Raw genomic sequence first — 576,716 nt, 5'->3', positions numbered from 1 at the left:
TGGGGTAGTAGGTGCACAGAGCTGGTAAAAAGGATTTGGCAGGGCATCACAATGCACACTCCACTTTGTAAATTGTGTGGACCAAGTATAAGAAAAATAACAACAACATCCACTAACACTTTTTAATATTAGGTACCTCTCTCAGAGCATTTATGCTATGGACTGCCAGAAGAACAAACAAATCTGTCTTGGAAGAAGTACAGCCAGAATGCTCCTTAGAAGCGAGGATGGTGAGACTTCATCTCATGTACCTTGGACATACTATCGGGAGGGAACAGTCCTTGGAGAAGGACATCAAGCTTGGTAAAATAGAAAAAGGGTCAGCAAAAAAGAAGACCCTCAACGTGATTGACTGACACAGTGGCTGCAGCAATGGGCTCAGACATAGGTTGTGAGGATTGTGCAGGACCAGGCAATATTTCCTTCTGTTATACATAGGGTTGCTATGAGTCAGAACCAACTTGACGGATCTAACAACAGGCAATGACATATGAAGTGTGTTCAGTTATTACCGCCGTTTTGCAGTTCGGAAAATTGAGGCTAAGAAGGACAAGAAGTAGTAAAGCTGTTTCAGAACCCTCTTAGTCTAACTTCAGAGGCCAGAGCCCAAGTTACTAGTTACTATATTATTGTTTTCTCTGAAACTTCTAAGTGGAGAGGGAAAATGGCAAATGCCTTGAAGAGGTCCAAGCAGATAATGTGAATGAACAAAACTGGCAGGAATAAGACAATTGAATGAAACAAAACCTCAAACAAAATCCTTCTACAGGACTTATGTTGACTACAAGCAGACAGTTTGAGACTCCTGCATCGTCCCAAATTTGTCTTATTTTCCTCATTAATATCAGAACCTCCATAGAGAATCTGTCCAATGTCCACTTAGGTTAAACTTCTAAGTGTCTGGGACCTAAATTTCAATATTTAATTTATAGGGTGATAACTTGTAGGAAGAAGAAAATAATCTCCATGGTCATCACACATTAACTAGAAAGTGAAAGACGCCCCCTAGAGTTGTCCACCACATCTGCCCTACCTAGGTCTTAAAATCTCCGAGCAGCATGGGCCAGATTGCTGAGTTTGGTGGGGTTGTCTTCTCTTGATTTGACAGAGACTGTCATGAACCGAATTGTGTCCCCAAAAAATATTTGTCAACTTGGCTAGGTCATGATTTCCAGTATTATATGATTGTCTACCATTTTACCATCTCATGAGATTTCCCTATGTGTTGTAAAAGTTATCACTATGATGCAATAAGATAGATTATGGGCAGTTATATTGATGAGCTCTATAAAATTAGATAGTATCTTAAGCCAATCTCTTTTGAGATATAAAAGAGAGAAGCAAGCAGAGAGACATGGGGACCTCATACCACCAAGAAAGCAGTACTGGGAGCAGAGTATGTCCTTTGGACCTGAGGTTCCTGCACTGACATGCTCCCAAACCAAGGGAAGACTGATGACAACAGCCTTCCTCCAGAGCCAAAAAAGAGAGAAAGCCTTCCGCTGGAGCTGACACCCTGAATTCAGGCTTCTACCCTACTGGGCTGTGAGAGAATAAACTTTTCTTTGTTAAAGCCATCCACTTGTGGTATTTCTGTTATAGCAGCACTAGATGACATAGAGGTGTAATGACAAAGGTGCCTTTGGTCATTTCTGTATGTCACAGAATTGTTCTCAGACAAAAACCATCTTTTTAATACTGAATCTGCCATTTACGGGCTTCCATTTTCAGGGTTGTCCACATACCAGTGCAAAAGGTCTAAGTGTTAAGCCTTATGGTGAGGCACATGAAATTGCCATTTCTGTAGATATAAAACAGTTGAATATCAGCAAGTTCATATGGTTCAACATCATAGGTCACCGAGAGCAAAAGAAAAAGAAAGACCCCCCTTTAGATTTACTAGGGCACCCTTACGGTCCTCTCAAATCGCCGAAGAATGCACAACGCAAGTAAATAGCTACAGTTCTTTGTTAAAACCAACGTTGTCTTTCACCACAGCAGTGAATAAAATAGCCATGAATAACTGCAAATTAGAGGCAAACAGTCTAGATGTTTTGGACGAACCAAATATTTTAGCCAAAAAAGGCATAAAAGACATGGATTTGAGTTTCTTCCAATTGGACTTGTTGTTATTTGCCATCAAGTCAACTCCGGCTCATGGCAATCTAACAGGACAAAACATTGCCCGGTCCTATACCATCTTCATGATTCTCGGTATGTTTGATTCCATTGTGCTGCCTTGGTGTCAGTCAGTCTCATTAGGGTTTCCCTTGCCTTCACTGGCCCCTCACTTAACCAAACGTGATATCTTTCTCCAGTGATCAGTCCTGTCTGACAATGCATCCAAAGTAAGCGAGTCGATGTCTCAGAAACTATTCTGTTATCCATAGGATTTCTATCGGCTAATTTTGGAAGTAGATAACCAGACTTTTCTTCCTACTCTGTCTTAGTCTCCACCAAAACCTATCCACCATGGGTGACCCTGTGTGTATTTGAAACACACTTCTTGCAGATCTGGAGGGGCAGCACGTAAGTCCAGGAGCTTCGCTGATGATCACCGGCAGCTGCAGCGTGCCCAGGCAGTCCTGTAGCGTGCCTTGGAGAGCCTGCCCAGGAGCGGGTCCAACCAGTGCGGGAGCCGCCGCATGCGATCCACCAGTGCCAGACAGCAGATGGCCGGCAGGGAGGATGCGTAGCTGGTGAGGGCATGGTCCTCTAGACTCAGCTCCGCCACCCCCTGCCCCAGGGCTTGCACCTCAAGGGCTCCGGAGACCTCGGCCTGCCCAGCCTCCGCACATGCGTGAGTCCAGCTTCATGGCAACATCCAAGCCACCACAGTAAGACAAACTGAGAGACAGGTGGTGGCAACTGGCCTTATGGAGGTGGTTTTAATCGATGGGTAAATAACCCAAAGGCAAGAAGGAATAGAAACAAACCATAGGTGCCTGGGTAACTTTCAGAATGGATGACAAGCAATGAAGGTACACTCAGGCACCCTTCACGTCTGCTATTGCATCTTAGGTGTGATTACACATCCCATAAGGTAGCTATGTTTCTGCTAACACACATAACATATAACACTTGAAAAATCAGGTTTTAAAAGGTAAAATCAGGACTGTTCTACTCTTTCACTAACAAGAGTTATAATTATGAAACCTCAGTTCTTTCAGTGACAAAGGCTTCTAGTTCAGGATTGGCAAATAGGTTTCAATGTCTATGATGAGTTGAATCAATTGGTAGTGCCTGCCTGGAGCACTGAATGGAGAAATCTGAGGTCTTGTTTGAGCTAAGAGGGGGAAGTGCCATGATTAATTGGCTATGTCTATAACAGGATTCAGAAACCCTGGTGGCATAGTGGTTACAGACCTATGGCTGCCAACCAAAAGCTCCCCAGTTTGATTCCACCAGGCGCTCCTTGGAAACACTGTGGGGCAGCTCTACTCTGTGTTATAGGGTCACTTTATGAGTCAGAATCAACTCATTGGCAACAAGTTTGTTCTGTTTGGTTTTTATGACAGGAATTGAAGAGCTGGTGGTCATACATGGGCCACATATTTGTCATCCCAGACTTAGTCATGGAGCCCTCTGGGCCTCAGTTTGCTTACCTGTAGAAGAAGATATTTCAACTATGCTATATCTGACCCATGTCTAACATTTGTATTTTTTTTCTAATTAGCTATAAATGTGATTGCCCTTCTTGATATTCTTTTGCAGACACCTGGTTAGCCAAAACATTTATTTACAAGGACACAGCAGGAACAAACTAACACTAGCTGCCAATTCCTTATCTCTTCACACTTTCAGATACCATGGTTGCCCTCCTCATGCCTCAGTCAGGCTCACTGTATTAAGTTGTTTTAATAATGTGAAAACAGGTGCCCCATATCATGCTCTTAACCGTTGTTGTTGTTAAGTGCCATCCAGTCGGTTCCAACTCACATACCCCCCAGTGTATCACAGAACAAAACACTGCCCAGTCCTGTGGCATCCTCAGAGCCATTGTGTTTGAGACCATTGTTGCAGACACTGTGTTAATGGATGTTTTCAGCTTTTCTTCTCATTTTGAGTTGTAACACATCAGCAAATGAAGGTCTCAAAAGCTTTGCTCCATCCACATCATTAAGATCGACCCTACTTTGAGGAGACAGCTCTTCTCTGGTCATATCTTGAGTGCCTTCCAACCTGAGGGGCTCATCTTCTGGGACTATCTCAGGCAGTGTTCCACTGCTATTCATAAGGTTTTCACTGGCCAATTATTTTTAGAAGTAGATTGCCAGGTCCTTCTTCCTAGTCAAGGGGCCCTGGTGGTACAGTGGTTAAAGCACTCAGCTGCTAACAGAAAGGCCAGCTGTTCGAGCCCACCAGCAGCTCCACGGAAGAAAGATGGGGCAGTCCATAAAGGGTTACAGCTCTGGAAACCCTATGAGGAAGCTCTACTCTGTCCTGTAGGGTTGCTTGAGTAGAATCGACTTGACGGCAGTAGGTTTGGTATTTTTTTGTCTTTCTGCTGCTAACCAAAAGGTCAGCAGTTCGAATCCACCAGCCGCTCCTGGGAAACCCTGTATGGTCATTATGAGTCAGAATCAACTTGATGGCAATGGGTTTGGTTTTTGATTTTGGAGTCTATCTTAGCCTGGAAGCTCTACTGAAACCTGTTTGCCATGGGTGACTCTGCTGGCATTTGAAATACAGGTGGCGTAGCTTTCAGTATCTTAAATAATATCCCACAAAGCCTTGTCATGTTCCCATCTTTCTGAAATTGCTGCAGAAAACTCAGCATTGTTCCATTTAGGAATTGTGCCACTGGCAAGCCTACTAATGTCATTTCATTGTCTTTACTGAAGTAACTAGAAAGGACATGTGTGGTTACTTTCTGTGTCCTGACCACATAATAGCAATTAATTTCTTTTACACAAATATGATAAAGGTGATAACAATGGGAGCTTCCAGTTGTTGAGCCCCACAGTGTTCCAGGTCCTTCAAAACATAAACCCATTTTATTCTTGTAATTGTTCCTAGAGTTGAGTCTTTATCCTGCGTAGCATGTGATATGCTCAGAGCTGCCATTCCTGGGATCACTGTATCAATCAAGATTCCACCAGTAAGATGTGGTCCTCTCAAAGGGTTCATTAGTGAGAGTTGAATAAAGGGGCCATTTTAAAATCTGTGGTCAGAGTTAAGGAAACTGACTAGGGATGGTGAAGCACCCATGGTCCAGCAAAAGTGAGAGGTCATTACCACCTATAGGCCTGGAGAAGAGAGCTGTTACTAAAATGATAGAGAGTTGTAGCCATGGTAGAGGAGTTGCTGAACAGAGGCTGTGGCCACTGCCAAAACCAAGTGCAGGGAGGTAAGGAGAGGAGAAATAAATATTCCAACTTCTCTGTCCTTCATCCACTGCTCTCATTCCAATGCTTCCCAACGGCTAAGCCTACACAGGACATAAGAAAGCAATGGAGCATGGGCAATAAAGTTCATAGAAGTCCTCCCTCAGTGTACAGAGCAGGGCAGAGAAGAGTGGAGCATGGATCTGAAGTCACAAATGGAAATTGTCAAGCACAGTCCCCTACTGAGCAAAGTAGTAAGGTTTAGTAATCATGTGACCCTGCTAGCCTAACCACTGCAGATGGCTCCAGGAATTTGATCCGGAGCCAAAGGCCACCATCATTGGCTGAGCCAGCTGGGAGGAAGCCTAGCATGAGAACTCTGACCTACAGGGGGTTCCTATTTGGCGGTGGCTTCCTGACTCAGTGAGATCCTTTCTCACTGAGTTTTTAATTCAATACAAGGACAGGGAGAGAAGGTGGTAGAAAAGAGTGGAAGAGAATGAAAAACCATGGAGGCAGAGTGGAGACAAGTATACAGAGACAGGGAAAAACTCTGCCATGAATATAGCAAGTTCTCTTATGAAGGGGCTTCTGTATCCTGCCTGGTAACCGTTTGCCACATTTCCTTAAATGTCTGTGACCCTTGTAGTAATCCCTGATCTGCAGTGTAACCTGAGCCTACCTTTGATCCTTACAACCTGAAGGGCTTTAACCAGCAAAGTGCAATTACTTTGATTTTATAGTTGAGCTAATTGAGCAAGAAGAATTAAGAATATTTCCAAAATAACACAGAAAATAAGTGACTGCACAGGAATTCCAGACTGGTTCCACCTGTCACAAGACCGGGGGCTCTCCATCGAGCCATACTGCCAGTTATGACCCAAGAGAGGGCTGCCCCAATAACAGAATTCAAGGGCAATATTCTGATTTTCCCAATACCCCATTGATCATACAGTTTCCATTGCTTATAAGCTAAGTGTCAATACTGCTTCAGCTGGGGGGCTCACAGCCTGTTAAGAACCATTCACAATGGTCTGCATAACTAGGGACATTAAAAGTACCCTCTGAGAGATGGTGGTAGATGTTTCTGGGCAAAAGGGCTTTCTAGCATATAAGAGAAAAATATTTCACACCAGGTTCCATTTCCTTTCCTAGATCCCTTGGGACCTGAATGTGACAAAGACATGCTTAGAGCAGTGCATGTTACTTCTTTCACAACAAATAACACTCGAACTTAGGGAGGATGCAAACTATCTCCATTATACGCAGAATAAAAATTTTCACTTCCATTGTTTCACTTGGTGGAATAATGGGCATACTTACTGAAGTAAGTAACAGGATCAAAAGAGAGCAATCAGGAGACTCTGGTAGGCCACTGAGGACTGGGAAATGTGTTGTCAAGATTTGCAGAAGCACCCGTATTAAAATGGCAATGATTACAAAAAAAAAAAAAACTAAGTGTTGGCAAGGTTGTAGAGAAACCATAACCTTCATCCATTGCTGGTAGGAATGTAAAATGGTACAGCCTCTGTGGAAAACAGTCTGGCAGTTCCTCAAAAAGTTGGACATAGAACTACCATATGACCCAGGAATCCCAATATACTTAGAAGAAGTGAAGGCAGGAATGCAAACAGAAACCTGCGCGCGATGTTCATTGCAGCAATTTTCACAACAGCCAAAAGGTAGAAATGTTCATCCCAAGGTGACTGAATAAACAAAATGTGGTACATACACACAGAGGAATATTACTCAGCCATGAAGAGAAATGAGGTCCTGATGCATGGTACAACACGGATGAACCTTGCAAACATCATGCTGAGCAAAAGAAGTCAGTCGCAAAAGGACAAATACTGTATGGTCTCATTCATGTGAAATAAGTAAATACTGAATATAGAAAACAGATTATTAGTGCTGACCAGGGGTGGGAGAGAGGGCTAAAGAGGGGTTTTTCTTAGAAGGCACTGTGTTTATGTCACTGGTGGTGGAATGATTGGGTAAAGGATAGTGAGATTGCTTGTACAACCTGAAGAGTGCAATCAATGTCACTGAATTACTGAATTGTACATGTAGACATCATCAAGTTGGGGTATGTTGTTTTGTTATATATATATATATATATATATAAAACCCAGTGCCGTTGAGTTGATTCCGATATATATATATATATTCACCACAGTAAAAAAAAGAAAGATCGATCTGCAGAAGTCTTCCAAGATCCCTTGTTTCTCAGAGGCTTATATTCTAAAACAATATGAACGTGTGCTCTGTAATCTCCAAATGGTTCCCTTATGGTCTTGTCATTAACTCGAGGGCAAATTCATTTCCACAGGTCAAGCTTCGCAATGGATGTTGAGAACCCAGTCCTGCAGTGGAAAAAACTCTAGAATGTTTTTCCACATTCAAACCAGAGCTTCCTTATCAAGCTCATCAAAGCATTTTTTAAAAATATAAATCTCTTACCAATTTGCCCAGGAAGAGTAAATCTTCACAGCCACCTCAAAGGCTTGACAACTTTATTTTCATTGTGTGGAGCTGGGTGGGTCCTCCTGAACTGGGCTTCCTAAAGAGACCCAGCCCTTCTAGGCTGTCTCCAGGCCTGCCACTCCTGCCAGCCATGATCAAAGGAGGAGGAAAGCCGAGCTGCTGAAGCCTCGAGGAATAAAGCTAAAACAACAGATTTGTTTCTTGGCTTCTCTTTTAAATACGTTCGGAGTGTTTAAAGCCCTGTTAGGAAACGCTCTGGGGCCCTGGATGTGAGAAAGGCCTATCTAAACCCTTTCCCAAGAAAAAAAATCTCTCACCTCAGTAGGGTAAATTAGCTCATTAAGAGCAGCCAGAAGCAGGCAGGAAATCTGGGAAGTGGGAGCTTTAATTCAAAGCACAGAAAATTATAGATTTCTTTACACATTAAAAAAGCATTTACCTTGGCTAAAAATGAAATGATTTTTCAATGATCAACACATGGTTTAAATCTGCTTTGCTAATTTTCATCTATCCACCAGTCTGTCTGGTTGTTCAGCTACCAGGAAATTCAATTATATTCAATGCGTCTTTGTTGAATACCTACTATGTGCCTGTGGCAATTTATGAATTATGTAAACACAAACCAAAAGAAAAAAGGAAGGAAGGTGTTTACCCTCTTGTTCAGGAGGTCAGGCTCATACGTGTTAAAACCTGGAGATTATTTGCATTTCACTTTTTAACAAACATGTATACCCAGTGCCGTCGAGTTGTTATTTTTTTTGTTTGTGTGTTTGTTTTTAATGTATTAGGCATTGGGTTAAGACGAGAAGGACGGAAAGCAGAATTTTAAAAAGCACTACATTCTACAATGTGTATGATTCCAAATATATAGCATTCTGGAAAAGGTAAAACTATGTTGTTGTTGCTGTTGTTAGATGCCATGGAGTCTGTCCCAACTCATCAAGCATCCCAATGTGCAACAGAACAAAATACTTCCTGGTCCTGTATCATAATCACAATCGTTGCTATGTTTGAGCCCATTGTTGCAGCCACGGTGTCAATCCATCTCATCAAGGCTTCCTCTTCTTCACGGACCCTCTACTTTACCAGGCATGGTCTTCTTCTTCAGGGACTGGTCCCTCCTCATAACATGTCAAAAGTATATGAGATGAAGTCTTGCCATCCTCACTTCTAAGGAGTATTCTGGCTGTACTTCTTCCAAGACAGATTTGTTCATTCTTCTGGCAGGCCATAGTATATTCAGTATTCTTCGCCCACACCACAATTCAAAGGCATCAATTCTTCGGTCTTCCTTATTCATTGTCCAGCTTTCACATGCGTATGAGGCAATTGAAAATACCATGGCTTGGGTCAGGCCTACCTTAATCCTCAAAGTGACATCTTTGCTCTTCAACACTTTAAAGGGACTTTCTGCAGATTTGCCAGATGCAATATGTTGTTTGATTTCTTGACTGCTGCTTCCAGGCATTGACTGTGGATCCAAGAAAAATGAAACCCTTGACAACTCCGATCTTTTCTCTGTTTATCACCATGTTGCTTATTGGTCCAGTTGCAAGGATTTGTGTTTTCTTAATGTTGAGGTGCAATCCATACTGAAGGGTATAGCCTTTAACCGTCATCAATAAATGCCTCAAGTCCTCTTCATCTGCAGCAAGCAAGGTTGTGTCATCTGCATATCGCAGGTTGTTAATGAGTCTTCCACCAACCCATACTCCATGCTCTTCACATAGTCCAACTTCTTGCATTATTTACTCAGCATGCAAATTGAGTAAGTACGGTGAAAGGATACAACCCTGACACACACCTTTCCTGATTTTAAACCACACAGTATTGTTCTGTTCAAATGACTACCTCTTGGTCTCCGTACAGATTCCTCATGAGCACAATTAATTGTTCTGGAATTCCCATTCTTCGCAATGTTGTCCACAATTCATTATGATCCAAACAGTTGAATGGCTTTGCACAGCCAATAAAACAGAGGTAAACATCCTTCTGGTATTTTCTGCTTTCAGCCAAGATCCACCTGACATCAGCAATGGTATTCCTCATTCCAAGTCCTCTTCTGAGTCCACCTTGAATTTCTGGCAGTTCCCTCTTGATGAACTCTTACAACCACTTTTGAATGATCTTCAGCAAAATTCTACTTGCATGTTATATCAATGATATTGTTTGATAATTTCTGAATTCTGTTGGATCACCTTTCTTTGGGCTGGGCACAAATATGGATCTCTTCTAGTAGGTAGAACATGTAGCTGTGTTCCAAATTTCTTGAAACAGATGACTGAGCACCTCTAATGCTGCATCCATTTGTTGAAACATCTCAGGTGGTATTCCATCAATTCCTGGAGCCTTCTTTTTCACCATCCCCTTCAGTGTAGCTTGGACTTCTTCCTTCGGTATCATCAGTTCTTGATCATATGCTACCTCCTGAAATGGTTGCATGTTGACCAATTCTTTTTGGTACAGTGACTCTGTGTATTCATTCCATCTTTTGATGTTTCCTGCATCATTAAATATTTTCCCATAGAATCCTTCAATATTGCTAATCCAGGCTTGAATTTTTTCTTCAGTTCTTTTAGCTTAAGAAATGCTGAGCATGTTCTTCCCTTTTGGTTTTCTGACTTCAGGTCTATAATACTTTACTTTGTCTTCTTGAGCCACTCTTTGTAATCTTCTGTTCCATTCTATAGACAACACTATAAACCAAACCAAACCCACTAACTTCGAGTTGATTCAGACTAATAGCGACCCTATAGGACAAAGTAGAACTGCCCCATAGGGTTTCTAAGGAGTGGCTGGTGGATTCAAACTGTAGACCTTTTGGTTAGCAGCTGTAGCTCTTCACAACTATACCAACAGGCAACACAATAGAGACAGTAAGAAGTTTAGTGGTTGGCAAGGGTTTAGCAGGGGTGGAGAGGGATGAATGGGTAGAGCACAGGGCATTTTTAGGGTAGTGCAACTGTTCTATATATAATACTGTAATGTTGCACACATGGCATTATGCATTTATCAAAATCCAGAGTCGTGGTTCCATAGTAGAATGCTCGCCTTCCATGCTGGAGACCTGGGTTCATTTCCTGGCCAACGCAGCTCATGTGCAGCCATGCCCATATGTCAGTGGAAGTTTACATGTTACTATGATGCTGAACAGGTTTCAGTGGAGCTTCCAGTCTAAAATAGACTAGGAAGAAAGGCTTGGTGATCTAATGCCAAAAAATCAGCCAGTGGAAACCCTATGGATCACAATGGTCCAATCTGCAACCAATCATGAGCATGGCCCAGGACCAGGTCGCATTTCTTTTAGTTTGCCTGAGGTCGGTATGGATCAGAACGTGCCACAGCAGCATCTAATAACAACAACATAGGACTGTACAACACAAAGAGTGAGCCCCAATGTAAGCTTTGGACTTTAGTTAATAACAGTATAGCAATATTGGGTCATCAGTTATAACAAATGGACCACAGGAATGTAAGATGTTAATAACAGGAGAACTTGTGTGCAGGGGAAGAATAGCATATGGGAACTCTACTTTCTGCACAATTTATTCTCTAAACTGAAAACCAAGAAGTTTACTTTTTAGAAAAGTACTGCATTCAGTGGAATCACGTGCTAAGATGGACAGAGGGAGTGCTGGGTCAAGGGAACACGAGGGGCTGAAAGGTAGAGGGTGGAGTTCCCCTGGAAGTTTTCCTAGAGGAAACAGGACCTCAACTGACCCTGAAGGGGTTCAACATGTAGTAGTAGCAAAAGTGGCCTCTACTTTTGGCGTTAGCCTCAGCTCTGCTGCTGGGATCTCAGGCTTATTTCAGTTCTCTGGGCCTTATCTTTTCCCTTTAAAATAAGCAAGTTGGGCTAGAATTATTCATTCATCCATTCAATATTTATTCAGGATCAACTATTCATACCAGGAATTTTTGCCTTTTTGGTTCAGTAATAGACGTACACCCTTATTAACACTCTAGTAATTATACCTAATGGTAGGCCTAATAACCCCTGTGAATTTAAAGTAGCAATAAGCATCAACGATAGTTCAAGGTCTCTGCAACATCCGTCATATAATATAAATTCATGACTTCTCTTGGTGACAAAGCCACAGGTCCCACTAAAACCACTGTTTTTCTGCCCACATTCATACCTAAGGAATGCTAATTTTCAATTAGAGGTTAGTGAAAATAAAGATAGAAATTTTTCCCATCCATGTTCATGGACCCTGTATTAGATTCTGAGTCATAGCAAACCTATAGGACAGAGTAGAACTGCCCCACAGGGTTTCCAGGGAGCGCCTGCTGGATTCGAACTGCCTATCTTTTTTGGTTAGCCACTGAGCTCTTAACCACTATGCCAACAGGGCTCCTTCCTGTGGCTACCATAACAAATTACCACAAACTTGGTGGCCTAAAACAATGGAAATATATTATCTCACCGTTCTGGAAACCATAGTCCAAAATCAAGTTGTTGGCAGGGCTACAATCCCTCTAGACACTCTCAGGGAGAACTCATTCCTTGCCAGCTTCTGGTGGTGGCTGGCATTCCTTGGCTCATAGCCTTATCACTCCAATTTCTGACTCCATCTTCACATCACCTTCTCCTTTATGTGGTGTCTAATGCCTGGGTGGCACAAAAGATTAAGCACTCAACTACTAGCCAAAAGGTTGGTGGTTCTAATATACTCAGACGTGCCTTGGAAGACAGGCCTGGTGTTCTGTTTCAGAAAGGTCACAGCCTTGAAAACCCTATGGAGCAGACCTACTTTGCATATACACAGTCTCCATGAGTCAAAATCAACAACAACAACTCTCTTATAAAGACACTTGTGATGGCATTTAGAGCCCATCTGGATAATCCAGGATAAGCTCTTCCTCTCAAGATCCTTAGCCATATCTTTTGCCACATAAGGTAACATTCACTCTTTTGTTATATAAGGTAATATTCGTAGGTTCTAAGGATCAGAAATTCTACTCACAACCTTTTGGAAATATATCAATCCCATAAATATAAATGTACATACAGCCAGTAATAAGTGAGTGCTATACAGAAAAATAAAGCCAGGCAAGGGAATACAGAATAAGGAGATCATTACTGAACAGACTGGAGGAAGGAGGGGAATGAGCCATTCGAAGTCATTGCAAAAGAGTGTTGTAGACAGAAGAACAGCACCTTTGAAAAGGAGTTTAAGATCTTTATTTGCTTGTCTTTTCCTGCCTGGAAAGGCAAATCCTATAGCTGCTGCCTTGTTCCCTATCCCTTAAAAGTACTGGAATAAAGGGCAACCCTGCATATATTCAAAGAACTTACATGAGACAGATAAAGTCACACAATGGCCAAGTTGGGGCTTGGTCCCAGGGTTCCTGGTAAAGAGTCTCCTTTAGCTGCTTGTTTGCCATTTTGCAATTTACTGCCCTCACCAATGTTGTGAGAAGCACGAGGAACAGTACCCCTGCCCAAATGCAAGTTCTCCTCTGACAATAAAATGGCACCCCAAACTCCCACAATCACTACTTTGGCACAAGGCACGAAAGAAAGGACTCTACTTTCCAGGAAGGGCTCAGGTACATGTTATGCCATGACAATCCCTTGCCGATACTTCTTTTCCATTTCTCAAGCCTTTGAGTTAGGCTTTGGGAGAATAAGACAGAAGGTAATTAAACTTTGTTGAGTGTAGGCTCAGGAAAAGCGTAGAATAGGGGTAGTTGCAAGAGAAAGACCATGGTGGAAATCTCTTGGCATCTAAAATATTCATGTATGGAGGCAGAATGAGGTGGGGATAAATCTAACGGGGAGGTAAAGATAAACCAAGGGAGTGGAGGGGTACAAAAGAGAGTCACAGTTTTTTCCAGAAGCCACTTGAGGCTTGTGTAGTGCCCTGGACATTGTGGAGACTGACAAACAGAAATAAGAGTTGGGAAACTTGGAACAGTCCCAGGTGTGCTCCTAGGTGGCTTGATCAACATTGCTTGAGTCCACTGAACTTCACCTTCTACATTAGTAATTTTTCCCCTCACATCTCACAAGAATAATTTAGAGAAATTAATAATAATAATAACAGCAATAATATCCAATATGCACAGTGTTATGGATTGAATTGTGCCCTCCAAAAATATGTGTTAAAAACCCTGGTTGCACAGTGGTTAAAAATTCAGCCGTTAACCAAAAGGTCAGCAGTTCAAATCCACCAGCTTCTCCTTGGAAACCTTGTAGGGCAGTTCTACTCTTGCTATGAGTTGGAATTGACTCGACAGCAACAGGTTTGTTTTTTTTTTCATACCTGTGGATGTAATCCCATTTGGGAATAGGGTTTTCTTTGTTATGTTAATGAGCCCATAGCAGTGTAGGGTGTGTTTTAAACGTAATCACTTTTGAGATATAAAAAGAGCAGATTTCATCAGACATGGATTGGACTCGACAATGGGTTGGAGAGAGAGGCTGATGAGGAGTGAGCTACTTGTATCAGGTGGACACTTGAGACTATGTTGGCATCTCCTGTCTAGAGGGGAGATGGGAGGGTAGAGGGAGTTAGAAACTGGCAAAACGGTCATGAAAGGAGAGACTGGAAAGAGGGAGCAGGTTGACTTATCAGGGGGAGAGTAAGTGGGAATATGTAGTAAGGTGTATATAAGTTTATATGTGAGAGAGTGACTTGATTTGTAAACTTTCACTTAAAGCACAATAAAAATTATTAAAAAAAAAAAAAAAAGAGCAGATTAGGCACAGAGACAAGCAAGCATAAACTGGAGAAGATGGATGCCAAGTGAAGATGGCCAAGGAACCAAGGAACATAAACTGAAAGAGACAGTTATCTTCCTCCATAGTGGACAGAGAAAGAGCCTTCCCCTAGAGCCAATGCCCTAAATTCAGACTTCTAGCCTTTAGAACCATGAGAAAATAACATTTCTATTCTTTTAAAGCCAGACACTTGTGATATTTCTGTTACAGCAGCACTAGGAAACTAAGATACCAGTAGGCTAATATTTATATAACTTTTTGTTTATCAGCTCTAAGTGGAGAGTCTATGTGGATAATTATGTTTGAATATAATACTAGCCTCTTTGAAAATGGCACCATATGCTGTTATGAGCTCGAAATTACCTTCTTAGTTGAAATCTCTGTTTGAGAAAATAAAGCAGCACCCTTTGGGTGTAAGACCAGTGTGTCTAATGTTGTTTATGAAAATGCAATAGAACAGACACATTTGAACGCAACATGTTGCACTTGAGTGATTGAAACCACAATTAAACATCTCACATCTTCTGCCATGCTTTTGATTAAACAAAATAAGAAGTGTGAACATCTGATTAAGTTTAAGGCCCATGCTCTTCTATTTGACATTCCTATTCAGTCTGCTATTGCAATTCCTGGATATGAAATGAATTCTCATCAAAGGCATGCCTGTTCCAATGTGAGACAGAAACATCCTGGTGGTTTATAGAAAGCTTCCTTTTTGTGCTGACCTGCAACCTAAACAAAAGGCCAAAATCATTTAAGTTGCTTTAAAATGAACGGTGGTGATACAAGCCAGCAATGTGGTGTGGCGGGAAACACATGCAATCCCTTTGTAAGCAGCAGAGCCAAGTAAACACTGTGAAAGCCTGCTTTCGTTCACGCAGATAGAGCAGTCAACACTTTGGAATCATCAGTTGTGGGCCCTTGGGTAAAGCAGCTTTTTAAACTCGCTGCTTCACAGTCAAGGCCAACCTCTTCTATAGCCAGCAGGTCCATAATTCCAAAGGCCACGTCCTCCCCTCAGAGACACATGTTCAGCTCTCACAGGCTTCAAAAGGAGGGTCTCCAGAGACCCTGAGATGGAATGGAGGCTATTTCTCTCTCCCCTCTTTTACCTGAAGATTAAATACTAGGGAGTCAGAGTTTAGGTTCACCATATACAAAAGTCTCAAAGCAAGGAATAATACTTTTGGACTGGACGACAGATGGATCCCAAATTTGTTGACTACAGAAATGTTATTAATGTCAAATGGTATAACAAGTGTCAAACAGTATAATTAATTGCTAAGTTATTTCTCTCCAAGTTGTCCAACTGAAACACAGAACCCTCTGCTTCAAATGACAACCCACCACTCCTCTATATATTATCAGTTGTTGTCATTGCTATTGTTGTTAGCTGTGTTTGAATGAGTCCCCAACTCAGGGCAGCCCTGTACACAACAGAAAGAAATGCTACCTAGTCCTGTGCCATCTCCAGGATTAGTTGAGGAACTGACCATTGTGATACATACAGTTTTCACTGGCTGATTTTCAGAAGCTCTCCAGACCTTTCTTCCTAGTCTGCTTAGTCTGGAAGCTACACTGAAACTTGTTCAATATCATAGCCACACTCAAGCTCCCACTGACAGATGGGTGGTGGCTCCACGTGAGATCCATTGGCCAGAAATTGAACTGAGGTCTCCCACAGGAGGCAAGAATTCTGCCACTGAATCACCAATTCCTGAATATTACCAGTCACAATAATATATAGCCCTCCTGGCATCCATTTACACAAAAATTTCATATATGAAAATTAGTCTTGAAGACAGGAGACATCAGCCCCAGCCATCCAGCTAGTGACACTGACTGGTAAGGTGACATTCTATGAATCAATGAAGCTCTTTGGGCTTGAGTTTTCATTCCTTTATTAAAGAATTAAAGATTCATTTTACTTGGATCCACAATCAGCACCCATGGCAGCAGAAGTCGAGAAATCAAATGATGTATTGCAGTAGGCAAATCTGCTGCAAAACACCTCTTTAAAGCATTGAAAAGCAAAGATGTCACTTTGAGGACTAATGTGAGCCTGACCCAAGCCATGGTACTTTCAGTCTTCTCATATGCATGCAAAAGCTGGACAATGAATAAGGAAGACCAAAAAAGAATTGATGTCTTTGAATTATGGTGTTGGTAAAAAATATTGACTATACCATGGACTGCCAGAAGAAGGAACAAATCTGTCTTAGAAGAAGTACAGCCCGGGTGCTCCTTGGAAGCAAGGTTAGCGAGATTTCATCTCACTTTAGACATGTTATCAGGAGGGGCCAGTCCCTGGAGAAGGACATCATGCTTGATAAAGTAGAGGGTCAGCAAAGGAGAGGAAGACCCTCAATGAGATGGATTGACACAGTGCCTGCAACGATGGGCTTAAACAGCAAAGATTGTGAGGATGGCACAGGACCAGGCAGTGTTTCATTCTTTTGTAGATAGAATCACTGAGTCAGAACCAACTCAACAGCACCTAACAACAACAACAAATAAAGAATGACACAAAAAGGTACTCAAGACTCCAAAATTCTGTGACTTTCTAAGAATAAAGTAAGAGAATTTAACTGTTTCAGTCTATAAGCATTACTAAAAAAAAAAAAAAAATTACTAGAGGGAACTATAAAACGAAACATAAAAAATAATAATAATAAAACCCCTGGGACAGGACATTAACCATTAACAATGTACAACTGGCAAAGAGAGATAAATTAAGTAAGAACTCAGGTGACTGAGCTCAGCTGCCAACCAAAGGGTCAGCAATGCAAATCTACTAGCTGCTCCTTGGAAATCCTGTGGGGCAGTTCTACTCTGTCCTATAAGGTCACTATGAGGCCAAATCGACTCCATGGTAATGCATGTGGCTAAGGTGACTTTCTGAGCTGTCCCTAAGGTGCAGCCTCAAGGCAGCTGGGCTGGTATAACGTCCAGTCTAAGAATTAACTGGATGTGTGGCCAAAGGCACCAAAAAACCAAACTTGTTGCCATCCAGTGGGTTCCACTAATAGCCACCCTATGGTAGTCAAAATATCTGGGATTAGGGAGGGAGGAGGTACATAAGCACAGGGTGTCTAGAAATTTCACCAAGCCTAGGACTTGAATCCCAGGCGCTGCAATAGTACAAAGAGTACTGTGGTCAAGGCGCCCCTCCATTTTCAACAGACTGTGTTTACTGGCAAGTCACACAGGAGTCACATTCTCCACAAATGTTAGTTGTCCTGGGCAACCCACAGAGGTGTCCTTGGCACAGAAGACCCTCCCCAAAAACAGTAGATACAGTATTACTTCAGGGAGACCCAGATGCTATACGTAAAAATATTCCCAGTGAAAAGTACCTTCCAAGTCAACGGTGCTTTCTCCCCCCTCCCCTAACACTAGGTAGTTTCTGGAAGCCTCAGGTGCTCATTCAAAATGGTCACTAATAAATTGGATCCCCAGATAAAAGTAGCATTCCATGGAGACTTCAACTGATGGCAATGGCCCTTTCCATGGGAGAAAAAATTCTAAGGATTGGTCTCAGTCATCTCCCAAACCACAGAAGTCAGACTCATGCCATGGATCAGTCCCAAGCATATAAGTCACATCATGTGACTCACCTCCTTGAAAGACTATGGAGTAGGCTCTTTTGATTGTTGGTTGTTTTGTTGATTGGTTGCTTGGTTGTATTGTTGTCTGAGGTCTTCCCCACCCTTCACACCCGCCCCAGTTTGTTTTGAATGATTTTAATGAATGCTTATTGAGACTGGAATAAAACCAAAAAACCAAACCTGTTGCCTTTGAGTCAATTCTGACTCAAATAGACCAACTAAATTGTGATGCTTCTGGCAAAGAACCTAGGAGAATATCTTCCCAACCTTGCAGTAGGAAAAATCTTCTTAGAGAGAGCCCAGAAAGCACTTAATATAAAAAAAAAAAAAATTAAATGATATATTAGACTTCACCAAATTAAAACTTTCTGCTCATCAAAATACATGGTTAAGAAAACAAATACCTAAGTAACAGGCTGAGAGAAAAAATTCATCACATTCGACAAGGGACTTATAACCACAATATACAAAGATCTCATACAAGTCAATAATAAAAAAGACAAATAACTCAATTAAAAAATGGGCAAAAGAATTGGCAGACACTTTACCAAAAACATATAAATGGCCAGCAAGCACACAAATAAGTGTTCAAGGTCATTAGTCATCAAGAAAACACAAATTAAAACCACAGTGAGATACATAGTTAAGGGATGGCTAAAATGAAAAAGACTGACAACACCAAATATTTCCAAGGATGTGGCACAAACAGAACTCTCATACACCGCGATGGAAATGTGAAATGATACAACCACTTTGGAAAATTATTATTTAGCAGTTTCTTAAAAAGGTAAACATACATTTGCCCTATGACCCAGCAATTCCACTCCTACTTATTTACCCAAAGAGAAATGACCACATATATTCACCAAAAGAATTAAGTAAGATTGATCACAGCATCTTAATCCATAATAGCTAAACATTGGAAACGTTTAGGTATCCATCCATAGGAGAATGGACAAGCAAATTATGGCAAATCTACAGAATGCCATACTACTCAGCAATTAAAAGCAACAAGCTATCAATATGGTCAGCTACTTGGATGGCTCTCAAAAACATCATGCTATGGAAAGGAAGCCAAACATAAAATAATACATAGACTATGATGTCATTTTTATGAAGTTCTAAAACAGGCAATTGAAATCAAAACAGTTGCTTATGGCAAGGGGAAGGGGAACTGACTGATAAGTAGCCCAAGGGAACTTTCTGGGGTGATGGAAATGCTCTGTGGGTCACATGTGGCTATGCATTTTTCAAAAATGACTGAACTCATGCTTAAGAACTGTGTATTTCACTGTAAGTAATTTATACCTCAATGAACATTATATTTAAAAAAAGAATAGACCATCCTGGAGAGGGAGATGATGGCATAAAGATGAATATGTCAATACTCCAGTCCTCACAGACTTTCCGATCTTGAAGCAGACACAGTCTATCTAACATAGACAAAGGGTGTGGGGAAGGAAAGGATGTAGTCAATAAAAATAACATTCAAAAAACCAACCGAATGTTTAATCCTCATTCTAAATTAAGGATTGGGCCAGGAGAAACAGAGAGGCAAGTACAGCTGTCACTAGACAATAAGCGTCCAGATTACGAATTCGGACATCACTCTTCTGGTGTGGATCACTTTACAGATTATGTCCCAAGGGCTACAAGTTTTAGAATTACCTATTGCTCTAAGGTCAAGAAGCCCAGTTAATCTTCTGTGTCATACGCCAGCTGTACAGGGCAGGAAGACCATGAAAATATATACCCCACTGCCCTGCCCCAATACCCCAAAGGTCCATACTATAAATTTCTTTGGGTTAAAGCATGACAGGACACTTAAGGACTCAGTACTCCACTTCTTGTCCATGACCCCGCCTCTAATCCATGACATTTGAAAACTTGGTCTCCTCTTTGTAGAAATCCTTACTCAAGAGACCTACTTCCTATCACCCCACAGCTTTCCAGCTTTATTTCCTACATTCTCAAAGACACATCTCAAGCGATAGATAAGTTAAGTCTTCTACCCAGAGACTGAATCCAGTATATCACAGAGTCCAACCTTCTGCAGCTACCAAGGGAAGCCCGATGCCCTGTAACACCTGAGGAAACCGAAGGCTGACAAAGAGCGCTAAAGCACTCCAATTCCTAAGCTTTTAAATTACACTACAGGGTCCTTATGAGTCAGGATCAGCTTGATGGCAATGGGTTTGGTTTGTTTTTTTTATAGCAGCCACCATCCGTTGACCATTAAAACATCATGGTAGTGCCCTGTTTGAACTGTTCAGAGGCACTGAACACTCACTTAAGCCACCTCCTTCATCACTCCCCCAGGTCACCCTGTCTCCATTCACACATAGCAACAGGCCAGCCTGACCAACACATATCAACAAAAGCATGTCAGCCCAACAAAAGATCCAAAAACTTTTCAAAAATAAGAAATCACAGGCATCAAGAGGCAGTTGTGCGTTTACCCTTTTCACTAAGAAAGGAAGAGAGAGAGAGAAAGAAAGAAATCGAACCTGAGAATAAACCCACCTGTGAGTCCCTATCTCTACTGAGGTCATGAAAATTCCCTCCTCTTTGTTTGCCAACAGTTCAGAAGCTACTGAAGGAAGCCGGCCAATAAACATTTTTCAAACCAAGATTAATCACTGATTTGTCATCAGGGCAAAGAAAGGGGAGTTTGCACTCTGGGCCTGGAGGGAGCTGATCCAGGGAGGTGGGGCAGCTGATTTATGGGGTTGCAAAGAGGCTAATTAGAGCCTCATGGAGGGAGATAAGGGGACTGAAGGCATTTGGGAAAAGAGAAGTGAACGGTAGGAACTCAACAGAGAACATAGAGGGGAACAATGAGCTGGAGAAAAGGGGACTGCAGAAGTAAACTCCAAAAGCAAAGCAGAGGGACTATATGTGGATTTAAAGCAAATCAAATGTTTGCAAAGTTCCCAGAAGCCACTGTGAGAAGGCCCATGTCCTGGCACCTCAGTAAGGCGTGAAAACAAAGTCCTGAGGTTTCGTTGTGGACAGCGTCCCCCAGCCTCCCCTTTTAAGGAGGGAAAGCAGCCCTGTGACTGCCCACAACAAGTAGCCCATGCTCCCAGGTCACCAGACACCCTCCCACTTTCTTCCCATCGCAGCATCCCCCTGAATCAGCTTGTTCAGTGATCTAATAGAGTCCATTTGCTGAGCTGAAATTGTCATCCAGACATAGCCTTCACGCTGAAGGCCAGCCCTCAAACAGGCCAGGTTCACTCCCCTCAAACTTCATGATTGGAGGAAGGAGCCATCAGGAACGTGGTAGGGCTGAACCTCAGCCTGAAAGATCCACAGCATGGGAAAGGGAGAACCTTCAATCAGCATGCTCCTGTGGGAAGCTCAGGACAGGCAGTGCTGGGGTGGCTCCTTCATACAACAGCCACTGCGCCCAGAGTCCAGGGTAGAGTCTCAAGTGCTCATGGACAGCAAGAGTGTGTCGGGAGAGGAGAAGAGTGGTGAGTGGTGAGAGCAAGAGGAGAAACTGCTTTACCTTCCTGAGTAGAATGTCCTCTTTCCAGGATAGTTTCATGGCATTTGCAGTGTGTGTGTGCACACGCGTGCGTGCGTCCATGTGCACGTGTATGTGCCATGTAGTACCTCAAGAGCTCCATTTTCTTTCATATCCTAATGATAACCCTATTGTTATTAGTTGACATCAAGTTGGCTGCAACTCATGGTGATCCCATGTGCAACAGAATGAAATATTGCCCAGTCCTGCAGCATCTTCACAATGGTTGGTATGCTCAAGTTCACTGTTGCAGCCACTGTATATTTTGAGTGCCTTCCAACCTAGGGGGCTCATCTTCTAGCCCTCTATCAGACAATATTGTATTATAATCCAGAGTGTTTTCATTGGCTAATTTTCCGAATTAGATTGCCAGGTCTCTTCCATGTCTATCTTAGTCTGGAAGCTCTGCTAAAACCTGTCCACCGTTGGTGACCTTGCTGGTATTTGAAATACCAGTGGCATAGCTTGCAGCATCACAGCAACACGAAAGCCACCACAGTAGAACAAACTGACAGACAGGTTGTGGATGATAAATTAAACTTAGGGACCTGGCTATCTTCATTGGGGTGTGAAGTTTAGGTGTCAGAAACAGGCCCAACTTCAAGCACCTGAGTAAAACATAGCAGTCATGTTCCCTCTCTCATTTTAAAAATATTAACAAAGAAGAGGCAGAAAAAGAAAGACATAGAGAGCAGGACAGACAGGGAGAGAGGGAAAGAAGGAAAGAGGAAGGAAGGGAGGGAGGCAGGAAAAGAAAGAAGGAAGGAAGGAGAGAAGGAGATGGGGAGGGAGAGAGGGAAAGAGGAAAAAAAGAGAGACAGAAAGAAAGAGGACAGAGAAGAATGAGAGAAAGGTAGAATAAAAGAAATTGGGCAGGCAGCTGCTGCTAGAAGTAAGGGCCTTTTCTCCCATTTTCCTGTCTTTTAATAAATCACCGTAGTGCCTGTGACAGCTCCCTGTTATCCCTAAATGCTCGAGCAAACAGCTTTTCTTTGAGACTATTCAAGTGGCTTCCAGGGAGGCTGGAGTTGGGCAAGCAGTCCTGGACCTCAGACTGCCCCTCTGTAATTCAGTTAGAAAAGCAAGCATGAAGTCAATATTCATGGCTCTGGGTAAGAATTTCCCCCACACAATGAAATGGTAATGCACCACCTCACAAAGGAGACGACCAGATAATCAGTTTTTAAGGAGGTGCTGGGCCCACAAGTGATGTGAGCAGGCAGCCGGCCACAGGCATCTGGACGCCACCTCAGGGGTTTCTCCTCATCCCCACCATCTGCAGGCTTTGGCAGAAAGCTGACCAGGGCAACAAGGGAATCCACCAGGGCTCTTCCTCCGGCCACTCCTCTCCATTTTGCCAGTTTGGGGACTCAAGGAGCCTAAAATGGGAGAATGAAAAGCCAGTTCACAGCCGCAACTCATTCATGGGCTTTCAGATGAGTCAGAGCAAAGGCCAGCGGGTGGGAAAATGGAAGGCCTCGCATTGGTACCTGTAGAAATATTGAATGCCCTTGGGGCTCCTTACCTGACCAGATCAAGAAATCTTCACAGAAGTCTTCAAAAATCTCCAAAATTGGAGTGAAAACAATCGTTATCAGTCATTTCAAATATGCAAAGGAATTCATTTGTTTTTCAAGATTTCATTTATATGTCTTTATTAACAGTCGTGGCGGCAGAGTGGTTAACAGCTTTGGCGAGCACAGCTGCTGACCAAACGGTCAGCAGTTCGAATCCACCAGCTGCTCCTTGGAAACCCCATAGGGCAGGTCTACCCCGTCCTATAGAGTTGCTGTGAGTAGGAATCAACTCAACGGCAATGGGTATTTTTTGTTTTTTTATCAGCAGTCAGATTTTTTAATCTCAGTAAACCTAGAAGCAAAGAAGGGTCAAAGTAAGACAAACTCATCAGAAACACTCAAGCTGCATGGCTGTGAACCCAGAGCTTGTTCTGTGTTTGAAGATAATTGTTTATTCAAGACTTCCAATTTGACTTCATCTTCAGTGCTTTCTACCCACGGCTGTTTTGGAATCGGCCCAAAATTAGTCAGCTTCTTTTAGTTTCTAATTTTTCCAGAGTGAATCCACCATTTGTCATCATCATCATCATTTAGGTTTTTACCTCTGCTTGTTGCAAAATTAATTTGGGTGACCTACAAAAGTACATCCCAATAAGTAAGACATTGTGCAGTTTAAAATAAGCAGTGAAAGGAAAATGAGGATAAGGGGTGAGATGAAGCCCGAGGTCCTGAATCCTTGCCAGGGCTGGGCTGGGAGTTGGTTCTTGGCTTTCTTGTAATGGACTCAAAGAGGACATCTCAACCCAACCCCAGAGTTTCTCATGTATGTGACCATGGGAGAGGAGGTGGCAGGCATCTGTGTTTTTTTTAAGTTCCCAGGTAAGGCATAACTAGGCCTGAGGGCATCTGCTTTCAATGAGTCAGTGTCTGTGAGGTAAACACAGACCAGTCGCTCAGGAGATGAATAATCATTCTTGATGCTCATAGGAAGGACTTTGTGTTATGTGAGAAAAGAAACCCACTTGGCAATCCCCTTTCAGTTAGAGCAGTAAAGAGTGTTATTAAGGCGTGAATGAAGCGTATGGAAACACACAGGAAACAGAGAAGGAGGGAAGGGCACTTCAGGGAAAAAAAACAGCATGAGAAAATAAAAAGAAGCACGTGGGCAAGTCATGGAGTGCTCAGGCGTTGGCGGGAACACAGATACACGTGGTGGGAATCGAGCATGCTGATAAGGAGGGAGTTTTGAAGAGCTCTGAATGTCCTGCTCAAGGTATGTGCTTAACAGCACAAAAGGTCCAGCTGCCTGGGTTCAAATCCCAGTTCCACTACCGACCAGCATGTGGGAACTTGGACATATTACTTATCTTCTTTGGGCCTCATTTTCCTCACCAGTAAAATGAGGATAAAAACAGTACCTACCTTGTAGGAATAAATGGCATAATCTATGTAAAGTGTTGAACATGGCATCTGACGCATAATACCAAAAAACCAAACCCGTTGCTGTCAAGTCAATTCCGACACATAGCGACCCTATATGACAGAGTAGAACTGCAACATATGATTTCCAAGGAGTGCCAGGTGGATTTGAACTGCCAACATTTTGGTTAGCAGCACTTAACCACTATACCCCCAGGGTTTCCAGTTAGATAATAAGTGCTTATAAATATTAGCTAGTATAATTATTATCATTATTTTTTGCGGTTACTATTTTTAATGTGAGGGGAACAAGGGAGTAAAACTGTTTGCATGAATACCTTTTAGATATAGTGATCTTTTCATGTATCAGATTATTTAACTTTGTAACACTTCAGTTGAAGATAAACTAATTCAATCTCGGGACAGGTGAGCAGTACTGTACCCAAGGTCACGCAGCAAGAAAGTGGCCAAACTGAGATCCAATCCCAGAAACTGTAAAATATTCTAATGATAAACGAGGCCCTTGTACAGGGAAGTAAAGGAAACTTAAACTTCAGAGACACCCTAACTTGCTGAGGCACCTCCAAGGCTATAAATCTAATTTTGCAGTGACACATTTGTATTCTTTTTCTTAAAGATGATCCCCAAATCTGTATAAGGTTCAGGTTCCACAAAACCTACCTCAATGATGACTTATGAAATGATACGGTATGATCAGAACTATGTTCTGAAAAGTGGACAAGGGCGACCAAGGGTACAGTGGTAGGAGGAAAGCCAGGAGAAAATGTTTTATGGGTAAGCTAAAGAGTTAAACATTAGCCACATTGCATTCGAGGGGACAACAGAACAACTAGGTCAAGATGCCTCAGATATTTGTAAACAGGGGTCAGGAGAGCAGGTAGGGCAAGCGATATAGACCAGGAGAGACAGCGTAGATGATGACTGACACTGTGGAAGAAATAATTACCCATAAAGGCTATTCTAGAACTATGCTGTCCAGTGTGGTAGCCACAAGCCACATGTGGCCATTTAAATTAAAATCAAATTAAATGGAAAATTCAGTTCCTCAATCACACTAGCCACATGCCAAGCTTGTAGTTACAGCATTGGACAATGCAGATAGAGAGCATTTCCACCATTGCAGAAAGTTCTGTTGAACGGCAGTGATCCAGAGAGTCAGAAGATGGTTAGAGACAGATTCAGAGGGACAAATTGTGGAAGAGGACAAAGAATAAAGATTGGAGAAAGTTGGCAGTCAAAACAGGAAGAGAACTGGGAGACAGAGGGCCAAGCAAAGAGAATTTCCAGGGAAGAGTTTATTCACCAGCTCAGCAGTTAGCATAAGAAACAACACCCAACACCCAGAACAGAAGTAACACACACCCAAGCCAACTTCCACCAAACCCTCCGTTAGTGCTTCCACAAGACCTTGAAAAGGCACCATCCTCTTACAGCCACAAGCATGCCCTGAGCTTGGCCCTGCCCAGAAAGGAAACCTTGAGAAGGACAAACTACAGTTGTCTTTAGGGAAGCAGATGCCCAGAAGGCCTGCTTTTCTTCCCTTCCCTCAGCAGAAGCTTTTACAATGTACTCAAACAGAAAAGGCACACGCCTGCCCGTGCCAACAAGCACAGCTCCAGCAGGCAGCTGCCTGCGTACCTACGCAACTTCCTGTTTGCTCGTGCAATTACCTATGGTTCACACAAGAATGCATGTTCTGAGTGCAGCCTTTTCTGGCCCACACATGTATGTGCATATTTTGAAGGTGCAAATGAGCTGCTGAGCCTGGTTTGTAATGTAGCCCTAAGGGGTACATTATTCTGACCAGCACTAACATAGCCTTCCTATATTAAGGCACCAACTGGAGGCCCTACTAGAGGCAATAATGTTAAACAAGCAAACAAACACAGTTTCCTTGTGTGGCTCAAAGCTTTGCCTTTGCCCTTCACTCCTGCCTCCTCCTGTAAAAGTTTCACTGCCTTCAAAGCTCCCACTTCATTCTGAAAGTCTTTCCAAATCCTTCCCCACACTCCTGCCTCATATCCCAGGTATTCATATATGTATCCGTGTCTGTCTCCCCTACTTAACTGTGACCTTGTCTTTTTAAACCTTGTCTGCACCACAGAGTCAGGTATGGACATTTGAAATGAGTCCCAGTGCACCTTCTGGAATAAGTTCCTCCATCACAGTCAGGAACTGTAGAAGAGCCTAATTAGTTGTTCAAAAAACCATTCTCCCCTCCCCTCCTAACCAGCTAAACCACATTTCTCAGGCTCCCTTGCAGTTATATTCAGTCATGTGACCATATTCTGGCCACGATAAAGAGGGAAGAAGTGATATGTATTACATCTAAGAGTTGAGGCAATTGAGAAGAAATGTTCCTTCTATGTACTTCCTCTCTTTCTTCAAATATAGGCTGGAAACAGAGGACTCAATGGAAATCTTCATGGCATTGGATGACGATGGCACACAAACAGGTAGAAGGAGCCTAGGCCCCTGAATGACCGTGTGGAACAGAGCCCTTCCCCCACTGCCCTGCCCACCCTTATTGGACTGTGACAATATCAAGGAATAAACCTTTATTGTGTTAGCATCTTGATATGTGAGGTTTGGTTATTGCAACTATCAGTCTATCCTGATGTAGTTAGTTGTAAAATTGCCCAAAATTATCCGCCTTCCTATATGCATACCATAGCTGCTTCTATCAAATGCTGGAGTCTTTCCTATCCCTTGAACCCAGCATTGGCCATATGACTTCCTTTGGTAAGCAGAATGTAGCATGAGTGATATTGTGCCAGTTCCAAGAAAGGCCTTGAGAAGAGCACATACTTCCTCTCACTCTCTGGGAACTCTGTTGGCCATGAGAATGAGCCAGACCAGCCTGCTGGAGGTCGGAAGACCACATGAAGGAGAGTCAAAAACTGTTCCAGCTGACCAGAAACATAACTGCCTGCAAGACATAAGATAGGTAGCATCTTTCTTAGGTTCCCACATGGCACACTGGCCATCAATGGATACAGTTCATGAAGAAAGAGTCTTCCAAAGGAATAGTAGAGATCAAGTTCACCATAAAACTGCGCCAAAACCTAAGCTTATCCCATTGGTATAATTCTCCCTTTCTTTCTCAATGCCTCAGCCGCTTCATCCTTCACCTGCTATCAGCATGCCACTCTCCAGCCTTGTTCCTGTCAAGATCTCATTGTTATAAAGCGACTACTTGGAAAGTTTTTTTGTCCATAGTTTTACATTTTCAAGGTCAGTAGTCAAGACCTGCTAATGGTAAGATTTTAGATATTGTGAAAAATATCCCAAATACTCTTTATACCATACCTGGGATACAACACCTACAAACTCAGAGATCTGGCCCAATGATGAAGCCTGTGGCAGCCAGGAAACAGAAGCAATGATGGGACACAGTTCTCTACTGCCTGCGCACACCTCAATTGTTGTACCCTGAAAACCTATTTTTTTCTCCAGGCGGCAGCTAAGAGTACCTGAAAATGCCTTCTGAATTATCTTGACCTCAAAGGAACATAACCCACTGCCATCAAGTCGATTCTGACTCACAGCAACCCCATAGGGTTTCTGAGGCTATAAATCTCTACAGAAGCAGACTGCCACATCTTTTTCCTGCGGAGTCACTGGTGGTTTCCAACAGTCGACCTTTCAGTTAGCTGTCGATTGCTTTAACCACTGCACCACCAGGGCTGCTTACAGGAACACTGTTGTTTTTGTTAGGTGCCATCAAGTCAGCCTGACTCATAGCTACCCTAAGTATGATAAAATGAAACACTACCTGGTCCTGTGCCAGCCTCACAATCTTTGCTATGTTTGAGCCCATTATTGCAGCCACTGAGTCAATACATCTTGTCAAGGGTCTTCCTCTTTTTTGCTAAATTTTTTTTTTTTTCTACTTTACCAAGCATGATGCCCAAAATATGTAAGATGAAGTCACACTATCCTCACTTCCAAGGAGCACTCTGGCTATATTTCTTCCAAGACAGATTTGTTCATTCTTCTGGCAGCCCATGGTATATCCAAGGTTCTTCCCCGACACCATAACTCAAAGGCACCAATTCTTCTGTCAAAGTGACATCATTGCTTTTTAACACTTTAAAGAGGTCTTTTGCAGCATATTTGCCCAATGCAATATGTTGTTTGATTTCTTGACTGCTGTTTCCACGGGCACTGATTGTGGATCCAAGTAAAATGAAATCCTTGACAACTTCAATTTTTTCTCCATGTTTTATAATGTTGCTTATTGGCCCAGTTGTGAGGATTTTTGTTTTCTTCATGTTGAAGTGTAATCCATACTGAAGGCTTAGTCTTTGACTTTCATCAGTAAGTGCTTCAAGTCCTCTTTACTTTTAGCAAGCAAGGTTGTGTCATCTGCATATCGCAGGTCGTTAATGAGTCTTCTATCAATTCTGATGCTACATTTTTCTTATAGTCCAGCTTCTGGGATTATTTGCTCAGCATACAGATTGAATAAGTATGGTGAAAGAATGCAACCCTGACACACATCTCTTTTTACTTTAAACCACACAATATCCCCTTGTTCTGTTCAAACGACTGCCTCTCGTTTCCTCATGAGCACATTTAAGTGTTCTGGAATTCCCATTCTTTGCAATGTTATCCATAATTTGTTATAATCCACACAGTCGAAGGCCTTTGCATAGTCGATAAAACACAGGTAAACATCTTTCCAGTATTCTCTGCTTTCAGCCAAGATCCATCTGACATCAGCAATGATATCCCCTGTTCCACATCCTCTTCTGAATCCGGCTTGAATTTCTGGCAGTTTCCTGTTGATGTACTGCTATAAATACTTTTGAATGATCTTCAGCAAAATTTTACTTGGGCATGATATTAATGGTATTATTCAATAATATCTGCATTCTGTTGGATCACCTTTCTTTGGAATGGGCCCAAATATGAATCTCTTCCAGTTGGTTGGCCAGGTAGCTATTTTCCAAATTTCTTGGCATAGGTGAGTGAGTACTTCTAGCACTGCATCTGTTAGTTGAAACATCTAAGTGGGTATTCCATCAGTTCCTGAAGCCTCGTTTTTTTGCCAATGCTTTCAGCACAGCTTAGGCTTCTTCCTTCAATACCATAGGTTCTTGATCATATACTACCTCCTGAAATGGGTGAACACTGCCCACTTCTTTTTGGTACAGTGACTCTGTGTATTCCTCCCATCTTCTTTTGATGCTTTCTGTGGCATTCAATATTTTTTCCTCTAGAACCCTTCAATATTGCAACTTGAGGCCTGAATTTTTTCTTCACTTCTTTCAAGCTTGAGAAATGCAAGAATGTTCTACAGTTTGGGTTTTCTAAATCCAGGTCTTTGCACATTTTTTTTATAATACTTTACTTTGTCTTCTTGAACCACCCTTTGAAATCTCCTGTTCAGCTCTTTTACTTCTTCATTTTTTCCTTTCGTTTTAGCTGCCCTGTGTTCAAAAGCAAGTTTCAGAGTCTCTTCTGACATCCATTTTGGTCTTTTCTTTCTTTCCTGACTTTTTAATGACCTCTTGCTTTCTCATGTATGATGTCCTTGATGTCATTCCACAACTCATCTGGTCTTCTTTCATTAGCGTTCAATGAGTCAAATTTTTTCTTGAGATAATCTCTAAATTCATGTGGGATATACTCAAGGTCGTATTTTGGCTCTTGTTGACTTGTTTTAATTTTTTTCAGCTTCAACCTGAACTTGTATATGAGCAATTGATGGTCTGTTTTGCAGTAGACCCCTTCTATACTCTGACTACAGGAACATAAAAAACATAGTAGTGATTAATTAATTTACATGCAGGGAAGCTTAATGTCCCTGAAAAAAAAGTTTCAGGTCACTAGGAATGTTACCCAAAAATATGTTTTTATTGATTTGAATTTGTGCCACAAACTTGTTTTATTTCAACCAAAAAATTCAGTATTTTCTGTCATCATTACTAATTTCAATATTGTTGTTGTCAGTTTCCATTGAGTCAAACCCAACTCGTGGTAACCTCATGTATGCACAGTAGAATTGCCCCATAGGATTTTCAAGGCTGTAACCTTTCGAAGCAAATCATCAGGACTGTCTTCCAAGGTGCCTCTGGATGGGTTCAAATTGCCAACCGTTTGGCTAATAGACAAGTGCTTAGTCATTTGCACAGCTCAGGGACCCCGCTTATTTTAATAGGGCATGATTTTTTTTTCATTGTGCTTTAAGTGAAAGTTTACGAATCAAGTCAGTCTCTCATACAAAAACTTACATACACCTTGCTATGTACTCCTAGTTGCTCTCCCCCTAATGAGACAGCACACTCCTCCACTCCACCCTGTATTCTCCGTGTCCATTCAGCCAGCTTCTGTCTCCCTCTGCCTTCTCATCTCCCCTCCAGACAGGAGCTGCCCACATAGTCTAATGTGTCTACGTGAGCCAAGAAAAGCACTCCTCACCATTATCTTTTCTGTCTTAAAGCTCAGTCCAATCCCTGTCTGAATAGTTGGATTTGGGAATAGTTCCAGTCTTGGACTAACAGAAGGTCCAGGGACCACAACATCTGGGGTCCCTCTAGTCTCAGTGAGACTATTAAGTCTGGTCTTTTTACTAGAATTTGAGGTCTGCATCCCACTGTTCTCCTGATCCATCAGGGATTCCCTGTTCTGTTCCCTGTCATGGCAGTCGTTAGTTGTAGCAAGGCACCATTTAGTTCTTTTGGGCTCAGGCTGATGTAGTCTCTGGTTTACGTGGTCCTTTTGGACAGGATTATTTTTTATGCAATATTTTTAAAAATCAGCTCATTTTTGTTTTAAATGTATTTAAAGAGAAACTTTATAACACTACCCTAAAATGGAAAACCAGTGACTCTTACCTATTATGTTGTTGTTGCTGTGTGCCGTTGAGACGATTCTGACCCAAAGTGACCCTATGTGACAGAGTAGAACTGCCCCATAGGGCTTTCTAGGTGGTAATCTTTACAGAGGCAGATGGCCGGGTCTTCTCTCCCGTTGACCCACTAATGGATTCATACCGCTGACCTTACAGGTAACAGCCAAGCACTTAACCATTGTGCCACCAGGGCTCCTTCCCTACATGGAAAACCAGTGCCCCTTATCATAAATAGACATGAATATAAAAAATAAACTTGTACCTATTTAAATGAAACATATACATCCACATGCCACCAAAAATCTTGTCTACCTTCAGGGATACACACACTACTACCTGAAAACATTATCCTAAAAAAAAGAGAAATAGAGGTGTTTGTAGTTAGAACCACCTAGAATGGAAGAGGCATCTACCAAGACAAACCCAAGCCTTTTTTCATTGTAGTAATTTGGGCCAGTCCAGATTTCTCCCCCTTTGGTATCTCTTGGAGAAAGTGAAGTTTCATGGAGCCATCAATGTTTTTCACCCATATTCATAATGAGAAGTTCATAACAGTTGGGCAGGAGGTCTTGCAATGTCAGACAGAGCCCCAGCTTTGAGATTACAAGAGGTTCTTGAAGATGAGGTGAGAGGAGACTTCACTCATTCCAACCATGGGCATTCCATTGCCCATCCTTGCTTTGCATTCTCTAATAGAGCCAAGCTCCTGCCACACACACTCAGTCCCAGGGGAGGAAAAGCAGACGGTCTGAGTGGAAACCTGTTCCTGCTACTTTTAGCTAGGAGAAGCTCTATGTTCCAGTCATGTATCAGCAGCTCCCTAGTAAATGGGTCATCTCTGTATCTGTGAACTATCACCACCTAATAAGTACCAAGGATTTAATGAATATAAAAAGTGATTTTTAATTATTCTATAAAACCGTGTGAAAGAACGTTTCTAAAATCTTTAAAGTTGCTTTTAAAAGTTTGTTCTCTTTAAAATTTAACCACCTCTCCCCACAAAATTTATTAATAGGGATTTATTTTGTAAATGATTCTTTCAAAGGTCTTTTTAAAAAGAAAAAGCAAATGTAAGCCTTCATCCCTTAATAAATATTTGTGGTGCCTTCAGAACTAAGATTGGCAATAACCCATGCAGGCTCAAGGAAGAGGAAGGGACTTGATGGTTCTGAGAGCTTCTAGTCAATGTAGTTAGAAGACACTGAGTGGCAATCACACAGCCCTTAAATCGTGCCTGCTGTTTTCTCCACAATAATATCTGTTGTGCCTAATAACCTGTCTTAGTTCTTTGTGGAATGAAGTGAGGTATAAATATAAATAAATAACATCTCCCCATGCATTTTTACACCTAAAAAAAAAAAAACCCTGAAGTAGAGTTTTCTTAAAAACTACATGTGTTTGATTTAACACTGTTTCAATATTAGCTCACAATTATACTAAGCATTACACCATTGCATTATTTGAATTACATCCAGTTTTTCCACTTGCTTTCAAGATCTCCTTGAGCAGTCTATTTTTGTCTCAGAATTTGTTTCAGTGGTTTCACTCAAAGAAGTGTTTGGAGCAGCACTTCTTATCTACAACAGGGTTTCTCAAACTTTACTATGCATACAAATTGCCTGGCGATCTTGTTAAAAAGCAGATTCTGATGGAGCTGGCCTGGGGTAGGGTCTGAGATCCTCCATTGCTAACTTTCCCCCAAGTGCTGGTGATGCTGCTGGTCATTGAGCCACACAAGGCACGTACTCTGGACACAGATGTACTATGCTGGATTGCTCCAATGGAACACAATAGGCAGCGACTTCCATTAGCACTTATCATTTGTCCTCTGATCCCTTGCCTAAACTCATTTCTGTGTGCAGGCAAAGTTGCCACTACCTAGCTTGTCTTTTGCTAAATAAAATCAAGACACCCATATGTGTTAACATAAGCAGCAGTTCTAGAATACCTTCACATTCTAAATTCACATTTTACTTTCACTTTTGAAAGAGGTAGGATCCCCCACTTGTCTCCACAATTGTTTCCTTTCCTTGTCCAACTCTATTACCTATCCACCATCTTGAATATATACCAAACAAGCCTAAATAACACAGGTGGTATCTACTGATCCAAACATTCATGGTAAGGCATATACAGCTAGTTTTTGTTTGTTTGTTTGTTTTTCAGGTTGTCCTATACGGTCACTATGAGTCGGAGTTGACTCAACGGCACTGGGTTTGGTTTGTTTTTGTTTGGTCTGCCTTTTCCACTTTATAACCAGTTGCCATTGAGTTGATTAGGACTTATGGTGACCCCATGTGTATCAGAGTAGAACTGTGCTCCTTAGGGTTTTCAATTGCTGATTTTTCAGAAGTAGATCACCAGGCCTTTCTTCCAAGGTATCTCTGGGTGAAAAAAAATCAACCTTTCAGTTAGCAGTTGAGCACATCAGCCATTTGCACCATCCAAAAACTCCTTCCACTTTATAGCCAATCCCTATATTGTTCTTGTTGTGTGCTGCCAAGTAGATTCTGACTCACAGTGACCCCATGTGACAGAGTAGAACTGCCCCATAGGGTTTCCTAGGCTGTAATCTTTACAGGAGCACATAGCCAGCTATTTTCTCCTACAGAAAGGATAGTAGGCTCGAACTGCCAAACTTTCAGTCAGCAGCTGAAGGGTTAACCATTGAGCCATCAGGAATCCTTAATCCTTACATACACACCACACCTCTTGCCATCGGGTGGATTCCTACTTATAGCAGCCCTATAGAACAGAGTAGAGCTGCTCCATAGGGTTTCTAAGGAGTAGCTGGTGGATTTGCTCTGTCAACTTTTGATTAGCAGCTGAGCTCTTAACCACTCACCATCGGAGATCCAATTCCTGTAGTGCCTCTCCTGCCCCCACTAATCCATATATAGAATGCCTCATTCTGTTGTTCAGCACATGTAACCAAATCAGCAGAAGAGCATTTCTAGAGAGCTGTAGCCCCTAAGATTGGGTCTAAGTCCTTAAATGAGAATGTTCCTTCAATGCTATGATCATAGCATTTGAATCAAGTATATTGCTTTATCCATTAGTCTACCATCTCAGAAGACTTGCTCTTTATATACTTGCTGTAAAACTGTGGCCTGTGGATTAACAGAAAGGCCCATCAATCAAACAATAGGAAACTAGGCTCTTGTTCCAATTCTGGCCCCTCACTACCTGGTGAGCTGGCATAGGTCATGTTGTTTCCCTGAGCTTCACTGCTTTTAATTATAAAATCGCTTTCCTTCCAGTTCCACATTTCCTTCCAGCTCAGACATCCCTTGACCTGAAATGCTTCCAGACTAGAAGCTGCTCACAGCAAGTGATTCACGCAGAATAAACATCCCTAGGACCAGACCCACTTCAGCAGGTGGCTTCTAGTCCAAGATTTTCAGGGCAGTAAGGGTCCCTAGAGCATTTCATACCTGCTTGCCTGGTTAGCACCAAATGAAATGTGAGTCCTGGGAGGAGGAGGACTCCCTCCAGGTCACATGGCTGGTCAAGAGCAGAATAGGCACTAGAAGCAGGTCTCCTTAATTTCATACCAGTGCTCTGCATGACAGCCCACGAACTCGAGAAAGCTGTCTTGGAGAAGGCATGTCAGGATTAAAAGCTGCCCTTCATGTTGGTTCCATGGAGCTCCCTACTAGAGAAAAGTGCTCACGTACCAGCAAGGCCACAAAAATGAACATACACTCAATCTTCTACACATTTCTTTCCAGTACTGGCACAGAGTAGGAGCTTTACATATATTTGTGGGATGAGAGAATGAGTGGATCCTTTGCATTTCCTCTTATTTCAGAGACTTGTTCTTATGTTTTTGGAGTCTCTGGGTGTATAGCAAGGGCTTTGGTGCCCTGCTGAATCCTTTCAGCATTTATCTCTATACCCAAGGCTGCTTACTGAGATTCTTCTCCTGAGGACTTCTTTTCTGACCACAAGAACATGATCAGCCTGATTATGAGGTAAACTAGAAGTACGGGGAAGTTAGTGCCCTAGTAGCAGCCCTCAATCAATGATGGATGCAGAGTTAGCAGATAAATACTCCAGCTTTCTCGCTCTGTAGGTGAGATAACTCGCAGGCATGTTCTAAAATGTTCCACAGTTCCTCAGCAAGATTGGTTTCCAGGTGCCTACAGTGGTAACTGGCTTGATAACACACCCTTTTATTTCTTCCATCCTTCCCCATCTCACTTCCCCACTTCCCCACTCCCCTACCAGTGTTTCCTAGACTCAAATCCCAGAAAAATTCCTTGGACTAAATCCTCAACAAGCAAATGAATAAATAAACTGTGGAACATACGTACAATGGAATATTATTCAAGGATAAGAAGTGAGCAATCAAGCCACGAAAAAACATGCACTGGGGCAGGGATATTAAATGCATATTGCTAAGTGAAAAACTGGTTAAGTGCTTGGTTACTAGCCAAAAGATTGGTTGTTCAAACCTACCCAGAAGCAAGCACCTCAGAAGACAGGCCAACGATCTGCTCCTGAAGGGTCACAGCCTTGAAAACTCTATGGGGCAGTTCTGCTTGCACATGTGGGGTCGCCATGAGTCAGAACCCACTCGATGGCAACAAGCAACAAAAAGCAAAAGAAATCAGTCTGAAAAGGTTACATACTGTATGATGCCGAGTATAAGACATTCTGGAAAAGGCAAAATAGAGAGACAGAAAAAGATCACTGGTTGCCAGAAATCCAGTGGGGAGAGGAGAGGAGACAGAGAAGTGGAATGCAGTGGATTTTTAGGGTGGGGGAACTAGTCTGTATGGTATGATATCATAATGGATACAAGCCACTCTGCATTTGTCAAAACCAATAGAACTGTACAACACCAAGAGTGAACCCAATGCAAACTATTGACTTGAGTTAATAAGAAAGTATCAATATTTGCTCATCACTTCTAACAAATGAACAACCCAACGCAAGATGTTACTAATGGGTGGGGTACATGGTGTATACCTTCTGTGCAATTATTCTGTAAACCTAAGGCTTCTCTAAAAAATAAACTCTATTAATAATATATATATATATATATTTTTTTTTTTTTTAAGCTGGGTGATAAATGGAACCTGCGGAAGAAAAATGAGCCTGAAGCCTGCCCGCCCCAGTTACAAACAAGCCAAATTAAAACTGTTCTGTGGCCATGTCAGTCCCATTCCTGTCCTGTCTTCAACACCCTGCCCCAGCCGCCATGGCCTCACCCGGGAGGCTAGGCCGCTGCCGGGCTTGGAGGACCGCACAGGCCAGCTCTTTGAGGCCTCCCTGTTCAGTGTCACTGCGACCACCTGATCGGGGGCCTGAGGTCAAGACACTATCAGGAGTGAGGTTTCTTAAGTGCCATGTGTGAGACACCATCTGACACTGTTTATAGATGGATTTAGACCCTTATTGACCATGGGACAGAAGTTAAAAGCACTGCTTTCAGAATTCAAATGTGTTAACTTCCCAAGTGATGTTTGAATTAGGGTTAAGAAGGGCCCAAAGTTTTGATCTGCTGACTGGAGGGAAAAAAAAAAAAGAGAGAGAGAGAGAGAGCAAGGGGAAGGAGGGAGAAGAATAAACAATTGAAAAAAAAATTATTTTCAGAATGGGAATCAGATTATTTTCACTAAAACCAAGAGACTGGCTAGTAATTAATCTACTTTGGGCCTGACATGAGAGGGCTAAAGACGTGTCTGAATTCCGCAGCTGTCAAAATGTGGATGATCTATTAAAATGAACTGCGGGCTCCTGAAGTCTTCCACTGAAAAAAGTAACTTCTTCAACAGATCAAGGCCAGAAAGTGGGGCATCCATTGGATTCAGTCCCAAAATAATCACATTTCTGCCAAGCGTAAATCAAATAAGGCAATGTCCCAAGCCTAAAACATGCCTGTTAGTGATGGAACAGTCAGTCACACAGTAAAAGGACACAGACAAACAACCCCACAATTCATAGTGTTGGAATTAGGCACTTCATTCCCTGAAGTGTCTTTGGATTAATGACACAAAAGATCTGGTGGATAAATTCCCCGCACTTCAGTAAACTACATGATACCACGCCTGTGATCAGTGTGTTACCTGGGGAGCTGACAATTTTTAACTGATGGGTTTCTTATCTACTTATGAGGCATAGTAGGAAGCAGTGGCTATTAAGATAATTAGATGTGAATAGGAAACAGCTCTTCTGATTAGACCCAAAGAATGGAAGTGCTGGGATTCAACAAGAGGGGATTGGCTTATTTGGCAAGCTATGAGCTGGCACAGCCACACTTACATGATGCAATGATCATTACTGCCTTTGTGATAACCCTGAGTCATGACAAGGTGTTGGGCCTCCTTCATACCATTCTGGAAAGAGCAAATGATGTCAATAGGGCTTCAAAAGTTTAATAAACTCTATTACATTCTAAAGGAGCCTGGGTGGTACAGGTAGTTTACCATAGGCTGCTAACCTGAAGGGTGACGGTTCGAACCCACCCAGCAGTTCTACAGAAGAAAGCCCAGGTGAACTGCTTTTCCAACGATTACAGCCAAGAAAACCCTACTGAGAAGTTCTACTCTGTAACACATGGGGTCACCATGAGTCAGAATCAACTTGATGGCGACAGGTTTGGTTTGGTTTGGTTTTTTATTGCCTCCGAATTCTTTTTTACTATGTAAATTACCAGCCCAGTTATAAATAGGGCAGAATCCCAAGAAAATTAATGGAATTATATCTGTAAGTAAAATGTCTAAAAGGCAAAGGTACTGTGCTAACATAAACTACAGTATATTTATTGGAAACTCACAGGACATTTTAAAGCCGTTTTGGACCCTGTTCAGAATATTAAGAAGCAATAAATACCTAAATCTTTTAGTAGCCTCTGAGTTAACTATAATATGGGCATATATATTTCACAGGATCTTTGCTAAAGATGGAGCCCTGGTGATGCCGTGGTTAAGAGCTTGCCTGCTAACCAAAAGGTCGGCAGTTCAAATCCACCAGCCACTCCTTGGAAACCCTATGGGGCAGTTCTGCTCTGTCCTACAGGGTCACTGTGAGTCGGAATCAACTCGACAGCAATGGGTTTGGGTTGGTTTTTTGGTTGCTAAAGGTGGCTTTGTGCAGTCTTTGTGCCTCTTATAAATTTGTTTTAAGCTCTGGAAACTAAAATTGAAGCTTTCATCCTTCAGGTAATTGTTTGATAAATATTTGTTCTACATCAACATTGGTGTCCTACCCTTCTCTGTCTCACTTTCCCCACTCCCTGGCTGTGCTTTCTGAGGTTACCTTTCAAATAAACTGACTGCCTCAGGGAATCCAAACCAAGACAAAGGAGAACAATAGCTTAACAATAGTTATCCCTGGAAAGGTTTCCATTCATCTAACCCTAATGTCTCTGTCTTAGTCATCTAGTTCTGCTATCACAGAAATACCACAAGTGGATGGTTTTAACAAAGAGAAGTTTATTTTCTCCCAGTCCAGTAGGCTAGAAGTCTGAATTCAGGGTGTCAGCTCCAGGGGGATGTTTTCTTTCTCTGTTGGCTCTGGGGGAAGGTCCTTGTCCTCAATCTTCCCCTGGTTGAAGAGCTTCTCAGGTGCAGGGACCCCAGGTCGGAAGGATGCCCTCTGCTCTGGGTGCTGCATTCTTGGTGGTATGGGGTCCCCAACTCTTTGCTTGCTTCCCTTTCCTTTTATCTCTTGAGAGATAAAATGTGGTGCAGGCCACACCCTTTACCTTGGATCAGGGATGTGACCTGAGTATGGGTAGTGTTATAATCCCACCCTAATCCTCTCAACAGAAAATTACAATCAGAAAATGGAGGACAACCACACAATACTGGGAATCATGGCCTAACCAAGTTGATACACATATTTTAGGGGGGACATAATTCAATCCATGACAGTCTCCTTCTACAAAAGTCATTTTCTTCTCTAGTAAGCCCATGGTGATACACCCTTAGCCCAAAGCCAGCTTTCTCTACAGAGAAAAAGTCAGTGAAGGTTTGACTCTCCCCTAAAATTTCTTTAGCTTCCCTTACAGGCATTTTTTTCTGCCCTTTAGTCATCTCTTACTCTCCTCCTCCAGCTTCCTTCCTCCCAGTACATCTTGGGGACTTTAACGTAAAGCGAAGTCGTGATGGTTGTATAGAAAATGGGACTTCTTGGGATGGTTTATGCTGAAAAGTTTTTTCCCAAAATTGACGTATTTTGCAATGATTTCAAGTAGTAAAACCCACAGAAAGCAACATCATGGTTTCTTCTTATATTGGCCAGACAGCTTTCCTTCCCTAACACATCTCCACAAGGCTCCGTTTTCTTGTTTTGACATATGAGGTTGACATGAATGCCTTACTCAGATCCAGCTTCCCAGAACTACCAATAATAATAGCTAACATTTACTGAATGGTTATGAACGCTTTATGCCAATTAGCTCACTTAATGTTCACAACAGCCCCGTTGTCATCAACGCCATTTACTAGGTGATGAAACTGAGGCACAGTAGCTTGCCGAAGGATACCCATCTCTGAAGCGGCAGAATGGGATGTAAACTGAGGCAGTCCGGCTGAGAACTGATGCTTCATTCCCACGTGAAATGTCCCTCCATCAGGTACTGCTTATTGCTAAATGAATAGAAAACCCCAGTCCTTGACTTATGACTTTATCTCAGAAGGTAAGAGAAAGGGAAGACTGCATTGAAATAAAATAGCTCAAAACAGCATGGGGAGGAGAAAAGCTGGTTTGGATAGAGCTCTCTGCCTATAAAAACCAAACCAAATCAGCTGCCATCGAGTCGATTCCGACTCATAGCCACCCTATACGGCAGAATAGAACTGTCCCATAGGGTTTCCAAGGAGGACCAGGTGGATTCAAACTGCCAGCCTTTCGGTTAGCAGCCGTAGCACTTAACCACTACGCCACCAGGGTCTCCTCTTAGTTACCACAATTCTGAAAACTGCACAACTAGTTCTCTATTAGGTGCATTTAGGAAACCTGGTAAATGTCTGCCATGGTACCCTCACTTGGGTTATATTCGTCTCTTTAAACAATAAACAGCTGTCAGCAGGTTGATTCCAACTCATGGTGATCCCTTGTGCATCAGAGTAGAACCATGCTCCATAGGGTTTTCAATGACTGATCTTTTTTTTCAGAATTAGATCACCAGGCCTTTCTTCTGAGGTGCCTCTAGGTGGACTCAAACCTCCAACCTTTCAGTTAGCAACAGAGAGCATTAACCTTTTGTGCCACCCAGGGACTCCTCTGGTCTCTTCAAAAAACAAAAAACCCAGTGCCGTCGAGTCAATTACAACTCGATAGCAACCCTGTAAGACAGAGTAGAACTGCCCCATAGAGTTTCCAAGGAGTGCCTGGCAGATTTGAACTGCCGACCCTTTGGTTAGCAGCCATAGCACTTAACCACTACGCCACCAGGGTTTCCTGGTCTCTTATTAGTTAGATGTTATTAATGGTAGAAATAACAACTCCTAGCTCAGGTTCCTCTAATGACATCTGAAATAGTGATCACATAGTTATTTCAGCTATGGGGTGTTAGAGCTGTGCAAAGAGAGGGGTGGTTCCAGAGCAGAGTTCACCCAATCACAGCTCAGAATTCAGTGCCTGCGTATCTAACCAAGCCAAGATGCCAAATCACATTTTTACAACAAAACTACTTTGTGCCAAATCACCTCTACAGAAGCCATAATCTACTTAGACTCACACCAGAAAACTGGCATTTCTTAAATCAAAAAGGTAAGAAAAAATCCTTTAATTTCCATACGGCTGCCATCAAGTGATATCACTTTGGAATATTTTCAATCTTGACTTGCTTTGGGCTTAGCTGCTAAGGGTATTAATTCATTTTAGTTTGGTTGACTAATCAGTTCCAAATAAGCTAATATTAATCTTGATTCCCTGCCCTTGCCAGAAGAGATAAAAGAATATGACCAGGTCTAGATTACATTTGGTTAAGAGTTTTTGAAGATCTGCTTATGCTGTGTTTAACTACACAAACACCAAAACATAAAACTCAGTATATAAACACGCATTTACAGTAATGAACAGACAGGTAGAAGGAGATTGGGAAAAGACTAGTCCTCACTTAAAACATTTGTCTCATGAAGGAAGAACAAAGAAAGTCCACATGGTGACTCAACACTGTCCCCAGGAGTGGGGGTATCGATGGGATGGGAGGAAGGGATTCAAAGTACACATCAATACTCAGAGAAGGCTGCCGACCCTCTCATGCTGGGTGGCAAAAATTGACAAAGAACCTCCGTTATTGAATATTTTTGTTTGCTCCTTCTCTATGATTCTTCTTATGTGTGTCCTCCGCCTAGCTTGATATAAACAAAAACCTACAAGCCCTTTAACTTAACAAAAAAAATTACAAGCCCCCAAACTCCAGTTCTCTCATTCAAACATCACTTTCCGCATCTCTCTACAAACAGCTTCACATTAAGGAAAACGAGACTTCTCAAGTCACTATTCATGCATGACATCATACGCCTGTTATTATTCAACTCTCTATATACGAATAAGCCACAGAAGACTTTACAAGCTCACACCAAGCCATTTTGTCAACAGGAAAGTTGAAATTGCTGCTCCTTGTTTACTTCCAAGAATATGGTGTTTCCATAAACACAACTGGCTGGGAACACATGCAAATTTTAAATCAACACCCATCTTTGAAAATTCGTGGGGTCTTTTGTCAACAGTCCAACTTACAGGGGATAGAGTTCCCGTGTGCCTTTCTTAACATCTAGCAATTAGCCAAAAAGACAATCCATCAGGACCCTGACCACTGCGTCTTGAAGGAAGCAACAAGTGCAGATAGTTCTTAACCTTGCTTTCAAAGGCCATTGAGAGGACTCCTATTTCACCCTCCAAAGCATCTCTGGGGTGATGATGGTTCTACTGCAAAACAAAGGCCTTTTTTTCTCACCTTGCCTTTGAAGTATAACAGAAAATAGGTTTTTCTGATGGCATGGCTATTGCCAGAGAATAATGATAATCCATATTTAAAGCACTCATACCTTATATCTATAGAACACCTCTGCCTTCCAGAAACTCAAAGCACTTCCATGAAGCACTAGTTCCATTTATCATGTCCATTCTCAGAGAGCGAGGTGGGGGCAGATATATAATCCTCACATACAGGACAGGAAAATGCAAACACTGAGAGGTTACGTTGTACAATGCAGTTGATGATGAGGCCGGGATTTGCTGCATTCATTTACTAAGCTGCCTTCTCTTCTCCTGCAAAACTTTGAAAACATAAATAAATGAAACTGTCTGACACCTCTCTGAAATGGAGAATGATAATGGTTACTTAAGGCATTGGTAGCTCAATGCTATCATTCTCACCTTTCACGCAGGAGACCTGGTTCGATTCCTGGCCAATGCACCTCATACACAGCCACTACCCATTTGTCAGTAGAAGTTTGCACGTTGCTGAGGCTAAACACGTTTCAGCAGAGCTTCCAGACTAAGATGGGCTAGGAAGAAAGGCCTGGCCATCTACTTCCAAAAATCACCCAATGAAAACCCTATGGATCGCAATGGCTCGATTCGCAACTGATCACTGGATAGCCTTTCTTTCTATTGTGCATGAGGTCAACATGAGTCAATGTCCAATCTGACAGAAGTTAACAACAACAACAGGGTAGAAAAAATATTTCTCTCTCTTACCATCTAATAACAATGCATAGTACTTAAGGGCCTTTAAAAAAATGTCATTTCTAGATGAGTAACACTTAGAAGTTGGAATTTAAATCCCAAAAGATACGTAGGAGAAGGTTAAGAGATGGCAGAAGGAAAAAGCAGAGATATGAGTTTCAGGAGTGCACCTTCAGTGTAGTAAAGAAGGACACTGAGACCTGTAATATCAGCTAAAATTCAGGCACCATATCACTCTCTGTACAATTTCTCATTTGGTCCTACATCAATCTACAACAAAGGTAATATCATCCCCAATTTACAGACAAGGAAAGTGATGCTTGAGAGGTTAAGTTACTTGTACAAGGACTCGAGCAAGGAAGTGGCAAACCCTAGGTGGTCTCACAAAGGGGTTGATGTACTGTGCCTCCAATTCTGAGGAAGGCAGGACAACCGGTCCCAGATAAGCAAACTGGAATGCATATAGCAGGTTGAATCATAAGAAACTGCTGATATTCACATGGTTTGGGCCTACAAAAATGCATATTTCATGTGCTTCAAACTATGACTTTGGGATCCCTGAGGTGTACTTGGGAGGAAAAAGAAACAACTCAAAAGTATTACTGCTGAGAGTAAACTCAGATGCTGCCTTTGAAAGAGGGCCTTAGATGAAAGAAGCAGGCTAGTTGGAGAAATGTAATTTGAAAAATGTACCAGTTCATAATAAGCTTAGTGAGAAAAGGGTGTGTTCCCACCACTGGAGCAGAAACTTCCTTTCCCAAGCCCTTCTAGGATTTTGCCCTTCCCATTCATCCTTTCTGATCAAATTCATCCTTTAGGTAAACACAGAGGGGATTAGAGTCCTTTAATTGGTTTTGAGGAAGAAACAGTAATCTGAGAAGCTGGGGCAGGAATTATCTTGTGTCTTGTGGGAGAGGAGCAGGGAGAGAAAGAGGAAAGGAAATATCTGCAACTTGACAGGCTGTTCCCAGCAAAAAGGAGAGTGCTCAAGAACAGGAAAGATTGTTAAACCATTCACCCAAATTTGGCCATGAGCTCTAAGCATGCCATTTTGAATTTCAACTCTTCCCATGTGAAGTAGAGAAGTTCAATGGCATCACAACGTCTAGATTAGTAGTTTTTACACTACAACGTGCATCAGTAAAACCTGGGGACTGGGGAGGGGGAGTTGTTAAGACACAGGTTACTGGATTCTACCCTCAGAGATTTTGAATTAGCAGGTCTGGGGTGGGTCCTGAAAATTTGTTTTCTTAACAAGTTCCCAAATGATGCCGATGTGGCTGGTCCAAGGAACACACTTTAAAAACCACTGACCTAACTTCCAGCCTGCCATGCAACGCAATTAACTGGGTCGTGTCTGTACATCTGGAAGCCACACATGATCCAAGAAGGATGAAGCAAAGAGATGGTGCTTCCCAAGAGAACATGACAATCGGTGCTACAACTCTTACTTTGGTGCAAAACAAGTTGCATACAACTGGCTCTTTGGGATTAATGTTAATAACAGTAGCTAACAATTATTGACTAGTTAGTATGCGCCAGGCGTACACCAAATCTCTACCCATACCCTGAGATAAGGGTATTGTTATTATCCCTGTTGTATAGAAATAGACTCTGAGGCTCATTATATTAAATTCATAGTCACTTAACCAGAAAATGGAGGAGTTGAAACTAGAACCCATGAGTCTCTGATTCCCAAGTACTGTACACTAGATCCACCCTCAGTGTGGTTTGGTAAAGAAATAATATAGATGAGTGGGAAGCCATAGCTCTTTTTTTGATCTACCTGTTTTTTTTTTTGTTTATGTCTTCTCAGTTGAGCAGACATTCTCCTCCAGCTCCAATCCCTCCTCAACCTTACCTGCAAACACATGGGAAAATGCTTTATGTGTCAAAAAGCAGGAGGTTGGAAAAGAGGGTGCCTGCTACCAGAGATTGTGTCTTAAATTTGTGTATCTTCCCATGTTGAAAAAAACACCTAATTCCTTGTGGGAACATCACCTGGTGTTTGGGGACTCTGACACAGGAAATGTTATTACAGTTTGGGGCTCCAAAGAAGTTAATTGTAAGGGGTGGGACACCTTGAACAGAAAAGCTTCTCACTTTTATGACACCCAATTCTTGCATTGTCTATCTCATCTCTTTGATGTTGGGGGGCAGGAGGTGGGAGAATGGAGCTGCAGAGATACTGGGCTCTTATCTGAATGAAGGATTGCTTTCATTGTTACCGCTCTGGCTTTGATATGTTGCTTAACTAGTCTCATTTCTTGCTCCTTCACCCTGAAGTTCCTACTTTATAGCTTAATCCAGGATCTGGCTTCCAAGAGATCACTTGCCTAAGACTGAAAGCTTCTAGGGAGGGAACTGATATAGCCTTGCCTCTTGCTGGGAAGGTACAGAGCATTTCCAGGAGTTGGGCATCTGACATACAAAGTTCAGGTGCAGCCTCATGAACCATGCCATTAGCTCGTGATAGGCCTTCAGGAAGTCTTGCCACACAACAGGAGTCGCCTTGAGATCACCTTCAGAATAAAACCAAACCAAACGAATCCATTGCTGTAGGGTCAATGCCTACTCACAGCAACCCTTTAGGACAGAGTAGAACTGCCCCATAGAGTTTCCAAGGAGCACCTGGTGGATTCAAACTGCTGACCATTTGGTTAGCAGCTGTACATCATAACCACTGCGCTGCCAAGGCCTACTTCTTCTTGACTTATTCCTTTATTTTACTGGAATCGAGTACACAGATGCGCAGCCACAAATCTGCTTCAGTGACACACACGCTCCCACCCCTAGTTAGTTATCAGGTGATACTTTAGGCCCAAACCAATTTCCCTTCACTCTGAGCCTTTCAAACACATTCAAATATTTCCACATTAAAATGTCACATACCATTTGACCCAGCAGCAGCATTTCTAGATATTTATTCTACAGATAGACTTTCCCATGTGCAAAACAAGGTATTACAAAATTTCCTGTAATAGTAAAATATTGGAAACAATCTAATCCATCTAATCCATCAATAAGGAACTGGCTAAATAAATCACAGGTCATCCATGTAATAGAATAATGTGCAATCATTAAGAAAAATAGGGCAATCTACATGTACTCATACAGAATAAATTATCAACATGTATTGTTATAAGAAAAAGGGTAAAATATAGACTATCATGTATAACATGCCATCTTTTGGGTGTAAAAAAAAGAAAACTCTATATGTGTATGTATTTGTGTATGTCCATGTAGATGTATATGTTTGGAAATAGAATTTGCTTCCAGGATATCTCTGGGAAGAATCACAAGAAACAGCAACGTTGCTACTTGTTTTAAGACAGGCACTAGATGGCATGACCTAAGACATGTGGCTGGCACACACTTATCCTTCCTGAGAGGCTTGCAAACAGGTTATAAATACTATTCCACACATCCTGAAGAGAACTGGAAAAGGTATATCCAAAAAGGGACAGTACTGATATGGAACAAATCTCATGTTTATCTTTGCCTCCTCCTGGCCATAGATGAAACCCTCAACCCCGAGGGTTCATGCATGTCAGGGACGCTACTAACATGCAAGCCATCCATACCAGTTCCTATTGAGCACCCTACTCTAGATTCTACAATAGAATGGAAACTGCTGGCCTTTTTAAAAGGAAAAAAAAGAAGATGAAGACACGGCAAGGCAAAAATACAAAACCCAAGAGGACTTTGGGAGGTGGCCATGAAAGGATTCAGTACCCTCTCGTAAGTACAATTGGAATGGAATGAAGATTCTAGAACCACATTTCCTAAAACACAGAGTCCCTGGAGACCTTGAACTTCTGTGAACCAAATCTTCAGAAACAACCGAGTATATGATATTTTCTCTACAGGAAATATTGTCTCTCAAAATATGACTCTTAAATTGCAATACACACTCCACCCACTCTCTATATATATGTATTCACTTCCAACCCTGTTCTGGATTGAATTATGCCCCCCCAACATATGTGTTGTAAATCCTAACCTCTATGCCAGTGGTTATAATCCCATTTGGGAATGTGTTGTCTTTGTGATGTTAATGAGGCAGGATTAGTGTAGGGTGAGAAATAAAAGATACAAACAAACAAGCAGAAGAGAGATGAGGTAAAATAGACGCCAGGACACACTGAGATCTCCAAGGAACCAGGAAGCAGAAGCTGAAGAGTCAAGGACCTTCCTCCAGAGCCAACAGAGAGAGAAAGTCTCCCCTAGATATGATGCCCTGAAGTCAGACTTCTAGCTTCCTAAACTGTGAGAAAATAAATTTCTACTTGTTAAAGAACAGCACCAGGTGGCTACCACCAATTACTGCTCTGACAGGGAACACAACACAGAATCCCTGACGGAGCAGAAGAAAAGTAAGATGCAAATTCTAGTCAAAAGACCAGACTTAATGGCCTGATTGAGACTGGAGGGACCCCAGAGGACACGGCCACCAGACTGTCTGTTAGCCCAAAACTAAAACCACTCCCAAAGCCAACTCTTCAGACAGAGATTAGACTGGACTATAAGACATAAAATGATGCTGGTGAGGAGTGTGCTTCTTAGCTCAAATAAACACATGAGGCTATGTGGGCAGCTCCTGCCCAGAGGCAAGATGAGGAGGCAGAGGGGAACAGGAGATGGTTGAATGGACACAGGAAATACAGGGTGGAGAGGAGGAGTGTGCTTTCACATTGCAGGGAGAGCAATTAGGGTCACATAACAATGTGTGTGTAAGTTTTTGTATGAGAAACTGACTTGAAATGTAAACTTTCACTTAAAGCACAATTGAAAAACAAAAAAGACCAGACAGAGACTAGAGAAACCCCGAGAGCATGGCCTCCAGACACCCTTTCGGCTCAGTAATGAAGTCACTCCCAAGATTCACCCTTCAGCCAAAGATTAGACAGGTCCATAAAACAAAATGAAACTAAAGGAGCACAACAGCCCAGGCGCAAGTACTGGAAGGCAGGAGGGGACCGGAAAGCTGGTAATAAGGAACCCAAGGTCGAGAAGGGAAGAGTGTTGACCTGTCGTGGGATTGTTAACCAATGTTATAAAACAATATGTGTACTAAAGGGGCACACCAGCCCAGGGGCAAGGACTAGAAGGCGGGAGGGGATAGGAAAGCTGGTAATAGAGAACCCAAGGTCAAGAAGGGAGAGTGTTGACATGTTGTGGGGTCATTAACCAATGTCATAAAACAATATATGTACCGTTTAATGAGAAACTAGTTTGTTCTGTAAACTTTCATCTAAAAAGTACAATAAAAAAAAGAAAAGAACAGCAGTAGAGAACTAAGACAAGCCCCCATGTATGACCCTTCATTTCTCCACTGTCTGCCAAATGCATAGATGGAGTCCCATTTGCTGGTACACTCCTCTGATTGTTGGTGGGGGGTGGGGAGGAACTAAGATCACAACTTTTTCAGAACTAGAAGGGAAATTAGAGGCTGCTGCTCTCAGATAGGCAAAGTTATTTGCCCAGTGTCCTATGACAGCATTGGTAGATCTGGAATCTAAATCTTTCTCCCTTAAAACTTTTACTAGTTTCTCACTACTAACTCTTTTACTCAAACATATAAATAAACTCACATTACCCTCTAACTCTCCCACCTTTAGCCTATGGCCTTTTTTAAGTTACTGTCTTCTATGTCTTCTCCCCAGCTAGCTTCTTGCTTGTCCCATCTACGTTCACCATCTCCTCTTCCTCTCCTTAACCTTGTGATTAAACTTCTATGCTACCAACCTTCAGAAACCACATTCCCTAAGGGCACCTGAGATCCTATCCTTGACATATCTAATAAATACATTTTTATCCTTGTCAAAAGGGCCTCTCTGCACACATGACGTCCTTAACCATTAGCTCCTCCACCACTTTGTATGAGTTCCCTCTCTCCTGGTTTTTCTCCTACCTCCCTTACTGTTTCTTTTCAGTGTATCCTTGGCAGAATGAACTTCCTAACCCCAGCTTTTAAACACGTGTTCTCTGCCTTCTTCCACTTTACACATTTTCTGGTCAAGCCTATCTATTTCTGTACATTCTATTACCACCTGTGTACCTCCAACCTCTTATGGAATATCATCACTTGAACATTCTGCAGGTACCTTAAACTCCACACATGCTGAATGCATCACCTTCCCTCTCCCTGAAAGCTACTGGTAGGGTTCCCTGTTTTAATGAAGAGCAACATTACCTGCCTCAGCACCCAAGGCTGAAATCTTGGAGTCATTCTTAACTGATGCTTCTTCTTAAACCTCACACCCCATCATCACCAAGTCCTAAGACTTTTGTCTCTGAAACACTGTGGTAATCTATACCATTTTCTCTATTCCCAGGCCATTATTCTACTTTAGGCCATAGTTATTGCTCAATATTCTATAGCAACAATGCTCTAGCTACTTTGTCTTCCACCATTCTCTGCCTCTTCCAAACTCACATTTAATCCCTCTGCCCTTTTGTTCGAGTGCCTTGATGACTTTGAGTAACCTTGAGATGACTTACCAAGCTCCTTCCATGATCTACAAGGCTCTCCATTATTTTCCTAGTTCTTCTCTTCAGCATCATCTTCTGCTTCTCCTCTATGGCCACCCATATTGAATAACTTTCTCCAAATCTCCCGGCCCGCAGCCCGTCATTACGTGCCAAATATGCTATTGCTTCTGCTTATAACGTTCTCCCCTAACTTATTCACCTGTTTGGCTCCCATCCATTCTGCAAACACGACTCAGTTATAACTTCCTCTGAGAAGTCTTACTATAGTCTTCCTTATGCCAATTACAGCTGAATTAGCTGTTGTCCATCTCTACCTCCATAATTCTTTCTGCTTCCTTCTATTTTTAGTACTTCTCACTACATGAAAAATTAGGGAACTTTAACTTTTATTTTAAAGGACCCTCGGTGGCACAATGGTTAAGCACACAGCTACTCACGGAAAGATTGGCATTTCGGACATTGCAGGAGAAAAGACCTGGCAATCTGCTCCTGTAAAGATTTACAGCCTAGGAAACCTTATGGGGCAGATCTATTCTATAACATAGGGTCACTATGGGTCAGAATTGACTCGACAGCACACAACAACAACATCTCATTTTTAAACTCTCTTGTCTCAGTTATCTACTGCTGCTTTAACACAAATACCATGAGAAGATAGTTTAAAAAATGGAAATTTATTTTCTTGCAGTTCTAGAAGTTAAAAGTCTAAATCAGTGTCTTGGCCATGTTGATTCTTTCCTTGTCGGTAACTAGGTGTTCCTTTGTTCCTTGGTTTGCAGATCATCTTCACATGGCATTTGTCTTATCCTGTGTGTGTCTCTGTGACTATTTTGGTCTTTTTACAACTTAGAAGTGATAAACTTTATGAAACAACCTACACTGTCTGACCTCATTAACGTAACAGAGTAAAAACCCTATTTCCAAACAGGTACAAGGCCAGGAATTTAACACATATTTTAGGGGGACACAATTCAATCTATAACATATCATTTCTTCTCCTACAGTTGTATCTCCCTGAGCACTGAAACTATTTTTATTTCTATCTCTAGAGGCTATACAGTGTATAACACGCAGTAAGTACTCAGCTCCTAATAAATGATTAAGACTAGGATATCATTCTTCTCGTTTCTAGAACAACATTCTTTTCACTACACTTAAAATTGCTCACATATCCGTCAGTTTGTCGTACTGTGGAGGCTTACATGTTGCTGTGATGCTGGAAACTATGCCACCAATATTCGAATACCAGCAAGGTCACCCATGGTGGACAGGTTTCAGCTGAGCTTCCAGACTAAGACAGACTAGGAAGAAGGACCTGGTGGTCTACTATGAAAAAAAATTAGCCGGTGAGAACATTATGAAGAGCAACAGAACGTTGTCTGATATAGCGCCAGAAGATGAGCCCCTTCAGTTGGAAGGCACTCAAAACACAGCTAGGGAAGAGCTGCCTCCTCAAAGTGGAGTCGACCTTAATGATGTGGTTGGAGTCAAGCTTTTGGGACCTTCATTTGCTGATGTGGCATGACTCAAAATGAGAAGAAAGAGCTGCAAACATTCCTTAATAATCAGAACATAGAATGTACGAAGTATAAATCCAGGAAATTGAAAATCATCAAAAATGAAATGTAACACAAAAACATCAATATCCTAGGCATTAGTGAGCTGAAATGGACTGGTATTGGCCATTGTGAATCAATCATATGATCTACTATGCCTGGAATGACAAACCGAAGAGGAATGGCACTGCGTTCATTGTCAAAAAGAATATTTCAAGTTCTACTCTGAAATACAATGCTATCAGTGATAGAATAATATCCATACACCTATAAGGAAGACCAGTTAATACGACTATTATTCAAATTTACACACCAACCACTGAGGCCAAAGATGAAGAAATTGAAGATTCTTACCATCTTCTGCAATCTGAAATTGATCAAACATGCAGTCAGGATGCATTGATAATTTTTGGTGATTGGATGCAAAAGTTGGAAACAAAGAAGAATCAGTAGCTGGAAAATATGGCCTTGGTGATAGAAACGATGCCGGAGAATTCATGATACAATTTTGCAGGAACAACAGCTTCCTCATTGCAAATACCTTTTTTCAACAACATAAACAGCGACTATACACTTGGACCTCATCAGATGGACTACGTAGGAATCAAATCGACTACATCTGTGGAAAGAAACAATGGAAAAGCTCGCTATCAACTGTCAGAACAAGGCCACAGACCAACTGCGAAACAGACCATCAATTGCTCACATGCAAGTTCAAGTTGAAGCTGAAGAAAATTATAACAAGTCCACGAGTGCCAAAATATGACCTTGAGTATACCCCACCTGAATTTAGAGACCATCCCAAGAATAGATTTGAAGCATTGAACACTAATGATCTAAGACCAGATGAGTTGTGGAATGACTTCAAGGACATCATACACGAAGAAAGCAAGAGGTCATTAAAAAGACAGAAAACAAAGAAAAGACCAAAATGGATGTCAGAAGAGACTCTGAAACTTGCTCTTGAAAGTAAAACAGCTAAAGGGAATGGAAGAAATAATGAAGTAGAAGAGCTGAACAGAACATTTCAAAGGGCAGCTCAAGAAAACATAGTAAAAGTATTATAAGGACATGTGTAAAGACCTGTGCAGAGAATACCAGGAAGATGTTTACCTGTGTTTTACTGACTATGCAAAAGCATTTGACTGTGTGGATCATAACAAATTATGGAAAACATTGGGAAGAATAGAAATTCCAAAACACTTAATTGTGCTCATGAGGAACCTGTACATAGATCAAGAACAAGTCATTCAAACAGAACAAGGGGATACTGCACAGTTTAAATCCAGGAAAGGTGTGCATCAGGGTTGTATCCTTTCACCATACTTATTCAACCTGTATGTGGAGCAAATAATCCTAGAAGCTGGAGAATATGAAGAAGAACGGGGCATCAGGATTGGAGCAAGACTCATTAACAACCTGTGAAATGCAGATGGCACAGCCTTGCTTGCTGAAAGTGAAGAAGGCTTGAAGCACTTACTGATGAAGATCAAAGACTACAGCCTTTGGTATGGATTACACCTCAACATAAAGAAAAGAAAAATCCTCACAACTCCACCAATAAGCAACATCATGATAAATGGAGAAAAGATTCAAATTGTTGAGAGTTTCATTTTACTTATATGCATGATCAACACCCATGGAAGCAGCAGTCATGAAATCAAACGATGCATTGCAGTGGGAAAATATGCTGCAAAAGATCTCTGTTAAAAAACAAAGATGTCACTTTGAGGATTAAGGTGCGCCTGATCCAAACCATGGTGTTTTCAATTGCCTGATAAGCATGGGAAAGCTGGGTAATGAATAAGGAAGACTGATGAAGTATTGACGCCTTTGAGTTATGGTGTTGGCGAAGAATGTTGAATATACCATGGACTGCCAAAAGATGGAACAAATCTCTCTGAGAAGTACAATCAGAATGCTCTTTAGATGGATGGCGAGACTTTGTCTCACGTACTCTGGACATGTTATCAGGAGGGACCAGTGCCTGGAGAAGGATATCATGCTTGGTAAAGTAGAGGGTCAGCAAAAAGAGGAAGACTCTCAAGGAGATGGACTGACAGCGGCTGCATCAATGGGCTAAAGCATAACAATGACTGTGAGGATGGTGCAGGAAGGGGCAGTGTTTCATTCTGTTGTTCATGGGGTCGCTATGTGTTGGAACCACCTCGACAGCACCTAACAACAACAACATTCTTAAAATAATAATTGATTGATTAGAAAATGGGGTATATTAAAAATTAACAGTGATACGGTTCTTAACACTAAACAGATATAAAACCAAAAAATCAAACCTGTTTCTGTTGAGTCAATTCCAACTCATAGCGACCCTATAGGACATGGTAAAACTGCCCCATGGGGCTTCGAAGGGGCAGCTGGTGGATTCGAACCTCTGATCTTTTGTTTAGCAGCCGTCGCTCTTAACCACTGAGCCACCAGGGCTCCCTAAACAGCCATGTAACTGTACAAATCTCCCATGATTCCAACAACCCAATAACTGGGACTATGTTCCAAGAACTGATTTAACTCTTATTGAAATTCATCTTTAGAATTAAGTTATTGATGCAATTATTCATGTGTTGACTTCTTATTACTAAACAAAGCTGGATGTGTCCCTTTTTACCTAGATGAACTTGCCAAAGTTCATTTCAGGGATAACATCCTTAACAAGTTCATGAGTTCAGTGGCAATTTGTAACAATTGCTGCACTTCCAAGAGTCTGATCCTGTGGTTATCATCAGGCTGATTCCTCACCTGGCTAGAATGTTTGTCCGAAAGTGTCCCTGTCCTTGGGAACACCCTCAACTCTCTTTAAAGACTCATCTTCTTTGTTTTGATAATTCAACACATTACCACATCATGTACAGACTCACTGGAAACTTGAAACATTGCTATTTTCAGATTTGATGACATTGGTCCAACTAATCTGGGGGCTTAAATAATGAAGCCCATCCAAGTGGTGTTCAAGATGGAATGGTATTATAGCAAACTTAACTGTAAATCCAAAAGAAGCCACTTGCAACGTAAAAGCAAGCTGTGCTCCAGTAATCAATATGTATGTAGATTCACTTAGATCTCAAAGTATATTTTCCCAAAGAAGTTAATTTAGACATCAGGATTCTGTTCCCAGGCCTGCTTTTACTACATATATAATGCTTCAGCTATATAACTCTGATAGAATTGAAGAATACATCTGCCACACCCAGAACCATTTCTGTGGGCAATATCATGATAAGTCTAGAGTCCAAAAAGCAGTGTATCTGATTTCCCCATAATAACCCTTGTAGGAGAAAGGAACCACGTTGGAGGAAGAAGGGGAGAAAGGACAAAGAGGAGTTTGAGTGAGCTTTAAACTGCTGAACTAGAGAGGCTATTCCTCTGCAGCCAGTCACACCTCAGCTGGGCATTTGTACTTCAAGAGACAGTACAGAGATCCTAAAGGAAATTCCACAGCATCAGACAAACCCAAATTGAGGGACATTCCACAAAATTACTGGCCTGTGTTCAGCAAAAATATCAAGATCATGAAAGACAAAGACAGTCTGAGAAACTCTTTCAGATTAAAAAAGATTAAAGACATGATAACAGAAGTCCACATGTGATCCAGGATTTTCTTTTGCTGTAAAGGACTTTATTGGGACAATTGGGGAGATTTAAATGAGATCTATAAACTAGGTGATACTATGGTGCCAATGTTAATTTCCTGATTTTTATAACAGTACTCTGCTTATGTAAGAGCGTCCTTGTTTTTAGGGAATAGGCCCTGAAATATTTAGGAGTAAAGAGACATCGTGTCTGCCACTTACTCTCAAACAATTCTAGGGGAAATATATATTTTATACATATAAGTGTGTCTGTGTGTGTGTATATATATGTATGCATATACATACACACACATAAATATGTGTATGAACATAAGACAGAAAGGAGGAAGGAAGGAAGGGCGAATGTGGTGAAATGCTGAATATCAGTGTGAAGCGTATACAGGAATTCTTTCTGCAGTTCTTGCAACTTTTTTTGGAAATTATGTCAAAAGAGAAAGTTTTTTGTTTTTTAATTCCACCATGTTGTTATAACTCTCAGACATGTGGTTTTGGGAGCCTAACATGCTTTTTATTAATTTTTCAGTTGAGTAACAGCCAAGCCCTGATGTTACAAGTCCTCCAAGGTGTGAGGCCACAACTTTGAAAGAGTCTTTGCCTCTGGTTCTTCTTTTCTGAGATGGCTCCTAGGGGTAGGGTAGACCCAGTCTACCACCCTATAGCAACCTCCAGAGGACCCATTGTCATGAATAGTATTCTGAACAGACCTTCCCATCCTGAAAGTGTGAGCAACATTCGATGGTTTCACCCAAAACTTTGGTTGAAATTGTTTAACTTGGCTTTCCCTTAGTTCTATTCTGCTGTGTTTGGATAACTGAGAATCTATTTACAGCATTCCCTGTTGTCTGAGAATGTGGCTTTGAGATAGAGTCACAGGCCATTTCCAAAATGGATGTTAATGATTTCTTTGCAATACCTACATCCACTCCTGGACTTCTTTCTCCTCTTCTTCTGCAGGGCCATCTGTGCCAAGGAATCAGGCTGGTCGTCTTCATTCCAAATAGCTCGTCCAGACTGCCTTGCTTGGCCCTTCTAGCAGCTACCATGGTAAAATGCTGGACACGACCCTGCTCAGTCTTGTCTGGGTGCCAAAATCAACATGCAATACGTACTTCTGGGTTTTTGAGAGCTAACCCCAAAATATCCATTTACCCAGACATTGACATTCTCATGAGGACTGGGCAAAGCTCCAAGGATACGCTGTTGGTGGCAGAGCAGAATTCGGAACCCCACTCGGTATTTAAGAGTTGGACTGGGACTTGGACATTGTTGATTCCAACTACCTCATTTTCACACGAGGAAAATGGGGCTGTGAGGGGTGAATAACTTGTCCATCACTGCTTGGCACCCTTGTGGCAAAATTGGGATTAGAACCCAGGTACTCTGTCTCCCTGTGACTTGATCAAAGGAATGAACGTACTTGGGTGAAATAGACCCAGGAGCCTGAGTTATTAGGTGGGTAATGGCAAAGGCAGCCTCACAAATACATACTTTGGGATTAGAGACAACAAAATTTCCAAATCTTTCTTCAGAGTCCTACACTAAGAAACCTCAAACCCAGGATTCCAGCCAAAAACAATGATTGTCGAGTCCCTGTGAAATCCTGGATGGATGTTTAACTGGGCAATGCACTAGTTGACTCCCGTGGCAGATGCAAGCAGCAGCAGAGAGCCAGGCTGACACTTCAAAGGGAAAGGATGTACGTGTGAGTCTGAGTCCCACGCAGTAGGCCATTTGCTCTTATCAACAGGATGAGTGAGAGTAAGAGGATCTGAGCGGCGCTGCTCAAAAATAATGCAGATAGATACGTCTCCTATGAATCGGATTCACACCTTTCCCATAGCACTCAGAAAAACACACCGAGAAACTTCACAGAGAAACTTACAAGAAAAGTGTACCGGAAAAGGGATATTTCACCCTGTCGGAAGCACTGGTGACACAAAACCCATAACCAAACCAAACTCATTGCCATCAAGTCGATTTTGACTCATTGTGACCCTTTCAGACAGGGAAGAACTGCCCCATAGGGTTTCCAAGGAGCTTCTGGTGGATTCGAACTGCCGACCTATTGGTTAGCAACTGAGCTCTTAACCACGCCACCACCATGGCTCCCTGGTGACACAGGACAACCATACATCTGTGAACTCATTCATTTATTCCCTCATTTATGTGATAAGTAATTATTGTTTTCGGCTTCATGATAATTGCCATGCTTAAAAACAAAAAACTAAACCCGCTGCGGTTGAGTCAGTTTCAACTCATAGCAACCCTATAGGACAGAGTAGAACTGCCCCATAGGCCTTCCAAGGAGCGGCTGGTGGCTTCTAACTACGAACTGTTGGTTAGCAGCCAAGTTCCTAACCATACATTAAAGGTCCCCACCCTCAAGCAGTTCACAGTCCTAAACTCCTTAATATAAAAAGGAGCCCTGGTGGCGCCATGGTTAAATGCTCAGCTACTAACTGAATGGCCAGCGGTTTGAACCCATCAGCCGCTCCACAGGAGAAAGATGTGGCAGTCTGCTTCTATAAAGATTTACAGCCTTGGAGACCCTGTGGGGCAATTCTACTCTGTCCTATAGCTAGGAGTTAAAGAGTTGCTACAAACGGTAAGAAAAAGACAACCCAATTGAGTTATGATCAAAAGCTGTGAATAGGCAGTTCAAAAATAAAAGAAATGCAAATGTTGCCTAAGTATATGAAAGGATCCTTGACTACCCCAGGCATCAGGGAAATCAAATTAAAATAATGAGAAACAACTTTTAGCCATTAGATGAACTCAAATTAAAAATACTGACAATATCCAGTGGCTAAATTTTTTTTTTTTTAAAGGCTATGGGGAGACAGGCCCTTTTACACACTACTGGCACTGTGAATATAAACCAAAATAAATTTCAAGATAGCAATTTGACAGTAGCTAAGTCCCTCAGTGGCACAAACGATTAAGTGCTTGACAGCTAACTGAAAGGTTGGTAGTTCAAACTCACCCAGAGGCTCCTCGGAAGAAAGGCCTGGCAATCTGCTTGGGAAAGGTTACAACCGTGAAAGCCCTATGGAGTGCAGTTCTACTCTGAAACACATGGGGTCACCATGAGTAAGAATCAACACAATGGCAACTGGTTTGGTTTTTGATTTTATCAAAATTTTAAATGCATGTACACTTTAGCCCTGTCTTTCCATTTGAAAAACCCATTCCTGGTGGGTTTTTAAAAAATGTATATGCATACATTCATATATACATGCATATGTATATATGTGTGTGTGTGTGTGTGTGTGTGTGTGTGGTTACTCTTTAAAACATAAATGTGTGTATGTAAAGGAAAAGGTTGAAGTATGCATACCAAGCAGTTTTACCCCTTGGAAGGCTAGTAGACCAGGATAGAAGGTGGGGGGACTAGGTGATGAAGAAGACTTTAACATTTTATTCTTTATTTTTCTATATCATTTAAACTTTTATTTTATAAAAACAAGGGAAGGAGAATCTAGACCCAGATGATGGCAGTTTTTTTTTTTTTTTCTTTTCTTTTTTGAAAAAGCAATATTTAAAAGACAAGAGAATGCTGAAAGTGGTGCCTTAGGTTAAGAAAAAAAAAATCAAATCTGTTGCTGTCAAGTTGATTCCAACTCATAGCAACCTGACAGTACAGAGTAGAACTGCCCCATAGGGTTTCCAAGGAGTGGCTGGTGGATTCGAACTGCCAGCCTCTTGATTAGCCGCCAAGCTCTTAGGTTAAAAACCTAAAAGCCGATCCTGAGCTGAGGATCCCAGTGAAAGTATTTTCTCTGGGACATGATGCGAGGAAACACTTGTAGGGGAGTGGAGAAATGAGACAGGAATAGAAGTAGGTAAGTAAAAGATGCGTCAATCCCAAATTACTGAAGGCAACTGGAGCTTAACCCTGCTGGGGAACTCTGTGTAATCATGAAGAACACATATTTTAGAGTTATCCCACCAAGAGGTGAGGGTGCTAGGGTATGCACACACCAGTTCTTGAAAGTTATTGGTGAGGGATGATTCCAGGGGCCATTAACTCCCTGGCACTTCAAGCCTTCATCGCATATGGGCAGAGTAGATTCCATTGGCCAGAGAGGCTGGGCACAAGAGATCCCTGCTGCTTGCAGTTGGAATTTGGGCCAGCGTGCTTGAAAAATTTTATGTATTGAGGGAATGTGAGTAGACCACAGAGAGTATCTGCTTTGAGTGTGACTTCCAGGACTGGCAATGAAAAAAAAAAAAACTGAGTTCAGTGTAAATGAGGAATAAGTGGTGTTGGGGGAGGTGGGAGAAGAAGGCCGAAAAATCAGGAGAAGGCTGAGGATCTGGGACAATGAAGAGCTCTTTTCCATCATAATAAGAACTTCTTGGCAAGGAGGAGCCTGTCATACTAGAATATGCAAGTAGGAGAGTGATAGGATCAGATTCATATTTTAGAAATTCGTTTTAGAGCAGCAGGTGTAATTGTGGAGGTCTGGTTGTTTTCAGGAAACCCTGGTGGTGTAGTGGTTAAATGCTACAGCTGCTAACCAGAGGGTCGGCAGTTCAAATCCACCAGGTGTTCCTTGGGAACTCTATGGGTCCGTTCTACTCTGTCCCATAGGGTCCCTATGAGTCGGGATCAACTTGCCGGCAATGGGCTTTGGGTTTGTTTATTTTTTTCTTTTTTGGTTGTTTCAACACATTGATATGTAAAGGCCCACTCTGGTATACGTCAAAAGTAATACTCATGCATTCAACAAGTATCTATTGAGCATCCACTATGGGTATCTGAACTGTCCCATAGGGTTTCCAAGGAGTGGCTGCTGAATTCGAACTGCTGGCCTTTTGGTTAGCAGCCAAGCTGTGCCACCAGGGCTGCAAGGAATATGTTAATAATTTCCTGTAGAGTTGGAAAGTGATTTTTTATGAATGCAGATAATTCTGTAACTATGTGAGATCAGTTCTGCATTCAGTTCCATGTGCTTTCTTGAGTGGGAACACATCAGAAAGTAGCCACAGCCTAGCACACGGGGTGTTGTGCTGGCTGTGGCCCTAGAATGTATCTTACACGTGCGCATCATCTGTCTGTATTAAATTAAGAAACGCTAGTTCATAAAAGGAAACCCTGGTGGCATAGTGGTTAAAAGCTACGACTGTTAAGGTCAGACCAAAAGGTCAGCAGTTCAAATCCACCAGGCACTCTTTGGAAATCATATGGGGCAGCTCTACTTTGTCCTATAGGGTCTCTATGAGTCAGAATTGACTTGATGGCAATGAGTTTGGTTGGTTATTTTTATTTATTTATTTATTTTTTAAGCTCATAAAATGGAATCAGATCACAAAGTTGGGGCAGTTTGAATAATTGGGAATTTTTTTTTTAAGCCATCTAGGAAAGAGATAATGATCATAAATTCTTGAACTGAGGCTGAATTTTCAGGAACTGAAGGGAGGAGATGAATTTGGGCTGGTTATACTCAATTTAAGGAACCCCGGTGGCACACTGGTTAAGTGCTGGACTACTAACCAAAAGGTGGGTGGTTTGAACCCACCAGCCGCTCCACAGGAGAAAGATGTGGCAGTCTGCCTCCATAAAGATTTACAGCCTTGGGAATGCTATGGGCAATTCTACCCTGTCCTATAGGGTTGCTGTGAGTTGGAACTGACTCAACAGCAGTGGATTTGGGGTTTTTTTGGTTATATTCCATTTAGTGTTCCAGGGTGATGCCAATGGTTAACGCATTCAACTGCTAACTGAAATGTTGGAAGTTCGAGTCATGCAGAGGTACCTCAGAAAGAAGTCTTTGTTATCTAATTCCAAAAAATCAGCCATTGAAGACACTGTGGAGCACAGTGCTACTCTGACACACATGAGGTCACCTGAGTTGGAATCAACTTGACGGCAACTGGTAACTAGTAATATCCTCCATTTATTGCTTACCCCCGCCGGATCCATTTTGCTCCCATCTCTGCCCTTTCTGTATGCCAGGAGACTGACATCTATGGCCTATATCACTGAATTCCTTTGTCTTCTGATTTCTGGTTGGCCTTTGACAACGGAAAGCATTGGCAGGAGATCAGAGGATGGAAGGAGGCCCAGAGGTTGGGAGATTATTTGCCTTGCTCTTCCCTGCCTCACCATAGTTCTGGAAGTGGTTGCATTGTACTGTTTCAGCTCCCCTCATATGGTCCTTCTTACATATTTTCAAGCTTGCCTACAAGGTACTTTTTTGGGAATCCCCCTCCCTACTGTTGCCTCTTCTTTCCTAGGGGTGGTAGCAGCTTCCCACAGTTGTCCCTTGGTCTTCCACCATTCCTTCTTAGCCTCCTCATCCCTACGTTGTAAGTGGGACCTTCATTAAACCCTCTTCCATTAAGTCCTTTAAGCATCCAGTATTCTGCCAGAACCATAACTTCTACAAAAAATAAAGATTATTTCAGAAGTTGCTAGATAATCAATTGGAGCTGTGCCTGGGAGGTTGGGAAGAAGAAGAAATGAAGACTCCCAGGGCTTTGGCTAGAACAGTGCAGTAGATAGTTGGTGGTGTTGGTGATCAAGCTAGAGAGTCACATAGGAACCAGCTAGTTGGGATGTAGCACGAGTAAGGAGTGGGCTGGGGTAGTAACAGGTGAATTAACATTTTGGACATGTTGAGTTTGAAATGCCTGTGGGATGTCCAGGTGGAGATGCTTTCATCAGAGTAGAGGAGTTGGAGTTGGAGCTGAGAAATGCAACTGAGATTGGATGTCGATTTGGAAGAAATAAAAACCATTAAGAAAACTCAGGTAAAATGTGTCCTTTGCACGTCTTTTTTTTTTCCTCTCTCTCTCTTCCTGGTTCTGCTTCTCTCACAGCCCCACCCCACTCTAACCCCTTCAACCCAGATTCCCCACTTCTCCATCCAAGGCTGTCTTCCTAGGATAATATCCCATATTTTTGACCCTCCCTGCTTTCACCAAAGATAGCCTAGTTTCCAGTCCCTCAGAGGCCTGAATACTCTTTTCCAAAATGACAGTGATCTCCTCTGACAAACTAACTGTCCTAAAGTAAGAATGAATTCACATACGACTGTTCAGAGGGGAGGTTTGTACATTTTCAAAGGACAGTGCCAGGACTACCCATTGGACAATGGCTGAAGTCCTTGTATCTCAAAATAGGATCTTCTTCCTCCGGAGGAGACAAGACATAAATGAATAATTTCTTCAATAAGAATCAGCACAAAGCTGGTTCCTATGAGACAGAGGTTAAAGATATCCCATATGTTCAGCTTCTCCAAGCTGCTTTACCACTCCATCATCTCTAACATCAATGACTCCCCCCTCCCCCACCCCCAGCTCTCTTCATCCTATCTTTGGGTTTAGTAACTTGCTGCAACATCTTACAAAACTCACAAAATGTAGTTAAATAGCTTATTGGGAAAGTAACATTTTACAACTCAGGATCAGGATCAACTTGGAAGTAACAGGTTACAACTTGGAAGACAGGATCAGCTTCATCGATTAGTACAGCTTCTAACCAGGAGAGCTCTCAGCTCCTTCTCAGCCATGCTACCCTTCTCTCAGCCGTGCATGCAGACTGGCCCCACTTGGGCCTCTGCCATCAGGCCCCACCAGGGCCTGGCTTCTGCCCTGTGTAGGCAAGTATTATAAACTCTTTTGGCTCTACCAATAAGTGACTGGAAGCACCCCACTCTCAGCACGCCTCCTGCCTGAAGGAGCTCGCCCCTCTTTCTCTCACTCCATGGGCTGGCAAGCCCATCACAGCAGTCTGCAGGTCCTGTGGTTCTCACCGCTCATATTGCTTCTGCTGTTTCCCTGCTGCTGGGCTGTACTTTCTCTCAGCTGCTTCTTGCCGTCTCGGGCCTTCTCAAGCTGTCTTTTGCCGTCTTCAACGTTACCGCGCTTTACCTGTATTATAGCTCTTTAGAAGGTTCCTTTCTTCATGTCTCTCTGAAAACCTTTGTCAGGTAGACTGCTTAGATAAGCAAGTCACTCAATCTTATCGCATGGTTTTACACACCCTATTTACATAATAAACTGACCACTTCCTGTAAGGTGCGTGAAAAAGACCAATCATAGAGCAGGCTGTGGCCCAACCAATTATTTTTGGCAGAATTATAAACCCAAGGCCAGATATAAAGAGAAACCCATTGCACTGCAAGACAGTATTCCAGTACATTCTCAGAACTGCGGGTAAATGTGGTCCACGTTCCTGGAACATGAGTTTTACTCAGAGATTTGAGAATGGGTGAAGCTTTTATATCAAATAAAATAAAAGCATGTCATGCAAGGGATGCAAAATTCCCAACAATTTTTAAGATAGAATATAAGCCTGCGAAGCGTTCCCCAAAAGGTTCACATTTAATTTGACCTGCTTTTAGGGGTATTTAGTGGAAAAGCTGGATTAAGTCAATGCTTCTCTAAGGACGAGTCCAAAGGCGGGAATTTCTGGACATTGGAGGGCAAATGTCTTACAGCCAGCAAGTCTTATGATACTCCCATAGTTCACACTTCTTTGGCCCACCCAGGCACCATAGACCACAGGCCTTAAGTGACTGTTCCTTGTTTAGCTGCCTTTCCTAACATTGGATATTGGTATAAAAAAAAAAAAAAAAAATACCTTTCAGATGATGTAAACCCATCTACTACATGCCTTCTTTAGGCTTTTTTGTCCTGGACTGTTTTAAGTATATGACATTTGCCTTCTTTCTGCAGAGAACATATCCTGATTCCAGAAAAGTCTGCCAGTGGAGTAAAAAAAAATGCATAAACCAACTTCTTGAAACACTTGGCACCTGCCACAATCACCAATAAATTTCAACTGGACAGCTTGACATTTCCTCAAACAAGACCCCACCTCTCAGAGAACATTTGTCCTAACGTGAAAAACAATAAAAGCCCAGCTGATAGAATGTAAAACATTTTTCCCTTGTCTAAGTAGAGAAGCAAAAACAAAAAAATTGCTTGCTTAGGCAGCAATTTGAGCCATTCAATAGTCCATTAATGTTTAAATGTCACCAGTAATAATCTTCAAATTAGAAGAATTTATACACTGCTTCAGAACTCATTTTTTTGAAACCTACCAGTCAAAAAAAAACCCCACTCAGATTTTCTTAAGTATTGTACATGCCTGAATGAGGGCTGTGGAATTGGTTGCATCCTTTTCTACTTTGTAAAAACACAGTTGTCAGTTCCGGGTTTAGAAACAATTCAATTTATAAACAATTTAATGGAGGTTTCCTGTCTCCTCCTTTCCCCTTTAGCATTAAGCCTTCCTCCACTGCTTCCAAAGGAGATCTCAGCTTCCCCAACAAGCCCCCACTCCCACAGGCCCTCCTCCCTCTTCCACTCAAAGGCTGCCAAGTTCTCCCCAAAAGGAGCAAGACAAGATATAGCAGAGCTTCTACCAATTTCCCTATCCATCCAGCAGCCTCTTGAAGGGCTGGAAGCTTGGATCTCAGCAGCCTGGAAACATTGTCACCACAGTTCAGCCACTTGGGGGATCCAATAGGTCTTTGTGATGGCTTAGGAAGATAACCATCCACAGGAACGTTGTTCTATCCAGAGTTCCAAGGAACTTTTGGAACAGAACATTTTCACATGACAGGACTGCCGTGATCTACATAATGCCTTGGAGACGTACTCATGGTTTCCATGGGCACACAAGATTTTATGGGCATTGCCTAACAATGTCACCAAAAATTAATCTAGGGACCTTTGGGAAGTACTAAGCAAACCATTGACTTTCTTAAAGCACTAGCAAAGTAGGAGCAAAATGTAATTATCTGAAATAATTTTATATTTGTTTTTTTATAAAGCATTTTTTTTTTTTTTTTATCAAGAATAGTCATTTGGGGGAAAATTAGAACCATTTTGAACTCCCTTCAGTTAGTTTATGGCTTGATACTATTTCAAATTCTATATGGAAAAACCAAGCATAAGACCTTTTAACCATGTTAAACAGGCTTCAATACCAGGTAGAAGGAAAAAAAAATCAACATTTATACACATGCCAGTCTTGGCTTTGGCACTAATAACATCTGGGGGTCAATTCTAGATTTACTCAAGGATTCCTTCCAGTTTAACATTTCATGATTCCAATCATTTCTCTCCTGTCTTCACACATAGTTCTCTAACGGAAGCTTCCTCCCCTGGATGAGTCTGCACCAAGATATCTCCTGGTTTAGCTGTAAACACAGCTGTGCCTCCTGGATCCAGGCTTCAGCAACCATAGAACCTAACAAAGCAGCAGATAACATGGAGGACATCAGCAGATAATATCTATAAACCTCAGTAGATAACATCTACAAATTTCCCTGTGATCACTCAGGACTTGATGCTAACTAACATTCACAATATTTCAAATTAGACAGCCATCGCGCTCCCTCTACCAGATATCAAACAGTTGTCAAACTCTCCCAATTCATTACAATACAAAAAATCTTAATGTTGACATTATTTTAATTCCTTTCGCCTTTAGAAAGCAAGTAGCAAGACATCTTAGGTTTTGAAAATGGAAAGGCCAATATTACCAAACCCTGACAATTGGGATAAGAGAAAAGATTGACTTAATGCTTCTTGATGTCTGTTGATTGTACCTCTTCACCCATTCCCCCTTCCTCTCCCCCACCACACCCACACTATCCATCCCTCTACTGAGCCCCGAAGGTCTCCTGTCAATAGTCAAAACATATTGAGCATAAAGCCAAGTCTTGCTTGGAAAGGAGAAAATTTGACTCCAAGGAACTTTAGGTAAAGTAACCTGCTAAGTCAAAGGAGTCTGCTAATTAGCTTTGGAATCACATAGAACAGGGGTCACTTGACTGTGGCCCATCACCAAGAGCCTGCTAACCTGTGAGAGAGAACTATACTTTTATTCTCCCATTAAATATCTCTGTGGCATTAAGCAAATTTCTTAACCTCTGTGAGCCTCAATTTTCTCTCTCTAAATTGACAGTAATACCTAACTTGCAGGATAGATATCTAGAATGATGCCGGGCACCATACATACTGGTTCTTTTTGCCATGTCTCCTTCCTCATTCCTTTTTCTGTATTGTTGTCAGAGGCATAAAGCCAACAAATGTTGGTAAAGTTCTAATTTGCAAAGAGGGCATACCACATTAAATCTTGGTTGAAAGGACCAGAGTTGGGCTTCTGGACCTGTTTTAGTAGAAGTTATTTTTGGCCAGTACCTGGGCTTTTTATTATTTTCCTTTCAGCAGAGGTGAAAGTGAATATTAACAAATTTGCATCTACCATTTTTCTATTATACTCCTGGGAAACTCTTGATCAAGAGGGAAGTATGTTTGAGTTGTTAAATTGATAAACAATATAAAATAAGTCAATAAGTATTAAAAGTTGAAGAGTCCAGATGTCCTACTGCATGGAAATTAAAATTATTTATTCAATATGTAATTACTGCTAAGCATAATAACTCCCACAGTGAGAGCCCCAAATCATAAGGTCCTTTGAGACTTTCCTGCTGTTCTCCAGCTCTCTCTGCCCACTTCACTCAAAAATTATTTTACCACTAAGTCAACTCAACAAGGAAAATGGTACTCTGAAACCAGCTGAGCAGATGATTCCTACCTCAGAAGGAAACCACTATGTTTAGAGAAATTAAAATACAACTCGGGAGTTTTCTACCTAATTGCAAGGCAGTGTGCTATTGTGGAATGAACTTTGGAAGGAAGCAGGCCTGTGTTCAAGTATGAGTGTGTATCTTCTATGGTTCTGTGACCTTGCCCACCTGGCTGTCTATGACTCATCTTATCTGGGCAAAGGGGAAATAATTTTTAACCCACAGGGTTGACATGGGATTAAGTTAGATGACTTATATTGAGACTGACTCAATACCTGGCACATAGTAGTTGCTCAACAGTTGTTCATTCTTCCCTCCCTTGCCCTGACTCCAAGTTGGTTGCTGCCAGACTGAGCACCAACCAATGCCAGGAGCTGTGGCTATATATAAGATTTCAGTTATTATTTGCAACAGCCCTATGTGGTCAGTATTTTTAAGCTCAACTTTTGAAGTCAATGAAGATATTGACTATGCCATCCAAAAATAATGATGTGAAAGTGCTCTATCCTGTATGAATTGTTGCACAAATTTAAGTACCAAAGGAATTGTCTGTAGCTGGTTGGCTTAGCTGTGACTTTGTTACACCAAATTGGTAATGGTGTCTAGGGCTGTGAAGGTGGTGGAAATAATAATCTTGTCAACCTTTCTTAAACCTTTTTATTGAAATATAATACTCAAGAAAATGTTCTTATGTGTACAGCTCAATGAATTTTCACAAACTGAACACCCTTGTAACCAGTACCCAGACTAAGAAACAGAACGTGACTAACACTCCAAGTCCTCCTCTTCCAGCTTCTTTCTGGTCACTAATTCCTGAGGGGTAACCGCTATCCTGACTTTTAATCGCTATCCTGACTTCTAACAGCACAGATTAGGTACCTGTTTTTGTAGTTTATATCATCTACAAGCATACAGCGTGTGCTTTTTTGTGCCTGGCTTCTTTTGTTCAAAATTTATGTTTATAAGATTCATCCATATTGATGTATGAAATCAACACTATATTCAACACTATATAATGGCCCATTTTGTGAACATGCCACAAGTTACTTCTCCACTCTATTGGTGTTGGGCATTTGGGTAATTTCCAGTATTTGAGCATCCTCTTACATGTCTTTTGGTAACTATTTTATGCATTTCTTTTGAATATATACCTACAAGTAGACTTTCTGGACCTTAGAATAGCTTTAGTTGTTGTTATTGTTGTCAGGTGCTGTCTACTCAATTCTGACTCATAGTCATCCTATGTACAACAGAACTAAACACTACCCCGGTCCTGCTCCATCTTCACAATCGTTGTTATGCTTGAGCCCATTGTTCCAGCCACTGTGTCAGTCTGTCTCACTGAGGGTCTTCCTCTTTTTCACTGACCCTCTATTTTACCAAGAATGACGGGTCCCTCCTGACAACACGTCCAAAGTATGTGAAACAAAGTCTCACGATCCTTGCTTCTAATGAGCATTCTGGTTGTACTTCTTCCCAGACAAATTTGTTCCTTCTTCTGGTAGTACATGGTATATTCAGTATTCTTTGCCAACACCATAATTCAAAGGCATCAATTCTTCTTGTGTCTTCCTTATACATTGCCCAGCTTTCACATGTGTATGAGGAGGTTGAAAATACCATGGCTTGGGTCAGGCACACCTTAGTCCTTAAAGTGACATTTTTGCTTTTTAACACTTTAAAGAGATCTTTTGCAGCATATTTGCCCAATGCAATACGCCATTTGGTTTCTTGAGTACTGCTTCCATGGGTATTGATTGTGGATCAGAGTAAAATGAAATTCTTAACAACTTCAGTCTTTTCTCCATTTATTATGATGTTGTTTATTGCTCCAATTGTGAGGATTTTTGTTTTCTTTATGTTGAGGTACAATCTATACTGAAGGCTGTGGTCTTTGATTTTCATCAGCAAGTGCTTCAAGTCCTCTTCACTTCCAGCAAGCAAGGTTGTGTCATCTGCATAATGCAGGTTGTTAATGAGTCTTCCTCTGATCCTGATGCCTCATTCTTCTTCACGTAGTCTAGCTCCTTGGATTATTTGCTCAGCATACAGATTGAATAGATACAGTGAAAGGATAAAACCCTGACACACAACTTTCCTGACTTTAAGCCACACGGTATCCCCTTATTCTGTTCGAACAACCACCTCTTGGTCTATGTACAGGTTCCACATGAGCACAATTAAGTGTTCTGAAATTTCCGTTCTTCACAATGTTATCCATATTTTTTTATGATCCACACAGTAGAATCCCTTTGTATAGTCAATAAAACACAGATAAACTACTTTCTCGTACTCCCTGCTTTTAGCCAGGATGCTTCTGACAGCAATGATATCCCTTGTTCTATGCCCTCTTCTGATTCCGGCTTGAATTTCTGGAAGGTCTCTGTCAATATACTGCTACAACCACTTTTGAATGCTCTTCAGCAAAATTTTACTTGTGCGTGATATTAATGATATTGTTCAATAATTTCCACATTCTTTTGGATCTCCTTTCTTTGGAATGGGTACAAGTATGGTTCTCCTCCAGTCGGTTGGCCAGGTAGCTATCTTCCAAATTTCTTGGCATAGATGAGTGAGTGCTTCCAGACTGCATCCATTTATTGAAACATCTCAGCTGGTATTCTATCAATTCCTGGAGCCTTGTTTTTCACCAGTGGCTTCAGTGCAGGTTGGATTTTTACCGTCACTACCATCGGTTCTTGACCATATGCTACCTCTTAAAATTGATGAATGTTGAGCAATTCTCTTTGGTGTTCCTTCCGCCTTCTTTTGATGCTTCCTGCGTTCTTTAATATTTTCCCCATAGAATTCTTCAGTATTGTAACTCAAGTTCTAAATTTTTTCTTCAGTTCTTTCAGCTTGAGAAATGCTGTCAAGTGCTTTCACAGAGGTTATATCAATTTATATTTCTACCGTTAGTATATGTGAGTTCCAGTTGTCCCGTGTCCTTCCCAACAGTTGGTATGTTCCATCTTTTTCATATTTGCCATTCAAGTGGTTGCCTGAATACATTTTTACTTCTGTCTCATATACACAAAATATTCAACTACTAGAATGAAAGACAAGAAATGAGTGCAAGGAGAGTGAATTGAGAGAATGCCACAAAGACCCCATGAAGAACATGAGGACCACAGACATGTAATTAGCCTCTGGAAAGCAGCAACATTATCAAATACATGTGGAACTTACTTTAATGCTCCCTGACTCAGTCCACACAACCTCTCCCCCCCCCAAAAAATATGGTGCATTTAAATTAAATTTCTGTAATAAAAACCAAACCTGTTGCCAATGAGCCGATTCCAACCCATCATAGCGACTCTTTAGGAGAGAGGAGAACTGCCCCAAGGGATTTACAAGGAACAGCTGGTAGATTTGAACTACCGACTTTTCAGTTAGCAGCCTAGCTCTTAGCCACTGAGCCATCACTTTTCCATCATCCTACATTATGACTTTAGAATTGCTTTTTCTTCCCACAGCTACTTGGGTGTCCCAGGACAGCCTTAATGAAATTTGGGATATTGGCAAGGAACACATAGGAGAAATAGGAGAACACTGGGCTCAGGACCTTAAAACCTGGCACAGCCAGTAAGCATAAATGTGGGCTTCAAAATGGAAGGGACAGAGAGGGAGAAGCTTAAGGTGTGCCCAGTGCGTCTCATCTACAGGGGCCACATAGCCAGTTGGACAACATTTTTCAATTTATAAAATGTTCTGGAAATCCATGGATCACCTAGACAGAGCAAGTCCTGTGAAAGCAACATCCCGAAGGGTTGCTGCTTATCTGGGTTCACACCAGAACCTTTACTACTGTAGCCAAGTAGCAGCTGCCCTAAGTAAATGGGTGCCTATATCAATAACAGGAAGGGTCGGGTTATCTCTCCAGCTCTTTCTCTGGTGTGTGTCCTCCCACTCTCATTCTCACTCTCTTGCTCTCCTGGTCCCTGAGTTGCATCATAGCCATCTGGCCTTGGGTACGAGCTGAAAATGGACTTTCTTCTTACCCTCCATGACATTTCCCGTGTAACACATGTCCCCACCTCCCACAGCAACTCAAGGCAATTGCGGTTTTACAATGAATATCCTTTAGCACATGCCTGTACTCCATAGCAAATAATGACAGCCAATACTTATTAAGTGCCCACTGCATGCTGGGAAGTGTGCTAAATACATTACATGCATTATTTATTTTTATTTGACTTAATCACCATAAAACTCAGAGTCACATAGCCCATAATTAGAGAGGCCAGACTTTATTGCAGGTCTCCTGTCCCTAATATCCACGGTCCTTCCGTTTGGGCCATGTGATCTAAGGAGGACTTCTCTTCCCCCCTCTCCAAAACACATCCATCTCTCAGGCCTGCTGATGCTTGAAAATCCCAATTTTAACTTCCTTCCTGTGTCAAACAAAAGGGTTTGTGCTTGTTCGATGCATTAAAGTTCATTGGGCTCATTATCAAAGATTGATACTTTAAGGCAAATATGTTTAGAAGGAAAAAGGCCCTTTGTCACCTGGGGACTTGGGTTGGTGGGCCTTTAAGAGATTAAGGAACACTAACTGTTGGATAATTTTCCCTGTTCTTTAATATTTCTAAATCCACCGATATTTTTATAGATTTCCTTTGAGATGTCTCTCTCAGACTCTGAGGCAAAGGCTAACTGAGAAGGTAAGGATGAGGCAGACACCAAATTATGCCCCATTCTCAACATACTAAAACAAATAAGGCCCCTTTCTTTGTTTACTTGGAGCTAAGTTAGCTTTTTTTACTCAACAACGTATTAACCCCAAAATGGGTACAGCCTAAAGAAATAAAACAGACACTTGAAAAGGCCGAGATTATTCATGGCTGAAGGAAGCCTAATGGCTCCATGTGGCACAATGGAATGTCGTGGGGATACATGTTGGTGGTTGACATCAGGGAAGGAGAGGCACAGCCCCCACCACCACCTAGCCCTGATACCACTGTCACCTCTCACTTCTTCTCATCATCCAGTTGATCTACTCTGTGGTCTTAACCTGCCACCAATCCATTTTCCCCACTGTAGCCAGAGATCTTTCAAAATCTGGGTGTTTCATTCTCCTGCTTAAATCTATTCCTCGGCTATACCCTTGCTCTTGGGGTAAAATCCAAAACTCTTAGTAACAACTACAAAGACCTGAGAAGCCTGGCTTCCACCAACATCGTTTGACTCATCTCTCACCAGTCTGCTCACCAGTCATACTGACATTCTTTTAGTTTTTCCAATACATTAAACTCTCCTCCACATTCAGGCCTTCACACCTGCTGCTTCTCTGCCTGGAAGGCAATTTCCTCGCCACCTGATGAGCTTCCAGTCACACCCCGGGCTTCAGTTTAGATATTGATATTTGTAAGAAACAAGGCATTGATTGTTCAGTAGTCGAATTCTTGCCTTCCATGCAAGAGATCTAGGTTCAATTCCCAGCCAACACACCTCGTGTGCAGCCGCAACCCATCTGTCTGTGGAGGCTTGAGTGTTGTTACGATGCTGAACAGGTTTCAGCAAAGCTCCCAGACTAAGACAGACTAGGAAGAAAGGCCTGGTGATCTACTTTAAAAAAATCAGCCAATGAAAACCCGATGGATGACAATGGTTCAGATTGGGCAGCATTTTGCTTCATTGTAGGCAGGGTCGCCATGAGTCAGAGGCCAACTTGACAACAGCTAACAACAACAATCTGCAAGGAGCCTTCCTCAAGTCCCCAAATGTGATTAAGATCCAAGCCCTTCAAAAGCCCTCTCTTCATGTCCATTTTTCACACTTATCATAATTGCCTGTTCATGTCTCTATATCCCTGTGACCTAGCATGAAGCCAGGCCCACCGCGGGCACTAAAATATCTTTTCATTTTGAATTAATTAAATAGCTTGTTTATTAAAACTAAGATCATTTCTTCTAATCAAACAAGAGTAGATTCCCAAGCTGCCTTCAACCATCTCAGACAAGCTTCCCATTCTTTTGGGGTAGAAGGGAGTAGAGAAACTTAACTGAGAGAAGAAAGCTCACACTCCGTAAAACCAAGGGAATTAATTCCACTTAGCCAACAAGTAAATACAGGATTAGGAGTCAGAATGATACAAAACCCCCTTTCCTTGGCATGTGTTGAATGCATGAACAGCTCCAGTGTGTCTTCTAATTTCCCAGACTGCTTTTGTGACTTAATGGTTCAGCAAAAAAAAAAAAAACAAGAGGCAGTTCAGGCACTCCCAGGTCGTCTTCCAGCCGAAACCTGTTTTACTCTCTGTATTTTATATGGCTGCAGAAGGCCACAGAAGAACTTATGGAAAAGAATGGGGGCCAGCAGCCATGCTTCCTCACAGTATCCCAGAACACATCCAGGGGGTTTCCTTGTGTTCCTCTTAGAGCTGCTGTGTCGTTAATTGGACTTGTATTTTAGTACTTGACTAAACCGCTCCCTTTGTGGTTCACTCCCAGTCTTAAACCTCACATGTGACCACATGTAAATGTGTATTTTATGGTCCTCTAATCTCAGGACATTTAAATCTCTGTCACTTAAAGGCATATAGTGAGCTGAAACAGAAAGGCTCAGGAGTTTCTGATCGTTTAGAAGTAGTTTATGTGCTGGCTCTAAGCAGCTTCAGAGCTTCAGTTTTTGCAGGAATGGGGCAGAGCAGAGATAAGGGCTTGGTGCCTAGTTAACTCTTCAAGGCCTTTAAAACAAAAAATTGTTAGAAAAAAAGTACCTATTTCTATTTAAACATCTTATTTGCAGATATCTATTTTTTTTTTTTTTTTTTTTTCCTGCTTACATCCTAGAAGGCTTCCTTGTTGGATTGCTTCCCTACTGTCTCACATTAGATCTCCAGAATTTATTTCCTTTCTCAAACTTGCTTGAGTCTCCCTGGATGGCCTAAATGAAAGGTGGGATATCGACAAGGGAAAAATAGGAGACAATTGAGCTCAAGATCCAGGAAATGTGGCTCTCCTCATGTTCCATAGAAGTCTTTCTAATGTTCTCCCAGTTCAAACTCCTTTTACTCATTTCTTTTTTTTTTTTTAATTCTTTTTAATTTTTATTGTACTTTAAGGGAAAGTTTACAAAGCAAGTCAGACTCTCATACAAAAATTTATATGTCTTGCTATATACTCCTGGTGTTTTTTGGTGTTTTTATATACTCCTAGTTGCTCTCCCCCTAAGAAGACAGCACATTCCTCCCCTCCATGCTGTATTCCCCATGTCAATTCAGCCAGCTCCTGTCCCTCTCTGCCTTCTCGTCTCCCCTCCAGACAGGAGGAGCTGCCCACATAGTCTCATGCGTCTACTTAAGCCAAGAAGCTCTCTCCTCATAAGTATCATTTTCTATCGTATAGTTCAGTCCAACCCCTGTCTGAAGAGTTGGCTTTGGGAATGGTTCCAGTCTTGGGCTAACAGAAGGTCTGGGAACCAGGAGCTCCGGGGTCCTTCAAGTCTTAATCAGGCCATTAAGTCTGGTCTTTTTATGAGAATTTGAGGTTTGCATCCCACTACTCATCCTTTTACTCATTTCTTGTCCTTAATTCTTATATTGAATATTTCATGGATCTGGGGCAAAAGCAAAAAAGGTAGGCAAATTACAAAAAAGCCCAAATCTTCTAGTTTATATTTGGATTTTAGTTTTCTCCAAAATGGAACACTGTTATTTTGGCACTGATCACACTGGATTATGAATAAAAAGAATACTTGATCCATTAACAGATTGAGTGGATAAAAAAATGCGGCATATACACACAACGGAATATTATTCAGTCAAAAAGGGAAATGAAGTTCCATTGCATGCCATAATATAAATGAACCTTGAAAACATTATGATAAGGAGTCAGTCACAAAAGGATAAATAATGTATGATCTCACTTATGTGAAATAAGAAGTATGTAGAAACCAAAGATTATTAGTGGTTACCAGGGGTGGCAGTAAGGGAAGATGGGGAAGTTTGTCCTTAGGGTGCACTGAGTGTGTGTTAATGGTGTTGGAATGCTATGGAAAAAAATAGCGAGAATGGTTGTACAAGTTGATGAATGTAATCAATGCCACTGAATTGTACATGTAGAAATTGTTGAGATGGTGTTATTATGTATATTTTACTACAACAAAAAAGGAAAAAGAATATTGATTTATAATATTGAAATATTTTTCCATAATACAAGTTTAATTCCCATATGCTCAAACTATTTGTTCTTTAAGCCAAATGGATCAGTTACTTTTTTTGAAATCCTCTTTGAATTTTGTTCTCTGTTTCTTCTTTTTTTTTTCTTTCTACTCTTTGTTTGTTTCATATAAAGTTCCATTTACTTCTGCAAGATTGTCATATGGAAAAATAATAGGCAACGTGTCATGAAACTTAGCATAAGGGCATAACTTATACAAGGTTTAATATAGAGTCACACAAATTCACTGACCAAGAAAACATCTGCCCTGTGGGTTTACTCAACAATTAAGGGGCTTTTTAAAGCCTCCCCCAAGTGACAACTCTGTTATGGGCTCAAGCCTCTCTAATGTTTTAGTCAAAATCTTCACTTGCAAGCAATTAGCTTCTGCATTCAAGGGCTCCAAAGTGAAGCTGACAAATAGTTATATTTCTAGCCACCCTGCATTTCTAGAGTTTAATTGTGGTGAAAACTCTCAAGGTTTGGTTTGGTTTTTGTCCTTGTTTCCTCTCTGATTTGTAATGTGCAGTCAGGACATTTCTGACCCAAGCGAACATTTTTACATGTTGCGGTTGCTGTGCACCATCGAGTCAATTCCAACTCATGGTAACCCTATAAGTCAGAGTAGAACTGCCCCATAGGGCTTCCTAGGCTGTAATTTTTATGGAATCAGGTCACCATATCTTTTCTCTTGTGCAGCCGCTAGTGGGTTCAAGCCACCAATTTTTGGTTATCAGCCAAGCAATTAACCATTGTGCCACCAGGGTTACTTGGTCTTAAATGTAGCCCTGTCAAATCATAGCTTGTTAAGTTTCATCCAAATTTGACTACTATGACTGTCATGATCTCCTTGAATCTGAAGTTAATCATCTAGAAATTGTGCTCTCACTCAGCATTGTGTACTCAACACACTTGATAGCCATACTTTCAAATCTTCATCCAAAACTCTTATTACAGTGGTGGTGAAAACAACCAGAATGTCCCTTAGCAGCAAAGATGATGAGACTTCAACTTGCTTACTTTGGGCATGTCTTTAAGACAGACTAATCACAAGAAAAGAACACCATGTTTGGTAAAGTAGAAGGTCTCAAAAATAAGGAAACCCTCAATGATACAGACTATACAATAGCTGAGAGTTGATTCTGACTCATAATGATCCTGTGGGGTGGAGTGGAGCTGCCTCATACAGTTCCCAGGGCTATAAGTCTGCAGAGGTGGGCTGCTGCATCTTTCTCCTGTGGAGTCCCTGGTGGGTGTGGGCCCCAGCCTTTTGGTTGGAATCTGGACACATGGCCTCTGTGTCAGCAGGGTGCCCACTCAGAAAATTTTCCCACAAAAACCAGAATAGAAAATTTAAAGTAAAAAAAAAGATAACAAAATGGCCCAAATAAAACAAAAAAAAAAATAGTAAAACACACAAAATCACATAAACTCAATAATTAAATCCTGCAAACAATTTAACATCAAGTTTGTAAGCAATAAGCACAAAGTAAACATGTCAAATATAGATTGTATATTGATGTTAATGGAGACACACCAACAGAAATGGGGGAGGGAGGAGCATATCAAGAATAGATTTATTATGTTAAGGCTGTATGATAATTGTTGTTCATATGTTAAATGTTGCAATTGTAAGTTGTGAAATGCAGTAAATGTGTTAATGTCTAAGAACTCACCAAGAAAAAGCATTCAGAAGAAGGAAGATATCAGAGGCTTATCACCAGAAGCAGCCAAAAGCAAAGAAAAACAGAAGAATCAGAATAAAAAAACAAAGAAGATACAAAACATTCAAAAACAAATAGCAAAATGAGTGAGGTAGACAAGTCATTTTCAGTAATAACCTTAAATGTAAATGGTCTAAATGCCCTATGCAAAAGTCAGAAAGTGGTAGAATGGACAAAAAAGATATAACCTATCCTTTTGCTGTCTACAAGAAGCACACCTTAGACATAAGGACACAAACAGATTGGAAATAAAAGAATGTAGAAAAATATTCCATGCAACCAGTAAACAAAAAAGAGCAGCAGTGGCCATACCGATATCAGATAAAGCAGACTTTACATCAAAATCTACTACATGAGAAAGAAGTACATTAAATAATAATAAAAGTGTTAATACATCAAGAAGACTTAATAATTATAAATACATATGTACTTAACAGCAATGCGCCAAAATACATGAAAGAAATATTGACTAATATGAAAGGAGAAATAGACAACTCTAGAATATCTGTAGGGAATTTTAACACATTACTTTCAATTAAAGACAGAATATCTAAAAAGAAGATTACTAAGGACACTGAGAACTTAAATAAAACTATAACCCAGTTGGACTTAAAGGACGTATATAGAACACTCAGCATTAGAACAATACATGGATCTCCAGTGTACATGAATCATTTTCCAGAATAGACTATATGCCAGAACACAAAACAAGTCTCTGCAAAGCATCTTCTTGGACCATAATGATATGAAGCTAGAAATCAACAGGAAAAATAAGAAAAATAAATAAACACATGGAAACCAAATAATACTATGAAAAAACTATTGGGTCATAAAAGAAATTGAAAATGAAATTTAAAAATCCCTAGAATCAAATGAAAACACAACATATCAAAACCTTTGGGACACAGCAAAAGCAGTATTCAGAGGGAAATTCATAGCAATAAATGGCTACATTAAAAAAGAGGATCCAAAGTTATTAACTTAAACTGACAATTGAACAAAGAGAAAAGGAAAAGCAAAACAAGCCAATAGCTATCAGAAAAAAAAAAGGAAAAAATAAAGATCCATGCAGAAATTAGAACTAGAAAAACAATAGAAAGAATCAACAAAACCAGAAGTTGGTTCTTTGAAAGGATCAGTAAAATAGACAAACCCCTGGCTAGATTGACAAAAGAAAAACCAGAAGAGTTAAATAACCAAATTAAGAAATGAAATTGGTGACATTACAAACAATCCAACAGAGATAAAGAAGATCATAACTGATTACTATGAAAAACTGTACTTCAACAAATTTGAAAACCTAGATGAAATGGACAAATTCCTAGAAACACATTACCTACCCTAACTAACACAAACAGCAGTAGAAAATTTAAACAGACCCATTACAAAAGAAGAGGTTGGAGATGTCATCAAAAAACTACCAACAACAAGAAAAAAGCTCAGGACCAGATGACTGTACTGGAGAATTTTACAAAACACTCAGAAAAGAGTTGGCACTAGTCCTACTCAATCTCTTAAAAAACATACAAGAGGAAGGGACGCTACTGAACTCTTTCTATGAAGTCAGAATAACCCTAATACCTAAACCAGCAGAGACATCACAAACAAAGAAAATTACAGACCAATATCCCTATGAACATCAATGCAAAATTTTTCAACAAAATTCTAACCAACTGATTTCAGCAACACGTCAAAAAAATCATACACCATAATCAAGAGGGATTCATACCAGGATTGCAACGGTAGTTCAACATTAGAAAATTAATCAATGTAATTCACCACATAAATAAAACAAAGGAAAAGAACCAACCATGTCGGTTGATGCAAAAATTTCAATACCATTTCATGACAAAAATTCTCAGCAAAATAGAAATAGAAAGGAAATTTTTCAACATAATTAAGGGCATTAGGCAAACCAAGAGCCAACATTATAGTTAACAGAGAAAGGCTGAGAGCCTTCCCTTTGAGAACAGGAACAAGACAAGGATGCCCATTATCACCATTCTTATTCAATGTTGTACTGGAAGTCCTAGCCAGAGCAATAAGACAAGAAAGAGAAATAAAAGGTACCCAGATCAGATGGGAAGAAGTAAAACTATCTCTACTTGCAGATGACATGATCCTAAACATAGAAGACCCTGAAGATTCCACAAAAAAACTGTTGGAACTAATAAAAGAATTTAGCAATGTTTCAGGGTACAAGATGAATACACAACAATCAGTTGGGTTCCTCTACACTAACAAAGCCTACTCCAAAAAAGAAATCAAGAAAACAATACCATTTACCAAACATCAAAACCAAACTCACTGCTGTCAAGTCAATTCCAACTACAGTGACCCTATAGGACAGAGTAGAACTGCCCCATGGGGTTTCCAAGGAGCAGCTGGTGGGTTCAAATTGCTACATTTTGGTTAGCAGCTGAGTGCTTTAGCCACTGTGTTACCAGAGCTCCTGATACCATTTACAATAGCCCCCAGATTGATAAAATACCTAGGAATTAACCTAACCAGGGCCATAAAAGACTTATACAGTGAAAATTATAAAAAACCACTACAAGACACTAAAAGAAACCTACAAAAATGGAAAGACATCCCATGCTCATGGATTGGATGACTTATAGTGAAAATATCAATTCTACCTAAAGGAATTCTACAGATACAATGCCACTCCAAAACAAATCCCAACAATGTTCTTTACTGAAATGGAAAAACTAATGACCAACGTCAAATGGAAAGAAATCCCAAATAGCCAAAGCAATACTGAAGAAAACGAACAAAGTAGAAGGCCTCACACTACTGATATCAAAACATATTAAACAGCCACTGTAATCAAAACCCTGGTTGCGTAGTGGTTAAGCAGTATGGTCGCTAACCAAGAGGTCGGCAGTTCAAATCCACCAGGCATTCCATGGAAACCCTGTGGGGCAGTTCTACTCTGTCCTATAGGGTCGCTATGAGTCCGAATGGACTCGATGGCAATGGGTTGGGTACGGGTAATCAAAACAGCCTGATATTGGTGCAATGAGAGACACATAGATCAGTGGAATAAAACTGAGAACTCAGGATTAAACACAGCCATCTATGAACAACTGATTTTCAACAATGTGTCAAAGTCTATTCAGTGTGGCAGAAACAGTCTCTTTAATAAATGGTGCTGGCAAAACTGGATATCCACCTGCAGAAAAATGAAACAGGACCCATACCTCACACCAAACACAAAAACTATCTCAAAATGGATCAAAGACCTAAATGTTAAACCTAAAACCATAAAATTCCTGAAAAAAGGCATAGGGAGAAAACTATGGGACCTAATCTTTTGTAAAAATAGGGTAACAATCATAACAACAAATGCACGAATAGAAGAAGACAAAATACATAAATGGGACCTCATAAAAATTAAAAACTTATGCTCATAAAAAGACTTTGTTAAAATAGTAGACAACCTATGGACTGGGAAAAATCTTCAGAAATGATTTTTACAATAAGAGTCTAATCTCTAAAATCTATAGAAAACTTGCAACAACTCAACAACAAAAAGACAAACAACTCAAACACACAATGTGCAAGGGACATGAACAGAACCTTCACCAAAGAGGACATCCAAGCAGCCAACAAACATATGAAAAGAAGTTCACAATCATTAGTTATTAGAGAGATACAAATCAAAACTGCAATGAGATACCATCTTATCTTAACCAAAATGACACTAATTTAAAAAAAAAAAAAAAAGATAACAACAAATGTTGTGAGGATGTGGGGAGATTAGAACATTTATCCATTGCTGGCGGGACTGTAAAATGGTACAACCACTATGGGAAATGGTATGGCTGTTTCTCAAAAATAGAGCTACTCTATGATCCAGCAATCCCACTCCTAGGCATATACCTTACAGCCCTGAAAGTAAAGACACAAACAAACATATGCCCATTTATCATCATCACTGCATTATTCATAATAGCAAATAAATGGAAACAACCAAAGCGCCCATCAATGGGTGAACGGATAAGCGAATCGTGATGCATACATACAATGAAATACTATGTAACCATAAACTAATGAGTCTGCAAAACATAACAGGGATGGACCTGGAGGACATAATGCTAAGTGAAATAAGTCAAGCATATACGGACAAATGTTGTATAACCCCTCTTTTATAAGAACAGGAGAATAGACATATAGAGAGATTCCAGTGTTCACTGGTGGTTACCAGGGAGAGGAGGAGGAGAGGGGAAAGGATACTTTAAATCATAGAGACTTGTTATTTATTTATTTATTTATTTTGCTGATGGGAAAAGTAGCACCAAATGTGGATGTAGTGAGCACAGCACAACCAAAGTAAAAACAAGTCTTTGAGGACATGTGAGTGGATATAGACATATGGGTACACATGGGTGTGAACAGATAGAAATATCCATAGGTATGGGTAAATAGAAATATGTGGGCGCAGGCACATACATTCATTGAAAACACAAATATGGATACTCCTCAGACATAACCAAACATCTTCCAGGATTGGTTTTCTGGGTTTGAAGGCTTAGGACCATAGTCTCATGGGACAAATCAGTCAACTAGCTAGTTTAACATAGTTCACAAAAATCATAATTTACATCCTAGTGAAGTGAGTTGCATCTGGGGTCTTAAAAGCTTGCACGTGTCCATCTAAGACACAACTATAGGTCTCTACTCACCAGGAGCAAAAGAGTAAGAAGGTAACCAAAGCTCAGAGAAGAAACAAGCTACACAAGCCTTGACCTCATCTACACTGAGACCGGAAGAACTAGATGGTGTCTGACTACCGCCACTGACCATTCTGACAAGGGTCACAATAGAATGTCTCAGAAAGAATCAGAGATAAATATGGAGCAGAACTCAAATTCTTATTAGAAACAAAAAAAAAGCCAGACAAATTGGAACAGTAGAGAACAGAGGACTGTCTGAGACTATCACCCGGAAACACTGTTTAATCCAAGAATTGATCCCATCCCCTAAGATCACCTTTTAGTGAAATAGTAGAGTGGCACACAAAATAAAAGCTATTATTACCCACAAAATTTGTGCTTTACTTAAAAACCATCAGTATGAGAACAAAAGGTCAGTAATTACTCAAAAGTAAAGATGAGAAGATAAGGGGAAACTAGAGCACTGGAAATGGAACAAACAGAACGCAAAGAGAATGTTGACATATTGTGATAAATGTAACTAATGTCACTGAATGATTTGTGCAGAAATTGTCAAGTGGGAACCTAACTTGCTGTTTAAACTTTCACCAAAAACTCAGTAAAATATTACTTAAAAAAAAATACAAGCAAAAGGGAGCCCTGGTGGCACAGTGGTTAAGCACTCAGCTGCTAACCAAAAGGTTGGCAGTTTGAATCTACCAGCCATTCCTTGGAAACCCTATGAGGCAGCTCTACTCTGTCCTATAGGCTTGCTATGAGTTGGAATTGACTCCTTGGCAATGGGTTTGGATTTTTTTTTTTTCTAACTTGTGGGACGTGATCAAATAACTTCATGTACACAAGAATCCACGTTGCACCTTTATCTGTGTTTTTAAATACTTGAAGTCTAATAAGAACCTTTAGGAATTACCACACCTGTCTTTCAAGTACATTTACACTGTGTGCACATTTGTAACCGTCACATTCTCATGACATTTATAACTTTGGGTAAATATTGCAAGAGAGGAATTCAGCGAGGCAACAAGTGAGTAATTATGAAAACCAGTCTAAATCGCAAGAAAAGGAAATTGTGGATTTCATGTTAAACATTGAACAGTCTCTAGAATGGACTAGCTTCTTTCTGAAACAAACCTAATAGTTATTTCAGGCAAGAATTATCAATTAAAATTAGTGAGTCATAGTCCAAGGGACTAATGGACCACAACTATCACAGCTTCCACCAGACTAAGTCCAGTACAAGTAGATGGTGCCCGGCTACCATCACTGACTGCTCTGACAGGGATCACAATAGAGGGTCCTGGACAGAACTGGAGAAAAACATAAAACAAAATTCTAGCTCAAAAAAAAAAGAACAGACTTGCTGGCCTGACAAAGACTGGAGAAATCCTGAGAGTATGGCTTCCGCACACCCTTTCAGCTCAGTAATGAAGTTACTCCTGAGGTTCACTCCTCAGCCAAAGATTGGGCAGGCCCATAAAACAAAACGAGACTAAAGGGGCATACCAGCCCAGGGGCAAGGACTAGAAGGCAGGAGGGGACAGGAAAGCTGGTAAAAGGGGACCCAAGGTTGAGAAGGGAGAGTGTTGACATGTCATGGGGTTGTTAACCAATGTCGTAAAATTATATGTGTACTGTTTACTGAGAAAATACTTTGTTCTGTAAACCTTCACCTAAAGTACAATAAAAAAAAATTAGTGAGCCAAAGTACGATGAGAAACAGGTTGCTTACATAGTCACAAAGTTTTTCCCAATAGAATACTTACCAATTACGATAAAAATTTGTAACTTTATAGTGGTGAAACCTAGAGCACACCACCGTAACCAAGTGATCAAAGTTACCATCACCAATAATGAGATATCATGTGCCTCCTGATACGAAGCACAGAGAAGGACACAATACTACTTGTGTGGTATTCCCACCAATGATGCAGAACCTGAACATAATCATCAAGAAACATCAGGCAAACCAAATCAAGAGAGCTTTTTTCAAAATAACTGGGCCAGCACTCTTTAAGGTGCTAGGTCACAAAAGGCAGTGACTGAGGAAAGGTTTCAGATTAGAGAGGACTAACCCACCCCAACCCAGTGCCGTCGAGTCGATTCCGACTCACAGAGACCCTATAGGACAGAGTAGAACTGCCCCACAGAGTTTCCAAGGAGCGCCTGGCTGATTCGAACTGCTGACCCTTTGTTAGCAGATGTAGCACTTAACCACTAAGGGGGCACAATTAAATGCAGCATGTGATCCTAGATGGAATTGTGGACCAGAAAAAGGACATGAGTAGGATAATTGGTGAAATTAAAATATGGTCTATAGTTTAAATAATAAGATATAGTTTAAATAATATGATAGCATCAGTGTTAATGTCTCAATTTTGATAATTATACTATGGTTCTATGAAATATTAATATTTGAGGAGTCTAGGTGAAGTGGTATACTGAAATTATTTCTGCTATTTTTAGTACAATATTATTTATACTAATTTTATCAGTCTAAAATTATTTCAAAATGAAAAGTTAAAACATAAAAATGTAAAGCCAAAAAAGACAAAATGTATTTGTATCTATATCACACCTGATAAATTGCTGTAGAAGAAAAAAGAAAATGCCTGAGAAATCTAAAGATTTGAGAATTACTGAATTAGATGATATATAAAATCCTTTGCCATGCTAAGGTTTTACAATTCTATGAATTATGAAATTTAGGAAACCAGAATATGTCGGTCAATTATTTTTTAAAAATCCATTCCAGTTGAACCATCAAGAAAGAATGAGAATTTATCTGAATTTCCTGCATCTTTATTCCTACACCAGAGATATAGGATCAGCTAACACTTTCATGAAGGACACTGTGCCTCTTGTTTTTTTCCATTAGTGGGGACATGTACACATATGTGTATAATTAATACATCTAATTCTAGATAATACATGAAGTGGTTAATTCAAATGACCCACACAGTGTTCATTCCAATCTAAATTGGTCTGACACCTGACTTTCTATTGCTCACATTTGGAGTATACACAGATTAAAATTTTCATTTTATTTTATGTCAATTTCCTTTATCCAGGAGATAAACTTGCTGTGAAGGATGAAGAAAATAACATATACTGTATTCTGGGGCACTATTTAAGTGTTGTTGCTGTTAGGTGCTGTGAAGTTGGTTCTGACTCACAGCCACCCCGTGTACAACAGAACGAAACACTGCTTGGTCCTGCACCAACAATTGTTCTTATGCCTGAGCCCACTATTGCAGCCATTGTGTCAACTCATCTCACTGAGGGTCTTCCTCTTTTTCGCTGACCCTCTACTTTACCAAGCATAATGTCCTTCTCCATGGACTGGTCCCTCCTGATAACATGTCCAAAGTACATGAGATGAAGTCTCACTATCCTTGCTCCTAAGGAGCATTCTGGTTGTACTTCTTCCAAGACAGATTTAGTCATTCTTCTGGCAGTCGATGGTATGTTCGATATTCTTCACCAACATCATAATTCAAAGGCATCAACTCTTCTTCAGTCTTCCTTATTCATTGTTCAACTTTCACATGCATATGAAAAAACTGAGAATACTACGGCTTGGGTCAGGCGCACCTTAGTCCTCAAAGTGACATCTTTGCTTTTAACACTTTAAAGAGGTCTTTAGCTAAGATTAGCCTCTAGAATCGCTTATCATCCCTTATTCCCACACTTGAAAGCATTCTGTTTTAAGGAAGTGTTCCATGATTGTTTTTACAAGGGCACTTTCTTCTGCAGACTCTTTTAATGGTGGGAACAGGCTTGGAGACAGCACTATGGGGTTCTGGCTTTTTCTCTGTCACTCACCAGTACTGTCTCAATTTCCTCAGCTGTAAAAAGAGGAGATTGGACAAGTAAGGATTCTTAGTCCTTATAAAACGGACCTCTTTGGAGGTCTGATGAAGTCTATGAACACTTTCTCAAAATAATGATTTTTTTAACTGGAAAAAAATGAAACACATGTAACCACAACAAAAAAAATGAATTACATTAAAACGCAGTACTCAACTTTTTTTTTTAATTTGATAGAGTAGTGTATGTGTTTTCTCTTATGTTAAGTAAAATCTAGCACTGCGTCCAATAATGACCATAATTTCAAAGAAGTGATGAGCATAAAAATTATTCTGAAATATCTGCAACACCGTAATGCACTTGAAGACATCCTTGTTCTTACGTGTCAAAAATCAAGGATACTGCTGATACTACTGTGGTCTGTTGCCTACATTTGAAATGGAAAGAAATGGTAATATTCAACTAAAGGTTAGCGAAAACAAAAATGTGATTATTTTCCCAACCAAGTTCATAGGCCCCCTGGATTCTCTCCAAGGATCTCTTGGTTCACAACCTCTGGACCAGGTGACCTCTATGTTCTCTTCCAGCACCGTGAGTCTATCATTTCTATGATCTCTGTTAGCCACGTATCTTGAGGAGAACCTTAGTGGAACATGTATATGTGTGTGTTTCTCTCTAGGGACTCAATTTGAACGAGATATCAAAATATTTCATTTGCGAGTCTTGGCTGCTGTACAGCAGTTAGCAAAAGAGAGCCAATTTTCCTTCTTGAGATTGGTCAAATCCAGGTTCATTTGTCTAGCATTTCACAAAATATTTTCCCACATTTGTCCAACTGCAGTTTGAAGGCTGTAACCAACAATATAAATGTGCCCTAAGGTGGAAAGTCCGACCCCATTTCCCTGAGTGATCTCCAGGGTTGGCCATTACCATGCAGATGCCCAGAGTCAAGGGATCTCCACGGATCAGCTAATTATTCCCCAGACTTTTCCACCAGCAATAAAAATCCCATTTGTTGCAGCTTGTTTGCAGAACAGCCCCCATTTCCACAGTGGTGGCACTAATTAGCAAAAACCTGTGAAAATTACCAGAGTTTATAGGTTTTAGGGGGAAAGAAGAAAGGACCCCGAGCTGCTTCTAAATATTCCTATAAATGCTCCATAGCCACCAGGGGCTAAAAGCCCACTTGTCTTGGATGCTGTAATTTTCATGCTTCTAGCCCTAAGTGGGAATTAATCGAGGCCTCAAGTTCCCATCGTAGAAGTGATTTTGGAGAACCCAGAATGCAGAAAGATGGTGAATTTCTCAGATAATAAATCAACTCTTCCTGGTGGTCTAGTGGCACCTCACGCTGGGGCTTCAGAGATTCTGGATGCCCCATTCTTGGATGGGCAAGCCTTCCCCAGTGGGGCTCGTGGACCAACCATCCCTCCAGGCTTCCAAGAGGTTCCTCCATATTCCATCATGATGACATTGGGGTTGGGGATGCGAAAGCGATAAGAGGAGCCACTGCCCTCCAGCTGGGAAGGATACAGTCTTTAACTTTAGAAATATCTGATGCATTCACACAAGGGACAGAGCCTGATGGAGGAGAAAGAGTAAGCTGGAAGCTTTCTCATCCATGATCTTAATAAGTCTTTGTCTTGGAGCAGGTATTTTTTTTAATTGTGTTGAAAATACGTATACTGAAACGTTCACCTATTTGGCAATTTCTACACGTATAATTCAGTGACGTTGATTATGTTCTTCATATTGTGCAAACATTCTCACTACCCTTTGCCATATTATCCCACCACCATTAACAAGCACTCAATGCCCTCTCAGCAAAAACCCCCTTCCCCCCCCCTTCACCCCAGGTTAACCAGTAATAACCTTTGTTTTCTATATATTTGCTTATTTCATATAAGTGAGATCATGCAGTGTTTGCCCTTTTGTGACTGACTTATTTCCTTCAATATAATGTTTTCAAGATTCATCCATGTTGTGGGTGCATCTGGACTTCCTTTCTCTTTATGACTGAATAGTATTCCATTGTGTGTATAGACCACATTTTGTTTATCCATTCATCTGTTGATGGACTTTTAGGTTGTTTCCACCTTTTGGCTACTGTAAATAATGGTGCAATGAATGTTGGTAAAGTTTCTGTTTGCATTCCTGCTTTTACTTCTTTTAGATATATACCTAGGATTGGGATTGCTGGGTCATATAGTAGTTCTACGTTCAACTTTTTGAGGAATGGTCAAACTGTTTTCCACAGAGGTTGTACCATTACATTTCTACCAGCAATGGTTGGGGGTGGAGCAGGTATTTTTTAAGGTTAAGTGGTCCTATTTTCTAGCTGTGATAAAGCTTATCCTAAAAGAGAAAACAGCCTGTCCTACTCTAAAAAACCCAGGATTTCATCACTTTCTAAGCAAGTGTGACTTTAGTATTATTCCTGAAGGGTTAAACAAATGGATAAATGGGTAATAAATCTTCCCTCTTCACTTCCAATGAGTTTCAGAATGTTTTCCTCCCTAATTTCTACCCTGAGCCAACAATCACTGCTGACTTGAGCTAGGAATTTTATTTTTTAATTTTTTTATAGCTTCAATGTGAGTTTCCCATGCAGTTTTTATTAACTCTCTTTCATTGCACGGCCTTGCAAGCAAAAATGGCCCTCATTTTATTTGGAGAAATCTATTTCGGTGACAATCTAGCCTCAGGGTAGCTATATGTCAATCTCTTCACTTTTTTTCCTGTTGAAAAAAGCATGGGAAAGTTGCAAGACAAATGCCACACAGGGCAGGGCTGAAGGAAGCTGCATACCAACCTTCGTCTTTGGCCAGCTCAAGACCAAAAAGCAAAAGGAAAGAGAATGATGGGGAAGCCCAACTGTCTAAGGTGGAATAAAAATCCTGCACTTCTATCAGCTTTTATTCTCAACAGATGGAACGCCTTAAATTCTCACCACTTATCAACTTTTCCCTGAGATGACATTATTTGGGATTACCTTGGGAGGCTGGAGTACATTATTTACAATAAGAAGCCTGTCTTCTTAAAAAGGCGATAGGAGCTAGATGCTGGTGATTCTGAGCAGCAACCCCAGTAGTTCCTGAACTCTCTCTTCACTGTGACCCATCCTTAAAACCCGCTGAAACCAAACCCATTGCCCTCGAGTTGTTTACAACTCAGAGCAACCCTATAGGACAGAACAGAACTGCCCCATATGGTTTCCAAGGATCAACTGGTGGATTTGAACTGCTGACTTTTGGTTAACAACCGAGCTCTTAACCACTGCACCACCAGGGCTCTATTATTTTCTCCATTTTGCAGATGAGGAAACTTAGCTATAGCAATGTAAATTTACTTGCCCACAGTTAATTTTGTCAACCCAAACACCTAGTACAGTCTTGCACACAGAAGGGTGTTGGATAAATGAAAAAATTACTACTGCCTTTACACTTTTGTTACTTTCTTTCCCATTTATTATCTGAACTCTCTACATTCCATTTTCATCTGTCCTTCCCACATTAAAAAAAAAAAAATCAAGCCCATTGCCATCAAGTCAATTCCAACTCATAGTGACCCTATAGGACAGATAAGAACTGCCCCATAGGATTTCCAAGGAGGAACTAGTAGATTTGAACTGCTCACCTTTTGGTTAGCAGCCGAGCTCTTAACTACTGCACCACAAGTGACCCATCCTTAGATAAAGCCAAATCTTCAGGGGTAGGGATTATTGGAGATTAAAATCCCAGTCCTTCACATTACAAAATGGCAGCATGGCAGCTGAGCCACTCTGTTCGTAGGGACATCATGAGGCCAGGTTCCCTAGACACACACACAAGACACACACATCTGAAGCCTCAGCTGCTTGACTGGAAACAGCATTTAGAACTCCAACTTCTAAAGCCAATTTGTGATGAAGGGTGGGTAGAGATATCATTTAGTGAGCCAGGCATTGCTCCAGCTCCTTACATTATTTCACTTAATTCTTCCATTAACACTACCAAGGAGGCTTGATTTTCCTCGTTTTGTATAAGATGAGGTTGGCAAGAGAATTAGTTAGCAGATAAACAGTAATATAACGTATTACGTGCTCTCTTTATTCGGCACAATCTGAGAAAGGCAAAGCTACAAGGAACCCTAGAGACCATTTGGTTCTCTCTCCTTTAGCTGATGACTGATAGAAGAGGAACAAATCCAGGCCATTTGTTTTTGTAAAAAAAGTTTTATTGGAACATAGCCATGCCCATTCATTTACGTATTGTCTATACTTTTGCATTATAAAGACAAAGTTGAATAGTAGTGATTAAGATCACATGGCCCACAAAACCTAAAATATTTACTTATCTAGCCCTTTACAGGAAACCCTGGTGGCGTGGTGGTTAAGTGCTATGGCTGCTAACCAAAAGGTCAGCAGTTCAAGTCTACCAGGCACTAATTGGAAACTCTATGGGGCAGTTCTACTCTGCCCTATAGGGTCCCTATGAGTCGGAATCGACTCGACGGCAGTGGGTTTGGGTTTTGGGTAGCCCTTTACAATAAATATTTGCCAAACCTTGCTGGAGATCAATTTGAGAAGAACCAGCATCTTAATTTCCAACCCATGTTGCTGTTCTCCATTTATTTAGGTCTCTTCAATCTCTCCCTGTATTTACATATTTTTTTTTTATATTTTAGTGTATAAGTCTTATACATTTTGTTAGGAATAAATTTAACTATGTTATGGTTCTTTTCGATGTACCCATAAATGATTTTTTTAATTTCATTTTTCAACTACTTATTATTGGATATACAAACATAATTGATTTTTTTTTTTTAATATATTGGCCTTGAATACTGTAACTACATATTCACTCTGTAGATTTTCTGTAGATGCCTCAGGATTGCCTAAGGAGAAAAAAATGACATCTCTGAATTAATAATTGTATTTTTTCCTTTCCAATCTTCACGCTTGCTTTACTTTTTCTTGCCTTATTGCCCTGGTATGATCTCTCATACAATGTCAAAGAGAGGTGGTCAGATTGACATCCTTGACTTTTTCATGACCTTAAACATATTCAATAGTCACTTTAGCTGACTCTGACTATTGGCTATTTCATACTCAGGATTTAGTATGGCATTAGCTGTAGATTCCTCCCTGGATTTTAAAGTCCTTCAGCCTCTCATTTCTTGGTATCTTTCAACAGAGTGAAGAAAGAGTCTAAATAACCTGGTGTGGGAATATTTACTAACTGAGTCCTACCACATGCTCAGATTGTGTAGACTTGGCCTGATTAATGGAAAAAGGAAGAGATGGGGGCTCAGAGAGAAAACAGTACAAAGGAGTGGGTTTCTGGAGCATCCTGCCAGCCTAGCATAATGAATGAAGCACCAGCCTGTGAGTGAATTTGGGTCCATGCCTTGCTATGCCACACAGTTACTATATCATCTCTGAACAGTTAATTTACTTGCACCCCTGTGAAGGAAACATCCTTAGCCCAATTTCATAGACAGAAAAATTCAGTGCTCCTAACAGCCACATAGCCATATACAAAAGCATTCCAACATCAAGGGGACAAAAATTCTGTGCTTTTTTATATCACTACAAATGCTCCAGTGGTTTAGCAATCGGCTACTAACCAAAAGGTCAGCAGTTCAAACCCACTAGCCACTCCTTGGAAACCCTATGGGGCAGTTCTACTCTGTCCTATAGGGTTGCTATGAGTTGGAATTGATTTGACAGCAATGGGTTTGGTTTTTGTTTTTTATTCTCATCAAACTTATACTTAAGTTATTGGCATGAAGGTATCTGAAGGCAGCTTTTCTAAAAATGGGTGTCTATACTAATGAAAGGAAACCCTGGTGGCCTAATGGTTAAGTACTATGGCTGCTAACCAAGAGGTCGGCAGTTCAAATCCACCAGGTGCTCCTTGGAAAATCTATGGGGCAGTTCTACTGTGTCCTATAGGGTCGCTATGAGTCAGAATCGACTCAACGGTAGTGGGTTTGGTGTACTAATGAAGAGATCGATTTATTCACATGATAGTTTTTGAGTGTCCCAGCACCAAGGACACAAGAGTGAATATATTTTGGGGAATTTGTTTCCAAACCTGTTAAAGGAATTCCATGATTTCTCTTCAACAAAGTTAAGATTTCAGCTACTTGTGTTTACTAGACAACTGAAGAAGAATCCCAAAAATGATTGGTCAAACCATGTAATTGTTTGAGGCGATTCAAGCCACAAATCAGGAAAACAGGCAAGCAAATCTCTTTTAATCTCCTTCTCCTTACGGAAGTCCCCTTTGGGCCCCCATAGCTGGCATTTCCATCTCTGTTCACTTCTTAATATGGGCTTTCACATTCAGTTCAGGCCTCCACCGTCACCAGCCTGCCCATTCCCTAGCCCATCTGGCATGAGCAGTTCAGCTTTGCTCTAGCATTCTTCCTCCCCACTTCTCCTCTCAGCTGCCCTTGGTTGTCACACTGCAGGGGGCTTGTTCTGCACAGAAAAGCATTTGACAAATCGAGGCAGCAAACAAAGGCTTGAAGGGCATAAGGATCCCCCTTCTAGCATTGCTGGCCTTTTGAGGGAAAACCTTGAGTGAGAGTATAGAATGACCCAACTGCTTTGGAAAACTGCTTGGTGGTTTCCTGTGAAGTTAAACACATGCTTGCCCTCTGACCCAGCAATTCCACTCCATGAGAACTAACTGCATATGCCAACAAAAGACTTGTACATGAACTTTCATACCAGCTTTATTTATAACAGCTTAAATTTAGAAATAACCCAAATGGCCATCAACAAGAATGGATTTTTAAAGTTGTGGTATACTCACACAACGGAATACTACTCGGCAATACAAAGAAACAAACTCCTGCTACACAAAACAACATGGGTGGTTCTCAGGAACATTATACCAAGTGAAAGAAGCCAGACTCAATGTATTATTCCATTAATATGGAACATTTAGAATAGTCAAGTGTATACCCTATTTTTACTCAAATAACACATGCATTATACGTTTTTTTTTTTTTTTTTTTTTGCCTACTACACCCTCCCCTCACCCCCAGCTATTTTCCTAAGCTTGCTATCCGAATTTTCTTTACAGCAACATGTAAAAAAAGTAGCATAACATGCTTACAAAAATACCTCTAGGGGGAGGGAGCGGTTGGCAAAAAAACGTAGAACACCATATGCTACTTTCATAAAAATATGGTAGAGATCACAGTTTATTAGTGGTTACCCGGGGTGATTGGAGGGATGAAAAAAGGGAGACTCACTGCTTAGGGGACACCGAGCTTCTGTTAAGGGTGATGAGAAGAACTTTGGAAATGGATAATAATGATAGTTGAACAGTACGGTAAACATAATTAATGTCACTGAATTTTATGCATGAAGAATATTGAAATGGCTAACGTTATGCTATATAAATATTCACCACAATAAAAAAAAAAAAAAAAGAAAGAAGCCAGACTCAAAATAGTACATACCGTTTGATTCCATTTATACGAAGTTCTGGAAGAGGTAAAACTAATAAAACCCAAAAAACCAAACCCAGTGCCATCAAGTCGATTCCAACTCATAGCGACCCTATAGGACAGAGTAGAACTGCCCCATAGAGTTTCCAAGGAGCGCCTGGCAGATTTGAACTGCTGACCCTTTGGTTAGCAGCCGTAGCACTTAACCACTACACCACCAGGGTTTCCGGTAAAACTAATATGTAGTGATAAAAATCAGAACGGTGGTTAGCTGGGGTGAGCAGAGGGGCAGGAACTGACTAGAAAGGGGCAGAAAAGGACTTTCTAGGGAGTTAAAAATATCCTGTGTCTTGATTGTGGTGGTGGTTCCATGAGTATCTATTTGTCGAAATTCAAACTGTATACTTAAGATCTATGTATTTCACTGCATCTAAATTAACCCTCAAGAAAAAATAACTTCTGAGAAAGTAAACCTGTACAGGAATCACAAAGCACTAATAAAAGAGTCTTTCATGATGGAATATCAGATACTTTGACTCCTGATCCAGAGATGAGCTGCTAGAACAAGTGACAACATCAAGAAGCACCTTTGTCAGTGGGGCTGGGGCCCCCTAATCTGTCCAACAGACATCCCCCAGACAAGAAACATACAATCTAAGCAACACCAATGTGTGCACCAAACAAATGAAGCTTCAAGACAAGTTCCATAACACCCTCACTAGTTGAACTGCAGGCCCCTGAGCCCTCTGAATCAGAAATTTGGGGGCCACCACTGCAAACCTCAAATCAGTTAGGCAACCAGCCCTCCAGTCTTCAGTCCCTTTTCCCCATCCATTTGCAAGACTTTGTGCATCCTCTCAGGTCTCTGGATAGCACAAACAGTTTGTGCTCAGCTACTAAGCAAAAGGTTGGCAGTTCAAACCCACCCAGTGGGACCATAGAAAAAAGAACTGGTAATCTGCTTCCATAAAGATTACAGCCAAGAAAACTTTATGGAGCTCAGTTTTACTGTTACACATGGGGTCACCATGAATTGAAATGGACTCAGCAGCAATAGGTTTGGTTTGTTTTGGTCCATCTTCTCAGCTTCCTAGATTCACTCACATGCCCCATCCACTGCTCTGCATCATTGGACTAATGTACAAAGTGAGTAAATATAGTCCAAGTAACATAGTAATAACAATGCTGGAGATGTAGAAAATGCCTAGTGAATGGTAGATACTTTTATGTGCTTCTGTTGCACCCTTTGCCTTTAATGCTTCTACCCCCGTGCTTGGGAGAACTGGAGATAAGGATACGTTTTCTTGACTTTTCTAGAGTCTCTGAATGGGCTATGGGGTCCTCCCTGGGAGATAAGAAACCAGATAGCACAGTTTTCCTCTATGGAGCCTAAGTTCTTATCCAGGCTTGCAAACACCAGCATTTTATTTTTAAGCAAACCGAGATCCAAGCCAGGATAAAGAGTTTCACCAAGACCTCTAATCTGCTAGAACAAAGGCAACACTGATTCTCACGTCAGGGCTTTGAACCTCGCTGTCCAGATTTGTCCCCTAGGACTTCCATGCAGCCTTGCCTTCAGCAGGTGCTCAATAAATGCTTTCGGGAAATGTGCAACTGGGGTGAGGAGAAGGTGGTTCCTTTTCAGAGTAGGGAGAAGTCCAAAATGCACTATAACAAATTTGCATGTCTGTATGAATTAAAATTTGTTGAATCATGAGAATTTTCTTTCATTTTTTTTATCACTAGATTGTTTTTTCCATGTGAGGATAACCTTTGTTTTCCTGGGTTACACAGGGTATCTTGGACAACTGAATTGAAATATCTGCTATTATTTCTAGTCTGAGAAAGGCAGTGTAACATAGGAGAAACAGCAGATTTGAGGGGTTGACCTACCCTACCTTCTGACCTGGAACACGGTCCTTAAAACCACTTCATAATCTGAGGATAATAATTGCCTACATTGCAAGGTTATTACAAGAGCCTGAGGCTGTGCCTAGCTTAATGTTTGGCACATAGTAGAAGCACAATAAACAGATGTGTTTTTAGTAATCGTAGTGCTTCCCTTTTCTCTAAACACATGGGACAATTGGCCCTGAGCCCCAACACCCTCAGCCCATCACCCCCAGCCCCAGTGCCAATCTCTCCCAGGGTCAGAGGCTCATAAGCAAAGTAAAACATGAAGACTATCTCAAGCCAAAGTGATGAGATCATGTTCTGATCCCGCTGTAACTCAGGCCTTTGGGGACCTGGAGGAGAATAAAGCTTCAAGTATCAGGGGCAAGCAAACAAAAGAGGAAATATACAGCCCAAGCTCCAAAATTCAAACCTAGACCAAGCAACAATTCCAAAACCGCCTCAAACTGGGACACAACGAAACATTATGTAACCAGAAGGCTCCTTTATTTATTCCACTGGCAAACATTTCCTGCTTGGTTTTGTGTAAACACTGGTGCAGAATTTCATAGCAGTAGTATCTCCTGTGGGGCCAGCTATCATTACCCTGTTTGGTTCAGAAGATTGACCTCATTGTCTTAGCAGTTCACTTCTCCCACTTACACAGATACTTTCTTCGGTGCATTGGCTCCACTTTGGGCTGGGGGTTTGGGCTAAATGCTTCTGGGTTAACAATGCAACAAGGTTTGATTGTCGAAACTTTTATCAGCAACATGAAAAAAATGACTTCTTCCACAGAACTTAGAGCTCATGTGTAGTCGCTCAGCTTGTGTGAGAGGTAAAAAGAATACAAAGATATACAAGGACTTAATCCAGGTGAGGTTCCACCTTGGTAAGACCAATCGTGCATGAGAGAACTTCATGTATATCAGGAGCTATTTTACGAAGGTTTACAGCCTTGGAAACCCTAAGGGGCAGCTCTACTCTGTCCTGTAGGGTCACTATGAGCGATCAGCTCGACAGCAGTGGGTTTGATTTCTTGGTTTTGTATTCTAAGAACTTTGCAAATATTGACTCAGTCCATGGAACAACAACATGCATGCATGATCCTATAAGAGAAACACCATTTTATTCCCGTTTTACAGATGTGGAAACTGAGGCACAGGGAAACAAGTGAGGTGGTCAATAAGTGGCAGAGCCCATATTAAACCCAGGCAGGCAAGCCCTAGATCCTGTGACTGTATCACCATGTCATGTTCCCTAAATACAGTCCCTAGGAACCAACGAAGGGGTACAGGTTTGAACTGTATCGTACATACCAACCCAGCCACCTGCTTCTGCCTACCTGCTTCCTTCACAAGAAAAGAGACATTTATTGAGAACTTAGCATCCCCTGTGCTATGTCCTAGGGCGTCAGGGCTGAATAAAATGTTAAATCCTCTCTCTAGACTGCATTGCCCAATATGTTAACCACCAATCACATCTAATTAACTAAAACTACATAATATCTAAAATTTATTTTTTCAACCACACTAAGCACATTTCAAGTGCTGAGTAGCCACACGTGATTAAAAACCAAAAAAACCAAACCCAGTGCCGTTGAGTCGATTCTGACTCATAGCGGCCCTGTAGGACAGAGTAGAACTGCCCCGTAGAGTTTCCAAGGAGCGCCTGGCTGATTCAAACTGCCAACCTCTTGGTTAGCAGCCGTAGCACTTAACCGCTATGCCACCCGTGGTTAGTGGCTAGTGTACTGGCAGTGTAGTTATAGAAGAATATTTCCATCATTGCAGCAAATGCTATCAGATAGTGCTGCTCTTGATCCTTGCTACTCAGAGAGTGTTCCATGGAGCCACAGCTTCAACATCACTTGGGAGCTTATTAGAAATGCAAAGTCTCAGGCCCTATCCCATATCTACTAGATCAGAATCTTTATCAAGATTCCCAGGAGATTTATGCATAGGTTAACTTTTGAGAAGCAATAGTCTAGAAACTTTTTTCTTCCCATAATTTCTGTGTGATCAATAATCCCCCCTACACACACGCACACCCCTCTTTATTTCCATTCTCTCTCTAAAAATAGAAACTAAAGTATCCAATGACAATTAAGATGGTTACAATCAAATAGAATGACTCCTCTCTGGAGCATTTGCCTTACAATTAAAGTATATAATAAACTGTCCACATCAAAGAAGCAAAAGATAGAAAAGACCAAAGTAGGAAGACTCGCACTTCCTGATTTTAAAACACACTATCCAGCTACAGTAATCAAAACAGCCTGGTACTCGTATAACAATAGACACATAGAACAATGGAATAGAATTGAAAGTCTCTTCAATAAATGGTGCTGTGAAAATTGGATTTCCACATGCAGAAAAATGAAACAGGATCCATACCTCACACCATAAAACAAATTCAAAATGGATTAAGGACCTAAATGTGCAAACTAAAGCCATAAAATCCTTAGAATTAAAAGCAAGGGCAATGCTGTCAGGCCTAGCTTTTAACAACGTATTATCTAATACAGTAGCAAAAGACAAAATAAATAAATGGAACCTCATAAAAATTAAAAACTTTTGTTCATCAAGAGGCTTTAGCAAAAAAAGTGAAAAGTAAAACTACCAACTGTGAGAATATCTTCAGAAACCATGCTTCCAACAAGAATCTAATAACTAAATTATATATAAAACTTCAGCAAATTAACAACAAAAAGACAACCCAATCATAAAATGGGCAAAGCACTTGAATAGGCATTTCACCAAAAAGGGTATTCAAATGTCCACCAAACACATGAAAAGATGCTCAGCATCATTAGCCATCAGAGAGATGCAAATCAAAACCACGAGATACTATTTCACTCCCACTAGGATAAAAAAAAGATAGTTAAGATTAAAAAAAAAAGAGAATAACAAATGTTGGAGAGGATGTGGAGAAATCAGAACACTTATCCATTGCTGGTGGGAATGCAAAATGGTAGACCCATTGTGGAAAACAGTGTGGTAGTTCCTAAAAAAATAAAAATAGAAATTTTGGGTAAAAAAAAAAAAAGGTGGAATGTTATGTATTGAATTGTGTCCTCCCAAAATATGTGTTATAAATCCTAACCTCTACATCCATGGTTATAATCCCATGTGGGAATGAACTATGTTATGTTAATGAGACTGAACTGGTGTAGAAAAGAAAATTTTTTTATTTTAGTGTAGAGTATGTCTTAAATCAATCTTTTTTGAGATATAAAAAAGATTAAACAAGGAAGCTCAGAAGCAGAGATGGGGAAAGAGAGATGCTAAGCCTCATGAAGATTGTCCTGGAGCAGAAGCTCAGAAGAGACAAGGACCTTCCTCCAGAGCTGACAGAGGAAGCCTTTCCCTACAGCTGGCATCCTGAATTTGGACTTCCAGCCTCCTAAACTCTGAGAAAATGAATTTCTGTTTGTTAAAACCAAAAAATAAAATAAAAATCGAACTACCATATGACCCTGCAATTCCACTCCTAGGTATAGACCCAAAAGACTTGAAAGCAGAGACTCAAATAGACTTATGCACTAATGTTTATTGCAGCACAATTTGCAATAGCCAAAAGGTGGAAACGACCTAAATGCCCATCAATAGGTGAATTGATAAACAAAATGTGGTACAATATACAATGAAATACTACTCAGCCAGTAGGAGAAATAAAGTCTTTATACATGCTACAATATGGATGGAGTTTGAAGACATTATGCTGAGTGAAATAAGTCAATCACAAAAGGATATCGTATGGCCTCATTTATACAAAAAGATGAGAAAATGCAAATGTATAGAGACCAAAGTTTATTAGTGTTTACCAGGGGGAGGAAGGAGATGGAAAGGGGAGGGTTATTGCTTGTGATATACTGAATTTTGGTTTATGGTGATGGAAAAATCATATTGATTAAGGCTAGGGTTGCACAGCTGATTCTTATAATTGCTGTCAATAAGTTGCACACCTGTAAAAAGCTGAATTGGCGAATGTTGTGTGATAAATATATGTACAACAATAAAAAAAAAGTAGTTGCTGAGGCTGTTTATGTACAACCAAAAACCTCATGGGATTTGGTTTCTTGGTTTGGAGGTTTAAGGTCATGGTTTCATGGGACATCCCAGTTACATGGCCTAATAGTACGTTTAGTGCTTCTGTTCTACTCTCTAGTTCATTGTGTAGTGTCTGGGGTCTTAAATGCTTGCAAGCCGCCATCCAAAACACAACAATTGGTCTCTATTTACCTGCAGCAACAGAGGAATAAGGAATGTCAGTAATAGAAGGAAGATATGAAATGCGTGGCTAGTCACCTCCATGAACAACTGTCTCCTTTGCCATGAGACCAGAAGAACTAGATGGTGCCCGGTACAATTATAAATATTTTGATAAAAGATTCTATAAAAGAATCCTGATCAATGGCTCAGAAGTGTCACAGATTCTATTTTCAACTGGGAACCAGCGTGGATGAACTAACAAGGCGGAATAGAGAGGTAGAAACTGCTCCTCTCTGTTCCCATGTTGCTAACAGTCAGGTTCTACGAGGAGAGTGGAAGAAGTAGGGGAATAAAGGAAAGACTCAGGCAAGTTAGAACATAAATCTCACAAGGTCTGAGTGTGTTCCCAGAGGTTCCCTTAGCCATTGCTCCCTCTCAATTTATGGCACCATCCTCTTATCAGAAATATTAATAATAAGAAGAAGGAATGTTGATCTTTTACTATGTGGACAAGCAACTATGTTAGAGGTTTTATGTGCATTATATCACCTAGCGCCACAATAACCCTAGGATTGTTGTTGTTGTTGTTGTTCGTTGCTGTGGAGCCAGTTCTGACTTCTGGTGACTTCACATGTGCAGAGTAGAACTGCTCTATAGGATTTTTAAGGCTGTGAAGTAGATAGCCACCCCTGTCTTCAGAGACACCTCTGGGTGGCTTTGAACCACAAACCTTTGGGCTAGTAGTCAAGCGCTTAACCGTTTGCACCACCCAGGGGCTCCTAACCCTAGGACAGCAAGGTAGATAGTATTATTCAATACCTACTCACTCTCCCTTTCTCTTTCCATGTGAGAATTACCCACTTCCTCAATATTGAACTTGGCTGTGTGATTGTTTGACTAATGAAATGTAAATGTATGTTATGCAAGCAGAGGCTTTAAGTAGGATGATTAAATTGTTTGGCTTCTTCTCTTATGCTCCTCACTCCTACACTAGAGAACCACTGTTTTTTCAGTGCCTGTGGAGTAGATATAAATCCCACTGGCAGCGAGCTGCAGCGAGCCAGGGATGCTAACCAAAAGGTTGGCGGTTTGAATCCACCAGCCACTCCTTGGAAACCCATGGGGCAGTTCTAGTCTGTTCTATAGCATCACTACGAGTCAGACTCAACTCCACAGCAGCAGGTTTTGGTTGTTTTGTTTGTATCCACGATTTTAAAAATATTTTCCAATGAATGAACCTTGAAAACATTTTGCTGAGTGAAATAAGTTAGTCACAAAGAGACAAATGCTGCTAACCAAAAGATTGGTAGTTCAAATCTACCAGCTGCTCCTTGGAAACTCTATAGGGCAGTTCTACTCTGTCCTCTAGGGTCACTGTGAGTCGAAATCGACTCGAAGGCAATGGGTTTGGAGGCCTAAATCAGAGCTGCCACAGTTAACCTGCTGACCCTTGACAGGGAAAAAAAGAAGTTTGTAGTTGAAAGCCACTGAGAGTTTGAGGGGCTGTTTGTTACATAGCATTACTGCAGTACAAGCTGACTAATACAGTTATGGTCTATACTTACTCTCGTTCCACAGATGAGAATGTTCAGGTACAGATAGGTTGACTTAGTCAAAGTTACACACCTAAATTAGTGGAGAAGCTGTGATTTAAACCAGGCAATAATGCTCTAAAAATGGTCTCCTTAACCCAATAAGTTTAGATTGCTTATTCAATGGCTGGGATAAACCTTGTGATTTCATTCAATGTAAAACATTGAGAGGTGTTTGAATTCAGCTTCAAACCAAGATTCAGTTATTTCATTTCCTAGGTCTTTTCAAAGTTCCTAGATGGCAAGTCTATGAATAAGCCAACATTTAACATGTGATTGCTGCAAACACTGTAACCAAAGAAATGGCACTAAAATGTCCCATTATATCATTGGTTCAGGAAATACGCACATAGTTTCCATTTCTAAAAAATGGTGAGTTATCATGGAAATATACCTGATTTTCTTACCAATGGAAAACTCAAGACAACTCCAACTGCAATACAGGCGAGGACCACGTAAATACAGGCATCTTTCTAAGCCCCCATGCTTTAAGAAAAAGACACTTGAATTAGAAATTGTAACTTGCACCTAATTACACTTTTAAATTATATCACTAGTAACATACTTTCTTTTTAATTTTCAAAAGTAGAGCTCAAAAACCCTTCCCCAGTGTTATTTTATACTTCGAAGTAAACTTTTCCTACATGATATTGAAATGAACACAGTTAAGTCAAATTACTTGAGTGCCCCTTCCCACTTTTTCTTTTTTTTCATTTACTGAATTTAGACTGCCAGGGATTCTTGAGCCTTCCTGGGGAATTTCAAGACCCAAACAAAACTTCCATGCGCACCCTTCTTCTGAACTACTCCATCCATCACCCCCGACACTGTGGCTGCTTTCACAGCCCTTAGAGAAGATAAACTTGTGACCCAGGCTGGGAAGCAAGGACTTACTCATGCTGAGAAGCTGAGCTGTATAAAGGGCACAAAAAAAAAGGGGGGGGGCATACGGTACGTTAATTTATTCCTTCAGACTTCCCCATGCCCTGACCAGAAGCTTATTGCCACAGTCCTCCGGGCTCTTTTAGCTCAAGCCGTTTATACACCTCACTAAAGATGCATAACTATAAAAGTTCCAAACCATTAGTTTAGATTCTTTCCAGACCCCTTCAGAAGGTCTACCCTAAAGACAGTGACAGGCAGTAAATGACCTCAAAGGGAACATGCCACAAAATACTTACTGGAAAGATGGCCTAGGATGGAAGAGGCATAGCAAAGAAAGGCTTTTTCAGTTTCTGCCCCTTAACAGTTCCAAACACATTTTACTTCTTTTAGCCTATGGATAGCATGAACAAAACAATGATGCCAACATTGTTTCCTGTACCTCTATGGGGGATGGCTGAACCGTTCTCTTGGGATTTTCTGGAGAGTCTGCCATCAGTCACTTTCAAAAGGCAGACGAAAAGGTAAGAATACATCTACAAAAGTGAAATGAAACGCCACCAGTTTTATATCCTCTTTATGAGGTCAGCTGTAGCCTGACCCTGCCCTATGCATGACGGGAAATGCACAATAAGGATGAAGCCCTCATACATTCCTTCAAGATGCTCCCAGAGCATTTATTCATTCCGCAAACAACCGAGCAGCCAGCACTAGACATGTCCTAGTCCTTGGGAAAGAACACAAAAATCCAAGGGCAAACTTGTCATATCCTGACTTCAACGACTTGGCCATCTACAAGGGGAGAGAAAACTGATACTAAATAATCCTAACACAAAACAGAAAGTTCTAAGTGCCTAACAGAAACATAAACCGAAACCTAACCCATTGCCGTCGAGTGAATTCCAACTCATAGTGAACCTATAGGACAGGGTAGAACTGCGCCATAGGGTTTCCAAGGAGCAGGTGAATGATTCGAACTACCGGCCTTTTGGTTAGCAGCCAAGCTCTTAACCACTGCACCACCAGGGCTCCAACAGAGACCTGGATACTGCGAAATGAAGGACTGAGTTGAAAGAGAGGATATTTAAACTTAGAAGGGGAGGGAGCCATCACCCATCTGTCATTTTCTTGTTCTGTAGTGGTTTGCATGTTACTGTGGTGCTGGAAGCTATGTCGTCAGTATTTCAAATACCAGCAGGGACATCCATGGTGGACAAGTTTCAGTGGAGCATCCAGACTCAGACAGGCTAGGGAGAAAGGCCTGGTGATCTGCTTTAGAAAATTAGCCGATGAAAACTTTGTGAATCACAACAGAATATTGTCCAATATAGTGCTACGATCACGACAGTGGTGCAAAACCAGGCAATGCTTCGTTCTGTTGTTTATGGGGTCTCCGTTAGTCAGAGCCAACTCAAACGCAAGTAATAATAACAACAAACCTAGGAGGGAACTCTTGGCTGAGGAGGCTTTTGAATTGGGTCTTAAAGGAAAGATCTGAACATACGCAGATAGAGGGAGGGCAGTCTCAACAGAAAAGATTTAACCAAATGAGCAGAAGATAAAAAGCTGGGACTCAGATTTGTACATAAAAATAATTCTTTGGTTTGACTCAACTCTAGGGGTCATAGTTAGCAGTAATAAGAAATAAGATTGAGAAAATAAGTTGGGACCAAATTACAGAGGTCCGGGACTATGAGACTCAGAAAGCTGACATTTACTCAAAATCCATTCTGCTGAGCTCTGGGTGTTGTGAAAACAGAATGGGCAGTGATCCAGGATATTCTCCGCAAGTGACCAGAACAGCCTGGTTTTATAGAGTTGGCATACTAGAGTTTCTGAACAAGATTTCACTGGGGGGACCTAGTATAAAACTACTGCTATCAGCCAAGAGAATCTGTTCAAGGGTTTTGAGAGGACCAGTGAGTCAAAATATCAGATGCCAGAAAATGAATCTGGTAGTAGCAGTGTGTGAGATGGACTAGAGGGAGGAGGGTGTCAACTTGAGAAGATGAGTTAAGACTTTATTGCAACATCCCCAGGTAGAGCTACTGGGGGCCTGAACTCAAGTACAGCATTTGAGAGAAGAGTACGGGCAATCCAAAGAGGTCAACCGTCTGGACCCTGAAAGCAAAAAGAATACAGAGGGGAGTCAGCTGTTTTGAACCTGGGAGCCGGGTGCTGTCACTAAAAATAGAGGGCACAGAAGGCTGAACAAGTTTAGAAATTGAGAAGACAAGTTCAGTTTGGAAAAAATAAAGTTTGAGGTCCTGGCAAGACTTTCAGATGGCATATGTTGTTGTCAATTGCCATCAAGTCAGCTCCGACTCATAACAAATCCGTGTACAACAGAATAAAACGTTGCCTGGTTCTGCGCCATCTTCATGATCGTTTGTACACTCAAGTCCGCTGTTGCAGCCACTGTGTCTTGTGAGTGTCTTCCAACCTAGGGGGCTCATCTTCCAGCACTATACCAGACAATATTCTGTTCTGATACATAGGGTTTCCCCTGGCTAAGTAGATTGTTAGGCCTTTCTTCCCAGTCTGTCTTAGTCTGAAAGCTCCTCTGAATCCAGGGTGACCCTGTTAATATTTGAAATATATAGTGGCATAGCTTCCAGGTTCATAGCAACATGCCATCCACCATACCACCAACTGACAGATGGATGGTAGAGATGGCAAAGAGCTTCAGAAAAATATCTTACAGGCAGTTGGAAAAAATCGCATTGGATAAACACACACACAAGATGATCACATTAAACGATTAATCGTATACAGCAGGATATTTTTTAATAAAGCCAAAAAGCTCTGACTCCATTTAGCTATTTGCTTCCCTGGTTTATCTTCTTGACCTCCAAGTATGACAGCTGTATAAGACTTGGTCTTGGGCCCTCTGCCCTCCTTGCTCCTTGTTTTTCTACTCAGAGGCCTCATTTACCACCAACTTCAAAAGTCCTTATTCGATATCTTCACCTCTAGCCCCATTCCGTCACCCAGCCCACAACCCCATAGTGCTTACTGCCTGGTGGAAATGCTGCCTGAACCATGCATCCCAACCCAACCAATGCAAAGACAAACTCATCTTCCCCTGCTTCTTTAATAGCTGCTTCCTCCAAATGTCCTTATTTCTTTGAGAAGAAACTTTAAGCTGGGGAGTCTAAGACCTCTTCTTACTCATGGCACAGTCATCCTAAAACAGCCTTTTGCCTACATGTTGGCCCCCTACTCAAAAGTCCCTGGGGGCTCCACAATGTGGACAGAATAAAAACTGAGTTCTCAATCTAGGTGTCACGGCTATCCACGAGCCCACCCCAAATTACTTTTCCAGCCACAGTTCCCACTGTCTCCCCTGCATGACTCTACTCCAAGGAGACCTATCTACTTTCTGACCCTCAAGCAGCCCTCCTCGATCCCTTCTCATCTTCTCAAATGGACTAGCATTCCTTCCTTCTGTTCCTTCTGCCAGAGTAAATGGGTGCATTAACCATGAGTGGTACAAATAGTACACTCAGCTGCTAACCGAAAGGTTGGAGGCCTGGTCCACCCAGAGGCACCTCAGAAGAAAAACTTGGCAATGTTTCTTCTGAAAAATCAGACATTGAAAATGCTATGGAGCATAGCTCTTCTTTGACACACTTGGGGCCACCATGAGGCAGAACCAACTCAACGGCAACTCAACGGTTCCTTCTGTTGGGGGGTCACCCACCCCTCCCCCTTTCTTCTATCTGGCCCATACCAATTCTCCAAACCTTGTCCCATGTCCCACCATGTCCTAGTCCCCTTTCTGGTCATTCCTGGCTAGAGGTGGTGCTTCCTCTATGCTCACTAAGGAAATCATGCGCTGTTTGTACATTTATTCCCTAGTTTTATGTGGTATAGGAGCCCTGGTGGTGCATGGTTAAGGGCAACAGCTGCTTTGTGGGAGAAAGATGTGGCAGTCTGCTTCCGTATAGCTTATAGCCTTGGAAACTCTATGCCCAGTACTATGGTGCAGTTCTATTCTGTCTTATAGGGTCACTGTGAGTCAGAATCAACTCGATAGCAACAGGTTTACAGGTAGTGTATAAAACCCAAACCAAACCCCTTACCGTCAAGTCGATGCTGACTCATAGCGACCCTATTGGACAGAGTAGAACTGCCCCATAGGGTTTCCAAGGAGTACCTGGTGGATTCCAACTGCCGACCTTTTGGTTAGCAACTGTAGCTCTTGACCACTACACAACGAGGGTTTCCTGGTAGTGTGTGATATAGGGATTATAACAGTACCTATATCATACGTTTGTTTTGAAAATTAAATGAGAAGTGCCCAATTATTATCATTATTATTATATGTTAGGCACTGGGTTAGGCATTTAGGGACATAGGCAGGAGTAAGATACAGTCTCTGAGCTAAGAAGCTCAAAAGACAATCGGAAGAAAAGAGAAGTGAACAGACAGTTGCGATTCAGCAGGATAAGTGCTTCAAGCCTGCCAGCCTGGGGAAGAGAAATACAAGTGATAGGACAATTCTTCACCATTTTGTCTAGTTACTTCTTTCTAGGAGGTAAGGCATGGACCCTTCTACATGATTGTAAGCCTTAAACAAGGCAAGTACTCTGTAGTATCTTCTTGCGTAACTCTTTGAGAAGCTTATTTTATTTCTCTTTTTTTTTTGGACTTTGTATTTCTCCCAGGAGACTGTGTGCTAAATAATTAAATTTTCACCAGATAAGCCAAGATTTTTTACTCATCTGATTACACTTCAAAATAATATTATTAATAGACCAACATTTAACACCACCCACTGATAGGCCCTCATCCTTATGCGTGTGCACATCAAAGACACACACACACACTCTCTCTCTTCCTAACTGTCCACTCACATGTATCAGACACATGAAAAAAGCTGAACCTGGGGCCAATAACAGAAGCTGCAGTCTCAGCTCCACCTCTAGAGCGGGGATCCAGTCTGTTCATTATCCTCACCAAACCCCAGTCTACGCATCTGTGAAATGTGTATGCCAGATGGTGGTTTCCAGTCCTGGTTGATCAGAAGACTCCACTCAAGGGAAATTTTTAAAACCTCATATTCCTGGAGTCCAGGCTGGTACTAGTGGGTCAGAGCTTCTAGGGGAGGAGCCTAGAAATTGGTATTAAGCACCCCAGGTGACCCTGTTCATCAGTCAAGTTTGGTGATTTCCTTTCAGACGGCCTGGAGTCGGGACCTGAGGCAGAGAGCATTATGGATCTAGTAGGGTAACTATAATCTAACAGAGTTTCCCCATACCGGCTTTATGCTCAGAAACATGTTTTCTTTTCACTCCCCCAATGCAGTTTCTGATCAACATAAACATTTCAACCATTTATGATTCTTTCACAAAGACAGCTAAGAGCAAGGAAAAGAAAGCCAGCTTTAAAGATGTGACATAAAATCGCCCTCATTAGATAATATTGTTCCAGTTGCTGAATTTGGTTTGAATCAGATGAATATCTCCAATTGTTTCACTTACTCAGCTGTGTTATTTTTAAATCTTATTGGTTCCTCCCTGTTTACACAAAGATGCATTTAAGGAATTATACTCAGCTTTACTGGCTTTGATCGAGCCTCCTCTATAAAATGCCACTTTGCAGGGCTTTCACTCGCTGGCTTAAGAGGAAAGTTCTTCCCTCTCTCCCATAGAAGCTGCAGGGCTTTGCTTTGCAAATTCTAGGGTATGAGTTTCTCTGGAAGAGCAAAACCACCTACAAGAGCTTCAGAGGCAGAAAACCTTCCAGACTCTGAGCTAATTCCCAGGAAATGGTCATTAAATACGTCCATGCCCCCTCATAGCATTTGAATGGGTGCCTATATACAAACAAAAGGCACACAAATCCTCTAAGAAACTAACTCCTTAAAAAAGAGAGATGTTGTGTTTCTTTCCCACAGGTTTAAGCACAAGAAACCTGATCCAAAAAAAAAAAAAGCCAAACCCATTGCCATCAAGCCGATTTTGACTCAGAGTCCCTACAGGATGAGAGAACTGTCCCATACGGTTTCCAAGGAGTGCCTGGCGGGTTCAAGCTACCAACCTTTTGGTTAGCAGCTGTAGCTCTTAACCGCTAAGCCACCAGGGTTTCTTAGGGAGCCTGATTTTCCTGTTAAGGGCTCTCAGCCTATAGAACCTGACTGCTTGGTTGCATCTTTGGCTAGCTACATGAACTTGGCTTTTTGTATGTTTCCTCATCTGAAAAAGATGATAACAATAGACCTGCTTTAAGAGGTTGCTGTGATGTTTAATTTAGATATTACATATTATTGAAAGAACAGAAAGTAAATTCTGCCACATGGTATCCTATTTGTGCTAGCTATTATTTCGTCTTGTAGGGCTTTCTCATTTGAGGCAAAATAAGTAGAAAGAGTCCCTGTGCTCCATCTGGCCCATCGACTCAGCAGTGGAAAGCTTTCTTCTTGAACGGTTTTGCTCTGGCTGTACTAAGAAGTCTGTTCTACCAGGTGAACAGCTGCCTTGGTCACGGGATACCCTCCATTTTCTTCCTCAAAGAAAGACTTGAAAGAGTCCCCCATTCGTGGATTCAGCCTTTATTGCAGGCCACAACTTGGCTTGTCCACTTCCCTATCACTTAAGGGACACCACTAGCCAGGTAGCAGTCGCAAGTGCTCCGTATCAATTTGCCAATGTGAAGTTATCCCTAATAACTTTTGCATACCAACAAAGTCATTGCGCCATTTCTTCAGCTTGTCCCCATTCCCACCATTCTGTAGGTAAGGGATGCATGATTCAACTTGAGTTGTCCTCAGTGGCTGGCACTCTGTAGGCACCCAAAGGATACTTGTGCAATTAAAATCTGCCCTCCCATACCTCCCCGCTAAGGCATTCAGACTGTAGCAATGGTAGTCTGAAAAATTATCCATGATCTAAGATTGTCCTTCAAAAGAGGAAAGAAGATATGGTCAGAGTTGTGGATGTTTTGCCATGAGAAGCTGAGGATTGGTATAACCACTGCAAGAAAGAACATGGGTATGAAGTGGTGGGCACTTAAATAGAATTCCTTTCTTCTCTGCTCAGATTCAAGCCTCTGTGTAACGTAGATGGGACAGCACAGAGCTCTAAGCCATTGCTAGGGGAATGAGAAGTGCTAGCCAAGACTCTAGATGAGTTATTTGGCACAGGGAAATTTGATGAGTCAAGTGGTCAGGCAGTTTAAACAGACCAGGGCTTCCCTGCACCAGACAGGCTTGAACAACATCAGCACCTTGACTTAGGCCCTTGCAAGCTCATTTTCTACACTGAGTAAGGTGGCTCTGCAGTCCACAAGGCAAGGGAAAATCAAGTAATGCAGAAAGTCAAATCAACAGCAAAGCTTCCAGGAGGGAAAAGCTTATCACTAAGGTGACAAAGGAAACCCTGGTGGCATAGTGGTTAAGTGCTATGGCTGCTAACCAAAGGGTCGGCAGTTCAAATCCGCCAGGCGCTCCTTGGAAACTCTATGGGGCAGTTCTACTCTTTCCTATAGGGTTGTTATGAGTCGGAATCGACTCGACAGCACTGGGTGTTGGTAAGGTGACAAAACCCAAAACGTCATTGATTTAAAATTTGGGATTTAGAAATAGGACTTGAAAGGATGATATGGATTTACTTCAGAACCATGCATAATTAAACTAAGATTCTAAGTTATCTTACCTCAAGAGTTGAGAATATAGAGAACAACCATTAGTGAAACTTAATACTCAAAGTACTCGGCAAAGAGGTGGTTCTTTATGGAGTTTTGATTACATCCTGTTCATTGGAACGCTAAAAACTCAGCCTCTTCCCAGAACCTAATATCATGGTCAGAATTTTGACATTCAGAAGAGCTGTAATGAACCTTCAATATTGAGCTCATATCTGAGAGGGGGAAAATGAACAGTCCTACTCAGGAAATAGAAATTATTCAGGAAAAAATCCTCCCTAATAGTTTAATCTCCTCTGTTTCCACATATTTGTAACTGATATGGCTTCAGGAAGTAAATGAGTTACACCCTTTCTAGTTCCTAGCTGTAAAGACCCATGGCATTCTGGGAGTGGTCTCTTCTTATCAATGTGGCTTTGGGTAGCACAATAACTTAGGGGTAATATCAGTCACTGGGAGATCAACCAAGTCGCTAATTCCCTACCCCCAAAACTGTTTAATTTGTAGGCAATCTCTAGTATACCATAGTCCATTATTCTGAGGGTATAGAAAGGCATGGTTTTTAAATTTCAGAATATCCCAGTAAGGAAGGTTTTCTTATTATTATTACTAATAAAGTTGATAAAGGTAGCAAGAAAAATGACATATGAATGAAATCTTATTTATGTAGAATTAGTTTATTGAATACACACTTATTTTTTGTTGTTAGCTGCCATTAAGTCAGCCTTCAACTCATGGAGACCCCATCCAAGCACCATGGGATCGGACCATTGTGATCCATAGGGTTTTCGATTGATTGGTTTTTTTTCAAAAGTAGATTACCAGTCATTTCTTCCTAGTTCCTCTTAGTTTGGAAGCTCCAATAAAATCTATTCAGCATCATAGCAACACACAAGCGTCCACTGGCAGACAAATGGTGGCTGTGCTTGAAGTGCATTGGCCAGAAATTGAACACAGGTTTCCCACATGGAAGGCAAGAATTCTACCACTCAACCACCACGGCTCCCACTAACTTTCTGGTCTATTTTCTAGATAGTAACACAGTTTGATGTACCTGATCCTTTTTTCTATTCCCTTCATACATATTTTTTGTGGCCATTTCCGTTATCATGGCTGTTCCCACCACAGGAAAGCCCTACACGTCGTTGGCCTGGCTATTAGAAGTGCAGTTGGTATACGGGCAAAGAACAAAACAATGGAAATATGAGCAGAAGCAGCACACAATTTTGCACGTAAACAAAATGAGTTACAGAAACCCAACAAATATGTTACTTAAACCAAAAAAACCAAACCAGCTGACATTGAGTCAATTCCATCTTATAGGGAGACCCTATAGGACGGAGTAGAACTGCCCCATAGAGTTTCCAAGGAGCTCCTGGCAGATTCAAACTGCTGACCCTTTGCTTAGCAGCCGTAGCACTTAACCGCTACACCACCAGGGTTTCCAATTTGTTACTTAGGGAAGAGGAAAAACAAACTGGTTATAGATTTGGGAAGGCACAAGGAAGAGAAATGGTTAAGGAAGCTGAGTTTGCCCCTCAGGGTGGTTCAGTAATACATGGAACGTTACTAGATCAAAGTTCTTCATCTCCAAGGAGAAAACAAGCAAAAACTGGCTTTAAGTCAGTCCAGAAAGATGTCAGCTTAGCTTTTAGGATGAATTCTTGGTGTATAAGTTGATACGCATCATATTAGGTTACAAAGAGAAGCCTCGTAATCTCCCTCCCAAGAGATGTGTGAGACAGGAAAAGCCCAGTTATATGCATGATCATTTCAAGTTGCGGATTCACCCAGAGGTATAAGAACAGACTCGAAGGCTTCCTGGGGTCCTTAGAGGCTCACCACTCTCTGATAGTTCAACAACATGAGGCTATAGAATGGACTGTTCACCCTCGTGTTCAGCAATTTCCACAAATTCCAAACTTTTACCTCAGACAAACAGGGTTAACAGCAAGAACAGATTTTACAAGGATATTTTACAACCAATCAGCACTTGGAGGAATGAGATAAAGACCTGCTTTTTCCTTAATGTGGCAAATGGGTAGACATAGTTTAAAACAGAGCCAGGGTTTAGTGCAATGAAATAGTTAGGTGAAAAAAAAAAGAAAGTGTCATGTGCAGAGCAGCTATGGAAATAAATAGTCAGCATTTCAGGAAGAAAGTTAGTGGGCCTAGCTTTCCCAGCGAAGTTTCACTGGACTCTTTAACCAAAGTCAGTCGGCCACATTGGGGAAATGCAGGGTCAGCCTTAAGGCTTTTGGTTCCAAGGGAAAGTTGTCCAGCTGCCAGAACATGAAGGAGATAGAGAAAGAAAATTATCTCCTTTTCTGTTACTACTATGAACAATGACTGAAAAAAAAAAAATGGAGCCTATCCTGAGGCCTGCAAGAGAAAGCCCTTTGCTTGCCACTCGTTCCCTCTGTTGATACTCACTCCTGCCATAGTAGAGGGCTCACATGCGACTACAAACTCCTAAGAAAGACAGAAAGTTAGAAATGATCCAATCTGAGGGGAAAAAAATAAAATCCTACACCTCAAAACAACTCACCGGCTATGGAAAGCCAGTAGCCCAAGAAATCTTTTTCCTTCTCACACAAGAAAGTCAGTCCAGGCTAGAAAACCAGCTAAAGGGCAGCCCCATCTCAAGGGCTCAAGATTGTTACCCCACGTTACTCTGAGCTGAAATGAAACCTCCTGCTTCCTCCCTAAAAGGCTCTAGCAACTCTCTGTTCAGAAAGAGATCTCAGTAATCCAATGTAATTGCTGAGCTTCCAGTTTTTGACTCCACCGCAATTATGCCTTAAAAACCCTACACCTATGCTGTGTTCTAAGCTATGGAATTTTTTTAGGACAGTTAAATCAGAAACCTTGGGCCCATATTACCCTGCCAAATAAGTCATGTACATGGAAAACTAACTCTGCTAGAAAACCCCAACCTGTGTATAGGTGTGTCACTGCTATATTCTTTGTTTTTTTTTAAAAAAAAAAAACTTCCTCCTGTCCTTTTACTTACTTTCCCAGGTACCAGATGAAAAAGTATAAAGTTTTGTGATCCCCACTTGAAAGGATGACCTCCATAAAACAATTTATACCTGTTGCTGTTGAGTCAATTCTAACTCATAGCAACCCTATAGGACAGACTAGAACTGGCCCATAGGGTTACCAAGGCTGTAATCTTTACAGAAGCAGGTTGCCACATCTTTCTTCTGAGGAGTAGCCAGTGGGTTCGAAGCACTGACCTTCTGGTTAGCAGGCAAGGGTTTAACCGCTGCACACTAGTGCTCCTTAGAAAACAATTCATAGGATGTGAAAAAAAAAAATTCTACCTGTAGAAATAAAAATGGAAACTTTTTTTAACTGTTACTAAGCAAAGACAACAAAAGTGTCCCCTTACAGAGTTGATAAGAGATCATGAGGCTGAAACCCTGCACAGCACTTTGAAAACTAGAAGCCTTAGTGTTCAGGTCTCATTCTTCTTTTAAAGCAAAGTGGCTTTGAAAACTGGCTGGACCCAAAACTGGCTCCATTCTATGTTACGTTTTTGATCTGTGACACTCTGAAACAATTACTTTTGTAATCAAATACATGTTGATTAGTTACAGCCCTCTTACAGAAAAGGAGTTCTTAACTCATGTCAATATTAGAACAAAACAAAATGGCCTTGAAAATGAACCAAGCCTGCCCAAAAGTCATGGTTAAAAAACAAATAAAAAGAAGGAAGAAGTATTTTTGTTTGGGAGCTCAGAAAATTAGAAACAAGGCAAGTCAATAAAATTTCTTCCAAACCACCTTTCCCTACCCCTGGAAAGCATTTTATGAGGTAATGAAAACTGCTAACCTTGAGTGATGTGATTAAGTAATAAAGGGCTGAATTTTCCTTCCTATGTAACTCCATGGGGTGCTTCCTAGAGCGTTGCAAAGGTTGTATAAAGAGTAAAATGTGTGTTGGTGTAACACCAGGTTACAGGTGTTCATTAAAGGAGGGCCCACTGAGATTTTCCCTAGGCTGGCTAGACAACAGCTTCCTTCTCTCTCACTCTAATGGTCAGCTAGTGAGCCCTATCCTTCCTAGAAAGCTCTGTCCACAGAGCAAACGTGGGTGCATTGCATCAGCCTCCCAAGCTACAGGAGAAGCAAGCTCACACACTTGAAGTCTCCTGATTCACCAACGAATACCATCTGGGTGAGAGAGTCCGAGAGAAAGAAGAACCAACTTTTCCAGTGTGTGCTTCACAAAAGACCACAGGGCTCAGGGACTGCAGATACTGCAGCCGGAAGAGAAGAGGTATGGCCACTGCTGGGCCCGAGATTGTGACTCTAGAGGATGGTGAATGTACTCCTTCTGGGTCCCTCTGGAGGGACGGCACAGTGCACACAGCATCTACCCAGACTGCAGCTTCACAGGTTCCCGGGAACGAGCAGATTAATCCAGCCAATAAATCAGACCATCTAACCAGGTCTTCATCACCCTACACCCTGGTCTCTTGGAGTTTTGCAGCCATCTGATATTTCTATAAAGGGATTACCCTGACGGACACAGGATTTCTGGAGTCTGTCACTTTAAAAGGACTGCTTCCAACAACCTTGATTTATGAGACGGTGCTTTCATGGCTAATCCTCATATTTTTTTTTCCCACTGGTCAAACTTTTTGTATTCTCCTCCCTTACAACCACCCCACCAATAGATGCATGTGCGGGAGGGGCTCGTTTGCTTTATTTTTCAAAACTTTCTATTTTGAAATAATTTCAAATTTAGACAAAAGTTGCAAGAGGACTACAAAGCACTCCCAAATGCCCTTTACCCAGATCCACCAGTTTTTAATATTGTGTCACATTTGCTTAATTCTCTCTCATGCACACGCTCTCTCTCTCATAGACACGTATATAAACATATCCATACACACAGAGATAGATACAAACTGTCACCCAGTGGACTCAAACTCGTGGCAACCCCATGCATGCAGAGTAGAGCTCTGCCCCATAAGAGTTTTCAGTAGATGATTTTTCAGAAGTAAAAAACCAGGCCTTTCTTCTGAACTCAAACCTCCAACCTTTCACTTGGCTGCTGAGTGTTAACCATTTGCACCACGCATGTCATGGATTGAATTATGTCCCCCCAAAAATGTGTGTATTACTTGGTTAGGCCGTAATTCCCAGTATTCTGTGGTTGTCCTCCATTTTGTGATTGTAATTTTATGTTAAAGAGGATTCGGGTGGGATTGTAATACCCTTACCAGGTCACAACCCAGGTCCAATATAAAGGGGGTTTCCCTGAGGTGTGGCCTGCACCATCTTTTCTCTCTCAAGAGACAAAGGGAAAGGGAAGTAAGCAGAGAGTTGGGGACCACATACCACCAAGAAAGCAGCACCAGGAGCAGAGCGCGTCCTTTGGACCAGAGGTTCCTGCACTGAGATGCTCCCAGACCAAGGGAAGACTGGTGACAAGGACCTCCCTCCAGAGCCAACAGAGAGAGAAAGCTTCCCCTGGAGCTGATGTCCTGAATTTAGATTTGTAGCCTTCTAGACTGTGAGAGAGTAAACTTCCCTTCATTAAACCTATCCACTTGTGGTAGTTCTGTTATAGCAGCACTAGATGACAAAGACAACCCATAGGCACCACACAAATATAACGATCTAATTACTTCTGAACAATGTGACAATAGGTTGGGTGTGTCATGTCCTTTTACTCAGTAATACCTCAACGTGTATTTCCCAAGAACAAGGATACTCTTTTACATAATCACAGTACAGTTATCAAATTCAAGAAAGTTAACATAGATGTAATACTTTAATGTGCAGTCCATATACGAATTTCATCGTGTGTCCTCAGTAATGACCTTTATAACGTACATTTTCTGGTAAAGGATTTGGTCTGGGACAGCACATTGCATTCAGTTGCCATCTTTTGGTATTCTCCATTAATCTGGGAGCAATTCCTTAGTCTTTCAGTTATTTTATAGACTGTCTCTCTATTTGGGTTTCCGTATGATTAGATTGATGCATAACATTTTGGGGTGGAATCCTTCATAATGTGTTCTCAAAGTATCCCATCTTGGGATGCACAATGTCCGTTTGCGCCTCTTAGTGATGTTTATTTTTATCACTCAGTTAAGATGTTGTCCCATTCCTGCATGGCACCATTAACTGTTCCTCCATTTGTACTTCGTACTTTTAGATATTTTGAGATGGTGTAATTACTCTTTTCTTCTTTGAACCTTTACCTCTAAATATAGCTTCCACTGATGATTCTTGCCTGAATCAATTTTTACTCTGATGATTGTGTTTGTGTGTGTGTGTGTTTTGTTTTTGTTTTTTTAATGAAAGATGTATTGCAGAAATTTCATGCACTGAATACAACCAATAGGGGAAGAAGACACTTTAGATTGCATTAGCATATAATTTTCCAGCCTTGTCATTCACAGAGCCAGAGTACCATCAGAAAGAGGAAAGGGAAAAATACCTACACTACAAATGGTTCAAAGAGCCTTGATGGCCCAAGGGTTAAGAGCCCCACTGCTAACCAAGAAGTCATTAGTTTGAACCCACCAGTGGCTCCACAGGAGTAAACACCTGGGAACTTGCTTCTGTAAAGATTACAGCCTAGGAAACCCTATAGGGCAGTACTAATCTGTCCTACAGGGTCTCTATGAGTCAGAAACCACTCAATGGCACATAACAACAATAACAAATGGGCCAGGTTGTCTACAGCATGTTTCTCTTTTATCCTAGTTTCAACAAAAGAGTCCTGTCCCAGAGGTGAGAGTCCAAATCTGAAGTCATGACACCATCTTCCACTCCTTTGATTCAATATCAAGCATTTTTCATTATGATTACATGCAGTCACTAGGCCAGGGCATTTCCTCTCTTTTGTTTAAATTGCTTCTAGAATAAACATCTCAAAACATAGGATGGCAGCCAACGGAAGATCATCTCTCAGGGGACAACACTGGAATCCTCACAATTTCCATCAGTAAGAAGGAGAGGAAAATGACAAGTTGCCACTCTTTTCCACAGAAATTACTTCACAGTAAAGCTTCTCAGCTTTAATTCCACAAAATAAAAGTTACTATTTCAAAATATTAAGTTTTATCTAAGACAAGGATATATTATAGCATTTCCCATGGAAACAGAAACACGGATGCATATGATGTATACACAACTTACACACACATACAGTTGTCCTTGTGAGAAGAGCGAAGAGCCCAGGGATCTCAGAAACCCTGAGGAATGTTACTTATCAAGAGAATACCATACACGTCGCATAAAATTAAAGAAAGGGAAACCACTGCCTAGGAGGATCTGTCACTTACCCTTCTGGGATTGATTGTATTCACTAAAAAATAAGCATATTTCCTTGAGGACAGATGGAAAGTGTAAGGTGACAATTCATTCTCCAAGAAAGCGTGCTATTTCCTAAGAAGCGAATCCTCACTTCAAGGTGTTGGAATATCCATGTGCAAAAAGATCTTTCCAGTATTTGGCAAGAAAGCCTTCTGAAGTAAAGATTATTTTAATAAAACCAGAAATGGAGTTGAAATTAAAAAAAAAAATGAAGACAAAGCAATGAAGCCCAATGTATATAGATATTGATACGACCAGTCCTACTTCTCTTATTGCTAATTCGAATCTGGAGGCAGAAGTTTAGATCTTGCAATCTAATGAAGATTTGCTTCTCTTTATCACACTGACATGTAATATGTAGAGATACTGTATTAAAAGACCAGCAGTCCAGGCAAGTAAAAAACACTACTGATCTATACATAGAGTGAAAAAGTACTATGCCATATTGGGTCAGGTTGCATCATGTCCTGTATTTGCTAGAAGCAAATTACACACCATTTTACAGCCCATTCACTTGATAGGAGCCCTGGTGGCGCAGCAGTTACGAGTTCATCTGTTAATCCAAAGGTCGGCAGTTGGAATCCACCAGCCACTCCTTGGAAACCCTATGGGGCACTTCCACTCTGTCCTATAGGGTTGCTATGAGTCGGAATCGACTCCAACAACAGCAAGGGGGTTGGTTTTTTGGTTTCACTTGATGGTGTAAAAAAGACACAGTTTGAATGCATACTAATTAAATAATATTTAAATATTCATTCAAAGAATATTTATCAAGCCCCTACTTTGTGCCAGAAATTGGGCAAGGTGCTAGGCGTATAATGATGAATAACATAGATACAATCCTTACCCTTGGAAATATTGCAAGCTTATCATGAGATTTATAATAATAACATTATAGCTATATAAATTTATAATAATATAGTTTATTAAAGCTTTCGTAAGGATCAGCACTGTCTAGTAGAAATATAATGTGAGGCACATATGTAGTTTTCATATTTCTAACAGCCACATTTTTAAAAATGTAAAGAGGAATGGGTGAAATTAATTTAATAATATATTTAATTTAACCTAATCCGCCCAAAATATTACCATTCCACATGTAGTCAATATCAAACATTATTAAGGATATGTTTTACATTCTTTTTCCATTCTAAGTCTTCAACATCCAGTGTATGTTTTACATGTACAGACATCTCAATTCAGATGTTAAATTTGCATCAGAAAACTTGATTTGTATTTAGGGCTCAGGAAAATTTACAGTCAAAAAAGTAGACTTGCACATCCAAGCTGTTCCAAACATCCTTAAAAGTTTCCAATAATAGGATCAAGCAGGTTTATATTATTAAATACAACTAAAGAATTCAGTTCAATTGCACTAGCCCTAGGTCACGTGCCCAATAGCCCCCACGTGGCCGGGGCTTTGAATGGGTGGCGCAGCTCCGAATGATATATCGTGTTATTTTCCTAAGAAGTACATGAGCTAGGCAGGGCAGACTCTAAGACTTGCACTGTATGTATGAAAAACAAACATGGCTTAGAGATGTTAAATGACCCATCTGAGGCTGTAGAGCAACCACAGTGAGTGACAGAACCAGAATCCAACCCTAAGATTTTCAAAGCCTAATGATCTTTCCCCTATATCTTGCTGCTTTAAAAAATAAGTGTGGCACCCTGTCCTGTTCCCAGCGCTGTATTAGGTCATTAAAAAAAAAAATTGCCATCAAGTTGATTCCTACTCATGGTGACCCCATGTGTTATGAGTACAACTTGGCTGTAATCTTTATGAAAGCAGATTGCCAAGCCTTCCTTATGCAGCACCACTAGGTGGGTTCAACTTTTAGGTCAATAGTCGAGCACAAACCATTTGCATCACCCAAAAACAGACAAAAAAACCATTGCTGTCAAGTCGGTTCCGACTTATACTGACCCTATAAGACAAAGTAGAACTGCCCCATAGAGTTTCCAAAGAGCAGCTGATGGATTCTAACTGCTGACATTTTGGTTAGCAGCTGAGCCCTTAAAAATTGCACCACCAGGACTCAAATACCAGATTAATAAATTTGGACTTGAGCCAGCCCAGAGGTGACACACAGTTGGTCTAAAGACTGAGTTTAACCACAAACGTGTTCTGTTGGCCGGCTCCAACTTTTCTTTTAAAAATTTGAATTTGAGTACTTCTCAGTGGGATTTGCATTTTCGATTTTGCCGCAGACCCCACCACCCTTTATTACTCACACACATTCAGCCTCACTCACTGTTCCCTTCCTGAGCCCTGATGCATTTGACCTTGCAAACCTTGTGAGACAATTGGATGCCATTAAGGGTTTTCAAACAGAGGATGAGAGTGATCACAACACTGCTTTCAGAGAACTACTCTGGTTTCGATGTTCAGGCTCAATCAGTAGCAGTGAAGACTGTAACCAAGGTGACTAATATAACATGGATGGAACAAGTGCTATCTTCTTTTAAATTATCTTTACTCCTCCTTTCAGGTTTACCAAAAAAAACCCTGTTGCCGTCGAGTCAATTCTGACTCACAGTGACCCTATAGGACAGAGTAGAATTGCCCCATAGGGTTTCCAAGGAGCGCCTGCTGGATTTGAACTGCCAACATTTTGGTTAGCAGCCGTAGCTCTTAACCACTACGCTACCAAGGTGGTTTATTTCCTCCTAATTCTCATTAAAGTATCTTTTTGACCTCAAAAGAATATTCCAGAATATATAAAATTTTAGCCAATGGTTCAAAAGAATCTTCCAGTGAAACGATAGAACTACATATACACACAGAGTTTGTGACCACCTCAGAGGCATCTGGATGACCCCCATGGAAACCCTTTGAGTTGAAGAGAAGGATTTTAAAGAGTTAAGAACAACTTTTGTTCTTCCATGCTTGCCTGCTAGGAGACACTGGACAAAACCTATAACACCTCCATATATCTTTGTTCTTTTCCTGTCAAGTAAAAATGTATGAAATTTTCAGCTTCGCTACATCACAGGCTTCTGGAGAGGGTGCCATGGTGGTAGGTTTCTCATTCTTTCTATGAAAGAAACCATGCCAATGTTGAGTTTGGCATTTTTGGTGATAAGAGGAAATGGCCCAATTTTGAGATGAATCCATTTCTAGGAGCCCTGTATATGTTGAAAAGGAGCCTTGGTGCAGTGATGAAGCACTTAGCTGCTAACTGAAAGGTTAGTGGCTTGAATCCACCAGCTGCTCCACTGGAGAAAGATATGGCAGTCTGCTTCCATAAAGATTACAGCCTTGGAAAACCGATTAGGCAGTTTTACTCTGTCCTATAGGGTCTCTCTGAGTCCGAATCGACTCGATGGTAACGGATTAGTTGGTTTTGGGTATAGGTTCAAAGTCAAAAGAGTAAAGTAATCAATCTGATTCTACCAGTGTAAGAGTTTATCTGGTGTAGCTAAAATGGATTATATTTATCATAACTTGGGAGAAGGCAAGACTTTTTTAAGGCAATTACTGGAGTAGTCCAACTATATTTTTGTATTTCATTTCAGAGTCAGTTTTCCATATATGAAAAAAACAAAAATTCTCTGACTTGAGTCTACATGTTCCAATGAGCATGTTGAGTTGAATAATCTAACTCAGAGGTTCTCAAACCTGAGTGTAAGAGTCATGCAGGGGAGGCTTGTTTAACATGCAGATTTCTTGAAATTCAGCCCTAAAGATTCTACTTCCATAAGTCTGGGGCACCTCAGGTGCCACAGGTAAACCTGAGGCAGGAGATACCTGTCGATCACACTTTGAAAAATACAGCTCTAGTAATTGACGATAGGTCATGGACTTATCTGCCTGGGGCTGAGATCGTTAGTCTTTAATGAAGATTTCTTCCTAATCCAGATACCATTGGTAGATTTCATTGGTGGCTCCACGTAATGGCCTCCCTGCAACCACACCCTCTGTAAGAAGACCCTGCAGCAACTCCCATCAAGAGGCAGAGTCTCTTTTCCTACCTTTTGATTTGGGGCTGAACCTGTGACTTGCTTGTGACTGTGCAGTGGAAGTGACAGTGTACCAATTCCAATTGTACATGCTTCTCTTTCTCTTTCTTTCAGCTCCCTGTCACTATCATGTGAACAAGACTAGATAAGCCTGCTGGAGGAGAAGAGACTGCATGGAGGAGATCCCAGCTGTCCCATCCAAGGTGGTCCTGGACCAGCCTACCCTTAAACATGCAAGAGAACCCAGCCTAGAAAAGCAAAGCCCCCTACCTGGCCCACAACTAGCCGGAGACACATGGTGAGCCTGGCTGGCCAAGACCAAAAGAACCACCCAGCTGACCCAAGAACAATAATTCTTATTGTTTTAGGCCACAGAGTTGAAGTAGTGTGTTGTGCAACAATAGCTAGCTGATACGTAAGGCGAAGTCCTTACCATCTGTCCTCCATTCAGGAGAGTCTGTATAAGACGACAATTCCTACACAGGGAGAAAACATCTGTTATTCTGGCAGATAAGCTCACATCCAGACTTCTACCACTCGATCTCATTGGGTTTTGTCACAGCCTCACAGCTGTCACAACACCAGTGGACAAAGTGATGGCCCAAGGAGACGGTATAAGACAAGATGTGAAACTCCAGGCCACAGATGAGGCAATAGCTAACAACAAAAATAGAAAGTGACATTATTTAACAGCATTGCTCCAACCAAAGATCCAAGCCCAAACTTAAAGGATTCCCGTTCTTTATTCATTCAACACAAGAGACGAGTCTAAAAGTTGTAGAATTTGTTCTTTCAAGTGAAGAAAAAAGAGATGTATGCAATCGGGTATTTTTCATATTTCCCATAAAATCCCTCCAATCCGTGTGAATTCCTCAAAAGCATTCAAAATCAGATCTTTCAAAGTTTCCAAAATGCAAAATCAAAACGAAGACTTCCCTAACAACTCAAATACAGCTTCTGTGAATCTCACCACTGCTGCATTAGTACAAGCTGTCTCATGTATTTAGAATCGAAATGTTAGACAGACTAGTTCTCGTAAGATAAATACATCTTTTGGGCCCTAGAATATTCAGGGTTGGTACCAGTTGCATTGCCCCTCTGCTTGTAAAGTAATGGCCATGGTGTGGGAAATTCTCTGGAGCGGTGGGCCGCAGAACGGCACGCCATATGCTCAGCCATTCACGAGCACAATGGCCTCAAGTCAAGGGTGACGCTTTGATTAAGAATCCCTTTACAAACTCGGCTTTACATGAATGTAATGGGTACATTACATTCGAAGGCCAAAAGAGTTACTTCTTTTGTTTGACAGATAATTATTTCACCCATACAGAAGAGTGAACAAAGCCTGTCAAAATCATAGTTTCCTCACCACTGCCCATCTACAAACCCATGAAAATGGAGACAAGACTAAAAAAGTCAATTTCCCCGTTAGACAAAATATTGACCCCACTGGCCCTGTACAGTTTCCATAACTTTCTTCACAATTGACTCCTTATAATAAAATGACGAAAGAAGCCAGCAAAAAAGCCTCAAGCTAAGAAGTCACGTTGTAAGGTATTTCACAAAGTTACATATATTGGAAGTGAAAAGAGAGAGAGAAAGCCATAACACAGATTCCAAGACTATTTCCCACACCTTTAAATAAATTTCCTACCAGTCTAAGTCCCAAGTATTTATGATAATCCTAAAATAACAAAGCTCCTGTTTTGTTGTTATTTTGGTACCTACTTCATAGCGCTTTTACATAGAGGAAAGAGTCTCCAATTCAAAATATTCCTAGAGAGATATCTGCAGTTTTCCCCACCATTTTTAGTTAAATCTACAGTGGATAAAGGCAATGTGACATTTGGCTGCTTTAACAGAAGCTTGGTGGCTCCCAGTTCGAGTTGGCCAGCACTCTAAGACTGCCCTCTTACTGGGAGCGCTCAGAGATGATTAACTGAAAAATATTTCCAAGTTAAACATTGATTTGCCTCCGCCTCCATTTATCCCTATCTTATATGACCTTTCCAACTCTTTTTTTTTTTTTTTTTACAAAAGAAAGCAGGTACCAGTGGCTTTGTATTTCTCAGTAAAAAGCAGAATTCTGCATTGGTTAGTTCTTGCAGTTTTATCTTTTTTTATAAAGAAATGAGCAGGGTATTTGTGCAACCCAAGGGAGACTATTTGCTCTTCTTTGTATACACACACACACACACACACACACCCCCTGCTCGTGACTTGAATGAGATCTTTCCTGCTGTGTTTCATTTCGGTACCTATTTTATTTCAGTAGTCCTCACCAATTCAGCAGGAATGAAACTAGCTTAGATGATGGGTTAGCCTGCACCTTCTTCTCCTTGTGTTCTTCCTACCTTTTAGGAAGAAGGCTACGTCTCAATTCACTATTTCAATCCGTCACCAAATCCTATTGCATCTTCTTCCGAAATATCTTTTATCAAGCCTCCACATACCATGCCCTTAGCTCAGTCCCTATCACTTCCCAGCACTCTAAGTCTTCATTTCCTGGAAGAGCATAACAGCTTCCTAGTAGGTTCTTCCTCTTTACCCTCCTGCAAGATTTAGATTATTCATATGCAAACACTGCGATCATCATACCCTTTATCTGCTCAAGAACCTGTAATGACTCCCTATTGCCTAATATCAAGGTCAAAGTCCTCTTCGTAGCTCCAAAGGCCTCCCATGATCTTGTTCCATCTTACCTATCCAATCTAGTTTCTGATCACTCCTTGCTGCATAACCTTTATCCAATTAGGCGAGTTTCCTCCAGGCCAGCCCCTTCTCTAAAAGGCATTTCAACTGTTCCGCTAGTATCTATTGTGATATTAAATCTCTCCTTCTGGAAACTCGGGAAGTTAGGTATGGTCATGTGACTTCCTTTGAACGGTGAATTCTAAGCAGAAAGAAGCACATACCACCTCTGGGTGGAAGAATTTAAGAGCCAATGTATCATCTTCACCCCCTTCTCCCCTTGTCACAAATGCCTATAATCTTCCAAATGGCGGAGGATATCATTAGCCTGGATCCCTAAGTGAAGATGAGTTGCTGCAACAGAGGCCCCCTTCTGAGGTGTGATGAGCATGGAGCTCAAACAAAATATAGATCCTGTTGCTTTATGTCACTGAAACTTGGAGGCTGGTTGGTACCGTAACATAACCTAGCCTGCCCTAACTGGCTGCACCCACTAGCTATTTCCTCCCTAGAAGCCTTTTTCTCGTACCCAGGCCCTCTCTCCACTTCTTCCCACTCTTCCAAGTTCTGCTCAGACTTCTGACTCCAACACGAGTTTTCTCTTTCTCCAGGAAGCCTTCTCCATTCATCCCATGCCACAATGATCTCTCTCTATAAAGATACATCATACACGTTAACCCCTAATTTAACAATGACTAAATGTGTATTCAACTCCTTGTGTTGGAAACTGTTGGGATATGAAGACAGATGAGACGTGATTCCTATCATCAAGAAGACAAGGTATATCCACCAGAACACAGTTAGAAAACCGTATAGTAATAGAAGATAAGATAAATATTGTCTAAATGCAAAAATGATCCATTACTAAGCCAGTAGCATTAATTGTTAGTGCTAATAACTGATAAAGGGCATTTGGGCAGGCTTTGAGGAAGCCAAGGGATCCCTTGAGTAAGATGTATAGGAGGAAGGGCATTTTAGGTAGGGACTTAAAGGCAGAGCAAAAGCACAGAAAAGGAACAGCTTGAAGTTGGGTCTGTTCACGAAAAAGAGATTTATCAGAAAAATATTTGTGTTGGAAAGTACTGGAAGGAAATAACAGAAAAGTAGTTGAGGTCAGATTGTGCTGAGCTATAAACATAGGCTAAAGAGTTTGAGTTTTGTCCCTGAGAGGATGAAGAGCTAAGAAATTGTTCACAATGGAGAGTAACATGCAAGAAGCACTTTACTGGGGTGATAACTATGACATCTACAATGTTGATGGATTGAATGAGGGTAAAAGAATAGAAGCAATATCTAATATATCATTCGCCTTGAATTTTTTTTACTTCATCTCTCCATTGACTGTGTATCAGTCAGCTATTGCTGTGTAACAAATGACCCCAAGTCAGTGACTTGAAACAATATTACTGTTTATAAGTGTATGTGCCAGCTGGATTGTTCTTCTAGTCTTGACAGGACTCACTTATGCATTGCAGTCAGCTGCAGTTTGGGTAAGCAACGCTGCTGCTCTTGGCTAAGCTTTCTCACATATTTGGAAGGTGATGTCAGGCTGGTCTAGGACAGCCTCTATTGAGGCAACTGGGCTCTCTTCTAGGTGGTTTCTCACCCTCAGCAGGCCAGTCCAAGCTTGTCATATGGCGAGGGTAGGGATCCAAAAGAACAAGCTGAAGTACACAAGGCCTCATCAGGTCTCACCTAGGAAAGAGCACGTTACTTCTGTTGCACTGTATTTACCAAAGTGAGTCAAGGTAAATACAGATTCAAGGAGTGAGGAAGTAGGCTCCCCCTCTTGAAGGCAGAAACTACACATGGTTAGAGCCAGGACCTCAGAGAGACCATTAGAAGGGAAAGAAACATACAAGGAACAAGACCTCCTCCACCAGGCTCCGCAAATGCTCTCTTTGTTCTACCACAGCTTAGGAGGTGTATTGTTACACTCACCATTTTACAGATGAAAAAACCAGACATCCTAGTGGTTAATAACTTACCTAAGGCCATATGTCATCGTGCAGCATGGTCAATATTTGAATCCCACACTAATTCCAAAGCTCACGGAATTTTATTTTTTGATAGAAATGATTATATTAAGAGAGGGTGAGAACAAAGGGTAAAGGAGAAAGAACACTAGGCTGAGGTCAAAAGAACTAAGTTCAAGCACCAGTTATATCTGGTTCCTTATCTCCAACATATCCAGCCATTTCACCGAGGCTAACATAAAGACTGAAATGCCTACATACACACAACTGTGAAATTTCATAAAACATATCCTTACTATAATTTGTAATATCCTTTCAGCATCCGGAATAAGAAGGTGAGTGACAACAGGGGAAAAGACCACTTAATACTGAGAATATGCCATATCAAAGAATACACCCCAAAAAATAGGTCAAATATTTTTCTGTGTCTTGCTTACAGGAAATGTTATTAACTGAGTAGTGGTGGATGTTAAGAAATTATTGTTGAGATTTTTAAGGCCTGGTAATGCTACTGCAGTTTCTGTTATTCTCAAGAGCTCTTAGGTTTTTAGGGTGTAATAGCAATGGGTGAGATTAAGTGAAATCAGAGATTGGTCCAGGAAAGGCAAGGGGTAGAGGTGAAACAAGATTGACTATGAGTGGGTAGCTACTGAAGCTGAGTGATGGGTACTTTGTGTCTGTTTGGAAGTTTCCATGGGAAAAAAAAATGTTTTTCTATTTCCTTAAATTACTCTAGGTATGGGTATACTTGCTCCCTTTAAAATAAAACCTCTTTGCGTTTACTATTTCAGGAACACTTCCAGTGCAATAGACATGGCATTTGAATCTATGTATTGCGTTTTTGAATGTGAAAACCCACGCCATCTTTTCTTAATAGGATTAACTAATGTCTCCTAGGTTGTTTCTTGGACTCAACTCCAACTCTCATTTTAACTTCGTGTCTCAGCTTCTACACATTAACCACAGCAATCTCACCCCACCCCTGCTATCTTCTCTTAGTAATCGTCCATTCACCCTGGTCTGAGCCATTCTCCCACAATACGTTTTTCTGGGTAGCAGAATATGGAGCAAGGCTTGTGTTGATTTTGTGCAGTCCACATTCCTGAAATGTTAGTGCTAAGCACAGAATTTGACCTGTAACACAGTGAAGAGTTCAAATGGAAACTCCAAAGATATCCATCCCACAGAATAAATGCCAATAAGCAATTTCCTTTTCCCAGCCTACCAGAGATTTTCGTCAGATAGCCCATAACAGACAGAACCCATGCCAATATTTTATAACCCATAAAATTTCTTCAAGCAATTGTACAGGTTTCCAGGCATCCTTTGATCAGTCTTCGTAACAGTGACTCCAGCCCTTCGCCTAAAAATGGTTCTTAGTCTCAATATATGTATATGTGTATATCCAATGGAAAAGATCTGGCCTTCAGAAAGCCTCTCATTAAAGCACTCATCTGTTCCACCACATTTTTCCAAGACACGGCCGATCAGCATTCTAGCCAGCCTCCATGGCCAGCCCTAACAGGACTGATAGAAACAGCTTAAGTAATTGGCTTGCTATATGGGATTGAATGTCTGACAACAAAAGATAGCCATCTCTATTCGGCCACCAAATCTTTGTTCCAGCGATGAATTCATTTGGCAGTGCACTTAGAGGTTCCCTGGCTGGGGAGAAATGACAGACTGGGGACACAAAAAGCCGAGCCAGCTGATGAGCCCAGAGACAGAGGCTGTACAATTCCAAAAAGTTAATTACGGTGAACAAAGGCAGCAGACGATGACTTGTGGAGTCATTAACATAATCACATTACTGCACTGATCTCTGCTTCCCAGCCAAGGGCAGCGCTGGCTACTTCTCATTCTGACCTTGTACTCAGTACTCATTTGCCACCTGCAATCTACTGTATGTGGCTTCTCGGCCAATACGCTCTTAACAAGCCCAGCTTGTTTGTGTGTCCTAGACGTTGTTTAATTTTTTTTTTTTTTTTCTGGCAGAAGAGCCTGAGAGTAGAGATGTGTTCGAGTAGTCAGCATAAAAAAAAGACACTGGTGCTAAAATTATCTCACGTTTTGGTCTAAATCTCTGGCTTAGGAAAGCACAGTTGTCTGTTAAAACGTAATTGCACAAAAGAACAAATATTGTACGATCTCTCACTCACATGAAATAAGAAGAATAGGCAAATGTATAGAGACCAGAGTTTATTAGTGGTGACCAGGGGCAGAAGGGAGGAGGAAAGGGGAAGCCACTGTTGAGGAAGCAGTGAGTTTTTATCATGATGGGAAATTTGACAATGACTCTGGGTGATGATTGTACAACATGAATCGTGTAATCGATATCGCCAGGTCGTACACCTGAAAAATACGGAATCGACAAATGTTATATTGGGTATATTTTACAATGATAAAAAAATTGCAACGTCACAATCCTATTTATGTATAACTTCAAATGGGTATAAACTGGGTTAATATAAATCAGAGTATTGGTTTACAACTTCGGGTCGGTTTAAAGAGGGTTAATAGAAATCAGAATATTGACATCAAAAGCCCACCCAGAGTGAAAAGCGGTAAGAAACACTCACACTCACTGCCTCTGAATCAACATTCCCAGTTAACATTTTCCTAGAAGCTTTGACATAGTTGTTTCTTGACCACCAAGTATTTAGTTTCCTCAACAGTGTGACATAAATTATTTCCACTTTTAACTTCCTTGGGACGGTTTTGGTCGGTGTGGAAAGAACACCAGTCAGAATAGCGTCCCATTTTATAACAAACAGAGACTTGGGTATGATAATCATGGCCAAAAATGTAATAACACATAGCAATAATAATAGTAGAAGTAGCATTCTTAAACAGTAATTATGTTAAACATGCCAACTTCAAGAGAGGAGTCTAGATATTTCTAAGTTCTGGTTTACTCATACAATATCCCATAAAAGGGATTAGAAATCATTCACTCTACATTAAAACAGAAAAAAAAAATAGCCAAGTCAGGGTGTCTTTGCTTTGTCAGGCAGTAGCATCAAAAAAGCCCAAATACAAACGTCTTGGTGTCCAGTCCAACACTCCAGGTCCTTAAAGAGCATCTTCCAGGCAAGACTCCTCGCTCAACTCAGAACGATGTTAAAATCAGCTTTGCCATCCAAACTGTGACTTTGGATCCTAAAAGAATAGACACAATCAAATGTTGTCCAAAGTTGGCGCATTCTCCCCTTCTCGGTATATCATACTGCCAAATGGAGGACACAGTCTCAAGTGCTTGAAATTATAACCAGGACAAAGATTGAAATACTTCTACCTACCGGTAAAGGGCAAGTTTTTCGTTTTCATATAAATCGTGAGCAAAACCTTAGGTTTTTTACTCATACCTTCTAAGGAAGAGAAGGAAGCTTTACTGGGGCTTCTAGGGGCTTTGCTATCTCTTTGAGAAAAATTTTTCTGAGGAAAGGTTATTTCCCAATTTCCAATCCAGAGGTCGCTCCTCTGGTGGGGAGCAATGGTCCCTCACCAACACAGCCTAAGGATCACACCGTGCCTGTGACCATCACGTTTGGCAAAACTGAAGTCACCATGATTTAAAAAAAAAAAAGTTGCTTTTGAGTCGATTTCAACTCATGACAAACCCAAGTGTTACAGAGTAGAACTGCCCCATAGGGTTTTCTTGACTGTAACCCTATGGAAGAAGGTCACCAGGCCTCTTTCCTGCAGTGCTGCTGGGTGGGTTCAAACCACCAACCTTTGGTTAGTAGCTGAGAGCATACCGTTTGTACCACCTAGGGACCTCACTATGATAAAATAGGCCCCAAATTCAGTAAAAACATCACAAATACCTGCTTAAAAAGCTTTCTTTTTCTCTTTTTTTCCTTTAATTTTGTAAAGGGGACTGGAGATGCAATCTGTTTGTCAGACAATCAAGAGCAATAATATTTGTTGTATCTTTAAGCACAATCACTTCTCAGGGCAGGATGTGGATCCTTCATCCTACAGGAAGCCTGCTCACACCCACGTCAGTCTGGAGGGCTCTCTCTCCCCCGCCCCCTCTTTCCCGCTAGGCCTCAGGCTCCTTCCCTTCCCACCATGCCATTTGTTTCTCACTTATCACACCCTGCCTGTTTTGGACACTGTTTTGCTTCTTTCAGGACTACGTATCTCTTTCCTCCTTCTCTATATCATAAAGTCCTCAAGGGCAGGAATGGTGTGGTATATAACCTACCTATTCCTCACAGTGTCCAGCACGGAATGTTGGTAGTTGCCATCTAGCCAGCTCTGACTTATGGTGACCTTATGCACAGCAGAATGAAATGTTACCCAGTCCTGCACCATCTCCATTGGTATGTTTGAGTCCACTGTTGCATATCTTGAGTGCCTTCCAACCTAGGGGGCTCAGCTTCCACCACTATATCGGACAATACACCGTTGTGCTCCATAGGGTTTTCAATAGCTCATTTTCAGAAGTAGATCACCAGGCCTTTGTTGCTAGTGTGTTTTAGTCTGGAAGCTCCCCTGAAACCTGTCCACCATGGTACTTGAAATGCTGGTAGCACAGCTTCCAGCATCATAGCAACACATAAGCCACTTCAATACGAAAAACTGACAGATGGGTGGTGGTAGCAGAGAATGGCATTCCATAAATGTATCACTGACTGTTTCAGATGGAGGTTCAAACATTAGACGGGTAGAAATTGTTCTGCTTATATACCATGTAAACATACATCCATGGCTTACCTCTGAGATCATCACCAATTTACCAAGAAAATAACAGGCTTTTAGTTCCAGCGTTTCCAATCTTCCTAAATCACCTAAGGTGTGAGCTGCTTACCAGCCACAGCTTTGTAGAAACCCCAAACCTGGTAGTTAGTCGCAGGGTTACAGGAAAATGTGTGCTCGCACAGACAGTGCCTCTGTCTTGGTGTGGTAAATAGTCCCCACGTCTGTGACTAACAATGCAGTCATGAATTTCCTGAGGCTACACCCTGGCTCTTCACCCATCTGCCCCTGAGATGACACAGGGAGGCCCAACACGACTGAAGGCAGCTAGACCGATGTCACCTAACCCCACTCTGTCATTTCACATTTCACTCCTTCTTATCCATTGTTCTTAGCGGTGCCACCTGTCCCTGTGTGACAACGGAAAGCCGTTTTGTCTTTGAAAGAGCCCTGGAAATCTCTGATCAAATAGCCTTCCTCGTTTTCTTGGGGCTTCTCTATGGACTCAGGATGAAGGCCTAACAAGAGCCCAGGTTGACTTCTACCCTTTAGTCTTATGCCTAGAGCATTCCCAGGCGTGGTTTCACCTGCAGTAGGTCATCTCCCCCAGAGGCTGTTATCTGATTTTCTAGGCCTTTCCTGTTTAGCATGAGTCCAACATGAATACTGTAACTGGCAGCCTAAAGCAAGCAGGCCACATAGGACTTGCAAATGAATTTTATGCTCTTACACTGTTATTTTTTTTAATAAATTCATCGTCAACATTTTTAAATCAGGAAATTTTATATATAAATTCAAATGTCTACTTCTCTTTAGAAATTAGAAGATTTGGCCAGCCCTGGCCTGTATTTCTACCTGGTACCAACCAGCTAAAGCTGAGTAATGGCTGTCCTTTTAGACATGGCAGCAACACTCCACTTCTCCACCAAATGCATCACTGCCTACTGTCTCTCACATAGGCCACTGGGCACATTTATGTGCCTGTCCTGGGAGAAACTGGCTAGCAGTTCACAAAATATGTTTCTTCTTCATTCTGAATAACAATGAAATCCTACCTCCTAGCCTCCCTTGTAGTTAAGTGTGGTCATGTGACTAAAGTTTTAGCCAATGCAACGTGAGCAGAAGCGATGCGTGCCACTTGTGGTGCCATAAAAACCTCCCACATGTGATTCCCTATACTCTTTCTCCTCCACTACCTTTTTGTAATCAAACCCCATGTTGAAGATGGCAGAGCCACTAGATGGAAGAGTCCTAGGTTGGGAGATACACCTGCTAACTAGAAGCACCTTGCTTTTGACTTTAGGTGAGTGAGAAATGAAACATAGCCTGTTTAATACATTACGCATTTTGAGTTTGTTATAGCAGCTAACGTTACCTCAATATTCCTGCATTTGAGTTTTCGAGTCTATGACCTGCTCTAAGTCCTGTTGGCCCATAGCCCTCACCTTACATTCACTTAGATATGATTAATCCCTTTCAAAGCACCATTTCTTAGAGAAATCACTCCAGCATGGACTTCAAGAGATGTATTTCCTTCCTGGACCTCTCTAGTGATCAGCTTTGTCTAACAATATTAATTGTACAGCTGTGATTGTGTCTGAATCCATCTGGCCATTAACCTGAATCTTCATCTTATACCCTAGAAAGTTCAGGCTCTGGTCTTCATGAACTGCCCCTTGATAAACCAATGGACACTTACAGGCAACAGAATTAAAATAGATTTTAATTGGCCTCTTTCCATGTCAGATATTAAAATAGATAGACTTACAGTCTTTGGGAGTTGAAGAAACCCACTGACATAGGCAGGTCTGTTGGCAGAGGTCCCCCCACCCCCCAAGATAACACAGATCGAGTAAATGCTCATTTACTTACCTTGGCCTATTTCCATGAGATATTCGTTTGAACCTACAATATTAGCTGAGGAATAATGGGTGGGGTGGGTGGGGCCACCCATGATAAGGAACATAAAATCAAAGGGCATGAACTAAACAAAACAGATTCAGGAACATCCGTATGCAAACCAGCCTCCTTGGCATAAGGGGAATTCCTCTACTGGAGAGCCATGCCCCCTTGACCTACAACCTACCTAGACTCAGAACTTCACACAAGCTAGCTGAAGAGAAAGGGGAGTATTTTTATGATATAAGAATATCTCATATAGCTCAAGATTATAAAACGTAGTGAGGCATCGTGAGAATGGTGGAGAACCATCAGAAACAAATGCTTTCCCTCTTTCCTTCATTTTTTTTTTTCCTTTTTTAACATACTCTTGGATCTCTGCTTCTCTATCCACACAGAACAAAAGTGCCTGCCCCAGTTCCAGAAACCACAACTGCTCCAGCTCTAGGAACCACCACTGAATGTCCCAGTGGTCCCAGAACAGAATCTGATTGGTCCAGTTTCCATGTCAGATTTCTACTTCTGGTCCAATCATCAGAGACCAGAGATGACTCGGATTGCTTTATATAAAGATGGCAGCAAGGGCTTCAGCAGGGGTGCAGATTAACTTAACTAGCGTGGCAGATGGTATCTTCCAAAAATGGCCACAGCTATATTTCTGGTTCCTCATACTCTTTAGAATCTTGCCACTCCTCACTCTGAGAGCTGTAGTCTGTATTCCCTCTTCTTGAATCTGGGCCAGAGCTATTGACCACTCTAACTAACCAGTAGAATATGGTAGAAGTGATGTTACATGACTTCCAAGACAAGGTCATTAAAGAGATGTAGTTTGTGCCTGGTGTTCTCTCTCCCTCTCCCTACTCACCTCATGGGAACCCAGCCACCATGCTATGAGGAAACTCAGGCTACAGGGAAAGTTCATGTATGTGTGTTCCCTCAAATAGCCCCAACTAAGGTGTCAGCTAAGAGCCAGCATCAACCACCAGACATTTGTGCCAGCTTTTCGATGATTTCAGGCTAGCTTTCAAGTCACTCCAAACGGCCTTAAATAAAGCTGCGGTGAACTATCCCAACTGAGCTCTGTGCGAATTGCAGATACATGGGCAAAACATTGCCGCGTTGTAGGGTTTTGCCACTCAGTTGAAGGCAATTTGCTGCACAGCCACAGTAACTAGTTTCCTCAAGCTTTGCCAATCCCATCTTGTTGTTTCCCCATTGAATTTGTAGCCTCTTGATTCCTGGTGACCTGCTTGACTTCTGACCTGAATGTCCTGCTTTCCTTGTCTGGTCCTCACCTCACTGCTACCCAAGCCAAGCATAAACACTGCAGACATGCAGAAAAGCAGGCTCTCGTTTGTTAGTACGACAAAATATATAGGGGCAAATCTGAAGTCTCCCTAAAAACATCTCAATTGTAAAGGTTCTTTCAACTGCACTATTCTCTGGAATCTCTTAGTCACAGTAACTCTTTGAATCACTCTCTCTCTAAGACTTTTGGGGCCTGAAAATGCCGGGAGCACCTCTACCACACCATTTCTGAGTGAGCACTCGTGCTCCACCATATTCTGCAGGACATCTGGCAACACGCTTCCCTTCTTGAAGCATTGGCAGGTGGTAGCACGACTGCTCTCCCCCTCTGTATTTTTAAATTATCATTAATTCATTAGCCTATAGGATTTATTTGGGCTACTATTTCTGAGGAGTCTTTTGTGTCTCAGAACAAATGTCCCTTTGGGGGCAGGTTGCTTTGTCTACTGCAGCAGTTCTCCAGAGTGTGGCCCTGACTAGCAGCATCAGCGTCACCTGAGAACTCGAGAGAAATGCAAATTCTTGGGTCCCTCCAGACCTACTGAACCAGAAACTCTGGGGATGGGCCCAGCAGTCTGTGTTTTAACAAGCTTTCCAGGGGGTTCTGATGCCTGGCCGAGTTTGAGAACCACTGACTAAGTGTAGTAGTCAGATCTACTCAGAAGTCAAAAAATCATGCCAGTCACTTGAAAAGAGAGAATATGATATAAAGAATTGTTAACTAGGTATAAAGTTTTAACTCGGTAACTGAAAAAAGAACCCCAAGGTATCACCGAGATAACAAATGCTAGGCTGGGGAACCAAGGGAAGGGATCGGAATTATTAAAACTTAGAGAAGGCATCCTGGAGAGCTGAAAGGAACCACGGTGAAGGGTCCAGCTCAGCTGGTACTGTTCTCAGGACTGACAGGAGGGTTCCTGTGGGCTGGGCCCACACATTTGAGGAAAGGATATGGGTGGCTGGTCTGGTATCTCTGAGGTAGGTGTGATGAGGCTGGTTCTGTGCGTCTACAGCCCCAGTGCTGCTACTAGACACAACTGCAGCTGCCACAGAGAAGCAGCATTGCTCAGGTGACGCCATCAAAACAGAAAGCCCCTACTTCCTCCTCCAGCCTTGAGGTCTCAATCTAGCCTCTCCTATTGACAACAGATAGCAAAGTAAAAACAGGATTTGCAGGGTCCCAGCCCATGAGCATGACAAAGCAGAATATAGGAGGGAGGGTTTGGAGCCAACGGATAACAGCTTAATAGCTGGCAAGGTTATTTGGATCTATCATTTCCAAGAAATCTCATGTGGTCTCAGACCAGATATCTCTTCTGTGGCAGGCTGTCCTTTGCCTAGACACCTGATACCCATCGTACATTGAGTGGTTTGCAACATACTCACATGGAGGGAGGTCCTTCAGATAACAGAACACACTTACTGGCCTCTTCTCATGGTAAAATAGTGGGAGAGTTTTTCCCCCACAATAGAGGATAGAAGCTTAAAGAAGAAAGAATGGAATGGGACAGCTAAATGAGCAGGGGTTCAGGGTGAGGAGAGGAACTGAATGCTACTGGGGTCTCAGGGCCTTCAGTTGGTCCCAAGTATCTTTCTGGAACATTAACATTCCCAAGAAGTGATAGCTCCTTGGATTTTCATGAAGCTGGGATGGGTCTGGCAAGCGCTCCATGGTTATTTCAAAGAGCTGTCTCCTGAGCTATAAAAAGAGAAAATCACACATACTTTAGGCTTCCTTTGAAAGCCGGCAGCACACCTTCAGTTCATCTTGTTCATCCATGCTTTGGTCTCTGTCAGGTCACCCCATCGTTTTCAAGGCAGAACTGCCAACTGGGCTGATATACGTCTCTATCCCACTCTCTGGCTCCTTCAGGATATGTGGTGCTTAACGGAGAAAACAACAGGCAGGATTTCCAATGGAACTGAAAATAAATTTTGAGGGGGAAGAAAAGAAATCACATCTCTGGCAGTGAAGAATAATGACTTTTTCATGAAGGTCACAGATACCCAGACATACCTTCACATTCCCAGTCAGCTCTAACCCAACCCTCTACCGTGTCTCATGGAACCCCAGGAAGGATACATTGGAAAACCCAGGTCCTAAAATGCATTTTACAGATAGAAAACAAAGGTAAAAAGAGGGTACAGTGTGGGCTGGACCGTGGGCCCATCCTACCTTGGCAGTTCATAGAACTCCAGGTTTTCTTGGTGTTGAAGAGTGATGCCTTGTCTAAATCCTAAACCGAAAACGTGTCTTTAATGCGTTTGATTTCATGTTGAGCAGCTACTTTGTCACAGTTCATAGCCAGCTCTGAATCAAAACGAATTCCAAAGATTTATCACAAGGTAAGCCAATTTCTCCTGCCATACCTGTCTCCTTACAGAAATGGAATAATCAGAGTATTATGGTTCAGTATCATCAAATTTTAGAAGGCTTCCTACTGAATAGAAGATAAAGCCCAAATTCTTTATTCTGGCATTCAAAGCCATTCATGGACTGGCCAACATCTTCTCTTTCACTATCCCCAATCCTCTGCTACCTATGTGTGTACAAGTTTATGTTCATAGGCTTTCTTCCAACCTCTACCTGTCATCTCTTTATCAAAATGCTACTCAGCCTTCCAGCTCCACCACTTTTATGAAGTCTTCTCCACTTAATCCAAACCACCTATGGCCTCTCCCCTCTTCTGCACTGCTTGGTATCAGCTAACTCTGATGCTGATGGGTGCTTCATCACAGAATGCCCATGTATTTCCATTGCCTTTATCTGGCTTTGCTTCTCAGTGGAAATATACAAAAATTGTCTTTTAAACAGTCCCCTTAGCAATTAATACATTTTAAATTTGGAACATAAACCTGAATGTATATGTCAGAGTCCTTGATTGCAAATGATAGAAACTGACAGCAATAAAAAAAAAAAAAAACAATAATAATAAGGTACCTAGGAACTTAACAAAAGATATGCAATTATTCTACAGACAAATCCCTTACAGAAGGGCATTAATAAGTATCTTTAATGAACAGGAATTATACCATGTTCATGAATGGGCCAACTTAAAATAGTTAAAAATATCAATCTGCTAATGAAAGTATGATTTCGATGTAAATCCAATGAAAATGCCTTCACAGTTTTTCATGGGTCTTGACAATCAGGTTATAAAATTTATATGGAAGAACAAATGGCCAAGAATAGTCAAACCATTTTGAAAGAGAAGAGTGAGGGTGAATGAAGAAACTCATCCTACAAATATCAAGACTTTTTACGCAAAGCTATAGACCAGGGCTCCTTTTCTGTTTTGTTTTGTTTTTTTATGCAGTGTGATATTGGCAGGGGAATTAACATGTAGATCAATGGAACAGACTAGAGGTCCTTGAGATTGATCCTTTCATATATGAAAATGTGACAAGTGACAAAACAGACACTAAGAATTATTGAGGGAACAATGGGCTATGTAGAATGGCACTGGCGGGACAGTTAGTTACACATGAACTGAGATTCCTGCTTTGCACCATACACAAAAATCCATCCCAGGCGGTCTTAAGACCTAACAGTAAAATTATAGGAAAAACTGCTTAGGATTTGGAGGTAATGTTTTTTTTAACAACATACAAATAAACCACAAAAGTAGAAATCAATCCTACAAATCAATAAGAAAAAGACAAAAAAAAAAAAAAAAATTGGCAAAGGGCGTGATTCAACGAAGAGAAAACTCAAAAGTCCAGTAATTATCTGGAAAGGTAATCAAGTGCACAAGTAATCAGGGAAATGCAAATTAAGACAAAATACCATTAAAAATTGGTTAGAAATAGACTTTTTAAGTGTAAAAATAGCATTAAGGAAGAATATGAGACAATAGGATACAGAATTATTAGGATCACCGGTAGGGCTGGAAAACTGATGCCACCATTGGAGAGGCCAATTTGACAACAGTTACTAAATTTGAGGACAAATACATACCAACCAACCAGTTGCTGTCCAGCCAGTTACAACTCATGGTGACCCCACGAGTGTCAGAGTAGAACTGTACTCCATAAGGTTTTCAGCAACTAATTTTTCAAAAGTAGGTCTTCAGGCTTTTCTTCTGGGGCACCTCCGGGAGGACTCAAACCTCCAACCTTTGGGTTAGCAGCCAAGAACATAAACTACTTGCACCACCCAAAACTAAAAAAAAACCAAACCCGTTGCCATCGAGTCGATTCTGACTCATAGTGACCCTACAGGATGGAGTAGAGCTGCCCCCTTGGGTTTCCAAGGAGCTGCTGGTGGATTCAAACTACCGACATTTTGGTTAACAGCCAAGCTCTTAACCACTATGTCACCCTATAGGACAGAGTAAAATTGCCCCATGGGGTTTCCAAGGCTGCAATCTTTACAGAACAGACTACCACATCTTTCACCCAAGGGAGCAGCTAGTGGATTCGAACCACTAACCTTTCAGTTAGCAGCTGAGCACTTAACCACTGCTCCACCAGGGACTTCTAACTACCTGCAGTGACCCAAAATTCCACTCCTAGGAGTATATTCCAGGTAATTCTCCCAGTTGATGCCAACGCTGCTGGTCCATAGACCACACTTTGAAGGCCAAGTTACTAAAAATTACCTGAAAGTGACTTCAACACCGCTTTCTATACAGAGGTAATATATGAGCTGGAAGCTCAGCTAAATGTCCATCTAACACCTCAAGGTCTTTAAAGAGGACTCTGACACTACCAAGTATTCATTCCAATGGTTCTTATAAAGTATAAGACACTTAAAACTGACAGTAATCTTGATTTTTAAATAGAGAGTAATAGCATTGAATAGCGTTCCATGTCTTCAGTAGCCACTTAGCACCTCGCTATCAGAACACAGATATGATTTAAATAGGCTTATTTCCCACGAATAAGAATGTCATAAGAATAGTTTTGAACCTTGATAACTTTGATTCAATTGAGAGTTTACCCCAATTAAACTTTAGAACAAGGAAAAATTACATCCTCCGCATTAAAATATTCATGTCAGCAATTACAAATCTAAATCTCACCTGAGAAGACTTTTAAATAGGGCCAGGTTTTCAGGAAGAAAAACAGTTCAGCTTTTGACATGGAATGCCTGGAGACCACGATAATTCAAGGTTCAATTTTTTACACCCAAAATGGATCAATTATTCTGTCCATTCTATACCAAGAAAGAAAGAGGCAAAGGCAATTGCAAAAGGCAAGCTAGGCAAGATTTCCAACCAGGAGCCTGTCTTTTGTCCATTGCTTTTAGTGGCTTACAATCTGACCTATTAAAAGTATACCCTCGGCCCCCCAAAAGGGGAAAGAAACTATAGCTCTGTATTCCCAACTCATATATCTTCACTTGCAATCTTACATTCAATTCCAGTGTAATGTGAAGAGGCCTATTCTTTTACAAAAGTTCCCTCTTCCCACCAGGCTTGTTTGTTATTTTATGTTTCTGCATCATTTGTAGACTTTGCTTTGATCTGCATTCCTCCTGGATGTGGGGTTTCCTTTTCAGCTACCAAAAGGAAAGCTGGTTTGTTTGAAAATCTGTTTATTTGGATTTTTTGCTCGCCTAAAGTCCCTCTCTTTATCAGGATGCGTAGAGCCCTGTGTCGGCCCTTCTTGGACATCACCCGCTCTCCCTAAGAAAAAAGCAACTTGGAAATAAGACAACTTGCCCGTTTGTATGTAGCATATTCTGGGAAAGAGGTTTCTATTTAAAGCTCAAGAGAAGTGATTCTTTACCACACATATTTAATCAGCAGTGGATCTTTTATGGTCAGACTGAGAAAAAATTCTGTTTCCTCTCTCATTGTTTCTCAGTCAGGAATTTTCTTGTGTGTAGTCACAGGAATAACCAACTGCATCTATGTCGTTGCTGTTGTTAGGTGCCATCAAGTCAATCCCTTAGCAACCCTATATATAACAGGACAAAACACTGCCCAGTCCTGCACCATTCTCACACTCGTTGCTATGCTCGAGCCCGTTGTTGCAGCCACTGTGTTAGTCTATCTCATTGAAGGTCTTTCTATTTTTCGTTGACCCTCTATTTTACCAAGCATGATGTCCTTCTCCAGGGAATGGTCACTTCTGATGACATGTCTAAAGTATATGAGATGAAGTCTTGGCATCCTCACTTCCAAGGATCATTCTAGCTGTACTTCTTCTAAGGCAGATTTGTTCATTCTTCTGGAAGTCCATGGTATATTCAGCATTCTTCACCAACTTCATCTATGTTGACTTGTAAAAAGTGCATTCCCTATACAGTGAGAAAATCAAGAACAGTGTGGCATCACTCTGTCCGGGCCAGCACAGTCATGTGGACATACCTAGGGGAAAATAAAAGTCAAAATCACTAAGGTAACAAGGTCACTATGTCGCCATCTCCAGAATATTTTCCTTTTAAGAGGAAAGTCAATGTTTGACTCAGATGGCTACTAGATTACAACGAGCACCCCAGCTGTGGTGAATGGGCAATGGTTGCATGAAGAACATTGGGTACATCAGGGCTGCTTGAGCAAAAGGAGCCATGATCCTATGCTTAGCGGGTGTCTTCCATGAACGTGGAAGGACGGGGCACACAGAGCACATCATCAGCTAGAAGTGTGTAAAGGCGCATTACGAGTATCAGATAATTGTCTGATGTGTATGTCTCGTGTGTGGGAGGGGGGATTAGTTACTGGGTGCAGCATTGTGGGTTCCTCAAATCAACCACACAGTCTACTGTGTATTAGCTATAAGTGAGGTTGGCTTAAGACAAGCATTTCTTCTTAGGAAGACTAAAGCAGCCCATAGACAAAACATAAGGAGGAAATAAAGGCTGTCTGAATGGAGAAGACAGGAGACGTTCACCCACATCCTCCAAAAGCCTCCCTGACAGAGAAACAGGATGTGTTCCCCAAGGACCTTACATGACAGTCACCTCACAGAACAGTGGTAGCCTACCCTCTCTTTGCAGGGTTAGCCAGCAGGATTCAATCTGGGAATCTAAACAAACTTAAGAAAACAATAGGCAGGACCAGGAAAGAATGGGAATTATTTGTCTGTTTTTAATAGAATCCTGCCTTCAAATTGCAGCTTTGCTTTAGGAAAAAAAAAAAAGTCAGTTTTCTTTAAAGTTACACATGGACAGTTTCTGGTTTCAAAAGATAGAGATCAAAATAAACTCCAGCCACTGCCTAAGAGCCCTGTCTTTTGCATGGACACCAGGCCTCCCTCAGTTTCAGCTGCCTTGGGACAGGTGGTGAGGCCACAGAGGGAGGCTGGTTAGGTAAAACGGTTCCACACTGAGGTTTCTCAGCTATTCAAGCAATTTAAAAACTCCAGGAGTTGAGATGGACTTGTTTACACCAAACTCTGGGCTGTTCTGATTTCTCAGCATGGTGATGCCTAAGAACACCTCTGAGCCTCTGAGAACCGTCAGAACCTCACACACCCTTTGTTTACTAAACCCCGCAAAGTTCACATTTGAAGAAACCAAGACAGCTTATTGAACCAGAAGGGTTTGTTTTAGCAGAACACATGGATTAGACTTTGCTCCTAAAAAAAACATACCGCTATATACTTTTGAGAAACCCTGGTGGCCTGGTGGTTAAGAGCTTGGCTGCTAACCAAAAGGTCGGCTGTTTGACTCCACCAGCCGCTCCTTGGAAACCCTATGGGGCAGTTCTACTCTGTCCTATAGGGTCACTAAGAGTCGAATCGACTCGATGGCAATGGGTTTTATACACATTATAAGTGCTACTTATGAGATCCAGAAAGAGTGCAGAATTAAACCGAACTGAGGATTTCTTACCGGCAGATTCAAGAGAGACAAAACGATCCCTCGTGGAAAGTTTTGGTTTCAAGACTCGAACTACAAACACAGCTCAGCGGAGTGGACAAGATTGTCAAAAGATCATTAAGAGGAGATGTTTTCCTTTTCAGCAATCCTTCAGGTGCAAAATATCTGAGGGTTATTGGCATGCAATCAGACTCTAAATTTACAAATGTTATAACATATCTCAGCTTCATCTTATTCCTTCATCTCTCACATGCTTAGATGTGACACAGTTAGAAATGGTGGCTGTCCTTGGAAGAACTTTGATTTCACATTCTCTGCTTTCCACAAAATCTCACCCAAAAGGATCAGCATTTCATTCCTATTAATAAACTTCCACTAAGAAGCTGCATCTGAGGCCAGAATACCAACTAATCGCCCCTTAAGTTTACAAACGTTCAACATCTTTCCCTAGGAGATTTGCGAAGTGCATACACCCCTGAGTCCTGTGACTATTCCACACATGGACCACGACCAGCAGCATCAGCATCACCTGGGAGCTTGTTAAAGGGTTAATTCTTGGATCCCACCCCAGACTTGCTGGATCAGAATCTTGGGGAATGGAGGGGGCACAATTTGTTTAATAATTTCTCCAGGTGATTTTTATGTCTACTTAATTGTGAGCTGAACTAGGGTAAAGAGATCTTAGGGAACTATCTACCAGTTGTCTGAGGGGTCAGCCCTGAAGCACTTTATAAATGGAAGAGAGGGCATTGCAGGATGGTAGGCAAAAAAGTGAAAAGAAGGTATAATGAGATGGTAATTGTCACCCTGTGCCTTGGTCTGAGTCCATAAAAGGAACAGGGATACATTAATTTCACTCTTCAGTAGAATATTGGGCACTTCCTGGCACCATTATCCTTTTTCTGTGGCAATGCAATGGACGAGTAGGTTCAGGGACCAAAAACCCTAAACGAGGGCCCCAAATAAGGATGGGCTGTCCACTAGCCTCCTTAATGTGAGCCTAACTTGGCATTGGCCTCTAGGTGCTCATTCAACTCTACCGTTTCTGACGTTCCAACAATCCCTCAGATACACACACCAGTGCCCTCTTCCTCCTCACTTATCTCACGCCTCTCTCCCAGGTGCAGACACTCAAGCCCAGGCCTCTCTTGCTGTCATTGATAATGGCCTAGACCCCTACCCGCTCTGCTATTGTCTCCTGTGGAGTCAAGCTCCAGCCAAGAGTCTGTGCTGCTACTATCCTCACCACCTCAGTTTCACCTAAAATCAACCCAAAAGGTTTTTAATTGAATAACTATTATATAACCTAGCGTTCATTCCTTAGTTAAATTCTACCTCCCTTCCTCTGAAAGTGCCATACACACAGACTTCTTTGTAGATAAACGAAGCTTCTCAGAGCTCAAACACATCAAACGTATTTTTTTAAAAAGTGTCTTTTTAAAGAGCTTCTCTGGCTTTAGTATCTGGGGTGTTTTTATATTTCTTGGTTCCTGCTCTATTCATTCAGAGTAAGCTTCAATCCTCATCCTCCTAAATCCTTTGAGGTTGACCCTACGTCTCCACCCTATACCAACAGCAACAATAACAAAGGTGATGATGATGCTGGTAATGGCAGCCAACACACCTGGAGAGCTTACCATATGCCAGTCATTGAGCTACGCATTTCACATACATTATTTAATTTTCCCAACCACCCTATGAGGAAGGTGCTATTATTTCTATTTTACAGATGGGGAAACTTGCCCAAGATTACAGAACCAGTCAACAGCAGAGCTGCAGCTCTAACCCAAGTCTATCCAACGTTTATTCTTATATGCTGTAAGAGAAAATACCTGTACGAGTAGTTTTAACCTGTAAGGTATTATCTGCAAGAAACATTTTCCCATAAAGGCTCTTTTTGCTCCTTCTGATTCTTCCATTGTGCAATTCTGCTCTCTTTATAAGTGTCAATGTGGCATTTACTCAGTTTCTCTTTTATTAAAACTAGTTCTGCTATGTAACCAAAGGTTCACTTTCACCTAATTTTCCTGGCCCATTGCACTACGAGATACATCTGATAGGCCTCCTTGGTAGAAAGATGTGGCAATCTGCTTCTAGAAAGATTTACAGCCTTGGAAACCCTAAGGGGCAGCTCTACCCTGTCCTATAGTGTCACTATGAGTTGGAATTGGCTCAGTGGTAGTGGGTAGTGATGGCAATAATTCATTCACTGACTTAGTTCACAGTTTCTCCAGCCAGAGCGGTGGTTTTCAACTTTGGCTACACATTGGAAGATTTTAACAGTCTCAGGGCCCCGGTTGCAACCTAGACCAATTAAATCAGGATCCCTGGGGCTGGAGCCCAGGAATCAGCATTTTTTAAAGTTCCCCAGGTATTCCAATGTGTAGCTAAGCTTATTAACACTGCACTGGGACATTTCATATTCCTCCTACTGTTCTTATAATTTTCATGTAACCCAAGATTACAAACCCCTCCAGGATGGCCCTTACGTTTATGTTTCTCCTGTATGCCTCCTGGACCATTCTGCATTCAGCAGAAGCTTAGGAAGTATTGCCTGCCAGGGGGCAGAGATTTGCATGGGATTTTTATAACAATGTTTTCTCATAAGAAGCTACCCTGAATTAGCCACCCAAAACCAAACCAAACCCGTTGTCATCGAGTTGATTCTGACTCATAACGACCCTATAGGACAGAATAGAACTGCCCCGTAGGGTTTCCAAGGAGTGTATTTGAACTGCCGACATTTTGGTTAGCAGCCGAGCTCTTAGCTATTGTGCTACCAGGGCTCCAGATTAGCCACCAGGGATCATTTGTTCTCTAAGTCCTGTTTGAGTCCTGAAACTTTCCAGGAGTAATTTATTCTTTGAAGTATGGATAAGTACCCAGGTTGGTTTGCTTCCTGTGTAACTATGTAGGTTCCAAACTTTGGAACTTATTTTGGGGAGCCTTGTCCCAGCCTGGAAAGGCTTCAGAGGGCCTGGGAGCATGTTACCAGTGATGTGTATCAGTGAGTTCTGAAATGAAAGGATACTCTTCTCATCCTGGATACAGCGTCACGGTATTGTATGTCCAAGTTTCTTAAAATGAAAGAACTTGCCTATAAAATCTCACCTTTCTGGATGGCAGCAGGGAGACCTGTCATATATGGTCTTGAATGACAATAGGGTGAGATGGTCTTAGAGCTTTCCTTCACCATGTCTAGGATAAAGTGTAAAAAATTTGGTAGATCCTTAAATTGAATGACCTATACATAGGTAGAGGCTCTTCACAGCTCCCCCTCCACCTCCCAGCTTCTCTTTTGCTATCTTTTCTAAAGAGAACACACAGCGAAGAACAAAACACATGTTACTTTTCCCAGAAGACTGTATTTTAACTGTTCTCAAACAGAGGTTACAAGTGGAAGCTTCTAGATTAGGCTTCCCGGGTACGATGTCAAATCATAAGACACCTTTCATCTCCTTTCCAACACGTGAATTAAGCCCAGGTTTACCTCAACAGGCTGCACCTCAGTGAGAGAGAATGGAGAGGATTTTCAACTGGATTAAATGATAAGAATAGCTTTCAGGTTTCCACTGGGAGCAGAGCTGGGGGGGAGGGGAAGGGCGGCAGCAGCAGCTGCTCAGAGGAGAGAATAAAGGATTTGCTGGAGCTTTGTGACTCAGTATATCTGCGAAGGATTGATCTGAGAGCCTTAGCCTCTTCTTGGGGGGACAGGAGGGGCTTCTTTTCAAAGTCACATTATCTGGCAACAAAGCCTGACCCAGGAGCGTGGTGTTTTGGGGATTGCACACTTGCTGGGGAGAGAAGTGAGCTCAAAGCCTCCCTCAAGAAGGAGGCATGAGGGCCTCAACAGATGGGTCTAGAAGCCAGGAGGGGCTGTAGGGAGGGAACTCCAACCTCCCTGGCTTTCCCCAAACCTCTGACCTCAGCCTTCTCCAGGTGGCTGATGCTCAAAGGCAGCTACCTCACCGAGCTCCCTGAAGTGAAAGGTGTCTGTACCCATGTATGTTGGGGGCCTGGGAGGCGTGAAATTCTCATGCCGCTCAGAAAAATCACTCATACATGGGTTGAGGGCAGTGCAAAATGGTACAGCCACTTTGGAAAACAGTTTGGCAGTTTTTTAAAATAAAGTTAAATATACACTTATCACGTGATCCAGCAATCCTACTGCATGTCCACACAAAAATCTGTATACAAATGTTTATAGCAGCTCTATTACAACAAGAACTGAAATGACCCAAAGATTTCTCAGCTGGGGATGCGTAAACAAACAGTGGTATGTCCCTACAATGGGATACTACTCAGCAATAAAAAGGATCGGATTGTTGACACACAGGACATAGACGAATCGCAAATGCATTCATTATGTTAGGTGAAAGAAGTTAGATGCAAATGGTGGAATACCAGCTGGTTCCATTTATACAACGTTATAGAAAAGGCAAAGCTATAGGGGATGAGGGAGAGGTCGCAATCAAAGGGGCAGCAGGAGAGAATTTGTGGTGACGGGACAGTTCTGCATCTCAGTTGGGGTGGTGATTACGTGACTGTATGTATTTGTCAAAACCCACAGAACTGTACACAAAAAAGATTGAATTTTACTCTACGTAAATAAAGAAAAAGTAGTAACGATAGTAACACCATCAAAGGTGGAAAGAAGGGGCTTCTAAACTCCTACCCCTTCTAGTAGCTTTGACTATAACTCCACACTCCTTTTTGTGCTGTTGGTAACCAAGAGGCCAGAGCAGATTGATCTAGATTCCCACCATGTGCTCCTGCATGGTGGACAGGTGGTCATAACCCCTAGTTGCTTCTCCAAGGAGATTGTGGGAGAGTGCAAGTAGTGGGCTTTCTCACTCTGAGATCCCCAGTTCCTTCCCCTAAAATCTTGGTCGTTTCTCTCGAGAAGAGTGTATGGCCCTGGCATTCTTCCTTGAGCTCATTCTTTTAATACAGTTTCCCCTTTTGTTCCCTCTTCAAATTCTCCACTGGGAAAATGAAAGGCAAATTGTACTATGTGTATGACACGATTAAAGGGCCATTCAGGACTTCCACTTCCTGCCCAGGGACATCCAGGCTCTGCAATGATGCCAATGGGGCTGAGAGCCTCGCTCCTCCAAGAGTGATCATGGACCAGCAACACCAGCACCACCTGGAAACTGGTGAGAAATGCAGAATCTCAGGCCTGCCCCAGAACTATAGAATAAGGATCTGCATTTTAACAAGGTGCCCCGGGGATTCATACACACATTAAAATCTAAGAAGCCCTGCTTTAGATTCAAGCCTCCACTCTAATAACATGGTAACTTAGATGCCCACTAGCTGTTCTGGAAAGAACAAAGTCTTTGGTCTCAGTCAACCCTCTTAGCTCTGCAATTTACTAGCTATGTGCCCCTATCTGGATGAGTAGTTATAAAAGTATATAACTTTTCTGAACCTCAGTTTTCTCCTCTGTAAAATGGGGATCCTAACAGGTGGCGTAGTGGTTAAGTGCTGCAGCTGCTAACCAAAGGGTTGGCAGTTCAGATCCTCCAGGCGCTCCCTGGAAACCCTATGGGGCAGTTCTACTCTGTCTTATAGGGTCGCCATGAGTCGGAATCGACTCGAAGGCACTGGGTGGGTTGGGTAACATCAACTTTACAGCACTGCTGTGAGGGTTAATATAGGAGAGCAACACTACTGTGCCTGGCACCTAGCATAGGGTTATATTATCTCACAGTCACCTCATCCTCCTCCTCAGCCTACCCTACCAACTCAATTCTTGTTGCCAGAACACTGAAGTCAAATCCCAAATCAGATATTTGAAGGAATTAAATGGGCTGGGGTTGTACCAGCAGGGGAAGAGGAAGATGACTTAATTGCTTATTTTTAGGCTATACTAGGTCAGTGACTCTCAAAGTTTGGTTCCCTGGACTAGCATTATCCTGGAACTTGTTAGAAATGCGAATTCTAGAGTCTGACCCCCAGAGTCACTGAATTCAAAACTCCTGGGTGGAGCCTAACAGTCTGATTTAACAAGCCCATCAGGTGATTCTGATACATGCTATTAACACCAAAACACTGCAAGTTGGGCCTGTGTTAAAAGCCTGGTCTAAAGGAGTGATGTTTAGAGAGGTGTGTTGGAGAAGTTATTCCTTCAGCTTCTAGATTAGTGATTTTCAAACTCAGTATTAAGATATACTGATGTGTGAAGACATGTCTGGTATTGGTTATGATGTATAATTGCCAGTAATTCCCAACTAATTCATTCAACAAATTCATCATGACAAGAAATTGGTTGGTTAATCAAAAATGTAAGCTAAACTTGGGAATCATAAAAATATGGCACACCCAAATGCTTTAAGATAAAACATATACATGGATATTTGTCCACCTTTTGAAATAGGACTCTTATCTTTTCTTTGAGTCATGAGCTTTGCATTCTATTCTATGCATAACACATTTATACTTTTCAGTTTGGGTTTCTTTGAATTGGAATGATATCTAGAAGACACTCAGAAAGGAACCTGAAATGAAATCAGATTTTTTTTCCCATTCTCTTAAAGTTCTCTTGCTCACATTCATCCTACAAGGATTTGTTTTTAGCTCTTCACATTTACCTCGTGACATTATATTCAACTTAATTTCATGGAAGTAACATTTTTCTTTTAGCATTCATATTTCATCAGTTTAAGTAATATTGAATTCAATGATGCAATTACAATAATGACTGTCATATTTAGGTTTGGGAACCCATGCAACTGAATATTGAGAAGCATCACATATACAAACTCTTTGCAGCAGAATTACACAGGAATATGAGAAGAGACTATTAGCTGTCAGAGTTCTCCATGCTGTGGGTTACAGTCAGTATTTATTAAAGAAGGATGGAAATCATTAGTCAATACAGTGATTAGGTTAAGTAGAGGTTGGTTAAAAGCACTTCTATCATGATAGTTTTAGGAGAGTCAACAAATAACTCACCTTTTAAAGATAATTTGCAACAGACTTATTACTCCTATAATAATTCCAGAAACCCTGGTGGCATAGGGGTTAAGAGCTATAGCTGCTAACCAAAAGGTCGGCAGTTCTAAACCACCAGATGTTCCTTGGAAACCCTATGGGGGCAGTTCTACTCTGTCCTGTAGGGTCACTATGAGTCAGTATCAACTCAATGGTAACGGGTTTGGTTTTTGGTTTATAATAATGCCACTTTCACATTTCTGCTTGCTTTCTCATCAAGTGGAGGCTGTTAAGGCCAATCACCCCAGGCTGTGGTTAACTGAGAAGTTTACTAGTGGCAATTATCACTCATTGAATGTTTGTGAGCTGTCGTTTTGTAGTTTCGTATTTTTTAAAATTTCACTCATGGATGCTGTGTCCATTATCTATTGCCATGATAGTGCTGCATAGCAAACCAGACCCAAACTTACTGATTTAAGAGAACCAATCGTTGTCTTTCACAAGCCTGTGGCTAGACCAGGAACTCCTGCTGATCTGAGCCAGTTCTGTGAATATTAGCTGGGCTTGTTCACGTGTCTGACATCAGCTGGTAGGTCAGATGGAGGCTGGCTGGTCTAGCAGGATGTCAGCTGGGACTACTTAGTTCTCCTCCTGTCCTCCACATTATCTCCTCTTCTCCAGCATGTTAGTCCAGCTTGTCCCATGGCAATGGCAGAATCGTGAAGCAAGAGAGAGAACAGAAGTTCCTAACACCTCAGGAGGCTTACTGTTACTTCTGCTTCACTCTGTTGGCCAAAACAAGTCAAGAAGTCAGGCCAGATTCAGGGGGTGGGAAAACCAATCCTAACTCTTGAGGGGGAGGAGCTATAAAGTCACATTGCCAGAGGATGTGGGTATAGGGGTGAGAGGTAAAGAATTGGGGCCAGTTTTAGAATTAATCAGCCATAAATGCATTCTAATTAGGGAAACAGGAAAGGACAGATAAAGAAAGGTTGAAAAGTAAACTTAAACCCCCTAAACGTAAGCTCATAACCTTATTACTATTATCTGTGAAGACCTAGAAGAAATCAAGACACTTAAAAAAAAAGTCTAGTATGCTTTTGATATTAGAAAGCCACGTTAGCATTTCTTCTTGCAAAATTTACAATTATGAGACGTGGAACTGGATGATTTCACTACTTATGTGCTTGTAAAAGTCTTTTTATAAGTGCTCCACCCCACGAAAATAGGGGCTTATATCCCATTAATTTTACATTCCAGAAAAAGCTTACTGAGGTTCATCAGAATCTGCATTTATATGAGAGTAGTTCTCAATTGAAAAAAAACAAAATCCACTGTGCTACTGTCCTGGATGATCACAACCATGAGAACTGAGTTATAGCCACTTGATGAAAGAATGATGAAAGAGAGAAGCTCTGTTATTGAAGGCTAGATTAGGTTGCTCTTAGGGCAGGCAATTTGTGCGTGTGTTTTGTACAAGAACACCTTTTGTGCAAGCGGGAGTCATTTAGGAAGTAGTGAGTTTCTGTTTATGGTGATAGAAAATTTGGCAATGATTATTGGTGATAGTTGCAAACATGATTAATGTAATGTCACTAAACTGTACATGTAAAAAATGCTGAATTGGCAAACATTGTTGAGAATTTAACCTATGATCAGTGCCCGAGTCTCTGGGTGGTGCAAGTGGTTGGTTTAGCATCAACTCCTAGCTGAAAGGTTGGTGGTTCAGACCCACCCAGAGGCACCTTGGAAGAGAAAGCCTGGTGATCTGCTTCAGAAAAGTCACAGCCTTGAAAACCCTGTGGAGTAGTTCTACTCTGCACACATGGGGCTGCCATGAGTCTGAATCGGCTCCACGCCAACTAACAACTACAGCTACGAAGAAGCAAAAACCACCCCTGAAAGTATTGCCTTGAGATCATCTTTAAACCTTAAACCAAAAGTGTTCCCTGAAGACTTTTTAAAACCAAACACTATTTTAGCTTAACTAGTAAAAAATGAAATCCTGGTGGCACAGTGGTTAAGAGTTATGGCTGCTAACCGAAAGGTTGGCAGTTCAAATCCACCAGGCGCTGCTTTGAAACTCTATGGGGCAGTTCTACTCTGTCCTATAGAGTCGCTATGAGTCAGAGACGGCAATGGGTTTGTTTGTTTTTTTTTAAGTAAAAAAGGTCTGCCTTGAGCATTATGCTCTTTTAAGAACTATATGGATCAAATTGACAACAGCAACTCGAAAGATTAGATAGGAACCTTAGGGGGCAGAGAGTTTTTGTTAATGAGGGAGGGGAACAACTCAGAAAAGGAGGGCGAGAATGGTTGCACAACTCGAAGAATGTAATCAATGTCACTAAATTGTACATGTAGAAACTGTTGAATTGGTCTGTGTTTTCCTGTGTATATTTGTGATGACAACAAAATAAAATTTAGGAAAAAAACACTGCACTAGCTAGTTTAAGGATCATCTTTGGAATAAGTGGGACTACCAGAAAGATGTATACTTGGACCATATTATCTTTCCTCCCTGACCCCTGTGTCCCCAGAACTGCTTTCTCTAAATAGCGCTTTGGTGCCAAGCCCTCAATTTTCAGTATGTATCATTCTAAGAAGTAGTTGCATCTCCTGTGTGCCGGTAGTATTGTCAGCTGCCTTCAAGTCAGCCCCCAACTCATGGTAACCCTATGCACGAATGGGATCGGACCTTTGTGATCCGTAGGGTTTTCACTTGCTTATTTTTGTAATTACATCGCCAAGCCATTCTTCCTAGTCTGTCTTAGCCTGGAAGCTCTGCTGAAACCTGTCCAGCACCACAGTAACATACGAGCCTCCACTGACAGATGAGTGGTGAGAGCCTCCCACATGGAAGGCAAGAATTCTACCACTGAATCTCCATTGCCCTCATTCTACATATGTAAGGTCCCCCAAATATTTATATTCAGATACCCACACATATGTTGATATCCTTCATAACAAAATGCCAGGGGACACTTTGCTTCACCTGAGGGACTGGCTTGTTGACTCTGCACGGGCAATGCTAATCTTGTATCTGACCCGTGTCTCCTTGGTCATTTTGGCTGAAGGGAGCTCAGCATCCAATTCTCAACTTAAAGTAGTTATGTCCCTTTGCATTTTATTTGTATTCTCCTTGATCTTAATCTTTTATCTTCAGGTCTACGTTCTCTGGTTCTGATATTTATTGACTTACATTTTTCTATTGGCTTATGTTTTACCTAAAAGTTTTCTGAATTTTTTTTAGAATATGCTGATACACAAATAAATACTTGGAGAAATTTATGTTATGACACTGAGCTCATGATGAGACAATCAAAACATGAATTCGACTAACCAATACTTTTACCCAGTGATACATTCTGTGGTAAGACCATTTGATACTAATTTCTACCTAACACTAGACTCTTTCTGTATCTCATGTGAGTTAGGTCAGGGTTTCTCAAACATTAATGTTTATGCAAAGCACCTGGCAATCTGGTTAATTACAGATTCTGATTCAGACGGTCGGGGATGAGGTTTGAGCTTCTGCATTTCTATCTCAAGCTCCCGGCGATGCCAATGCTGCTGGTCCTTGAACTGCATGCAAAAGGCAAGGGTTAGAGTATCGTAATCAGAATAAGGCTTTGATGACCACCTCTGTGACTTTTAGGTTTGACGTATTTGCTGCAGCCATTTGGTAAGTATGTGAGGGATTGATTCTCAGCAAGTCAGTTCAGAAAGCCTGTGGGTTCTCACCCCACACACCAGGCTCTGCTGCTCCTCAGTCAGTGGCATTGGCATCACATTTGTCTAAAACCTGGCTCCTAGATTCTCTTTGTGGGTAAAGACATCGGTTCCCGTTCTATCCACTTATTTTGCCACGGCCTCGTAGAGATGGCGGTTCCTAGGAAGTCCCCTGGTTCAGCTTCCCACTCAGGGTGGGGACCCTTCCTCCAGTGCAGCTAACAAGTTACCCTACAGCAGCCTCTGGTTGATTACCTTCAATGGCTGTACCTCACTGTCTCCACAGGAGCCTGTTACATTAAGGAGCTGCTCTTATGAAAGCCAAGTTTGTCTTTCTGCTGAGTCAAAATCACCTTCCTTGTAACCCCCGCCCGCTGACCCTAGGTCTGCTACTTACAGTATTTCAAGTCACCTCCCCCTTAAGTCTGCCCTTCCAATATCTGCAGGCAGTTGCTATGTCTCCTTTCCCCTCTTCTCCACATCAGACACTCCCAAGTCCTCTGCCAATTGCTCTGCTTCAAGGTCAGCCTTTTTAGGCCTTTCACCACCCTCTCCACACTCTTCTGGGCATGTCCCAGTTGATCAATATCTCTCGTAAAAATGGTACCCACAGCCGCACAGAACCTTCCAGATGGGTAAAGACCATTGCAGAATATGTCAGGGCTATGATTTTTCCTTGCTCAATCCCCCACATTTCTAGTAATGCAGCCTCAGGCTGTGGGCTCTACCCTCCTTAATAGCTCACTGAACTATTAAACCCAAAAAAACCAAACCCATTGCCGTCGAGTCAATTCCAACTCATAGCAACCCTATAGGATAGAGTAGAACTGCAACATAGGGTTTCCAAGGAGCACCCGGTGGACTTGAACTGCCAACCTTTGGGTTAGCAGCCGTAGCACTTAACCACTACGCCATCAGGGTTTAGGGCACATTAAACCTGTAGTCTACTGATACATCAGCTTCTTTTCCACACACATTACTGACAAACTATCCTGAAATAGTGTAATTGGCTTCTCTGGTTTTTCTCTGCCTTTTAAAAAGTATCACTTCAATGGATGCAATAACCATCTTTTGGAAATTGAACTTTCTCCTTTTATTGGCCTTTGAATTTTTCTATGCCTTAGTTTTATTTCCAAAAGAAAACAAAGACTCTTTGGTATTGCTCTGAAATAATTTCTGGATGGCTCTTATGAAAATCTGCACAGCAGTAAACCTGTGTTATGACTAATAGCTAAGGATCTAAACCCACTGCCGCTGAGTCAATAGCGACCCCACAGCAACCCTATAGGACAGGGTAGAACTGCCCCATAGAGTTTCCAAGGAGCTCCTGGCAGATTCGAACTGCCGACCTCTTGGTTAGCAGCCATAGTACTTAATCATTACGCCACCAGGGTTTCCGCTAAGGATCTAGCAATTTATAAATAGTACTTGTGCCAATATTTCTGTGCTCAATCTGATGTTTTTTATTTAGTCATCTTGGAGCACCCTTGGCGTAACTGTGACAGTGATAATAAAAACGACAATTCACCTTCCGAAAGAAAAATTAAACAGCATTGTGAACAGCCACTTTTGATGTTCTTAATAGCTTCTAATTTAGAGAAGGTCATCAATAAAAGAAATCATTGGCTTGAGAACCAAAGTGTCAAACACAGACTCAGTCTTGTAATTTACTGAGGAATATTAACCCCAACACGAAATACTGTGATTCGGAGCCCTGTTGCTTTCGTCTGTTGGCAGGTGTAATCCCCTCTCCCATGTATATAAGTTTTGAAATTTTCTCAGATAACTGAATATATTTAGCTCTCCTTTTCTCAGGTTCCAACAATTACTTTGTTTTTTTTAAGATCTGGATGCAGATTTGGGTTTGCATTTGTTTGAAAAAGCCAATTGTAAGAGAGATGAAAAGGTACTCACCTAGTGAACTGTTCTGTGGTAATTGCCAAATGCTACCTGCTCCTAGAAGTGTAATTTCTAGGGCCTCTTAGGGGATGAAAAGGCTTGTAAGGGCTCAGTCACACTTTGCAATTAGAGAAAATAGCTCACTGCATTTAGATCAGTCAACTGTACAAATGGACCAATTTGGTTTAAGAAAAAAAAATGCTATCCCAGGATATCTCTGGGTCAAGTCATTCGGGTGCCATTCACAGAACAGACAACTCACTGCGTGAGCACCACACAAAAGACCGAGAGCGAATCATTTACAGTGGTTTTGAGAATGCCAATTCAACAGCAACTTACACCCAGGTGAGATTATGTTTCCCCCCACCCTGCACAAAATGGTTCTCACCTCTAAGAAAAGGGTACATTTTATAAGTGGGAATTTTTCCCCCAGCTCCAATAAAACAATAAAAAGTCATAAAGAATATTTGGGTTTAACCCTAGGAGTGAAATGAAGATTTTACTCCCATGATTCCTGGGTTTCACATTCTGGGTGTTTAGTGCCACTTTTCTGTGATTGGCTTGTCATACAGGATGTCCTAAGCATATTGGTCCTGAGAAGCTTCCAGTCAAGGACTGTGAAACAGGATTGGGACAGGACAGGCAAAATCAAAAATAACTCACCTCAAAGCAAAACCAAAGCAATGTTTAAAACGAGACTCATACAAAAATACTGTCAATAATTTAAGAAATCCATAGTTCTGGTTTCCAAAGAAAATTAATTCAGACCCCTTGTGCATGTAAAACGAAGCTTTGGGAAAAAAAATGGCTGGATTTACTAAATTTATGCTTGAATGTATACATTTGTGGCCTGGTTATGGTTGCTTTGGGAACTATAACCTTATCCTGATATTTTAATGTCTAATGTGTTGCCCAGAGTGGTTTCTTTTTTTCATGTAGAATTTCTTGTGACACAGAAGAATGAGAATAATCCGCAGGATAGCTGTATATTCAGATGCTTTTTTTTTTTTTTTTCCCTTGAGGAGGTGGCTGGGCAGAGCTTCCCCAGATGGGAGTAGGGGGCATAACCAAGTTTCTAAGAACTGTGATGAGGTGGGACAAGAGACAAGCTTTAGGGCACATAAGCATTCATTAGTTTCATTGAAAGGGACAGAAAGACGCCACATCTGCTTTTCTGTGGAGCGTCTAAAGCCAAGGGCTTGGGGACTTGTGCTAATGTCTCTGTAATGTTCATGGGGATGAAGAAGAGAAGGAAGCAGCAAAGGAGGAGAAGAAGGCGTTGAAGGCATTTTACATGTCCCTTCTCTATAATTTGTACCTTTCTTGCTTGCTTATTGGAATGAAGAAAGGAAATCAGGGAAAAAAGAAACGGGGGAAAGGAACTAACTTCCATTTGTTCACTACTGCAATCTTCTACAGTCAAAGCCCACTGCCGTTGAATCGATTCTGACTCATAGCAACCTTCCTTACAAAGGTGCCCTTCACGCTACAATGCTTAATTTCAATATTTTGACATTGTCCACCCTATTCTTGGCACTGTACACAATACCTGGCACATATAGGTCTTCAATAACTATTTTCCCCAACATTTTATAATAAAATTTTCCTAACATATAGAAATTTAAAGAATGTTAGTTAAAACCTGTGTACCCATCAGCTAGATTCTATCATTAATTCCTCACTTTTTGTTTTGGATTCTCTGGGTGGAGGAAATAGTCAAGCACTCTGCTTCTAACAGAAAAGTTGGAGGTTCAAGTCCACCCAGAGGCACCTTGGAAGGAAGCCCTGGTATCTCCTTCTATAAAATCAGCCGCTGAAAACTCCATGACACACAGTGCTGCTGTCACACACAAGGTTGCCACGAGTGGGAACCAACCGGATGGCAACGGGACGGGATTCCTGTTGTAGCGTGTATCTATCCATTTGGCTACCTTCTGTCCATCAACCAATTCCTCTTTTTATTCATTTCAAAGTAAGTTACACATATCATTTCACTTCCTTTTAAATGCTGCGGTAGTCATATAATTAGCTGGAGTTGAATATTTGTTTACATTTTTTTTTCCTTTTCTTTTGAACTTATAATGAAGTGCACGAGTCTTAAGAGTACTATTTAATGAATATTGGTAAATGTGCACACCCATGTAATCCAAACGCCTTTCAAGATATATAAGACATGACCCAACCTAGAAGAGGTCACAAGTCCCTTCCCAGTCAATCACCACCCCACCCCTCTCCAAGCAATCAGTCTTATATTTTTTTCACCATAGATTAGTTTTGCCTGTTCCAGAACTTCATACATGAATTCTTACAGAATGTATTCTTTTGTGTCTGGCTTCTTTCACTCAGCATGGTGTTTTTGAGATCATCCATACTGCTGTGTGTAACAGTATTAATAACTACTGACTCGGGAGGGAGTGATTTCTATCACAGTGTTAACTAGTGCTTTCCGTTAACTACTGTTGTTAGTTTACTGTGGAGTCAAGTTGGACTCATGGTAACCCATGTGTGCAGGGTAGAACAGCTTCATAGGGTTTTCAAGGCTGTGACGCTTCGGAAGCAGATCTCCAGGCCTGTCTTCCAAGGTACCTCTGGGTAGGTTTGAACCACCAAACTTTTGGCTAGTAGTTGAGTGCTTAAGCATTTGTACGACCCAGGGACTCCTGCCCTTAATGAAATGTATTTAAATACAGTTTAAGGCCACCTGAATGCCTCTTACTGAGTCTTTCTGGGGGTCAGGACTACTGTTTGTTGATGACCCAGCAAAGGTGAGGCAAGAAAAATGAGGCATTGTCTTTTTAAAATTAAAGGAAGGTATGATTTGAGAAATACAGGACTGTCTCAGACTACAAGTGTCTCCTCTCTCAGGTATAGTTGTGAAGGCTAAATGAGGCCTTTTTTCACACGAATGATGTTTTGGAATGTTCACATATACTTGGAGGCCAAGGGGGCATCTCTACGTTTGAGTTCTTTCAGCAGTAGTTCCCCCTCTTCCAGGGAAGAGGACTGAGAATCAGCTGTGAGGAAGCACAGGATAGAGCTTCCACTCTGAGTCTGTTGCAGGGAACAAGACTGGCTTTTTGGGGGAGTACCAAGTGCCCCAGCTGAAATTTTTCAAAAGAATCCCCTCTAGCCCACAACTATCTTCTGGAAGGGTGACTTCCCAAGCCGAGGAAGGTTGGGGGACACAGTGCTATTTGGCACGAGAATTTTAGTGATTTGACATCCCTGATAGCACTAAGCAGGTAGTTTCAACTCCTAGGAAATCCACATTGTTTCTTATTACCACTTAAAGGGGCTAAACATACTAATGGACTAGAACCAACTCTGGCTTCTATACAGCCCAGATTGCTACCTGGAGGCACCTGTAATCTCAGGTAGCTCTCCATGGTTAAACCAGGTGTCTGGATCTAAACTCTTCAGCTAATAGCCTGGCTCTATAACCTCCTTCCTAAGGAGGTTCTAAAGCACAGACTACAGGGAATAGAGAATTAACACAAGTTTAGATATGGGGAGCTCAGAGGAGTGTGTATTTTAAGACCACAACAGTGTTCATGAATTATGTTTTTTTTTAACTTTCACTTAGCACCCCAACTCAGGGAGACTAGGAGGGTGGAGATGGAGAGGAGGTGGAAAGGAGATGGGGAGATTGGCTTATATGGAAACAGGTGAGAAAAGTCTAGAAGGAATTATAGTTGACAACCAGATGCCTAGCAATTAGATTAATTAGGGGGGAGGGGTTGCTGGGGCACACTAAGAGAAAGGCTCAGCCTAAGGCAGTGTAATTTGTCAAGGATTTCATTTTACTTGGATCCACAATCAATGTCCATGGAAGCAGCTGTCAAGAAATCAAATGACATATTGCATTTGGCAAATTTGCTGCAAAAGACCTCTTTCAAGTGTTGAAAAGCAAAGATTCACTTTGAGGGCTAACATGCACCTGACCCAAGTATTTTCAATCACCTCATATGCATTCAAAAAGCTGGACAATGAATAAGACCTGAGAATTAACGCAAAAAAAAAAAAAAGATGCATTTGAATTACGGTGCCGGTGAAGAATACTGACTATGCCACGGACTACCAGAAGAATGAAAAAATCTGCTTGGAAGAAGTGCAGTCAGAATGCTCCTTAGAAGTTAGGATGGTACTCTGGACATATTATTAGGAAGGACCGGTACCTGGAGGAGGACACCAGGCTTGGCAGAGGGGCAGCAAAAAAGAGGAAGCCTCATGAGACGGAATGACACAGTGGCTGTAACGATGGGCTCAAGCATAGCAACAATTGTGAGGATGGCACAGGACTGGGCAGCGTTTCCTTCTGTTGTACATAGGGTCGCTATGACTCCGAATTGACTCCATGGCACCTAACAACTAGGCAGCCTATGCCAGCTGTCAAAATTACTGTAAATTAATTCTGCTCTTGGATGTTCCCCTTCCAAAGTAGAATTCTCTCATTGACGGCCATCAGGATGGCACAGATTACCATTGTTAAGAAGGCATCTTTCTTAGGAGTATTTCTTGGGATGTTAAAATACCAAGAGCTCTAAACCATCCTCGGTGGCTTTGAACTGACTTAAAGAGGTCAGTTAGTTGCCATACTTTATTCCTCAGCATGATGAGGTCCGGCACTAAAAACATTTTCTATATTAAGCCTTCCACCAAAGGCAGAAAGGAGGTAATAGCCACACTTTTATGCTCTCTTAACTCAGCATGTTGGGAACTACTTTTTTCACGGCCTATTGCAGCCCAGCATGGCCCCACAGCCGGGAGGGCTTGAACCCCTAAGAGTCATGATTTCTCGCAGGACATACCCAAAATAAGGGCCAAAACATTGTCCACTCTTAAATGGAGGCCTGTCTTTCCCTAAATTGGTCCCCTCAGACCCAGCAGCAAGCCCTCTGGGGGAAGGGCTGGGCGAAGCTTCCGCCAGGCCGCTGGCTTCCTTTGACCTTAGTTAAGACTGGGAGTGTCGCTGTTAATTGTGAGGCTCGCCCAAAGGTGGAAAATAGCATCGATATCCCTTGCCACCATAGAGAAGGCAAGTCCTACTGCTGGGCGAGGCGACGAGACGACCAGCGTCTAGCCACCCAGAGAGCTGCTCGGAGGCCGCCTACAGGTGCAGTCCCGGCACTGCGGCCCGGAGAGGGTCGGCCCCGGGCCGGCGCTGGGAGTGCGGGCAAGCCCCCCGACTCCCTGCCTGCTTCTCCCAAAGCCCCGGCAGGGCCCCGGCGGGCCGCCGCCCTCTCCGCCCGCTTTCCCCGCGCTCTGCCCCTGCGCGGTTTGGAAAGGAAGCCGGGAGCCCTCCGAGGCTTCGCAGACTCGGCTGGAGAGGGCGTGGGGTGGGGTGGGGCGGCCCGAGGCCTCCCCTCGAATCTGCGGGCGAGCCTGGCTCCGGGAAGGTTTTGCAAAGTTCCCAGCAGCGCCGGCCCAGGTCGCCTCCGCGAGGCGAGCAGACGGCGGCAAGCGGGCCAGCCTCGCCGCCGCCGCCGCCATCCCTGCCGCCAACAGACCGCGCCGGGCGGCTCGTTCGCTCGCGGGAAGCGGGCCGGGCTCCCGGCGGGCAGGCCATCCTCCTGGGGCAAAAGCCGCAGCTGACGCAGGCGGGTCGGAAGCGGCCCCGCTCCGACCGCTTCGGCAGCACTGCGGCGCCTACACCTGGGGCCCCGACGGGCGGGCGGCGGCGCCCGGCTCGGGGTGCCAGCGGGGTGGCCACCTGACCCCGTGCGGCCCGGGGCCACCAGCCCATTCCGAGGTTCTCTCCGTGCTCCCTCCCCGGCCGCACCTCCTCAGTCACGCCTGGCCCCCAACTCCAGAGCACGAGGGTCTGCGCGGGGACCCCCGACGTCTACACAGCCCCGCGCCTCCCTCAGCCATTTCCAAGTTCCTCCCCGCGCTCCCCCATCCCGGGCCCCTCCTCTCCATGACCAGGGGAGGGGAGGGGCGTTTCCTGAGTGGGCCCGCCCCCTTATGAATATTAATAAGCGCGCATGCGCCCTACCCGGCGCGCTGGGTAGAGGTGGCCAGCCCGGGTCGCGGCGCCCAGACGGGCTCTCCGGGTCCTTCTCTGAGAGCCGGGCGGGCGCGCGTCATTGTGTTACCTGCCGCCGGCCCGCGAGCTGGGCTGGGTTTTTTTTTTTTTTTTCTTCATTCCCTCCCCCCTTTCCAAGCAGCTAATCTGAAAGGGAATAAAAGGCTGCGCATAATCATAATAATAAAAGAAGGGGAACGCGAGAGAGGGAAAGAAAGCCGGGAGGTGGAAGAGGAGGGGGAGCGCCTCAAAGAAGCGATCAGAATAATAAAAGGAGGCCGGGCTCTTTGCCTTCTGGAACCCGCCGCTCTTGAAAGGGCTTTTGAAAAGTGGTGTTGTTTTCCAGTCGTGCATGCTCCAATCGGCGGAGTATATCAGAGCCGGAGCGCGGCGGCCGCAGGGGCAGCGGCGACGGCAGCACCGGCGGGAACACCAGCGCGAGCAGCGGCGGCGGCGTCCCGAGTGCCCGCGGCGCGCGGCGCAGCGATGCGGTCCCCACGGACGCGCGGCCGGCCTGGGCGCCCCCTGAGCCTCCTGCTCGCTCTGCTCTGTGCCCTGCGAGCCCAGGTAGGAGCCCGCCGGGCCTCCCTCTCCCTTTCCTCGCGGCACCCTGGACGCCCGCGGTGGAGCGGGGCGGCCGCCTCCCGGCCCTCGGGCGCCCGGCTCGCGGGCCCGACCCCTGTGCCCCAGCGGCCGCACCTGGGCTGGGTTGGGCGTGCCTGCTCCCGCTTCGGGCGCTCGGGGTCTCCTAAGCGTGGCCCCTCCAGGCCGGGCTAGGGACATGTCCGTCCTGCTCTGGCCCCGCGCACTTAGTCGTCGGATTTTTTCCGCACTCGTGCGTTTTATGCCCCGGAATCACGTTGAGCCCTTGAACTCCGTTTTGCAGAATTACTTTCACTTGGCGTCCAGGGCTCGTCGGGGCGGGCGGGGAGGGAGTCGCCAGCTCCACCCTGGAAGAAAACAACTTTTCCCCGCGCTGACCTCCCTCCCTCCCTCGCCGGCAGGTGTGCGGGGCCTCCGGCCAGTTCGAGTTGGAAATCCTGTCCATGCAGAACGTGAACGGGGAGCTGCAGAACGGGAACTGCTGCGGCGGCGCCCGAAGCCCGGGGGACCGCAAGTGCACCCGCGACGAATGTGACACGTACTTCAAAGTGTGCCTCAAGGAATACCAGTCCCGCGTCACTGCCGGGGGGCCCTGCAGCTTCGGGTCGGGATCCACGCCTGTCATCGGGGGCAACACCTTCAACCTAAAGGCCAGTCGCGGCAACGACCGCAATCGCATCGTGCTGCCTTTCAGTTTCGCCTGGCCGGTGAGTGACGGACGCAGGGAGGGAGGCCCGACCGAGCCCTGCTTTCTCCTGTGAGGAGCATTTAAAGGGCCTTGGTTGGAAACCCGGCGTTAACTGGGGAGGTCTATGGGGAGTGGAGAATTAGGGAGCCGAGGCTCTGTAGTTAGACCTCCGCAGGACCGGACCAGGCGGGCCCGTTCCCCGCAGCTCTTTGCTAAGCGCGCAAAAAGTGCAGACCTCAGACAGGGTTGCGCAGCAAAACGCCCCGTAAGACCGGCTTAAACTTGCAACTTGAAGGCCCCGGAGTAAACCGTGAGCTAGGAGGTCGTTATAGGTGGTCTCTTTGCTTAACCAATTAAAGCTGGTGCGCGGTGGAAGGAGACTGCGAGCAGCTCTGGCCTTCCAAAAAAAAAAAAAAAAAAACTGTCCAAATTGGCACCCTCTCCTTTTCCGTGAGCCGCCTGGAGGGCGGGTGTGTCCTTCCTGGAGGGTCTGGGGGGAGCCCGTTTCCCGCTTCTCCCCGGGAGTTTCTGGTGCGTGCAGGGGCGAGCTCCCGGGTCGGGCGGCTGCCGCAGGGGAGTCTCGGGGCCCTTGCGGGGGCTGTCGGTTCGGGAGCCCCCGCCCCCTGCCGGCCCCTTCCTGCCCGCGCGCGGTGCAGCCCTTTTGGCCTCACTTCCAGTGGTTCCTGGGCTCTGGAACAGCTGTGTTTGCAAACTTCCCCGGGAAGGGCGGGGTGCGCCCTTGTCGGGCGGGCGTACGCCCCCGCAGGCCTTCGGGGGCGTGCCAAGGGTTGGGAAGGGGTGGCTCACTGGAGGCACTGCTGACGGGCTCGAGTGCACAGACCCTCATCCCCCTCATCCCCCTCCTCCACCCCCAGAGCTGCTTGAGGCCTGGGCCCAGCTGGACTACCCCTCAACAAAGCCCTTGCAACATCCCGAAATGGGTGGAAGGAAGATGGGTGCGATTGCAGAAAGGGAGGAAAGGGAAATGTTGGGGGTGCCCTCTGCCCAGCTCCTGCTGTCCAGGAGGTGTGACTCATTGCCAGAACTGGGGCTCAGCCCAGCACGGCCTGGGGCGGGGGGAGGGGGCTCAGCCGTAGAGGAATGCTCTCGCCACGTGCTCTGATGGGGTGGGTGCCCTCTGCTGCCTCCTACCTGTGGGCTCAGGCTGTGATTCTCAGCTCCTGGAGGGAGAGGAAAGTGTCTGGCTAGGTCTGCCGAAACTTGGGGTGGTTCCAGAAGGCCCACATTTGTAGTTGTTGGCATTGTCATGTCCTCTGCTGTGTGTGAGATAAGACAGTAATCAAAAATAGTCCATTAAACGAGAAAGGGGCTTATAAAGGCCTGTGGTGTGTGGAGTTGTCTGAGATTGGGAGGGGGGGCTGCTTCAGTTGTGGGATTTAACTTTTACAAAGAGTGTTTATCTTGTTTGTTAATCCCCTATTAGGGAGAACTTTTAAGCTAAGGAGGTCGGCCAGTTTTAAATCTGTCTGGGCCCACGTGCAATGGGAATACTGACTGCCCTTGAATGTGTGTTTGGAGTTCAGGGCGAAGGGGCCCTGCAGGTGGTTCCACGAGCAAGAGGATCAGTCCAGAGCCCCTGGCTTTTCACAAGACCATAAAAGGAATCTTATTAATGATGTAGAAAAGCAGCAGGCCTGGCTGAGGTTCATTTCGGAGGGAAGGGTCAGAGGATGGCTTGCGTGAAAACAGGGAGCCTGGCTCCCTGGGCTGGCTCAGGCAAAGTGACCTAGAAGGTGTGTCTGTCCCCTTTTTGACACTTGGCAGAGAGGCTCCAAGGGGAAGGAATTGAAGCCGCGTGCAAGGGCAGGGGAAGCATTTGATTTGCTGGTGTTTCTCTGTGGTTTCAGGCCCCACGGGTCACCGACCATGAAATAGACTGTCGGCTTTTCTAGAATGGCAGACACTGGGAGTGTGGTTCTTTTTGAAGTCGAGCCAGATGTGTGTGTATCACTCATAAACAAGTCTTTACCCTGCCTCCCCAAAAAAGCCCTCCTTGAAACAGAAACCTCACTTCCCAAGAGAGAAAATTGGAAGTTTAGGTATACAGCATAGTTTTACTTTCCTGAGTGTGGTTGGGAAAACACCACAGTATGTAACTTTCAAGAATGATTCCAGGGTGAGTATAAACTTAAGTGAAAGCATCCAGGTAGCTGAACAAGGATTGCAGTAGATAGTGTAGCTTCATTCAGTTTGGCAATTAAATATTGATCAGTATGTCTTATAATAACTGATTTCCTTGAATAATAAGATCTAAACTTGGCACAGAATTCAAGAGGTAAAACGTATATATGGTTAAAAAAAATCTCCTAACCAAATTGGACTCCCAGGGACCTAAGGTCCCAACCCCAGGGCAGCCACCCTTACCAGTCTACATGGGTCCTCCCAGACTCCTGACGGTTGGAAGGGCTGTAGTACAGGGTAGGTCAGTTTAGAAGGTCATGTACTTCATGTCTTTGTTCAGAATTATGACCCCAGCCAAACGACTGTTCCATGTTCTGGAGAGGAAGAGGAGGAAACAATTCGGTCAGATATGAACTGCGATCCATATTGCAGTGTCAACGTTTGAAGCTCTGAAGAGGTGGGCCCTGGCCATTGTTTCTTATGATGCCAACTTGGTATCCACTGCCCCAGCCCTGATCTTGTGGTAGTTTTTATCCATTGCTTCTGCCCCTACCAGTGTTATTTGTTCTTGGGAGCTTAGCTTTGAAGCAACTGCCCTGATTTAAGGTGCTCAAATTGGGGGATCGAGTGATAAGAACATCACTGAGAGATAATTGGGCTCAATGGGAAATGATTTGGGAATAACCATTTATAAATCACTGAAATGGTTAAGTAGGCACCTCCCAAAATTAGAGCGAAGTCCCAGTGGTGCCCGCTTATTAAAAATGCATTAGCATAGTGACTACTGCCCAGCCCCAAAAGCTTTTAGGAACCCCAGAACTCTGGTTAGCTGTATTGACATTGCTGGCCCTGGAGTGAAAACAATTCCAAGAAACTTTGGGGGAAACAATTGTGAGGCCTGGTCTCTCAACCTCATATTTAAATACCATTGCCCTTGTGAAAAGGCTTGCTGAGATTAACTTAATTTTTTAGGGAAATCCAATGAAATGTGATTCTTGCATATACAAGAGGTGTGTCAGCCTTGACCCCCTTTGCACTTACTCCCCTGAATGACCCAACTGCCAGAGACTGGGGTAAATCTGTTTGTCACAGAAGGGCTAAGTAATTGACAAGCCCTTGCCTTGATGTCATTTGCTGTCTTTCTCAGTCTCTGAGCCCTCCTAGATGCAGTGTGGACACATGGAGCGTGGAGGGGAGGGTTCTTACATGAGCCAAGCTGGCCCTTTTCTGCCACAGGCGTTTGAGGCTCGCGTTGCCAGCATGTGTACAAACACATAGCACACGTGTGTGTACGTGCTCGGAGTGAGGGACTTTCTGTGGGTGGAGAAAACACCCTAACCCTAAGAAACCTACCTCACACTAAAGCAGTGGAATGACATGCCTGGATTGCAAAATGGGGCCTGGAGGAAAGTGAAGCCATGCTTGCTTTGCAGAATGGCTGCTCCCCAAATGGGATCCCTATTTAAGGTACTCGGCTTCTAATATTTTTTCTCTTGCAGGTGTAACCTTCTCTGTGTTTTCTTCCTCCTTGTTATCTTGTTCCTTAGCAACTTATTCAAACCTCTAGTACTTATGCAAGTTTGCAACCCACCAGCTCCACACCCATAATTCCACGAGGACTTAAAACATTTTTAGAAAACGGTGGAAGTTTTTGGTGGGGGAGGTTACTGGGGGAGTTAGATGGGTAAGGAAGAGAGACAGCAGCTATTAGGCATGGAACCTTCCAGAAAACTCACAACCTGAATGCTGCCTGAAAACTTTAAGCCAAATAGTAGTGCCTTAGGGACCTTTTGGACAGAAGACATATGGAAAACAGTGTGGAGAAAAAAATGATTCACAAAAATGGAGCCAAGGTGACAAGGAGCCTTCATTTCACGTTCCCGATCTGAAAACAGGAATGCACACGGGGGCTTGGCTGAATTCACAGGCAGCACAGGCCGTTGTAGAAATTGGTTCCATGTCAGGCTTTCAAGATTAGTTACAAGGTAAGAATGCAAAATCTTTGGATGTGCACACAATTAGTATGGTAATCCATAAAGGCAAATAATTGTGCAGGTTCCCCTGTGGTCAACTTCTAGAGGCATGTTTCCTCCCCACATCTAAGATTAGGTCTTGGGTTTGGAGCTGCTGAGAGAGGCGACGTTTGGTTTGCTTGGTTCCAGCCTTTAAAAATTAAACATTAGAACCAAACAAACTCTAACCATTTTCCCCAATTTTAGGAAGGTGTATTAGGATGCATAGAAAGCTATGATTCTTGCCTTTTCCAGAATGGTGATGGAGGGTGGGGATAGGGTTCTGGGTTCAGAAATGACCCACCTCTATCTTGGCACGTAGGACCAAGTGACTGTGTTCTCTGGCTCCCTTGCTGGTTTCTGGTCATTGTGTGGACAATAACAGCCCTTGTGGTCCTTGTGTTTATGGTATCGATGACATTCATCACTGGGCCAGTGTATATGGAGGGAAGAAATTCTGCACCATGGCTTCTAGTGGTTCAGAGTGGTACATAAATAGTCAAACACTCAGCGTCCTCTACCAGCTCAGCCCAGTTTTTGTGCACTTTTGGTAAATAAGTAGAAAGGCTTCTTGTTCAGGCTTGCTCTGTGTGAACCGGACCGTTGTGCTTGGCTGGCTTCTTGGTATTCTATCTATTAACCCTGCCACCCTTTTGTAACTGGTGCATTAAATTATCAGTGGGATGCTTTTCAAACAGGTAAGGATAATGATGGGAATGGGGTGGGGGCAGTTCATGGAGAGCCTCTACATCGCATTTGAGCTCTGGGGTCGCTGGTGAGTCTTTGAGGTGGGCTTTCATGAGAAAATCACCTTTTGTAACCAGATCGGACTCTATTGAAATGTCAAGCCCTGCAGACTGAATTGCTTTCTATGACTGAAGTTGCCTTAGCTTGGATGTTATAGGGCAGTTGTTCCCTTCTTCATACCTTACCTTACTATAGCCCTACGATACGTGAATTGTGTGTGTGTGAGTGTGCCCACACGTGAAATCTCTGAAGAATTTTCTGTTTAATAAGTTTTGTGGTTGGAATATGTAGTACTCTGACCACCCAGACACGAACAGGACAATAGTGTGGCCGAATTGACTGAAACGAGGATTACAGAGAATAATGAGGCCTCTCCAAAAATAATGCGAATATGGGGCAAGCAACAGGAAGCAGCAGTTGAGTCAGCAGAGTGCAGGCCCTAGACAAACCCGGGGGCCAACTGCCTTCACAATGGCCACGTTGGCACACCAGGCATTCCCAGGATGTGCGTTACACTGGCGGGCCTGTGCCGTCGCCGCGCGGCCTGGATTTTTGGACGCTGCACGCGTGCCGTTTGGATGGCGGTTTGTTTGTGTCTGTCAGCTTGGCAGGAGGGGAGGCAGCCGCTTCTCAGGGCTTGGTTTGGCTGCCACTGTTGCCAGGAAAAGGAAGCTCCCAGCTGCCAACACAATTACCTTTGTTTCTTACATCCCCCCTTCTTAATGTGGCAATTAAGTGCTTACCACTCTGCCTGGTGCCAAGGTAACCACTGTCAAGTGGAACGGGGCGCAGAACACAATCCTGGCACAGCTGAGTGCGGGAAGGGTGGAGGTGCTGCGGGGGGCCGGCCTTGGCTTTGATGCCAGGACACTCCTCTAGGCAAAATTCCATGGAAGTCCTCCCCAAAGGTAACTCTGAAGGAAGCTGACCGTTCCTCTTTCTTGCCACAGGAGAGTGGGAACCAGCCCTTGAGTTGACAGATGCCCTCGAGCCCGTAGCTGGAGCTGAGAAGGGACAGATATGATTCACTTTGCAAACCTGAACTGGAAATAATGTCAACTATCCATCCCTCCTAGAGTCCCTGGGTGGCGCAAACAGTTAAGTCTTGGGCTACTAACTCACAAGGTTGGTGGTTTGAACCCACCCAGAGGTACTTCAGGAGAAAAACTAAAAACCCGTTTCCTTCAAATTGATCTCGGCTCATAGTAACCCTGATAGAGGAGACTGCTCCCTAGGGCTTCCAGAGAGCGGCTGGTTCGTTAGAACTGTCAGTCTTTTGGGTTAGCAGCCAAATGCTTAACCACTGGACCACCACAGCTCCAAAAAACCAACCCATTGATTCCACCTCAGTTCGAACCCACCAGCTGCTCCTTGGAAAACCTACCGGGCAATTCTACTCTGTCCCATAGGGTCACTGTGAGTCAAAGAAAGGCCTGGTGAACTACTTCCGAAAAAAATTAGCCATTGAAAACCCTACAAAACACAGTTCTACTCTGACACATCACCGTGAGTTGTCATTGACTGGACAGGCCACGGTTATTTTTTATTGTTGTTTTTACGTATCCATCCTACTTTGTCACCAGGTTATTCTGAAAAATGTTAAGGAAAATGAATGCCATGTGACCTCATAGACTCTATATGGGTTTTCTTTTCATAGGTTGAAACTAAGAAAAAGTCAGGTATTTGTTGTTGTTGTTTTGTTTTTTTGGATGAGATTGCTAAGTTCAAATACCACCCCCACTCCACCCCACCCCACCCCTGCCCCCAGTCACCTTACCTGGCACCCCTTTCCAACCTCCCTCTGGGACTCAGCCTCTGCTGAGGGTCAGATTTTCGATGGCTAATTGGGTGTGACTTGATCATAGCGGATTACTGATTTGTGGCCTGGTACCCTGCTTTGATGGCATAAGGTGTGCGTGATCTGGGATTTCAGTGTCTGAATGTATATCCAGGGATGTACAAAGGTCAGGTGTGGGCCTGGGAAAAATTAGAGTTCCCTAGCAACTAAGAATCATTGCTGAATTATCTTGATTGTTGATCTGTAGTGTGGGGATGGAGTAGGAAGATAGGAGTCTCCTAATAGGAGCCTGGTAGGGAACCCTTTTCTCTGAAGACTCAGCAGGAGTAATCCTCCTACCCCAGGAGGCGTGTCCCAGACCCATAATTCATCCTCTGAAGCTCAGGGAGAGAGAAACCGAAAACCCAGTACCGTGGAGCTGATTCCAACTCCTATCAACCCTATAGGACAGAACAAAACTGCCCCATAGGGTTTCCAAGGCTGTAATCTTTACAGAAGCAGACTGCCACATCTTTCTTCTGTGGAGCAGCTCCTGGGTTTGAACCGCTGACCTTTTGGTTATCAGCCGAGCCCTTTAATGGGAGACAGAAGGTCCAGGCTTTTGTGGGGCTTTTTGCTGATGGTGCTCTCAACCTGCCTCCACCTCTGAGAGTCCAGGCATCTAGAACTGTGTGTGCCTGGCTGTTCTCCCTCAAGGTGGGGTGGTGGTGGTCAGCGCCTTCAAAGGTCTGCCCAGTTCCAGGGAGGATGAGCCTGGCAGACAACCTGGCTTTCCAGGTTCTTGTGCAAGACCTATGGATGTCTTCCTCCTTGAGTGTCAACCAGAGTTTCTGCTGCTACGCCAGCTCGGCCCTGCCTTCCTTTCAGGGGGTTTGTGGGGATTATGTGTTAGCGCTTGTGAGCGTCTGTCAAAACTCTTGGTATCGATGCATTTAATCAGAGGATTAATTACAACAATATTGTTGAAGTGCAGGACGTGGGTCTCCACGTTACCAGCAAATGAAGGGCTTAATTATCCCAAATCAGCCCCACATCTGGCCTCCTTTTGACTTGGCTCTTGTCACTAATCAGTCAAGAAATGTTATTTCTTGCTGCTCTTTGAGAAGAGTCCTGTAATTTGTAGGTAGTCCTAGGAAACATAAAGAGGCTGTAAATAAGGTGTAACTTGCCCTAATGAAATATTAACAAAGGCAACAAGGAACTTAGTCCGATGGCCACTACCAGGAGAGGGCTGGGTATGTGCCCCGGCTTGCCCGGTCGTGCTTGCTTTTTGGAGCATTTTCCCACAGTTATCAGTGAACGAAATGGAATCCTCGTCTGCTTTGAGTATGGAACATATTTCGGCTGAATTCCAAGGCACAGGCTATCTACAAGATATTTTTATATTCTAAGACAACCTGCTGTGTTGCAGTAAGGGCAGTGAACTTGCTTTGAGCTGTGAATGAAGTTCCTTTTTGTTTTTTTTGCCTTCACCTTTATAGGTACCTTCTCAGCAGCAGCATATTTCTGGCGACATGGTACTTATTTAATCAACAGACACTCCTCTTTCCCATGTATTGGTAGTTGACACTGGCAAAGCAAGGATGCATAAAAGGATTCCTGGTCTTTTTCTCCCCAGTGCCAAGACAGCAGAAGGTTTAGCCTTGGAAAACCCCAAGGGGGCAGTTCTACTCTGTACTGGGTAGGGTCCCAGTGAGTTGGAGTAGACTCGACTGGAGGACAGTGGGTTTGGTTTTTGTTGTTTGAGGTCTCACAGAACAGCATTTTAAATTACAAATGAAGATTTGAGTAAAAGTGGGAATTTGCTAATGGCTCGGATTTGGGGGAGAGGTAGAATTCTGCGATAAGGCTGGAAGATAAAAGAGGCCTTCAGTATAACAGCTGGCATCTTGCCAGTATCCAGGGACTTTGTTTAGTTAGTGGGCTCTGATTATTCCTGGAATGTTAGATCTTATGGACAGATAAGTTCATCAATAAATATAATCCTGGGGTGTGCTGTTATTTCTCCTTCTGTACTGTGCTTCCCCGGAGCCTACCCTTCGCTCCCCCTCTTGCCCACACAAGTTAGGTTGCCTTCTTTGTCCTACAGAGTCTCTTTGCACCTACCCCCCCCCCCCCCCCCCCCCCCGCTTCCTAGAGTTACCTGATACTTGTGGGAGCCCTGATGGTCTCACACAGACAGGGCTTTCAAAGGGGTTCTGAAAAGGAAAAGGGGGCCTCCCTGGGGACAGCCCCACTGAGGCCCAAAGTGTAATCTTAGTAATATTCAGTCCTTCTCACTGGATGCGGACACCCCCTTCCCCCACCTGGTACAAATACCTGGTCAGCTTAGAATAAATTCTTTGTGTTTTTCTCATATGCCAGGGTTGGGGTCTGGAAAGTTCTGGAACACTATATGCTAAGTGTCCACATAGAAGGAGGTGACATTTCCTGGTTAAGACTCTGAGCTGCCCTGATTGGTGACAGCAATGGGCTCCTGCCAGATGAAACCTTGGGTGGGGGGTGGTGCTTAAAAGGTGAGGGGAGTTCGTCTGGATTTAAACACCCAAGATCTCAACTCAATGGCAAATATAATTTTGGTTTTGATTCTATGCTTTTGTATGGCAGGGGGTGTATGGGGAGGCCAAGAAAGTGTGCCATTTGAGAGGCGATGCCTATCTTTGAGTGACCTAGCGGTTGTTTATCTGTTTTGCAGAGGTCCTACACTTTGCTTGTGGAGGCATGGGACTCCAGCAATGACACCGTCCGTAAGTATTACCTCAATGGGCTTTTCTCTGAATGTATGTGGAACCGCATGGCTTGGCTGACAGAACCTGTCAGAGCCCGAGCTGTCTCTTCGGTGCTTCTGGGAACCGTACCTTGCTGTTGGCCCTCTTCCGCCAAGTGGTCTCTGTTTCTTAACTTCCCTAGAACTTTAGCTTGGAAGATTAAGTGGCCAGCACAGACTCCCAGCTAACTTGGTCCGGAATATGGGAGGGAGATTATCTTTGGGATAGAGATCTTAATGGTTTTACAACGTTAAACCTTGTAGACTGCTAAAGGATCAAAGTGGTGACTTTTTAAAAGTCCATTTAAACTTTAAGTGAGCGTTTAATCTCTCATCAGAAAGATAAAGCCCTTCAAGGTTCTGCTGGGCTCTAAAGACCAACCTTGAATTTCACTTAGCGGGCAGGTGAGCTCCAACCTCACCAGGTTTCCCACACTGCACGACAAGCCTTCCATTGAAGCTGAATTCCAGAGCTTCACAGCCATTACCTGCCTTGTCCCTCCCTGAAAGATAGCTCTGTTTGCAGCCCAGGTTGCGTTTCAGAACTGCTGGGGGTGGCTTTGGCGGGCATGGGCAGGATGCGCATTGAAATGGCGCAGTCTGGCTCAGAAGGTAGCCTTGCTATCTATCTCGTCGGAACTTAAAAATGTTTTTTCTCTTTAGTCAAAACTGTGAGTTCCCTTTTTGCCGGCAGGGCCTGTGTGGCTGTCATTGGAAAATTTGACTCAAGCTGAGATGTCCCGGTCTGTGTATGGGGAAGGGTTGACCCAACCGTCTTTGCCTTCTGGTCTTCACTGCCTGTCTCGTTCTTCTCTCTTCTTCACCTTACTCGCCTCTCCTCTCTGTTTCCACCACTAACAACATCTTTTCCTATTCTTCTCATCTCATATTTTTTCCAACCAAATCTGAGAATGGTGAGTTCCCACGGTGGGCACAGTGATGGTGGTCTGATTTCAGGCTATTGCTGTTGTGGGACCACTCAATCATTGCTGAGCCCTGGTAGGCCAGAGTCTCCCAGGCCATCGGTCACTGCTTTTGCTTTGGCATCTCGAGTCCAGATCTGTGGCCAACATCCGTGCCTGGAGAGAGCTGTGACAGTCCAGGGTCTGAGTCTCCTTCCCTGAGGCATCCCTATCCCGTAGTGTGTGGAGGGGAGTGGCAGAGGGACCTGCCAGCCTTGGTTGCAACTGATGCCAGCCATGGTTTGCTCTCCCCTTCCCCTCTCTGCTTCTCAAACATTGGTCATGTGTGTCACTGTGACCTGGTACAGTGGTAACTGACCGTTAGGAAGATAGGGGTGGATGAGAGAAAAAGAGAGAAATGGACTCTTCACATCATTCTGGTGTAGGCGTGGTTTCTGGTTCCCTTCCCTTTTAGATGTTAAAACAGTCCATCTGTGGCCTCAATGCACTGGAGGTTGACCTGGCTGTGGTGGAGCCCTGGGGGGACACTTGTTGGGGAAGTTCTGGGGGCCCCTTGGCTCTGCACTGCCTCTCCAGGGGCTCCCGTAGCCCACAAATCAGGTAGCTATGCCCCTGGGAAGTTGAGACCACCTGGAAGGCAGGACTGGGAGCCTGGGGCCCATGCAGAGATGTCCATGAAACCAAAATCAAGCTCATCGCTGTTGATTCCAACTCATAGTGACCCTTAGGACAGAGCAAAACTGCCCCGTGGGATACGGAAGCGGACTGCTACATCCTTCTCCTGCAGAGCCACTGGTGGTTTCGAACCACCAACCTTTTGGTCAGCAGCTGAGTCTTTAACCACAGCTCCACCAGGGCTTCTGAGCTGCTCATGGTTGTCTACATTTTGGGACTCTGGAGCCCTGATGGCACAGCAGTTAGTTAAGCGCTTGGCTGCTAATTAAAAGGTCAGTGGTTCGAACCTACCAGCTGCTCTGCTGGAGAAAGATGTGACAGTGTGCTTCTGTAAAGATTACAGCCTTGCAAACCCTATGAGACAGTTCTACTCTGTAAGGAGCCCTGGTTGGCACGGTGGTTAAGTGCTCAGCTGCTAACCAACGAATTGGCAGTTCAAACCTGTCAGCCCCTCCGTGGGAGAAGGATGTGGCAGTCTGCTTCAGCAAAGATTTACAGTCTTGGAAACCCTATGGGGCAGTTCTTCTCTGTCCTGTAGGGTCACTATGAGTCAGAATTGACTTGAAAGCAGTGGGTTTGGTTTGTTTTTTGCGGAGTCATCTTACGTCTTGCTGGGGAGTAACCAAGTAACTGGAAAGGGGACAAAGAAGGCTGTGAGGGTAGAAATAAAGTGCTGCTTCTAGACCTCTTCTTAGGAAGGGAGAGGTTGATACAAAGTCCTGTAATGCCCGTTGTGGGTGATTACAGCTCATTTCTTGAACCTAGATGAAGAGGCATTGTGGATTTGCTAGGAGTGGTTTGTCCATTTGCCTGTTTCTCCTGAGGTACCTGAAATCTAGCATGTCCTAAAACTGAACTCGGGATCCCCGTTTCCTCTCCGAAAGCCCTCGCTTTCCAAGGGTTCTTTCTGGGTGGCCGGCCCCAACAGAACACCAGTGCTGTCAGTCAGAAATTTGGAAGGCATCTGCGTACCTCCCTCTCTGTCAACATTCATATCTAGTCCCTCTCCAAGTTCTGAAAATCTTTCCTCCAACTCACCACTCAAATCTGCTCCCTCTGACCATCTTCCCTGCCATCACCTAGTCCAAGTCACCATCCACTCATGCCTGGCCCCTTACAGTAGCCACCTAACTGGTCCACCATATCTACCCTGATCCACTTTCAGTGCTTTCTCCATTCTCTGCCACTGTGGTCTTTTCAATGCACACCATCTGATTGTCACCTTCCCTATGTAAAGCCGGCCACCTAGTGACTTCCTATTGCTCTTAGGACAGATTTTATGTGGCCAATAAGGCCCCACAGAGCCCCGCTCTGTCTCCCTGCCAGCTTCGTCTTACAGCTCATGCTGGTGTCCATGACATCTGTATCCCAGGCAAACCCTAGCAGCCACCTTTCAGTCCTCGTAGGCATTGTGTCCTCTCCTGCCCCAGGACCTTTGCACGTGCTGTTTGCTCTGCACGGGATGTTTTGCTTCTTACCCTCTTCACCCTCTGTCCATCCCGATGGACTTTTCTCTAAGAGGGCAGAAGCTGAGGATGTGTAGAAACCCAAATGGAGTCGCCTGCCCTGATGGGGACTAAAGGAAGCTGCAAGCATCCTGCTTTCGGGTGTAAATTAGAGGCAGACCCCTAAGTTTTATGAACTCTTGCGAGCAAAGCCTAGCCCAGATGAAGCCCAGGGGCTGTTCATAAATGAGAAAGTATTTTCTAAGTCTGGCCCTCCTGTTGTCAATCCTCCATAGTCATTTCTGTTGCATCTCAGGACCTCTGTATGTAAGGTTGAAATTTTTCTTTATCACCTAGAGCAGCAGGTTTGGCTTTACTGTGATGACTAATAAATGTGTAATCACAGGGATACTTAGGCCAGGTTTTCCTTATAGCTTTACCTTCTTGGCTAAGTCTTCTGTCTAAGTTCGTTGGCTATGGTGTGGTCTGGGGGTTGTGCTCAGGCTTGCCTCTCAATTACCTCCTCCTCGGGCTGCAAGGCTGTTCTGGGCCCTTGGTGATTGCTCTTTATGCAGTTGAAGATTGCAGGGAAGCAGGGTAAGACCCTTTTCCCATCACCTGACTGTACTACAAAGTGAACTACCCCAAATATATGTGTACATATCAAAACCAAACCAAATCCATTGCCACCGAGCCCACTCTGACTCATAGCGACCCTCCAGGATAGAGTAGAACTGCCCCATAGGGTTTCCAAGGCAGTAATAATCATTGTGGAAGCAGACTGCCACATTTTTCTTCTGCAGAGCAGCTGGTGGGTTTGAACTGCTGACCTTGTATGTGTGCGCGTGTATGTAAATATGTGTGTACATGTCCCAAGCTGATTTGTTGTGTGCCATTGAATCAATTCTGGCTTACAGTGACCCTATAGGACAGAGTGAAAAATGCCCCATAAGGTTTCCTAGGCTGTAATCTTCATGGGAGCAGACTGCCAGGTCTTTCTCCTGCAGAGCAGCTGGTAAGATTCTAAGCTTTTGGTTAGCGGCTGGACACTTAACCGTAATGCCACCAGACCTCCTTCCCAAGCTGATAGGAACCGTGATTTAGGCAGCTGCTAGAAGCGGGCAGCAAACTTGCTTTCTGTAACCCACGTACCTGAGAGCACATCACAGACACCAAGCTCCTTGCCTCAGTTAGGAAAAGTCTGTCATGCAGGTGTGAAGTTATTTATCCAGACCCGTTAGCCCCATTGAAGGAGTCCTGGTGGCACAGTGGTTAAAGGACTCGGCTGCTAACCAAAAGGTCGAGGATTCGAACCCGCTGGTCGCTCCACGGGAGAAAGATGTGGCAGTCTGCTTCTGTGAAGATTTACGGTCTTAGAAGCCCTATAGGGCCGTTTTGCCCTGTCCTCTGGGTCTCTATGAATTGGAAATGACTCAAGGGTAGTGGGCTTTTTTGGTTTTTGGTTAGCCCCATTGAGGATGCTGAGATGATCTTTTCACAGCATTTCCTGGAAATCCATGGAAAGTGTGCTGCGACTCCTGAAAATGCAGTGGCAGGCTTTGCCTTCGGAATTGTGCTGGGTTCTTTTCAGGATTGTTTGTTGTTGATACCTGCCTGAGGGCCTCTGGCAGCCCTTCAGCCTATGGCTGGTGTGTTTAAATAATTCCTTTATTAAGATCTCTAGAGGCATGGCGCCTTCCTCATAACCACGTGGAAATAGTGTGCTACACTTCTTAACTGAACCAGCAGAGCAAACACGTGCTTAATGGAGGGACATTTTTGTCATTCTTTGGCCTGTGTTTATTTGCAAAACCTAAGTTAGTAAAAGTGTTATCTGCAAGTGGTTCTGCGCTCACTGGTGTAAGGCCGCAGGTATGTGGGCTTGTTGAAGGCTTGTCTTGCCCACACGACAGTTAAAGAAGCCCAGAGGGAGAGCACTGGGCCACGGGGAAGCAGACGTGTGCGCGTGAAGCCATCCAGGAGTTCCCGCATGCCTGGTCACCTACAGGGCTCGCATAGCCATGTGAGTGAGCACAGGCCTGGGGCCTAGGAGAACGGGTGTGGGTGGGTAAGAATCACAAAGATGTTAAGAGTAGGGCCTAGTGCTCTCTCTCCAAGGTGGCCTTGATGGCCTTGATTTTGACAAGGCGGTGAAGGGTTGGTGCTGGCAGGTTTAAGAAAACAAACACAAAACCAGGCTGGGTGCTGACTTAGCGTGTTGCTGCCTTTCCGTGTCCCTCCTCTGAACTCCTGACACCTGGCAGTTGGAGCTATTTTTGTACCAGTCGCTTCTCTCAGGCTAGATTATGGGTGAGCTCAGGGCAGGGACCCCTTCTTAACTCCTCTCGAGTGCTGCATGAGCTCTAGGCATTTCTCTTCCTCACTGGGAACATAGCTTGGCTCAAAAATAACTCAGGTCTACCTGTCTCTAAACTGGGGTAAAGTCTTTTCCGATCTGCCTCGGGCCAAGGTGAAATGTTTCAAGTTCATGGTGCTGCAGAATGCTAGTTTAAAAGGTGGCAAAGTTTATGGATTACAAAAACAACAAAAAAATAAAAACAGGATTGCAGTAACTTAGTCTACTACTCTGTCTTCCATAGAAGAGAATAGCTTTGAAGCAGACAAAAGTTTTTCTAAGCAAAACTACAAAATTCTAAAACTCGAAAAGACTGTTATCTTTTACATGGAGTAATTTTCTTCACGACCAGCATTCCATAAAGGGAAACCTTCCATAATATGTAAAGAGCGTTTGCGGTATGAACAACAATTTAGAAAAGTTGGTGAAGGAGAGAAACGGGTTACGCTTCACATGAAAGTGTTGCTCAACATTGCTCAATTAAATGCTAATTAAAACAAGAGATACCTCTTTACCTATCAGGCAAAGATCAGAAAGTTTCATAAGGTGCAGTGTTTGGCACTGCTGTTGGGAAACGTAATTTCCGATGCAGGCAGGAGGACGGATGACAGGGCCCTGCACTGGTGGGTAGCTTGGGAATGTCTGCGCACAGAAGTGGACTGGTGTGCACGTACTCTGATTCAGTGCTTCCACTTCTAGGAAATTTTCTTACTGCTAGAACCACACCCATGGGCAAATATACTCAAGGATGTTCATTGTGACTTTGCCTAAGCAAAAGACCAAAAACCACCCAAATGCACGTGACTTCAGAAACTGGATAAATTGTTTAGTTGTCCTTTGAGACAACTACAGTGAAAGCCCGGAGAGCCGGAACCTGTGTAAGGTGGAAACCTGTCAGAGAAGGAAAATGCAAGCATTTTGCGATAGAAAAGTGTTAAGACTGTACCATCAAAGGCGGAAAATTTGACGAACCCGGAAAGACAAGGTAGTCCCGGCGAGTTCCGGCTCTCACAGGCTTCACTGTCCATGCATCCATTGAAAAGGGTAAATAAGTGGAATGGTGATTGCCTCTGGGGAGGGGGCTGAACATTTCGTTTTCTGCCCTTTCATTCTGTTTGAATTTTGTACCGTGTGCATATGTTTTATTTTAAAATAGCCAAGATTGTCAGGAGAGGAGGTGCCATTATGAATGCGATTAAGTTTTTTTTTTTTTTTTCCTCTAGAACCTGACAGCATTATTGAAAAGGCTTCCCACTCGGGCATGATCAACCCCAGCCGGCAGTGGCAGACGCTGAAGCAGAACACAGGGGTTGCCCACTTTGAGTATCAGATCCGAGTGACCTGCGATGACTACTACTATGGCTTTGGCTGTAATAAGTTCTGCCGACCAAGAGATGACTTCTTTGGACACTATGCCTGTGACCAGAACGGCAACAAAACTTGCATGGAAGGCTGGATGGGGCCCGAGTGTAACAGAGGTGGGTGTGTGTGGGTGTTGGTGTGGTTGTGCGCGTGGGTGTGTGCGCCGGTGGGTTAGCCAGCCCCAAGTGGCGTTGCTTTTGGTGCCAGAAATTCTCACTCCACCAGTGGTCATGACAGTGGCATTTTGGCTGTTGTCTAGGCCTGAAACGTGATGATGCTGAGGTGGAAGATGCCATTGGTGGCCCTTTCCAGGTCCCTTTCACCTGGCAGGTTCCCCCTCACCCAGCTGTTGTGAGGGCTGTCTGTGAACTGCTCACAGGTGCCCCTCCTGAAAATTGTCCTCCTGGCTAAATAGGAGCCACTTCCAGGCCCCATCTCTTCGGCTCAGAGTCAGCAAATGACTGGCATGGGGTACAAAGGTCAGCCTCCTTTCCCTTACTTGGTGGTCCATTCACACTCCAGAGCTCCTCTCTGGACCAGTCTGAAGAGGACTCCAGCTGAGCCCAGCTCCCTCCTCTGACCTGTGGGCTGCCTTTCTCCCCTTCCCCTGTACACAAGTTCCCTTCTCAGGCTCTGCTACTAAGGAACCTGACCTAAAACAGATGTCAGATGGGACAGGGTTAGCCTGTCAAAGTTCAAACAGACAGTCCTGTAGTAAATGACAGCTTTCTGAGCTTTGACATCTTTGGGGCCCTGGTGTTGAGGGAGGGGATACCTGATGAGCTTGCGCTGTCTTACTTCTGTCGAGTAGAAAGTAGATAAACTTTCAAAGGGGCTGTCTGCTCTCCAGCCCCACCTACTAGAATTGAGTGCTTCTCATTCATGGTGACTTGATGGGTCATTCTAGTTAGTCATGCAGTACCTTCTCATGAACGTTACTGTAACCCTGCTTATTTTGCATAATTAGGTAAATTCCTTCAAGATAAACTCAAAATAAGAAATGAATTTGTTTTGAAATGGGACTGAGGACAGGAAAAGGAGCAAGGGGTTTACAGCTCTCCTGGGCAATGCTGCTTTCTTAAATAACTGGAGACAAGCATTTAAAAGGGGTGACATTTCTGGAATGCCGATGGAAAGGAGGAATTGATAGGCTAAATGTATTTCAAGTAGTCTCCATAACAATTATTTAAACTAGCTGATGTTGAGCGTTTTTTTTAATGTCTCCCCAAATTTTTTAAATGAAAGAAGCAGCATTGTTTTGTGAGAACACTTTGTAAATGTACCACCAGGCCTGGCCACTCCATTAGCCCAGCAGATGAAGCCAGCCTGCTTGGCTCTGCTGGCCACATGGGCTTTTGAGACCATGTGGTAGGGGGTTATGGAGGCTGAATGTGCCCTGATTGGGACAGCACTGGGACAAGATTGTCTATACCTTTCTTTTCTCTTTTGGTGAGGGTGGTCATGGGCTGGGTGGGAAATGACAGGGCACGGCTAACGGAGCCAGGGGGTGGCTTTTGTGTGGAGAGGCTGGATGAAGTCCCTCCCTTCCCATCAACTTGCCTGCATTTTGTCCCCAAACGAGATCATGTTTTGAGGATCTGCTAACCGTGGCCTTGAAGTTTAAAGCTGAGTTTGTTATTTGGGCACCTCCTGTCTTCCTCTCCTTGCAATGGACTTGATATGAGATCTCTTAAAATCGTGGATTTTGTAGGCTTAAAGTACTAGGCCGTTCTCATGAAACAAGCAGCCTGCTGATGCATCCTTCTATTTTTTACAGCTATTTGCAGACAGGGCTGTAGTCCCAAGCACGGGTCCTGCAAACTCCCTGGCGACTGCAGGTAAACAACTACACACTGCTCGTTTTTTACAGAATGTGTTTTCCTTTCATGCAAGTCAGGGATGGACTTTTATTGTGACTATGCCTCTTTCTCTTTGGAGGACAAGAAAACTTAAAAAAATAAAAAATCAGATAGTCACATCCGAAGCTTATTCAATTATCCCAGCTGTCTGGTGGAATGCACATACTTCTCTCTTGGAGGAGGAAAAAAAAGTCTTAGGGGCATAGTCAGTGACTTCATGTATTAACTGTTCTGTAAATTGATAACACATTTTTATAATCTTCAGCTTAAAGTGCTAATGGACTAAGATGGAGGGTTGTGGGCATGCTTCCTCGTGTCTCTCCTCCCCCACCCTGGTGGTTTTCCCTCGGCCTGCCCTCCCCCTCTGTTCCCATCAATAGGCGAGAGTCTAGCATTCTTTAGAATGGGATTAGTACAATCTCCTGGCCCCTTTGCAGTCGGAAGCCCAGCCAGTGCTGAGAGGTTAATGGCTGCGTTGGAATCTTGTCAGTTGAGCCTGATGAATGTAGACGTTTGCTGCTGGCCTTTGAAGTCAGTTCTTTTATGGTCCAGGACAAGGCAAAAGCCAGACCTACCCCCCCACCTCCGCTTCATGATGACGGTTTGGGGGAACTTCTTGAAATGTGCGCTACCCGACTTTGGGAAAGGCTTGTTACAAGAAATATTGTTCGTGTCTGTGGCATTTTGACACGATCCCATACTTTTCCTCTCCCTCTTCCCAAATTTTTAAGGATTACCAGATGTAATATGACACTGAGTGGGTTCTTTGGGTCTGCCACTTTTGCCCCTAAAGCCACTCTGGTTTGAGCTAAGAGAGTTCTGTTTGTGAATTGAAACCAGTGTGGTTCAAACTGAGTTACCTGAGGCTCTTGTTAAAATGTCTGAGTTGGAACCAAGTCTCCTCATTTCTAACAAGCTCCCAGGTAATGCTGATGTTGCTTTGGGAAGCATTGCCCTGAAAGCGTCAGTCTTCAAAGCATAATTCCCAGAATTAACCTGGGATCGCTTAAAATGCAGGTTCCTGGGCTCCACTCCAAGCCTGCTGAACCCCAGTCCCTCAGTTTGATGGCCCAGGAATCTGCATTTTGACAAGCTCACCTCATGACTTTGCCAATCAGTAAATTTTGACTGCTGCTTTAGGGAGAATTGTCTGTGATCTTTAACCTTTTAAGATGTCACCACTCTCTCTGTTCACCTCCCCTGCAAGGGGAACACTGAACTCTGAGGCTTGCAGCTAAAATGGGATTCAGGGCACTTGGAAGTCAAAAGAAGGCTGTCCTGAAGTTGTCTTCTTCCACATCAGAAAGATAGTTTTTTTTTTTTTTCTGGAAGGCAGAGGGGAAGTAATCGCCCTGCTGGTTGGAATACTCACCCTATTGGAGGCAGCCAATTGTAACATTTAACAGCAGCACAGCTGTTTGGGGTTGAGCAGGAATCCACCTACATTAACTCTTCCTAATTAAGGGTTTCGTGGAGAGAGTCAGATCTGAGGTGCTGTTAGTGACTGTACCTGCTCCATGCTCAGATGAGTGTCAGCAGAGGCTGACCACGATTTGTGCTACCGTCATCAGAATACACACTCTGCCTCGCAGCGGGAGGACCCTCCCAGCTAGAACGACAGGCTTTGTTTCCAGAATTGAGCCCTTTCTCTTTCGAAGTCTCACCTCCCACTCCGTGCCCAGACACGCACTGGTGCCCTTATTTACTTAAGGTGCCGCTTTCCCACGCGTCATTTGCATAGTCTTCCAGCCCGTTTGGTTTGGTTCTTCCTACCTTGAAAGAAAATCAAAACAGAATCTTCTAGCTAAGGAAGTTCAGGGTACGTCCTCCTCCAGAAATAGTTGAATGGCAAGTTCCCTGTAAGTTGTCTTTTGGATTATGTATTACAGAATTTTTTTTTTTTTTAACCTGGAGAAATTTCACTGGTTTTGTTGTTCCCAGGCAGGCGCAGACTGCCTTTCCTGGGTGCACTTGATTGCGAGCCTGCCAATAATATCAAACTTAATTATGAATCATCCTATGAGGAAAGTCACTTCAGTTTCTCATGAGAACCTTAATCATATATTATTAAACAGGGATAACTTGGTGGATGCCTCTTTTAGGGTCAGTATTTTTATTTGTTTTCTTTTGAAGTCATCCAAGCCCTCTTGGGGTTCCATTTTTATGCTTGGGGATTGAACTCTCCATTAATTAAGAGGTGAGATTGGGTCCTCAAGCTGCAGCCTCTTGCCTTTATTAGGCAAATTGAAGAGGTGTAGGGATCCTTAATTTGGAAGGGAATAAGGCAAGACAGCAAGGAGATTGCTTTTTCCAAATGAGTTCCCTCTTACTATCTTTCAAGCTGCTGAGAATATGAATCTTTACAGAGTGGTTCTACCCACCTCCCACTAGCTTGGCTATCCTCTTTTATTTTTAAAATTTCTACCGGGTTTACTTTGCTCGTATGTTACTCCTTGAGTCACTTGCCATTTAGACTGACGTTAACATTTTACATAAACTAGAACACTGAATGTGATTAATCTTAAACCACATATTCTTGTGGGTTTTTTGTATCTGGGTGTGGATGGCTTGCTTTTAAAAGTTAGGAAGTGGTTAGTCAGTATTCTCAGGGGTTAAGCTGATTCTTGGCCCGGGGTGATTAGCTATTAGCTAGATCCTATAATTTTCCCATGACAAGGATTTGCTCGCCTGACTCCAGCTCTCTGGAAACTGAACGGCCTTCCTTCGGTGGGGGCTTGTTTGCCAGCGTTACAGCCAAGCAACTTAAGGGAGTGCTTGCTTCTGATTGTGGCTTTTTCCCAGGTCCTGTCCTGGAAGTACTCTGCTTGCCCTGTTCCTAGCTCACCCCAACCTGCATTCTTAGTAGTAGAGCCGGTAGCTCTCTGCTGTGGTCCCTATTCCCCTCACCCCCTTTGTTAAAACTTGCTTTTTAAGAAGGCCGTTAAAGTTTCAGAGGGCTTGAAACATGAGGGGAGAATGGTTTGAGACCCTGCCCTCTCTCCCACCCCAGGTGAAGGTTTATGTTTGTGTTTTTGTTTGGGGATCAAAGGCACCATTTGGCTCTGATAGAACCAAAACTCGACTCCCTTCCCCCGACACCAGATAAACTTAGGTGACCTTTTTTTTTTTTTTGCAAAGTGAGAAATAACTATAAAATAAATTAGCATAAACATCAGCGGTAATGGGTCATAAATTATCTGTTGAATTGGTTCCAAGGGCTGTTGCTTCCCTCCCCTTCCCTACAGAAATGGGTTTAGAGATTCCACCCTTGTCTTTGCACAAGGAGGGCGCCCCTTTCCCTGCTAGTTTGTTTGGTTTTATAGAGCTGCGGCATCAAGCCGACGCAGTTTCCTCCAGCACTTGGTGTCTTGTTGCATTTTTGTGTGCCGGGGTCACGACTTGCTGTTGAGACAAAGAGGCCAAGCCATGCTGCTGTATAAAAATGGCTGCAAATGCTGCCTCTGTGGAGACCTTCACGGGGCCATTGTCACTGGAGCGTCCCTTCCCTTTCCCTCTATAGTCTGCGGACAAAGTCCCGAGATTGATTGATTCCATACCCCCACCCCAGTCTCATTGGTGTGAGCCCCAGAAGAGAGTGGCTTTGTGACCAGGCAGGCAGTGCCACGCTGGCCTCTCCCCAAACAGCCCCCCCTTTGTCAGAGGCTGCTGGGAGAAGACCAATTGTTAAAATGTCTGTTTATAAGGAGCCCCAGACAAACCTTGACAATTTACCCTGCCGTCATCAAAAGCAAAACAAAACAGAAAGCTCTGGACAGCGCAGGCTTCTGCGGTCATAGAGCACGTCTCCTTGGTGCTCCAGAGGCTAAGTGGTGCTGTCTGTGTCCAGGTGCCAGTACGGCTGGCAGGGCCTATACTGCGACAAGTGCATCCCGCACCCTGGCTGTGTTCATGGCACCTGCGTTGAGCCCTGGCAGTGCCTCTGCGAGACCAACTGGGGCGGCCAGCTCTGTGACAAAGGTATGCCCATCAGGGATGGAGGCACGGGCTGAGGGGGACCCAGGCCTCAGAGAGGGGTACCGAGATCTTGAGGGGGGTGGGAATGGTGGTCGTTTGGTTCTTTTATTCTTTGCTGTAGTGACTCTTGGAAACCCTGGTGGCATAGTGGTTAAGTGCTACAGCTGCTAACCAAAGGGTTGGCAGTTCGGATCCACCAGGAGCTCCTTGGAAACTCTATGGGGCAGTTCTACTCTGTCCTGTAGGATCACTATGAATTGGAATCGACTTGATAGCACTGGGTTTGGTTTTTCTTGGTAGTGACTCTTTCCGAATCTATCTGAATGTGCCTTTAACACTATGGGGTTTTTTTTTTAATTTTATTTTAAAGAGGTGTGGGGCTTAGGAACGCCATGGGTTGGCAGTCTTAGAGTCTGCCCTTGACTTCGGGATCTTTCTGGCAGATCTTAATTACTGCGGGACTCATCAGCCGTGTCTCAACGGGGGAACTTGTAGCAACACGGGTCCTGACAAATATCAGTGTTCCTGCCCTGAGGGGTATTCAGGACCCAACTGTGAAATTGGTAAGTGATCTAGGCTCAATGGGATCCCTGTAACTTTTCTGTACACTCAACGGAAACAAGCAAAAACACTTAAGTATTTGTAAAAAGGTGAAAAGATCTTGCAGAGTTAAGACTAGCTGTTCCAGCAGCTTTAGGGGTCATTGAAACTTCTTTGTGAGGCCCTGAAGTTATCTGGGTGATGTTGCTTAGTGTAGGAGGCAGTGCGAGGTGCAGGTGACCCCAGCTTCGAGATGTCTTGGAATGTGGCTGGAGACAGCTGAGCAAGAAAGATGGCTTCCTTTCCTCCCTTGATGCTCACAGCGGGGCTGTATCACAAACTTGCTTTTATTTTTGAAACATACTTGAACTGGCCTCCAGGTGTGGGATTTGGGGAAGGGAGGTATGGGTAGCACCAAGAAGGCGTCTCTTGCTGACCAACATCCTGGTTTTGCAGCGGAGCACGCCTGCCTCTCTGATCCTTGCCACAATGGAGGAAGCTGCAAGGAGACCTCGCTGGGCTTTGAGTGTGGGTGTTCTCCTGGCTGGACTGGCCCCACGTGCTCCACGAGTAAGTCGAGTTTGTGGTCCACGTCCATTCCAAAGGATTGTTGTGCCAAGATGCAGGGCTGGAGAAAGAGATAGCTGGGCTCGCGGTCCCGTGTGAACGTCACAGTGATGCATCTTCTTGGCGGGAGCTGGGTGGAGAGTCTGGTGGCTTGAGCCTCAGCTTGTGCGTCTGGAAGTCTCCCATACAGTCGTCCCACCCTCGCTAAGCTAGCGTGTCATCGTAAGTTGTTGATTCTGACTCATGGTAGTCCCGTGTGTGTAGAGTAGAACTGCTCTAGAGGGTTATCAAGGCTTTTTGCAAGCAGGTCACTAGGCCTGCCTCCCAACGCGGCTCTGGGTGGGTTCAAACTGCCAAACTTTTAGCTGGCACTTGAGTGCTTAACTGTTTGTGCCGTTCTGGGAGACCTCACTAAGCTAGCATGTGTATCTGTTACTGGAAGAAAAGCTTTGAAGGGATAGCTCATTTCTTTGCATGTGCTTCTCAGAGCTCATCCAAATCACAGTTATTCTCCCTGCAGCAGGCAAAGGCCACCTGTCACCTGTGAGTCACCGCTGACTTTTGCCATGGAGACAGGTGACCCTGAAAGAAGAGCCTGCAAATGTGTACGCGGCTGTGCTGTTACCACTCTGTGAAACCTGTCTATACACCAGAGCCTCCTGAGGGGCTTTAATATGTAGACTCTGTGGCCCCACAGTCCCCACCCTGAATGGGAGTCCGTATTGTTTACTAAGCCCCTGAAATTGTGAGGTGCACCCAGGCCCGAGAACCACGGTTACACAGCACCCCAAGAGCAGCACACGGTGGGGTTAAGGACCTGGGTTCTGGTCCAGACTACCTGAGCTGGCACCGTAGCCCTGATGAGATGGGATCATGACAATTCCCCTCTTTTCTCATTGTCCTGGAGACTAAGTGGGCAAGTTCATGAACAGAGCCCAGCACATCCTAAGTGCTCGGTGAATGTAGGAGTACGAACAGTTAACACACTTGGCTGTTAGCTGAAAAAAGGTTAGAGGTTCGGGTCTACCGAGAGGAACCTCTGAAGAAAGGCCTGGCAATCTACTTGCCAAAAAAAAAAAATCCCTGAAAACCCTATGGAGCACAGTTCTGTCTTCGTACACATGAGGTTGCCATGAATCAGAATTAACTCAACTGTTTGTTTGTTTTTGTAAATAGTCTGGAAGTGGGGTAGGGTTTTCATGTGTAAAGAAGTGTTATTTTTCCTTACCTCTTCTTGGCTGCATCTGGGTCCTGATGAAGCTTTAAAAATAAAGACTAGGCAGATAGAGATGTCCTATGTTGCTAGGTAGTTGATGCTCAGTGTATCCAGCTGCCTCCCCCTCAACCCCCCACCCGCCTATGCACAGCCCACCCCGCTGCTTAGGTCAGGGATTAAATGAACTGGGGCAGTGGAGGATTTAAAGCTAAAAAAAAAAAAAAAAAGCTTCCGGCCTGCCTTCACACCGCCACCCCCCTCGTCCTTCTGTAGCTTTACTTATAGCAAGTACCTGGCTTATAAACGAGGTGGCCTCATGTGAGCGGTGGTATTAAATCTAATTGTCAAATGGATTGCAATTAAATGACCAGTGCCTTTGCCTTTCTGTTAAACAGACATTGATGACTGTTCTCCAAATAACTGTTCCCACGGGGGGACCTGCCAGGACTTGGTTAATGGATTTAAATGTGTGTGCCCTCCCCAGTGGACTGGCAAGACATGTCAGATAGGTAAGAAAATTCTGGCAACTGTAATTCCTGTACAAAGGGTGGCTTTGCTAACCAGAGCTGTCAGGAAGATGAGCGTGTGGCCAGCTGTGAGTGTGTACTCCATCATACTGAGCAGTCATTTATTATCGAGAGTCTAGCGGGCCTGGGAGAAAAACTTGAATGCAAATGGCCTTGCCCTTTTAGGCCCTGTGGGAAAGTCACAAGATTCCTTGAACCATGTCAATCGTCCTTCCGAGGAGTGTTCAGCTGGATTCCAAATCGCAGATGATCTCATGAGGAATGAGCTGTCTGCATTCTTTTTGCCACATTTAAATCCCAGCAACTAGGCTGCCTCTCACGGAGATGCCTGGTGGCTTTCAGCTCTTCTTTTGGGGACCTGTTGTGTTAACCAGCAGCCAGAGAGTTATCAATGAGTATCGTTTGTTGGGTAACAGCCAGGGAGACAGCTCCGATACTCAAAATAGAGTGAACCTTGTTCTCTTATTTCTTTGGCTTATTAAAATGTCTCATACTTCCAGACAGAAACTATGGGTGTGTGGGTTTGGAGGTGGGGGGTAGAACTCAGTTTCTCACTGCTCATTGCATGTTCTTTCAGATGCCAACGAATGCGAGGCCAAACCTTGTGTAAATGCTAAGTCCTGTAAGAATCTGATTGGGGGCTACTACTGTGATTGTCTTCCTGGCTGGATGGGCCAGAATTGTGACATCAGTGAGTGACTTTGTTTCTTTGGATTTTGCTTTTCACAAAAGCTGGGCTGGTGGCAGCCTGGGCCATAGCGAGTGCCAGCTCTGAGACTTGGTACTAGAAGGAAAGCTTCATAGCAGAATGTTTTTAGAGAGGGAGTGGTCAGCACAGAAATGAAAACAGGCTTTATCAGGCTCATTAGCTGGTAACGGCCATATTCTGATAAGATGGCTAAAACAATGCTGTGAAGTTTCACCGGGCTCAGTCTGGAAGAACTAGGGAGGGTTCCCACCCAGCGTAATAGCCTTATCTCAAGGGAAGCATGCAGGAAATCTGATTTCGAAGCTTTTATCTGTCCTGAGCGAAGGAGACTTTTTCAATTAAACCCAATTTCAATGTAAATGGCCTCCTTAATGGGATGCCTTGTTTGTTTTTTAGATATTAATGACTGCCGTGGCCAGTGTCAGAATGACGCCTCTTGTCGGGTAAGTAAACCTTCATCTCAATCAAGATTTTGGCAATTGAAGACAAATCTTAAGATAGATGTGGCTGTGGGAAAGGTTTGTCCCTGCAAGGTTTGAAAACGCAGGTGAAAATTGAGCCTATTGACGTTTAACCAGGGCTCATGTTAACCCAGCGTCATCTTGAAGGCGTGCTAATAGCCGGTCCGCTAACACATTTCAAGAGGTTTGGCATTCACAGTGAATCAGCTGAACTGCGACAGTTGCGCTATACCATTGGAGCCGTGTGTTTGTGGAGCACACAGGGAAAAAAGCATGTGTCTCTCCCCTCCTTCTCCTCCAGGATTTGGTTAATGGTTATCGCTGTATCTGTCCACCTGGCTATGCAGGCGATCACTGTGAGAGAGACATCGATGAATGCGCCAGCAACCCCTGTTTGAATGGGGGTCACTGTCAGAATGAAATCAACAGATTCCAGTGTCTGTGTCCCACTGGTTTCTCGGGAAACCTCTGTCAGGTGAGCGGTGGCGGACCCTCAAGTGGCCACATTTCTGCAGCGGAGCCAGCCCCTCCTCCCTGCCCCATGGCTGCCCTCCTTGACTCTGGTGTCTAGGGTTTGTGTGAAATCTGTTGACATCTCGTTGACTAGGGATCTCTGCTAGACACATGTGGGGGGAAAGATACTGATAAATGATTTTTTTTTTTTTTTTTTGGAGCCCTGGTGATGCAGTCGTTAAGAGCTCCGCTGCTAGCCAAAAGGTCAGCAGTTTGAATCCACCAGTTGCTCCTTGGAAACCCCATGGGGCAGTTCTATTCTGCCCTATAAATAGGGTCCCTATGAGTCAGCACTGACTCGATGGCAACAGGTTTGGTTTTAGTGTGTTTTTTTTTTGTTTTTGGTAGCTGTCTGGCTTTGTGTTCCCGTTTCGTCCCCCACCACCGAGCTCTCTGACTCTGCCTGTGTGTTTTAAATGCTTACCTGAACCCTGGCCATCCCTAGGCTGTCTGTATATTCTGCAGCAAGTTCTCCTAATAGAGACAGATGAAGGGGTCAGAGTCCCCTGTTGGCTGCCCCCGAGAAGTTACAATTACGCCTTTGTTTTACTTTGATTCCTCTTCCCCTTTGCTGATACTCGCAGTCAGACGTAGATTATTGTGAGCCCAATCCCTGCCAGAATGGTGCCCAGTGCTACAACCGTGCCAGCGACTATTTCTGCAAGTGTCCCGAGGACTACGAGGGCAAGAACTGCTCACACCTGAAAGACCATTGCCGCACAACCCCCTGTGAAGGTACTGCCTTCCCACCAGGGCCTGGCCGCCCTGAGTCTTGCCTGTCTTTTCCCCATTTGTTCCTGGCCCTGGGCACTCTCAGAAGCAGTACGGGTGAGGAGCACCTCTAGGTGGAAAGCCCTTACCTGACTGTGTAGAGAAGCTAGAACATGTGGAAACAACCTGTGTGAGTCCGCCTGTGGAAGAACTGTGTTTCCAAGTAGCCCAGGGGAGAGACTCTGAAGTCCATTTATGATTGCTATTCTGGGGTGGGCTGATTTGCAACCCCGAGACAAATTCCTTACAACAGCGCTGCCCAGTAGAACTTCCTGCGACAGTGTAAACATTTTATATCTGTGCTGTCCTCCGGTATGACAGCCACGAGCCACAGGTGGGTGTGAACATTTAGAATGTGACTGCTGCAGCTGACATTTCATTTCATTTAAATAGCCACATATGGCTTGGGGCCACTGTGTGGGGCAGCTTGTCCTTTATGTAGCCCTACTTAAGGAAGTAAGGAAACCCTGGTGGCATAATGGTTAAGAGCTATGGCTGCTAACCAAAGGGTCAGCAGTTCGAATCTACCAGGTGGTCCTTGGAAACCCTATGGGGCAGCCCTACTCTGTCCTATAGGGTCACTATGAGTCAGAATGGACTCGACTGTAATGGGTTTTTGTTTTTTTTTTCTTTAAGGAAGTAAAGCTGGTTGTTTTCCCTTAGCAAGCTTCAGCCAATTGGGTAGATGTCAAAGGTGGGATGAAAGATTGATCTGTTCTTGAAACTTGGCTACATTTGGAGAAAATACTCTTTAAAAAAAACTATTCCCTCTACCTGGAGCCTTATCTTTGCTTGTCACAGCGGGACATGGCAAGTTGCCAGAATCTCTGGACTTCTCACCATCATTAGCCAAAGGGTGCCCATCCCAGGAAAGCGGGCTTGGCTTGGGAACGCTGTGTGTTTTGGGTCCGTGACTGCGATCTAATCCCAAGTCTGTCTTCTAGTGATTGACAGCTGCACCGTGGCCATGGCCTCCAATGATACTCCCGAAGGGGTGCGGTACATTTCCTCGAACGTCTGTGGTCCCCATGGGAAGTGCAAGAGTCAGTCGGGAGGCAAGTTCACCTGTGACTGCAACAAAGGCTTCACTGGAACATACTGCCACGAAAGTAAGACCCCTCAGGTGCCCCCACCCTGCATTTCCCAGCTCTGTGGATCCTTGAGCTTTGTTTTAGGCAGTTAGAAACAGTAAGATAGGGAGAAATTAAAGGTTTATCATTACACCTGGGATTTAAGACAGATGGCGTGTCTGATTTGCCAGACCACTCTGAACCTTTAGGGATTATTTTAGAATGTTCTGGAATCTTAACTAGTTTGGGTGGTCCCTCTTTGTGTAGGTGTTTCTTCCTCACTCCCATCAAATGGCTTGGCGTGTGAGGGCATTAAATACAATGTACGAGGCACTCTGGAAGCCCCTGCCTGATAAGCCTGCCCAACTAATTCGAGAAACAGTCCTTTGAGAGTTTAGAATGTTGCGGTACCAGGGGTGTTTTCTAGGGAGGCAGCTGTGAAAGCCACAGTGCTTGCCAGTGCATTACTTGTCCTTCACTTCCGTCTCACTTTTTTTTCCCCCCCTTTCACAGATATTAATGACTGTGAGAGCAACCCCTGTAGAAATGGTGGCACATGCATTGATGGTGTCAACTCCTACAAGTGTATCTGTAGTGACGGCTGGGAGGGCGCCTATTGTGAAACCAGTGAGTCAGTGGTCTTCTGGGGACAGGTGGCTCTGGGGTGTGGGGGAGGGCTAGGGAGAAAGGGGCTAATTCCACTTCAGCTTGCAGGGGCCTCCCTCTTTTTAATGGAAACCCCTGGCAGTAAGACCCCACTGATTTCTGCCATGAGTAGCAGGGCCCATGTCCTGTTGACATCCGTTAGCGCTGACAACAGCTAGAGGGAGTGAGACTGTGTGATTAGCATAATAAATACCCCGCTTCCAAGGAAGTACCCATCTTTCTGTCAGTCTTGATTTTAATTTCGGTCAGACTTGATGATAATTTCTATGGGAGTTAAAGGGCCTGCCCCCATCTTGCCTAACTTGCAGCATTAAAAATAATCCAGTTGGAGGGTCCTTTACTGGAAAAGGGTCATCACGTTTAGGTCCTGGGACTGTTGATCCCATTCTTAGAACTCGAGGACGAAAAAGTGGGAGTTGAATGTGGCGGTAGAAAAGGCTTGGCTCCTCTGTGTTGAAAATAGTTCTAGAAACTTCTTCAGCTGAGTGTTCCATCTTTCCTTCTAGATATTAATGACTGCAGCCAGAACCCTTGCCACAATGGGGGCACATGCCGGGACCTGGTCAACGACTTTTACTGCGACTGTAAAAATGGGTGGAAAGGAAAGACATGCCACTCGCGTAAGTGGGGGCTTCCCTCGAATCCCATCTTTCAGGACCACTCCCTCCCTGTCTTCTGTGGGAGAAGGGCTGGCCAGGGGCTAACACTGAGACTGTCCTTCTCCAGGTGACAGCCAGTGTGATGAGGCTACCTGCAACAATGGCGGCACCTGCTATGACGAAGGGGATGCCTTTAAGTGCATGTGTCCCGGAGGCTGGGAAGGAACAACCTGTAACATAGGTAACTTTATGCACCACGTGGGATGTGCAGCTGGCTTGGCCACTAGCATGGGTACCCCCGACTCCCAGAGCTTATGATCCTTTCCCTGGGTCTGGTTCTCACCCCTCCAGACTGTCTGGATCCTCAGAGAAGGTGGTCTTTTCTGCTCTTGTCTTACAGCCCGAAACAGTAGCTGCCTGCCTAACCCCTGCCATAATGGGGGCACCTGTGTGGTCAACGGGGAGTCCTTCACATGTGTCTGCAAAGAAGGCTGGGAAGGGCCCATCTGCACTCAGAGTGAGTATCGTGCCCCTGGCTCTCCCAGGGCTGCTGAGCCTCTCCTGACCCGTCAGGGACTCTGAATTGAAACCAGAAGCCGAGCTGTCTAATGTCTGGCTCTGCCTCACCTGGGTCTGCTCTAATGACTTGATGGGCTGCAGCCCTGGTCTGGGCATGAGAAAGGCACACGGAGATAAGTGGAGACAGATGGAGCCTTGGTTCCCAGCGCTGGTTCGAACCAGCAGCCTGTCCCCTTCCATTCGCATACCCCCTCCTCGCCCCCTACCATGGCCTCTTCCTGTGTAAGTGTGTCCCATGGCCAGGGAAACAAAGCATGGGGCAAGCCTGGTTCCAATTTATTGGCATATTCTGTGGATTCCCTGGTGCTATCTGCGGCTTTATCATCTGAGTGTTATGGAAATAAGTGGTGTTTTTACTTAGGGCTAAGACCCTTTTCCCTGTTGAAGGCCCCACTAATAGGTGTTTGTTTTTTTTTTTTTTTTTGCAGACACCAATGACTGCAGTCCTCATCCCTGGTAAGCATGCCAACCTTTTAAACCAGCACTTGTCAGATGGATGTGTGCGTGAACCAGCAGGCATCTTGTATAAAATGCAGGTTCTGATTCAGCAGCTTTGGGTGGGGCTTCTTGAGACCCCGCATTTCTAACAAGCCCCCAGGTGATGCCGATACTGCTGGTTGGGACCATACTTCAGTTGGCTAGGTCATGTCTTTGTTTAGAGCAGGGACTTGCAACCTCGCTGCACATTCAAATCACCTGGAGGAGCTTTTGAAAGTCCCACTACCTGGGCTGCAACCCAGATTGATGAAATCAGCATCTCTTGGGTGGGCCCCAGGCATCAGTATTTTCAAAGCTCTCCCGGCAAAGGCAGGCGCGCAGCAAGAGTGAGGGCCACCACCAACCGTAAATGGCATTGCAGATACCTGTGAGATGATTGGCAGCTGGACTTGGGGTGTGGGAGGCTGGTAACGGACAGCATCTCTGCTTTCCTCTCAGTTACAACAGCGGGACCTGTGTGGACGGGGACAACTGGTACCGGTGTGAATGCGCCCCGGGCTTTGCTGGGCCCGACTGCAGAATAAGTAAGGAAGGGCCCGGCTGGGTTCCCTAGTGGCTCTATTTCCCCACCCTTCAGCCTGAGACTCTTCATCTTTAAAAGCAATTAAGGCCAAAGTTCCCTTTTAAGTATCACCGAGAGAGCAGCTAATCTCCTGCCTCCAGCTGGGATTAAGATGCCCCTTGCAGCCTCCTCCCAGGTACCTGCCCGTGGTTCCCTGGGTGGCGCAGCCCTCCTGGTTCCCGAGGGGAGAGTGCCAGCCCCAGAATTGATGAGTCATCCACACTGAGCCCTCGAGGGGAGTGCGTGCTTCCCCATGACTAACATGAAATCGTGGGCAAGTGAACGTTTGCCACAGGGACACACTGGTATGGAACATGGCAAGTGAACCTTTGCCATAGGGACACAGTAGTGTGGAAGATGGCAAGTGAACATTTGCCACAGGGACACTGGTGTAGAACATGGCAAACGAACCTTTGCCACAGGAATGCTGGTATAGAACATGGCAGGTGAACATTTGCCACAGGGACACACTGGTATGGAACATGGCGAGTGAACCTTTGCCACAGGGACACTGGTGTATGGAACATGGCAAATGAACATTTGCCATAGGGGCACTGGTATAGAACATGGGCAAGCAAACGTTTGCCACAGGGACACTGGTATGGAACAGAGCCAACTCACATGGAAGGGACCAGGCTGGAGTTTCCAAGGCTGAGCTGCGACAGGCTTTATCAGGTCCTGGAAAAATGATTAAAACAGAAAGGAGGTGGTGGGAGACAATATAGTTTTTCAAAGGTACATTTTTTCCTACTTTTCTACATGCTCTTCCCTTTAACAAAAAGTGGTAGTTGTATTATTGTTTTTTGTTCTTGTCCCCGGATTATTTGGACTTTGACTAGTGTCTGAGATCACTAAGTCTGTGATTTATTGGACTTCAGCAGTAGATGGGGGTGGGTTATATCTGATTCATGTTTCTGAATCAGACTGGCAAACTACAGCCTGGGGGCCAAATCCAGCATGCCATCTGTTTTTGTAAATAAAGTTTTATTGGCACACTTGTTTGTTCATGTACTGTCTATGGCTGCTTTCACCATGCGATGACAAATGAGTCATTGTGACAGCCACCCCAAGGCCTGCAAAACCCAAGGTATCTATTATCTGGCCCTTTATAGAAAGCCTGCCGACCATTGCTCTAAATTGTCCTGTCAGAAAAACTTGTCTTTTTTTATTGTACCTTAGATGAAGGTTTACAGAACAAACTAGTTTCTCAAACAGTTAGTACACACACTGTTTTATGACATTGGTTAACAACCCCATGACATGTCAGCACTCTCCTTTCTCAACCTTGGGTTCCCTATTACCAGCTTTCCTGCTCCCTCTTGCCTTCTAGTCCTTGCCCCAGGGCTGGTGTGCCCCTTTAGTCTCGTTTTGTTTTATGGGCCTAATCTTTGGCTGAAGGGTAAACCTCAGGGGTGACTCCATTATTGAGCTGAGAGGGTGTCTGGGGGTCATATTCCCAGGGTTTCTCCAGTCTCCATCAGTCCAGCAAGTCTGGTCTTTTTTTTTTTTTGAGTTAGAATCCTGTTCTACATTTTTCTCCAGCTCTGTCCAGGACCTTCTATTGTGGTCTCTGTCAGAGCAGTCAGTGGTGGTAGCTGGGCGCCGTCTAGTTGTACTGAACTCAGTCTGGTGGAGGCCGTGGTAGATGTGGTCCATTAGTCCTTTGGACTAATCTTTCCCTTGTATCTTTAGTTTTCTTCATTCTTCCTTGCTCTCGAAGGGGTGAGACCAGTGGAGTGTCCTAGATGGCCGCTCACAGGGCTTTTAAGACCCCAGACGCTACTCACCAAAGTAGAATGTAGAACATTTTCTTTATAAATTCTGTTATGCCAGTTGAGCTAGATATTCCCTGAGACTATGGTCTCCACAGGCCTCAGCCCAGCAATTACAAATTGTTGCCTCTGGAAGCCAGGATAGCAGTGATCATGGGTGGTGGAGGGGGGGAAGGGGGGTGCCAGTGACTGGAAGTGGGCATGGTGGAGGCTTTTGAGGGGTTGATAATCTTTTGATTTGTGTGCTGGTTATATAAATGAACATTTATGGAGCTCATCTTAGGACTTGTATGCTTTTTTATCTGTATGTGTCAATAAAAACTTAAACAAAAAAAAACACTGGCCTCCCATTGGAGCCTGAACTTAAACTGCATTTCTCCTAGACATCAATGAATGCCAGTCCTCCCCTTGTGCCTTCGGGGCTACCTGTGTGGATGAGATCAATGGCTACCGATGTGTTTGTCCCCCGGGGCACAGCGGTGCCAAGTGCCAGGAAGGTACGTGCACCAGGGCCCAGTTGCCCCTGTGTCACCTGGGTGAGCAGATGTTGCAGTTACTGTTGTCACTGTTCACGAGCATGTGCTGTATTTGGTACAGGTCATGTGGGGAGCAGGGAAGACGAGCGTCTCCTAAAGACAGAAAAACAAGACAGGGTGGCTGTTAACAGGGCTATCTGTAGTCAGCTATTGCCGCCATAATGCTGTGTAACAAACCATCCCTAAACTCGGTGACTTACAACAGCACTTATTTTTAATGGGTGGATAGAGTGATCATAGAGTCTCTGGGTGGTACAGACAGTTAATGCACCTGGCTCCTGACCAAAAGGTTACAGGTTCGAGGTTACAGGTGCTTTGGAAGAAAGGCCTGGTGATCTATTCCTGAAACATCAGCTATTGAAAACCCCATGGAGCACAGTTCTATTCTGACACACCTGGGGTTGCCATGAGTTGGAATGACTAGATGGCAACTGGCTTTTTTTATAGTTATACTGTGGGTTGGGTTCAGATTATTCAGTGTGCCTCCATCTCTTTCCTGGACTGGCAGCTCTATCTGGGGCCTGTTTTTCTCATGGAAAATAGAAAGTGTGCAGGAGCCAAGTTAAACTATGAAAAGCCCAATTGAAGTCTGTGCTCGTAGGTTGTCTGCTAACGTTGCAGTGGCCACAGCATGTCACGTGGTGAAACACAGCAGAGGAGGGAAGTGCACTGCCCACCGTGGGAGGAACTGTGTTGTCATATGGCAGAGGGCACCAGGGCCATCATTTCACAACAGGGAGGGAGCGAAGAGCTGAGAACAGCGATCGAGTCTGCAGAAAAAGAAAACTTGCATTCATGAGTCTCTACCATTTAGTTTCAGGGAGACCTTGCATCACCGTGGGGAGCGTGATACCAGATGGGGCCAAGTGGGACGACGACTGTAACACCTGCCAGTGCCTGAACGGAAGGATTGCCTGCTCCAAGGTGAGGCATGAGGGCTGCCATGGCTCCTGTGTGTTCAGGATTGCTGACATTACTTTTCCTAACGGCTCCTGTCTGTCTCCCCACAGGTCTGGTGTGGCCCTCGGCCGTGCCTGCTGCACAAAGGACACGGTGAGTGCCCTAGTGGGCAGAGCTGTGTCCCCATCCTAGACGACCAGTGTTTTGTACGTCCCTGCACTGGCATCGGGGAGTGCCGGTCCTCCAGCCTCCAGCCGGTGAAGACCAAGTGCACCTCTGACTCCTATTACCAGGATAACTGTGCTAACATCACCTTCACCTTTAACAAAGAGATGATGTCACCGGTAGGGAACAATTTCTTTTCTAATTGGTAGAATGGTGGGTGTCTGCATGTCTTGAAGCAGCAGGGTCACAAGCTCTAGGATCTAGTTTTTCTTAGCTTCAGTTCCAGTCTTCTATGAAAGCAGGGCTTGAATTTAGCCTAACTTCAAAGAAAACATCCATTTTTTTTTTCCTTCCACTACCTTTTACCTATGTGGACTTTTAAAATTTGTTTTAGGGCCTTACCACTGAACACATTTGCAGCGAGTTGAGGAATTTGAATATCTTGAAGAACGTTTCTGCCGAATATTCGATCTACATAGCTTGTGAGCCTTCAGCCACAGCCAACAATGAAATTCACGTGGCCATTGTAAGTATAAGACCCATTCACCCTGACCTGTGACTGCAAGTCAGCTCGCCAGCTGAACTCGGCAGAGCAAATGCGTTGAAAAAACTTTATGCCCGCATATTGTCCAGGAATTTTGAATAAAGGCTGCTGTTGAGTATCTACCAATCTTCAAGCCTATTTCTCCTTTTTCCTTCCAGTCGGCTGAGGACATTCGGGATGATGGAAACCCTATCAAGGAGATCACCGACAGAATGATAGATCTTGTTAGCAAACGTGATGGCAACAGCTCGCTGATAGCAGCTGTAGCAGAAGTGAGAGTGCAGAGACGTCCTATGAAGAGCAAGACAGGTGGGTGCCGGAGCGAGGACGAGTGAGTGACCGCTTTCTGTAATGATTGTCGAACCCATCTTAGCACACTGTCTAACAAAACCATCAGGCGGGGAATTACCTGATGCTTCCTCCGTCAAAGGAGCCCCTCGTTTAACTGGTGAGAAAACTGAAGCCAGCCAGTTTGACCAAGATGATATGGCTGACGGGGACAGAGATCCACTTTATACTTTTTCCCTCCAGCAAGCTTTGTAGTCTGGCAATCACGCTGCCCTGCAGAAAATGTATTGCTTCTCAGTCCATCTTAAAGCAGTAGGGTAAGAGTGTCACTGTGCCTTGGGCTTGAGGTTATAAGGCCCGATTTGGCAAATGGTGTCATGGGACAGCCCAGTGTGAGCACCCCCGGGAGCAGCTTGGTTTGATAGCTGTCTCGATAGCCCCTCAGGGCTCCTAGACCCCCTTCTGACTGTCTTGCACATCACTGTTCTGAGAGCCAGGTGAGACATTGGGTAGGCATCCAGGGGTTACCTGACCCGACCACACTTGCATCAGGTTTCTGATAATTCTGAAAATCTGATCCTGTAATGAGCTCCCTAAGTAGCTAGACTCCTTTTGTTTTACCGACACCGCTCTCCCCATACGGAGTCAGAGAGCCTGTAGAAGCCGCTGTTCTCCCTGGCCTCTCTGGGGAGCAAAGAGTCAAGGTCTCCAAGGGCCCTGAGTCCAGCCCTTGCTTATCAAGCTGTGAACTGACAACCTGTGGTTGTGAAAAGGGACTTGTCCCCATGGCACCCCTTTTAGAGACTAAGGACAGGCGCACCACTGTTGGTATCCTTTTGTTCCCGTGATGACATTTTTTTTTTTTTTTTGGAGAGTTAATTGGTTTTGTGCCTGCCTTACAGATTTCCTGGTCCCCTTGCTGAGCTCTGTCTTAACCGTGGCTTGGATCTGTTGCTTGGTGACAGCATTCTACTGGTGTGTGCGGAAGAGGCGGAAGCCAAGCAGCCACACTCACTCAGCCTCCGAGGACAACACCACCAACAACGTGCGGGAGCAGCTGAACCAGATCAAGAACCCCATCGAGAAGCACGGAGCCAACACCGTGCCCGTCAAGGATTACGAGAACAAAAACTCCAAGATGTCTAAAATACGGACACATAACTCCGAAGTCGAGGAGGATGACATGGATAAACACCAGCAGAAAGCACGGTTTGCCAAGCAGCCGGCGTACACCCTGGTAGACAGAGAGGAGAAGCCCCCCAACGGCACGCCGGCAAAGCACCCAAACTGGACAAACAAACAGGACAACAGAGACCTGGAAAGTGCCCAAAGCTTGAACCGGATGGAGTATATCGTATAGCAGACAGCGGGTGCTGCCGCCTCGCGGACGCCACCCTTAGGTAGTGTTGACAGGCACTCTGGGCTTGTAGTTCTTTAAACTATATCGTGTCATGTTTGAGTCTGAGGCTGTTCCGGACTTAGAATCCCCATGTTAATTTAAGTTCTGACAAGCTGGCTTACACTGGCAAGGGTAGTTTCTGTGGTCGGCTGGAAACCCAAGCGCTGCATTCCACATCTATGCAAAACCAGTCGAAAGTGCCCTTGTGTGGGTGCCCCTGCAGCCGACACACCGTGGGCCGGGCCCACCAGGAGACTGTCTCGCCCTTAGTCCTTGAGCTTCCGCTTCTGCCAGACGTCCTGATGGTGATGCAGACTTAGGAGAATAGTTTTTATTTATATTTATTGACTCTTGAGTTGTTTTTGTATATTGGTTCTATGATGACGTACAAGTAGTTCTGTATTTGAAAGTGCCTTTGCAGCTCAGAACCACAGCAACTATCACAAATGAGTTTATTATTTATTTTTTTTATTGTATTTTTTTTTTTTTTGGTGGGGTTGGGGGACCTTTGATGTCAGCAGTTGCTGGTAAAATGAAGAATTTAAAAGAAGAAAAATGTGTCAAAAGTAGAATTTTTGTATAGTTATGTAAATAATTTTTTTTTATTAATCACTGTGTATATTTGATTTATTAACTTAATAATCAAGAGCCTTAAAACATCATTCCTTTTTATTTATATGTATGTGTTTAGAGTTGAAGGTTTTTGATAGCATTGTAAGCTTATGGCTTTTTTTTTTTTTTTTTTGGAACTTATTTTCTTCTTACATGTTGCCTGTAAGCCAAAATTAAGGTGTTTGGAAATAGTTTATTTTGAAACGATAGGATGGGCTTCCGTGCCTGAAGACCAATGGAATTTTTTTTTTTTTTGTACGACGTCAGATGTTTAAAACACCTATAGCATCACTTTAAAACACGTTTTAAGGACTGACTGAGGCAGTTTGAGAATTAGTCTAGAACAAGTTCTTATTTTTCTGCTTTAGATTTGAAAAGAGAAAGGCAGGTGGTCTGCAGAGCAGTTTAAGGGATAAAGTTGACTTAACGTAGCCAAAATGTGAGTGGTTGAAATATCATTAAAAATATCAAATTGTGTGACGCTGGAAGCACACCAATCTTATTTTGTAAATTCTGATCTCTTTTGCACCATTCGTATGTAATACTGAACCACTTGTAGATTTGATTTATTTTTGTTATCTACTGCATTTAGGGAGTACTCTAATAAGCTAGTTGAATACTTGAACCGTAAGATGTCCAGTAAGATCACTGTTTAGATTTGTCATAGATTACACTGCCCGCCTTAAGTGAGGAAATCAAAGTGCTGTTAATGATGGTTAAGATCAACAAGGCTTATAAAACAGAGTAATCTCCTTGGTTCACCATTGAGACCGTGAAGATACTTTGTATTGTCCTATTAGTGTTATATGAACATAAAAATGCATCTTTGATGTGTTGTTCCTGGCAATAAATTTTGAAAAGTAATATTTATTAAATTTTTTGTATGAAAACATGGAACAGTGTGGACTCCTGAGCTTCAGTAGCTGTACTTGGTCTTGCCTTGCACCTTTGCCACCCCGCTGGGTCTTTTCCCACGATTGGGGTATATAATAGGTGAGTGCTTGACAAGGGACTGAGGAATCATTGAAAAGCTTTGAAACCACCAGATTCATCTGAAGTTCTCAAACTGGGGGGCTGGAGCGGACAGCGCCCCAATCCCAAGGGGCCATGCTGCCCTTGTTTGGGTATTCTGTAACACTCAGAAAGGGGTAATTCAACAGCAAGTGTGTGAATACGGCTTAAACAAACACCACTGGATTAGTGGCCTGCAGCGTGGAGGTGAATCGTTTGTGAGCACTCACGAGAAATGCCCACCACGCTAAAAGGGCTGGAAATAGCTGGGAATTGGCGTTGGGGAATGAAGAGGAAATTTAATCCTTTTTTTTTTTTTCCCCCGCTACTTAGATTAATTTTAACATACCGTCCTCGTTACAGGCCATACCCTCGCGCGTTATGGTCTATCTGTGCATCACCTGGTTCCCAGAGAGGAGTGTTCAGCAGCTCCACACGGCCATGGGTGCTGGGTGTCTGGCCTTCTGTGAGGTTCCACACTTCGGCACTGGGGAGGGGCAGGGGAGCAGTGCTTCTCTCACTTGGGGCCGTTGGAGGGAAGCCGGGCCCAGCCCCCACCTCGCGTGGTGGGACGGGGGAGCTTTGCCTGCAGCCAGCCATCTGCAGTGAGGGATGAGCTGTGGTGACGGGCGACTGGATGGCTTCCAGCAGCTACAGTGGAGTCACCAAGAGCTCCTGCTGCTGGTCAGAAAGCCAGAGCTTGCACCTCCTCTGAGCTGCTTCCCAGCGCTTCGAAGTCCAGGCCTGTCCACCCACCTCTGGTTTTCACAGTAAATGTGCCATCAACAAACTTCGAATGGATGAAAAGCCAACAGGGGTGGCCTTCTTCTTCTCTTCTTGGAAAACTATTTTCTCTTTTCATACCAGGCTAGGAATTGTGTTCTCTGATAGGCATTTTATTTAAGAAAGGATGACAGGCTTTGAATATCCTCAGCTCCTTGGGCATGAGCCAAGGCCAGCAAGGGACTTTAGTGACAGCCTTAAGAGTGGCTGGCAATGGTCTGGCTTGTTGCAGAGGCTGCCTGGAGGACCTGGGCAGAGGTAAGCCTGGGTTCCCATGGCATCTCTCTGCCCTGGCGTAGCAACACTTTCTGTCACTAATCTTCTGCTGGTAGACAGCTGGTTTCTGTAAGGTGGGGTCAGAGGGAGGGAGATGGGCCCTACTGGGACAGACCCAACCAGTCAGGAGAAAGTCCGGTTTAGCAGTGCTGAAGTCAAACACCATCCTGAAGCAATACCTTGCTCCGGTGGTTTGTAAACTTGGATTCCGCAGGACCCCAGAATTCTTTGGGTGGCTGCCAAATGCTTTTGTGCCGAAAAAAAATTTTGTATAATGAGCCTCTGCAGTTCTTTATTTCAGGAGGGAAGTAACCTTGAGATTCACATCTGTTGACTTAACAAGCCTTCTGCCCCAGACACTCTTGGCAACAGGAAGGTATAGATTAGGCTCATCTGGGCCCAGCTCAAAGTCAGGACATTAACTGCAAGGGGTTGTTCTCCCTTTCTCCAGAGAGACTGAAGCAAGCAATGGGACCCTGGTGATCCTGGTTAGAGAGGTAAAGAAGGACTGAGTGTCTTCACTACTCCCCATGAATGTTCTGGGCCTGCTTTAAGGGGCTGCTAGACAAGAAAGAACTTTCAGTCCAGAACGTCCGCCGACTAGAACTCTGACATTAGAGTATCCCAGGAAACTTGAGGAAAGAATTAACTTCAAGCTGCCTATCATAGGATGGGTAGTTGCCCATGAGTTCTGCATCTGCCTTGAGATTCTAGATTTCTTTAAAGCAGAATTAAAATGGAAAAGGAGTGTATTTGAATTGACTAAAAGCCAAATGTGTACGAGGTGGAGGGGGGTGACAGCTGAGACTGGGTGTTGATCAGAAGCGTAACGCTCAAGGGGGTTTCTCTTAAATGCAGACTCCCAGGCCCAACCCAAGACCTGCTAGCCCAGGCTGGCCAGATGTTGGGCCTGGGGATCTGCATTTCAACAAGCTGCCTCTCCACCTCCCTGGCTTATGTGCAGTAAAACTTCAGAACAACTACCAAAATACCAAAGGGTAAGCTCTAAATTAATTACAATGTTTTTGTTCCTTATTAAATGGAATTAAGTAGCCTGGAAGCAGTTGGTTGCTGAATTGCCACCTGACATCATTTTTAAGTAAAATAATTACACTGCCTTGTGATCAAGTTGTGGTCTAAATGCCTCACGTTTATCAGCTGACCTGAGGGGTCAGATGAGTCAAAATTAACATATTTCGTAGTGTTTCTTAGCAAAGAACCAAAGGGTGGGTGTCCCATCTTCCCAAACATCTGTCTGTCCAAAAGTGGGCAAGTGTGCAGCTGAAAACCAGTGGCATTTAAAGAAAAAAAGGCCTTCAGGCCCATCTTCAAATAGGGATTTGAAACTTGGGCCAAGCAATGATCCATCATTTCCGTCTCGACTGCGGGTCTTTTTCTTGCATCTACTGGGAATGAGAAATGGGAGTTCAGAGGTTCCTGGTCTGGGAAGACACACAAGCAGATGGGTTATGGGAAGCCTCCTCCTGCTAATGTGTATTTATACTTTGTAAGCTCTGATTCATCCAAGCATTGGAACAGGAATCTGCTTCCTGAGGTTCTGTTTTTAAATAGATAGTTTGCAAAAACAACAATTATTTCTCTTAACATTTTTTTTTTCCACCCCACAAGCAGCTAAACATCCCGGCTCAGGCTATGTCAGCCTCCAACAATGCCAGCAAACAGCATGGGGAGCTGAGGGAGAAGGGTGCCCTGGGGCAGTTCTTTACCATCCTGGTCCCAGAAGTCTTAAAAGCAGAGTTTAGAAACCATTAGGGCACTCTTGTTGCATCACCTCAAATCCATGTGATATTTCTCGGTCCATTAAAAATCACAAATTTCCCTCTGTTGCCTTCTAAGGGTTATTAAAATCAAGGTAAGGGCAAGTGACCCTGGTGCTGGTCGACTGCGGCAGTCTCCTGCCTGGAAGCCGAGGGCTTGGAACACCTGCACAGCACTCTCTGAGACCGTGTCCAAAGGGCGGGGCTCCCTGGCTTTGGACATGATGCATTATACCTGTGTTACTTGCTCTTGCATGCTGGCACAACCTTCCTGGCTTAGAGTGTGTCTCTTTCAAGTCCAAGGCAGCTTTTACAAGTCTCAAATTATGTATCATTATCCACGAGTCCAGTATTAACCTGTGATATGCAAGTCGGGAAAATTAACTTGGAGAGTCAAGGCTCTTAAATCCACTAAGAACCTTGAAAAGAACTGCCTGCTGGCCCTCCTGCAAGCATCCACACCAGGGCACCCAAGTGCCGAATTATCCAGAGAGCAAACGCAGATGCCAGCAACATGAAAGTGCCAGCTTTGTTTGGAAGAGATGCTTTCCTGGCAGGGCTAGGGGCTTCTGCGCCATCCCCAAGGAAAACACAAGTTTGCAGCTGGCCTCGTAATGACTGCTCAGGCGACCAAACGGTGTGGCCCCCTCTATCGTACACCTGAGGAGAGAAAAGCCGCCCTTGTTCATCCTTGTGAGAAATCTGCAGTTGAAAAGCCCTTCATCTTAGACTTACAGGATGATAAAATAATCAGGGACTTTGCAGATCAAAGGGTTCAACCTCCATTCCTATCCCAGGAGGGGAAACTGAGGCTTAGAGAGAGAGGTTTGGGACTTGCCGGAGGTTAAGGTAGCAACAGCCAGGACTAGATCTTGGGGCTTCCGCTTCCTGGGCTGCTGTGTGTTTTCCGGTGCTTCAAGGAATTTGCCAGGTTTATGCTGGGATCCTGGGCTAGGCATGGTTTTCCAAGGTGAAATCCTGGGAGATTAGCATATCAGCATGGAACATGAAGGGGACCCAAAGGCTCAAGGGAGGCCACACTGACCTGAGCTTTGCTTTCTCCAGGTTTTGCCTAGAAAGTGGCATTTTCATAAATCCAAGAGCGATAGGTGTTTTCCAAACCAAAGGCAGACTAAGCCCTGGCGCTTTATTGGTTGTTCCTTTGTTCTTGGGCAATTTCAGATTTCCTTTTTAGTTTTGACTTCATAGAATTATAAAATGAATCACAGGAAAAGGGGTTCAGAAAGGAAATCGACAGGCCCGCTACATCCTACTCTGCCCTGTGTACACACGCACGCATGCACACGCACGTACACGCCTGCACATGCATGCACTTTAGAGGTATTTTCAGGACGACAGGGCTGCTCTTCATGGCAGAGACAGTTAGGATGCTCCTGGCCAGCAGCTGGGAGATACCAACTATAATTAAGCCTCATCCTACCTTCCATAGCCACTCCTGCTTTCCCTGGCAAGTAAATTCCAGGTTATTGCTGAAAAAAATCACCCGAGCATTTAAAGATACTAAACTCTCAATTGCTTGAATGCGATGAAGTTCACCGCTTGCTGTGTGGCTGGACCAGCAGACATATCTGGAGTTCCTGGAATTGCCTGTGGGCAACTTGGCTTCTCCACCCAGCACCCCAAACAGGCAATTGCCCGCGCCCTCCCCACCAACACTGATGGATTAGAAACATATCCCACAAGTCATCTTCAACCTGTTTATCGTGTCAGGGTAGGCCCAAATTAAATATTATGCAAAAGTTTCCTATGGGCTGAGGCACCCACGCTGAATGACTTGGAAAAACCCCATCCTGGAGACTGAAACGCAAAGCCTCCAAGTTTAGGACTTCAACTATCAGATACCCTCAGGGGGCTCTCCTTGGCTTTACAACGATGTTTTTAGACCGTATTTTTGAAAGAATTCAAGGCAGGAAGGAGTAGTGCAAATGTGAAACGGCATACAGGTTTGCACAAAACGAAGGAAAAAGTGTCTCTGAGGTGAAGGAAAAGGGTGTGGGAAGGGGAGAGGGAGGGAGGAGGGTAAGCCCCAGCCACAACCTCCGGCTTTCTCTGCATCCCTGGCCCTGTTATTGCTATGCTTCCTGTGTGTTCTCAGTTGGAACTTTTTGGCCACAGCACAGTTAGCAAGAGGTCCTGAACATTTCCTCCAGAATGTTCTGCCTCCACATGGCCTCCCCGGTCACTAAGCTGTTACTTTTAGCTTCTCAGTGTGTGGACTGAGGCCGTTTGAGAGTGGCCAAGGGCCTGCACTCTGGAGCCAGACTTCCTTGATTCCAATCGCATCTCTTCTTCCAGATTCCTGGCATGGAGTTTTCCGCCTGTGCAGCATGAGGCTCACACAAGCGCAGTATGACAGCAGGGTTTTCTGGGCTCTGGGGCTAGACAGACCCGGGTTCTAGGCTCAACTCTGCCACACACTGACCGGGGAGAGTTTCTGAACTTCTTTATGCCTCAGTTTCCTCATCTGCCAAATGGTAATAATAAATGTATACCACTACTCATATTCATGAGAAGGGCTGTGGGAAAAAGGAACGTTGCCATCAGTATTTCTCTAAGCATCTTGTGATATGATGTTGTTTGCCATTGAGTCGGCCCTGAATCATGGCAGCCCCGTGCACGAGATCGGGCTGCTGTGCTTCAGAGGGTTTTCACTGGCTGGTTTTTTGGAAGTAGATTGCCAGGCCTTTCTTCCTAGTCTTAGTCTGGAAGCTCCACTGAAACCTGTTTGGCATCATAGCAACACATGAGCTTCTACTGACAGACAGGTGGTGGCTGTACTTGAGTCACATTAGCCAGGGATGGAACCCAGGTCTCCCGCGTGGACAGCAGAATTTCTACCATTCGGCCACCACTGCTTGTATAATATAATATAGGGTCCATTAAAAGATTAAGGAATCCAGCTACTTCCAGCAATAATCTGTTTTTGCCATTAAAATTGGCCCATGTCAGAGACGAGCTAAGGGCTGTTGGACCTTGTGGTAGGCAGAATTCTAAGAGTACCCCCCAACAAAACCCAAACCCATTGCCATCAAGTCCCCAATAGGGTTCCCAAGGAGCAGCCAGTGGATCTGAACTGCCAACCGTAGCTCTTAACCACTGTGCCACCAGGGCTCCTGGTTACTCAGTAAAACGCTAATCTATTAACTGCTAGGAAGGGATTTTGCAGATGTAACTGGAGTCCCAGATCAGCTGATTTTAAGATACAGAGATTATCCAGGTAGGCTTGATTCTTTTAAAAGTTGAGAGTTTTTTCCGGCTGGTCACCAAAGAGGAAGCCAGAGAAGATTTCAGGCTTGAAAGAGATTCAGTGCAAGGGCTGTTCCCCATTAATGAGATGGAGGGGCCACACAGCAAGGACCTGAGAGCAGCCTCTAGTTGCTGAGACCTCAGTCCTACAACTGCAAGGAACTGACTTCTGCCAACAACCTGAGGGAGCTTAGAAGCACCTTTCCCCAGACGAGGATGCAGCCAGTCAACACCTCGACTTCAGCCTTCTGAGATCCTGAGCAGAGGACTGAGCTAGAATGTGTCAGGCACTGTGAGATAACAGATGTGTGTTGTTCTAAGCCCCTGAGTGTGCGGCAGTTCGTTTCGTAGCAGCAGAAAACTACCAGAGGCCTCTCTGAAGGGAATCATAGCAGGCTTTGTCATGTGGAGGTGCTGACCCCCTCCCTGATCAATTCAGTGCCTCCTACCAGTGTAGTAGAAAGAAAAATTTGTTAAAGAGTAAACCAAAAAAAAAAAAAAAAAAAATCAAACTTATCATCATCGAGTCGATTCTGACTCGTGGCGACCCCATGTGTTAAGAGTAGAACTGCTTCATGAGTTCTCTTGGCTGTGCTCTTTGTGGAAGCAGATCTCCAGGCCTTTCTGCCATGGCACCACTGGGTGGGTTTGAATCCCCAATTTTTAGGTGAAGAGTTGAGCGCGAACCATTTTGCAAAAACTTGCTCAATTAAATTCTACAGCAGCGTGTGGTTTCTAAGTGTAAACAGCTTTCTACAGTTTGCAAATAATGAGAATGGTACAGCTCTTTCCTCTACACACCCCCATCCCCAGTTTAATAAAATTAGGCCCAGATGAGGTAAGCTTAGGTGTCTGGCCTTGGAGGACTCCAGGACACACAACCTGGGGCCAGTTTTCTCTCCTAATGAAATGTGATAATGTTTGACTCCTGTTTTTGTGAAAAGATTTTCATGGATTGGGCATTTCAGAAATACTTTGTAACCCCTCTCACCCAAACAAAGCAATTTTGCCTATAGGAAGTTCCTCCTTGCTGTCCTTATGGCACAGTGGCCTTTCCTCTGGTCAAATGAGAAGGAGCTAAATGTCAAGACCAACTTTCTCCCCCACCATCTCCTCGAAGCTTACTCTCTTATGGTAGACAGCTAGCCCAGGTAGACATGCATTGCTCATGGCAGAAAGTTGAGGTCTGTCTCAAGTTCAGTGAGATTTTCTAAAATATTATCAGGACCTGGAATTAGACCTGACAACCACGTGAAACAAGAGCCAAAATCACTTCCAAAACCGGAACCCAAAAGAACGCACGGTTCAATAAACTCTACTGAGAAATACTATCTTCAAGAGAAAACCAAAATCCCGAAAGAAACCCATGACCGTTGAGTCGATTCTGACTCACAGAGACCCTATGGGACAGAGTAGAACTGCCCCACAGGGTTTCCAAGCAGTGGCTGGTGGATTCAAACTGCCTACCTCTTGGTTAGCAGCTGAACTCAAGGGAAAGGGAGGCCAATTGGCTGTAGAAAATTCACAGATGGAAAGTCCGTTTGCCTTTCAGCCCGTATAGAGATTTTAGACGAGATTCTTATTAGTGTCAAAACAAGAACCCTGACGGCAACGCAGATCCCCTGCCATGGAGAGCGCTTCCTTCCAGAAGTACTTCTGGGTTGACTAGGCTCTCTTCATTGAGGGAAGCCTGAGAGCCGTTTCCTAGACACCCACGGCTCTGCCCATGCCCTCTCCACTCTGCTCAGGACACCGCCATGGCACTGGGAAAAAGCTCAATAGGAAAGAAATTTAAAAATGTACAAATCAAACCAGTGTTTGTGCTTAACAAGCCCCAGAACACTCAGGCATCACCAGAGCAAGGCCCTCCAATCTCCTCCTACTGGGACTCATCTTGAAGGCTCCAGCCAAGTTTCCCCCGTCCTGGCTGGAGGTGGCCCTAATTTACAATCCCACCTTCTCCTTCTGACAAAGTGATGGGTGGGTTTGTCTCAGTCCTTCCAGACACCCACACCAAGTTTGAGAAAGAGCCTTCTGTGTTCCTCTCACCAGTCAGACATTTTAAGGAGGAACTGAAAAGGCCTTGAGAGCCACTGGGCCTAGAAAAATTCCCAAATTCATCTCCTGCCTGGTCTGGAGCAGGGTCTGCCAGTCCAGCCTATGTCCAGTGGCAGGTAAAGAGGGAGGAGGGGGAAAAAGAGCTGTGTGTGTGCCTGTGTGTATCTATGTGACTGTGACTATGTGTATGTGGGTATGTGTGTGTGAATGTGTGCATGTGTGGGTGTGTGTGTGTGAGACACAGGACTAGTAAAAGCCAGCGAGAGGGCGTGGGAGACTGTGAATTCATTTATAAAAGCTCTTCTGCCCTAAAGCAAGTCAAACTCCCCGCTGAGGAGTTGCTTTTTCTTCCTTCCTTTTGAGTCTTGTGTGGCGAACTGACCTCCCGGCAGAGGTCAGCGCTCTGCTCACCCGCACACTGGGCCTTCTCGGGCGTGATAGCCTTAGAAACCTGAGGAGGAGCAATCTCTTCAGCTCTCGTTCTGAGAGGAAAGTTGTAGTGAATCTCGTGAAGAAGCAGGTCTTTCCATTTTTTTTTTTTTTTTACAGAAATATATATACATTATGATAAAAAATATTTCCGAACTGTGCAGAAAACAAAACAAAAAAACATTAAACACCGTACATCATCATAGAGCTCCGTCCCACAGCCTACTTCACTCCCTAAAATAAATCAGGCCGGGTAATGAACAGGGTTTTAAGAAATGTGACTGAACTTAAAAACACAATGTCAGTGTTTCATCCTAGGTAACCCCCTGGAGGATGAGAAAATCTCCTGATTTTCCCACAGGGTTATTTCAGATACACTTTCTGAGCCAAAATATCTTAAAAGCATTCATTCTTCCACTGCCCTGCCAAATACTAAGCTCAAGATTCGCATGCACTTTTAGAGAGCCTATTAACGATATTAATGATCACGGATCAAAGGCAAACCCCAGAGGTTTATGCAAAACGTTCAATTATTTAGGTGCTGTAAAACCTCATCTTCTGTATGAAGGTAATTTCTCAGTGCTGGCCAAGACTGCGTTCTGATATCGCGGGTCGAAAGGGACAAAACTAATGCAGATGGGCCTTAAGAAAAAAACAAAGCGCAAGGCTCTGTAGGATTAAAATGTATGTCTATTGACACCTTGTCACCAAAGCCCTTCCTACTCATTTCAGTTTGAAAAGTGTAAATCCCCTCTTCTAAAGGACTCTCAGTGCTTTGCAGACCTTGTCTCTTAACATCCAGTGCGCACACACACCCACACACACACAAGGAATCCCTGGGTGGTGCAGATGGTTAAGCCCTTGACTACTGACCGTAAGATTGGTGGTTTGAACCCACCCAAAGGTGCCTCAGGAGGCAGGCCTGGCAACCTACTTCCAAAAGGTCACAGCCATTGAAAACCCTATGAAACAGTTCTAGTCTGCAACACACGGGTCACCATGAGTTGGAATCAACTCAATGGCAACGGCTTTTGTTCTTTGGTACGTATGCGCATACCACATCTTAAACAGTGATTCTCAACTGTGGCTGCCCATGAGAATCGTTTGAGGAGTTTTTAAAAATGCCAATCAATGCCTGGACCCCGAACCGGATTCTGATTTAACTAGAAGCGACTCAGGTGACTGCAGTGTGTGGGTAGTGCCAAGAACCCATTTTAAATAGATGCAGAAATTAACACTCGAGAGCAGTATGTTTACCTCAGGACTCTGTAGAGGCAAGTGTGACACTCGAAATGCTAATAACCATTTTATTTCACAAATGAAAAAAACTTAAGTGGCTTGTCCCAAATCACACAAACAAATCAGTGGCAAAGCAGTGGCCTAGACCTGGGGTTTTCAGCTTGTAGTCTCTGGGTGCCCAGCCCAGGCACTAGGCCCAAGAAGGAAGTCCTTCCTGTTGGTTGGGACATACGGCAAGCTGCCATGACCAAAACACTAAGAAGAAAAGAGCTTTGCTTCATCAAGTGTCATGGCTCTCAGAATTTCATGCACAGCTATGCAAATACATTATTCCAATCTGACATTGAAAGGCTTCTAAAAAATTATGTACAGGATCTGGGGGGAAATATATTTACAAGCTACCAGAGAGGTTTTGGGGTACTGATTACAGTGAAGAGAGTCAGCCTAGGACTTCACCAATGCTGAATAAGGACGAGACCCACTTAGGAAGTGGAAATGAATTCACTTGGGAAACATCAAGACTCTCTGGAAAGGGATCAAGGTCGCACGCTTATTTTTAACCACTTACTAGAGGTCTATCTTAGTTCACAATTGGGGACAGAAGTGGGAGCACCCGACATTTTAAGGAGTATTCAAAACTCTTAAAGGCCAATTTAATCACAGTGTTACGCACTGGGTTTTTCACACCTGAACTGTTAGATTCACTGGTTCAAATGTAAGGCTCCTTTGATTATTTTAACAAAATATTCAAAACCTCAGAATTGCACTGAGGAAAAAATTTCTAACAAATGGAACATAATTTTAAACAGCAGGTACAGAAAAGGATATTTCAGATGTACATTCCTTGGGGTTAATTCCCTTGAAGAACAAAATCGATTCACTTTTTTAAACAATTTTTCTTTTTATTCATAAAACGGGTTTGTGTCCATTACATAATAGTGTCATCCCATAGGCATGTATAACTATTTAAACGATTTAAGTGGTTTATAACAAAACAAATGGGGAGATAAGGCCAATGGGAGAAAAAGCGCTCTCTCGGTGACTGCCACTATGCTGGACTTTCTAACTTGATTGAAGAAAGTTTTTCTGGGGATCCATCAAATTCACACATCAGTTGCTTGATCAGCTGCTTTTAGGTCAAAAGTATGGCTTTACTGATTTTTGTTTAAGCACCAAGATTTTCAAAAAAGGAACTGTAATGGCAATTATAAGACAACACATGGTAATATCATGCTGGATAATGAAACTTATTTGAATCTGATTAAATTTGGCCCAGTACTGAGTGATTCCAGACAATTAGAGAATAATTTCATTCATTCAAGTTCCCTCTGTTAAGCTACACACTGACATATATTTGTTCCCTGTCTTGTTAAATAAATATAGAAGCCAAATTAGAGGGAGTTCTACAGATTTTGGAGAATTTAATTATAACCTGAAATCGTAATATCCAATGATATATACGGTCAGACTTTGTACTGAGTAATTACTTGAATTAACTTCATTTTACGATGCTTAATTTATTTTGTACCAAGGAAGGCTTTAAAATATTTAAAAGAAATCAGTTTAATTTTGATTTTTTACTCGCTCCAGCGTGTTTCAAAAACAAGGAGTGAACTCTCTTGTCTTGACAAACCAAGCATGGAAATTTCCTCGTAAGAGAAAAAAAGAAATTAAAATGATTTCCACATTCAAGTCAAGGCATGCTGAAGAGAGAAGTTTTGGGATCCTAGGTAAGCCACTTTTTACCTCCAAAGGAGAGCCACTCACAAAAATTTTGTGGAAATATTACAGCGGGACCTGCCAAGAAGGAATTCCAGGAAGCTGGGAATGGTGACACTGTGATCCCAGGCCATTCTCATGGGCTCGGAGGTTTCCTTCCCTCTATGTGCTCTGCCCTCTCCAAGCTCTTTCTGAAATCCAAAGCCACTGATCCATTATACACAACACTCCATGCTAAAATCCAAATCTGATCCCAGAAGCAAACAATTAAATGTGACCCCACTCTTGTCCCAAAGATATCTCTGGAGATGTTTCATTCAGAGATATGCTAAATTCACTATTAAAAAAAAAAAAAATTAGAGTGTTTTTAATGACTCTTGCCTTTTATAAAATGAAATACATTTTCCATATTTCTTTAGCATTAAAATGAAGGAAAAAAATGGTGGCACTCACCTCCCCACCAATGTTTGCTTCTTTGTATTTAACAACTTATATACATATCTGGGTGATAGTTAATCTCCAGTGGCAAAGAAGAGAAAATGTGTTTAAGAATATACCGACTGTTCCAGACATTTGTTTATGGATGTTAAAAAACTAACATCAATCTATTAAAAAGTCATTTGAAAGCACCTGAGGTGGCTTAGGAGTCATGACACTGAGAAAGTTAGGAAGTTCAGAGTTACAACGTCGATCAAACGAGCAACACTTCCTCCAGGCAGCGAGTCACCGACACTTGAATATACACTGGATTTAGGGTAGTAAGTGGCTGAAAAACTCATTCTTTTTGACTAAGAATATGAACAGCATTGCGGATTTTTGGGTGCTGAATTATTAAGATTATTAAGAGTATCAAGACATTCCCAACAGTAGGGAACACTTCATTTCCCACCTAATAAGCAATAACAACAAAAAAACCTGGCATTCATTTTCCCCTTTGAACTTCTGAACATCCAAAAAATCCCATAACCACTGAAGTAACAGGAGATCCAGGGGTGTTTCAGACATGTGGAAGGAAAATGCTTAAAGGCAAAATTCCTCAAACACATGCCACTGTGCAGGAACTGAAAGCTGTTCCCCGTTAAGTCCCTGTTTAAAATCCCACGTACAGGACGGCCTAAGAAAGAACATATTTACCTCACAACCAAAGATGCCATTTCCCTCCTAGAAGACTGTAATTGTCATATCCTTAATATACCAGAACTCTAAAACCAAGGCTTTCTTGAAAGAAAATCATTAAAATAGTGGCTTTAATTTCCAGGCCTAACTAATTAACGAAATAAAAACTTTCTCTGGCGGCTCCTGTTCAAACATCTCCTCCTAGTTCTGGGGCGGCAGTAGCATCGTTCTGGTATGGCCGTCTTTTTTACTTTAGACTCTTTTCTAGGGGACTTATCACTTCTTGGTCTGTCACCTGGGTTATTTATGCTCTCCCTGTTTAAACTGTTTTAACAGTTGTTTCTGTTTAAGAAGCTTGAATGACACACTGTGGTCCTCTCTGTCTTCAGTGAAGAGCACCCCTGGGATACTGGTCACTCTACCAGTGGGCGCCCATGATGGGCCATGGAAATCCGTGCTTCATCACTCTCTTAGAAGGTTCCAGTTCTGTTCAATCTACCCCTACGCTGCATGAACACAATCAGCTCTACCATGGTCAGTACTCTGTTAGGCTCCCTCTACACCTGTAGAATCCTTGGACTGGAATCAGCTGGGGGCAGGTGAAAAGCTAAGATGGAAGAGGAAAGGACACGGAAGGCAGAGGGTCATGGTCCTTGAGGAGGCGGTGAGGCTTGGCCCACAGGAGGGTGATATGATAGGTTTGCAGGGAAGGTTTGGAAATCTAAGTCACAGACCTACATCCATGGCCAGGCTTGGTGACGAGGACTGAATTCTATGACCCAAAATGGTGCCATGGAATATGGCCGGCTCCTAATGAGTCTTATCCTACAAGTGGGAAAAGGAGAGATGGGGGAGGCAGGACAGAATGAAGTGAAAAAAAAAAACCAGTAACTAGTCTCGAGCATGAATCTACACTGCATCTGTTTCCATATATATTTTTTATTTTGTTGGGCTTTCCCTAGGTTATTTTTCTGTTAACTCTAAAACTTTTAGGGACATACTTGATTTTCCTTATTACTAGAGGAGGCGCTACTTCAGAGGACCACCCACTGCTGAGCAGAAAAAAAGATATATTCAATGGGTGGCCTTTGAATATGGTTTCTTTCCTATTTTAGGATGAGATTAAGTTAAGGAAATCTTTGGTAAGTGTTCATCCAAATAAGTCATTGCTATGATTAACCACATGACATCTTAGTAAGTCCAACAGAGACATTAGTGGGTGACATTACAAATGGAAGGCTCCTGTCTTGAAATTTTAACTGCCTGTGAAGCCTTCCAAATGGGAAACTGAAAACTCTGGCCACTGCGTTCCCCTTGGGATCTGGTCCACCCGGAACCCAACCAAAATCTTTGAGGTGGGGGCAAGGCAGGGATAGGCCCAAGCCTGAGCTACAAGCAAGAGCAAGCCTCTCTTATGTCTTCCTGTAATGCTGGGCCCAGTTATCTGCAAACTTCAGCAATTCTTGGGGTAACAGCTCCCCAGGTGCTACGGCTGCCATGCTGTAGAAGCTAGGAACAGAGTGACTCATATGCTGAATCCCACATGTTTTAGAAATCTGAGGGAGCATGAGGGTGTATATGTCCACACGTAGGCCCCACGTGATGAGCACAGTGGCCAGGCTGGAGGAAGTAAACACCAGAGAGTCTCCAGTGAGCCCATTGGTGCTCAAACATGAGCATGTATCAGAATCACCCTGAGTTTCTCATCCAGTAGGTCTGGGACAGGGCCCAAGAATCTGCATTTCTATCAAGAGTCCAGACAATGATGTTGGTTGTGGGATCACAAGGTGAGAACCACTGGCCTGTTCCTTCACTGCAGCTCCACTCAGCTGAAGGAGCAAGAGGGTACACTGTAAACCACCCCCCACTACCCAGAACTGACAAGCAGTGCCCTGGCACCATCTTTACACGGCCCAATGCATCACTGTAGAGTGAAATTTCAAGGAAGCACATCATTGCTTTCTTCACGCAGTCCTTCTGCAAATGGGTGTCATTGCTGACAGCATAAACCCTCTTTCTTTTTCACTAAGATTAATTTTCTGAAGTCAGTTATAAAGCATGACAAGAAAGTAGCAATGTTGTCAGAATAAGCAACAGCTTCCTAGAGGAGACAGCTTTGAAAGTTAATCCTATTACAGACATATACTTTCTATTTAAAATAATAACTCTAATTCCTTTAAAACACTGCACCGTCTGTACACACAGCTGTCCTTTCACAGGGCTGGACGTTACATCCACACCTATGACTTTTGCAACCCTCTTTCGTGTTGGTGGCCTCTTCAGTATTTTGTTCTTTTCTTGGTCAGGCTGCCCTGAATGTCTACAGCCCACTTCTAAGGAGGGGATACACGCATTGTAGGTAACCTTTCAGTGCCTGTGGTTATTTTTCATGTCTGGAGGAGAGGTTTTCCAAAACATGCAACTCTTCACTAGACGTGGCTTTTGCCAAATCCTGTTTCAAAAGTAACCCCGGATCTGACAGCCCTGGCAAAACCCTGACAGCCTTGCTTTTTTCCACTATTATTTCTCTTGGGACTAATCGATCACTTCCAAGAGAAACTCTCTTGGGGTGGTCGAAGTCTTCTGCAGAGCCGCAGTTCCTGCATCTCTGTTGTGCTCTGGCCACTCGTGGACTTTGTTTTGGACCTGGTTATGCTGACTCACAGCTACAGACAGGGCTCCCGCTTAGAAGCCCTGTCTTGCTCCCGCTTAGAAGCCCTGTCTTTAACCACTCCGCAGGATGAGGTTTTTGCTGGCTGCTAGTGTCTTCTGGCTGGGTCTGATGAACATTTTCCAGCTTTTGAACAGGAAGCCCCCAGTGGCTCCCAGATGCCTTTATGTAATCCTTTGCTGGTCCCATGGAGTCCAATGGGGACTGGATGAAGCCTGACCACTGCCCCTCCTCCTTGCTCACTCTGCAATCACTGAGTCACCAGATGTTCCCACAATGTCCCTGCTGGTCTGTGATTAGCTCACGGTGCTGCTTTTTGTTTCAGTTCTTTTCACACTAAAAAAAAAAAAAAAAAAAAAAAAAGATTTTATATTTTATAAAGCTGTAATGGCATGGTTTCCTCCGAATTCCCCTTAACACATTTCCTACACCTGAAAAAAGAAGCCCCTGCCCTATAAATCTGGAAAAATCCCCTAGCATATGTTTAAATGCAGACAGGACCAAGCAGTAGTCTTCACGCTTTCCAATCACTAGAATACATTGCGTTTATTGACCACTGGGCTATCAATGGAGTTACGATGAAGCTCGCATTTTAACTAAGGCAGGTCGATATGCGTTCCAGATATTAAGGCCTGACACTGCCTATGTTTGATATACTGGGTTTTTTTCCAGGGGTAGATGCCCTAATCCATCCAAAGCATAGGCCATGTGTACGTATGTGCACGTGCACACACACACACACAATTTCCATTTCTGAGTAAAGAATAATCTTTAGGAATTTCTTCCAGGCCATTTCAAGGTATTACTCAACTGTAATTACCATTTAGCTGGTGTCAGGCTTATTCGTCAACCATCTGGGAGTAGGACGCAGTTAATATAACTTGAAATGTCTTGAAAGAAATTCCAGGCAGAATGAAAGGAAACAAAGCACATTGTAGGAAACTTGAGAGAGTGTCGATATATATTTATATGAAAACCTTTTCTTCAGCACATGCAACAGGCAGTACAAACTTCACTTTAACTGTAAAATTAGCTTCGAGGGGCAGCATGAAAATGGCACACAGAGAATTCAGAGACCAAAGATGATCACTTCAGTGTATATTTACAAGCTTGTGAATGGCAAGACATTTCCTAAACCACCAAACTCAAAACACTGAAGTTGAAATATTTACTTTGGCGAAGACTTTGTCTAAAAACAAATATACATTCATGCTCTTCCTGCTGCTATCAGGGGCATGGGGATTATCACAATTACGTTAGGGTTGGCATGAGCATCTTTGGAAGGTAGTCTTTGAGATCTGTCTGTAGTCACTCTGAAAGTTGTAAGAAAAACACCATCGACAGGTGCTTTTCGTCTTCAAAGAGCTTGTAATGAGTTACCCCTGGCAACTCTGCTGTGAAGTAAGGCCTCGCTCGCCACGTACAGAAAGCAAGAGAAAGGTGAGGGAGATGAGGAAGAAAGCATGCCACTTAGGGGAGGTCGGTGCCAGGGGGCCTCGTTCACTTCAAGACTTCACGCTATTTACCCATACAAACACAAGAACAAGTGTCAAAAACAAGAAAAAGGAAACACACGGGATCTACATTTCTCTGAGCTTAGCACTGGGAGGAAGTGGATCGTGCATACTCAGCAAAATAATCAGACACTCCATGGAGAGGCCTTTCTGTCTACTCCGAAAGATAACAAGGCTCAACCAGAAATCTATTAGCTGAACATGAGAAAATACAGTTATGCTTTGAATGCCCCACTGAACAGATTTATTTTGGGGAAGACTAGATGAAACTGTCACGTTAGGCTATTTTATTTTTTTCTAGCTAGGAATTTTGGGTAAATTGCCGATTCTTTTGGACTCCCAGCCCAGACGTTAATACGCACCACAAGCAAGCAAGGGCTGTAATGTAAAGGCTGTTGATTCCAAACCATCTGGAAACTCTTGGCCAATATCTGGTATCTCTGTGGCTGAAACAGTGACAAGAGCCCAGAAGCACTGCGCCAGACAGCAGCATGTTTGTAAGCTTTTTTTCCCCAGACAGTCTTGGTAGCACAATGATCTATACCCGTATTATCCTAAGAATCCCCCAAATTTTCTGTTTACAAAAATATACAATATGGCCTTTGCACTACTTACAACTACGTCAACAGTTTTAGTATTTGAAATTAAACCTTTTAATATTGGTATTTTGAAAACTGAAGCTTTTGATTCTTGGCTACTACAGAACTGGAAGATTTGTCCTTAAACTAACAGCACTAGCATGGTTTTAGATAATTCATAGATTATCTATCTACCCTTACATGTTCCCATGGATGCTTCATAAGGAAATAATTATAAAACATAAAGACCTCTCCAGTCTTCGCCAACATTGGCCCATTTCATACTTTTGGAATCTTTTACTTTTTGTTAGAGAGCAGATAGCCAGACAAGGTGTTAACTTCCCTCATTTTGGGGGGGCACTAATTAAGCCCCCTTCCCCATCAAATTCTGATAAAATGTTGCTGTCACAAAGAACAGTTTTAGTAAACTATCAGTAGGTCTTCCACATAGAATTATATTGGAATGAACAATGACTGCCCCAGGTGCCGGGTAGAGGGCAGCCATCAGTGTTAGCCTGGTTATCCCAGAGGCTGTTAGGAGCTTTGCCCAATCACTGCCCTATGCCACTGAGCACAGGCCTATAGCTCTCTCTAACTGTGCTTAGAGTTTCAGACTCAGACCAACGTCACTCAAAATCCTATCCAGTTAGGCCCCAAGCCAGTTTTAGGAATTAGTGAACAGAATAGTTCAGGTTTTATTGCATTATATTACATTTTGATGCTCCTCATTTTGTTTTGTTTTGTTTTGTTTTCTAGGAGCTACTAGTTGACCAAAAAAGAGCTACAGCTCAAAAATTAAAAGAGAGGGAGACTGAGATTTATGCGTGAAACGCTTCTGAACATGCCCTATAAGTACAGTAGATTTTCCCCTTCCAACCACACCCTGTAAGCGCTGTATTTTCAGAGCTGAACAATTAACATAAAAAGCATGAGTCAGGCTTTGAACAGCTCTGTGGGAACCAGAAAGCCTTTTGCTATTAGGAATGATGTAAATTCCCCAAGGCTGGAAGAAGTCCACAATGGAAGGCAGACAGGGTCATAAATAACAACAATGGATACTCCGCACACCACAGAAAGTCTGATGCCGCGATAGTGACACTCTCTTCAAATCTCACGTTGCATTCCATCACTGCCTTTGCTTATTTATTTATTTTAGAATTCAGTGTAAGACGAACTATGTATTTCCTATGGGAACGTCAAAAATTTCTTTAAGAAACAGGGCAATCGGCTCTCATCCCAAACTCCTCTGAAAACAAAACAATGGAGGAAAATGTCCTTGGATTAAAAAAAAAAAAAAGACAACAGAGAAAAGTGACAGTGTGACAGAAGGAAGTGTCCAGTTCAAACAGTACAAAACCTGTGACTTCGTTTTTCACAAAATAGAAAAAAAAGAAGAAGAAGAAAGAAAAAGGCCTGCTTACAAATTAAAACCACATTTGGCAATTTGTTGAAGGAGGCGTATTTACATTTGTATGAAGACTGGGTGGGCAGGAAAAAAAAGGTTAGGCTCCTTCTTTAGCCCTTGAACTGTCAGGTCTCATTAGTAATCCTTTCTTCCTACATTTCTAGGGTCAATTCACTCCCCTTTGTCACAAAATCTCGGCGGGGGCGGCGGAGGGGGGGGCAAGTATTCTGGAGGACGCTGCTATCACCTGGGAACAGGGCTCCCAAAGGGAGTAGTCCTGATTACTAATGGCTTTTCACATCTGGCATCAAAACGCAACCTAAAGCTCACCAGAGGCAAAACTCCAGGTACAGACAGTGCCTGGTGAGAAGGCTGCAAGTGCCTCCAGGCTTACGTGGGCGACACTTTTTCGATTCTTCTGTGAATACTGACCCCCACCCTGACCCCGACATCTTCTGTGAAGAATATAGGCAAATTCAACATATTCGAAGAAGCTACCAGATGGCATTCAAAGTGAGCACTCACTGGGGGCTGAGGGGGGAGTCTCAGGTATTTAAGAAACAGGTAGACGAGGAGGTTCTCTTTGGGTCTTCACTAATGATGCTTCACAACTTGGAAGTTCACCCAGAGCACCTCCCCCAAAAGAAAAAAAGAAAACAAAAACCAAACCCATTGCTGCCCAGTTGATTCTGACTCATAGTGACCCTACAGGACAGAGCAGAACTGCCCCATAGGGTTTCCACGGAGCAGATGGTGCATTCGAACTGCCAACCTTTTGGTTAGCAGTCAAGCTCTTAACCACTGTGTCACCCCAGGCCAAGGAATAACACTTTGCAAGTGACATTCCCTGATACAGTTCACACACACAACACTCCTCCCACCACCCATTTACTTATTTTTGGTAATCCTTTGAGGATTTTAGTTTTAAAATTTTCCATTTGTAAAGAATGTCAATATACAGTTCCAAGGCAAAACCAAACAGAGGCAGGGCAAGGTTACTGTGTAATCTAGGGAGACGCTCTCCTCAGCCACTTGAGGGGCCCAGGCAGGTCCCCAGGGTGAGGCCTTTATCACCACCTCTGGGGATGCTCTCAATACCCGTGGATGTACCTCAAGGTTGAGGACAAAGCACATGTGCCCCCAGTCCATGACCGAGGGGAGAGAAGAGCAGGTGAGTATGAATGTCTGTACATGGTGGTGAGTGACATCACTCCAATGCTGTCTGGTTGGACCTGGGAAACTCATTTTAGATTCCTGGACAGAAAGGATTGTCAAGAGGGTCTCCATCAGAATAAGCTGGGTAACTAGGACACGTGTCTTGCCTCTAATCAGAGTATGCAATGGTTTGAAAAGGTAGTTCAAGTCACAAAGGCAGTTTGAAATTGCATATAAATCAAGGACTTCACCCCGCAATGGCTTACTGAACTCCAGTTTTGAACAGAACACTGTTGGACTAATGGAGGGAAGGTGGCAGGGAGAGAAGGCCAAAAAATATACAGAAAACTCCTGCACTTGAGTTTGTCACCTTCTTCCAGAGTCTGTAAAGCACACCTGGGGCTCCCAAAGGAGCATCAGAGGCACCAAGGAAGCTCCTCAAAAAAACATACATTCCTAGGACCCATTCCTGGAAGTTCTGATTTATAAGGCCTGGGGCAGGGCTAGAAGGTCTATATTTAGGTTCCCAGGTGATCCAACAACAGTTGATACACTACATAGAACACCTGACAAGGCAGCAAAGCAGATTAACAACTGCAAAATCACCTGGCTGTTGTTAGGCGCTGTGGAATGTGTTCCAACTCATAGCAACCCCATGTACAACAGAACAAAACATTGCCCAGTCCTGTGCCGCCCTCATGATCACTGCTGTGCTTGAGCTCATTGTTGCAGTCACTGTGTCAATTCATCATGGTGACGGTCTTCCTCTTTTTTGATGACCCTCTGGTTACCGAGCAAATTATTCTGGATTCTACTGCATCTGGATCTCTAGGGGTGGGGTCAGGGCATGTGAGTTGCAGGCAAGCTCCCCACTGATTCTGAAATACAGCAGAATTAATAAACCTCTGCCCTAAGGGGGCACGAACTGATCGCTCAGCAGAGTCGGGTAGAATTATTCATTCAGGCAACACTGAATGATCTCTGCATCAGGCATTGTTTGAAGCCCTTGGAGAAAAGGAGGTAAACCCAAAGTCGTTGCTCTCATGGAACTGCCACCTTGTTAAAACCTGTTGCTGTCAAGTAGATGCCGACTCATAGCGACCCTATAGGACAGAGCAGAATTGCCCCATAGGGTTGCCAAGGAGTGGCTGGTAGATTCAAACTGCTGACCTTTCGGTCAGCAGCCAAGCTCTTAACCACTGCTCCATCAGGGCTTTCAACTACCTCATTAGGGAAGACAAAACACAAGTAGATAAACACATAATGTGTTAGGTGGTGATGATGTTACCAGGAAAAATAAACACCTTAGAATCTCAGGGATGCTATTTTAGATATGGTGGTCAGGGAAGGCCGTGATAGGTAATGCAGAGAGCTTTCTAGAGACCTAAGAGGAGGACGGAGTCACGTGAGCATCTGAGGGAGGAAGAGCATTCCAGGCAGGGAGAAGAGCACACACAGAGGTCCTGAGGATGGCGCAAGCCGGTAGGGTGTGAGACAGGAAAGTAAACCAGAGGAAGGGCACAGGGAGCAGGTGAGAGGTGTCTGTGTGTGTGTGTGTATACGCGGGTAGGGGGCAAATCAAGTCTGGCTTTTGTAAGGATGGCACATTTTATTCTGAGGAAGATGACATGCCACTGGAAGGTTCCAAAAAGGGTAACTTAACATTTTAAGAGGGTGTTGCAGAGGGGTCAGGGTGGGAGCAAGAGGACCAGTGATGGGGTCCACTCAGGGATGGTGGGTCTTGGAGGAGGCCAGTGGTGGTGGTAAGTGCCTGAATTGGAAATACAATTTGAAGAAAGACCCAACAGAATATGATCATGGATTGGATATAGGAGGTGAGATGAAAAGAAATGTCAAGGGTGACTCCAAGATGCATGGTTTAAGTAACTAGATGAAGGAGGCTGCCATTTACCGATGCAGAAAAAACTGGGGACGGGGAAAGTCTGGGGAAGTAGGACCAAGAAATCAGTGTGAGATCTATAAACTTTAGGAGCCTTATTGGATAACTAAATGGAGCTGTTGAGCAGGCAGTTAGACATCCAGGCTCTGGGAAGAGAGAGATCTGGGCTTCAGGCACAAAGCTGGGAAGTCCTCAGCATGAAGATGGTACTGAAAGCTATTAGTCAGGCTGAGCTCCACAAAAGAGTGAATTTGGATGCAAAAAAGAAGCCAAGAAGATGAGGCAAATTCAGGGAAGGAAACTATGAGGGAACCACTAGTGAGGAAAGAGGAAAATCAAGAGAACACGATGTCTGGGTGTAACGAGCACAGCTTGACCACAGTAAATGATGCCGCTAAGAAGTGCACAAGGGAAAAGGACGTTTATGCTAAAGAGTATAACATATATAATTTGGCAACAACACAAACAATAACCAAAAAATGAGTGTATGGTCACCTGTGTATGTGTGTATGGGTAGGTAGAGGTGAGTACGTATATGTGCACAGAAAGAAGTATCTATATGTACATGTATGTACAGATATGTGTGTGTACACATATACATTCGTAGAGGGCACAGTGACAGATAATCCTCAGACATAACCAAACACCTTGCAAGAATGATTTTCTGCATTTGAAGGCTTAGGACCTTCGTCTCATGGGACAACTCAGTCAATCAGCGTCACAAAGTTCATATTCTGCATCTTAGTGAGGTAAGTGGCATCCGGGGTCTTAAAAGCTTGTGAGCAGCCATCTAAGATATAACTATTGGTCTCTACGCATCAGGAGCAAAAGAGAAAGAAGGAAACCAAAGTCTCAGAGAAGAAACTAGTCCACAGAGCTGAAAGCTTACACGAGCCACAGTCTCATCTACCCTGAGACCATAAGGACTAGATGGTGCCTGGCGACTGCTACTGGCCATTCTGATCAGAGCCACAATAATAGATAGACCCTGAAAGAAGGCGACAAAAATGCAGAGCAGAACTCAAATTCTTAAAAAGTCCAGACTTAATGAACCAGTTGAGACTACAGAAGTCCCTGAGACTACCGCCCTGAGATACTCTTTCAAAGCTTGAACTGAAACTATCCCATGCAGTCATCTTTTAGGGAAATAACAGACTGGCACACAAAATCATGGATATTATCTGTTAGTATGGGGTTCCATTAAAAAACTATCTACATGAGACCAAAAGGTCAACAATTACTCTGAAGCAAAGATGAGAAGGGGGAGGTAAACTACAGTACTGGAAATGGAAAACCAGAATGCAATTAAACAGGCTGCGGACACACTGTGAGAAATGTAATTAATGTCACGGAACTATTTGTGTGGAAATTGTCATATGAGAACCTAATTTGCTGTGTAAACTTTCACTGAAAACACAATGAAATATTATGGAAAAAAAAGAGAACATGATGTCCTCAGAGCCAAGAGAAGAAAAGTGCTTCAATGAGAGTGACAGCTATGCCCAATGCTGCTGACTGGTTCTGAGTGAGAAGTGGCCAGTAGCAGGGGTGACCTTGACAAAAGCTGGTTTCAGTGGAGTGCTGAGGACCCAAGCCTACCTGCCTAGCTGGGACAGGTTCAAGAGAGAAGTGGAGACATGGTCAGACCAGAGCTCTCCAGAAGAGAACTAATGTGAGCCATATATTAACTTCTACCTTTAAAAAAGTAAAAGGAAATTGGTGAAATTAATTTGAATAATACAGACCATTTAGCCTAATATATATTATTATTCAATATGTAATCAATATAATAACATTAAGATATTTTACATGTTTTCTATTAAGCCTTTGAAATCTGGAGCATAATACAACATAGATGGCAATACTGCTACCCATCTGACAAACAGACTCTGTGGTAAGATCTTGCTGCCAGTTCTCAGCATCTGGCTGGAGCTCCTGGGACATCACTATTAGCCTAGGTTGGAGTTGAGGGGAGCAGGTTCTTAGGGCCCAATACCATGATGCCAGTCATCTCAAGAGCACCGTAGGTGCCTTGGCCAGTCATGGCTCACACCGACCACACCACCTGCCCAATGTTGTGGTCCTCTTAGCATCCCTAATCAAGGCTGGATGAGGTTCAGGATTGTAGAACCTCGTATAAAGGTGATAAAGGGAGAAAATAAAACTAAAAAAAAAAATTCTTCAATGTTATTAAGGTTTTTCTCAAGGTAATACTTAATGTTTGCTACCTGTCTGTCAGTTCGTCATATGGTGTGGCTTGTGTGTTGCCATTATGCTGTCACTCATGGTGGACAGGTTTCAGCACAGCTTCCAGGTTAAGGCAGACTAGCATGAAAGGTTTACTGGTGATCTACTTCTGAAAATTAGTCCACAAAAACGTTATGGATCACAACAGATTATTGTCCAATATAGTGATGAAAGATGAACCCCCTAGGTTAGAAGGCAACACACACAGCTGCAACAATGGACTCAAAGATATCAATGATCATGAAGAAGGCACAGGGCCAGGCAATGTGTTGTTCTGTTATACATTAGATCACCTGGAATCAGGGCTGACTTGCCAGCAACTAGCAACAACGTATTATTTAATGTGGTACTGTGGTATTTGGAGTCTTTATCTTTTAAGAGTTGGATCTATTTTCTCCTAGCTACATACGTGAGTTTCTTCTGATTCTGTTTTATTCACTCTCAAATAAAATAATTAATGGCCCAAAAAGAAGATTTTAAAAGTAGGTAATTCACAGTAGAATAGTGGAATGTGCAGTCTTGCATCACATTTGAGATGCTCCTGTTTCTCCACTCCTCCTGGTCCCATCTGCTGAGAATGATATACCCAGAGCTCATCAGCTGAGATTAACGCTCGTGGGATCAGAGGCAGGAGCACAGGGGTGAGAGGGAGTGAAGTCCAAGGTCTCACACTCACTGGGTGCTGGTTCCAAGGCCGGTTTCTTAGCCCCCAATGGCTGCTTTCTCATCCACCTTTCTGGGTGGTTTGGAAATTTTAAATGCACTGAGGTGTATGAAGCACACTTTGGAAACTGGAAAGCATTGAACAGGTTTTCTTGACATTATTGTGAAAGAAAACCTGGTGCCCACACAATCCATACGGGTTCATGAGAAGGCAAGGGTGCATTGCATTTGTAGAGAATTTATACGATTCTCAAAGCCTTTATCACAACATCTCATTTGTGTTTCACCGAGTTATTTAGCAGGGTAGGTATTATTCCTATTTGGCAGATAAGGAAAATGAGACCCAGAAAGACTAAGGATCTAAGGCCACATGTTAATTAGGGGCAGAACTGAGTCTGTTGTGTCCGGTGGCCACACTATCATTTGCCATCATGGTCAGAGATGGAGGACCAGAAAAAGTATAGGAATCCTTCAGTTCAGCCCCTTCTTGGTCACCATCTGGCTGTGAGATTTAGACAAGTTACTTATCCTCTCTGAACATCAGTTTCTTCATCGATTATAAAAAAAGGAGGGTATGATATCTCTATAGTGGACACTCTTTTCCAGGAAACAGCGTTCAGATTTTCTTCTGGGGAGATGCATCCTCACTCACTCATCCAATGTCCATGCATTTCGAGAGGTCTTGTTTCTACACCTGGCTCCAGAAATGGGCCAGTGACTCTCGCCAAGCCAACTGGAGCACTGAATTCATGAGCCTCAAAGAGCTGCATGAGCCACAAGTGTCCTGGGAACAGCGCTTCCCACTTTTCCCTTGGAAGGACATGACCTCAGAGCTGTTGGGACCACCACATGCTTGTGGCCAAGAATAAAGCCAACACAGAGGCAGGCAGAGCCGAAAGATGGTGAGAAACTGAGCCTTTGTGATATCCTTTGTGCCTCTGATCAAGCCATACCTGAAGTCTGGGCTTTTCGGGCTCATGTGCCAAAAACCTTCCTTTTTTGGTAAGCTATTTTGAGTTGGCCTTCCTGTCCCTTGAAAACTAAAAGGTTCAAGACTGATACAATCTCTTCTCAGGTTTTCTGCACTGAATAAGTTATTGTATACGAAAGCCCTTTACAAACAATAAAAGCCTTTAGCAAACAATAAACGCAGAGTAAAAGTGTAAATACATTACCTGTTTATTTTGGGAGCAAATAATAATATTAAGCATAAGATTGGAACGATTTTCAATTCTTTATGACTTTTGTGATAAAGCGAAAGTTACTCTCACACTTTAGAGGAGTGCCTAATGATTTTCAGAAGCATCAGCTTTCTGAAATGTGACACGATACGGTAAGTTGGCTTAACAAAGAAAAGCAACCCAAGTAGAGCATGCAATATGACAGTGACCACTATCCTAGACCAAGATACAACCTGGGCATGCGAAGCCACCTGTCTTCAAATGAGGGAGAAGTCTCTCTTTCCCAAATTTCACTTCTAATACTTTCTCAAATAATTTGATAATTAATAAGTGAAGGAAGTAAAAAGGGCAAAACCAAAGATTCATAATGGACAATCAAAACAAAGTACAGAAACATACAAAGCTCTGTGTGTACCGACTCAAAGGAACCCAAGCAAAGAGGCAAAGTCAAAAGGAAAGTAGTCTCTTAGGAATTCCACTGTGGACTGAAACCGTTTTTCCTGAAGATGGTAATGATGGCTAGCATTTGTTTCTATGACACCGCAGGCAAAGCACTCGGTATAGGGACTGCAGTTGTTAGCTGTCGTGGACTCCTGACTCATGGTGACTGCATGTACAGCAGGACGGGACCACTGTGCTCCACTGGGTGATTTTTTGGAAGTAGGTAACCAGGCCTTTCTTCCTATTCTATCTTAGTCTAGAATTTCTGCTGAAGCCTGTTCAGCATCGTGGAAACATGGAAACTTCCACGGAGAGGTGGTAGCTGCATTTGAGGAACACTGGCTGGAATCTGAACCTGGGTCTGCCACATGAAAGGCAAGAATTCCAGCACTGAACTACCACTGTGGTAACAGGACTAGCGCTTGGTACCTGAGTCCTCACAAGAGGCCCAAGAGGCAGACGTGACCTTCCCCATTTCACAGTTGAGGAAGCTGATGGTCAATGAGGCGAAGTCATTTGCCCAATTCCCACAGAGAGGGGCAAGTCTCCCCCTTCCACGTGTTTCTGGTCCCAGTCCCCTCTCTGCCTTTCCATGAAAGGACAGGTCCCTGAGGGGAAGTGCAGTGCAGACTTGCCTGCCATTGGGTTAGGAGTGAATACTCTAGTTTTTCTTTTTCATTATATTTTTTTAAAAGTTGTCTTATTCTTTAGAAGTGATAGTTATGAAATGGTCTTTTGTAGATCTAGGGAAGTACTAATTAACAGCTGCAAAGAAGGTTAGCCTAAAATGAAATCAGTGAGAAAAATCAAGGAAGTTATTTTGCAGGAAGTACACACTTCACAGGGATTTTCCAGTTTACATCCACCTACCCTCGAGAACCTAAAAATAAATCCTGACCAACCTTAGCCTCCACTGTTGAGTCTCTGGTACCACCCAAGTGTGACAAAGCTTGGACACTTTAAAGAATTCGCAGGTTTGGGTCAATACTTCTTAACACTAAGAGGTTCACTGGCCATTCTAAGAGTCAGGCGGAAGCTATTTAACTTTGACCAGAAACACGTGTAACTTTTTTTTTTTTTTAATTTCAGGGAATTCACGAATCTTTGGTTAATGACCCCTAGTTTAAATATGGAAGGGAAAAATCTGCAAAAAATAGAAACTTACGGGCATTAACTCCAGGCAGAGTTGGCCCAGTTCTAGGGGTCCCCTTGTCCAAAACGCTTTCCCCCACAGAGGTCTGTGGATGAAAAATGCCAACATCTGCAGAAGGGTTAACAGCCTTCATCCAGGGCGATGAACTGGTATACTCAGGACACCTTCTTCCTAATATCTCACAGGGCTGAGCCTGTGGGCCTGGGTAGGATGCGAGAGAAGAGAGGTAGGTGAATGATGGGTCCAGCCACGAAGGTAGCAGGGCTGGCAGGAAGACGGCCTGTAGCAGCCCTGGTCACTGCTAGGAAAAGAGGCATAAAAGCCAGTGAGAAGACACTATAGATGGCTCTGTCTCATTTAAAAACTCTGCTTGAGCTGGCCCTCTGCCCAGGGATAGTTCTTGCCATCTCCCTTGAACACAGGCAGCAAGGCCCTCTCTTCTAAGACTCAGATTTTCAGATAGGAACAGCTTTTGTAGACTAGTCTGGGAACTTTATCCCCAGTGATGACACTGTCTCCATGGGAAAATGAGTCTCAAATTCTAAATCATTTGTTTACTAATGAACTTTCCAACCATCATCTACTCGTACATTGAGCTCTGTCTGTGATCTTCTTGTGGGAGTTCTGATGACCACACGCTTTTACGAATTCAGGCCTGAGAAGTCTACATCTCCAAACCCCTAAGAGCCTTAGAGAAGTGACTGGGTCCTTCCACCAAAGCAGTATTTCATCTCGAGTCTATCGGCACCTAATGGAAATGAAAGGCGTGGTAGAGCTCTCCACTCTTTCCTTCTTCTTCCTTTGGATAGTGGTTACAGAGCCCCTCCTGAAGGTCACAAGCTTATACTCTTAGTGTACCCCCTTTCCACACTGACTAGCTGGCTAACTGGGGGCTTATCACTTAACTTTTTGGCATTCAATTTTTATAGCTGCAAGTGGAGACAAACAATGAGAGCTCTGACAGATTACTGTCAGAGGTATTTTTCTCATTTCAAGCAGGCAGCATAAGGTCCACAGCAACCTACTAATCTGGAGTTAATGACATTTAAATGAACTTCTTTTCTCTTGGGAAGAATGGAAATGATGATGATAGCAATAGTTAATATTGCATAAGTGCTTTAGAGCTTATAAGACATTTCTGTATTCATCTTCTTACTTGATCCTGAGGAAAGCTTGGGAAGGCTTATATGGCAGGCATCACTCTTACCTGTGCCCTACAGTAAGGGGAGTGATGTTCCGTGAAGCCAAATGACTTGTCCAAGGTCACCAGTGAGGGAGGCAAGAGGCAGTGGTCAAAGCTAGGTCTTTGAATTTCAAATTTGATCCCTCTCTACTAATTCTATTGCCTGCCATGATTTTCCTGATTAAATCAATCATCTAAGTGGTCATCAGAGGGAGATGACAAGTCCCTGCACATGGAAAGTTGCATTATAGGAAAAAACACAGAGGAATAGGAGGCCCAGGTGCATCCTATTCCAACTTGATCAGCAAAGAACATGCTTCCTTGGAGTGCTGGGGCATGAACCATCTCATTCACAAACACTATTATTTGCATTTTATTATTAGAGAAGGAGAACAAAACCTCAGGTTAGTAGAACATATAAGCAAAGGACAGTTAATATTAAAAAAAAAAAATTATCTGAGAAATTTTTTTCTTACCTTCTCTGGCATAGTCTAGAAAAATTATTCTAGACAGATCAAACCATCAAAGAACATCTTTATCCCACCACTCGCATCTTCATCCCACCACTCGCATCTTCATTAGCATCGCCCACCTGGCAGCCCTGCAAAGGGCAGGTGGGTGATCATGGCTGCTATATCCCTCTCCCTTTCCAAGGAGGGAATGGCCCAAGTCTGTTTCTTAACTCTCTGTTGATAGCGTTCTGGCCCTGAGGCCCTGGCCACAGATGACTAGAAAAGGAGAGAGTGGCAACAGATATGACAGTGGGGCATCAAGGAAGTCCTGCTGGGAAGGGGCAGAAAGAGGGCCTGGTCCTGAGAGGAGCCTCATTGTTACATCTGTGCTGACAGAGAGGTTCCTTTGGCAGAGACAGGCTGAGCTTGTCTCTCCTTTGAGCCTAAAGGCCACAATAAGCATAACTCCAATTCAAATATATGACAAAAAAAGGTTTCACATCGTAAACTAAATTCCATAAAAATAGCAGAATAAAATGGAAGTGAATATTTATTTAATTCTGAAGATAATTTTGAAGAACATAATACCAAGATCATAAAAGGCAGAAGTCATTATGGAAAAAATAAATTTGAGGACATAGCCACTTTATTGCAATGATATACGGTTGAAAGGTTAAAGAAACTCACAAAGGGCTAACTTCCCCACAGTATAAAGAGTTCTGAAGGAGCCCTGGTGGCACAATGGTTAAGTGCTCTGCCGCTAATCAAAACTGAAACGTTGATGGTTCGAACCCACCCAGCGATTCCACGGGAAGACCTGACAATCTGCTTCCATAAAGATGACAGTCAAGAAAACCCTATGGGGCAGCAGTTCTACTTGGTCACATGAGGTTGCTGAGTCAAAAAGTGACTCAAAGGCAAATAACAACCACAACGCAAGGAGTTCTTATATAGTAAGGGTAGTCCCTGCATGGTGCAAATGGCTAATGTGCTTGGCTGCTAACCAAAAGGCCACCCAAGGCACGCCTCAAAAGAAAGCCCTGGCAATCTACTTTTGAAAAATCAACCACTGAAAACCCTATGGAGCATAATTCTACTCTGATTGACACACTAGAGGTCACTATGACTCAGAAGTGACTCAACGGCAACTCTTTTTTTTTAATATAGTAAGGAGTTTGTGAAACACAAAAACATCAATAGAAAAAAGGACACAAGTACCTAATTCACAAATGGAGGCTTATTTAAAATAAATACACACAGACCTCAGTTATCAAGTATGAAATACGGAGGCAGACAGACTACATTGTTAGCAGAGGTTTTCTTTGGGTTGGGAGTTGTAATTTTTACTTTCTTTCCATATACAGTGAACCCTGTGAAAGCTGAAACGTGACGGAACTGCCTTGTTTCTCTGGCTCTTGTAAGTTTTCCGCCATTGACAGAGTGCAGTCTTATCACTTTTCCATCACTTTCTATTAGTGGGAAATATTTGAGTTCACCTTCTCCAACAGGTTTCTGCATTACACAGGTTCCGGCATTCGCAGGTTTTACTATTCTAAATTTTTTTCTCTAATGAACATGTACAATTGTGGTAATAAGAATAAAAAACTCTGTGGGAAATATGAAATATGAAAACAGCCTCTCCCCACTCAAGAAACTTTCCCAAGTGCTAAAAGAGTATCCTGTTAATACCTTTCATGAAATTTACCCCTGGCATTGTTTAAAAAATACAATATGAAATAGAAGAAGAAAGGACTTTTGAAGTCTATGAGACATCATGAAAAGCCTGGAAAAGTCATCTACTTATTTAATCTTTTTTAATGCAAATAAAAAAAGCAAAGGCAAAAACAAACAAACAAAAAAAGCAGAAATTCTTTTCTTATGAAAGTTAAATAATTTTGTCATCAGGGTATAGAAGTTAATGTACAGTCAAAATGTTAAGTAGTTTATTTTTTCTGTTCTAGAAATATAAGATTTAAAATGTTTCCTTATAACTTCAATTTATCTTTCCTAAGATATAACTCTACCCCCAATGTTATTTTCTTTTGCATCACACTTTTTAAATTTACAAGTTCTCTTTTGTGCTGGATCATTTTATGGTTTTTATTCAGCTATATTTCATCTGCTTCCTCTGATAGAAATTCAGTGTGAGAAAGGATCTGAGATAATTTGATACCCTCTCCCTTGACTGAGACTAGGGCTAAGGCCCATGGAAGTTCAATGACGTGCAGCTGAGGAATCCAACAGCCAAACTAAAAACCTACGCTGGGGCAGTTTATTGCTTCTTTAGACTCTTTTTCATTTCAATTTCATATTCATTAATGAGAAGGAGAGTTCTCTCACGTCAAACAGCAGTCTGTGTTAAGGGAGGTGTTCAATTTAGTGCTCAAGTATTGTCTCCTGTCAGGAGGTCCCTGTCATTTTTCTACTAACAGGATGCTACAGCAGGACCTGGCTTTGTGTGGCTGGGGCATGTGTGCAGAACCCTGACAGCTGTTTTCACAGCTCAGGCACAACTCAACTGAAGTATAACGCAAAGAGTCCCAATATCTCAATATATGTGTCCATTTTTAGGCAGTACTAGAACTAAATGTCATTTTTCACTTTCCAAAAGGATCACAAACTTTTATCAGCTTAGGTTTAAAACTAAAAAAGTAAGCCCAAAATTTTGGGACATTCCTTTCGAATGTTAAAAGGGCCCAACTGGATCTTTACGGACCCAGGTACAGAACAGGTAACTCTTTAGGAAAAAAGGAGGCTCTATTTGAATTACATTCTTTAGGTCATCAGGTTTACCCTCAGGACCCTTGAGCCACAGGAACTGTAAGCTCCTTGAGGGCAAGGGAGCACTTTCCTATTTTTGTTTTTCCCGAGGCCAGCACTCATCAAGTTGTGTCACAATGTGATAAGAACCTACAAAGAGGGTCTCTAGAAACTAGAAGGAGCAGCTGTAACCAATTCACTACAAGACAGGAGCTTTATGCTGAACCTGAAATGTTCCAGATCTAGACAGGGTTCAATGGTTATTTATAGAACTTTAACAAAGAAAATAATAAATAAGTGTAAATTTCCCTAAGGCTCCAGGGTTTCACATCTGAGCAAGAAAACAGTCTCTACACCAGGACTTGGGTTTATAAACATGAAAGAAAATACTGTTGGAATATAACCAAGTGCAATACAAATTTACCTTGTGCTCTTTACACTTCTAGGGGGAGAAAAGAGGTGAGAGGAAAATGAAAGGTAAGAAAGTCTCAAAGACTCCCCTGTTCCATTGCTAGCAGAAGGTCAAAAACGGAGGCTTCAGGGGCTCTGTGATTTCCCATGAGGAGCTCTAGTAAGGAACTACAGTGGCTCACGTCATAGAGATGCCTTTTCTCCCACACGCTCACATCACTCCCCACCCCCTGCACCCTGCACTCAGCGCAGAGCTACTGCGACCTGGAGCACCTCCCACACCAATGTCCCTGAGCAGATGACAGACATGTCAACAGCGGGATCAGGGGACGGCACAGCCGTCCCCATGGAAGGGGCTTGCATTCCCTTTATATGCCTGATCTGGAACAGCGGTCCTTCTGGGCACTGCCTTTAGGAGCCAGGAGCTAAGTGCAGCTGGCTTCCTTGTCTACAGGCTGAAAGCATCCCCCGGCAAAGTAGTCCTGAATAGGCGTGCCCAGATTTCCTAACAAATTGTCACTTCGACACTGAGGATCCAAAAAGAAAACAAAAGGGCGAAGGAAAAGGAACCTGTGCTGCTCAGGCAACAGCACTAGTGAGGCATCAGGCTGTTGCTTGGGTGCTTGCTCACTCCCTGGCCACATCGCTGTGAACAGCTGTAAGGATATAACTCGAGTTTGTGGCCAAAGAGCTATCTCCAGTATGGTTACTCAGGGAACCAATTTCCCAGGCCTGGTCCAGTCAGATGTTCCTTGAGAATCACTCCATGAGAAAATGAGATGGATCCTGGCCTCTGATGAACGTCAATTCAAACTGATAAAAGAATCGAAAGCTTTAGGTTTAAGAAACACTCACGGGAGCCTGGCATTCCTGGCTCTGGGCATGGGACGTACATAACGAGGAGTAAGAATGCCTTCTCTCAGGCAGAAGGCAACTCTCAGAGGGAAGGACTGTTTATTGATCTTTAAATGACTGAGACAGGCGGACTCTCCTGAGGTCAAATATCAATGAAGATAAAGCTTTGGAGTATTCTGGTGGACGGAGCGAGGCTTAGGCTTGATGGGCAATCTGCAGGAGAGGGCCCCTGATTGACTTAGATGTTTTATTGCTTCTAGGGACTCACTGTGAGTTGCAATCGACTCAAGGGCACACAACAACAACAGGGACAACAAGATGAAGGAAGGGCTAGGCTGGAGGACATGAGGAGGGGAGGTGCATAGGTGAGCTAGCTAAGTGGACAGAGCTTGTATCTCAGGGATGAAGCTGTTGAGAACTGTTGGGCTTTGGCTGACTCGCATGTGGCTGGGAAAACATATATGTCAATCAAGGATCAGAGGGGAAAAGAGCAACTGAAGAGCCTTGTTCAAAACAATGAAAGACCCTCAGGATGTAAGTTGCATTTTTTTCTTATAAGTTAACTTGGTTAACTCCAATAGAGGTTAGCACTAGACATCAGAATGTTTTAAAGATAAGGAAACCAAACTCACTCATGGTCACCTTTTTCAGAGTCCAAGTTATTAACATTTGGGCAGTCCTCCAGATTAGAAGATTTATACAACGGCAGCTCTAGAAAACTTACATCTGTCTAAATACCAGTGTCCCCAAGGGGGCTAATGTTTCATTTGTATTGAGATAATGTTTTAATTCTCTCTTAATAATTTAAGATATTAAGTATTAATATTTCATACCAGATATAAGATCTAATTTCTCCTGTATGCCATTGGAAAGCAATACTTCTTTCTGGTATGGTTAATTACTATTTTTTTAAACCATAGATCAATTTCTTCCTTGCTCTGAGAATCAGTTAAGCTGCATTATATTATAGTTGTATGCCAAGAGCATTACTACTTTAGTATTTATGAACTTACTAAGATAACTTGACATCCTGGAAGTGTTTCAAAGAATAATTAAATGTCTAATACTTTTCACCAAGTTCTTTTCATTCATCTCATGTAATCAGTACACTTCAGGGTTTTATCGATGGGTAAAGAAAAGGAAACATAGGGGTCACACTGGCTTTTCTGAAGGGCCCTCTGCTCTAAATGAAGGAGTCTAGATTTAAATTAGGAGTTCTCTGTTCTTTACTTTTCCTGGGTCTCTATTCACCCCTGTAGTTCTGAAACACTCTTCCTGTGTATTTATTTAAGACGAGATAAGAAGCTGGTTTTAGACTATGTGGGCCAAATATTAAATTTCATATGAACTAAAAAAATAATAAATAGTGGGGCCAATCTAATATTCCCATAAATCATTTTTGAAGAATAATAATCATGTCATACTTCACGGCCAGGCTAATGCCTCCTAAATTTTTTTTTTTCTTCTCTTTATTAAAAGTTTCAAGTCACAGACCAAAAAAAATATGATGAAAAAAGTTTGCGCACAGGTTAAGTACAGGTGGGCTAGAGTGTGCCTTCAGTGAGCTCCTTTACGTGTTTGCCAAAGGACTGTGTGTGTGTGTGCGTGTGTGTGTGAGAATGCATGTACCCGTGAAAACTCTCCCTAGTTATCTGTTAACCTTACAAGACAAATCTGTAAGCTGAAACATTAGAAGCAAGTTTTCTGTATATACAATTTGTCTGAAGGGACAACTCCAGTGAAACTCAGAAGCAGGTCCTGATGGAGCTTAAGGTTTAGTACGGGGAGAGAGAGAGAGAGAGCAAGCCCTATCAGCTAGGAGATAATACACTGGGGAGAAGTACTGGTTCTCATGAAAATGTCAGTGATTCACCATAGAATAAAATTCAAAAGCCACTGACCCCAATGACAGCTCCCAGTGGAAACATGTAGATTTTGCTTCATTTCAAGACTTTGTTTTCTTTCATTTAAATGCTATGACAGGCACCATCACAGTTTCTTGTGATGCATTGCTTTCTCACTTAAAATTGACACTGGAAAGATTCTGCTAAAACCTAAATATTAATGGGTCTTCGGGGGGAAAAGAAAACCCATCAATCAATATTTCCATGCAAAATAAGTAGGATAATTCTGGTCCCTTAAAACGTGCTAAGTGCCATCTGGGTTAAGTGTTCAGTGGGTAAATGACAACAGAAGACAATTCTTTTTTCTATTTTTTATAACAACTCAGCATTTAAGCAGATTTGTTTATAGAATTTTTTTATACATACCAATTCTTCATTCTGACTTGCCAAAAGGTCACAATTAAAATGTAAGCTGACTTACACAGACCACAAATCTGTCAGGGAACACAGAGAGTTCTGTACAAAACGAAGAAAATCAAATTACTAAAGACATCAAAAACCTATGAACCTTTATACAGAAATGCTTGGCCCCAGGTTTTTCTGCCTGTTTAAGTTACAGCAGTATGTATGTATTAGACATGTGTCTCTACTTCCTGTCCCTCTTTTCAATGCTTGCCATCAATAGGGCAGGGCCAGTGAAAGCTCTAGGGAGTGCAGAAGAGCCTGCAAATTGGTCCACCTGAGCCCCTGGCCCAATATATCACAAGAAACCCCCAGGCAGGGCCTTTGCAGCCTTCCCTCTGTGTCAGTTTGCTGTTTTCTCTTCAGAACTCACATTTGGGAAATGGGATCAACATTTTCTAACGAGAATGAAGATTTATGTTGGGAGAAGGAGAATATCAGATATATTTGAAAATGCGGCTTGTCAACCTTCCCACTAGTTGGTTTACTTATCATTTCTTCGGTCACCTAGTCTTAGCGAGGTTACCTAAACTGGAGGGCAAACTCCCAGTGTGAATCAGGCTATGAAAACAGAAGTTTCTGTTAGGAATTAAGGATTAAACTAGTAAGGAAGTGGTTAAATATGCAAAAGTAAAGATGATACTAAACCATAATAACAGTGATCTATTATTACAAATCCTTAACGCAAAACCACTGACTTCCAGGTGGAGAAGGCTGAATGAATCACAGATTTGGACTCCCCGACATCCAATAAAAAGACCATAAAATGGTAAATGCCACCTGTAGCTCTCCTTCTCTCACTTGCCCATTCATTCACTCAGCTTCCATTCATCCCTGGAATGACATTTAGCTGAAGCTAATAGTGTACACTCCGGGTGGGTGGAGAGGATCTTCTCCCCTCTTCTCTACACTTGGTTGTTTTGCCTGAATATTTTTATAATGCACACGTGTCATATTTATAATAGAAAAAAAAGTTACTTTTCTAAAACGTGAAACTTCCCTCTTACATGTGGTCAAGTTTTTAAAGACAGATATTATGAATCATAAATAAGCCTTTTATATACATTTATGGCCAGGAAACTGAGCTATGGAGTTCATTATTTGCAAAAAAAAAAAAAAAAAAAAAAAACCTATAAAATGAAATTGTACAGTTCAGCAATGGATCAGAATTAGAATTCAAAATTATCAGTTATGCCAAATAATTCCTTCTGTTTGTGCTCCCAGTTCCTCCTCTAAAAAATACGGATGCTAGAATGGCAGATTTTTAAATATTTGGTGCCGGGTGTTGTATAAACAGAAATCAGCCCCTAGACCCCTTTACTTTGTTTAGGTCATAATGAGAGTTGGATTATTATAATATTTAAATAAATACAGAAGGGTGAGGGCAGTGGTGGTTCACTGGTAGAATTCTCGCCTTCCATGCAGGGGACCACGGTTCGATTCCTGGCCAATGAACCTCAGACGTAGCCACCACTCATCTGTCGGTGGAAGCTTGTGTACTGCAATGATGCGGAACAGGTTTTGGAGGAGCTTTCAGACTAAGACTGACTAGGAAGAAAGGCCTGGCAATCTACTTCTGAAAATCAGCCAATGACAATCTTATGGAACACAACGGTCTAATCCCTTTGTGCATGGGGTCGTCGTGAGTTGAGGGCTGACTTGATGGCAGCTGACAACTACAACATAGTGAAGGGTAGCAATTTAACAGATACATGGTTAACTTACTAATTTTACTAAAAGAGTTAAACAAAATGCAAGGCTCCAATAACAGAGCAATATATTCAAGCAACACTTAAAATTAAGAAAACATAGATAATCGTAAAGATTCCAAGAGCAAATCTCTGTACAATTATTTTTTAAAGTCCCTGTTCCATATCTCATATGTTGAAATAGTTCAAGGAAGTTGATATGAATTTTCCTCCCAGTGTTCGGATCAACTCAGAGAATGGTCATCAGCGTCTCAGTTATTGCTGTTGGCTGCATGTGTTTGACATCATTTCCTCAGTGAACACCTTGACTTGGGGAAATGAGAGAAAGCTGGCCCCGTCACACCTACGGAAAGCTCTGATGGCTCAGGCTGGGAAAGCATGTTCTTGTGCACGCACTTGCTCTACAGCCCGGTGCCAAGGTGTGCGCAGACGCTGATGAAGTGACCCACAGTTCAGCCCTGTGCTGAGTCACTCTGGAGACTCAGGGAGAGCGCTGAGACGCATCAGGAAGTAAATCGCAGCGTGGCTCAGCTCACTGTCCTCGAACAGGCAGTGAATACACTGATATTTGAAAAAAAGAGAATCAGAAATGTTTGGAAATACTCTTAATTACTACTTCAACTGCATGGAGGCAATGAAGCAAGCAGGGATCTTCCTTCTTTAATGCTCATCTCTAGGGTAAGCTAATTGCACAAAATGCCTGATGACCCAAAAAATCCGTTTCTTACCAGCTCTCGGGGAGCCCCTGATGCAGCGAAGGCGTATTCCTCTCTTCAGGAAGTAGGCTGTGATTTGAAGGCCACAACCTGTAAAATGGAAGAGGACATCATTAGATTATAAGCTTGTCTGTCACTGAATCCCAGGGGCCCAGCCCTGTGCCTGCCACACAGTATGCATTGGATAATTATTTAGCAAGTGAAAGAATAAAAGAATCAATAGAGGGCCTCACTTGAGAGAAAAGGGGTGAGCATTACAACACTGGTTTTTCCAGGAGACCTGGCCATAACACCTGGGATGGTCCCTGGTCCCTAAAGTGGCTCAGTTACTTCAACTGTAAAATGGAATAAATGAGGAGGTCTGACTAACAGGCCTGAAAACCAGGCCTTTCAGATGGAACGACTAGTTCAGTCTGAGCCAGTGCGCAGATCTTAGCCACCTGTATATTTACTAGATCATAGAAAAAAATCATTTAAAACCTGCTTAAAGATGGCTGTATTTTGCCGGTAAATGGGTTATTCTAATTCAAGAAATACAAAGCCTTTATATCGAATGAGATGAAAAGAAATACGATGTAAGACAAAAAAATTCTCCAACTCACTAGAATGACCTAAGTGAAAAAGACAGAGTACCAAGTGTTTGCAAGAACACGGAACAACTGGAATTCTCGTATACTGCAGATGGGAGTGGAAATGCACACAGCCAGTTTGGAAAAATGCTTGAGCACCCACTAAAGCTGAACATACGCATGAACATACAGTGTTCATAACACCATTCTTCATAACAGTCCCAAACTGGAACCAACACAAATATCCATAAATGGAATTTTTTAAAAATTGTGTGATACAGTCACACAGTGAAATCACATAGGCCCTTAAAAATAAATGATCTACAACTATAGACAACAACAAAAAAATCTCAAAAACGTAAGGTCAAACAAAAGAAGCCTGGCTCAAAGGAGTACATCCCATCTATGAAAACGGAGATATTATCATTATGATTCATCTTATAGGTGGTGGCAGAATTTCAAATGATTCATGAAAAGTTCCAGCATAGTTCCTTCCTTGCTCCCCCAACCCTCCCATCTCAGGCATAAGCGACTCTGTAGATTATCTTCCTGAGATCAAGTAAAAATGATCCTCGTTAACACAGTCAAGTACTTGGTGGATGAATCCTAAATGAAAAGTCCACCAGAGAGGGGTGAGGGTTTCCCGGTTCTGAGACAACCTCAGAAGATAGCTAGCTCTATAAGACAATCTGTTATCTATGAACTCAGAGGGGCAGAGAGTTGTAAGAAGTGGTCCTCAGGACCATCAGGCTCTCCAAAGTTCATGACTATGATTGTCCTAAAACAACTTGTATATAAACAACACAAAGACTAGTTGCCACTTTTTACATTCAGTATCCTTCCCACACACCTGTAGAAAGATCCAGGACATCGGTGACCACAGACTTGATGCTATGCTCTGTCTCAACAAGCTGACAGCACAATTGCTATAACTGTCGGAACTGTGAAATAACAGGGACATCTATGAAAAGGTAACTTCCAGATACACTGAGATGAGCTATACTTTTTCTTGTTGTTGCTGTTAGGTGCCATTGAATCAGTTCTGACTCACAGCGACCCCATGTCAACAGGACAAAACACTGCCCAGTTCTGTGCCATCCTCATAATCATTGTTATGCTTGAGCCCACTGTTGCGGCCACTGTGTTAATCCATTTTATTGAGGGTCTACCTCTTTTTCACTGATCTTCTACTTCGCTGAGCATGATGTCCTTCTCCAGGGACTGGTCCCTACCGATAACATGTCCAAAGTCCTGCCATCCTCGCTTCCAAGGAGCCTTCCAGCTGTACTTCTTCCAGGAAGATCTGTTTGTTCTTCTGGCAGTACATATTCAATAGTCTTCCCCAATACCATAATCCAAAGATGTCAATTCTTCTTCGGTCTTCCTTATTCATCGTCCAGCTTTCACATGCATATGAGGCAACTGAAAATACCATGGCTTGGGTCAGGTGCACCTTAGCCCTAAAAGTGACATTGTTGCTTTTTAACACTTTAAAGAGGTCTTTGGCAGCAGATTTGCCCAATGCAATGTGTCTTTTGATTTCTTGATTGCTGCTTCCATGGGCACTGATGGTGGATTCCAGTAAAATGAAATCCTTGACAGCTTCAATCTTTTCTCCGTTTATCATGATGTTGTTTATTGGTCCAGTTGTGAGGATTTTTTGTTTTTCTTTTTATGTTGAAGTTCAATCCATACTGAAGGCTGTAGTCGTTGACCTTTATCAGTAAGTACTTAAAGTCTTCTTTATTTTCAGCAAGCAAAGTTGTGTCATCTGCATATCACAGGTTGTTAACGAGTCTTCCTCCAATACTGATGCGGCGTTCTTCAGGTAGTCTAGCTTCTTGGATTATTTGCTCATCATACAGGTTGGTGAGAGGGTACAACCCTGACACATCCTTTCTTGACTTTAAACCATGCACTATCTCCTTGTTCTGTTGGAACAACTGCCTCTTGGTCTATCTACAGGTTTTGCATGAGCACAATTAAGTGTTTTGGGATTCCCACTCTTCACAATGTTATCCATAATTTGTTACGACCCACACAGTCAAATGCCTTTGCATAGTGAATAAAACACATGTAAACATCTTTCTAGTGTTCTTTGCTTTCAGCCAGAATCCAACTGACATCAGCAATGATATCCCTCGTTCCACATCCTTTTCTTAATCCGGCCTGAATTTCTGGCAGTTCCCTTCGATGTACTACTGCTTCATTCGCTTTTGAATGATTTTCTGCATAATTTTATTTGCCTGTGATATTAATGATATTGTTCAATAATTGCCGCATTCTGTTAGATCACCTTTCTTTGGAATGGGCACAAATATGGATCTCTTCCAGTTGCTTAGCCAGACAGTTGTCCTCCAAATTTCTTGGCATAGATGAGTGAGTGCCTCCAGTGCTACATCCTTTCATTCAAACACCTCAATTAGTATCCCCTCAAGTACTGGAACCTTGTTTTTTGCCAATGACTTCAGTGCAGCTTGGGCTTCTTCCTCCAGTACCATTGGTTCTTGATCATATGCTACCTCCTGAAATGACTGAATATTGACCAATTCTTTCTGGTACAATAACTATGTATTCTTTTCATCTTCTTTTGATTCTTCCTGTGTCATTCAATATTTTCCCCGTAGAATCCTTTAATATTGCAACTCAAGTCTTCATTTTTTTCTTCAGTTCTTTCAGCTCGAGAAATGTAGAGCGTGTTCCGCCCTTTTGGTTTTCTAACTCCCGGTCTTTGCACATTTCATTATAATATTTTACTTTGTCTTCTCAAGCCACCCTTTAAAATCTTGTTTTCAGCTCTTTTACTTTATCATTTCTTCCTTTCACTTTAGCTACTCTACATTCAAGAGTAAGTTTCAGAGACTCTTCTGACATCCATTTTGGTCTTTTCTTTCTTTCCTGTCCTTTTAATGACCTCTTGCTTTCTCCATTTATGATGTCCTTGATGTCATTCAACATCTCATCTGGTCTACAATCATTAGTGTTCAACGTGTCAAATCTATTCCTGAGATGGTCTCTAAATTCAAGTGGGATAGACTCAAGGTCATATTTTGGGTCTCATGGACTTGCTCTAATTTTCTTCAGCTTCTACTTGAATTTACATAAGAGCAATTGATGCTGTGTTCCGCAGTCAGCCCCTGGCCTTGTTCTGACTGATAATATTGAACTTCTCTATTGTTTCTTTACAAAGATGTAGTCGATTTGATTCCTGTGTATTCCATCTGGCAAGGGCCATGTGTATAGCTACCATTTATGTTGTTGAAAAAAATTATTTGCAATGAAGAAGTTGTTGGCCTTGCAAAATTCTATCATGCAATTTCCAGGGTCATTTCTGTCAGTTAGTCATTCTGTGGTGGCTTGAATGTCATGATACTCGAAGTTTTGCCATTGGTATTTCAAATACCAGCAGGGTCAACCATGGTGAACAGGTTTCAATAGAGCTTCCAGACTAAGACAGATTAGGAAGAAGGACTTGGTGGTCTACTTCTGAAAAAACTGGCCAGTGAAAATCTTATGAATAGCAGTGGAACACTGTCTGATATGATGTTGGAAAATGAGCCCCTTGGGTTGGAAGGTACTTAAAATACTTCTGGTGAAGAGCTGCCACCTCAAAGTAGACTCGACCTTAATGACATGGTTGGAGTCAAGCTTTCGGAACCTTCATTTGCTCATCTGGTACGACTCAAAGTGAGAAGATACAGCTGCAAACATCCATTAATAATCGGAACAAGGAATGTACAAAGTATGAATCTAGGAAAATTGGAAGTTGTTAAAAAATGACATGGCATGCATAAAGATCGATATCCTAGGCATTAGTGAGCTGAAATGGACTGGTGTTGGCCATTTTGAATGGGAAATCATATGGTCTACTATGCCGATAATGACAGCTTGGAGAGGAATGGCATTGCATTCATCGTCACAAAGAATATTTCAAGATCTATCCTGAAAGTACAATGCTGTCAGTGATACGGTAATATCCATACACCTAAAAGGAAGACCAGTTAATAGAAGTATCGTCCAAATTTATACACCAACCCCTCAGGCCAAAGAAGAAGAAATTGAAGCTCTTTACTGACTTCTGCAGTCTGAAATTGATCAAACACGCAATCAAGATGCATTGATAATTACTGGTGAATGGAATGTAAAAGTTGGAAACAAAGACAAAGGATCTGTTATTTTTTCTTAATACACTTGAAAATGAATTGCATTTTGGTCACTTGGCTTTCTTCTGCTTAAAATGTCAAACAAAATGTGCACAGCACTGGCATTCCTCTGACTGCTTTAAAACAAACCCCTCACTTCTTAGGTCACTGTGAGAGAGGAAGGGACTTCCCCATCTGTTCGTCTGTCCCATTGCTGGGAGAGGAGGGCTTGTAAGAGTGGAGTCCTTAACAGCTTGGTACTTAACAAACAGATACCGAAGTTAAAAACAGATTTTTAAAGTAATGATTTATGAGTCTTTCAAACAACTGAATAAAAAAATACGTAATGTCTAACTAAGTCATTCTGCCTTTGTGGTGTATCATACTTACATTTATAGCTCTAGATGATTAAGATGGCATGTTCAAATTTTTAAAAAATCTTCTCCCTGTACAAAATCTCTAGCAATAAAACTTTATTATCAGAAAGGGTCTGCGTCTGACATCTATTAGCAAAACTACAGATCTGAGTTCAGGAAGCCTGGTATCTGGGGATACCCCTTGAGTGACATCTAAATCCTACTTGGTCTGCTAAACAATAAAGCCTCAATATGACACCTTCCTCTACTGAAAAAAATGAAGCAGTATATATAAGGCAAATTCTGACTAAGTGGTTTATTACTAAAATTACTAGGGAACTGAGTTTATTTGTTCCTACTCCACCTCCAAACCCTGGAATAAAGGTTATGTTAAAAGGAACCATTCCTAAGCTGGAGTCTTGGTATTGGTGGTTTCAAGGGGGAAATCTTGCCTCATAGCACCTACATGAGAAATGGCAAGCCTAATGTGTTAAAAAAAACTTGCACCTGCTTAGCCCGAATTCCACTAGTCATACGAAATGTTATTGTTTAAAGAGAAACTTGAAGAGGGATTAAACACAAAAGGTACTTGTGTCATTTCTTACAGCAAACTAATTTGATATATAAACAGAGAAAATTACTGCTTGCTGAAACATACTGACCTGAAATGCTCAGGGAGATGTTATTGCATTTATCCACAGATAACAAGCAGAGATAAAGGCTACATTCTTATCTTTGTTCTTAATGAAATCAACTTCAGAGTTCAGTAGGCCACTGAGATTTTGTACCTGGTCAGGACAAAGGCAATTCTCCACTATTCTTTAAGGCTAAACAGCAGTTTGGCAAAGAATTCAGGAGGCCCCTTTGCTCTCCCTACTCTGGGCACCAGATCCCAGCTTGCTACACTGGTGCTCTAAGTGCAAAGAACCTGAGTCAGTAAGAAACTGGCGCGGCGGGGGGGGGGGGGGGAGACCAAAATAAAAATCATGGGATGATAACCTTTTCATTTGTAAAACTTGATAAAGTTATTGCAAGATTACGAATCACCTGTAAATCACATTTCAGTTCACCTGTCTTCTTGCTAGCTATTGTGGTCCTCCTCAACATGAGAAGACTGTCATTAGACACAGGAAGAGACTGGGGTGAATGTGTGGATGGTTCTGTAATAGAAGCATCTTTCCACTAGGAGTTTTCAGGTATGTGTATTTCTAGAAATAATATATTTCTGAATTGCTTACCATCAAGTGACCGTCCAACACCAGCAGGAGTTCCTCCTCCCCCGGCCTCTGAAGAGAGACCAAGCTGCCTCTCGTGTGCTGTGCTTTGTGAAGAGCTGCTGTGCTTCTGGCCACCCTTTAACTTACACCTCCCAACCCACAGTGAAGCCCAAAATGACAGCATTCACTTTCTTCTGGTTCACCAAAGAACATCAAGTCTCCAAGAAAAAAAGAGGGGGAGAGTCAGTAACATTTAAGGGACAGGAAGAAAGGGTGGTCCATGTTGTAAGAACAAACCAGAGTTCTGCTACTATTTTATTTTATATTCTGTCTGGAATAAACTGTTCAAAAACAGCTTTATTAGAAATTTGGGGACTTCGTGAATAGAGAGGCAAAAGTAACAACAAAAAAAATCAAATATAAGTTGAACAAAAGTCCATCCTGGCTTAGCAAGGCAGTAGATTCGTTTTAAGTAGGACTGTACTCCAATGAGTAATGTGATTTAAGGGAGTGGTCATTCACTTGGATTGTTATATTTCATAGTCCCAGGACACCGAGAGCAAATATCTGACATGGAGTTTTTACTGTAAAACTATCCAGCCTCACTTGTTTTCCAGTGGACTCAGAGCCAAAGGGCCTTGAGCTTCCCCAAAGCTGCCAAGGGGAGTCTGTGGTATGGTGCATAACAGTGGGAAGCCCTCTCCCACGGCTATAATGAGACCATTCACAGGGGACCCTGGGAAAACGCCTGTGTGGCCTGCTGAGCCGTTGGGAGAGTCCTGGCAGGTGAGCCCCTCTTACTAGAGGGCTCCACCCACCACCTGCGTGGCTTCCCTCCAGCAAAGCCTTCTCCCAAACCACAAGGCAGGCTCAGGGAGACCTACTGGGCCCCTAAGTACCTTTCTCTCTGAGAAGACTTCTTCATTAGTATCATACAATTATGAAAAAAAAAGTCAAAATTCAGAAGATAGAAAAATTATACCACAAACATCCAAAATTCCACTATCCAGATTCAACAATGGTTAATATTTTACCATATTTCATAAACACATTTTCTAAACCATTTCAAAATAAATTAGACATCATGACACTTTGTTCCTAAATATGTCAGCGTACACTCCCAAATAATAAGGTATTATCATAACTAATGAACCTGACATTACTGCTCAAACAACCAGTCCATATTCAAACTTCTCCCCCTGCCCCACCCCGAACTAGGATCCAACTAAAGACCATACATTGCATTTGGTTATGTCTCTTAAGTATCCTTTAATTTAGAATAATTTCCCTCTATCTTTTTTCATAACTCTAGCCTGCCTTTTGAAGAGACCAGGGCAGTTGTCTTACAGAACAACCTCCATTCCAGATCTGAACTTCTGCCTTTTTTTTTTTTTAATTAAATCTCAGCTGTCTACAAATTTTCAACCTGTATGCTCTTTTAGAATGCTCAACATTTATTAATGTTGACTTCTCCTTTAACTGCTAGGGGAAATTGCAGGTTCAAAACTAGAGGTATAATTACAACTCTGGAACACAGATTACTTGAAGATTTAATTCTAAACATAATTTCAAAGAAATCAAATCTTAAGTTTATAGATGCTTAAAACTTCAGCAAAGGTCAGCTTACCTAACCAGGTTGGGTAGTGTGGTCTCACACTGGGTTTGAGAAAGGGGACCTGGTGGCATTTAGGCCAGTATGCACTAACCCAGGAGGAGCTGTGACCTGCATACCAGTTCAGAGACATGACTGTTTCCAGTCTGGGGTCATGAGTCAGTTTACATTCTTCATCTGAAGACTTAGGTGCAATTTAATAAGAGGGTAGGAAGGGGCTGATATTTACTGAGTATCGACCATGTCTTGGGTGCTAGAATAGATCAGAAAGATTTAATGTATTTAAAAGATGGAGGATACTTGTGTCTTAAATCTATTTCATTCAGGAAAAAAATGAAATGATAACTCATTACTTCTGAAGCTGTGTCTATTCGGAAAGTTATACCTGTCCTTATTAGGAGGCCTAGCAGAGAGAGTACAGAAATCTTGAGTTGGACACCAACACTTACAACATAAAAGAAAGGGCAAGTATAAGATAGGATCTTTGGAAAAGCCTTGATGGAGCCTTTTGAAATACGTTATAGGCCTGAGAGTGACCTTTACCACTGCTGGTGATGGGTGGAGTTGAAGAAAGTGCTTGCTCTGTGGGAACCAAAAGACATGAGTCCTGTCATGCGTTTAGGACACACACAGGACCCTAGTCTAAGACCACAACTGGGAAACAATCTGAGTGGGTAAGTAGAATATTTGGTCCTAGGCTAAAAATTTCACTTATTACCCAAGACATTTAGAGACTCCAAAAAGTTCCCTTGAGATAACATTTCATGTCCTTAAATAAGGACAGTACTGGACTCTGAGTCACAACAAAGTTATGTCTATCTGATGCCAAAACAAATGGGGCCAACTACTTAGTTCCATGAAAAAAAAAAAAAAAATGTGGATAAAATAATTGTTTGCGACCATACTTATTTAGAAAAACCAAATTTTCTACTTGTCACCTTATTGAATGTGTATGTAAAGCCACAGGCTACATGTGCTATTAATTTTATTTTCTATGGGAACTATCAGAGATTGTAATACTAAATGAGAAAGCTTTCCAGGGCAGAAAAAATTAAAATAAAACAAATTGAGAAATTATCACTTCAGATTTCTTTCCCAGAGCCTTATCCACATTTGTGTTTATAAAAAATATGTCTTTAACATTAAATATGAAAACCATGTTTAGATAATATGCAAGCATCAATGCAGTGATATTCAGAACTGTGGTTCCACGATTGTAACTCTGCCAGACTACGCATGATGATGGGAATGATATAACACTATGCATTTATAAAACCCAAAGTTCTCTACAAACCCCTTCACTCATCTTTAAATAACTACACATAAAAGAAACATAGATTTTTAATAAACCTCATAAATGTGTAGTTGGTTGTTTGAACGGTTAGCTGTTTGGGCAGGCCCCTCAGCAATAGCTTTCAAATTTCCTGTGCCTCAGATGAGGAACGCCAGAGGAAGCTCTCCCTCGTGGCCACCCTGTCCTGCAGGGGGACCCTCCCAATTCTGAGATTCTACGATCACGTGCAGTGAGAGAGAGAGTTCATGAACTCGTGAAATATTCTAACAGGATCACAGAATCACAGGACAAGAAATGACCTTGAACGGCCATCTAGTGTACTCCCCTCCTGTCAGCCAGGACCTTATTTAAACCACATCTTAAGAACAAAACCAATACAGGCAGCTCCCGGGTTATGAACGTCTGACTTATGGACAACTCATATTTAAGGACGGATTGCCATAAATTCTATTATATTAAAAATTTGAGTTAAATACATACAATAATTTGTAATAACAAATGCATGTACAACTCCATGATGCTCACGAAAATACTGCACAGTTTGGAGGTGTTTCTTAAGTGTTTCATATGAATAGAAAGGTAAACTATATACTATATACTAAGATAAACATTTGACTTCCCATAAGAAACCAGTGCCATCCAGCTGATTCTGACTCATGGCGACTCCATAGGACGGAGTAGAACTGCCGCATAGGGCTTCCAAGGAGCGCCTGGTGGATCTGAACTGCCGACCTTTTGGTTAGTAGCTGTAGCACTTAACCACTACACCACCAGGGTTTCCAAACATTTGGCTAACTCCCGCTAAATAAGAACCTTATATACCTGTTCTGACTTATCTACAAATTCACCTTAAAGACAGACTTAGGAACTGGTATTACTCCTAACCCTGACTGCCTGCACTCCCAATAAGAAGATGCCACACCTACCCATGTGCAACCCAATTCTCCCTTTACCATTTGAATCAAAGCTGCAAGCTTAAATGCCTAAAGGGCAAGGTGGGTAACAAGGACAGGGCAGGATTCTCTGAGTGTAGAAATCTGGAGAGAGCACACACCTGGTTTAAAGGGACAGCAGCCACTGAACTCCAGTCAGCTCTACCAACAAAAACCAAACCCACTGCCCTCCAGTCCATTCCAACTCATAGTAACTCTAAAGGACAGAGTCGAACTACCCATAGAGTTTCCAAGGAGCACCAGCCATAGCTCTTAACCGCTACACCACTAGGGTTTCTTGGAAATAGGGCACAAGGCTTCCAGATTTTAGGCCTTTCCAGAAAAGCTAGAATTCCGGATTTTAAGGTGGAATCTCCCAAATTTTCAGTGAGCAATGAAATCCAACTTTTAAAATGTATCGTGTAGTCCAAATAAAATGCTTCTGAGGGCTGATGAAGCTTCAGGCTTCCAGTGTGAAATCTCTAAATTCCTCACACTTCAGTTGAAGTTCCTTTTCTTGCACTGTCTTCAGCAGAGCTGAAGGAAAGCTGGCCACGACCAAACGCTCAAAGATGGGTATTGGTTTCAATTCAGTCACTTATTCTAAGTAAATAAACCCAGGTCCTTAACCTCACTACCCAGGTCATGTCTTCCTACATTTAAATCATCTTTCTAACTCTTGCAAGTGCTGGTGTTAAAGATGCTCGGCAGATGGTTCGACTCAATGCGTGGGACAATGGAAAGATTATAAACCTTTAGAAATTATTAATTGTATGAGTTTGTAGGATCTGTATTAAAAAACGACAAAAGTTCTACTAGTAAAAAAAGTATTTTAAAAGATTGAGAAATATACCATGCCCACAGTTGGAAGGGCTATTATAAAAATATGAATCGTTCCCACATTTATTTATTTAACGAATATGTACCGAGTGCCTAGTATGTACCAGACAATTCCAATCAAAATCACAATAAAATTGTTATTTTTGTGTGTGTGAGGGGAGGAGGTGGTTTGGAAGTTGTCAAGATAATTCTAAAGCTGATCTGGAAGGATAAACAAATAAGAAGAGTTAAGAAAAAATTTCAAAATGACAATTTTCTTTTCTAATTAAAAGTAAACCCCCTGTCGTTGAGTTGATTCTGACTCATAGAGACCCGAAAAGGCAGAGTAGAACTGCCCCGTAGGATTTCTAAGGAGCACCTGGTGGATTTGAACTAGAGAACTTTTGGTTAGCAGCCCAGTGCTTAACCACTACACCACCAGGGTTTCCAATTAAAAGTAAGGTATGCTTAATGTATTAAAAAACAAAACAAAACAAAAAAACCTTGACAAAAACATAAAGGTATAAAGAGAAAGTTAAATCAATAATCCGACTACTCACTTGTGTCACCCTGACTTTTAATATCCTCCACACCATTTCTCAACATACATAATCACACATATATTCTTATTTCTTTCTCAAAAAATGGAATTATGCGATGAATGTTGCTTTATAACCTTATTTTTTAAAAAACCTCCATGTATGGACACTGGCTTTGTTTACTGTATGAGCCGGGAATCCACTTCTATTCTTTTCCAAATGAATAGTCAATTCCATAAAAGGTGCCAAGGCATTTTTTCCCCACAGATCTGTAGTGCTGGTTCTATCATCCATAGGCCCCTCTTCTGGATTATTTCATCCCACTAATTTATCTCTCAATATACACTGTGTTCATTACTTGAGCTTTATTTATAATAAATCTAATATCCAGTAGGGTTAAGTTTTGCCCCCAACTCCTAATACTATTTTTCTTCTTCATCAGGACTATTTGGAGCTATTCTTGGTCTTTATAGTTCACATAGCTGTAATATTAGTCTGTCAAGTTGCATGAAAAAACTTTGTTGAGATTTTGATTAGAAATGCCATGAAGCTATAGATCGGGAGAAACTAACATCTTTATGCTATAGTGAGACTTCCTATGCATTTAACATGGTAAATCTCCCAATTATCTTTAAGAACTTTTACTGTCTTTCAATAAAGTTTAAAATGTTTCCACATAAAGTTCTTGTGTACTTTATTAAGTTTATTACCTTATTTTTTATTGTTATCATTACCATTGTAAATGTTATCTCCTAAAATTTATATTTCCAAACCGCTGCTGCAATATGTTGACCTTCAGTTGAAAAAAACCTATTAAACCCTCTTATTCATTTTAGTAATTAGTTTGTGTATTTCCATTAGACTTTTTCTATATATAAGGAACCCTGGTGGCACAGTATCGAAACCCTGGTAGTGTAGTGGTTAAGAGTTACAGCTGCTAACCCAAAAGTTGGAAGGTCGAATCCACCAGGCGCTCCTTGGAAACCACATGGGGCAGTTCTACTCTGTCCTATAGGGTTGCTATGAGTTGAAATTGACTCAATAGCAGCAAGTTTCTTCTACAGTGGCACAGTGGTTAAAAGCTCGGCTGCTAGCAAAAAGGTCAGCAGTTCAAATCTACCAGCTGCTCTTTGGAAACGCTATTGAGCAGTTCTACTCTGGCCTATAGGCCCTCTATCATTTACAACAAGACTGACAGTTTGTTTTCTTATTGTTTTTTTTTTTTTTCATTTTCCTATCTTATTGTTTGGGCTAGGACCTTCAGTAGAGCACTGAATACTGTTCCAAGTATGCAACTTTGTGCTGCTTCCAATTATAATAGAAATATTTTTAATATTCACCACTGAGAACAATATTTGCTACAGGTTTTTTGCAGACATAATTCTACTTTCCTAAGAATTTTTATCATGAATAGTGGCTGCTTTCTCTGCATCTAGCGAAATTATTTTATGTATTTTTCTTCTTTATTAATGTCATAAATACTACTTATAGGCTTTCTAAGGCTGAACCAGCTTTGCATGACATCAACGATTCTCTTTTCTACATTGCCAAATTTGGTTTGCTAACATTTAGTTTTAGGATTTCTGCTTTTATGTTTGAGGGAGACTGACTTGTAATTGTTCTCTCTTTTTTTATTGTCCTTTTCTGGTTTTAGTATCAAGCTGTACTAGCCTCATAAGACCAGCTGGGGAGTGTTACTCATATTCAAGTATATAAAACTGGAAGTACCTGGTTGTTAAATTTTGGGTAGAATTCACACACTAAAATATCTGGACCTGGTGCTTTTTCTCATTAGTTGAATGTTAGTAGAGTGCATTCATGTTTTCTATTCCTTCTTAACTCAGTTTTGCCATTTACATTTTCCTATGAATTTTTTCCATTTCACCTAAGTTTTCATTAAGAGTCTCTTGTTATTGTTTTAATTTCTACTGACATCTAACTGTCTCTACTTTTGCATTACTAATTATTGCTAAAATTTCATCTTTTCCATCCTTGATTATTTTTGATCATGTTTTTCTTCTCAACACTTTTATTTCAAATAACTGAATTTGTCTTTTTTTAAATCCTTCCTTCTATATATTTTTAATATAATTAAGTCTTTTCTCCATATTCTTTCATTTTCTTTGTATATTATTTTGTTCTTTGTCTAATTTCTTAATTTGGATGCTTAACACATCCATTTTCAGCCCTTCTTTTCTAACATCAGCATTTTAAGGCTACCAATTGCCCCCTGTAAAGGTACCCTACAAGTTCTGAGTAGTCTTTTAATTATCATTTACTTTTAAGTACTTCTCTACTTCAATTAAGATTTCTTTTTTTGACCTATAGATTATGTGCATGTATGCTTTTCAATTTCCAAAAGTACCTCGTTATTAATTTCTAACTTTATTGTAGTCAGAGAAGATTGTTTCTCTCTCTGTATGATCATATTCTTTGAAATTTGTTGAGATTTTGCTTAACAGTCTAATGTGGTCCAGTTTCATGAACGTTCTCTGTATGTTATATAAAAATGGCCATTCTCTGGTTATTTAGTACAATGTTCAAAATACGTCCACTGGTTCAAGCTTGTTAATTATTTTGTTGAAATTTTCTAGTCCTTTTTTCTGCTCAATTAAATAATGAGAATAGTGGGTAAAATCTCCCTCTACGATGGTGGTTTTACCAATTCTCTTTGTGTTCATTTTTGCATATTATTCTTGGAAATTGTATTACATGCATATAGGCTTTATGCCTATATTCATTGTAATTATTATATATTCACTGAATTGAATCTTTAATCAATATTCAGTGATCTTTATTATCTTTAGTAATGTTCTTTGCTTTAAAGGCTATTTTATTTGATATCAATATACTTGTTGCAGCTTGCTTTTAGGTAGTATTTGCCTAGTATATTTGTTTCCATCTTTTTACTTTCGATTTTTCTGAGGTCTTATGTTTTAGGAATATGGCTTATAAATAGTATATAAATATAAAAAAACAAAACTAGTATTATAATATTTATCTTTTAAGTGGAGGGGTTAGTCCATTTACATTGATTGTTACTACCAATAAATTTGGATAAATTTCTAGCATTTATCTTGTGTGGTTTCAGTTTTTCTTCACTTCATTCCATTTTCCCTCTTTTACTATGAAATTTGTATCTTCTCTTCCTATTCTTACAGTGCTTCCTCTGTATGTTTTAACATGCATACTTAACCTAAAGAGTCAAGAGTTAACCTACATCTTTACCACCCTCGAAAAAGTCAAGATCTAAGAATACTTTCACTTTAATCATACACTTTCATTCCCCACTCCCACTACTACATATCTGCTAGTATCTTCCAGGATTTTAGTTTTATCTTGGTTTTTAAAACCCCTACAAATTATTCATGTTTGTTGTTTGGTTTCTCTCAAAAGATCACCATTTTGTTTGCTCACAAGAACAGCTTGCCTCTCAGACTTTTTTCCTGGGATCATATCCTGCTTCATCTGGAAGTCCCTGAAGGAAGTTCTACGGGTAGCAAACTTTTCCAGCTGTTTGTCTGTCTGAAATGACTTTATTTTACCCTCAATCTTGCAACACAGGATATAAAATTTTAGGCTGACAATGATTTTTTTCTCAGTACTTTGAAAAATACCATTCCACTGTCTTGGGCTTCCATTTTTGCTGTGAAGTAATTAATGAACTGGGTTTTTAAAGACGACCTGTCTTTTCTTTGGGCTGCTTTTAAGATCTCCTTTAAGTTTTGGGTGTTTTGAAGTTTACTACAATGTGTCTAGGACCTTTTTTGAACAAAATTATCCTGCTGGGATCTGCTGGGCTTTCTTGAGTCAGAGACTATGCCCTTCACTGATTTTGGAAAGTTGTCAGGCTTTTTCACTTTAATTCCCGCCTCTATGCTTTTTCTCTGTTCTCCCCGTTTGGAACTTTGATTTTTCTTATGCTGAATCTGTTTTCTCTTATCCTAATTTGCCAGGATCTTGCTGAAACCCTTACTCCAATCCAGGAAAAAAGAAAAAAAAAAATTCTACTTTTAACACTCTCACCAATACTATAACGCCATGTCCGTTTTTGCATATTCTCACCAACACTGGGCAATATTAATCTTTACCTATCTTTTAACATAGCTCATTGCTTTTTATTTCCATTTCTTTTATTACGAGAAAGAAATTTATTTCAGATGTTTATAATTCATTTGTAGTTTTACATGTCCTTTGTTTATTTTCTATTAGAGTGTGTAGCTTTTTTTAACCAATCTTTTTTTCATTGTTTTGTAAGCATTTTATAATAATGGGATTAATCTTTTATTTAAAACATTTTCTACCAGATTATCATTTATATCTTAACTCTGCTCATAGTATTTTTTTTTTTTTTTTTTGCCATAGGGTATTTTTCAATTTTATTTAGCCTTATACTTTTTTTTTTTTTTTGAGTTTCTGGTATAAAGCCTTTCCTCATCCCAGGAAAAAAACATCACTTCCATTACCACGGACATTTTATGTTTAAATCAACGATCACAAACTCTTGGTGTACGAAGGTACACAGAGTTATAAAATTTTCTAAATTAGTTGCCAACATTTCAATGACTGGGAAAATTCATGTCAAAATATATTCAGTTTCTCCTGAAAAATAAGAATATGTAGCACATGGACCTGCATTTGCACATGGCACTGAGTAGCTGAAACTGGGAGGAGCTACTGCAAGACAAGTGAGGGAGGTGAGGACTAGACATTTCAGAGACAGACTCAGACACAGGTGTGATGACGAGCTGAACGTGTAAAGAAAGGGATGAACTACAATGACAGTTTTTCTAGCTTTGTTGGCTAGGTGGATAGAGGTCTGCCAGGTAACAGAGAAGGTGGGAAGAGTTGGTAAAATAATGAATCAAGCTTTGGACACAGGACCTATAAGATAACTGGGTAAAGATGTCTTGCAAACAAATGGAAATAAAGTATAGCATTCACGGGAGAAGTTAAGGCTGGGGATAGGTATTCAGGCAACTCTGGCCAAAAGGGAAGAGGTTCCTGGCAGGAATGTGTTAGTGAGAAAGAAGAGAAGTAGAGCAGAACCAACACCCAAGATCAGCAGAGTAGAGGAGCCAGCAGAGAGCAGTTGGACAGAAGGAATGACCAAGAGTGAAGTCTTGGAAATTAAGAGAAAAGAGAGTTTAAAGATTAAATGCCAGAGAGCAGTTAGTAACAGTGGAAGTAAAACAAAATACTAAGATGTGGTAACTAAGAGGTGACTGGTAGTATTTTTGAGCTTCAGGGTGGAGGAATGAATGAGGTAAGAAAGACACAAAATGTAGGCATCACTTTCTGGAACTCTGCAAAGTTGAGAACCAGAAGACCACATGGGAGCTTCAGGGGAAACAGGAGATTAAAGGAAGATGACCATGTGCTTCTTCTACGCCTACTCTGCTTGCATTTCCCAGTACCATGGCTGCATTCTTTAACAGGCATTATGGCACAGCTCTGTGTTGACTACCTTATGATGGCTCTGCCCTTAACATCATGCAGTCACTGCTTTCTTCTCTGATGTTTATGTAGTTTGTCTTCTGTTCTATATTTTCTATTCCGCTTGTCTATAACAATCATTACTCGTTTTGTCAGTCATTTGGAATTTGTAACCCATTTCACAAGACGGTAGTCTTTCTCCCATTTTTGATTCTTTCACTCAAGTCATGCATGGATGTAAACACCAAATACTCCCAAAGTTTATTATCTCTTCTACTGCCTCTTCCAGTTATTAAGCAAACCACTGTGGAGTTTAAGTAGCCATCTACTAGTCTCTCTAATTCCCAACCATGAGTCTACTGCCCATATCTAAATCACTTGGGGAATTTGAATCTCCAGGGCTGGGGCCTTTTCCAACCATACAGATTCCTGGTTCTTCAGCCCAGAGAATCTGATATAGACCTGCGGTGGGTGCCAGGGAACTGTGCTCTTTTTAAAGAGCTCCAGAGGATTCTGATGCACACCGAGGTTTGGAAGTCACTGCTCTAAGTCTTATTCTGTTGACCTATCAGCATGTTATAATGAAATTAGTAGCAAAAGCCTTGCTAGAATATTGGTGGTGCTTTACAGAGTTTTTGAAAGAAAAAGAAAACGTAAGCTGTATAAGTGAGTATGTTCTGCTGCTTTCAGTGCTGGAAGAATACTGGATATGCCACGGACTGCCAGAAGAACGAACAAATCTGTCTTCAAAGAAGTATAGCCAGAATGCTCCTTAGACGTGAGCACGGAGAGACTTTGTCTCGTGTACTTTGGACATGCTATCAGAAGGGACCACTCCCCAGAGAAGGACATCATGTGTGGTAACGTAGAGGGTCAGTGAAAAGGAGGAAGACCTTTAATTAGACAGATTGCCACAGTGGCTGCAACAATGGGCTCAAATGTAGCAATGATTGTAAGGATGGAACAAGAGGACTGGGCAGTGTTTCGTCCTGTTGTACATAAGGTTGTTTTGAGTTGGAATCGACCTGATGGCACCTAACAAGGTAACAACAAGAACGTAAGCGGTTATAAGACAGAAATTACCCTAGGTCCTCAAACACAAACAAATAGGCCTTAGCAACAGTAAAGAGGCATGGGGAGAAAGCTAATTTCTAAGGCACTCAAGGCTCCAACTACCAAGGCAATTTATGAGAAGCCAATGCATATTAGCTCAGTTATTATGGTACCTCTGGAGGATTTTAAAGAATAAGTCTCATACCTGCTTTGTTTTCTTTCTTTCTACCTGCTGATCTTTCTTTTTACAGAAGAAAAAAATCACTGCATACCTTTCATTTTTTAATCTTTTGCAAGTCCTTATAAGATTATCCTTCACAAGTTCATATAAAATATATATCATTTTAATATGTAAAAATTAAGCCATAGGTATGCAATGACTTATGGTCTTAATTAAGACGTTAAATCAGATCTCATACAGACCCAGATTAAAAAAAAAACATGTATACTATGACTCAGGTTTTATTATTTCTGAAACACCAACTTGATATTCCTAATTGCCTGAATAAGTCAAAGTTTAGAAGAATGAGTAAAGGGGTCTTTTTTTATTTTGTTTTGCTTAAGCAGTATTTACTGGCAATATTAACACCAAATGCACACATCTAAATTCACGACTAATGAAAAAATCATAAAGAAGAAACTCTATTTTCATTGTAAGGTCACGGTTATCATGAAATTAAGAGATACAACTAAACGTCATGGGCCACCTTATGTGATGCCATGAAATACTCTTGCACCAGGAAAAAAAATGAGGAAGCTGAACTTCATCGAGCCTATGGGTGTCACTGCCAGTTTACAGGAAATACAGGGGGCTGGAAGAACATGTTATCGCCACCAGGCAGAAACAGCCAGATGAATGGCAAATGAGGGAAATCCCAGAGCACACCTGACCTGGCTTCTTCGATAAATAAATAAGTAGTAGGAAAAAAAAAAAATTGGGAGGGGATTCCTATAGGTTAAAACCTATTTTCTTCTAGGGTAAAAAAAAGAATCAAACAAATGCATTGAAGGTGTTTGGACCCGGATTTGAACAATTCAACTATGAAGGAATTAAAGAGACATTCAGAGAAAACTGAAGACTGACCAGATAACTGATGACATTAAGAATTTTTTTCCTTTAATGGCACTATGATGATTTGAAAAAGAGACTTTCAGCCTTCTAGAGCTATATATTCTGAATCACTTATGTGTAAGATAACATATGCCAAGGGTTTACTTTTAAATAATCGGGTGAGGGACAGGGAAAGGTATGTGGGAGTATGAAAGAAATAACCTTGACCATATGTTAAAAACACGAGGCTGGGTGATGGATATGTGGGAGAGTTCATTATACAATTCTACTTTTGTATGTATTTAAAGGTTTCTGATAATAAGTTAAAAAATAAAAGTGAAAATTACTTTGATGAAGATTTTTTTTTTAAAAAAAGAAACACCACCATTTCATGAAAATATCCAAGGACCTTAAGGATGATGCATTTTTTTCTTCCAAATATTTGTGTTAATATAGTCCTCCTTCCAAAGTCTCGGAATATAAATCATGCTTAAAACTTGCTTTTATAGTTTATTTGCTAACTTTGAAAATAATATTTTATAAAGAATGCAAAAGTATTCTTTATTATGCTATGAATTGAAACCAAAACGGCCAGAACATGTTGTAAGTACATAACAGCAATTAAAAGGAAACGTAGACAAAAATGACCTAATAGGTGACTGTACAGGCTGCATCTTCCTTAAGCCCTGAGTACACGACTGTACTGTAAATGTGAACAGCCGCTGCACGGTGATCCTGTTTTACCTACTTGTGGCCCAAGCTGAAAACGTAACTGATAATAGATATAGACGTACAAGAAAAAATGCACTGCTGTCGAGTCGACTCTGACTTACATCGAATCTACAGAACAGAGCAGAACTACCCCATAGGTTTCCGAGGTGCAGCTGGTGCATTCGAACTGCCGACTTTTTGATTAGCGGCCATAGCTCTTAACCACTGTACCACCAGGGCTCTACAGATACATAGGTTAAAAAAAATAAAGTAAAAAAAAAAACCTGTTGCTGTCAAGTTGATTCCAACCTGTAGCGACCCTATACGACGGAGTCGAATTGCCCCACGGGTTTCCAGAGAGCAGCTGGTGGGTTTGAACTGCCAACCTTTTGGTTGGCAGCTGAGCTTTTAACCACTGTGCCATCAAGGCTCCATGTATAGATAGATATAGATAGGTACATTTTGCAGACTCAAGCCACATTACACTTGTATTGGGTAAAAAGTACGCCATACTCGTGTGCATAGAGACAAAAGTTTATTAGTGGTTATGGGGCTGAGGGGAGAGGAAAATGCTGAGGTGATGAGAAACATCTGGAAATGAATACTGGTGACAGTACAACATGGTGAATATAATTAACGTCACTGTACTATTACACATTTAAACATAGTCAAAATGGCAAATATTTTCCTATATATTTTATTACACACAAAAAAATTTGAGGAGTGAGGATAATTGTAGACAAAAGCAAAATAAAAATTGAAAACTAAAAAAACAACAAAAAAGTACCATCCTCTAAAAACAGAGCCTTGTAGTAAAAAGAGTACATCTCTAAAAGCTGAATCTGGGGAATCTCTCAGGCTGAGGTAACCTAAACTCTTCCACTAAAAACATACAGTATCAGGGTAAACAAACCAAAAAGAGTTTAAATGTGTAGCTGAGCTTAAAAGAAATAGAAATATCAAGGAAATAGCAGGAACACAAAAGAATTTACAGATGGCAATAAGGCCAACACTGTGAAACACGTTTGGGCTACACATCTTTCTCTGGGAATTATGTCAGCTGGTCCTCTCAAATATCACACTAATGGCAACTTGTTGTTGTTGCTGGTTGCTGTCCAGTCAGTTACGACTCATGGAGACCCCATGTGTTACAGAGGAGAACTGCTGCTCCATGGGTTTTCTTTGCTGTAATCTTTATGGAAGCAGACCACAAGGCCTGATTTCAAAGAAAGAATGGGTAGAAAATGTTCTTCAGCTAAGTGGATGAGAACTGTCCATGTTTCTGATTCTTAAATCCTAAACTGAATAGTTAAAAAGAACGAGGATTTCCTCTAACTAAAAATGTCTGAGACTTTTAAAATGGGATATATGATTCGCTGATCACACTCGTTAACTACAAAAGGCTATACAGAAATGATGCTCCCCGTCACTTACTAGACTCAGGAAAAGCCTCCAGGAGCCTCTGATGTGTGAATTGCACAGTTTTCTAACAGTTGGCCTCCTTGTCCTATAGTTATCCTCATTAAGTTTCAGTGGTACCTCTGAGTCCATTAGAATACCGCATACTTCTAAAGCAAACAAAGTTCATTCAGCCTCATTTTTACTTTTCTAAAAGGCTGGAGAAAAAAAAATTAATAAGCTAGAAATGGGGGAGGGGAAAGTATTAAAAAGCCTCATGACTATTTATAAACTCTGTACCCTTCCATTACCAAAAAGTTAGTATTTTACTAAAATAAGGATAAGTCTACACGATGTAAAAAAAAACCTTATGGTCTTTTAAAAGTTCACATTACCTTAAAGGGAAACCCAGAAGCGACTTTATCTTGAAATATATCTTAGAAAGATTTGCTAAAGCATTTCAAAAATGTTTCCTATTTAAAAGAAACCTTTACAAGTCATTCTTATAAATAATGAGAGTTTCTTTTCCCCCAAGGGAATAATTTCTACTTCAGTGTTTCCAAGAATACACAGGGTTAAAGCCGTGTAAAATAGATTTTCTCACAGTTGGGGGAGAGCAAAACACAGCAAATAGGAAACCAGACAGCTAGGGGGTCAAAACACTATACTTCCAGGTCAGACTTCTGGTTGCAATTAAGAAAAATTCCTGCAAATATCTGTAAGGAAATCATATTTTTGGTGTCCCTTTTCAGGTCTTGTACCTTTTATTTTCTTTAGCAGCAACTTATATTTATGGGTACCTACTTTTTTTTTTTTTTTACATATCTATATATTAGTTCAATATACTCAGGAACACACAAACATACACATTTCTACAGACGTATGTACCTAGCCACGACCCCAGAGCTGCCATTTGATCTTGGCTTAAAACTAGTCCACCTCTTCCAGGCATTCATGTTTAATGTCTGAAATTATGTGGAGTTAGTTTTGTTTTTGCTTACTGCTGTTGTTGTTAGGTGCTGTCGAGTCCGTTCTGACTCACAGCGACCCTGTCTACAACAGAACAAAATACCTGCACCATCCTTACAATTGTTACTTTTAGCACGGATAATTTTCTCAAGACATTTCACAAAAAAGGTTAAGCCAAGTTTTCCATTAGGTTACATAGTTCATGATCAAACGGTTAAAATAAATTTTCATCTGCTTAGAGTTTAGGCTCCAAGTAATGACAGCTCTGTGGCAGAACGGCAAACATAAACAAGCCCACAATGATGTGCACCTGAACGGTTATTAAATATGCCTCTCCTCAGCTCCCTGGGAACGGCCCAGGGCTTCCCAATACTTCCGAATAGCCACCTCACTCAGGACTCTGTGACAGCTCACTCGGAGCCACTATAAATGTATCATGTACCAGAGAGAGCAGATGTTCCCTTCCCAAGTTTATCGACGTTATCACAGTGACTATAAAATTGTTTCAATTACAAATAATTGAAGTGGCAAACTGAAAACATTTACTAGCTACAAAAAAAAAAAAAAAAAAGACAATTTTAGATTTTCCACTTTTAATCCAAGTAATTAGAATAATTAAGGTACTATGTTAGGGAAGGAACCCTGATAGCACAGTGGTTAAGAGCTATGGCTGCTAAGCAAATGGTCAGCAGTTCGAATCCACCAGCCACTCCTTGGAAACCCTATGGGGCAGCTCTACTCTGTCCTGTAGGGTCGCTATGAGTCGGAATCGACTTGACAGACATGGGTTCGGGTCTGGATGTCAGGGAAATTTGAAAACGAAAGCTCTCTGGTTTTAACCATCATCTGAGTGGTAGTCCCCAAAGTTCCCCAATTAGTTAGCAAATCTCAGTCCCCAAGCTTTAAGCCACGTATATTATCCTGCATGAGGCCTTTTCACTTGTCCTTTTACCCTATAAAATCGAAAGGTTCTCACTTGTATTTAATCTTTCAGATGACTACTACCCATTTTCTCTCCCAAGGTTCCGATGGCTTTAATACTAGCAATGTGGAACTCGATTACTAGAAATTTTAAAATCTTGCCATTATAATCAGAGATCCTGGCCAAAGGAAAATAAATGAAAAGGAAACAGACCAACTGGTAAATGCTGTGCCACCTCCTCCTCGTCTTGAGGCTATGTGATAGCGTCATGGTCAAAAAACATACAGTTCCTGCCAAGGTAAACAGTCCCCACTACCCTTTGTCATTCCACACACCTGGGAGAAAAGCCTCTGCTTGTGAGTGACACGAACAGCCATGACAGCTTTCCTCACCAGCTGGTCTCCCTGAACCACAGGAGAGCCGCCACCTTCCAGGCTTTCACCAGGGTTCTGCTAAGAACTCATAACCCTGGAGGAGTCACACTCTCTCTCCCTGCCTCTCCTCCTCCCCCTCCACGGCATACACGCACACATTCAGTGTAAAGCCAGCACCGCAGATGACCACATGCACCAACTGTGAGGACTGTCCTTCTCTGCTGGATGAAGCGGAAGAACTACAGGCCTCCCCCCAACTGGCTGTCACCGTTAGAAATATTGTGACAAAACAAAAGATCACCAAAAATAAAGATTTCTATCTCAGCCCTATATCAGTTCAAGGGCAAGCGACTTTCTCTTCCTTTTACTTCTCCCATTCAGAGCAGGGCAGGATGCGAATCAGTTCCACCCGACCTCTAAATGGGATTTTTCTTTGCAATAAAACTTTTGATGACTAAGGTGTGCCTTACACAAGCTATGATCTTTTCCATTGCCACATATGCATTTGAAAGCCGGAAAATGAAAAAGGAAGACTAAAGAAGAAGTGATCCATTTGAATTACGGTGCTGGCGAAGAATACTGAATGTACTGTGGACTGTCAGAAAAACAAATCTGTCTTGAAGGAAGTACAGCCAGAATGCTCCTTAGAACACATTATCAGGAGGGATCAATCCCTGGAGAAGAACAGCACGCTTGGTAAAATATAGAATTAGAGAAAGAGGAAAACCCTCAACAAGACGGACTGCCACAATGGCTGCAACAACGGGCTCAAACATAGCAATGCTCGTGAGGATGGCGCAGGACTGGGCAACATTTTACTCCGTTGTACGTGGGGTCGTTATGAGTAAGCCAACTTGATGGCACCTAACAACGACAAGAATAAGTAGTCGGTCTTCATGTAGCCGGTAAAAGGGCAGGGATCTCAGTCAATTGGGGCATCTCCTAAAAAAAAAAAATCTTGCAAATCAGCATTTGATGATAAAGATCTTTCTGGAATTCAAGAGTCCCCAGGGATTCTGTAGAGTTGTTTTGAACGTTCCAGTTCTAGGATACACAGAAATTTGGGAGCAGAATGTCCACATATAAATGTGAGCAAGCCCAAGCAGACTCAAAGGTGATGGTATTGACATTGCATCACCATAAAAGTGCCAACACGATCAACACTGTAACCTGAAATTAAGCAACAGCAATACAGACTTTGTTTTATGAGAGAAAAATCACTCTATTTCTGATGCATGGGATGGGAGGTAAAGGCGGAAGAGGGGAGAGAAAGAAGCAGTATACTCGGCCCGAAAGGGTCCTCCTAATAAGGTTTTTTGCTAACATCTTCTGGGTGGTTCAAATGGAAGTTAGTGTGGTGAGAAGAATCCTAACCCTTTCTGAGGGGTTAGACATCAGTTTTTTGTTGTTGTTGTATTTTAATTTCTTGTAAAATTAAAAAGTGGACAAAATATCAGTCATCTCAACTCTGGCAATGTGGATTGACAGGTCACTATAACAAGTGAAAACATTATCCTTAGGAGCTTAGGGATTTTGTTTTCTTCCTATTTACTGTAATAAATGATCAGAGAACTCTCTCCAGGTTTTGAAAAGCAGCATTGTATGTTGTCATCAATGGCAGATTATTCAATAAGCAAAGTAAGCATGAGCTCACTTGTGCTTACTTACTAATCTGTAGTGCACAATTTCACATGAGTTTCACTTTGATGTGGTGTGGTGAAACCCATGCGAGATTGTGCACTACAGATTAGTAAATCAGCACAAGTCCGTGCCTGCCTTGCCTACTGAGTCATTCACCTCTGTCAGGGGCTGTAAATTTGAAAAGAGGCTTTGATTCTGTAGGAAGGTGCTATGGAGCTGGGAGACAGACAGATGCCAGTGATACCTAGAAGCAGACTCTTTGCTGTGGTGAAAAAATATAAAATTGTTCACTACAAATTAGTAAGTAAGCACAGGTGAGCCCATGCTTACCTTGCTTATTGGATAATCTGCTCCTGGTTGTCACTGCTGCTTTCGCACAGCTTGGGTAAAAAATATAAAATTTTATTACTTTACAAATTGTCCACTCCTTGGAGAAATAATCTTTGGTGAAAATATGACACCTTCACCAGAGGGTTTATGGGCACTTGCTTTTATTATTGCCCTTCCAAGCTTCTCACGTGTGGATGGAAGCCTAGAAAATGTTTTGATTGAGTACATTATGGGAAGAAATGCAAATAATAACGAAAGCCATTTAAACACATGAGTAAAAAGAAAACGCACGTTTCCACAGTGCTCTATGACAGAGCTAGGGAAATCCAATTCTATTTGTAAAGGGCTGGGAATGGAAAAAAAAAACAATGCCTAAATATTAAGAATATTTAGCAGAACAGCCGATAACTGAAAGCGTGTTGTGATGTTTTACTGTGTATAAACCCACAAGAGTGACTGTTTCCTCCCTGTTAGTCTGACTGTGAACATCAGAGAACTCTCTATCTCCCTCCTAACTACTGGTGTGCATACTGGGAATGGAACACTCACACTCTGTTGTAATAGCTGATTCATGAAACACTGGCCATTTAAGTTAAGATTCTGTGTCAAGGACCTGTGTTTTTTCAGAGGTGACCAATGCTGGATATACAGTATTTTTTTGGGGGGGGGGGGAGGGGGGAAGTAATACGTAAGAAAATGCTGATGGGAAGGAAGTATAGAATGATATTTTGGAGCACGTTTTCACTGACCTCCCTCAAAATGCCTGGCCGTTTACAAGGAGGAAGGGCTGGGCTCCAAGGGAAAAGTGTTTCATTTCCAAAATTTATTTTAAATAGGAAAGGCTCTGTTTTCAGTGGGCTGGGAAAATAAATACAAACCAAAACAAACCCCACATACACAAATTTCCACTCGCAGAGACGCCGGGGGGAGGGGGGTGGAGGAAGGCTCACAATCAAGCTGTGTCCGAAGGGCAAAGAGAAAGCTTTCTTTGGCAGGTCCCGGGCAACGGGTGTTGGGGAAAGGACGGGAACATTTCTCAGACAGAGGGACGAATGGGAAGAACTTGCTTGTTTTGGCGGGTCTCTTTTTCTTTTTCTCTTCTTGTTGTGTGAACACCCACTGGTTTCCTCACATGGTGGTAATGTGCCCCACCAGAAAATGCTGCGTGGGTGTCAAGGAAAAGGGAGGAAGCCTGGTAATTCTGCCTTTAGAATACACACAAGATACCTCAGATGCTGCAAAGGAACGCCGGATGCGACAGACTTTGCCTGGAGATTCAAGCTCAGGCTTTAGAGGAGTGTTCAGCTTAGAAGAAAAGCCAGAAAGAAAGCCACTGTAGGCAGAAAGCACAGTACCCAGGAAAATTTAATTTATTTTACTGTATTTTCCAAAGGACTGGGTTTCTTAGATGTTCACTGCATGGAAAGGTTATGAAGAATAGAAGACGTAGTTAAAAAAATTACTATTACTGCTTCACAAACACAAAAATGTAGTGAGCCCTATTTAGACAATGCATTGAAGTTAAGTGCTGGGGGCTGGATGAAGAGCTTTGTTTTGAAGTCTATTTTCTCCCTTTCCATCTCATGATCAGAGACTAAAAACCAAAGCCAAACCTGTCAATTCCAACTGAACCAAGCCAAACAAACAAACCCATTGCCACGGTGACACTTCCAACTCATAGCAACCCCACAGGACAGAGTACAACTGCCCCAGAAGGTTTTCAGGGAGCAGCTGATGGATTCGAACTGCCAACCTCTTGGTTAGCATTTGACCTCTTGGTTAACTGCTGTGATTCCAGTTAGGGGATATAAAGTCTAAGACAAAGACACCCACATAGTAGTTCAAGCAGTACATTGTGCCTGGCTTCCACATGGTTAGTCGACAGAAAGCTCTGTTTACACGATTAGAGGGAGCTTTCATTCAAAGAAATGCACGCACAGCATCTACCTTAATAGGGGTACTGAGGCAGTGACAACAAGCAGACGTCCAGACGCCTGTGCTTTCAGGTTACTCACTCGTTAACTGACCTTGGGCAAGTTACTTGGACCCTGAATCTGTTCTCATCTTTAGATAACAGGTTAAGAATGCTGGCTAGGAACGGTCATCCCAAGAATTTGCCACAGGTAGGTGGAAGACCAGGTCCCTGGATAGCGCTAACGGTTTGCATTCGACTACTAACGCAAAGGTTGGCAGTTTGAACCAGTCCGAGGCGCACTGCAAGAAAGGCCTAGCAATCTACTTCTGTAAAGTTACAGCCACTGCAAACCTCATGTGCAGTTCTACTCTGAAACACATGGGTCGCAATGCGTTGGAATCTGACTCAAAGGCAATAGTTTTGTTTTTTAAGGTGGAGGAGTGGCAGTTTCTGAGTGGCACAAACGGTTAACACTTGGCTACTAACCAAAAGGTTGGCAGTTTGAATCCACCCAGAGGCACCTTGGAAAAAAGGCCTGGTGATCTACTTCCAAAAGATCGCCCACCCCAAACCCAGTGCCGTCAGCCACTGAAACCCTACGGAGTAATGTGGCACCCACGGGGTTGCCATGAGTAGATTGTCAGGTCTTTCAATTCGGTAAGCTGGAATCAATTCAATGGCAACTGGTTTGGTTTTTATGGAAGACCTTGGACACTGCTGGCACCTTAACACACTGAAGCTCAGTAGCAGGTGTAGACGTAGCAATGCCTTTGAGGTATCAAGGACACCTGGGATGGGACAAGGCTGGAGGAAAGGTATTTTCAGTCTCTGGCTGCTGAAAGAGTCAGAAAATACTGCAGTCTAATCATACACTGGGGTAGGATGTGGTTTTGACTTTCTGAAAAACAAATGAGAAAAGCTGTTTAATAATCTGTAACTCCCAGATCACTCCCACCTCTGTCTTTTGCTGAAGGAGAAGGGGATGTTGCAATGAAACCCTGCTGCAAAGCCTTGGCACACTTATCACGCAGGAGGTGGCAAATAGAGGTCATGCTAAGACATAGACATGCCAGGTGGTGACAGATAAAACCTATGAAAATATAGTTTCTGAATGTCTATATGAAAGCGCTCATGCAAAACCACTAATGGGAAGTAGCGACTACAATTCAGTCCTTTATTTCTTCCAATATTTGCTGTGCCGCTCCTGAATGACAGGCTCTCTACTAGGGGCTGGACAACAGAAACGTCAAACAGGACAAGATTCCTGCCGTCCCTGAGAATGAAGTCTATATTGGAAGCAGGGAAGCAACAGGAATGACTGCTGTAGAAGGTGAAACAGGCACCCAGGAAAGGGAGGGGCAGCTCCCTTAGAGAGAAGATAGAGAGTCAGAGAAGTTTCCTTAGAGGAATAGCCCTTGAGCACAGGCCTGGAGGAAGACGAGGAGCTGGCCCAGTGGAGGGGTGGGAGAAGAGAGCTTCAAGGAGAGGAAACAGCAAGAACTAAGGACCAGGGCTGAGAGTGCATGGCATTCTTGGGACTGAGTCGGTTAGGGTGGAGTGACAAGATGATAAATAACCACAGGCGCTCTCCTGGGGTTGCCTGGTCAAAGCCATGTGGGACCAGTGACCCCCTCCCCTTGGGAGAGAAGGGCTCCTCTTGAACTCAGCTTCCCACAAGTCCAGCTGAAGGGCTGCCAAGTAGGCAGTAGGCCTGTCTAGCATTGCCAGACTGTTTGGTGCCTGTCCCCACAAGACCATGCTCTTGCTTGCCCAATAAAAAGAGTAACCAGTGGGGGAACTATGGTTCCTCTGCTGGAATGTGGCTACATAGTATATACAGTCATACCCCAGCTAAGCACTCCTTGCTACAGAATGTCAAGAGAACGTTGGGTCTGTTGATGTGCTGACTTGCAGTGTGTGAGACCACCAGCTCTGTGCCAAGCAATTTCTAGAACCCTCTGCATACAGTGTGGAGCCCAATGTGGGGAGGACACTACTACCAAGGCTGTTCCTGAGTGGGCAGCCAGCCACACTGGGGGTGAGAGACACCCCTCAGGGAGTGAGAACTAGTTGCTGAGAGGACTAATGTCTAGGATGGACATGGTGTCTGCAGTCCACCAAAGCCCAAGAGTGTGCGGGTCACCTGGTGACTGGGTGACCCAAAGCCTGCAATCAACCAAAACCCATGGCTGGCAAGTCACTCGGTCCACCAGAGGGTCATGACCAAATGGTGACCTCAATAGGAACCCTGTCAGAGCGGTTCGACACACAGAGATCTATGGCAACGATTAATTACGTCCATACTTCCACATTAGATGGAGTGCATACTTAGGTCCTAAAGAGAAAAAAAATCTAGATCTGGTGAACAGGGGCCCGGGTGGAGCTACCTTAAAGGAGAGCCATAGTCTCTCAGCAGGTCCCCAGATCTGAGTTAGTTCACAGGCTCACGTCTCCCAGGCATCCCTTGAGTAAGGACCTTTCTATAACATTACATTTTGCAAATCTTCCACTTGGGACCTACTTACAGCTGTTTACTAGGGTACCTAAACAACAAGCAAACAGAAGTTTTGAGTATTATTAGACACTGGCTCTGAGACCATGCTAATTCTTGGGGTTCCTGATAGCCAATATGATCCACCATAGGGTGATAAATAAAAAGTCAGCTTAAATTCATCACACAAAGGTCTAAGCAGGTCTGTAAAAATCTCCTGTATTTGTCTTCTCAGTTGCTGAGTGTCTTATCGGGATAGATTTACTCTGTCATCAATAGAATCAAAACTTGGGATCCACGTCTTAGGGAGTGAGTGCTACCATGGGTAATTAAGGGTCAGATGGAAGTCTCTGGAGTCTCCTTTTCCCACCAATATTATAAACCAAAAGCAATATTGATTCCTACAGAATCAAAGGGATTATACCATCCTTAAAAACTTGAAATAGCCAAGCGTATTTTTTCATATAGCTTTCTTATTTAACGCACATCATTTGGCCTAAGAAGGAGACAGATGGATCTTGGGGAATGACAGTGGATTAATGTAAGTTTAATGAGGTACGGATTTCTTCCAGAGTTGTCTCTCAAATGAACAGAGAGGAATATGTCAGCACTATGGAGCTGGCAACACCTGTTTTTTCCTATCCTTGTGAACAGAGAAGGGAGAAGCAGGTTTCTGTCCCCTGGCAGGGAAAGCTGTACAGCTTCGCTGTTTTACCTCGTTGCTCCGTAGCATTCTGCTTCAGTGACACTACTCAGTCCACAGTGACCCTAACTATCTCACTATCCTGAAGGATATTATTCTGGTCTACTACTCTGAAGGCATTATGAAAGGACTTATGAAGGAGGTGGTGGCAAGAATTCCAGATGGCATTATAAGACACAGGTATACCAGACAGTAACAGAAAACCTATGAAAACGCAGATTCTCCATGTCCAGTGGTCTGGGGCATATCAAAAGGAGGGAGGTTTTTGTATCTTGTACACCTTACTACTAAGAAATAAACACAAACTTCGGTCAGTATGCTTGGGTGTTTATTTGGCCTGTATGTTGTTAACTGCTGTCGATTCTGACTCGTAAAGGTGATAGCTTAAATGTCTACCTGACTAAAGCAGATAAAAATGTGTGCTTGGTTTATTGATGGTTCTGCCCAGCAGGGTGGTCTACTGAAAACTCAGTTACGATGCAAAGTGCCAGACAGGACCTTGTGGACCTGGGGTAAGGTCCTAATGGATGCAACGTATGCTCTGATCAGCAGAACAATATGTGTTCCCTTGGCTGGAACACATGGCTGCAGAATCAAGGAGTGGAAGTGGTTTAAGTGACCACTTCGCCAAATGTTTGCTTTCTATCCCCACGACTCTGCTTCTTTAGTGCCCAAAGTAAGAGTACAGCAGAGTATAACCATCAATAAAGAATTGGGCTGAGAGTTCAAAGTGCCACGTAGTTATTTCAGGCTCTTTCTGCCACTAAGACAAAGAGGTCCAAAGGGGAGCTGAAATGTTATCTGGAGCAAGTGTTCATGATGACACAATAGGGACACAGAGGAATATGGATTCTGCCTAGGGGAGTGTTATAGATTGAACTGTGTTGCCTTAGATGTTACGTTGAAGTCCTAACTCCTATATTAGTAATCCTGTTTGGAAACAGGGTGTCATGGATTGAATTGTGTCCCCTAAAAATACGTGTTAACTTGGGTAGGCCATGACTCCCAGTATTGTGCGGTTGTCCTCCATTTTGTGATTGTAATTTTATGTTAAAGAGGATTCTGGTGGGATTGTAACACCCTTACTAAGGTTACATCCCTGATCCAATGTAAAGGGAGTTTCCCTAGGGTGTGGCCTGCACCACCTTTTATCTTACAAGAAATAAAAGAAAAGGGAAGCGAGCAGAGAGTTGGGGACCTTATACCACTAAGAAAGCAGTGCCAGGAGCAGAGTGCATCCTTTGGACCCGGGGTTCCTATGTGGAGAAGCTCCTGGACCAGGGGAAGATTGATGGGAAGGGCCTTGCTCCAGAGTCGACAGGGAGAGAAAGCTTTCCTCTGGAGCTGACACCCTGAATTTGGACTTCTAGCCTACTACACTGTGAGAGAATAAATTTCTCTTTGTTAAAGCCATTCACTTGTGGTATTTTTGTTATAGCAGTGCTAAATGACTAAGACAGAAGGGTCTTCTTTTGTTATGTTAATGAAATATGCCACAGTAGGGTGGGTCCCAAACTTTATCCCTTCTTATAAAAAGGGAAAACTGACAGGAGGAGACACAAAGCCAGGGGGAAGAGACCATGTGAGGAACACCTACAAGCCCAGCAATGCTAAGGGACACCTGGGGCTACCAACAAGGAGGGACTTTCCCCTAGAGCCAATTTCCTAATTTGGGCTTGTAGCCTCCAGAACTGTGAGAAAATAGATTTTTGTTTAAAACCACCCACTTTGTGGTATTTTTTGTTACAGCAGCGCTACCAAACTAAGACAGGGAGGATATCCAGCGCTAAAAGATAATGAAAGACTACGGCAACCCCATAAAGGCTGGATCATCAACAGCTCAAATCCTTCAGGAATCAATTCTAGATACAATCTACATGCTGCACCAATAAATTAGCAGAAACATTTAATGGAACACTATGCAGTCATTAAAAATAATACTATGTGTATGTGGGAGGACTTTTATAATGTATTAAGTAGAAAAAATAGGTTATAAAATTTTCTGTTTAAAAACAAACTTCCTCAGGAACTCAAGAAAAGCTTTCATTTCTACCTATGGGACAGAACTGTGTTCCCTAGCTGTGAGAGAGGGTGGGGGGCATGAGAGGAAAAGGTTACCAAATAAGATAGTCTCTGTCCTCAAGAAGATGATCTTTTATTTGGGCAAGCCACTTAATTTTGCAGACCTTTAGCTTCTCCACCTATAAATCAAAGGAACTGTCATTCTCAAAGTGTAATTAGGAATAGGGCAGGATTTCTCAATCTTGGTTCTCTAAGCATTTTGCTCTGGATAATTCTTTGTTGTGAGGGCTGTCTTACGCATTGCAGGATGTTTGGCAGCATACCTGGCCTCCACCTACTAAAGCCAGAAGAATCTCCCCTGCCAGTTATAACAACTAAAACCATTTCCAGACATTGACAAATATCCCCTGGGGAGGGGGGTAGGGAGGACTGGTCCCAGTGGAGAACTACTGAAATACAGTGATATACGTGAAAGCATTTGGTATAAAGCCTCAAATCGATTTAAGTCAGTATTAATGTAAATTCACTAGTAAGACTATTTGCCAAAAACAAAACAAAACAGCCTTTAAAAAACTTACGGTTTCTTAGGAATGTTTCATTTTATGTTTTCATATATTTTACCTACCATTAAAAGCCCTTCAGGGCTTTTCAATTATTTTTCTTTACCAAAATAAAGTCCCTTCATTAGAACATATTTTCTAAATATATCACTCTACTAACATGACAGTCGGAGTCAAACATAATTGCCATCGCTACAAAGCAGAAACTTTATTTTCTTTGTCCAAAATCGAAGTGCTCTGTGCCTACCTTTTAAGGACAAGGGACTGGATCTTGTGAATTCTGCGTTTGACGTCCTGTGCTGTTTACGAACTTCTAAGTGCTCCTTAACTCTTGCATCAATGGTTTCTTTCAGCAGTAAACAGACTTCCTAAAGTAAATTAAAAAAATGGATGTAACCTCCTAATTTAATGTAGTACAAAAAAAAAAAAAAACAACATACTATATGTTAAAAAGTCAACATTAAACTTTTTTTGGGGGGTAAAGATATACACAACAAAACAAACACCAATTCAATAATTTCTACAGGTACAATTCAATGGCATTGGGTACATTCTTGAGCCACCTTTCTTGGTATCCTTTTTCTGAATTATTTTACCATCATTAACATAAACTCACTGCTCCTAAGCTACTCATCTAACCTCGAGTTGTTGTTGTCAATTTGATCACATACCAACAATTCTTTAAAAGAACACAATTTTCAAGGCAGACATTCTTTTCTAATTAAGCTTTTTTTTTTGAAGATTACTTTACGGGATAGTTTCAGTTTAAGGTTTAAAAAGTCCCTCAGAGCAATAGTTTAGGAAGGTCATCTAGGCTCAATAGCTCTAGAAAGGCTGGATTCTATGAGAATCTGAAAATCAGTTCTACATTTCCCCCCTTTTGATCAGGATTCTTTTATAGATCTTTGATCAAAACATTCAGTAATGGTAGCCAGGCACCATCCAGTTCTTCTGGTCTCATTGCAAAGGAGGCAGTTGTTCATGGAGACAATTAGACATGCATTACAGTTCCTCCTCCAATTCCTGACCCTCCTTCTTCCTCTACTGTTCCAGAAGAATAGAGGCCAAGTGTACCTTGGGTGGTCACCTGCAAGCTTTTAAGACCCCAAACATTATACAACGAACTAGAAGGTAAAACTCAAACAGAAGCACTAAAATCAATATTAGGCCAACTGATTGTAATGTCCCAAGAAACCATGATCCTAAACCTCTGAATCAAGAAAACAAATCCCATGAGGTAGTTGGTTGTGCACAGACAGTAGCAGCAGCTGCCTTTCTTTTTTTTTTGGGGGGGGGGGGAAGGGTGTGGGGAGAGGTAGAAATATATATAACATTTGTCAGTTTAACCTTTTTCAGGTGTATAGCTCGGTGACATCAACTACGTTAATCATATTGTACAACCATTTCACTTAATGCTAAATTTCCCTTCATGAACATTTTGTTTTATTTTTTAATGTAGCTATGAATGTTGGAAGGAATGTCATATAAGCTCATGGGTAACACCACCCTAGCAGGGTTTTTTCGAAACCATGATGTTGGCTCACTTTGTGATCTGAGAAATTCATTTCACTTCTCTCTGCCTCCGTTTCACATTTCTAAAAGGAGGATAAAAACAAATCACACTGACTTCAATGTAAGAATCAGTATGATGAGCTGATAAAATCAATGTGGTAAAGAATATCTTCATATAAATACCAAGCAGCTGTTGTATTGTGATGACTAAAAGAAGTCAAATAGAGCCCAGACTGGCTGGCAGCAAGGGCCTCACTGAAATGCCTCCTGTGGCCAGGCAGGGGCTGGGGTTGAGGGGAGAAGCCAGGTATACAAGCATATTCACACACTGTGGGCGCAGTTGCCAGCCCAGTCCCTAAGAGGCAGCTCTCCCTGTGGTCCCAGTGAACCGTTGTCATGTGGAGATACAGAAATAGCGTTGCCAGATCTTCCAATTTTTCAAGAGTAGCCAAAAACAGTGATTTTTATTAACTTCCCCCCATTTAATTGACCTGAATCAAATTTTTAAAAAAGCTAAACATTGTCATTCTGACCTCAGGTTTACTAATCTATGGAAGAAGGAATAGCATTGAGCAATGAGTTTCAGAGAAAACTGGAAATCAGTAATCTGATTTTCTTCCATGCTGTCTTAGTCATCTAGTGCTGCTGTAACAGGAATACCACAAGTGGATGGCTCTAACAAAGAGGAACTTATTTTCTCACAGTCTAGTAGGCTAGAAGTCCAAATTCAGGGCGTCAGCTCCAGGGGAAAGCTTTTTCTCTCTGTCAGCTCTAGAGGAAGGTCCTTCTCATCAATCTTCCCCCGGTCTAGGAGCGTCTCTGCGCAGGAACTCTGGGTCGAAAGGATGCGCTCTGCTCCCAGCGCTGCTTTCTTAGTGGTATAAGGTCCCCCAACTCTCTGCTTGCTTCCCTTTCCTTTTATTTCTTTTAAGATAAAAGGTGTTGCAGGCCACACCCGAGGGTAACTCCCTTTACACTGGATCAGGGATGTGACCTGAGAGCGTGGGTGTTACTTCCCACCCTAATCCTCTTTAACCACAGGCAGAGATTATGATTTATAACACATAGAAAATCACAAAATGGAGGACAACAACACAATGCTGGGAATCATGGCTTAACCAAGCTGACAAGTATTTCTGGGGGACACAATTCAATCCATGACACAAGCTCCTGTTGATGATACTGTAGATGCCTGCAGCTTTTGTAAAAACTGCACTATATTTACCTATTAGTCCTGAAAATAATTTAGCTTCTCATATTTCTTTAAAGCAGATTAATATTTATTAGGTGACAAAAACACACGGTTTTGATTCTATTTCAACATATCATGTTGTTGTTGTTAGCTGCAACAAAAATCTATGCTTCTTAGTTCAGATTAAGAGCTGATCATTCTGGTTCAATTCCCAAAGACTCTGCAGAAGACTCTGAGTTGCCAAGGTCACCTCAAACCTGTTTCACTGGTTTCTTGCAATGCCATCGCAAGTCGATCTCTTAGAATCTTCATAAACTACAATGAGAACAAAGTTCTAAGCTGCTTCTAAGGGCAATTATAGTCAAACTTTTATTGTAAAGGCTGTACCCCTCAAACAGTACAGAAATGCCTTGATTTAATTCACAAATGTGAATTTCTAGATAAAACACAAACTCTGGTGTCCTCTCTCCTCTTCTTTTGCAGCCCAAAGATGCAGTGTCCAGGCGAATACAGAGATGCATTTACAGTTACGTGTTTTGGCATTGTTCACACACAGAAAAGCAACTATGCCTCATACTGTTGTTTTAATTAAAGAATTTTTTCTTCACATGCAGGGTTCAGCTATGACTGAGCTAGAAAATATGTGAAAGACATACATGGAAACAAGGATTGCTAAAATTTGGCCATAAATGCCCTATAAGGCTAGAACTATAAATAGCATGACAAAAATAGAGCAAAGCCCCATACACATAAACTCTCTCCCTACACTTATGGGGCTTTCCTACAATAACTCACGTTTGACAAATGACAGGTAGACCACGCACAATGTGGTCAAGATACCCCAATTACTATACTACTTAGTGAAGCAGTCCCTTCAGAACCTGGGAAATGTAAGAAAAGAAAACTTCTCTGCTAAACGTGAAGGACAGTTGAGAAGAACAAGTTAAAATCATCAAGCGAGCAAGAGAGATGCATTTGGCACCTCCAAGTTACCAGGGGTTTATGCTTGCTTCTTCAAGTTTACAATGGAACGGTTTGCGTTCAACTGTTTGGGTACAAGCACCACTCGTGCTAGACTCTAAATAAACATATATTTAACACATGTAATCAGTTTCTTTTTCTGCGAAGGAACTGGATAGTCTCAGACTTTCCCTGTATAAAGTAACTGTTAAAGTGCAATCAAATTGGTGGCTCGTGAAATCCCAATCGTGAGATGATCTAATGATAAGAGAGATGAAAGTGTTGAGATACTGAACGAAGGCAAGTCACATCCTTTGCTTGACTAGCTTTTCTCCTTTCTGACACACACACACACACACACACAAATTATCCCAGAGCAACCTTAACTATCAGTGAACACATTTTAAAGGAACAACTTCAAATAGAAACAGCGAATGACCGACTTTGAGAGGAAAGCTAGGGCGCTGGCATGGCCTGCACCTCTGCCAGCTTGCTGCAGCAGGAGCTCTGCATGTCCTGTCATGTAGCTCTCATCCCTGTGAAGTCATACGCCATAACCCTGAAGTAGGGACCAGGTGGAGACACGCAGCTACGTATGGTACCCTGGAGACCTGGCCTCACACTTTGGATAAGAGGTGATTCACATACCCATGGCTTAATTTTAAAGCCTCCCAAATCACCTGACGAAAGGTATGACATGGCCAAGTGGTAAAGCTGGGAGACAGGGGAGGAAAATATGGGTCTGGAAAGCTGGATTCTAGAATGCTGCTAACATAAGTCAAGTCAGAGGTTTTTCGGGTGAGCTTCCCTTGGGAGAGTATTAGTCACTTTGGGGAAATGAATTAACTGTTCTAAATTGTGGGGACAGGTGTTCTTAAGCAAAAGCTTGAAATCTCAGAGAGATAGGCTGCAGTAGGGGGTGCTAGCCTGCTAAATATTAAATCCTGAAGATGATAGTCTACAGTCATTTGCTTCAGTTAAGTCCCATTATAGCAAATCTTGTGTCTTTCTTCTCCCAGCTTTGGGCCATCTGGTATCCTCTGCCAAATTATGAGAGCAGAGTTCTGATAACATTATTACCTGCTGACTGAAAATGTATTACCCTGTAACTTTTTTTTTTTCTAATGATCTCCAAAAACTGATTGAAAAAAATTATTACAGGAAAGTTTTTTTTTTTTTAATAGCCATTATTGCTAGTTTCTTTTCCACACATCATCTTTTTATAAAATGTATTTTCATATCTGGCTCTAAAAAGCTACTGTGACAAATGATATTATTGATGAAAAGAAGTGTTATAGCATTATGTCCCTACACTCTGGTAAGCAGGGATCCGGAGAGGGAAGTAAAGTACATGTGAGAATTCCATCCACCTTATAAACACTTGACCACAGCAGCACCTGGATGGGATTGCTGACACAGCCAGGAGTGACTTGTTACTGTTAGCTGCCATCGAGTCGGCTCCAACTCAACCTGACCCCATATACAAGAGAACAAAACACTGCCCGGTCCTGTGCCATTTTCACAATCGTTGGTATACTTGAGTCCATCACTGTGACCACTATGTGTTTTCAGCGTCTTCCAACCTAGGGGACCATCTTCCAGCACTATATCAAATAATATTCTACTGTGATCCATAAGATTTTCACTGGTGGATTTTTGGAAGTGGATCATCAAGCCTTTCTTACTAGTCTGTCTTAATCTGGAAGCTTTGCTGAAACCTGCCCAACATGGATGACCCTGCTGGTATCTGAAATACCAGTGGCATAGCTCCCAGCATCATAGCAATCGACAAGCCACTGCAGTATGAAAAACTGACGGACAGGTGATGGGTAGAGACAGCATCTAGTTGAACTCCGTCATTTGCAGATGAGGAGGCTGAGGCACAGGGAGATCAAACATGAAGCTCCTGTTACTAACTGGCCGAAGTGAGGGAAGGAACACAGTCCAATGTCTCCTCGGTGTTGTCAATGGCTCATGATGATAAAAGGATGGTAGAAGATAAAAGTGCAGAAGATGAGGGTTTCAGGCAGGTGCGGAAGATGAGCCTTGTGTTAACCTGCACACCTGCTCCAGGTGCTCGGTTCGTCCTTCATAACCAGTCATATTAAAATCCCTGCTTACCTAGTCACTTTAACGTCTTTTCTCTCTCTCTCTTTTAATATAGAAAACTTCTTTCCCCAAAATAAAAGGGTTGGAAATTTTTGGTTTAAATAGTAGAGCAGCATATGAAATGTATGGACAAGGGCATTTCTAAATTTAAAAAAGGAAAAACAAGGGGATGTATATGTGGGGTATGTCATTGGGAATACAACAATTGTTCTTCAAGGGTGAAACACCACTCATAATATTTTTGTCCACTTTTCATGAAAATGAAAGCTGGAAAGGGCTAATATTTCTTCTCACAGCAGCAGCTACTTGCATTGAAATGGTGAAAACAGCTTTTACTGTACCTCTTTCTTCTCTTCAGAAAACCAGCTGGTATCTTTGTTTGAACCTTGAGGTGATACATGAAGATCCACCAGGACAGCAAAGTTTCCACACTGAAAGACAATGGTAGAGTCAGTGTCTGTGAGGGTCACGCCCAGCAAACCATGACAGAAGATCTCACAAATTTCCTATGTGGTCATTCACAATGAGATGCCAATTCATTTTTTTCTGCCCCAGAAATCTCAATAGGGGACAGGGCTATGGGTCATAACCTATGATTTCTTTTCACAAATTTAAATTTAGAGTGCAAATGCTAAGGAAAAACACAATTTTAATCAGGATGAAAAAGACAGAATACCTCTGGCCCACACCTTAAAGGGGGAAGCCCAGGTACCCTGTGGCAGTTGGAAGACTATCAATCATTGAGAAAAAAATAGGTCAGTTCAAGGCAGCCTCCAGAAAACAATTATTCCTTGGACAGCCAGGGGAATTCTTTCCTCTAGGTAGGGAAGGGCAGATACGAGCTACTGTATTTTTAGACAGACAGGACAACTTGGAATGGAAATGGAAGCAAGGAAGAATGAGAAAAAAACAAGGAGAGAAAGGCAGATGCTAGATGATGGGTTATCAAAACTCAAGAGAGTTTTCTTAGGATACGCTATAAAACTGTGTGAAGCCTACTGCTGTTCTTATTCTACAGACCGGCATTGTCCAGCACTTTTGAAAAAATGGAAGTGTTCTATCTCTGTGCTGTTCAGTAGAGTAGCCACTAGCCCATGTGGCTATTAGCACTTAAAATGTCACTGTTGCAACTGAGAAGCTGAATTTATTTCAATTTAATTGATTTAAATTGAATTTAAATAACATGTGGCTGGTGGCTTCTCTACTAGATAGCACAGCTAGAGAGCCTGTAAAGAGCAGCCTTATAAATCCTCAAACCCTATAAGTAATTTCTGAGAAAGTCAAGATAACTGTGCGCGGATTGGTTTAGAAAGGAATAAAAGACCAAGGCTGCAGGTTGCGGATGTCTAATAGACCCAGAGGGTCAGTTTATGGCCGAAAAGGAAAAGTCATGTATGCACCTCTTTGGCTAAACAGGGTTATTATTATTATTTAATTGATGGATAAAGGAAATTATTTTCAACAAATGATCTTGGAACACTAGATACCTATGGGGGTGGGGGGTGGAGAGAGAGAAATCTGAAGCCTACCTCACACCGTAAACAAAAAATGATTTCTTTTCTTTTTTTCAGAGAGGGATCACAGATCTAAATATAAAAGCCAAAACTATCTTCACCTTGGGGTAGGAAAAAATTTCTTAGCTAGGACACAGAAAAAACTAACTATAGAAGAAAAAAATGTTAAATTGGATTTTGTTGAAATTAAAAGCTGCTCACCAAAAGTCACTGCTAATTTAATGAATGGATATGCCATAGATTGAGAGAAAATATTCACAATACATATATATGACATAAAGGACTGGTATCCAAAATATGTAAACCAAACCCAAACCAAACCCAGTGCCGTCGAGTCGATTCCAAGTCATAGCGACCCTACTGGACAGAGTAGAACTGCCCCATAGAGTTTCCAAGGAGCGCCTGGTGGATTCAAACTGCCAACCCTTTGGTTAGCACCCATAGCACTTAACCACTATGCCACCAGGGTTTCCAAATATGTAAAAACCACCTATAAATCGATATTAAAAATACAAATAACAGAAGCCTGAATAGACACTTCTTGAAAAAAAGGATACATTAATGACACATGAAAACGTGTTAAACATCACTGGTCATTAGGAAAATGCAAATTAAAGACACCAACAGAGACAACTACAGACTCACCAGAATGATTAAAATTAAAAGACTGAGAACACCAAAAGTTGGCAATGATAAAAGAGCAACCTGAACCTTCACACACCGCTAACGGAAACGTAACATGGTTCAAACCCCTTGGCAGTTTGACAGTTTCCTGTAAAGCTAAACATATATTTACTCATTGACCCAGCAATTCCACCCCCAGGCATTACCCAAGAGAAATGAAAACATACATGTAGTACAGAAACTTGCATTCAAATGTACCTAGCAGCTTTATTCATAAACCAAAACCAAACCCGTTGTTGTCGGGGAGCGGATCCCAGCTCCTAGCGAATAGCCCCAAACGAAAACAAGCCAAAAGTCTTACCAACAGAATGAATAAACAATTGTGGTATATTCATACAAGGGAATGCTACTCACCAAACTTCTAATACTCTCAACACAGATTAGGCTCAGAAACAATACACTGAGCAAAGGAAGCCAGACCAAAAGACACATCCTGCATGACTGCATTTGTATACAGTTCTAGAACGGACAAAACTACGGTGAAAGAAATCAGAATGGTAATTGCCTAGGGGGGTCCTGACGGAGAAGTGGCACAAAGAACTTTCTGGGGTTTTAGGAGTGTACTAAATCTTGATGGGGCATACATCTAAGCTCAGTGCATTTGACTTTATATAAATTATACATTAATAATAAACAATATTTTAAACATTACATAAAGAGATATTTGTTGACGGTTGTTTAACATGCAAGAATGAAGTCTCTCAAAGTGTGTGGGTGTTTTGGGGGAGACCAAAATGAAGTTCACTGAGCAGCAAACTATGAAGCATGGCCAAACATGGTCACCTACAATGTTGTCAAAGAGTGCGCTGTGACCCACTAAACTGCAATTTAGTGTGTACAACCAGCATTTTATTTTAATGAAAGAAATTAAAAAGAATACTGGAATGAAATGGAATAGGAAATATCGGTGTGTCACATAGCAAGGGCAACTATTGTCTTATGAAACTTATCTATGAATGTTCTGAGTCAAGATGTAAAATGTATTTCTTACTGTGGGTTGTGGTTTTAAAAATGTATGAAAACCATACTCAAGTACTTTTTTTTTTTTTTTAAGTTTCTTTACAAGTGTTATACGTTTAACCTTCTGGGAGTATGCTGCCACCAGGTGGAGGTCACATGCCACAACTACATGATCTTAAAAACAAGGGTTATTAACCTTTCGTGCGCCACTGACCCCTCTGGCCACCTGTGAAGCTGATGAAACCTACTCAGAATAATGTGTTTTAAATACATAAAATATAACACACAGGGTGAAAAAGAAAACTGATTGTACTGAAGTATGGTTCTCAAAAAAAAAAACTGATATAGTAATATATGCACTTATTTATTAAGGCATTGGAGCTTGTCATATAGCAGTAGATCCAATAATTACTATAAAACCAGAGTAGAGATGAGCATATATGATATTTTCGGATATCTGCAACAACTATAATATAATCTGCAACAACTACAATATAAAATCATCTGTGATTTCCAAAGGTGAGAAATATTGCTAATACTATTGTGTTTTGAATCCTACATTCATAATAAAAGGAAAACTAAGTCTGTGAGAACTTCGTCAAAATGAAGATGTAACTTTTCTCCCATCTCTGCTCATTTCATGGACCCTCTGAAATGAACCTGACTGGGGGTTCAGGGAACCCAGAATAAGAACTCCTCCAAAGCAGTGAGATGTGCTTCTCACACAGTTTACTGGGGTTTGTTTTTGGTACTCTATCCTGGGCTCTTCTGTCTGAACCAAGTTCTCTGCTCCCCATTTTTTACCAGCAAAAGTAATTTTTAAAATAAAAAAAGTACTGATGCGTCAACAACTTGGACTAACACTATGTAATAGCAACTTTCCGAAGAATTAAAAACACTGTAAGATCTGATTTGCTATTTTCTCACCATTTTGGAACTTTGAACACCAATACCCTAGTTTAATTTTCACCAGAACAGATTGATCAGATTGTCTATTTAAAAAATAAATCATTATATCTTACTCTGGTGAGCGAACCTTCCTGGGTTTCTGCCGGACTCCAGGGCTTGGCCCGCTTGCTGTCCTGCCCCCGCCCCCCGCGCCGCCCCACAGTGGGGTTCTCCCCCCCAGCCAGCAGTTCTGAGTACTCTAGCAAGAGTTCTCTCAAACTCCCACCGGAATCAGGTACTTTGCCTTTCTAAACGTCTTTTCTCCCATGAGTAGACAGACACGAGGAGGGGGACATTGGCTAGCAGGCCACCTGCACTGCCCCTCTTCCTTAATTAGCAGGGGGTTTCTGCTGCCACTGCCCTCAGAAGACACACTTGCCGGCTCCCTTCTGAGAGGAGCAGCTCGGAACTGTCACTTCTTTCTCAGGCCAGAGCAGGTGTTCTACAGGCCGCGTTATCTCTTTATCAGTCCAAAAGCTAGAAAAGGCTTCACCTACAATGCACTGGGTATGAGTCAGTATCACGGGTTCTGGTCCAGCTTCTACCACTCTCCACCCAGAGGTTCTGGCCAAAAACCTGGGAGTCACCCCTACCTCCTCCCTTTCTCCAATCCTCCACAAGCCATTAGTCACCACATCTTGTAGATTTTATTTCTTAGAGTTCTCAGACACACCCCTCCTCGCCGCCCCACTGCTCCCCTCATTTCCCACTTGGACTACCACCTCCACACCACCACAGTCTCTAACACGCGAATCTGATCACTCTGCTGCCGTGAGCTGCCAGGGAGGAAGCTGCAGCTGCTAGCATGGCGCACTGTCAGCTGCTGAGCTGATGACTCACTGCCCACCAGCCATGCTGGTTACTTTTCCTATCTCTTTCTTATGAATCCCAGCCTCTCCCACAGTCTTCTCCTGCTCTTCTGTGTGTGCTGTCTTCACCCTCACTGCTCTCATGCTTGGTGAACTTCTGTGCATCCTCGCAGCCTAGGAGGAGCATGGTTGCCTCCATGAAGAAATGTTTCCTAACAGTCTGTCTCTCTTTCCTCTGGATCGGGTACATTCTTCAGGTGCTGTATGTATTTCTGCATTAAATGACTGCTCCATGTAAGGGCCTCCCACACTAGACTGTTAGCTCCTTGGTGGAGACAGGGTCCACACCCAGATTGATTTTATATTCTCAGTGATTCACAGAGTACGGGCTCACAGTAAGTACTTAACACTGAATGAATGAAAGAAAGAACCTAAGAAAGAAAGAAAGGGAAGAAACATAGCAGTACAAACTGGCTCTGAGTTTTTGGTCAGTTACATTATCTGTAAACTGAGGGCTCTGGGCCCATTCTGGGAACAAGGCCATTCCTAGCAGCCCAGGACCTTGATGCATCACAGGGCAACTTCCTCACTCCTTATTCTGGAGTGGCAAGTGCTCTGTCATCAGCAATGACAACCAATCATTTTTCATATTTTGAAAATTTAAAAGATCGTAGGATTATCTCAGAGTCCCTGGGTGGTACAAATAGTTAACACACGTGGCTCCTGATAGGTTGCAAGTTCAAGTCCTGCCAGAGGTACCTCAGAAAAAAGGCCTGGCTATCTACTTCTAAAAAATCAACCACTGAAAACCCTGTGGCACACAGTTCTACTCTGACACACACAAAGCCTTCATGAGTTGGAATTGACTAGATGGCAACTGGTTTGGTTTTAGGATTACTTCACTACAAACTGATAAGTTGATTAATCACAGCCAACCAAGCATGCTGTTTTTTTTTTTTCCTATCTCATCATTAAGAATCCAAAAGCTACAACTTAACTTGAAGCATTTTTAAGTTCAAGGGAGATGGGAGACTTTGTCTTTGAATGTTACATTAAGTGCAACATAAAGGTGAAAATGCTAATGCTTCTCACACATGCAGACATCTCGGGAGCACATCCAGCACCCTGAGATACGTGGAAGTTTTCCGTCTCACTCTCTCGTTTATTCATTCATTACCACCCGCTATATCCAGCACTCTGAGATATGTGGAAGTTTTCTGTCTTCTCACTCACTCATTTATTCATTCATTAACACCCGCTAAGGTTAGCAGGGCTACTGGCCAGGCACTGAGAGAGGGAGGGGTAAGGACAGGACGCTGCAGTTAAGAGTGACAACAGTGGCTTGCCCAACGAAGCTCTGGCCAAGGAAGCCAAGAGACAAGTCTGTCGAAGGAAGGTCACGGATGAGGAGGCAATGTACCAGTGAAGTCCTGAGGAACAGGGCAAGTGGCAGAAAATGCAAAATGCTCCTGGCCAGAGAGAAACACCTAACTACCACAGGTATGAAGAGTCTGGTAGTTCAGAAATGCAGAGCAACGTCAGCAGATGAAGCTGCTGGGGCAGCCAGTTCAGACCTGAGACTGTAGAGGGAGGTGGAGGGAACCTGATGGGACCTGTGGGCTAGACAGCTCTCTCAGATAAGAATGTGGAACATGGGTTGGTGGGGGGATAGCACCACAGCCAAGCAGACAGGCTTAAAACCACCACAAGAACCCAGGCAAGAGACAATGGCAGGTGATTCTGAGGTGAAGAAGAAGGAGCAGATTCAAGAGACACTCAGGAAACAGAATCAAGAGGACAAGGTTGGGTGTGAGGACAGGAAGAGCAAAGATGCGCCAAGGCCCACAAGCAGTTTCTATCATGCCTGTGGGGACATCCACAGGCTGCTGTGTACACATGGGTCTGTGGCTGAGGAGCAACACAAACAGTCATCTGTGTTTTACAACCACTTGGCATTTAAAGATTTAAAGCAGCTTCCGTTAACAAGGCAAAGACTGAAAATGGGAAGGGGGTAAGAAAAACAAGGGTAAACACATGAAATGAAGCCAATGATGAATCTGTACAAAATTCACACCATCAAGTGCCAAGTCTTTGCAACTTGGCTCTGAATTTCTTAGTCAGCAATGTAAAAAACAAAAGGGTGATCACAGAGTCTATAAGATGAGGATGAATTACTGCTGAAGAAACCCAACTATTCCTGATGCTAAATCCACAAAGACATTTTTTCTGAAGATCTTCATAAAAGACATGGCAATTATCTTCCTGGAGTATCAATTTTACCAAAAGGTCTTAAGAAAAATATTTAATATTTTCATGTTAAAATAAATTGCATACATTAATTATAGCATGAAATTAAACAGCTGTGGGATTTTTAGAGAAAAATCACAGTTTAAAAAACTTAGTACATTTATGGAGCTTTCTACAGTCCAGGCACTACACTATGCTCTACCCACAGAAATCGATGTAATCCTTACCACTAGTTTGTGAGACAGCATAACTTACTATTTACATTTTTACTGATAAGCCCAGTTGAAGAAGAAAATGACTAGTCCAAGATTACACAGGGGCTAAGTAACAGATCCCGAAAATCAAATCCAAATCTGTTGGATGCCAAAGCACATTATCATACATTACTTTAAAGACTCTTCCCAATAGGGACAACCTTAGGAGCCCTAATACAAGGCATAAACAGAATACAAAACATTACCAAAAATGACGAAGAGAAACCAGATAACTGGGAGCTCCTAAAAATCAAACACCTATGCTCATCTAAAGACTTCACCAAAAGAGTAAAAAGACCACCTACAGACTGGGAAAGAATTTTCAGCTATGACATCTCCGACCAGCGCCTGATCTCTAAAATCTATATGATTCTGTCAAAACTCAACCACAAAAAGACAAACAACCCAATCAAGAAGTGGGCAAAGGATATGAACACGCACTTCACTAAAGAAGATATTCAGGCAGCTAACAGATATGTGAGAAAATGCTCTCGGTCATTAGCCATTAGAGAAATGCAAATTAAAACCACGATGAGATTCCATCTTACTCCAACAAGGCTGGCATTAATCCAAAAAACACAAAATAATAAATGTTGGAGAGGCTGCGGAGAGACTGGAACTCTTATACATTGCTGGTGGGAATGTAAAATGGTACAACCACTTTGGAAATCTATCTGGCGTTTTCTTAAACAGTTAGAAATAGAACTACCATACAACCCAGAAATTCCCCTCCTTGGAATATACCCTAGAGAAATAAGAGCCTTTACACGAACAGATATATGTACACTCATGCTTATTGCAGCTCTGTTTACAACAGCAAAAAGCTGGAAGGAACCAAGGTGTCCATCAATGGATGAATGGTTAAATAAATTATGGTATATTCACACAATGGAATACTACGCATCGATAGAGAACAGTGACGAATCTGTGAAACATTTCATAACATGGAGGAACCTGGAAGGCATCATGCTGAGTGAAATTAGTAGGATGCAAAAGGACAAATACTGTATAAAACCACTATTATAAGTTCTTGAGAAACAGTATAAACTGAGAAGAACACATACTTTTGTGGTTACGAAAGGAGGGAGGGAGGGAGGGTGGGAGAGGGTTATTTACTGGGTTTTTTTTAGTAGATGAGAACTACTTTAGGTGAAGGGAAGGACAATACTCAATACAGGGAAGGTCAGCTCAACTGGACTGGACCAAAAGCAAAGAAGTTTCCGGGATAAACTGAATGCTTTAAAGGTCAGCGGAGCAAGGGCGGGGGTTTGGGGACCATGGTTTAAGGGAACTTCTAAGTCAATTGGCAAAATAATCCTAGTATGAAAACATTCTGCATCCCACTTTGAAATGTGGCATCTGGGGTCTTAAATGCTAGCAAACGACCATCTAAGATGCATCAATTGGTCTCAACCCACCTGGAGCAAAGGAGAATGAAGAAAACCAAGGTCACACGATAACTAAGAGCCCAAGAGACAGAAAGGGCCACATGAACCAGAGACCTATATCATCCTGAGACCAGAAGAACTAGTTGGTGCCCGGCCACAACCAATGACTGCCCTGACAGGGAGCACAACAGAGAACCCCTGAGGGAGCAGGAGATCAGTGGGATGCAGACCCCAAATTCTCACAAAAAGGCCATACTTAATGGTCTGACTGAGACTAGAGGAATCCTGGTGGTCATGGTCCCCAAACCTTCTGTTGGCCCAGGATAGGAACCATTCCCGAAGACAACTCATCAAACATGAAAGGGACTGGACAGTGGGTAGGAGAGGGATGCTGATGAAGAGTGAGCTCTTTGTATCAGGGGGACACTTGAGACTGTGTTGGCATCTCCTGTCTGGAGGGGGGATGGGAGGATAGAGAGAGTTGGAAGCTGGCAAAATTTTCACGAGAGACTGGAAGGGCTGACTCATTATGGGGAGAGCAAGCGGGAGTACAGAGTAAGGTGTATATAAACTTATATGTGACAGTTTGACTTGATTTGTAAATGTTCACTTGAAGCTCAATAAAAGTTAATTAAAAAAAAAAAAGACTCCTCCCCCCTGTGGAAGACCACTCTGGACTTCACTTCCAGACCCTGCACAGGGACACATTTAAGGCTGTCTAGCCTGGAACCCACTGCCCCCATCCTCTCTAGGTAGTTACGAGGATGAGCACCAACAATCCAGAGTCTTGACTCAGCTCACTCAGCAGCCCATTAACAACCCCCATTCAGAGAGTACCAAAAAGAACTGGTGGAGCTTCAACCATTTTGGGAGGTAGCATACGATCAAGAACTGACAGTAGTGAAGGAAGAAGTCCAAGCTACACTGAAGACACTGGCGAAGAACAAGTCTCCAGGAATTGACGGGACACCAACTGAGATATTTCAACAAGCAGATGCAGAGCTGGATGTGCTCACTAGTCTGTGCCAAGAAATTTGGAAGAGAGCTACCTGGCCAGCTGACTGGAAAAGATGCATATTTATGCCTATTCCCAAGAAAGGTGATCCAACCAAATGCAGAAATTATTGAACAATATCATTAATACCACAGGCAAGTAAAATTTTGCTGAAGATCATTCAAAAGCTGTTGCAGCGGTACATCAAAAGAGAACTGCCAGAAATTCAAGCCGGATTCAGAAGAGGATATGGAACCAGGACTATCATTGCTGATGTCAGATGGATCCTGGCTAAAAGCAGCGAATACCAGAGAGATGTTTACCTGTGTTTTACTGACTATGCAAAGGCATTTGACTGCGTGGATCATAATAACTTATGGAAAACATTGCAAAGAATGGGAATTCCAGAACACTTAATTGTGCTCATAAGGAATCTGTACGTAGATTAAGAGGCAGCTGTTCAAATAGAACGAGGGGATACTGGGCGGCTTAAAGTCAGGAAAGGTGTGTGTCAGGGTTGTACCCTTTCAGAATACTTATTCAATCTGTATGCTGAGCAAATAATCCAAGAAGGTGGGCTGTATGAAGTAGAATGGGGCATCAGGATTGGAGGAGGGCTCATTAACAACCTGTGTTATGCAGATGACAGAACCTTGCTTGCTGAAAGTGAAGAGGACTTAAAGTACTTACTGATGATCAAAGAACACAGCCTTCACTATGGACTGTACCTCAACATAAAGAAAATAAAAATCCTCACAACTGGACCAATAAGTCCCATCACGATAAATGGAGAAAAGACTGAAGTTGTCAAGGGTTTCATTTTACTTGGATCCACAGTCAATACCCATGGAAGCAGCAGTCAAGAAATCAAAAGATGGATTGCATTGGGAAAATCTGCTGCAGAAAACCTCTTTAAAGTGTTTAAAAGCAAATATGTCACCTTGAAGACTAAGGTGCACCTGACCTAAGCCATTGTGTTTTCAATTGCCTCATATGCACATGAAAGCTGGACAATGAAAGGAAGACTGAAGAATTGATACCTTTGAATTGTGGTGTTGGCAAAGAATATTGAATATTCTGCCAAAAGAAAAACACATCTGTCTTGGAAGAAGTACAACCAGAATGGTCCTTAAAAGCAAGGATGGGAAGACTGCATCTCACATACTTTGGACATGTTATCAGGAGGAATCAGTCCCTGGAGAAGGGCATTATGCTTGGTAACGTAGAGGGTCAGCAGAAAAGGGGAAGACCCTCAACGAGATGGATTGTCCCAGTGGCTGCAACAATGGGCTCAAGCATAATAAGAATTGTGAGGATGGTGCAGGACTGGACAGTGTTTCCTTCTGTTGCACATAGGGTCGCTATGAGTTGAAACCCTCAGAACAACATAAGGAGGCAGAAACTTACCACTCAGTGTTCTAGAAACACTGGCAAACTAGAAAGCTTTCTTTCCCTTTTAGAAGATCCCTGGTGATCATGGCTGGGTTTTGTTTGCCAACCCGGAGATACTTGTCAGGTCAGATACAAGAAACACCCCATAATCGTAGCTAACAGAATTAGACAGAGCCTAAATTTGAGATCACAACACACAGAGAATGCATGGAGAAAGACCTTTGATGACAAATGGCAGAATGGCTAGTACAGATGCCCAAAGACTGTGAAGCTCTTCTGATTATGTCCCAGTTAGGAGAGGTTGTACCTCCTCCCTTCCTAGAGTGTTAGTTTCCCTCTATGTAAAATGAGTGGACCCAACTAGAACGCCTCCCATTTTAAGATTCCATCTCCTGGTTGTGTTTGGTTTGAAACCATTTACTTGGATCCTATTTGTACAAATAACAGTTGCCCTCCTGTACCGATTACAAAATAGCCACGTTGATTCTGGCACCTTGTACTGCCCTCCACCAATCCAGTCTGGGCCACCTAAGCATGGTAATAAAATCAACTGCTGTTTTAAAAATGGCAAGCAAGAGAACACATGTCCTGCTTCATGGACCTCTGTGGGCATGTTTTAGCATTGGCAACCAATGATAGAAATTGCCAGTCACATTGCTAGAAATCATGGCACGAGCTGTCGGAAACGGAGGTGCTCCGCGGGATCAGCTGAGGCAAAAATCTTAGCAATCAAGGAGCTCCTCCCCAAAGCATCCCCAATACCTTCAGGGAAGATTGAGCTCTTCCGTGCTGCCACAGCACTTCATTCATGGGCTGGAAACACGTGACTGCGAACATCCATCCACCACTGGACGGCCTCTGGGTAGGGGCTGCCTTCTGTTACCTTTGCATTGTCAATGCCTACTACTGGGTCAGGTACAAAGGTAATAGTGAGATGTATTCATTAAATGAAAACAAAACAAAAACAAATCAAATGATAAAAATTATGTAAATGGCTGCCTTGTTAGTCTTCAGAGAAACAAACATCGATACCACTATTTCCCTCCCAATAGGATGGCTAAGATTTAAAAAAAAAAAATGTTGGTGAGAACATGGGGAAATTAGAACCCTTATCCATTGCTGGTGGGAATGTAAACAGTACAGTGTTGTGGAATATAGTCTGGTGGTTCCTCAAAAAACTAAAAACAGAACTACCATGTTGTTGCTGTTAGGTTCCATTGAGTCTGTTCTGACTCATAGCGATCCTATGTATAACAGCACAAAACACTGCCTGGTCCTGCACCATCTTTACAATCCAGAGCTACCATATGATCCAGCAATTCCACTCCTAGGTATATACCCTAGAAACCTAATAGAGGTGTCACAAACGGACATTTGCACACTTATGTTCACTGCAGTACTATACACAATAGTAAACAGGTGGAAACAACCCAAGAGCCCAGCAATAGAGGAATGGATAAACAAAACATGCTACATATATACAACGGAACAGTACTCAGCCTTAAAGAAAAACGAAGTCGTGATATATGTTACAACATGGATAAACTTCATGATGAGTAAAGTAAGTCAATCCCAAAAGGACATATACTGTATGGTCTCACTCGCATGAAATAAAAAGGAGAGGTAGTTACGTGGAGACCATTGGTTACTAGTGGTTACAGGGGAGCGAGGCGGGAGGGACAGGGTGACGGAAAACTGGCATTGACTAAGGGTAACAGGTACACAACTTGACTAACGTAGTTGTTATCACTAAGTTACATACCACAATAAAAGGGTGAAATGGCAAATATAGTGTTATAATTTTACAAATACAGCAGCAACCAAAAAAAAAAAAAAAAGGCTGCTGTTGTTCAGACTACTTAAGTACAAATAAATATCTCGTGAGATTAGTTTTCTTGGTTCAAAGGTTTAGGGTCATGGTTTCGTGGGTCTATCCAGTCAATTGGCTTAATGTTGCATTTAGAGTTTCTGTTCTACTTCCTGGTTTGCTGAGTAGTGCCTGGGGTCTTAAAAGCTTGCAAGCAGCCATCCAACATCCAACATTTGGTCTCTACTCACCTGGAACAGTAGCAGGAGACCCAGGAATCAGAGAAGGAAATGGAATACAGTCTAACTGCCTCTTTGCCATGAAACCAGAAAAAATGGTTGATGCCTAGCTACCATTTCTGAAATTTCTGATCAAGGACCCAGCAGATGGATCCTGATCAAAAGAAGGAAAGATGTGGAACAGAACACCAAATTCATATGGAAACCAGACTTCCTGGATCCATTGAGACTGTGAGACTTCCCGAATCTACTGCCCAGAAATAATCTTTAAGCCTTGAACCTAAACTATCCCCCGAAGTCATCTTAAAATTAAACAACAGATTAGCTCAATTAATAAAGAATGTTTGCCTTGAGTATTGTGCTTCTCGAAAGAATTATATATACAGGTCCTCCCCATCCGACTTACGATGGGGTTCCATTCCAACGGCTCCATTGTAAGTTGGTTCTGACAAATTGAATACCTCATCTTTTTCTTTTTTTTTCATTATTATTGCCTTTTATTATCAATACCTTTATAAATTCGATCTTTACTTGTCTTTGGGGATTTACAGGAAAATGTTATATCTGCAATGCTCTGCAACGCTGTATGTAGTACATATTACTAACAGTAAAACGTGTGACAAAATGGACAGTCCTAAGCACGGTTCGTCGTAATTCAAATACGTTGTAAGTCAGGGACTACCTGTATGAGATCAAATTGGTAACGATAACTTTAAAGCACAGGCGTGAACTTCAAGGGACAGAAAGTTTAAGATAATGGTGGTAAAACAATTTGCAAGAATGGTGACACAATACGAAGTATGTAACGATGGCATTGAAGTGTACATGTAAAATTGTTGAATGGATGTATCTTTGCTGTATATACTTCCACCAAAAAAAAAAAAGAAGCTGATGTTCCTCTGGTCTCCTACTGAGAAAGAGCTCTGTCTTTTTTTATTTGCCTATAAGAGTTAGTACTGACAGGATAGGTCACAATCTTCCTTGATAAGACTGGGAAGGGGAGCTGGGAAAAAAGCAATGGCCAATCAAAGTGGTGTCATGAAGGGCTGCTTAAGTTTAACATATGCCACTGGTACCTTTGGATGGTATTCCAGACTGAACCAAAGACTCTAAAACCTGGCACTCCATTAATTATGCAATTCGAAATAGGTCCTCGGTAGGTCCCTTTGAAAGGTGAGAAGTGATTTTTACTTTGTTGACACTTTCCCTAATGATTTTCAAGAAATGACTCTTAAATGTTACCTGCAGGCCATATTCCTTAGTCAACTGTGCTATGCTCTGTATACAGTACTGCAGCAACGAGGAGCACCCATATGTGGGGGTAGGATAGATCTGGGCTCAAACTCCCTGCCCTGACCCTCAATGGCTGAGACTTTGGGTAAGTTCCTCCAATGTAAAATGGGGACCATAATGATAAACGCCTTACGGAGTGTTTTGAGGATTAAATGAGAGAATGTAGGCATGTGGCTTCAGTATAGTGCCAGCCACATAAAAGGGTCAAGAAAGGAATCTTGGCGATGTTTCCCCTTTAGGGTAGAAGATGTCCCCTGCTTCAAATTCCAGGGCATTTAAAGTGAATTATGAACTGTCAGTTCCATAGAATTTACAAACAGATATAACACAGGTTTCTACCTATTCCTACTAGGAGTAAACAAATTGCTTCATAATTCTTTTGTGCAGCTTTTCTATGGCCACACATCACTAATTAGAAGAATGACATGGCTTGTAATCACACTGGGTTACAGGGTAAAAATATGCACTCTTCCTCACATACTCCTGTAATATAGGACATGAAATGAAACGATAACCTGTCAGAAACTATTATGTACTCATCTGCAAGGAGTATGGAGCCCTGGTGGCATAGTGGCTAAGAGCTCCACTGATAACCACAAGGTCAGCAGCTCGAATCCACCAGGCGCTCCTTGGAAACTCTATGGAACAATCCTATTCTGTCCTACAGGGTCACTATGAGTCACAATTGACTCGACGGGAAGGGTTTTTATTTTTTTTCGTCTGCAAGGAAGGTCTTAAGACATTCAGATTTGTCAGGAGAGTATTCAGGACCATTTATAGCTAACTATTGGGAGACTGAAAACAATAGCTGGTTAAGGGTAACTAAAAAAAAAAAAAAAAAGTTGCTGTCGAATTGATTTCAACTCATGGTGACCCCATCTGTTTCAAGGTAGAACTGTGGGCTCCATAGGCACACAATGGCTTACTTTTCAGAAGTAGATTGTTAGGGCTTTTTGCCGAGGCACTTCAGGGTGGACTGGAGTCTCCAACCTTTCAGTAAGCAGCCGAGCACAATTTTATTCACAACTTTACCCAGTATGTACTGTCAAGCAACTTTGGAATGTGAGTTTGAATTTAAACTCTCTAAAACTTAAAATGTTAGGAAATATTCTTCTATATCCCTGAAGAATATTGACATAAAAGGCAGACCATCAGACAAATTATATGTGAGTTTTAAAAAAAAAAACCCTGTAAACAGTCCCCTAATGATAAATGCCTAGGTTTGTGGATTGTCCTAATGGGTGCCCCAGTCTCAGAGATTTCTTAAAACAGGAAGGGAGATGAAAGACAGGTGGCAGAATTTTCCTACCTCCTCTGGGTTGGACCAAAACGTCTTCAGTGAATACTTTGGTGATTCTGGATGACTTAGAGGAATTCTGTTTATTTGGTTAAATGTAAAATAATTCAAGGAATCCCCATAGCAATGTTTTTTTTCTCTGGAATCCTCTTACCTACTTTCAAATATAGCAAAGGACTTGCCAGGTAAAGCTGCAGCAGACACGCTCTGTTCAATCCAGTTAATGTCATTTAAATGTCTTTGGGGTTATTAATACACCCATCTGTCAGTCTGTCACACTCTGCATGTGTGTTGCTATGATGCTGGAAGCTATGCCCTGTATTTCAAATACCAGCAGGGTCATCCATGGTGGAGAGGTTTCAGTGAGGCTTCCAGACTAAGACAGACTAGGAAGAAAGGCTTCCAAAAATTAGTCCATGAATACCTTACGGATCACGAGAGAATGCTGTCTGGCTTGCTTGCTTTGAACACATCATCAGGAGGGATCAACTGCTAGAGGAGGGCATCATATCTGCTGAAACAGAGGGCCAGTGAGGGTTCTGAGAAATCTCAGGTGAGATATTGTCACAGTAGCCACAATGATGAACTAGAACACGCTGGCAACTGTGAGGATGACGCAGGACTGGGTAACATCTTCTTCTGTTGTGCACAGGGTCCCCAGGAGTTGGCGTTGACTTCAAGGCAGCCAACAACAATGTTGACGAAGGGAGCCACATCTGCTCCTCTAAACCGCCTCAGGACGGTGCTTTCCAGGCCAACCTGACAGATCAGAGACAGGGTCACAGACGGTGTTCACAGGACAGCAAATGGAATCCACGTACACGGCTGCAACCGAAACACAGCGTCAGAACGAGGGCTCCCTGAGGCCTAGTGTACGTGAGGAGTTCGCGCTTCCGCGGGGCCCAGGGTCCAGAGCCTCGGAGAGGCCCAACTGAGCCGTGCGCTGCCTCCACCTCTGCAGCGGGCCATTCTTCACCCAGAAAAGCTCTCTGTGTGCACAATCTTACGGACAATTACTCCCCATAGCCTAACGTCTAGATCACTGGTTCGCAAAGTACCAGCAGCATCAGGGTCTCCTGGAGCCTTTCTGAAACACAGATTCTCAGGTCCCACTCAGACTTTCCCAATCAGGAACTCCGGGGAAGGGGCCCAGCATCCTGTGTTTTAACAAGCCCTTCAGGTGATTCTGATGCACGCTCTCTTGTTGTGTGCCCTCTGAGCAGACTCCGACTCACAGCGACCCTACAGAACAGAGAACTGCCCCATAGGGCATCCAAGCAGCGGCTGATGGATTCTTACTGCCGACTTTTTGGTTAGCAGCCTGAGCTCTTAACCACTGTGCCACCAGGTGCCCTATGTATCCTTCAGGACTACTCATAACATTCTCTGTACAATACAGGAAATTCTTTTGAGGTTACAATACAAAGGAAGAAAAGGTATCTGATTAGGTTTTGCCACAACGGAAGGTGACAGCTCACCAGAATATATTACAATTCTAAAACTCACAAGAACATCACAATTACAAGAAAATAATTCCCTTAGAATTATAAGTATCTCAAATTACGATTTTCTTTAAAAAGGGAAAACAAACTTTCCAGAGGTGACCATGATTTGCAGCCGAGGTTGAGAACCACATATAATACCTTGCTGAGCATCTTAACCAATCATACCTTCAAAACTCATCTCTAGATTAGAATGATGAAGATGGTGATGGAAATTCAAAGGAGAAAAGAGATATACCTGTTGCATCAAGGCAGAGCCTTACGAAGAACTGGAAAGTAAAGACCAGAATGGGAAAGAAGGAGGTTGGAAGCCCAGAACAGAAGGGACAGAAGTCCTTCAAATGAGGTCAGATTACTGGGCTCTAAGGAACCCAGCCCAGGCACAGAGAGGCTGGTGCTGGGCGCTGCAGCGTGGTCAACCACAGGAAGGACGAGCAACACAGGAGCTGCATCAACAGCTCCACAAGGGACAAATGCCATTGCACTTTTCAAAAGGAGATAAAGATGGATGTAAACTTGGTCACTAACAGTTATTAGAGGGATCCTGAAGAAAACCCAAATGATGAAAAACTAACCTCATTTTTTTCTTTTACAAGGTTACTATGCTGCCACAATTGGTGAAACGTGGTTCATAAAACATACGTGAACCTCTGCCAGGAATCGAGTAAAGTTTTCCACGACATCCTTTCGTCCATACAACTCTACCAAAACAACTATTGTCAAGGTTATCAATGACCTTCATGTGGCCAAGCCCAGCAGTCAGTTCTCAGCACCTAACAAAGTGGTTCTCTGTTTGATACCCCTGCTGCTCTTGACTTTTGGCACCCCATCCTTCCTAGTTCTCCTCCCTCCGCACTTGCTGCTCCTTCTCTATCTCCTTTGCTGATTCCTCCCCATTAAACTGACCTCTAAACACTGGAGAGCCCAAGCTCCTCTCCATCTAGCCTCTGTTCAGTCTGAAGCTTCCAGACACCGGGCCATCCACATGCTGATGGCACCTAAGGTTTTTCCTACCTCCTGGACTTTCCACTTAATTCCAGGTGCATATATCCAATAGCCTACTCTGTATCTCCAGTTGAACGTTTAATAGGCACTGACAATTTACAAGTTAAAATCAAATGATTGGTATTTTTACCCCCAAACCTACTCCCACCAGGTACAGTTCATCTGACATAATAAACGGCAACCCTATTGTTCTAGTTGTTCAGCCCAGAAACCTTGGAGTCATCTGTGATGCCTTTCCTTCTCTCATATTCCATATTCAATCCATCAGCAAACCCTAAAAATGCTACCTTCAAAATATATTCAAGATCTACATAACCATTTCTCATCCCCTTCTACCTACTACCATACTGGTCATCTGCTATCTCAATACCTGCAATAGCCTCCCGTCTTCCTACTTTCATTGTTAGGCATAAACGGTCTATTCCTCACATAGCAGCTGGAGTTATTCTTCATCATATCATTCTTGTGCCCAAATTCTTCGAACACTTCCCATCATATTCAGGATGGACGCCAAAGAACATAGAGTGGCCCATAAGACCCCTGGCCGCCTTTCCAATCTTATTTCCTATTACTCTCTCCACACTGGTCTCCTTGCACTTCCTCAAATAGGCCAAGAATGATCCTGACTCAGAGCCGTTACACCTGTTCTTCTCTCTACCTGGAATATTCTTCTGCCAGGTATCACAGGCCTTCTCCCTCATTTTTTTTTTTTCCCAGCTTTCTGCTCAACTTTTTTTTCTTTATTAGAGAAATATACTCTAACCACCTCATCTAAACTGGCACTAAGCCCCCTCGCTATCACCCTTAACCAGCTTTATTATTCTTTTTTTTTTTTTTTTTGCATATGTCACCACCTGATAGGTTATATACGTTGTGTATTTGTTGATTTGTTTCTTGTCTGTTTTGCCACTGGTCCAACTAGAATGCAAGCTCTATTGGAGCATAGATTTGGTCTGCTTTGTTCTCACTAAATCTCCAGTGTCTAGAAAAGGGACTGGCACATAGTAAGAGCTCAAAAAAATATTAACTGTATGAATCTATGAATAAACAAATGAGTGCTGATCAATAAAAAAAACAAGAACAGAAGAACAGGGACATATGAGATGTCAATTAAGTAGATTATAATAAGTTAAACCACCAGAGCCAAAGGGGCCACTGATGGCCAAATGACATCATGAAAGGAGATGCTGAAGATATAGTGGACATGCTCACCAAACAGGTGGATGACAGGAGGGATAGTGAACATCTGGAGTAGCAAAAACTGGATCTCAATATCTATGACTCAAGAGAGGTGATTCAATCTAACAAGATGGAATTTAACAAGGAAATATATGAAGGCCAACATATGGCTCCAAAAAACTAACAGTCCAAGCACAGGGGTAAGCACTATGCTTTGCCATGAGATGAGAAGAACTGGATGGTGCCTGGCTATCATTACCAACATTTTGATCAAAGATTCTATATAAGAATCCTGATCAAATACGGGAAAATGCAGAACAGAATTTCAAATTCTCATGGACTCCAGGCTTTCTGGAGCCATGGAAGATGGATGAACCCCAGATACTATTTCCCTGAGACAATCTTTAAACCTTAAAACAAAAATATCCCCTGAAATCTTCTTTAAACCAAACAATAGCTTAGTTTAACTAGGAAAGAAAGTCTGCCTTGAGCATAGAGGTCTTTTAAGATCTATCTATATGGAATCAAAACTGACAACAGTAACTTGAAAAATTAGATAGAAAATTTAGGGGCAGTGAGTTTATGTCAGTGAGGGAGGAATAACTCAAAACGGAGGGTGAGAATGGTTGTACAACTCAAAGAATGTAATCAATGTCACTGAATTATACATGGAGAAAATGCTGAAATGGTGTATGCTCTGCTGTGTATATTCTCAACAAACAAAAGAATAAAATAAATTATTAAAAAAAAAGACTAAGCACTGTGGGTGGAAGCATAATTATGGGTCCGCCAATGAACGCTAATTCCACCTTAACCCAAACCTTTTGCTGTTGTGTCAGTGCCGAACCATGGTGACCCTACAGGACAGAGGAGAACTGCCCCATAGAGTTTCCAAGGAGCTGCTGGTAGATGTGAACTGCTGACATTTTGGTTAGCAGCCATATCACTTAACCACTGTGCCAACGCCATCCAAAAAAAAAAAAAAAAAAAACCAAACCCACTGCTGTCGAGTCGATTCTGACTCATAGTGACCCTACAGGACAGAGCAGGACTGCCCCACAGAGTTTCCAAGGAGCATCTGGCGGATTTGAACTGCTGCCCTTTTGGTTAGCAGCCGTAGCACTTAACCACTATGCCACCAGGGTTTCCGCCATCACCTTTGGCCACTTTAAATAATTTAGGCCAGAATAAGTGGTATGATGGCTATGTCTTATGCATTCAATACTTAATGAGAATCAATAAACAAATTGAGATAAAATGGCATATATTAGGATAAGAGTGACCAGGACAGTAGAGACACTTAAAATCATGTCATGAGGAACAGCTGAAGAAAGTGGAATGATTAACCTAAGAAAGAAGAAAACCACCAGGATAAAATTATATTAACAGGACTTAATAAAGGTAGAAGAACACCTATTTTAGTTATTTTGGGCCTTAAGGGATAGAGAAACAGGTGAAGGCAGAGAAACCAGAAGGAGACAGGTACTGGTTGAACATAAGGATGACTTTCTGATTGGCAGGGCTTTCCAAAAAGGGAAAGGGTTCACCACCCAACACAGAAGATTAAACTTTATTGACATGGAAACAAAACCAGTTGTCTCTAAGTCAATTCTAGCTCATAGTGACCCCGCATGTATCAGGGCAGAACTGTGCTTCAAAGGGTTTTCAGTGGCTGATTTTTCAGAAGTAGTCTGCCAGGCCTGACTTCCAAGGCAACTCTGGGTGGACTCGAACCTCCAACCTTCAGGTTAGAAGCCAAGTGCATTAACCATTTGCACCACCCAGGGACATCTTCTACTGACATAAAGCCCATGAAAACAGACAAATGAATAAATATCTGACTGTCATTACAGGGCACTGGTCTGGTAGTGCGGAATGATGAATTCCACACAGGAAAGAAATCTGCTACTGACTTACCGCATTATATATACTACCTACTGTGGCAACATGCCAAAACTGACAATTACTCACAGGTTGTACCCAATTTCTACAGAGCCAGGAGGCCATTATAAAAAGGGCACCAATAACTAATATGGATTGACCCATTTTTATTCATATCCTTCTGGTCAGAGCCTGAACACACGATAGCAAATGGTAAGAAACTTTTATTACTTACAATAAGCGGTCTACAGTATACAACAGACAAGCTGTCCCCCGGGCTCAAAACCTGTCTAAGCGAAGACAATGAAGTTCATCCACACCCCACTTTGTGTTGTGGGTGAGGGACTTAATTGCGACAGTCACAGGAGAAGCTGTCTCTCCTGGTTTCTGGAAACTGTCCTGGTGAATATAAAGAACTCTTCCATGCAAGCCCTCCACCTGGCATCGTGGCTGAGGGACACAGTGAGAGCCTACCTACTGCCCGTATTCCCCTGGCCAAGTGGGTCCTCTTAGGTGGGTTGAACGCTTAATACTATGTGCACTGCCCCTTAGCAACATAGCTAAGGATGCCATGAGATCCCCCAGCTGACTATTATTATACTCCAAAGCCCATTTAGTAAGCTACTTGGGTAGGCAACAGACCTCAGAGGGTGGGGTGGGGGAGGCCTCATCATGCCCTCTCTCTGAGACTTGTCAATGAGATAAGCTGGAGACTCCCAAATTAGTTGCATATAAGAAAGACAAAAGGTACCTTAATTGCTTAAACTTAGTTCTTTTCCCACAGTTGACACCCTAGACTTTTGGATATGGTTTCTTTCTATATAACATTTAGAATATTACTTCTCGCCCCCCTTAATACCATCGATATTAGTCTAGCAGGGGGGAGGAACTGGGAAGACATAGCCTCTGAGTGCTCTGAAGGACTGCCTCCTCACACGTACTTCAACCACATAGTGCATTGTGGGTTACTGGTTTTGTATTTTTTAGTGTACACTCAAGGATGTGGACCTACGAACCTCAAGAATGGGAGGACTTGTCTTCTAAGACACACTCAACACACAAAGCACGGACTCTGGAGTCTGCAGATACGTGTCCAAACACTGGCCGCACCACTTACTGCTCACACACCCTGGGCAAGTTTCTTCGCCTCTCCAGATCTCAATCCCCTCCCCTCCGGGGACAAAAATGCCTGCCCTGCCCATAGTGACATTGCTAGGATTAGGTTCCAGGAGAAAAAATACAAAGCACAGTAGTAGTTGACTACAGATCAGGAATAAACCAAAACCAACCTGCTGCCATCTAGTCAACTCTGACTCACAGCGACCCTACAGGACAGAGTAGAACCGCCCTGGAAGGTTTCCAAGGAGTGGCTGGTGGCTTCGAATCGCCAACCTTTTGGTTACCAGCCGAACGCTCAACCACTTCGCCACCAGGGCAAATTGGGAATAGTTAACAAACAGTAGGAAACAAATTTTGGCGTCATTCTCAGCCCCAGGACCCCAATTAGCCAGGCTCTGGACTTAGGTTTCTTGCTTGTGTAAAAACAAGGACGACAAAGGTGGCCAGTACTGTAGAATAAAGCTTTCTATGATGATGGAAATGCTCTATACCTGTGCCGTCCAGTCCTGGGCCAGGAGCCACCTGTGACTATTAAGTGCTTAAAATGTGGCTAGCACAATTTTTTAAAAAATTTTATTTAATTCTAATTAATTTAAATTAATAAATGAAAAGAGTTACATGTGGCTGGTGGCTACCGTACTGGACAGCATAGCTTATCCCCTAGTTACTCCTGGTTCAGACATCCTGGTTCTATTATTTTGGGGAGAGATTGAACCACAAGAGCAGACAACAATGGGAACCCCATAACAGGAAGTACTGGTGATGCAAGGGGATCCCCACCACGAAGGGAATTCCAGAAGACACCTAAGGACTGCATGTGACGGGAATGACAGGGACTAACCCTGGAAACTTCTATGAACTTTACCACGGAAGGTGCTGACCCAGTAAGAACTGGCTTTTTTAAAGGTGTTTTCCTTGTAAATAGAAAATGAAGCAATAAAAACTGTTAGCACCACTTTCACCCGTCCCTGCTTTATGAAATTAGAAAACAAAATTCAAGTAAAATTACTGCAGCCATTGTAATCACTCCTGAGTGCCTTGGCTTTCCTGAGAAGGAACCTGAAAGTGAGGTGCTGAATTTCCCTTCCTTCTCTGCTAGGCTCCACAGAGCTCAGGAAACAATCCTGTAACTAGTTTCATCACTGGGAAAGTTTCTATAAAATGACAAGAGTTCAAAGGGAATTTTCAACCAGTTGATGCCTAAGGCAGGAAACTGAAACACCATGTGGGACAGAAAAGAATGTCAGGCGAACACAGGCGAGGTCTGAAGACAAGAGCCCAAGTTTTTCTTCCTCTGACCCATTTTTACAGAACTCCAAAGAGGAATACAGGGAGGTAGTTAATTGGTCACAGGACTTGTTTAGAGCCACCTCTACTTTCCTTTTCTAATTGACTGCTGGGAATAACACCCCCTTCAAGGAATGCTCAAAGGGGAAACGTGCAGAGACAAGAGGCAACTGATGAAATGGCTTCAGAAGCTGAAGATCATTAATTAAGAATATTGAGAGCAAGGTTGAGAGCTTAGCTGAAACTAGTGGGAGGGAGGACAGTATCAGCTGCTACCTACACATTAGCAATTAACCCTTATAAAGGCTCTCAGTGGAAAGTTCCATCTCCCAGGCATTCCTCCGCTCTGCTAAGTGAAGTCTCCTGAGGCAACTGAACTCTGAAGACCGTATCGTTGACCTTAGAGTAATATTTCCAACATCCACTCTTCTATAGCTTGATTCTCAGGATTCAATGTCTTCTAAGCATTACTATCCATTGCCCAGAGCAGTGGTTCTCAAACTGGAAAGTACATCCCATCCACCAGGAGGGCTTGTTAAAAGAGCAGGTTGTTGGGACCCACCCCCAGAGTTTCTTATTTTGTTGACCTGGGGTGGGGTGATAATTTGCATTTCTAATAAGTTCCCTGAGGACGTTGATTGCTGTGGGGCCAGAGACTACACTTGGAGAATCCCCGGCCTGGAAGAGTGGTTTGTAACCAGGGCAGCACATTAGAATCACTTGGGGAGCTTTTGAAAAAAATCACCAGTTGCCTTGGAGCTGATTCCCACTCAAGGCGACCCTTTGTGTATCAGGGTGGAGCTGGGCTCCCTAGGGCTTTCAGTGGCTGATTTTTCCAGCAGGCAGTTCTTCTGTGGTACCTCTGGGTGGACTTGAACCTCCAACCTTTTGGTTAGCAACCTAGCACATTAACCATTTGCACCACCCAGGGGCTCTACGTCCAAATTCTACCGCAGATCAACTAAACTGGACTCTCCAGGAGCAGGGCCTGGGCATCAGTGTATTTTAAAAGCTTCCTCATTCTCATGTGCTGGCACAGTTGAGAACCACTGGCCAAGGAGATCATCTTCAAAGTATTTAAACCTGGACAGTACACACACTCTAAACAATTCAATAATTATTCCTCTTTCTAAGCAAGACCACGTCTTTTAAACTTGGGAAATGAAAAAGAAAAGCAGGACATTATCTTATTTTTCCCTTACAAATGAGAGATAGGGAAGCAGATCCTGGCATCTGCTTGATTGCATCTACTCTTGGTTGTGATACTTCACCGGCCATTAAAAAATAAATAAAATATAATGCTCCAAAGCAGCACCCCCCCCCCCCCGCCCCCGGCCCTACTCCGACACTATTTGGGTGGGATTCTCTAAAAATTTACAAACTGGAGCAATTTAAAATCTGTGAACAGTGATAAATCTGCTAATCCCTTTAAAACAGGGTCTTAAGTAACAAATTTTGAAATGAGAGCCCTACAGCTAATTGAGTAGCAGGTAATTTCTAAAACACTGCAAATCTTCTAAAATCTCCTTCAGTCTCTTATCTGTTCCCCTGACGTTCCTTTCCTAATTTCCAGATCAGATTCTACTTTCCCTCATCTCTACTCCTCTATCATTCTCCTGCTTCTATCCCTCCCTCAGTCTCCGTGCAACCTCCATGCCTTCATACGACAAGAATAAAGTTTATAGTTAGTTATTCTTATGAAATATAAAGTTCTAAAATGCCTATCTTTTATTTAAAAAACAAGGGACTATTTTTTCTTTCGTGAGGAAAACAAAGCTGAATTAACTTTGGTATGTGCCTCTTGATTAACTCTGTTTTGGGCATTTATCTTCAACAGGATACCTGTGCCTCACCCTTAATTCCTCAAGTAAAGGCATCTTCAGGCTAAAATACACTATGTACTATAAACCAGCATCTACTGGTGATGTGTGACAATGCAGTTTACCTCTAATTTATCAGGCTAAAAAAGAAGAAAAAAATCATTCAGAACCTATCTATAACAGAGGGCGATTTTGCTCCCACCCTTCCTTTGCAGCAATTTCTGGAGACATTTTTGTCATGATTTGGGAGTGGGTGCTACTGGCATCTAGTGGGTAGAGGCCAGAATGCTGCTAAACATCCTTCATCTGGTTCAGAATGTCAAGGGTACCAAGGTGGAGAAACCCTGCTCTTGAAGTTCTTACATGAGTCAGAATACTCCCCAGGCACTGGAAAATTCCCAGGGATCTAAGGCAAGGAAAAGGAAGAGAAAGAGGGGTAAACAGTCCAGAATCAAAGAAGAACAGCAAACCGCTACTGTAATTCTCCCAACTGCCCAAAACAACCTAGCTTTTACCTTACCAGAAGTTGTCAATGAGGGCTTTCTCATGCGGTTATGGGCTCACTTTGGTAATAGAAACAATTCCATCATATGATTAATCACCTGAACCAACTTCCCCTACTCTATAAAGCATTCTCATATTACTGTTAACTATTAACAAGGCAAGAATGAATGAATGAATATATAAATTCAAACAACTAATATAAGAATTCCAAACAGATAATATTTTAGGAACATTTAAATTAGACTATGTCTTAGGATGGGTTCTCCAGAGAAGGAACACCAGTTGTTGTTGTTAAGTGCTACCCAGTCAGTCCCAATTCAAAGTGACCCTTATGTACAACAGAACGGAACACTGCCTGGTCCTGTGCCATCCTCACAATTGTTATGCTTGAGACATTACTGCAGCCACCGTGTCTGAGGGTCTTCCTCCTTTACACTGACCTTCTACTTTACCCATCATAATGTCCTTCTCCAGCGACCGGTCCTTCCTGATAACATGTCCAAAGTAAGTGAGATGAAGTCTTGCCATCCTTGCTTCCAAGGAGCATTCTGGCTGTACTTCTTCCAAGATGGATTTGTTCGTCCTTCTGGCGGTCCATGGTATAGTCAGTATTTTTCACCAATACCATAACTCAAAGGCATCAATTCTTACTTGCTCTTTCTTATTCATTGTCCCGCTTTTGCATGCATATGAGGCTACTGAAAACACCATGGCTTGAGTCAGGCATACCTTAGTCCTTAAAAAGTGACACCTTTGCTTTTTAACACTTTAAAGAGGTCTTTTGCAGCAGATTTGCCCAATGCGATGTCTCGTTAGGCGTATATATATATATATGTATATATTTACAGAAAGAGAGAGAGAAATTTATCTCAGGGCAATGGTTCACGTGGTTGTAGAGGCTAGCAAGTCTGTGGGTCAGGTGTCAGGCTGGAGGATTCTCCTGACTCATGCAGCTACAGGGGCTAATGAACCCAAGAACAGCAGGTCAGACAGTAGGGACACTGGCTCACAGGCTGTGGAAGCTGATGAATCCCAAGATCAGCAGGTAAGGTGGCAGACCACTGGCTCACAGGCTGCAGAGGCTAACAAATCCCATGATCGGTGAGCAATATGGCAGGCCACTGGCTTAAGTCTCAAGAAGTGGAGGTCAATGATGAAGAGCTGGATATTGGATCCAGAGCAAGAAAGGGAACTTTGCCACAACTTCCACATATATATTGGATGCAGGCCACACCCTCAAGGAAACACTCCTTACAACTGATTGGCGGATCACATCAGATCACACACCGGAGGATGACTACATCATTACATAACTGCCAAATTACATCATTACATAACTGCCAAACCACTGAGAATCATGGCTCAGCCAAGTTCACACTCAACCTTAACATCATAGTTCAGCCCTTATCAACTTGGCATCTGTACACATCTCCTTAAACCATATACAGTCTCTAAATAAAGATTACAAAGTCATACATGCACCAAACGATACAACTAACACGAGTACAACAAATAACGCACTAGCCGCATTTATACCTTATACTTGATAAGTGAAGAATACAAAAATATCTGATACATGCATATAAGGAAGAAATACTCATAACAATTACAGTCCTGGTTTCTACACATGGTCACATGGTCATAGCCTGTATTCGGAACCAAAGCAAAAGAAAGAAACGATGAAATAAAAGAGTTCAAAAGAAGATTTCAATGAGTGGCTCAAGAAAAAGTATTCTAATGAAATGTGCAAAGACCTGAAGTCAGAAAACCGAAAGGGAAGAACATCCTTGGCATTTCTCAAACTGAGAGAACTGAAGAAAAAATTCAAGCCTCGAACCATACACAAAATCTAATTCAAAATGGATCGAAGACCTAAATATAAAACCCAAAACTATAAAGACTGTAGCAGTAAAAACAGGATCAATGCTAGAGGCCCTAATACATGGCATTAACAGGATACAAACCATAGCTAACAATATACAAACTCTAGAAGATAAGCTAGATAACTGGGATCTTCTAAAAATTAAACACTTATGCTCATCAAGAGACTTCATCAAAAGAGTAAAAAGAGAACCTACAGGCTGGGAAAAAGAATTTGGCTATTACAAATCTGACAAAGGTCTAATCTCTAAAATCTACAGGAAAATCCAACACCTCTACAACAAAAAGACAAAAAAAAAAAATCCAAGTGAAAAATAAGCAAAGGAAATGAACAGATACTTCACCAAAGAGGACATTCAGGTGGCTAACAGACACATGAGGAAATGCTTGGGCTCACTAGCCATTAGAGAAATGCAAATTAAAACCACAATGAGATACTGTGGTTTACTGGCACAAATTAAAAAAAACTGAAAATAACAAATGTGGGAGAGGCTGCTGGGAGACTGGAACTCTTATGCACTGCTGGTGGGAATGCAAAATGGTGCAACCACTTTGGAAAAAGATATGACCCTTCCTTAAAAAGCTAGAAATAGAAATACCACGTGATCCAGCAATCCCACTCCTAGGAATATATTCTTGAAAAGTAAGAGCCGTCATACGAATAGACATATGCATGACCATGTTCACTGTAGCACTGTTCACAATAGCAAAAAGATGGAAACAACTTAGATGCCCATCAACAGATGAAAGGGTAAACAAACTATGGTACATACGCACAATGGAGTAGTACGCAACGATAAAGAACAATACTGAATCTATGAAGCATCTCACAATGTGGATGAACCTGGAGGGCATGATACTGAGTGAAATAAGTCAATCACAAAAGGCCAAATATTATATGAGACCGCTACTATAAAAACTCATGAAAAGATTTACACACAAAAAGAAACAATCTTTCATGGTTACGAAGGAGGGGAGGATTGGGGATGGAAAAACACTAGACAACAGATAAGTGGTAACTTTGGTAAAGGGTAAGACAGTACACAATACTGGGAAAGCTAGCACAACTTGTACAAAGCAAGATCATGGAAGCTTCGTAGACACATCCACACTCCCTGAGGGTCCGAACACTGGGCTGGGGGCTGTGGGGACCATGGTCTCAGGGAACATCTAGCTCAATTGGCATAACATAGTTTACGTATATAAAAAAAAAAATGTTCCACATTCTACTTTGGTGAATAGCATCTGGTGTCTCAAAAGCTTGTGAGTGGCCATCTAAGATTCTCCATTGATCTCATCTCTTCAGGAGCAAAGGAGAATGAAGAAAACTAAAGACACAGGGAAAGATTAGTCCAAATGACCAAGAGACCACAACTCCCATGGCCTCCACCAGTCTGAGTCCAGTATAACTAGATGCTGCCCGGTTACCACCACTGACTGCTCTGACAGGGATCACAATAGAGGGTCCCGGAGAGAGCTGAAGAAAAATGTTGAACAAAATTATAACCCACACACACACAAAAGACCAGAATTACTGGCCTGACAGAGACTGGAGAAACCCTGTGGGTATGGCCCCCGGACACCCTTTTAGCTCCGTAATGAAGTCACTCCTGAGGTTCACCCTTCAGTGAAAGATTAGACAGGCCCATAAAATATAGTTAAACAAACAAACAAAAAAATGACACTAAAGGGGCACACCAGCTCAGGGGCAAGGAGTAGAAGGCAGGAGGGGACAGGAGAGCTGGTAATAGGGAACCCAAGGTTGAGAAGGGAGAGTGTTGACATGTCGTGGGGTTGTTAACCAATGTCAGAAAACAATATATGTACTAACTGTTTAATGAGAAGCTATTTTGTTCCATAAACCTTCATCTAAAGTACAATAAAAAAAAAATCAAGCCTCAAGTTGAAATATTGAAGGATTCTATGGGGAAAATATGAAAAGATGCAGGAATCATCAAAAGAAGTTGGAAGGAATACAGAGTCACTGTACCAAAAAGAACCGGTAAACATTCAACCATTTCAGGAGGTAGCATACAATGAAGAACCGATGGCACAGAAGGAAGAAGTGCAAGCTGCATTGGCAAAAAACAAGACTCCAGGAATTGATGGAATACCAATTGAGGTGTTTCAAAAAACGGATGCAACCCTGGAAGGGCTCACTAAATCTATGCGAAGAAATTTGGAGGACAGCTACCTAGAAGAGATCCATATTTGTGCCCATTCCAAAGAAAGGTGATCCAGTAGAACATGGAAATTATCTAATAATATCATTAATACCACAAGCAAGTAAAATTTTGCTGAAGATCATCCAAAAGCGATTGCAGCGGTACATCGACAGAGAACTGCCAGAAATTCAACCTGGAATCAGGAGAAGATGTGGAAGGAGGGATTATCACTGCTGATGTCAGATGGATCACGGCTGAAAGCAGAAAATACCAGAAAGGTGTTTACCTGTGTTTTATTGGTTATGCAAAGTCATTGGACTGTGTGGATCATAACAAATTATGGATAATATTGTGAAGAATGTAAGTTCCAGAACACTTTAATTGTGCTCATGAGGAACCTGTACATAGACCAAGAGGCAGTCATTGGAACAGAACACGTGGATACTGTGTGGTTTAATATCAGGAAAGCTGTGCGTCAGGGTTTTATTCTTTCAGCGTACTTATTCAATCTGTATGGTTAGTAAATAATCTGAGAAAGTACACTATATGAAGAAGAATGGGGCATCAGGATTGGAGGAAGACTCATTAACAACCTGTGATAATCAGATGACACAACCTTGCTTGTTGAAAGTGAAGAGGACTTGAAGCACTTACTGATGAAGATCAAAGACTACACCCTTCATTATGGATTGTACCTCCACATTAAGAAAACAAAAATACTCACAACTGTACCAATAAGCAACATCATGATAAACGAGAAAATACTGAAGTTGTCAAGGATTTCATTTTACTTGGATCCACAATCAACGCCCAAAGAAGCAGCAGTCAAAAAAACAAACAACACATTGCATTAGGCAAATCTGCTGCAAAAGACCTCTTTAAAGTGTTAAAAAGCAAAAATGTCACTTTAAGGACTAAAGTGCACCTGACCCAAGCCATGATGTTTTCAACGGCCTCATATGTGTGTGAAACCTGGAAGATGAATAAGGAAGACTGAAGAATTGATGCCTCTGAATTATGGTGTTGGCAAAGAATACTGAATATACCATGGACTTGGGGACTTCCAGAAGAACAAACAAATCCATCTCAGAAGAAGTACAGCCAGAATGCTCCTTAGAAGCAAGGATGGAGAGACTTCGTCTCACATACTTTGGACAAGTTATCAGAATGGGCCAATCCTTGGAGAAAGGCATTGTGCTTGGTAAAGTAGACAAACCAACCCAAGCCCACTGCCGTCGAGTTGATTCCAACATGTAGCGACCCTACAGGACACAGTAGAACTGCCCCATAGAGTTTCCAAGGAGCACCTGGCAGATTCAAACTGCCAATCTCTAGGTTAGCAGCCATAGTACTTAACCACTACGCCACCAAGGCTTCCAGTAAAGTAGAAGGTCAGCAAAAAAGAGGAAGACCCTGGACGAGATGGATTGACGCAGTGGCTACAACAATGGGCTCAAGCACAACAATGATTGCGAGAATGGTGCAGGATCAGGCAATGTTTTGTTCTGTTGTACGCGGGGTCGCTATGAGTCAGAATTGACTCAACAGCACCTAACAACAACAGAATTACCTTCTTCTACCACCCATTCTGTATCCCTTTTACTCTCAGCAAGTACCTGAGCTGGTCATGGTTCTTTGCCTGGTGGGGTGACCCAAACCTTCATTGCTGAAGAGTCGAGGCCATCACTAGTTATGTAGGACCTGGGTTGCTATAGTATTCCACTGACTTTAATCACAGGGCATGGTAGTACAAAGAGATGCCTTAACGAATCTCTTGTATTTCAGACATACTCTTTTTCGTCTCCATTATGCAACATCAATCCAATTCCCCTTGGTAATCAGGGTCAGTCGTACCAACCAATATAGTAGCTCCCTTCTTTGCCTGCTGATCCATAGGCATGAGGACTCCAAAGTGGTTGCGTGGCATTCTTAACTTCCAGTTCAATGGAATGCCCATTGTGTCTCCAGATGAAATCATTCCTCTCTTTGGAACTGAGACTGCTAGACCCGCAGAGCATAGGATCTCAGGGACAGGAAGAAAAAAATTTGTGAGTGGGTTGCTAGGGGTAACAGTGTGAGGTACTACTCCCGTCTCTACCCCTTAATTCCTGGAACAGTGAATCCTGGCTATGGGAGAAACAGCACCATATATTAGACACTGGTCTGGACCATATACAGCCTCCTAGAGAACATCTTCCCTATCCTGCGAGTTGTTGCCACCTAGCTGGTGCTGTAACTTGTATCTTTAGAAGGTCATTCCACTGTTTTATCAAGCCAGCTGCTTCAGGATGATGGGGAACATCATGGCACGACCAGTAAATTCCATGACCATGGGCCCACTGCTGTAGCTCATTTGCTGTGAAGTGAGTCCCTTGATCCAAGGTGATGCTGTGTGAGACACCATGACAGCGCAAAGGCATTCTGTTAAGTCCACAGATGTCAGTTTTGGCAGAGGCACTGTGTGCAGGGAAGGCACATCTGTATTCAGGGTCAGTGTCTATCCCAGTGAGAACAAAACACTGCCCTTTCCATGAGAGAAGTGGTCCACTGTAATCAACCTGCCACCAGGCTGCTGGCTGATCACCTCAAGGAATGGTGCCATACCAGGGCACTCAGTGTCGGTTTCTGCTGCCGGCAGACTGGGCACAAAGCAGTGGCTGCAGCCAAATCGACCTCGGTGTGTGGAAGTCCATGTTGCTGAGTCCATGCATAACCTCCATGCCTGCCACCGTGACCACTTTGTTCATGTGCCCATTGGGCAATGACAGGAGTGGCTGAGGAAAGGGGATGACTGGTTTCCACAGAACACATCATCCTATTCACTTGATTGTTAAAATCCTTCTGCCAAGGTCACCCTTTGGTGAGCATTCACATAAGACACAAATACCTTCACTTCCTTCACCCATTCAGAGAGATCTATCCACATACCTCTTCCCCATACCTCCTTGTCACCAATTTTCCAGTCACATTCCTTCAAAGTTCCTGACTATCCAACCAAACCACTGGCCACAACATATGAATCAAGGAACCAGAAACTGAAGAGACAAGGAACACAGGAAGAAGAGCTACCTCAGCTGTAAAGGGTAGGGTCATGACCTCTAGGGTCTCAAAGGGTGGGGCCACAGCCCCTAGATTTGAGAGTCAGATATTCACCAGCTCAGTTCTGCTGTGTAACAGTGCCTTTCATGAATGCCAGTGGTATGCGGCCAGATGCACTGCCCAAAGCTGACAGGGTGGGGCTGCCATGCCCAAGGGGCAGAAGAACAGGACTTGCCAAGGCTGAGGGGGTAGAGCCACCACTCAGATGGAGTAGGAGACTGGGGCTGCCCAAACATAAGGGAGTTGATCACATCATGGAGGATGACTACATTATCATGTAACTGCCAAATTTCATCATTATATAACTGCTAAACCACTGAGAGTCATGGCCAGCCAAGTTGATATACAACTGTAACCATCATAGACTATATTATAACTTTTGTGTAAAATATAAACGATAGTTCTGCCCCTTCTCTTGAGGGCCTCTTAGTTATCTAACCATTTTTTAATTTCAGTAATTTGCAGAGGGGTTCTTGCATAGGGGAAGATAGGAGATATTTAATTCTCAGGCATCATCAATATCAAAATGAGACTATAATACTTACAGTATTTCCTGTGACCATTAAATTCCTAGAAAAATTACATCATCAACTGAACTGTAAATAACAAATTGATCCAGTTTAAAAACATCAGCATTGTGTCTTTATATCCTTAATAATGAAAACAAGTATGGTAATCAGCTTCTGTTTATGAGTCTCTTCAGGTTTTAGATGCCAAATAGCTTCTTAATAAGTTGTTTAAAATATAAATTTTAAAAAGGGTTTGTCTTAGTTATCTAGTGCTGCTATAACAGAAAGACCACAAGTGGTATTATATCTCAAAAAAGATTGACTCAAGATTGTCTCTTCAGCTGTTAACCTCCTGGCTCCTTGGCCTCTCAGCCCCCTGGGCCTCATTGCCCATGCCTGCCCTGCTGGGACAAGTGTTCCAAAGCTCTTTAGCTTCACCAATAAGTGCCTGGAGGCACCCAATCCACCAGTAAACTTTGTCTGGAAGGCACTCAGCTCTCTTGTGTCAGCAAGCCTAGCTCTACTGCTCCACCAATAAGTGCCTAGAGGTCCCTTCTCTGCAAGGAAGCCTCCTGCGCAATGGCACTCAGCTCTCTCACTCTGTGGGCCGTGGGTCGACTCCAGCGCTGTCTCCTGCTGGTCTCCCGGTTCTGCTGCTGCTGTTTTTTTGTTGCTGCTTCTTGCTGTCTGCACCGTCTCCAGCGTAATAGCTCTCCTCACTTCCTTCTGAGTTCCCACCAGATTTGTCTTTGATGTCCATAATTTCTCCAACATTCTCTTCAAGGCAATCTAGGCTTTTACTATCAACTCGTTGGCATCAAATCAATGCCAACTCATAGCGACCCTATAGGACAGAGTAGAACTGCTCCACTGGGTTTCCAAGGAGCAACTGGTAGGATTAAACTGCCAATCTTTTGGTTAGCAGCCAAATGCTTAACCACTGTACCACCCGGGCTGCAGGCTTTTACTATTAGGCATTTTGAGACTCTTTCAGCCTCTACCCATTCACAGTTTCAAAACCGCTTCCACATTTTAGGTATCTGTTAGAGCAGAATCCCCATCTTTTGGTACCAAATACTGTCTTAGTTATCTAGTGTTGCTATAACAGAAATACCACAAGTGGTATTATATCTCAGAAGAGATTAACTCAAGACACCACCTCATCTTGTAGATTGAGTTCTGCCTCATTAACATAACTGCCTCTAATCCTGCCTCATTAACATCATAGATGTTAGGATTTACAACACACAGGAAAATCACATCAGATCAGAAAATGGTAGACAATCACACAGTTCTGGAAATTATGGCCCAGCCAAGTTGACACACATATTTTGGGGCAAAATTCAATCCATAACAGGGTTCTGTGGAGTGTCTAAATGCACAGCAATACCTACTTATTTTACCTGAGTGCTTACCTTCTTCTAGGGTTGGGAGGCAAGGATAGGTGGCCAGCCACAGATTGATCAGAAAAGGAGCAGGCTAGGCAGGCCAACAGGAACTGTCCTTTGGGTAGTTATCACATGAACCACCATGGTTACCCCAAATTCTGCTTGCCTCCTTCCTAATGGAGTTAGTTATTTTAACATATTCTTAAGTTTCACCATGTAATATAAACTTACCTCTAAATTATAAATTGTGTAAATATGTCACCAAGAAATGCTAACATGCCCCCACTGAATATGAATTATTTATCCCAAGCCTATAATGTTCTGTGCCCTAATGTTAAAGAGATATTAGATACTAAAATTTCATTAAAACCATATTCCTTGGGTTTGCTGCCATTACTGATGATGCAAATTCACACATGTGTTAGTTAATGAAGCAGCCAGACAGGGTTTCTTAGGCAGAAAAAAGGCTGAAAGAAATCTTTTTTGCCAGAAGGAAAGTGGCCCAACTGTGGAAAATGATATGGATATCCAAGGTAGCCCCCGCACGCCAAAGCTGTAAATAAGTGAGACCTTTGCATGGTTCATGGTTTGAGTATACATTACAACCCATATAGTACTCAACATCTGAAACCAAACTGTCATTTCACTGTAGGGATTTATGCCAGCTGGCACAGTAAATTTGACCAAAAATGAAAAACGAGCTTGAATTTTCCTTCCTTGTAAAACTCAGCACATTTGTAGCATTAGCCCCTTACCAGAAGAGGGCAACGGTGGCCCGGCTGGTATTACTCGCAAATCAACAGTTACCTGCAGTAACACCTGCCAAGGGAGTCAGCTCTCATCAAACAGCCTGCAGAACTGCTGGCTGCTACGTACCACGCATGCAAAGACACAGGCTCTTCGCCTTCCCTTTCTCTTGGATGAAATTAACAGGCTGCTGAAAGACCAAACTATTCCTACATTTCCAAGTGGGGGCACAGAAGCATTGCTCATTCCAACTCGCCCAACACATTTTAAAGTTACCACACTCCCTGGTCATTCTAGCCATAAAACTCTTCACACTCTAAAACAAGAGGGATGCTTTAAAGATACTTGTCATGGATTCAACTGTGTCCCCCCAAATATCTGTCAACTTGGCCTGGTCATGATTCCTAGTCTTGTACTACTGTCTACCATTTTGTCATGTGATGTGATTTCCCCATCTGTTGTAAATTCTATCACTATGATATAATGAGATGGATTAGTGGCAAGTGTATTGATGAGATCTACAAGATCCAATAGTGTCTTAAGCTAATCTCTTTTGACATATAAAAGAGAGAAGTGAGCAGGGAGACATGGAGACCTCATACTAGCAAGAAAGCAGGGCCAGGAGCAGAGTGTGTTCTTTGGACTTGAGGTTCCTGCGCGGAGAAACCCCTAGGCTAAGGGAAGATTGATGACACGGACCCTCCTCCAGAGCTGACAAAGGAAGCCTTTCCCTGAAGCGATGCCCTGAATTTGGCCTTGTAGCCTACCAGACTGTGAGAGTATAAAAAGCCATTCTAAATTCAGACTGAAATTCACCCGCAAGGCCCTGGCTTTTTAGATGGCTTTGGTGGAGGCTCCAGGTCCCAATTCAGCTTCCTTTTCTCCCTCCTTGTGTTTCTAAGTTTATCCTCCCAGTCGGCTTGGTTCCAACCTAGGGCCTTTCTAAATAAAGCATTCTCCAAACCCCACTCCTCCTGAGAAAGCAATGCCTCCAGTGTGCAGGTATACTCAATATTTGCTTATTAAACACGTTTATCTCTAAGGAAGGAAACAGTTTGCTTTCAGTTAACGGAATCTCAGGTATGAGTGGTGAATGGGTGGATGAAGGGGCTGGTGGTAGTTTTAACCCCGTGATGCATGCAACATGGGTAGAGTTACATTATTGTCTCCTAGTTTTGGAATTCATAAGCCTAAGGATGAAACCCCTAAATTCATTCTCTGACTTCTCAACCTGTCCAAAACTACACATTCTCCCTAGACCTGCTCCCTCCCAGCCAGCAGCACCACCACCAATTCTGAGACCTTGATACCTCCCTTTCTTTAGCAGCCCATGCAACCATCCCCACGTCCTGGCGTTTTTACAGCATACATCTGTCTCCAAGTCATTCCCACATGTTCTTCTCCACTGCTGCTCCCTACCGCCACCACCCACAACCCAACACCCCTCCAGTCCAAGGCACCATCTTCTCTTGCCTGCCCCACTGAGAGTTGCCCACTGGTCTCCCATGCCAGTTCACCTTCGATCTGTTACCAAACTCTCACCACAGTCATCAATCCATACACCTACCCCACCCAAGTTGAAAACTTTTTAGAGGCCTTCCATTGCTCTCAGAATAAAGACTGAAATCCTTGTGTTGGCCTGTAAGAAGCTGACCATACACCCCAGTTTGCCTGGATTAGTCCCATTTTACTGCCCAGTTATATTTATGAAGAGCAGACCCCTTTGGTCTCAAAACTGTCCTGATGTTCACAATATAAGCGACCTGGTCCCTCCACCTACAAGCCTCTGTGAGGTCTGGCTCCTGTAGCTTTTGTAGTCCCCTGTCAACCCACTCTGCCCTGTGTTCTCTCAGCCCTGCTGGCCTTCCATTCGTTCACTCAAGTTTTATTTATTGCATGTACACCAGACACTAGCCCTATGCCAGGAGCTGACACAGAGCAGTGAACAAAACAGACAGGAACTTGGCTCTGCTAGAAGGCACTCCCCACCCCTGCCTCCACCCCCACCTTCACCGTGGCTCACACTGGGGCTGCCTTCAGTCTTGGCTCAATGCCTTTTCCTCATGGAAACCTTCTGACGGTTTCAGACCAGGCCGGCCTACCCTTTATCTTGCCGGTAGCATTATGTACCTCTTCTGGATACTGGGGATCAAGACTGCAATTTTTCCTGCTTCTGTGTAATCCATCGATCCGACTGCCAGTTCCTTCTAAGAAATGACGAGGTCTGTGCCTATTTTTGCTAGTTACTGAACCTCTGATGCCTAGTACAGAGGCCAATAGAAGATGTTCAATACGCGTGTTATGGGAGGAAGGGAGGTGGGAGTGAACGTCCGCTTCCCATCTCTGAGCCAATTTCCTTTCTGGGTCCCAGCACAGCCCTGACAGTGCCCAGAGTCTTACAAATCCTCCTGTGATCTCAGCTTCTGCCCCTGCTCACCTCCACCTCTCAAGGCACTCAGACCAGTCCAAGGAGTTTGCCAGAGAACAGAAGCCACCCGTTCCCTCCATAGACTCACCCCCCCCCCCTTAACGGAGACTCTCAGAGACACAGCTCTGAGCTCTGCTAGAAGATTCTCACTCTCGGCCAAGGGCTAGTGGAACATCTACCAGGCAAACAGTAACCAAAGGAAAACGGAGGGCACTGTGACAATCAGAGAAAGTAGAATTAAAGGACACAATCATTAAAAGAGACCGAGGGTTGTTTCATATTGATAAAAAGGGAACAAACTACCCAGAGCTTCACGAACCGAACACCCTTCTCTCCGCCAAAGTGATTTAGTCTCAAACTTCTCTCCATTTCAAAGCAGATCTCTGAACAAATGCAAGGCTCATTTGAGGAACTTTCCCAAAGAGGATTTGAAATATTGAAGTTTCTCCCTCTTGGTGGAAAAATACTGCCTGTGGTTCATAGAAGTCCATGTTTTTCTTCAGCTTTTTCTCAGGAAGAATTAAAACCTCAGTCTGAATTTAGGTTTGGGCATACACACCCAGCTTAGGGGGCATGAAAGGGTGTAAGCCCTTATTCAAGGCTTTGGTTGTTTGTACCACAATATGCCACTGGTGGAGGGGGATAAGATGGGGACTAGAGACCAGTTGCGTTTTTATGAAATTAACCACACTCAATGGCGATACCTCGTGGCCTGCTAGCTGCACTCTGTCCCAGTATCGTGAGGGTGAGGCAACGAGTGAAGACACCAGTCAAACCCTCCATAGGGGAGGCCCATTCTTCTCTGTAGCATCACTTTCCCAGACGACCCATCGATGTTTTGGTTAATTTTTTAAAAAATAAACTAAATATAAATAAAAGTTCTAATTTTTTTACACTCCGCAGCTTGCAAACACAATACTGTAAGGGATGCAACGCCAGAAATGGTTACATCCACAGCAATGAGAATTCAATCAGGAAAAGCAGGCATCTATAATGATAGAGCATAAAAGCTATAAAGAAAATAAAACTATACGGAGAGTCAGCTGTAACAAAGAACGTACAAATGCAGAACATAAAAAAACCACAAAGCCTGCTCCTTCAAAGTGCCACATTTGTTTTCCATCTCAAAGTCTCTGCGCTGGGTCTATCTTTTCTAGAACTCGCCTCTTCCTCCAGATCCCTGGAGATGAACGCTACTCCCTCCAAGAGGCTTTCTCTGACCATCTTACCAAAATTGGGGCCACTTCTAGATAACAGTCATCAAACTATCATCGTTTATTTTCTTCACCACACTTCGTATTTGAAATTGTCTTCTTTGTCTTTTCCCTCACGCACTGTCTGCCTGCCCTAACTAAAACGTCAGCTCCATGAGGGCAGGGACCTTATTGTCTTATTCAAAGATGTATCCCCACAGCTTGGAACCATTCCTGGCACAAGTAAAAAAAGCAATAAATGCTTATTGAGTAAAAATTTTTTTTAAATAACAAGAGAAATTAACAGAGTGGTAGAAGACGTGCACCCACTTCTATCAGCCCATGTCAGATCCAAACAAATCAAACTCGTTGCTGCTGAGTCGATCTGACTCAGGGCGATGCATGTGTCACAGAGTAAAATTGTTCCACAGGGTTTTCTTGGCTGTAACCTTTACGAAAGCAATTTGTCAGGCCTTTCTTCCATGGAGCCACTGGTGAGTTAGACTCCATGTCAGATCAAGGAGGCAAAAATAAAGAAATAAGACAACAGGGGGCATATATGGTGGCACAGTGGTTAGGGGCTCACTGCTAACCTAAAGGTGGCCAGTTCAAACCCATGAGAGCTCCACAGGAGAAAAGACTTGCTGATCTGCTCCTGTAAAGATTACAGCCTAGAAAATCCCACGGGGCAGTTCCATCTGTCCTACAGGGTTGCTGAAAGTTAGAATCAACTCAACGGCAATGGGTTTATTGGTGGCATATGACACATAATGTCAACCTACAAGATATATATCAAGCTCTATACAATGAACGCAGAGAATATACCACCTTTTCAAGCATGCACAAAATAGTTTCCCTATCTTTCTGTCTAAACTGCCAGTTTTCCAAGAGAGAATCTGAACTTCCCCAGACAAGGCAGGGTAGGCAAGAGATGGGCCTGAGGATTTGATCCCACAGCAAAATACAGCTGCCAGAGGCGCGAGTCTGATTCTGGAAAAGGTATCAACACTGCAAGATGGGCGGCCACCAAGTACATGTTTATGGAGCCCCTCCACCCTCATGTCACGTTGCTCAGTCAACTTTCCTTGTACAGTCTAATCTGGGAGATATGATATAACCTAGTTAGTACAGGAATAAACCTAAACGTGTTTGAAGCTGAGGACTCCAGAACTATATGCCCCTTAAGCCACTAATTTACTCACTGTAAGAAACGTCTCATCACGGGTCTAGTATGATAAACTGTGTTAATCAGGGCTCTGTAAGTCATACCTCCACAGAGAACCCAACTGTAACACTGGTTATTTTGAAAGTATTAATTGTCTTTATTTTCCACCTTAGAATCACTTTAGGAACTTAATCCCCCTTTTGTTCAATTTGTTTCAATACCAAAATTGATTTTTTTCTCTTTATAATCAAACCAGTATTTGAAGCAAGATGGAAAAAGGCTTATGGCCTCTATAACAAATCCTTATGCTCATGCCATAAATAATTTATAGCAAGATGGTTCTTTCTCAGCAGCAGGCTCATATTCCCATTTTAATCAAAACTGATTTTGAAATCTATTTCTCAATTTACATGTGGTCCATGGAACGTCTCACGATGCGAGCCTTCAGACTCCTTCATGGAAATGGGCGCTGTTCCCAAACTCCTACAACATCGGGACATTATTAACCGCTGGTGATTATTTTCTTCTACCCTCTGATGCCCTTAACTTCATCAAAGAATAAAATGTCATGGCGACAGCTTCAGAGGAAAATCAAAAGCTAAAAGCCACAGAACACCAACGGTATTATGTTCACTGATATTTTCAAATGTATAAACAGACCTCACAAAGAAACAAGCTCAAAGATTCACTGAATTATCTGAACACATAAACTTATACCACAAACATAAAGACTAACCAATAAATAAAAGTACCAACCAGTGTATTACCAAAAAGAAAAAAAAAAACAAAAACCCAAACCCATTGCCACCGAGTCAATTTTGACTCATAGTAACCTTACAGGACAGAATAAGACTGCTTCATAGGGTTTCCAAGGCTGTAAATCCTTATAGAAGCAGACTGCTACATCTTGCTCCCTAGGGCACTTGGTGAGTTTGGTTAGCAGCCAAGCGCTTAACTACCATGCCACCAGGGCTCTTTAACCAGTGTACTGTCATTGTTGTTAGGTGCCATTGAGTTTCAACTCATAGTGACCATAAGTACAGTACAACGAAACACTGTCTAGACCTGCGCCAACCTCACAATCGTTGTTATGCTTAAGCCCATTGTTGCAGCCATTGTGCCAATTCATCTCATTGAGGGTCTTCTCTTTTTATGCTGACCCTCCACCAAGCATGATGTCCTTCTCCAGGGACTGATCCCTCCTGAGTACATGTCCAAAGTATGTGAGATGTAGGTCTCACCATCCTTGCTTCTAAGGAACATTCAAGTTGTACTTCTTCCAAGACAGATTTGTTCATTCTTTTGGCAGTCTATAGTATAACTCAATATTCTTCACCAACACCACAATTCAAAGGTATCAATTCTTCTTCCGTCCCCTTCCTTATTTATTGTCAGCTTTCAAATGCATATGAGGTGTCTAAAAACACCATGGCTTGGATCAGGGGTACCCCTTAGTCTTCAAGGTAATGTCTTCGTTTTTCAACACTTTAAAGAGGTGTTTTCAATGGGTTGGAGAGGGATGCTGGTGAGGAGTGAGCTTTTTGGATCAGGTGGACACTTAAGACTATGTTGGCATCTCCTCCCTGGAGTGGGGAGGAGAGTGTGGAGGGGGTTAGAAGCTGGTGAAATGGACGTGGAAAGAGAGAGTGGAGGGAAGGAGCGGGTGAGAGTAATTGGGAGTATGTAGCAAGGTGTATATAAGCTTCTGTGTAAGAGACTGACTTGATTTGTAAACTTTCACTTAAAGCACAATAAAAATTAAAAAAAAAAAAAAAAAAAAAAGAGGTCTTTTGCAGCCGATTTGCCCAATGCAATGCACCTTTTGATTTCTTGACTGCTGCTTCCATGGCTGTTGATCGTGGATTCAAGTAAAACGAAATCCTTGACAACTTCAATCTTTTCTCTGTTTATCATGATGTTGCTTATTGGTCCAGTTGTGAGGACTTCTATTTTCTTTATGTTGAGGTGCAATCCATACTGAAGGCTATGGTCTTTGATCTTCATCAGTAAGTACTTCAAGTCCTCTTCACTTTCAGCAAGTAAGGTTGTGTTATCTGCATAATGCAGGTTGTTAAAGAGACCTCCTCCAATCCTGATGCCCCATTCTTCTTCGTATAGTCCACCTTCTTGGACTATTTGCTCAGCACACAGACTCAGTAGATATGGTGAAAGGACACAACCCTGACACACACCTTTCCTAACTTTAAACCATGCAGTATCCCCTTGTTCTGTTCGAATGACTGTCTCTTGATCTATATACAGGTTCGTCATGACCACAATTAAGTGTTCTGGAATTCAACCGTGTGGATCATAACAAATTATGGATAACATTGCAAAGAATGGGGACTCCAGAACCAATGTACTACTATGCTTCAAATCTCCAAAGCTGTACTTCTGAAACTGGTTTACCTTGTAGCCGAAACTGTAACAGGGAGAAATAGAATCTTCACTCTGCCAACTTTGTTGTTCTACTCCTGACGCCTGCTTCATAGGTAGGACCTCTGTACATGGATTTAAACTTCTCCATTGGCAGATAAATTAAACAATTGCCAATTGAGGGCAGAGACTCAAAAGACTCCTGAAATCATAAAATTCTCCTGGCATCAAGAATATGGTTAATTTTAGCTTAAATTGGTTTAAATCCAGACAGACAAAAATTGAAAGAACATTTTATGTTATAGCAATTATGGGGAGAGGGTTCTTGAATTTTTAGTGATTCTGGCATTCCTCCTTGGTTAAGTGCTCAGCTGCTAACCAAAAGGCTGGCAGTTCAAATCCACCAGCCGCTCCTTGGAAACCCTATGGGGCATTTCTACTGACAGAGTCCCCCTGTGCGAGCCACACCACCCACACACCCGTACCGATGCTACTGCTTCAGACTGGGGCTGAAGAGTCTAGGTCCTCCTCCTCTGTGGTGGTAGTTAAGGGGACAAGTCCAGAGCTTCCTCCAAAGAGCTAGTCTGGTACAATAACAACAGGCTCTCAGGAGTGAGAGAGAGACAGAACGACAAGGAGGAAGGGAGAGAGGGAGAGAGAGAGAGAAAGAGAGAAGGAGGAAGTTAGGGGGGAGGGAGGGAGGTGGAGAGGGCAAATAGGAGAGCAAGAGGAGAAAAAAGTAAAATCTATAAATATAGCAACGCCAATGAAGCTCAACTTCCACAGGCCCTTTCGCTCTCTCTCAGCCTAAAGACACTAAATAAAATTATTTTCTACTCAGTTAATGTTGGTTGTTGTTATTGTTACTGCTCATGAATACCAGATGAGGAAAAGAAAAATCCAGGAGCAGGATGATGAGTGGCTAAGAAGGTGCAAATCCCACTTGAATGATTCAACCTCACCGTGAAAATGAACTACATTTCAAACGTGATATTTATCAAGCTAACGTCATGTGTCCATGAGTAAAGTGAAAGCAAGCTCCACAAAGCCTTTATTTATTCATTTATGTGCTTCTAATTTTTTTTTTTTTTATATAATTCCAAGGTTCAGAAGGTTGTAAGACTAGTATAAATATGGGAAATTTTTTAACAAGACATTTTGAGTTATCTTCTAAGAACTTAAAATTATTTTCTAATTACCTTTGAAGTTAAAAATAAGATCAATTCCACTCTCATCTGAGAAATGTTTGCACAATACCCATAATGATCATCTACTCGGGAAAGGCAGAACCACTTTTTTTTTTTTAAGCTGGAAGACACAAGACAGGATGGCATTTGTGACCTGCTCCTAGGAATGCAGAGAGAAGGCAGGCTGGGGGTGACGTGCAATCACAGGGGCACCAGCTGTTCCTCTGCCCCTCTCGTTCCCAAATGAAAAAGCAGGACAGAACACATATGGAGAAGGGTAATTACATTAGCTGAGAGCCTTACATGTATATGAGTCTTTTTTTTTTTTTTTTTTACAGTAATCACTCACAAACTGTGGTACTTCATTAGTGACAACTTATCTGAAACATACCACAATGTAAAGCAACCCTGGATGAGAATCTTTAATAGAGAGGATAATCTGGAATTTGTAAGTTATTCTTCCTTATTACTTGAGCCCGAGAGGCTCACAAGAATACCCTAAAGAAATAATTCTGAGTGCAACCAAGTACCCTAAAACAAATTAAAGCTATAAAGTGTTTTCAAAGGCTAAAAAATACCTTTCGTTTGTCTTGCACCTTATAAAAAACATCTTCCTTTGGGATAACCACTTGCCCTCGAGTTGATTCCAACTCATGGTGACCCCACGTGTGCAGAGTAGAATTGCACTTCATAGGGTTTTCAAGGCTGTGATTTTTCAGAAGCAGATCGCCAGAGTCTTTCTTCCAAAGCACCTCTAGGTGGGTTTGAACTACAGGATAAATTCAGGGAGCAAGAAGTAAAGGGGCTCATGTTGAATAAACTGAGAGATTCCGTGGAAAGCTTAATGCCTGACTTTACCAAAGGATTTGTGCTGTATCATAAAGCCACTCGCATGCTAAAATTTTGCTCAAAACACTCTGGTAAGTCATGAGATTACTTCCCCGACTAGTCCCCTGTGCATCTTTTACACATGTCTAATTAATACTCTTACCAGAGTTCCTTTGTACTTACTAACTCTATATTTTTATGGCCACTCAAGAATACACTTGTAAAAACAGCGTGGGGGCAGTGCCTAACCTCATCCCACCCCACAAGGGGGAAGGAGAACCAAGATCAATAGCCCAAGGTTGATTCTTACGAAGTGGAAGGTCAGACATGCCTTCTCTCTCTACCATTTTTACCAACTCTGACACCAACCATCCCTCCCCCAACACTCTCTACTGGGTTTGATAAATCATCGCAATGGCCCCACAGAACTCACAGTCAATACTGACAATTATGGGGATTATTAGGGAAATAACAGTTAGAACTCAGGCTCAGGAACACTCAGGATACAGTTCTTCCATAAGGAGAGCCTCTTTCCAGCCTTGCTAGCAGGCAGGCCTCTCCCTGGCCCTAGGCCTCTGCCCAAAGGCATTCAGCTTTCTCTGTCCATGGGCCAGGAAGCCCACTGTGCCATCTCCTGCTGCCAGGTCTCGCCGTCTTCAAGGTTACAGCTCGCTCTGTCTCCGAGGTCCAGGAGCCTCTCAGTGCAGGGATCCCAGGTCCACAGGACACGCTGGCTTCTGAATGTTCCTCCTTGGTGGTGCTGGGAATTCTCTCTCCTCCTGTCTCTGGGGTGGCAAGATGGCAAAACTGACCAATCCTTTTGGTGGGCCACAATTACCCTATCACACAGTCCCACCCAATCACCTGGGCGGGAATTATAAGACTATGGTGAGAAAGGACACACAAAAGCAATATTACACTGTAACATTTTAACAACAGGTTTGATCCTCATGGGAAAACTGGCCTTTCTGGCAGCACCCAGGAGCAGGATTTTGTCTTTATTGGCTTTTGTAAGGCCAGCACCTAACACAGGGCCTGCTTCATGATATGTTTATCTGTTAAGTGAATGAATAAACGAGCAAAATACCGATTGATGTGTGATCACCATGACCGGACATGAGCAGAGACTGTATCTGACTGTGCTCCTTCCTTGGGAGACTGCAGCAGGTTGAGTGGTGACCCCCAAAAAGATGTGACCGTGTCCTAATTCTTGGAACCTGGGAATGTTACTTTATTTTAAAAAAGGGTCTTCCACTTCACCAAAAGAGTAAAAAGACCACCTACAGACTGGGAAAGAATTTTCAGCTATGACATCTCCGACCAGCGCCTGATCTCTAAAATCTATATGATTCTGTCAAAACTCAACCACAAAAAGACAAACAACCCAATCAAGAAGTGGGCAAAGGATATGAACACGCACTTCACTAAAGAAGATATTCAGGCAGCTAACAGATACGTGAGAAAATGCTCTCGATCCTTAGCCATTAGAGAAATGCAAATTAAAACCACGATGAGATTCCATCTCACTCCAACAAGGCTGGCATTAATCCAAAAAACACAAAATAATAAATGTTGGAGAGGCTGCGGAGAAATTGGAACTCTTTTACACTGCTGGTGGGAATGTAAAATGGTACAACCACTTTGGAAACCTATCTGGCGTTATCTTAAACAGTTAGAAATAGAACTACCATACAACCCAGAAATCCCACTCCTCGGAATATACCCTAGAGAAATAAGAGCCTTCACACAAACAGATACATGCACACCCATGTTTATTGCAGCTCTGTTTACAATAGCAAAAAGCTGGAAGCAACCAAGGTGTCCATCAACGGATGAATGGGTAAATAAATTGTGGTATATTCACACAATGGAATACTACGCATCGATAGAGAACAGTGACGAATCTGTGAAACATTTCATAACATGGAGGAATCTGGAAGGCATTATGCTGAGCGAAATTAGTCAGAGGCAAAACGACAAATATTGTATAATATCACTATTATAAGATCTTGAGAAATAGTATAAACTAAGAAGAGCACATACTTTTGTGGTTACGAGGGGGGGAGGGAGGGAGGGTGGGAGAGGGTTTTTTAGTGATTAGTTAGTAGATAAGAACTGCTTTAGGTGAAGGGAAGGACAACACTCAATACATGGAAGGTCGGCTCAATTGGACTGGACCAAAAGCAAAGAAGTTTCCGGGATAAAATGAATGCTTCAAAGGTCAGCGGAGCAAGGGTGGGGTTTGGGGACCATGGTTTAAGGGGACTTCTAAGTCAATTGGCAAAATAATTCTATTATGAAAACATTCTGCATCCCACTTTGAAATGTGGCGTCTGGGGTCTTAAATGCTAACAAGCGGCCATCTAAGATGCATCAATTGGTCTCAACCCACCTGGAGCAAAGGAAAATGAAGAACACCAAGGTCATACGACAACTAAGAGCCCAAGAGACAGAAAGGGCCACATGAACCAGAGACCTACATCATCCTGAGACCAGAAGAACTAGTTGGTGCCCGGCCACAATCGATGACTGCCCTGACAGGGAGCACAACAGAGAACCCCTGAGGGAGCAGGAGATCAGTGGGATGCAGACCCCAAATTCTCATAAAAAGACCAGACTTAATGGTCTGACTGAGACTACAGGAATCCCGGCTGTCATGGTCCCCAAACCTCCTGTTGGCCCAGGACGGGAACCATTCCCGAAGACAACTCATCAGACATGAAAGGGACTGGACAGTGGGTTGGTGAGAGATGCTGATGAAGAGCAAGCTAATTGTATCAAGTGGTCACTTGAGACTGTGTTGGCATCTCCTGTCTGGAGGGGGGATGGGAGGATAGAGAGAGTTGGAAGCTGGCAAAATTGTCACGAAAGGAGAGACTGGAAGGGCTGACTCATTAGGGGGAGAGCAAGTGGGAGTATGGAGTAAGATGTATATAAACTTATATGTGACAGTCTGACTTGATTTTGTAAACGTTCACTTGAAGCTCAATAAAAGTTAATAAAAAAAAAAAACCGCAATGAGATACCATCTCAAAAAAAAAAAAAGGGTCTTCCCTTCTTGAGATAAGGAGATTATCCTGGATTATGCAGGTGGGCCCTAAATCCAATGACAAGCGTCCTTAAAAGAGACAAACAAAGGAGAAGATGATGTGATGACACAGCAGAGAGATGTGGCTACAAGCCGGGGAAAGCTGGCAACCATCACAAGCTGGAAAAGGCAAAGGACAGGTTCTCTCCTGGAGCCTCCAGAAGGCGCCCGGCCTTGCTGACACTTCAGTGTCAAACTTCTGGCCTCCAGAATGTGACAGAATAAATTCCTGTTGTTTTAAGCTGCCCGGTGTGTGGTAATTTGTTGCAGCATTCCAACCAACCAACTCATTGCCATACAGCCGACTCTGACTCCAAAACTAATACAGAGGCCTACTGAAAACATTTCAGTAGCTCAAACACAATTTGATAGAAACAATATCTGAACTCCAATCTTGAAGATATACTTCAAACAGAGTTTATTAGTTTGCTTAGTTTTCCGAAGTTACCTGCTATACAAAAAACTGTCGTTAAAAAAACACCATAAATTTTATTTGTTAATGAATTACATCTTAGCTCATTCCAAAAAAGGATCACGGCAGTTGACAAACCCAAGCCCAACGATCCCCACACACTTGCTGGAATACTGTCTTTGAAGCTTTCTGCTGAAGTGGCAACCATGCTCTTTCTCGACTACAGTTTTATCAGCTGAATGGACATATAGTTTGATGACTAGACTTTTACCAGGCAGGGAAATTGGGGAAGAGCTGTCCAGTCTGGGCAAACAGCACGAACGAATTCAGAGGTGTAAAAGCACACAGCGATACTGAAGCACGCAGGAGGGAGTGGTAGGGAAGACGAGGCTGAGAACGTCGGCTAGAGCGAACAAGAGTGGTCAGCAGGCCCAGCAAGGAGTAGGGGAGAGGGGCTTCAGTGAACAGGGAGACCCTTCTGATGCTTGACTCCAGGAATGATGGCAGCCAGATATTTACAAGACCCCCAAACCTTTACCCTCTATGCTCAATTCCTTTCTCAGGAAGTTACTAGAACTGTGTCCAGCAAGAAAAGACTAAATAGGAAAGTGGAAGGTGTAATGTAGGAAACAGATGATCTAACAGAGGAGAGAAGTAAAAGTAAGTAGAGGATGACGCCTGTGCACTGAGCCTCAAACACGGCCCGTCCAGAAAGCAATAGAATGATATCTCCAAGAACAGAAAACGAAATGTCTTGATTTACCTGGTGGGCTTGATCATAAGAAAACCCTCTTTGGAAATAGTTTATAGTTCATCTGGATAATTTTGGAGAAAAATATAATAGGAACAAAGAAAACTTTGCAAAAAAAAAAAAGGCAACTCTAAATTCCAGGAAAAACAAAACATTGTAATACTAAGAAAATGTAATCCTAGTAAGCTGGCTCAGCAATGAAAACGCTTATATAGTTGTTACGATTGTTTTTCCCAGCTGATTCCAACTCATGATGGCCGCACGTGTGCACAGTAGAACTACACTCCATAGGATTTTCAAGGCTGTGACCTTCGAAGCAGACAGCCAGGCCTTTCTTCCAAGGTGTCTCTGGGTAAGTTTGAACAGCCAACCTATAAATTAGTAGTTGACAGCTTAACTGACTGCACAATTCAGGGACTAGAATTATGATATAAATGTTAAATACAGATTTAACCAAACATTGTGATGCAACTATGGGGGAGAGAAAAAGGGAAAAGTTTCTGTGCTAGTAGGTGGGAAGCAACAGGTCTAAGAGTGGTAAGTTCCCAATACGGAAGTCAATAGATAAAGGATAGATCTGACAAATCAAGGAAGTGAAATATAAACAGCTCAAAGAGCTATGTTCTGGGGAACAGGACTTCAAGACAGGGAAAGTCAGGGCAAGGGACTGCTGTTTTTCATAAAAATTCCTGCAGTACTGCTCTTGGATATTTTAAGCTATATACATATATTAAATGATAAAAGTATCTATTATAAAGAAACCACACTTAAAAGCAAAAAGAAAAAAGGTAGGCCGGGCCAGATTATAAAGGTTCTGTTTTGTTTTCTTTCTATTTTTTTTATTTAAATGATGTGCTACAGTCGTTGCTCCTTATCTTATGGGACATACACCCACAATAAAGATCACCCCCAGGGGGAGGATACATGCAAAGCAGAGACCCTGGAGGCAATGAAATTAGCTTTGTGGCTATTACAGCATCTTGGCATCAGCAGATGACAGCTTGAACCAAGACAACGGCAGCAGAAATGAAGAGGGAGGCCAGTTCAAGAAGCAGTTCTAAATGTGGATGGTAAAAGAAAGGGAGAATAGGAGGCAGCTTCGAGGTTCTAGCTTGAAAGTCTGAGTTGCCGGCAACTCCCTTGATGACAGACAATTCATGGGGAAGGGAAGCCGAGCTGGCACGGCAGGAGACACTGACTGGATTTCTGGACATAGTGAGCTTCAGCTGTTTGATGGGGCAGTGACACCTGAGAATTTAGGCTAGATGAATGGATTTGGGGTATCAGGGCACAGATAATGACAGAAGATAGGGAAGTAAGATACCCAGGGACAGTACACAGAATGGCAGCAGTTGAGGGTTTCAGGCAACCCTAAAATGTGAACAAACTCCTATCATTATGCCCATTTTTTAGATCTGTAAACTGAGGGTCTGAAAAAATATGATCACATGGTGAGCAACTGGCAGAACCTGGTTCTCCTTCTTGACACTGTCTTGTCTTCTATATTTACATATCTCAGCTAATGCTCTTGTAGCTCAACCAACTACAGTGTGCCCATACAGGTCAAACAAAAACTTGAAGCAACTCACAAAATCATTGATTATTTTAAGCATCAAAGTCATTTTTATAGATATAGTAAACTGAATTTCCAATTAAATCTATTCCCACTATTCTCATCACCATTGAGTAGGGCCCTGGGAGCCCTGTGTGTTTCTGACCCCATTCCTAGGCCTGGCCATCGCTGACAGAAAAACCAATCCATGTCTCTCAGCAACAGGGAACTAAGGCAGGGAGGGTGGTCAAGAGTGTCTCCCCACATGGCTATGCCTGTAACATGGAAACGTGGGAACTGTGGGGCTGCCAGAGGCCTGAGAAGAGTCAAGCTGATTGCCAAAGAGAAGCAGACACTGGAAACACTGCAGAGGGTCTTCCCGGCCTGGAGTTCTGTAAGCCATCCCTGGAACTGTGTAATAAATTCCAAATAAACACAGCGGCCCACTTTCCCAGCCCCGTGTGCCTGCAACCCTCTTCCCTCACACAGCCCTGGGCCCAGCACAGTCTGACCAGGCCTTTCTGCTTTCTCTACATCTCCCAAGCCAGAGTCCCCGCTGCCCTCCAGCCAGCCCGGCCCTCCCTGGCCATGTCAGGCAGGAACAAAACAAACCACCTTTTCCTCCCATCAAATGATTAAAAAAAAAAATACTCATCTACCACTCACGTTATTTTAAAAGATGTTTTTAATTGATTCAAATAAGAATTCTGTTGTAGCTAAATGATAATGTGAATTTTGGGTTATATACTAAAGAGGCAATACAAAGATTTCTTAATCTGCTCATGGTTTTAAAACGTTACTTGAGCTACTCAATACATCCTTCAGCAGGCAGCTCCTACGTATCACCTCTTGTGATAAATTATTCATTCATTTGATAAATACAATTGATTGCCTGGGAGCCAGGCCCTGCCTGGCGCTGGGGAGGAGGAAGTGAGCAAGTAGCCATGGCCCCTGTCTTCTACAGCACTTAGGGTCCCATTTCAGAATTAGATTCTAATGTGACTTTTAAAAAGTCAAAAGGCTAATTTTTATTTACCCTGTAATTAATTAATCTCTGCATAGAAGGAAGCCCTGGTGATGCAGTGGTAAAGACAGGGCTGCTAACCAGAAGGTCAGCAGTTCAAATTCACCAGCCGCACCTTGGAAATCCTCTGGGGCAGTTCTACTCTGTCCTATAGGGTCGCTATGCGTTGGAAATAACTCGACAGCAACGGGTTCTTTTTTTTTTTTCTTTCCATATAATACCTTTATAGATATGGAGAAATTGACTATGTCTACATACAGACATCAGATGAAAAAGGGTGGGGGGAGGGGAGACAAATTTAGCCAATATAATGATTACCATGAAAACCAGTTAAATGTGATGTAAATTAATTCAGCTTTCTCTCCCCACTCACCACCCCCCTACGTTGGCTTAAGTACAAATTCATCATTAGAAATGAATTTAGTATAGACTTCTACCATGAAGAGAATGCTCTCAACCATTTTGATCGATCAATGACTATGCTGATAATATCTTATGGCAGCGTCCCTTCCAGGAGGAGTGGAGCTTGAGACCCGTCTGACCAGGGAGGCAGCCACAGTCACCCTCTCTACCCTTCATCTAGTGCCAAGATGTCTGATGCGGGGAAAGATCTGACGCTGCTTGCACTTGGGGTTCCCATGCAGTCGCGTGCCCACGTACACACACACACACACACACACACACACACACACAGAAGAATGTCTTGCTAAAGCAGGGAAGGACAATGGGACTTGGTGAGCTGGGCTCAGTGAAAGCACACGGCAGTATGGAAGGGACTGTACACCCAGTGTGCTGGCTGTGACTTACTGTTCTACCAAACTCTCACAAAGGCTCAAGTTACCCTGTGGTAGGACCCCCATCCCACCAATGGGTCACACCAATGGGAAGGGGGTGGATTAAGAGCTCCGTCAGCTGGGAAGAAGAACAAAGAGTCTCTGTGGGGAGGGAGACTAGGAGCATGCCTGGGCTGGTATGTGAGCACAGGTGAGACCCCCAGACCTGGGTGGGAGAAGGGCATTTAATGGGTGCTGAGGTCTATAGAACTGTGGGTGAGGACAGGACCCACGGGTCGGCAAAATCCAGGTTTTCGTTTCATGGTGGTAGCTGGTTCCACAGGCCCCAGAGGCCAGTAGCCATGCAGCATCCACCCTCCTTCTTACTTCCTGTTGCTCCCTGTCGAGCGGCCGGGGCAGGGAGGGTGGCACAGGCTGCTACCCCTACTGCAACCCAGCACCTCCACTCTATGGGTTTGTACACTTTCCACAAATCACTCCACTTAAAAAAAAAAAAAAAAAAAAGGTTCTATTGCTTTAAAAAAGGGGTGTACAGGCAGAGGTTGGAAATACACTGATTTAGGCCACTGAGATATCAGAAGGGCTTTACAGGGAGATCTGAGGCCCTAAGCAAGAGGGAGAACTAGTAATTCCATCATCTTAACTGAAACACAACCTACATTTTCTATTGACAGCAGATCAAAACAGACATTTTCCAGTTTCATCTTACTAATAATTATCTCAAATGCTTCTGTGTCACCACACATTTAATCAAACTCTGATGCAGTGTCCCTGTATGGTTCAGCCCACCACTCCCCAGTCTCCAGCTGCCTCTCAGCCTATCTGGGCCACTTCTCACACTTGCCATCGCTGCTTCTTCGTGTTCTATAACTGGAGCTCTAATTCGTTCCATTTAATACACAGCAGCTCCACGGAAGAAAGGCCTGGTGATCTGCTCCCGTAAAGATTATAGCCTAGGAAACCCTATGGGGCAGTTCTACTTTGTCACGTGGGGTCACTATGAGTCAAAAATGACTTGACAACACTTAACAATAAAGGCAACAACACTACACAAGGGGTTGATAGGCCCAAAGAATGAAGTTGTCCCTTGATGTCAGAGACAGGTGAAACAGCAGGGTGGATTCTGGTCTCACTTCAGTCCTGTTTTCACTCAAAAATCTTAACCTCAGTCTCCTCCTCTGCAAAATATGAAGGGGCCAGTCCCAATCATGGCTCAGAACTCTTCCAAATTTTCTGTTCTAAGGAAGTAAGTGGTCAGCCTTAAAGAGAACACCCTAACATACATAATCAGTATATTTTTATTCCAACATGTTACACGAAACTCCCTTTTTTTAGAATCTTGACATGCTCTAATAATAGATTTCCTGGGGAACTAAGGCAGTGTTACAATAACAAGACATAGGAAAGAGACAGAGATTAGAAGGTTTTAAAAGGTATCACTGATATAGTGATATATGTAAATACATACAAACACACACCTACTTCTCTCTTATCAACTATCTTGTTATCCAACACTTTCCACTTATGACAATAGTGAAAAATCTACTAACTACTTTGCACATTAACAATGTATGTCTGGCAGTTAACAAATGCCAAGGTGCACAGAGAGATTAATGCTGGCTGTGATGGTTTAAGTTGTCAGCTTGGCTGAGCCATGATTCTCAGTGGTTTGACAGTTGTGTAATGATGTAATTTGATAGTTATATAATGACATAATTTGGCAGTTATGCACTTGTGATCTGATGTGATCATCCTCCATTTTCGTGTTAACAACCTGGTCTTTGGAACCTAACCATGTTGATAGATGAGGAGTGGGTATATATTCATTTAAATATACATGATTTCTTTTTCCTTATTAGACATAAATAGTTTTAGAACAGGAAATGCCATTTATAAGGACAATCATTATAATTGCTTTTAAAAGCAGATGAGGGCAGCTGAGCTATTAAGTCTAGGTCTCAGCAAGTATTATATTCTCATATGGATATAGGGTAATGATTCTTTTATTTGTCATTGTGACAAATAGATTATTCTACATAAAACTGTTTTCCAGATAATATTCCTATAAGCACTTTATGATTATAAAGAGCACCAGGCACAAAGCTTAGCATAAAGCAGCTGTTTAATAAATATTTATTGAAGGTCTGAAGGAAGCTAGAGGGAAGGATGAAGGGAGGGAGGAAGAGAGGGAAGGAAGAAGGCAGGCAAGTGGCTGGTCACTAAGGAGTGCCATAATAGAGTGATACCTCTCTGTGATCCTGACTCATACAGGATTTTCTATAATGACATTAAATGGTGTATATTTCAGGTCTTTGCTAATTATGCACTGATTTTTAAAATAATTTCCCCATCTGGTTCCTTATCTAGCTGGCACTTCTTATTGCTCTCAGTGTGCCTGTCTCTAGCACTTCCTCCGATCCTAATTTTTTAAAACAATTCAGCTGATTATCTATGTGCCCTAGAAGCCAAATAATCAAGCACTTTAGAATGGGCACTGGTTTAGAAGGGTTCGTGAGAGAAGCAGGCTCTGAACGAGGGAGGACCTTGGCGAGGAAAGCGCATGAGCTTTAGTGGCCATATTTGGGGATGTAGCACCACTTCCGGTCTTTGACTGGTAACTTCTTGGTTCCCAGAGTATAGTCCTGATGACCAAGATTAACATTCTGAGTAAGCTGTTCTTGACTCAGTATTTTGGCTCACTTTAATTCATTTTCAGTAGCTTCCAGCAGGAAAATAAAACACGACTTAGCTCAAGGATATGAAATAAGAGACTTCAAAGGATCACTGACAGAAAAATGCATGCTAAGCTAGGAAGTAGGGGATCCAAAACAGGAGAGGTGAAGGGAACCTTTAGGAGAAGAACAAAGCAACAGAAGTCTCTGGAAAACAGGAATATTGAAGAACAACCAGCCTAGAATAAATGGAGCCAGAGAGAAGAGTCCAGGAGGGATGGCTGTCAGAACAAAAAAGACAAAAGACAAAAAAAAAAAAAAAATGGAAAGGAAAGATATCTGTCAGGTCTAATCATGTGGAAAATAGGATTGGCAAGCACGTTAAAGAGCTGGTGGAGGGTGAGGGATGTATGGATCAGATGAACTGCTGCAGAGAGCAAACAAATGAAAATAAAAAGGGAGGGGGACAGTTAGTTAACTCAAAGGAAAATAAAAGTTATATAGAAAAAGGGAATGTAATCAGAGTATACTATTGACTCAGCAAAAAAACAATAACACTGTCAAAATAATGAAAATGCTGAATGTAAGTTTGTATTAAAATGTGTGAAAATTTAATATATTTAATAATATGCCATCCCACCACCCACCACATATAAGCATGTTATTTAGAAATGTGAGGTGAACACCAGAAGAAACAGTAAAAGAGTCAAGAATGATCACGTATTGGGAGTGGGAACAGAGGCTGGAGCAGGATGAAACAGGAAATTGGTGTTTTTCTTTAAAAGTCTCTAATACAGTGTCAAGACAATTAAATGGGGGAAAGAATTAAACAGGGAAAGAAAATACATGTCCACACCAATGACGCTCGGAAAACTGGATATCCATATGCGTAAAAATGAAGTTGGTCCCTTCCTTACACCATACACAAAAATTAACTCAAAACGGGTCACAGACCTAAATATAGGAACTGAAACTATAATGTTCTTTAAAGAAAATAGGGGATTAAACCTTTGACTTTGGCTAGGCAATAATATCTTAGATGTGAACTAAAAACACAAGAGTAAAAGAAAAAAGAGATAAATTGAACTTCATCAAAATTAAAAATGTGCCTCAGTGAACATGATGAAATGACAACCCACAGAATGGGAGAAAACATATGCAAATCATATATCTCATCAGAATATATAAAGAACTTTTACAAGTCAACAATAAAAAGATGAATAACCCAATTAAAAAATAACCAAAGGTTCTGAATAGACATTTCTTCAAAGGATATGTTGTTGTTGTTAGGTGCCATCAGTTCTGACTCATGGTGACCCTATGTACAACAGAATGCAACACTGCCCGGCCCTGTGTCATTCTCATCCAAAGGATATACTGTATTCCAAATCCAATACGCACATGAAAAGCAGGCAGGAAATCAGACTGGAGCAATGCTCAAAGACATGGCCCCTGGATGCTCTGTTAACCCAGAACTAAAACCGTTTCCAAAGTCAACTCTTCAGACAAAGATTACACTGGACCATGAAACAAAATAATACTCGTGAAGAGTGTGCTTCTTAGTTCAAGCAGATACACGAGACTAAATGGGCAGCTCCTGTCTGGAGGCAGGATGAGAAGGCAGAAAAGGACAGGAGCTGGTTGGATGGACACGGGAAACCCAGGGTGGAAAGGCGAGGTGTGCTGTCACATTACAGGAATTGCAGCTAGTGTCACATAACACTATGTGTGTATATTTTTGCATGAGAAATTAACTGGAGCTATAAACTTTCACCTAAAGCACAATTAACAACAACAAAAAAAAAAGATATTCAATATCAGTAGCCATCAAGAGCTCCAAATCAGAACCACAATGAGATACCGCTTCACACCTACTACCAGTAATCCAGTTGCCATCAAGTCAATTCTGACTCATGGTGACCCCATATATTGCAGAGTAGAACTGAGTTCCACAGGGTTTCCAAAGGCTGTGACCTTTTGGAAGCAAATGTCTAGGGCTTTCTTCCAAGGCATCTCTAGGTGGGTCTGAACTGCCAACCTTTTGGTTAGTAGTTGAGTGCTTAGCCATTTGTGCCACCCAGGCACTCCCTCACACCTACTAGAATGGCCATAATAATAATAAGACAGACAATAACAAGCATTGGTGAGGTGGAAATGTAAAATGGTGCAGTCACTTTGGCAAACAGTTTGGCAGTTCCTCAAAAAGTTAATAAACATAGAGTTAACATATGACCCAGCAGTTCCACTCCCAGGTAAAAACATAAGAGATAAAAACGTACAAGTCTATACAAAACTTGTACACAAATGTTCATAGCTGCATTATTCATAATAGCCAAGATGTGAAAACAAACCCAAATGACCATCAACTGATAAATGATAAACAAAGTGTGGTAATACATATATAGTGGAATATTATTTGATCATAAAAAGGAATAACAGCACTAATACATGCTGCATCATGGATGAACCTTGAAAACATTATGCTAAGCAAAAGAAGCCAGTCACAAAGGACCACATATTGCATGGTTCCATTTATATCAAATGTCCAGAACAGGCAAATATATAGAGACCAAAAGTAGATTAGTGGTTGCCAAAGATTGGGAGTTGGGAGTGAGGGGGTAGCTGCACTATTGCCAGTAGGTTTGAGGGATTCCTAAATGCCAGTGACTGTGCTGAGCACGTGAAATGTTGACAGCTAGCGGAGTACAGGGTTTCATTTTTGGGGAGATGGAAATTAGGTTGGGGGGGATGGATGCACAACTCTGAATATATTAAAAACCACTGAATTATGTTACACAGAGGAATTTTATAGTATGTGAATTACATCTTAATAAAGGTGTTTTTAAAAGTTATTAAGATGATGCTTGTCACACAAATAGAAACATTCGTCAAAACTCATCCAACGGCACCCCTAAATGAGTACACTTTATTTTTGTATGTCAATTATATCTCAATAAAGAAGTTTTTGTTTTTTAAGTCTCTAATGCAGCGATTTTATTACACAGTGAATTTATACAAATGTCATTTTCAGAATACCAGTTTTAATTACTACCTTCCCTCGGCTACCATCAATCATCTGTATCAGGCAGATACACTCTGCCTTCGCCAGAAAGGCCTCTCTCTATGCTGGTCAGAGAATGGCTATCTGTTAAAGTAGTAAGACTCTCAGCTTCCAGCAAGGAAACAATAATGTGATTTTTTAAATGTTGAATCAACATTTTCCTGACGTTAGTTAATGAGAGTACCTGAAGCAAAACATTTATATGTCTTCAATGGAACTCCTAATATTCAAATACTAATTATTCTCACTTTGGTTTTGAGGAAACACAATTTCACCTTAAAAACATAAACTGTTCATTCTGGAAAGACCCTGAATATCAAATCCCTTATTTTACACGTGCGGAACTTGAGGTCTAAAGAAGTTAAAAGGCTCGTTCACAATCATACCGATGGTAAGCTGACAAGGCAGCAATGAAAAGCCTTGTCGATGACCCAGGACCCGTGTCAGCAACACCACTGTCAGCATGTGTGCTTCCTAAATGCCAGGTACTGCACTAAGCACATGAAATTCCACATACTGGTGCTCTGAAGCTGGGACTATTGTCACCACCTCCAATTTACTGATGAGAAACATAGGCGCTGAGAGGTTATTAGGCAGCCTACTGTCAAGGAGCAAGTAAGAACAGACCCAGAGTCCAACACAGGAACCTGAACTTCTAAGCAATAAGACATACCCACTTCCCTAAAAGCAAACACTTTACACTTCATTTCAAAATGTTGGTATTTTACATTTCTGGTACGTGGGAAGATAATTACTGACACATCATTTCTGTTAGAAAACCCTGTTCATCCCTATCTTGCATATAGTTCTGGTCCATTTCTGTCTTTTGTCTTGAATTTCTCCTTGTCAAGCCAGAATGAGGGGCAGAGCAGTACCGCTGGCCTTTGACAATGCTGTAAAACAGAATCATGGCGCCAGCCACCCAAGGGCAGGTATTACAGAAACACAGTTTTTTGTGTGTGATAATATATTGAGAAACAGAGAATCACTAAGAGATGATGTCATGGGGTTGAGAGAAAAGCCTGGTTTAAAACAATTTCATCAACTTTTAAGGCTACTTTCTCAAATGGAGCTCTGGTGGCACAACGGTTAACAGCTCAGTCAGCAGTTCGAATCCACGAGTTGCTCCTTGGGAACCCTATGGGGCAGTTCTACTCCTGTGAGGTTGCTATGAGTCAGAATTTACTCTCTGGCAACTAGTCTGGTTTTTTCCTCAAATATAAAGGCTTGAAAATTTAAAACGATCAGAATGGACTTAGAGACTTTGTCCCATACTTACTGTCAGCTCTTATTTTACTCAACACATTCGTCTATCAGGTTTTAAGTTACAGGCTGACCTACAAGATAATCTTCACCACAAAATAAATCTACTGAATATTGTATAGCGTGAAGCGAAAGAAAAAGAGACCTCTCTGAGGAGCAATACCATATTTGGTCTTAGGAATCCACTGGGATGTAAAACACAGACAAAATTATGGGCCACTTTAGAACAAAGCTGTAACTGCCCAGACATTTTTCATTCTGTTAAAGGGACAGACAAATAAAAGCCAGTGGTGACCTATGCCACTCTGGGATTTTGTTTGCTAATGGCACCAGATGTATTCTTGATGTTTGCATCACTGGCTGTCTTCGATGGGGTGAGCTTTCGAGCTGCACGTTGTTGGACCCATCCTAATGGAGAGGGGCCATAAAGCAATGAATCCGATTTGTTATAAAACATCTCGGAACTGACACATGTGAACAAACACACATCAGACAGCGCACTGCTGGTTCCCAAGAGTGGCAGGAATTTTTCTTCTGGAAAGGTCTTCAGAGGCAGTTTATAAGCCTGGCAGGAAAGCAAACCTCATTTTTTCAGTCATACCTCAGCTTTGCCCCATAACATTGACCACCTTAGTTATCTACCATAATCAATAGCTTGTTATTTTCTCTGCAGTTAAAAACTGAAATCTCCCCTCAAAAGATTAAAAACCGGTCACATTTACATTTTTTGTGTGTGTACCTAACCAGGCAAAAGAAAGCTCTAGGCCAGATACCGTGGTGCAGATAAAAACAGTCTTAACAGACAAGACAGGTGTTTTCAGGCAACTACAGGAGCCCTGGTGGCGCAGTGGTTTAGTGGTTGGGTGTTAAACAGAAGGTCGGCAGTTCAAATCCACCAGCTGTTCCTTGGAAACCCTGTAGGGCAGTTCTACTCTGTCCTCTAGGGTTGCTATGAGTTGGAATCGACTCGACAGCAGCAGGTTTGGTTTTATTTATTTATTTTTTTATAGGTGACTACACAGCAAAGCTAGGGCTTTAAAGACTTTATTGGCCCTTAAAATGCTGAATTTAAAGAAAAAAAACTAATCAATACTCTGATATCAACCATACAAATAAACCTAAAACGATAATTACACAGGAAAACATCTTACATTTTCAACTAACCAACAACTAAGTAGAAGAATAATCATTCAGGCATAGTATTCAAGTTAGAGAAATGATGAGCTATGCTTAAATTATGAATTTTAGTTGCAAGACATCATTTTCTTCCAAATACTTGGGAAATATCAATTTTCTAAGTCCTTAATTTATGCACGTTATAACTGCAAGTGTTTTGACTGGAATTCATTTGGAATAAGGAGCCAAGACTACTATAAAGAAGCCAAACTAAAGTAAAACTAGTAATTACATTATTGGACTTCGCTCTTATTTTAATCATTTCTTTCTGAGCTTCTGAAAGCCAACTGCATCATTTCAAATGCACACGTGTTTTATTGGCAGAACATTTTCTTAAAAAATGCTTCAACTTAGAAATAAACATGAATTTGATTTTAATACAATATACATCCATCTTTGATTTGTTTTCTCCAAAGGTGTTGTATTTTTAAAAAATACTTCAACAAGGGCCAAACTCAAACAGTCCACATTCCCAATCAAAGAATAAGGTCTTGGGGCCAGAGGGACCTGTGTTCTGAGGCTGGTTTTGCTTAACCTGACACAAAGCAGATCCTCTGTGGTGGGGGGCACTTCTCCTAAAGCTAAAAAGAATTAGACTGTAAAGGAATGCACAAAGCACCGGGTTAATACTTACCCTAGTTCTAGGGTCTCTTTCTACATAAAAATAACTTTCAGGACATGTTACTTGTTTCTAGGCTTATAAATGTCCTACCCCTCAAAGCTGCTTCAAAGAATTTCTCTCCATTTGAAGCAAGTTAACTTGACAGTGAAGAAATACATTTTTTAACCACATTAAGGCTCCCATGTGGCCCATTGAAAGTGTTGGGGATTATTAGTAGCGTTGTTAAATGTTTAATGCATCATACAGAGGATGATGTTTGCGTGCTACGAGAACTCTAACTTCTGCAGGCTCTGACCAGAATACTCCAACATGAAAGCTAACTGTTCGCAGATTTTTGCACTTGGTGCCCTAATGTCAGTTAAAATGTGGACTACAAGAGGAAAGAACTAAGCCAGGAGCTTAACATGGCAGAGAAAGAAGCTGGGGCAAGAGGCAGGCAAACAGGAAACATCCTTTCATTTGTCCTGATGCCAAAATGAACTTAGACAATTGTCCTGGGGCTACACTGCAAGTCTGGGAAAACACACCACACGTGATACACCTCGAAGGATAACGTTAAAGACTGGGGTCAGGAGGCATGTCCACTCCCCCCGCCCCACCGTCCCCAGGAGGGGTTCTGTAAGCAATCCTACAGGCAGCCTTCTTTGCACTTTTCTCTGAGTAAATGGTTTACAAAAGCCCCACATGACTGTCCTCATTGTGGTTAGGGTCACTGCTTTGGAAAATGTACAACAACAAAAAAAAAAAAATACCACCCAGAAATAATAAGAGCTGGTGGGAATTATTTTTAAAGATTTCCTTTTGGCACAGGTTTATCTAAAGAAGGCAACTCCCTTTCACAATTATATACAAGTTGGTGTTTTCTTTAAATCGTGAACTAGAGCGATGGGCGTCTACTCTACAAGAGCCAAGAGACAAGTGTGGGTTATCCTTATCCTCCCTACCAAAAAAAAAAAAAACCCACTGCCAACGAGTTTATTCTGACCCATAGCGACCCTACAGGACAGGGCAGAACTGCCCCACAGGGTTTCCAAGGAGCAGCTGGTGGATTCAAGCTGCCGACCTTTTAGTTAGCAGCCGTAGCTCTCAACCACTACGCCACCAGGGTATCCTCCCTAGGTGTCCACAGAAGCTGCATCTTAATTCCCAGGTAGATGCTTTGCGGCATAGTGACTTCTTTACTCTCCTGTAGAGGGGCACTGGCAGCGAGAAGCAAAGCCAGGCCTCCCCTTTCCTCCCTCCTTGCCAAAGCTCTGAGCACGCCAGGGGTTGCTCTTATGCAAAAAGTACCCCCCAACCCCTCCAAAAACCAAAAACCAAACCCAGTGCCATTGAGTCGTTTCCAACTCACAGCAACCCTATAGGACAGAGTAGAACTGCCCCATAGAGTTTCCAAGGAGCACCTGGTGGATTGGAACTGCCGACCCTTTGGTTAGCAGCCATAGCACTTAACCACTACGCCAACCCCTCCACGAGCCCCAAATTCCTTGAAGTCCAAGGATGTACTCGGCCCACCTAGCATTTTGGCTGAAAGTACCTCTGGTCCCCTGAGGCCCCTTTCAACCTGAAGGCCCATGAATTCTTTAATTCCTATAATCCCAAAGAAAGGTCCTTCCCAACGCTCCTCAACCTCCTGATGCTAATACCTTAGATGGATAAGGTGCGAGGTAACAGCTGCCACCTCCTAACCTCGGAAAAGAGCATAGGTCCACCTCATTCTAGTCTTGTCCTGCTTGCATGTGACTGATCTATTAGGTTTCATTATTTCACCCTGGGTCAGCCTCAGAGCTTGGGTTTTGGGGTCAGATAGTCGAGGCCTGCATTCAAAATCAAACACTAGCTCTGTGGCCCTAGGCAAACTTTCTAACCTTTTATACCCCCCTTTCCTCATCAATAAAATGGGGATAATAATCATACTTAAAGGAGCCCTGGTGGCACAACGGTTAAGAGCTCAGATGCTGAGAGGCTGGCAGTTTGAACCCACCAGCCATTCCGTGCAATAAAACTACCTGGCAATCTGGTCCTGTAAAGATTATAGCCTTAGAAGCCCTATGGGGCAGTTCTGCTGTCATATAGGGTCCCTATAAGTTGGAATCGACATAACAGCACACAAGGACAACAACAACAATCATAGTTAACTCATGACATTAATGTGTATTTCATGAGATACCCCACACAGAGCCTTTTAGTACAGTGCCCAGCGCACAGGTAGTACTCCACAGATGTGAGTGATGAGTGCTCCCCCAGAAGGTCTCCAGATTCCCCCCATCTCTCCATTTGCCTTCCTCCACAGCCAGGCCTCTTCCTAAGCTCCAGCAGGATAGTATCTAGGGATAGGTCACCTGATTCAGAGAAGTTCTGGTTTCTGTGACACAAAATAACGGACTAAAGTAAGGACAGACACGAGAGTTCCTATTTCACCTTAGTCTCATCAATAATCTTAAAGTGACATGATGCTAGGGTGATAACATATTAATCTATTGACCAAGATACATTTGAAACTGAAAGGGGATGCTATTAATAGTTATGCCAAGACAACCAGGACTGTCCTACTGTACACCCACGTGTAAACACTTTCTCATTATCAAGAAAAATCTCATTAAGTGCAAACTATGATCCAGGGTCAAAACCCAGCTGTGTTGGTTTTTATAAACAAGGTTTTACTAAAACACAGCCATGCTTATTTGTTTACATAATGCCAGTGTCTGCTTTTGTGCAGAGCTGAGAAGCTGCAACAGAGACTGTATGCCCTGCAAGCCTAAAATATTTATTACCTGGCCCTTTACAGAAAAAGTTTGCCAACCCCTGCTCTAGATTTAACTTATCCAGAGACATTGCCTTCCAACCCCCAAAGTCTGTGTGCTATTCTCTGACAAGAATAAAGTAGCAAATTACTTCTCTTCTCCAATGATAAGCACAGATTGATACTTTGTCTGCACTTCATATTTAAAATGAAACTGACATTGATCAAAGTATAACTTCCTCATGGGCAAAAAATTTCACAGAATTCTGGCAAACTAAAAGGGTTCCAAAGGAGTAAGAACAGCTGGGTGGACACCTGGAAACTTTATTATATGTGGAACTTATTATGATAATAAATTCACTATTATAAGCTTTATTATAATAGGGACTAATCTATTTAGTATGGAAGGGGAGAAAAGATGTGTGGTCGGGAGGGTCAGGACTGTGGTCTTGTCCTGCATGCAGGAAGGACTGCCGCATGCCAGTGTGAGTCAGCACACTTGGGCGCTCTGCTCGGGAGCCTCACAGCCTAACTATGGGCCTTACCTTCTCCAAGCCTCACCTGGGAAATCGCGGTAGTAAGAGTACTCTCCTTCCAGGGAGGCGGGAGCATCTAACGCAATGGGAAATGCCCAGCTGCTCTTGCTGCCTTTATTAAATGAGTCCTTGCTACTGCTGCTCTTATTGTCGAATAGCTGCTAGGCATATTCCGTTGACAAAATTAAAACAACCGAGAGTAGGTTTCTGGGAGGCAGATTTAAGCTCAACGTAAGAAGAGCCTTATGCTTTAGGTGACATCTAGGTCATTTGGCAAATAAATTCTATTAAGAAAACATTCTGCATCCCACTTTGAAGTGTGGCGTCTGGGGTCTTAAACGCTAGCAAGCGGCCATCTAAGATGCATCAATTGGTCTCAATCCACCTGGAGCAAAGGAGAATGAAGAACACCAAGGACACAAGGTAATTACGAGCTCAAGAGACAGAAAGGGCCACAGGAACCAGACCATATCATCCTGAGACCAGAAGAACTAGATGGTGCCCGGCTACAACTGATGACTGCCCTGACAGGGAACACAACAGAGAACCCCTGAGGGAGCAGGAGAGCAGTGGGATGCAGACCCCAAATTCTCATAAAAAGACCAGACTTAATGGTCTGACTAAGACTAGAAGAATCTCGGCGGTCATGGCCCCCAGACCTTCTGTTGGCCCAGGACAGGAACCATTCCCGAAGCCAACTCTTCAGACATGGATTGGACTGGACAATGGGTCGCAGAGAGATGCTGATGAGGAGTGAGCTACTTGCATCAGGTGGACACTTGAGGCTATGCTGGCATCTCCTGTCTCGAGGGGAGATGGGAGGGTAGAGGGAGTTATAACCTGGCAAAACAGTCACGAAAGGAAAGACTGGAAGGAGGGAGTGGGCTGACTCATTAGGGGGAGAGTAAGTGGGAGTATGTAGTAAGGTATAATATAAGTTTATATGTGAGAGACTGACTTGATTTGTAAACTTTCACTTAAAGCACAATAAAAAGTATTTAAAAAAAAAAAAGAAGAGCCTTATAATTTTACTGCTTCCCTGATGTTCAGATGAACAGGTATTCTCATAAAGGAGAGAGTTCAAAATCCCTGGCATTGTCCCAGAGGCAGTATGACTCCATGGCAGGGAGGATGCAGAAGGGACAGCAGAAGGGTGAGAATTTGTACTAGATGACTTCCATGGTTTCCTCCTCTGAGACTGTGATTAAGAATGTTTTGTGTGTGCCTGGGAGATGAGTGCAGACCATCAGCCCCATCTTACTGACAGAGAAAGAGAGGACAAAGTCTTGCATGTATCACAGAGATTAAATAAATGTCAGTAGATTATTAGGACAATGTATTGCAAACTTTCTGAGTGTTAAAAAACCACCAGCAACTGAAAACAGAATAAGAAAACAAGCTGGTTCCATTCCGCCCAGAAAGGTGAACGGAGAGGCACGAACATGGTGCCAAAGCCGCGGTGTTCTGATGAATTAACCCAGGAAGTGGCTCAGCCCCAAACCACGCACCCAGTGGTTTTGGTTAGCAGGATCCTGCAGAGGCACTTTGTGCCCAATTCATGCGGGGTCCAATCACCGTCGGCCCATTAATAATTTGCCAGGTGCCTCGGGCCAGGCCCCAGCTCCCTGAAGCTGCTGCAGCCTGCCTTATCTTTGGTGGAGCTGGGCAGGTTCCGACAGGACGGCTCTGGGCTGATCAAGGCGGGTGGCTGATAGCCCCAGCTGCCTGTTACCCAGGATGAAAGAGTATCGACTCAGGCTCCTCAGCGTCCTGAGGACTCCAGGGTCATTAGTTCAAGGTGTGAACACAAATCATGAGTTAAAACAACAATGTGGAGGGGAAGGTAGAGAAAGCAGGGCTTGCTGTAGTATAGAAAATCATAGCTGAAACACTGAGAATATGGCCACTGAGGCTGGGGGTGGATATGTGGACGCTAGCTAAATGTGGCTGTACTACTAGAACACATGCAATTTTTCTTCCTGAACTACTAGTATAAGCTGTCTTTTAGTAGGTTACTTACTCTTCCACGCCCATTTCCAGCCATCCCTGCCCATGTGTGAGGGGCACTGGAAGGCATAACAAATGCTACTCCCTTGTACAGTGCTTCACAGTTTATAAACCACAACCACACACAAAGACCGGCATGGTGGGTCGTTCTACTCTCATTCTTGCAGATGAGGAAACTGAGGGTCAAAAAAAAAAAAAACAAAAAACCAGTGACTTTGACAATGCCCCACAGTGAGGAAGGAGACCATAGTTTGCCAATCCAATGCCTTTTTAATCACATTATTAGACAGCTCTGGGTGCTGGAATCCTCACACAGGGTGGTGGGAGGATGAAGGGGAGAGAGGGAGGATGGAAGGAAACCTGTAATGAGTGCTAGGCCCTTTCACAGACATTATTTCATGCCATTCTCATACCACCTCTACTGGGGAGCAAAGTGAGTCCCCATGGGGTCAAATCCAAGATCACACCAGGATTGGCTAACAGCACTAACTCCAAGCTGTACGCACCTCTGCACGGCAAGCAGACCTGAAGGCATGGAGGCAGGGAAGCACTGGAGGCAGCCCTGTGCCAACCTGGGAAGCCCACCAGCTTCAGGGAAGAGGGTGCCAGAGCCCAGACAGGAGCACATGGTGTGAACTGACCAGGGAGCCAAGGAGACTTAGGGCAGAAGGAAAAGGGGCAAGAGTGGAATGGGAGGAGAAAGAAGGGCTGAGATGGTCTGGAGGACCTGGCACCGTTATCTCTTAGCAGATGACCTCAGACATATGCTTATCCACTGCAGTGGGTGGAGACCAAAAAAAAACCCAAACCCGTTGCCGTGGAGTCGATTCTGACTCACAGAAATCCCATGTGTATAGAACAGAACTGTGTTCTGTAAGGCTTTCATGGTTGTGTCCTTTTGGAAGCAGATCACCACAACTTGTGGACAAGGTGCCTCTGGGTTAGTTTTGAACCACAAACTTTTTGGTTAGTACCCGAGCACTTAAGTGTTTGCGCCACTCAAGGACTCCATGGGTAGAGACAGAGACCTAGAAATTCAATCTGAAAGTAGACACAAGAAATAAATAATACCCATCAGTAGTTCACTCTTCGATTCGATGGAAAGAGGAAGATGTGGAACCCTAATGAAGCAAAAACAATTTAAATGCTCCTGGAGCAGTACCTGCCCTCTGCCTAACCACACTACCTACCCACCCTTGCTCTCTCTGCCACTTGGGAGAGCTGTCCTGATGGGGTGGTGACTCTCCCTCATGCTTCTCAGCAGTTTCTAGGAAGCTGGCCAGTGTGGAGACCAGGTTTAGAGTCTCTGTTGAAGATTTTCTGAGCTCAGTTCTAAGTCTGCCTTCCCAGCCAGGCCATACGGACAGTGCAGCCAGCAGGATGGGGCTCCTGCCTCCCCAAGATGTGCCATGCACACTGGCAACAAACGGCCACTGTGCTGCAATATCCAGCCAGGTGCTCGCCCCCTGATTTCTCTGGAGTGTGAGTGGCATGAAGGTCCCATAGGAGGCAGAGGAATTACCTAGGCTTTGACCTACGTGGGCCTGGGTATGAATCCTAATTCTACCAAGTGCTAGGTGAGTATCAGTTGCCCTCACTGAAAAATGGGGATAGTGACCCTTATCTCAAAAGGTTGCAGTAAGGCTTAAATGAGATCGAACCTGTTAGAACCTGGCACTTTCTGTCTGGCACACAGTAGCCAGTCAACCAGCATTAGTTCCCCATATTTTCTCCCTTTTCACCCAATATTGGGGAAGTGAGCTGACCTAGCATGACTTGGAGAACATGACACAACAGTCCGCTCCTTTCTCTGCTTCCCCATCCTTTCATTCCTGCTCTCATTCTCTGAGTCTTGCTCCTTTCTCTGCTTCCCCATCCTTTCATTCCTGCTCTCATTCTCTGAGTCTTCAGCTGGATACCTGAAGAATGCAACATACGAGGGCAAAGATTAAGTGCCAGGCCACACGGGCTTACATAGGCTCGCCAACAATAACAGCTTCCACTTATTAGGCACATAAAGTGGAATCAGAGCGTAAATAATGACTGGATTCTAAATTCAGCAAGAAACGACTGTATGAAAACTTACTCCTGAAAATATCTTAAATGACTAAAAAACACAGTTTAGGAATGTCTATAGATAAATCGATTCAATGTCGCCAGCTTTTTTATCCAACATTGGAACAGATCACAGTTTTTATTTATTTGATTAAGTATCAGAAGATAAAGCTGGCTTGCATTTAAGGCACATGTTTTAAGCAAAATCCATCCTATATACCTATCTGCATGGTGGTGAGGTGTGCCATGTGGCTTCCCGCTATTCTATTCTATATGTGGAAGTTACCATATGGTTTCTCACCTAGTTTCCCTAACCAGAGTTGCTTCTGCCCTTGAATACCCCCCGCCCCTAATCATCACCACCTTTACTATTATTCTCTCCAACTCTCCTTTCCCTTTCCCCATCTTCACCATAAGGTAGTAATGGCTCTGGAGTCAGAATGGGTTCAAAACATGACTCCACCACTTATTTCACACTTGACTCCTAAACTAAAGGTTGACATTTCAAACCTACCCAGCAGTACTGCAAAAGAAAAGGCCTGGCAATCTGCTTCCATTAAGATTACAGGCCAGAAAATCCTATGGAGTAGTTCTACTCTACAACACATGGGATGCCATGAGTCACAACTGACTCCATGGCAACTCACAACAACAACATTTGACCTTAAATTTCTCCAGTAGCAAATCCATTATACTTACCTCAAAAGATTAATGTAATGATATAAATCAGATAGCAACATCAAAGACATTACAGACAGTAATATCCAGCATACAGATGACACAGTCTCTTTCCCTCGATCTGACTGGAAGAGTGACCAGTAACTGCTTTGGTCATTTTTTTCTTTTGAAAAAGACATTTTTTCAATTTCTTTAAAATTAATTTTTACTTTTAATAACCTAAAATGATTTTTTTTATTTATAAAAATAACATATGGAAATTCCAGAAATTATGTAAGGTATAGTAAGGAAGTAATAAAAAGAAAGCCCACCACAAAAAAGGCAGTCTCATTTCAGAATATTTCTCCATCCATTTTTTCCTCTTTAAATTCTTTACTTCACTAAGGTCACGTAGTATGTACAATTTTATATACTGTTTTTTCTTACTTTTTAATTCTGCCTGCGTGCTTTCCTATTATAATGTTAGAGTTGTCCCTTATTAAGTGCTCTCTACATATAATCTTTTAATAGCATAATATTCCATTACACAGGTGTGTCAAAATTTATTCATCATCCCAGCGCTGGACTGGCTGTCTTCAATTTTTCACTATTGTAAATAATGTTGCAATGAACATCTTTCTGGATAAAGGTGTTCAGACACTGAATAGATTCCAAAGCCATATTTTTTAATCAGCAAAAAATCTGGTCTGCATTGAGGCAATATCCCACCAACCTTAGGAAAGGATGCATAGAGAGGTCACCTACTCTACGCTGTGGCCATGGCTGCTCTACTTAGCAGCCACTACACTCAGATATGTTGCTCATTGGTCCAGTTGTGAGGATTTTTGTTTTCTTTATGTTGAGGTGCAATCCATACTGAAGGCTGTGGTCTTTGGTCTTCATTAGCAAGTCCTCTTCACTTACAGCAAGCAAGGTTGTGTCATCTGCATAACACAGGTTGTTAATGAGTCTTCCCCCAATCCTGATGCCCCGGTCTTCTTCATATAGTCCAGCTTCTCATGTTATCTGCTCAGCATACAGATTGAATAGGTATGGTGTAAAGATACAACCCTGAGGCACACCTTTCCTCACTTTAAGCCAATCAGTATCCCCTTGTTCTATCCGAACAACTGCCTCTTGATCTTTGTAAAGGTTCCTCATGAGCACAATTAAGTGTTCTAGAATTCCCACTCTTTCCAATGTTATCCACAGTTTGTTATGATCCACACAGTCGAATGCCTTTGCATAGTCAATAAAACACAGGTAAACATCCTTCTGGTATTCTCTGCTTTCAGCCAGGATCCATCTGACATCAGCAATGATATCCCTGGTTTCACATCCTCTTCTGAAACTGGCCTGAATTTCTGGCAGTTCCCTGTCGATATACTGAATGATCTTCAGCAAAATTTTGCTTGCACATGATATTAATGATATTGTTCTATAATTTCCACATTCGGTTGGACCACCTTTCTTGGGAATAGACATAAATATGGATCTCTTCCAGTCAGTTGGCCAGGATGCTGTCTTCCATGTTTCTTGGCATAGACGAGTGAGCACCTCCAGTGCTGCATCTGTTTGTTGAAACATCTCAATTGATATTCCATCAGTTCCTGGAGCCTTGTTTTTCGCCAATGCCTTCAGAGCAGCTTAGGCTTCTTCCTTCAGTACCATCGGTTCCTGATCATATGCCACCTCTTGAAACGGTTGAACATCGCCTAATTCTTTTTGGTATAATGACTCTGTGTGTACCTTCCATCTTCTTTTGATGCTTCCTGCATCATTTAATATTTTCCCCATAGAATCCTTCACTATTGCAACTCGGGGCTTGAATTTTTTCTTCAGTTCTTTCAGTTTGAGAAACGCTGAGTGTGTTCTTCCCTTTTGGTTTTCCATCTCCAGCTCTTTGCACATGTCATTATAATACTTTGTCTTCTCAAGACACCCTCTGAAATCTTCTGTTCAGTTTTTTTACTTCATCAATTCTTCCTTTTGCTTTAGCTGCTCAACATTCTAGAGCAAGTTTCAGAATCTCCTCTGAAATCCATCTTGGTCTTTTCTTTCTTTCCTGTCTTTTCAACGACTTCTTGCTTTCTTCATGTGTGATGTCCTTGACATCATTTCACAACTCGTCTGGTCTTCAGTCACTAGTGTTGAATGCATCAAATCTGTTCTTCAGATGGTCTCTAAATTCAGGTGGGATGTACTCAAGGTCATATTTTGGCTCTCATGGACTTGCTCTGGTTTTCTTCAGTTTCAGTTTGAACTTGCTTATGAGCAATTGATGGTCTGTTCCACAGTCGGCCCCTGGCCTTGTTCAGACTGATGATGTTGAGCAACATCATCATAAACAGAAAAAAGACTGAAGTTGTCAAGGATTTTGTTTTACTTGGACCCACAATCGAGAGCCATGGAAACAGCAATGAAGAAATCAAAAACACACTGCATTGGGTAAATCTGCTGCAAAGGATCTCTTTAAAGTGTTGAAGAGCAAAGATGTCACCTTGAAGACTAAGATGCGCCTGACCCAAGCCATGGTATTTTCAATCACATCATATGCGTGTGAAAGCTGGACAATGAATAAGGAAGACTGAAGAAGAACTGACGCCTTTGAATTGTGGTGTTGGTGAAGAATATCCAATATACCATGGACTGCCAAAAGAACGAATAAATCTGTCTTAGAAGAAGTACAGCCAGAATGCTCCTTAGAGGCAGGAATGGCGAAACTGCGTCCTACATACTTTGGACACATTGTCAGGAGGGATCAGTCCCTGGAGAAGGACATCATGCTTGGCAGAGTACAGGGTCAGGAGAAGAGAGGAAGATCCTCAACGAGGGGGACTGACACAGTGGCTGCAATAATGAGCTCAAGCATAGCAACGACTGCAAGGATGGCTCAGGACCTGGCAGTGTTTCGTTCTGTTGTGCACAGGGTCACTACGAGTCAGAATCGACTCAACAGCACCTAACAACAACAACGCTCAGATATATCACAGCCAAAAGTCAGAAGTGATTTTGAACATGGTGGCTAGACTGTTCCACAGTGGGAACACTGCTCAATCAGCAACTATCAACTCGGTGATCTTGGTCACTTTTCACTTGGGGTTCTCAGTTATAAAACTAGCAGCTGGAATGAGATTATTACAACATTCCACACCACCTTTATACCTGAATTACAACCTGACGCCAACCAGTCCTGGTTAGTTATCCACAGTCCGTCCGCCCCACTTATAGGTCTGACACTGTGGGAAGAGTCAAAGGAAAAGGGACATGAAACCCTGACTCATTGTGGAAAGAAGGAAAATGGGCCCATCAAGGAGAGCGAGTGAAGAAAGCTTTTGGAGCCTCACAGGGCACTGCTGCTCCTGTGTCAGTTATATGGAAGAGACCATGCATGCAAACACGCTTGCCAACAGAACCAAGATATCAGTCTGGGGATCTACCAAAGACCCCAAGTTAGGCACCAAGGCAAACGGAGAACCCTCAGTGGAGAACTGCTCACCTGGAGTCTCTTTAGCCTTACCCAGAGTTTACTTAATCTGATGATCTGCTTTTCTAGGCCAAAACAGTCGGAACTCATAAAACAGGAGTGAGAAATGACATGGACGTGGAATCTGAGACAGGCTCACTGACAACAGCAAGAAGGGAGAGCTGCTGGCCTGATGGTGACAGAAGGCTGCAAAAGCAGGAGAGTTTAAAAAAGAAAGTAGTCTGGGGTTATTTACTGTAGGAGCATGCTGTCCGTGGCCCCTGGGAGCATAAATGGATATAGCTAACAATCAGAAAACCAAACTAGTTGTTCATGTTGATCCCAACTCACGGTGACTCATGTGTGTCAGAGTAGGACTGTGCTCCATAGGGTTTTTAGTGGCCGATTTTTTGGAAGTAGATTGCCACACCTTTCTTCTGAGGCACCTCAAGGTAGACTTGAACCTCCAGCATTTCAGTTAGTAGCCAAGTATGTTAACTATTTGCACGACCCAGGGACTCTTGAATATGGCTACTGGTGTCCATAAGGACAAAGCTGATTAATTCATAGCAAAGGTGAAATCCTAGTTGATGCACCTGATTCACGAAGCTAGATTTAAATCTGCAACACATTTTAGGATAAAACCAAAAAACCCATAGCCATTGAGTCAATTCTGACTCATAGTGACCCTGCAGGACAGAGTAGAACTGCCTCATAGGGTTTCCAAGGAAGGAGCGCCTGTGGAGTTGAACTGCCAACCTTTTGGTTAGCAGCTGAGCTCTTAACCACTGTGCCACCACGGCATTCCATCAAAAGCATTTCAAACACAAAAGAGGTAACAAGCTTTATCTGGAAGAGTCACCCACATCACAGGAGCCCATATGACAGGAACGAGTGTAAACCAACCCAGGCCAAATCATGTGAAACGGATGCCAACGAAAAGACAGAGTTTTTCAGGCTGGGGCATTTTAGGCCCCACATGTATCAGCACCGTGCCAAGCACTGTGTTAAGCCCTCACTAGGTGCTCGCTGAGTAGGGCTGATGGTCTGCAGTCTGGGTGGACTATACACACAGACACGCCTGCTGACTCCAGCCAGGGGCGTGCTGGGCCACGATGCCTGCCACACAGCTCTTACTCAACACTGGCTCTCTTCTCTCTGTTCGCCTTCCCCCAAATGCAAGCTGGAAACAAAGGACCTTCTACGAAATTACCAGGCAGACTCACAACACAGCTGCCTCTACAGTAGGGGAAGCAACTGAGGATGGTAAGTGAAAGGAACTTTAATGTTTTATATCTTTTTTTTTTTTTTTTAAAGGAGACCGTAGGCCTCTATTTCTTGCATGCTTTTAAAGTCTACATAAAGAAATGATAATAAAAAAGGCTGGAAGCATATATGCCAAATGTTGACTGCTGTAAATTCTGGGTGGTTAGTCTAAAAATGCTGTTATATTCTTCTTGAAGCTTTTTGTAACTCATAAAATAAAAATAATAGGTTTTTGTCTCCTCGGAAGTATGCCACTAAATTGTTGGTCCGTGTGTCCATACGTTCAAACACTTTCTGATTGACTGTCCATATCCGCAGGCCAGGCTCAGCTGTGGGATGCAGGGTTAAACAAAATGGATCTGATCCCAGCCCTTGGAAAGCCTTCAGTTCTTAAGCTGGTTTATGCCATGCTCTTCTTTCATTTTCTGATCTCCTAGGAGAAGGGCATGTAAAAGAGAACGTACCACTGCATTCAGCATCTCATTTTACATGGTATAAAATCCAAACACATTGGCCTGGACCTCAGGACCTTACCGGAGCTATCTCGTCCATTCCTCTTTCACTCCATCTCACCATGTCCCCTCCTTTTCATGGGGCAGCCACAGCAGCCTCTTTCCTCTCCTGTCTTAGGCCCTCTGTCCTGTTCCTCTGCCTGGAACACTCCTGCCTAACTCTTCTTATGGCAGGCTCTTCAAATCCTTCAGGTTTCAATTCAAACACCATAACCCCGTACCAAGGCCTTCCCGGACATCCCATGTCTAAAGTGGCAACCCCATCATATCAGGCCACCTTCACACAGGTTGATTCTCTCTCTCTCCTACCCCTGGCTTACCCCATTCCAGCCACTTGCCTCCTTGTTACTTCTCAAACGCACTAGTCTCCGCCATCCCGCAACACTCTTCCCACAGAGCTAACCCCCTCACCTCCTTCCAAGCTTCAAGTGAGGCTTCACCTGACTACACCCCAGATACCTTTTACTTCTTCTTTTTTGATAGTACTTATTATCTGCTAACACACTATATTATTTATGTATTTATCTTGGTTATTCCTTATTGTGGGAGTTCCTGCGTGGTACAACAGTTAAGCGTTCAACTACTAACTGAAAGGTTAGCAGTTCGAACCCACCCAGAGGCACCTTGAAAGAAAGGCCTGGCAATGTGCTTCCAAAAGAATATAACCTTGAAAAGCCTATGGAGTACAGTTCTGCTCTGCACCATGAGTCAGAATCAACTCAACAGCAAATATTTTTTTTTTAATTTTATTGCTTATTGTCTTGTCTCCTATAATGGAATGTAAGGCCCATAAGAGAAGTTTTTGTTTTGTTCACCAATATATCTTAGGGTCCAGGACAGTGCCCTCAGTGAACGTCTCATGTTGAAGAAACACATTTCTTGGCAATCACAAATACGTTCTTGTCTGTTTACCTGAGTTCTTATTTATGGTTTCCCCCACAAGAACCAAAGCATGAGAAACAAGAGGCGGCGGCAGGTCCCTCTTGTTGAATCCCTATGCCCAGCATGTAGAAAAGAATTTGACACATTTGAGGTTCCCAGTACATACTTGAAACAAAAGGAGACACTGCCAGGCTGAATTAATTCCATGTGGGCTTTTCTGTAAAGGGATTTCATGGTAATCCAGTTACCCATTTTCCTCTGATTCCCTAAGAGAATCTTAGCCTTCTGAAAAAGAACCATTATTATCATTATTTTAACTGGCATAATCATTATGTAAAAATAATTATTTCACTTATTACATATTCCAAGTTTGGAAGTCAATTTCAGACTGTAATTGCTGCTTAAATCTCAGAAATAAACAAACCAGCTCCGCATTTTATATGTTACCATGAGGCTCTCCAGGTTTGCTCTTTGGAGCCAAAGAAATGTTGACACAGTTGCACACCAAGTTTCAACATGCTGATCATGTTAAAATAGTGCACAAGAAATATTTTTCCACTTTATAAAAAGCCAGACTGTTTACGTGCTTAAGTGGCCAGAGATTTTGCTATCTGTGTGTGGTCCTCAAGTTTCAATATCATAACCACGAATACAGAGCAGAGCAGCGTGCAACACACTGGGTAATGCAGCAGTTCCACAGCCAAACTGGGAATCAGCTCATAAATGGGCTGGTTAAAAGGGAGGGGGGTGGGGGGTCTTTTAAAAGACTAATTTTAATATATTTGTTAAAAAGAACAGTAATTTTATAAAACTGGGTTATATGTCTACATAATATGGAAAACATATACATATACACATTATATAGAGAGAACCGGAGAGAAGAGAAACACCTAATAAGGTCTGTGACCTATAGATTTCTAGTTCAGATCACATACGAATAAGCTGAGCGCAGCATTAACTACAAGGCCAGCATCAAGTGGTAGAAGGGATCTACGAGATGGTTATCAAATGCGGGATCGTCAGCACAGATGCGTGAGTGGCAACACTTGGCCTTGGACCAGTAGATTCATGCAGGCCTTATGCAACCCTCTTGGGAGCACCCGCCAAAGGAGGGCCCCAAGTTCATTCCCTGGCCAAAGGAACGGACACGCTGGTCTTCTACATCGTTCCCATTTTCCAGGCAGCACTGGCTTTGGTCTACAATAATTTAATCTTCAAGCTAGAAACAGACCATAAGCAGGGGCCCCACCCTGTCCAGACAAGATATAAGTGAAAAAGACCTCACAGAAAGAAAAATTATCTACATATGACTAACTGAAAATGTGCACACATTCCCAGAGTCTAGAGTTTAAATGCTCAAGACAGTTTCTGATTCTGGGCTGTTTGCATTTATCATTCCTCTAAGTCCCCAAATGCTTCAGGTTAGTGAGGACTGCTGGTTCTCACATGTTTAATAGCTCTTCCCTTGAACAAAGTTCTCAGTACACTCTGTCTGAATACAAAACAAATAAGTCACTGATGTAAGCGGGTTCATGTCGTAACATGAAATGTCATTTCCCACTTGACTGCCAAATGCACAAAGTATTATTCTCAGTTGAATGAATAAGTGATAGAATGGTAAATTTTTTTCCTCTGGCATTGTTGTCCCCCCCCGCCCCCACACTCTCTTTTAGAATCTTCCACGGCTATAGGTCAGAATAGTTTTCCTGTGGCCATGACAACAGTGTAAACAAGTCAACCTTAAAATTCACTTTGGGGGTATACGGTTGCCACATTTCCAACTACCTTAGCTCTGCTGGATGCCTGTCGCACACTCTCTCCTGCAGGCGGTAGATCACAGCCATTTAATGTGGCCTCCTTCCATTGCGGGGAAACCCTGGTGGCGTAGTGGTTAAGTGTTATGGCTGCTAACCAAAAGGTCTGCAGTTTGAATCCACCAGGCGCTCCTTGGAAACTCTATGGGGCAGTTCTACTCTGTCCTATAGGGTCGCTATGAGTCCGAATTGATTCGATGTCAACAGGTTTGGTTTTTTTTTTGGTTTTGGTCCGTTGCAGCCATCTTTCTGGCTGGGAACGTCCCACAAGCCCCTCTAAGGACCTGCTCTAACTGCAGGGACTCCCGCACACAGGCCTAGTAATGGTCTCCTGTGCTGCAGGGGGGCGAATGTAAGCCAATGTTACATCTCTCCAGGTGCAGAAGTGTGATTACAGTGGCCTGGTGGAGGTACTCCACCCCACTGCCCTAGGCATCTTTGGTCTGCTTCCTACATAACCATGTGACAGAGCAGTGATTAAAATAAAGAGCCCCAATGACACCCTTGAAGAGGCAGGGCAGAGGGCCTGGGAGAGCCTTTGAGAAGGGGGCTTTATGGACCGGTGGCTCTAACACCCTGTCCCCCCCTTCCATGTCCTCGTGCCGCCACCCAGACCGACCTCAGCGAGGCCTGGCAGCTCCCACAGGAGACCAGAGCTTCGCAAGCAAAAGGGCTGTCTTCCTGCATGTTCAGGGGATTCTTCATTCACAGTCAGCGTCCACTCTTCAGGCCTCCTGGGCCTCCGAGAAATGAAAAAGGTAGACCTGACTCCCCCTACTGGACCACATTCCGGGGTTTACAAGACCAGAGACCCCAGTCCATGACAAGCCAGTCAATACAGACAGCAGCATCTGAGGAAGCTCGAGCCCGCCCGCTCCGCTGGCCACCCAGGCAAAGTGCGGAGGCTTCCTGCCCGGCTGCTGCTGCTGCTGCCTCCCCACAACAAGCACCTGCTGTCTTGAGCCGCAAAAAGAAGTCATGAGATTTGTGGATGGAGTTGCCATTCGGATGCAAGTGGGGTGTCTGAGAAACTACTGAGCACACATACCAAATCCTTCTCTTTAAAGGCAGCAGGCTGGCCTAAAAACAGCTGTGTGTCTACTTCCCAGGGAACGGCTCAACAGCTGGCAACGTTTGGCTCCGTATTTTCTAGGTTGTTTCAATGGTCCTTCCAATTGAGCCCTGCCTTTAGGTCACCTGTACTTAAATCCACCCAGTAGGTCACCTACCTGCAGTTAAGAAGAAGACTCAGTAGATACATTAACCCTGTGGAGATCTAGAGACCAGCAGACCTGAGGACCCAGGAGCTCACAAGAGGACTGCATCATAGACAGCCTTGGGTCTCACCTAAACCTTGGCCTACAGAACAGTCTCATTCATACCCGGAGAAAGCCCTGCTGATGTAAGAGGATGCTGGGAGACAGGCAGCAGGGTAGGCCCTAAAAAGGTAGCCCACAGTTGTATCAATGCTGGAGCGGTGTTTATCCAAGGTAGCCCAAGGCACTGTGCCACTGGATGGAGAACCAAACTCATGGTCACCAATGTCAAGGTCAAATAACAAAGATAGTAAAAACCATCAAATCTAAAGGGCTAGAGGCACATTTTTTAAGGGCTACTGGTACATACCAGGAACCCTGGTGGCACAGTGGTTAAGTACTATGGCTGCTAACCAAAAAGTCAGCAGTTCAAATCTACCAGGTGTTCCTTGGAAACCGTATGGGGCAGTTCTACTATCCTATAGGGTTGCTATGAGTCAGAATCAATTCGACAGCAATGGGTTTTTGGGTTTTTTTTGGTTTGGTACATACTGGCAAAGTCACCAAATATTTGCTGAGCATCTACTATGTACCAGTCATTATTTTACACATTAAGGATACAGCAGTGAATAACCAAGTAAAAATTCTGACTTCATTAAGTTTGTATCATAATGGAGCTAGACAAACAAACAAACAAAAATATACAGTGTGTTTGATGACAATTCGAGTAGTGGAAAAGGATAAAGCAGAAAAGCAGATAGGGATGGGACAGTTACCAGATTCAACGGCCAAGAATGAAAGACAAGGCACACGCAGTGAGTGGTCAAGAAAGGGCTCAAACAGAAGGCGGTATCTGAGGTGAGGGAGCACTCTATCTGAATGACTAGGGGAAGAGTATTCTCGGCAGAGGAAGTAGCAAAGCAAAGGCTGTGAGATGGAGGCTGGAGTCTTCGAAGAACACCGAGAAGGCCTGGGCAGTTGAGGTAGGGTGTACGGGCATGCACACATACAGAACGGCCAGATCACAGAGGGCCCTAAGGACATGGGCTTTGACTCTGCACGAGACAGCTTGCAGAAATACCTGTAAGCATTTGAGCAGAGGAGTGAGGCCATCTGACTGGTGTCTAACAGGACCACTCTGGCTGCTATATGCAGGGCACACCGAGACGGGATGAGGGCACGGGCAGGGAGACCAGGTAGAAGGTGGCTGCAGTAACCGCCACACCTTAGCTAGCAATGAGGACAATAACAAATCTTTGTCAGTGTGGTACAGATACTTATCCTTAAGAAAAAGTAATACACTGCCATTTGAGGGGCAGGGCTTTCAGCTCCACCCAATGAAAAATCTACACATTCTTTGCTTAGTGAAGCTCCATGCAAATCAAAGATCACACCTACATTTACTTAAGGAAAAACAGTCTACTGTATTCCTCAGAGTTCCATATGCACTGTGTCTACTAGATTTTTATACAGGCATTCAATAGCTATTAAAAGCAGAAGTACAAAGGTCTTATAACAAACTGTCATTAGATTCTTAACAAGTTGTCTCCGTTTTTTTTTTTTTTTTTGTCTCAGAAGAAAATGAGAAGAAATAAATGTATTAAGGCATACATTTTTCTTGATGGTGATAATTCTTATTTCCCCACTAGGACTTTTTAAGACTGCCTGTCTGAATACAAGCATGTAAATCCGCCATTTCTGTGTGTCCAGACAAGAAGTCTGGAGCTCTTTGTCTGCAGGGAGGTCTTTGGCGGCCCTATCCACAAGCCTCTAGAACGAGTGGATTGGCAACAGCCAAGAAGAGGGCAACAACGAGGCTTCATGAAGGAGCTCTACAAGTGGGAGAGGAACACTTTATCTCTCGTTCCGGAGAGGGCCTACCAGCTCGCTGGCAACTCTAAACAGTCAACTTCCAACTCTTCAGTAAAGGCAGATTCCATTTATAGATTAGGATGGCTCCTTTAGAAAAAAAAAAAAAAAAGGCTCTGTTTCCTTTACTACTTATTAGCACCTTTTTGAGAAGACAGACCACAGGGCAGGTGGGGAATAAATAAAACTTGAATTTAAATTGAAGCATTAGTTCCTCTTTGGAATAAAGTGGATAGGTTCTAAAGTCAGACAGCTTGGGATGGCATGGAAGCTGTCTCAGGTTCCTCAGCTGGGAAAAAAAACGGTGAAAGCTCCCAGGATGGCTATGGATGTGGCTTTTACATGAGCCACTCCGTGTGAAATACTTACTAGCACAGTGCAGTGCCTGGTGCATATGAAAGGGCTTGATAAATTTTCACTTATTTTAACTATCATCAATGCAAGTACATATAAGTAAACTAGTAGTTTATTAAAGAAATTTCATTATTTATTTTTAGGTATAATTTGTGTAAACAAAGCCAACAACAGATTCCATCAGACACCAGGCCAGGGGAATGAGTAAAAAGAGACTGGTTCAGATGGAGCTCTGACGCACTAGCCCCTGAAGACACAACCTCAGTCTATGATTACATCATATATACCCCAGGCCTGGGTTTGGAAACTTTTGTGCCAAGAATTTTACCCCATAAAATGTAAAGCTGGCTGCAAAATAGAATCCTCAGATAAACAACTGGAGGATGGAGAAGGGCAAAAGAACGTAATGGTAGACCCTTAGAAAAGGCCATCTTTTTCTACATGTCAAAAGCCACACCACTCACGAGTAGAATCCTGACACTACAAACGCAAAGCCCTCTCCTGCTACATCTCCAGAGCTCAGGTAACAATGTCCAGAGTTTTCGTATAATCTTCTAGTCTCCTGACACACAAGTGTTTCTTAAATAAATCATCTAGGAATTGTACAATAACCGTATTTTAAACACAGTTTTTCTTTTTCCATCTTTAACATGTGTCATTTCCTTGAATTCAGTTATTGAGTTTATTACTATCTTTGACAGCAGTCATCACCACAGCTATATTTACTCTTTTAGATCCAGTTAAACCCAGGTTATAAGTTTATAATGGAAACAGAACATTTAATTGACTTGTATCACTTTGGCTTTTAAAGAGCTACGTTTTTGTGTATCTTTTATCTCAGATCAAACAGATTCTATGCCTTCCTCTGTGAAAATAAGTAAATAATGACTTTGTTCTCTACGCCATGTATAATCACACCTTCTAGCATTTTCAGAGACACCAGAAAATTTTTCCTGTCTCTAGGCAATATTTTTAATACTCTGGCTAATTCACAATATGTTTGCATATCTCCTCTGCCAGTAAATACAAGGAGGAAGAGAAAGCACAGTAAATTGGCTTTCACAGAAATTATCAAGTATACAATAGACAATGTTTTTCAAATAGAAACTCATTAGCAGATCCCGAAATCAAATTACTGGTTTACAACAATCTTTTTTTTTTTTAAATGAATATAATGAGTAGTCTAGAATCTGAATAAAACACAGTATATTACAGGAAGCCCTAGTGGCATAGTGGTTAAGTGCTACGGCTGCTAACCAAGAGGTCAGCACTTCAAATGTGCCAGGCGCTCCTTGGAAACTCTATGGGGCAGTTCTACTCTGTCCTATGGGATCGCTATGAGTCGGATTCGACTCGACAGCAGTGGGTTTTATATTGTTTTGTGACCCTTTTTTCCAAATTCACATATGATTGTATGTACACACAAATGCTGCGCGTACACACATGTTGTATGGACAATCAGGCAGGTTGTGTATGTACGTGTTTGGGTATTTGAAACCATGTAAAATGTATTTCCCACTGTAGATAGAGTAAACAAATCTTTTAAGATGGACAACTGTCCCTCAAATAAAACATTTAAGAAAGAAAATCTTAAGGTGCGTGCATAAGGCAATACATGATTATGAAGAATAGAGGCAGAAAATGTGTATAGCCCACAGTGCAATGGGTTTTTCTTTATATATGGCTTTTCTGGCCTTGGGTTTATAATTTTACAAAAAATAATTGATTGGGCTGCAGCCTGTCCTGTGATTGGTATATTTTACACACCTCGCAGGGACTGGTCTGTCTAATAAGCAAATATGGTGTAAAAGGCCACCCTACAGGATTAAGTGACCTTTCAGAAACTGATCTAGTACTATGCAAATTACGTGACTGTGGTCTACCAAGGGGACTGGTCAGTTCATGAGCTGGTGGGAGGGCCACAACTTGAAATTGACAAGAAGTAGGCTGACATAAGTGCCAGTTACACAGAGGTTGAGGGGGACCTCACTATCAAGAAAAGTCGAGTACAGCATGTCCTACGGACCTGGGCCCCTACGCTGAGAACCTACTAGACCCAGAAGAGGGAACTATAACACTGGAGATGGCGTGAGTTGGTAAGAAATGGCAGCAACCATCGCAGAGCCCAGCAGCCAAGAGAAGGCCCGGCAGTGGGCTCGGCTGAGAAGGAACAAAGAGCTGTCCTGGTTGACGACCTGCATATTGTCTCCTGAGTTGTATCCAGTTACTTCCCAGTTTATCCTGATCCCAAGTTGTAACCTGCTACTTCCCTGATAAACCGCATTATCATTAGTATGCTCTGTGAGTTCTGTGTAGCCACTAAACTGAATTAGCAAACCCAGCAGGGAAGTAGATAGTGTCATGGGGGGGACAGCTGGTGTCAGAAACGGTAAAAAAGTTGGAGAGTGGAGGTATGCCTGACCTCCACCTCACAGGAATCAGCTTTGTGCTGATCTCGATTCCCATCCTTCCTTGTGAATGTAGGTAAAAGCTGATGCTACTACGTAACAGTCTCACATTGTTTGCCATTACAAAGATCATTAAACATACGTAAAATAAAATAAAAATCTGCTCACGTGTATAGTTAAGATGAAGCCTTGGTGGCACTGTGGTTAAGAGCTATGGCTGCTAACCAAAAGGTCAGCAGTCTGAATCTCCAGCTGCTCCTTGGAAACCCTGTGGGGCAGGTCTACTCTGTCCTGTACGGTTGCTATGAGTCAGAATCGACTTGACGGCAAAGTTTTCTTTTTTTTTAAATAGTTAAGATAATAATGATTATTATAAAGATATAAATTAAGGAATATAGATGTCATAACATCTAAAATATATATTTCCTTTTTAGCTATAGTCATTCTCAAAGAGAATTTACTGTCCAATTGTTTTGTTTTTTTCCTACTTAGAAGAAAAGAGGTTGAGAATGGCCATTGTTATAATTCATATAAGGTAGAATGATATGACTGTAAAAGAGATTTGTCTAAAGCAGGAAATGATGTTGGATTTTTTAAAAAAAAGAATTATTATATGGACGTTGAAGAAACTGAACCTGAGAATAAGTGACAATGGACTCCAAAGAACCTCCCATCAAGACGGTACAGTAAGTTCACATTTTGAAGCATTCCTGTGGCAACCATCCATAAGCCATCACGACGATACATAAAGCCAGGTCCAAAACTCAGTCATCTCATAAGACAGAAATGAATATGAATAGGTGGGGTAGGGTAGGAGCCATGGATCTGCTAAAACCCTGCTTCACTGGGGCTTCCCCCACTCCACTGTGGCTCTCCTCCCCTTCATCTGTTGTCCTTGCAAACAGCAGCTTCTAACCACGGTTTGCTCTGAGTCTGCTGACCTTGTAAACCATGGCTTCTAACCACGATTTGTCCCACACACCACGTATTTGTTCATGCCAAGACCTTGGCACATACACAGATCAAGAGAATCGTGTCCTTACCTGACTCTGGACCGGAGCACCACCAGAAGGTGAGACAGTCTCCAGTATACAGGTAAGCGAGAAGTCCCACAATGCAACCTTCCTATGAAGAGTGACTCAGCATATCTCAACATCCAGATCTCCAAATTTGGGCATGGAAGGGCTTGGGGTGTAGGGTGTCAGGTACCAATTCCTACCCCCCAGGGACCTGAGGACATAAAAGGTCTCCAATCCCCTCGGATGGGGAGCGCGTGGTCTTTCGGTCACCAGGCCCCACGTTGCTCCTTGTCTGTGCCGACAAGAAATTTGCCACTTTGTTTCCCTTGCAATTGGCATCCGTCTTATTTCCATCAGCTGATAGAACAAGACAAAAACCCGAGAGGTATTCGTTTATACTGCTGCAAGAGCAGTGAGAAGTTTCACTTCTGTAGGGTAATGGCAGAGAGAAGCCCAGAGGCTGGGTTGGGTGGGATGGGGATAAAAACTTCTCTGGGTATATGACCTAGGGCACTAGCATGATCAAAGCTGCAATCACAGGGAGGCAGAACACAAACGCAGTCTCATGAGCACCCACTGGTTCAGCAAATAGGTTAACACTGTCTATGTCACTGCAGGACAGATGATCTGAAATGATATTACCTATTGAACCAAATCTAAGACACCATCAATTGTAAGAAATAATATTATCATCTATACCTCTAAGAAAAAATATTGCCAATTAAACCATGATATACCTTGGAAACCCTGGTGGCATGGTAGTTAAGTGCTACGGCTGCTAACCAGGAGGTCAGCAGTTCGAATCCACCAGGCGCTCCTCGGAAACTCTATGGGGCAGTTCTATTCTGTCCTATAGGGTCGCTATGAGTCAGAATCGACTTGATGGCAACAGGTTTGGTTTTTGGTTTTATACCATGAATTAGCAACCACTGGTTCAACAAACAGGTTAACATCGTCTATGTCACTGCAGGAGAGACGATCTGAGATGATATTACCTATTTCAACAAATCTAAAATACCATCAATTGTAAGAAATAATATTATCATTGGTACCTCTAAGAAAAAAATATTGCCAAATAAACCATGATATACCATGAATTACAGATAAATGCAAACTGAAAGATTTTGAAACATGGAAAAAATGTGAATGTTGGAATTGACAAAATACACTATAGGACTTGGTCCTCCTCCCTGTGCTGGAGGACCAGGGAGAAGAGGAAACTGGTGCTCTGTGAGAAGGAGCAATTTTTTTTAAAAACTCAAGATTGGGAGTGGGGGGAGGGGGGAGGAATTGCATATAGAGGGCAATAGAGAAAAAAATAAACAACAACAACAAAAAAAACCTACTCAAAATGAGCCTACAAACCAAAATTCCAAAATATGTGAAGAATCCTAATGTTAAGAAAGGTGAGCAACAAAATTGATAACCAGAAAATAATTAATAATTAATTTTCTGGAACAGTCCACCAAAAAAAAAAAAAAAACAACCAAACCCCTTTCTGTCCAGTAGATTCTGACTCATAGAGACCCCACTGGGTAGAGTATAGGACAGAGCAGAACTGGCCCACAGAGCTTCCAGGGAGCACCTGGTGATTCAGACTGCCAACCTTTCAGTTAGCAGCTGAATGCTTAACCAATTGCACCACATATTTGTGGAGTTCAAAGAGACAAATGAAAGCACAATTCTCATGAAAATGAATAAAAAATTATAACACAGAAAGAGACAAAACTGATATTTTTAAAAAGAACAAATAAGAAATCTTGAAAAATATTTACACAACATAAAACCTACACTGAGGTGACTTTAGAAAAAAATTACTGACTTGGTGGCTAATACTAGTAAACTTTCCCAGAAAGAAAATTAGAGGAAAACATGTACATTAAAAAAAAAAAAAAAAAAATCATGGAAGATAAATGGAAAGGGTGCAACAAATGTCCAATAAAGGTTCCAGGGAAAGTGAAATGGAGGAAATGCTGATAAAAAAAAAAAAAAAAAAAACAGTATTTGAAGATAGTATAGTGAAGAGTTCCAAAAATGAGGAAAGAAATGAGTCCTCAGATGAAAACACCTTTGAGTACCAAACAAAAGATAAATCCACACCTAGACACACTATAGTAAAACCACAAAATATCACAGATTTAAAAAAAGAAAAAACACTAAAAGTTATCACAAAGTCTTACAGCAAACTCCTTACCTGCAATCAGCTGAATAAAACCCCAAAAAGCCCATTGTTGAGGAACTGATTCTGACTCACAGCAAACCTACAGAACAGAGCAGAGCTGCCCCATAGGGTTTCCAAGGCTATAATCTTCAGAGGAGCAGACTGCCACATCTTTCTCCCGCAGAATGGCTGGTAGATTCAAACCACTGACCTTTCAATTAGCAGCCGAGCTCTTAACCACTTTACCACAAAGGCTTCTACTCAATGGAATAGAACCTTCAAAATGCTGAGAGAAAATAACTGTTACCCTAAAATGTTATATTTGTGAAAACTATCATTCAAGAGTCAATGAAAACTAAAGACTCATAAGACCAGACTTAATGGTCTGACAGAGACTAGAGGGACCTCGGTGGTCATGGCCCCCAGACCTTCTGTTGCCCCAGGACAGGAACCATTCCTGAAGCCAACTCTTCAGACATGGATTGGACTGGACAGTGGGTTGGAGAGGGATGCTGGTGAGGAATGAGCTTCTTGGATCAGGTGGACACTTGAGACTATGTTGGCATCTCCTGCCTGGAGGGGTGATGAGAGGTGGAGAGGGTTAGAAGCTGGTGAAATGGACAAGAAAAGAGAGAGTGGAGAGAGAGAGAGAGCGGGCTGTCTCGTCTCATTAGGGGCAGAGTAATTGGGAGTGTGTAGCAAGGTGTATACGGGTTTTTGTGTGAGAGACTGACTTGATTTGTAAATTTTCACTTAAAGCACAATAAAAATTATTTAAAAAAAAACTAAAGACACATCTAACATTAAAAAAAAAAAAAACTAAATGAATCATTCATCGACTCCCAAATTCTCACTAAAAAGAACTGTAAAAGGATATCTATCAACTGGAGAGAAGGTATGGGATACAAGAAATAGTAGTGAGCCCAGGTAATGATTTTTTAAAAGCAACGCACACAACATATATAGGTACACACACTTAACCTCTGACCGAAATAACAATAACTAATTCATTTTGCATTAATAAAAGATTGTGAAGGTTGTCCAATGCTTATATAAAATGTGCTAAGTCTGGGTCATAGGCATGAGAAGGACAGAAATACTAAATAACTTTAGTGTCTGTTAGAAAATTGCAGAAATGAGATACATGTGGGAGATACTGTAAGATTATCTAACCTTAAGCCCCATTCTCAATTTCTCTCCAGTCTCCTTCCAGTTACGGGAGGCTATGTGGCACAGCTCTGGCCAATGAGATGGAAGTCTCTTGAGTAGCGCCCCCAAGAAAGTCTTTGCTTTTTTGACAAAAAAGCAGACTCTCAATGGACATCTTTCTTTGCCCCTTTGTGTTTTCTTGATTTTTTTGTCTGGTACATGCAAGTGATACCTGCAAGAGCAGCCGCCATCTTACAGCCAGGAAGCAACAAGAATGAGAAGAACACAAGTTACGAATGACGAAACAGAAAGATAAAAGAAGTCTGGGTCTTTGGTGGCAGATCTACCTCTAGATTTTGTGTTGTACAAAAATAAAAAAAAAAAATCCGTATTTTTCCCTCTCTAATTGGGTTTTCTGTTACTTGTAACGAATATGTGCTAGCAAAAAATTCAAATATAGAGGCAGTCAGCTCTCAATAAAGAGTTAACATGAACCACTCTTGGGCAAACAAGGGAGGGGATGAAGCAGAAGTACTTGTTCTGGGAACATATGAACAAAGAGCATTCTAGGAAGCATGTAACAAAAATGTTCTCAAAAATTGCTTATCCAAACCGTTATCAAGAAATGTTTGTCAGAAAATAGACTAACCAAAAGAAGAAAGAATTGTTTGTTTGAAATGTCTGTTGTATTGGTCACGCTGAACCCCGTGTATAAAATATCCGCCCTTTTTCAGAACGGCAGAGCACTTTGTACTTTCACTCTGTGCCCAACCTGAGTTGCTATTCCTCAATAAAACTCTTTGTTTTCACTCCTATTAGAGTACAAACTTTTCTTCTTTGACACATTTGGTGTCAGAAGAATTTCAAAGGTGCACTGCCTTCAATGACCCCCAAGGTATTGAGGACTCGGGGTCAGATACCAATCAAGCCATTGAGCTCTCCACCTCTCCAGACTCTAAGGAGTCGTGTCTCAAGGTAAATAATCTCTCGAATATGAGCTGTGCTCTTTTGCATTGTTGCCTTTCGAGTTTTATTAGAGAATTTGTTTTTGTTCTTACAAGTAAGTTACTATCTTCCAGGAAAAAAAAAAGGAAGGAGAAATGCCAGCTTTAAGGGCAAGTCACTATATGAACTCCTGCCTACTATATGAACAAGGACTTTGGTCCTTTAACGCATGCATACTTATCTGGTTGGCATGACCTCACTAAAGATAGTCTGGAAAATCAGTGGCCACTTTGGGGTTCTTTTGACTTATCTAGGTTTTTCTGTGCAGTAAATTGGAAAATAAGGGTTCCTGGATTAAACGACCTCAACAGGTACCTATTTTGCTTGGTATTTAGAGGCCTCCAAAAAATATCAAGACAGAAAAATTACTTTCCTGCAGGATGTTTCCAGATTAACCAAACGAAGTGAGGAGCTACAACATCAGAACTCTGTTCCTGCTCCATCTGCCCCTCTGCCAGGTATCTCTCCTTTATACCCCTTCTTACCCTTCTATTCCTCCAATAACACTCTGCGCTTCTTTTTTCCCCTGAGAAACCAGCCAAGAAACCTTTACCCGAAATGCTCTTTAAGATCTGTCCTACAGACACTGAGGAATCTCCACGTTACTTTTATTTCCTGGACTCACTCAGCATTGTGAAAGACTTTCCAAAATAACGTGAGACCCTTAACATCTTTGCTGAGGAATTGAGAATTCTTACTGAAGCTTACCACCTGGGCTCCCAGATTTGTTTCAACTAGTTCATATGATAACTGGGTCTGAAGAAGCTCAGCTATGGTTAGAACACACTGAATGGCAAGATTCCAAAAATACTTTAGCTTTAAATATAGATAAGACAGCCACTGAGCTGCCTGAGGATGTTGGACCAATGGGTAATAGAATACTTGAGGCTATTCCCAAGGCCTTTCCCTCAGTAATTTACTGGACAAAAAATTAATTCTTGTAAACAGAATAAAGATGAGAATGTTTATGATTATCTAACCAAACTACTTCAAAAGGTTTCCAAACGTTATGGTCTTATCTTATCTGCTCCTGGTGCAACTGGAGCTTTTAATGCTGTTTTCTTATCTGGGTTAAAACCTAAAATCTCAGCATTGATTGGACTGGAAAACAGCCTCCATTGTGGAAATGGCTAATTAGGCTTATAAACTTTCCCAGACTCTTGAGGCTAAAAAGGACAAAAAGGCTAACAAACTGATGGTCCTACAGCTGCAACAATTACATTCCCCAAATCAAAAGTAGAATGCCAAATGTTTCAGTGGCCCCAAGGCCAGCATCTGCTACTAGTGTAAGAAACCTGGTCATTGGAAAATTGAATGCTATAAATTAAACAAAATGAAAACTCCCCAACCCAACAAGATGTCCTTCAACCTGATGGAATGAAGGCGCTCTGGAGACACAACAGGTACTTTTCCTATTGTGGTACTTAACCTGCAAGGGGAAGCTATTGTAAACATCAATGGAGAACTATGCCAATTTTTGACTGACACTGCAGCCACCTTATCTGCTAGTAACTCCATCTTTTTGCAAAAACCCATGCTCCAGAGTACAAAAACCTCAACGGTAGTGGGAGTTACCAACCAAGAGCACTGATTCATTCTCAATCCATTCCAATGTCTCTTGATTCTACTGAAGACTTAAATACTTTTTTGCTTAGTCCTGATAATCTTGTCAATTTGTCAGGCTGAGATCTTTTGTCTAAATGGAAGTGTCACTTGTAATTTACCGAAAAGGAGAAAATATTATGTTTGCCTGATGTCCCAAAATTTACTACCATGGGTTTTGAATTAGATTCAAAAGGAAGGGGTTGCTTGCTGCTTGCAAATACTAGTCATGCGTAATGATAATTCAACTCAATCTAGCTCTGTTTCCCCTGATAATTTTTCATTAATTCCTGAAACTTTATAGGCTACCATGTCTACTGATGTGGGCTTAGTTTTGTCAGCAGAACCAATCAAGTCTCAAATATATACATCTAAACCCTTGCCAAAGATTCTTCAATATCCCCTTAAACGAGAAGCCAAGGAGGGACTAGCTCTCATTATACAAGATTTCCTTTCTAAAGACTTGATTGTCCCCTGCACCAGCCCTTGCAATACCCCTGTTCTTCCTGTAAAGAAACCAAACAATAGGGACTGGAGATTTGTTTGGGATTTGTGTGCCATTAACCGCATTGTTATTCCTAGGTTTCTAGTAACCCCAAATCCTCATTTACTGTGTTCCAAATGCCACCCATTTTACAGTTCTTGATTTTTGCAGCTGGTTTTTTTGTTTGTTTGTTTTAGTATTCTTTTTTTGTACATTCTGAAAGCCAATATTTCTTTCCTATCACCTGGGAAAATCGACAGTTTACCTGGACTGTAGTACCCCAAGGATTTACTGAATCTCCCACTTATTTTTCCCAAATTCTCCATGCAGACTTGCAGCCTTTGCAGTTTCTGAACAAATTCAAATTGCTTAAATATGCTGATGACCTATTAGTAAGCTCAACCTCCCAGCTGGCTCGCACTGATGATAGTGTAGCTTGTTAAGGCATTTGGCTACTGGTGGACATAAAGTTTCCAAAGAGAAGTTACAATCGTTCCAACCTTCTGTCAAATATTTGGGCCACATAATCTCTGCAGAGGAGCCCTGATGGCTCAATGGTTAAGAGCTTGGCTGCTAACCGTAAGGTTGGCAGTTCGAATCCACCGGCCACTCCTTGGAAACCCTATGGGGCAGTTCTACTCTGTCCTATAGAGTTGCTATGAGTCAGAAGCGACTCAATGGCACTTAACAACAACAAAAACAACAATCTTTGCACAAGGGATTTCTACTGATCCTAAACAAAAGAAGGCCATTGTTGCTTTATCTACCCCTAGAAGAAAAAAAGAGCTACAAGGATTTTTTCAGTTTTGTGGCTATTGTAGGACTTGGATTCCTATTTTTTCTTTGCTAGCCCTACCCTAATATAAATATTTAAATGTCTCTGAACCAGATTCATCCCAAATTTCACCAGAAGATGAGGAGGCTACAGATAAATTAAAAGGGCATTTAACAGAAACATCTGCTCTAGGTTTCTCCAACTATCACCTAGATTTTCTTTATTTGTACGTGAAGTGTCTGGAAACACTTTAGGTGTATTGACCCAGAACCACGGAGGATATCAAAGACCTGCAGCTTGATCCTGTAGATAAAGTATACCCTCCCTGTCTCTGGGCTGTAGCTGCTACAGCCAAATTAGTGGAAGCCACTGCAGATATAGTGCTGGGAATTTTTTAAAGATGTTTATGTGTCCCATGTTGTATCTGCCATACTTAATTCATACTTTAACTCTACACCTTTTTGCCAGTCAGCTCACTTCTTATGAGGTTCTCCTTCTGTCTGCATTTAATGTTAGACTACATTCTGTCACTTGTTTAAAACCAGCCACTCTTCTCCGCAAATCTGACAACAATAATTACCCAATGCATAACTGCCAGGATTTAACTGAACAACTTCTGACTCCTTGAAAAGATTTAAGAGCAATCCCTTTAACTAATCCTGATTTAATGTTGTTTGGGGACAGCTTCTTAAAATCAAATTCTGCTAACTCTCATTACCAGGATGGATATGCCATCACAACTTCTAATAAAGTCCTTGAGAGTCAAACTCCTCCTGAAGCTACATCTGCCCAGTAAGCTGAATTAACTGCCCTTGAGCCAAAAATCAAACCCGTTGCCATCAAATTGATTCTGACAGCGACCCTAGCCCTTACTAGAGCCTATAAGCATTGCTTCAGTTAATATTTACACTGACTTTAGGTCATGTTTTTAGGGTTGTACATGAATTTGGCTTGTTATGGAAACAAAGAGGCTTTTTAACATCTTCTGGGACTACCATAAAAAATGTAACGTTAGTGACAGATCTTTTAGATGCTCTGCTACTCCCTCGGAAAATGCTGTAATGAAAATACAAGCTCATCAGCCAAAAGGAGTACCCTAAAGTGAAGAGATTGGAGGTAACGCTCTTGCTGACAGAGCAGTCAAACAAGCTGCTTCTGAAATTACTATTTGTCTCATGATTAATAAAGAAAAAGACCCCTTGAACTTGCTTTGGCCCCAACCTTTATAAATTAACTTCAAAAAAATTGTAAAGCACCATCAATTAGCCCAAGCAGATGAGGCTGAAATATGGAGAAAGGCAGGTTGTTGTCAAGAACCTGCCACTAAATTATGGATGAGACCTAATCAGAAACGTGTCCTACCCAAATTTTTGCACACTTCTATAATGCAGACCGTACATGAAGGGTCTCACATGGGACCAGATAAAACGATTGAGACTCTTAAAGAAATATTGGTGGGGAAAATTTTTTGAAGCTGCTGAACACATTGCCTCCTACTGGCCCATTTTCCCTCACCACAATCCCAGAAGCATCTTAAAGTCCTACCAGGACAATACTCCTTGTCCTCTGGGTCTATGCTTGAACGGCAGCTAAATTTCATTCAGCTCCCACCCTCCACTGGTTATAAATATGTATTGGTGATGATTTGTAGCTAAGAAACTTCTTGAGAACATTATCCCTACCTAGGGAGCACTGAAGACTCTTTAATGACAGGGGGACTCATTTCAGTGGTCAAGTCATTCAAGAAATATGTTGAACTGCCCACATTTTTTAGAGATTACATTGCCCCTATCACTTCCAATCTTCTAGCCTAGTGGAAATAACTGATGGTATAATAAAAATTCAATTAGCCAAGCTCTGTGTAGCCCTAAATTTATCCTGGATTAAGGACTAAATTTATCCTCCTTAGTCCTTTTGAACTTAAGAGTTAACTGTTCCAGATGCCATAAACTTACTCCACATGAGATAATTATTGGAAGGTCTTTGGCTCGCCATGTTGCCAGACCGACACCAACACTGTTCAACCTGAATTATTAAAATACTGCCAAGTTTAATCCAATACGCCAAATAATATTTTCCACAGGTTGAAGAAGACTCTGATGACTAAAAGTTAGAATCTGAAAATCTGCCTAACACTGTCCCAAGAGACTATATATATTGGAAAAGATATCAATTAAAAGACTCACTAGAACCTCAATGGATAGGGCCACATCTAGTACTCCTTGCTAATCCATATGCTGCCAAATTACAGGGAGTTAAAACCTAGATCTATTTGTTACAACTAAAGAAGGCCAAGACACCTGTGTGGACTTGTCAACCCTCTGGAGAATTAAAAGTCACGTTAAAATGCCCCTGTGGCCACAATCAGACATCTGAGGTAGACAGCTGATCCCAAAATCACAGAAAAAGACTCCATGAATCTTGCTGAATTTTGTGGACTATGCTTCATAATTGTAGCTATTCTTACATTATTAGCTTTACTTCATACTTGTGGTCTTTTTCCTTGGTAATTTTATCCAACACAATGGTCCATTTAATTTTTATCTTTATCTTTTCAGTAGCATCTTCCGTCACATGGGAAGAGAATGTGTTTATTTAATTAGCCCTGTCAGGGGCTAGCATCGGCAATTTGAGCGAATGTTGGATCAGTCATCGCCATCTGAGATCTGGGTGTGAAAATTCAGATCTATTAGCATCTCCTATATCAAATTATGGCCTTGTACCCAATTCTACTATTAATTTCAACATTACCTTTAAGCAAACCATACGTGTTAGGCTGTGTCATCCCCCTGGATTGATAGCCCAACCTCAGGTCCATGCTTAAACCTAACTCATATCATGAAATAAAACTGAATTATTCTAAGATAAAATAATTTCCCAGTTGGAACAGACTGCAGAAATACTGCCTAAATGATACCACATTCCCACTCCACCCTCCTGATTCCCCTAGGTAGTTCATGAGTTTGTCCCAAAGTGCAACCAAACTACCCAACTGCTTACAATGAAAAGAGACTGATTAAATAACTTGTCCCCTCTTTGTACAAGGTCTGGAGCCCAGTGAGATTAGAGTGACTGTCCCTTTGTAACAATTCTCTTACCAAAAGTTGACTTAAGCAGGCTAATGAAACTATTCCTTTCACGGACAACTATACTGGAAACGTTATGATTTGTGCTCTTCCTGGAGATGTATTTTTATGTGGAGGATCAAACTATAGCACAGTAGAAGATTCAGACTCAAGTGATAGCCCCTATGCTTGGGTGCTGCCCTACTTGGAAGGTTGGGGGATGAAAGAGCAATGCACGTTAGGTGTCTTAGGAGTTCCCGTAAATATCCAATCTTATAATGAAAGCGTACACTGGACTACTGATTTAAAAATCGTTTTTCAAAATAAGATAGATTCTGCATTAGATCATAACTCAACAGCTGATAAACCTCGATTGGGATGGGTGTTCCTTCTAGCATGTTTACTGAATCATGGTATTCCCCAACTTGAGAAATTTATTTGCAACTTATCTGCCACCCTGGCTGAGACTGCAGATGACACTGAAGACAGAATGGCTGCTCAACAAAGATCTTTAGAATCTCTTGTTAAAGTGGTACTAGACTATAGAATAGCTCTTGACTTCCTTCTAGCCCAGCAAGGAGGAGTTTGTGCTATTGCTAATACCTCCTGCTACGCTTGAATAAACACCATCAGAGAAATACAATAAAACACCAGGAAAAATTTTGCCAACAAGCTACTTGGCTGCATTCAATACCTCCTATGCCTGACTGTCCTTTTCGAAATATCTTTAGTTGGTTACCAAATGGTATTGGTTCCTGGCAGCATTTCGTTTTACAAACTGGCTTAATTCTTTTAATTTATTTACTGATCATTGTAGGATTAATCAAATGTTGTATGTAATGCTTATCAACCAAAATGAAACTCCACTAGCTATGCAAAGAGTAATGTATTTCAAGGAAGCTGAATCCTTAGAAGAAAACTGACCACACATGCCTGTTTGATTTTTTACCATATGTTACCTGTGCACCTCATTTTACTTTGAGTTTTATTCTTAAAACGCTTTCCAGTGTCTAGGCTATTGAATAGGACACACCTTGTTTCACCAGGTGTTTTGTGTTGACTTTTTGTTGCTTGAGCTCGTTCTGAATTTGTCCCTCCCATTTGGCCTTGTCTGCTGCCATAACCCCATTAAAGATCTACTCAACCTGAAGATGAGACCTATTAGCTCGGCAAGCTGAAGAAAATAATTTTTACTGACCAAAGCTCTTCAAGAAAGTAGACAAAGTCCTTGCAGAAGAAAGGATATTTGAGTGTGGGTGACCCGCGCCCCCTAATGGAGGCTTGATCAAAAGGGGGAATGTGCTAGCAAAAATGCAAACAGAAGCATTCAGAGTAGGCTCTAAATAAAGGGTTAACACAAACCACCCTTAGGCTAACACGAGGGAGCGGATGAATGAGAAATGGTTGTTCTGGGAAAATATGCACAAAGAACATTCCAGGAAGCATGTAACAAAAATGTTCTCAAAAACTGCTTATCCAAACTGCTATCAAGAAATGTTTGTCAGAAAATAGATTAACCAAATGAGGAAAGAACTGTTTGTTTGTTTTTAAAATGTCTGTGGTATTGGTCATGTTGAACCCCGTATATAAAATATAAAATACCTGCCCTTTTTCAGAACAGTGGAGCATGCTGTACTTTCACTATGTGCTACCCAACTTGAGTTGTTACTCCTCAATAAAATTCTTTGTTCTTACTCCTATCAGAGTACGAGATTTTCTTAACATAATCCTAATTGTATAGTTAAAAGAATTAAGAGTAATCTCTCAAAAGAACAGATTTACTGTATATATTTTCCAAAGCATTTATACATATATCTTCAAAGAGAGGGGAGCAAAACATTTTTATAATTTAAGTAGAAGTCAGGGAATGGAAAATGAAAGCACTAATAAGATAAATGGTAAACAAAAACATACTATGTTATATGTATAAACATATCAATATCAGCATTAAATGATGTACCCACGAATAAGTACAGATTAGAAGATTGAGGGAAAAAATATATATATTTAAGCTATATGTTATGCTTAAAAGTCAGAGGATGCAAAGAACAGGTTGGAAAAACTAATACCTTACACATTTAAGCTAAAGAAAAACTAGTGAAAAAATATTAATACCAAGACAAAATAGAATCTTAGAGAAAAACCCTTAACACCACAAAAGATGGACATCTGATAATGAAAATGTAAACATTCATAAGGAGAACAGAGCAATCATAAACTTGTTTGCATTTAACAACACAGCTTTAAAACAATGTCTGACAAAATTATCAGGAAAAAGGGCAAACCCATAATCACAGTGAGAGATACTATCAGAAACTGAGATATCAGGCAAAATATCTTTGAGTGATAGAATTAACAACCTTGATCTGGTATTTATACAGAACCTTGCATTTAATAAATACAGAATGTCCATTCTTTCAATTACACATAGAACATTTATAAAAACTGACAAGTTCCAGGTCAGAAAGGAAGTCTCAGCACATTTCCAAAAGTTATTATCATAAAGATAATTTGGACATTTAAATTAGAAATCGACAGTAGAAAATATAAACCAGACATTAAAGAAAAAAACAACAATGTAAATCACAAAATATTTAGAAATTAATGATAATGAAAGGACTATATATCAAACCATGTAACATGTAGTTAAACTGTTACTTCAAGTTCAACTGATACTTGGGATGAAATTTAATAGCCTTATATGCATTTTCTAAAACATAAGAAGGAACCAAAATAAATTCAATTTATGAGAGACTAAACTACAAAGAGAGAGGGAAAGATGAAGGGGGAGAGAGGAAAAAAGAAGGGAGAGGAAGAAAGTAAACATTGAACAGAAAATGAAAAAACTGCAAACATTAACAAAATCAAATTCTGGTTCCCTGGAAAAATTAATTAAGCAAGCAAACCTTCAGCAAGATGATATCATAAGAAAACAAAACGTCCATAAATAAACAGATAAAAAGATATAATCTTAGACACTGTAGGATTTTTTTTAAATCAAAAGAGAAAACTATGATTAACTCAACTCTTTCAATATTCGTGAAAACATGGATAAAATGGCTCTCTTCCTAGAAAAATATTAATCACTAAACTAGTTTAAACTAGATTACAGAAGAAATATTAATATGTGTATAAATCAATAAACATTAAAGAAACTGAATCAATAGTCAAAAGTTTATAATCCCGGTCCTCCACTCCCCAAAACTCAGGCCTAGACAGTTTTACAAGAGAGCTTTATCAAATCTTCAAGAAATAAATAATCCTAATCTTATACAAACCATAATAGGATATTTCAAAGAGGACCTCTATCCAACTCATTAATTACAAAGACAGAAAAAAAAAAAAAAAATTAAAAATCTAGTCCATTTATAAAAAGATGTTCAATAATCTTAAATTATAATATTACCAAATCAAAGTAGAGTTTATTCCAGGAATTACAAGATTGGCTAAAAGATTAAAGGAAAAAAAATAATCATCTCAATGCTATATAAAAATCTTCAGTAAAATTCAGCACTCATTCATGGGAACATGTCTTTGCGAGCCAGACCAGTAGGAAACTTTTCTGACCTGAAATGTGGTATCTAATAAAACCTAGAGCAAACATTGTTCTTAGTAGTAAGACTAAAAATTATGTCCATTAAAGTCAGGCACGAAACAAGCATGACTGCTACACCTTATATTTATCACTGTCTAGAGGAATTTTTTTTTTTTTTTTTTTAGAGGCCCTAGCAAATACAATGATATGAGAAACAAAAAAAAAGATATATGAGAATTGGAAAGAAAGAAAAAAAACTGACCTTCCTTGCAGATGATTATCTACTTAGAAAATTCAAGAAAATCTCAGAGAAACTATTACAATAAGAGAGCTAAATAAGGCTGGTGATTTCAGCATCAACTTATAAAAATGATTCCTAAACTCTATAATAACCTATTATAAAACATAATAGAAGAAACGAAGTGCTGACGCATACAAGAGGGAGAACCTTGAAAACATTATGCTAAGTGAAATATGCCAGACACGAAAGGGCAAATATTGTTTTTGATTCCACTTAAATGAAATATCTAGAAGAGGCAAATTCACAGAGACAGAAAGTAGGTTAGAGGTTACCAGAGGTTGGGGGAGAGGGAAATGAGTAGTTATTGCTTAATGGGTACAGAGTTTCTGTTTGGGGTGATGAAAACAATTTTAGAAATAGGGAGTGGTGATGGTTGCAGAACACTGTGAATATAATTAATGCCACTGAATTGTACATTTTAAAATGGTCAAAATGGCAAATTTTATGTTATATGTATTTTACCACAATAAGTAAAATATATAATAGAATAAAAGATCCCATTTATAATAACAGCAAAAAGATGTTTAAGGCCTTGTTTAAAGATGGCAAGACTGAGAATCACAAAGATGGCAATGCTCCCCAATTAATCTAAAAAAAATCAATGCTACCTGAACCAAAATCCCTGATTTTTAAGGAAGATCAAAGGCTCCAAAATAGCCAAGACAATTTTGAAAGAGAAGAGTGGGGAGGCTTACACTGCTAGATGACAAAACTTAAAGATGATGGTACACTAATCAAAATATTTGATACTGTCAAAGACAGAGAAAAAATAAAGATAACCATATGTAGATCAAAATGTATGTGTGTGTATATATATTTACATATATATACAGGGTCACTATGAATCGGAATCAACTCGACAGCAACAGGTTTGGTTTGGTTTTTGGTTTATACACACACACACACACATATACAAATATCTATAATCATGATATATGACAGACTTGGCATTACAGATCAGTGGGGAAAGGATAAGCTGATCTAGGTAACTGTTTATCCACTTAGAATTAAATGAAAGTAGACACCTGCATAACACCATACACAAAACTAAATACCAGCTGAGTTAAAGACCTAAACATGAAAAAAAAAAAAACACTCAATTTTTGAAGAATATATAGGACACCTTTTGTTTGAAGAGATATACCTTTACACCAGACCTAAAAAACACAAACCATAAAAAGAAAAAAAGACTGAAAAATTTGCCTATATTACAATTAAAAACTTTTGTTCAATATAAAATACCAAAAACAAAGTAAAAAAATAGGTCATAGATTAGTATTTGTAACTTATAAATGACAAAGAGATTGACACATAATTTAGGATAAAGGTTACGGCAAAAGATAAAACAACCTTAGAGAAAAAAAAAACGTATAAAGGATATGAACCAGCTATCTATAAAAGAAATAAACAAGCAAAGAAAAACAAACAGTAAGATATAATTTCTTATCCACAAGATCAGTAAAAGTAAAACTTTTAGCAATACCGAGAATTCCCAAGGATGTGAAGGAATGGAAATTCTCATACACTGCTGGTGTTATGGTCTGAATTGTGTCCTCCAAGAATGTGTGTGAATTCCTGGCCCTTGTACCTGTGGATGGGATCTTGTTGGAAATAGGGTTTTCTTCTGTCATGTTAATGATGTCATACCAATGTAGGATGGATCCCAAACCTAATCACTTCTGAGCTATAAAAAGACCAGAATAGACACAGAGGCACACACATGGAGGAAGACAGACACCAGATGAGGATTCTCTACAAACCAAGAAATACCAAGGAACCAAGGAACATGCCCATGGCTACCAACAAGCAGGGAATTGACACGGCTGAGACCCTGCTTTGGACTTTTAGCCAACAGAACTGTGAACAAATAAATTTCTGTTCTTTAAAGTCGCCCACAGGTGGTGTTTGTGTTTCAGCAGCAGCAGGTTACTAAAACAGCCGGTGGCGGGGAAACTGGCACACCTCCTGCAGACACCAATCTGCCAGCGAGGCTGAGCAGCCCTCTGTGATCCAGCAATTCCACCCCTGGGCACGCTCCCTCGAGCAAGCAGCACATGTACACAACCTCCACCCGAAGGAGGTACATCCTAAACTGTTGGGAATAGCACAAAATTAGAAAAAATTTAAATGATCATCAAGGAAACGTATAAATAAATAGCATATTGTTACAAAAGAGGAAACTACACAGTGGATGCATCTCTAGAGCTACCTGCATCAGTGTGGCAATAACACCAGCATGACAGTGAGCGAAAAAGAAAAACTGCAGAATACTACGCGCTACGTAGGGAGCCCTTGAGGCGCAGTGGTTATCGAACTTGGCTGCTAACCAGAAGGTCGGTGGTTCCAACCTACCAGCCCCTCCACGGGAGGAAGGTGCGGCAGTCTGCTTCTGGGAAGACCACAGCCTCGGAAACCCTGGGCCAGTTCTGCTCTGTCCGATAGGGTCGATCCGAGTCGGAATAGACTCTACGGCAACAGGTTAACAGGTACACACTACAAACCATTTCTATCGAGTTTGAAAACATGCAAAAGAATACTAAATGTTATTTGTGGATTCATTTGTTTTTTGGTTTTATAGCCATGGTAAGGAGCCCTGGTGGTGCAGTGGTTAAATAAACTGCTAACTGAAAGGTCAGCAATTAGAACCCAACAGCAGATACACAGGAGAAAGATTTGACAGATGGCTTCCTTAAAGATTTACAGCCTTGAAAACCCGATGGGGTAGTTCTACTCTGTCCTGTAGGGTCACTATGAGTTGGAATCGACTGGAAGGCAATGGGTTTGGTTGGGTTTATACCAGCAATTATAATCCCATTTGGGAACAGCTTTTCTTTGTTATGTTAATGAGGCAGTATTAGCATACGGTGTGTCTTAAATCAATCTCTTTGAGAGATAAAAGAGCAGACTGAGAAAGCAACCAAGAAAGCAAGCACAAATGGGGAAGATGGGTGCCATGCCACATCACATCTCCAAGGAACCAAGCAACAGAAGCCGAAAAGAGACAAGGACTCTCATCCAGAGCCATCAGAGAGAAAAAGACTTCCCTAGAGCCAGCACGCTGAATTCAGACTTCTAGCTTTCTAAACTGTGAGAAAATAAATTTCTGTTTGCTAAAGCCACCCACTTGCAGTATTTCTGTTATAGGAGCACTGGATAACCAAGACACAGACATGTGTCAAGATAGGAAAAACAAAATCCCTCAGTGAAGATAGTACCCAGGAATCCTTCTTGAAGATTCTTCTGGATGAATAAATCCAGCTTGCTGAGAGATAAGCAGAGGTGTGGTACAGGTGAAGGGACTAGCACTGGAGATGAAACTCGTTTACAGAAAGAACCAAGACAAAACAATGACATAAATATGATTAAAAAACGGGATAAATATTAACAATTTGGCTGCATAACACAATAAAATGAGGAAAAAATAGGGAGGTCAGGGGAAAGATGAGAAAAAAGTGTAAATGCATTCATTTCGGCCTGTAGATACTGTCTGTTTGGCAAAATGTTATGAAATGTTTACACTGGAGAATGAGTACAAAGGTGTTCCCATGTCAGTGTCTATTCATTTTATTAACTATTTATAATACAAATAAATGATTTTTAAGACTCAATCAAATCTACAAATGACTAAACCAAGACAATAATCGAATATCAAAGTTCGTAATGCCTCGCTGTCTTAAAAAGTGGAGTTGACTGATGGCCATGTGACAAAACCATTCTCTTTCCACTGTACTATCCTGGACGGGAAAGAAAGGGGTGGAATTACAAACAGCTTGCTTGGGATTCTGCAAATCCTGGAGATGCCCCTGACAGTGCGTGAGGCATGTGGAAGCCATCCGTGTTGTAGCAGAAAACAACGTGAGAGCCACTGAATCAGAGCATTCAAATCACATAATGAATGCAAACTGGACCCTTACCACAAGAAACTATGTCCACAGGAAGAAGGAAAACTGACAGAGATATTTTAAATTAAACAACCAAACACAACAGAAAGAAAATCTCAGTCACCACTTGTCCAATAATTCCAAACTGCAGACCCACCAAACCTTTTCAGCTTCTATTAACTAACAGCAACACTAATGGAGTGGTTTTTAAGTCCTCTCATTTTCTTTCCGGAAATGGCACAAAGGAAGAAATAAAATGCTAAAACATTAAAAAATTAAGTCGCCAGAAAAAAAAAAAAGGCCCCAGCATTCAGGAATAGGGAAAATTTACAAACGAAGTGAAGAGTTCTGACAATGTGACAATCAGGTGAACCTGTGGGGATGTGAATCTTTATCTAAAGGGGGTCATTTACTTTTAATCACACTTGACACCATAGGAAACCCTTGTGGCGCAGTGGTTAAGTGCTACTGCTGGTAACCAAAAGGTCGGCAGTCGAATCTACCAGACGCTCCTTGGAAACTCCATGGAGCAGTTCTGCTCTGTCCTATGGGGTCACTATGGGTCAGAATCGATTCGACGGCAATGGGTTTGGTTTTGGCACCATAAGAAAAAAAAAACTTTATGGAAAAGTACATGGGCCAAATGAGCTGGACAACATCTTTGTTACCACTGCTCTGCTTAACACAGGTCCAGGCACAGATCCAGACATGAAATATTTTAATTATTCTATTTTATTCAAGAACAAAATAAAATTATAAAGAGACATAAACAGTTTTACGCACAGATTTACGCAATGAATGTTTCAGTCTTCAAAAAAAAAAAAAAAGAAGATTCCCACTACTTTACTAAAAATGTCTCCTTTCAAAACACAAAACGCTTTTAAGTTCACATGATGGAGATCTTTCTTTGAGCCTCTCTTGATGAAAGTGTGTTTCCAAGGTGTGTGTATCATTCTCCATAATCCACAGAGATGACTCACTGGAGCCTCTTTACAATTAGATATTAACACTAGAGAAATTTATAGGCCCTTTCCTGTATTTTAACCTAGGAAAGATACAGGGAGGGATTAGCATTAAGTGAAGAACAAAATTTACACCAGAGACAGGATTTGTAAGAGGGAAGTATGCATGAAAACTGAATGTGTTAAAACACCTTCAAAAGACAGCACACTAATTCTTGAAGAGCAAAATAAGCTTCATTAAACAGTCCAATAAAATCATTAATTTTTAACTTGGCTCAATGGGGTGAAACTGTCCTCATGTTAACTCCTTCTCTATCCCCCTCACTAAGGACTACATAGAAAATAGAAGGAAAAATGAAACAGGATTCATGCCTCACACCAACGTAAAAACAAATTCAAAATGGATTAAGGACCTAAAGGTACAAACTGAAACCATAAAATTCTTAGAAGAACAAGCTGAGGCAATGCTGTCAGGCCAAGCTCTTAATACTGGATTATCTAATATAATAACAAAAGCACAAAAGCAAAAGACAAAACTAATAAATGGGACCTGATAAAAATTAACAACTTCTGTTCATCAAAAGACTTTACAAAAAAGTGAAAAGACAAACTATCTACTGGAAGAATCTCTGTGGAAATCATATATCCAACAAGAATCTAATATCCAAAATATATATATAAAACTTTGACAACAACAACAAAAAAACAAATAATCCAATCATTAAGTGGGCAAAGGACTTGAACAGATACTTCACGAAACAGGACATTCAAATGGCCACCGAACACATGAAAAGATGCTCAGTGTCATTAGCCATCAAAACCACAATGATACACCATTTCGCTCCCACTAGGATGGCTAGGAAGAAAGGTCTGGCAATCTACTTCCCAAAACTCACCCACTGAAAACCCTACAGAACACAGGCCTACTCAACACACATGAGGTCACTGTGAGTCGGAGTCAACTTGATGGCAACTGGTTTTTTGTTTGTTTGTTTAGGATGACCAAGATCAAACAAACAAACACAGAAAATAAATACTGGCAAGGATGTGGGAAAATTGGAACCCTTATCTACTGCTGGTGGGAATGCAAAATGGTACAGCTGCTGTGGAAAACTGTGTGGCAATTTCTCAAAAACTGAAAAATATAACTACCATAAGACCCAGCAATTCCACTCCTAGGTACACACCCATAAGGCTGGAAAGCAGACTCAAAGAGACTTGTACGGCAATTTCACTGCAGCACTACTCACAACAGCCAAAAAGTAGAAACGACCTAAATGACCATCTATGTGGTACATACATGCAATGGAACACTACTCAGTCAGTTGTTGTCAGGTGCCGTCAAGTCGGTTCCAAGTCATAGTGACCCCACATACAAGAGAACAAAACGCTGCCTGGTCCTGCACTATCCTCGCAATCGTTGCTATGCTTGAGCCCATTGTTGCAGCCACTGTGTCAATCCATCTCACTGAGGGTCTTCCTCTTTTTTGCTGACCTTCTACTTTACCAAGCATGATGTCCTTCTCCAGGGACTGATCCTTCCTGACAATATGTCCAAAGTATGTGAGATGTAGTCTTGCCATGCTTGCTTCTGAGGAGCACTCTGGTTGCACTTCTTTTAAGACAGATTTGTTTGTTCTTTTTGCAGTCCGTGGTATATTCAATATTCTTCCCCAACACCACAATTCAAAGGCATCAATTCTTCTTTGGTCTTCCTTATTCATTGCCCAGCTTTCACTCAGCCAGTAGGAGAAACGAAGTCTTGATACATGCTACACTATGAACAGAGCCTGAAAACATTATATGAGTGAAATAAGGCAATCACAAAAGAACAGATATTATACGACCTCATAAAAAGACAAAAAAAGGCATATGTATAGAGATGAAAGTTTATTAGTGGTTACCGGGGTGGGAGGGGTGGGGAAAAGGGGGGCTAACGGTGATGGAAAAAGCTCATTAAGGGCACAGTTGCACAGCTGATTCTTTTAACTACTATCAATAAGTTGCACACCTATAAAACAAGTTGAATTGGCAAAAGTTGTGATAGATATATTTACAACAACAACAAAAAAATAAATATAAAAGGAGTAGCTGCTCAGACTGCTTATGTACAACCAAATACCTCATGAGATTTGGTTCCTTGGTTTGGAAGTTTAGGGTCCTGGTTTCATGAAACACCCCAGTCAACTGGCCTAATAACATGTTCAGTGCTTCTGTTCTACCTCCTAATTCGTTGCATAGTAGCTAGGATCTGAAAAGCTTATAAGCAGCCATTCAAGGCTCAACAATTGGTTTCTATTCACCTGGAGCAACGGAAGAAGAAGGAGAGTCAGAAATAGGGAGAGGGTATGGAATGTGTGAACAAGTGCCTCCCTTGCCATGAGACCAGAAGAGCTGGATGGTACCCAACTACCATTACTGAACATTTTTATCAAAGATTCCTTAGACGAATCCTCATGAAAAGGGGGAAAATGCAAAACAGAATTTCATGTTCTCATGGACTCTAGACTTTCTGGAGCCATGAAGGGTAGATGAACGCCCAGAACTATTGCTGTGAGACAATCTTTAAACTTTAAACCAAAAATATCCCCTGACATTATCTTAAAACTTAACAATAGCTTAGCTTAACGAGCAAAAAAGGTCGCCTTAAGCATTATGCTCTTTTAAGAACTATCTATACGGGATCAAATTGACAACAGCAACTTGAAAGATTAGATAGGAACTTAGTGGGCAATGAGTTTATGTTAATGGAAGAACAACTTAGAAAAGGAGGGTAATAATGGTTGCACAACTTGAAGAATGTAACCACCGTCATTAAATTGTACACGTAGAAACTGTTGACTTGGTGTATGTTTTGCTGTGTATATTCTCAACAACAACAAACTAAAAAAAATTTTAGAAAATACAAAGTACCCTAAAGGACCAATTAGCCATACTGCAGCATGTGTAATCCCATTTCCCTTTTAAATTCTCTCCCTAGGCCTCATCTGGCCCCTTGGTCTTTTTGTTCTGGCAGACTGAAAAATCGAAACATTCTAGTAGAGAAAGAAGGTATAAAAGGGTCCTGAGGAAAACAGGAGAAGCTGAGAGAGGCTCAGATAGGAGGACAAGTGATAGCAAACATTTCACTGACCCTGTTTTAAAGATTTCCTTTCTATACTTTGAATCGAATATGTAACCATATATTTTTAGAAAACAAAGATAATTTTATGTTACTCATCTTTCCTTAAAGACTTTAAGGCACTTTAAAAAACCTTCTGTAATTTAGGAACTGAGGAAAAAAAATCAAGAGAGATGGTTCAAAGCTAGCATTATTTCAAACACGCTTATAGGTTTTAGCTGCTGATTTTGTACAGAAAGATACTGGTGAATAGATAGATGGTTGTTCCCTCACTGCATTTTTCTGGGTTCAAACCAAAAAACCGGATAGCGCCAAATAAAATGTGTTGACTCTGTGTTGAGCAGTGGACCCAACTGTAATCTACTGATAAGTCAAGTGAGAACATCACCACCACGCAGAACTCCTGGACTTCTGTGAGAGTCAGGACACCAAGCAGTGTGCAGGGTGTTGCTTGCACTACTGTTTACCCAGGCGAGACACCTAGTAAATACCTCAGTGGCCTGTATCCACGTGGCAAGTTCCTTCTGGAAAACTACAATAAGCCTGTGGATGTTTAAAAGAAATCATTCTAGAAACCTAGGAAAGAAAAGTTCCTGAAAAAGACACTCAAAATAAGCTAACCCAAACTACCAGGATGTTTTTACGTGGTATGTTCTTTGGTTATATATCGTACTCATACCAGACTAGACATGTTGTCATTTGTTTAATGTGTCAACTTGGAACGGACAGCCTTGCCCAATGTTTTACTTAAGGGAAGTATCACCAATGACTCCTGAACAAAAAGAACAAAATTGGGAACTGAGAAAAAGTATTCTTTACTTATTTTAGCTGTATTAAGAAATATAACAACCATTACTTTGGTGGAAATTGAATGCACTTTTTGAAGTATTAGTCACCAAATGTCAGAGCAGGAAGGTCCTGACATCATTGACTCCAATACCCTTATTTCACAAATAAGGAAGCAGAAGTCTAGGAGACTGAGAGGCTTTGTCCAAGTTTTATGGCCTTTTGGGGATCAGAACTCTGAGCACAACTCTGCTTAGGACCTGAGCAGAATGCAGGTCTCCCAGTTCCCTGCCAATGGCTTTTCTTATTCCTAAGGTTCTCTCTGTGGCAGACACATGTTGTGGGGTCCACAGGTGACAGGCCCTACTTCCAAAGTCAGATGTTACTTCCCGCCATGATATGTTTGGGTGGACAATGAAGCATTTGAAAACTGGCAAAGGTAAAATATCATTCCATTTGGTCACTAATGTTTACCAACGTATTTTAACTTCCTGCCTCACAAAAATAGAAACTCTGGTGGTGTAGTGGTTAAGAGCTACGGCTGCTAACCAAAAGGTCAGCAGTTCGAATCCACCAGGCGCTCCTTCGAAACTCTACTGAGCAGTTCTACTCTGTCCTATATATAGGGTTGCTATTTTTTTATGAGTCAGAATTGACTCAAAGGCAGTGGGTTTGCTTTTTTTTTTTTTGAGGGGCGGTTCTCACAAAAATGCCTAGGATATTTCTGCGATAGACTTACCCTCATCTCTAAAATGTCTACTGTTCAGGGGCAGAGAGTGTGCTGAAACCTGACAATGGAAGAAGGACAAATGAAATCTATTTCCCGTTTTGCCCAAGACGGCCCTTAGCGGTCTCGTGCACCTTAGCCTGCCAAGGGAAGGAAAACACATGTGTGGCATTTCCTTTGTGAAAGAAACCCTGAGGTCCTTGGACTTCCCACAAGCCTGAGTTTCTTTCTGCTGCCCAAGTTACACAGCAAGTGGCTGGCTAAGCAAGCAGGGTCAGAGGCAGTAAGGCCCTCAGCTTACCCTTCGGCTTAGGGCTTCACCTTGGCAATGGCATTCTGCAGCAGCCTCTGTTCGAATTATTCAATCATCACTCACCCTGCTGCCTAAGTTTCTTGAGTCTGAAGAGAACTTTCATATTGTCTTACTATTTTCCATTATAAATTAATGACATCTGTAATACTGAGTCATAAAAAGTCTATCCAAAGAACTGTATTAAAAATTACATGGAGCTGATTTCTCTAAGTGGTCTCTTGACAAACTCGTACCCACTCTTCTCCATTAAGGCCTTTAGAATCCTGATCTACAGCTGCCCTTGGAAAATTGGGAATTACGTTTTACTCCATGAGATCTAAGGAGTTATTACTGTTCAAAAAAAACGTCTAAGTAAATAAGCACTGAGCAGGATTAGACTGGATGCTGGCTTTGTTGTTCATGTTTTTGTCTTTAACCCTCAAAGAGCTACTGCCTTGAGGAGGATTCTTCTCCAATATGGGACAGAGAAGTTCAGTTCAGAGATGGACGGGCCTGGAGGCAGCTCTAATCCAAACCTGTTTACTGAGTAGGATTCTATGGTACAAAGAACTGAAGTGGATCAAAATCAAGCCATCAACTGAAGTAACAGTGAACACTTATTTGTACCCTTCATTTGATTATTCAGAAGAAACTAAGTTTGAAAGTGGAGGCATTATTTTATTCCAACAGGAAAAATTCTTTTCAGATTCGAATGTTTTCAAAAGGGCAATTTTAAACATTCCCAAAAATGCTAGGATGGAATGTTTAGGGCAACTAATTTGATTTCAAGTAATATTTAAGGGACTATTAATCATATTAGAGTTTGACATTTTGAAAATAGGGACATTAAAGTGCCCTGGTTACACCCTCTGCTTGATCATTTATCCTAGGACCCTAGGGATGATGCAAACAATACTGAGTTCTAAGAACCAGTTGCCCTTTCTGTTTACACCCTATTAGCGTATTCACCCAAACCCACAATTTAAATGCTCATCTCCATACACGTGAGCCCCTAAGTCTCATTTCTCCTCTGAATACAGGGATAAAATCTTAGCTGGACATTGTAAGGATTAAAAGAAAACATACAGGAAAATGGCTGGCGCACAGATAGCCCACCTCTTTCAGCTCCCGACTCCCCAGTCCCTTGTTTTCCTCCCAATTCCAGCAGCACCTCATTGCTGTTTTCTAACAGTCCAGCTGGTCTGTGGGTGGTACCCTATCTCTTCATGTCTGACCTCCACAGCTCCTGAGCTCCTGCCTGCAACAGACCCACAATGAATTTCTGCCTGAGTGCTTCACATCAAACCCTTTTGTTTTTATTTGCAAAACTGTGTTAGAATCCCTACCCAGTAAAATAAAAAAACAGAAGTGAGGAAGTGATCATCACTCTGCTTAAGGTGTCAGAAAAAAGGAAAATGCAACAGCAAAATATGCAAACCCTCTTAAACACTGAAGCATCTTGTACCTAAGTTACGTAATAACCAAATAAATTATCTATGTAGTCAAGGAAAAAACAAAAACTGTTGCCACGGAGTCAACTCTGACTCGTGGCAACCCCACATATCTCAGAGTAGAATTGTGGGTTTTCAATGGCTGATTTTTTGGACGTAGATTGCCAGGCCTTTCTTCTGTGGTGCCTCTGGGTGGACTCAAACTGCCAACCATTTGGTTAGCAGCTAAGCATTAACTATTTGCATCAGTTAACTGCTAACTCAGTGACCCCACAGTCGACTGGTAACTTACAAACAGTGAGTTTTAATCTAATCATTTCTTAGCTCAAGAACCCCTTGATTCCCTAATGCCCAACAAAACAAGCCCAATCTCTTCTTTTGGGCTTTAAGGCCCCCTTGACAATCTATACCACTCCCTCTACCCAACGGTCCTTAGAAACTCTATGTGGCAGTTCTACTCTGTCCTATAGGGTCGCTATGAGTCAGAATTGACTCGACAGCAATGGGTTTGGTTTTGGTCATGGACTGAATTGTGTCCCCTCAAAATATCTTCAACTTGGCTAGGTCATGATTCCCAGTATTGTATGACTGTCTACGATTTTGTTATCTGATGTGATTTCCCTGTGTGTTGTAAATCCTATCACTATGATGTAATGAGATGGATTAGTGGCAGTCACACTGATGAGATCTACAAGATTAGATAGTGTCTTCAGCCAATCTCTTTTGAGATATAGAAGAAGAGAGAAGTGAGCAGAGAGACATGGGGACCTCATACCACCAAGAAAGCAGCACCAGGAGCAAAGAATGTCCTTTGGACCTAAGGTTCCTGCTCTGAGACGCTCCCAGACCAAGGGAAGACTGATGTATCACAAGGACCTACCTTCAGAGCTGACAGAAGAGCAAAAGCTTTCCCCTGGAACCGGTGCCCTAAATTCAGACTTCTTGCTTACCGGACTGTGAGAGAATAAACTTCTCTTTGTTAAAGCCATCCACTTGTGGTATTTCTAGCAGCACTAGATGACTAAGATGCCAGTTCTATTCTCCATTTCTCCCTCTGGGTCAGCCAGTCTTGTTTCTTCAAGACACCTCATGTGAGCCATCTTCATTTCTGTCATAGGATCTGGGTATGTAGCATCTCTGCGTATACTCTCTGTTCTCAATCAGGGATTCAGGTATACCCTATTTGTCAGGGCCCACTTGGAGGCTGTCAGCTCCATAGGTTTTTCTGAGCAGTCTAAGCCACCTTTATCTTCTTCCTCAGATACTATGTAGGCAATTCGAATACTTGGGATTTATATGAGGCCTTGTGTTACCGGAGCCCTAGTGGCAGAGTGGCTAAGCAATCCGTTGCTAACCAAAAGGCTGGGAGTTCAAATCTACCAGCTACTCTCTGGAAACCCTATGGGGCAATTCTACTCTGCCCTTTAGGATCGCTATGAGTAGGAATCAATTCAACAGCAATAAGTCAATGAGTTTTCGAGTTATTAGCTATCTTTTTCCTAAGTGTATCTTAGTCTTCTAAATAGAATAAACTTGAGGATGGAAACCCTGGTGGCATAGTGGTTAAGCACTACAGCTGCTAACCAAAAGGTGGGCAGTTTGGATCCACCAGGTGCTCCCTAGAAACTCTATGATGCAGTTCTACTCTGCCCTACAGGGTCACTCTGAGTGGGCTAGACAGCGGCAGGTTTTTTTGCTTTTTCTTGAGAATAAGGACTACAACTTGCTTTATTCTTCCATTCATTTATGCATCGAATATTCACGGAGTGCATGTAATATATAAAGTATTAGAGATGTAAAAAGGAATTCATGAGACACAAGCCTTCCCTCAAGAAATTCACAATTTTGGTATCTCCCACAGTGCCTCGCAGTGTCAAACACACAGATATATTTATTCATCTGTTTATAGCAAGGCTGACCAATGGGAAGCTTGCCATATTTCTTTTTGTATCCCCCCTAATCCATCACTGATATAGTCCAATATAGTGCTAGAAGATGAGCCACTGAGCTTGGAAGGCACACAAAACACTCAGTGGCCACAACAGTGGACCACTCAAGCATACCAACGATTGTGAAGATGGTGCAGGACCAGGCAACGTTTTGTTCTGTTGTACGTGGCGTCACTATGAGTCAGAGCTAACTTGACAACAATCAATAACTGCGAAATTGATCACCAGAGTAATGAGATACTTCTTGAATAACTCGGATAACTGAATGAAACTTCTAGCTAAAAGGAGAAAATCTGCTGCCATTAAGTCTTTTCCGATTCATAGCGACCCTATAGCTAAGACAAGTGGGAGTTATTTCTGAATTCCTTCAGCCATGCTGTACCTATCTTTACAATCGAATACCATTAAATATGACTATACAAGACTCTTTATTTTAGTATCAGAATGAAACAAATAGAGGCTATCTCCTCTAATAATGTGTTTAGCGCTTCTATTCTACCTCCTACTCCGTTGCGTAGTGCCTGGGATCTTAAAAGCTTGCAAGTAGCCATCCAAGGCTCAACAATTGCTCTCTATTCACCTGGAGCAACAGAGAAAAAGGAGAGTCAGGAACAGGAGGAAGATGTAGAATGTGTGGCTAATTGCCTCCATGAACAGGAGTGCTCCCTTTGCCATGAGACCAGAAGAGCTGGATGGTGCCTGGCTACCATTACTGAACATTTTGATCAAAGATTCTATAGCAGAATCCTGATCAAAAGGGGGAAAATGCAGAACAGAATTTCACATTCTCATGGAGTCTAGACTTTCTAGAGCCATAGAGGGTGAAAGAACTCCTGAAACTATTGCTCTCAGATAATTTTTAAGCCTTAAGCCAAAAAAAACTCCTGAAGTCATCTTAAAACTGAACAATAGCTTAGCTTAACTAATAAAAAATGCCTGCCTTGAGCATTATGCTCTTTTAAGAACTATAAGGGATCAAACTGACAACGTCAACTTGTAAGATTAGATGGGAACTCAATGAGTTTATGTTAATGAGGGAAGAACAACTCACAAAAGGAGGGTGAGAATGGTTGCACAACTGGAAGAATGTAATCAATGACACTGACTGTACGTGTAGAAACTGCTCCATTGCTGTATGTTTTGCTGGGTGTATTCTCAACAACAACAAAATAAATGGCTATCTCACTGCAGAATTTTGTTTGGAAGGCAGTACTTTTAAAATTTTTTCCTTTGCTGCTGATTTCTCTTACAGTCATGAAGTGATTAAAGTTTAATTTGTAGTTTGCAACATTCCAGTAAGGCTTTTTCATTTACATATTGTCCAATCAATACTATACAATCTTCTTGATAATCGTGTTGTTTCCCAGTAAAGCTAAAGTGAACCAGCTCGTTCTATGGTAATTATAAAATTATCTTTCAGTTGTTATTTACCCATGGAATTACCAGTCCACTGAATGAATTAATAAGCATTAAACAAATATTTATTATCCCCCATGGAACAGATTTCAGCCCTGCCCCATCTCTCCCCAACCAGGAGTGAAATCTGATATAGGACCTCTAACACAATCTCATAAGAGATTAACAACAACAAAACCTTGCCGTTGAGTCAATTCCAACTCATATCGACTCTACAGGACAGAGTAGAGCTGTCCCATAGGGTTTTCAAGGAACAGCTGGTGGATTTGAAATGCTGATGTCTTGTTTAGCAGCGGAGCTCTTAACCACAGTGTCACCAAGGCTCCCATAAGAGATTAGGATCAGATATTCTGATATATAGCCACCTCAACTCAACTGAGCTTTATTCCTCCAAAAACTACCCTTTTCAGCTAAAGAAAAGTGGACTGGCCATCCTCAAACTATAACCTGAAAAGAAATCATACTGGCCTCAGATAGGGAGAGAAGAATATTTAAAAGTCACCCACAAAATATCAAAGCAAACAGACTGTGTGAACACACCCAGACAAGACCAAGATTAAAATAAATGATGTGGCTTTCATTGTGTTTCTATCAAAATCATAATATAAAAAAGGAACACACCACTCAAAGAGCAGATAAAAAGCCCAACCTAAAAGGAAGTGTGATGTGAGGAACAGGAGTACCTGATTGCTTCAGGTAACAGAGCAAATTAAAACAAAACCAAAAAACAAACCCACTGCCGTCCAGTCAATTCCAACTTACAGCCACCCTGTAGGACGGAGTTGAACTGCCCTGTAGGGTTTCCAAGGCTGTAAATCTTTACAGAAGCTGACTGCCACATCTTCCTCCCGCAGAGTGGCTGGTGGGTTTGAACTGCCGACATTTTGGTTAGCAGCTGAGAGTGTTAACCACTGCACCACCACAGTGGTTAGGATGGGGGTGGTGTGGAAATCAAAATGAGCCCAAAGACAGATGATAAAACAGAATAAATGAAAAAGAAGGTATATTAGGCGGCCTCTAGATGGTCCTCTCCTCCTAGTTTTCACACCCTGAATGGTGGCTGGATTTAATAATTTGCTTCCAGCAAACAGAATGTGGCAGAGGTGATGGTGGTTTGTCATTTCAAAGATTAAGTTACAGTAAGACTGGGGTTTCCATCTTGTGGGGCCCTGGTGGCACAGTGGTTAAGTGTTTGGCTGCTAACTAAAAGGCTGACAGTTCAAATCTACCACACGCTCCTTGGAGACTCTGTGGGGCAGTCCTACTCTGTCCTATAGGGTAGCTATGAGTTGGAATCAATGCAGCAGCAACAGGTTTGGTGTTTTTTTTTTGGTTTTCCGTCTTGTGGAAGATGTGGCGTGGTCTCTTGCTGTCTCTGAGGAAACCTAGCTGCCCTGCTGTGAGTTGTCCTACGGAAAGGCCCATGTGTTGAGAAACTGATATCTCCATCGACAGCCAGCCAAGCACCTGACAACTCCTGTCAACACCCACGTAAGTGAGCCTGGAAGCAGATCCTCCCTCAATCTGCCTTGAGAAGACTGTTGTCCCAGCTGGCACTTTGAGTGATGCCTTGTGAGAAGTTCTGAGCCAAGGCAACCCAGCTAAGTTATGCTTATATCTCTGATCCACAGATCCTGTGACATGATAAACATCTGTTGTTTTAGGCCAGTAAGTTTGGAGGTAATTGGTTGCACAGCAATAGATAACCACTGTGGGGAAAATAAGGAAACAAATTGAGAATCAAGATCAATGTAATTATGGAACTCATAAATAAACAAGTGAAAACAAGACAGACAAGAAATAAAAACTCTGAAAACTGACTTACTGACAGTGGAAAGGCTTGGATAATCACAGTAAATTCAGATTGGAAAAGGAGATTAAAGTGATTAGAAAAAAGCTAATAAACATGGAAGGCAGATAAAAATAATTTAATACGAGGTGTATTCCTAAAGTAGACAACTTAAGACATGAAACAGGTGATGAGTTCCAAGATAGGACTTGTAAGAATCTGTCTGGAATGAAGAACGAACAGAATCTGCAGATCAAAAAAGCACATGATTTGGAATAACACAAACAAAAACAGGATATTCCACACTAAGAGACAGCCTACTTAATTTTTAGTACTTTAAGAATAAATACAAAATCATTTAGATAGCCAAGAAGAAAAAACAAATAATCTATTTAATGAGAGAAATGTCAGTGGGTTTTACCCTTTGCCAGGTAAACACTGTCAGCACCCAGTATCCACAGGGTACTCATATCAGGATCCCCGCAGATACCTGGTGGATGCTTCAGTCCCTTCCGTAAAATGGAATAATATTTGCATATAATCTAAGCACATCCTCCCGTATACTGTAAATCATCTTTAAAACCACAAAAAACAAACCCGTTGCCACTGAGTCGATTCCGACTCATAGTGACCCTACTGCTCCATCAAGTTTCCACGGAGCGCCTGGTTGATTTGAACTGCAGACCTTTCGGTTAGCAGGTGTAGCTCTTAACCATTGTACCACGAGGGTTTCCAAATCATCTCTAGGTAACTTATAATACTTAACACAATGTAAATGCTATGTAAATAGTTGTTACACTGTACTGTTGAGGGAATGATGACAAGACTCAGGGCAAACCATGCCCAAACAGTGAGTGCTGGAGAAAAGCCTAGGATCTCTGAAACAGCAGGAGGCTATAGCAGAGTATAGGGTTGTTATGAGTCAGAATCGACTTGAAAGCAACAGGTGTGGTTTTGGTTTTATATCAGGGTATGCCTACACATCCCTTCGCTCACGTAGATTCACTATAATACTCAGACAGTAGCAAACTCAAGTTTTGCTTTTTGGAACTTTTTTTTTTTTTTTCCGTGTATTTTCCATCTGCAGTTGTTTGAATCCGCAGATGTGGAACCCACAGATATGGAGGGCTCACTATACTCAACATCAGAAGACAGCGGTGAAAATTTTGTTACAAAGTCCTCAGGAAAAGAAAGTATGGGCCAAGACTATTATACCTAACCAAGGTATCATTCAAGCATGAAGCCAAAGAGGAGGCATTAACTTACATGAAAGAATTCAGGAAATGCGACACCTATAACCTCTTCTTGAAAACACTCCTAGAAAATGAAATCCAGCCAATTAGTGGGTGAATCACAATAACTAATTCAAGATAGCAATTATACTATAAAGAGCATTGAATCTATTTAAATATAGAAATATCACTTAGATAACCATGGAGATTAATTACAGACAGGAAGATGCTGTTCAACAGAACTTTCAGCAATGATGGAAATGGGCTGTACCTGCACTCACTAGTCACACGTGGCTACTGAATACTTCAAATGTAGCTAGTCAGACTGCAGAACTTAATTTTTAACTTCACTTAAATGTAAATTTAAAAATAAATGTCCATATGTGACTAACGACTACCACATTAGACAGCACAGCTCAAGAATGTGAATATTACAAAGCTGGGACACATAAAAATAACAAAAACTGGAGGTGAGAAGGCAGGAAATAGAATGAAGGGTGAGATGCTGGTCCCTTTTTTATAGCAAAGAGTTAAGATTGTCTACAACTGAACTTTAAAAAATTATTTCAACCTTTTATTTTATTAGCTATTTTAATCTTGGAGGAATCTTTCAGGAAATAAAAGAAATTTGAGGTTCAACAACTCCTTACATTTAAATTCAGCTTCTTTTTCTACTATTAAAGGAAAATTAAATGTTTTTAATTAAGGTAACATATACTATACCATGTTTAACAAAAGCATTTCTATTTTCTCTGTAATAATTCTATCTATACATAGGATATGTCCTTCTGGAGTGATGTTCACCTAACATTAGCAAGAGTTACTTCCAGTAAGATTCAGAATGATTTTTTTTTAATCTTTGAATTTTTTGTAATAAAAATGGGTCTAAAAAAAGTATATTTTGTTTCTTTTTTAAATAAGAGCCTAGAAACTAATACTAATACCTAAAAGTGGTGAGAATATGGAAATTGAGTTGGGGGAATATGGACTATTTGTTTTCTTCATGCTTTTCAGTTTTTTTTTTTTTTAATTTCTCAAAGGAGAAAAACAGGTAGAAAATGAGTCTGAAGTCGTATGACATTGATTCTCATTTTGCATCCAGAAGTAACTGGCTGACTACCCAGATGGTCCTCAACTTTTCTGGAAGGCAGGTTCATCATCTGTGAAGTGACCAGAGTCATTGCTGGTCTCTAGGTAGGACTCAAGGTTCCTGCCTACTTCTCAAGGTCTCCCTAACTTCTTTCCCAAGACCAGGCCAGGATACAGGCAGACAGAGGCCTTAGTAGGGGGCGGGTGGTGGCCTAGAGTTCTAGCTCTTGGGGAGGTCTTCTCTAGCTTCCGTCTGAATGTAGAAGTAGTGTGCCTTTTTCTCTAGGACCTACCTCCCCCCACCTACCACCACTCTCACTTTATCTCTTTTCATGCATTCTTCCCCTACCCTTCCCCGCAGGCCAAAACAATGCGAAGTCTTGAGAGAGGTACCCACATCCAGAAAGGGTTGGCAGAGGTGGGCCAGACCAACTCTGAGATCTGACCTGCTTCATGAGAGTTCTACAAATGAGTTTGAAACTCAAAATTGACCTTTGATCAGCCAGTCTCCAATGCATCTATTTTTCTAAAGGGTCACCCCTTTAAGGGGTGGGGGTAATTAAGAACTGGAATCCAGGGTTCCAAAGTCCCCTCTTTAACAATTATACCAGCTCTGCCTACTTCCCAGGATAATGTGTTTTAATATGGTTAGTAAAATTAGTCATGCAGTTAGTAAAACTTCTCAAATTGTAAAACACTGTAAGTAATTGTATTATTCCCAAGTAAGTGATTCTAAGCCAATCACCTTACAACCAAGACTGTAACTGGCAGTTTCACCCTTCTTCATCAAAGCAAATGACTTTGAGGCAGTGATTCCAGGTATGAAATCCGCATTTGCTACTTCCTAGCTCCAACCTGGAGTCCCTGAGTGGTACGAGTGGTTAATGAGCTCTCTGGTAACCCAACGACTGGAGGTGGGAGTTCACTCCAATCTGGAGTCCCTGAGTGGTACGAATGGTTAACGAGCTCTCTGGTAACCGAACAACTGGAGGTGGGAGTTCACTAACAGGCACCTCAAAAGAAAGGGCTAGCAATCTACTTCTGAAAAATTAGCCACTGAAGACCTTATGGAGCACATTTCTACTCTGACACGCAAGGGGTCTCCAAGAGTTGGGGTCGACTGGATAGCAACTGATTTCTTCTGATATGAACAAATTAAACAATCTCATCGACCCTGGCATCTGTAACCTGCCAACAGTAAGTTGTAGTTGACAGTGTTGTGAGAATTAAACGAGAATTTGTGTGAAAAATATCTAGTTCAGCAGGTAGTCTTAAGTATGAGTTCCCTTATTTTGCTATCACAGAACATTTTAAAAGAGAGTGTATAATAAGAAACAATGTAACAGACTTGAGCTTCATATTTTAAGCAGCTGAAATGAAATGCCTGAAAAGGGTGAGAAGAGGCATGTTGCTGTTGCTGTCAGGTGCCGTCCAGTCGATTACGACTCATAGTGACCCTATGTACAACAGAACAAACCCCTGCCTGGTCCTGCGCCATCCTCACAATGGTTGCTATATCTGAGCCCAATGTTGCAGCCACTGTGTCAATCCATCTCATTGATTGCTGACCCTCTACTTTACCAAGCATGATGTTCTTCTCTAGGGACTGACCCTTCCTGATAACATGTCCAAAGTACGTGACTCATCACCCTCACTTCTAAGGAGCATTCTGGCTGTACTTCTTCCAAGACAGATTTGTTCATTTTTCTGGCGGTCCGTGGTATACTCAATATTCTTCACAGCATCATAATTCGAAGGTATCAATTCTCTGGTCTTTCTTATTCAATGTCCAGCTCTCACATGCATATGATGAGGTGACCAGAAACACCATGGCTTAGGTCAGGAGCACCTCAGTCCTTAAAGTGAGTGACATCTTTGCTTTTTAACACTTTAAAGAGGTCTTTTGCAGCAGATTTGCCCAATGCAGTGCATCATCTAATTTCTTGACTGCAGCTTCCATGGGTGTTGATTGTGGATCCAAGTAAGATGAAGTCCTTGACAATTTCAGTATTTCCTACATTTATCATGATGTTGCTTATTGGTCCAGTTTTGAGGGTTTCTGTTTTCTTTATTTTGAGATGTAATCCATATTAAGGCTGTAGTCTTGGATCTTCACCCATAAGTGTTTCAAGTTCTCTTCACTTTCAGCAAGCAAGGCTGTGTCATCTGGTTATCACGGGTTGTTAATGAGGTTTCCTCTAATCCTGATGGCCCATTCTTCTTCATACAGTACACCTTCTCTGCTTATTTGCTCATCATACTAACTGAGTAAGTATGGTGAAAGGATAGAACCCTGACACCCACCTTTCCTGACTTTAAACCTTGCAGTGTTCCCTTGTACTGTTCACATAACTGTCTCTTGATCTATGTAAAGGTTCCACCTGACCACAATTAAGTGTTCTGGAACTCTTATTCTTTGCAATGTTATCCATAATTTGTTATAATCCACACAGTGGAATTCCTTTGCAGAGTCAGTAAAACACAGGTAAACATCTTTCTGGTATTATCTGCTTTCAGCCAGGATCCATCTGACGTCAGCAATGATATCCTTCGTTCCACGTCTTCTTCTGAATCTGGCTTGAATTTCTGGCAGTTGCCTGTCGGTGTACTGCTGCAACTGCTTTCAAATGATGTTCAGCAAAATTTTACTTGCATGTGATATTAATGATATTGTTCAATAATATCTGCATTGGGTTGGATCACCTTTCTTCAGAATAGGCATAAACATGAATCTCTTCCAGAAGGTTAGCCAGGTAGCTGTCTTCCAAACTTCCTGGCATAGATGAGCAAGCACTTCAAGCACTGCATCCGTTTGTTGAAACATTTCAGTTAGTATTCCATCAATTCCTGGAGCCTTGTTTTTCACCAATGCCTTCATACAGCTTGGACTTCTTCCTTTAGTACCATCGGTTCGTGATCATATGCTATCTCCTGAAATGTTTGAAAGTCAACCAATTCTTTTTGGTACAGTGACTCCATGTACTCCTTCCACCTTCTTTTGATGCTTCCTGCGTCATTTAAGTATTTTCCCCCAGAGAATTCTCCAATATTGCAACTCAAGGCTTGAACTTTTTCTTCAGTTTCTAAAGTATTAAAATGAAATGCGCAAGGAGAAGAAGCTGGATAATCTTAAACTCAGTCTGTTTCCTAGTTGTTATCTTCAATTTGAACACTAATACCAAAAAAATCCACTGCAGTCAAGTCAGTTTCAACTCATAGCAACCTGACAGGACAGGGCAGAACTGTCCCATAGGGTTTCCAAGGAGTGGCTGGTAGATTTGATCTGCAAACCTTTTGGTTAGCAACGGAGATCTTAACCACTGTGCCACCAGGGCTCCCGAATACTAATAGCTGAGATTTATTTAGTAAACGCTTACTAATTGCTAGGCCTTGAGTTAAACACCTTGCATGTAGGCTACTAAGGCTGATACTTGCTATCCCCATGCTGAAACGAAGGAACCAAGATCCCACAGGTAGGAAAAACTGTGGGATCCATCTGACTACTGTGCAATATCCCAACAAGAATCCCCTTCAAGGTAAAATCAGAAAATCTAAAGAGTACTGGTATCTTTTTCAGAACCTAAAGTAACCAGAATCAGGGGTTTCAGTGGCTGCTCTTGACACTGGGAGACCCACATTAGTGCCCCAATAATATTTCTTCTTATACTTCTGATATTCTCTCCTAAAATCTAAACTGAAGACTGAAGGAGACAGCTAAGGCTCACTGGGTTTTGAAAAGGAGAATTACTAACAGTGCCAAAATTTGGAAAACCCAGCTTGAACACACAAGTGTTAGCGTCACATAGTACCAATCGTGTTTGTTACTAGCACTCAGAATAAATATGAATTAATTTTAAATTATTCACAATGTTGAAAATGGGTGATGAGTATCCTGGGAGCATTATATTCTTTCCCTTTAATAGCTTTTAAATTTTCTATAAAAAGTTTCTGAAAAATCTTCACACACACACACCTCCCATGCTCCCTGTAGTGAGAGGCTGATTCATGTAAATTTTACGGGAGACACTCTTCTCTGGATAATTTTAACTGTTCCTGAAAATGAACAGTCCAGTCACCCACCCAGTGAGAGGCAGCGGCCCAGGAATGCAGTGTCAGGGCAGATGGAAGATCAGTCATTGTGGGAAGTGAAACAGGCTCAAGCAGCATCAGAACCGATACAGCGACATCGGATTCCTTCAGGCCATCTTTAGAAAAGGAAGCATTTCGTCAGCTGTCAGAAGACTCTGCACAGTGGCCAGCAGCACCAATTGAAGGCAATTAAAAGTTCTGAGGCTACGAGGCATTTTTGTTGTTGTTGTTGTTTCACCCCCTGGAGGAAGTACAAACGGAATGCTGAGTCAAAAGCAAATATGCAGACTCATAGCTGACTAAGAACGCATCCGCTGTTTCAGAATTTAAGATTTAACGCCAGATCCCTGCTCCTGAAGGCTGGGCCCTCCTTTGATTCACGGTGTCTTATATAGACTTAACATTCAGAAATTTTAGTAGAATGAAATCCTCTTTTATACTTCTCTTGGTTTTTGTAATATTTTGGTTTAATTACCACAACATATACACAGTGAGGGATGTTAATAACCTTAAAATGCCTCAACATGCACACCAATAATAAAGCAAGATGCAAAGTGTAAGTAAAGCAGTAATTATGATCGTCCTCATCCCCAGTAACCAAGAGAACCTTCTCAAGGGTCAGATTATTCCAGGTACCTCTTGGATGCCCCTGAGGCCTCGCCACAAACTTTTAAGTACTAATTATTATGTTCTGTAAGAAGGCCTGTCTATACGATTGCCAAAGAGAAGCCTGTAGTAAAGTCTGTAAACCATCAAGTACTATGGTATAACTTTTGGAAGGATCCGTCCCCCTTTTCTGACAACTGCTATCCCCAAGGAAGGGCATGGGCACAGGTAGCCACACATGTAGTAATAACACTGCCCTTGTGGCTGCAGTCACTGGCGCAAAGGTGGACACCTGGCCAAACTCACCTCCAGAAATTTGAAACCTGGGAAGTAAGGAGCCACCATGCTCTACCTAGTAAGAAGAGGAGCAGAGACAGGCCAGAGGAGAGGGAAAAATGGAGAAGGTGTAGAGTCAAAGGCCCTCTTCTCAGAGAGAGGCCTGAAGTGGAGCCGCCTGGGAGCAGTGTCATGGGCAACCCGAAGCCGTCTGTCTCCAGCCCTTATGAAGCTCAACGGCACCCAGGACATGAGGTAATCTGAGATACTCCTGCTCCCTCAGCATAAAGTACAGTGAAACCCGTGAGAGCAGGAACTCAACAGGATTGCCTTGTTTTTCCAGGTCTCACAAGCCTTCCACTTTTGCTGCAGTCTTACCACCTTTGTATCGCTCATTTTAGTGGAAAATATTTGAGTTTTCCTTCTTTGACAGATTTCCGCCTTACACAGGTTTCAGCTCTCACAGGTTTTACTGTACCTTTTTTTCAGTTATGGTAGTTTGCACAGGTTTGTCATTTCTTTCCAAAGAGCCTTGACTAGCAGTTACACCAACCCAATGCAGTTTTATGGCTCTAAATAAAACACTAAGTTCTCTACCATCCTAATCAGGGCCACAATAGGTGGACTCCGACAGAAAAGGAGAAAAATGTGAAAGAGAACCTTAAATTCCTGAAAAAAAAAAAAACAGACTTACCAGACTGATTGCAACTGGAGGACTCCCCAAGACTACCGCCCAGAGATACTCTTCAAACCTTCAACCAAAACTAACCCCTGAGGTCACCTTGTAACTAAATAACAGATTGGCTCTCAAAATACTGAATAGCAGTAAGTACTGTGCTCTTTTTAAAAACCAACTATATGAGGCCAAATGACCAACAATTACTTTGAAACAAAGATGAGAATATAATGGGGCAGGGAAACTAGATTAATGGAAACAGGACAACCAGAAGAGAAACAGTGAGAATGTTCATGTACTGTGAAGAATGTAATCAGCGCCACTGTACAATTTACACAGAAATTGTTGAATGGGGACCTAAACTGCTATGTAAACCTTCACTGAAAACACAATAAAATATTAGTTAAAAAAAACCACACTCAATTCTCCTGGGAAATTTTGAGATCCTCACCTTCTGTTCCACAGGGATTCAAGATCCTCATCCGGACCACCGACACTTTTCAATATTTTTTATGTTTTATTTTTTTCCCCCAGTTAAATTCTATGAAGGATCTCAATACACCACATCAATGCCAGCTGGGCCACTCCAGGACAGAGGTCTGGCTCAGGCCCCTCCAGCCCATACCTATGCTGTGGCCTCTTCATACAACACACTGCTTCTGGGAAACACCGTCCAGAAACACCTGAGTTGGCCCTTCCCCAGGGCCCCTGGCTCTGCCTGGGAAGACAATTCTTTGAGCAAAAGCCGCTTTATATGACCCACTCAACACATCTGCCCAAAGAAGGAGAGAAAGAGGATGAGGGCAATACTCAAGCTCACAAACAGGAAGCTCAGCGAAGGTGAGCTGGCTCTCACTGGCACGGTCTGAACCCCTGCCTCCCTCTGGAAAGCAAATGCTCCCAAGCCTAGACAGGGGCACAAGAGGAAGGCCCAGGCAGGTCACGAGCCACAGATCAGCGTCAGAAACTGTCATCCTGGAGATCACCCCGCCTGTGAATCAGTAGGCCCCAAAGAAGAAATAAGCTGGTTTTCGCTTATGGGAGTTTGGCTTACACACTGTGGTGAGAGAGAGAAAAGAGGAAGCAGGCGGGACAGCCAGCAGAGGCGCTGAGCCCGCAAGAGGCTCCCGGCCCGCCCCAGGTCCTCACAGCCCAGCTGGCCTTACTTTTGGGGCTAACCATGGTCCTTATTTGACCACAAATGGAAAAAAAAAAAAAAAAAAAAACCCCGAAACATAGGGACTTAAACAGAGGATACTGATGTCTATAAAAAAGAAGCCCATTGTGGTTGAGTCAATTTCGACTCACAGCGACCCCATGGGCCACAGTAAAACTGCTTCCGTAGGGTTTCCAGGGAGCACGTGATGGATTTGAAATGTCGACCGTTTGGTTAGCAGCCATACTTCTTAACCACTATGCGGTCAGGGTTTCTGAGCTCTTAAGAAGGGGCCCTAAAATGAGAATAGTTTTTAAGCGCAATCTCCAGGGTCAAGACATTTCTTGGGGACTAGTCAAAAAGTATTAAACACTCCCATAAAAAATAGAGCTTTGAATATATTTGCATAACCATATGATCCCTCACCATTCCTTCAGACTAAAGAATATCTTCATTGGATTATGGGCTTTTGTAAGAAGCACTTCCAGTCAGACACTTGTTTAAACTAGTCTTCATTTACTTGACAACCTGAAATATTGTTAGACCAAAAGACCATCCACCAGATTTTCAGAAAGGACTCATGAGAACTCAGATGGCTTTAAAAAGGATTGCAAAATAAGCTGCTTCCCTAAATACTCTGGCAGAAAAATCTTAACCAGGAGATGATTAATATTTATTATGATGATTGATAATGCCTAACATTTATTAAAATGGTTACCTAATACTGTGTTAAGGACTTCATGTGCATTATTTTACTTAATCAAGTGCTCGGCTGCTAACCGAAAGGTCGGCAGTTCAAACCCACCAGCTCCTCTATGGGAGAAAGATGTGGCACTCTACTTCTGTGAAGATTTACAGCCTTGGAAACCCTATGGGAGCAGCTCTACTCTCTCTTATAGGGTTGCTATGGGTCGGAATCAACTCAGCAGAACTTGGTTTATAGCACTATGATAAAAATACCATTATTTGCCCAGGAGATGCAAATGCTGCTGGTCCAGTGTGCCACCTGCCTGTCAGTTTGTCATACTTTGGTAACTTACGTATTGCTATGATACTTGAAGCTATGCCACCAGCACTTCAAACACCAGCAGTGACACCCGTGGTAGACAGGTTTCAGTGGAGCTTCCAGAGTAAAACAGACCTAGGCGAAAAGCCTGGCTACTTACATCCAGGATTAGCCAATGAAAACCCTGTGAATCACAACTAAAACTGTCCAATGTAGTGATGAAAGATGAATCCTCTAGGTTGGAAGTAACTACACAATGGCTGCAACAATGGACTAAAAAATGCCAGTGACCATGAACATGGCACAGGACCAGGCAATACCTCTTTCTGCTGTATGTGAGGCCTTGATGAGTCAGGACCAACTTGATAGCATCTTCTAACAACAATAACACGGTAGAAGCATGTACTCTGGTTTCACCAACCGGTACTGGTCCACAGGCTAAGCACTACCACAGTCTAAAACACACAGACTGAAACTCTGGCCATCCTACATGGCTTTTTTTATCTTCTAGGCAAAAGTTACTAGAAATGCCAAATAAATCAACTGTTCAGGGAACAAAAAGCATTTTCAAACTAGTGATTTTTAAGCCTGTTTTCTGAATGGCAACAACGCTCTAGGTATAATTTATAATACCAAAACAGATAAACTGAACAGTCTTGTTTGAACTCAGTCTCAGAAAAACACCCTAGCACCCGCAAATAACATTAAATACCTGAATATTTTTATATCAGAGTTTAAAAAGGCTGGTATCAGGTAACAAAGAAGGGGAGGGAAGAGAACACTAATACTTTTTGAGCCATGGCTATGTGCTAAGGAAGACAATTATCCTAGATGTGAGTCAATATTAACTCTATTTAGCAGATGGGGATTGTCATGGACTGAATTATGTCACCCAAAAGTATGTGTTGTAAATCCTTACCTCTATGTCTGTGGTTATAATCCCATTTGGAAATGGGTTGTCTTCGTTATGTTAACGAGGCAGAATTAGTGAAGGATGTATCTTGAGTTAATCTCTCTTGAGATACAAAAGGGATTAACAAACCAGCGTAAGAGAAATGGGAGAAGATACGTGCCAAGCGACATGAAGATCACCCAAGAGCAGAAGCTCAGGGAAAATTAGGACCTTCCTCCAGAGCCAACAGAAATAAAAAGCCTTCCCTAGAGCTGGCACCCTGAATTCGGACTTCTAGCATCCTAAACTGTGAGAAAACAAATTTCTGTTAAAGCCGCTCATCTGTGGTATTTCTATTACAGCAGCACTGGGTAACTAAGAAAGAATCTGGTACTGGAAGAATGGGGTGCTGCTCTAACAGATATCTAAAAGGTGGAAGAGGTTTCAGGATTGGCTAAAGGGTAGCAGCTAAAAGAGTTTTAAGGTGCCTAACAGTAAAAGCCTAGATTGCCCTGAAGAGACTGTTAGTAGAATTACAGACTTCAATGGCAGTTATGGTGACAGCTCAGAAGGAAATGAGGAGAGCTATGGAAAAAGTCTCTATCACCTTAGAGAATACATATGGTGCCAGCAAAAGAACGTTGCCAGAAATGTGGACGTTAAATGTGCTTCTGGTGAGGCTCTAACAGACAATGATGGACATGCAATTGGACAATGGAGGAAGGACGATGTTTTTTATGCAGTGGCAAAGAACTTGTCTGAATTATGTTCAAGTGTTTGGCAGAAGGTAGAACTTGTAAGTGGTGAACTTGGATATCTGGCTGATGAGATTTCTAAGCAAGATCTTAAAGGGGCCGTTGTGTTTTCTCCTTGCTGCTTATAGGAAAAATGGAGAGGAAAGAGACGGACTTAAAAAGGAACTGTGCAAAAGGAAAACAGAGCTTAAAGATTTGAAAAATTCTGTTGTACAAACTAAGGACATGTGTCTTAGAATTTTCACCAAGAACATGGCTACTCAAACTTAAAGAGATTAAGCCTGTGACTGATGGATCTAACCAACTACCACAGCAGAAAATCCATCAACTGAGACTGAAGGGGTCAGAGACAGGACAAAAGGAAAAGAAAACTCTCTGCCTCTTGTAATTAATTCTACAGGCAGGAAATAGGCCAAAGGAGCTACATCTGTTATCCTCCAAGAAAAGAAAAGAACCATCCCTGGAGCAGCTTAGAGATCAGCAGAAGTGTTGGAAGGAGCACAGTAAGCAGGGCAGGACTTCTTGGTTTCAAAGGGTAGGGCCACAGCCTCCTAGGTTTCAAAGAGTCGTATCCTCACCAACTCAGTTCCAGAGTGTCAGGCTGCCATTAAGGTGTGCCAGGGGAATGGGGCCACTGCCCAAGTTGAGGGGGTGAGGATGCCATGCTTAAGGGGCAGAAGAACAGGGCCTGCTGGGGCTGGGGGTGTGGGGTTGCCACTCAGGTGGACTAGAAGAATGGGGCCACCTAATGCCAAAGGAGCAGAGTTGCCACCCCAGGGGGCCTGGAAGGTGGAGCTGAAGCCTAGGACCAAGGGGCCTCCACTCAGAATCCAGAGGGCATGGCCAACACCCAGAGTCTGGAGGACAGGGCCATTGCCGAGATGGTCTCAGAGAAGAGATTATTTTCAGTCGTTGAGAGCTAATGTAAATTGTTCTGCTAGGTTTTGGATTTGCTTGTTGCCTGTTATCCCTTCTTTCCCTCCAATTTCTCCCATTTTTAATGGAAATGTCTACCTTGTGCCTGTTCCACCACAGTACTTTAGAAACAGATAAATTGTCGTCTAGATTTCCCAGGTTCACAGATGACGAAGAAGATGGAATACGCCTATAAGTCTTACCCGTATCTGATTGAGATGATTCAGAAGATGAGATTTTGGACTTGGAGTTGACGTAAGACTGTTGGGATGATGTGATGGGGTGAGTGTGTTTTGCATGTGGCAAGGCCATGAATTTGGAGGGGGGTGCCAAAGAATACTATGTTATAGATTATGTCCCCGCAAATTGTGTGTTGTAAATCCTAACCTCTATGCTTGTGGTTATAATCTCACTTGGGAATGGGCTTTGTTATGTTAATGAGGCAGGGTTAGTGTAAGGTATATCTTGAGTCAACTTCTCTCAATACATGAAAGAGATTAAACAAATCAGCAGAGGAGAGATGGGGGAAGACACATGCCAAGCTACCAAGATTACCCAAGAGCAGAAGCTCAAGGACCTTCCTTCAGAGCTGACAGAGACAGAAAGCCTTCTCTTAGAGTTGGCACCCTAAATTCAGACTTCTAGCCTGCTTAACTGTGAGAAGGTAAATTTCTGTTTCTTAAAGCCACCTACTTGTGGTATTTCTGCTGTAACAGCACTGGATAACTAAGGGATCAAAAGTTCAGAAAAACTCAAGTCACTTTCCAAGGCAGAGGCACTTTGGAAGAAAGACTTGGCAACGTATTTCCAAAAAGGCAGCCACTGAAAACTCGATTCGGCACAGTTCTGCCCTGACACGTGTGGGGTCACCAGGAGTAGGGTCGACTCAACAGCAACCGGAGCGAGAAATACTCAAACCCAGGCCTTTCTGCCTCCAGTGACCGAGTTGTTTCCACTGTATCACTCACAAAAACGCCCTCACTGTATCACTCACAAAAACGCCCTCAAACAAAAATTCATAGGATTATAGGAACACAGGGCTAGACAGACCCTTGCTGCTGTTGTTGTTGTCAGCTGCCGTTGAGTTGGTTCCGACTCACAGCGACCTCTGTACAGCAGAACGAAACATTGTCTGGTCCTGCACCATCCCCACAACTGTCCTTACACTTGAGCCCATTGTTGCAGCCACTGTGTCAACCCATCCTGTTAAGGATCTTCCTCTTTTTCACTGACCCACTACTTTACCAAGACAGACCCTGTCATAGATTGAATTATGTCCCCCCTAAAAATGTATGTATTAACTTGGTTAGGCCACGAATCCCAGTATTCTGTTGCTGTCCTCCATGTTGTGATTGTAATTTTATGTTAAAAGGATTAAGGCGGGATTGTAACAGCCTTGGAAACCCTGGTGACGTAGTGGTTAAGTGCTAAAGCTGCTAACCAAAGGGTTAACAGTTCGAATCTGCCAGGTGCTCCTTGGAAACTCTATGGGGCAGTTCTACTCTGTCCTATAGGGTCACTATGAATCAGAATCAACTCGACAGCACTGGGTTTGGTTTTTGATTTGGTAACAGCCTTACCAGGTCACATCCCTAATCCAATATAAAGGGAGTTTCTCTGGGGTGTAGCCTCTCAAGGCATAAAAGGAAAGGGAGGTAAACAGAGAGTTGGGGACCTCATACCACCAAGAAAGCCGGGCCACAAGCAGAGTGTGTCTTTGCACCTAGGGTTCCTGCACTGAGATGCTCCCAGACCAAAGGAAGACTGATCTATCACAAGGACCTTCCTCCAGAGCCAACAGAGACAGCCAGTGCCCTGAATTTGGACTTCTAGCCTGCTAGACTGTCAGAAAATAAACTGCTCTTTGTTAAAGCCATCCACTGGTGTTATTTCTGTCATAGCAGCACTAGATAACTAGAGACTTCCAAATTTAACAGCACATTTAATAGATACATAAACTATGGCAAACGGTCTCCAAAGATGGCACTGAGCAATTCCTCCCTTCTCTTTTGTGTGCATATGCTGCTCCTCCCATCAAGAGATAGAGTCTATTTCCTCTCCTCCTGACCCTGTGATTTGCTCTGACCAATACAATGCGGTAGAAGGGACAGTGTGCCAGTTCCAGACCTATCCCTTAGGCAGCCCAGCAGCTTCTGCTTCCATGTTCTCTGCAGAAGCCAGCCGCCATGCTGTAAGGTAGCTCAAGCTGTACTAGTGAATGATGAGACACCCTGTAAAAAGACAGTGGCATCATGAAAAGGCACCAAACATGTGACTGAAATTTTCCTGAGATTTCTATCCTCATGGTAACTGAAACTGAATGCATCCAGTTGAGTGACCCGAGGCAATGCCATGGGAATAGAAACACTGCTCAGCTGGATTTTCTGATCCGTGGAATTGTGAGAAGTAAGTTTTGGGATGGTTGGTTACACAGCTAGAGATAACTGAAATAAAAGAGGTTAAGTGGCCTGCCCATAATCAGGAATCAATAGCAAGGACTAAAACTAAGCCCCCTGACTTCCAGCCCTGGGCACCTGTCACTGTAGCCACAGTATAAACTGAGAAAAACGGCCCCCAACAGATCAACCGATCCATGGCTTTGTCACAACATTCCATTCAGAAACAGATCTGAAGGAAACTACTGTATTGGTTTGGCCACAACTCAGCTAAACAGGGTGCTTCAGCATCTCTGTGTTTCACTGATCTACTGCCTATTTACAGTTTGACACATTAAGCTCTCATTGTCTCAACTGCACTGCAAACTCCGTGAGGACAGGAACAGGCAATCATCAGCCTTGTCTATGTCTCCAGTGCCTAATCCAGGGCCCTACATATAGTGATAAATGAGGATTTGCTAACTAACACCTCACATACGAAAATAATTAAACTAGTCCATACTCCACAGAATTATGGAACCAGGGATAAACATGAGGCTGAGGCCAAGTTCCTCTAGCACGACACAGAACATCACTGTAAAATAATTACTGAGGGCCCATGACAGGCATAGTTTTATTTTTTCAAACACTTTCACAGCATTATCTTTTTTATTAATTTGATACTCAAAAGGAACCTTGAGAAACAGATGGTGATGTTATTCTCACCTCATACCTGAAGAAATGGACATTCAGAAAGGTAAAACAATTCACCCAAAGTCACCCAATTTTCATGAGTGAAGCCACAATATGAATTAAGAAATCCTGGTTAAAGATGGTGCTAATTTCATCTTCTAGAGTCCTTTCCTCAAAAAGCTGATAATCTAAATTTTGAGAAGAACTATAGAAGAATCTCGTATAGCATAAATAGAATACAGAGAACGAAAAGAATTAGAATTAGGCACAAACTCAATACTAATCCATAATACATTGAATTTTTCAGGTAATGAGAACTGGGATGTTAGCCCTGGCACACGCCTCACCAGCTAATATGATGCTACTAATTAGGCAGGCTGTACACTCGTGGATCAAACAGCAGAACAACCTTTTTTTTCACTTAAGATCACATCTGCAAAACGTAATGTGTGTCTGCATGTTTGTGTTCAGTCACTATTGATAATTCATTACTTGACATATCTAGAATATTCTGTAAAATTAGAATGTTATTGCCACATGCTATCTACATATGACAAAGTGATGGACAGAGAGGCCTTGTCTACTCTATTACCTAATCACGGGTATTCCCAAAGGCGGGGCCCTGGTGGGACAGCGGTTAAGAGCTCTGCTGCTAACCAAAAGATCAGCAGTTCAAATTTACCAGCTGCTCCTTGGAAACCCCTGGGGCAGTTCTACCCTACCCTATAGGGTCTCTGTGAACAGGGTTTATTCCAAAAGGCTCCTACGAGAGAAGCATCTAAAAGGATAGTAAGTAAACACCGTGCATCTTTACAGGTTATCTGGCTAATGACTAGACTGCTGCACATTTAGGCCACTTCAGTGGAACGTCATTTCCCTGAAATTCCCAGAGGCTGTAAAACACAAGGACACTCTGTGCCCCATCCCTCACTTCCTCAGCCAGGAATCCCAAAACTAACAGTAATGATAACAATAAGGAAAGGGGAGGCGGAACAGGAGTAAAGGTAGTAACTCTATGACTTCAAGAACTTCTTCCTGGTCTTAATCTAACCCTCCAGCCTTTATTGCTAAGGACCAGGGCCAGACTGGGGTACGAAAGCTTTTCAAAGACAAAGGAAGCCTCACTCACACTAATACTTTTAGGTTCCTGAGTCTGGAAAGGAAGCACACCAGAGACATTCTGTGTCACTCAGAGAATGTACTCCCTGAGGCCAGCTGGATAGTTTTGGCTTTGGTTACTGTTTTCCAAAACAGTGGTTAGAGGCTATTTCCCAGTGAGGAGAACTATAAGGCAGAAGCAATACAAATATACACAGGCCTAACAGGCTATGGATGCAAGCATGCATACAACTACTAAGCAAACAAACACAAGCATTTAGGATTTCATGATAATTCAGGAATGAGGCAACTTTAGCTGCTGTGCTTCCTTGGATCACAATGTCTGCACACTGTTACTTCACAAAACATAGAACGACAGTGCCCTCTACAGACCTCAGAGGGAATCCAAGGAGCTTACAGAGTCCTTACATTTAGTCAGAGTCTGTATCTACTTTGATTGTATGTATGTTAGAAAAAAATAAAGTATCAAGATCTAACACTACGGTGTGAATTAACATAAAGTAATCTCCCCCCAAATTAAAACCATTATACTGAAATAACTGACTTTTGTGAAGGAAATACAGAAGCAGATTCTATGTGTTGTCATTTAGGTTATTAACTCAGGCTGTTTTCACAAGAATTATTAAAGGTATTTTCAAAGTGGAACTGCGGATTCCTAAAAGGAGAAATAAGTTGAGATGAAAAATTTTTTTTTTTTTAAGGAAAAAAAAAAAATATACCGCAAATTGAAGATTACAACATTCCCTGACTGGAACTGAAAAAAGAGACCAGGAAGAAGTAACTCTAAGCTGGAGTTACTTCCCTGTTCTCCACAAGCCATGAAACTTCTCATGTTTGTAACAGGGAAAGTGAGAGGTGCCTGACACCTCAGAAATGACATGGATTAGGGCTTCGTGGATACAAAAGGCCAGAGCACAGGTCCCTCTTCTCAGGGAACGTGGGTGGGAATGGTGTGTATAGGAGTGTATACAATTAGAGAATGCATGTAAACCTTGACAACATGGACTACTCACAAAGGTGGAAAGAGTACAAAGTAAGAGTGTAATCAACCAAAGTGGGCTAGTAAGAGTGTAATCAACCAAAGTGGGCTAAGTTGAGACCGTGTGTCAAAGGAAAAGGGAGTCATGGGTCAAGCCTGGAAAAAGCTGATGGGCATGGACTAAGGAAGAAAAAGTGAGAGATAAGAAGAAAGAAAACCATAGGCCAGGTCACTGCAGGAAATGAAAATGAATCACTTTCACAGGAACAGGTGGGCCACATTACCAAGTTCCAAGACCAAAAAAAAATGTGTCAAAGTTAAAGAGGAAGTGGGGAGGAAGGAGTTAGCAGAGTGCCTTAAATCTAGCTGGAGAGTTTAGATTAGATCTGATTAAACAAAAGGAATTACTCTGAATGCTTAAGCAAGGAAGTAACATGATGAAAATGGTGTTAACAAAACATCCTGGCACTTGTCTAGATGAGCTGGAATAGCAGGACAAGAAAGGCTCCAAGATCAGCCAGAAATGAACATGGAAATACAAACAAAACAATGATAAAGCCTTGAAATGGAGAGAGAAGGCATCAATCCAAGACGCTCTGCAGACGATGGATGCATTTTACAAATGGAGGACAATGAAGCATCATAATTTGGCAAGGCCAGAGTGTGAGGGTAGCACCAGGGACTTTCAAAGCAAACGCCAGTTTAGAGGAAAACTGGTAAATTCAATTCTTAATTTGAGATTTTAGGAGGCAATCTGGGGAACAAATTTCTTGGAGGTAGGTGGAAAAAGAATAGATGGGCTTTTTAAACACATCACAAGGAGGGAGGAAAAAATAAAGCCCAGAAAACTGTATGTTTGACCAGAAAAGTCCAAGGTGATATAAATGGTTAAGTGCTTGGCTACGGTCTTAGTCATTTAGTGCTGCTATAAAAGAAATATCACAAGTGGATGGCTTTAACAAAGAGAAATTTATTCTCTCACAGTTGGGTAAGCTACAAGTCCAAATTCAGGGCATCAGCTCCAGGGGAAGGCTTTCTCTCTCTGTCCGCCCTGGAAGAAGGTTCTTGTCATCAATCCTCCCCTGGTCCAGGAGCGTCTCTGCACAGGAATATTGGGTCCAAAGGACACACTCTGCTCCCAGCGCTGCTTTCTTGGTGGTATGAGGTCCCCGTGCCTCTCTGCTTGCTTCTCTCTTTTATATCTCAAAACAGATTGGCTTAAGACACTACCTAATCTTGTAGATCTCATCAATATAACTTCCACTGATCAATACCATTACATCATAGTAATAGAATTTACAACATATATGGAAATCACCTCAGATGACAAAACGGTAGACAATCATATGATACTGGGCATCATGACCTAACCAAATTGACAGACATTTTGGGGGGACACAATTCAATCCATGACAGCTACTAACTGGAAGGTTGGCAGTTCAAATCTACCCAGAGGCACTCTGGAAGAAGGGCCTGGTGATCTACTACCAAAAGGTCACAGCCATTGAAAACCCTATGCACAGTTCTACTCTGAAACAAGTGGCTTGGGCTTTTTTTTCTGGCCAGAAAGAACACTCTGGAAATGGGAGCTTCATTTCAAGTCCAGTGAGAACTTTGTTTCAGTCACCAACACTTCAGAGCAAATGCCCTATTGAGTGAGTAGGTATCTAAAGGCTTTAAACTTAAGGTAGAAATAATTGGGTGATTGTTAGTGAACTTTTATGAATCTTATTTCAATTCTGTCAAGTAATCCTGGTGACACAGTGGTTGAGCGCTCCGTTGCTAGCCAAAAGGTCAGCTGTTTGAATCCACCAGTCGCTCCTTGGAAACCCTCTGGGGCAGTTTTACCCTGTCCTATCGGATCACTGTGAGTTGAAACTGCCTTGACAGCAACGGGTTTGGTTTTTTGGATCAAGTCATCAGCACACATTTAGTTGAATACAGTTTCCAGCACAGGCAATTTAATAAAGCAGACAGCATACAACATGTGTGTCTGTGGACAGAAGAGCGGGAGCAGCGGCCTACTTTAGTTTTATCATGTCATCAAACACCAGGCAAACTCTCATTGATCCTACATGCTTTAAAACATAAAGCTCTCACAAGAAGTGGCAAAAATTAAGAACTGGGAGATGAAGGAGTTTAAATATCAGAAGAAAAAGAGGGGTACTTCTTTCACCTTGAAAAGTTTAACACAGACAAATGCCTTTCTGAAAACATTCTCAGGCATAAAGGTTGTACATTTCTCCTTCAAATTTCTTTCCAGCAAAGAATGTAACCATTGAAAACTTCTGTGATTTCTTCTGTGAGGACACTTCAGTTTTATTCTTCCTTGAAAATCAGCAGGAAATCAGTACCTAGGTGTGAACTGATACGAAAACATACGCATAATTTTTTTTTTTTCGGTGCGATACACAAAAATCAATGCATTACATTTCACTGGAGCCCTGATGACCAAGTCAGTACCACATTCTCCCTTAAAAAAAAAAAAAAAAAAAACCAAACCCGCTGCTATCAAGAGTTTCCAACTCATAGTGACTCTAAGGACAGAGGAGAACGGCCCAATAGGGTTTCCAAGGAACGCCTGGTGGATCTGAACTGCTGACCTTTTGATTAGCAGCTGTAGCTCCTAACCACTCTACCACCAGGGTTTCTCCCTTAAGAAGACTAAAAACTCCTAGGATACAGAACCTAAGTGCTTCCTTGAGGCAAGGTAGCAAGACAAAAGCCTGGGGATTACTATGCAAGTTTTTACGCAACTTTCATTCTCTGGAAGTTTAAATCATTGTTCTTCATTTTCAGTTTTACAATAAAGGGGAAAGTACTGTCACTGCTTAGGCATATTTCTCTTTTTGTGGTTGTTCTCAGGAATGCAAAGACTTAAAAAAAAAAAAAAAAGACTAAGGTTAGTTGAAATCCAGAGCAGAGCCTAAAACTATAACTGCTGCAACAAAGTGGAAAGAAAAACATAGATAGTAAAGATGCAAGGAGATTTCAAAAAGTAAAGGAAAATCTCTCCTGCTTGACACTAATAAAATTTTAAAGCAGTTATTTTAGATTTAAAAAATGACTCAGTCCTTCTACCCCAAAATTCCAACAGCCCCTCCCTCAATAAAAAGTAGACAACTATCAAGGCAAAAAGTCAAAGCTTTGTCTCCTGGAGGGGGTGGGAAGAGGGAGGAGGGGATCATTACACATTCCCTGTGGAAGAAGACAAGCCAGGTCCACATTCCAGGGAAATCTGGCTCGTCTGCGTTTTTCCTTAAATACAGATTGGCCTGTCACTAAGCCAAACTCTCTGCAATCTTCCCAGGCTGCCAGGCTAGGGAAGCCAGGAATCCCTTCTAATTAATCAAGCCCTCCCAGCAAAAATTTTCCCACCCACAATAAAGTGGGATGGCGGGAGGGGAAGCGGCAGAGCAAGCTTTGTAGGCCAAAAGAATTGTAGACTTCGGTGTAATACCTTACTAATCCAAGAAAACAGATGCTGGGAGCCGAGGAAATGATCTACCAACAGAGACAGACACCAGGGTAGGAAGCTTTCACAGTGCCGCTTTCACTGGAGCCCAAGATAAATATTTAACACCATTTAAGATGTAGGTATTACTGGGAGTGAGGCCTGACAATACTAAATATTTTCACAAACATCTCTAAAGCAAGGTATGGACCCATAAACTTTTTGGAGTTACATCATACATTAATCTGAAAATTTTAACAATAATTTACCGTTCAAATTTCTTTTCTTTTTACCAAAGCTTTATTTCCGTGGAAGAACATCCATGATTAATACATTCTTTCCCTGTCTGTTCCTCAAACTTCCAGTTGAAAAGCAAGGAGCCTTGCCTTGGCCTTGCTAATTTACCTTGCCCTTGCATTCAATTTAATCCAAGGTAACTTCAATGAATACTTACTCTGACAAGGTGCAAGAAGGTGGGAATATAGAAAGATGCAATGATTTACATTTGTGCTGCCCTATGTAGCAGACATTAGCCACATGTGGCTATTGAGTATCTGAAATGTGGCTAGTAGGAACCAAAATGTGTTATACCTGTAAAATACATACAGATTTCCAAGACTTCGTATGAATAAAGAGAAATTAAAATATCTCATTAATAATTTATATCAATTATGATAAAATGATAGTATTTTAAATATGTTAAATAAATATACCCACTCCTCACTTATCGACATAGTTAAGTTCCAAAGGCCAGGTCATTATGCGAAAATCGTCATTATGCAAAAATGGAGGATAACCACAAGGTCACAAAAAAACGGAGAATGCCTACATTATTACGTAACTGCCAAATTACATCATTACATAACCGTCAAACTGAAAATCATGGCCCAGCCAAGCTGACACATAACCTTAACCATCACAGCCAGTGTTATTCTCGCCTCACACTTCAGCATTCGTTACTGCCAGATATATGCCACTAATGTACAAAAGAGTCGGATAGTGGTTTTTTCACTATTGTCATAAATGCAAAATGTCAGATAACGAGATAGTCGATAAGTGAGAGAAGTAGGCGTATATTATTTCAATTCAGAAAGGAGTACTCGAACCACAAGGCATAGCTCCCCGCCATGAGCTGCGTGGCCCAAAAGTCAATAGACTCTGAAAGCTGTAATTTGAAGGACTCTCTCATCCACTGCTGCCAGTTCAGGGTACTCTGGCCTCGAGGGCTGCTTTAAAGAGAAGTGTCATGCCAGGGTCAATGCAGTTTAAAAAAAAAAAAGAGAGAGAGAGAGAAAAGTCATCTTAACGCAGCAAGGTCCAAAGACCTTTCTTCATCTGAAGGAGGATAAGTTCTTTGCATAGATGTTGTTACTTGCCAAGCTACAACTAATGAAGACCTTCTGTGTAACAGACGGCCCAGTCCTGTACCATCTCCATGATCCTCGAGATGCTTGAGCCCATTGTTGAGGCTACTGTGTCAATTCATCTAACTGAGGGTTTTCCTAGTTTTCGCTGACCCTCTACCATACATGACATCCTTTTGTAGTGACTGGTCTTTCCTGATGACACGTCCAAAGTAATGGATAATTAATATCATTTCAGGGGAAGTCTTAAAATAAACAATCAAGATGCAAGTGGCAAACCATTTGGTGTTCATCGGTTTTTCATTACTTGGAAACCTAGCTCTATCTGAATATTTTTTGAAAGTAGATGTATCCATATGAAAACTTGCAAAAGTTTTAGATTTATTTCACTTTTTATTTGTTTATTTATTTTTTTATCATAGGAATACATGTAGCTGCCATGGAGTTGATTCCGACTAGTGGCGGCACCATGTGTGCGGAGTAGAGCTGCTTCACAGGTTTTCAAGGCAGTGATCTTTTGGAAGCAGATCGCCAGGCCTTACTTCCGAGGATCCCCTGGGTGAGTATGAAGCACCAGCCTTTCAGTTAGTACCCCAGTACTTAACCACTTGTGCCACCTAGGGACCCCCTAGTAATACACACACGTTGATTAAAATGACTTACCAAAAACAAGACACTTCTGCCACATTCTGCCTCCACCACCCTGACTCTCACTCATCGGGGGCAACAACACTACACATTTTCAGCTATTTCATCTAGTATTTACCATCATACTTCTAAATACTAAGCTCATACTAGAATTTCTCATGATTTCAGTTTTACATACTACCTACAGAAAATGAAACTTAATGCTTACGCCCCACCCACCCAAACACACTGCCTTGTCCACCCTTTCAATAATGGAGTTCACAATACCGTGAAATGGAAGCTCTGTTCAAAGCTGAGCCATGTTGTGAACTATGCTTACTTTCCTATCTTGTACCGTTTTTTGTTTTCTTAGAGTTGCATACTGATTATACACATTTTTCTTTTGTTTAGTTACCCATTTTCCTACCACTAGATCATTTCCACACTCTCCGGCAGAATTAAACGAATTAACACATGAGGTATTTAATTCATTTCACTCTTTGAACTCTTTGTCCTACTCCACCTGGACTGGTTACCTTCTAGGCATGATGATCATCACAGGATTTGCCTTGGGCTCTCCCCTGTAAGGTTCCCTACTTCCTGGATCCCATAACTCACACTTCTCTCTTTACACTCTTGTTTTGCAAGATCGCATCCTTTCTGAAATAGGGTACTTAGAAAAAAAAATTTTTCCTAGACTTTGCATCTCTAAAACTGTCTTTCAAGAAGACCATAATTCCTCCAAGAATGATGAGGAAAGCTCTACTGAATAGCTCTTGTCCCAAGAAAGTTTTTATTTTGGTTATGGACAAACTTACTCATATGAACCAGAGAGAATTAGATGGGAATATCTACAAATTGTGCACTCATCTGTCAGGCTACAAGTTCTTCGCAACACCATGCTTAACTGAAGTGGGCTCACTGCCAACTCCCCTTATGCTAATACCCCTTTTGGGGATTAGAACATTACCTCTCAGCCTTCCTGACACATCTGTCTGGGCTCCCAAGTATTCTGACAGCCAGGGTTGAGTCTTCCAAATGGGTGATTATTGATTAGTACTAATACTGTTACCATGAGCCTTTCCCAGTTACACGGCTCCAGGAGGCTTGTTATGAGCGCTCCTTGGCCATTTGGCCTTTCCTATACAGAGTGTTGTTTTTTTAAATTTTTATTGTGCTTTAAGTGAAAGTTTACAAATCAGGTCAGTCTCTCATACAGAAATTTACATACACCTTGCTATACACTCCTAACTGCTCTCCCTCTGATGAGATAGCACAGTACTTCCCTCCACTCTCTCTCCTCAGGTACATTCGGGTAGCTTCTGGCCACCTCTGCCCTCTCATCTCCCCTCCAGACAGGAGATGCCAACCTAGTCTCATGTGTCGACTTGATCCAAGAAGCTTGTTCTTCACCAGTCTCATTTTCTATCCCCTATCCAGAGTGGTTTTTATCAGGCTTTTCCCAGTTCAAGAAAATCTTTCTTCAGCTATGTTTAACCTGCTCTTTAACCTGCTTACTTTTAGTGACTACAGTTTTGAGAATTTCTGTGTGGTTCTTTTTATAAAATTCAAACTCTACCAGTTATTTTTTTATATTACTTGTCCCATTTCTTTTCATAATGGCTCCATTCCCTTCTTTTATCTCTTTAATAATCCTAAGGTAATTTACTTTATATTTCTTCTAGATTATTCCATTATTTCCAGTATTACTTACTAATTGGGGAGTAAAGTGATCAGTGAAATTGCTGGATTGTTTCTTTACGTGTTTGTAATTTTTAATTATGTACTGATTCTCAGCTGCATCCTACACACACACACACACACACGCACACACACAGACGAAAGACCTATGAGCCCAGCAGAAGAGTTAAACAGCTTCAAGTTCACTTCTACTGAAGCTATCAGCATATTAGTGGTTTTGGGCCAGATTTTATTAACTTCATGGTTTAGGATTCCACCACCTTTCAGGCACCAAAACTATTTAGAACCCACAAAAGACTCTGGCACAAGCTTGGTGTTTTTAGGATTTTGCAGACAAAACCCCACCCCACCCTTCCTAACTGTTATCTTACACCACAACCACCCTCCCCCAAGGTGGATGGCAAGCTTCCATGTTGTTTCCTTGGGTCAGTAAGCAGACAGCCTGCTGGGAGACTGGTCTTGGACAAGTTAATCCTCACCTTCTAGCAGATAAGAAACAAGCAGATGAGATAATTAAAAATAAAAATTAAAAACTCGGTATAGGAGTTCCAAAAGAAGAGAACAGAACGAATGAGAAGCACTACCTAAAGAGAAAAAGGTCAAGAATTTGCCAAAATTCATGAAAGACTTGAGTCTTCAAACTGAAGATGTGCATTGCATCCCAAGCCAGAAAAATAAAAACAAGACTATTCATTCCTAAGGATGTCACAGTGAAACCCCGTAGAATATCAAAGACAGCAACACAATCTTAGGAGCAACCACAGAGAAAGGACAGATAACCATGAAAGGAATTGCCATCAGACTGACAACAGACTTCTGTGGTCACTAGTCCCCAAAAATGCACCCCAGCAATCCCCCCACTTTCCTCTAGGCACATGCTGCTCCTCAGTTTAACAGTTGCAGCTTACCTTGCATCTGTGATGGCCTTGTGACTACTTTGACCAATAGAATGCAGTGAAAGCCGCGGCGGGGACTTCTGAGCCCTGGCCTTAAGAGGACTGGCAACTTACACTTCTTTCTTCTTGGAACTCTTACTTTGGAATGCTACCCCTCAAAACTCAGCCACCATGCTATGAGACACCAAAGCCACACAGAACCACCACATAGATGAGAACTAAAGGAGGAAGATTAACAGGCCCAGGTGAGATTCCAACCACAGACAGCATCAACTGCCAGCCACATGAGTATGCCATCTGTTACAGATTGAATTGTGTCTCTCAAAAATTTGTTGTAAATCCTAATCCCTATACCTGCAGATGCAATCCAATTTGAGAAGAGGGTTTTCATTGTTATGTTAATGAGGCCATATTAGTATAGTGTATGTCTTAAACCAATCACGTTTTAGATATAAAAGAGGAGATTAGGCAAAGAAGCAAGCTACTACAAATGAGGGCAAGACAGACTCCATATGAAGACTCCCAAGGAACTGAGGAACAGATGCTGAAAAGAGACAAGGATCTTCCCCAGAGCAGACAGAGAGAGCGTTCACCTAAAGCTGGTGCCCTGAATTCAGACTTCCAGTCTCCTAAACTGTGAGAAAATAAATTTCTGTTCTTTAAAACCACTCACTTGAGGTATTTTTGTTATAGCAGCATTAGATAACTAAGACACCATCTTTGATGTTTCAGATGAATTGAGTCTCCAGACATCTGCAGGCTCAGTCCATATCAAATGGAGGATTCACTGAGGAATTTTACCCAACATTCAGAGAAGCGTTGACAGGAGCTCTATTCAAACTCTTCTAAAACACAGAAAAGGAAAGAATACTCCCTAACTCATTCTATGAAGCTAGCATCACCCTGATACCAAAGCCAGGTAAAGACATCACAAAAAAGGGAAAATTACAGACCAATGCTACTCACAAATGTAAACACAAAAAAATTGTTAACAAAATTCTAGCCCAAAAAATTCAACCAACCAAAAAACCCAGTGTCGAGTCGATTCCGATTCATAGCGACCCTAAAGGACAGAGTAGAACTGCCCCATAGAGTTTCCAAGGAGCACCTGGCAGATTTGAACTGCCAAGCCTTTAGTTAGCAGCCGTAGCACTTAACCACTACGCCACCAGGATTTCCAAACAGAATATCAAAAAATCATACATCATGATCATGTGGGATTCATACCAGGAATGTAAGAGTGGTTCAATGTTAGAAAATCAATGAATATGACCTACCACATAAATAAAACAAAGAAAAAGAATCACATGATCATCTCAATTGATACAGGAAAGACATCTGATAAAATCCAATACACTTTCTTCATAAAAACTCTTAGCAAAATAGGAATAGAAGGGAAATTCCTTAACATAGTTAAGGGCATGTATGCTAAACCCACAGCCAACATTATTCTCAATGAAGAACAACTGAGAGCCTTCCCCTTGAGAACAGGAATGAGTAAAAGTACGTCCACTGTCACCACTCTTATTCAATGTTGTACTGGAAGTCCTAGCCAGAGCAATAAGGAAAAAAGGGAAATGAAGTGTATCCAAATTGCAAAGGAGAAATAAAACTATCTCTATTCACAGGTGACATGACCCTATACACAGAAAATCCCAGAGATTCCATAAGAAAGCTACTGGCTGTAATAGATTCAGCAAAGTGGCAAATATAAGATCAACACCCAAAAATCAGCTGGGTTCCTTTACACTAACAAGGAGAACTCTGAAAAGGAAATCAAGAAAACAATACCATTTACAATATCCCCCAAAAGAATAAAATACCTAGTAATAAACCTAACCAGGGATGTAAAAGACCTATACAATGAAAACTACACAACACTACTGTAAGAAACTAAAAAAGACCTACATAAATAGAAGAACATTCTATGATCACGGACTGTGAAAATGTCAATACTACCCAAAGTGATCTATAGATACAATATAATCGGAACCAAATTCCAAATCATTCTTTTCTGATATGGAAAAACTAATCACCAACTTCATACAGAAAGGAAAGAGTCCCCAAATAGCCAAAGCAATGTTGAAGAAGAACAAGTAAGAGGCCTCACATTTCCTGATCTCAAAACATGCTATACAGCCACAGTAATCAAAACAGCCTAGTACTGGTTCAATGACAGACACATAGACCAATGGAGTAGAACAGAGAAGCCAGAAATAAATCTAAACATCTATGGTCAAAACCAAATATGTCTTGGAGGAAGTATAGCCAGAATGCTCCTCAGAAGCAAGGATGGCAAGATTTCACATCACAGACTTTGGACATGTTATCAGGAAGAATCAGTCCCCGGAGGAAGACATCACGCTTGGTAAAATAAAGGGTCAGCAAAAGAGGAAGACTCTCAGTGAGGTGGAAGGACACAGTGGCTGCAACAGTGGGCTCAAGCGTAACAACGATCATGAGGGCGGCACAGGACCAGGCAGCATTTTGTTCTGTTGTACACAGTGTCGCTATGAGTTGGAACTGACTTGACTGCACCTAACAAAAGCAACAACAACAAATCTGTGGTCAACTAATTTTTGACAAGGGAGCAAAGTCCATTCAATGGAGAAGAAATAGTCTCTTTAACAAATGCTGCTGGCAAAACTGGGTATCTATTTGCAGAAAAACGAAACAGGATCCATACCTCACAAAACCTACCTTAAAATGGATCAAAAACCTAAATGTTAAAGCTAAAACTATAAAGTTCCTGGAAAATAATGTAGAGGCAAAACTATGGGACCTAATTTTCTTTAGAAATAGATTATCAAATACAACTACAAATGCATGAACAACAGAAGATAAATTAGATAACTTGGACCTCCTAAAAATTAAAAACTTATGCTCATCAAAAGACTACCAAAAGAGTAAAAAGAGATCCTATACACATATCTGATAAGGGTCTCATCTCTCAAATATATAGAAAACTTCAACAACTCAACAACAAAAAGACACACAATCCGATTAAAAAATGGGCAAAGGACATGAACAGACACTTCTCCAAAGAGGACATTCCAGCAGCCAACAACACATGAAAAGATGCCTGTGATCATTAAGCATTAAAAACCAACTCAGAGTGAAGAATGAGCTTCTGGGATCCAGTAGACACACAAGAATATGTGGGCACGTCTGGAGGGGAGATTAGAGACCAGAGGGGGTCAGAAGCTGGCCGAATGGACACAAAAATAAAGAGTGGAGGGATGGAGTGTGCTGTCTCATTAGGGGGAGCACAATTAGGAGTATATAGAAAGGTATATATAAATTTTTGTATGAAAGACTGACTTCATTTGTAAACTTTCACTTAAAACACAATTAAAATTTTTTTTAAAAAAAGCAGAAAAAAAAAATCCCAACTCATAGCAACCCTATACGACAGAGTAGAACTGCCCCATAGGGTTTCCAAGGAGTGGATGGTGGATTCAAACAGCTGACCTTTCGGTTAGCAGCCGAGCTCTTAACCACTGTACCACTTAGAGAGCTCCAAAGCAAAAGTACAATGAGATACCATCTCACTCCCGCAAAAATGGCACTAAACAAACAAACAAACAAAAAACAAATGCTGGCAAGGTTGTGGGGAGATTGGAACCCCAATGCACTGCTGGTGGGATTATAAAATGGTACAACCACTATGACAAATGGTATGCCGCTTCCTCAAAAAGCTAGAAACAGAAACACCTTACAATCTGCAATCCCACTCCTAGGTATATATCCTAGGGATGTAACAGCAATGATACAAATAGACATACACACACCTATGTCCACTGCAGCATTATTCACAATAGCAAAAAGATGGAAACAACCTAAGTGCCCATCAACAGATGAATGGATAAAAAAATTGTGGTACATACACACAATGGAATACCATGCATCTATAGAGAGTAATAATGAGTTCTCAAGACATAACATGGATGAATCTAGAGGACATTATGTTGAGTAAAATGAGTCAATCACAAAAGGACAAATATTATATGATGTCCCTTTTATAAAAAGGCAAGAACAGGTACACATACAGAAAGCAACATTCTTTGGTGGTTGCCAGGGATGGGCAGGGGAATCACTTTTCTAGGTAGTAGACACTTGCTATTTTTGGTGATTGGAAAGGCAACAGCAAATGTGGGTAAAGTCTTGCACAAAGTGACCAAGGTAAATGTTGACACTAGGAAGTACAAAAGACTAAGGGATCTTTTTGGTAAATGCTATACCATACAATTTTTTTTTTTTTATACCATACACAATTTTGCAACAACAGTAACAACCAAAAAATATGTGCGTGGTTACATGTATATGTATAGGTATAGGTAAATACGTATACATACATGTGCCTAGGAAGGCATATGTGAGCATACGCATGTGTATGTATAGGCATATCGGTAGGTATATGTGTATACATATTTGTATGTGTTGCACATATATTCATATATATAATCAAGCACATACAGAGCACAGTTACAGATATTTCCTAGACATAATCAAACACCTCTCGGGATTGGTTTACTGGGTTTGAAGGTTTAGGACCATAGTCTTGTGGGACAACTCAGTCAACTGTCATAACATAGTTGACAAAGTTTACGTTCTACATCCTAATTTAGTGAGTAGCTTCTTGGGTCTTAAAAACTTGTAAGCAGCTATCTAACATACGATCATTGGTCTCTATTTGTCCACAGCAAAAGAGAAAGAAGGAAACCAAAGACACAAAGAAGAAACTAGTCTACAGGACTAACACTCCATAGGAACCACAGGCTCATCTATCCTGAGACCACAAGAAATATATGATGCCCAGCTACCACGACCAACCATTCTCACCAGGGACACAGTAGATGGCCCAGGAGAGAATGGGAGAAAAATGTAGAATCAAATTAAGTTCTTAAAAAACAACAGGCTTACTGGACTGGTAGAGACCAGAGGAACCCCGAGACTGTCGCCCTGAGACATCCTTTAAACTTAGAACTGAAACCATTCCCGGAAGCCACCCTTCAGTAAATAACAAACTGATTCATAAAATAAACAATATCAGCCGTGAGTACTGTGGTCTTTTAAAAAATCATCTATATAAGACCAAACAATAAATATTTACCCTAAAGCAAAGCTGAATGGGGCGGGGGGGGGGGGCGCGGGGCAGGGGCAGTGAACCTAGATTAATGGAAATGGAACAACCAGAATAATGAGAATGTTGACATATTACGAAAAACGTAACCAATGTCTTTAAACAAAATGTATAAACATCCTTAACGGGAACCTCATCTGCTATGTAAACTTTCACCAAAAACACAAGAAAATGTTTTTTTAAAAGATCAAATAGAGAAGAGAATCACCTAACTGATCCCAGGCAACTAACAGAATTATGAGAGATAATAAAATGGGTGGTGTTTTAAGCTACTAAATTTTAAAGTGGTTTTTAAGCATTAATAACCCATTGAACCCACTGCCATCGAGTTAATTCTGACACACAGTAGAACTACCCAATAGGGTTTCTAAGGAGCGGTTGGTGGATTTGAACTACCGACCTTTTGGTTAGCAGCCACGCTCTTAACCACTGCACCAATGGGGCTCCAAGCAGCAATAGATAACTAAAGCATTCTTCATTAGCAGTAACAGATTCCAGAAAACAACAGAAAAAATACCTAGAATTCTAAAAGCTAAGAAATACTAAATATCTATCTAGAGTAAGACCAAAACACATTTTTAGAAACCCTTACAGAAAAAAATACTAAAGAACATATAAACGCAAGAAACGATTGTAAGCAATGAAATATATATACACACACAGAAGTTTACTATGTTGGTAAATCTAAGTAGCTACTGACTTGGTTAAAACTGCTGTAATTTAACCATTTTGAATTTGTACTTAACACTAACATACAGAAAATATCCCAAAGAATAACCAATATATACAAAAGCATCTCCAAGACCTTTTCCTTACTATTGATCAATTCTTCTCATCTCCTGCACCATCACTCCTCACATATAATTCACCCACCCCCTATAGCTGGGAGGGTCTGAAACCCAGCCAACCAGGATAGAGAAAAGACACTTAAAAGAGGGAAACTAGAAAGGTAAGCCAGCCAAGAGAATTCTCTCTGGGCATCCACCTACGTACAGCATTTGTTAGCTACTATTTTACTTTGACTTTTTATCTGCTTTGCATAATCACAAGTCATATCATGGGCATGCAAAGTGCATGAGAATTTTTAACATTAAGGACCAAGTTATGACCAAAAGGTATCTTATAAAAGATTTTAAGCAAGGAACTCCTATAACCATATGAACTAGTAATTTTCTCATCCATTTCATTCTTAAAACACAAGTTTACGGTTTTCAATAGAATACCAAACTTAAAGAATAGAAAGAAGTTCAAAGCCTCATTTTTTAATTAACAAAGAACTCACTTATATTAGAAAATGATGAACCATTTTAAAGAAAGCTATTAAGTATTTACTTACTTTAACAGCAAATTTCTTAGTCGCCATGGCTTACTGATTCCAGCGTAATTACAAACCTTTAACAGAAGAAAAAAGAAAGTTATATGGAAATACATCAAAATTTGTTTCTATTTGGTCATTATATAGAAGAAAGGTTGGCTGAATAATTAAATATCAATAGGCATTTGCAAGACCAATGTTATGTATAATTATCCTCAACAAAATTGCTATAATGAAGTAGTAATCATAAAGCTGCCCACAAAAAAAGTCCAGGTCCTGATACCTTCACTAGTGAACTCTACCAAATGATTAAAGAAATATCAATACCAAACCTTCACAAACTCTTCAAAAAGAAAAGAAAGAAAGACTTCTCAAATCTTTATGACGCTAGTATTATTCTGATACGAAAACCAGACAAGGACATGAAAAGAAAATGACATACTAACATCCCTTACTAATACAGACACAAAATCCTTAACAAAATGCTAGCAAACCAAATCCAGCAATATAAAAAGGATTATACACCATGACCAAATTAGATTTATCCCTGGAATGCAAGGTTGGTTTAATATCTAAAAATCAACCAATATGCCATATTCACAGAATAAAAGAAAAAACAAAACATGATCATGCCAATATAAGCAAAAAAAAAAAAAAAATCATTTAACAAAACTGAATTCCTTTTATGATTAAAAAACATTCACCCGCTAAAAATAGAAAGGAATGTCCTCAATCTCATACAGAGCATCTAAGAAAAACCACAGCTAACATCATACTTGATGGTGAAAGACTGAATACTTTCCACCCTAAGCTCAGGAAAAGACAAGGATGTCTGGTCTCGCTACTTTTATTCAATATTGTATGCGGGCTCTAGCCAGGGCAAGTAGGGAAGAAAAAGAAATAAAGGGCATCTAGATTGGGAAGGGAGAGGTGAAACTATCTCTATTCACAAATGGCATGTTCTTGTATATACAAAATCCTAAAGAATCCACAAAAAAAAAAAAACTATTAAAATTAATAAATGAGTTCGACAAGGCTGCAGAATGCAAGATCAATATAAAAAGTCAACTGTACTTCTGTGTACCAGCAATGAACAATCCTAAGATTTTACTGTTTTCGGTGAGAGTTTACACAGCAAATTAGGTTCCCATTTGACAATCTCCATACAAACTGTTCAGTGACGTTAGATTTCTCACCACGTGCGACATTCCCTTTAATTGCTTTCTGATTCTGTTTCCAGTGCTCTAGTTTCCCTGTCCCCTTATCCCCTCGTCTTTGCTTTAGAGTACTTAATACAGATGTTTTGTTTTGTGTTTTAATTTTATTTGTTGTTTTGTTGTTGAGAATATATACGGCAAAACATACAATTCAGTTTCCACACGTACAATCAGTGACATTGATTACATTCTTTGAGTTGTATATTCTCATCCTCCTTTTCTGAGCTGTCTCTCCTCCATTAACATAAACTCACTGCCCCAAGTTTCCTATCTTTTTTTTTTCTTTCTTGCCTTTTTTAAATTGTGCGTTAAGTGAAAGTTTGCAATTCAAGTTAGTTCCTCATACAAAAATTTATACACACATTGTTATGTAACCCTAACTGTTCTCCCTATAATGTGACAGCACACTCCTCTTTTCCACCCTGGATTTCCCATGTCCATTCAACCAGCTCCTTTCCCTTCTTGCCTTCTCATTTCGCCTCTGGACAGGAGCTGCCCATTTAGTCTCATTTTTTATCTACTTGAGCTAAGCAGCACTCTCTTCACCAGTACCATTTTATTCTTGTAGTCCAGTCTAAAAACTAATCTTTGTCTGAAGAGTTTGCCTTAGGAATGGTTTCAGTTCTCGGCTAAGAGAGAGTCCAGGGGCCATGCCTCTGGGGTCCCTCCAGTCTCAGTCAGACCATTACGTCTGGTCTTTTTACTAGAATTTGAGTTCTGCACCCTAGTTATCTCCTGCTTCTTCAGGGACTCTCTGCTCCATTCCCCGTCAGAGCGTTCACTGGTGGTAGCCAGGCATCATCTAGTTCTGCTGGTCTCAGGCTGACGAAGTCTCTGGTTTATGTGTTTCTTTCTGTCTCTTAGGCTAATATTTTCCTTGTGTCTTTGGTGTTCTTCATTCTCCTTTGCTCCAGATGGGTTGGGAATCCTATCTAACCTTTTGAGTTGCAGTTGTCAATTTGATCCCATATAGATAGTTCTTAAAAAAGCATAGTGCTCAAGGCATTTTTTCCTAGGTACACTACACTACTGTTTTCATTTAAGAAGAATTCAGGAGATATTTTTTATTTAAGGTTTAAAGATTATCTCAGGGCAGCAATTTCAGGGGTTCACCCAGCCTCCACGGCTCCAGAAACTTTTTCAGAAATTTGGGATTCTGTACTGCATTTTTCCTCTTTTGATCAGGAGTCTTCTATAGAATCTTTGATCAAAACATTCAGTAATGGCAGCTGGGCACATCTACTTCTTCTGCTCTGCTAGTAAAGGAGGCAGTTGTTCATAGAAGCAATTCGCCACAAGTTCCATTTCCTCCTCCTATTTCCTCCTCTCCATCTTCCTCTGCTGCTCCAGGCAGAGACCAGCTGTTGTGCCTTGGACAGCCGCTTGCAAGCTTTTAAGACCCTAGGTACCAGGCAACAAACTAGGAAGTAAAATAGAAGCACTGAACATATTAGGCCAGTTAACTAAGATGTCCCATGAAACCATGACACTAAACCTCCACATCAAGGAACTAAATTCCATGAGATGTTTGGTTGTATATAAGCAGTCTCAGCAATTACTTTTTTTTTTGTCATTGTTGTAAATATGTTTATCACACAACTTTTGCCAATCCAACTTTTTACAGGTATACAATGTATTGACAGCACTTAAAATAACCAGCTGTGCAACCTTACTCCTTAATCAATGTCATTTTTCATTACCATAAACTGAAACGCAGTACTCATAAACAATAACCCCCCTTTCCCTCGCCCTCATGCACCTGGTAAACACTAACAAACTTTGGTCTCTACATATTTGCCTTTTCTTGTTCTTTCATTGAAGTGAGATTATACAGTATTTGTCCTTTTGTGGCTGACTTATTTCACTCAGTATAATGTCTTCAAGCTTCAACCAAATCGTAGCATGGCTGAATTTCTCCTAGTGGCTGAGGAGCATTCCACTGTATGTTGTACCACATTTTCTTTATTCATTCATCTGTTGATGGCTATGCAGGCTGTTTCCACCTTTTGGCTATTGGGAATAGTGCTGCAATGAACACTGGTGTACAAGTCTCTGAGTCTCTGCTTTCAAGTCTTTCGGGTATACACCTAAGTGTGGAATTGCTGGGTCATATGGTAGTTCTTTTAGTTTTTTGACGAACTGCCATTTTGCACTCCTACCTACAATGCATAAGGTTTCCAATTTCCCCACATCCTCACCAACATTTGCTATTTTCTATTTTTTTTTTTAATTTTAGCTATCCTAGTGAGAATGAAGTAGTATCTCATGGTGGTTTTGATATGCATCTCTCTGATGGCTAATGACATTGAGCATTTTTTCACGTGTTCGGTGGCCATCTGAATGTTCTTTTGGTGAAATGTCTGTTCAAGTCCTTTGCCCATCTTATGATTGGGTTATTTATCTTTTTGTTAAGTTGCCAAAGTTTTATGAATATTTTGATTATTAGATTCTTATCAGATATATGATTTCCGAAGATATTCTCCCAGTTGGTAGCTTATCTTTACTTGATTGGTAGTCTTTTCATGAACAAAGGTTTTTAATTTTTATGAGGTCTCATTGATTTTGTCATTTGCTATGTGTGCTTTTATTAGATAATCCATTATTAAAAACTAGGCCTAACAGCAAGAGAAATGGAAATTTATGTTCCCATAAAATCTGTACATGACTGTTCACAGCAACTTTATTCATAATAGCCAAAAACTAGAAACTCAGATGTCCACCAGTGGGTGGTGACTGATTAAACAAACTGACACACACATACCATGGAGTATCACTCAGCGATAAAAAGGAATGAGCTATACAAACAACTTAGATGGATATCAAGGAAATTATATTGAGTGCAAAAGTCAGTCACAAAAGGGCACATAATGTAAGATTCCATTCATATAACATTCTCGAAATAACACAATTATACATGTGAAGGGCAGATTAATAGTTGCCAGGGGTTAAAGTCAGGGACAAGGGTGTATGGCTATAAAGGGGTGGCAGGAGGAAGACTGTGGCAATGAGAAAGTTCTTTATCTTGATTATGGTAGTCATTACACGAATCTACACACGTTATAAAACTGCCCAGGAACACACACAGATAAATAAATGCATGTAAAACTGGTGAAATCTGATAAGCTCTGTGAATTGTCCTAATATCTACTTCCTGGTTTCGATATTTGCACTATAGTTATGGAAGATGTTGCCATTGAGGGAAACTGAGTGAAGGGTACACGAGACCTTCCTGTACAGTTTTTGCAAATTCCCGTGAGTCTACGATTCAAAATAAAAAATTAATCTTTTATTTTTGTCAAAAAAATTAAAACTTTGTTCTATAAAGAAATGGGGGATGCAGGACAGTCACAAATGGGGAGAAGCTATTTGAAAGATACATAACCAGCAAAGGACAAGTATTCAAAATAAAATAAATAGAAAAATTGGCAAAGGTGGTGCCTCAAGCAAGGTGCCTCTGTCTCCAAGCCAAGTCTCAGCAGGTCTGGCAATAGGGTGGGCTGGGGAAGGAAAGGTGGGAGAGGGTCCATTCCTGTTTCTTTGATCCCTGAGGCACGGCACAGGTAGGCATCAAAAGTTTGCTGACTTTAGAGTACTGACATTACTAAATTAGAGGTTACTGACTGGGTTAATTTCCATTTCTTAAGATTGATACTCCTTTATCTAATGCATGTTTAGACAGACAGATTAGACAGACAGATTTAGGTACACAGATGGACGCCACTGAGTCAATTCTAACTCATAGTGGCCTCACGTACAACAGAATGAAACTTTGCCTGGTCCTGCGTCTTCCTCACAATTGCCAGCATGTTCTAGTCCATCATTGTGGCTATTGTGCCAATTCATCTCACAGAGGGCCACCACACCCTCACTGGCCCTCTACTTCACCAACATGATGTCCTCCTACTGTGACTGACTGACCCCTCCTGATGACGTGTACAAAGCAAGGGAGTTGGACAATGCTCTGGTGCGATCCACGAGGTCTTCAGTGAAAAATTTTGGAAGTAGATCACCAAGCCTTTCTTCCCAGTTTGTCTTAGTCTGGAAGCTCCACTGAAGCCTGTCCACCATGGGTGACCCTACTGGTATTTGAAAAAACGGTGGCATAGCTTCAAACATCACAACAGCATGCAAGCCACCACAGTACAACAAACTGACAGACGGCTGATGGAATGCATCCGTACTGTCCCCAAATCCCAAATTTCACATTAAGCCTTTTAAAAGTCCAAAGTACTCTGGACCTATTTCCATATATAGATAGCACTTAAGTTTTCATGTACCATGCTGCCAAAGTTGAAAGAGTTGTAATTCATATATACACACAGAAAGATCTAAAAGTCTTTTGTATTGAAAATAATGGGCAACAGATCAGAGGTAGGTTGAAGTTTAGGCCTTAAATGGGAGTTTTTCAGTATGTAATTCTTTTAATTTAAAATACTGATTGTAGCATTCGCTTTAATGGAAAAGATATTCTTAGCCTCGGTATTGAGTTTTGAATCTGGGAACATCACAAGGCTTTTCTAAACTTGTTTTACTGACCATTAAAGAAGCAAATGTGCATCTTAGACCATTACTTTCCTAGGCCCTCAGAGTTGCTTTTAGGGGACACCAGCAAGCTCAGGGCCTGGGGTTTAAAGCATAAACGTTAAAAAGCCTTGTTCCCAGAGCTGTCAGTTCAGTCTAAATTCAGTGGAATTATTTTGTTGCCTATTTTTAAGAAGTTCAGGACAATCTCCAGAAAGACCGATTTCCCAAATATCTGAAAGCATAATTTACATAAGCATGCTGAAAAGTTAAAAGTATATTATAAATCTTGCAAATAATGTCTCAACCTCTATTCGACATTCTTGAACCCACTTTTCTGGACTGAAAACAGACACACTTTCACAAAGAGGAGCCTCTGATGGCATATGTATGATCCCACCAAAATCATGTGTGCATGCGTGTCTTTAGTGGGGAGGGGAAGAAAAATTAATTTGAGGAGGGAATGGAAGTAGATTAAATGATCATCACATGACTGTCCTGTCATTTAAATACAAAGCAGAGATAAACTCTAATAAAGAAAGCCAATGACCTTCTAGATTATTCTGTGGGAAAATCCAAGGCACTCTGAAATCCACATTTGTCTTCCCTTTAGTGTTCCTGGCCTGTGTCATAACCCAAAGCAACTACTTCAGATTAAAAAGACCAGAAATAATTGTTGGGCTTCTAACCTCCGGATTTCAAATTTTATCTAGAAAATTATTATACTTATAACAATAGAAGGAAGATAATGCAAGTGACAGAAAAATTAGGACTTTTTTTCTTCTTTGCCTTTACATGTGGGTCAGATATTGAAATTCTTGGTCAAAATTAAATCCATGGAAGAGCCCACCTTTTACGCACTCTACACCCTTAACCCAGTCCGAAAAAGCCAAAAAACAAACCACTGCTGTCGAGTTGATTTTGACTCATAGCGACCCTATAGGACACAGCAGAACTGCTTCATGGCATTGCCAAGGAGTGCCTGGTGGATTCGAACTGCTGACCTTTTGGTTAGCAGCTGCAGCTCTTAACCACTATGCCACCAGGGTTTCTTTAACCTAGTCAGCTGATTCTTAATCTAGACCCCCTCTTCCTGCCCCACCCACAGAAAACTGCCTCAGACCCTGCTTAAAATGCTTCATCAATAACTACTGGTTTCCAGTTCACCTTCACGGGGGCGGGGGGGGGGTGGGGGGGAGGACTTCTGATAATCATTACCGCAATGTCTTAAAACCTAATCTTTCCAGTACAAAAACTATAGGATGGAGACAGATTGCTGGTTGCTAAGGACAGAGGGGTGGGCGTGGGTCATGACAAAGGGGCAGCAGGAGGGAATTTGGGGAGGGTGAGGGAGCTGTCCTGTATTCTCATTTAACAGCGGTTTTTTTTTTTTTATGGGACTTGATGCACTCATCAAAATTAATGAGGCCAACAAGACTGAATTTTACTCTACATATATTTAAAAACAAATTTTTAAAAATCCCCCCTCCAAAATCCAATCTTTTCAAGCTAGAGACAAAATCAAAATAGTGGCACAAGTGAACTTTTTAAGTGTCCAAAATATTGCAACAGTGGTAGTCTATATACTATCTTATAAGTAACACAAGTCAAATTCAATTTTCGTTACCAGTGCCTATTTATTCAGGCACAAAATGCCATACCGTAATAACTACTAGGCACTGATTTCCTATAAACCAAAACCAAACCCTTTGCCGTCTAGTCGATTCCGACTCATGGCGATCCTATAGGACAGGGTAGAACTACCCCATGGGGTTTCCAAGGAGCGCCTGGTAGATCTGAACTGCTTTTAACTAGCGTAGCCCTTAACCACTACACCAGCAGAGTTGCCCATTTTTCTGTAACAGAAGCAAAAAGACTGTGGAAATGTACATAAAACAACACAAAATGTAAGTGGCACTCTCTGTCTACTGACAAAAGGGAGTTTTAGGACATTTCAGGCTTGGCTTTACAGATTCCACTTTGCTGCCTAATAAGCAGGTTTCTTCATGCACGTGAATTATTGTTCTCAATCCCTAAAAAGCAATGTATAAATAGTAGACTTTAAAGATTTAAGGCAGCTTAAAACGATTAGGCATTTACACACTAAGACATAAAATCCACTAAAAAGGCAATGCATGCATTCCGCACTTAAAATAAGTCATAGGATATTTTACTTAGAAAACATTAATCTGTAAATCACACCAAAGGCAAACGTGAAGCCTCAATACACACAGGTTTTACCACTGTCACCTCCTGGTTTCACCGTATACAGGAGGTTTGGCCACCAAATAATTACTTTTTTTTTTTTTTCCTATTTAGATAAGCTGGGTAAGAATAAAAGAATGTGAAAATGAGCACTGTTAAAACAAAAACAGCCCAAATGCCCATCAGCTGGTGAAATGTACAAACTATGGTATATCCACACAATGGAATACTAACCAGCAATTAAAGAGAAAGGAACTATCAATATTTGCAATAACAAGGATTTGTTGTTGTTAGGTGCCCTCGAGTCAATTTCGACTCACAGGGACCCCATGTGACAGAGCAGAACCCTTCCACAGGGTTTTCTAGGTTAGGTGGGTTCAAACCACCAGCCAAGCTCTTGATCAGCAGCCAAGCACTTAACCGCTGCACCACCAGGGCTCCTAACAACATCCGTAGCTCTCAAAACAATTAAGAGGAGTGAAAGAAAAAACAAAAACCAAACTCACTGCCATCAAGTTGATTCCGACTCAGAGCGACCCTACAGGACAGAGTAGAACTGCCCTGTAACCAAAGATGGGCTGGTGGATTTGAACTGCCAACCTTCTGGCTAGCAGCCAAACAATTAACCACTGCGCCAAGAAGCCAGACTCAAAAAAAAGAAAGCACATACTGTAATACTCCATTTAGATGAAAATCTAGGAAATGCAGACTTATCTAGTGACAGAAAGCAGACCTGTGGTTGCCTGGAATACAGCGGCCCAAGAAAGAGATTAAAACGGGGAAAGAGAAAACTTTTGGGATTAATGGATACGTTCATTATCTTGATTGTAGTGATGGTTTCACCGGTGCATACGTGTTAAACCATGTCAAATCATATACTTTAAATATGTGCAGTTTACTGTATGACAGCTGTATCTCAATAAGGCTGTTTAGAAAAAAAAAAGAGACCATATTAAAAAAAAAAAAAAAAAACCATCTTCCTGACCTGGTATATTGTTTAGACTATCCTCTCTCCCAAATGAGAGATGTACTGAAAAGTTACAGAACTGCATACCTTTCCTGATAGTGATTTGCATGCATGAACAATCCTTAATAATCCAAAGATTTAATTATAATAAATAGTGTTAGTTAACATTCACGCAGCTGCGACTATGTGCTAGGCACAGTTCTAAGCACTTTTCTGGCACGATTAACTTATCCTACCATCAAATCAATCCTGTTTTACAAATGACGAAACTGAAGCACAGAATGGTTAAGTAATTTGCCCAGAGTGACACAGCTGGTCAATGGAGAAAATAGGGTTTGAACGCAGGGACTCTGGCTCTTGCCTACCATCCTCTCCTGCTGCATGTAAGATACCAAACCAAAAAAACCAAACGCAGGGCCGTCGAGTTGATTCCGACTCACAGAGACCCTACAGGACTGAGCAGAACTGCCCCATAGGGTTTCCAAGGAGTGCCTGGTGAATTTGAACTGCCGACCCTTTGGTTAGCAGCCATAGCACTTAACCACTATGCCACCAAGGTTCCCCGTGTAAGATACAGTATGTGAAAATCAGAACAATGAATATTATGCTTATAAAATACTTCCTTACATTCACAGAATATAAAGTATTTTAGTGATAGAATTACCAATACTCACACAAGACTAAATAAACAAAAGTGTCCAACAGTCTTTTTGTTCCAGTCAGAGGAAGGACAGACAGACATGATAGACAACTTGCTTAGGACACAGAACAAATAAATGGCAAGTTACTGGGAAGCTGGTTCATCACATTCCCAGTCCAATTCTCTTTGTTGCCTTCAAATTCCTAGTCATTTAAAGTAAAACCATGAGGGGGAATGTCTCAGTCATCTCGTGCTGCCATGACAGAAATACCACAAGAGGATGGCTTTAACAAAGGGAAATTTATTTTCTCACGGTCTAGTAGGCTACAAGTCCAAATTCAGGGCAATGGCTCCAGGGGAGGGCTCTCTCTCTCTGTCGGCTCTGGAGGAAGGTTCCTTGTCCTCCATCTTCCCCTGGTCAAGGAGCTTCTCAGGCGCAGGGACCCCGTGTCCAAAGCACGCACTTTGCTCCTGGTGCTGCTTTCTTGGCAGTATGAGGTCCCCAACTCTCTGCTTGCTTCCCTTTCCTTTTATCTCTTGAGAGATAAAAGGTGGTGCAGGCCACACCCCAGGGAAACTCCCTTTACCTTGGATCAGGGAGCTGACCTGAGTAAGGGTGGTGTTATAATCCCACTCTAATCTTCTCAACATCAAATTACAATCACAAAATGGAGGACAACCACATATGGCCAAATTGATACACCCATTTTGGGGGGGACATAATTCAATCCATGACAGGGAGGAAAATCCACATGACGACAAGTAAAAAATGTAAGTCATTTGCTGTTCTTTCAAATACCTTTCTGGCTCCTTAATTCCATCCAGTGTCTCCACGCCTGCTGATCCTACTCAGCCCTCAGTCTTTTTTAAAACTCTCCAGGCAATTTTCCTGTGCAGCCAAGGTTGAGAACTCCAGATTTAGATTTCTCAATGAGAAAAAGCAAGGAGACATGAAAAGCTGTGGTAAACCATGGACCAAGGTTTTCTAAGATGATACCGAATTGCTATCTAAATGCAGGCTTTTGAGTCCACGCTTTAATAAATTAATAGAATATGCACAGAAGATAGTAAAAAGAAGGGAGGAAAAGTAAACTTTTTTTACAATGTAAACTTTACAAAAAAAATCAACTCCATTTTCAATGTTTTCGGTAACAGAAACTACATAAAAATATGCTGGATTGGCAAATTCTCAATTTTTTAGAATGCGAAAAGGGTACCTGGACCTCACGGTGGTAGGCTAAAAATGTCCACTGTATTTAATATACGTAATAAACTGATCATACATTGTGAATCCAGTTAAGAAGCACAGGTTGGGAAGAGGCAGGCTTTCTCTCAGTCCATGCCCTAAGTCAGTGTTTCCCAAACTTCAAGGGGCAAAGGAGTCACCTGGGGGAGATTCTGACTCAGCAGGTCTGGGATGGGGACTGAGACTGCGTTTCTAACAAGCTCACAGGTGATGCTGATGCTTCCAGTCTGGAGATCAACTTTGAGCAACAAGGCCCTAAACAACGTGTAAAACTGGCCAATAAACCTACAACTGTACCTGTTGTTGCTGGGTGCCATAAAGTTGAATCCGACTCACAGTGACCCCATGTGACAGGGTAAAACTGACCCATAGGATTTTCTTGGTTGTAATCTTTACATAAGGGAACCACCACATCTTTCTCACGCAGAGCTGCCTGGGTGAGTTCAAACGCTATCCTTTCATGAGCAGCTGAGCACTTAACCATTATACCACCTGGGCTCCTTCCAACTCTATCTAGGACCCAAAAAAGACGTGTCAATACAATTTATTCCTACAGCAGGGGAAAAAAGGGAGGAGGGAGGATAGGGAAAGAAGAAAGCAGAGTGCTTGTTTGTATAGGGAATGCTAAGAATGATAGAACACTGTTACTTGCCCCAACCTAGCTGTTGAGGTCACAGTTAAGATGAAAGGCGTTTTTGTTGTTATTTTTTAAGTTTACTGCTTCCTCCCTATGACTTGGCATACATTAAACCAGCTTCCACTGAGTCACTTCAGACTCACGGTGACGTCATGTGTATCACAGTAGAATTATGCCTGGCACAGTTACAGCCACATAAATGTTAATTATGTAGAACTATGCTTCACAGAGGAAGCCCTGGTGGCGTAGTGGTTAAGAGCTACAGCTGCTAACCAAAACATCACAGTTCAAATCCACCAGGTGCTCTTTGGAAACCCTGTGGGGCAGTTCTATTCTGTCCTACAACGTTGCTATGAGTTGGAATCGACTCGATGGCAGTGGGTTTAGTTCTGGGTTTTTTTTTTTTTTGGTGCTTCACAGAAGGAGCCCTGGTGGCGCAGTGGTTAAAGCCATCCACTGCTAACTGAAAGGTCAGTGGCTGGAAACCACCAGCAGCTCCGTGGGAGAAAGATGTGGGAGTCTCTCTCAGTAGAGATTTACAGCCTTGGAAACCCTATGGACTCGATATGAGTCACAATCCACTCCACGGCAATAGGTTTGTTTTGGGGGTAGCACTTCACTGGGTTTTCAATGGTTGATTTTTCGAAAGCAGATGGCCAGGACTTTCTTACAAGGCGCCGTCGGGTGGATTCAAACCTCTAGTATTTCCATTAGCAGGCAAGCACCTTAACTGCACCACCCAGGGACTTCCAGCATGCATTAAGCCCCATCGCCGAAACCCGTTGCCAGACTCATAGCGACCCTATAGGACAGAGTAGAACTGCCCCATAGAGTTTCCAAGGAGTGCTTGGTGGATTTGAACTCCCAACCTTCTGGTTAGCAACCGTAGCTCCTAACCACTACCCCACCAGAGTTTCCATGCATGCATTAGGTATTCAATAAAAGTGGTGAATAAATAAACGAATGAATAGAAAGTATATACGCACACAAACTGTATTTATGTCACATGCCAAAAATGTCTAGGAGGACATCTATATTTATCATATGGATGCAAGCAGACATAGCTTGATATAAATACCTGGCCCGTTCATTATATTTCACTTGGTCCTTAAAAAAAAAAGAATTTTCCGGACTACTACCTCCACTTTAAAGCTCAGGCTTCCTAGATCCTTATATTTAACAACGTTTTAGCTATTTGAAAACAGTGAAGAGAGACGGAAGCAGGGAGAAGAATTTGGGAAAGACTCAAAAATTAAAGCAAAAAAAAAAAAAACACCTCAGAGGGTCGGGGAGGAGATGGGGAAACAGGTCAAGTGAAGGAACTCTTCAGGTTGTTTGAAGCCCCATGTTCTTACCTATGATGGTGGCAGGGTTTGGGTTCGGGCTTTTATTTGTTTTGTTACTATCCACGGTGACTGAAGAGTAGTAGTACCTGCAGGGTAGGCTCTCAAGCCAACCTTCAGCAGCTTTAGGTACTCTGGCTTCCAGCTCATTTCCCTTTCTCAGGGCGGCCCCGCGCGTTTGGGAACGTTGCCGCTGCCCAGACAAAAAATGATCTCGGCAGCTTCCCTTTTCGCTTGAAGCCACAACCAAGATTTAAGATGGCGACGAAACAGACAAGTGGGACCTGGATAGCGCCAGGAACTTGCCCAAAAGAAACATGGCCTCCGTTCATAACCTCACGGCTTTCAAACTGGGCCCAAAACAAAAATGGCGACAAAGGCCAATTTTTAAGAGCTTGTTAACGCTATGAATGTGATTGACAGGTGACGAATCTCGGTTACCCACAGTACTGAACCGCTGAAATAATAGAAAGGAAAACAATAAATAAATAAAACGCAACATTTCCGTGGTTCAAAGTGCTTTCGGACACCGGAAAAATACTACCATAAAAACCATTAAAAAAACCCATAAGGATGGACAATAATTCTCAATGCGGAGGATCTCTGAAAACGCAGGAAGGGAAGTATAGTTGGCTTTCATAATGCCGGATAAATTAAAAAAAAAAGTTGCCGTGGAAACATAACTTCCTCCTTTTTTTTTTTTAATGGTAGAGAATAAAAACGTTTCCTCGAACCATAAAGCAGAAGAGAGAGCGCCGCGGAAATTGTCTAATTTGTGAAAGGCACCGAGTTAGAGAACTTCCGACGTCTCCGTAAGCCCCCCACAGGACGACCTGAAGGCAGTAGCATTCAGCGCGACCGGCTCTCACTGCGCATGTCCGAGCTCCAGCCCGATCCAGGGACGTTAAAACGGTTAATTTTTTTTTTTTCTTCCTGGGTTTGGAGGCAGCCTCAGAGGAAGGCGGGGCTCAGCGACAAGTCAGTGGCTTTGTGATTGGTCGAGTACCAGAGGACGAAAAGCGCGCCTAGCAATGGTCGGCTATCGTTTCATTCAGTCAACAAATACCTCTTGGGAGCGCACCATAAGGTAGGCGTTGTGTCCTGAAGAGCCGATTTGCTATATTAGTTTAAGTTTTCAGTTTCAACAATTTGCTGACTTGGACCTCGGCAAACTCTGCCCTTCCAGATCCTCCCCTTAGTTCGGGTCACGGCCCGGCCCCTAATACCCCGCCTTCGTTCCCTCAGAGCTTCGCCGAAAGCCTGGAGGAGCGGAATCGGAGCGGGTTCGGCGCCCGCGGCAAAGCTGCGCATGCTCCGCCTCCCAGCGCCGGGCGCGATTTGCCGGGATCGGCGGCGGCCACAACGTAGGGCTCGGCTGCGACCTGCTGGCGGTGGCGCCCTGGAGAGGCAAGGCGGTTGGTGGGCAGGTGAGAGCTCTGAAACCTCAGGTGGCAAAGCTAGCTTTCTTCTCGGCCGCAGGGGGGAAAGGCGGGGCTCGTAGGTGCCTCCAACGCCCGGCTCAGGAAGGTCGCCGGTGTCCTCACTGAAGGATATTTGGAGGCGGGGACGTGGAGGCTGGCTCGTTAGGAGGCGAAAGACGTGCTTTAAAGTCGCTCTGTGCAGTAAATCCTAGCTGATGAAACGGATGTGGATGGCGAGAAGGTGTTCTGTCTGCACCCGCACTGGGTGAAGTAGATTTAGTCAAGGCACCGATGGCACCTGCGCTGCCAAGTTGTGGCTGGACACTGTGACTCGTCGGCGCTCCAGTCACCTCCTCTACTGGGAGGGCAGGCCGTATACCTGTTTCTCTCTGGGAGGGCGCCCTGTGTGTATACCCGAGGCAGGCTAGGAGCGGGGGCCACCCCGGACGTGGAGCTGGTCGCCAGAACGTTGATCATGCCAACTTGTGAAAGCAGAAACGGGACTCACAGGGCTTTTGACTTTTTGGGGGATCGTAATTCTTTTGAGATTAAGGAGACCTTTTGAGGTCGTGTTCATCCTCCCCCCACATGGAGCCATCCCAGCTTCTGTTGCTACGGGGGGCGATGTTTCATCTCACATCTGCCCTCAATACCTCAATACCTGCAATTTTCATCCATCTATTTTTTTTTATTCATTAACTTCATCAATTAATCTTTCTAATTTTCTGTGTTGAGTTAGTAGATACATCAGTGAACAAGATAGCCATGGTCCCTGACCTTGTGGAGCTTATATCTTAGTGATGGGAGAAGAAACAATAAATAGATAAATGAATGAAATGTTTCCAGATTGTCCCAGGTTTGGTTTCTGGGAAGCAGACTGAGGAGATTTGTGTGCAGGACGTTTATTTCCCACTGCCACAGAATGGATTCCGACTCATAGTGACCCTATAGGCAGAGTAGAACTGCCCCATCGAGTTCCCAAAGCTGTAAATCTTTTCAGAACCAAATTGCCACATCTTTCTCCCATGGGACGGCTGGTGGGTTAGCAGCCAAGCGCCTAAACCACTGCACCACCGAGGTTCCTTAGGACATTTCCTAGGGAGGACTTTTTTGGATTGGAAACCCTGGTGGTGTAGTGGTTAAGTGCTACAGCTGCTAACCAAAAGGTTGGCAGTTCGAATTCACCAGATGCTCCTTAGAAACTCTATGGGGCAGTTCTGCTCTGTCCTATTGGGTCCCTATAAGTCTGAATCAACTCTACGGCCACGGGTTTTTTTTGGGATCACCTGTGGAAGGAAGAAGGAAGCAGGATTGGGCACACAGAAAAGTTGCGCTGCATTGCAGACTCAGGAAGGCCTCTGCCAACCCGTGGAGCTGGGATGGCCCTTCAGAGGTGTCCCAACTTGGAGTGAGCCAGGCCTTATACCCATTGCCCCAGAAGAAGTGTATTTCACTTTTCGCCTCTCTTCAACCAAGACTGTCCTAGAGGGAGCTGACAGCTGTGGGCTGTCTCAACACTCTTAGCAGCTGGGGAAATAAGTCCTTTGTTTTTAAGGTGGATCAGGGTGGCACATCACAGCATTCACTATAAAGGTAGATGAGGCTTTGAAGGAAATAAATAGATGTGCTAGAGAATGATAGGGCGGAGAAACTTTAGGTTGGGTGCCCAGAGAAAGGCTGTCTGAGTAGATGACATCACAGCCAAGAGCTGAAGGATAAAAATAGCCACCCTGTACAGGAGGAAGGGAGCCTACCACTTTCTGTTAGGTCCTAGGGATATAGCAGTGAGACAAATCACATGGCTCCTACCTTTGTCATAGTGGGTGGCAGTTATTAGTTTTTATAGATACTAACTCACTGCTGTAGCTGAAGAAACCGGAGTAAATAAAAATTATTTCAGGCTAGTTCAGAGAAAGGTAAAGGAGAAAATGAGAGGTACGGTTTTGAAAATGAGTCAACTTGATAAAGGCTTTTAATCTACACAGCGTTTTTCTTTTGCTCTTATACCATATTTAGTCACATTACATTAGGATTGTGCTTTTTTCTCAAGAGTGTATTCTCCTTGAGGACGGGAACCTGGCCTTATCAGCCTTGGTAGTTCTCCCTCTAGAGCCTAATATCCAGCTAGCACGTAACAGACACTCAGTAAGCATTTGAATAACATGAATCTCACACATATTTGAAGTGAAAATCGATAAACCCTAAATGATGTAAAGGAGTCCCTGGGTGTCGCAGAAGGTTAAGTGGTTCAACAACTAATCGAAAGGTTGGTTTGAACCCACCCAGAGGTTCCTCAGAAGAAAGGCCTTGTCGTCTGCTTGAAAACCCTACCAAGTACAGTTCTATTCTGCATACACAGGGTCTCCATGAGTCAGAATTAACAACACCTGGGTTTTGGTTTAAATGATATAAACACTGTATACATTATTGTATTTCGATCTGGCTTTCCAGTAGTTTCCGGTCCTGTAAGTTATAAACTAACATTAGTCACACTACCAGGTACTAAGCGATTTATCTGTTTACACACACACTTTCTATTTTTCTCCACCTTCTTCCCCCCCCCCACCACTGTATATATGTGTGTATACACACTGTAAGGAGCGGTTAAACGCACAGCTCCCAACCGAACGGTCAGTGATTCAAACCCACCAGTGGCTCCACAGTAAAAAAGACCTGGTAATCTGCTCCAGATTACAACCTAGGAAGCCCTATGGGGCAGCTCTGCTGGGCCCTCTAAGATTGTTCTGAGTCAGAATCCACTCAGTGGCACAGTACAGCGTATGTTTTATATATATTTGTGGGACAAATGCCTTGCTTTGGCCCTTTGACTGGTTTCAGAAAATAACCTGAGCAATCAGGATGTCTTTGTTTTCCAAATGAGCCAGGCAAGTAGGGACTACACAGGCCTCATACCTAGAGAGCTAGGGAATAGAAGGAAGCCTAACATAATGCATATTCATTAACCGGATAGATCATAACTATGCATTAAGGGTCAGGTCACACATATTTGTTGAGGTCCCAATGACTAGGGGACCTGCGACCTTGGAGCACTCATTTTGGGGGTCTCGTGGATTGGCAAGAACATCTATGCACAGGAGAGGGCGCAGCATGTCCCTGAGGACAATGGCGGCCTCCTGGTGCCATTAGTTTCTCAAAGCCTCTGCTCTTAAGCAACCAACAACATTTCTGAAAATACGGTTCAAGTTTCACTCATACTAGGACTGTCATATTTAATCATTTGGCAACTCTAACTTTATTAACAGATACCAGAAGCAAGCATGAAATTTATTCTCACTCTGTTTGCTGGTTTGCTGTGTCCTTGAGCCCTCCTATTTACTTCATGATTAGCTTTCCCGAAACTGAGTTTAGGAACTTGATGTTATCTATGCTGTAACATCCTGGGGTCTCATTATAGATCCACCCTACCAAACCAGAGTAGAACTGCCTCATAGCATTTCCAAGGCTGTAAATCTTTAAGGAAGCAGGCTGCCACTCTTTCTCCCATAGAACAACTGGTGGATTTAAACTGCAAACCTTCTGGTTAGGAGCCAAGCTCTTTAACCACTCCACCACCAGGGCTCCTCAGAAATACCCTACCTAATCAAAATGTGAGCACCAAAGACCTCAGGACCCCTTTCATAAGAATCCAATTTTTTTTTAATCTATACTAAAACTGCCCAAAGGAATAGGCGTCCTTTATAGAGACCACTTCCCTGAGTCTGGGGCATCTTTCCAATCCTCTCCTGTTATTGTTACAATCCAGGTAGACTCTAGTAATTTTTTATTTTGAAATAATAATAATAAAAACAATCACTGAACCCAGACTAAGTGTTAGATATTGTGGTAACTGCACAAGTTACCTTGTCACGTGGAAGTCATTACTCTCACTTTACAGATGATGGGATTGAGGCACAGCAAGGTTAAGTGAATAAGAAAGAAGAAGAATTGGCATATTCGAATTGTGGTGTTGGCGAAGAACATTGAGTATACCGTGGACTGCCAGAAGAACAAACAAATCTGTATTGGAAGAAATAGAGCCAGAATGCTCCTTAGAAACAAGGATGACGAGACTACGTCTCATGTACTTTGGACGTGTTATCAGGAGGGACCAGTCCCTGGAGAAGGATATCATGCTTAGTAAAGTAGAGGATCAGCGAAAGAGAGGAAGACCCTCAACAACATGGAGTGACACAGTGGCTCCAATGGTGGGCTCAAGCATAGCAGCGATTGTGAGGATGATGCAGGACCAGGCAGTGTTTCGTTCTGTTGTGCATAGGGTCTCTGTGAGTCAGAACCAACGGCACCTAACAACAGCAAAGGTTAAGTGAGTCATCCAGGGTCATCCAGCCAGTTGTAAAGTGGTAGGTGGAAGCTTAAACCGCAGGCAGTCTCGTCCTCAGCCCATCCCCAAATTCACTACACGGCAGTACATTCTTACTAAAATGATTTACCGTGCTTTACTTTTTAAAAACTGGAAGGCTGCTAACCGAAAGATTGGCGGTTTGAACCCCCAGCAGCCTGCTTCCGTAAAGATTTCAGCCTTGGAAACCCTGTTGGGCAGTTCTGCTCTGTTCTATGGGATCCAACTATGAGTTAGAATCAACTCGGTGGCAATAGGGTGGCCATGAGGAGGGGTTATGTAAATAAATGTTGAAGCCTAACGGTAAGATTTGGTGACTGACGTGATGAGGAGTGTGAGGAAAAGGGCAGAGTCCACTCTATCCAGATGTCTGAGTTGAGTGGCTTGGTATAGATAGTGCCCGTATTAACCAAACAGGAATTACAGGAGGAACAGCAGTGGGGGAAGAGAGGACCCATTTTTTTATGTAATGAGTTTAGACTGTGGGGACAAGCAGGTAAAGTGACAGTGTCACTCTGATATGTGGGTCTAAAGCAGAGAGGAAGATGCAGGAGTCATTAGTGATTGCACTTTAACAAAAGCTTGCAGATGTGGAGTCTATCCTGGGAAGAGCACACAGAAGAGGACCAGGAACACTTCTGTGGTGAGGAAGAATAGGTGAGTAAAAACTGAGGGGCCATTAAAGGAGACGACAGAGGACCAGAGAAGAGTCCTAGAAGTCAAGGTCTTAAAAGAGTTTCATGAAAGCATTAAAAGGCCTCAGAGAGATCAAGTAAGAGGTGGGATCAGTGGTCTTTATATTGAGCCAGGGCAGTTTCCATGGAGAATGGAGCAAAAGCAGATTTTTGTTGTTAGGTGCCAGCGAGTTGGTTCCAACTCATAGCAACCCCGTCTACAGCAAGGAGACGCTGCCTGGTCCTGCCCCATCCTGACAATGACTGTGTTTGAGCGCATTGTTGGAGCTACTGTGTCAGTCCATCTCGTTGAGGGTCGTCGTCTTTTTCGCTGACCCTCTACTAAGCATGATGTCCATCTCAAGAGTCTGGCCACCCCTGATAACATGTCCAAAGTAAGTGAGACAAAGGCTTGCCATTCTCACTTCTAAGGATCATTCTGGCTGTACTTCTTCCAAGACAGAGTTGTCAGTATTATCATAAGAGAAAAGGCCTTAGACAGTTTCAGTAAGCTGCAGCAGGTATCACAGTCACAAGAACTGAGTTAATTGTTTAACATTTTGTGTAATGTTCTTTTCATGATTAAATTTTATTTAGTGGAAGTTCTTTAAAAATTACTTTTTTTTTTTTTTTCTTTTCAAATACTCTTGAGCGGAGCAGCAGTGAAGACATGGGAGGAATAATGTACCTTGCACTGTGTCCAAAAGAACAGCAGATGGCGCCAAGCAAGCCCCAAACCCCACCCGCCACTGTGGAATCAATTCCGATTCATAGGGACTCTGTAGGAGAGTAGAACTGCCCCATAGGGTTTCCAAGGCTGTAATCTTTATGAAAGCAGACTGCCACATCTTTTCCCCATGGAGTGGCTGGTGGATTCGAATCACCAGCCTTTTTTGTTAGCAGCTGAACTGTTAACCACTGTGCCACGAGGTCTCCATTTAGCTTGAAGGGTAATACATTGTAGTAAGCCTGTCAGAAGCCTTAATGTTAGAAATTGAAGAGGTAGTTATCTCTGAAATGCAAATTGCTGGGGGTGGCAAGATGGCGTGGGGTGGTGTTGAAGCTGTCCTATACAGAGTAATGCCTTAAAGAGTTTTTGTGGTCTGACGTATATATCTCAGTGTTTTCATTTCTTGGCTTTTATGTGTGCTAAGAATGAATATGACATCTGTAATACTCAACAGCAGTGGGTTTTTTGGTTATAACAAGCTTCTTCTGTTCATTAATCTTTTGCTGTTCATTTGATACTAAGAACTAAGCCAAATAAAACTGAACCAAAATTAGCCCAGACCAAACCCATTGCCATCAGGTCGATTCTGACTCATAGCAACCCTAAAGGACAGAGTAGAACTGCCCCATAGGGTTCCAAGGAGCACCTGGTGAATTTGAACTGCCAATTTTTTGGTTAGCAGCTGTAGCTCTTAACCGCTGTGCCACCAGGGGTTCCAAAAATTAGCCCAGTTAATCACAATTGTTAGTAAGTCACTGTCTTAGTTTCTTAGTACTGCTGTAACAGAAGTATCACAAGTGGGTGGCTTTAATAGACAGATACTTATTTTCTCACAGTTGAGAAGGCTAGAAGTCTGAATTCAGGGCACCAACTCTAGGGGAAGGCTCTCTCTGCTCTGGGGGAAACCCTTGTCTCAACTTCTCTAGCCCCAGGGTTCCTTGGTTCCTTGGTGACCTCCACATGACATCTGTCCTTCCCCTGTTTGTGCTTCTTTGCTCTGTGTTGCTCCTTTGTCACTCTGAGCGCTTAGGTTTAGGATACTCCCTACACTGATAGGTTTGTTCACGTAACAAAGAACCCTGTTTCCAAATTGTATACATCCAAAGGTATAGGGGTCAGAATTCCAACACATATTTTGTAGGGGAGGGGGGACACAATCAAATCTATAATCATCATGGATATATTTTTTGGAGGATATAGACTCTTTTTCTCTGATTTTGGAGAAAATGTTAGGATACCGCTGTCAGTCTCTTAATATACCTCACGTGAAAATAAGAACTTGCCAGACATGATGTTAATATGTCATTTTAAAAGAATGCTAGTTCCATCTTGCTGGGTAGAGATGGATTCTTACATGTACTGAGTGATAGTTCTCAGTGTTTTTATGTGGATTAAACGGGAAGACTCCTAATAGTACTTTGTACATAAAAAGCCCTATCATCCTGACCATAATCATTTTCCAAGCCTCTCAAAGGGTAACAGGATAATCTGCCGGAAAAGTTATTGCTCTCTCACCCCCATTAGCCGAATCAATGTATGAGATACAGCGAATTTGAGGAGATGGGACATGTTGGTATTGAGTAAACGTTAAAGCAATTAATCACTAAATTGGTCTACATCGTTTACAAAGCAGGAAGTACTGTAGAAGGCCTCAGTGATGTTTGGCAAATAAAGAGTTTTCAATGAAAATAGATAGTAATACCTAGATTTAACTAAATCTAAATCTAGGGAAAGATATATAGACCTTTAAATTAATCTGATTGAAAAGAACAGTAGACTATTAAATAATCTATAAACAAAGTAGAGCACTTACTTTGTCTTTAACCTAGGAATGACCCAAAGATTCACTAAAGGTAGGGAGCTAACTTAATCTGAGACCCTATTTTTACTCTTCTTAAGGAAGGTTCAAGGATGGGTGATACAAGCTGTTCGCAGTTGGCTGCTAACCTAAGGGTTGGTGATTCAAACCCATCCAATGGCTCTGTGGAAGAAAGGCCTGCCAAACTGCTTCCATAAAGATTACGGCCAACAAAACCCGTTGGAGCAGTTCTACCCTGTAACACATGGGGTCGGCATGAGTTGGAATCAACTGAACGTCAATAGAAAGGAAGGTTCACAGTACCTCACGTTAGATACTGTGGTCTTGAAGGGGAGAACAGTCCAAAACCTGAATATTGATTGCTGTTACAGGTCGTAGTTTAATTTTTTCCAAATTTTAGTTATTGAGGTATTCATCCCAACTTTATTACTATTATATCTTTTTATCCAAACTGTTCTCTTTTCTGTAACCAGGGATTTCAAGTGAGTTCTAGATTGTTAGGATTGTACAGAGAGAAGATGGAGAGGGTAAGCTTGAATCTGGTTCATAAAGTGTGTGAAACCCTATGAGAAGCAAGGTGACCGCCTGGGACAGGAGCAAATGCTGCAAGTTCTCAGAGGAGCCTAAAGCTGCTAGTCACCCTTGTTCACCTATGCAAGAGGGGATCCTAGTGGAAAGCTACCATTTTGGACAGATTTCTACTGAGAGCATCAGGCTCATGTCCAGAAACCAACCTCAGTGTCAACAAGACTACCTTCTCCTGCGAGGAAGAGGAAGCAGAGTCCATGCTGTGGCTGCCACCAGCTGCCCAGGGGCCTGGAATGCCACTTCATGACTCAGATTCAACAGTGTACCTGTGTGGTTCTGATTTTGAGTTTGGTCCAAGATCACCAAACTGTGACTAGTAGCTACAAAACACTAATTTTAGACGATGAGAATTTTCTCTCTTCTAAGATTTTTTTTTTTTTTTTAAGATTAGTTTTCCCAAATGTTTATGATTCAGGAAAAAGCTGACAAATGCAGTGTTATATTAGTGATCATGGAGAAGTATATGGTAAATAGCAAGGATACCATCTATTAAAAATAGTGTGGCTTGATAACCTCATGCTGAGGATGACAATTAGAGGTGCTAAAGTCACCTTAAGTATTGAGACTGGACGTGAAAGGGAGCCCTGGTGATGCAGGGGTTAAGAGCTCGGCTGCTAACCAAAAGTCAGCCATCCAAATCCACCAGCCGCTCCTTGGGAACCCTATGGGGTAGTTCTACTCTGTCCTGTAGGGTTGCTATGAGTCAGAATCAACTCGAGGGCAACAAGTTTTATGGACATGAAAGACGATACCTCCTAGACCTTCAGTTCAAGGTGTTTAGTGGGCAGAAATGCCAAATGTCAGTCAAGACAAGCTGATTGTCTTTGGCACAGCCTCTCCACCTTTATCCACCCCTCTAGGAAGTAAATCTTAAGAAAGCTCTTCCTTTGTTACCTCAGATGACCCAGTACCTCCCCAATTGTGTCCAAACTCACATTTTAAAATTTTATATTATCTCAAATGTTCCAAAGACTTTTGCACCACAATGAAATTTAATCACGATGCAGTAATTTGTGATTGATTTTCCCCCAAAATAGAACATAAACTTGTCAATAAAAGGTATGGTCTTTGATGGTCGCAGAAAGCATTTGAGATCCCAGAGCACTTTATGAAAGGGAAAGACCATAAAATACTTTGAGTTACAAAGTCGGTCATGTCTTCTCCACCCAGTGGTTTAAGTTTAGCAACAGAGTCTTTATGCAATGTGAATTAGGACGTTGGTGACAGATTCTAATGCTGGGAGTAATGTATGTATGTAGACTAAAACTTAAAGCCTTCTGTTCATTTTTAATATATACATGGAATGCAGAGATAGTTCAGGCTATTTTAGTCATTGGTCTAAGTTTTAATCTTGACTTAGAAGGTGAAGAGTAAGTAGAAAATTTTTTCTAACAGCATTTTTACAGAATTACAGTAATTTAGGAGATTTCCTGATACTAAAACTGATATAGGTGCAATTGAACCAAATCCTTAGCCTGTCCCATAGACTGAGCAGCCCTGTGTTATCCTTCTATGCTCAAAAAGGAACTTGGAAAATGGGGTCATTGATATCACAAGTCTGTATAGCCAACACTGAAGCCTAATGAGCATTGCTTAAATAAAAGTAGGAGGAGTCTTTGGAGGTTACACGGACTTGAGTTCACAAACCCAGCAGATCATCAGAACACAGATTTCCTGGGTCCAACCTCATGCTTGCCAAATTAAAGACTGAAAAAAAAATTTTTTTTTGTAACTCCAGGAAGTTATTAGCCTCAATTTCTTCATGTAAAGTGGGTTGACAATAATCCCTGTTGGGTAGGGTTATTAGTAATACAGGCTAAACACTATAAAACGCAAGGGGTTTGGCACATAAGTGTTCAGATGACAGTAATTCATCCAAATTTCATGAAGTCCAAGCCAGAAGTCCAAGTCAGAACTCTTGCTGCGATTGGAATCCGTGTTTGACAGCCTCAGTTGGAGCACTATCACTTACATGCTGTCAGAATTCAGAATCTGAATTGTTTGTTGTTGTTGTAAAAATATATATAATACAACATTTGACAATTAGAGCCTAAATTTGTACTGCATAGTTCAGGATTACCACTTGATTCTTCCGTTACGGTTGTGACTAAATGTAATTAAAAAAAAAAAAAAAGATCTAACTTCATTGTGGTTCAGAGATTATACTTTTAAAATGATATCCGTGATGAGTGTTTCCAAAGGTTCATATGGCTTTCTCAGTAGGTAATGTTGCTTCTTTACAATTCCTGACTAAAAATTCAGTATTGCTTTATAAGTTTCTCAGATGTGACTTCCTGCTGTCCTTCTGTGCCTACAGTGTATCTCTTTTTGTTAATTAACATTGTAGTATACTATAAAAATGTTCAGCAGTCAGCCTTTATTAGAGTGTGATATGCTACTTTTTTTTTTTTTATGCTACTTGTGGTTTACAAGTGTAATATGTTTTTTTTTTTTTTTTTCTGTTAACTGTTAACCTTTTCTTAGGTGCCCTGATGCTGAAGTACTATGAGCTTTCAGACCTTCTGGAGAGACTACAAAGTTCTGGTTGTTATGATACCAGTAGTTGGGCTCATACATCTGGGGTGGTACAAAATCAAAAGCAGCCCCATTTTCCAAATACCTAATAAGGACAACATTCCTGAGCCAGATAATCTGGCTCTTACAAGTCCTCAGAAGATCAAAACCCAAGGGAAATAGCAGACTTGCAGCCTTCAGGTAAGTTGGATTTAATGTGATCAACCACATGGTACCTTCCACTCATGGGGAACTTGATCTCATAATAGAGCTCTAGCAAGAGAAAGCTAAGGTGGCGTGTTAGCCCTGTTGTTTTTATTATGACCCACTGTTCTGCAGTTGCTTTTAGAAGTGTGTGTTGCACAGAGACCTTTGACACTTGTTTGGAAGAGTCATTTGCATGAAAAGGTACAGGACTATGGATCCAGTACTCTTCCTGTCCCTTTCAGTGTCACCAGGATCGTGAATGTGTACAGAGAAGCAGCTGACTCCGGGCCATAAACCCATTGCCTTGTTGTCAGTTGCCTTCCAGTTGATTCCAACTCATGGGGACCCCACGTGTGCAGAGTAGAGCTGCTCCGTAGGGTTTCAAGTCTGCGACCTCTCAGAAGCAGATCTCCAGGCCTGCCTTCCAAGTCACCTCTGGGTGAACTTGAACCTTTCATCTGGTAGTCATGCACTTAACTGTTTGCACCGCCCACAGACTCCATTACAGAGCTTAAAAGTCTGTAACTTGGAAAAAGCTCTTTTCCGGTACAACACTATTGTGTTAATTCCTTAGCATCTGATCAAAATAATTTGTTACTTTTGAGAGTCTGAGATGAGAGGATGCAGTCACACAGTTCATATGTGTAGCTCTTTATCTACAATTCCAAAGTCCAAAAAGCTCTAAAACCTAGAGTTTTTTGCCGTAATTCCTTTGGCAGCAAAACTTGATCTTAATTAACGTAATAATTTGTAATTTTAGCCCACTTAATGTGAATGTTTATTTTCACTACAGATGAGTTGTTGTGTTTGATTATGAGTTTCGTAATAAACACTATACTGTATTTCTAAAACTCTTAAGAATTTTGAATCATGGCCCCGAGGGTTTCAGGTAGAAAACTGGGACTCTATATTTAGAAAACATTTTCTATTCTAATATACCGTTTTTGAACCTTTTGACCTTCAGTTGAATAATAATATGGTTTAAATTTTGGCATAAGGTGGGTCATAAGGTTCTGCTCCTTTTAGAAGGATCTTGTTAAGATTTTTCTGTTAAGTGTGTGCTTATGACTTGTGATAAAACTATTATATAATTATGGGCTATAGTATTTTTTAAAATTTTTATCTTATACAGTATTATTTTAAATCAAGCTTTTATTTTCTCCTTAAATGTTCTTAAGGAGAAGGGGGAAGCAGGGATTAAAATATCAGACCATAAATATTAAAAGACAGGTGCTAAAATGTCAGAAATTTAACAACTTATAAGAGAAACCTTAGACATTGAGTATAAAATGTGTATTTATAGTGAGATTTTAGTGGACATGAACAGGGAGTTAAAGAGCTTATGAAATGCTTGATTTTTATGTATAACCTCTTCCAGACTAATGAGATCATTACAGAGTACATGTAGGCCCTGACTTACTATGTATTGGAGTTACCATGAACTGCGCTTACCACCATCTGGGTTTTTTTGTATTGATAATATATACTACATACAATGTTTTAGTGCTTAATTTGCTGATGCTAATCATTCTCAGATGTTCAAAGATCAGATTTGTAAAGATACTGTAATAAAAGGCAATAATAATGAAAACTAGAGGGAAAAAAAAAGAGGTATTCGACTTAGGTCAGAACCTACTTTAAGATGGAGTCGTTGAAACAGAGCCCTGCCAGCAGTCAGGGACTGTCTGTATGTATATCACGCTTATGACATCATATTTGTCCTTTAAGTCATAAGCATTTGGGGGCCTGGTACAGCCACACTTTAGAAAAAAGGTAAAAAAAGTAGTTTCTCCTTGTACAAAAAGAAATACAAAACATATCATTAATTAAGGCATACTTAGAGGAAAAGTAAAACTGAAAAAAGAAATTGTCTCTTCGGAAATGTTAGAGGTTTTCGATGTCAGCACTGCAATAGTTAGAAGATTTAGAGGCCAGCGCTGCCAGGCAAGCAAGCGGAAGCAAATCCTTACACAGGCTTGGGAAGCAAAAGGAAAAGCCGGATTTAGACTCGGTTAGACACGGATTCCTAACGGTTTAGTACACCTGAAGACTGTGCTGTAGTTGCCCCTTACTATTTTTTATTGTTATTTTTATTATGGAAAATTTCAAACTTATCCAAAAATAGAGAAACTAATTGAACTCTCAAGTATCCATTACTCACCTTTAACACTTATCCATATTTTCCCAGTCTTCTTGTATCCTTCCTTTGGTTTTTTTGGTTTGGTTTGGGCTGGAATGTTTTAAAGCATATTCCAAGCTAGAGTATATATCCCTTCCATATGTATCTTTAAGCGAGGAAAAACACACTCACACATAGCCACAATTGCACTGTCACACTGAAAAAATTAACATTGACCCTCTGATACCATCTCATACCCAGGGCCGTGTTCGTATTTCTGAATTGTCATTAAACAGCTTGTCTTAGAGGTGGTTTGTTGGAATCACAATCCAAACTAGGTTTACACATTGCATTTGGTAGATGCGTGTCTTTTCATCTACGACATTTCCCCTCCCCATTGGCCATTTTTAATTTTCCACATTCTGAATTTGGCTGATTGCATCCTCATTATGTTGTTTCCTATAACCTGGAATTTAGAACAGAGGCTTGCTTCAAATCTGTTTCCTTTTTAAGCATTAATACTTCATGGGGAAACCCTGGTGGCATAGTGGTTAAGTGCTACGGCTGCTAACCAAAGGGTCAGCAGTTCAAATCCACCAGGCGCTCCTTGGAAACTCTATGGGGGAGCTCTACTCTGTCCTATAGGGTCTCTATGAGTCGGAACCGACTCAACAGCACTGGGTTTGGTTGGGGTTTTTTTTCAATACTTCATGGATGGTGGTATGTGCACCTCCTAGTGAATCACGCTGCCTTACACATAATGTGTGGTTCTGCTTTCAGTGTTGCTAAGATTAATAAGTGGGTTAACAGCCTGATCCCTCTAGTCTGAAGTTCCCCACTGATCTTTTCCGTAATGAAGCACTAACATCTACTGATGATCATGGCTCTAATCTAGGTATTGCAAACTTATCTGTAAAGGACCAGATAGTAGATATTTTGGGCTTTGTAGATCGTACAGTCGGTGTTCCAACTACTGATTTCTGCCGTTGTTGCGTGCAGACATTTCACGCACGATACATAAACAGATAAGTTTTGTTTACGAAACTCTTTACAACAATAGGCAGTAGGCTGGATGTGGTCCATGGACTATATACCAACTACCATGAGGGCCTAAATGGCAGTTTCATTTGGAGTTGCAAAATGATGTTGTTCAAATCCTATTGGTCCCTCTCCATTTCCTACCTGGAACAGCTTTCCTTCATCCACTATTCCGTTACTCTAAAATGTAGTCATATGGGAAAGGTAGGATAAATGCTTTATTTCCCTTTGTTGGTTTGATAATAAGGAGCTAGCACTACAGAAATGATGAGGGTTACTTGATTTTGGTGCCATTATGAACTCGTGGGTCTGCATATATTTGAAATATTTCAGTCTGTTAGAGTCATTATTCTTTTCAATGCTCAAATTGTCCCATCTTGAATCCCTATCGAGATGACGCCTATGTCTTTTTTTTTTTTTTTCTGATACAACCTAAGTAATCTTTAATAACATCCTTGCCTTTTGACAGGAAGGGTCCCTGGCTCATCTTGTATATTTTTTGCATCAGATCTAAAATCAGCCATTTCTAAGAAAAAAAAAAAATTTTTTTTTTTGAGAAAATTTTACTATCTTCTGTTTATTTAAATCATATTTTATAGTGTATTTTAATGTAGAGTCATATGCTGTGTTTTACTGTGATTTTAATTAAATTACCCATCACTACAGAAAGCCCATCTGCCAGGCCTGTGTATCTAGGAATTGTAGTGAGTACCACTCATCTGATGGTGACTTTTTGAGTTGTGGGTCGCGTTGTTTAAAAAGAAAGAGTCTTAATAGAGCTAGCTGACACTTCCAAACTTGTTCTCTAAGTAAACCCCAGTGTTTCTTTTCTCTTAATTGTGCCTTGTTTTGTCCAGGTTTAGACACAAGACCACAAGTCAGCAAGTTTTGACATCCTAAGTATGATGTGGGAATCACCAACACATGCAGTGATTTCCTCCTTCCTCATTTAATAGAAGCACAAGCCAAAAGCTGTGGTCACTGATTTCACCATCACAAGACTGATAGACAAGAGAGGTGGCAATTTGGCATTCTGTTTGTGAAAAGTTGCCTGTCACTCACTATTACAAAAAAAAATCTAATTGAAAAATCATTTTATTAATCTCAGCTTCTGTTGTGATTTTTACTTTGTGTACGTTTTAAAATGACCTTATAGAAGTTATTTTGCTTAAATGTATTTCGCAGAATCTAAAATCACCATTAAAACAAAATTTAAGTACCTTGGCTGTTCCTGGCATGAGATGAACCAAGTTTTTTTCCTCCTGTTCCATCATGAAAGATTATAGCTTTATCACTGCAAGGAGAAAACTGTATTCCCTTTATTTGGGCCCAGTTACCATGGTTACAGCGCATTAACTATATGGGGAGCAATAGCCAAAATAATACTTAACATTTCCTCCTTCTTCTCACTTTGCACATCTTCAGATTACCTTTTGGTCTGTACTACCATACTCTACCCCTTAGTCTTACTTTAGATAGCACTTTAGGCTAAGAGTCATTAGATTATTTATTATTACTATTTATGTGACATACTGTTCAATTGGCTAGCAAAAGTAGCATAGTCCTGAAAATAATAATCAGCTGAACCTTCACCTTCAAAGGACCAAGCATCAACAGACAAGGTTCATGACCTGAAATTTTTATAATTACATGTTAATTAAAGTGTTAGGATTTTATGACTCAAAAAAAAAAAAAAAAACCTGTTGCCCTTGAGTTGATTCCGACTCATAGCGACTGTATAGGACAGAGTAGAACTGCCCCATAGAGTTTCCAAGGAGCGGCTGGTGGATTCGAACTGCCTATCTTTTGGTTAGCAGCCAAACACTTAACCACTGCACCACCAGGGCTCCTTTATGACTCAAGTTGCACTATTTACTACCTTTTTAAGGAAACTTGTACTGCATTTCTGCTTTTCCATTTGGTATATAAAAAATTTTATGTCATTTAGACTCTTTGTAACTGAAGGGCAAATCAGATCCTATTTTTCTCTTTTATCATCCAAAACATTCCTTGGTTTTTGTATTTATTGTCATCAGTCAAAGTTTTAAGCAAGATTAGTTGGTTAGCACTTCAGAACTGAACATCATTGATTAATAGAGTAAAAGTGCAGAAAATGAACCCTGACTAGCCACATGTTTAAAGTAGGGCTTGTTTTTTGGTAGAATGTATTATATGGGTTTATACAGATAGATATAGACTGTACAACAGTGAGTTTCTACATTAGGAATGTTAACAGCCATCTTGTTTTCCTAATGACTTATAAGTGGGATTTGATACAAATGCATATCTCTTCAGACCTAAGGTTTCCAAGAAAATCAAGGCTACAGATAAAAACAGAGCATTAAATCTCAATGTAAGAGAATAAAAACATTTGGGACCTTTTTTAAAACCCAGAGACCAAATTCTGTGAGTATTGTAATGTGGAGATAAATGTAGCATACCTCTTTTAGAAGCATGTCATATTTTAATAGCTGTACTTTAAGCTTTTTAACTGTTGTGCCTTCCAAAATTTTTGAGATATAAGCAGTTTTTTTTTCTTGTAGGGATTCATTTAAGAATGAAGGAATGTTAAGTCTAAGTTGATAGATATTTCTCATTTTCCGATGGCTGAGTAGCTTTCTCGTGCCAGCCGGCTGTCCCTTTTTCTAAAGAAGGAGCCGAGCGTTAAAATAAATAATTAAATGGCAACCTAAAAATATTTTGGAATTATTTCTCTAAAATGTTCTCTTTTCTTTCTTTTTTGTTACAGAAAGACACAGCTTTCAACCTGAGCTCGATATTGAAAGAAGAGATGAAAAACGTTAGTTGGATTAGAAAGAACTGGCTGCTTGTAGCTGGGGTGTCTTTCATAGGTGTCCATCTTGGGACATATTTTATACAGAGGGCTGCAAAACAGTCTGTAAAATCTCAATCTGGAGGCAGACAAAACAGTACTGAAGAATGAAGTGAAATAAATATTTAGAATTACTAGTATGTTATGAAATCATTACATGCTGACTAGCTTTGTAAACATGGAACAATTTAATTTTATAACCACAGTGCTACATGTTCAGACTTTGGTTCTTGAAGAATAATTTTTCTTTGATGTTAAAACCCATAACAGGGCAATAAAAAGAAAAATACAATTAACAAAAATAGACGCTGTCTTCACAGGTTACCACCTGAAGTAGGATGTCTCGTTTAGAAGCGAAAAAGCCATCAGTGTGTGAAAGTAAACCACTAACAAGCGAGAGAGTCAGGGCCACCCTTTCTGTCTTAAAAGGAATCGTCACGTCGTGCTACGGCCCTTCGGGTCGGCTGAAGCAGCTGCACAATGGTGCTGGAGGTCACGTGTGCACAACTTCACAGTCATCAGCCCTGCTCCATAGCCTTTCGGTCACCCACCCTGTATTAAAGATCCTGACAGCTTCCATGCAGAATCATGTGTCGTGCTTCAGTGACTGTGGCTTGTTCATGGCCATTCTTTGCTGCAACCTGATTGAAAATGTTCAGGGAATAGACTTGGCACCCACCACCATCATTGAATTAAATAAGCTGCTTTTGAGCCTCTGTACCAATTATCTCAAGTCTGAGGCCTGTGCTTGTCGGATCCCAGTTGACTTTAGTAGCACCCAGATCCTCCTCTGTTTGGTGCGGAGCATATTAACCAGTAAACCTGCCTGCATGCTCACCAGAAAGGAAGTAGATCATATCAGCGCTTTGGTTCTGAGAGCCTTTTTGCTTACAATTCCGGAAAAGGCTGGAGACCACATAATTTTAGGAAAGAGTATAATTGTACCTTTAAAAGGGCAGAGAGTTATAGATTCTACTGTATTACCTGGAATGCTCATTGAAACATCAGAAGTTCAGTTGATAAGGATGTTACCTATCAAAAAATCAGGTGCCCTCAAGGTGGCACTCTTTTGTGTGTCTTTATCCGGAGACTTTTCTGATACTGGAGAAGGGACTTTGGCAGTCAGTTACGGAGTGTCCCTTGAAAATGCAGTGCTGGACCAGTTGGTTAACCTAGGAGGGCAGCTGGTGAGGGACCACATAGATCTTGTCATGTGCCAAAAAGTTATACACCCATCTTTGAAACAGTTCCTCAGTTCACATCAAGTTATTGCCATAGACAGAATTGGAGTAACTCTGATGGAACCGCTGAGTAAGATGACAGGTAAAGAGCACCCTCGGCTTTCATCCCTTGAGTTAGTATGTCTCGGTTTTTTGAGCAGAGATATTCTTGGTGTGTGTCACTGTATTAACATCTTGAAAAATTTTAGAAGCCACCAACCCCACCACATGTGCAAGTACTATTTCTGGCAGCAAAGGTTGTTTCTGTATCATTCACTTACTAAAAAATTATTGTGTGATTATGGTCATGTTCTACATATTTTCCAGCCCCAAAAGGAACTACAGAGTCATAACTTAAAACTATTAAGCTCCAACTGTTTTACAGATTATTGAGAAAGGTCTAACATCTCCACATCATAAGATATTTCCTACATTACACAAAATACTTGTGGAATTTTACAGAGCTTCTAAATCACATGTTCTGGCAGAAAGTTATTTTGCTGGTAGAATACTTTTCCTTTCACTTCCATCATAAATCGAATAAACTACTTCTACTGCATAAATACTCATACCCATTGCAGTCGAGTCAATTCTGACTCCTAACAATCCTTAGGACCAAGTAGAAGTGCCCCTGAGGGTTTCCAAGGAGCAGCTGGTGGATTCAGACTTCCAGCCTCTTGGTTAGCAGCTGAACACTTAGCGGTTCCTAATGAGGTTTGGGGGATGGGGTGGATGCGCTTACTCTGTCTTTAAATTCTCTAATATTTACAGCTGAGCTCTTTGAGGGCGAGGGCCATCTTTTGATTTTCAGCACTTGGAACAGTACTGGCTGACAGGAGATGTTCTGTGACGTTTGTTGAATTGACTAATATACTTAGTAACATAGACTATTAAAAAAAAAAATTACTATCAAGTCGATTCCAACTCATAGCAACCCTATAGGATAGATTAGAACTGCCCCATGGAGTTTTCAAGGAGTGGGTGGTGGATTTGAACTGCTGACCTTTTGGTTAGCAACCAAACAACCACTGTGCCACAAGGGCCCCTAACATGGACTACATTGGGCAGGAAATTATATTTCACGAAATCACATTAAAGTCAAATGAGAGGCTGATCTTATTCACCTCTCAGAGGCGGAGGAGACTGACCACCTGAAGTGTCCGTAATTGAGTCATTTTGTATCTCTGACTTACAGTCTATCACAAAGATGATCATTTAGGTTCTGCCTTGATTGTAGTTTTTAAATCATTAGACTTCAATATTAAACCATTGTTAAACTTCACTATTTTCAATCTTATAAATCAAAAAGTACTTACGTTAAGTGTTGTGTTGAATATGTATTCTCTCTGGGCTGTTGCCCTACCTTGGTACACCTGTCGAATGGCCCTTAAAGTGGAAAACATTAAGAAATGGAAATAATTTATTGGAAGTCATTCTGATATTGAAGGTCAGACTTAAAAACCAAACCCACTGACGTCGAGTTGATTCTGACTCATAGCGACCCCGTAGGACAGAGTAGAACTGCACCATAGAGTTTCCAAAGAGTGCCTGGTGGATTCGAACTGCCGACCTCTTGGTTAGCAGCTGTAGCACTTAACCACTATGACACCAGGGTTTCCAGGTCAGACTTATATTCGTAAATATTTAGTGGCTTTTTGCAGGCAGTTTCCATTTTCTGAGTACTGTTTTCCAGTTTATTAAGTCAGTCTTTAAAATATGAAACATTTTCCCATAGGAACAATGTGGCGTTAATAGCTGCAGTATCAGTCCCAGATCTGGTGAACAGAGAACCTTTGGGACAAAAGGGAAAGGCGGGGCGGGGGGGGGGCGGGGAATAATAATAACTTCATGCATATGATTTAGGTAAATTTTTGGAATAGGTAAAGTATGTTTTTGGCCTAATCAATCTTTCCTTGTGTATTGAGGTCAACATTACCTTTTTTTTCTCTCCCTTTTCTTCAAACAGAATTCCTATTTCTGAAGTTAAGTTGATCTAGGTTAAATAGTGGGTGTTATCAAGCATGGATGTCCAGCTTTTATGGAGCACGTCATGGTTTACAGAACATTTTTAACAATTTATCTGTGAAATAGGCATTTAAAAAAAAAAAAAAATCTGCCATCTAGTTGATTCCGATTCATAGCAACCCTACAGGACAGAGTAGAACTGCCACTATAGGATTTCCGAGATCTTTCTCTCGAGGAGCAGCTGGTGGTTTTGAACCGCCAACCTTTTGGTTGGCAGCCGAGCGCTTCAACCAGTGTGCCACCAGGGTTCATTTAAGTAGGTATTATCATCCCCATTTTACTCTATTGTGGGAAAGCCTACCCAGAAAAGTTAAACGACATAAGTGACTTGCTGAACATCCAGTGGCTGATAAGTGGTAAAGCTGAGTTCTCACTCCAGGTCCTGTTTCCATCACATGAAAATTACGTGACATTTAGGGGGATTTTTGTTTGCTTTGTTTTTTCTCTCTTATATTTCAGATCACCCTTGGAGTCTTCAAAAGTAAAAAAAGAAAGGATATTCAAAAAAGGAAAATTGTCCAGTGATTATTTTCTGGGTTCTTAAAATTTTTCAGAGCTGTGTTTTTAGACGTCATTGTTTAACCCTCATAGTTTAAAAGATGAGGAAATTGGCCCAAAGGGGTGAACCGCACAGAGTTACAGTTTTAATCTCTAGATTTAAATGCACATTGTCATTTATTTTATTGGAATAGTTTTGTTCGTTTACATAATTTCTTCTACATTAAGAAATTTTGGAAATTTTCATGTCATCTCATTTATTCATATTACATTAATTTGTGATTTTATTTGAGCTGTGCATGATGCAGGGGGTAGGCCAAAATATCAAAGAATAATGGGGAAATAGGAATTTCACATACTTTATTTTGACATAATTTATGTAACTACTTGCATACAAATAATTGCTAGACCGAAAAAAAAGAAGAAATCCTTGGGTATTCACTAAACACAGCCCCAAAGGAATTCAGCTACGTACTTATTTGGATAGCTTAATATGTTCATTTTATAGTAAAATAATAAAATAGACTGTCTCCTCACTTCTCCCCTATTCCAGGTTACTGGAGTTCTTTTGGGATCTCTGATCCCCTGAACTCCCCAAAATTGCATACAAATTCTTGCTTTCATTTTTCTGGGAAGAGAGTACAAAATAGCTTGCAAAAGATTCTCAGAGTCTGTAAATCAAAAGAAGTTAAGGATCTCTGCTTTGCATTATTTATCATCTTAATAGCAGAATGCTACTTTTTCCATAAATTTTAAGAGAGGAATCTTGTTATTTATCCTATATTTCATATTTTAAATGATATGCTTGGTGAGACTTATATTGGCTAGGAATAATTATAATTTTAAAAAGTTGTATGTTCTACCTCTGCTTATATATTTTGTGTTTTCTAAACTTTAAAAAATAGGAGCACAGCCTATTGGTTCCCTAGGCTCAGTCTCTCCTAGGAGTTACGGAAGTGTAAAAGATTTGCGATCTGCAGAATTTGGCTCCAAACGTTTTTTTCATCTGATTCCTAATGAAGTCACTGTCTCCAGCTTGCTCCTCTGCAACAGAAATGACACTGCCTGGGATGAGCTGAAGGTAGGTAATAAAGTCAATTCTACATCTAGGTGCTGAGGCAAGGATTAAATAGTCACAAAGACAGACACTGATTTTTTTTTTTTTTTACTCCAGTGAGCCATGCCTTCCTTCCCCCCTCCCCCCTCCCACTCTGTAACGTCACTACATGGTATGGTGGGAGGAGCAGAGGCACACGTCAACTCACAGAACTGCCTACAGCATTACAGTAGAACGGTGCGTGCTACCGTTTATTCTAGTATCCACAAGCAATCCAAAGGTCATTGGCTTGTAGGAAATTTTTCTAAGAAATGAATCTGAATTGTGTACTCTTTGATACTGACGTGTATGAATAATTCATTTAGAAAATTAGTTCCCCAGTTGGTGCGTATCATCTTCCTCTTGGTAGTTTGTTCTTTACCAGTAATAACACATGCAGTTTAATAAGGAAGTGATAACCTATGGGGCTAGTCACCACCTGCTAGATCTTTGTATGTTCAAGGATAGGTCCTTGGTGACTATTAAAGGTCTCTGTGTTTTCTGTTTATTATTGCTAGGTTGTAGCTGTAGCATTTCCAAAAGCAATTTGAAACAAATTCTATGGTATTCATACAACTACTTTATTTAGCCTGAAGTAATCTTTTAAATAGAAGCACTAGCAAACATTGCTGACCCAGATATTTTGAGGCCATCCATTTTGTGAATCTGAGTTTGAAGAGCTAACCGTGTATGAAAGAAAATGATAATCAGGCTCCATAAAGACAAACATCTGGCTAAAGTATCTTTAATCTCCAGTCTCTATTATTCCAAAATATATTAGTCATATTTAGAACCTTGGCAGCACTTGTTTTTTGTTCTTTTGAAATTAAAATCAGGTTCTGAGTCCTCTATGTTGCTTTGAAAGCATGATTATATTTCTTCACATACCTGATGGGAATGTCTGATTCTGATGGTTTGCTTCCTTTTTAGCTCACGTGTCAAACAGCACTGCACGTCTTGCAGTTAACCATCAAGGAACCATTCGTTTTTTTGGGAGGTGGCTGTACTGAAACTCATTTGGCTGCATATGTCAGGCACAAGGTAGGAGAGAAAGCCCTTCTTTGCAGATTGTCTGAATTCTCAGCAGTTTTCATTGTCTGAGATAATAAGCCAAATTATAATACCCTGAAACCTCCAACACTTAATCTCTGAGTGGTCTAAGTCAGATGTTTAAAAACACTTGAGAAATACATCACTTGCAAATATAAGGTAATGTTATTATTGCAGTGATTATTAAAATGATCTTTTTTCGAATGTTCACCTTCTTTGAGTATTGTCTACATGTATTACACGTTGAAACTAGCGTTGTGTTAATGGGAAGTCTCTAATTTATTAGAGATCGCAATGCTGTGGTACAATGATAATTGGTGTTCACAGTGGAAGCGCTTGGGGTCCTGCAGAATACATCAGTACCTTCTGAATCAAGAAAAGATTTAATTGATTTCATTTATTAAAGCATTCCAAGTTTTAGATCCCATTATAAGTTCTTAATTGGTATCCATTTATGATATATATTCTATTAAATAGAATATTTTGGATTAATCTAGGAAACTTCATTTCCTGACAATTGTGTGCTAAGTTTAGTGCATTATAGTTCTAATTAATTATTTTATAAATACTTACCTATTTTATTTGAAAATAGATTTCAAAAGATGTGTTTTCTAAACATTTGCAGTTGGTTCTTTGATTAGCCAGGAGTGTTTTCAGTGACTTTGCGGAGCTCACCTGTGGGTGACAGGGGTTAGGGAGAATGTAAACTTTTTTTATAGACATGCCCCACTCTGCTTCCCCAAATTATTTAAAATGTTTTTGGAAACAAAGCCCTACTCCTATGAAATTATTAGAATATTGTTGTTGTTAGTTGCCATTGAGTCAGCTTTGACTCATGGTGACCCCATTTTCGATGGAATGAAACATTGCCCGGTCCTGCACCATCTTCACGGTTGTTGGTATGCTCACGTCCATTTGTTAGAATATACATAATAAAAAACAAAATTAAATTTATTGATGCTGAGGAGACAGTAATGTAATCTGCAAATGGAATTGAGTAAAGTTGAGAAAGTTTTTTGGAGGAGGGAGATGTGGAGGGGAATTTTGGAGAAAAATAAAGTGTTGAAGGTGTGGGAAAAATTCTGCAATAGAGATAAATCTCATCTCGCTCAAACATCCTGGCCAAAAAAAAACGGTGGTCACTATTTTTAAGTAGTTAGGATACGGACTTTCTAACTATCATTCAGTTTGCTGGTACGTTAATTTTTTTTTCCATCGTGAAGCTTCTAGGATAAACTTTTTAGAATGGTAGAACCAAAACATAGTTTAAAATTGTATTACCCTTTCATTAACTTAAAAAGAAGAATATTCATCTTTAAAACATTGATGTGAAAATTGCACATATCCCTAAATATTTTTTGTCTTAATAATAATACGTGGGCTCTCATCTTAAACAGATCTCATTTTGCCTAAGGTAAATATTTTCTTTGGAGCATTAGTTTTCAAGAACTTATCCCTGTGCATGTAAAAACCTATAGTACGTGCATCACGCCTTGTTCTTCAGAAACTAAGAGGCACTACTGGACAGCCATTGAGACTAAGCTGGCGATGGGATTTATCCTGCTTCATTTACTCTGATGACAAGGCTGGTAGCGTACATTTTTACTCTCGCCATCGGGGTTAAGGGCCTGGCCTGCTGACCCAGACGTACCTGCCAGCATCATACCCCAGATCCCTAAGTAAATGAAAGTGAGAAGTAACTTCATGAATAAGGTCGTGATCAGATAGCCTGTTTTTCAGAAACATTTTTACAAATGTCAGAACATTTTCTGAATGTTTTTATATAAAATAAGTAATTTCATGGTATTAATTGCTCTCTGTGTTTTCTGTGGTTTCCTATTGCTCTTTAGACTCTTAATGAGCCAGGAAGCATTCTCAAACATGATGGATGTACTCAAACGGAACTTCAGCTAATTGCCGAAGCATTTTGCAGTGCTCTAGAGTCTCTCGCAGGCTCTTTAGAACATGACGGAGGTGAAATCCTCACTGACAGGAAGTACGGACACTTTTGGTCAGTTCAATCAGATTCTCCGGCTGTAGTTAACTGGCCAGATTTGCTTTCAAGATGTGGTTGCGGATTACACAGCAGCCAGGAAGAACTCAGCTGGTCTTTCTTAAGAAGCACTCATCATCCTTTTGTGCCACAAAACTGCCTTCCCTGTGAAGCTGCTAACTCAGCCAGCGACCTGACTGTGGACTGTTTTACTGCCAAGCTTAGTGGCCTGCAGGTGGCTGTGGAGACAGCCAATTTAATTTTGGACCTTGCCTATGTCATAGAAGATACAAACTGATACAAGAACACATTTTTAAAACAAACAAACAAAAATCTAGTCAGGTGTCAAGACAAACAGTGAATGTATTTGTTCTCTCCCAGAGGCCTGTTCAGCATATTTGGACAGATGATTCATAAAGTTATAGATACACTTATTTATGGAAAAAGTTAACAATTCCTGAATAGAAATGTCATAAAGTAAAAAAAAAAAAAAAACATTTTTATTAAGGATATTGCAGTCATCTTAAGGATTGCACAAATACTACCACATGTTGTTTGAAATGTTTTGTTTTTGTTATTTTGACAGCATTCTAACTGTATGTAGAAATTAAAAAAAAAAAAATTCCCAATCCATGCTCTGGTTTGTATATACTTATGGATATTTTGTGTTTAGTAATAACTGCCTATGTTTAAAGTATAAAATTATATTCTAATATATCACAAAGCATCCAGGACATATTGCCGAATCGAAAAATGTATTCAAACTTAACATTCAGTAAAATTTCAGTTTTCTCACTGTCTTTTACCTGAGACTATATTATTCAGTTGTTAGGTAATTGATACAGAGCTGATTTGCCAGCATTGCTAATTTGTATCATCACAGTTCTTCATTTTTGTTGTTTTTAAGGAAACACGCAATTAGAAAAAAAAAAATAGACATACAGTAGCTAAGACTGAAAAAAAATTTTTTATGTCTTCACATTTAAAGTGGGAGGAAGGATGAGTTTGTCTTAGACCAGGACTTCTTGACCTTAAACCAAAAAGAAACCCAAACCCAGTGCCGTCGAGTCGACTCCGACTCATAGCGACTTAGCACTACTGATATTTTGTAGTAAATATTTCTTTGTTGTGGGGGGTCATCCTGTGCATCGTAGGATGTTTAGCAGCATCCCTGACCTCTACCCACTAGATACCAGTAGCACCGCACAGGTGCGACAACCACAAATGTCTCCAGACATTGCCAAATGTCCCCTGGGGGGAAGTATTGCCTCTGGTTGAGAACCACTGTTTCAGACTGAAGGAGCAGGAGGCAAAATAAGGACTTCAGAAGGCAGCATAGAGAAAAGAAGTAGAAGAGTTACTTCTTAATTCAGTCACTAGGCAAAAAGAGATACGGCAACTCCCGTATTGGAAGCAGAAGCACTGATGTTTCACCAAGAAATATAGTTTAAATTTTATGGCAAGTGCAAGGCGTATTGATAAATGGAAGAAGAAATAGACTAGAGAAACCCTAAGAGTATGGTCCCTGGACACCCTTTTAGCTTGGTACCAAAGTCACTCCTGAGGTTCACCCTTCAGCCAAAGATTAGACAGGCCCAAAGACAATAATAAGCGCAGTTCAACCATGTATATGAGACTAAGTGGGCACACCAGCCCAGGGACAAGGACGAGAGGGCAGGAGGGGACAAGAAAGCTGGAGGAATGGAAATGGGGAACCTGAGGTGGAAAAGGAGAGAGTGTTGGCATGTCACGGGGTTGGCAACCAATGTCATGAAACATTATATATATTGATTGTTCAACGAGAAACTAATTTGCTCTGTCAACTGTCACCTAAAGCACTTTTTTTTTTTTAAATGGAAGAAGAAATACAGAACGGGGCTGTACCAGAAGCTATATTACACTTTAGGAAAACATTTTGAAATTTTTGGAAAATTAAACCTCAGATCTATAGCCATGATAAGGGGGAGAGTTTTTAAGCAGTTCCCTCAAATAGTCTTGTAATGGAAAAGAATTTTTACTTTGAGGCAAAGAAAGACTTGCAATACAAATTCACGGCAGTGCCATGTACATTGAAAAATCAGCTACATTTCATGCATTTGTCTAAGGTTTTACTTCTTTATTATTACAGTTAAATAGAAAGGCAGCCTCTAAGATGGCCTCAGTGAGTCCCACCTCGTGGTTTTCGCGCCCTTGGGTAATCCCCTCCCAAGTGTTAGGTGGACCTAGGGAATCCTCTGTGCCTCCCGTTTACCCCTTTTGTGAGCAGGAATGTCTGTAGCCATTATTCGATGTTCATCATTGTATGTTGGGGTTGGGGTGGAAGGCAAATAACTGCTCCAGGAGCTGTACTTAAAAGAACTGTACCCGGGAGCCTTACCCACAGCCAGACCTGATTTCAACAATGACATTCTGGACTTTGAGCTGATGTGGAAATGGAATGAGACTTTGGGGGATCTGGGCAGAGTGTGAATATATTTTGCACATGGTAGGCAGCCTCTAAGGAGCCCTGGTGGCACAACAGTTAAGCCCTGGGCTGCTAACCTAAAGGTTGGCAGTTTAAACCCACCCAGCTGCTCTGCAAGAGAAAGATCCGGCGATATGCTCCTGTAAAGATTACAGCCAAGAAAACTCTATGGGGCAGTTCTACTCTGTCACGTGGGGTTGCTGTGAGTCAGAATAGACTCGAGGGCATGCAACAACAGCAGGAAGCCTCTAACATAGCTCCCAGTGATCCCTCCTACTGGTATTCTACCCCTTTGTGTGTGGGTGAGGTGGACCCTAGCAACTCACTGCTAATGAAGAAAATATGGCAGAGTGATAGGATTTCACTTACGATATTAGGTTATAAATGTGCTTCTCTGTCCGTCACTCAGTCACTCTGTTGGAGGATGGCTGCCATATTGTGAACTGCACAAGAGAGAGGCCCACGTAGGAAGAGACTGGGAGGATTCCAGCCAACAGCCCCCAAGGAACCGAATCCAGCCAGCAACCACAAGAGAGAACACAAAGCAGATTCTCCCCAGTGGAGCTTTGAGATGACGGTAGCAGAGCCTTTGCAGCCTCTTGAGATCCTAAAGCAGAGGGCCTAGCTAAGCTGCTCCCAGATTTCTGACCCACAGAATCTGTGAGATAACAAATTTAGCTGTGAAAAGTTTTAAGTTTAATGTATTACACAGCCATAGATTGCTAATAAAGGCAAATGGAAAAGCTTATATATAATTACTTACTGAAAGCTTGATCATACAAGTGGAAGAAAGCATTCTTGATGCAATACATTTGCATTTTCAATATCACTCCAAACATAAAAGCAGTGTTCTAAATCACATGTGACGTTTATGAAGGAGTGTTTCATAGTCACTTAAGAGAGTATCACATAGGAATACGGGAATTGCCCCGTCTCTTTGGCCCAATACTGTACATCCAAGTTTCTCCAAGAAGAGATGGTGTAGGGAACCTCTCCAATTGACCTTACAGGTTAGGCATCTCAACTTCTCAGGATAGTCATTTTTAGCTCTACCATTTTTAGCTTTGCCGTAAAATCCAGTTACATTCCTTGGTGAAGCATCAGTGCTCTCACTTTGAATATATCATAAATTTGTTGAAATATTTTTATAAATTCACTTGTGTTTCCTGAAGTTGTTTACAATCCTTACTAGAAAATTACTAACTAGATAGAAGATGTGTTAATATTGGTGAAGGGAAAGGCAATACACAATATGGGGGAAGTCAGCAGATGGCCAAGGCAGACACCGAGAGAAACACAAGAATAAAGGGCAACTACTGTAATTACTGTAACATAGACAATTCTGCAACAATAGTATTCACAATAATTTTACGAATGGATACATAGGCAGATAGGTATGCTAAAGAGATGTGGGAGGGTGAAGGGAGAGTGCATGCTCACCTACAGATATATGTTTGATTGTGGATATTTCTACATACATAATTGTAGGTGCTGCATGTATATTCATACAGACAATAGAGCACACAAGAGGCACAGTCATGGAAACTTCTTAGACATAACCAAACATCTTACAGGATGAAGTTCCTATGCTCAAAGGCGAAGGAACACAGACTTGGGGGAGCAAGGGAGAGTGAAGAAAACCAAAAACTAAAGGGAGCAAATAGTCTAAAACACTAATGGACCATGTGAACCACAGCTTATACCACCCCAAGACCAGAAGAACTAGACGGTGCCTGGCTACCACTACTGACCACTCTGACTGGGATCACAACAGTGGGTCCCAGACAGAGTGGGAGAAAAAAGTAGAATTAAAAAATCAAATTCACAAAAAAGTCCAGACTTACTGAGCCTGGAGGAACCCCCAGGGCCATGGCCCTAAGATACTCTTCTGACCTGGAAGTGAACCCATTCCTGGAGACCACTTTTCAGCCAAACAATAGACAGGCCCATAAAATAAATAATAACACCTGAGAGGAACGTGTTCCTTAGAGCAATCAATTAAACGAGATCAAAAGGACAACATTTTCCCAAAAGCAAAGATGAGAAGGCAGGAAGGGGTAGAAAATCAGGATGAAAGGAAACAGGGAACCTAGGGCGGAAATGGGTATTGCTGATACACTGTGGGGAATGCAACCAATATCATGGAACTCTGTATGTACAAATACAGAACGGAAAATTAATTTGGTCTGTAAACTTTCACCTAAAGCACAATAAAAATTTTAAAATTCATTAAAAAAAAAAAAAACCTTATTCAAAAATATTGCAAATGGAAGAAGAAAAAAACACTTCCTTAATAGTTCAAGAAAATTATCCTTCTAATTCAGATGGTAAAACACGAGACGAAAATAATTGTGACAGAAAAAACCAAAACTAAGTAAGCCTCGGGCTTTGTGATTTGAAGTAAGACTGAGACTTAAATATTACATGAGGTACAGAGACAGTGCAAGAAACCTTAAGAACTGCATAAGAGAGAGTAATGCAGTAGAGAATGAAGTCAGTGACGGCTGCCCCATACTTTTGTGGGACTCACAGCATTAGTTTATTGAACCATAAGAATCCAACCAGATTCCAAAAAACCAAACCAAACCCGTTGCCCATGGAGTCAATTCTGACTCATAGCGACCCTTCAGCATCTTGTTAATCAAAAGAGGTTAGGGTTTGGGCAGCAAAGAAGACATGGAGGCACAAAAGCAACTCCAAAGAGACTTTTAAGTCAAAGTACTTCATCACATACATATGTGTATATATACATCCCACTCCTTGATCCTTCCATTTGTACTACAGTAACACTTGCTAAAGCAGGATCCTGCGTAAGGCGGAAACCTGTTAGAGAAGGAAGACTCAAATATTTTGCACTACAAGGAGAAATAGAAAAGTGGTAACACTGTGCCTGTCAAAGGCAGAAAACTTTTGAGACCCGGAAAAAATAAGGCGGTCCCCCTCTCACAGGTTTCATTCTATATTAGAAAATCTTTAAAGATCCCTGGTGGCACAACAGTTAAGCACTCAGCTGCCAACTGAAAGACTGATGATTCAAACCCACCCAGGGTCTCTGCAGGAGAAAGATCTGGCAATCTGCTCCCGTAAAGATTACAGCTAAGAAAAACCTATGGGGCAGTTCGACCTTGTAACACATGGGGTCGTCATGAGTCCACGGCACACAACAACAACAGAGGTTCTTTATATGTTGTTGTTAGGTGCTGTCAAGTCAGTTCTGACTCATAGCAACTCTATGCACAACAGAACGAAACACTGCCTGGTCCTGCACCATCCTTACAATCCCTGTTATACTTCAGCCCATTGTTGCAGCCACTGTGTCAGTCCACCTCGTTGAGGATCTTCCTCTCTTCCGCTGACCCTGTACTCTGTCAAGCATGATGTCCTTCTCCAGGGACTGATCCCTCCTGACAACATATCCAAAGTATGTAAGACGCAGCCTTGCCATCTTGCTTCTAAGAAGCATTCTGGTTGTACTTCTTCCAAGACAGGTTTGTTTGTTTTTTTGGCAGTCCATGGCATATTCAATATTCTTCACCAACACCGCAATTCAAAGGAGTCAATTCTTCTTGTCTTCCTTATTTATCGACCAGCTTTCACATGTATATGATGCAAAAGTTGGAAACAAAGAAGAAGGATCAGTAGTTGGAAAATGTGGCCTTGGTAATAGAAACAATGCCAGAGATTGAATAATAGAATTTTGCATGACCAATGACTTCTTCATTGCAAATACCTTTTTTCACCAGTATAAATGGCGACCATACACATGGACCTCGCCAGGTAGAACACACAAGAATCAAATCGACTATGTCTGCGGAAGGAGATGATGGAAAAGCTCAATATCATCAGTCAGAACAAGGTCAGGGGCCAACTGTGGAACAGATCTTTATATGTTAGACATTTTAAATCAGCCTTTGGAGTATTTTCCGAAAGATACTTAAATTATATATTATTACTATAGTTTATTACCATAGGTGTCTTTGAACTTAGTTTGCATAACTCAGGCTATTTAGGCATTCACCTGAGAGAAGAGAAATTTTACATACCTTTATAAGACCTATCATATTCTGTATTCTTATATTGTTGAACTGTTCTTTGGATAACCTTAAAATAAAGCAATATTATTGACAGTCATATAAATTATGCAGCTTATTATTTAAAAGTATCATGTACAAAATCACTCTTATAATCAATGCAGGTCCTGTCAAAACATCCAATTAGTTTGGTTATCCCTTTCTAGTAATCTTTGGGGACTAGCCAAGGAGACTAAACATCTCCTACAGGGCCCTGTTTCAGCTGTCAAAATAAATCTATCTCTTAATCTGAGGGAAAAGGCTATTTTGAACATCTGATATCTTTATAATTTTTTCATGTAGTTAACTGTTTCCCCTTAGTGATTATAGCCTCTCATTATCTTTGGAAAGAATTTTTTTTTTTTTTTTATTGTACTTTAGATGAAGGTTTACAGAGCAAACTAGTTCCTCATGAAACAATGCACATATTATTGTGTGACATTGGTTTCCAACCTCAGGACATGTCAACACTCTCCCTTTCTCGACCTTGGGTTCCCCAGTACCAGCTTTCCTGTCCCCTCCTGCCTTCTCGTCCTTGCATCTGGGCTGGTGTGCCCATTTAGTCTCATTTTGTTTTATGGGCCTATCTAATCTTTGACTAAAGGATGAACCTCAGGAATTTTTGGAAATTTTTGCCACTCACAAAATTCTCCCTTAGGCGTATCTAAACCAATGTTACCCTGTATTTTTGGAATATAGGTCGTTTATATGCTTCTTTATTAAGAATATAGTAATACCCAAAAAAGAATACAATTCCTCAAAACCATTTCTATTATGTAAATTAAGCCTTTCGTTGGGGAGGTACTTAATAAATTGGGTTACTAAGCAGGGTAATACCATTACATATAACAAATTGTTAATTTAGAGGCAAATAAAATAACTTGAATTCTATTAAAAATTGAAGAAATATTTATAGTAAACACCCTATATTTTTAGCCCTGTACCTTTTATCATAAGTATAGTGATTTCATTTTGGAAAGTGTTAATTAAGTTCTTTGCCAGACAGGATAGTCAACGGTAAAAAAACCAAAAAATCCATTGCCAACCAATTGATTCCGACTTATAGCAACCCTATAGGACAGAGTAGAACTGCTCCATAGAGTTTCCGAGGAGTATCTGGTAGATTTGAACCGTAGATCTTTTGGTTAGCAGCCATAGCACTTAAACACTATGCTGTCAGGGTTTCCAGTCAATGGTATCATACACAGCGCCTGTTGTCATTGAGTAGATTTCGACTTATAGCGACCCTATAAGACAGAGTAGAACTGCCCCATACAGTTTCCAAGGAGCACCAGGTGGATTTGAACTGCTGACCTCTTGGTCAGCAGCTGTAGCACTTAACCACTACACGGCCATGGTTTCCTGTCAATGGTGTAGGAGGTAAAAAAAAATGTTCACAGTCCCTGACCTCTAGCAGCTGATAATCTAGCATGCGAGACAGGCTTTTCCCTTTTTAAAATAATTTAATAATATTATCATAAACATTATGCTGTAATAGAAAATTTGGGAAATACCAATAAGACACACAAAAAAGGAAAATGAAGTGGCATCTTACTACCCAGAACCCCACCCATTTCCATCGAGTTAATTCCAACTCCTAGTGACCCTATAGGACAGAGTAGAACTGCTCTACAGGGTTTCCAAGGCTGTAGTCTTTTCAGAAGCAGACTTTGCACGTCTTTCTCCCATGGTGCAACTGGTGGGTTTGAACCGACGACCTTTCAGTTCCAGCTGAGAGCTTAACCACTGCACCACCAAGGCTCCCACTATTACTACCCAGATCTAACCACAATTAACATTTTATATGTGTCCTTTCAGCCTTGTCTTCTGTGAATGCTTTGCCAAAATGTGATCACCCAGTGTGTTCTGTTTTACTGTTTCTTAATGTGTCGTGAACATCGTGAGCACGTACAATCGCTACACATTCTACGTCGACCTCATTTTTCATGCTTGGAGAAATTTTAATTGTAAATTTTAATTTAGCGAATGAGCTTGTTACTAGTAAACCTTTAGGCTGTTTTCAATTTTTAATAAACATCCTTTTATATATTCTTTTCCCATATCCCTGATTCCTTCCTCAGGATAAATGAAAAGATTACATCGTATATTTCTATTATTTGTCACATAAAAACAGCAGCAAAACATCTGTATAGTATGATGAATTTAAAGTAGTAGGCAAACTACTGCCCCTGATTTTTCACTACTTTCTAACTCGTTAAGTATCTGTGAAATGGGACGGTAAAAAGATGCTAAGATGTAAATCCTTTGCCAGGGTTACAGCGGGCACGGGAAGTAAAGTATTCCCAGCTTAGACAGAAGGCACCAACGACAGATTTTTCCACTGACCATTCCAGGTCATTTCTCCATTTTTGAGGTGCTTTGATTATAATCATCCTTTTTAGGTTGCGATCTTTTTTCCCCCTTTTTTCCTTAACTACCTCCCTACCTACCATTCTTCTCTACTCCCTTTCTACCTGCAGCATCTTCATGCTTATCACGTATACCTCCTGGGTGTTCTTCCATGCTTTCTGTAGGCTCACATAATGTACGTACAAAAGTACATAGAGAAATTATTGACTTTGATTTTGTCAAAATAAAAGAGATCATTTTCTGTAACTTTATCTGCTTTTTTCAAAACTCCCTCCAAGTCAGCTGAAACATAGCTCATTCCTTCTTTTCATGGTCACGTAATATGCCATCATGGATTATAGTGGATGCTGTTAATGTCCCGCCTGCATCCCCTTTGCTGGCCAGAAGCACCCGTCCCCAGGTGCTGTGAGTATAGGCTGCTGATGGCTCACAGCTGCTCCTTTCTCAAGAGACCTGCCCTCAGCCCAAATAGAAGCCGCCTTGCCAGGGAGACGATATGTCCTCCATGACCCGGTGTGCGCAGGGGTGGAGGGGAAAGCAGCCTGGAGCCCAATGACTTAAACAAAAAAATTGTTGCCATGGGGTAGATTCTGATTCATAGCAACCCCATGTGTGTCGGCGTAGAACTGCCCTCCATAACGTTTTCAGTGGCTGATATTTGGAAAGTAGACCCTCAGGCCTTTCTTCTGAGTCTCCTCTCAGGCTTCAGCCACGAACCTCACATATACAGCTTATAATTTTACTTATAAGTGTTGGATTCTCATAAATAGAATTTCTAGATCAAACAAGCATGTTACTCCAATCTTAATAAACATTGTCTGTTTTCCAAAAGGCTAAAGCAATTCATGTTTCCTCCCCTCCATATACCAAAGGACCACGTTCCATAACCCCTCCTCCACCCAGGGTTCATGGCAGTAATACTATGTTTCTTTTTTGTTTTTGTCAATTGTTGGCTTCTGGTTGTTTTATTTTTGAAATTTCTGATTACTAGCACATTTGAGCATCTAAAAAAACACTGTTAGCCATGTGGATTTGCTCTTCTTTGAATTATGTGTTCATATGTTTTTTTACCCATTTACTTATTTTTCCTTTCATTTGCAAGAGTGCTTTTTATATTATAGGTATTATTATACATATTAGCTCCTTAGCTATCCTCTGTGGGAGTCCCTGGGCCACTCAGTTAAGCTTCAACTACTTTTGCTAACTGAAAGGTTGGTGGTTCAAACCCACCCAGAGGCACCTTGGGAAAACAGGCCTGGCAATCTGCTTCCAAAAGGTCATGGCCTCGAAAACCCTATGGAGTAGTTCTACTCTGCACAGATGAGGTCTCCATGAGTTGAAACTGACTTGATGGCAACTGACAACAACAATCAAATATAATAGCATCTCTCTTCTGTAGTGCAAATATATTTCTCAAATTGTTTTCTATTGATTTAATTTACTCTCTGTTTTACCATTTAAAAGGCTTTAATTTTTCTCTAGTCAAATATATTTCTGTTTTCTAGCTTCTAGGTTTTTTGTCTTGGTTAAAAACCCCTGGACCTTCTAATATTCTTCTAAGAATTTTACGTCTTACATTTAAGTCTTTAATCCATCTGTAATTGATTTTTATGTAGAATATGAGGTAGCAATCCAACTTTATTTTGTTCTAGGTAGAGAACCAGTTGTACCAGCATCTTTTATTAAAGAAACCACTCTTATACCATCTTTATATTTTATGTATTAAATTCTCATCTACATGGAGTTCTGTTACTAGGCTCTTCTCTTCCACTGATTTATTTGCCTGTTCCTAAGCCAATACCACACCTATTGATTATAATAGTTTTATAACATTTTTAGTAAAGGAAGTTCCCACATCACTATTTTTCTCTTTGATACATCCCCTGGCTGTTTTTAAGCTTTTATTCTTTCATATGAATTTATAGATCATTTTATGCAATCATAAAATGAATTATAATTGGAAATGAATTTAGATTTTCTTATTAACTGTGGAAAAATTAATATTTGGGGGTTATTGTTTCCACACAAGAATGTGATAGTCTTTCTTTTTTTTCAGATATTGTTTCATGACCTTTATTAAAATTTTAAAATTCTTCAGATAGGTCTTGAATCTTTTCACATGCGTTTTTAACTATTTCCTTGTTTTGTTGTTATTTTGAATAGAGTAATTTTCCATTTCTAAATGTTCAATACCATATTTCTATATATTTGCTGTTGTTGTTAGGTGCCGTAGAGTCAGTTCCGACTCATGTTGACTCTATATGACAGAGTAGAAAGGAGACCATAAATAGTGTTTGTTGCTAATAGAGAAAATAAATCATAGGTACTTTCAAGGTCCTTTAGGGTGTTTTCCTCCTGTCATGGATTGAGTTGTGCCCCTCAAAAGTATGTGTCAACTTGGTTAGGCCATGATTCCCAGTATTGTGTGATTGTCCTCCATTTTGTGATTAATGTAAATCCTAATCTCTGCCTGTGGCTAATGAGGCAAGGGTAGGTTTTGTTAAGGAGGATAAGGGTGGTATGCAACGCCCTTGCTCATGTCGAATCCTTGATCCAATGTAAGGGAAGTTTCCCTAGCATGTTGCCTGCACCACAGTTTATCTTATGAGAGAGGCAAGGAGAGGGAAGCGAGCGGGAGTCGGGGGGGGACCTTAATACCACTAAGAAAGCAGTATTGGGAACAGAGTGCATCCTTTGGACCTGAGGTTCCTGCCCTGAGATGTTCCCAGAGCAAAGGAAGATTGATGACAAGGACCTTCCTCCAGAGCTGACAGAGAAAAAGCCTTCCCCTGGAGCTGACACCCTGTATTTGGGCTTGTAACCTACTAGACTGTGAGAGAATAAAGTTCTGTTTGTTACAGCCATCCACTTGTGATATTTCTATTACAGCAGCACTAGATGACTAAGATGGAGGTGTCTTACTACACTATATAGATGGAAGGTGGCATAGCATAGGTGTTTGACAATTCTGGTGTTTTGAAGACAGACTTTGATTTAAATACTTGAGTAAGCCATTGAACTTCTGTGACCTTTTTAACCTCATGCAGTTGCTGTGAAGTATAAATGCAGTAATTAATTAAAATCTCTTAGCACTAAGGCTGGTACATAATTAGCACTCAATAAACGGGAGCTATTTTATGATTAGTTATTATTTTACAAGAGGCACCATCTTCTAGTAGGTTTCACCAGGCTGACAACTCCACTTTTTTTAAGGAATTTCCAAAAAGAAATTTACAAGTATATTCAATCATTCATTTAATTTTGAAGTCCTTTGAAGGCTTACTAACTAAAGTGGGCATAATCTTAGAATTATCTTAGGTTAAGTCAGGAACAACACACAATGGGCTTAGTTATGATGTCGTCCTGTCTTGGTCCACTAGAAACATGGGTTTCTGTGCTCCGTTTCATGTTTTATCAATGCATCAGATACATTTAAGAGCATTAAGTAGGTGATAGGTGACTTCACTGAAAAGGATTTAATATTCTCTACATTTAAGAAAAATAGATAGCATTTTTGTCAACAAATAGTTAATATCTGTTTTCAATGGTACTTAAAATATGATCAAAACTACTATTTTGTGTCTCTCTACTCTTGTTTATGTCTTTTGGCTGTAAAAAATGAGTAAATATATGTGAAATAAGTTTGAATCTATTTTATGAGTAAACAACGTGAAAAAAATTTTACGTTCTTTGTCAAAATTAAAAGATTGTTTTTTACTAACAGAAATTCCTCTCAATTTCTCAAGAGAAATTGCCAACGATTCTTATTTATTTTACTTATGAATTAACTAAATATGGACTTCTATTAAATTAGGATACTCTTGCTTGATGGGGAATTATAATGGGAAATTTTATCTTTATATATACAGCATCTGAAACCAAGGCCTTTAAGACATAAATGAATTCAAGTTTTTACTTAAATGCTCTTATTTGCACTTTATTGAGCAATACAATATTTTTGTCATTCTCTGTTGTTGTCGTTGTTGTCAATTCTGACTCATGGCAACCCCATGTGTGCAGAGTAGAAGTGCCCCATAGGTTTTCAAGGCTGTGATCTTCCGGAAGCAGATTGCCACAACCGTCTTCCAAGGTGCCCCTGTGTGAGTTTGAACTGCCAACCTTTTGGTTAGCAACCTAGGGCTTAACCGTTTGCACGTTAAATCCTGATTACCTGCATGGATGAATCTCTCTTCTCATATTTGAATCCTTTCTGTTTTTGTTTTCTTTTTCATGAGTGCACTGATGGAAGCATTAGGACTCTGTTATGGAAACTGCTTCAAAATATAAGAATAAACATGTAGCATTTGCTGTTGGTTTTCCAACTCCCTCCCCCTCCCAAAAAATGATTCTTATTTTCTTGGAAGCGGATTTTAAATTTGTCTTCATTCATTCAGTGAAAACCTATTGACCACCTATGATGTTAAGTCATTTGTGCAAAATATTTCTCCTGTCTAGCTCCATTCTTCCATTCATTTACTCAATACCTAACACCGTAAACTAGGGACGCCACAGCAAGTACGGAAAAACATTGTCCCTTTTCTAATTGAACTAAAGTATAAAAATCACTCACATAAATTTACATCCAAGCTATGAAGGAGAGACATACAGTTGCTATAACAGAATGTAACGGGACTCAGGGAGAACTTACCTAAGGAAAAGATGATTGAGATGAAATCTTAAGGATGATTAGAGTTAATTAGGATAAGGGAGCAATGAGACCACCTCAGGCAAAAAGAACAGCATGTACAAAGGCCCTGTGGTAGGAGGGAACATAGCGTATTTGAGGAATTGAAAGAAGGTCACTCTGGCCAAAGCTTAGATAGTGAGGATGCTGATTCCAAAAGTGTAGGTGGGACCAGGCCAGACCAAACTTGGTAAGCCACCATGAGCAGTGAAGCTAAAAGCAATTAAAATCCTTAAATTGTTTTAAGTTTGGGTGCGAGGGCAGCATGATGAGAAGGATTGAGTTAGGGGAAGGGACACTAGTTAAGAAGTTAATCCCTAGAATAGGCAAGAAATGATGGCAGCTGGTGGTGCAGTATAGATGAGAGACATGGTTAAATTCAAGAAATATTCAGCAGGTAAACTAAACAGGACTTGTGATGAGTTAGCCCATCACAGATAGATGGTTGGAGGTCGAAGATTACTCCTTGCTTTAGTTTACTCATTTGGATGCGTGGTTGAGGTTTGCTTTGCTTTGAACATAATGAGTGTGAGTTGCTTTCTTGCTATCATGTGAAGAGGTTAAGAAAGCAAATGAAACGACAGGCCTGGAGACTAAAAGATTAATTTAGGCTTGAAATGTAAACATGAGAGTCATCTGCATACAGGTGGTTAGTGAAGCTCTTCATTCACTGATTCACTGATTCATTCAATCAACATATTTTTCACACTCATATGTGCCAGTCCTAGCGGCACAGTGGTTAAGAGCCTGGCTGCTAACCAAAGGTGGGCGGTTTGATTCCACCAGCTGCTCCATGGAAACCCCATAGGGCAGTTTTACCCCATCCTATAGGGTCACTGTCGACGGCACTGGGTTTCTTGTTTTTTGTTTTTTTTTGATAGGGTCACTGTGAGTCGGAATCGACCCAACAGCAAAGGGTTTGGTTGTTTTGTTTTTTTATGTGCCAGGCACTCTTCTAGGCTCTGAGAAGTCAGATAAATTTTAGAATCTGGCTGTCAGATTTCATGACAATGATTTTGAGGTTTTAATTAGGATTGTATTCTTTATAATTATGGCACATTTTTAATATTTAGGCTATCTCGCTACTTCTTTTGGGTTTTATTTATTTCTTTAATACTTTTATAGGTTTTTGTTTGCTTGTTTCATTATATGCCTTACGTGTTTCTTGTTGAGTTTATCCCTAGATATTTTATAAATTTTTTAATTATTGTAAATGGAATCTTTAATCACATTTTCCAATTAGTTATTATTGGTGTACAGAAATGGCATTGCTTCTTATACACTGAACTTTTATTCAGATTCCTTACTGAACTGCCTTACTAGTTTTAATACATTAATAGATGAATCTCTTGGACTTTGGAAGTAAACAGCCATATCATCTGCAAATGATACCAGTTTTATTTCTTTCTTTCCTTTTCTGACTTCATTGTCTTGGCTAAGACCACTTGTACAACTTAAATAGTGATAGGAATAGTTGGAACTTCTTTTCTTAATGTTCCAATTTTTACAAATTTATTCCCTTCCCTGCTTCCTAAGAAACATATCTTTTGGGATATAGAACCAAGGAATGTAGTCAATAAATTAATGCCCCCTAATTCTTGAATTTACATAGAAAATAGGTAATATATAAGATAAATTAATTTAGAGGCTTTATCTTCATCATCATTCAAGTTCAAAACATTCAGTTTTAGTGTTCAAATGGATTCTCTGCAAAACGTTACTGATATAACATAGATCTGGAAATTCCAAACAAGAAAGACCCTTATAGTTAGTTCCCTTACTTACATCTTAAAATACATCAAGCGAACTGAGAAAATAGCAGGACTAGCCTAGCCACATTGGGTTCTATGTCTAAAAGGCTATACAAGTGCTAGTCTTGCACAGTTAATGACGACCCTGTAACGTGCTGCAAATAGCATTTTGCTTCCTGTTAATAACAGCTTGCCATCTAAATAGAATAGTGTAAAGTCTGACGAGTACTGCTTTTAAAATAAATATTGCTTTTATTTTCAGTGATGTGGGAACCACTACCTTTGTCTTTCTTTTATATTTCCAGTTGCTACAAAAACAAATCTGTCTAAAGGTACATCAAACAGCCATTGTGCAACTCTGAATAAAAGGTAGTCAACCGGCTGATCTATGAAGAACAAATTGTTATTAATCTTCAAAAAATTTGGTTGCCCTAGGATTATCAGACCTACTCATCAAACTGAGTGATTTTTATGATAGTTTAATGTCAAAATGATTATAAGTATATACGAATAAAAGTGTGTATATGCTTTGGTATGCCCACGCTGTGGGTAAGAACAAGTGATACTCTGAAATCACTTCACAAAGTATTTGCTTCAAGAAAAATACACTTTATAAAGAGGAAACTATTTAGAATAAATGGACAGCTATCAATATTTTAAATCGAAATATGGAAGTTTTGAAATCATAAAATTTTCGAATTATGAAATGATTGAGACTAGTCTGTGGCCTCAACTATGCCACAGAGTAAATAACTTTCATTTTGTTCAATTATACTCTCCTGTTTGGGTTGTAAAGTTTGGAAATCCTGTGTAACACTGGACAACCCCACATCACTCCACATATATAAGTGATTGAAAAATGTAGGTGTAGATTTCAAGTGATGTCATTGTGTAGAGTTTTATTTCTAACTGCAAAGAAAAAAATAACATTAAAAATAGTAATCATGATTTCCTCTGAGTAATGGAACTTTGCGTGACTTTATCTTTTCAACCTTCCTGTGTTTTAAAAATTGTTTGTAGTTTACAGTGAGTGTGTATTACTTTCATAGTGGAAAAAAAATCGTAGTGTTTTTTGGGAGTTGATTCAAGGCAATACAAATTATGTTTACTAGAGTAAACTTCTCAAAGATAGGAATTTTAAATGCATTACTGAACTAGAAACAAACTTTGTGCTCCTTCTCGGGTTGTCTCAACTGCTTCTCTCTCTCTGGGTGTTCCAGGACTACCTAGTTGCCCCCTCCATTTTCAGCATGGAATGAAACCCCACACCCTGGAACAAGGGTTCAGGCTCCCTGAAGAGACAGAAGGTGTTAACCTCTGAGAAACAAGAGTCAGGAGGCCACAAAGGAGTAGATTAATTCCCCTGGTGGAATCTTTAGCATATATTGCCAAAGTCTACCAAGTTATGCCTTGACCAGCTGTGAGTGCCTGCTCCTGTTTCCCTATGTCTTCACCCACATTTAGTCTGGTTGGCTGTAGTGTTTTTCAGACCCTGCTGCGTCACCTGCAAAAGTTCCTTGACAGCAGGGACCGTGACCTGTTGGTCTCTCTCTGTGCTCTCCACACACACACACACACACACGCTCCCAATCCCCATATTTTGGCTATTAGGCCCATTACATGAGTGCTGAAGAAAAGGCCCATTGCATGTATTTCATTCATTCAGTGTGTGGTAGACATGGGGACAGACTTTAAAGGGACAAACAGATAGTGACAGTGTCAAAAAACACCCAGGTTGTTGTTGTCATCTGTTGTAAAGTTGTGTCCCGACTCATGGCGACCCCATGCACAAGATCTGACCATTGTGATCAACAGTGTTTTCACTGGCTGATTTGATTTTTGGAAGTACATTGCCAGGCCTTTCTTCTTAGTTCCTCTTAGTCTGGAAGCTCAGCTGAAGTCTCTTCAGCATCATAGCAACACGCAAGCTGGGTGGTATCTGTGCTTGAGGTACATTGGCTGGGAATCGAACTTGAGCCCCTAACATGGAAGGCAAGAATTCTACCACTGAACCATCACTGCCCCCATGAAACATGTACAACTACAAAAAGCAACATGGATGAACTCTCACAAACATGATGAGTGAGAGAAGCTAGACATGGAGACTGTGTATTATAGCATTTATATAAAGTACAAAATACGGCTTAGCAAAGGGAGGAGGGTATAGTGGAACAAGATCAGCCATATGTTAATAAATATTGAAACTGTGTGATGGTATACAAGGGTCCATTCTAGATCCTCTATCTCTGTACATGTTGGAAAAGTTTAAAGTATTTTGCTATCAAAAGAGAGCAATCACAATTTATATAAGAAATCTTACTGATTCAATATTAGAAAAACTTTTCTCCTTTTAAATTGAGTTCTAAGCTCATTCTCTCAAATTTCTGATAATATCTTTGACATGAAAATATTTATAGAGTATGCATTCAAATTTCTGTCTCTAAAAAAAAAAAAAAACTAGTCTCTAAAGCTATTACAATTTATAATGTTCAAAAGACCGTTTCTCAGGACCTTGGCTTAGTGCAGGTGGAAAAAGCATTGAGAAGTGAAGTCATGATTGAGGAATCTTCAAAAAGTTTTATTAAAATGACTGGGCTCCCAAGTGAACAGAATTTAATTTAATTTTGCAGCTATTGATTGGAGAGTCAAAATATGAAAGGGAAATTTTAGGAAAGGCTCATTTTGAAACCATCTGAACTCTGAAATGTCATCAGTGATAATTATTCACTTTATCAAAGAATTTGTCTCAGTCTTACTTAAAAGAACTGCTTTCACTTGAGAATTTAAAATAAATAATCCAAATTTGATTAACTATATCATTTTTAAGAACACATTTATTAGATAAAATCCCTGTAATTACATTCTGAGCTAGAATCATCCAAAGATTGGGTAGTATTTTTGTTTTGTTTTGTTCTACTTTTTATTGAACTATAGCATACATAAGGAAAAGTGCACATAAATACCCAGCATGATGAATATTCACAAGCTGAGCACATATATGCAACCAGCTCCCAGGTCAAGAAACAGGGCAATCATTTATGTCCCCTTCTAGTCATTACCGCCCCAAGAGTAACCACTATCCTGACTTCGAACACATAGATTAGTCTTGCCTGATTTGTATACTTTATATAAATACAATCATACAGTGAGAACTCTTTGTGTCTGCTTACTTTCACTCATCATGTCGTTTGTGAGATTCACCCATGTTTTGTGAAGTTGTAGATGTTTTATTCTTGCCATTGTTTCGTATTGCATTGTCTAAACAGACTACAATTTATCTATCCATTCCTCTGTTGAATGTTTGAATAGTTTCCAGTTTTTGGCTACTATCAATAGTGCTACTAAGAACATACTTGCATATATCATTATATACAACATGTATATGTATATATGCTAACATATATACATATTTCTGTTGGGTATATAATTAGGAATGGGACCAGTGAAGCATGTATGCTTATATTCAGCATTGTAGACACAGCCAAGGAATTATGCTCCCATGGCAGTAGGTGAGATTTCCAGTTGCTCAACATCCTACCCAGCATTTGATATTTTTTGTCTTTTTAGTTTTACCCATTCTGGTGGGTGTGTGGTTTTAACTGGCATTTCTCTAATGACTCATTAAGTTGAGCACTTTTTCAAATGTATATTGGCTGTTTAGATACTCTCTTTTGTGAGTGGTTGGTTCAAGTTTTTCCTATTTTTATAAAATTATCCTTTTTGTCTGTTTATTTGTAGGAGTTCTGTATCTATTCTGGATAAAGTCACCTCGTTGATATGTGTATTACAAATAGTCTTGATTTTTGTGGGTTGTGTTTTAACTGTTTTTGTGGTGCCTTTTCATGAACAGTTCTTAATTTTAATATAATCCAATTTTATCAATTATTTACATTATTTTAAAAAAATCTTTCCAACCTAAGGTCATGAAGGTGTTCTCCTGTGTTTTCTTCTAAAAGATTTATTATTTTACCTTTCATATTTAAGCCTGCAATCAATTTGGAATTGATTTTTTCTGTAAAGTGTGGAGGGACCAAATTGCTTTTTTTACACACACGAATGGCCGTTTGACAAAGGACCATTTATTGACAAAGACTATTTTTCCCTACTGCACTGCAAAGCCACCTTTGTCATAGACTGGGTAACCATATGTGTGTGAGTAAGACTGAATAGTTTTGGAGGAATTAATGTGGGGTGTGTTTGAGTATGGGAGAAGCGATAAGTGTATATGCTCACATGCTTAGAAACACTTTTCAAATGCACACTTCCCTCCTGTATCCCTCTGGCACACCTACACATCATATCAGTGCTCCTGAAAAAGGTAATAGACTGGTTCAAGAATTTTTATTTTCATCTCTCGGTAACCCTGGTGGCATAGTGGTTAAGAGCTACAGCTACTAACCAAAAGGTCAACAGTTTGAATCCACCAGGTGCTCCTTGGAAACCCAATGGGGTGATTCTACTCTGTCCTGTAGTGTAGCTATGAGTTGGAATCGACTCGAGGGCAATGAGTTTCTTTGGGTGTTTCTCAGTATAAACTCTTCTTTTTTTTTTTTTTGGTGGAAAAACTATTGAAATCATTCATACCACAGAAACGCAGTATAAATAAGCTTGAGTTAGACACACACAAAAAAAGCAAAGTCAAATGAAAGCCATATCATACTTATCATTTTTGAGAAAAAATAGCCTATATTATTAACCACCACTATAGATCACTTTTTTCCTACAATAAAGCAAAAATTTTCCTGCCTCTTTCTCTGTTTTCATTATTTCTCAGTTTTCTTGCTTTAAAATCGGCCCAGGGCAATAGCAGGTATGAGAGTGGTGTCAGCTACTAGCAGCATCAGCGAAAGGGATCAACCCAGAAGGTGCTGGAGGAGCAAAAGAAAACTAAAATGAAGGAACTTAGTTTTCTTCTTAACTTTTAAAACCTAGCCTTAAAAAAAATTACAGAGCTTGATTTAAATCATCCTCAGCCTGGGAGAGTTAGGCAGAAAATCATCAGTGATAGGTAATCGTCCAAAGCAGCACTTTTTTAAATGGTTGAGAATATTTTCTGAGTGAAAGGCAGTTTCTGATCAATTTAGAATATTTCAAACCAATTTGGTCCAACCATAGCCTGGAGCTTAATTGCTGACAATTTTACTCTTTCTTGGTCAAAATGTATAATGAAGATTTATCACACTGTGCTGAGACCTTTTTTTTTTGTTTTAACTGCAGTACAAAGTGCCGAAATGAACAGATCTTTCATTGTTACCTGTTGTGAAGAGGAGTATCAGCTATGGAAGATTGGTAGATAAGAAAAAACAAGAAACTTGGTGGGACGGGACCCTCCAGCCCCATCCTCTAACAGATGAGAAACCTGAGGTCAAAAAGATGACAGAGCTTGTCCAAGGTCCTGGAGGGAGCTAGCGGGAGAGCTGAGAATGGAGTCTAGATCTGTTGTGTGCATTCATCCAGTTCCACTATAACCAAAAAGGAAACCCTGGTGGCAGAGTGGTTAAGAGCTACAGCTGCTAACCAAAATGTCAGCAGTTTGAGTCCACCAGCTGCTCCTTGGAAGCCCTACGGGGCAGTTCTACTCTGTCCTACACGATTACTATGAGTAGAAATCTCAATGGCAACAGGTTTGGCTTTTTTTTTTTTTTTTTTTAATAACCAGAAAACCCTATTGCCATGGAGTCATTTCTAACTCATAGCAACCTTATAGTACAAAATAGAATTGCCCTATAAGGTTTCTAAGAAACGGCTGGTGGATTTGAACTGCCAGCCTTTTGGTTAGCAGCCAAACACTTAACCACTGTGCCTATAGGGCTCTAATTCCCACTATAAGGATGCCAAATTGCTGGCATCAGGCAGCAAAATTTCAGTCACGGGAAATCCCTGTGTATCAATTATCTATTACTGCAAGACAAACCATTCCATGCTTAGTGGTGCAAGACAACATCAGTCATTCCTTATTGCTCTTGTCACCTCATGGCTCTGGGATTTCACTGGCTCCACTAAGTAGTTCTCAGGTGGAGCTCTCTCATACAGTTGCGATCAGGTGGGGCTGGGGCTAGAGCTGGAATTCTGGTGAAGTCTTCCTCACTCACAGGTCTGTTGGTGTTGCTGTGATGCTTCTGTCCTCTGAGACCTCAGCAGGAGATGTCGGCCAGAACACTTACGGATGGACTCTCCGTGTCGCCTCGGCTTCCTCAGAGCATGGCAGCTGGGTTTTGAGAGCAAGCGTCCCAAGAGAAAACAGGAGGAAACAGCATAGCCTCTTATGACCTAACTTCAGAAGTCACTTAGTGTCACTGCCACTGTGGTCACAAGCACACCCCAATTCCAGGAGAAGGAACATAGACCTGTCTTTCCATGGGAGACGTGTAAGAAGAGCACGTGGGATAGGAGATGTTACTGCTGCCATTTTGGAAAATACAATCTATCCGTCACACTTTATGACATTGGTTCTTCTTGGGTTACCAAGTTTGCTTTTTATATTCCTGTTATTTTCACTTGTCTTAAAGGGAAATTTTTATATGTGGTACCCACTCCATGTGCTGGAGACGATTTATAGATATCACAAAATTTTGGAGAGCTCTGTTTTTATCTCTAATGCTCTTTCTTTTCCATTTTCTTCTTAATACCAAGGGTGCCCGGTGAACATTTGTAATTTGAACTCCAGCAGATTTCCTGTCTTGACTTTCATTTGAAGGATCATGAAGGTTTGGGCAGCACTTAGCTCTGACAGATTAGAGTGTTCTGCTTGGTTGGAGATAATTACATCAGCATCTCCAGGGCTCAGTCCTCCAATCTTTTCTCTTTTTTATATTTTCTCCTTAGTTGATTTCATCTAGTATCCTGGCTTTAAATATCATCTACATGCTCCATACGGGGCATCTTCTCTGAATCCCAGATTCTCAGAGCCAGTTTCCCAGTCAACATCTCTACTTCCATGTCCAGTTCTCATCTTATACTTAACATATTCAAAATTAAGCTCATATTTCTGTACCCCAGAATTTCTGTATCAAATTCTGTACCTCCCACAGTCTTCCCTGTCTCACGTAATAATAGCTTCATCTTCCAGGTACCCAGGTGTCATCCTTGACACACTCATAATCCATGCTCAATTCATCAGCAAATTCTAACAGCTTTGTTCCTAAATATATTCAACATTTGACCGTTTCTCTATACCCTCACTACCACCACCAAGTCCCAGCCATTGTTGTTTCTTGACTAAATGATTGCAATGGCCTCCTAAGAGGTCTCCTTGCATCCACTCTTACCACCCCCCACCCCCCAGCACAGTGCATTCTTGACACAGAAGGCGAAGAAGTTCTATTAAAAATAGATTAAGGAAACTATATAATTTTGGAAATAGATAGTGGTGATGGTTGCACAGCATTGTGAATACAAATTATGCCACTGAATTGTTCCTTTTAAAAATTTTTAAGTAAGTTAGACCTTGTCACTTCTCAGCTCAAACCCTCCAATGGCACCCCATCCCACTTAGAGTAAAAGCTAAATTTCTTAATGAAACTTACAGACCCTACATGACCTATATCCATTAGCTCTCTGACTTCATTTCACAACTTCACTCCATTACAGGCACACTGGTCTACTTCCTTTTCCTCCAACATACCAGACAACTCCCATCTTGGGGCGGCTGGATTTGCTGTTCCCTCTGTCTGAGATGCCACCCTCCCCCCGCTCCCCATAGCCACATGGCTCACTCCTAACTTAATTCAGGCCACTACTCAAAATTATTCAGTAAGCCTTTCATTGGTCACCTTATTTAAATTTTCAAGCCCTCTCCTCCTGGATATTTACATTCACTTTTGTGCTTGATTTTTCCTCTTAGCTTGTATAACTATCAACATAGTATATACTTTAATTTTTCAGCTTGTCCCTTGTCTGTCTCCTCAACTAGAATGTGAGCCAAGTAGAATTTTAACTTTTTCAATGCAGGAACTTCGAACTTGTTTGGTTTAGCATGGAATTTAGAGAAACCTGGATTCAAGTCCTGGTTCTGCTACACCCTGGTTCTGTGGCCTGACCTTGGGCAATTTATCTAACCCCTCTGAGCAGCAGTTTTTGTAACTGTAAATGTGGCAATAATCCTTGTAAGTTTTCAAAGATAAAGTAAAACTCTATGTGTTAAAATCATGAAGATAGTAGGACTTAAAATTAGCTGCTTTTCCCAGTGTTCACTTGAAAAATGACGTACCAAAAGTGAAGCTGGAGAATTCAGAAATAAGCTCATACAATTGATTTTTGATAAAGGTACCAAATCCATTCAGTGGGGGAAAGAATATTCTCTTCAATAAACAGTGCTGGGATAATTGGATCTCCACATGCAAAAGAATGAAGTTGGACCCATACCTCACACCATATATAAAAATTAATTCAAAATTAATTGATGACCTAAATATAAAAGTCAAAACAATAAAACTCTTAGAAGAAAACATAAGACTAATGCTTCAAGACCTTTTTTTTTTTTATGCAGTGAATTCTTAGATATGAAAACAAAGCATGAACACTAAAAGAAAAAATAAACTGGGCTTCCTCAAAATTAAAAACTTCTGTGCGTCAAGGGACATTATCAAGAAAGTGAAGAGACAACCCACAGAATGAGGGAAAATATTTGGAAGCTATACACCAGATAAGGAGTCCGGGTGGTGCTGTGGTTAAAGCACTTGGCTGCTAACCGAAAGGTCGGCAGTTCATACCCATCAGCTGCTTCATGGGAGTCTGCTTCTGTAAAGATTTACAGCCTTAGAAACCCTATGGGGCAGTTCTACCCTGTCCTATAGGGTTGCTATGAGTCAGAATCGACTCAATGGTGATGAGTTTAGCAGTGATTTATATATTAGATAAAGGCCTAAAGTTCAGATACAAAGAACCCTTAAAAACTCAACAACAAAAACACTAACAACCCAATTAAAAAATGGGCCAAAGACTTGAATAGACATCTCTCCAAGGATACACAAATGGCCAAAAAAGCACATGAAAAGAAGCTTAATGTCATTAGTCATTAGGGAACTGCAAATCAAAACCACAATGAGATACCACTTTATACCTACTAGGATACCAAAACTAAACCCTTTGCCATCAAGTAGATTCCGACTAATAGCAACCCTACAGGACAGAGTAGAACTGCCCCACAGGGTTTCCTAAAACTGCTGACCTTTTGGTTAGTAGCTGAGCTCTTAACCTATACCACCAGGGCTCCATCTAGGATAGTTTTATTTAAAAAAAAAAAAGGAAAATAATAAGTGTTAGCAAGGATGTGGAGAAATTGGAACACTGGTATATGGCTGGTGGGAATGTAAAATGGCACAGCTGCTGTGGAAAACAATTTGACATTTCCTTAAAAGGTTAAATGCAGAATCACCATATGACCCAGCAATTCTACTCCTAAGTATATACCCCAGAGACTTGAAAGCAGCAACTCAAACAGCACACCAATGTTCACTGCAGCATTATTCACAATATGCAAAGGAAACAAACCAAGCGTCCATCAACAAATGAATGGATCAATAAAATGTGGTCCATATACTCAATGGACTATCATTCAGCCACAAAGAGAAAGTCCTGATACATGCCACCACATGGATGAACCTTGAAAACATTATGCTAAGCAAAATAATTAAGACACAAAAGTCAAATATTGTATGATTTCACTCTTAATAAATATCTAGAATAGGCAAATCCATTGAGACAAAAAAAAAGATTAGTGGTTACCAGGACCTAGGGAGAGGGGAAATGGGGAGTGAAAAAAATAAACACTGATGAAAAATAAAGTGAAACTGGGCTATCAGGAGAGAAAGATTTTGTTTTGTTCCCCATGCTGTGCTCACTCTCATCCAGGTTACAAGGGTAGGGAGGAGGGCATCTGGGTAGATCTCAAAAGGTATGACAACAGAAAGCTCTCTTGTTTAACCTTGAAATTGCCAGAACGGCCTTATCTGACTATTCTACTTGAATGAGACTTTGCTAGAATTAAGAAGGCCATCCAAATTCATGATCATTGAATCAAGTTGAGCTGAATGATGACAAGGTCAAAAACAATGAAAGCACATGTAGAGCTTCTAGAAAGTTCATTAACATGGGCTTGTGATAACTTCAATATAACACAAGAAGGAAAATGGATTCACCACAAGGCAAATCAATCATTCATTCTTCCATTTATTGAGGATTTATTGTATCTACTATGTGCCACCCACTATGCTAGGTGCTGCAGGTGATTCAGAAGAGTAAGGTCATCTTTGATATCAAGACTTTCATAGTATAACTCATGAGGAATAATCTAAAGCACATGAAACCATTAGAGACAGCAATACTCAATTCAGAGTCAAATCAAATATTTTTTTTAAATAATTTTTATTGTGCTTTAAGTGGAAGTTTACAAATCAAGTCAGTCTCTCATGCAAAAACCCATATACACCTTGCTACACACTCCCAATTACTCTCCCCCTAATGAGACAGTCTGCTCTCTCCCTCCACTCTCTCTTTTCGTGTCCATTTCGCCAGCTTCTAACCCCCTCCACCCTCTCATCTCCTCTCCAGGCAGGAGATGCCAACATAGTCTCAAGTGTCCACCTGATCACCAGCATCCCTCTCCAACCCATTGTCCAGTCCAATCCATGTCTGAAGAGTTGGCTTCAGGAATGGTACCTGTCCTGGGCCAACAGAAGGTCTGGAGGGAATGACTACGAGGGTCCTTCTAGTCTCAGTCAGACCATTAAGTCTGGTCTTTTTACAAGAATTTGGAGTCTGCATCCCACTACTCTCCTGCTCCCTCAAGGGTTCTCTGTTGTGTTCCCTGTCAGGGCAGTCATTGGTTGTAGCCGGGCACCATCTAGTTCTTCTGGTCTCAGGATGATGTAGTTGCTGGTTCGTGTGGCCCTTTCTGTCCCTTGGGCTCGTAATCGCCTTGTGTCCTTGGTGTTCTTCATTCTCCTTTGATCCAGGTGGATTCAGACCAATTGATGCATCTTAGATGGCTGCTTGCTAGCGTTTAAAACCCCAGATGCCACTTTTCAAAGTGGGATGCAGAATGTTTTCTTAATAGATTTTATTATGCCAATTGACTTAGATGTCCCCTGAAACCCTGGTCCCCAGACCCCTGCCCCTGCTACTCTGGCCTTCGAAGCATTCAGTTTATTCAGGAAACTGCTTTGCTTTTGGTTTAGTCCAGTTGTGCTGACCTCCCCTGTATTGTGTGTTGTCTTTCCCTTCACCTAAAGTAGTTCTTATCTACTATCTAATTAATGAATGCCCCCTCCCACCCTCCCTCCCTTCCCCCTCTCGTAAGCACGAAAGAATGTTTTCTTCTCAGTTTAAACTATTTCTCAAGTTTTTATAATAGTGGTCTTATACAATATTTGTCCTTTTCCAACTGACTAATTTCACTCAGCATAATGCCTTCCAGGTTCCTCCATGTTATGAAATGTTTCACAGATTCCTCACTGTTCTTTATCGATGCATAGTATTCCATTGTGTGAATATACCATAATTTATTTATCCATTCATCCTTTGATGGGCACCTTGGTTGCTTCCATCTTTTTGCTATTGTAAACGGTGCTGCAATAAACATGGGTGTGCATATATCTGTTTGTGTAAAGGCCCTTATTTCTCTAGGATATATTCCAAGGAGTGGGATTCCTAGATCGTATGGTAGCTCTATTTCTAGCTTTTTAAGGAAGAGCCAAATTGATTTCCAAAGTGGCTGTACCATTTGACATTCCCACCAACAGTGTATAAGTGTTCCAATCTCTCCACAGCCTCTCCGACATTTATTAGTTTGTGTTTTTTGGATTAATGCCAGCCTCGTTGGAGTGAGATGAAATCTCATTGTAGTTTTGATCTGCATTTCTCTAATGGCTAATGATTGTGAACATTTCCTCATATATCTGTTAGCTACCTGAATGTCTTCTTTAGTGAAGTGTCTGTTCATATCTTTTGCCCATTTTTTAATTGGGTTATTTGTCTTTCTGCAGTTGAGTTTTTGCAGTATCATGTAGATTTTAGAGATCAGGTGCTGATCAGAAATGTCATAGCTAAAAACTTTTTCCCAGTCTGTAGGTAGTCTTTTTACTCTTTTGGTGAAGTCTTTGGATGAGCATAGGTGTTTGATTTTTAGGAGCTCCCAGTTATCTAGTTTTCCTTCTACATTCTTGATAATGTTTTGTATGCTGTTTATGCCATGTATTAGGGCTCCTAATGTTGTCCATATTTTTTCTTCCATGATCTTTATCGTTTTAGATTTTATGTTTAGGCCTTTGATCCATTTTGAGTTAGTTTTTGTACATGGAGTGAGGTATGGGTCTTGTTTCATTTTTTTGCAGATGGATATCCAGTTCTGCCAGCACCATTTGTTAAAAAGACTGTCTTTTCCCCATTTAACTGTTTTGGGGCCTTTGTCAAATATCAACTGCTCATATGTGGATGGATTTATGTCTGGATTCTCAATTCTGTTCTATTGGTCCATGTGATCTGTTGTTGTACCAGTACCAGCTGTTTTGACTACTGTGGCGGTATAATAGGTTCTAAAATCAGGTAAAGTGAGGCCTCCCACTTTGTTCTTCTTTTTCAGTAATGCCTTCCATATGAAATTGGAGATTTGTTTCTCCATCACATTAGTGAGCGTCCTTGGGATTTAGATCGGAATTGCATTAAATGTATAGATCGCTTTCGGTAGAATAGACATTTTTATAATGTTAAGTCTTCTTATCCACGTGCAAGGTATGTTCTTCCACCTATGTAATCTCCTTTGGTTTCTTGCAGAAGTGTACTGTAGTTGTCTTTGTATAAGTCTTTTATATCTCTGGTAAAATTTATTCCCAAGTATTCCTATCTTCTTGGGGGCTACTGTAAATGGCATTGATTTGATGATTTCCTCTTCGATGTTCTTTTTATTGGTGTAGAGGAATCCAACTGATTTTTGTACGTTTATCTTGTATCCCGATACTCTGCCAAACTCTTCTATTAGTTTCAGTAGTTTTCTGGAGGATTCCTTAGGGTTTTCTGTGTATAAGATCATGTCATCTGTAAATAGAGATACTTTTACCTCTTCCTTGCCAATCTGGATGCCCTTTATTTCTTTGTCTAGCCTAATTGCTCTGGCTAGGACTTTCAGCACAATGTTGAATAAGAGCGGTGATAAAGGGCATCTTTGTCTGTTCTTGATCTCAGTGGGAATGTTTTCAGGCTCTCTCCATTTAGGGTGATGTTGGCTGTTGGCTTTGTATAAATGCCCTTTATTGTGTTGAGAAATTTTCCTTCTATTCCTATTTTGCTGAGAGTTTTTATCATGAATGAGTGTTGAACTTTGTCAAATGCCTTTTCTGCATCAATTGAGAAAATCATGTGATTCTTGTCTTTTGTTTTATTTATGTGGTGGATTACATTAATTGTTTTTCTAATGTTGAGCCATCCCTGCATGCCTGGTATGAATCCCACTTGGCCATGGTGAATTATTTTTTTTGATATGTTGTTGAATTCTATTGGCTAGAATTTTGTTGAGGATTTTTGCATCCACATTCATGAGGGATATAGGTCTATAATTTTCTTTTCTTGTGGTGTCTTTACCTGGTTTTGGTATCAGGGATATGGTGGCTTCATAGAATGAGTTTGGTAGTGTTCCATCCTTTTCTACGCTCTGAAATACCTTTAGTAGTAGTGGTGTTAACTCTTCTCTGAAAGTTTGGTAGAACTCTGCAGTGAAGCCATCCGGACCAGGGCTTTTTTTAGTTGGGAGTTTTTTGATTACCTTTTCAAACTCTTCTTTTGTTATGGGTGTATTCAGTTGTTCTACCTCTGTTTCTGTTAGTTTAGGTAGGTATTGTGTTTCTAGGAATTCATCCATTTCTTCTAGGTTTTCAAATTTGTTTGAGTATAGTTTTTCATAGAAATCTGACATGATTCTTTTAATTTCAGTTGGGTCTGTTGTAATATCACCCTTCTCATTTCTTCGGGTTATTTCCTTCCTCTCTTGTTTTTCTTTTGCCAGTTTGGCGAGTGGTTTATCGATTTTGTTGATTTTTTTCAAAAAAACAGCTTTTGGTCTTGTTAATTCTTTCAATTGTTTTTCTGTTTTCTATTTTATTTAGTTCAGCTCTAATTTTTATTATTTGGTTTCTTCTGGTGCCTGTGGGTTTCTTTTGTTGCTCTTTCTATTTGTTCAAGTTGTAGGGATAATTCCTTGATTTGGGCCTTTTCTTCTTTTTAGATGTGTGCATTTATTGATACAAACCGGCCTCTGAGTACCGCTTTTGCTGTGTCCCAAAGGTTGTGATAGGAAGTGTTTTCATTCTCATTGGATTCTCTGAATTTCTTTATTCCATCCTTAATGTCTTCTATAATCCAGTCTTTTTTGAGCAGGGTATTGTTCAGTTTCCAAGTGTTTGATTTCGTTTCCTGTTATTGATTTCCACTTTTATGGCCTTATGGTCTGAGAAGATGCTTTGTAATATTTCAATGTTTTGGAGTCTGCTAAGGCTTGCTTTATGATCTAATATGTGGTCTATTCTAGAGAATGTTCTATGTGCACTAGCAAAGAAAGTATAGCTGGTTGCCATTGGGTGGAGTGTTCTGTATATGTCTACAAGGTCAGGTTGGTTGATTGTGACATTTAGATCTTCTGTGTCTTTATTGAGCTTCTTTCTGGATGTCCTGTCCTTCACTGAAAGTGGTGTGTTGAAGTCTCCTACTATTATTGTGGAGCTGTCTATCTCACTTTTCAATGCTGATAGAGTTTGTTTTATGTATCTTGCAGCCCTGTCACTGGGTGCATAAATATTTAATACGGTTATATCTTGGTGTATTGTCCCTTTAATCATTATAAAGTGTCCTTCCTTATCCTTTCTGATGGATTTAACTTTAAAGTCTATTTTGTCAGAAATTAATATTGCCACTCCTGCTCTTTTTTGATTGTTGTTTGCTTGATATATTTTTTTTCCATCCGTTGAGTTTTGTTTGTTTGTGTCTCTAAGTCTGTGTGTGTCTCTTGTAGGCGGCATATAGATGGATCTTGTTTTTTAATCCATTCTGCCACTGTCTCTTTACTGGTGCATTTAATCCATTCACATTCAGGGTAACTATGGATAGGTATGAATTTAGTGCTATCATTTTGATGTCTTTTTTTGTGTGTTGACAGTTTCTTTTTCCCACTTAATTTTATGTGCTGAGTAGATTTTCTTTATATATTGTCCTTTCCTCATATTTGTTCCTGTTGATTTTGTTTCTGCTGAGTCTGTATTTTTCCCTTGTATTTTATTTTGATGAGTAGGATAGTTTGTCTCCTTTGTGGTTATCTCATTATTTACCCCTATTTTTCTAAATTTAAAACTAACTTTTATTTCTTTGTATCACCATATCTTCCTCTCCATATGGAAGGTGTATAATTACATTTCTTAGTCCCTCTTTACTATTTTAATGTTGTCTTCTTTTATATAATAACATCGCCATTACCCTGTGTTGGGCTTTTTTTTTTTAAAATCTTGCTTTGTTTTTTTGGGTTGGCTTCTGGTTGCTCTGCCCAGTGTTCTAGTCTTGGGTTGATACCTGATATTATTGATTTTCTAACCAAAGAACTCCCTTTAGTATTTCTTGTAGTTTTGGTTTGGTTTTTATGAATTCCCTCAACTTGTGTTTATCTGGAAATGTCCTAATTTCACTTTCATATTTAAGCGACAGTTTTGATGGATATATGATTCCTGGCAGGCAATTTTTTACTTCAATTTTTAAAATATATCATCCCATTGCCTTCTTGCCTGCATGGTTTCTGCTGAGTAGTCCGAGCTTATTCTTATTGGCTCTGCTTTCTAGGTGACTTTTCTTTTATTCCTCACTGCTCTTATATTTGTCTCTTTATCTTTGGTTTTGGTAAGCTTGATTATAATATGTCTTGGTGACTTTCTTTTTAGATCTACCTTATGTGGAGTTCAATGAGCATCTTGGATAGATATCTTCTCATCTTTCACAATATCAGGGAAATTTTCTGCCAACAAATCCTCAATAATTTTCTCTGTATTTTCTGTTATCCCTCCCTGTTCTGGTACTCCAATCACTCATAGGTTATTTCTCTTGATAGAGTCCCACATGATTCTTAAGGTTTCTTCATTTTTAAAAATCTTTTATCTGATTTTTCTTCAAATATATTAGTGCCAAGTGATTTATCTTCGAGTTCAGAAATTCTAGCTTCTTCTTGCTCAATTCTGCTCCTCTGACTTTCTATTGAGTTATCTAATTCTGTAATTTTATTGTTAATCTTCTGAATTTCTGATTGCTGTCTGTCTACGGATTTTTCCAGCTTATTAAACATTTAATTATGGTCCTGAATGATCTTTCAAATTTCTTCAGTTGCTTTATCTGTATGTTCCTTGGCTTGTCCTGTGTATTGCCTCATTTCCTTCCTGATGTCTTGAAGGGTTCTGTATATTAAACTTTTGTATTCTGCATCTGGTAATTCCAGGAATGCACTTTCATCTAGAAGATCCCTGGATTCTTTGTTTTGAGAGCCTGTTGAGGTGATCATGGTCTGTTTCTTTATGTGACTTGATATTGACTGTTGTCTCCAAGCCATCTATAAGTTATTGTATTAGTTTATGCTTGCTTACTGTGTCGTAGCTGCTTGCTTTGTTTTGTTTTGGTATACTGCTATGGGTTGCTTGAGTAAGCTAGCTTGATTATTTTCTCCTTTGGAGCTCTGGTGTCCTGTCCCCAGCTGGCTAGAACAGTTATCAGGTATGTCAGTCTAGGAGTTCATTCAGTTTTCTTGTATGAATTCAGCCAGGTTTCCAGGTAGCTGATATCAAGTGTGTGGTACAGTCTCTGTCCTACAGTCTTAGAGGGGCAGGGGTGATTGGCGTATATACCGGTATCTGACTGCAGCAGGAAGTCATGCTCTGAACAAGGCTGGGGGCTGAGAACTGACCCCGAAGTGTCTCTGAGGAAAACGTGCCTCTGTTCCCTAGGACGTGCTGATGGGTGGGTTCTGCAGAGGGACCATGGGCATCCAAAGTTTTTGGTTGTAAGGACTGGGAGGTACCAGTTATCTTTGGACCCCTGTCGCAGGTGGCTGGGTGACCTGAATGGAGCTACCAGTCCTTAGGTCCCTGTTGTGGGTAGGTGAGGACCTTGTTTAATAGGCAAAGCAATGTCAAACATCAAACACCCACCTCTCCACCGTACAGCTGAAATGGTTGGAGTTTGCCAACAAGGGCCTATTCTCCTGAAATAGGCCCACACAGGTCCATGCTGAAGGGAAAGGTGCTCAAGGTTCATGGATGGTTTATGCCTGGACAGGAGCCACTTCTGTCCTAAGCTCCCCCAGTTAATGGAGCTAGCAAATTATCTTTTCCCCCCAGTTGCAAATTTTTTCCTTCCCCAAGGCTGGGAGGACGGCGCCAGGTGCTCACCAGGGTCTACCTCAGGCCCAGGGATTCAGCCACTGAGGCTGGCTTGGAGGTGGGGAGGGCGCGGTAAAATATACGCAAGTACTTAGCTTTTGCTGAGAGCGCCCTTCTCTTCAGGTTCCGGAGGTGGGAGTGGGCTGTGTGGCTGCTGCTTCTCCCTGAGGAAACTGCACCCGAACGCTAGGACCAGCCCGCCACAGCCACAGCTGCTCCGGGAATGGTGCCTGAGGGCTCCCCGTGATTCAGGTCTGGTAACTCCTCTCCATTTTGAATGGCCTCTTCCTTCCCCTACCCCTCAGTTCATTGTCTAAGCTTGCCTTTGATGCTCAGGGCTCCCAGCTTGTCACAAATATACTCGTTTCACTTGTTTTTGGGGGTCTTTGTTGTAAAGAGGGCTCGCTGGAAGCATCTGTCTATTCCGCCATCTTGGTTCCACCTCCTCAAATCAAATATTGTAAGCAATTTAGAAGTTTTTAAAAAGGGGAAATTCAGAGTAGCCAGGAAAGACTTCATAAAATAGGTAGGATTTGAGTTGACTTTTGAAGAATGAGTGGGGTTTGCATAGTTAGAGAGGAAAGAAGATGTGAGCTATTTTCCAGAAGTCTGATCTTTTAATAAGTAGGGCACTGCAGTTCTCTTTTTGGGATCTCCTTGAAGACAAGGACTTTTTTATTTCTGTATTATCAAAGTTTAGTCTGGTACCTGGCACAGAATAGAGGTTCAATAAACATTGGATGGATTAGATGAATAATGGATGGATGGATGGATGGATGGATGAGTGAGTGAGTGGGTGATACAAACTCATGGATATAGCTACTTTCTGTTTTAACAACATCGGACTCTGCTACATTATGACCATAAAGATGATTCTTCACCCAATGGGACAAAAGAGTGAAATGGTTTTAACCCACTCAGAAAAGGGCTTTTTTTTTTTAAAAGCATTTAAGAAAATTTAACCTTCTTGTATGCTACTTTGACAAGGGCCAACACTGGAAAATATCTACTTCAGAAGCTGAAGTATTCTGTTGTGCAATTCAAAGCTAGATTGGGAAGTATGAGCTAACTATTGATTTCTTGTTCTGATCTTTATGTATATTCACTAGGAAAAATGATCATTATTCTCATTACGTAAATGACACAAGCCAAAATACCATAATTTATCAATCCCAAGACACTTTTTTTTTTCTACATATTAAACCCACTGCCGTCAAGTCGATTTAGACTCATAGCGACCCTATAGGACAGAGTAGAACTGCCCCATAGAGTTTCCAAGGAGCGCCTGGTGGATTTGAACTGCCAACCTCTTGGTTAGCAGCCATAACACTTAACCATTAGGCCACCAGGGTTTCCTTCTACATATTAGTATCCCTGAAATAAAGATGAGTCTTATAATCAATGGTGTATTAACATTGTATCATAGTTTAATTGACATCATTTTTTTTCTTTCCTGTGGCATTTTTTTAATGGTGTGTCTTACAAGCCTTGGCATCCTAGAGCTGTAAAATAAGATAAATGACCAGCTCAAAATCCCAGACGGTGGTAACCATGGTAAAACTGGGATAGGAACAAAGGTATCCTCCATTTGAAACTTGTGTTTTAATAACTATGTGACATTTCTCCTAAAAAATGGAGCCCTTTCCAAATTGCTTTTATGTCATATCTTATGAATTCAAATGCACTATCATTCATCTTTAAATGTTTCCAATTTGATGTTAAAAACCAAACCAAAAGCATTGCCATCGAGTTGATTCTGACTCATAGCGACCATACAGGACATAGAAGAACTGCCCGTATAGTTTCCAAGGAGCAGCTGGTGGATTCTTACCACCAACTTTTTGGTTAGCAGCCATAGCACTTAAACAATGCACCACCAGGGAGGGAAGAAATATTGAGTTTCTGAGAAACTATTTTATGACGTGTTTCCTGCAGCTGGGACCCATCTGTGTTGCCAGATATAGCAAATAAAAATACAAGAATGTTTCAAATATTGCATGGGACACACCTATACTAAAAATTATTCATTGTTTATCTGAAATTCAAACTTAATTGGACATTTTCTATTTAATCTGGCAACTCTAACTTCACTTAATCCTCAGAAAGAGGGAGACCAACGCACTGGTTTCAAGTTTCCAGGTGATTCTCAAAGACTGCGAGAGCCCTTTAACTCCATTAAGGAGTACCAAACAAGGGGAGTTGGGTGGGAAGCCCTGAGTGGCTCCAGTTAACCAGGAGTAGAAGCCCTCTGGATATTGTTTGACTCAGGATCTTGGAATCTCCTGATTTAGACCATTGTTGGAAATGTACCAAATATTAATTTTGGCTGAATGCCAATTGGCTTAATGTTAAAATAAATACTGAGCTGAAGCCAACTATCACCAACTTAGAATGAACTAGGGTAGGTTTTTTTCTTTAAAAATTCCTGGCCTGAATAGAATTAAATAACAAAAAAATAAATGCAGTTCTTAAAGTTTATTTAATGTTGTGAATGATAACATAATAATTTTGCAAAGGTTAAAAACATGTCTTATATATAATCTCTGTTATTCTGCCTTCCATTATTGTTTAAAATTGTATAAACATTTGTTGGCTTGAAAAAGATAGAATGGTATTCCTAAAGTTATCTACCAAATGCATTCTCTTCTAATTCTATTAGCTGCAGTTCTATTGTAAAAATTTTTAATCATTGATTTTTTTTTTGTACATAAAATGAATAGCTTTCATGATCATTAAGTATAGCGTATTTTATTCTTGCTGTTATGTGTGTGTGTGTGTGTGTGTCCCTGGGCGGCACAAACGGTTAAGCGCTCGATTGCTAGGGGAAAGGTTGGTAGTTCGAACACACCCAGAGGTGCCTTGGAAGACAGGCCTGAAAATCTGCTTCCAAAAGATGGCAGGCTTGAAAACCCTACGGAGTAGTTCTACTCTGCACACGTGGGGTCACCATGAGTTGGAATGGACTCCATAGCAACTATGTATATATATATATAGAAAACCTGGTGGCGTAGTGGTTAAGAGCTTCGGCTGCTAACCAAAAGGTCAGCAGTTCAAATCCACCGGACGCTCCTTGGAAACCCTAAGAGGCAGTTCTACTCTGTCCAACAGGGTCGCTGTGAGTCAGAATGGACTTGATAGCAATGGGATTGGATTAGATTGGGGTATACACATATTTCAACTGACTGATACAATTTTAACATCAAAGTTCACAAGGAAATTATCACTCTAGGTTACACTTACATGTTGTACCAGGGTCCCTAAGAGTTGGAACTGACTCGAGGGCAACGGGTTTCTGGGTTACCAGCAAGGTCACCGGTATGTAAAAATGACTACTCAGATGTTAACAGTAAATTCAATAGAATGACATGCCTTTTTTATTTAACTGCTTTTTTTGCCTGGAACGAGGAGGATGGGGCTATGTTTTAATCAGCCCTCCTGGTGATTCATATGTGGGAAAGCCTTGTTAGAAATGCAGGATCTCAGGCCCACCCCAGACCTAGGGGATCAGCATCTGCGGGTTTAACAAGATCCTCAGGTGATGTGAATGTATATTAATGTCTGAGATGTGTTGTTCTGGGAAAACCAGAACCAAACATTGTGTTTCATCAGAACTGTCTCCAACCAGTGAAGCTGTTAAAGGACCAGGGACTTTAAGTGGCCTTTTTGTGCCTGGCCTGATGATTGGCCCTAATTCAAGACTCTTTCTTGGTCAATGAAGTATGAGGATTGTTTCTACCAACTGTGAATGGACCGTAAATCTCCACTGTCCAGAGTACCCCTTCTCAATCCTTTATTAACATCACTATCATAAGGACCTCCTACCACCTCTCTAGCCCTTACGCAGGATTTTCTCCCAGAAGAATGCCTCAGTGAATTTCTTTATTGGTATGTTCCTGAGCTCAGCAGGTTAATAACTTCAGCTTTGTGGGTTTTTTTCCCCCCTTTTTTCTTTTTTTAAAGCTCTGGTGATCTTCGTTTCATTCTTTGACAAAGGTCAAGTGGAAGCTTTTGTGAGACAGGAAACTCAGAGAATTACTCTGTTTCCCTCCTCCAGGGCTCTGAAGGAGGAGGACAGGTGTGGGTTGGGTGGGGAGGGAGGTGCTGGCTAAGTGCTGGGAGCCCAGGTTGCTCCAGCAGATGGTGCTCGGAGTTTTCCTTTATTCTCATCCTTTCCCTGGGGGAAAATGCAAAGGATACATTGATCCAGAACAGTTTATGGAGCTGCGGGTCTCACAATTTCTGTAGCTGATTTCACACACTATCTCGTTCTGCCTTTTATCACATTTTTGACAATTACAGAATTGCATTTTGTCTGGATGAGCAGATGTTAAGTGGAGGGCACATTATAATGTCCAAAGATACCTGCCCAGTGGCGTGGTGAGGGGGAAGATCCACTGCACTTTGTCAGCTTCCCAGATGACTAGCCTCCTTCATCTTACAGTGCAAACACCTGTTTGTGGGTATTGTTTTTTGTTTTTATTTTAAAAATAATAATAATAAGAGCTCTGGTGGCAACGGTAAGTACTCGGCTGCTAACCAAAAGATTGGTGGTTCAAACCCACTCGGTGGCTCTGCAGGAGAAACACCTAGCTATCTGTTCCCATAAGGACTACAGCCTAGAAAACCCTATGAGACAGTTCTACTCTGTCTTAAGGGGTCGCTGTGAGTCAAAATGGACTCCACGGCACACAACAACGACAATATACTTGCCCAGTGAAAGGCAAAATAAATACAACCTGGGGATAAATACTGAGACCCTTAGAAACATGCGTACAATCATCCCACTGCTAGTTAGGTACCCTAAGGCAGTAACTGGTCAAGGGCTATCCGATGTAGGGATGTGGATATTTTATTACAATGTCCATAATATCAAAAAACTGGAAATAATTTTAAAGTCAAAAAAAAAAAAAAGGGAATGATTTAAATAATTCCAATAAATCAATACAACACAAGCTGGCATTTAAAGATGATATCATATAAAATAAACGTCTTTTGTGGAAATATTCACGCTTTCTTGTTAAGTAAACAGGTAGGCCCCTGACTCATGACAACCCCATGCACAATGGAACAAATTGCTGCCCCGTCCTGTGCCATCACCTTGCTTGGTTATGGATTGGACCTTTGTGATCTATACGGTTTTCACTGGCTAATTTTCATAAGTAGATAACTAGGCCTTTTTTCCTAGTCCCTCTCAGTCTGGAAGCTCCACTGAAACTTGATCAGCATCCTAGCAGCAAAAAACCCACAGCTAACATTTAGCAAGTGCTTAGTATGAACTAAGCAAGGAGCCCTGGTGGCACAATGGTTAAACACTCAGCTACTAAGCAAGTCAGCAGTTCAAACCTTCAAGATGCCCCATGGAAGAAAAGACCTGGCAATCTACTCCCATAAAGACTTCAGCCTAGGAAAACCTAGGGGGCAGTTCTACTCTGTTATGTAGAGTTGCTATTAGTTGGAATCGACTCCACAGCACACAACAAGAAGCTAAGCACTGCTCTAAGTTTTATATGTGGGTTCGCTCCTTTAATCCTCATAACATTCTTTGAGCAAGCACTATTATTCCCATTTTACCACTCAGAAAACTGAGACACAGTGAGGATAACTGGTCTAAGGTCCTAGGGCTAGTAACTGGTCTAGTCGAGATTTGCACCAGAGCCTGTACTTTTAGATTATAATTCCATTTTTGGAAAAAAAAAGAATATGAAAAAAAAAACTAGAAGAATATACACCAAATATTAACTTGTTTATCTTTAATTGGGAAAAAGACATATGATTTTACTTTTCTTCTTTGTGCTTATCTGTATGTTCTGATTTTTCTAAAATGAGCAACTATTACTTATGTAATATATTTTTTTAAAGTAGGAGGTGAGAGAAGCCAAAGGGGTCATTTGCTAAGTAAGGCCTTTGCAATATACCATTAATGGAAGCCACTATTCCTTGGTTATGATTCAGACAGCAAAGGATAGAGGCCTAAAAGGGACCTTGTGATGTCATTTAGCTTCATTACATCTTTGCAGATTATTATAAAATTGCCCCAATACTCTAATTTACCAATATGACATTATAGCTATCCCCATTAAAAAAAAAAAAAAAAATGCAAGACCTATTTTCCCACACCTTGATCGGGCAATCCTAGACTGATTCACCAACTGACAGCAGCCAAAATCAGCCAAGCCAGCCCAGATCAAGGACCCATCTGGCCTCTCACATAGAGAAATAACATATGGCTGTTACTTTAAGCCGCTAAATTTTGGGTGGTTTGTTACACAGCGGTAACTAACTGATACAGCGTCCCCCAGGATAACGTCATCAAAGCCATAATAAAGGCTAACTCACAGTATTTTGGGAAATGGTATATACAGATCTTCCAGTGTGTTAAGAGGCTTCTTCTAGAGCGGGAGTCCCAGCCCTGATTGCATATTGGAATCACCTGAGAAACTTTTAAGTTTCTAACGTCCAAGAAGCCCTCCAGGCAGTTAAAACCGAATCTCTGAGGATGGGACTCAGACTTCAGTTCTTTTTAAAAAGCTGCCCAGATGGTCTGACTGAGACTAGAGGAATCCCGGCGGTCATGGTCCCCAAACCTTCTGTTGGCCCAGGACAGGAACGATTCCCGAAGACAACTCATCAGACATGAAAAGGACTGGACAGTGGGTGGGAGAGAGATGCTGATGAAGAGCGAGCTAAATATATCAGGTGGACACTTGGGACTGTGTTGGCATCTCCTGTCTGGAGAGGGGATGGGAGGATAGAGAGGGTTGGAAGCTGGCAAAATTGTCACGAAAGGAGAGACTGGAAGGGCTGACTCATTAGGGGGAGAGCAAATGGGAGTACGGAGTAAGGTGTATATAAACTTATATGTGACAGTCTGACTTGATTTGTAAACGTTCACTTGAAGCTCAATAAAAGTGAATAAAAAAAAAAAGCTGCCCAGAGGGCGATTCCCATTTGCAGCCAAGGTGGAGAGCCACTGATCTTCAGTTGTTCAGCTACCATGCTTTCTCAATGCAGCATGGCCTATGCAGCTAAGCTTGAAGCTCGTGGTCTTCAACGTTCAAGCAATGAAACAGAAAGTGTCTTACTCTGGGAAGTCTCGTAATCTCTATTGTCACACAGCAGGGTCATTCAAGAGGGAGCAAATAAACTGTGCTAAAAACCCAGTCAACTGTGAAACCCCCACCAAACACTCTTGGGGTTAATTTCCGATCACCTACTTCAGACACGTTAAAGGAGGCTCATCAAAAGTTTGCCATAATACCTATGTGTTTTTTTTTTTGTTTTTTTTTTTTTGTCTCTTCTTCCTAACTAATGATTCTCCAAATGTGTTGAAGTTGCATTTCCCTCCCACCCCCTTATCTGTAGGAAAAAGTTCTGATAAGTGAGGGCCAGAGTCCTGTAGGCAGCTGGGGGTTGATTTTACCTTTAAACTCAAAGTTAAATATTGATCTGATATCTCAACACAGTCTTTTGAAAGAAAATATCCGTGTTAAACAACTGTTATGGCCATAATGCTGTAGCTTAAATTTAACCCAGATCTCTCCAACAGCTGATTAAGTTCATCTCTACTCAGTCCTGGTGGGGTAGCGGTTAAACGTTCCACTGCTAACCAAAGGTCAGCAGTTCAAATCCACCAGCCGCTCATTGGAAACCCTATGGAGCAGTTCCGCTCTGTCCTATAGGGTCAGGATGAGTCTGAATCTACTCATTGGCAACAGGTTTGGTTTTTCTACTCTTGAAGAGGAATTCTTGATTGCTGCTCCACAATCCCAGATGAGCTTTGGAATTTGGGGGTTTTAGAAAGATAATGCAGTCCGTATATCACATCTGGCATTATACCTCTGGGGGCAACTGAAGCAGCATCCTGGAATAAACACATTTAAACCTCTGCAATGAAACATAAAAAGTCACAGTTGGTGAGATAAATCGTCATTATAAACAGCCTCATGTGAGTTCTGGTTTTGCCGTTAAATTTAACAGACACTTTTAGTTTTAAGAGCTTTTTCTATTTGGGCATTATGTACAAGGCATTGTGGTTTAAACAATAAAGTGCAAGTTACTTAAAAAAAAAAAATAGCAAACACGGATTGGGAAAAGCTGAAGGGAATCAAACGCGCAACAGCAGTGATGCACACAGAAAAAGCTCGTTTAACAGGCTCCTTCCCACTTCCCACAAATAGTGCTGCAATTTGGATGAAATTGGCCCATCAAGAGCCAGCCTCAGAACCCCAACCAGAGACCTTGTAATAAAAGTAGCTGCAGGGAGTAAGTTAAGTGACTGCTTTGGTTTGGGGGATAGATTTTAGGGGAGAGAAGGATGAGGGAAAAAAAAGAGAAGGAGGGAGGGCATAGAAACTGAAAGTTGGATGTGGGTTAATTGTTCCCAATGCTGATTCATTCCCAAAGCAATTTACAGCTGCCTTCCTTTTTATTTCTTCTTTCCTTTTAATTCACGGACATTAATGCAGTTAGGGGTGGGTGGTTCAGGATGTCTTGGCCCGCCCTCAGACAGACCCTTTGTTCTTGCTGCCTTTTTGAAATCTACGTGGTCTCGCTTCATATCTTTTTCTTTTTTGTGGTTTTATACATATACAGGCAGTCCCCAGGATACGAATGTCCTACTTATGGACCATGTGTACGTGCCCTCATTTTGAAAAGATTGAACCAATCCCTAACTTGCAACAAATTCTTCATCACAATCACGTTCCCTTGCTGTACGTGCAGCTTTTAGGTTATTGAGAAGCCTTCCAGGCTTTTCTTACACAAAAGAACCTTATGCACCTGTTACAATACGCCTATAAATTCCACTTAAAGATTTAAAGACACAGGAACGCATCTCATTCGTAACACAGGGACTATATGTTTGTGTGTATAGATATGTATATCATATATACATGTATTTATTCATACATATATATATTTATTCATATATATGACAAAAGATCTGCCATTTTAAATGTATAATTTAGTGCATTAAAGACATTCACTGCCTTGTACAACCATCAGCCTATCAACCCCAAAAGGCTTCCATCGCCCCAAACAGAAACTCAGAATCCCTTAAGCAATAACTCCCCATTCTCGTTCCTCCCCAAACCCTGGTAACCACTAAAACTTTTGTCTCTATGCCATTGTCTGTCCTAGATACTTCACGTAGGTGGGATCGTACAATATTTGTCCTTTTGTGTCTGACTTATTTCACTCTGCATAATGTTTTCAAGGTTCATCCATGTTGTAGCATGTATCAGAACTTTATTTCTCTTTATGACTAGATAATATTCTACTTTATGTACATATCATATTATGTTTATGCATTTATCTACTGATTGACATTTGGGTTGCATCTACCTACGGCTATTGTGAAAATGTTGCAATGAACATTGGTGTATAAGTATCTGTTTGAGTGTCTGCTTTCAAGTCTCTTGGGTATGTATACTGTAAAAATGGTGGGGCAGAGGTGTCTGACCTCCTCTAACTTCACAAGGGGGAAGGAGAAATCAAGATCAATAGCCCAAGGCTGATTCCTCTGAGGCAGAGGTCAGACATACCTCCTCTTGCCAGCCCTTTTTTCAGCAATTCTGACAACACCTGTCCCTCCCACGGCACTCTATACTCCTCTGCTGGGTTTGACAATTCATTGCAACGGCCACACAGAACTCACAGATCATAGAGTAATGGGGTTTATTAGGGAAGTAACAGGTTACAATCCAGCTTCAGGAACACTCAGGATACAGTTCTTCCATCAGGGCATCATCTTCTCAGCTGCGCCGCAGGCAGGCCTCTCCCTGGCCTTTGGCCTCTTGGCCTGGCCTTTGCCCTGCTCAGGCAAGTGTTACAAAGCTCTTTTAGCTCTGTCACTAAATCCCTCGAGGCACCCCACTCTTCCAGTAAGCTTCCTGCTCGAAGATGCTCTGCTCTTTCACTACCTAGGTATCTCCTGACAGTCTCCTGGTTCTGTTGCCTCTGCTGCTGCTGCTCTTCTCTCTGTCTCCACTGTTACAGCTCTCTGTGTCTCCATTTAAGCCTAGTGGAATGGCAAAACTGAGCGATCCCCTCGTTAGCTTTCCATAAACCTTATTTGCGTGGTCCCACCCCCACAAGGGTGCCACGAACCTTATTTACATCATTAACAAGCTATCCAATCCCATTGGTGGGCCACAAACGCCTCATTTGCATAGCCCCACCTAGTCATTTGGGGAGAGTTACAAAGATTATGGCTAGAAAGGCCATATTAAGTAATTCACTGCACTGAACATACCTAGGAGTGAAATTGCTGGATCATATGGTATTTTTTTTTTTTAATAGGCCTGTCTGTCTAATCTTTGGCTAAAAGATGAATTTTGGAAGTGAATTCAGTTCTGAGTTAGAAGGACATAGGGGGGTCCTAGTCTCAGGGGTTCCTCTAGTCTCTGTCAGACCAGTAAGTCTGGTCTTTTTTGAGAATTTGAGTTTTGTTCTACATTTTTCTCCTGCATTGTCTGGGACCCTCTGTTATTGTGATCCCTATCAGAACTGTCGGTGGTGGTAGCTGGGCACCATCTAATTCTTCTGGGCTTAGGCTGGTGGAGGCTGTGGTTCATGTGGTCTGTTAGTCCTCTGGGCTAGTATTTTCCTTGTGTCTTTGGTTTTCTTCATTCTCCTTTGCTTTGGGTAAGGTGGGACTGATAGATGTATCTTAGATGGCCACTCTCAAGCTTTTAAGACTTCAGACGCTACTCATCAAAGTAGGATGTAGAACATTTTCTTTATGAACTATGTTATGCCAATTGACCTAGATGTCCCCCGGGACCATGGTTCCCAAGCCTCAGCCCCAATAACTCAGACAGATAAATTAAAATATATATATATTTTTTGGTAAATGTATTTCATCATAATGGATTTCCTTACGTTGCTGTTAGCTGCTGTCCATTTGGCCCAGACCCATGGTAACCCCATATACAATGGGATCCAACCATTGTGATCCGTAGGATCCTCACTGGCTGATCTTCCCTAAGAAGATTGCCAAGTCTTTCTTGATTTCCTTATAACCTTGTGTATTTTTAAATTTATCTGCAAATGGTATTTTGGGGATAGACTTTATTTCTTAGAGCTACAACCTATCTGGCAGTTTGTCATACTGTGTTGGTTTATGCCTTTCTAGGTGCTGGAAACACTAGTATTTCTAATACCAGCAAAGTCACCCATGGTGGACAGGTTTCAGCAGAGCTTCTAGACTTAGACAGACTAGGAAGAAAGGCCTGGCAACATATCTCTGGAAAATAAACAATGAAAATTCCATGGATCACAACAGAATACTGCCCAATATAGTGCTGGAAGATAAGCCCCCTAGGTTGGAAGGCAGTCAAAATACATAGTGGCAGCAACAACAAAATCGATCATGAGGATGCTATAGGACAGGGCAACGTTTCATTCTGTCAGACATGAGGTCTCCATGAGACAGAGCTGACCCAACAGCAACCAACAATTTCTTTCTTTTTAACTTAAAAATTTTTTTCAATTTGATTAAAAAAAAAAAATTTATTGTGCTTTAGGTGAAAATTTACAGTTCAAATTAATTTCTCATTAAAAAATTTATACACGTATTGTTTTGTCACGTTGGTTGCAATCCCCACGATGTGACAGCACACCCCCCTCTTCACCCCAGATTCCCTGTGTCCATTCAACCAATGCCTGTCCCTTCCTGCCATCTCATCCTGCTTTTGGACAGGAGCTGCCCATTTGGTCTCATATATCTGATTGAACTAAGAAACACATCCACCATAGGGTACTTTTATGTTTAATTTTTTGAGGAACTGCCAAACTGCTCTCCATAATGGCTGCACCGTTTTACCTTCCTACTAGCAATGAACAAAGGTTCTAATTTCTCCACGTTCTTGTTAGCACTTTATCTTTCTGATAATAGCCATCCTAGTGGGGGTGAAGTGTCTCTTCAGGTCTTTTGATTGTGTGTCCAATATCCTTAGGCTGTCTCTTGAACGCTTTTCTTTGCAGGGAGAAGGGAGTGAGAAAAGAACACAGAGAAGGGGAGTTTATTTCCTTGGATCCGTTCTGATTATTTAATTGGCTCTTGCTCAAGGATCATAACAGGTTAGTGAGAAGAAGATGGAAATTTGGAGGCTATAGCCCTCCTTTGTTTCTCAGCAGATCCCTGAGGAGTTTCTTTGTGATATCATTTCTATCTCTCTTTTTTTTTTTTTTTTGGTAGCATTGTCTTTTAAAGAAAGAATCTAAGCTGAAGTGTCAGATCAAAGACAGGTTAAAAATTCAGGAGCAATTCACTTCTTCCTCTCAAATACTTTACTGAGTAGAAAAACACAGTACCTCAGAAGTTTATGTCACTTTTAAGATAGCCACAGATTTTTTGTAAAGTAAATTTTATCAACATACTGCAGACCTACGGAAAAGTACACAAATCAAGTGAACAGATGGATGACTCATTACAAAGTGTACGCACTGTAACTGGCATCCAGATCAAGAAATAGAATATGACTAGGACTGCATCATGCCAGGGGTGACCACCACCTGAACTTCCGAGACCACAAAATAATTCTGTTTAGGTTTTAATGTCACTTTGTTTTGTTCCTTTTGCTTAATATTATATTTGAGAGATTCATCCACACTGCTGGGGGTAGCTGTAGTTCCATTGTTTGCATTGCAGTGTGGTATTCTACTGCATGATATAACACTTTACTTAAAATTTGTACAGTTAATGGGCACTGGGCTTGTGACCAGCCTGTGCTATTGTGAATAGGGATGCTTTGAGCGTTCTTGTATTTGTCTCTTGGTGACCATACAAATGCATTTCTGTTGGCTACATATCTAGGAATGGCTCTGCTGGGCCATAGGGTGTATATGTTCAGCTCTAACAGATACTACCAAACAGTTTTCCAAAGAGGCTATCACAGTTTACACTCCCACCAGCAGAGTATGGTAGTTCCACTAGAACAGATCTCCGTACATAGTAATGTAATTTTTCAGTGTAAATATTTGAATTTGCCTCTCTGTCTTTTATCAATGGGAAGTTTCACAGTTAGGCTACAAGTCTCTCCTCACCTTTTTAAGTAATCTCATGTTTTTATAGGGGCAGTAGTGGTTCAGTGGTAGAATTCAGGCCTTCCATGTGGGGTTTGATTCGTGCCCAATGCACCCAAGCATAGTCGCCACCTGTATGATGCTGAACAGGTTTCAGTGGAGCTTCCAGGCTAAGATAGACTCAGAGGAAAAGCCTGGTGATCTACTTATGAAAATTAGCCAGTGAAAACCCTATAGATCAGAACGGTCCAATCCGCAGGCAATCGTGGGGATGGCGCAGGTTCAGCCAACAACTCGTTCAATTGTGCATGGGGTTGCCATGAGTTGGAGGCAATGACTCAATGGCGATAGCAACAAACATGTTTTAAAGTAAGTTTCAGTTTCAAAAGAAACATGCCCAATTCACTGTTTTGTACACTTCCATGGTAAATCGTAGCCTTTCCTACTCTCCTTAGACCTACCTTCTTTAGCAAAATCAGATATGTTGGCTTAGCCATTTCTGAACTCTTAGGGGCATTCACTTTAAGGGAATCACAATTTAACGAGCAAGACTCAGTGTTAAAATCTAGTTAATGAGGCTCCGAAGAGCAACATAGTTCTTGAGTTAGCTGAGAAAGTATACATAATTTTAGCAAAATCTAATAATGACCATAACTTGAGACAGTAAAATTACAATGGTGATTTTCAAATTTGGTTTATATGCCTCGTTGTTTTGTAATCACATTTACGGAAATTCAGACAGGCAAAGGTTATGTAGGGTGTTAATGTGACTACAGAAGTCTTCACGTCAAATTGCCTCTAACACGGTCCTCCTCAACTTATGCACAGTTGTACAATCTAATAAAAATAACACCTATTTAACTGCTGACCAGGTGTCGGGCAGTGTAGTCTAGTCTTTAGACTCTTTCTGCTCAAAGTGTGGACTCAGGGCCAGCAGCATGGGCATCATTTGTGAGCTCGTTAGAATTGCCGAGTCTCAGACCCCCACCCCAGAAACCCTGGTGGCCTAGTGGTTAAGTGCTATGGCTGCTAAACCAAAGGGCCAGCAGTTCGAACCTGCCAGGCACTCCTTGGAAACTCTATGGGGCAGTTCTACTCTACAGCGTTGCTATGAGTCGCAATCGAATCAACGGCACTGGGTTTGGTTTTTTTGGTCGGGCCCCACCCCAGTCCAGCTGAATCAGGGCTGTCATTTTAACCAGTTCCCCAGGGATTCTGACACACATGAAACTTTGAGAAGTGCTGTTTTAGACACATTATCAGAGTTAATCCTCATTAAGACCATGTAAGGGTGGGAGGAGCAGTGTTGCATTTTAGAGATGAGTTGACAGTCACATAGAAAGTTTCTTGAAAATGCTAATAAGTGGCTCACAGGATGCAAATTTAGAGAAAGTAAGTAGACAACTGTTTGGCTATGCAAACTCCAGCCTATTTTACAAGAATATGATTTATGTGTAAATTTTTTGGACCTTATCTTGGCATAAAGAAAGGTTGACCAACATTGGAAACCTGACCTTTTCAGCATCGACCTTTGTAAATTCTAATATTTTGGTGGTAAATGACTAAACAAAAGTAGAACATGGCAATGGAGAATTTGTTTTGTTCTTAGGAAGGGTGGGCAGTTTGGTGTGGGTAGGATGAACTGATGAATGGATGAACTGACAATGTTGAACTTGCCCTGAGTCCTGTGTTCCCAGAAAACAGTGATGGTGAAGAAATACCCCAACTTTTTGTCTTCTAAAAGCTCTCATCTTTTTGCATTCTGGGAAATAATTACTGCAAAAAAACCACTCTTCCCCATATGACTTAGGTCAGACTCGCTGTCCACTCTCTCTTGTAACTTCCATCATACTTGTAGAAGACTCCCTTGTTTAACTGTGACAAGCCAAACACAGACCTTTCCCCTTCCACTTGAGCCTGTTCACAAGGCCAGAACACAGACCCTTCAACTCCCTGTTCTTGTCTCAGGATTGAATAGCTGAGATTAGAACTACTTGTCCTCCTGAATCTAGCTAGACACAAAGAGAAATATTTCCTGTTCTGTTGATGGACTGAGACGTTCCCTGAGTCCAAAACAATCTCATCTCTAAAATCACCCCACTTACAACTCTCGGCTCCTCCCTATAGAACTCTAAGGCAAATTACCCCGCTGAGACCTGCTGGAGTGTTCCTACTACAAGAGCCTGAATAAAATCCATTTCTTTACTTCTTCGGCTTTTGTTTTTTGACAGAGCTCATGGTTTCATGTCGTAGTGACAAAGTGTTGGTAGTTAACATGGCAGAGATGAACCTGGCCCTATTACCCTGAGTTTTGTAATGTCAGAGGTAAGAAATGACTGTGCTCTTGAAGCTTACAATAATACCTTCTCCCTAATCTACCATCATTTCCTCAAGCTCGGTAACTCTAGGAAGTTACCATTTTCTCAAAGTATCTCTGGGGCCCAGGATGTCACCTGATCTCCATCATCAGCCTGTATTAAGTTTATCTTTAATGGGCTCAGCAGCCTCTGAATTTTTTGCTAAGGTGCTAACTATGTTTAAAAACTATGAGAATGTTTAGAGCAGAAATCTTCTAAATGCTTCAGTGTGTATGAGGTTGAAGAATTGATCTGACAAGCATATGAAGGGTTTAAACTAAGGTATATAATAAAGATTCTCTTTCAACATTTACATTTCATCCTAAGATCATTTTCTCCCTCTTAGAAGTCTGCTTAACCTCTATGCACAAAAGGCATAATGGAAAAAGCATGTAATTATTACATTCCAAAATTCAATATCATTTGTCACGAGGAAAAAAAAAGCAACCACTTTCCTCTACTAAGAAAAGCTTTCTTCAAATATAAAAGTCTAGAAGTATCAGGGAAGAAAAAGGCTTTCTTTTACACTATCTTCCATTTTTGCCATTATAGAAGCAATCTGAGAAAAAAACTGCATGAATACTTTTGCAAAACCAAAGTGAATAACATATAGTTTTATAAAAATACATCTGAACATTCTCTTTTTGCATTGCATCTGCGTTGTGGGTTCAACATCAAGGGATGAGGGAATAGAGAGTAAGTAAATAAACAGAGAAGTCCTGGATTAGCCAAGTAGTTTGGCTTGAGTTCTTAAATCTGGACAGTTGAATACGCTATTTGGTGAACGGTGTGTTTAATGGACTCAAATTAGGAACTTTTTAATTAAGATTCTCTTAAAATTAGGACTAAGACATCAGCAGAAACTAAAAGAAATTAATCACTGTTTCTGCAAAACTCTATAAAGCTATTATTAGAATTCTTTTCACCAAAGATGTTAGCATATAAATTTCTAAGACCATCGACATTTTTATTCCGCAGATAGAATATGCAGAAAGATCTCATACTTCTCAGTCTCTTTTCACTGCCCACCACCAACCTGTTTCCATTGAAATGGCAAGCTTTACTTTCTTATCTGTATTTTTTGGTCTGTCTCCAAAGAATAATTAGGTGGAACCAGCAACACTGAGATAATTAAACAGTTGCAGTAGATTTCAGAGGTAGCAAGAAACAAGCAAAGTACAGACCTTTCTGCAACTATAGGAAGAGAGCAGCTCAATTTTGAGCCTAAAGCAACTGGGTTATTTTTGCTGTATGAATGTATGGTTGGGTTATTGCAAAGTTATCTTAGTATTTTCATAAAACAATCTCTTTACTTTGGATCAATGCATAGGATCTCAAGAATATTGTTCATTAATTTTCTAAATCAGTTATAGACTGTATTAATCTAAGGTCAAGATAATACCACCCTCTATAGAATGCAAATAATCCCATTTGCATATTTACTGTATAAAAACCAGACGAGCTTACAGTGAATAGCTGTAGTTTAATTGAATATGTCTATGCTTTGTAAACCTATTTTGTATTAAATGATTTTTTTTAATAAAATAAAATTTATTATGACATTTTAAGACATACGGAAAGATATAAAGAATAATACAACATACACCCACCATCTAGCTTGAGAAATAGAACATTACATTTAAAACCCCTGTGTTCTCCTTCCTAATTATATCTCCTTCCGTGTGAGAGGAACCACTACCCTAAATTTGGTGATTGACATTCCCATGCATGTATCTACCATACCTGAACATCCCCCTAAGCAATATATAGTATTTCTTACATCTTTTAAAACTTTATTTAAATGGTAATATACTAATGTAACCTTCTGCAATTTGCCATAGTTAGCCAACATTATATTTGTGAGATTGATCTCTACAGAAAAAGATAATTCATTTTTGTTGCTGTATAGCATTCTATTTTATGAATGAACCATGATTTATTCATCCATTTAACATTAAGCATCACCTAATTGTTTTCCAAAGTTATTTGGTTGAATTCATATATGGTTTACATACAGCATACATAAAGTTTTCTATTTTTCCACATCCTTAATAACATTTTATTAATATTGTCAAACTTCTTTTTTTTCCCCCAGTTGCATGGGTATAGTAATTATTAATTTAGTTGAACTTTTTAACTTAAATTTAAATTTAAGAGGACCAAATATGTAAGTTGGCAGTGAATTATAGTTTATCTGTGTATTAGAGCAGGGATCAGCAAACTTCCTCCTAAAAGACGAGAGAGTAAATACTTTAGACTTTACTGACAGTACAGTCTCTGTTGTACCTGCTCACTCTGCCAGTGTAGTGCAAAAGCAATCACAGACAATACGTAAATGAACAGACATGGTTGTGTGCCAGTAAAACTCTGCTTACAAAATAGGAGACCTACATCCAAGCTATGCAGTTTGCCAGCATCTGAGTTAGAGTAAGTAATGCTCACTGCTGTAACAAATTCCCTCCAAATCTCAGTGACTTTTCACAAGAAAGATTTATTTTTCATTCACGCAAAAACCCAATATGGAATGTTCTGGTCGGTTGGCTCCCAGGAAGTTCTCCTTCAAGCAGTGCTCAGGCATCCATGCGTCTTCCATTTTGTGTTCTCCAACATGTGGCCTCCATGATTGCTACAGAGGAGGAAGGGAGGGAGGGAGGGAGGAAGGGAGGAAGGGAGGAAGGGAGGGAGGGAGGGAGGGAGGGAGGGAGGGAGGGAGGGAGGGAGGGAGGGAGGGAGGGAGGGAGGAAGGAAGGAAGGAAGGAAGGAAGGAAGGAAGGAAGGAAGGAAGGAAGGAAGGAAGGAAGGAAGGAAGGAAGGAAGGAAGGAAGGAAGGAAGGAAGGAAGGAAGGAAGGAAGGAAGGAAGGAAGGAAGGAAGGAAGGAAGGAGGGAAGGAAGGAAGGAAGGAAGGAAGAGCAAGCTCATAGAGAATTGTGTAGCTGATTTTCTGGCCAGTCCATATCACTCCACTCATAACCCCTTGGTCAGAACTCAGTTGTATGGGTTGGAAAGGGCGGTTGGAAAATGTAGTCGTCCAAAGTGTCAGGAAAAGGAAAAGAGATTGAGGAGCATCTAGCCAGTATTCACCACAACGTGAAGGAGTTAAATCTTAGTATTTTGTGGCAATTCACAAAAAGCATGATTTTCAGATTTGCCCTCTAAAAAATTTCAAACCATTGAGGTAGTCTTCTTTAAAACATTGCCACTTCTAGTAAGCTCTAGAAATGCTATTCCAATATTTTTAATCAAAAGATTATTTTCTTAACCAAAAAGACTGAAGAAAACTAGACCACTAAGTGCCACAGATATAAAGGATTATCTTCATTTAAGGAAACTGTATAAGGTTGAAATCCCTCTATAGACTTATTGGCTAGGTGTCTTTTCATTTCAACTTTTAACTCAAGAGTCAAATATGGCATCTAAATTACATCAAGTGTCAAATAATTCGATTCCAAGTTCCTGAGGCTCCTTAGGCATGTATATTATTTTAAATGAAAAGTTTAAGATGGCCATGTGGCTAGGGGTGACGTGTACTATGAGGTCAAGGTTATCAGAGTGCATTATTTTTCCAAACCTGTTTGTTTCCCAAGCTTCCTTCTATCTGCAGTTCTTCGGCTCTGATTCTATTTCATGTTGACTATAGGAATCTACTTCTTCATAAAGTAGATGCGTGAAAGACTATATAAACTACATGTGGTTTATGCTTCCACTTTATGAAACTACATATAGTTTATATAAACCATTACGCTTTCACTTTACAATGAAATAAAAGTCACTCACTTAAGGTCCAAAGGCTGGTCCAACAAACATTAACTAGTACATTATGATATAGATTTAAGTGGATCAAATGGAAATTTGATTGAAATAATAAAAAAATGATAAAATATTTAGAATGATGACTTTATTATTAAGATGCAGGTATTTTTATTTTATTTTCTTAATAAATTTGAAGTAACGAAAATGCATTTTCCTTAGTGTTTTAATATTAGAGAGGGAATATATTTTCTCATTTGTTTTATGTTAGCTGTATAAGCTGTGATTAATCTCTCTCTAGTCCTTGGAAAATGGTGCAGGCTCTGTTCAAAATATAGCTGAGCAGCTTGTTCCACTCTTAAACATAACAAACACCCTAATACTTTACAACATGTTTTCCCCTCTTCCAAATAGGTGATTGAGAGCTTGACATGACTAACGCCATAATGATGCTCTAAGTAATCTCTAAACATTTTTTAATTGCACCAACTGCCCTGGTCTCTTCCAAAGGAGTGCGGTGCTATCTCGGCTCCTGTGGCCTTGGTCACTTGTCTTTGTTCTCTTGAGAAATGGCCTTCAGCCCGCAAACCGACAGGAAGGCTTTCTTTCTTGCTCCCTATCTCAGCCACAGTGGACTTGGCAAAACAGCTCCGTTAGCCGAGAAGTTCTTATGAGAGTTTTTCAGCCTGTTACAAATATACTAATTAGAGTCCAGATACCTCACAAGTTTATCTTTAGTTTAATAAAAAGTTTTTGTAGTTGTTCTGTGATGTATAAGACCATCTGTGGACTACGTGCTCAAAACATTAGGTAACCCTGATCTTTCCCATATAAAACCTTCCCATCAACCATTTTAGGGCAGACAGAATTTGGGAGGAATTTAACCCCCTCTGTCTCTTGAATACCGGTATTCAATAAAGCCTTCTTACTGCTTACCTCCTCCTGTCTCAGTATTGGCTTTGCGGCAGAGACTTGAACCCACAATTTACGGTAATAAACTTATTATGAGATGTTGTTGGCTATGGTGATGGCGACCAGGGGACGTAACTCGGTGGAGATGTGATGTTGCACTGGGTATAATTTTAGCAACATTCCAAGAGGGAAAGCACTATTATTCTCATTTTATTGAAGGCAAAGCTAAGGTCCATGGCCTATCCATCATCACCTAGTTAGTAAGCAGAAGAAAAAGATGAGATTCAAACACAAGTCCTTCATTTAGGTTGTAAGAAACGCTTTCTTCCTCATACAACCGCTGCCTGGCAACAACATTTGTACTGGCTTTTTTTTTTTTTTTAATAGACTCTCACAACGTTATAAAATTTGATACTTCACATAATAACTTTATACTCTATGTCCCTCTATGGAACTGCTGCCCATAAAAATTATTATTGTTGATTTGGGTTTCCCATTGTCTGGGAAGAAAGGATGTGTTTTGTTAAACTAGAAATGAGAAACGAACTATTGATCAAACAAAGCAAAACGAAACATTACATAAGGGAACGAAAAATATGTTGGGTTTTGAGAGACTATTTGGGCCTCTTTGTTCAAGTCCTAAGATACTAAAAACCAAAAAAAAAAAGCAAAAACAAAAAAAGACTAAGTATAAAAGGCTCAGGAAGTTTTATCATAGAAAATATTCATGGACTAGAGAGAAAAACATTATTCTGTAATGAGCTTGTCAGCATCGTTTCCTGTAGTCGAAACATCTGCGGCTTTAGTTCTTAGAAGAGAAGTCACTGTTAAAATTGTTGAATCTTTCTAGAGCTCAGTTTTCTCATTTGTCGAATAGGAACAACCATGCATAATCTTCACATCTCTCTGGGTTCTGAAGGAATGAGACCATTGAAGGCTGTTAACACTGACTTTTGCCCTATTCCTGCTACCTTCTCTTAAGTGAGAATGAGGGGCACAGGTTACCTCAGTTGCTGTGATCCTAAGCCAATCTTCTCAGGAGAGCAGGAGAATAAGCTTTTGTCATTCCCCTGCTCAAGGCTTCTTCCAAGCATCAAGGCCAATAGACTAGATAAGGCTATGTACATTTGCCATTACTTGATTTATTGTAGATTTACTTTGACCAAGGACAGGGGCCCAGAAGCTCTCAAATAAATTAGTTTAATTTAACACTTTTATAAATAACTTGTCACTAAGTGGTACAAAAGTTCAAGAGCTTGGCTGCAAACAAAAAGATTGGAGGTTCAATTCTACCCAGAGGTACCTCAGAAAAGTCTGGTGCTCTACTTCCAAAAAAAGTAGCATCAGCTGTGGAAGACTCTATGGAGCACAGTTCTATTCTTATACATATAGGGTGGCTATGATTTGGAATCAACTCTGTGGCAAGTGGTAAAAAAAATAAAATAAAAAATACATATCTTAACATTGTTTTTCTCTTGGCTTTATTCTTTGTAACTTAAATCCTTTTCAAACAGCTTTCAGCTCCTCATCCAAGATGGAACTGTGGAGACCACTGTTAGCTCCACCTGTTATTACTATTTACCTCATTTGAGTACGCGCTTTTTCTTAAGCAGATACGGAAGAGCAGATCCTCATTCAAGGCAAACCGAAGCGGGTATGTGTTTGTTCTCTGAGGGACTCCCTCAGGGAGCCCCAATTGGTCACATTTCAACTGTGTTCTTGGCCCTAATCATTTTTGTGGTTTTCAGAACGTAAATAACATGCACTTTCATCCTCCTTATCTGTTTCTTCAGAAGGTTGTGGTGACCTGAATACCTTCCCCTGAATTGGTTGACTTCACACATTCCATTTCTACAGTGACCTCAATATCTTTTCCTCCTTTGACACAATCAACTCCCCAACACATCAGCACAGCCTACTCAGTGAAAAGGCCATGAGAAAAACGTGAAACTCTTTATAAACTGGATATTGCCATTGTTAGATTTCGATTGCTTATTTCAGTCCTAAAACATTAGCAAGGATGAACTAACTGCTCTAGGCCCACACCGTGTTTTTATTATCTCTAGATTTTTTCTTCTTCACTTCTGTATCTCAATACCCTCCCTACCCTCCACCCCCCCTTTTCATCATCCTCCCCCTCTTCCCAACAAAAGTTTAAATTCTGCCAAATCTGGTATTAAAACTTGCCGGTAAACAATTCTTTAATCTCTCAAACCCAGAGTCATTATGCACTAGCATGTATTGTTTGTAGAATTCATTTATTAATTTACCCAAGAATTGCTTTGCAAGCTTACTTTGCTTCTACTCATGAACACTTATTCATCTTTCATAGTGCTTAGTTTTCATGTTAATGTTATTTCTCTTGCCCTAGAATTTTAGCATCTTGAGAACAAAGGCTGTGGATGGTACTTCTAGGTAATCCTGCTGTCGGTCCAATGGCTTAATTTAGGAGACTCTCAATATGAATTGCCTTGTTTGGGTTATGTTTTAACATCAGAAGGAAATTAAACTGACCTGGTACTACTTTAACCATTTCCAGCTATTTTACTCTGAATATCGTGGAGAAAACCCATTAAGTTTTACCCTTTTAATTGAAAAGAAAACAGAGCAGTGTTGTTATGGGGTGGTGATGATTGTGGTTGGTACCTGGCAGAGCTTCCCAAGTTGGGAATAATAGCCACTTCTCAATGGGTGCTTCCTATTTGTCATACCATGTGCCAAACCTTTTCTGACTATTATTTCATTCTCACAATAAATCCATGGGGTGACTGTTACCATGACCTCTTATACAAATTAAGACACTGAAACACACAGAGAGTGACTTGTCCAAGGTCAGAGACTTAGTTTCTTGATTCCAAAGTCCATGACCTTATTAATAATGTTTTACTTCCATACTCTGTAAAGTCTTATAAGCTAATGTCTTAGGCTGGGTTCTCTAGAGAAGCAAAACCAGTAAAGTAGGTAAATACGTAGAGAGAGATTTATATCAAGGAAAGGGCTCACGAGATTATAGAGGCTGAAATGTACCAAGGCCGTGTATCAGGATAGAGGCTTCTCTCAAGTCACATAACCGCAGTTGCTGTTGCACCCAAGATTGGCAAACTGGAGAATGAGGTTCCTGCTCTCAGGCTGTGAAGATCCACGAATCCCAAGATCTGCAGATAAGCTGATAGCTCAAGTTCCAAGAGCTGGAGGTTAAATGAACAGGAGCCAGCAGGATCCAGAGAGAGCAAAAAAGCCAGAACGTCTGCTAATATTTGGATGTAGGCCACGGCCCCAAGGAAACTCCCTTTCAACTGATTGGCTACTCACAGCAGATTCAATCATGGGAGTGATCACATTTAAACACTGAGAATCACGGCCCAGCTAAGTTGACACACAATCTTAACCATCACAGCTAAGGATAAGCCACTTGGCAGTGGAACAACTCTGTTCCACTCAATCTTATTGGCCCCACTAGATCAGGACACACCTTGACCAGCTTTGTTCCTTCCATGGGACTACCCTTGGGAACTGCTCAGCCAGCATCTAACACAAGTAAGTCCCTGATGGGGGGTTGGGGTGGAGTTAACCCTTAACCAATGGGTAATAGAAAACTAATGGTTTGGTAAATGCTTCTCTCTTTTGTCCCTGGGATGTGTTTCATAAGACTCAGACACCAGGTGCTGCTTAGGGGTGATCAACTTGATAAACATATTCTTGCTTTGTGTCTCCCTCTTACCCTGTTCACCCCCTATCCCTCACTCCTGTTCCCTGGGATTAGTTTCCAAATAAACTACTTTATCTACAATATCTCTGGTTATGCTTTCAGAGAAATCCAGAAAAAGACAAAATATTGTTAACGACAGCCAGCAGGATGCTGATAATACCTTAATGACAAAATGGCACAGGACTAAGTGAGGCCCTAATTGAAGTTAATGCTCCTGTACAATTCTGATTTGTGCCAAATCAAAAGACATTGAAACTAATAAAGTTCTTTCACGTAATAGAATTTTTTTTTAAAGGAATGACCTGAAACTAATAACATCTGACATGATAAACTCTGTCTGCAATTGAAAATTAACATCAATAAAGAGTCTTCATTAGAATCACACAAAAATTAACATGAAGAGATTTCTGAGTAGATTTCCTTCTATGTGAGTTTAAAGTGTACTTTATTTTATTACTAGAGATTTAAAATTAAAACAATTGATGAGTTATTATCTAGCTAAACAAGACCAGTGGCCATATCATACTGACTTTTGCATTATCAAAATTTGGAACCTGGAACATAGCAGACAATTAACAGACGTGTGTTGAACAAACAGAATCTTAAAACTAGTGACCAGAGGTAGAAAAATAAAATAAGACATATTATAAAAGCTTATTTGAACCATAAAATCATTTGACAAATATTTTTTGAGCACATACTATGTGCTATATTCTGCTGCTATTCATAAGGTTTGCACTGACTAATTCTTTTCAGAAATAGACTGTGGCATCCTTCTTCCTAGGAAAGAGAGAGAAGACCAAGATGGATGTCAGGAGACTCTGAAACTTGCTCTTGAACATCAAGCAGCTAAAGGAAAAGGAAGAAATGATGAAGTAAAAGAACTGAACAGAAGATTTTAAAGGGCGGCTTGAGAAGACAAGGAAAAGTATTATACTGACATGTGTAAAGAGCTGGAGATAGAAAACCAAAAGGAAAGAACACGCCCCATGTTTCTCAAGCTGAAAGAACTGAAGAACAAATTCAAGCCTAAAGTTGCAATAGTGAAGGATTCTATGGGGAAAATATTAAACAATGCAGGAAGCATCAAAATAAGATGGAAGGAATACACAGAATCATTATACCAAAAAGAACTGGTTGACGTTCAACCATTTCAAGAGGTAGCATATGATCAGGAACCAATGGTACTAAATGAAGAAGTCCAAGCTGCACTGAAGGCATTGGCAAAAAACAAGGCTTCAGGAATTGACGGAATATCAAATTGAGATGTTTCAACAAACGGATGCAGTGCTGGAAGTGCTCACTTGTCTATGCCAAGAAATATGGAAGACAGCTTCCTAGCCAACTAACTGGAAGAGATCCATATTTATGCCTATGCCCAGGAAAGGTGATCCAATCGAATGTGGAAATTATTGAACAATATCCTTAATATCACACACAAGCTAAATTTTGCTGAAGATCATTCAAAAGTGGCTGCAGCAGTATATCAACAGGGAACTGCCAGAAATTCAGGCTGGATTCAGAAGAGGATGTGGAACCAGGGATATCATTACTGATGTCAGATGGATCCTGGCTGAAAGCAGAGAATACCAGAAGGATGTTTACCTGTGTTTTATTGACTATGCAAACGCATTTGACTGTGTGGATCAGGACAAATTATGGATAACACTGTGAAGAATGGGAATTCCAGAACACTTAAATGTGCCCATGAGGAACCTGTACATAGATCAAGAGGCAGTTGTTTGGACAGAACAAGGGAATACTGATTGGTTTAAAGTCAGGAAAGGTGTGTGTCAGGGTTGTATCCTTTCACCATACTTATTCAATCTGTATGCTGAGAAATAATCCAAGAAGCTGGACTATATGAAGAAGAATGGGGCACCAGGATTGGAGGAAGATGCATTAACAACCTGCGTTATGCAGATGACACAACCTTGCTTGCTGAAAGTGAAGAGGAGTTGAAGCACTTACTAATGAAGATCAAAGACCACAGCCTTCAGTATGGATTGCACCTCAACAAAAAGAAAACAAAAATCCTCACAACTGGACCAATGAACAACATCATGATAAACGGAGAGAAGACTGAAGTTGTTAAGGATTTCATTTTACTTGGATCCACAATCAACAGCCATGGAAGCAGCAGTCAAGAAATCAAAAGACGCATCGCATTGGGTAAATCTGCTGCAAAGGACTTCTTTAAAGTGTTGAAAAGCAAAGATGTCACCTTGAAGACTAAGGTGCACCTGACCCAAGCCATGGTATTCTCAATCACATCATATGCATGTGAAAGCTGGACAATGAATAAGGAAGACTGAAGAAGAATTGACGCCTTTGAATTGTGGTGTTGGCGAAGAATATTGACTACACCATGGACTGCCAAAAGAACGAACAAATCTGTCTTAGAAGAAGTACAACCAGAATGCTCCTTAAAAGCAAGGATGGCGAAACTGCATCTTACATACTTTGGACATGTTGTCAGGAGGGATTAGTCCCTGGAGAAGGACATCATGCTTAGTAAAGTACAAGGTCAGCAGAAAGGAGGAAGAGCCTCAACGAGATGGATTGACACAGTGGCTGCAATAATGGGCTCAAGCATAACGATTGTAAGGATGGCGCAGGACCGGGCACTATTTCATTCTGTTGTGCACAGGGTCGCTATGAGTCAGAATCAAGTAGACAGCACCTAACAACAACAACACTATGTGCTAGGCACTTCTCTAGGGAAATATCAGTGAGCAAAAAAGAGGGCCCTGCCCTCATGGTGCTTACATTCTAGCAAAATTTTGGTTAGAAGAGACAGTTATTTTGAAGCTTCTTTACCCTTAACCAAGGTATGTTTGTGTTTATATGTATATCAGAACCAATTGTAAAACATAGCTAGTAGTGAAGACATCACTCAGAAAATAAGACTGCATGACAATTGAGGAAGTGCTTAGCCTTCCTGGAAGATGAAGCTCTAGATGAAAATAATATCTAAAAAAAAAAAAAAAAAGCAGATATTATTTTTAACAAGGATAATGGAGGGAAAACATTTGAGATTTTATGACTTTAGGATTTCTCTTCAGCTCATGAGATAGACTGGGATTATCCATTCAGCTGCAACAGAACATTGCTTCTCTGTGAGCAAGCACAAGGTGTTCTGCTAAAATGAAACAATCTTCCAGTCTGGAAGAAAAAAAATAAATCAAGGAGATTTTTCTCAGATTTATTTTTTTTACAATACTGTATAAAGTTTCTAAAATATAAAGCTTGCTTAAACTCTTGCCAGGTACCGCTGATTATGTGCCAGGTAGTGGTAGCTGACAACTAGACAAATGAGCATACAACAAACCAATACTAGAGAATAGGTTTGGTTCAAAAGCTTGTTTGTATATGTGTTTTCAGGAGTTCGGATTTGTATACTTGGGTTTAATGACTAAGGTGAGCCTGACCCGAGCCACAGTGTTTTCAGTTGCCTCATAGGCACGCAAAAGTTGGACAACGAGTAAGGAAGACCAAAGAAGAACTGACGCCTTTGAGTTGTGGTGGTGGTGAAGAATATTGAATATACCACAGATTGCCAGAAGAACAAACAAATCTGTCTTAGAAGAAGTAAAGCCAGAACACTCCTTAGAAGCAAGGATGGCAAAGCTTCATCTCACATACTTTGGACATGTTATCAGGAGGGGCCAGTTCCTGGAGAAGAACATCACGCCTGGTAAAGTAGAGGGTAAGTGAAAAAGTGGAAGACCCTCAACAACATGGATTGACACAGTGGCTCAAACATAGCAATGATTGTGAGGCTGGCACAGGACTGGGCAGTGTTTTGTTTTGATGTACAATGGGTCGTTATGAGTCGGAACCAACTCGACTTCACCTAACAACAAGTAACAACTTGTGATTGTGATATTCTACTCCCTTTCAAGCTGTATGAATTTAATTTAACGCTCCTAATCACTATAAATTTAACCAAACATCACATTTGTGCTAAAGTATTATTTGTATGATGTGACTAAAATCTATCCATATGTCATCATATCCTGCAAAAAGCAGTTTGGCTTCCAGGTGCTCTGATACTAGAACAGTTCTGAAGCTTGCTGGGTTAGCATCAAACAACAAGCGGAGAAAAGCTCTGTAATGCTGAAAAAACAAAGCTAAGATGAGAAATCAAATCCTATAGAACTCTAGCAAGTGGCCATCTAAGACGCATCAATTGGACTCAACCCACCTGGATCAAAGGAGAATGAAGAACACCAATGACACAAGGTAATTATGAGCCCAAGAGACAGAAAGGGCCACATGTACCAGAGACTACATCATCCTGAGACCAGAAGAACTAGATGGTGCCCGGCTACAACCGATGACTGCCCTGACAGGGAACACAACAGAGAACCCCTGAGGGAGAAGGAGAGCAGTGGGATGCAGACCCCAAATTCTTATAAAAAGACCAGACTTAACGGTCTGACTGAGACTAGGAGGACCCCGGTTGTCATGGCCCCAGACCTTCTGTTGACCCAGGACAGGAACCATTCCTGAAGCCAACTCTTCAGACATGGATTGGACTGGACAATGGGTTGGAGAGGGATACTGGTGAGGAGTGAGCTTCTTGGATCAGGTGGACACTTGAGACTATATTGACATCTCCTGCCTGGAGGGGAGATGAGAGGGTGGAGGGGGTTAGAAGCTGGTGAAATGGACACGGGAAGAGATAGTGGAGGGAGGGAATGGGCTGTATCATTAGGGGGAGAGTAATTGGGAGGGTGTAGCAAGGTGTATATGGGTTTTTGTGTGAAAGACTGACTTGATTTTTAAACTTTCACTTAAAGCACAATAAAAATTATTTAAAAAAATCCTATAGAACTAATAATTCAGTGCTTTACAAATGAATCAGAAAACACCTGTACATTCCAACATGTCAGTGTTGAATCATCAGTGTTAACTTATGCAAATTGAACTTGGCCAAAAAATACAAAAAAAAAAAAAAAAAAACCTTTTAAATAGGACAGGTGGATCTACCTGTCATTCCACTAAGTGGAGGGAAGCTCTGCGGCCAGTATGAGATCAGTCACCTCAGTTCCTGAATGTCTCCTGTGTGCTTCTGTGAATGCGTGTATGTGTAGCTGTGTTGTGTTTTGTCTGTCTGTGTAAACCAAAAAAAACAACAAAAAAAACAAAACCATTGCTGTCAAGTTGATTCCAACTCATAGCAAGCCTGAGTAGCTGTGTTAAATATAATTCTTGTACTTAAAGGTACGTAATTTTTCTTACAGCATTATTCCAAGCCAACTATTTTCACTGCCCTTTAACCAAACTAAAATTTCCAAGACTGGAGGAAAAATTGGTTGTATTATACTTCTTGTAAAGGACACAGACTGCCTTTTAGAGACAATCTGAGGAATTTTTCAAGAGTAAATTAACTAATATCTATCTTATCTAAAAAACCAAAAATCCAAACCCACTGCCATTGAGTCGATTCCAAGTTGAGCTTTCATCTAAACTCCTCCCTAAAAATGAAAACCTGTTGAACACCACATGACAAAGCCAAGAGTATGAAAAATGTTAAAGCTCTAGTGGGGGGAAACAATTCCCAAGGAATTAATTTCATTAATAACAATGTTGTTGTGTGCCGTCAAATCGATTCCAACTCATAGCGGCCCAATGTAACAGACTAGAACTGCCCTATAGGGTTTCCTAGGCCGTCATCTGTGATCTTTACAGGGAACCCTGGTGGCACAGCGGTTAAGAGCTCATAGAGACCATGAGCCAGAACCATCCAGGTAAGCCACTTACAGATTTCTGCCCCACAGAAACTGTGAGGAAATAAATGTTTGTTGTTTTAAGTTGCTGAGTTTTAGGGTAGTTTGTTATGTGCTAACAGATAACTAATACAATAGGTATAGTAGATTTGAAGAAGTAAATGCAGGAGCTTTGCCTTTGAGAACTTTTAAAATCAGGGGGAGAGAGATACATGCCAAAAAACAACTATAAAGCAATGTGAAAAGTACCGTAATAGAGCCACATCACTAGTGAGCCAAATGATATTTAGGAGCTAAAGCAGAACATTTCTGACCAGATTGCTGGAGGACTACATATATTCCACTAGAAAAGGAATTGGCTACTCCCCAAAAAAGCTTTCTACTTGAAGTCCAAGGCAATAAAAGAAAGGATTGGCAGAAAGGAGGAAGAGCTGGGAAGTACAAAGGAGAGCCACTGACATTGATTGATTGCCTTCCGTGTCCCATGTACTTTATATACACTCCCTCATTAATCTTCACACTAGTTGTATGAGGTAGGTATAATTAGTTTATAGACAGGGACCTGAAGCCCAGTGGTGGAGCCAGGGGCCTCTGGCTCCAGAAGCTATTTGTTTACTGCGCCAGATTGCTGTCCCTTACTCCCCAGGCTCCCATAATGCCCACCAGAATATCAAGGCACAAAATGTCTTTTCTTTCAGAATATTCTGTAGCATTTGGCAAAGTTGATCGCTGTTTCCTTCTTGAAATTTCCTTTTTTTTCTTCCATAATCTGGTTCTCTTCTGGTTTTGCTTCTATCTCCCTGGCCACTTCTTCCATTTCATTTGCTGGCTCTTTTTCCTTCTCCCCCCATTAAATGTTGTTCTTCCCTAAAGTTTTCTACTTGATCATCTTCCTTTTTGTCTTCAGTGCTGAAGGACAGTATCTACACTCAAAATGATCTCATCTTCTTCCATAATCTGTGAAGTTCCATCCCCAGCCTCCATCTTTCTTTTGGATCCCATAACCATATATATATATATATATATATATATATGGAGCCCTGGTGGTGCAGTGGTTAAGAGCTTAGCTACTTACCAAAAGGTTGGCAATTGGAATTCATCAGCTGCTCCTTGGAAACCCTATGGGGCAGTTCTACTCTGTCCTATAGGGTTGCTCTGAGTCAGAATTGACTTGATGGCAGCCAGTTTTAACCATACATACAGTTCGGATGATAAATGCCACAGGTGCTTCAAATTTACTATGCTCCAAGTAAAGCTGTTTTTGCAAGTAAAGCTGTTTTTGACTTCTACTTCGAGTTAGGATATAGAAGGATGCAAAAGACCTTCTGGTTATATTCTGTTGGCTAAAACAGAACACATGTCCTGAACCTACCTCCAGGAGTGACTGGAAACCAAGGTGGAGGGCAAAAGACATTGTCTTTCCTGTAAAATGGGGATCCCTAGCTCCTTGAGTTTTATAAAGATTAAATAAGTTAATGTATGTAAAGCACTTAGAACAATGCCTTACACATAGTAATGACTCAGAAATGCTGGTTATACTGGGTTTCTAATCCATAAGTCGACATATTATTCAATATATGTATTAAACTAACGAAAGTGTTGTTTTCAAGAAAAGGAATATCAGTGTACTCTAGTATTTATTATCTATATATGCTCATACCAATGTCTACTTCCAGCTAATGTCTATAAATGGCCAGTTAACTTAAAAAAAAAATTGTGTTTATATTGGCATTTCCATTCTACATAAAAAAGTTCATGTTGGCCTTATTAAGGGTTTTCACAAGTTTAAAAGAAAATGCTTTTGGAAAATAAATAGATTTTGTGACTTTTCCATGCACAGCAAGCACTGTCTTTGATGTCTTTGTAACTTTAGATGAGGCCAACAGTTAAATAAATAACCCATTCAAGGAAGCAAAAAGTATCATTGGAGACAGAATCTGAGGAATAGTGACGGCTATCAAGTGATGAGAAGGAGCCCTGATGGTGCAGTGGTTCAACAGCTCAGGTGCTAACCAAAAAGTTGACCATTTGAACCCACCATTTGTTCCATGGAAAAAGAGATGTGGCAGTCTGTTTCTATAAAGATTACAGCCTTGGAAACCCTATGGGGCAGTACTACTCTATCCTATAGGATCACTACAAGTCGGAATCAACTCGAAGGCAATAGGCTTTATCAAGTCATTAAAGAATCCTTAACTTGTAACAGAAAATCCCCAGCCCACATTTTGTCCCCAAAGTACCAGGTCTCAATGTGGCTTCTAAGTCAGGTCTCTCACATTTGTGCTTAACAGTATTTTCCTTTAATAAGTTTAATTATTGTATACTATCATACATTATCAGAGTTCCTGGGTGGTACAAATGGTTGAAATGCTTGATGCTGATAGGTTGGAGGTTCATGTCCACCCAGAGGTATCTCAGGAGAAAGGCCTGGCAACCTACTTCTGAAAAATTAGTCATTGAAAATCCTAGGGAGCAGAGTACTACTCTGACACACATGGGGTCGCCACGAGTCAGAATCGACTCAATAGAAACTGATTCTTATCATATATTATATATGCTCGGAAACCCTGACGGCATAGTGGTTAAGAGCTATGGCTGCTAACCAAAAAGGTAGGCAGTTTGAATCTACCAGTCACTCCTTGGAAATTCTGTGGGGTAGTTCTACTCTGTCCTATAGGGTTGCTATAAGTTGAAATTGACTCGACGGCAATGAGTCTGGTTTCTTTCTTTTTTTTTTAATATATATATGCTAATTCTTACAAACTGATTTTATTGATACTTCCAAGGGGGTCCCCCACCTCCTGGCAGCCACACTCATATGTTAGCCCTATGTTAGTTTGCATCACCTTTTATCATGCAGGTTTTAGAGAATGCAATTTTTGGATAATGGCACATATGTACAGAGGTGCTGCAGCTGTTTCCAGGTGATCTATTAAGCCTCACTCTCTTTTTCCCCTTTAAAAATGGATGTCTAATTGTATTTAAGGGCTAGAGTTGTATGCAAAAAAATATTCTGACTCCAGCTTGCTAGCTTTAACAATCATTAGTGTGCAACTCCACTCTTCCTGGGTTTTCACAAAATATATATTTTTGATTGGCTGGAAGACTTTTCTTCTCCTTTACCAATGGCATTTGTTGTCCATAAGTTTACATATTAAATGGCTTATCACATACAAATGTCCTAAATAAGCCATCTCTTGAGTATGATGTACTGACCAGAGGGAAAGGTTTCTTTTCTAATGACTCACTTTCTCTCCTCATGTCACAAATTGTGCCATTATCATAAAGAAAATGCTCTACATCCTACTTTGACAAATAGCACCTGGGGTCTTTAAAGCTTACGAGCGGCCATCTAAGATACCACTATTGGTCTCACCATGTTCGGAACAAAGGAGAATGAAGAAAACCAAAGACATCCAAGGAAAATATTAGCCCAAAGGACTAATAGACCGTGTGAACCACAGCATCCACCAGCCTGAGCCCAGAAGAAGTAGATGGTGCCTGGCTACCACCACCAACTGCTCTGACAGAGATCACAATAGAAGGTCCCAGACACAGTGACAGAAAAATGTAGAACAAAATTCAAATTCACAAAAAGAGACTAGAAAGGCTGGTCTGAGAGAGACTGGAGGAACCTCCGAGGCTATGACCCCAGGCACCCTGTTAACTCAGAATTGAAGCCACTCCTGAATTCACCTTTCGGCAAAACGTTAGAGAGGCCTACAAAACAAAGAAAAACATATATGAAGAACATACTTCTTAGTTCAATGAAGCATATGAGACCAAACGGGCAACACCTGCCCAAAAGCAAGATAAAAAGGCAAGAAGGGACAGGAAACCTTGATAAATGGACATGGGGAACTCCGGGTGTAAAAGGAAAGGGGAGAATGCTGACACATTGCGGGGATTGCAAGCAATGTCACAAAACAACCTCTGTATAAATTTTTGAATGAGAATATAATTTGTGCTGTAAACTTCCACCTAAAACACAATAAAATAAAAAAAAATTGTACCTTTAAAGAATGCTACTTCAGTTTTTAATATCTTTAATATTTAGTAGAAAGACCTGTTATAATGTAAATGTGTCTGCAAGGAGCCAAATCATAAATTAATCTTTTTTTAAATATTCTTTTTAATTTAATGTACTTTTGGTGAAAGTTGATGTAGAAAATTAGGTTCCTATTTAACAATTTCTATGTGTGTTTTTTTTTTAGTTGTTCAGTGACATTGGTTACATTTTTTCACAATGTGTCAGCATTCTCATGATTTCTATTCTGATTGTTCTGTTCCCATTAATTTAGCTTCTCTGCCCCACCCCCACAATACCTTCTCGTCTTTGCTTTAGGATAAATATTGATCATTTGGTCTCATACAGATGAGTGTTTAATGCGACACAGTACTCACAGGTGATATCGTTTATTTTATGAGCCAATCTATTATCTGGCAGAAGGGTGATCTCCACTGAGAGTGGCTTTAGTTCCAAGTTTAAAGGGTATCTTGGCTTGATAGTCTCAGTGATCCTCTAAGCTCTATGGGCCTAGTAAGTCTGGTCTTTTTTTAGGAATTCGAGGTTTGTTTTCCATTTTTCTTCCATTCTATCCAAGACTATCTATTGTGTTCCTGGTCAAAACTGTTGTGAGTTGTAGCCAGGCACCATCTAGTTCTTCTGGTCTCAGGATAGATGAGGCAGCGGTTCGGATAGGCTATTAATCCTGCAGACTAGTTTCTTTTTTTAGTCTTCGATTTCCTTCTTTCTCTTTTGCTCCAGTAGAGCAAAGAAGAAGAAGAAGAACGGGGCATCAGGATTGGAGAAAGACTCATTAACATCCTGCACTATGCAGATAACACAACCTTGCTTGCTGAAAGTGAGGAGGACTTGAAGCACTTACTAATGAAGATCAAAGATCACAGCCTTCAGTATGGATTACGCTTCAACGTAAAGAAAACAAAAATCTTCACAACTGGACTGATGGGCAACATCATGATAAACGGAGAAAAGATTGAAGTTGTCAAGGATTTCATTTTACTTGGATCCACAATCAACAGCCATGGAAGCAGCAGTCAAGAAATCAAAAGCGGCATTGCATTGGGTAAATCTGCTGCAAAGGACCTCTTTAAAGTGTTGAAGAGCAAAGATGTCACCTTGAAGACTAAGGTGCTCCTGACCCAAGCCATGGTATTTTCAATCACATCATATGCACGTGAAAGCTGGACAATGAATAAAGAAGACCGAAGAAGAATTGACGCCTTTGAATCGTGGTGTTGGCGAAGAATATTGAATATACCATGGACTGCCAAAAGAACGAACAAATCTGTCTTAGAAGAAGTACAATCAGAATGCTCCTTAGAAGCAAGGATGGCGAGATTGCATCTTAAATACGTTGGACATGTTGTCAGGAAGGATCAGTCCCCAGAGAAGGACATCATGCTTGGCAGAGTACAGGGTCAGCAGAAAAGAGGAAGACCCTCAATGAGGTAGATTGACACAGTGGCTGCAACAATAAGCTCAAGTATAACAATGATTGTAAAGATGGCTCAGGACCAGGCAGTGTTTCGTTCTATTGTGCATAGGGTCGCTATGAGTCGGAATCGACTTGACGGCACCTAAAAACAACTAGCAGAGTATAGACCAATAGTTGTGTCTTAGATGGCTGCTTGCAAGCTTTTAAGACCCCAGAAGCTACTCACCAAACTAGGATGTAGGACAGTATTTTTATGTACTATGTTATGCCAATTGACTGAGTTATCCCACGAAACTTTGGTCCTAAGTCTTCAAACCCAGTAAACCAATCCTGCAAGGTGTTTGGTTATGTCTAGGAAGTATCTGCAATTGTGCCTCCATGTGCTTTATTGGAAACCCTGATGGTGTAGTGGTTAAAAGCTATGGCTGCTAACCAAAAGGTCAGCAGTTTGAATCCACCAGGCGCTCCTTAGAAACCCCATGGGGCAGTTCTACTCTGTCCTGTAGGGTCACTATGAGTAGGAATCGACTTGATGGCAACAAGTTTTGTGCTTTATTATATATATGAATACAAACACAGCACACACAAACATGTATATACATATATCTACAGATACAGCTATACATGCACACCCATATACTCACATGTTCCTTCCTATACACATATATTGAACATATAACCTATGTATGCATGTAACCACACACACTTTTTTATTGTTATTACTGTAATTACAAAATTGCGTATGTTATAGAATTTATAAAAATTGTCCCTTATTGTCATGTGATTCTTAGTGTCATCATTTACTTTGGTCAAACTTGAGGAATAAATCAATCTTATGTTAGTTGCCTTTGAGCCAGTTTGAATCAATCTTAGTGAGGATTACTTGAAATTGCACTTAAAAATTAGTATTACAAGATCGGAACCCCTGAAATTAGAAGAGAAGGCTAAGAAATTCTGCGAATGGAAGAGAGGAGGTATACTGGTGTGAAGCATGTCCCAATACTCTCTCTCTTTCACACACACATATACACACTGATAATTCTTAAGTGTCTTTGGGAAACCCTGGTGGCATAGTGGTTAAGAGCTACTGCTGCTAACCAAAAGGTCAGCAGTTTGAATCCAGCAGGTGCTTCTTGGAAACCTTATGGGGCAGTTGGCCTTAGTAAGTGGGTCTTGGGTGCCAGGGCAACAGCCATGCTTCGCAGCCCCAAAACAGAGGAAGGTGTATCAGTGAAGATAAAGAACAGACATGAATTTCTCTCTAGATCACTCACATGGTATTACTTCCTGGTACTTCCTTATGGATTTGTGGGATCGCTACAACAGCCAGTTGCAGGAAAATGGTTATTGCCACATCAGGGGTGGTTAGAAGTTGATCCATATAATTTTGTGTGTGTGTGTGTGTGTGCTTTAGGTGAAGGTTTACAGAGCAAAATAGTTTCTCATTAAACAATTATTGTACATATTGTTTTGTGATATTGGTTGGCAACTCCACAACATGTTCACACTCTGCCCTTCTGGACCTTGGGTTCCCATTTCCATTTGTCCAGCTTTCCTGTTCCCTCCTGCCTTGTCCTTGTCCCTGGGGTGGTGTGCCCATTTAGTCTCACATACATGGTTAAACTATGTGTAATTATTGTTTCTTTTCTGAGCCTGCCTAATCTTTGGCTAAAAGGTGAACCTCAGGAATGACTTTAGTACTGAGTTAAAAGGGTGTCCGGGGGCCATACTCTTGGGGTTTCTCTCCAATCTCTGGCAGACTAGTAAGTCTGGTCTTTTTTTATGAGTTAGATTTTTTTCTACGTTTTCCTCCTGTTCGGTCTGGAACTCTCTACTGTGATCCCTATCAGAGCAGTCATTGGTGGTACCCGGGTACCATCTAGTTGTGCTGGACTCAGTCTGATGGAGGCTATGATAGTTGTGATCCATCAGTCCTTTGGACTAATCTTTCCCTTGGGTCTATGGTTTTTTTCATTCTCCCTTGCTCCAGATGGAAAATCCAGATAATTACGTAGCCAGAGGAGAGAGCCATCTACTTCTCTACTTTAAGAGGTATTGAAAAGGTTATCCCTGAAATGATTCCTTTGTTATCAAACGCCTACAATTCCCATGATTAGTCACTCCTTTCGTGTTTCTGCAAGGCTTAATCCTAAATGGATGTGGGAAAGGGTTAAATGGCCAGTAAACAAAACAACAACAGGATGCATACCCAGGGACTTTCCAGTAGGAACAAGTGTGTACAAGTAAGCCTCTTTCTTCTTTTTTCCTGAAAACTATAGAAAATCTTCAGAGAGAATGAAAAAAACAACCCCCTCACACACAGATTCCATCTTCAGTGAAACTGGCAAACAAATACAACCCATAGACAGAAAAATAAAAAAAGAAGCAGAGAGGGATAGAAACTGAAAGGAGAAAGTCAAGGAAAAAAACACAGAGATTAGTGAGAGTATCCAGAGAAAAACAGGTCTCAGGAAACAATGTAAGAATCTATTTTCTGCAGGTGATGTACTTACCTTGAAGTGACTATGAGCAATTTACCCATTTCCATCAAGTTGATTCCAACTCATAGCGACCCTATAGGACAGAGTAGAACTGCCCCACAGGGTTTCCAAGGAGTGCCTGGTGGATTTGAACTGTGGACCTTTTGGTTGGCAGCCGTAGCTCTTAACCACTACATCACCAGGGTTTCCATGAGCAACATAGAAATGTTAAAACCCTCACCAAACCAAACCCATTGCCACTGAGTCAATTCTTACTCATAGCCACCAAACTGGGGTGGGGGTGGGGGATTTAGGATAGATTAGCTGATTGTCTCATCTGTAATAACTATGAGTCAAAGAACATTATTAAAAGCTGACTAATCAAGTGTACACATTTCGAACAGGACAAAGGTAATGGTAAGAAAGGTAACATTACAAGCTAGCAACGAGTTGTGGAGGAGAGAAAGAGAATGGGAAGAAAGAGGAAACTCTAGCCATTGTGCATAGCAGGGGATTAAAGTACACTGACTAATCACCAGAAGAGAACTGCATACCTTTCCAAATATCAAAACTACAGGCAGAAAGCAAACAGATCATATAGCGAGTCTTTAAAATATATAAAAACATGAAGGAATATGACACAACAGTGATCAAACATATATGTCATCTTAATAAATATAAATGGGCTTAACCGGCACATTAGAAGAAAACTTTCAGAATGAATTATAAAGGAAACCCAAATTCTATGCCTTATGTAAGGGACACACCTAAAAATGTTACTCAGAAAGATAAAAAATAAAATAGTGGACAGACCTTTGATAGGAAAAAGCAAAAAAAAAAAAAAAGAATTTATGAAGATAATATCCAAAAAGGTAGAATTCAGCCCCAAAAGTGTGGGCACTTTGTAATTCTGAAGAATGCAAAGCATACAAAGATAGGCCGGTTATGAGTATCTATGCACCAAGTGACATAGCAACAATTATTATAAAGCAAAAATTACAGTAGATACAAAGACAAAATAAAAGCAGTCTGGTAGTAGAGGACTTCAACTCTTTCAGTCTGTGGTAGCTCAAGTGGACAAAAAACAAAAAAGAATATGAAAGAGCCAAATAACATAATTTTAAAGTAGAACTGATTGACATATATTAAGCACTATGCCATGAAAATGGAGCCCTGGGGGTGCAGTGGTTAAGAGCTCAGCTGTTAACCAAATGGTTAGCAATTCGAATTCACCAGCCACTACTTGGAAACCCTATGGGAGAGTTCCACTCTGTCTATAGGGTTGCTATGAGTTGGAATTGACTCGATGGCAACGTTTTTTTTGCCATGAAATAGTGCATATACATCCTTTCCAACTATTTATGAAACACTCACAAAAACTGATCACATTAAAAAAAATTAGGGCACAAAAAAAAAAAAACCCGAAATAAGTTCCAAAAAGTAAAATACTTCAAAGGCTTGAATGAGTGAATGAATGTTTCTTGAGCTCCTATTTTGGGTTTCTCCCAAAAACACAGATACTGAGACAAGGATTTGAGTGCCATTTGAGGGATGAAGGCTTTGAGTTTACTTAGGAATTAAGGAAACACTAGTCGGGAAATACCAAAGTGAAACTACGAGGAGAAAGGAGTGAAAAAAATGTACAGTATCAATCAAGCTATTGTTATGGGTGTTACAGCCTAATTTTGTCAGAGTAGAATACATCAAAGGAGCATTGGTGGTAAATGATTAAGTGTTTGGCAGCTAACTGAAAGAGTGGCTGTTCAAACCTACCCAATGGCTCTGTGGGAGAAAGGCCTGTCAATCTACTTGCGCAAAAATTACAACCAACAAAACCATATGGGACGGTTTTACTTGGTTACATGGGATCTCTGAGTCAGAATTGACTCCATGGCACCCAACAACAACAGCAATGGAATACATCAGGGTTATCCCACCTGAGGGGCCAAGGAACTGGGGCATTTATATGCCAACTGGCAGAGAGAAGGCTCCAGAGGACAGTGAACACCCTTAGGGAAAAAAGAACACAGGGGCTGGCTGTTGAAAGTTGGGCCAGTGTGTAGTAAAGTAGTAAGAGGAGCAGGGGCATATAGGCAGGCCACCAGCAGCATCTCATCTTTGGTGTTTGCAAGTTTGGCATTCAGCAACTGGGGAGAGCTAAAATCAGAATGGGTGGACTGAGCAGAAAGTCTGAAATCTGAAGTTTTTTTCAAAGCTCCTTTGTCTTGTTTTTCTGTTTTCTTTGTCCTTCCCCTATGGGCTTTTACTATCCTCTGGAGCCTCCTCTCCCAGTAGGTGTATAAATGCCCAGTTTTTTCCACTGGACCAGTTCTTCAACACTCAGCCTTTCCTTGTCTTTACCTAGCGCCCTTTGTTCTAATAGTTTACTCAATCTTCTTTCTCTATTCACGTATGGTGAGATGGTACAGTTAAGATTGGTTCTCATTCTCATTCTTGTTCCTTCTTTCCTTATGCCCTATTGTTTTGTTTTAAAATTGTGGTTTCATTTATTTACTTACTTTTACAGTTTTATTTATTTAGTTTTGCCTCTGCTTTTTTTTTTTTTTTAAGCGATTTGCACTAATATTGTGATGTGGCTGGTGGATGCCAGGAGAAAATTAACTGGGAAGAAACTGTGAGCAATTTGGTAATGTGGTCAAACCTGGGGAAAATGTAAAATACTTAGTGTACAATATGGCATGGGCACCAGCCAATCACAATCCAGCCAATCGCAATGGACTCTTGACTGGATGTTGGCTGTCCACTTTGTGCCAGAGTTAACTCTTCAGTTGCTGGATGATTGTGGGGAGGTCCTAGGGCTCCTGTGGGAGGGGCTGGGATGACTGGGATAACCTTAGGGTTAGCTATGGGCTTCAGAGCTGTAGCTATTTACCAACTGTACTTAAGTATTATAATATTTTAACAAACTATGAGTACTGGCTAAAACTCAGCTCCTATACCTAGATAAACCTTGATCAAAATTTACCTATGTGAATTGGGTTTAAGATGACATTTTACCTACTCCTGCTTTGAAGATGGACAGCAGGTAGTCAATAAAATCTCCCAGATATCTGTAAACCATACTGGTCTTGGTCCAGAGACTATAGGTGGTATGATCTCTGAGGAGATAACACGGACTGGTTTAGTCTGGTCTGGTATTTTAAAATCTTTGCTCTAATGCCATTTCCAAAAGACAGTAAGTAGTATAAGTTTATTTATCTGCTTTTTAATATAAGATTACGGTCTTAATTTTCTAGTGCTGATGTGACCTAAATACAAATGGGTGGTTTTAAAGAACAGAAATTTATTTTCTCACAGTTCAGGAGACTAGAAGCCCAAACCCAGGGAGTGGCCGTAGGGGAAGGTCCTTGTAAAGTAGGAGCACCACTTTGAGGTAAACAAGTCTTGTTCTGCAAGCAAATGTGATTGTGCTCGCTTGACTGTGATTCCAGGAAGTGTGTGCAGCCTGGAAAATGCTTTCCCTCAGGAAGAATGCATTTTAAAATAGATGAACTGATATGAAGACAGGCCTATTTGTGGTCGCAGTCACTGCGAGCTGTCTTATTTAAAAACCCGACATTCCTTTGTGAATGTCTGAGCGCTTTGTAAATCCACTCAGTGCTGCCGAACTCAAGTTATATTTCTCCATAAAACTCTATCATTTCTTTCCATACAGAATTAGTGTTGTTTATACTTTGGACACTATGAACATTATTTTTGCCTGATAGCAATGCAAATAATTTTTAGGGGGAAGAGAAGTTAGCCCAAAGGCTATTGCTTTATTGTGGTAGGACTTTAACTGGTTTTGCATCTAAGTTTGTTATTTATTCCAGCATTCTTCTTTTCTTTCACTGACTATCCTCCTTTTAACCAACTTTACCATCCTGCTGGTTCCCTATTAACGAGTTTCCTAAAGCTTTGATTTCTGCTGTCAAATGAAAAACATATCCAGACTTTGATAGGGAGAAGCTTCATTCAGCAAGAAAAAAAGGGGGAAAGAAAGTCTACTGCAACAGGGAGAGCTTCTGAATGTAAGATCAGCAAGCATCTCAAAGAGTTAGAGAAAAAGCGTTTTTCCTTTATAGAGGCTGAGCACAAAAAACTCCAGGAAACCCAGGTATGGGGAAGTGGGATGAAAGTGTGACATCATCAGACAGAAATCAGAATGCTGTACACCGAGGACAACTTATTCTTAGGGAGGGACCCTTAAAGAGGAGTAGGATGTTGACTCAGGCTGAAAGTGGGCCAATGCTCAGGGACTTGGCAGAAGGAGAGACGCTTAACCGAAGTTCAATTAACAAGCACTTTATTTCTGATTAGCTAGCAGGGACAAGCAATTCAGTAATTCAGTTATGAGGCAAGGGACGTGAATTCGGGGGATCCGTGTTTGGCTTTTAAGGAGCCCTGGTGATGCAGTGGTTAAGCACTCTGCTGCTAATTGAAGGTTCAGTGATTCAAACCCACTGGCTGCATTGTAGGAGAAAGATGTGGCAATCTGCTTCTGTGAGAATTTAAAGCCTTAGAAAGTCTATGGTTCTATTATGTCCTATAGCGTTGCTGTAAGTCAGAGTCAATTCGATGGCAGGGTTTTTTTTTTTTTGGTGTCTGGCCTTGTCGTAGGTAAACAAATGGCCACCTGTGAGCTTTGTCTGAGTCAGATGGGAAAGGATAGTGGCAAAGGTCAGTTGTTTCAGTACTGTGGTCAGCTGGGTCCCAGAAATAAGCTGATGGGGGAGCACATTCCATTTTTTCTAGGACTTGTTCAGGCTTGGGGACAAACAGTGTGCCAGGGCCTCTAGGAAGAAGAGAAGCCTGGCTAAAGTTTCATCAAGACAAAGCAGAGGGTAAGAAGTGGGCAATTTGGAACATTTGGTCACTACTCATTATGAATTTATACAGAATTATGTGAAACATTTTGAAAATTACAGTTTGGACATTGTCTATTAAAATAGTTATCTAGATTTGATCCCTGTATTCTTGCCCTTCAATTTCATGAACAGGGAGGGAAAGGAAAAAAGCATTGCTTTTTAATTAAAAAAAAAAAAACTCGAAACTCTAAAATAATCTAACCAGGACCTGAAGGCTAGTAAAAACAACCTGGACGTGATGAAGAAGCCATGGGTGCTGTGAACACAGTAAACGAGTAAATGTTGAACCTACACATACCAGCAAGTGGCATCAAGTCTGACAATAGTAGAAAGCATACAGCCTGTGTTTCTAATTTTGTTAGCATAACACATGCAGGGTAAAGCTCTTGTATCATTTTCTGGGTTTTTTTTTTTTTACAACAACTATATCAAGATAGGAGTCCCTGGGTGGTACAAATTGTTAAATGTTGCACTGCTAACTGAAAGTTTAGCAGTTAGAACTCACCCACCCAGAGGTGCCTTGGAAGAAAGGCCTGGCGATCTGCTTCTGAAAGGTCACAGCCACAAAAACCCTGTGGGCATGGTTCTAGTCTGTAACACATGGGGTTGCCATGAGCTGGAATTGACTAGAGAGATTCCCTCATTAATTAATGAGGGTTTGGTTTTTGGTTTTATTTGCTGTGTTTTTTAGATCACAATGTCTGCAAAGAGACAGTTACTTTACAAAACATAGAATGATGATGTCCTTTACAGCAACTGGTTCGGTTGTTTTTAATCTCAAAATAGCAGGCATTTAAACTACTGGAAGTTGTCAGCATACTTCTCTGATGACACTTTTACTTTCATACATGAAAATGAAGCAGAATAAAAGTAACTTTTCAGTGTAAGCTAAACCCACTGATTAAATATATTTCCCCCCAAAACATCCCTCAGGGAAATTTGAGGGTTCCAACTCTTCTGTCTCTCTCAGGTTCACAGCAATGACTCTACCTGCTTTTAGGAGAGGCTGCGTCTTTGTCTGAAAATGTCCTAATTTCGTCATGATATTTGAGAGACAGTCTTGCTGGATATATAATTCTTGGCTGGTAATTTTTTCCTTCAAGGCTTTATATAGGTCATCCATTGCCTTCTTGCCTGGATGGTTTCTGAGACTGCACCTTTGGATGACAGCTGAGTTTACGCTCCTCAGCAGGCAGTGGCAAATGGAAATGGATTTTCCTTCACATTAGACTAGATGATGTAGTGTTGAGGTAAAAAATTTTACTGTTTCATTTTGGATTCGTGATTGTTTTGTTTGTTTCTACTGTGTGATATTTGGATGTCAAAATGAATGACAGAAATAAAAATGTCATACAGATCATAATTAGCTTCCCCTGAGATCATTAGAGGTGGGCACAGTTGTGACTTTTGCCCGAGATATGAACAGGTCAGAGCAGCCATGCTGTTCTCCAGCCCCCCACTGCTATCCTTCATTTCAAAAGAGTAATTCACTTTATTGTGCCCAGGCAAAACTCAGATAAGAGTAATATTCAGCTAGGCTCCTAGATGCTTAAATCTAGTCAATTCATGAAACTACTAAAGGATAATTTTTTAGAAAAGACAAATTCCTGACTGTCACGCTAACAGAAAATGGACACATGTCAAAGGTTTTATTTAATACATTAATTAATGAGGGAATCTGTATGATGCTACAACCTGTTCAATGGAGAATCCAAAGAGAAGAAACATACATAGACTATCAGGAATGCTAAAATGATTGAAAATTGTTTAATTGGTGCAAAAATGGCTTCTTTGACAGAGGGGAAGGGAAATCAATTGAACCTCTACCAAAATAATGTGGATGTTTACAAGACTAATTTGCATTGCTATCAGGTATCTACAAATTACAGAGCTATAAGTAGCCCAAATACAGTAAAAGGCATAGTCAACAAAACACAGGTAAACAGAGGAGCTGGACTACATGAAGTTATGAAGAAGAACATGGCATCAGGATTGGAGGAAGACTCATTAACAACCTCTGTTATGCAGATGACACAACCTTCCTTGCTGAAAGTGAAGAGGACTTGAAGCACTTACTGATGAAGACAAAAGACCACAGCCTTCAGTATGGATCACACCTCAACATAAGGAAAACAAAAATCCTCACAACTGGACCAATAAGCAACATCATAATAAATGGAGAGAAGATTGAAGTTGTCAAGGATTTCCTTTTACTTGGATCCACAATCAACACCCATGGAAGCAGCAGTCAGGAAATCAAAAGACGCATTGCGTTGGGCAAATCTGCTGCAAAAGACCTCTTTAAAATATTGAAAAGCAAAGATATCACCTTGAAGACTAAGGTTCACCTGTCCCATGCCACAGTGTTTTCAGTCACATCATATGTATGTGAAAGTTGGATGATGATAAGGAAGACTGAAGAATTGATGCCTTTGAATTGTGGTGTTGATGAAGAACATTGAATATACCATGGACTGCCAAAAGAACAAACAAATCTGTCTCGGAAGAAGTGCAACCAGAAAGATCCTTGGAAGCAAGGATGGCGGGACTATGTCTCTCATACTTTGGACATGTTGTCAGGAGGGATCAATCCCTGGAGAAGGACGTCATGCTTGGTAAAGTAGAGGGTCAGCGAAAAAGAGGAAGATCCTCAACAAGGTGGATTGACACAGTGTCTGCAATAATGGGTTTAAGCATAATGACAATTGTGTGGATGGTGCAGGACCAGGCAGTGTTTTGTTCTGTTGTATATAGGGTCGCTATGAGTCAGGATCAACTCGACAACACCTAAGAACAAGAACAAACATCTCTGCTTTCAGCCAAAATCTGTCTGACCTCACCAATGACATCCCTCATTCCATGTTCTCTTCTGAATCTGGCTTGAATTTCTGGCAGTTACTTGTCGATATACTGCTGCAAGTGTTTTTGAATGATCTTCAGCAGAATTTTACTTGTGTGATATTAATGATATTGTTCGATAATTACCACATTCTGTTGGATCACCTCTTTGGAATGGGAACAAATGTGGATCTCTTCCAGTTGGTTGGCCTGAGAACTGTCTTCCAAATTTCCTGACACAGGCGAGTGAGCACCTCCAGTGCTGCATTCATCTTTTCAGACATCTCAATTGGTATTCCAACAATTCCTGGAGACTTGTTTTTCGCCATTCCCTTCAGTGCATCTTGGACTTCTTCCTTCAGCATCACTGGTTCTTGATCATACGCTAGCTACCTCCTGAAATGATTGAATGTGGACCAATTCTTTTTGGTACAATGACTCTGTGTATTCCTTCCATCTTCGTTTGATGCGTCCTGCATTGTTTAATATTTTGCCCGTAGAATACTTCAGTGCTGCAACCAGAGGCTTGGACTTTTTTCTTCAGTTCTTTCAGCTTGAGAAATGCTGAGAGTGTTCTTCCCTTTTGGTTTTCTAACTCCAGATCTTGGCACATTTGATTATAATACTTAACCTTGTCTTCTTGAGCAGCCCTTTGACATCTTATGATCAGCTTTTTTACTTCATCATTTGTTCTATTTGCTTTAGCTGTTCTATGTTCAAGAGCAAGTTTCAGAGACCACATAGACCCAGATAATCTGGAAGGGTATGTGTGGTGTATTCGTTTCCTAGGACTGTCACAAAAAATTACCACAAACGTGTGGTTTAGAACAAGATGATTTTATTGACTCACAGCTCTGCAGAGCATCAATTCATTGTGCCCTCAGGGCATGCTCTCTAGGAGGAAAGGCTCTAGGGGAAGATCCTTCCTTGCCTCTTCTACTTTCTGGTAGCCCCAGGCATTCCTTGGTTTGTGGCTGCTGAACTCCAACCTCAGAAACACTGGTGGCTTAGTGGTTAAGTGCTATGGCTGCTAACCAAGAGGTCGGCAGTTCAAATCTGCCAGGTGCTCCTTGGAAACTCTATGGGGCAGCTCTACTCTGTCCTATAGGGTTGCTATGAGTTGGAATCGACTCAACGGCAGTGGGGTTTTTTGGTAACTCCAACCTCTGCCTCGTGTTCACATGGCTGTCTTCCCTGTGTGTCTGTCCCTCTTGTCCTCTTTCATAAGGACACCACTTATACTGGAATAGCACCCACCTTACTCCAGTATGACCTTGTATTAACTTAATTGATAATGTCTTCAAAAACTTTACTTCCAAATGAGGTTATGTACACAGATACTCGGGATTAGGACTTCAATATATCTTTTTGAGGGGTCACAGTTCAATCCATAACAGTATGCTAGACAATGCCTAGTTTTCCATGTTTTGGAGTATTTCAGTCTGTCACAATTTTTCCCTACAAAAGAAAATCTGACCATAACTATGTTTGTATCGATTAAAAAAAAAAAAAAAAAAAAAAGCCAGACCCATTGATGTCCAGTTGATTCTAACTTACAGTAGTCCTATAGGTCAGAGTAGAACTGTTCCATAGGGTTTCCAAGGTTGTAATCTTTACAGAAGCAGACTGCCACGTTTTTCTCCTGCAGAGCAGCTGGTGGTTTCAAAGCACTGACCTTTCAGTTAGCAACTGAGTGGGTTCAACCACTCTACCACCAGGGCTCCTCTTTGTATCTCTGGGGTTATATAAAGCAGAAAACGCAATAATGTTCTCCTTCTGCATCTATTTTCCAAGAGCAATTAAAATAGAATAACAGATGGACCGAGCAACAAAACACTTGAAAGCTGGAGAAATCATATGGAAGGAATAGTCAACTTAAAAATACTCTTTGCTTAATCATTGCCCTTACTGCATGCTACTTTGTGTTCCACATTGTGGAAAATTTTTAGACAAAAATACTGCTTTTGTGACCTGAGGGAAGCTGTCTTAAATTAGCCTGTTTTCACTTTACAGCCATTTCAACATTGTGGAATGTCAGGGAAAACACCATGAATCTTGGAAATTTGAATTAAAAGACTTGGAAAATAATGTGAAAAGCTAGTGACAATTTTTCACAGAGGGGCGAAGAGACAGTACATTGCATTCTACCCGGCATGCCTTCTGTTATGAACTGAATTGTGTCCCTCCAAAATGTGTTATTCTAACCCCTGCACCTGTAAATATAACCCTGTTTGGAAATAATGGGTTTTCTTTTGTTATGTTAATGTGATCATACCTGTGTAGGGTAGATCCTAAACCCACTCACTTCTGAACTATAAAAGGAGCAGCATGGACACAGAAACATACATAAGTGGAAGACATCGTACGAAGACAGAAACACACAGCAGGTGGATCTACAAGCCCAGGGATGCCAAGGATTGCCAGCTACTAGAAGCTGAACTAGACAGAGAAGGACCTCCTCCCAAAGTCATGCCGTGAATTTGGACTTCTAGCTTCCTGAACTGTGAGAAAATAAACTTCTATTCTGTAAAGCCACCCACTTTGTTTTGTGTTATTGGGAAGGTACGGTTACCAGCGTTCAGAAATGTTCAAGTAAACGAGTTATTTTTGGGGTGAAAACTGTTTGTGATGCACTTCCTGGGTGATGGGGCGGGTATATCACGTGCGTGTGGTGTGCTTCATGGAACTTGGTACTGATATGGCCCACTCTCAATCAAACTGATAACAATTATGTGCAGCAAGTGCAATGTTTATTCAGTATTTTGTGTGCATTTTTGTGTATTTTTGGAAAGTTAAGTAAGATATCTTATGGCTCAAATGTAACCAGGAAGTGTGATGCACCATGGGACCAATATGTCCCACGTGTATGATGTATTTCATGGAACACAGGACTGATGTGTCCTGCTTGCAGTTGGTACCCCATTTTTTCAAATAATAAAAAACTACCAACAAACAATGATTCAGTATCCATTCCATTAGAGACAAAACTTGGCATCAGCAAAAAAATTAAAAAAAAAAAAATAGTCCCTGGAAGGGTTTATGATCCTCCTTATGCATCTCTCCCCACACCCAAGGTTCCATTCCTAAAGGCTCTCCAAGTCTCCACTGTGCTGGCTCTTCTTCTTACTCCCGCTATCTTTTCTCTTTTTGCTTTCATGAAGATTAATTTCATCTTCTCAACTTCAAGTCTTCCCTCTTTCTACTACTTCTCTGGGCCCAACAATGCTCTGGTAAACAAACCGAGCAGATCCTTCTTTTGTCCATAGAAGGGAGTGGAGAAGCTATCACAAAAACTCCTGATTTGTTATTTTCCCTCCTGCCACTTTTCATTTTGAACCTAAAGGTTAAATATCTTTGCTATATACCTTGGAATGTGCATACCTGCCACACCATAATTTTAAGTACTACACCATAAGTGATCATGATTCCATTAGACCTTTGTAAAAAAAGCTTCCCAAGGTTTTTCCAAATGTCAGGCAGGTTCTTCCCAACACTCCCAAAATTCAGGTGGGCAAGAGGACTGTCCTCGTTATTTTAGTAGTGGAAGAATACTTGGTTTCCAGGGACTCAGTGGTCTTCTGAACTTTCTGCTGAGGAACACAGCCTCTAGCTGATGACCTGTACTATCTGTGGATCTCTTTAAGTCATGGGTGGAAAAAGGTGTTGTTACAGTGCAGGCTGTCTTGTATTTCAGAGTTGACATTTTAGGACGTTATAGAACAAGGTTAAAGAAAGCAATGCCTTCATTTTATTTTTTCTTTAATTTAAAGATAGAAACGATGGATGTGTACCCCAACCTTATAAATATTCTTTTGGGTATCCAAATTAACTAGTTCCAGATTTGATCTCAGTATTCATGCAAAAGCATCCTAAGTATTTTTGGTGTGGTTTTTAACAGCTTTCTTGAGATATAATTTGGATACAACCTTTTAAAGCACAGAATCGTCATTAAGTATTTGTGTGTGCAAATATGTGGGCAATTGTCCTGTGCACTTTGCTTGGATTGATTATAATCTCTGTGATAACTCTATGGAGCCCTGGTGGCGCAGTGGTTTAGTGCTCTGCTGCTAACCAAAAGGTTGGCTGTTCAAACCCCCCAGCGGTTCTACAGGAGAATGATGTGGCAGCTGCTTCCTTAAAGATTTACAGCCTTCGAAATCCTGTGGGGCAGTTTTCCTCTGTCCTATAGGGCCACTACGAGTCAGAATCAACTTGACAGCAATGGCTTTGTTTTGGTTTGGACGATAAATCTAATTGGCATTTACAGATGAGGACACTGAGGCTCAGAGATGTTAAGTAACTTTCTCAAGGTCACAAAGCTGGGAAGTAGAAGAACTGATCATTCAAACCCATGTCTGTGTGGCTCTAAAAACCAGGTCCCACCGGCCTCCCTGTTCCCATTTTTAGGTTCATGATACATACTCATTGTACAGAAATCAAAGAGCACTGATAAATTAAAAGAAAAAAATCACCTATATTCCCGTTCCTCAGAGTTAACCACTTATAATCGTTTTGGGATATACCCTTATGGTTGTTTTCCTATTTGTATGTGTTATGTGGCTATGACTTTGTAACCATAAACTCAGTGGTACAAGAATTTTGTTGTCTTCAGATAAAGTTAAATCTGTGTGCAGTTCATCAGGAGAGTGAATTTCCGTAAATATTAGGGATCTTGGCTGTGATTAGGGTCAAAGAGAAAAATGGGAAACTCATGAGCTGCTAGGAAAGTGGGAGAACTCCTATGATCTTCAAACCAGAAACAAAGAACTGGGAGCCTGAATGAACAAACAGACAACAGCCAGGCCATACATAAAAATAGAATTCTGACCCACAGCCTGCAGCATCCAGCCCAGGTGGACAAACCGTTATCTGCAGTTGCCAGTTCCGGAAGCCAAAGAACAATCCTGTAACAATGGGCCCCAAATGGCCAGAGCTTGATTAATAACTGCCAGCTTCCTGAATTTTTGTTTCCACTTCCAATTTAAGACCAACTGGAGAAAGCCCCATATGCTCCCCTAACCAATCTCATCGGATGCCCTGTTTCTAGCTAGCTCACCTTCAGCTTCCTCACGCAAATAGCCTCCAATCAGGGCACACCTGAAGACTTCCTTTTTCAGTTGTAAAGCTTTCCCACTCTCCTGCTGCCTTTACGTCTCCCTGGTAGTGCAGTGGTTAAGTGTTCAGCTGCTAACAAAAGGTTGGCAGTTCAATCAACCAGCTGCTCCTTGGAAACACTAAGGGGCAGTCCTACTCTGTCCTATAGGGTCTCTCACTATTAGCTGGAATAGGTTCGATGGCAACGGGTTTGGTTTTTGGTTTTTTGCCCATTTCATAACAGCATAGCAGCCTTCATCACAACTAAACCTCCAGCAGTTTGTAAGGGCTGGGACTCTACAGCTTCAGGGCCCAGAGCTTTGCAGAGAGTTTTGCCCAGGATAGGAGACTAAGTGCTAGGTTGAGCTTCACTCTGGGGTCTTGCCACCTCCTAAGGAGCAAAGCATGGGGCATGGGTTCTCCAAATCATTGTGCATGCCCAGCCAGTCTTGGGGACTGTCCCCTTTATCTGCCCATCACTCTTTCTCTCCTGCAATTCCATTTCTCGTAGTATAATCCCTCTTGCTCAAATTTTAAGAAAAATAAAGGCTAACAAGGGAAATGTTTCTAGCCAACCCCTTTTTGAAAAACTAACTTGACTATTTAAAAAAATTGTTTCTATTAACTTACTGTGATTAGTATTTACAAAACCAGGATCACACCCACATGCTATTTTTACCCATCTGACAATCTTTATTTTTTTAATTGGATTTTTTCGTATTGTTGAGTTTTAAGAATTCTCTGTACATTTTGGTTACAAGTCCTTTATCAGATATGTGTTTTTCAATCATTTTCTCGTAGACTGTCTTTTTAGTCTCGTAACAGTATCTTTTGCAGAGCCGAAGTTTTCAATTTTAATAAAGTTCAACTTTTAATTTTTTCAGTCATGGGTTATATTTTGGTATTGTATCTAAAATCTCATCACCAAACCCAAGTTCATGTACATTTTCTCCTAGAAAATTTATAGGCTTGTATTTTTTGTATTTTACATTTAGGTCTATGTTCCATTTTGAGTTAATTTTGGTGCATGGTGTAAGGTCTGTATAAAGGTTCCAGCACCATTTGTTGAAAAAACTGTTCTTTCTGCATTGAATTGTCTTGGAGGCTTTGTCAAAGATCAGTTGGCTATATTTGTGTGGGTCTACTTCAGGGCTTTCTATTGTGTTCCATTGATCTGTGTGCCTATACTTTTATCAACAACACAGTGTCTTAATTATTGCGATTTTATAGTAAGTCCTGAAATTGGGTAGTTTAAGTCCTCCAACTCTGTTCTTCTTTTTCAGTATTGTGTTGGCTATTCTAGGTCTTTTGTCTCTCCATATAAACTTTAGAATCAGTATGCTAATATCTACAAAATAGCTGCTGGGTTTTTGAATGTCATTGCATTAAATCTATAGATGAAGTTGGGAAGAACTAACATTTTAACAATATTGAGTTTTTCAATTAGTGAACATGGGTTTATATAGACAATGCTAAAATAATTTTTGGCTTGAAATTTTTCAGATAATATAAGTAATGTGAATGTAGGTCATAAAGAATATGAAAGTTAGTATTTGGCTACAAATTCTTAGGGGGTATTTATTTCTCCCTTGAGGAAACATTAAGACTCAGGTAAGTTTCCTTGCTGATCTTTTCTGTGAACGAATGTATTCGTAGTTTGCCCTTTCACTGACAGTGTACTCAATACAAGGATGCAGTGATAAGTGGGAAATATCTCACAGACTCCTGAAGTGACTGAACTATTGATTTAAAGCCAGATTAGGGATGGCCAATCCCAATTTCAAAGGATTTAGGGGTCAAATAATACACCGATATGTTTTCTAAATAATTCTATTTTATCCAAAGTCAAAACTCAAGTTTCATTGCATTGGAAACATTCATATTTGGGTGAACCCAAACATTATTAGGTCACTGCAGAGGCTGATGTCCTGTTATGGTCTGCCTCGTGGCTGGTATCTGTCAGGGAGGGCTCCAACATGGCCTCCATTCCAGGGCCTTGTAGAAGATGCTTACGATGCCCCACTAATATCCCACATTACCCTCACCTTTCCCAACTTCACCAATGACTTCTTACTGCAAGCATCTGTTGTGCTATCATGGAGGGCTTTCTCTGGCTATAGGAGCAGGCACAGCTGGGTTCAGAGCAGACCAGTGCATTGATATTGATGACCCTGGGAGCAGCTCTTAACCAGTGACTCATGGGAGTTAGTTGATAAATGCTCAAGCTTTTCCACTCCTCAGGTGGGACAACTCTGTGCATGTTCTACATTGACTCCCAGAGGTTCCCAGCAGAATCAAGCTCTAGGTGCCCACAGTGGCAGCATCTCATTAAGACATCCTTTATTGCTGCCTTCCATTCCCTGCTTATTTTCCTTCTCCCCTATCACTGTTTCCTGGATTCACTTCCCCCCAAAACCATTTACGTTCAAATCCTCATCTTAAAGTCTGCTTCTGGGTGGACCCAAACTATGGCAGACCTGTGATGACCTTCAAAGGCAGACTTGAGTGGGACAACACCATTTTCTAAACGTACCCAGTTTTCCGAAGTAGGACCAGGCCTAATCAGTCTAGATAGAAAACCCACAATCTGTTAATTTAGCACCTGCCTGGGTTTTTTGAGCATTCAAATCAATTCTCTAATTTTAGAGGTAGAAAGCAAATGCCCCTCAAGCTTGTTACCTCTCCAGAAGGGGGAAAATAAAAAAAAAAAAGGATAAAAGTGAAACACACATTTAATTTCAAAAAGCATGCATATGTATGACAATCTACCTCAAAATAACTAAAACAGTGAAAGAAGACTTGCTATTTTAAAGTCAGAAGATGTGGATTTGCCTCAAGCGGATTTAAGCGTTTGGAGTATTATGTCTCAGGAGTTCCAGATTAGAAATCAGAAATGCAAAGACATGCTAAGCTTTCAGTTTCTGCCAGTCTTTCATCATTTTGTAGTACAGGAGTTTGCAGGGAGGGAGCTGGGTTGGGGGGGAGGGGGGCAGAAAGTTGGGGAGGCAGGAATTAAGGGTAGCAAGAGGATTGGCCCAACATCTAGCTTTAACAACCTTCAAAGCAAGTCATGTGTGCTGAGCACTGCAGAAACATCAGACATTTGTTGGAAAAAATACTCTTCTGGGAATATACCCTTGCGGGGAGAAAATGGCTTCATAAAGAAATGATGCAAACACTGTACTTTGCCCTGTCAGCAACTTCTCTGTTCACAACTGCATAATGAAATAGCCCCTAGACCAGCACTTCCTTCAGCTGTGAAAACAGTGTCTTGTAATCTGATATTTTTTTTGCTGCAATGGAGCAGTGGCCCTGCCATTCCAGATTCTGCAGACTTGTAGAGCAACCAGAGAGCCTTCACTGACTTTGGGAGAGTGCAAGAGGCTAAGGAAACATCCCCACTTTAGCAATCTAATTTTTCTTCATGGACCCAAGACAGAGCTGGATGAGTTTGCATCCAGCTTTTGGGGGAAAAAACAAAAATTAATCCAGTTTATCAGGCAGCCTTTAAAGGGTGTGATGTCAGCCCTTTAAACACTTGCTTCGCTTCTCTGGGAGGAAATGGATTGGAGCTGTAGAACCTGGAAGGGGTGCTTCAACGTTTCAGCCCACACACTCAAGCAATTTAAACCTAGACTCCAGGGAGACTTGATATTCATAAAGGGAAATTGTGTTCAGGTCTTCTAATCTAGGAAAACATTACTTCAGTCCTGCTAAACTCAGTCATTACCTCCATTTCTCTCTTTTCCTCTATCACCAAACTTCATGGAAGAAATTATTGCTCTACTACTTCACCACCTTGTATTTCCTCACCTCGGAAACCTGATCTCACAGAACACTTGAGTGATGATGCTGCCCTTTTTTTTTTTTTTAAGTTTTTAATAAAAAAAAAAAATTATTGTACTTTAGATGAAGGTTTACAGAACAAACTAGCTGCTCATTAAACAGTACACGCGTTGCTCTATGACGTTGGTTAACAAATCCACCACACGCCAACACTCTCCTTTCTCGACCTTGGGTTCCCGACTATCAGTTTCCCTGTCCCTCCTTCCTCCTAGTCCTTGCCCCTGGGCTGGTGTGCCACTCAGTCTTGTATTGTTTTATGGCCGTGCCTAATCTTTGCCTGGAGGGTGAAACTCAGGAGTGATTTCATCACTGAGCTAAAAGGCTGTCTGGGGGCCATACTCTCAGGGTTTCTCCAGTCTCTGTCAGGCCAGTAAGTCTGGTCTTTTTTTGTGAGTTAGAATTTTGTTCTACATTTGTCTTGTGCTCTGTCTGGGACCCTCTATTGTGATCACTGTCAAAGCAGTCAGTGGTGGTAGCCCAGCACCATCTAGTTGTACTAGACTCAGACTGGTGGAGGCTGTGGTAGTCGTGGTCCATTAGTCCTTTGGACTAATCTTTTCCTTGTGTCTTTAGTTTTCTCCATTATTCCTTGCTCCTGAAGGGGTGAGACCAGTGGAGTATCTTAGAAATCTACTCACAGGCTTTTAAGACTCCAGATGCTACACACGAAAGTAGAATATAGAACATTCTCTTTATAAAATGTTATTGATGCTACTCTTTGAAGGTCAATAAAAAACCAAACCAGTTGCCACTGAATCAATTCTGACTCAGGGCAACCCCATGTGTGTCCAAATAGTAGAACTGTACTCCATAAGGTTTTCGGTGCCTAATGTTTTGGAAGCAGATTGCCAGACTTTTCTTCTGAATCATCTCTGAGTAGATTCGCTTAATCCTTTGTACCACCAAGGGACTCCAAAAATTCTCCAATCCAATAAGTTTTTTTTTTCAATGCTGATGGTTTACACCATTGAACACTATCTACTGATCTCTCCTATTTGAAGCCTTGTATTTCCCAGCCTTTTGTTGACATGATGCTGGAGGTTTCCTCTCTGTCTCTTTCCTGTGTGTCCTTTAGGCCCTTCCTTGTGGTCATTCGCCAGAGTTCTTTCTTCAATCTTCTACTCTTTATATTCTTTCACTCAGCAATCATCCATGCCCATGCTTTCAGCCATTGCCTCTCTTATGGCTGGAGTTTCAACAGCAATCTTGAATGAAATGACCGTGAGGACGGAGTCCACCAGCAGAGGGTGCCAAACCAGAAAATGAGAAGAAACTTGGTGCCCTGATGACTTCATGGAGCCATGATATCTAGACTGCCCTGCTTACCTCCTGATTTCTTCTATGTGCTGGAATAAACTCTACATGTTTAGCTAGTGTTGTCTTGGATTTTCTGTCTTCATATGGCATCTTCCCTCTGTGCATGTCTCTCTATCTATTCTGCTCTTCTTATAAGACACCACTCTTCAGTAGGTTTAGAACTCACCCTATTCTTCTATGGTCTCATTAATATAACATACATAACAAAAGAAAAGTCCTATCTCCAAACAGGGGCAAATTCACAGACACAAGGGTTAGAATTCAACATGAATTTTGGGGGTGGAGGACAAAATTTATTCATAACTATAGCTTATCTAACTTTCAAAGCTTCATGAAAATATTAGCACACCAGGAAGCCCTTCCAAAATGGATGTGATTTTCCCTTTACTCTAATCACGTTGTAACTCCCTAAACTCCCTTTATGGCACTTGAGCTGCATTGCTTTATAGTGGTTCTCAAGCCTCAGTGAGCATCAGAATCGCCTGGAAGGACAGCTGAAATGCAGACTGCTGGGCCCCACTCCCAGAGATTCTGATTCAGATGGTTCAAGAATCTGCATTTCGAACAGGGTCCCAGGTGGTGCTGATGCTACTAGTCTGAGGATCACACGCTAAGAACTGCTTTATAGTTATTTAGATCTCATTGCCTCTCTTCACTGTGAGTTTCTTGAGATCAGACAATATGGTTTATTTTTATCTTTCTATTGTCTGTAGTTTCCAGCACATAAACAAAACGAAACAAACCCATTGCCGTTGAGTTGATTCTGAATCATAGTGACCCTATCGGACAGAGTAGAACTGCCCATAGAATTTCCAAGGAGCGCCTGGTAGATTCGAACTGCCAACTTTTGGTTAGCAGACGTAGCTCTTAACCACTATGCCGCCAGGGTTTCCTTCTAGCACATTGTAGATACTTAATAAGTATTTGTTAAAATTGGATTGAATAAGACAGTGTTATGGATTGAATTATGTCCCCCCAAAATATGTATAGTAAATCCTAACCTCTTTGTGGTTATAATCCCATGTGGGAATGGGTTGTCTTTGTTATATTAACAAAACAGGATTAGTGTAGGGTGTGTCTTGAGTCAATCTCTTTTGAGATATGAAAGGGATTAAGCAAGTGAGCAGAGGAGTTGTTAGGTGCCTTTGAGTCAGTTTCGACTTATAGCCACACTATGTACAAGGGAACGAAACACTGCCTGGTCCTGTGCCATCCTCACAGTCATTTTGCTTGAGCCCATTGTTGCAGCCACTATGCCCACTGAGCAGAGCAGAGAAGGGGTAAAATGATGCCAAAATACATGGATATCTCCAAGAAATCAGGAAGGAGAAGCAAAAGAGACAAGAACCTTCCTCCAGAGTTAACAGAAAGAGAAAGCCTTCCCCTAGAGCTGGCACCCTGAATTCAGACGTCAAACTTCCTAAATTGTAAGAAAATAAATTTGTTTGTTAAAGCCATCTGCTCCTGGTATTTCTCTTAAGGCCATACTAGATAACTAAGACAGACAGGAAGCCAAATTTCTGCTTTTGAACTTAGCACTGGCCCTTCGGAGTTATTTTCCAATATTGGTTTCCATCAACCAAGAAGAACACATCTAAGCATTCTTGCTAAAAAGAAAAAATCATTGCTAAAGGCATAGCCAAATTCTTCCTGGTCTTTGGCGATCTCTTGGTCTGGGGAAGCGAGCTCATAGTATTTACAGAGGAATGCTAGATATTAAAGGCAATTGTGTGAATTCAGGGAAAACAATTGCTGAAGAACTCCCCCAAATGAGTAGGGTGACAAAAGTTCAACACTTGGGAAATTAAGTATGAAGGTTGCCATAGTAAGGTGTTGTGTAGGATTTTATTTTAGAAAATTAATGGAGAGATACTCAGGTTTGTCAGGTATATACTCTTTAATTTATTGCAAAGTAGTCATGGCAAGGCACACAAGTAAGGGCTCACATCGTTCATTTAGAACCAGAGAATCAGAATTAACAATTACAATTGCAAAGTTAGTTCAATGGTTATAGTTCAAATATTTAGACTTCAGGATTTTACCTTTAAGGAGAAGTCTCAGGAGGAAGGCTTAATCACAGTATGAACTCAGCGGAGGTCCCTCATAGATAGGGTCCAAGGTCAGCAGCGAGCAGAATCTCAGTTCCACCTCTGCTTTTTCTCAGTAAGTGAGCAGAAATTTAGGGTTTATGTATGAATTTGTTGCCTTGGCTCCACACGACAAGGACCAGTATGACATCAAAGACTAGTATGTCTTTTCTCCAGGGTTACAGAAAAGTAGAGAGATGCAGATTTTCTTCAAGGTTAGAAATTAGAGATGTTGTTTAGAGATTATTTTATGTTTTCTTGTGTCACAGCATGCTGGGTCAAAGTCAACTTAAAGGTCATTTACAAGTTTTTTTATTATTTATTTTGTTTTTGTTGTCATTGAGAATTTATACAGCAAATACATACGCCAATTCAACAGTTTCTACATGTAAAATTCAGTGACATTGATTACGTTCTTCAAGTTGTGCTATCATCCTCACCCTCCTTTTCTGAGTTGTTCCTTCCATTAACATAAACCCACTGTCTTCTAAGGTTCTTAACTAATCTTTCAAGTTACTGTTGTCTCTTTGATCTCTTATAGATAAATCTTAAAAGAACGTAATACTTAAGACAGATACTCTTTTCTTTTAAGTGAAAGTTTACAGCACAAATTAATTTTCCATTCAAAAATTTATACGCAAATTGTTTTGTGACATTGGTTGCAATCCCTGCAAAGTGTCAGCACTTTCCCCCTTTCCCTTTATACCCCAGGTTCCCTGTGTCCATTCATCTAGTTTTCCTATCCCTTCTTGACTTGGCTTTGCTTTTGGGCAGGTGTTGCCCATTTGGTCTCCTATACTTGATTGATCTAAGAAGCACGTTCTTCACATGTGTTATTATTTGTTTTATAGCCCTGTCTAATCTTTGGCTGAAAAGTGGACTTCGAGAGTGGCTTCAGTTCTGGGTTAGCAGGGTATGTGGGACCATGGTCTCCAGGTTTCCCCTAGACCCTGTCAGACCAGTAATTTTTATGTGCGAATTTGAATTTTGTTCTACATTTTTCTCCCCCTCTGTCCAGGACCGTCTATTGTGATCCCTGTCAGAGCAGTGGGATTTCATCACAGGTTTTTTTTTTTTTTTCCTTTTTTTGTATTTTAGTTGAAGGTTTACAGAGCAAATTAGTTTCTCATTACACAATTAATACACATACTGTTTTGCGACATTGGCTGCCAACCCCACGACATGTCAACACTCTCCTCTTCTTGACCTTGGGTTCCCTATTACCAGCTTTCCTGCCCCCTCCTGCCTTCTTGTACTTGGCCCTGGGCTGCTGTGCCCATTTAGTCTTTTGTTTTATGGGCCTGTCTAACCTTTGCCTGAAGGGTGAAACTCCGGAGTGATTTCAGTACTGAGTTAAAAGAGTGTCTGGGGGCCATACTCTCAGGGTTTCTTCAGCCTCTGTCAGACCAGTAAGTCTGGTCTTTTTTTGTGAGTTAGAATTTCCTTCTACATTTTTCTCCAGCTGTGTCCGGGACCCTCTATTGTGATCCCTGTCAAAGCAGTTGGTGGTGGTAGCCAGGTACCATCTGGTTGTGCCGGACTCAGTGCGGTGGAGGCTGTGGTAGTTGTGGTCCATTAGTCCTTTGGACTAATCTTTCCTTGGTGTCTCTGGTTTTTTTCATTCTCCCTTCGTCCCATAGGGGTAAGACCAGTGGAGTATCTTAGATGGCTGCTCACAAGCTTCTAAGGCCCCAGACACTACTCACCAAAGTAGGATGAAGAACATTTTCTTTATAAACCTGTTATGCCAATTCAGCTAGATGTCCACCAAGATCATGGTCCCCAGCCCTCAGCCCAGTAATTCAGTCCCTCAGGGAGTTTGTATGTGTCTGTGAAGCTTCCATGACCTTGACTTGGTCAAGACGTGCTGACTTTCCCAGTATTGTGTACTGTCTTACCCTTTATCAAAGTTACCATTTATCTATCCTCTAGTTAGTGTTTTTCCCTCCCCACCCTAGTAATCATCAAGATTGTTTCTTTCTGCATGTACACCTTTTCATGAGTTTTTATAATAGTGGTCTTATACGGTATTTGTCCTTCTGAGATTGACTTATTTCACTCAGCATAATGCCCTCCAGATTCATCCATGTTGTGAGATATTTTGCAGATTTATCATTGTTCTTTATTGCTGCGTAGTATTCCATTGTGTGTATGTACGTACCATAGTTTGTTTATTCATTCATCTGTTGATAGGCACTTAGGTTGTTTCCCTCTTTTTGCTATTGTGAATAACAATGAACATGGGTGTGTATATGTCTATTTGTGTGATGGCTCTCATTTCTCTAGGATATATTCCCAGGAATGGGATTGCTGGATCATATGGTATTTCTATTTCTAAATTTTTAAGGAAGTGCCATATTGCTTTCTAAAACGGTTGTACGATTTTGCATTCCCACCAGCAGTGCATAAGAGTTCCAAGTTCCCTGAAGCCTCTACAACATTTGTTATTTTCTGTTTTTTTATTTGTGCCAGCAATGTCGGGGTGAGATGGTATGTCATTGTAGTTTTGATTTACATTTTTTTTATTGGCTAGTGATTGGAAGCATTTCCTCACATGTCTGTTAGCTGCCTGAATGTCTTCTTTGGTGAAGTGTCTGTTCATACCCTTTGTCCATTTTTTAATTGGATTGTCTTTTTGTTGCAGAAGTATTGGATTTTCCCACAGGTTTTAGAGATTAGACCTTTGTCAGATTTGTCACAGCCAAGAATGTTTTTCCTAGTCTGTAGGTTCTCTTTTTACTGTTTTGATGAGCATAAGTTTTTAATTTTTAGAAGATCCCAGTTATTTAGCTTCTCTTCTGATGTTTGTATATTGTTATTTATGGTTTGTATGTTATTTACGCCATGTTTAGGGTCTCTAGCTTTGACCCTATTTTTTCTTCTATGATCTTTATAGCTTTTGGTTTTATATTTAAATCTCTGGTATATTTTGATTTAGTTTTTGTGTATGGTGTGAAGTATGGGTTCTGTTTCATTTCTTTACTGATGTACGTTCAGTTTTGCCAGCACCATTTGTTTAAAAGACTATCTTTTTATCATTTAATGGACTCTGGTCCTTTGTCAAACATCAGGTGACCATAGGTGGACGGGTTTACATCTGGGTTCTTGATTCTGTTCCACTGGTTGATGTGTCTGTCCTTGAACTAGTACCAGGCTCTTTTGACTACCAAGGCTGTATAGTAGTTTCTGAGGTCAGGTAGTAAGAGTTCTCCTACTTTATTCTTCTTCTTCAGTAGTGCTTTACTTATCTGGGGCCCCTTCCCTTTCCATAAAGTCAGTGATCAGTTTTTCTATCTCATTAAAATAGTGCAGTTGGTATTTGGATCAGAATTGCATTGTATGTGTAGATTGCTTTGGGTAGAATTGACATTTTCACAATGTTGAGTCTCTCTATCCATGAGCATGGTATGTTTTTCCATTTATGTCAGTCTCATTTGGTTTTTTTTGTGTAGGTCTTTTATGTCCCTCATCAGATTTTTTAGGCACTGTGATAAATGGTATTGCTTTTCTTTTCGTATAGTCCTCCTTATTGGTGTGTAGGAATCTAACTGATTTTTTTATGTTTGTCCTGTATTCTGCTACTCTGCTGAATCTATTAGTTCCAGTAGTTTTCTTGTGGAGTTCTTTGGGTTCTTTATGTATGCTATCATATCATCTGCAAGTAGGGGTAGTTTTACTTCTTCCTTACCAATTTAGATGCCCATTATTTCTTTTTCTTGCCTTATTGTTCTAGCTAGGACTTCCAGCACAATGTTAAAGAGGAGTGGTGATAAAGGGCAACCTTATCTAGTTCCTGTTCTCAGGGGGAATGCTTTTAGCTTCTCTCCATTAGGAATGATGTTGGCTGTTGGTTTCGTATATTAAAAAAAAAAACAAAAACAATGACCTTTATTATGTTGAGGAATTTTCCTTCTATACCTATTTTATTGACAGTTTTTATCAGGAATGGGTGTTGGACTTTATTGAATGTCAGGGCAGATATTCTCAACTAGTTAAACAAAACTACTGTTTGATGTTTTCTTTCTAAATTTTATTTATTTTGTCACAGCAAAACACACCAATTAAACAGTTTCTACATGTATAATTTAGTGACACTGATTACATTCCTTCAGTTGTGCAACAATTTGCACCCTCCTTTTCCGAGTTGTTTCTCTCTCATTAACATAAAATAGCTACCTCCTAATCCTTTGAGTGGAAACCCTGGTAGCGTAGTAGTTAAGTGCTACAGCTGCTAACCCAAGGGTTGGCAGTTTGAATCCTACAGGCACTCCTTGGAAACTCTACGGGGCAGTTCTACTCTGTCCTATAGGGTCACTATGAGTCGGAATCAACTTGATGGCACTGGGTTTGGGGACTCTTTCGAGTTGCTGTTGTAAATTTGAACCCATGTATAGTTCTTAAAGTGTATAATGCTCAAAACAGACATTTTTAACTAGTTAAGCTGAACTATTATTTGGTTTTAAGAAGACTTCTGGGGGAATTTTTGATTTAAGCTTTAAAGATTATTTCAGAGCAATGTTTTCAGTGATTCACCAGCTTCCATGACTCCAGAAAGTTTGGATTCCATGAGAATTTGAAATTCTGTTCTGTATTTCCCTCTTTTTGACTAGGATTCTTCTATGGACTCTTTGATCAAAATGTTCAGTAATGGTAGCAGGGTACCATCCAGTTCTTCTTGTCTCATGGCAAAGGAGGAAGTTGTTCATGGAGGCAATTAGCCACACATTTCATATCTTCCTCCTATTCCTTCTTTTGGAAACCCTGGTGGTATAGCGGTTAAATGTTACAGCTGCTAACCAAAAGGTCAGCAGTTTGAATCCGCCAGGCACTCCTTGGAAACTCTATGGGGCAGTTCTACTCTGTCCTATAGTGTCGCTATGAGTCAGAATCAACTCGATGGCAACTGCTTATTCCTTCTTTCTCTGTCGCTCCAGGTGCATAGAGACCATTGTGCCCCGATGGCCACTTGTAAGCTTTTAAAGCCCCAGGCACCACGAAATGAACTAGGAGATAGAACAGAAGCGCTAAACATATTATTAGGCCAATTGACAGATGTCCTATGAAATCATGACCCTAAACCTCCAAACCGAGGAATCAGATCCCATGAGGTGTTTGGTTGTACATAAGCAGCCTCAATAGGTACTCTTTTTTTTTTTTTTTTGGTCATAGTAGTTGTTCACATTCTTTACATACTTCATATACTTCTAAGTCGAAGTTCAGAAATTTTCTAAATAACTTTCTTGTGACTTACAGGCTTCTAATGGCTTCTAATTAGCATTAGAGAGCCTCACAGAGGTAGGCATATTTCTAAGTTCCTATTATGAGTGCTTATACATATGTATTTTGAAAGCATAGTAGTGACTTACACCATGTGGGATTTGTGATCATTGTAGAAACATACAGAGCATAAGGTAACAACAGATCTGAAATCTGGGCTTGTACCTGGAAAGAGTCATGTTAGATTCCCATGTACTTTTTTCCCTCTTATGCTTTTTGATGCTTCAGAAGCAAGTCACTCTGAATCCAAGTTGTGCTTATAATTATCCTTATTATTATTCTCATAATGTGTTTTAGAAGCAAGATAATTAAAAAAAAATTTTTTTTATTGTGCATTAGGTTAAAGTTTATAGAGCAAATTAGTTTCTCATTTCATAGTTTGTACGTAAAGGGTTCCATGACGTTGGTTTCATTCTCCACAACGTGTAGGCACTCTTCCTATTTCCATCCTAGTTTCCCCATACCCTTTTGTCCTGATTTTCTACCCCTCCCCGCCTCTTCATCTTTGCTTTTGGGCAAATGTTGCCCTTTTGTTAGCATAGACAATCCTGCAACAATAGTATTAACAGACGCCAGTTTATGAATGGATGCATGGATAGACAGGTATGCCAAGAGGTGTGGGAGGGTGTAGGGGAACAAAACCTCCTATGGATATAAGTTTGGTGGTGGATATTTTTACATATATAACTGTAGGTGCTGCTTATATATTAATATAAACAATAGAGCACACAAAGGCCACAGACAGGGCAACTTCTTAGGCATAACCAGACACCATGTGGGATGAAGTTCCTAGGCTCAAAGGCAAAGGACCGTAGACTCAGGGGACATCTACAACAATTCACACAACATAGTTCATAAAGACAAAGTTCCACATCCTACTCTGAGGAGTAGGGTCTTGGGTCTTAAAAGCTTGCAAACAGCCACCTAAGATACAATTTGTCTCTTACCATCCAGAGCAAAGGAGAGTGAAGAAAACCAAGGACTCAAGGGAGCAATTAGTCTAAGGACCAATGGACCACAGAAACCACAGCCTACACAACCCCAAGACCAGAAGAACTAGATGGTGCCCGTACCGACCATTCTGACTGGGATCACAACAGAAGGTTTCCAAAAGAGTGGGAGAAAAATTGTAGAACAAAAAATCAAATTCACAAAAAGGTCCAGATTTACTGGTCTGATAGAGATTGGCAGAACCGTCAGTACTAGGGCTCTGAGATACCCTTCTCAAGTGGAACTGAAACTATTCCCGAGATCACCTTTCGGCCAAACCGTAGAAGACCTATAAAATAAACAATAGTACCCTAGAGGAACGTGCTCCTTAGAGCAACATGATTTTTAGGAAAGAAAATGAATTGCAGCATTTCTTGGTTTGGAAATGAGGGTAACTGGATATTCCAGCAAATTCATATCCTGTTTTCTTACTGTGTGTAGATAACAGACTGACATTCTTATTCCGTCTATCTAGTTATCCATTCAGTGTATTTTTTCAGGGGAAGGGGAGAGAGAAAAATTTGCATCTGGAAAGCGTTTTACAAATCACAAGGAATAAAGAACAAGCCAACCAAAGGGGGAAGAAAAAAAAAAAAAAGGCACCACAGTCATCCACCCAAAGATCTTTGACTTTAGTTAATATTTCATGTTGTAGTATCATGAAGTGTATTTTACAGAAATAATGAAGACCGTTACAATAAGGGTAGATATTACCCTTATTTAGATGTTCTTTATTTTAAGGAGCAATTCAATTATACCCAGATGGAATGTTTTAAAAGACACATCTAAGCATCATTATTTTGCAGCAGTGGCACAGATGGTACCCCTTCATATGCACCAAGTGCGAATGTAGTCACAGTGAGTACAGCTGTCTGTCCAACCCCCATCACAACTCCAAGTTTACATGTGACAGAAAATGTTGGTTGAGTTAACTCACAGATACTTGGAAAACTGCATTGCCTGGGGCCCTGGTATTTCTCTTTTATAATGTTTTCTTCTTGAGGGAAGCAGATGGGTTTGCCAGACCAAGACTTTTATCTATTGTTCTTGAGTAAGGTGCCCCAAGCCTTCCTGTCCCTTCCCAGAGATAGGCCGCAGATCTGCAGTGATGGGGAGAAGCATGTAACATCTGCAGACCTTCCGGTAAAAGTCTTGTTTTGTTTAAACATCCAATTTTCTTGCTATCTATGCTTCGACCTATTTTCTTGCTCTATATGCTTCTAGAAAATAGGAACATGCTTGCTCTTTGTTGTCCCAAATAAGGTAAAAATTTATAAGTGTATGTCATCAAGGTCCCACAATATCTGTCCTTGAGTGAAAAAAAAAAAAAAAATCCAAAAACAGAAAGAATGGAAACACCACGTCCACCACCACCACCATTGCCCCTTGCCTGACTACTGTAATGATTTGCCTGGTGATAGCAGCAGAAACTCTACTTTCTCTAAGGAAATTCCTAGGATTTTCTGGGTGCAGCATAACAGCTCAGGGGTCCAGGACTGTTTGGATGGTTGGGAACTCCCACCAAAGAGAGGCACTAGGTAACTAATAACTAGAAAGCACTTGTTACATTTGAGGTGTCATAGAGTAATAACCCGTACTCTGATTAAAATAAAATTGGGAGAGTCATTGAAAGTAAAGAGGCAGCCTGAGATTGCAAGAGACTAAATTCCATGGAGTGAACGCCAGGACTTCAAAATGCGAATCCGCAGAGATTTTTTTTTTTAAATCTTGGGAGAACAAAGAGCTTGGGGTACACAACTTGATCGGTAGTGACAAACTTGAGATCACTACAAGGTAGGACTTCCTTTAGCAGGCGCTCATAAGGCAGGACCTCTTGTGGTGGAAGCTGATAAGGCTGGACTTCCTGTAGTTTGAGCTCATAAGGCGGGACTTCCTTGAGCTCTTGCGGTGTGACTTGCTATAGTAAGGGAGTCCCTGGGTAGTTTTGTCTTGATTAGCAGCCATTGCTTTCTTAGAAACAGCTTACTAAAGTAGGAATTTTTCCGCAGGTATTTGAGTGGGAGGTTTAGATAACAGTCGGCGCCACAGTCTTCTCTCAGAGACATTGTTTCTACATGTTTATTACAGAGGAAAAACATTTCTGTAGCTACTTGATTAAGTCTGCACGGAAGATGGCTGTTGCTAGGGTGAAAGTAGAACTAACAAAAGGGAGTGGACCCAGACCTCAAGTCAGCAATTTCAGATTTTACCAGGTCCCTCAATTTTAAATTCCCTCACACAGAGGGGAACTAAAGGGAGAATCCACTACCCATCTGTCAGTTTGTGGCACTGTGGTGGCTTGTTGTTGCTATGATGCTGGAAGCTATGCCACTGATATTTCAAATACCAGCAAGGTCGCTCATGGTAGATAGATTTCAGAGGAGCTTTCAGACTAAGAGAGACTAGGAAGAAAGCCCTAAATTCCAAAAGTTAGCTAATGAAAACCGTATGGATCATAACAGAATACTGTCTGATATATTGCTGGAAGATGAGCACCCTAAGTTGAAAAGCACTGAAAATATACAGTGACTGTAACAATGGACTGGTGCATACCAAAGATCATGAAGATGGCACAGGACTGGGCAACATTTTGTTCTGTTATACATGGGGTCTCCATGAGTCAGAGCCAACTTGATGGCAACTAACAACAACAGCAACAAAAGGAGTGAAAATTGTTTGCCAGTCCATCTTGTACTGTACTTCCTGTTCCATTGAAATAAAACAAATCAGAACATAGCCTGACCCAAAGATTGGAAAATGCCTAATTTTGCATACCCTAGAGCCCTAAGGCAATTCCAAGTCTAGCCATTATTCATTATTTTAATTCTTGGCTTCCCAAACTGACTGATTTCGCTGACAGTGACAGGTAAGTGTCATTTTCAGCATTCTACAACTGTGTTAACCTCCATTGCCTCCTGTCCTTGGCTATTAGTGTGAGGTTTCCCAAGCTTTGAAAAGAACTGTGGTCCAATTCTTTAGCCCTCTCAGTATCGGAGTCCTTTGCCTTGTGGCTTTGCAGCTCCACCCCTTATTAGGAGGTAGAGTCTATTTTCTGTCCTTTGATCCTGATTTCATCCATGTGACTGGCTTTGGCCAATGGGTTGTTAGTGGATGTGACTCAGGCAGAAGCTGAAAAGGCACTTTTTGTTGTTGTTGTTGTAAAAGTTGTTTTTTCACAGTGCATTGCAGAAAAGTTTTTTTTTTTTCTTTTATTGTACTTTAGATGAAGTTTTACAGAACAAACTAGTTTCTCATACAGTACACATATTGTTTTATGACATCGGTTAACAACCCCAGGGCATGTCAACACTCTCCCTTCTCAACTTTAGGTTCTCTATTACCAGTTTTCCTGTCCCCTCCTGTGAAAAGCCACTTTTTTTGTTCCACTGTGGTTTGCACCTCTGCAATTGTCTTGACTGACTGTCCTGCTGGAGGATAACAGACACATGGAGCAAGGCTGAGTTGCTCCCTTTGTCCAGATAAGGGCAGTCTAGATCAATTAACAGTCAACTGACCAAAGACCAATCCTTTACCTTTCAATCCGTTGTCAAATCTGGTTTTACTTCCAGTAGAATCCCTAAATTATCTCACTTCTCTGTACCTCCATGGTCACCACCCTAGGCCCCCCCCTCCCCACCATCATGTTTCATCTGGATTTCTCTTCTGGCCTCTTAAAGGAAAAAGCATCTTTGAAAATTTAAGTTAAAAATCTTGAATGGAGAAAGTATCCTGGATTATCCAGGAGGGCCCTAAGTGCAATCATGAGTATCTAAGAGAGAGGCAGAGTGCGATTTGACACACAGAGGAGACAGTAATGTGAAGATGGAGGTAGAGATTAAAGCGATGTGACCACAAGTCAAGGAATGCTGGAAGCCACCAGAAAGGAAAAGGCAAGGAATGGATTCTTCCCTAGAGCCTTTGGAGAGAGCACAGCCTTACCGATGCCTTGATTTTGGTTCAGTGAAACTAGTTTTGGATTTCTGGCCTCCAGACCATTGATTTTTTGGCAACTACTTATTGAAAAATGTTGCTGATAAAGTCTTCCTTTATTTTACTGTGTATAGAATTTTTGTTGTTTTGAACCACCCACCAACACCTGAACCAAACCTGTTGCTGTCAAGTCGGTTCCAAGTCATAGAGACCCTATAGGATAGGGTCGAATTACCCAATAGGGTTTCCAGGGAGTGGCTGGCAGGTTAGAACCACTGACCTTTTGGGTTAGCAGCGAAGCTCTTAACCACTGCGCCACCAGGTCTTCTTTGAACGAACAAGTTTGTGATGACTTGTTACAGCAGCCGTAGGAAACCAATACAGTTGTGATATTACCTCTTTCTGGAATTACCTGGCCATCCTCTCTTCCTCACAGCACATATTTAATCAGGGTGATTACTATCTCTTCAGTTTATATGCCACCTCCTCCAGGTAGCCTCCTAGATCTACCCTCTCACTGCCTCCAGACTCTAGTCTTAGTAGACCACCTCCTCTGTCCCCCATTATTCCTTGAGCCAACTTCCGTTGTTACTTTTGCCCCATTCTTTTGTATATGTTCATAGGTCAGCCTCCCTATTAAATGATAAATTCGTAAGAGTCTCATTTGTTTTTATATTTCCTGGGCTTGGTCCAATCCAGGTACATATTGGCTTCTCCATGAGTGTTTGTTTCTTGCCATGAAGGGGTGGTAGATGTTGCTGGTCAGTGGCTAAAATGGAGATTTGGGGGACTGCAAGGACTCACACTCCTGGCCAAAAGTCACTGTGCAGGGGTGGGTGGCAGTCATGTGCAGCCTTCCTCCCTTTGAATCTGGCTGTCAAGCCCTCCAGCACAGCCCTGCTCAGAAGCACTTTGAGGCTTGGAGCCTGGAACTCCCTTTGGCTTTGTGTCTGCATAGCCTGTGTTTATTTTCTGCTCAGGTCTTTTTATGTTCTCCTCCCCTCTCTGTTCTCATTCCCTTGCCTCCCAAACAACAGTGACTCACAATCTCAAATGCTGCCCCCTTTTTTGTTATTTTTAGGAGCTGCATCATTTTCCTCATTATCACATAAGGGCTAGACCAGGAGTTGGCCAGCAGTGTTTTCTGTCTCAGGGCCAGGCTGGGGAGAGCTAACCAAATGAGATTTCAATAAACTGGGGTCATCTTAGTGTTCTAGTAATCTAGTTTTTCTGAGGAGGTAACATCTAGACATGGCATTTGAAAATTAGGGGTTGAGATTCAGTCAAAGGGATGGTGCTAGAGTCTTTTCAATTCTTCTTCTACAAATTAGCTTCCCAACCCAGATTTCTTGGCCAACAGTTGCAGTCAAATTCAACATTCCCTCTTAAGACCTGACAACTTTGTATTAGCTCAAAGAAAATTAGATAATTATTTTGTCATTTTTTCCCTCAGGGGAGGTGGATATATCTATACCTATATCTACGTTGTTGTTGAGTCAACTCCAACTCATGGAAACCTCATGTACAATAAAATGAAATGTTGCCTGAACCCGCACTATCCTCAAGATCATTAGTATGTTTGAGTCCATTGTTGTGGCTACTGTGTATTTTTAGTGCCTTCCAAGCTAGGGGGTTCATTTTCCAGCACTATATCAGAAAAAAAGACAGTAGCCTGTTGTGATCCATGGGGATTTCATTGGCTAATATTTGGCAGGCCTTTGTTCTTAGTCTGGAAGCTCTGCTGAAACCTGTCCACCACGGGTGACTCTGCTGGTATTTGAAATACCAGTGGCATAGCTTCCAGCATCATAACAACATGAGAACAACCACAGTATGACAAACTGACAGACCAATGGTAAAATATAGACCTATATTTATGTCTATAGGTCTATATATCTATGCCTATATAAGGAGCCCTGGTAATGCAGTGGTTAAGAACTCAGCTGCTAACTGAAAGGTAGGTGGTTTGAACCTACCAGTTGCTCCATGGGAGAAAGATGTGACAGTCTGCTTCTGTAAAGATCTACACCATTGGAAACCCTAAGGGCATTTCTAGTCTGTCCTGTAGGGTCACCATGAGTTGGAATCAACACGACAGAATGGGCTTATACCTATGAGCCCTGGTAATTCAGTGGTGAAGAGCTTGGTTGCTAACCAAAAGGTCAGCAGTTTGAATCCACCAGCCACTCCCTGGAAATCCTATGGGGCAGTTCTACTCCATCTGATAACTTCACTATGCATCAGAACCTACTCGATGGCAACAGCATCTATATCTGTCTGTCCATCCATCTGTCCATCTATCTACCTATCTATGATGTTTTCTACTGTTTAGAAGCCACTGTTATGTAGAAATTATGAAACTTAGGGTCTAGGGGAGAATTTAATCATTTATTTACCAAGAGGCTAAATTAGTTATCTATTGCTGTATAATAAATTATCCCAAAATCTAGTAGCTTAAACCAACAAACATTTATTATCTCACTAACTTTCTGAGGATCAGGATCCAGGAGTGGGTAGTTCTGGCTCAAGGTCTCTCATGAGGTTGCAGTCAAAATCTTGGTTAGGGCTACAGTCTTCTGAAGGGGCTGGAATATCTGCTACCAAGACAAGTTATTCACATGGTTATTGGCTCCCCCAGACAAGTGATCCAAGAGAAAGACAGAGGAAGCCATAGTACTTTTTATGGCCTGGTCTCAGGAGTTACACATTGTCATTTCTGCCTTATTCTATTAATTATAAGTGAGTCCCTAAGCCCACACTTAAGGGGAACAGAATTAGACTTCGCCTTTTGAAGGGAATGTCAAAGAATTTGTGGAAATACTTTAAACCACCAGAGTAATTTTCCTTCAAAGAGCTCCACAGGAGACAAACAAGTCATTGCTATTGTGTGGATAAAAATACCACTTGGCATTTGAATATTCTGCCAGGAGTTTGCAAGAAACTTGGAAGTCTTACCTCTTAATGACTGGAATAGTGAAAAATAATAGCATAAAATAATAGTGAAAAAATAATACCTATGAGGGTGGAAGAGAGGGTAGGATATTCTCTTTTAGGGTGTGGATAGGGAGAAGAATTTGGGAAGAATGGGGGTGTCATGGATTGAATTGTGTCCGCCCAAAAATACGTGTCAACTTGGTTAGGCCATGTGTGGTTGTCCTCCATTTTGTGATTGTAATTTTATGTTGAGAGGTTTAGGGTGGGATTGTAACACCACCCTTACTTAGGTCACCTCCCCGATACAAGGTAAAGGGAGTTTCCCTGGGGTGTGGCCTGCACCACCTTTTATCTCTCAAAAGATAAAAGGAAAGGGAAGCAAGCAGAGAGTTGGGGACCTCATACCACCAAGAAAGCAGCACCAGGAGCAGAGTGTGTGCTTTGGACACGGGGTCCCTGCGCCGGAGAAGCTCCTTGACCATGGAAGATTGAGGACAAAGACCTTCCTCCAGAGCCGACAGAGAGAGAAAGACTTCCTCTGGAGCCAACTCCCTGAATTTGGACTTGTAACCTATTAGACTGTGAGAAAATAAATTTCTCTTTGTTAAAGCCACCCACATGCGGTATTTCTGTTATGGCAGCAGTAGACAGGGGTAAGATTGGATTCAATTTGGTACTTTCTATTTCATTTCTACAATGTTAAATAGCTATTTTACTGCGCTTTTCAATTCAACAATTGAACATCAAGTACTATGATGAATGAGACAAAACCCGTGCCTTAAAGAAGTTCTTTGGTAGTTGGCATTAGTGCCCCAATTCTTCTCCCTCTCTTTATCCACACTTCGCCATGTAACTTTGTAGTGCTCTCCCACTGTGGCGGGATATAAGTGTCCACCCCTGGGCTCAGCCACATTAATTGGATGTTGTTGATAGCAGAAACTTAAAAACTGCTTGTACAATTGGACTGGTGTCTCTTGCGTTTCTGCCATTGCCCACAGAAGGATAAGCGGTGGGTAGCCTGGTCCTATGAGAAGCATAAGAGACACGTGGAGCAGAGACACCCTAGCTAAGCTACCCTAGTCATGTCCAGCCTAGACAGATTCCCAACTGACCCACAGCTGCATGAATGAACCCAGTGGAGACCAGTAGAACCATTCAGCTGAGCCTAGCCCAGATCTGATGAACCTTGCATAGTATGAGACATTAATACTGTTGTATACCACTGAGCTTGTTTGATTGTTTGTTATGCAGCAACAGTAATAATATAAGTTTACAGTGTCATGAAAGAGACAAACTTGAAGGAAAATTTTGAAAAGGAATATGATAAACATCATACTTGAAGAAAGTACAAGGTGGCCTAAGGAGAGAGAAAAAGGAGTCCTGAAATCTGCCTCAGGGAGATCAGGGAAGTTGAAGGCTTTGTGATGCCTGAATGAAGTTCTAAGAAATGAGCAGGTGTTTGTCAAGGTGAGGTGTGAGGCTGACATGGAGTCCTAATTGTTGGCATTCACAGGATCATAAGGAGCTTCATATGTCCTGCTAGGGAGTTTAGACTTTTTCTTAAAGGTAATCATTGAAGGATTTTAAGAAAAGAGGCAGAACATTATTGCTCTGGATCCTGCTGCTAGCTCCTGTTTGTCTGACCTCTGGTTTTGGGGACTTGAGTTAGCAGGTTACCCATGTTCTTGCCTGCCGGTCTAGGGATTCGCTGTCTATCTTTGCAGCCACCTGTGAGCAAGAGCCCTGCTCTCTGACCTACCAACCTTGGATTCGCCAGCCCCTGCAGTTATGTGAATAGAAGCCTCTATCTTGACCCACGGACTTGGAACATTCCAACCTCTACAACTGCATGAACCATTTCCTTGATATAAATCTCTCTTTATATATATTTATGCACTTTACTGGCTTTGCGTCTTTAGAGAGCCCAGCCTAAGACAATGTATTTTGAACTTGTTTTTGTGTACAGTGTAAGGCATGGATCCTGTTTCATTTTTCTTCATGTGGAAATCCAATTTTCTAAGCACCATTTATTGAAGAGAGTCTTCTTTCCCCATCAAATGGACTTAGCACCATTGTCAAAAATCAACTGAAAATAGATGCATGGGTTTATTTCTGGACTTTTCCAGTGGTCTATGTGTTTATTGTTATACCAGTACAAGGCTGTTTTAATTACTGTATCTGCATTGTATTTTTTTTTTAATTATGCTTTAGGTGAAAGTTTACAGAGCAAATTAGTTTCTCATTAAACAATTAACACACATATTGTTCTGTGACATTGGTTGCCAACAGTATGATGTGTCAACACTCTCCACTTCTCAACCTTGGGTTTCCCATTTGCATTGTCCAGATTTTCTGTCCCCTCCTGCCTTCTCATCCCTGCCCCTGGGCTTGTGTGCCCACTTAGTCTCATATACATAGTTGAATAACTATGTGTGTTATTGTTTGTTTTATGGGCCTATCTAATCTTTGGCTGAAGGGTGAACCTCAGGAGTGACGTCAGCACTCAGTTAAAGGGTGCCTGGGAGATATATTCTTGGGATTTCTCCAGTCTCTGTAAGACCAGTAAGTCTGATCTTTCTTTTTTTTGTGAGTTTGAATTTTGTTCTTCATTTTTCTCCAGCTCTGTATGGGATCCTCTATTGTGATCCCTGTCAGAGCAGTTGTAGGTGGTAGTCAGGCACCATGTGGTTGTGCTGGACTCAGTTGTGTAGTATGTTTTTAAAATCAGTAAGTGTGAGCCCTCTACTCTGTTCCTCTCTTTCAGCATTGCTTTAGCTATGCGGGCCCTCTTGCTAGTCCATATAAAGTTGACGATTGGTATTTCTATTTCTGTAAATAGAAATTTACAGAATTTCTTTTGTAATTTGATCAGGATTGCATTGAATCTACAAATCATTTTGGGTAGTATTGACATCTTAACAATATTAAGTCTACCAATCCATGAACATGGAACATTTTTACATTTATTTAAGTCTCCTTTAATCTCTTTCAACAGTGTTTTATAGTTTTCATTTTATAAGACCTTCATGTCTCTGGTTAGATTTATTCTTAGGTATTTTATTCTCTTAGATACTATTGTAAATGGAATTGTTCCCCTAATTTCCCTTTCAGATATGTAATTTTTGGTGTATAGAAACCCAACTGATTTTTGTTTGTTGACCCCATACCCTGCAACTTTGTTAAATTCCTCTATTAGCTCTACAGGTTTTCTTGTGGACTCTTTGGCATTTTTTTATATATAGGATCATATCATCCATGAATAGAGATGATTTTATTCTTCTTTTCCAATTACTTTGTTCTGTTGATGTGGTGTATTCTGTTAACTGATTTTCTAATGTTGAACCATCCCTGCATTCCTGGAATAAATCCCACTTGGTCATGGTACATGGCTCTTTTAATATGCTGTGGATTCTGTTCACCAGTATTTTGTTGAGGATTTTTGCATCTATATTCATAAGAGATATTGGTCTGTAGTTTCCTTTTCTCCTTTTTTTAAGTGGTGTCTTTGCCTGGTCTGGGAATCAGGATATTTTTTCTTCAAAGAATGAATTAGTGAATATTTCTTTCTTCTCTATCTTTTGAAAGAGTTTAAATAGTATCGGTGTCAATTCTTCTCTAAATATTTGGTAGAATTCCTCAGTAAAGCCATTTGGTCCAGGATTTTTTTTTGTTGTTGTTGGGAGGTTCTTGACCACTGATTTGATTTTTTCATTTGTTATGGATCTGTTGAGACTTTCTATTTCCTCTGGAGTCAATCTGGGGAGGATGTGTGCTTCTAAGAATTTGTCCATTTCATCTGGGTTATCCAGTGTGTTGCCATAATGTTGTCCATAATATTCTGTCATAATTGTATTTATTTCTATCAAGACAGTTGTAATGTCTCCTCTTTCCTTTTTTATTTTGTTTATTTGCATCTTTTCTCTGTCGGTCTACCTATAGGTTTGTCAATTTTATTGATCTTTTCAAAGAGCCAACTTCTGGTTTTATTGATTCTCTCTATTGTTTTTCTGTTTTCAATTTTGTTTATTTCTGCTCTTATCTTTGTTATTTCCATTCTTCTTGTAGGTTTAGGCTTAGTTTGCTCTTCTCTTTCTAGTTCTGGAGTTAGGCTGTTAATTTGAGATCCTTCTTCTTTTTTTATGTAAGCATTTATTGCTATCCATTTCCCTCTGAGTACTTTCACTGCATCCCATAGGTTTTTGTGTGTTGTGCTTTCTTTCATTTTCATTTAACTCTAATAAATTTATGGTTTCTTTTTTGGTTTCTTCCTTGATTCATTGATAGTTTAATAGTGTGTTGTTTACCTTACATATGTTTGTGAATTTTCCAGGTTTTTTTTCTATTATTGATTCCCTCCATTATGGTCAGAGAAAATACTTTGTATAATTTCAATCTTTTTTAAATTTATCAATTCTTCCCTCCCCCCACTCCCCAGTGGAACCTTTTCCAAACAAAATATTAATTGAAATCTTATAAATGGTACAGGATGGGGACAGTTGTGGTTCAGTGGTAGACTTAGAATTCTTGCCTTCCAGGCACCTCATGCCCAGCCACTACCCACCCATCACTGGGGGCCTACATGTTGCTATGATACTGAGTAGGTTTCAGTGGAGCTTCCAGGCTAAGATGCAGTAGGAAGAAAAGCCTGGTGATCTACTTCTGAAAATCAGCCAGTGAAAATCTTGTGAATCACAGCAGTCTAATCCACAACCAATAAAGGGGATGCTTCAGGACTGGGTGGCATTTTGTTCTTATGTGTGTGGATCACCATGAGTCAGGGGACTACCTGACAACAGTTAACGACAACAACAACAATGACAACAAATAAACCAACCAAAACCACTGCCGTCAAGTTGAGTCAGACTCATAGCGACCCTATAGGACAGAGTAGAACTGCTGTATAGAGTTTCCAAGGAGCGCCTGGCGGATTTGAACTGCCGACCTTTTTGGTTAGCAACTGTAGCAGTTAACCCCTATGCCACCTGGGTTTCCATGACAACAAATAGAGCAGGCAAATGTGGAGCTGCTGTCATGATATGAATTGTGCCCTCTAGGGTTGAGCAGTATGCAAGCTGCACAAGAGTACTCAGTGCTTTGCATGAAGGCCTGTCTCCCATGCTCCACCTACATCAGATACTTCTTAAACACACCTTCAAATTCTCTTGACCCTGTCTTTCATTCTAGCCGCTGCATGGTAAGCAGCCTCATGCAGATATAAGCTGACAGTGCCCACCTCAGCCCCACCCCTCACTTCCTGACCTGGAGCTTCTCTGATGCTTCGGTGCAGGCCATGCTTATGAACTCCTTGGCATTCACACATGCAACTCAGAAGTATAGGGGAATTAATGCTCTGTCTGATAGTCTTTGACCAAAGAGAGACAGGAGCCAATAGGTAAACGTGTCTCCCTTTCCTGCCCTGAGGAGATGGCCCTGATAAAGATTTCATAAGGCTTTTCAGCTATCCTGAGTGATCAAGCACCCAAGTGTATTCTTGCCTTGATTCTCCTTCCTGCACTCGTTCACTCTCCCATCCTCCACTCCTGCTCCCTGAATCACATTCCGGATAAACAACTTACACTTATGCCTTGTCTCAAGCTTTGTTCTCTGGGGAACCAGCCTGCAGCACCCCCTAATTCAGCCCCCTGGGGGTGGACAAAACACTTCCAAGGCATTTCAGAGTTTCATCTTCATTTGAAATGATTGCTCTAGAAGAAAATTATGTTGAGATAATTGGCAGGGCTACCCAGACTGAAAAACTGCTAATTATCCTCAGAGCTGGGCAGGTTATTTGAATATTAAGGTGTATAAATAAAGTTCAGAAAGCATAACTTCAGTTGGGCCATTGTCATAGTCAAATCAATAGAACTGGAAAATGAAGTGGATTTTGGTGGAGATGTACGAAAGCTCTAACCCCTTGGAAAATCTATTTGTCCTAGTTTGGAGTTTTGCCTTTAACAACAAATGAGAGTTTGGATTTAGGCCTCTAGAGCTTTGTATCTGCACAGCCTCTGAATGCTTAAAAACACACACCATTAGCACTTGCCTCATCTTTCCTAAACTGGCTGTTGTCACAGTTCCTTTAAAGAAGTAAGTCGGTGCCTGGGAAGACAACAGTCACCTCCCACACCCCCACTCCCCCAGATACCCAGGATACATCTTGTGTATACTTAAGCTGTCTCTGAGACACATAATTTCTTTTTCATCCCAGAGTAATCAGTCTTTTTTAGTATTCTCTCAGCTAAAAGAGCAGTATATTTTTGTACAGAAACGATTGGGAGGAAAGGAAAATAAAAGGAAGCCCCTCTGGCCAAAAGAAAAAAAAATTCAGTGTAAATTCCTACAACAGCAACAAATAAAAGATGGGAAGGAAAAGGTATAGGAAGTTCCCAGAATAAGAAAATTTATGGAGTGCTGGTTGAGGATTCAGTTCTATTTTGTATATTTTAAAGTGTTTTCTTTCACGTTCTGGGTGTTTAGGGGTTAATGATAGTGGCTGAAACCCTATTGCTTTGAATAGGAGGGATTAGTTTTATTATTTCAGGATTAAGGTCAGTCCTATCAACAGGCTGTCTTATCCTGTCAGCAGACCCCAGCCCTATGGTCATTCTGTTCATGATTCTCAAATCCTGTCTTGGGCTGCTGGTCCATGGAGCTCTAGTATTTCCTCTGGATATTACTAACAACAACAACAGCAACAACAGCAACAATCAAACCAGTTGCCATTGAGTCAATTCCTACTCATGGCAACCCCATGTGTGTACACTAGAACTGAACTCCATAGGCTTTTCAAGACTGGCCTTTTGGAAGCAGGTTACCAGGCCTTTCGTCCATGGTGCCTCTGGGTGGACTTGAATCACCCACCTTTTTGTTAGCAGTTAAGTGCTTACCCGTTTGTGCCACTAGGGACTCCTGAATATTACTAAAAGGAAAGTGCCCACTCTAAGGGTACACAGAGGGTTCATCCCAACCTTTGTTTTCATAAGACATTAAGGACAGAGAAGAGAGAAAGAGAATTCCATATGTTTCCTTGATGTAGTAGATTGATTGCAAAGATAAACCTATTGCTGTCCAGTCGGTTCCGACTCATAGAGACCTTATAGAACAGAGTAGAGCTGCTCCATAGGGTTTCCCAGGCTGGGCTGTAATCTTTACGAAAGCTGACTGCCACGTCTTTCTGCCATAGAGTGGCTAGTGGGTTCGAGCCACTGACCTTTTGGTTAACAGCCAAGTGCTTAACAAAGGTATCATGATTATTCACCCATCCTTGTATCCACACACTTTGCAATACAACTTTGAAGATTTTTCCCACATGAGACAGAGTCTATCTCCTTTTCTCTTGATTCTGAACTGGTCTTGTGAGTTGCTTTGGCCAATAGAATGTGGTAGAAGTGATAAGCTTAGGCCTCAAGAAGCCTTGCATGCTTCTGCTCTCTTTCTTGGACTCCTGGCTATGATATGAGATAAAACTCTGACCAGGCTACTAAAGAATGAGAGACCACATGCAGGAAGGTGCAGAGCCTCAGCCGACATCCGGCCAACTCTCAGAAGCTGAGGTGCCTGGCTGACCCACAGTTGACTGCAGTTGCATAAGGAACCCAGCCAAGACCAAGAAGAACTTGCAGCCAAGCCTACCCGAAAATGCCAGCCTGCAGAATTGTGAGCTAAATAACTATTTATTGTTTTAAGTCACCATGTTGTTAGGACAGTTCCTGGGACAGTAGCAATAGCTCATTGTTATAGAGGTTTACAAGCCTCTACCGCATTCCTTGGATCCTTTGCCTGGTTTCCCTCACTATCATTAATTGTTTTGTCACAGTAATAATAATAGGTAGTTAGAACTGTTGAGTGTACAAATTACCTTCATGTTTACAACTCATTTGGTTCTTACAGTAACATCTAGACAATGGTCCCCATTTTGGACATAACGGAAAAAGAGGCACCAATGCCATTAGCTTTTATGATCTTTGGGTAAAGATCAGAGAGACTAACAGAGCTTTAATGGTGGAAAACTTAGTGCACCAACTGCTACAACTAGGAACATGGAGATACTTGGACAGTTACTGATAGATCTGACAAAGGTGTGAAACATCTCTGAGAGGAAAATTAATTTTCTTAAAACCTAAGATGAAGGCGAGTGAGTACGTTATGTGCATACCTACAACGAGTGAACACTCTAATGAAAAGTGACAAGCGAAGTCTGTTTCTATCCATGATAAGTGTTGATGGTGCTGCCTTTCACTTTAACTATCATCTGGGTAGTGTTTAAGGTTTACAAGGTGTTTTTATGAACAATTATCCCAGTTGATCTTCCCCAAAAAAAAAAAAAAAGATCTTCCCGGGCATCCTGTAAAATAGGTAGAGCAAGCATCATTATACCCATTTGCCAATAAGTAGACTAAGGCTCAGGAAAGACTTAAGAATCCTGGTCGAATTCTTGTTCCACATCACCTCCATGTGATCGTTGAGTTGATAACTTTGTGGGAGGCAGGGCATTGCCTTTTATTGTAAACTTGCATTCCTGCCACCCTCGTTGGGGAGGGTATGGTGTTGCATGAGGGGCAGGCCAGATTTCAAGAATAAATGGCATTAGTTGGTATTGCTTTGGATGAAGCTCTTCAGTCACCACTCGGGAACGGCAGTTTTTAAACACAGGCAGTAGGAATTAAAGGAATGTCATCGAAGAAGGATGGATTCAAAGTGTGCTGGCAAATAGGTGGAAGGCAACACATTTCTCTACAGCAGTGTTTTGGGGAAGATGCTCAGGAGGTGTCACGAATTGCATGAGAAGGAGTTGTCTTAGTCAGAGATCCCACAAAAGCAGATGCAGAGACAAGGATTTTGGGACAAGCAGTTATATTGGCGAGGTGGTTCCAGGAAGCACAAATAGTGGGGTGGGAAAGTAAGACAGAGAAGAGAAGGCAGCCTAAATAGTGTGATAATTACCAGGCAACTTATCACATGAGCCACTGGAGATTGATTCTGTTGGGGGAACACTAGGAGACAATGTGGAACACACACTTCAGAGGAATCCTGATTTGGGGTCAAGGAAGCCGGCATATTGAGTCACCCATCTCCAACCGTTCTTAGTTGAAGGTTGCTTCTGGGGGCATTAACACTTGAGCACTTCCAGCTTTCCCTGCCTTAAGGCAGAGAATTACAGGGTTCTTCAATGCAAACAACCTTTTGGGAGTAGAGGTGAGTGTTGAGGGGGATGTGGGCAGCGTGCCAGCAGCTTCTGCTAGAAGGGTCATGAGTTAAACATTTCTGAATTCCTTGTGGAAAGAGCTTTGTGAACTCAAGGCAGCAAATCTCTCCCTAAGTTGAATTGTCTAGGAGCTACAGTACGGAAATAATTTAGAGGAGCCAAGGGTTGTGTCTAATGGAGGGTGGTGGACATTAGCTGGTGGCACTCTACAAGGGACAGGTATATCAGTTAGATGCCTGGATGCTTTGGCACCTCATCCAAGAAATAGCTGTGGGTACTACAGTTGCTAATAAAGTCCCTGGGTGGTGCAAAGAGTTTGCACTTGACTACTAACCTAAAGGTTTGGCAGCTTGATCCCAATCACAGTGCCACAGAAGAAAGGCCTGGTGATCCACGTCTGTAAAAACTACAGCTAAGAAAACCCTATGGAGCAATTCTACTCCGTAACATGTGTGGTCATCATGAGTCAGAATGCACTCAACGGCAAAGGGTTTTATGAGGGTTACTACTATCAGTTTTGCCATCAAGTTGACTCTGACTCATGGTGACCCCATGTGTGTCAGAGTAAAACTGCTTCATAGGGTTTCCAGTGGCTGATTTTTTGGAAGTAGATTGCCAAGCCTTTCTTTCGAAGCACCTCTGGGTTGACTTGAATCTCCAGCCTTTCAGTTAGCAGCCAAGACTGTTAACTGTTTTCACCATCCAGGGATTCCAGGTACTAGGGTTAAATGAAGGAGCTCTGGTGGCACAGTGGTTAAAAAGATCAGCTGCTAACTTAAAGATTGATGGTTCAAACCCACCAGCTGCTCTATGGGAGAAAGATGTGGTAGCCTGCTTCTGTAAAGATTACAGCTTTGGAAACTCTGTGGGGCAGTTCTACCCTGTCCTATAGAATCAACATTTGTTGGAATTAACTCCATGGCAAAGGGTTTGGTTTTTTGGTTTTGGTGGCAAAATGGTCAAGTGCTTGACTTCTAACCAGAAAAATCATGGTTTGAATCCACCAGCCACTCCATGGCAGAAAAGACCTGGTCATCTGCCCTCGTAAAGATTTACAGCCTAGAAAACCCTATGAAGCAGTTCTCTGTTCTATAGGGTTGTTATGAGTCGGAATTGATTCTACGACACACAACAACAACAGTGTTAAATGACTTGTTACTGGTTTGCTTTTCCTTAGTTTCCTGTTTCCCAAAGCTTTCTATATTCTAGGAGATAGATTTGAGTTTCTAAAACCTAGATGGAGAACCTGAGATACACACTAAATTGCTTGAATGTAAGTTATTAGGGTGATGATTGTACAAAGACCACTTAGAGTGAGAATTTCTAAACCTTGGACCACAGAATTAGCACCGTCCACTTGTCTAAGGAGATTTGACTTGGCACTCATTCCTGGCCCGCTGTTCATTCCACTCCTTGCTTGCCGGGCCCAGGAGTTTGCAAATTTCTTCTGGACAATTCACACAAGAAATACTTCAAGCCAGCACTGAGTTGCCTTGGAGGTACTCCTGTATTACTAAACAAAAAGATGTAGGTAGTTTGGAAATTTGCTTCCTTATTTCCAGTCCTTACTTCCCAAATAGGTTCTCCCTGGACATATTTCAGTTACCTGAACACCTGAAGAATTCCCTGCTCAAACTTCTTAATGGCGAGGTCTACTCTATTTTAAAATACGCCCCCATGCTCCCTATCCCGATCACTGTTTTGCTTTTCTCTATGACACAATCTGATATACTTAATATTTGACTAATTTGTTTATCTATCCTCTCTCTGCTTGAGCTTAAGATCAATTAATGCAGAAATTATTTCCTGGTTTGTTTGCTTGTTTTCATTGTTCTATTCCCAATACTCAGAACTGTGCCTGGAACATACTAGAAGCTCAATAAATATTTCTTGAATGAATGAGTGAACTAAAGTGGCTTCACCGAGACCTTCTGCTAAAAAGACCAGTACATCTCTCCTTGATGTTCTTTGTGGAAACACATGTCTCCTGGAGTTTCCTGTCTGGCTGAATTGAGAGAGGTATGATCCTGAAATGTGTCTTCCAAGTCTCCCAATAGCTTTGGAGTTGCACACATCTGGTTTGAATCACATGTAGGCCACTTACTATCTGAGAGATCTTGTTCAAATAAATGATCTGAGCTTCAATTTCATCATCTGCAAAAGGGAGCTAATAATGCCATTTTGCCAACTTTGCAGGGTTTCTAAGAATTTAATGAGTCAACATATGTAAGGCACTTAACAGTGCATGTTCTGTTGTTGTTATTTGCCATTGAGTCAATTTTGGCTCATGATGACCTCATGTGCTAGATGATTAGAAATAAGAATTTTCTTCCCTTTTAATTTCCAGGGCAAACATTAATTTGTTGACAAAGCAGTGACACCAAGATTAGGGAAAGTTGGTCAAAGCAGATTCCGGGGGAAGATGTGGAAGGAGGATAATGAAAACTAGAGAAGGAGAGGCAGACAAGAGGAAGAAACACTGTTACTAAGACTTGGGACCACCCTTTGCTTCTGGTCCTTGGTGAAAGAGTCCTTTTGTCAGTGCCACATATCAGGGAGATGAAAGATTTAGTCTTTACAATCTTCTGCCTTGCCCCAATCATTACTTTTCTAATGTTGTAACTCTTAGATTGGCCCATGACTTACAGCAAATTCATCCCTGGAAAATGTGTCCTCCTTTAGCTAAAAGGAGCTGACTACATAAGAACCCAGCCTGGGCAAACTTAATTATCAAAGGAAATGTGTCTCA

At 41.6% G+C, this 576,716-nt stretch overlaps 3 protein-coding genes across 7 annotated transcripts; 2 read left to right on the top strand and 1 right to left on the bottom strand.

The window, feature by feature from the left end:
• The first annotated feature begins 158,645 nt into the window (after positions 1-158,645).
• Positions 158,646-197,749, top strand: JAG1 (jagged canonical Notch ligand 1). Its single transcript, XM_049869895.1, has 26 exons — positions 158,646-159,215; positions 159,653-159,958; positions 169,334-169,385; positions 176,028-176,282; positions 177,944-178,004; positions 181,873-182,003; positions 182,444-182,563; positions 182,997-183,110; positions 184,719-184,832; positions 185,428-185,541; positions 185,956-186,002; positions 186,322-186,495; positions 187,118-187,268; positions 188,249-188,413; positions 188,888-189,001; positions 189,547-189,660; positions 189,767-189,880; positions 190,040-190,156; positions 190,647-190,674; positions 191,155-191,240; positions 193,434-193,547; positions 194,401-194,510; positions 194,597-194,830; positions 195,046-195,177; positions 195,354-195,504; positions 196,386-197,749. Exons 1-26 carry the CDS (start codon positions 159,135-159,137, stop codon positions 196,841-196,843), a joined length of 3,657 nt encoding a protein of 1,218 aa, XP_049725852.1. The 5' UTR covers positions 158,646-159,134; the 3' UTR covers positions 196,844-197,749.
• On the bottom strand, positions 191,236-435,724 carry SLX4IP (SLX4 interacting protein). Of its 5 annotated transcripts, none has more exons than XM_049869899.1 (8): positions 435,245-435,724; positions 422,478-422,533; positions 391,365-391,415; positions 275,641-275,730; positions 269,774-269,894; positions 236,483-236,560; positions 193,583-193,679; positions 191,236-191,956 (listed from the first exon to the last, which is right to left on the bottom strand). In XM_049869899.1, the coding sequence occupies exons 2-8, from the start codon at positions 422,502-422,504 to the stop codon at positions 191,950-191,952; spliced, it is 471 nt and encodes a 156-aa protein (XP_049725856.1). In that variant the 5' UTR covers positions 422,505-422,533; positions 435,245-435,724; the 3' UTR covers positions 191,236-191,949. The 5 variants fall into 5 exon arrangements, with proteins under 5 accessions (XP_049725856.1, XP_049725854.1, XP_049725858.1 ...); XM_049869897.1 differs by lacking the exon at positions 435,245-435,724 and adding an exon at positions 396,500-396,624 and having other exon boundaries at positions 422,478-422,509; XM_049869901.1 differs by lacking the exon at positions 391,365-391,415 and having other exon boundaries at positions 435,245-435,716.
• An 11,794-nt stretch (positions 435,725-447,518) lies between these two features.
• On the top strand, positions 447,519-461,750 carry LOC126067728 (McKusick-Kaufman/Bardet-Biedl syndromes putative chaperonin-like). Its single transcript, XM_049869896.1, has 6 exons — positions 447,519-447,539; positions 453,452-453,502; positions 453,856-454,858; positions 458,184-458,359; positions 459,305-459,415; positions 461,275-461,750. The coding sequence occupies exons 3-6, from the start codon at positions 453,874-453,876 to the stop codon at positions 461,713-461,715; spliced, it is 1,713 nt and encodes a 570-aa protein (XP_049725853.1). The 5' UTR covers positions 447,519-447,539; positions 453,452-453,502; positions 453,856-453,873; the 3' UTR covers positions 461,716-461,750.
• The last annotated feature ends 114,966 nt before the right edge of the window (positions 461,751-576,716 follow it).

Source organism: Elephas maximus, chromosome 25, assembly GCF_024166365.1.
Source record: "Elephas maximus indicus isolate mEleMax1 chromosome 25, mEleMax1 primary haplotype, whole genome shotgun sequence".
Lineage (NCBI taxonomy): Eukaryota > Metazoa > Chordata > Mammalia > Proboscidea > Elephantidae > Elephas > Elephas maximus.
This window is presented reverse-complemented; position numbering and strand designations above follow the sequence as displayed.

Bases quoted from the DNA above. Each gene is read 5' to 3' on its own strand.
- JAG1 (XM_049869895.1), top strand. From the start codon at position 159,135: ATGCGGTCCCCACGGACGCGCGGCCGGCCTGGGCGCCCCCTGAGCCTC. The intron at 176,283-177,943 runs GTGGGTGTGTGT...TATTTTTTACAG, and splicing joins GGGGCCCGAGTGTAACAGAG to CTATTTGCAGACAGGGCTGT. The intron at 188,414-188,887 runs GTAAGACCCCTC...CCCCTTTCACAG, and splicing joins TGGAACATACTGCCACGAAA to ATATTAATGACTGTGAGAGC.
- SLX4IP (XM_049869897.1), bottom strand. From the start codon at position 396,586: ATGCTGCTTGAGCCTGTTTCACTTCCCACAATGACTGATCTTCCATCT. The intron at 275,731-391,364 runs GTAAGTTAATGC...ATTGTCTTTCAG, and splicing joins CATTTCCTGAATTCTTTCAT to TGTGGAAACTTTGCTGTCCT. The intron at 236,561-269,773 runs GTAGGCACAGAG...TCCATTTTACAG, and splicing joins CAGTCCCTTGTCCTTAAAAG to GTTGTGGCCTTCAAATCACA.
- LOC126067728 (XM_049869896.1), top strand. From the start codon at position 453,874: ATGTCTCGTTTAGAAGCGAAAAAGCCATCAGTGTGTGAAAGTAAACCA. The intron at 454,859-458,183 runs GTAAAGAGCACC...TTTAAAAAATAG, and splicing joins ACCGCTGAGTAAGATGACAG to GAGCACAGCCTATTGGTTCC. The intron at 459,416-461,274 runs GTAGGAGAGAAA...ATTGCTCTTTAG, and splicing joins CTGCATATGTCAGGCACAAG to ACTCTTAATGAGCCAGGAAG.